At 39.8% G+C, this 504,567-nt stretch overlaps 3 protein-coding genes, 3 long non-coding RNA genes and 2 pseudogenes across 12 annotated transcripts; 5 read left to right on the top strand and 3 right to left on the bottom strand.

The window, feature by feature from the left end:
* Positions 1-80,043: 80,043 nt before the first annotated feature.
* Dmrta2 (doublesex and mab-3 related transcription factor like family A2) lies at positions 80,044-85,746 on the bottom strand. Of its 3 annotated transcripts, none has more exons than XM_006503093.4 (3): positions 85,403-85,746; positions 83,326-83,880; positions 80,044-82,130 (listed from the first exon to the last, which is right to left on the bottom strand). In XM_006503093.4, exons 2-3 carry the CDS (start codon positions 83,870-83,872, stop codon positions 81,082-81,084), a joined length of 1,596 nt encoding a protein of 531 aa, XP_006503156.1. In that variant the 5' UTR covers positions 83,873-83,880; positions 85,403-85,746; the 3' UTR covers positions 80,044-81,081. The 3 variants fall into 3 exon arrangements, with proteins under 3 accessions (XP_006503156.1, XP_006503157.1, NP_758500.2); XM_006503094.4 differs by lacking the exon at positions 85,403-85,746 and adding an exon at positions 85,132-85,209; NM_172296.2 differs by having other exon boundaries at positions 80,051-82,130; positions 85,399-85,710.
* Dmrta2os lies at positions 84,111-90,556 on the top strand. 3 transcript variants are annotated; one of them, XR_868017.3, is made up of 4 exons: positions 84,123-84,797; positions 84,949-86,393; positions 86,622-86,808; positions 86,966-90,556. It is a non-coding gene; the product is annotated as a doublesex and mab-3 related transcription factor like family A2, opposite strand (long non-coding RNA). The 3 variants fall into 3 exon arrangements; XR_868016.3 differs by having other exon boundaries at positions 84,125-84,797; positions 87,054-90,556; XR_868015.3 differs by having other exon boundaries at positions 84,111-84,797; positions 86,622-86,991.
* Positions 90,557-99,774: 9,218 nt separating this feature from the next.
* Positions 99,775-387,108, bottom strand: Faf1 (Fas-associated factor 1). The gene is made up of 19 exons (NM_007983.2): positions 386,663-387,108; positions 352,877-352,945; positions 342,933-342,979; positions 336,143-336,345; positions 327,053-327,144; positions 320,778-320,869; positions 306,050-306,155; positions 268,881-268,967; positions 233,834-233,929; positions 223,293-223,419; positions 222,363-222,426; positions 221,366-221,447; positions 201,772-201,926; positions 179,963-180,099; positions 172,745-172,833; positions 138,357-138,437; positions 137,773-137,850; positions 128,037-128,252; positions 99,775-101,936 (listed from the first exon to the last, which is right to left on the bottom strand). The coding sequence occupies exons 1-19, from the start codon at positions 386,705-386,707 to the stop codon at positions 101,853-101,855; spliced, it is 1,950 nt and encodes a 649-aa protein (NP_032009.2). The 5' UTR covers positions 386,708-387,108; the 3' UTR covers positions 99,775-101,852.
* A 9,870-nt stretch (positions 387,109-396,978) lies between these two features.
* Cdkn2c (cyclin dependent kinase inhibitor 2C) lies at positions 396,979-402,859 on the top strand. Of its 2 annotated transcripts, NM_001301368.1 has the most exons (3): positions 396,979-398,125; positions 398,578-398,717; positions 402,109-402,859. In NM_001301368.1, the coding sequence occupies exons 2-3, from the start codon at positions 398,589-398,591 to the stop codon at positions 402,484-402,486; spliced, it is 507 nt and encodes a 168-aa protein (NP_001288297.1). In that variant the 5' UTR covers positions 396,979-398,125; positions 398,578-398,588; the 3' UTR covers positions 402,487-402,859. The 2 variants fall into 2 exon arrangements, with proteins under 2 accessions (NP_001288297.1, NP_031697.1); NM_007671.3 differs by lacking the exon at positions 396,979-398,125 and having other exon boundaries at positions 398,363-398,717.
* Positions 402,860-406,146: 3,287 nt separating this feature from the next.
* 9630013D21Rik (RIKEN cDNA 9630013D21 gene) lies at positions 406,147-411,308 on the top strand. Of its 2 annotated transcripts, none has more exons than NR_166454.1 (5): positions 406,147-406,310; positions 407,140-407,334; positions 409,624-409,709; positions 410,624-410,796; positions 410,910-411,308. It is a non-coding gene; the product is annotated as an RIKEN cDNA 9630013D21 gene (long non-coding RNA). The 2 variants fall into 2 exon arrangements; NR_166455.1 differs by having other exon boundaries at positions 406,152-406,310; positions 407,158-407,334.
* Positions 411,309-413,938: 2,630 nt separating this feature from the next.
* Gm40227 lies at positions 413,939-432,856 on the top strand. Its single transcript, XR_868014.2, has 3 exons — positions 413,939-415,031; positions 427,380-427,504; positions 432,610-432,856. It is a non-coding gene; the product is annotated as a predicted gene, 40227 (long non-coding RNA).
* Gm12803 (predicted gene 12803) lies at positions 432,878-433,701 on the bottom strand (annotated as a pseudogene).
* On the top strand, positions 463,688-464,360 carry Gm19112 (predicted gene, 19112; annotated as a pseudogene).

Genomic DNA, 504,567 nt, shown 5'->3' with positions numbered 1-504,567 from the left:
CTAATGACTGCTTACTGACAAGTTCACCCAAACCTTGGGCTGTATGTCTCCTGTCTGCCCAACCTCATCACCCACCACAGGTCCTTCCAGACTCCCTTGCATCCAATCACAGACGGGAACATACCATCCCTGACCCTCCTACAGTACTACAAACTTCCCCTGAGAAGAGGCCTATGCTAGAATGTAGGCGTTCCTACAACAAGAGCAATGTCTAGTGAACCACTGGCTGCCAACATTCCCAGAGTGGTGAGTGGGTGTGTTCACCCTGGAGAGAGGCCCTGGACAAAGTACCACAATACCACTCCAGCCTCATAGGGACCTCTGTCACAGCCATCTGATCTTTGCTGAGATAATGGGCTCCCCCACTTACTGGATATTGAAAGTCTTAAGTGAGAGCATTGTCTGAACAAAAATCACAGCTTGAACTTTCAACATACCTCATCCTCTCCCTTTTCCCCTTAGCGTGACAATATGGAGAAGAGATAGCAACTCTGAGGACAAGGGGGAAGAAAAGAGAGTCATAAACAAAAGACAGAGTGTGTACCTCAGGGTAGCCATACCTTCAGCCTCCCCACAGGTTTGTGGCCAAAACCATCAGCAGGCAGGCTGTACCTCAGAATGCCCACGTACATCTTCTCCAGTTAATCTGCCTGTCTTCTCAAATGCAGTCGCTTATTCCCAAAACTCTCTCTGACCATTGTAATTATGTGATTCAACTTAATATAAATAAACCAATAAAACATGATTGTGAAAAGGGCCTATTTTGATGAAAACTAAGTTGAATGCCTTGAAAGATTCAACCAAAACAGACTGCTATTTTTTAAAAAAAATCATATGGATCATATGGACAGTGACTATAAGGGATTGGGAGAAAATCCTATAAAGCTGAAGGAATCTGCGTTCAGATTGTTTTATAAGTCCCTTTAAATACAAACTGTGCTGTAAAAACGCCGACCCAGGAAGTGGCAGGTGTTACTTATTGTATGCATTCAGAATGAGAGGAAGGCTTTGTACAATTCTGGTTAGCAGGCCTATACTTAAGAGAAGGGAAGAGTCATCTGTAGATTTTAGGGCAAGATAAAATATTTGTGATGTGCTGTTCTCTACCAGTTTCTTTTCCATTGTAGTGATAAAACACAATAACCAATAGCAACTTATGGAAGAAAGACTATTTTGTCTATGGTTCCAGAAAGATAAGAGTCTACAAAGGTGGGGAAGCATAGCAGAAACAAGGAGCAAGCAAGCAGCCAGCAGCCAGAAGCCAGCAGCCAGCAGCCAGCAGCCAGCAGCAAGCTTGATCTCAGGCAGCTGAAGACACAAATCTTCACACTGCCAGGAGGAAGCAGAGTGTATACTGGAAACGTGGAGGTTTTAAATTCTTTTTTTTTTAATTTTTTATTATTACATATTTTCCTCAATTACATGTAGAATGCTATCCCAAAGGCCCACCATACCCTTCCCCTCCCCCACTTCCCTACCCACCCATTCCCATTTTTTGGCCCTGGCGTTCCCCTGTACTGGGGCATATAAAGTTTGCAAGTCCAATGGGCCTCTCTATCCAGTGATAACCGACTAGGCCATCTTTTGATACATATGCAGCTAGAGTCAAGAGCTACGGGGTACTGGTTAGTTCATAATGTTGTTGCACCTACAGGGTTGCAGATCTCTTTAGATCCTTGGATAATTTCTCTAGTTCCTCCATTGGGGGCCCTGTGATCCATCCAATAGCTGACTGTGAGCATCCACTTGTGTGTTTCCTAGGCCGCAGCCTAGTCTCACAAGAGACAGCTATATCAGGGTCCTTTCAGCAAACGCTTACTAGTGTTTGCAATGCTGTCATCGTTTGGAGGCTAATTATGGGATGGATCCCTGGATATGGCAGTCTCTAGATGGTCCATCCTTTTGTCTCAGCTCCAAATTTTGTCTCTGTAACTCCTTCCATTGGTGATTGTTGCCAATTCTAAGAAGGGGCGAGGTGTCCACCCTTTGGTCTTCGTTATTCTTCAGTTTCATGTGTTTTGCAAATTGTATCTTATATCTCGGGTATACTAAGTTTCGGGGCTAATATCCACTATCAGTGAGTACATTTCATTTGAGTTCTTTTGTGATTGTGTTACCTCACTCAGGATGATGCCCTCCAGGTCCATCCATTTGCCTAGGAATTTCATAAATTCATTCTTTTTAATAGCTGAGTAGTATTCCATTGTGTAAATGTACCACATGTTTTGTATCCATTCCTCTGTTGAGGGGCATCTGGGTTCTTTCCAGCTTCTGGCTATTATAAATAAGGCTGCTATGAACATAGTGGAGCATGTGTCCTTCTTACCAGTTGGGACATCTTCTGGATATATGCCCAGGAGAGGTATTGCGGGATCCTCCAGTAGTACTATGTCCAATTTTCTGAGGAACCGCCAGACTGATTTCCAGAGTGGTTGTACAAGCTTGCAATCCCACCAGCAATGGAGGAGTGTTCCTCTTTCTCCACATCCTCTCCAGCATCTGCTGTCACCTGAATTTTTGATCTTAGCCATTCTGACTGGTGTGAGGTGGAATCTCAGGGTTGTTTTGACTTGAATTTCTCTGATGATTAAGGATGCTGAGCATTTTTTCAGGTGCTTCTCAGCCATTCGGTATTCCTCAGGTGAGAATTTTTTGTTAGCTCTGAGCCCCATTTTTTAATGTGACTATTTGATTTTCTGGAGTCCACCTTCTTGAGTTCTTTATATATATTGGATATTAGTCCCCTATCTGATTTAGGATAGGTAAAGATCCTTTCCCAATCTGTTGGTGGTCTTTTTGTCTTATTGACGGAGTCTTTTGCCTTACAGAGGATTTGCAGTTTCATGAGGTCCCATTTGTCAATTCTCGATCTTACAGCACAGGCCTTTGCTGGGGATTTTTTGTTTTGTTGTTGTTGTTGTTGTTGTTGTTGTTGTTGTTTTTTAGAATTAATTTTTTTAATTAGGTATTTTCCTCATTTACATTTCCAATGTTATGCAAAAAGTCCCCAATACACTCCACACACACACTCCGCTACCCACCAACTCCCACTTTTTGGCCCTGGCGTTCCCCTGTACTGGGGCATATAAAGTTTGCAAGTCCAATGGGCCTCTCTTTCCAGTGATGGCCGACTAGACCATCTTTTGATACATATGCAGCTAGAGTCAAGAGCTCTAGGGTACTGGTTAGTTCATAATGTTGTTCCACCTATAGGGTTACAGATCTCTTTAGCTCCTTGGGTACTTTCTCTAGCTCCTCCATTGGGGGCCCTGTGATCCATCCAATAGCTGACTGTGAGCATCCACTTGTGTGTTTGCTAGGCCCCGGCATTGTCTCACAAGAGACAGCTATATCTGGGTCCTTTCAGCAAAATCTTGCTAGTGTATGCAATGGTGTCAGCGTTTGGACGCTGATTATGGGATGGATCCCTGGATATGGCAGTCTTTAGATGGTCCATCCTTTCATCACAGCTCCAAACTTTATCTCTGTAACTCTTTCCATGGATGTTTTGTTCCCAATTCTAAGAAGGGGCACAGTGTCCACACTTTGGTCTTCGTTCTTCTTGAGTTTCATGCGTTTAACAAATTGTATCTTATATCTTGTGTATCCTAAGTTTTTGGGCTAATATCCACTTATCAGTGAGTACATATTGTGTGAGTTCCTTTGTGATTGTGTTACCTCACTCAGTATGATGCCCTCCAGGTCCATCCATTTGCCTAGGAATTTCATAAATTCATTCCTTTTAATAGCTAGCCATTGCTGTTCTATTCAGGAATTTTTCCCCTGTGCCCATATCTTCAAGGCTTTTCCCCACTTTCTCCTCTATAAGTTTCAGTGTCTCTGGTTTTATGTGAAGTTCCTTGACCCACTTAGATTTGACCTTAGTACAAGGAGATAGGAATGGATCAATTCGCATTCTTCTACATGTTAACAACCAGTTGTGCCAGCACCATTTGTTGAATATGCTGTATTTCTTCCACTTGATGGTTTTAGCTCCCTTGTCAAAGATCAAGTGACCATAGGTGTGTGGGTTCATTTCTGGATCTTCAATTTTACTCCATTGGTCTACTTGTCTGTCACTATACCAGTACCATGCAGTTTTTATCACAATTGCTCTGTAGTAAAGCTTTAGGTCAGGCATGGTGATTCCACCAGAGGTTCTTTTATCCTTGAGAAGAGTTTTTGCTATCCTAGGTTTTTTGTTATTCCTGATGAATTTGCAGATTGCTTTTTATAATTCGTTGAGGAATTGAGTTGGAATTTTGATGGGGATTGCATTGAATCTGTAGACTGCTTTTGGCAAGATAGCCATTTTTACAATTTTGATCCTGCCAATCCATGAGCATGGGAGATCTTTCCATCTTCTGAGATCTTCTTTAATTTCTTTCTTCAGAGACTTGAAGTTCTTATCATACAGATCTTTCACTTCCTTAGATAGAGTCACGCCAAGGTATTTTATATTATTTGTGACTATTGAGAAGGGTGTTGTTTCCCTAATTTCTTTCTCAGCCTGTTTATTCTTTGTGTAGAGAAAGGCCATTGACTTGTTTGAGTTAATTTTATATCCAGCTACTTCACCGAAGCTGTTTATCAGGTTTAGGAGTTCTCTGGTGGAATTTTTAGGGTCACTTATATATACTATCATATCATCTGAAAAGAGTGATATTTTGACTTCATCTTTTCCAATTTGTATTCCCTTGATCTCCTTTTGTTGTCGAATTGCTCTGGCTAGGACTTCAAGTACTATGTTGAAGAGGTAGGGAGAAAGCGGGCAGTCTTGTCTAGTCCCTGATTTTAGTGGGATTGCTTCCAGCTTCTCACCATTTACTTTGACGTGGGATACTGGTTTGCTGTAGATTGCTTTTATCATGTTTAGGTATGGGCCTTGAAAACCTGATCTTTCCAAGACTTTTATCATGAATGGGTGTTGGATCTTGTCAAATGCTTTCTCAGCATCTAACAAGATGATCATGTGGTTTTTGTCTTTGAGTTTGTTTATATAATGGATTACGTTGATGGATTTCCGTATATTAAACCATCCCTGCATTACTGGAATAAAACCTACTTGGTCAGGATCGATGATTGCTTTAATGTGTTCTTGGATTCGGTTAGTGAGAATTTTATTGAGTATTTTTGCATCGATATTCGTAAGGGAAATTGGTCTGAAGTTCTCTATCTTTGTTGTGTCTTTCTGTGGTTTAGGTATCAGAGTAATTGTGGCTTCATAGAATGAGTTGGGTGGAGTACCTTCTACTTCTATTTTGTGGAATAGTTTGTGAAGAACCGGAATTAGATCTTCTTTAAAGGTCTGATAGAACTCTGCACTAAACCCATCTGGTCCTGGGCTTTTCTTGGCTGGGAGACTATTAATGACTGCTTCTATTTCTTTAGGGGATATGGGACTGTTTAGATCATTAACTTGATCCTGATTTAACTTTGGTACCTGGTATCTGTCTAGAAATTTGTCCATTTCGTCCAGGTTTTCCAGTTTTGTTGAGTATAACCTTTTGTAGAAGGATCTGATGGTGTTTTGGATTTCTTCAGGATCTGTTGTTATGTCTCCCTTTTCATTTCTGATTTTGTTAATTAGGATGTTGTCCCTGTGCCCTCTAGTGAGTCTAGCTAAGGGTTTATCTATCTTGTTGATTTTCTCAAAGAACCAACTCCTCGTTTGGTTAATTCTTTGAATAGTTCTTCTTGTTTCCACTTGGTTGATTTAGCCCTTGAGTTTGATTATTTCCTGCTGTGTACTCCTCTTGGGTGAATTTTCTTCCTTTTTTTCAAGAGCATTTAGATGTGTTGTCAAGCTGCTAGTCTGTACTCTCTCTAGTTTCTTTTTGGAGGCACTCAGAGCTATGAGTTTCCCTCTTAGAAATGCATTCATTGTGTCCCATAGGTTTGGGTATGTTGTGGCTTCATTTTCATTAAACTCTAAAAAGTCTCTCCTTTTTTCTTTATTCCTTCCTTGACCAAGGTATCATTGAGAAGAGTGTTGTTCAGTTTCCACGTGAATATTGGCTTTCCCTTATTTATGTTGTTATTGAAGATCAGCCTTAGTCCATGGTGGTCTGATAGGATGCATGGGACAATTTCAATATTATTGTATCTGTTGAGGCCTGTTTTGTGACCAATTATATGGTCAATTTTGGAGAAGGTCCCGTGAGGTGCTAAGAAGAAGGTATATATATCCTTTAGTTTTAGGATAAAATGTTCTGTAGATATCTGCTAGATCCATTTGTTTCATAACTTCTGTTAGTTTCACTGTGTCTCTGTTGAGTTTCTGTTTCCACGATCTGTCCATTGATGAAAGTGGTGTGTTGAAGTCTCCCACTATTATTGTGTGAGGTGCAATGTGTGCTTTGAGCTTTAGTAAAGTGTCTTTAATGAATGTGGCTGCCCTTGCATATGGAGCATAGATATTCAGAATTGAGAGTTCCTCTTGGAGGATTTTACCTGTGATGAGTATGAAGTGTCCCTCCTTGTCTTTTTTGATAACTTTGGGTTGGAAGTTGATTTTATCCGATATTAGAATGGCTACTCCAGCTTGTTTCTTCAGACCATTTGCTTGGAAAATTGTTTTCCAACCTTTTACTCTGAGGTAGTATCTGTCTTTTTCCCTGAGATGGGTTTCCTGTAAGTAGCAGAATGTTGGGTCCTGTTTGTGTAGCCAGTCTGTTAGTCTATGTCTTTTTATTGGGGAATTGAGTCCATTGATATTAAGAGATATTAAGGAAAAGTAATTGTTGCTTCCTTTTATTTTTGTTGTTAGAGTTGGCATTCTGTTCTTGTGGCTGTCTTCTTTTTGGTTTGTTGAGGGATTACTTTCTTGCTTGTTCTAGGGCGTGATTTCTGTCCTTGTATTGGTTTTTTCTGTTATTATCCTTTGAAGGGCTGGATTTGTGGAAAGATAATGTGTGAATTTGGTTTTGTCATGGAATACTTTGGTTTCTCCATCTATGGTAATTGAGAGTTTGGCCGGGTATAGTAGTCTGGGCTGGCATTTGTGTTCTCTTAGTGTCTGTATAACATCTGTCCAGGTTCTTCTGGCTTTCATAGTCTCTGGTGAAAAGTCTGGTGTAATTCTGATAGGCCTGCCTTTATATGTTACTTGACCTTTCTCCCTTACTGCTTTTAATATTCTATCTTTATTTAGTGCATTTGTTGTTCTGATTATTATGTGTCGGGAGGAATTTCTTTTCTGGTCCAGTCTATTTGGAGTTCTGTAGGCTTCTTGTATGTTCATGGGCATCTCTTTCTTTAGGTTTGGGAAGTTTTGTTCTATAATTTTGTTGAAGATATTTGCTGGCCCTTTAAGTTGAAAATCTTCATTCTCATCAACTCCTATTATCCGTAGATTTGGTCTTCTCATTGTGTCCTGTATTTCCTGGATGTTTTGAGTTAGGATCCTTTTGCGTTTTGTATTTTCTTTGATTGTTGTGCTGATGTTCTCTATGGAATCTTCTGCACCTGAGATTCTCTCTTCTATCTCTTGTATTCTGTTGCTGATGCTCACAAATATGGTTCCAGATTTCTTTCCTAGGGTTTCTATCTCCAGCGTTGCCTCACTTTGGGTTTTCTTCATTGTGTCTACTTCCCTTTTTAGGTCTAGTATGGTTTTGTTCATTTCCATCACCTGTTTGGATGTGTTTTCTTGTTTTTCTTTAAGGACTTCTACCTGTTTAGTTGTGTTTTCCTGTTTTTGGATGTGTTTTCTTGTTTTTCTTTAAGGACTTCTACCTGTTTGGTTGTGTTTTCCTGTTTTTCTTTAAGGACTTGTAACTCTTTAGCAGTGTTCTCCTGTATTTCTTTAAGTGAGTTATTAAAGTCCTTCTTGATGTCCTCTACCATCATCATGAGATATGCTTTTAAATCCGGGTCTAGCTTATCGGTTGTGTTGGAGTGCCCAGGACTAGGTGAGGTGGGAGTGCTGCGTTCTGATGATGGTGAGTGGTCTTGATTTCTGTTAGTAGGATTCTTACATTTACCTTTAGCCATCTGGTATTCTCTGGAGCTAGTTGTTATAGTTGTCTCTGGTTAGAGCTTGTTCCTCAGGTGATTATGTTAGCCTCTATCAGCAGACCTGGGAGACTAGATCTATCCTTAGTTTCAGTGGTCTGAGTACATGCAAGCTCTCCTCTTGCAGGGAAGGTGCCCAGATATCTGGTGTTCGAACCTGCCTCCTGGCAGAAGTTGTGTTCCACTCACCAGAGGTCTTAAGATCCCGTGGAGGTTCCTGTGAGGACCTTGGGGGTGTCCAGAAACTCCGCGCACAAGGAACTTCGCTGCTGGAGTGAACCAGAAGGGACTTGTGCCCCTGATCAGGCAGGGTTATCTGCTTTCCTAGTTAATGCAGTCTCAGGTCCCTCGCGATTGGATTGGAGCAGATGCTGTGTTCCACTCACCAGAGGTCTTAGGATCCCATGGGGAATCCTGTGTGGTTCCTTGCGGGTGTCCGGAGACTCTGTGGGCAAGGCACCCCGGTGCTGGAGTGGACCCGAGGTTTTAAATTCTAAAAGCCAGCCTTCAGTAACACACTTCCACCAGCAAGGCCACACTCCCTAAGCCTCCCCCCAAAAACACCACTAACCAAGAACCAAGTGCTCAAATACACAAGTCTATGGGAGACATTTCTCACTCAAATTACAACACAATTTCATTTTTTAATAATTTTTCATTCAAAACCTTTTCTTGGATTAGCCAAAAAAAAGATGTAGATTGAATTTCTAAAATAATCTTCAAATTTTAGATTAATTTTTTATTATTTATTTTTATTAGATATTTTCTTTATTTACATTTCAAGTGTTATCCCCTTTCCTAGTTTCCCCTCCGAAAGTTCCCTATCCCCTTCCCCCTCCCCCTGTTCCCCAACCCACCCACTCCTGTTCCCAGTCCTGGCACTCCCCTATATTGAAGCATAGAGCCTTCACAGGACCTAGGGCCTCTCCTCCCATTGATGACCAACTAAGCCATCCTCTGCTACACATACAACTAGAACCACAAGTTCCACCACGTGTTTTCTTTGATTGGTGGTTTAGTTCCAAGGAGCTCTGGGGGTGCTGGTTAGTTCACATTGATGTTCCTCCTATGGGGCTTCAGACCCCTTCAACTCCTTGGTTACTTTCTCTAGCTCCTTCATTGGGGACCTTGTGCTCCGTCCAATGGATGATTGTGAGCATCCACTTCTGTATTTGCCAGGCACTGGCAGACACCCTCAGGAGACAGCTATATCAGGCTCCTGTCAGCAGGCTTTAGATTAATTTCTACCTGTAGAATAGACACCACAGAGAAGAAAGTCATCCACCTATCAGGAGCTCCTGACTCCAGATGGGGCTGAAGACCACAGGACTGGCTGAGACTGCACAGCCCCACCCCATCCTGTTTCTCCTTTGTAAAAAATGGCAGGTAACAATGTAACAGACCTACTGTTATCTGACTTGCTAGGAACTTCACACATACACAGAACCACAGTTTATACAGGTTTAAAACTTAGAATTTTTTAACACTAGGATAGTAGGAAGTGATGCATGTGTGATAATATCCACACAGTAAAGGCCTGGAGAGATGACTTCACAGTTAAAAGAATATATTGCTCTTGCAGGGGACCAGACTTTAGTTCCTGACACTTACGTTGAGCTACTCACAACTGCTTGTAACTTCAGCTCCAGGGGATCTGATGTCTTCTTCTGGCATACATGGGTACCTGCACACACATGCACTACACACACACACACACACACTTTTTAAAAATATAAAATAAAATCCAAAAATATGCTCACACCTGACATTGTGTACCATGTTTAAAAATTATGTTCTGTAACCTAGATAAATAAGCCATTTCTCTTTCAATATTTTCATTTTACGATGTGTTATTGGAATGTAACCCCAACATAGATCAAAGAGCATGTGCAGCACAAACTCAACAGCATCTGGAACAGTTTTGTTGTTGTGTTGTCATTTGGCTTTTTAATGTGGAAAGGTGTTTTGCCTACATGAATGTGTATGCACCACGTGTGTGCCTGGTGCCCACAGAGACCAAAACAGAGCATCAGATCTCCTGGAAATGTACTTACAGATGGTTGTGAACTGTCATGTAGGTCCTGGGAGTTGAGCCCAGGCCTACCGGACGATCAGCCAGTGCTCTTAACGGCAGAGTCATCTCTCCAACCCTGGGTTTTCTTTTGTTTTTAAGATCTTATTTTATTTTTATTTGTATGTATGCATGTAGGTGCACCAAATGTGTGCAGTACTCAGAGTCCAGGAGGGAGCCCCAAATCTCCTAAAGGTAAAGTTATAAGCAGCTGTGAGCAGCCCCAGGTAGGTGCTGGGAACAAAACTCTGGTCCTCGGCCAGAACTGCAGGTGAGTGATGCTAAGCCATCTCTCCAGCCCCTGCAGTGGTTTACAGAAAGGAAGCTGAAGCACAGAGAGAGGCTTGATTGTGAATTAGAGAGATAATAAGCTAGGACAGAACTGTGATTTATACCAAGGTAGATAGGTTCTAAAATCTGCTTCACAGCCACACCCATCCTCCCCCTGCTGGAGAAATGGAGCAGTCCCAAAGAGACCTTCCCTTGTTCTGGGAGGTGAGGTTGGGGGCAAATTTGAGGCCAGTCTGGGCAACAGAACAAGACTCTGTCTAGGGAGGGAGGCTAGCTCGATGAAGAGTTCTTCCTGATATTTAAGCATCCTCCTAACAAGAAGGCCAGCCCCTTCCTGGTTTAGCGAATGAGAATCGACCCTGCCTGATGTCACACACCATCCAATGCCAGTCAAGTTTTGCACCCTTGTCCTTAACTATGGACAAAAGCCAAGGACAGGGACTGGAGAGAAGGCTCAAATGGTCCAGTGGTTAAGAATGCATACTGACTGCGCTTGCTAAGGATCCAAGTCCTGTTCCAAGCACTCACACTGGGTGACTCTCAACTGCCTGTAACTCCAGCTCTTGGGAAATGCAACACCTCTGACTTCAATCATGCATGTGTATACACACACACATGTACTCACTCACTCACACACACACACACACTTAAATATAAACTTCTTTTTAAAAAAATGCCAAGAACTGCTACAGATTAGAGATGCTCCAGCATGAGAAGGGGCACAAAGCCAGGCAGAATTCCATAAACCAAACACACAACTGGGAAAGTGGAGAAGACGGAGGGAGAATCAGGAACATCTCCAGAAAGATAAAGAGGCTGTGACGGTGTTGGATGGGGTTGAGAAGAACAAAATAATCAGAGTTCTTAGAAAACTGGGATGTGATAGTCAGAAGTCACTAGGACAAAAATTCAAGGGATAAATTGGAGTAGACATTGAAAGCCAAGGTGAAGGGAAACGGAAGACAAAGGAAGCCAAGAGATCAATCCTAGAGGCCAGAGACAGACTTGGGAGCTTCAGGAAGCAAGCAGAAAGATTATGAAAGGAAAAAAAAAAAGTCTCACAGAACTGAAGGAGACGTGTGTGTATTTATATTGAAGAGGGGCCACTCAGGACCAGACACATAATGACAGAAGCCATCAAACTATATGCATTGTCCAATTCCGAACATAAATGATGTCCTCGGGTGTCAAGAGAGGTTATACACAAAAGGGAACATGACTCTGAAGGCACGCAGCCTCTCTGCCTCAGCTCTAAGTGTGCAAGAGGAGAGCCGGGCAGAGCATCCTGTCCTGCAGGGGAATGATTTCAACCATCAATCATCCAGGCAGAAGACAAATAAATCCACAGACTAGAATTCCCGGCTCCTGCCCCACTGCGGAACCAGGGGGTGGAGGCGGCAGGGAGGGGGGAAGGGGCCCAGAGAGAGAACCAAAAATCAAGGACACAAGAAAAAAGTCCGGAAGAAACCCACGGGACTGCCGGGAGGGGAACCCCTTCCTATAAAGGGGGAGACTTTGTAAACCCTGGCAGGGTTGTTGTGGAGTAATTCTGATAGAGCTTTGGGGAAGACAAAAAGCTACATTTTCTTGCTAGAAATGCTGATCATTGAGTTACCTAATAATAGTGCACCAGATACCCTGGGTAGGCTGGGCCTGCAGAGCAGCTAATTCCTTACTTACTCCAGCAGGAAGACAATAGATAATGTTTAATGTTGGTAAATTAGGAAATAGCAGTCTAAGCATGTTATTTTGAAGTATGTAGGGAAAAAAAAAAAAACAGAAAACAAGGGTGAAAAAACGGCTAAAATGGTTGCAACTGAGCGGATGGATTGGGCGAGGCAGGGATGACAATCACTCAATGAAAGCCTTCCTGCTTGGGCTTTGCATTTCCTGAAGCATTTTCACGTGCAGTATCTATCTCATAGGCACCTTCAAGAATTCCCGTCGCAGGAGAAAGAAATAAAAGGCCAGGAGGGACCATGACCTCTCAAGGTCACAGGTGAAGCCCAGACTACCAGCGCTAGCTCGGCCCCCACCCCCTCTGCGTTCCCGCACCGGTCGAAACAATTGGAGATCGGTTAAAGGCCAGCCAGGGTGTCGGACAGCGTGCCCTGTCCCTCGATTCCTCAGACCGTGTCGCCGACCTCGGCCCGCAGCGTGAGTGTGGGCGCGGCCTGAGTTCGCTGGGCCACTGCCCTGCGCCGACCGCCGCCGACCGCCGTCCGCCCTCTGTCCTTGGGAGGACACGCAGGGAAGCCTCGCGCAGTGCAGCAGCGCCCCCTGCAGGTCATCGAGCTCTGAGCTTCCAGCTGGCCCCAAACGCTCCGGGAATGGACCCTGACATGCTCCTCCCTGGCCCCTGCCTCGCACAGGGGCTGGGACCACCCCCTGGCCGCCTGTGAACCAGGGCAGACAGTGACAAAAGAGGTATCTTCCCCACAACTGCAAAATGTGTCGTTCAGCCAGACCCCTTCAGAGGACCAGTGCTGCGGCTAAAGATGGTGACAAACACCCGAAGATCTCAAAGCATGTGTAGCATGTGTAGGACACTGGCATCCACACCCTCCCAGAGCCCTGGATCTCATGATTTCTAGCGCCCTTCAAACTGCCCTCTTAAGAGTGTATGCTCCAGAAACAAGGGAAGAAAAATGAAAGGTCTTTGCCTCATAGCCCGGAACCCCCTGGATGACCTTGACCTTGGTCTAGTCTATGGGCATATCACCTCCAAGGGTCTTTGACTCCCCCAGTGTGGCCTATGTTCCTCGTGCTTATCAAATACTTCAACCGTGGCCATGACTGACCTCTACCGGCAAAATGAGTCACTACACCGGGGACCAGCCCCTAGGCCTGAGAGACCCCCTGTGGATCCAGCCCACAGGTTAGAGAGCCACGCTCTGTATTTACATGGAGAAAAATCTCCTTAGAGAGCAGCAGGACGAAAAGAAACCTAACAATCTTTTCAGCTTCGTTTTTCAAAGGAAGAGAGAGCCCTGCAGAGCTTCCTAGAAAAAGCCAGGTCTTCACGTAGGTTTTAGCAAGCTCAGCAGTGTTGAGATTAACAAGCAAGACCCCAGGAGTCCAACTATCTGGCTCTGAGTACCAACTTTGTCTCTCTTAGATTCTTTGAGTTTCATCAAATTACTAAAATTCTGTCTCAACTTTTGCTGCTATAAGTTAAGCTGATAATAGATAATTCACAGACACTTAGTGCCTGCGAATTAATTAACTACATAGCCATTCTATGAAGTAGGTAGTTACCAGGTAACAGTGAGGAACAGAAATGCCACACAAGAAGTAAGTCACACAAAGACGAAGGTACAAGCCTTCTGAATCCCTGCTTTTACTTGTCACAATAGGCTGGGATGCTACCAAGACCCCAGTTGTTAGACCCCAAGACCCCAGAGTCCTGGAGACTCTCTGGGCTGATGCGTGCAAAGTATTTAGAGTGGAGGGAGGAACGCAAGATGCTTTCGACTGTGTCTTTAATTGAGATGAGCACAAAATATCTGCTGCTATGCCCTCTGTGTGCCAGATACTGACTTGGCAACTTGGCTTCAGTAGTGAGCATCCAGGCCTACCATTGTAGGACTCAGGATTCAAGGTGCCAGGTAGTCCTGTTGGAAGGCCACCCCCTTGCAGCAAGTGCAGGCACATCACCAAGAGGGTAGGAACACCTCCACCCTGGGAGAGGAAGGCAGAACAGTTGTTTCTGGGGATGCTGGCCAGGCAGAGGTGAGATGGGATGGGGAAGGGGCCCCTAGGGCAGCCGTTCACCACACTTTGCCTTCTCACAAATTCTTTCTTTTATTATGTTTTTAATGTTATTAGAACTATGTCAGTTACACACACACACACACACACACACACACACACACACACATCTTCCTCCTTCTAGCTCATCCCAGGTACTCTCGGAATAGCAAATGGAGACCATCTTGGAAACCCACAAATGGATGCAACGCAGAGGTCAACAGATCGTGGGGATCCCAGCCCCCAACAGATGCATCTCCATCAAAGCTCGCATATCTACTGCTCAGGGAACATCTAGGAAGAGGGGGTGGAAAGATACCAGGCAGTATGCTGTGGAACAATGTCTCCTAGACATAGCTGTATAGACAGACTGGAACAGTGGCAATATCCATTAACATGGAAAGTTCTACAGGACTCCAGCCCTAGACAAAGAACTGCAGGCAACTAATGCCTGCCAGGAGACAGAGAATTGCCTCTACCCATGAATTCATTAAGTTCTGCTCTAAGGCCACATCACTTGCTATTTGGTTTGGAGTTACTAGTTCCAGAGATGGGTAGAGAACCACTCCTCAAACCCACTAAGATGCATGTGTTGTGCTTCACACCACTGTGTCCCAACCACTCAGGACATTGAGTCAAAAAGAATGCTGGTAGCTGGAAGCCTAGGCTACAGCCTGAGACCCAACACCCTTTCCTCCCAAAAAGCCAAGAAGGAATATTTATCCTTTGAAAGCCAAAGGCCCAGAATAAAGTCTCAGAAGGTCAGACCAAATGAACCACACCAGAGTCATGGATTTCAATCCACAGCAGAGGACCAGAGGTAGGCAAGCCACCGTCAGCCTCAAAGAGAGGTTCCCTGGGCAAGAGGAGCAGAGGAGCAAATGAACTCCATCATCCTTCCCCTGACAAATGAGGCTACTCTGTTGAAATTTGTGCACTGAGGCAGGAGGATCACTGTAAGTTGGAAGCCAGCCTAATCTACATAGAAACTTCTAGACCCTACTCAAAAACAAAAAACAGAAAACAAAAAACAACAACAACAACAAAAATGCCTGTTGGAGCCTGGAAGAGTGCTAACTGAATCCAAGCCACTGCCCTCGGGTTAATCACATAATTTCCTAGCAGCTCCTGACTGCAGGAGACCCCACAGAAGGGATTCCTCTGAAGAGTGACTAGAACTTTAGTGGCCCTCCCAAGAAGAATGGGAGAATAATTTATGAAGGGAAAGTGTCCTGACCAGCAGGACCCAGTTATTCGTGGGTACGAGGGGAACCACAAACCTGCAAGAGAAATGGGCAGGGGAAAGAGAGACCAAGGAGGATTCCTGTCAAGGTCTAAGTTTATTAGGCTGAAAAAGCCAGGTTATAAGCACACAGTGAGGGGGAACAGGGAGGGGCTGAGGGGGAATTAACAAAGAACAAAGAAGTAGACATCTGGGGACATGAAGGCTGAATTCTGACTGCAGGCACCCTGAATCTTATCTCAGGAATGTAGATTCCTCCTTAACAGCCCTGGGTGTCAAGCTGGGCTCAGCACATTACTCAGGTCCTTAGAAGTCTTGGGAGTCAGGAAGAGATAAGGAAGAGGGGACTATAATTCAAATTTTTGTTTTTGTTTTTGTTTTTTTATGGGAATTTCTTTCAGCTTTATTTCTTTTTTTCCATTTTTTATTAGGTATTTAGCTCATTTACATTTCCAATGCTATACCAAAAGTCCCCCATACCCACCCCCTCACTCCCCTACCCACCCACTCCCCCTTTTTGGCCCTGGCATTCCCCTGTACTGGGGCATATAAAGTTTGCAAGTCCAATGGGCCTCTCTTTGCAGTGATGGCCTACTAGGCCATCTTTTGATACATATGCAGCTAGAGACAAGAGCTCCGGGGTACTGCTTAGTTCATATTGTTGTTCCACCTATAGGGTTGCAGTTCCCTTTAGTTCCTTGGGTGCTTTCTCTAGTTCCTCCATTGGGGGCCCTGTGGTCCATTCAATAGCTGACTGTGAGCATCCACTTCTGTGTTTGCTAGGCCCTGCCATAGTCTCACAAGAGACAGCTATATCTGGGTCCTTTCAGCAAAATCTTGCTAGTGTATGCAATGGTGTCAGCGTTTGGAAGCTGATTATGGGATGGATCTCTGGATATGGCAATCACTAGATTGTCCATCCTTTCGTCACACTTCCAAATTTTGTCTCTGTAACTCCTTCCATGGGTGTTTTGTTTCCTATTCTAAAAAGGGGCAAAGTGTCCACACTTTGGTCTTCGTTCTCTTGAGTTTAATGTGTTTAGCAAATTGTATCTTATATCTTGGGTATCCTAAGTTTCTGGGCTAATATCCACTTATCAGTGAATACATATTGTGAGAGTTCCTTTGTGATTGGGTTACCTCACTCAGGATGATGCCCTCCAGGTCCATCCATTTGCCTAGGAGTTTCATAAATTCATTCTTTTTAATAGCTGAGTAGTACTCCATTGTGTAAATGTACCACATTTTCTGTATCCATTCCTCTGTTGAGGGGCATCTGGGTTCTTTCCAGCTTCTGGCTATTATAAATAAGGCTGCTATGAACAAGTGGAGCATGTGTCCTTATTACCGGTTGGGGCATCTTCTGGATATATGCCCAGAAGAGGTCTTAGGTGCCAGGAAGGGATAGGGAGGAGGAGGTGACCGGCTCCTAACACAAGGCCATTTGGCTTATTAGGGTGGGAAACTGTGAAAGGCTTACTTTCTCACAGTATGGTCTCCAACAGGAAAGAGGATGGGCCCTCTGTGTATCCCTCTTCTGTGTCAAGAGACACCTCACTTCCACGGTGGTATTATTTCAACTCTCATGGAAACAGAGTAAGATCCACAAGTCCCCATTTCTTTTATGTGTTGGTACCAATACTCCAAAGGCACAGAGGTTAGAAAAGTGGCTGCTCGTTCAGAGGAGAGATTTGAACCTACTGCGATCCTTCTGCCTGAGAAAGACCAACGGGGATAGATAGGGGCGACAGTGGACAGAGTCAAGTGAATCAATGAAAGAAGGGTTCTGCCAGTTGGGCGAGGCAGAGAAGCCCTTTTCAAACCCCAATGTCTCCCTTTCCTCCCTGGGCCACGTAGACTCATCTCGGCTCAGGCCGCCTCCCTCTACAGATTATTTTTAAAACCACCCACCGCTAAAACTCTTCTGTTCCTTGCTTTTAAGTTCCTCTGAAAAGTTGGAATAAATTTGCCTGTCTTTTCTCCCAGACAAATGCAGAGGAGGAAAACAAAAAGAACACGTATTTTATGAGCGCAAATTTGGGACAGTGACACCTCCAATCATCATTTCACGGCGTGATGATATACAGTAATTAGGTGTCGGGAGTAATCTATGGCCACAGAACAGTCATCTCTGTGGAGAAGAGAAAAAGTGCTTTCCTCCCAGAAGGAAATCTGAGGAGCAGGGGCGGGGGTGGGGGGGTGGCGGGGGAGCCGACATAAAGTCTGCAGGAGGCAGCTGCAGCCAGCATTAGGCCTATCTATCAGCATGGGTTGAAGGGGTTGGGGCGGCTGAGGCAGGTTGGGAGGAGACGTGGAGTCTGGCCTCCCGGTTCTGACACCCTTGTCCTTGTGCATGACTCCCAACAAAAACCTCTGAAAAGCAGCTATTGGACCTGCCATGGCGTGAAGCCCTTCCACATTGAAGGTCACGGTTGCAGGGCAAGAGCAAAGTACTTGGGTGGACACAGAGACGCTGGGAAGGCCTTTGGACTGAGACACCTGCCCACCTCTACTGCAATTCGCCCTGCCCCCTCCCCAGCCTCTGCCCCATATCCCACACCCGCATCCACTCTCACCATAGTCCCACATCCCAGCCCACCCCCAGCCTTTCACCCCACCCCATGCCATCAAAGCAAAGATGTGGATAGGAAATGTGCCTGAGAGCCCTTTTAGGAGGAATGCTAATGATTGAACATCTACCAGCTAATCCTTCTCATTATGAGGTGGTGTTCTGAGCTTTGACGTTCACTCTCTTGAGAGACAGTCCCTGAAAGGTGCTTCGTGTCTGATGTGGGGGTTCGTCTTCTCCCACTTCCCAGAACCCTGGTTTCCTCGTCAGCAAAAAGGACCAAAGTTTATCTGTAGCCTCAGTGAGGATTGTATGAGATAAGATACCAAGTCCTAGGTCAGGGCTGGACTGTGCTTCACCCACCACGTCACATGCTTGGCTCATCCCTTTAACCTCTCAAATTCCTGACGTCCCTTCCTCAAAGAGACCTTTCCTGACTTCCCAGCCTACAGGACTCCCTGCCCCCCCACCTCAGCCTCTCTCAAGGATGATGTCACAACCTGAACTCTCCGAGTCTGTTCATTCACTGTCTTTCCACTAGTTGAGTAAGCTCAACCAGGTGTGGTGGTATACACCTGTAATAGTGTGGAACAAAAATGGGGTCCCACATCTGCTCGGGGCTAGGGCCACTGGGTGAATGCAGGGAGTTTGACTGCACACACCCCACCGCACTGCTGGGCGGGCATTGGACTGTGAGAAGCCGTGGAATCCCACTCCAGGGTTGAGAAAGGCGCAGTCAGGGGTCCCCAAGGACCTGCCGGAGACTCTCGGGCACCACAGACACCACTGGGTACCGGTTCTGGGGTTCCTGGGCCGCTTGGAGGCCAGGGATGTCAGGTTCTCACTCTCGGACATCCCAGATGCCACTGTATGTTGCAGAAGAGCTGAGAACAGGTGGGGATCCTCGGGTGGATTCTGGCCCCAAGATGATAGGAAAAGGATAGGAGGAGAGTTCTGGCAGGTTACCATGGGGAGATAGGACAGCCAGAGCTATATATTGTGACAAAAAAGAAGGAGGAGGAGGAGGAGGAGGAGGAGGAGGAGGAGGAGGAGAAGAAGAAGGAGAAGAAGAAGAAGAAGAAGAAGAAGAAGAAGAAGAAGAAGAAGAAGAAGAAGAAGAAGAAGAAGAAGAAGAAGAAGAAGAAGAAGAAGAAGAAGAAGAAGGGGTGAAGAAGTCTTATGATCATATCAAATGGAAAAATTAACAAAATCTATTTCATGATTAAAAAGAAAGTCTCATCAAGCTAGAAGAGGCACTTCCTCATCCTGTTAAGGAATATCTACAAAAGCCAGGTGGTAGCACGTGCCTTTAATCCCAACATTCAGGAGGCAGAAGCAGGTGGATCTCTTGAGGCCAGCCTGGTCTACAGAGTGAGTTCAGGACAGCCAGGGCTACACAGAGAAACCCTGTCTCGAAAAACCAAAACAACAACAAAATCCTGTCTATAAAAACCCTGAAGCAGACATCCACCTTGACTGTGGTAAACTGGAAATCCCCTGCAAACATCAGCAAGTGGTGAGCCTCCTCCTCTCGCCGCTCCTTTCCGGCAGCACACTTGAAATCCTTATGAACAAAATAGGACAAGAAAAAGTAAACGGTATCAGGCTGAAAGAAATAAAACTCTATTTACAAACCATGTGATCTTCTTTGTCATAAACCTGAGAAAACTGACAAAACAAAGCTCACCCTCCCCAAAAATTCCTCCTGGAGCTGACAAGCAATTATAGGAAATTTTCAGGATATGTAGTTAACATGCAAAAATTAATCACTTTTCCGCATGCCAGAAATTAACAAATGAAAGAAAAAGTTACCCTTTACATTAGCACCCTAAAACTGAAATAGCTATTTATATACAAAACTAACAAAATGCATAAACGATCTATATGAGAAAAACTATAAAACTGGTGAAATCAGTCAAGGACCTAAACAGGGAACTTACCCATGTTTATATCTCATCACCTCAGCTCTTTACAGCTTATATAGATTTTACATGTGCTCCATGTGTGGCCTCATCCTCACACGGACCTTGTAAGTAGAAGAGCCATTTTACAGAACAATAGGCTGAGGCTTTGAAAACTATGGAAGACTGTGGGCAGTCTGAGCATCAGACAATAGTGGAGCAATGCTGTGAAAACTGCTCATCCGGGTAATAGTATCAGGGAGCATCATTAAGCATGCCCTGTATGCCTGTGCTCTACACACACACACACACACACACACACACACACACACACCTCAGCTTCTTTAATTTCCAAGGATTCGTCTACCCATCTCCACTTTCAATCAAGAAAACCGAGACTGGATACTTCTCTGGCGGAAACATGCCCTTTCCTGTAGAAGTCGCTCTCACTTATCTGGTGTCTCCCACGAGAGAAGTGTGCTGCCCACAGACGTATATGATAAAGCCAGGATGAGCTACTCAGTTGGAAATCATTGTTCAGCTGGGCATGGGGTGTGGGGAGAGTTGCATGAGATGACAAGATGGGAAATTAGGGTCAGAGTGAGTGTGGCGGTCAATACCCAGAGAGAAGAGAAGGAACTTCCATATGGCCTGTGCCTATGATGACGTCAAGCAAATCTCTCAATAGTCATGGAAGCCTAGGTTCCAGCAACACAGCTGGAAAACAGCAGAAGCTGGGTTCTGAACGTAGACTCCAAACCCACCCACCCACCCTACCCTGATTCTCTCTCATCCGCATCTGAGACAGGAGCGATTCCACCCTGGCTCCTTTCAACGAGCATGATGCTGGCTAGTTTACATCAACTTCACACAAGCCAGAGTCCTTGAAAAGGAGGGAGCATCAATTGAGAAAATGTCTCCCTAAGATCAGGCTATGGGCAAGCCTATATGACTTTTTCTTAATCAGTGGTTGATAGGAGAGGGCGAAGCCCATTGTGGGTGGGGCCGTCCCTGGACTGATGGTTCTGGGTTCTCTAAGAAAGCAGGCTGAGCAAGCCTTTGGAAGCAAGCCTAGTAAGCGACAGCCTCCATGACCTCTGTATCAGTTCCTGCATCCAGGTTCCTGGCCTGTTTAAGTTCTTGCCCCAACTTCCTTCCACAATGAACAATGATTTGGAAGCATATGCCAAATAAACCCTTTTCTCCCCCAAGTGGCTTTGGTCATGGTGTTTCATCACAGCAATGACCCTAACAAGGCCAAGCATGTCTACTCAGTTTCCTCCAACACTGCCAGTCACCTCTCCAGCTGTGCAGACTTGCATGGGTAAATATCCAGGGTCCAGTACCAGCCTGTAGTCAGTAGACCAGAAGGAAATCACTTTCTTTTTTTTTTAATTAGATATTTTCTTTATATACATTCAAATGCTATCCCGAAAGTTCCCTAGGCCCAACTAGGCCATCTTCTGCTACATATGCAGCTAGAGACACGAGCTCTGGGGGTACTGGTTAGTCCATATTGTTGTTCCACCTATAGGGTTGCAGACCCCTTCAGCTCCTTGGGTGCTTTCTCTAGCATCTCCACTGGGGGCCCTGTGTTCCATCTTATAGATGACTGTGAACATCCACTTCTGTACTTGCAAGGCACTGGCATAACCTCATAAAGGCAGGTAGAAGGTCGCTGTCTTAGTCAGGGTTTCTATTCCTGAACAAACATCATGACCAAGAAGCACTTGGAGTGGAAAGGGTTTATTCAGCTTACTCTTCCACATTGCTGTTCATCACCAAAGGAAGTCAGGACTGGAATTCAAGCAGGTCAGGAAGCAGGAGCTGATGCAGAGGTCATGGAGGGATGTTCTTTACTGGCTTGCTTCCACTGGCTTGCTCAGCTTGCCTTTTTATAGAACCCAAGATTACCAGCCCAGAGATGGTACCACCCACAAGGGGCCCTATAGCCTTGATCGCTAATTGAGAAAATGCCTTGCAGCTAGACCTCGTGGAGGCATTTCCCCAACTGAAGCTCCTTTCTCTGTGATAACTCCAGCTGTGTCAAGTTGACACAAAACTAGCCAGTACTAGCCAAAGGTCATTCATGTCTCTGAAGAAAGAAATTAAAGAAGATCTCAGAAGATGAAAAGATCTCCCATGCTCATGGATCGGCAGGATCAATATAGTAAAAATGGCTATCTTGCCAAAAGCAATCTACAGATTCAATGCAATCCCCATCAAAATTCCAACTCAATTCTTCAACGAATTAAAAAGGGCAATCGGCAGATTCATCTGGAATAACAAAAAACCTAGGATAGCAAAAACTCTTCTCAAGGATAAAAGAACCTCTGGTGAATCACCATGCCTGACCTAAAGCTGTACTACAGAGCAATTGTGACAAAAACTGCATGGTACTGGTATAGCGACAGACAAGTAGACCAATAGAACAGAATTGAAGACCCAGAGATGAACCCACACGCCTATGGTCACTTGATCTTTGACAAGGGAGCTAAAACCATCCAGTGGAAAAAAGACAGCATTTTCAACAAATGATGCTGGCACAACTGGCTGTTATCATGTAGAAGATTGCGAATTGATCCATTACTATCTCCTTGTACTAAGGTCAAATCTAAGTGGATTAAGGAACTCCACATATAAAACCAGAGACACTGAAACTTATAGAGAAGAAAGTGGGGAAAAGCCTCGAAGATATGGGTACAGGGGAAAAATTCCTGAATAGAACAGCAATGGCTTGTGCTGTAAGATCGAGAATCGATAAATGGGACCTCATAAAATTGCAAAGCTTCTGCAAAGCAAAAGACACCGTCAATAAGACAAAAAGACCACCAACAGATTGGGAAAGGATCTTTACCTATCCCAAATCGGACAGGGGACTAATATCCAATATATATAAAGAACTCAAGAAAGTAGACTCCATAAAATCAAATAACCCCATTAAAAAATGGGGCTCAGAACTGAACAAAGATTTCTCACCCGAGGAATACCGAATGGCAGAGAAGCACCTGAAAAAATGTTCAACATCCTTAATCATCAGGGAAATGCAAATCAAAACAACCCTGAGATTCCATCTCACACCAGTCAGAATGGCTAAGATGAAAAATTCAGGTGACAGCAGATGCTGGCGAGGATGTGGAGAAAGAGGAACGCTCCTCCATTGTTGGTGGGATTGCAAGCTTGTACAACCACTCTGGAAATCAGTCTGGCGGTTCCTCAGAAAATTGGACATAGTACTACCGGAAGATCCAGCAATACCTCTTCTGGGCATAGAAGATGCCCCAACCAGTAAGAAGGACACATGCTCCACTATGTTCATAGCAGCCTTATTTATAATAGCCAGAAGCTGGAAAGAACCCAGATGCCCCTCAACAGAGGAATGGATACAGAAAATGTGGTACATTTACACAATGGAGTACTACTCAGCTATTAAAAAGAATGAATTTATGAAATTCCTAGCCAAATGGATGGACCTGGAGGGCATCATCCTGAGTGAGGTAACACATTCACAAAGGAACTCACACAATATGTACTCACTGATAAGTGGATATTAGCCCCAAACCTAGGATTCCCAAGATATAAGATACAATTTGCTAAACACATGAAACTCAAGAAGAATGAAGACTGAAGTGTGGACACTATGCCCCTCCTTAGAATTGGGAACAAAACACCCATGGAAGGAGTTACAGAGACAAAGTTTGGAGCTGAGATGAAAGGATGGACCATGTAGAGACTGCCATATCCAGGGATCCACCCCATAATCAGCATCCAAACGCTGACACCATTGCATACACTAGCAAGATTTTATCGAAAGGACCCAGATGTAGCTGTCTCTTGTGAGACTATGCCGGGGCCTAGCAAACACAGAAGTGGATGATCACAGTCAGCTAATGGATGGATCACAGGGCTCCCAATGGAGGAGCTAGAGAAAGAACCCAAGGAGCTAAAGGGATCTGCAACCCTATAGGTGGAACAACATTATGAACTAACCAGTACCCCGGAGCTCTTGACTCTAGCTGCATATGTATCAAAAGATGGCCTAGTCGGCCATCACTGGAAAGAGAGGCCCATTGGACACGCAAACTTTATATGCCCCAGTACAGGGGAACGCCAGGGCCAAAAAGGGGGAGTGGGTGGGTAGGGGAGTGGGGGTGGGGTGGGTATGGGGGACTTTTGGTATAGCATTGGAAATGTAAATGAGCTAAATACCTAATAAAAAATGAAAAAAAAAAGAATAGGAAACAAAACACCCATGGAAGGAGTTACAGAGACAAAATTTGGAAGTGTGACGAAAGGATGGACCATCTAGTGATTGCCATATCCAGAGATCCATCCCATGATCAACTTCCAAACGCTGACACCATTGCATACACTAGCAAGATTTTGCTGAAAGGACCCAGATAGAGCTGTCTCTTATGAGACTATGCCAGGGCCTAGCAAACACAGAAGTGGATGCTCACAGTCAGCTATTGAATAGACCACAGGGCCCCCAATGGAGGAACTAGAGAAAGCACCCAAGGAACTAAAGGGAACTGCAACCCTATAGGTGGAACAACAATATGAACTAAGCAGTACCCCAGAGCTCTTGTCTCTAGCTGCATATGTATCAAAAGATGGCCTAGTAGGCCATCACTGCAAAGAGAGGCCCATTGGACTTGCAAACTTTATATGCCCCAGTACAGGGGAACGCCAGGGCCAAAAGGGGGGAGTGGGTGGGTAGGGGAGTGGGGGTTGGTGGGTATGGGGGACTTTTGGTATAGCATTGGAAATGTAAATGAGCTAAATACCTAATAAAAATGGGGAAAAAAGAGAGAGAGAACCAATGACTCATGTCTCACTTCCTCTCTCCCGTCCCCTTCCCAGTGTCCCTCCTCCATGCCCCTCCCATGCCCTATAGCACCCCGTCCTGCCCCCCCTTACCCTACTTCACCACCCAGCACTCCTATGGACAAACTGCCTCATCTCTGGTGCCTTCAACACGTGGAAGAGGGGGCCTCAGACAAAGAGTCAAGTTGCAGGGCCCCTGTACCAAGGAGCTGGCACCGCCTTCCAGCTCACAGCCATCCTGGAATCATTCTGGGAAGTAAGACTCTCTGTTTCTTCTCACCAGCCCTACTCAAGAACAGAAGGGCGAACAAAGGAAGAAAAACAGGAAGAAAAGCAGGTGTAGGAGTAGGTCTGAGATGTGTGAGTAATAGCTCTTAATTTTAGCCATCCCTAATTTCCCATCTTGTCATCTCATACAACTCCCCACCCCCACCCCATGCCCAGCTGAACAATGATTTCCAACTGAGTAGCTCATCCTGGCTTTATCATATAAGTCTGTGGGCAGCACACTTCTCTCGTGGGAGACACTAGATAAGTGAGGGCGACTTCTACAGGAAAGGGCATGTTTCCGCCAGAGAAGTATCCAGTCTCAGTTTTCTTGATTGAAAGTGGAGACGGGTAGACGAATCCTTGGAAATTAAAGAAGCTGGTGTGTGTGTGTGTGTGTGTGTGTGTAGAGCACAAGCATACAGGGCATGCTTAATGATGCCCCCTGGTGTGGTGCTATTGTGTGATGCTCAGACTGCCCCAGGGGCACTGGGCTGCCAGCTCCACATTTCTACTCTTTGCTTAGGTTTTAACTGACGTTCTGCTTCCATGGCTCTGGGTCGGAAGAGCTGTCGGTGGGAGCCACCACCTCCTCTCCCACACCCTCCTCTTTCTCCTCTTCTTTTGGAGAACTGCCTTTTTCTTAAGACCAACTGAAATATGGCCTCTGCTGTGAAGACTTCCCAGGTAGCTCCCTCCTTCCTTGGAGTACCCATGCCATACTGTGCAAAACCATTCCTTAAGAGAAGCAGAGGCCATCCCAGGGTCAGTATGTTGTTAGGGTCTGTTCAGCCACTTCCACACACAGACAGTCCATACAAGTCTCCAAAGTGAAGCCCCTAAATGGTCACAATTGTTCATTAACTACCTAGATTTCATCACAGACATGTACGGGACTAAAAACCAAAGACCCAGCCTTTTACGTTTGTGTCTGTAGTTGAAGAATTGTTTATGTCAAACATTATTCTGGAACTGGGGGTTTGGCTCAGTGACAGAGCTTACCTGGCAAACCTAAGACATGAGAACCTGAGGTTGAATCTTCAACATCCACATTAAAAACAAAAACAAAACAGACATGGCTGACCACACCTCCAACAGCAGCATTGCAGGGCAGAAACAGGTGACTCCCAGGAAATCACTGGGGTGCCAACCTAGCCAAGGACAGAGCTGCTTCCTTCCTGAGAGGCCTGGCCTGAGGTAATGAGATGGACATGATAGAGGAAGACACCTGATGCCCTACACTGGTCTCCACAAGAGAGTGAGTGCTGGTTCATACATGCAACCACATACTACACTGGGGGTTTGGCTCAGTGACAGAGCTTACCTGGCAAACCTAAGACATGAGAACCTGAGGTTCACACACACACACCACACTATATCTCACACACTACACACCACACCATACCACAATATGTATCGTTCCACACATGCGCAGCACACCATATCGCACCACACACCATTTCACTCATGCACAGCAAGCCACACCACACACACACATGCACACACACACCACCACCACCACCACCACACTACATACCAAATACTACACACTAGACCATACCACACCATACACCATTACACACACACACAGCACACCATATCAAAACACACACATCACCACCACCATCACAAACACACACCACACCTACAAAGAACAACAAAAGGACTAGAAATAAAGCAAACCAAAGACGGATTAAGGCAGCTGAGCCAAACACATCGTCACAGAGAGCAATGTCAAGACGAATGCTCATAGACCGACCAGGGGGCAGCGTTTCCGTCCCTAGAAAACGTGAGGCTGAAAAGTGGCATAAATATTTTAATCTTTTATCTCAAGCTTCTCCATTAAAGAATTACTACCTCTTTTGGCTTCTTTCCATTTTTAGAGATCATATCCAACTGAAAAACCTCTCTCTATAATATCCACACCAGCTAGAATCTCAGAGGCCTTCTTCAGTCGCCTAAAAATAACAGCCCTGAAAGTCACCTCTGCCCAGCACCTTCTGGAAAGGGTAGATGCAACCACAGAGGTGTTCTCTGTTCTGGTGCAAGGTGGGTAGAATCCATTAGTCTGTGTGTAGCTTTCTGTCTGCTCCTGGGGACAGCAGGATTATTCTGTGGACTGTGTAGCTGCACCATGCCAGTGCCTGCCTTTTATTTTGTTATTTGCATAGAGCAAAGGCACAGTGTGCATGGTTCTTGCAAACAAGCGCTAGTCTGCAGGGAGCGGGCATCGTTGTCATCTTGCTGGCTGCCCTGCCCTGCCAGCTGGAGGGAAAGGCCATCTCTGGGACAGAGAATGACAAGTCCCTGGGTCCCAGTTTCCTTCTCTCAGCCCAAGAGGAGGCTCATGACTTCTGCAAAGTGGCATTCAGAGCTTTCCAGCTGTCCATGACAACATTGCCAGTGAGGAGGCCACTTTTGGTTTTCTGCAGCTGCTGCTCCATCCATGCAGATGCTGGCCCAACAGAGAGAATGGCCAGGAATAACTGAGTGATTAAGTGACTGCACCCTCTCAGAACCTCAACATCCTTAGAGGTAGTGGCTACCAGATTACACTAGTTTTCATCAGGAGACCTTCATGAACACTTAACCCCTCTGTGTGTGCGTGTGTGCTGAATACCTGTGTGTAAAATGAGTACAGGTGCATGTGCACATCTGTATGAAGGCCAGATGTCGACCTCAGATATCTCAATTTTTTTCCTCAATTGTCATCCACCTTATTTTTTTTTTGAGATTATATTTTCCATCCCTAGGAAAGGTGACTTTTAAAAGTGGCATAAATGGGGCTGGAGAGATGACTCAGTGGTTAAGAGTGCTGATTGCTCTTCTGAAGGTCATGAGTTCAAATCCCAGCAACCACATGATGGCTCACAACCATCTGTAATGAGATCTGATGCCCTATTCTGGGGTTTCTGAAGACAGCTACAGTGTACTTACATATAATAAATAAATAAATCATTTTTTAAAGTGGCATAAATGTTTTAAACTTTTATCTCAGGCTTTTCCATTAAAGACTCCCTACCTCTTTTGTCTTCCTTCCATCTTTAGAGATCATATCCAACTGAAAACTCTCCCTATATAATATCCACACCAGTGGTCTAGGTGGTGGGTGAGCTCTGGGAATCCGGCTCTGTTTCTCCAATGCTGAGATTACAAGAGTGCGCCACCTCACCCAGTATTTTAACACTTTAGTCATTTCTGTTACGTGTATGGGTGTTTTGCCTGTGTATATGTGCACCACATGTTGCCCACAGAGGCCAGAAGTGAGTGTGAGATCCCAGAGGGCTGGAGTTACAAATGCTTGTGAGCTACTTAGTGAATACTGAGCTTCAGGCCCAAAGCTCTTAACTTCACGGAGCCATCTCTCCAGCCCCAAACCCAACGCTTTCTGAGGATGTGGAAATCAAACTCAGCTCCTTCAGCTCGCACAGTCAGCACTTTAACAACTATCTTCCTCTTTCCTTATTCCATCCTCTAAACTCTCTAGTGTTTGCTGAAAGCCCAGACTGAGATAGAGTTCAGAGTTCCCATTCAAAGGGGCTTTTCTCCTCAGAAGACAAATTACTTAACTCAGCTCTTACCTCTCCTAGGAACAGACCAGGTCCTCCTGTCCTCAATTCAAGTCTTACTGTCGTGTGCATTGGTGGGATGGTGGTAAACACAGCTGCTTTCCAAATCTTAATATTGGCATCCTGAGGCCAGGGCCAGCGCACCACCCTGCAAACCAGAACGCTGGAGACTCTCCTCATACCCACTGCCAGTGTCAAGAAGCTTCCACCCTGCTCTAGACAAGTTACACCTTACGTTGTCTCATTTAATCCCTAGTTCAACCTTCTGGAAGGCCATCAGCCTTCTACAGATGAGGTAACTGAGGCCAAGAGGAAGAACCAAACACTCTGTAGCATTCAGAAAGATATCCCAGAGGAAATAACACGAGACAGGGAAAGGTAGATCTTCCCACCAAAAGAACGGGGCTCCCAACCCTTCCCCCACCTCCAGTGCCTTTGTAGCCCCCTTCATGGCCCAAGGTTGTTTTCAAACATTCAAATACCCGTATGTTCAGAGACCAGCCAGATCCAGCAGAGGCATAAGTTATGGTTTTTCTTAGGAGAAGCAGATTATTAACAAGTACACCAGGGTCGGCAGATGTAGATGCCAGGCAAGAAGGAGAACGAGCTGGGGACTTCTCCTAGAAAGAAGAGGACGGGACTGGTGTGAGAGTCCTCAGGATGCTCAGAAGTGAGATGTGGACTCCACCCAGGTTTCCCAATTGGTAGGAGCAGGTAGGGGCCTTGGGTGTGACCTCAGCAAGCAGATTCTGTCCCCTCTTCTCTAGTCTACACCTAAGTCAGGGTGGGGTCAGCCTAGTCCTACATTTGTGGGTCTGGATGTCTAGGGAAACTGGGGAAAGGATCTGGCTCAAAGGAGGGGTAGTGAGAAAATGGTGGGAAGGAGGCTCTGTCAGGGAGGGTTCCAGTGGTCTTCCCATCCATTTTATACTACTTCCCCAAAGCAACTGAGTCTGTGAATATTTGCCAGCTGCTGAATCAGGTAAATCCTGGGGTCTCAATGATTCAACACAATGGAAGTTTATTCCCTGCTATCATTCCTGGATGGACAACCTTTCACATGCCCAGGGACCCAGGACCCTTCCACATTGTGGCTCTGCTCCCTACACCCACCTAACTGTCAGAAAAGTTGGGAAATAGTCTGTGTGTCCTTGGGATGAGGAGACAAGTTTAATGAAAAAGGAAAGTCTTTGTCACTGCAGATCACCTATTGGCACTTAGAATCATACAGAACCAAAGACTCATTGAATGTAAACAGTATGAATTCAGAGAATGTTTAAACGTGGACTCAGAAAACTCTCGTCTCATGAACCCAGAATTGTAAAACAACCCTTCCCAAGACTCTGGAGAGTGTCAGTGGAGATGTCTATCCCCTTCGTAAGGTTTTAATGTCCTTGAGGGAAAGCAGGTGTCTTCTGCACCGCATATGTCCATAGCACGCCAGTTCCTGTTCACTGTAGTGGTTCCAGAGGGGGTTAGAGAAAGGTAAATGGGGCCCACTGAGCACCAGGCACCCCTCGAAGCACCCCGAATATTTAATTCTCCTACTTTTCACAACAGCCCCCATCAAATAGGACTTTGATTATCTCTACAGTTGACAGATGGGGGCAGGAGGACTGAAGGCAAGAGACCAAGGAAGCACACCAAGGTTGAGACATTTAGAAACATCCCAGAGACATCTGCAGACAGGTAGATGTTCAAATCAGGCAAGCAACTTCCTCATTTCCCTTCACCCTCTCCTCCAGTTGCAAAAGAGAACGACAGTAGTCATCTGGGCCTGGCTTGAGGTATGAATATTCTTGCAGGTGGAGGACAACACACTTTGTCACTTGCTCCCCAAACTTCTTGTATGCTGTCCCCATCGCAGTGGGAAAACTGGCAAGGCCATGTTCATTTCCGGGGGTGGGGAGGAGATTGAAGTCAGTCTGAAGCAGGGGCTATGCAAGAGCTTATCTACCCACTCACTAAAGAGACCTCACTGGCTCCATCTAATTAACAATAAACCAGATGCCCCAACACAATCCCCTTCTACATCTGTAGCAGGCTGACAGCCTAAAAATGCCAGCCTCCTCCTTGTGTGTCAGCTAAATGTCATTGGCGACATTTGATGCAATTCAGAGATGAAAGTAAATCCAATATTATCGCTGACTAAATAACCACAGGCCTAATCAGGGGGCCCCAAGCCCCAGAGCACAATGGGGGGAGAAGGCAGCCCAGCCTACAGGAAGGTAGGAGAATAGACTGCTTCCAAAATAACCAACCACCAGCTGCCCACGGACAGCAAACCAACTTGATGCCCTACTTCTGCTGGGAAGGATTGGGAGTGACAATCCCCAAGGCCAGCTGTTGAAGGACAGAGAGTTGTCCCTTCTCTCTGGAACTCAGTTCTTCGCCTGTTACAAGAACACAGGCAAAGCAGTACCTGCAGAGAAGAACTCATGCCATCATGAAGGGCAGCAATTCAGTCACCTAGTCAGCCCTTATTTACATGAGAGACCCAGGTCTGGGTGCTGGGGTGTAGCATCTCACGCAAAGACTCTAAGCACCATGGACATAGACACCAGTTCTCCCCTGTACAAACTGTATCTCAGCCCAGCCCACTAGGAGCTCAGATATCTGTGCAGTGAATGAACACAGGAGTGAATGAAGAAGTCTACTTGCTGCCCCCCCCCCCAGGCCTAGCAGCTCCTCAGGAGGCTGTGTGGTCCTCAAGAACTGAGATCAGGTATTCCTTGTCTCCTGGTGTCCAGTGCCCAGCAGAGCAATGACAACCACGATACAAACTGTGTTAGTTCCCACCGTGTGTGATGCAGATGAGCAGGGTGGACAGGCGGCTTCCCAGTGGTTCCAAATCCTAAAAATATAAAAGAGCATGAACCCTCCATATACACTACGAGACTGAAATCAGCATCTCCGATGAGAGGCAGCTGGCCACAAGAAGTTCCAGGTGTTATCCTGAGGAAGACGCGGTGCTTACACAGGGTTCTAGACAACAACGCGAATCACGGGAAACATCAGACAGCCCAAAGTGAGCAACGAATCCTCTGAAAAGGGGCCTGGAGGAGGAAGAGGTGCAGGGAGTGGCACACTGTGTCTTCAAAAGTGTCACCGTCATAGAAGACTGAGGAGCACTGAGGGCCTGCTTCAAGCCACCAGGAGCTAAGGAAACATGACAACGAAATACAACAGGGCTCCGGGGCTTCATGAAAGCTTCAGGAGTGGTTTCTCCTGCTTTTAACCAATCATTCCAGATTGAGTGTCTTAAACAACAGAAGTGTATTTATGATAGGGACCCCTTTAGAAGGGCATCGTTCAGTCTATAACAGTCAATAATTGAGAAAACTTTTGAATCAATCTTTTAAGTGTGTTGAAGCTACTCCTAAAATACATGCCTTAAAGCATTTAGAGGCAAAGAGCTGTAACGTGTTGAATTTCCTCTCAGGCAGTTCTGGGATTATATTTGTGTGTGATATAGGAGCGGCAACAATAAGGCGGATGCAATGCTATACCATAGGTGCTTCTGTGCAAATAATTATTAATAATAATAATAAACATAAACTATTTTGAATTTTTATGTAAACTGGAATTGATTTCCGAATTGTAAGGGGCTGTTTCCACTGGAGGTTGCTCAAGAGTAGAAAAGCAGGGGCCCTGAAGTGGACATGTAAGGGTTCTTTGCAAAGTCAGTTGTGTTGGATGGTGTTTGGCTGGGGCAAACACGTGAAGGAGTGTTTTCCTGAAGTGGACACAGATGAATGGCTGAGGCAGACTTATGAAGGAACATTGTGCTGAAGCAGACACAGGAGGAAGGATGTTCTGCAAAAGCAAGCGTGTGAAAGGACATGTGATGAAGGATTCTTTGCTAACAACACAGGTGTATTGGTCTGCCATACATTGCATAGCTGAGCTCCATTTGTCAGAACTCCATAGAGAGAAACACACCAAAAGACTTCTGGTGCAGTGCTGCAGCTTCTTGCTGCTTCAGCAGACTTGGGCTGGTTGGCAGAACGATGTCAACTGAGACAGACACACTGTGCTGAGGCAAGACCTGTGGTGAAGCAAGACCCGTGGAGGACACGAGATGTTTAGACAGTGACAGAGGCAGAGCTAGGCTTGCTTATAGAGCTAGCTATGCAACGCATGTTGGTCTCTCATCTTCACTGATCTTCACTTCACTGAGAGGCACAACCAAGAATTTCTCCTGGCTTTCCTCTAGATCCCTCCTGCTGGCTTGTGCCAAGGCTGAGGCCTGGCTGTCTCTGTCTGGTAGTGTCACCCCACCCGCTGCTGATTCGTGTTTGCTATCCTGACTCTACCAAACTGGACTGCTGGTGTATCCGTGAAGTGTTTGAGAGTGGATCAAGCTGCCGCTGCTAACCTGTGAACTAAACTGCTGATTTCGAGGGAGCAAGATGGTATTTACTCCAAAGAACCTTTCTAAACAGGTCCACTTCCCCCATATCCTTTCTTTTCCACTACCTGGTGGGTGGTGGGCTAGAAGGAAGGTTAAAACGTTTAGGAACTTTCATTAAAAGTAGACTTTGAAAAAAAATTAAAGTTTCATGTCCTGTGTCTCAGTTTCATCTCCTCAGAGGGCTCCTCAGAGTCCCTCTTGCAGAGAGAGAAACCCATGTTCCAAGGATGATATCTGGCTTCTTCATTATACCCAGCCCCCTCTCTGGCAATAACATCTTTTAAAATTTTTTTCTCATTGATAGTTTTCCACATGTATGTGATGTTCTGATCTAACCTACCCCCCAGCCCCTCCCCTCCAGTTCCCCCAGTACTCTTTGCTCTCAACTTCATGAGTATGGGTGTAGGAGCACCTGCTGGAGCACCAGTGGCCTCCCAGGGGCAGCATTCCTGAAGAAAATTGACTTTCTCCCATCATGTGCCCTTCTCCCATCCCCATCAGGATTTTAGCCAGTTTGATCTTGTACACGCAGTCCCAGCTGCAGTGAATCCACAAAAGCAGCTGTCCTGCACTGCCTGGAAACAGTTTGTCTGCAGTGACCTTGACCTCTTGCAATCTTTCCATCCCATCTCCCAAGATGGTCCCTGATCCTGGGGGATGTGGGGTAAGTATGATATCTCTGTCCTATTTAAGGCTAAACAGATCACAGTCTCTTGTTCTCTGTACACTGACCAGTTGCAAGTCTTGGTATTAATCAATGTCTACTGCAGAAAGAAGTGTCTTTGGCAAACCCATCTCTATCTTCTACCTACTCCTCTGTCCAATTACTTGACACATTCCAAACTACACCAAATCCGTTGACCCTTTATCAACAATGCCTTCTGGTACCACGTATATCTCTGTGTTGTTTGTATGATCCCCACAGCATCCCTTAGAGTTGAGCTCTGCTATCTCCTAAGGAATAGTAAATTGGATGGCCAGGAACCTACATAGCTTGTTCCAGATTGCCTAACAAGATCCATGTCTAGATGGTTCTAAAGCTGGGTTCTTTTCAGCATGCTGCTCTGCCCCAACCTCCAAGTGCCAGGTACAAATACAATCAATACCCACCCCCAGGAGAAATGATCTGGTCTGGCAGAGACCCACCAGGGTGAGGCAGGTAAGGTGTCAGAAATAGTTTGGGACAGGGCCAGTCAGACACTCAGAGCTAAGCCTTAGCAAGAAGCCTGGAAATAAGTGAGCAGTGGTAACATACACCTTTAATCCCCGAACTTGGGAGGCAGAGACAGGTGGATCCCAGGTCCAAGTCCAGCTTCATTTACAGAGCAAGCTCCAGAGAAGCCAGAACTACAGAGAAACCCCCATCTTGAAAAACAGGAGAGGATGAGGATGACAAGGAGGATGAGAGGGAGGAAGAGGGAGGAGGAGGAAGGAGGAGGAAAGAGAAGAAGGAGGAGGAGGGAGAAGGAAAGAGAAGAAGGAGGAGGAGGGAGAAGGAGGAGGAAGGAGGAGGAGGAAGGAGAAAGGAGAAGGAGGAGGAAGGAGAAGGAGGAGGAGGGAGGAGGAGGAGGAAAGAGGAGGAGGAAGGAAAAGAAGGAAGAATAAAGAGGAGAAGGAGGAGGGAGGAGGAGGAGGGAGGAGAAAGAAGGAGGAGGAGGAGGAGGGAGAAGGAGGAGGAGGAGGAGGAAGGAGAAGTATTAAATGGCCTTGCAAGCCGAGGAAAGGCATCCTCCCAACACCATCCCTAAACTAGCCTGTCCCCAGTTTCAGCCCCTGCTATCAGCCAGAGAGAGAGAGAGAGAGAGAGAGAGAGAGAGAGAGAGAGAGAGGTTTTCTTAGTCGGTCTCTGCTGCCCTCTAGTGGTTGTTATAGAGATGATGGGACTAGGCCTCACCTAGAGAACACAAGATTCATTTGAGGTAGCAGAGTCAGGGGATCACAATGAAAGACACCCAGTATCTCACAGATCAAAATTTGAGCTCTAAAGTTAATTGTGGGCTTGAGATTTACAGAAACAGCCACAGCAGACATCACAGATTGACCACAAAGTCACCATTTCCAAGCCTGCTCTCTAGAGACCAATAGTACTAGGCTTCCCTGGACTTCAGGGGACAGTTGGGGCTCCTCTTGCTCTCTTCCACTGTGCCTCACCTTTCCTTCTCCAGATGCCTGGATCTCTTAGTAGACTGTGTGAATCCCAGTTACCTCTGACTCCTCAACATCTTGTACACCCCTACGCCTCGCCCCGTTCCTCCAGGGGTCTGAGCAGACTGAAGAAGGCAGCTCCAGCTGAAGGATCCTCTGCAGGACATCGCCACACTGCATCCAGTCTCTGGCTTAAGATGCCACTACTCCCTCCCTCTGTCTTTTCAAGACACCACCCTGAATATGCCCCTTCCACTTCAGTGAGCCTCGCCCCTCAACGCAAACCACTGGAGTCCTGCCTCTGTTCTCAGCACCTGCATCTCTGGGGGCTCAAATCAGTGCTTTTCTCCTGAGCACCATTACCACCTCCCCTCTCCCACTGAGCAAAGAGGGCTGGCTTCCCTGGAGCCTGATCCTGAGCTAGTGCCTGCCTGCTCTTCACAGGGGTGTCCGCCTTCACAGGCACACCTCCTCACCAGCGCTCACTCTTGCATCCAGGTGTTACCTCCGGCCAAGGTACCATTCTCCTAGGGACCCCAAACATCTCCATGTTGCCATGGAGTACTTCCATCCCTGTCTCTATCCTTGAGGGTTGTTCCTCCTCTACCTCCTTTGAAAGTCTCTTATTTCCTGCCTGTGGGGGAGGGAAATCAGAGGCTGGTGACCCTCCGCACTGGTGGCCCTCAGGTTGACCGCCTACCCTCCCTCCTCTCCTCCTGCCTCCTTTCTCCAAAGAGACTTCAGCTGTGTGTAGGTCAGCTGAGTCTCCTGCTTGTAAGGAACAGAACTACACTTGTTCCAAAAGAACGACAGACTAGAGAAAAGCACACCAAATCTCATGAGTAGCGTGTGCTCCTGAATTTAGAGGCAAAGGACACCAGCGGGGCGGGGCGGGGCGGGGCGGGGCGGGGCAGGGCTGTCCGTATTCAAGATATTCTGTGTTCAGCAACAGACGGTTTTATAGGTATTGAGCACCAACAGGCTCTCCCTTGGAAGTCCTTCCTTTGAGCTGCCTCACAGTCATCTTCTCTCCTTAGCAGCTGTGGTTTGATTGCCATCAGTTAAAAACACAGCAGAAGAGACCATGTTAGTGGTCTCAAACCAGTTGTCAAACATTATACTACTACTAAGAGTTAAATGATACCAACTTACAATTAAATAAATGAACTGTAACTCAAAGTGCCTCAGCCCATGCCTGTTTATTATTCTGTGCTCAATTTCTGTGTTCTCGGGGGACTCAGTTCTTCTGTGCCTACCTGGCCAACACACTGTCTCGCATGTGAGCTACACCATGCTCCCTGCCTTTGCCTCAGAACATGGCCTCAGTAGCTTGAGCTCAGCCTTGGGAAGAAGAATATTTAGGCCACAGATATGCTTCCAGTCCAGGCTTGAGCCTTGTTGATTGTCTGGACAAGAAATCAGCAAGTGATAAAACTGTTTTTGTATGCTGAGCTAAGGATATGTTTTCTTATTCTTTTTTTTTAAGTTGGTTATCTCATGTTTAATGACAGAAAGGTAACACAAATTGTTCCATAATGTTGCACAAAATTAGCTAATTACAAATTATTTATTCATTGGGTTATCAGTGAGAACACATTACAGTATGAGCTAACCAGTACCCCCAGAGCTCGTGTCTCTAGCTGCATGTGTAGCAGAAGATGGCCTAGTTGGCCATCATTGGGAAGAGAGGCCCCTTGGTATTGCAAACTTTATATGCCCCAGTACAGGGGAACACCAGGGCCAAGAAGTGGGAGTGGGTGGGTAGGGGAGCAGGGTGGGGGGAGGGTATAAGGGACTTTCGGGATAGCATTTGAAATTTGAAATGTATATAAAGAAAATATCTAATAAAAAAGTGCAACAACAAACAAACAAACAAACAAACAAATTTCTAGAGAAGAAGCTCCTACTGTCACCCAAATGTGTTGCTTTAGACTCACATGCAATAGTCACAGGTAGTCAAATTTAACAGATCCTTTCCCAATGTTTTCTTATTCTTTTGTCTCTCTGTGTGTGACGTGGCCATGCACGGCCCTGTACACACATGGTTTCTGTGTGCATGTGTGAGGTGGTCCTTGGACACTTTTCTATATTTCTCCCTAGCTCCTTCACTTAACACAGGGTCTCTCACAGAACCTGAAGCTTCCCAAATTTTTGTTGGCAAGGCCGGCCAGCAATAGCCAGCACTGCTCTTTTGTCTGCCCCACCGCTCTGCTCCCCCCACCCCCCAGCCCCCACCCCCAATGCTGGAGTTATCAATGCACACAACAACGTCTTGCTTTTGGTTATTGCTTCATAAGTGATGGGGAATCTAAACTCAGGACCTCAAGCTATCACAGGCATCTCTCCAGCCACGACTTTCACATCTTTTAATTCTTTAAAAATACAAAAGGTAGACTACACAGTGATGCTTTACACCGACAGTCTGCAGATCCGCCTAGAACTTAGAAAACAGAAATACTGCTGATCACAGAGTGTGGCATGTCAGGCTCTGCATGTTACATCACAGATCATTAATTCTGAAGAAAAATATATCCTTCAAGCAATTGAAAACTATTATCTCATGCAGCCAAAACCACCAGCCATATGACTGACAAACAGGTAAAATTCCAAAAGAGATACATATGGGGCTGAAAGAGCTTTAAATTTAACATGTATAATTTGAGGCCTGACAAATGGTATTTAAGACTTGGTTCCCAGACTGGCACCCATAGAAATCAGGAGTCTTTAAGAGACAGACAGAAGTAGGGAGCATTACGTGTGTAGGAACATGACCTCAAAGACTATCGTAAGGCCCCAGTTCTTCACGTTTATCATTTGTTCTCCATCCATGAGATAAGCATCCTTACAACAGTCCCAAAGTAAACAATAAACCAGTTATGAGCTGAAACCTCCAAATCTGTGAGCCAACACAAACCTTTTCTCTTTATAACTTGGATATCTCAGGTATGTTGTTATAGTAACAGGAAGCTTATATACTCCCAAATACTTAACAACCAAGAACTTTTTTTTCCACCCTCTGATTTTTTTTAATCATCTGACTCTACTGCTTCTCTTGTCTGAGAATATCAATGGTGTCTTGGGTTTCTTTGTTAAATTTTTATCTCCCTTCTTATTTTTTTCTGCCAAAACCTTTCATCTGATTGGCAAGTGAGTTGGTTGGTTGACCGGTTGCATTGACTTGCTTTATCTCTAGCTTCTGGAAGTGTTCCTTGTCTGTCTGATTGTCTCTGGATGTCTTCATGTGAAACATTCACTGCTAAAAGTGCCAAGGCTCCTTGAAGAGATGGAAAGGCCTAGAGTGGAGCAGAGACCATAGCCGATGACACAATGTTGTGACACAGACTTCTAGAGTCACACGGAGAGGACAAATAGCCAGCTCCAGGGGCTCCAAATGGACAGGTCTAGAACAAATTTAGCAAGCAAATACAAAGCACTTATAACAGACTCATTGACCGAGCTCTGGGAGTCCACAGTGATACAACTTACAAATAAGTGTATATGAGGAAGGAAAACGTTTCCTTACAGCAGAAAAACAACTAATAAAGAATTAATTAAAAATGATAACATCCTAAGACAATAGGAGTGAAAGCCACAAATGATGTTAAAACCAACAAGTGATAGATAGCTGTTAATTACCAAAGGAAAAACAGTAACATTACACGGAAGAAGCCAGGCAGTCACTTTCTTAGACTGGTAATTAAGGGTCATCTCAGCAGCATGAGGTAATCAGACACCATGTGTCCAGGAGGATGCTGAGAAAGCCTGCATCAGGCTGAAGTTCCTGTGGGTGATGTATGGCTTGAACACCATAGCCAGGCACCCTCGGAACAGCCCGAACTGAAGGACATCCTGTACAAGGCCCACTGTGCTCTTGAAAAACATTCGTTTCACAAGAACAAAGGTAGATTGAGAAACTGCAGGAGGTTAGAGATGCAGCAGTGCACTGGAGGTGGGGCGGTGCTCATTGGACCACGCATGCCTGCCGGTGTGAGAACCAGAGTCATTGTACTCCACACCCAAGCAAAAGCCATGGCTTAGGGCCTGTCTATAACACAGGCTGGTAGACCTGTGGCAGGGATCCCTGGGGGCAAGCTGATTAGCTTCCCTGGCTGCAAGTGAGCCTACCTTATAAATAAGGAAGAGAGTGATCCCAGAAGACACCATTGTTCATCTCCAGCCTGAACTCTCACTCACAAAAATGTGGACATGCATACATATCACACACACACACACACACACACACACACACACACCGTCTGGGGATTTCTGCTGTCCTCACAGACATTACTGGAACAAGTTGTAAATGTGATCTGTACATAAGAGTTCTGAATCAATGTTGATTTCAATGTTTAAAAGAACGCCACAGAAAAAGAATCCAGTCAGAGGGGTACAACCTTTAACCCCAGGGGCAGAGGATGGTGAATCTCTGTGAGTTTGAGGCCAGCCTGGTCCAGAGACACTCTGTCGCAAAAGCAAGCAATAACAACAGCAGCAGCAACAACAAAAACTCATTTCAAAAGGTATGCACTAAATAGCTGGAGAAATGGCTCTTACAAGGGGTCACAGCCACCTGCAACCACAGTTCAAGGGCATTCAACTTCCTCTTAGAGCTTCTGTGGGCACGAGGCTCATACATCATGGCTCCCGTAAATCCACGTAGGCACATACACAGGAAATAAAAATAAAGGGTTTTAAAAGAGAAGTATGAAGTAGGTTGTTTGGCATCATTATAAAACTTTTACAAGATTTTGGTAGAATCTAGAGAGTAGTTAAGTCTAGGCCCTGTGCTGGGTGTGGCACACCTACCTACCCTAACTCTATGTTCTATTTTGAGCTCCACTCCTTAGCCTACCTCCAAACATCAGGGGTGTTCATTTTGTTTTGTTTTGTTTTGTTTTGTTGTTTTAGGAAAAACTGAAAATCTGACTAGAATCTGTGCACGCGGGGGTCTCACTTACTCAGAGGGACCTCCTGAGAAGTCTGCCTGAGCTAGCTCATTGGATGCCCCCCCCCCCGCGCGCGCGCTCGCAAGCCCACTGTTACTTTCCAGACTCCCACCCGGGACTTGGTCCTAACCATCAGGTTTCTGGGAACCCGTGGGGCTGAAAGGGTGGTGAACCAAACACCCAGGAAGTGACTATTCATCCAGTCCTTTGAGGAGACAGCTCTGCCCATCAAAAGCGGCAGCTGTCAGAGAGCAGTGGAATCACATAGTATAGTATATACATCTGCAGTATCAGATGTATCCGGTGCTTAAAACGTGCCTCAAGATTCCTGACAAAAGGAGAGAAGGTAGACGGGAAGGGGGGGGGGGGCGGTTCGGCAGCGGCAGAACATGGGCATTCTAGGTAAGCGACCGATATGTTCATTAGCTTGACTACTGCAATCATTTTACAATGTATATCCTCAAAGCATTAATTTGTAAGCCTTAAATATGTACAATTTTGTCAATCATGCCTCAATAAGGCTGAAGAAAAGTTAATCCCACCGCTTCCTGTTCCCTTTGTCCTTACAGGTTTGAATACTTCAATAAGAGCTGATGCTGTTTTCATGGTCTCAGGTTTTCAGCCTCCATGGTTCACTGGAAAGGCTTCGCTCTGCTTTCTCATCTCTTCAGGGTGACAAGCGACTTTCATGCAATTAAGAACATTCATACTTAAGCGCAAGAGCTAAATACCGGGAACCCACACAACAAGGTGTATAAATAACCAGGCTTCTGGCAAGAAGATAAGCGGGCAGTGAAAAGAAGCTGGGTGACTTGGGAAATGCTCCCAGAAATGTTGTTGGTTCAAATCCCAATGCTGTCTGGCCTCGGCCTCGCAGCATCATCAGCCCTGAGCACGATAGAACGCTTCTTTAAACCTTATTTTTAAAAACTTCTTTAACCCTCGATTACAACAGCAGCCCCTTGAGAGGGAAGCCCCTTGTTGAAGGAGAAGTGCCTGTGCGATAAGACTGGAAAACTAGAGGAGCTGAGCGCCTTTTCCAGTGTTCATGCAAAAAGGCGCCAGTGTACCTAGGCAACGTCCTCTTTAGGGGCTGATGCTCAGAACAGGACCGCGGCAGCGCTCCAAAGGCGAGAATTTTAAAAATGAACACCACCTGCAAGATACAAGGCCGGTCAAAAGCCAAACCTACCCTGATGAGAGCCCACCTTTGCCTCCAGCTGCAGCCCCAGAGGCGCCAACGCGGGAGGAGCCCAAGAAGAACGGCGTTTCCAACGTGGGCCACACGGAGGCAGCAGAGGACAAGCGGAGAACGCCTGGGCGACTGGGTGGACCAAGGTAGGAGCAAAAAGAATGTAACACAAGACCAGGAATCAGAAAAGCACCTTCTTTGAGCAAAAGGCCGTGCAGAAGAAACCGTGAGGAGGGGAGAACTCTGCTAACCACAGCGACCCCCTCGTGTGTGAACAATCACAACCTGTAGGGTTATGCACACTGAGAAGGAGCTGATGTATAGAATCATTTGACTTCTCTGTGCCTGGCTGCCTCTCCTTCTCTCACAGGGTTGCTGCAAGGAAATGAGATAACTTAGCCCGTGTCCTAGAACAGGGCATGCCAACTGCCATCTTGGTGATGACGTCGCCAATGCCCTTGGTTCTGAGTGTTCACAAAAGACCCGTGGGTTCCAGGGTTTTTAAAAAATGCTATGGTGGGGACGGGGGGGGCATTTTCTCTCATATTACAGATGGAGCAACTGAGGCCCGGAATGACCTAACAATTTAGCACCCAAAGCAAGGGTTAAGAAATGCCAGGACCAGAGCTCAAGACCAGACCACTCTCTTCTTTCTTCTTCTCTGCTCTCCCGCATATCAGTGAATGGGAAGCGCCTGTTCATTCCAACATAGGATTCCCAAAATCTTCATTTCCTATCCAGTGTACCGGCACCAAGTCTGAGGCTAAGCCTACCACTCCGATGGCACCAGGAGAGGCTGCCTGTTGGTAATGGAGACTGCACTTGATCCCTAAGAGTCACTCAACTGCAGCTGGGTGATCAACCATCTCTCTTGTATGATCCTTCCTTCCTCAACAGGGTAAAACGAGCCCAGATGTGCACACAAGATATTCTAAGCAGGGACGTGTTTAATGTCTGAAAAAAAAAGACAAAGGACAAGATCACTGGGTTGTTTCTCATGATCTTGTGCTGTAACGGAGCAGATTTTCAGTCAGATCTGTTTCTTGCTTTGCTGTGTCGTGGGCCCACAGGGATACACAACACCTAGTACAGTTAAATACAGTAAAAATAGTAACTTGAGGTCAGGGCCCTTATGCCAAGCGCGCACCTCAAGAAGAATGCATGCATGCCTGAGACTCTAACTGTAGAAGGGGAGTGATCTTCAAAAGTTACTTCCAGGAGCCTTGGGGTCAGCTTTGCGAGGCTAAACAGTCTCCTCTCCTTGTGCACTTCCCTACCAGATGGCCCCAGACTTAATTAATCCACAGAGTGAACTGTGTCCTCTCAACATGGCCTCCCCTCAAGCCATCCCCTTTGTCAGTCACCATACTCCACCACTGACTGACCTTGCTCCTGTGCCCCTTGTCTATCTGAAAGGGGAAGATGTTTCCTCCTGCCCCAAACGACTCCTCACACACATGACCCCCTCTTTTATCTGCTAGGTTCCTTCCCCCTTCCTCGGCAGCACGACCTGCCTCCCAACCCTACAGATGGTGCCCCAGCCTTTACCTCCACCGCCTTCCCACAATCCTCTCCCCTGTGCCCTGACTACTAGCCCTACCCACTGCTCCGAAAAGCCCAACCAACGGAGTTCCTCAAAGAGTTCTCAAGGAGCACCGTGAATTCCTAAACACACAACGAACGAAACCTCTCTCCATGCTGAAGCTACCGCTTAGCAGCCTAAAGCACGCCGACCTTCTCTCCTTCCAAAACCTTCCAGACTCTTGATACCAGTCTCTTCTTCTCCATAGATTACTCTCCCCTGCAGATACCTCCAGAATTCTCTGTGCTGATTGTAGATACCACACACCTACTGCCTCCCCCCACACCCACCCCTCGTTTCTTCTCCCTTGTCCCACAGAAAATTCCAGCTCAAAATGTCAAACTAAGCAGGCTCACTGCTCCGGGCCTTGGACACAAAAGCCCCAACACTCAGTCAACCTAGCCTGAAAGGTCGGCATGACTCAATGCAGTTCTCATCCTGCCATGCAAAACCGTTCTCAGTCAGCAGAGGGCACTCGACACCACATTCGTGCACCTGCCTGCTCGGAAGTCATCCTGCTTGCCCCCACACATCTTGCTGCCCTGGGCTCACAACAAATCCCCGCACCCCACCCCAGCCGCCAGCACCACGGTTGTGCATCGGCCACTGAGTCCAGCATCAGCCTGCAGATGTAGTGCTTTCCCAGAGCTGTGGGGTCAGCACGCGGCTTTTTAAAACAAATCATTACCAACTGCACTAGCTCCCTAAAGCTTCACCACAAAACAGCTTTGAACAACAGAAGTATATCCTCGGGCCCTTCTGGAGGCTGGAGGTCTAAAAATCAAACCGTCCAAAGTCAAAGGCTACAGAGAAGAACCCTTCCTTGCTTCCCCTGGCTCCTTTGTTCTGTCTCTGTCCCTGATTTCTGACCACTGGTTGGAATGGCTCGCTCTATTCTCAAGGACACCGCTTATATCTCTGAAGAGACCGTTCCTAGTGAAGCTACCTGTGTGACTCCAGGTGAACACTCAGTACATTCAAAGGCAGGTTTGCTATGACCGGTTGAATTATCTCTTCTCTCTTTTAAAGCTCGGATCTACTCCACATCATCCTGCATCTCAGATTCCCACGTGGCCAAAAGCTAGGGCGCAGTTGTCACAAGGGCTCTCTGCTTAGGACAGCCCTTCCTTAAGGCCTGAAACAAATGCAAACACATCTTTCTGAAAGCTGGTAGTCACTTGCCATGAGCAGGCAGAAGAGGCAGAGTAGAGGTGTCCCTAGATCCTGTCAACCTTAATTACAGCTCTCTTAGGTTATCTGCCCAGTTCCTACAAGAATCTTCATCCGATATCTGACTACACAATAATGACACATTGGGCTCTCACTATGTGACACTGTCCACATACCATTCACACACACACACACACACACACACACACACACACACACAGTGTCTCTACCTTCACACTTTATTCCTAAGTGTGCCTGCCCACTTTTCAAATGTCATCATCCGTGATGCTCTACGGACTTCCTTTGACTACCATAGTCCATTACTGCCACCCCATGTCAGCTCTCAACACCACCAGCCTAACAAGAGCCGATTTATAAACAGCCATCAAAACACAAGCCTGCTCAAGGGTAACTGCAGTTCCCAGAGTTCTCCAACAGGGGGTGCTGCTCCGGCCACCCATGCCCCACTGGCGCTCTGTCCTTCCCTATCTGCAGGGTCCTTAATCTCAGGACAGCCTTCAGGACGAAACCAAATCTAAAGCCCAAGACCTGGTTTGTGTTCTTATCTCCCCGGGCCACAGAATATAGGAGTGATGAGCGACCCCACCGGAAAGAATGTTAATTAGTCAGTAATGTATTCAGCTGGTGGACTGGAGGTATAGCTCATTGGTAGAATGCTTACCTAGCATGTGAAAGAAAAACAAACAAACCAAAACAAAAAGCAAAATACCTCGCTACCCCAGGCCTGGGGTAAATACTGGGTTGCAACGGGGAGAAGTGTCCTGCCCCCGCCCCACCTTCTGCATCCTCTCCTCCCCCTCCCCATGCTTTCTATCGTCCTAAAGCTTCAAAGTGGGAAAAACAACCTTTATCTGCAACCCTATAGGTGGAACAACATTATGAACTAACCAGTACCCCGGAGCTTTTGACTCTAGCTGCATATGTATCAAAAGATGGCCTAGTCGGCCATCACTGGAAAGAGAGGCCCATTGGACACGCAAACTGTATATGCCCCAGTACAGGGGAACGCCAGGGCCAAAAAAAATGGGAATGGGTGGGTAGGGAAGTGGGGGGGAGGGTAAGGGGGACTTTTGGGTTAGCATTGGAAATGTAATTGAGGAAAATATGTAATAAAAAATATTTTAAAAAAAGAAAGAAAGAAAACCTAGCTTGCTGCCTCTGGAACCCTACAGCATGACCCTAAAAATTTGGGGGAATATTAAAAAGTCAGCCCAATCTAATAAAGAGAGAAAAATCACAGTGGATGAGCCCTCGCTTATTCACACAGCAAATATCCCCTGAGCACCTGCTCAAGTCTCCTGACATGGGCGCAAACGTGTGAACTGCAAACAGAACGGCACAAGAGCAGTGGTCCCACAGCAAGCATAGGGTGGGAGGCAGTGCTTAGAGGGGGCAGGGTCACTGGAGCTGCTTTCAAACTTTCAAAGCAAGGGAAGGGGCTTGCAGTCGCATAAAGGAAACTCACTCCCCCCCCCCCACCCCGGAAAGGAAACTGCAGAGGGAGGGAGGGGTGAAGTCCGGTCTACTTGGGAAGCACAGAGTAGATGGGTGTGTCTGGGCAGAGGACCCAGAAGGGACACATGCACAGGACAGGACTGAGGAGCTCCTGCGACAACTTGAGACTTGAGTCTCTTTGAAGACTCCTTTTTCTCTGCAGAATGCACATCCTGATAAAACGTGCTTGCGAGGGAGATCTCTGCAGCACTGTCGATGCTTCCTGAGGCCTGGAGGAGGGGCTGGTGTTCACCTGTGCTGAGAATCACAGGGGTTTAAGCAACATATGACTCAGTCAGTGTGGGGCTAGGATACCAGTGAGGGAGGGCTACTTAGGACCGGATGTTGGCTGCAGGGAGCCCCTTGGCCTACCCAGAGGGCCACAGCAGTCTCCCACCTTGTCCACAGCTTCTTGTGCCTGTGACAACTCTCTCTAGTATTCCTCAGCCACGTGCAGTGTAGGACAAATACAAGGAGGAGGTGATTCTGAGGGTGGCTCTGCCTGGGTTGGCAGTGGGCTGAGCCTGGGGAGGGAGGAGGGCTCACAATCATACCATGTTTTAGCTTGCTCCACTTCTCTCACTTCTCCATTTCCTCAACACGCTGCTGACAGGATGGCCTCCCAGTAAAATCCTGACCCCCAAAGTCTCAGATTCCACTGATCTGAGTAATCCTAAATTGAGCCATTAGTGCAAGAAACGAGCTAGAATGGACGTCTCGGGTGTGCATTTGAGGGTCACATTGCTTCACCAGCCAGAGGACAGAAAGGACCCTGGTTTTGGTGCTCAGTGACATTGGTTCACAGAGTCACACTAACAAGTCCCCAGCCTGTCATGAGCCAGGAAGGCACACCAGTGGAAGAGAAATTCAATGAAGGTGCCCACACATGAACGACATGATAGCATGGGTGACTATAAAAATTGCAAATAGCCTGGGAGGCCTCGGTTAGTATATTTACTGGGGACCTGGAAGGTCTCCATGGGACATTCGTCTCCTGCTTGCAGCTTAGAAGACAGACTGGGCTAAAAAGTTGGAGATCAAGATTTGGTTGGAAACATAATTAAATTACATAAAAGGCTGGATCCACAGTGCCAACAACTCAAGACTCCCCAAAGAAGTAGGACTAAGAAACAGGATTTCGGTTTGAGAACCTTACAATCCCACAATCCCCCAGGTCTATAGGTTGGTAAAGTGCTTTCCTATATTTTACCAAGAGTAGCTTTCCATTACCTGGAAGCTGTGGCCTCACCAAATAGAAATGTCTTCCCAGTGACTGTTGTCCTTCTTCATCTCTCCAGTACACACCTCCCTCTGCCTCCCATAACACGTGGTCTCATCCCACCATAGCTTGATGAAGCACTGATGCTAAAAGACTTCAGTATCAGGGCTGCAGGTGCTGACACACAGCAGGAGGAAGCAGGAGATCATGTGTGAAAGAGCATCTCTTCTAGTTTTTGTTGTTTTGAGACAAACAACAAATGCAGCCCACACTGGACTCAAACTCATAACCAGAAAGGACCTTCAGAAGCTCAAAGTCCTTCAGAAGCTCAAAGCCTCCATTTGGCTCTGTGCACTATGAACAGGATACACTCCAAGGAACTGCCCACTCTGGAAGCCACGAAGCCCGGAAACTAGGCTTCTCAGTAGCAATGAGAAGATGGGATTCTAGACTATCAGAGGCCAGAGAAGGCACTTCAGTGTCAGAGGATGTGGGCAACAAAACAAGAGTGGTAACCTGAGGCCTTGTCTCCCAGGGATCTCTGATGATGACTGGTACATCATGGTATTTCTAGAGAGGAGCCCTTGGCTAACCAGCTCAGTGTTGACATCTAAACCAAAAAATTAGCAAGAGGATGGAAAGGGAGGATCAACAACCAGCTGTCACAATGGACGATTAGAATCAGGGCAAATTCTCAGATCCAGAGCAATTGACTAAGGCTCTGAGATCCCCTTAGGAAGGGGATCTACCATGGCAGAGTCAAGTGTGTTCACTGTGTGGTATTTCCCTTCCCCAAAGCCCTACAACAAATGACCAAGCTCATTACAGACTGCAGAAGTAGAGGCTACCAAGCCTACTGTTTTTCCAGATTTGCTGAGAAAGGTGAGAAAGCACACATTTAAACATCATTGTATGATCCATGCCTCTACTACTCACTTATACATGGTTGTCAGTGTTCTTAAAACCATGTGTAAATGAGGCTGTATTTGGCTCATTCCACTACTTCACAACCACATTGGACCAAATGGCAGAATTCCTTTTATTAAAATGCTAGATAACGGACACAGTTTCTGGGACAGACCCCATTTCAGGCTCCAGACATCCGGGCACCTTCCACACCAGAGGAGAAGTGGCTGCCTGGGAGGGCTCTGACCACCAGAGCAGGTGAGAGAGCCATCTTGTGTCCCCGGTCCCTTGGAAACCAGTCTGTGCAGGTGAGTGTGCAGACTGCAGAGGCAACACATCTTCTGGGACAGGCCCTGTTTCGGGCCTTCATCTTCAACCAGGAGGCAGGTCTGAATGCCAGACCTCTGGTGCACCTTCCCTGCAAGAGGAGAGCTTGCCTGCAGAGAGTACTCTGACCACTGAGACTCAGGAGAGAGCTGGACTCCTGGGACTGCTGACAGAGGCTAACAGAATCACGGGAGGAACAGGCTTCAGCCAGACACAACTATAACAACTAACACCAGAGATTACCAGATGGCAAAAGGCAAACATAAGAATCTTACCAACAGAAACCAAGACCGCTCACCATCATCAGAACCCAGCACTCCCACCTAAGCCAGTCCTGGATACCCCAACACACCCGAAAAGCAAGATTCGGATTCAAAATCATATCTCATGATGCTGGTAGAGGACCTGAAGAAGGGCATTAATAACTCACTTAAAGAAATACAGGAGAACATTGCTAAACAGGTAGAAGTCCTTACAGAATCACGGGAAATGACTGCTAAACATGTAGAACTCCTTAAAGAGGAAACACAAAAATCCCTTAAAGAATTACAGGAAAACACAACCAAACAGGTGATGGAATTGAACAAAACCATCCAAGACCTAAAAAGGGAAGTAGAAACAATAAAGAAAACCCAAAGTGAGACAACTCTGGAGATAGAAACTCTAGGAAAGAAATCAGGAACCATAGATTCGATCAGCAACAAAATAAAGAGATGAAAGAGAGAACCTCAGGTGCAGAAGATTCCATAGAGAACATGGGCACAACAATCAAAGAAAATGCAAAATGCAAAAAGATCCTAACTCAAAATATCCAGGAAATCCAGGACACAATGAGAAGACCAAACCTAAGGATAATAGGAGTAGATGAGAATGAAGATTTTCAACTTAAAGGGCCAGCAAATATCTTCAACAAAATTATAAAAGAAAACTTCCAAGACCTAAAGAAAAAGATGCCCATGAACATACAAGAAGCCTACAGAACTCCAAATAGACTGGACCAGAAAAGAAATTCCTCCCGACACATAATAATCAGAACAACAAATGCACTAAATAAAGATAGAATATTAAAAGCAGTAAGGGAAAAAGGTCAAGTAACATATAAAGGCAGGTCTATTAGAATTACACCAGACTTCTCACCAGAGACTATGAAAGCCAGAAGATCCTGGACAGATGTTATGCAGGCTCTAAGAGAACACAAATGCCAGGCCAGGTTACTATACCCAGCAAAACTCTCAATTACCATAGATAGAGAAACCAAAGTATTCCATGATAAAACCAAATTCACACAATATCTTTCCACGAATCCAGCCCTTCAAAGGATAATAAAGGGAAAACACCAACACAAGGAAGGAAACTGCACCCTAGAAAAAGCAAGAAAGTAATCCTTCAACAAACCTAAAAGAAGACAGCCACAAGAACAGAATTCCAACTTTAACAACAAAAATAACAGGAAGCAAAAATTACTTTTTTAAATTTCTATTAGTATCAAAGGACTCAATTCCCCAATAAAAAGACATAGACTAATAGACTGGTTACACAAACAGGACCCAACATTTTGCTGCTTACAGGAAACCCACCTCAGGGAAAAAGACAGACACTACCTCAGAGTGAAAGGCTAGAAAACAATTTTCTAAGCAAATGGTCTGAAGAAACAAGCTGGAGTAGCCTATATTGAGGAAAATTGACTTCCAACCCAAAGTTATCAAAAAAGACAAGGAGGGGCACTTCATACTCATCAAAGGTAAAATCTACCAAGATGAACTCTCAATTCTGATTATCTATGCTCCAAATGCAAGGGCAGCCATATTCATTAAAGAAACTTTAGTGAAGCTCAAAGCACACATTGCACCTTACACAATAATAGTAGGAGACTTCAACACCCCACTCTCACCAATGGACAGATCCTGGAAACAGAAACTAAACAGAGACACATGGACACTAACAGAAGTTATGAAACAAATGGATTTAATAGATATCTACAGAACATTTTATCCTAAAACTAAAGGATATACCTTCTTCTCAGGACCACATGGTACCTCCTCCAAAATTGACCATATAATCGGTCACAAAACAGGCCTCAACAGATACAAAAATATTGAAATTATCCCAGGCATCCTATGAGATCACCAGGGACTAAGGCTGGTCTTCAATAACAGCATAAATAATAGAAAGCCAACATTCACGTAGAAACTGAACAACACTCTACTCAGTGATACCTTGGTCAAGGATGAAATAAAGGAAGAAATTAAAGACGTTTTAGAGTTTAATGAAAATGATCCCACAACATACCCAAACTTATGGGACACAATGAAGGCAGTCCTAAGAGGAAAACTCATAGCCCTGAGTGCCTCCTAAAAGACAATAGAGAGAGCCATACACTAGCAGCCTGACACCACACCTAGAAGCTCTAGAACTAAAAGAAGCAAATTCACCCAAGAGGAGTAGATGGCAGGAAATAATCAAACTCAGGGCTGAAATCAACCAAGTGGAAACAAGAAGAACTATTCAAAGAATCAACCAAACCAGGAGCTGGTTCTTTGAAAAAATCAACAAGATAGATAAAACCTTAGCCAGACTAACTAGAGGGCACAGGGACAGTATCCTAATTAACAAAATCAGAAATGAAAAGGGAGACATAACGAAAGAACCTGAGGAAATCCAAAACATCATCAGATCCTACTACAAAAGGCTATACTCAACAAAACTAGAAAACCTGGATGAAATGGACAACTTCCTAGACAGATACCATGTACCAAAGTTAAATCAGGATCAGAATAAAGATCTAAACAATCCCATTTCCCCTAAAGAAATCGAAGCAGTTATTAATAGTCTCCCAACCAAAAAAAGCCCAGGACCAGATGGGTTTACTGTAGCGTTCTATCAGACCTTCAAAGAAGACCTAATTCCAACTCTCCTCAAACTATTCCACAAAATAGAAACAGAAGGTATTCTACCCAATTCATTCTATGAAGCCACAATTACTCTGATACCTAAACCACACAAGGATCCACCAAGAAAGAGAACTTCAGACCAATTTCCCTTATGAATATCAACGCAAAAAATACTCAATAAAATCCTCGCAAACCGAATCCAAGAACACATCAAAACGATTATCCATCAGGACCAAGTAGGCTTCATCCCAAGGATGCAGGGATGGTTTAATATATGGAAATCCATCAACGTAATCCATTATATAAACAAACTCAAAGACAAAATCCACATGATCATCTCGTTAGATGCTGAGAAAGCATTTGACAAAATCCAACACCCATTCATAATAAAAGTCTTGGAAAGATCGGGAATTCAAGGTGCATACCTAAACATAATAAAAGCAATCTACAGCAAACCAGAGTCAACGTCAAACTAAATGGAAAGAAAATCGAAGCAATCCCACTAAAATCAGGGACTAGACAAGGCTGCCCACTTTATCCCTACCTATTCAATATAGTACTTGAAGTTCTAGCCATAGCAATTAAGACAACAAAAGGATATCAAGGGGATACAAATTGGAAAGGAAGAAGTCAAAATATCACTATTTGCAGATGATATGATAGTATATATAAGTGACCCTAAAAATTCCACCAGAGAACTCCTAAACCTGAAAAACAGCTTCAGTGCAGTAGCTAGATATAAAATTAACTCAAACAAATCAATGGCCTTTCTGTACACAAAGGATAAATAGGCTGAGAAAGAAATTAGGGAAACAACACAATAGTCACAAATAATATAAAATACCTTGGCGTGACTCTAACTAAGGAAGTGAAAGATCTGTATGATAAGAACTTCAAGTCTCTGAAGAAAGAAATTAAAGATCTCAGAAGATGAAAAGATCTCCCATGCTCATGGATGGGCAGGATCAATATAGTAAAAATGGCTATCTTGCCAAAAGCAATCTACAGATTCAATGCAATCCCCATCAAAATTCCAACTCAATTCCTCAACAAATTAGAAAGGGCAATCTGCAAATTCATCTGGAATATCAAAAAATGTAGGATAGCAAAAACTATTCTCAAGGATAAAAGAACCTCTGGTGGAATCACCATGCCTGACCTAAAGCTGTACTACACAGCAATTGTGATAAAAAACTGTATGGTACTGATACAGCGACAGACAGGTAGAACAATGGAATAGAAATGAAGACCCAGAAATGAACCCACACACCTATGGTCACTTGATCTTTGACAAGGGAGGTAAAACCATCCAGTGGAAAAAAGACAACATTTTCAACAAATGGCGCTGGCACAACTGGCGGTTATCATGTAGAAGAATACAAATTGATCCATCCCTATCTCCTTGTACTAAGGTAAAATCTAAGTGGATCAAGGAACTCCACATAAAACCAGAGACAGTGAAACTTATAGAGGAGAAAGTGGGGGAAAGCCTCGAAGATATGGGCACAGAGGAAAAATTCCTAAACAGAACAGCAATGGCTTGTGCTGTAAGATTGAGAATCGACAAATGGGACCTCATAAAATTGCAAAGCTTCTGTAAGGCAAAAGACACTGTCAATAAGACAAAAAGGCCACCAACAGATTGGGAAAGGACTTTTAACAATCCTAAATCAGATAGGGGACTAATATCCAATATATATAAAAAATTCAAGAAGATGGACTCCAGAAAATCAAATAACCCCATTAAAAAATGGGGCTCAGAGCTAAACAAAGAATTCTCAACTGAGGAATATAGAATGGCTGAGTAGCACCTGAAAAAATGTTCAACATCCTTAATCATCAGGGAAATGCAAATCAAAACAACCTTGAGATTCCACCTCACACCAGACAGAATGGCTAAGATCAAAAATTCAGGTGACAGCAGATGCTGGTGAGGATGTGGAGAAAGAGGAACACTCCTCCATTCCTGGTGGGATTGCAAGCTTGTACAACCACTCTGGAAATCAGTCTGGCGGTTCCTCAAAAAATTGGACATAGTACAACTGGAAGATTCAGCAATACCTCTCCTGGGCATATATCCAGAAGATGTTTTAACTGGTAATAAGGACACACGCTCCATTATGTTCATAGCAGCCTTATTTATAATAGTCAGAAACTGAAAAGAACCCAATGTCCCTCAACAGAAGAATGGATACAGAAAATGTGGTACATTTACACAATGGAGTACTACTCAGCTATTAAAAACAATGAATTTATGAAATTCTTGGGCAAATGGATGTATCTGGAGGGTATCATCCTGAGTGAGGTAACCCAAACGCAAAAGAAGTCACTTGATATGCACTCACTGATAAGTGGATATTAGCCCAGAAACTTAGAATACCCAAGATACAATTTGCAAAACACAAGACATTCAAGAAGAAGGAAGACCAACGGGTGGATACTTCATTCCTCCTTAGAATAGGGAACAAAATACCCATGGAAGGAGTTACAGAGACAAAGTTTGGAGCTAAGACGAAAGGATGGACTATCCAGAGACTACCCCACCCTGGGATCCATCCCATAATCAGCCACCAAACCCAGACACTATTGCATAGGCCAGCAAGATTTTGCTGAAAGGACCCCTGATATAGCTGTCTCTTGTGAGGCTAAGCCAGTGCCTGGCAAACACAGAAGTGGATGCTCACAGTCAGCTATTGGATGGAACACAGGGCCCCCAATGGAGGAGCTAGAGAAAGTACTCAAGGAGCTGAAGGGGTCTGCAACCCTATAGGTGGAACAACAATATGAACTAACCAGTACCCCCAGAGCTCGTGTCTCTAGCTGCATATGTATCAGAAGATGGCCTAGTCGGCCATCATTGGGAAGAGAGGCCCCTAGGTCTTGCAAACTTTATATGCCCCAGTATAGGGGAACGCCAGGGCCAAGAAGTGGGAATGGTTGGGTAGGGGAGCAGGGCGGGGAGAGGGTATAGGGAACTTTCAGGGTAGCATTTGAAATGTAAATAAAGAAAATATCTAACAAAAAAAAATAAAAAATAAATGCTAGATAACATTCCACTGTGTTTTCTTGGTCCATTCATGTGCCAGCTTAAGACACAGCTGTTTCTTCGCTACTGTAAATAATGAAATGAAAATGGAGATGCAGCCATCTCTCTAAGATTCTGCTTTCACACTCAGAGGTGATGTTGCTAGAGCCCTTGGCAGTAGAACTTTCTCCCGGTTTCCCATGAAGCATGTACCATTTTATATGCCTCCCCCCCCCAGCCCCACCTCCAGTTGGCAGGAAGCTCTCTCCACACCTCTTTGCCAGCCCTCACTATCCATTGTCTCTTGGAAAACAGCCATGCTAACAGGTGTGGGGCCTCTCACTGCGGTTTGATTTGCATTTTTCTTGGTGGTTAGTGACACTGAACATCTCTTCATGTACTATTTGACCATTTGTATATCTTAATTTGAGAAATGTCTGCTTGGGTCCTTGGCCCTTTTTTTTTAGGTATTTTCTTTATTTACATCTCAAATGTTATGTCCTTTCCTAGTTTCCCCTCCGAAAATCCCCTATCCCCCTCCCATATGGGGCATAGAGAACACGGGCCTCTCCTCCCATTGATGACTGACTAGGCCATCCTCTGCTACAAATATAGCTAGAGCCACAAGTTCCACCATGTGTTTTCTTTGATTGGTGACATAGTTCCAAGGAGCTCTGGGGGTATTGGTTAGTTCATATTGATGTGCCTTCTATAGAGCTTCAGTCCCCTTCAACTCCCTGGGTATTTCTCTGGCTCCTTCATTGGGGACCTTGTGCTCCATCCAATGGATGACTGTGAGCATCCACTTCTGTATTTGCCAGGCACTGGCAGAGCCTCACAGGAGACAGCTATATCAGGCCCCTGTCAGCAGGCTCTTGTTCCCATCTGCCTAGTATCTGGGTTTGGTACTGGAAGATCCAGCAATACCTCTCCTGGGCATATACTCAGAAGATGATCCAACTTGTAATAAGGACACATGCTCCACTATGTTCATAGCAGCCTTATTTATAATAGCCAGAAGCTGGAAAGAACCCAGATGTCCCTCAACAGAGGAATGGATACAGAAAATGTGGTACATTTACACAATGGAGTACTACTCAGCTGTTAAAAACAATGAATTTATGAAATTCTTAGGCAAATGGATGTATCTGGAGGATATCATCCTGAGTGAGGTAACCCAATCACAAAAGAAGTCACTTGATATGCACTCACTGATAAGTGGATATTAGCCCACCTTTAAGGGATGATTTGAGTGTGTGTTTATTTATTCTTCAGTTTGAATTTCTCAGGTATTTGGGATATTAAAACCCTAGACCAGATTTGGTTTGCAAATATATCTCCTATTTCAGTGGGTTGTCTTTTCGGTCTTTTGAGTAAACAGCTCTTTGTTGTGGATTTTTGCAGTTTGGTACAATCTTCATGTCTCTTCTGGTGTTTGTTACCTGTGCTGTGTGAAGAACACAAAAACATCATTGTGTAGACTGGCATTTGTATGGTTTCTGTTTGAATCTTTACCCTGTTTTGAGTTGATTTTTATAAGTGGTGTGAAATAGGATCTAATTTCATTTTTTTTTTCTGCTTCTAGATACTCAGTTTCTACAAACCATTTCTTGAAGAGTGTTATTTCCCAATGTGTTCTTGGCACTCTTATTGACAATCAGTTGACTATAGGTGATGAATTAATTATTTTAGCTGCCTATTTGGGTCCACTGACCTATAAAGCTATTTCTATTCCACTACTGTAGTGTTTTGATTTTTGTGGTTTTATTTTACTGTGGTTTATTACTGTGTGTGATGCCTCATCAATATTGCTTTAACGATTTGGGTATTTTGTGGCTCCATATGAATTGCAAGCTTGTGTGTATATTCCTATAAAGATTGGCATATAGGGTTTTTTTTTATTTTGTTTTTCCTAAAGATCATTTTGACCGGTGTGGAAATTTTCAACAATATTAATTATTCCAATCTATGGACACAAACTGTCTTTCCATTCATTGTAACTGGACTTTTGGCTACTTTGTGGGTTCTTCTTTCTTCCAGCATTCTCCACCCCTCCACCCCCTCCCTTTCAAATCCCTAACAGTAGGAGGGAAAGAAAAGAGGATAGAGGGGGAAGGGGGCATGTTGTAGTTGATAAGTAATCTCAAACTGGGGTTTCTGCCTCACCTTTGATCGTTTAGTTTCCAGATTAAAAAACACACAACCTTTATATTTACAATAAGCCTTAAACAGCACTAAAACTGGACAGATATATGCCTTCTAAGCGATTCTGTCTACTTTTCTGTCAAAAAATGCGATACAACTTGCCATGTTCCATATGGGCTGCTCATAACTCCAATTTGCCAGCCCTCGATGCCATGTTTTTAAGATTCTTTTCCCCTCACCACCTCTTCTCCTCTCTCTCCTCCTCATGGTCTCCTTCCAGACACCAAGCTTGGGAACCACTCTCAATTCTTCCAGCTATAGGCTGTAGGCATCTTCATTCACCAATCAGGGATAACTTGTGGGGCCGGTTACATAACATCACTTGTGTCTACGTGCAGATTCTTTTGTCCTTGGGCAAGATATCCACCAGGCCCTGGGGGCCAATATTTAGCATAACAATATGTAGCAAAAAAAAATCAACAATTCACCTTCTCTAAATGGAAAAGTTATTTCTCTCATAACAATTAACAACATACAGTAGAAGCAATTATGAAAATTATTAGGTATGAACTACAGTTTTAAAGTCCAGTTTGGGTCTGGAGAGATGGCAGTTAAGAGCACTGACTGCTCTTCCAAAGGTCAAATCCCAGCAACCACATAGTGGCTCACAACCACCCATAATGAGATCGGATGCCCTCTTTTGGAGTGTCTGAAGACAGCTACAGTGTACTTACATAAAATAAATAAATAAATAAATTTAAAGTTCAGTTTGTTTGTATTTGGCAAGTCAGGAAAAGGTATTTTATTATCTAGCTTATCTTGGTGAGTTTAGAATTCTGTATTTAAATCAATTTCTTCCCTAATTTGTATTATTAACTTGAAAATCTTTTCTTAGACTTAAAACATCTTCCTAAGTGCTAAACAACTTAAGTTTAATTGTCAGAATATAACTATCTGGTCTTCAACCCCATCAGAGACCTGAGAAGAAATAAATATTACCCGAGTACACAGGAACATAGGGACACAGCTTCCAGAAATTATGGAAACGACAGAGAGATGACCACCTGGACAGTCTCCAATATTCTCTATAATGTTGGAGCATCTATCTCCAGCCTTCTGGCCCAGAATATCTGAAAGATTTTATGTGAAGCAGGAATTATGAAGGACTTGCTTACCCTAACTTGTCAGAGCTTAGCAATTGACTTTTCTGCATCCCTGTCCTTTTTGGACAGCAGTTGGTCTGCAGATGCATTTAGGATACTTTCTTTGCCCAGTGTCTAACTTGATACAATTGAAGCAATTCCACGTGGAGGTTTCGATGCTCATCATCTTTGAAGTGGAATGGGGGTGCTGTCAGGAGCAGGCCTGTCTCATAGTCAGAAGATATTTTAATAATGAAATAATTTGAAATGCCATATTCTGTGGATCTCTGAGGTTATGAAGACTATCTATTCATAGCATATCTGAACTAGCAGATGTTGCCTGTCTCCAGTTATCTATTATCTGTACAACCCATGCTTTATAGTCTATGATAATACAGACTAGCAAAACATAACCATGTGTTTGATTATCTATTAAGTTGTATTTCTTAAAATCCTTAATAGTTCCTAACTTGTATTTTTAACTGAGTTGCATAGGCACAATGTTGAGAGCTGAAACATAATATATAGTATGTTGTAACAAAATTAATCTTAAATTTTGTATCATAATACAAAGATTTATACCAATGAAAACCTTAAACCTGTATCAATAGACAAAATTCTGTGCCAATGTAACAATATAACCTCAATTTTGCATCAAAATATAAAGATCTCAACCAATGTGAGATTATGGCTATAAAACTTTCTTTTTTTTTTTTCTTTTTGGTTTAAGAGTAAATTCAATTATCTACTCCTGTTGTGGGGAATATTAAAAAAGGAAAACCAGCACATTCCAGCACTGTGCCTCCAACTCTCTGCCCCTGTAGCCTGGTCAGCCATGCACTGGCGGCCAATGGCTGACCTGTTTTTATCTCATGGAGATTCTGACTCTGAACTCCACAATCTTTCCACCCAGCTCTCTAGGTTCCCACTGGCAGTTGCTACCATGCCAACCCCATGCTTCAAATCCCTCACAGCCTTTGTGGTACACATCCGTACCTTTCTCTCTTGAACCAGATGAGCCACCGCATGAACTAAAGGAACTAAAACCTAATCTTGTAAGCCTTATTAAAATCTGATTCCTCTGGTAGCAAATCCTTGTGGATCCACCATGATACCAGGAAACTCTGGCAGCTACATCTTACTCCTTCCTCTGCTGTCCTGTCCCCAAAGGATAGAAATTAAGTTAAGTACAAAATTTAAGCACACCAAAATAGGATAGATAATAGAATATTTTCTAAAGTTGTCCAATACTATGGACTGGACATTATAAATATATATCATATTTATAGTTTTCATAATTGTTTAATAATTGTTATATTGGTATTCAATGTGTGTGTATGTGTGTGTGTATGTGTGTGTGTTTTAAAGAGCCTTTTATTGAGACAAAAGGGAGAATTATAGAGAGAATATTTTGTGTATTGTAGGGATGCATCACATCTCAATTAAAAAATCTCTGACCTGTAGAGGTGGAACGTCTGGGAGAGAGAAAGGGTCCTGGGATAGAACCAGGCAGGAGACTGGCCAGGGAATATGTAACAAGATGGATGCATGGTACCTGAGCACAGGTAACCAGCCATATGGCAGAATGTAGGTTAAAATAAATGGGTTATCTTAAGTTATGCTTCTAATCAGAGAAGAGCCTAGCTATGTGGCCAAAGTGTTTGTAAATATATTTTGAGTCTGAGTTTATCTGAAATCATGGGGCTGGAAGCAAGAATCAGGCCTAACTTTTACAGACTACCTGCCAAACCAGAACCCAAAGCAACCAACCACCAACTGGTTAATAAGCCACCATGAGCTCCCCAACTACAGGGGTCCTAGAATTTACATACCTGCAGAAAAGTCCCCAGAATTCCAAACGTCACACACTCACAAAAACTATCTGCAGCTGGCAAAATCACACCCATACTAGAGCACGAGGCAATCATACTCAGCTTCTGTGGACAATCTGAAGCAGCCTCATATCCCACACCTGGATTAAAACCAGAACACATTCTTATGAAATTTCTGTCATTCTAAAGAAACCAAACTTCTCACTACAATTCATCTTTGTCTTCTTTCATGCATATTTTTATAATTTTCAGTGTATACATCTTTTGTAAGGGTTTTCCCTATGTATTCTTCTGTTACTACCCCCACACTGAGCTACATCAGGCCCTACGTATTTTACCATTTTTGTTGCTTTTGTGAATCAAATTGCTCACTTAATTTTCTTATCAGTCCATTCATTGAAAATAAAAATGCATCAGGGACTGGTTGGTGGTGGCACACATGTTTAGTCCCAGCACTCAGGAGGCAGGGGCAGGGAGATCTTTGAGTTCGAGGCCAGGAATTTACAGAACAAATACAGGAAAGGCATGGTTACACAGAGAAACTCCATCCAAAAAAAGGGAGGAGGTGGAGGAGGAGGAAAAAAAAAAAAAAAAGAAAGATGCATCAGGGTCTGGGAATGTAGAAAGCAGTAGACTACTTACCTAATAGCAGAAAGTCCCTGGGTCCATTCCCTATTCCACCAAGAAGAAAAGAAAGAAAGCAAGTTCTCTTTTTTCACTGAGTGTTCCGGGCCTGTACATACATGATAGTGTTACTGCTATTGTGACAATATTGATCCGGGCCTGTACATACATGATAGTGTTACTGCTATTGTGACAATATTGGTGACTCTTTAGCTCTCTACTGCCCAGTGTCTTTGGCCAGAAGGACATCCGTGCTAGCATTCAGTAGAAAGTGGTTATTGTACCAGTCCTTCCTTACTGAAAATGTTTGTTCTCCATTTGTTAAAACATATTAAACAGCCGGGCGGTGGTGGTGCATGCCTTTAATCCCGGCACTTGGGAGGCAGAGGCAGGTGGATTTCTGAGTTCGAGGCCAGCCTGGTCTACAAAATGAGTTCCAGGACAGCTAGGTCTATACAGAGAAACCCTGTCTTGAAAAAAAACATATTAAACTATGTATTAGCATTAATATAATATTTTAAATGATTTGTAATTACACCAGATGAGTTTCATGAGAGTATACAATGTTCTTCCAGTGCATCCCCAACCTCACACTGCCCTACTCCCATTTTCGTCCTCCCTATCAGTCTCCTTTACTCCCCAGCTTCAACTCTACTTCATGTCATCAGTACATATAAAGTTTTATGTATCAATGAAGTGTAAGACATACAAACTATGGTAAACATGCAGCATTTGTCATCCCAGATTGATTTAGTTCTCTGAATACAGCCATCTCCAGTTGCATCTACTTTCCCACAAATAGCATAACTTCATCCTTCTTCATGGCTAAACATAGTGGCCCATGGCCTTGCCATGCAGCTCAGGCAGGCTGGCCTCAAACTCCAATCTTCCACCATGAAGAAAAAGTCACATGAATTCTGAAACTGTGACTTCTGTTAGATTAAATCACACTGCCTCCCTCAGAATTCCACTATCTGGATCTGAATCTACTTGGGGGAAGACCAGAGATCCCAGCAGAGAGTGAGGCAGCATGGAGATTGGGAATCCCAGCAAGGTGTGAGGTAGTACATGGTGGGTGAGGGGGTGTGGGTAAAACTGTAGGCTTAGATTTTTCAAAGCCTCCTGTTGATAGGGGTCCTTAAATGCTTTAACCTCCCTTCTAGCCCACCACCCACCAGAGGTAGTGGACAAGGAAAGGTTAATAAAGCAAAGGAGGATGTGAAGCTGTTTAGAAATATTTCTTTGCAGCAAATCCAATCTACATTGTCAGGATACTGGCAGTTCAGTTCACACGAATCAGCAGCAGCAGCTCAATCCACTCGCAAACACCATTCACAAATCAGCAACAGCAGGTTGATCCAGAAGAAACTGCAAGGCTCTGCCAACTGGCCAGAATCTGCAGAACTGGCAAGAAGTTGCCAGAATACCATTAGAAGTTCTTTGGTGAATTTCTATGAAGTCACAACAAATAATGACAAACAAAGAATAGTAAGGTGTACCAATACTACCCATCATTATTATCAAAGACCAGTGTCAGGAAAGCCCTAGGATGACCAGTAAAGAAGGGCAAGGTGGAGTTACAGAGACAAAGTTTGAAGCTGAGACAGAAGGAAGGACCATCCAGAGACTGCCCCACCTGGGGATCCATCCCATAAACAACCACCAAACCCAGACACTATTTCATATGCCAGCAAGATTTTGCTGCCAGGACCCTGATATAGCTGTCTCTTGTGAAGCTATGCCTGGCAAATACAGAAGTGGATGCTCACAGTCATCTATTGGATGGAACACAGGTCCCCCAATGAAGGAGCTAGAGAAAATACCCAAGGAGCTAAAGGGGTCTGCAACCCTACAGGAAAAACAGCAATATGAACTAACCAGTACCCCCCCAGAGCTTGTGTCTCTAGTTGCATATGTAGCAGAGGATGCCTAGTCAACCATCAATGGGATAAGAGGCCCTTGGTCTTGCGAACATTATATGCCCCAGTACAGGGGAATACCAGGGCCAGGAAGCAGGAGTGGGTGGGTTGGGGAGCAGGACGGGGGAGGGGGAGAGGGTATAGGGTACTTTCAGGATAGCATTTGAAACGTAAATAAAGAAAATATCTAATAAAAAAAGAACGCCAAGGTGTACCAATACCATCAGCATCATCCACTGTCCATTGGGCTATATATTTATATTCTTTACAAACATCACCTGTTCTCTCAAGCATCCACTCTAGCAAAACATCACATGCCCTTTTTCCAGGCCACCTCCAGAAAAATACCATGTGTCTGCTCTTAAGAAAACATCCTCTCACGTTTCTGCTTCATCAAAAACATCCACTCAAAGAACAGTTTCAAAAAAAAAACAAAAACCACAAAGCAAAAAAACAAACAAACAAAAAACATTCGATACAACTGAGTCTCAAAAAAAACAAAAACAACAACAACAGAAATTTCTACTTCATTGTCCTATGGTTATATTGGTGAGAGATTGTCTTGGTTCATGATTCATGTTTGAGGGCTTAGTCCACTGTGGGTGGCACAATCCCTAAGCAGATGAGACAAGAAAGATGTATAAGAAAGGCAGCTGAGCATGAGACAGGAAAAAGCCAGTGAGCAGAATTCCTTCATGCTTTCTGCTCCAGTGCCTGTGCTGGCTCCTCTCAGTGATTGATTGTGAACCTGGAAGTCTCATTGCTTCTGGACATGGTGTTTGGCACAATAACAGAATGAAACCATAATAGCCTTCTTCACACTTTTTGTTTGTGTGTGTGTGTGTGTGTTGTTTGTTTGAAACAGGGTTTCTTTGTGTAGCTCTGACTGTCCTTGAAAATTAACTCTCTCTCTCTCCCTCTCTCCCCTCCCCCTCTCTCCCCCTCTCCCTCTCTCCCTCTCTCCCTCTCTCCCTCTCTCCCTCTCTCCCTCTCTCCCTCTCTCCCTCTCTCCTTCTCTCCCTCTCTCCCTCTCTCCCTTTCTCCCTCTCTCCCTCTCTCTCTCCTAGGCCAGGCTGGCCTCAAACTCAGAGCTCTACCTGCCTCCACTTTCTGAGTACAAGGGCACTACCTGGCTTCTTCTTCACAATTGTAATTTGCTGGAACACTTGTTTCTCTATACATTATTCAATGCTGATTTCAGCTCTTTACAAAAAGTTTTTTGTAACTTAAAATTCTAATGTCTATTTTTAATGATTTTTAAAAATGTTTTTAACCTCCCTTTTAGCCCACCACCCACCAAAGGTAGTGTAAAAGAAAGGATATGGGGAAGTGGACCTGCTTAGAAAGGTTCTTTGGGGCAACTCCCATTTGTGTTGTCTGGAAATCAGCAGTTTAGTTTACAAGTTAATAGTGGCAGCTCCATCCATTTGTAAACACTTCACAGATATAGTAGTAGTCCAGTTTAGTAGACCTGGGATAGCAAACATGAATTAGCAGCAGTGACACAACCTAGCAGAGTCAGTCAGGCTTCAGCCTCCACATAAGACAGTAGGAGGGATCAAAGCCACCAGGAACGCTAGGATCTCAGATGTGTCTCTCTCAGAGAAGCAAAGATCAGCAAAGACATGAGACTAACAAGTGTTGCATAACTAGCTCTATAAGCAAGACAAGCCCTGTTTCTCATTGTCCATGAAATCCTTTTTATACTCTCTCTAAACACTACTTGTCCCCCATGGGTCTTGTCTCATCACATGTCTTGTCTTAGCACATGAGTCTGTTTCAGCTGACATCACTTTGTCAATCAGCACAAGTCTGCAGAATTGGCAAGAAACTAAGGCACATCACCAGAAATTTTGTGTTATGTTTCTCTCTATGGAGTCCTGATGAATGGAATTTAACTATGTAATTTAAGGCAGATCAATACATGTGTGTCATATTAGCAAAGAATTCTCCATCATGTGTCCTTTCAGAACAGAACATCTTTTCTCCTATGTCTGCTTCAACAAAATGTTCCTTCATGAGTCTACCTTAGTCTTTCACCTGTGTCCACTTCAGGAAAACATTCCGTCAGGTGCTTGCCCCAACAAAACACCATCCAACACAACTGACTTTCTAAAGAACCCTTAAGTTCTCACTTCAGTTTTGTGTTTTCTTAACTCCATTTAAAAATTCAAGCCAAATGATAAAATATAATTCTGAAAACAAATCATGTTGGACAAAGAGCAAATTATGAGCAGAGTCTTGTCTATATTTAATTTTAAGGTGTGCGGTAATTTCAAAAGTTAACATTAACTTTTCAAGCTATATTCTTCCTGTACACACAGCTTCGCTCGCTGGCACAATCATCCCATGGCTATGTTTACATTCTCTAATGCTGAGTTTCCAGGCCACAGCCTCAGGCATGTTAGGCAAGTACTATGTCACAGGGCAACAGTGCCAGCCACAGCTTCAGTATTTTTGTTATTGTTTATTTATGTGTGTACCCACATGAGTTTATGTGTATCATGTGTGTGCAAGTGCCCCTGGAGGCCAGAGGATGTCAAATCCCTGGGGAACTGGAGTTAGACAGTTGAGAGCTGCCTGATGTGAACAATAGCTACAGGGTTTTTTTAAATAGGTAAAATGAAATTAAAAGAATGGATTTTGTTTGTTTGTGAGACAAGGTCTCACTATGTAACATTGGCTGGGTTCGGCCTTGCTATTGGTACCAGGTTGGACCCAAACTCACAGATATCTGCCTGTTTCAGCCTCTAGAGTGCTGGAACTAAAGTCATGTACTTCCACACCCAGCACATTTTTGGGTTTGTTTGTTGCAAATTTGGGGGGAATGACACTCATTAAAACAAATAAACAACAACAACAACAACAAAACAACCAAACAAAAAACTCCAGAGGTCTCTTTGAATCTTCATATGCCTCCATCCACCTATCTGAATTTTACTCAGAAAGTTGTAACTATTTATTTTTTCTTCCATTTTTGTCTGTCTCTCTCCAGTGGTGGTAAGAATCTAAGTGTGCTTTTTGCAGGGTTCCCCACCTTCCTTTCCCGATTGGCCTCTTAGTCCCTTATGTCTCTTGCTAGGAGTTCAGAGGACTTCTGAGGAGATGAGAGGGAAAGAATCGGGCACCATCCTGAATTAAACAAGGGTTGCAGAATGGACTCTCAAGCCCAGCAATAAACTACTCTCAACCCTTGTCCTAAATGAAAATCCCTCTCCAGAGTGGGCTCCAATACCAGGAACCCAAAACTACCACCCAGATTACTCTAGATTTTCTCACTAGGAGACCTCAGACCAGGTTTGGAGGGAAAGAAGGGAAATGCTTTGCATGTATAGGCTCAAAAGCCCTGGTCCAAAATGGAAGGGGCCAGCACGGCCTTAGACAGTTGCTGTTCTAACTGGGTAAAAATGCTACACAGGCTACGAAGGTTTTACATCACGATCTTAACAAATTGGTTCTAAAGGGGCTTGAATTCCTGACAACATAAAAGGTCACAGATCTGTTTGATCTCAGCCCATACAGCACTCGGGTGGCACCAAATGGAGCTAAGGTTGTTTTCTTCCTTCTAGTCTCTCTGTATGGTCCTGAGCAACAGCATCACCCACGGACATTCCTTCTTATCCCATAGGTTCTTTTCCCAGTGACATATTGCACCTATAGATGGCATCACTCAGAACCCCAGTCATAACTGGTAGTTAGACATATTGATTTCCCTTCCTTGAGCTAGGGCCACAGAATTTCTTCCTTATATCTTTGCTTTGCTATTTTGGGCAAACTTCAGGACATTTCCTTCTACTCTCTTCATGCTAACCTAACTTCACTGCTGTTTAAGGAAGAGGATTAACTGCTCACATTTAATCTGAGAGATATGTAGAGCTCATGGTGATTCAAACCCTGATAGAGAATGGGTCAATTTTATTATAGAACTGAGCCCACCAGCAGAAGGTAAACTTGTGGTAGTGCCACTTATTATCACTATTTGATAACAGTGCTGCCAAGATGGTGATGACTAGATGACTTGGTTGCCATCTTGGCTGGTGATATCATCAAGCAACCACACAACATACCAACATGGTGGTGCCCATAAACCTTCCAGTGTTAGGGTCTAAGAATTTGGGAAATAATCCACTATAAAGACCAAGTTTGAACTGATATATATCAGGGAGACAGTTGGTTCAGGATCCAAATCATGGGGAGGGGCAGCAAGACCTTCCAAAGCAGAAAAACACAAATTGGGTGGGGTAGGGACAAGGGTACGGGCAATCAATCCAGGTAAAAGCATGTTGGATGTCTCCAACTGTTTTTCACACACAGTATCCTAAGTGGGTTATTGTCTATCAAGTACTCCAGATGGCTTTCTTGATAGCTTGGCCTGGATTGACACCAGCCAATCAGAGTCTATATAGAGGCTGCTAGGTTTCAGGCCCAAATGGGTGCTAACCAACCAGATATAGGGTGAGGAGGTATTGTGGTCTAAGTTCATATGGGGCACTGGGGCCAGAAACCATTTCTGGGAACTCAGCTGCTTCTTAGAATTTAGCTTAGTACAAAGTGGAATGTATACAAGATGGAGTCTCTAAAGATAAGGAGGCCCCTAACACCAGTACCCCTGAGCCCCCAGGGGATTGCTGAAGTCCTAAAATTCCCTATGCCATAGGCAGTCAGTCAAGCATTCCAAATTCTCTTCCAGTCTTCCTCTTTGATTTTCACCATCCTGGATGCCTAGTGAGATTCTGGACATAGAAGACCCAGATAGACTCTGTCATCCTGTGGTAAGCTCCAACATCCAATTAAAGAGGCAATACCACCAACACACACACCCCATGGTGAACTTCTTTGGATTTTTGACACATTATTTTGCCCTATGTTTGGCTTGGGGTAGGGGTGGGGGTGATTGTAGATTTCCTAGCCATGTGCCTCCAACACTGACTAAGAGGGAGCTGATACTTCCAGATAGCTAGACCTGGAAAGCTTGTGTGAATTTGAGGTGACCCAGGGCTGAGTCTTGAGAAAGCACAGATTCCAGTCAAGACTCAAATGACATATTGCCAGTGTGCAGCTGAGACAGCCATGATCCAGTCAGCATATTTGGGCAGGAGACTGGAGATGAGGGTTCTGCTAGGTCTTAATGCCCACTCTTTTTGGGGTCAACTTCAGGCCTGTTTTTCTGCCACAGAGATAAAATGTGTTCTTTCCTCTAAACCCCAAACTCCACTCCAGAGTGTTTCTCGACTAAACCTGATCGCCTCCAATCAGGATGCTCTTGTTTGTGCTTCCTCTTTCCACTTGAAATGACTCCAGCAGGCTAAGAACTTTCTGAATCCTTTTAGGTGTTTGTGTGTCTTCTGTGTTCAGTATTCTCTACGTTGTGGGGAATATACACTGAGCTCGTACTGTGTTTGCTTGCTCTCTATATTGGGAAATGTAATATAGACGGGCAGGTTATGAATTTGAGGAAAAGTGTTCAAGGAAAACACTGTAGGTTCAACCCACAATGGGGCTGAGACCCTTTCTGATCTACTGATCTATAATAATCACTAGTTAGTTGATTTTCCTGATACATGAGGATCAATGTTTATACTTCAAGGATTCTTTTAAGTGGTGGGTCTAAGAAAATACAAAGAAAATTTATAAGATGTTAGAATAAATGCATCTAAGATTTCTACTGGCACTCTGCTAAAGATTGTCTATTTTGCATAGACGGTATACTTTAAAAAAAAAATCAACCTGACACTATCTAGACAAAGTCACTTAGGAAGAGGGAACCTCAGTAGAGAAATTACCTCCATCATACTGGGCTATGGACACATCTGTGGAGCATTTCCCTGATTAATGGCGCATGTGGGAGGGCCCAGCCCACTCAGTGCCACCCCCAGGCAGGAGGTCCTGAGCTGTATAACAAAGCAAATTGAGCAAGCCATGGGATAGCAGCCCAGCAAGCATCGTTCCTCCATGGTCTCCATTTCAGTTCTGCAACCCAGATTCCTGCCTTGCGTCCTTACTTTGGCTTCCCTTGAGCATACACTGTAACCTAGAGCCAAACAAACCATTTTTCTCCAAGTTGATTTTGGTCACGGTGTTTATCACAGCCATAGAGATCAAACTAAAGTGGAAATTAGAACCGGGAGTGGAGTGTTGTTTTGATGGATGTGACCATGTGGCTTTTATGCCTTAGAGTACATTGTGGGAAGAACACTGGGCTGAAAAGGCCATCGAGTGACCAGAGTTTACTGAGCTTTGCAGGATAGTTGGAAAATAATGCAGAAGGAAATGGAGGCTATGGAGGCTATGGAGGTTTGTGAGGTTTCAGATGGAAAGCACAGCCTCTGTCAGGACTGTTTGTGTAGCATTTTGAATTAAGAATCTATGGCTCCTAATCACCCAATGGGCAAAGTAACCCAGACTCAAAAAGGCAAACATTTCATTTTCTCTTCTATGTGGATATTGGTTTTCAAACATTAGATGTGTGTGTTTTAATCCAAATAACAACAGAAGTTAGGTAGCTATAAGGGACCAAGGTGGGGGGAGGTCTTCTAAGAAAGGGGAGATGATATATAGTACTGTGAAGAGATAAAGGAGAGACAAGGATGGTTGAAGGGGGGGGAGAACAGGATAAAGGAGGAAGTAAAGGAAGGACAGCTAATACTTAAAGCCTTTTGAGGATCCAAGTGGAAGCCCGCTACTGTGGAAGTGTCCTAAAATATATGCGTGTGTGAAAAGAATTTAAATAGAGCTACCATATAGTTGGAGGGACAACGCCCGAAGTAGACATCTCATACCACCAAGTGTCAGGAACAGTTTACTTATTGTTGTGTCATTGGCCAAAGGAGCCCCACGGACCACCCCAAGCATTGCAGGCTATTGTCAAAGGCTGTTGGTTACTCTCCATAACCTGATGGTAAAGACCTATTGCTGAAGACACAACTTACATCACCAGAAAGATCAAGCTTATGCTCAACTTGGAGCTTCTACCTATGTACTGGCCTTTGTGGTATTTGGAGGTACTCTGTACTCTGTGGAAAAAGAAAGGTAGTCACCAGCTACAGAACCTACCTACAACAGAGACCTGCCTACAATATACACATGTGCAATAGTGGAACACACAGGCATGTTTCCTACACTGTGTAAAGTTTACCCATGTGCTATTCAAATGCTGATTTCTCTGTCCTCATATCTTGTCTCAATCTGGACATGACGTTGTAATGCTTATACCAAGAATCTCCTATCTCGAGTCTGTATAAACAGTTCTTACCATTTATTCTCTGCCTTGTTAATAAATGCTGACCACCCAATGGTTGGGCAAAAGAGAAAATATGTTGGATGCTTCTGCCTGCCAGGGAGAGGAGGGAGAGAGAGAGAGAGAGAGAGAGAGAGAGAGAGAGAGAGAGAGAGAGAGAGCTTAAGATTGGCAGGAGGTGGAGGAGTCGGAACCATGGGGAAAGGGTCTGAAGAGAGAGATCATGGAAACACACCTGAAGCCCAAAAAAGCCAGACCAATAATAAGAAGCAAGCATATTGGAGTCAAGGCTGTGAGGTAGTAAGATTAGCATAGAGGGTTAATATAAATCAATATTGCCCAGCTATTGAGGTACAGCTTGAAATAAATCTTGGTTTCTCTGTGTAGTTATTGGAGACTAGCATAAGGAAATGAAGTACTGCCACCAGATTAATTCACTAGCTGAATTTATATTGAAATAATTAATTTTACAGGAACAGATGTTGTGGGAGTAGCCAAGCACTTTTTGATTGAATTGGAGGCCTGTACTATGAGATGAAACCTATGCCTGACATTGATACAGTGGCCATGAACTGAAGAATAGAGGGTCTCAGGCCCAGGGAAAAGCCTACTACTATTGTTCTGCTTGGCGACATAGTGATGGAATGATTTCTATGCAGTATGCAAAGTGCCTTCTAGGCCATGAAGGTGAGTCAGTAGTGCAGAAGCTCCCAGCTGGGCACCAGCTTGATGTTCCTGTTTGATGATGTACATGTTTTGTTTTCAGCAATAGGCCCTTTCCGTCAGGCTATGAAGAGTAGCCAATTGCCTCTGGAAATTGCTACACCCACATTGCAAAGCAACACTCAACCTTTGTCAGAGAAGCTGCTTGTTGTAGATGGGAGTTGACAAAGAGAGCCACAATTGCACAGTGTGCAGAAAATGAGAGACTTTCTAGCACTCAGCATCCTAAATGGGATGTTCTTATCAAATTCCTCCTCCTCAAGGTTCAGGGACCTATGCAGAAGGGAGGTGGGAAGAATTGAAGGGCCAGAGATGGTGAGTGATTTCAAGAAAACAGTGCCTTCCAGACACAGCAGGATCAATGCCCATATGAACTCACTGAGGCTGTGGGAGAGCACACAAGACCTGTTCAGGCCAAACAGAAAGCCCAGCACTCAGACAGGGAGTAGACACAAAGTCCTATACCTAACCAAGAAGCTATTTGCAATTGATATCTGCTGGGAAAGGGGTAAACCAGTTTTTCCAAAGGAGTGACACTGGTTCTATCAACCATACTCCAGGGCAAGCCACACACACATACAGGAATAGTTGGCCAAAACACATCACACTCCATGGGTTTTGTGTGCTTTTTGTTTTGTTTTGGTATTGTTTGTCTTTTTCATTTTCTTTTGAGATTTTCTGTTTGGATTTTTGAGGGGTTTTTTTGTTTGCTTGGTTTCCCTGACTTTTTTTTAAGAGAGAGAGAGATCACATATGAGTGCATGAAGCTAGTGAGTACAGTGATAAGGAGGGGTCTGGGCAGAGTTGGGGGGAAGAGAAAGAGTATGATCAAAATAGACTGTATGACAAAAGATAAATTTAAAAACCCGGGGGCATTTGAAAGATTTGAGAGAGGATCTCTCTATTATGCAGCTCTCAGCTCTTCCAGAACTCGCTAAGTGGACTGTGTTGGGCCTTGATAATTGTATTATTGTTATTATCTATGGTCTCTGGTCAGCTGTAGCTGAAGAATCAGCTGCGATTAACCAGAGAGTAGCATTACTGAGGTAAAAAATCTTCTGGGAAGCATTTCCTAGGGAAACATCACTAAAAGCTGCAGGGAGAAATTACTAACAATACAAAGAGGCAGAAATAGCTGAATAATATCAAATCTGTCATTAACAATCTAAAAAGCCAAGAAAGCATGGGATGAGATGTTTCAAGCAGTGAGAGAAAATAACTATCAATCAAGACTGTTATTAAACTGTTGTTAATAAGAATCTTTCAAAACAGCACAAGGTAAGATAACTCCCAACAACCAAGCCAGCACTGAAGAAAAACTGTAAAGTCATAACTGTACACAGAGGAAGAAGAAAGACAATTTCATACTCCAAAAACACAAAGAAGAATATACTTCATAAGAGGAGCTAATGACCAGAAAACAATTGGGAAGGGAATACATCATGTCCAGCACAGCAAATCAGCCAGTATGCAGCACTCCCAGGATGCAGCACTCCCGTATGAAGCACTCCCAGTACGCAGCACTTCCAGGAAATCAAGAGAAGTATGACCAGCAAACCATCTGTTCAGGAAGCAAACATCAAAAACCCAAGTGTCTTCATATGCAGCCTGCACTAACTTGCCCATTAAAAAAACCAATGACTCTTGTTTCCAAGACACATAACTAGAAGGATGGCCAAAAACCCTGAGATCTAAAGGTTGGGGAACAACCTCTGGAGCAAATGGAAGCTTCAAACAAGCTAAATACAGCAATTCTCGTCTAATAAAGTATACTCAAAGCAAAAGTAGTTAGAAGGAATACTGCAGGATATGATGATCAATATTGATTGCCAAATTGACGAACTCTAGAGTCTCTCAAGAGACAATCAGGGATTATCTTGATTAGGTTAACTGAAGTGCAAAGATCACCCCTCAACCCCCAATAGTAAGTGTCAGTATCCCCTAGGCTTGGGCCAGGATAAAAAGAAGAAAGTTAATTGAGTTCTGACTAGAATGACCAGCTATCTCAAGTTGCTACTTACACACCATGACGGACTGTACCCATGAACCACAAGTCAGAGCAAAGCCTTTCTCCTCCAAACAAGAATGTGTTATCATAGGGCTCAGTGGTTAAGAGTGCTGGCTTCTTGCTCTTCCAGAGGTCCTGAGTTCAATTCCCAGGAACCACATGGTGGCTCACAATCATCTTTAATGGGATTCGATGCCCTCTTTGGTGTGTCTGAGGACAGCTACAGTGTACTCATATACATGAAATGAAAAAAAAAAAAAAAAGAATGTGGTATCATAACAGATCAAGACAAGGGCCATTACTTACTAATCAAAGGAACAATTTATTAAGATGAATCAAACTATTGTAAATATCTATGCACCAAATCTTGGGAGTTTTCATTTTATAAAAACAACACTAAAAGATACAAATATATATATATATATGTATATATAATAAGTATAATACATTATGTTAATATAATTAATTTTAGTGCTCTACTCATATCTAAGTTAAAAAAAATCAATGTGGGGACTGGAAAGATAGCTCAGCAATTAAAAGCACTGATTACGCTTCTGGAGGACCTGGGTTGGATTCCCAGTACCCACATGGCAGCTCACTACCATCTATAACTCTAGTTCTAGGGGGATCTTCTTCTGGCCTCAGCAGGTATCAGACACAAAGTAATATACAGACACATGTGCAGATAAACACCCATTCACATAAAATAAAAACAAAAGGCAACCAAGAGCTAAATTACAATATAGCTTGACTGATTCAGAAGACACATAAACACCATTCCACCCAATAGGTAGGAAATATACATTCTTCTCGGTGGCACATGGAGCCATCTCTAAAACTTACCACATTATAGGAAAAGATGCAAGCAGTAATAAATACCCTCCCAAAAAAAGAAAGAAAGAAAGAAAGGAAGGAAGGAAGGAAGGAAGGAAGGAAGGAAGGAAGGGAAAGAAAGAAAGAAAGAAAGAAAGAAAGAAAGAAAGAAAGAAAGAAAGAAAGAAAACAATTACCTGTACAATATCAGAGTGGTGGAATACAGTTAGAGATCAGTGCCAAGACTGACCGACCTCGGGAAGTGCACAAACACTTAGAGGTTGAACAACTACGTATTTATGTGTGGTGCTGAGAATTCAATGCAGGGCTGGGCAAGCACACCCTAGGTGAGTGTTCTACCCCCAAGATACACTCCCAAGCCAATAATGCACTTTGGAATGAACAGTGAGGACATTGATGAAGTCAGAGAGAAAAGTTTTTAAAAACTGAATCAAATGAAATGAGAGCTCAACCTTCTAGAACCTTTGTGATACAACCAAGTTAGTCCTGGGGAAAGTTATAGCTATAAGTGTCCACATAAAAAAGAAACCAACAACCTAGAGTTATTGCAAATAACCCAATGATGTGCCTGAAGATTCTACAAAAGCAAAAAGCCAAACCAAACAGATGGAAGAAATAAAGATTAGGTCAGAAATTAATTAAATAGAGATGAGAAGAACAAAATATAAATGTAATCAAAGAACTGGTTCTTTGAAAATATTAACATGATTGACAAATCCCCAGCTAAAGTAACAAAAAAAAACCCCTAAATAATAAAATTAGAGATGAAAATAGAATTATAGCCGCAGAGATCATTAAAATCCAGAAGATATCAGAGAATGCTCTGAAAACTTGCATTCCAAAGGTTAGAAAATAAAGGGAACTTGATAAAATTCTAACTGTATTCAAAGCAGAAGATACAAGACGTTTGAAGAGATCCCTGACAAGCAACGGGGCAGAGGCTGTAGTTAAGTCTTCATGAAAAAGGCTTAAGAACAAATGGACTCATTGCTGAGTTCTACCCAGGCTTTAAAGAGTACCCAACACCAATGCTTCTCTAAATATCCCAGAAAATAAAAAGGCAAGGGACAGCATCAGATTCATTCTGAGATACCAGTATGACCCTGAAACGAAAACCGCATAAGGAGACAATGAGAAAACAAAATCCAGACCGATATCTCTAATGAATTATAAGCACAAAAGTTCTCAACAAAATACTTGAAAACTGAATTCAAGATTCCATCAAGAGATTATATATCATCTCCAGATTGGTTTCCTCCCAGGGATGCAAGGATGTAAGGTTTGTTCAGCACATGCAAGTCAGTATATTTAATACACCACAATAACGAGACCTAAATATAGAAATCATATAACCTTGATAGACGTAGAAAAGGCATTTGACAAAGTTCAACATGTCTGCATGATAAAAAGCCCTAAAGAAAGTGGAACTGTGTAGAACATAGTTAGGGGAACTTGGAAGGAGACAGGAGTGCTCGCTCCCTTCACTCTTACTCAATGTAGGGCTCAGAGCCTTGGCCATTGCAAAAGGAAATATTAAAAGGCTACAAATACACCAATAACAAAATTTCAAAAAAAAAGAAAGAAAGAAAAGAAAGAATATAAAAGAAAAGAAATACACATGGGGGGGGGGGTTCGAGGCATGGTTTCTCTTTGTAGCCCTGGCTGGCCTGGCTTGGCTCAACAGAACCATTACTAAGATGGCTGTACTACCAAAAGTATCCTACACATTGACTGCAATCCCCATCAAAATTCTAATAGCTCACAGAACTGTTTTTAAACTCCTTTCAATCAATAAACAAGTGGGCCGTTGTACTGAACAAACCATTTTCAAAAGAAGAAATACAAACGCGTGATAACTCTTTTTAAAGTGTTGGTCATCCTTTAACATCAGGGCAATTTAAATTAAAACTATTTTGAGGATCTGGAGAGATGGATCCGCAGTATAAAAACAGTGTTAAGCTTGTAGAAGACCAAGTATCCACCTGTCTGCTCACAACCTTTCCTAACTCCATTTCCAGGAGTTCTGGTGCCCTCTTCAGGTGTCTGCGTGCACTTGCTGCACAGATATACGTGTAGAAAGAACTCATACACATAAATAAAAACAAATATTTGAAAAAAATTTTTTTTGTTTTTTCGAGACAGGGTTTCTCTGTATAGCCCTGGCTGTCCTGGTACTCACTTTGTAGACCCATGAGGGATGCCCCAAGCCTTTAAATTCCAGCACTCAGGAGGAAGAGGCAGGTGAATCTCTGAGTTCAAGTCCAGCCTGCTCTACAGAGAGAGTTCCAGGACAGCCAGAGCTATGTAGAGAACACTGTCTCAAAAACCAAAACAATCAAACAATAAAATGTGATGTGAATCCTAGCTTCTGATGATTAATATGCATATTTATATTTATCGGGAGCAAGTGTGGGTAGAGACCAGGAAACTAGAAAAGGGTTAAAGAGATGGTGGCAAAGAGGCATTAAGAGAGGGGTTGCAGAACACATGATAGGATGACAAAAGGGGAAGCACTGGGCTGGGAGTGTCAGGTCAGAGGGGGCAGGGAGATTCAGGAAGCAGGCAGGAGGGATTTCTGATGTGTTTTTAAATTTCAAAAACTTCTCATAACAACTTCAAGTGTATGAGAAAATACGGAAAATATAATAAATTCCATCACATGACTTTATTGACCTTTGCCATATATCTTTCACCTAATTTTGAGGCATGTAAAGATAAATCACAGGCCAGGCATGGTGATGCACACATGTAATCAGAAGGGTCTTAGGAAAAGCTAGTGGATCTCACTCAATACCGTCCCTCAGAGACCACCATGGGGAGGATGTTGAGTCAAGGGGGCAGCTCAGAGCGTCTGCTTGTCCCTCAGGAGAGAGGACGGAAGGAAAGGCAAGTGACTTTATAAAAATCTTACCCTAAAATGATGAAACAAGAACTAGTTAGAACTGGATTGAGCAGGCATTCCCTGTCCTGAAGGCCCGGTTTTCCAGCAGGCTCCCCCCCCCCACCCCCCCCCCCCCCCCCCCCCCCGCCGCCGCAGAAGCCGGGATACCTGAGCTCCAGCTGCAGGGAGCACCTGGGTTGCTCTAGGACCGCCGCCCACCCCCAGCCCGTGTGCTCCCACAAAGGCACTCGGTATTCTTCCGCAGACCCTTTTTATCCTATCTTTTGGCTTGTGTGGTTTGGTTAGGCCAATTGGCATCCGGTCCCTCTGCAGAGGTGAGGCCATCGCTTAGCCTCAGCCGTGCAGTCATGAGACTGGTTCCAGGGAAGACAGGGGACAAAGTATTCACAATGTGTCCGCTCCAAGATGGTTTATTCAGATACGGGAGAGGGAAACGGAGCATCAGCCTGAGGCCACTGGCAGCCACGACAAGCCCTTCTCTCTTCATTTGGAGAGAGGCTGCCTGACACCCCGGGGTACAGCTGATCTAATGCCTGCAGAGAACCAGCTCAACAGACAGCCCGTGAACTCCTCCGCTGTTCTCAAGATGCACATTTAGTTTTACAATTTCACAAGGAAGGAGGAGAAGGAAAAAAAAAAAGGAAGAGGAGGAGTAAATCATGTCAAGTCAGTGTGACCTTGGTGACATGTCACGAGAAGATTACACAATCTTGCAGTATTTTCTGACCTGTAAATGTTAGGTTATAAAAGGCCACACGACTTTCCCCTTGCTTGCTGGAGCACCTGCCTCAGAAACACGAGTCACCATGAGAAAAGCCTGACCTCCTGAGGCCACCATGAGTGAAGGACTACACATTGCGGCCCAGACACAGTCAGCCATACCAAGGCATCAAACTTGTGACTGTTAGCGTCAACCTCAGCTCCTCCAGACCAACACAAACATCAGCCTAATGTCACCACAGGGGATGGAAATCTACAGTACATGGAGCAAAAGAAAAAAAAAGTCTAACATAAGATAATAAGGTGTTTCTTGTTTTACGTTATTAAATTTGGAAACATTTATTATCCAACAAAAGAAACAGCAGGTACAGAGCAGGACCAAGTGCACTAAACTGGGCAGCGACTGATACAGTTTTTTTAGCGGGAGGTGAAGCTTGAAGAAGTCACAGGTACAGCTACAAGACCCTGAGAAGGGCCTGCCCAAGTGAGCCAAGTGAGCAGCGAGAAGCTCGATATTACTCCGGTCATAATAAATCTACCTGAGAAACCGAGGCTTGGAGTTGAGAAAAGTCCTCAGAATGCGAGGGTGGTGGTAGAAGGACTTTCTAAGCAGAGAGGACCTGTGGGTACAAAAATGGGAGTCTGAGAAGCTTGGAGTACCTGGGGAGTACAGGCCCAGGGAGTCGGGACAAAGGGAGAGAAAAGCAGCAGAACTGAACGAGTCAGAGAGCGAATAAGGGAGTTACTCTACGCCCAAGGAGCCCTGAAATCTGAGCCTCACAGTTTAGTCCTGCCTAGGGTCCTGTCCCAGAACGACGGCTTTTATAGGGTGCAGAACGTTAAGAAAATGATTATAAGAGGCCGTTCTCTTGGGGTGAACAGAAACAGTGAGAAACTCCACCCTGACCCCAGGCCCACAGTCTCCAGCAGTGTTTCTCTAAGGAGTCTTAGCCTCTCCTTCCCCCAAGCCCCTGCTGGAGCCCAGGGCTTGATTCTTCCCACCCTCATGTCCACCTCCAGATAATCTGTAAGCCTTCTAAACTGTATGAACAACAAACATTTTCTCTCTAATCTTGCCTCCGCTTAAGGGTCTCATATCATTAAACTGCCCTTCCCCGCCCAGACACCTGAGAATCCTCCAGGACCCCCTAGCCCTCAAAGCTGGACCAGCAGAGAAATCTGCCTCTCAGCGGCCACCTTCCTACTCCCACTGAGCATTTTCTGCACTATCTCGGGTTTTCATGCCTCCACTTCAGAAAGGTTCGTCCTTTCTCCAGAGAATCTACAGACCTCACTGTACCTCCCTCTGTGCTGCCCACGGCTCCCTGCACCTCACTCTACCCACAATCCTCGGGCAGAGATCCTGACATCTGACTTCAGTGTAGTCTCTATAGCCTCTGCTCAACCCACACCAACTTTCTAACCCTGTTCCGATTCTGCCCCGTGTTGCCTGTACCCAGCTTCCTCTCTCCTTAGTAGCCTTTACAGAATCATCCTCTCCGGTGTGCTTGTGGACCTGTGGATCTGGGCAAAGACAGGACACTCAGGATTGACAAGCAGAACTCCATCCTACGGCCCAGTCCTTCTGAGGACCTTGCTTTTCTTTTTAAATGGGACAATTCCCGCACCAAAGGATAGAGAATTATAACAGTAAACACCTAGTGAGCAAGCACAAGCTAAGAGCTGTTTACACATTATTGACTCCTCCATGGTGCCCAGAGAAACAGACTATACTATTCGCACCATTTAATAGAGGTGGCAGCCAGGTTAAGCACCTGGCCTCACTTGCCTCCCTGGGGCAGCATTTCCGAGGCACAGAGCGGAATGCCTCTCCTCATAGTTTCAGTTACAACTACAGTGTCATTCCATCACCAACTGATGGTCTCAGACATACACTTGTAAAGTAGGTCCGGTAACTGGATGTAGCATACAGCTAGTGCATACTTTGTATGCGTCTTTGATAACCAGCCAGTGGTATAAGATGGCCACCAGCTCCTGACACCTTCTTACTTATCTGAAGCATGCTCAGCATAGGACCGGGCACACACTGGGCACTTGGTAGTGGTAGTGGAGGAGGAAAAAGATGACAAGTTTTACATCGCTACTCCCCCCTCCCCTGAAGGACGCTTTTTCCCACCAGCCTGAGCGAACCACAGTGGTCCCAGTTTGAGTCTTCCCAGTGTTCAAGCCAAGGCCGGTTCCAGCTGGCTTCATGAGAATTTGAGAATAAATGTGGACAACAGAAACCAGGGATTTGAGTCCAATGCTGCGTCCCCTACGCTGGCATTGGCTCCGCTGCCACCTCACCTGTCTGGCGAGGGCCTAGGGACCTCTCCCACGGTATGTCCCAGGTGCAGACCCTAGGAAAGAACGGGAGAGTGGGGGGAGCCTAGTCTCTGGCTTGGCCCTGACCACTCCTTCACCAGGGTGGGAGTGACCTTGACCAGGCTCTGAACTGGGCTCCTCCAGGCGGGTCGTGGTGTCTCTCTTCCTGTCTGCGCAGTAGGTTGTGAGTTGTGGGTCAGGGGCACGCCACCTTTGCCAGGCTCTGATTGACCGGCGCGAGTCACCAAGATGAGCGACACCAGGGAGAGGCTTCAGCAGACACTGCTCGGGGATTCCCTCTGCTCATGACCTAGCTTTACCATAGGTGCTGGGGGGCCCAGCTTAGGGCAGCAGCTATCTGGGTCTTCCAGACAAGTCACAAAGGAACACAAAACCGACGTTTCTACGGACCTTCCACCGTGTGTCTGCAAAGTCATCTGTGTGCAAGGATCTAAGAGCAAAGTAGACCCACGGGCGCCCGGCGAGGACACGAGGAGGGGAGATCCTGACACTGGTCTTCGGGGCATGTTTCCTCCTCCCGAAAACAGGGCAATAAGGCAAACTTCGCTGAGGGTGAACTAAAAACAACCATCTCGAAACTCGCGGAGCACAGATATTCTTGGGAATAAACCGGGGCTTCGCTGCTTGCATTTGACCTGAACACCTGCAAGCAATCCAGGCGCTTCAGGGGACCCAGTGTAGGTCACTCCTGAAACCAAGGGAGCTTGCGGATCTTAGTTTCTCCTTCCACACAGCCTGGTTGGAGCAGCAACCTGGGTGGGGCGGTGGGAACTGGCGGACTGAGCTAGGCCTGGAGGGCTCAGGAAAGTTGGACTGGGCGGCGGCCGGGCCCCATAAGCCCCCACCCCCGTACCTCTCTTTTCTTAACTTGCTCCGTTCATTTAACCCCTCCACCTTCATTCTTTCCCCCGACTCATCTCTTTCTTGCCCGCATCTTTCTTTTCTCGCTCTCACCCCCTCCCTCCATCTCTTCGTCACCCTCACACTTTATAACCAAACAGCCGAACCCCCTTTCCAATTAAAGTGGAATTAGGCAACTCAATCAAATTAGTTCCCTATTAAAGCCCTTCTTTATTAAACCGTTTTCTTGTCCTGCTATTAAGTTTCACCGCCTGGCGGAACTCGAGCCGGCCCCAGAAGTTTACCTTGGGATGTCTCCGGGCCCAGTCTAGGGGAGGGGGCACCCTATTTCCTGGAGTGGAGGAGTGGCCCTGCGGAGAGCGGGAGGGAGGGATTTGAGGTCGGAGATGGGGGTCGGCAGAGGGGCAGCTAATTCGCGAGAGGTGCGCAGTGGCCTGGCCCGAAGGGGCGTCCTCCCCGCCACTCTCAGTGCACTGCATCTGGTGAAGGCGGCATTCTACGACACCGAATAACTCTCAGGACGCAGGTCCTGGCAAAAGAAGTGTCGCTGGTCGTCTCCCAGCCGCCCTGCCCAGCGCCCTGGACCCCAGAAATTCTCAAGAAGCCAAGAGTGAGATGTGCGTCCAGGACCGCAGCTAGGTCATCTGCTCGGGGGAAGAGCCCGGGGCCCGGCCTGCGGTGCAGGAACCTGCGCCAGGCCAGGCGACGCTCACCACGCCCTCACGTCACCTCAACAGCAGGTTCCCAGCCGCGCCCCCCACTGCGCGGTCCCAGGCGCCACCCCGCAGCTTCCTGTCTGGGTTCCTTCAGGGTCGGGGCACAGGCGCGATCCGTGACTTCGGGCCACCGCGGCCCCAGTGGGAAATTAAAGCTTTTCCTCCCAGCCGCCCGAGGAGCGGAACGGGATTCGAGCGTTACTTTATTTAGAAAATAACATTTATTTCTAGCTCATACCTATGCAAAGGAAAGCACAAAGTGAGCAGCTGTGCGCAGCGTCGCTCGCTGGCGAGTCCGGGAGCTTCTGGCTCACTCACCCGACGCTCTATTCGTGCTTCAGCGCAGCCTGGACCGCTTTGGAGAACAGCCGCAGGCCGGGGGACCAGGGGTCGGCAGGGTACCTCCCCAGAATACAGTAGATTTCAGCTATAAAACCCGATACGTACAATGTGCGAATAGTCTAATTTTTTTCCATTTTGTCCTTTTTTTGCTTTGATTTTTGAATGTTTTCCACGTTAATACCGAGGTCACCTACAGATTACAATTAATAACTTAGAATTCCATTTTATAACATTATACACTGGCTTGTATATATATGTATAGATTATATATAGATTTATACATATATAAAAACTCACACTGCACCAAGGAAACCCATGCTTATCGGCATAAGCAACAAAGAGAGCGACAAATACCGCAACGAGGAAAGTGCACCTTAGGACGTCTCTTTTTTTTTTTTTTTTTTACAGTTGATACTGATATATATGTGTCCCAAAGACTCGAGTCAGTGCCAAGAGATGTATACATCCTAAATTTATATTTGTTAGAGCGGATTTTTTAAAAACGAAAGGGGAACGGGTATTGGAGGACACACAAGAGGCTGGTCCATCCTGCCATCCACCTGAGCGCGTGTTGAGGAGGCGAGCGGAGCAGAGGGAGCAGCAGGGGTGGGCGAGGCCGCAGTCGCCCTCGGGGTTCTTAGGGATCCCCAGCCTCTTGACAACAAGGCGGGCAGGCCCGGGGGAAGGTGACCCGAAGCGGGGCGAGCACCCAGACCACAGGGCTCCTCTGGGGACACCTGCGCGGTCAGCCGAGGTGCTCCCACCCACCCACCCAAGCAAGTCCCTAAAGCCAACTGTGAGCGGAGGGCGCAGGGCAGGGCGAGGAGGGGCCTGCAGCTGGGGGAGCAGGCTAGGTCGCTGTTTCGGGGTGGCCGGGCTGCCTGGCCCCATACCCTACTGCTTCTCAGGGGTGCCGTTGACCATGGGCCCGTACAGCCCGCCCCCGTAGCCGGGCTCCTTGTGCACCGCAGCGGCGGCAGCGGCCGAGCGGTCGCGCATGAGGTCGCTGAAGGCGTAGTCCATGGGCGGCCGAAAACCGAGTGTGGGCACCAGGCCGGCCGTGGAGTAGGGCGCCATGAAGGCCAGGCCGCGGCTGTGGGCCGCCGCCGCCGAGTAGGCCAGGCGCAGGGGGCTCAGGCCGAGCGGCGCACCCAGAGGGTAGGCGCCCGCGTCGGCGCCGAAGTGGCTGGCATTGGGCTGCAGTGGCGAGAAGGCGGAGCGGCTGCTGAGCGAGCCCAGCGCGCCGGGCGTCATGGCCCCGGCCAGCAAGGGTCTGTGGTGCGGGGGCGCGGTGGGCCCGGTCTGCAGCGGAGCGGGCAACCCGGCTCCCCCGGCGGCTGCGGCCTCCACGCGCCCGGGCCACGCGTCCTCCACCGCCGCGCTCACCGCGGCCTTCTCCAGCGGTGCGGCGGGGCCCAGGCCAGCCGCCAGGCCTCCGCGGTGGTGGTTGAGCACCTGCTCGATGGCCTGCACCACGTCGCCGCCACAGCCCTGCAGCACCAGCTCCAGGACGCCTCTCCGGTGGCCCGGGAAGACGCGCGTCAAGATGTCCAGCGGCGTCCGCTGCCGCGGCCCCGGCCCGCCGCCCAGCCCCGGAGTCGGTGCGGCCTCGGCTTCTTCTTTGTCAGCCTCCGAACCCGATTCGGAACCCAGGGGGCTGGAGGAGCCGGGGCTGTCCTCCTCGCCGCCACCGCCGGCGCCCGCGCTCCCAGGACAGCTGCCACCCGCCTCCTTGGAGGCCCGGGCCAGAGGCGACCCGGAAAAGGACTCGCCGTCTCCGTTCTCCGAGCCTGAGCCGGGCCGCACCTCCGGGGACGAGGTCCGGGGACCTGAGTCCGCGCCGTCGGGCGACAAGGGCTTCCCTGGCGGCGGCTGCGGACTGTCGGGGCGGCCGGCCTGAAGCAGCGTCTTGGGAAACAGATCAAACTTCTGCAATTTGGCCTCTGAGAGGAGGGAAAAGACGGAGATGTGAGGAGAGGTTAAGAACACTGGACCCTTTTGAATGCCAGTTTCCTCTTGTTCCTCTCCACCTCCCAACTATTCTTGACAGGGCTCTGGTTTTATTTTTACCTCTTCCCAAAGATCCTACAGCTCTCCCCCTCCTCCTAGGCTCACGCTTCTTCTGTGCCCAGACACCCCCACCCCGACCTGACACCCTGAAAACTTGATGTTCAGTAAGCTCTTCCTACACTTGTGCCCTAACACCTCCACTCCCTTCCCATCTCACCCCGCCCTAGAGAAGTGGCTTTGTCAAGATTCCAATCCGAGCAAACAGAACTTCTACCTATACCTCAGAGTATGTGGAAGACACTACTCACTCAGGTTGCCAGAGCCTTAGGCACTTCAACCTGGAGAGAGGGATCCTTAGGGGACTAGGTCCTTAGCCTCTCTACAGACAAAATAAATTACATCCTATTTCTTGACCACATTTTTCAAAACTCCTAAGAAATGTCCTTCTTCCAAAGAGTCTGAGAGCCGGGACCGTCCCATTGCCCAACTGCCTCCCTCACCTTCGAGTCAAAAAAGTAGAGTAGACAGAGCAAGGGAAAGGGACCCGAGAAAGAGCAAAAAAAGTGCCAACTATGAGAAACCCGGCGTGCCTGAGAGAGAAACGGAGCCAGAGCGAGGGGAACGCAGAGAATGTTTTGTCAGAAATGCCTTAGGAACTGGAGGAAAGGAATCTTGCTGAGAAACGAAAGAGGGCGTCTCCAGTACTTAGGGAAGTAGTGCGGATTAGAAGGATTGCCAGGGTCTTTTCAGAAGAGTTGGGAAGAAAAGAGAGTGGTGGCCTGTAAGAAGCTCAGAGCAGAACAGATGGGCGGCTTCCGGGCTGCCAGGGGAGAAGGCCCAGCTAAATGAGTTGGGCAGTAACTAAGGACCTGCCCCCTAACAAGAGTAAGGCTAAAGTGTTGCCTTGGGGCCTGGGGTGAGGGCGAGGAAGAAAGTATAAAAACTGCAGGCAGGGCAGAGAGTTTATGAGTGGGTGGAGAGCCACAGTTAAGTAGTTGGAGCATCTAGGGAAGGGAGCTGCACTTTGTCAGGGAAGGAACAAGCCACTAGGCCTCGCGCACCAGCCCTGTGTCCCCTGGGCTCCTCCTTCCAGACCCCACCCCACCCCCAGTGTGACCGTGCTCTCACCTGCGCCCCCTGCGCCCCCTGCACTCCCCGCGGGCGCTCCAGCTCCAGGACCCCCGCCGTCGGTGGCGCAAACCGAGCCAAAGACTTCGTAGGCAGGCCGCGGGGGGATGATGCCGTTGGCGGCGGCCAGCGCCAGGCCCTCGGCAGTGCCGTACAGCAATTGCAACTCGCGCGCCTCGTTCTCCTCCTGCGCCTGCTGCCTGCGCAAGGCCACCTGAGCCGCCATGACGCGCTGGCGCTCGGCGATGAGCGTACACTTGGCGCACAGGCAGTCCTTCCAGCGGCAGTAGCGCTTGTGGCCCTTGAGCGCGGACACCACTCCGTGGTTGCGGCAGCGCGCGCACTTGGGGGTCCGCGGGTACTTCTCCGCTGCCCTCAACAGCAGCGGCGGCGCCCGCAGCAAGCCTCCGGCCACGCTCACTGGTAGCGATGCTGCGGCAGCTGCCGCCGCAGCCACCGACGCCACCGATGCCACGGGTGGTCCCGTCGCTGTCGCTGCTGCTGTCGCCGCACCGGGCACGCTGGGCAGCTCCGAGCGCAGCTCCATGGCTGGACCTAGCGTGGGGAAAGTGGGGATACCTGAGTCAGGGTAATACAGTCACTAGGCTTAAGCACGGCCTGCAGAAACCCATTTTGGGAAACTTTGGTTGTACAAGTTTAACTAAACTTGTGGCTGTCAAACTGCTGGGGAAACGAACTGGAAGCTCCCTGTAAACAAGTACGCCCCCACCCCCACCACTGACCTCTTATATCTGACTACACGTGTAAGATTTCGTTTGAATCAGTAGTTCCGCCAAGGGGAAAAAAACAAGACAACGTTTGGAAGTCATTGGTGCAGTTGAATGTAAAGAGGATTTGGAAAGAAAATATTATGCCCAAAGCTTAGGTTAATTGGGGTGAGTCGAGAAAAGAGAAATATTTGCCTGAAAGGGACTCAGATTACAGAGAAAACTTGGGACCAACAAGCGGATGTCAAAGGCAAAGCAAGAAAAAAAAAAAAAAAGGAGCAAAATGATCCCGTTTGGTGGACAGGTGAAGAGGAGAGAAATGTGCAGGCGGGGTGAGGAGGTGAACAGGTTGGGCTGGGGTCTTAATTGTAGCTTTCAATGTGGAAGCAGAGGAATTCGAGCAAAAAGGAACTGAAGAATTTTTTCCTGTTAGAAGTAGGGTAAGAACTAGAAGACAAAACTTGGAGGCAAAGTTCGGCTTATGGCCCTGGGATCACAGCCAAAAGAATTCTGCAAATACTGTGGTCTGAGCCTCTAAAGGGTTAGTTCTATTCCACAGAACTGAGTGTAGGAGAGCTGAGAAGAGAGAAAAGCCATCGGAAGAAACTTTCTTTGGACTGGCCACCCTAGCTCAAAGATTAGTTGAATAACAAGAAAAACGTCCAGAAACAGCTGACAAGGCGACCCGGACTGAGGTCCACCGAGAGGGACAGCGCTGCTTAGGAAAAAAATCTCCAGCAAAAGGTAGGGCGGGGATAGGGTGAAACCTGTGGCTTGGGGGTTAGACTTTTAGTCTGGAGTAGTCAGAGGAAAGCACATCTTCAGAAAAGTTAGACTTTGCAGGAGCCAGAGTCCTTTTGCTCAATGCCTCTTACCCAACCCCCACCCCTCCCAGTTTAGGAACTGAGTCCTCAGACACGCCCTCCTCATCCTGGGACCTCTTGGGACCCCGCTTGTGCGCAGGTTCCAGAGTGTTGGTCTCAGACCAGGGTTCTGGGACTTGCACAATCCAGCAGGCCTCAAAGGAGGCCAGGAAGTCGCCTCCAAAACTGACCCTGAAGGGACCCGAGAGTCTCACCTGCGCCGCAGCCGCAGAAGGCCCAGCAGGCCCTGCTCCTGGCTTCCGCCGCGGCCTCCACTCCCCGCCACGCAGCCCGGGTCCCCGCCAGAGCCGGGAGCCGCTCCTGGGGTCCGGGTCTGGGAATCCCAGAGCACCGTGTGCTCCGAGGCCTCTTCCCCCAGACCCTCAAGCACTCAATGCCCAAGGCCCGGCAGGGCCTGGGCCTCGCCCTCGGGGGCCACCGACCCGGTCGCCTCCCCTGCTCGGCTGCCGGCCCTCCCCTACCTGCCTCGAGCTCCGGGCTCCTCCTCTGTTGGCGCAGCACGCGTCGCCCAGCTCGGCTCGCGCCTCGGCTCTCTTGGCCTCGTCCCTCTGCCCCCGGCCCCTTCTCTGACCACGTCACCCTCCTTCAGCCACCATGTCCGAACTTCCGGACCCCTCTAGGAACACAGCAGTCCAACACCCCGGAGGGGCCTCGGGGCCGGGGGCCTGGCCGAGGGCGGGCTGGTTGCAACCGGCGTCCCCTCGGTGCGCTCCGGACGCTGCGCTCGCCCCGGGCCGGGTAGTCCGGCGCTGCCAGCTCTCAATGAGCCGCTCGCCCGCTCTATTGTTGCTCCTCAGGGCTCCATTAGACAGAATTGGACAACAATGTGGCGCCTGCCATTGGCCAGGGGAGACAGTCGGCGCTCTGATTGGCCGGGCCCGCGCCCGGGGAGCCCCTCATTCTACAGTGTCCGAAAGATTCGAAACTCCGCACGCTCTGCTGAGTGCCTGCGGGATGGGAGGGGGCGCCAGGGAAGGAGTGCGCGAGGAGGAGCGTTGCAAATGTCGTGACAAGAAGTTTCCGTGCGCCCGAGAGCGTGTGAATTGCTCCTAATTACCGTGTCCGGTGCGCCTCTCCGCGTAGACGTGTGTAACCCCTCTACTCCTGGGGCTCCGGCTCCACTGAGCCACTCTCCCTTGGCCCGGGGCGCTTGGCAAGGCCTAGCTTCCCAAGTGGCCCCGGAGGCCTGGGGCGGGACAGGAGCAGGTGACAATTCAATTACCGCTGTCGAAGTGGGAGTGGAACCCGGGTGCCGGGGTGGGGGAGGGAGGGCGTTCACCGCAGACTTGCCAAGATGGTTTTTGCTGGCTTCCTTCTGACCGTGACCGTGTGCTTCCACGTCCGACGGGCTCCGAGGTAGTTGAGAGCCGGTTTGCTCCCTTCCCCCGCCCTCTATCACCTTTAATGCTTAGTTTCTTCGTTTGCAAAGTCCTGACACCGTGGGCGTCACGGAGTGGTAAGTGCGATTTGTAAGGATTTGTGTTTTCAAGCTAGGAGCCCCGGGAGGAACGTGGGTCCAAGCGCTGCAGCTTCTCCTCTCCCTGCGCCCCTGCCCTTTCCCTCGGCCCCCTGTGCCCTCCTTGCCTTTCCGAATTTCTTTGCATCTTGCTGCCCTTTTTTGTGGAATTCTTTTTGTGGCTGTTTGAAATTAACAAAGTTTACTTGTAACTTTTTTTTTTTAAAGCCAAAGTAAAAAGCCGCCTTTGCGACTCCCCAGATCCTCTGGAGGCTGGAGGAACCGGCCAGACGGTCAGACCCATCAGCCCACAAGACTTCCGCAGGGGGCGAGGGCACTGGACCTGCTTTGACTTGGCCTTCCTCGACCCGTGCTGACGTCACGGCCCGAGAACCCCCTTGGGTCTGCGGAGGAGGTAACAAGTTCGAATTTTGTATCTCTTCCTAGTTATTCCCATCTGTTACTGATGTTTAAATCCTTGGACTGTGTCACCCTCCAGCTCGGACTTTTCCTTTGCCTTTGAGGCTAACATTCTGTTACTCTCATTTTTGCTTTCTACTTTTCTCCTTCAGAGTAAAGAAAATTCGTTTAAATGAAATGCGAAACTATCTCCTTACTCCCTTTCCGATCCCTGCCGTGCGTTTTGGCATTGATTTTTAGAAACCCTTGGGCGTCGGAAGTCGGGTCTCTGCCACTGCAGACGGTCATCTGCTAGGCACCCAGAGCCTGCCTCAGGAGGACCCGCGACTGGGACTGGAAAGAAGAGGAGATCAGCAGGACCCCAAAACAGAACCATGGTCCTGCAAGGGTCAGGATGCGCTCCGCCCAAGGAGCCAACTGAGGATCCGACTGGGGGAGATAAGAAGGGGCGTTGAGCCTCAGAATCTAGCAGACAGCTTCCAGAAAGTTCGCCAGGCCTGTTTCAAAGGAGCCTGGACACGAATAATATAGAATAGTAGCCTGGTGCCCGCCACAGGGAAAGTTCTCCAGAGCCGGGAGAAAGGATTTGATAGGGAGTTAAGGGTCTCGAGATCTCCAGGGGCCAGAGGGTAGAATAACTCTGACTATGCCTGAGTGCTGGCCTGTGGGAGGGAGGGGCAGGGAGGCTTCGCGTGCTGCCAGATTCCACGCGAGGCTTCTACTCGCCTGCTTTTAGAGCTTTTGGGGGGAATATTTCAGAAAAAAAATGTGGACCCCCAAACAAAATAACCTAACCAGATCCGCTTAGTTTTCTGGGAAGGGTGGCCTAACTTTTCTCGCACCTGAGGCTTGCGCACTTAGATGTCCTGACACTTAGATGGAGACGACAACGGTTACCGGAACCCCAGCTCTTGCTTTGAGCTGGATCGAACCTGTTTTGTCTTGTCTTGTTTTGTTTCTTCCTTTCCCACAGACAGGGTTGTTTCATAGTGTAACAAGCCCTGCCTAGACTCGCTTTGTAGACCAGGCTGGACTCTGAACACACAGAGATCCGCCTGCCTCTGCCTTTCCAGTGCTGGGATTAAAGTCCTGAGCCACCATGCCGGGCTGAACTTCCTTTTCTTAAAAGGCAGGAGGTATCGCATCCTGCAAAACAGCTCAGGCCAAACCACAGGGTGTACCCCGATCCGGATGCTCTTTCCTCTAGTTGATATCTCCCCGGGTCTGAGTTTCCAAGCTCTCTTTTCCCAAGTCGCCGATGGGGGCATTCACGTGAAGAATTAAGGAAGGAATCAGGAAAAAAAAGGCTTGTTCTGGACTGAGAGAACCATGCCCTTGTCGGCTTCCCAGGCCCTTCCTGATGTTAGCTTCTGCTGATAGGAGCCCTGCCCAAAATGGAGAGGACTGGAAGTGACCCAGCTAAGCCGCTAGCCTTAGGGAGCACATATCCAACAGGAGGACAAGGAAGACCCATCATCATCACCACCACCACCACCACGCACATCCCAACAGAACTCCACCCTTAGGACCTCAGTGCAGGGTCGGACACACCTTTCATGTACACACGGGGGGGGGGGGTGCGCTCACCTCTGACGTTCTCCCACCTAAGGGACCCTTTCAAAAAGTTTAACTCCACAGTGTGCTCTCTTAAGCATGTTCGCCTGTGGACCCAGCCAAACCAGGTCGCGAGTATGCACACTCAGCACTGGGCATATCCTCAGGCAATATTATGCTAGTGCATAGCGCCCCAGACCTTCTCCGCCTGCCGGGACCCGGGCAGAAAAAGCTCAAGACCGAAGCCACTCCAAAGGAAGTGACTGACAGTGAGGACCCAGCTCACACTTTCAGAAGTGTCCTCAGCTCAGAATCATCTGCTGATGAGTCTGCCCGGTGGGTGGGGATGGGGTGTGTGCACCCAGCCAAGAAGTCCTCCACACCCTCACGCTCGATCCACGCCATCTATCACTCACGGCCACTCCACAGCAGAGGCCCAGAGGGAAGGCCCAGGTGGGGGCCCGGGATGATGCGGGGTTGGGGGCCCAAGAGTGAAGATTCTGTACTACCGACTAGGAGAAGGGCTGCGGGTATCAATGGGGGGACCTGGGAAGCATTGACTTTTGCGCTGTTTGCCCGCGGCCTCGGAGCAAGCAGACGCCATCTGTTTGCCGGCTGCGACGCGTCCCGTTTAATTACCCTCCCGGCAGCCTAATAGAGATGATATTAAACTAAATCTTTCTGACATTAAAAGTAATTATCCCCAAACCGGTGGCTCCGGGACGGAGTTGCCCCTCCCGTATAGACCCCTTTCCAAAGCTCTGGATTCCGTTGGTTTGGCTCAAACTCTACACCTGGGAAGGGGCTGGAGGAAGAAGTAGGCGCCTTGGGAGACAGTGTCTCCGAAGGCAGGCATTCCTGACAAGCGTTTTCCCACACCATAGTGGCTCCTGTTCCTGCTTGGACGCAGGCGTGGACGCCAGCACACGAGACATTTTTCTCCAGTCTTTACTGATTAAGCCCTCTAGTCGTGCGTGCCCAGCGCAAATGGTGAGAGGGCAGCCTGGTTCTGTTGAAAGAGCCCTTGGTGGAAGGCCTATGCTAGGGCCAAGAAAAGTCGACACAACTTTGGAGTTTGGAAACAAAACAAGGAACCACACTGCCCACTGTGGCTCTGGGTTTTTGCCCTGTTCTTCCTGTGAGGGCTCCAGCGTCTTGCACTTTCCCTGCAGTGATTTCTGAAGACCCATCTTCCCCCATTCGGTCCTATTATCTCACTTTTCAGGTGAGAAACCGATTCCTAGCTGGAAGGCGGTACAAATTTCAAGAACTGAGCACCATTCCCTGACCACTTCTGCAAAGCTCTGGGTTCCACTTGAGACTTTTCCCCTGCACCCTGGTGCTTCGCTTCTTTGGGGAAAGGGCACTGGGCATCTTATTCTCAAGCAGCAGGTGGAAGGGCCACCTGAGGGGAACAAGGGAAGGCACCACACTGAACAGAGAATAGCAGGGGGGACAACACCAAGCCCCAATCAGTAGCCACAGCTACTGCCCTCCTAGGACAAGCCCTGCAAGGGAGTAGGGGTTGCCCAAGGTTTCAAGACTTTCTATTTTGAAGTGTCTCCCATGTTTGCCACTCAGCTAAACCATAGGTGTGGCCTGTGTTGCTTAGCACACAGTGCTTTTAGGAAGTGCAATGGCCCATTTCAGACCTGAGAGGCCCAAAGCAGTGAGGTAACACCACGCTGATCAGCCTTTACAAAAGAAATCCAGACCCAGTGTCCAGTCGTCCCTTCACCTCAGTTCTGAGTATACTGTGGGACCTAGCGATTACTTTTAGGGTTGATTTCTTTAAATTCAGCAGTTATTCGAGGAAAACGGAGAATCTGGCCACTCTATGTGTTGAGTCTCTAGAATGTGCCCTGCTCTCAGAGGAGTAGAGAGAGATTAATTACTTGTAACATGTTCTTACAGAGTTGACTGATCAACTAGGCACATGGTCACACACCATTGACCTCAGGGCAGAGCAGTAGGTGTGAAGGGGCTTCCTGAAGGGACCCTTGATACGAGCATCAGCTCTCCCAAATGGACTCTGCCAGTGCTTGCTTGTTCTCATAAAGTAAATATCTTACAGACGTTTTAGAAAATGTTGCAGAGTATATTTTGGTGTATATCTTTGTAAACTATTTTTGTGTGCTCATTTACCAATATATGCACCATGTTTACAAATATAAGCATTTTTTTCATAATCTTTATGGATGTATCTTGTTTAGCCAGTTAGTTAAATAGTCTCCATTTTATGCTCTAATAACACTGCTATCATGAGCATCCTTTATGAATGTGACCAATTATTTCCTTAGGATAAATTACTAGAAATAAGATCGAGTGATCAGAGGCTCAAGCTCTCTCTCTCTCTCTCTCTCTCTCTCTCTCTCTCTCAGGCGCTTGATAGCTACCTGTCAAGCAGCCTCCAGGCAAGGTGCTCAACAGATGAGTCTTGGGATCTTTTTAATCTTTGTTAATTCAAGCAAGGAGTATCTCACAGGCATGGCAATTTACATTTTCTTCGTTTTTTTCTTTATTTCTTAGTCATTGTGGTCCATTTAAAAATAACCTGCATTAGTCCTTTAAGGAATTAAGGCTACCTTACTTTGGCTTAGCTCGGTAGCCATGTACACAGCCAAAGCAGCAGTACTCTCCTTTCTGCCATGTCTGCTGCATCTCTCCATTTCGGGCTACAAGCTTTCCTATTACTATCCTGGGGCTTTATACTTTTTTGAGTGTGTAGGCATGCTTGTTAAATTTCTCTTAAAAATGGTGTACATTTATAGTATCTTAAAGGTTTTCCAGTTTTAAACTTCTAAGATAATTATTACCTTATATTATTTTACCCTTAGCTCTTTTCATTATTTCTATAATTAGTTAAGTTGAAATTAGTTTTTATGGAAGGTGTAACTTTTCCCCCAAATTATTGGCCGGTTACCACAGGACTGTTTCATGATCTGCATGTGCCTCCCCCAGCCACACACATCCCGACATCTCAGATGACCTTTCTTGGCTAGGGTCAGGTACTTGTTTCCCCCATCTCCAGTGATCCAATTGTTGCACTTCTGTAATACTTGGGAGAGCGGGTCATACTACCACTTCCTGAGTCTTTGTTTTTCAAACTTCTCGTGTTTGTTTTGTTTGTTTGTTTTTTCAACATGGTAATCTAAACCAACATTTTATGAATTACAAATCTAACTAGTAAAATAAAAATTGACCCCTCCCATGATGTTTCTCTGTGTAGCCTTGGCTGTCCTGGAACTCACTCTGTAGACCAGGCTGGTCTAGAACTCAGAGATCCACCTGTCTCTATCTCCTGGAATTAAAGTGCTGGAATTAAAGGCATGCACCATCACTGCCAGGCAGAATCTGTCATTTTAAATTACTTTGAGATTGTGCATCTTTACAATAGGGGATGCTTTCACCCAGAACACAGTGACTTTATTCGTGTGTGAGTGTGTGTGTGTGTGTGTGTAATCTTTTCCCCCATACTGTCTCCTAAGCACACATCCTTGGTATTACGTAGCTTTTTTGAACAGAATCTTTTCTCCCATTTTACCTATCTGCAAAAGACATGAGCTTAGGAAAGTCAAGGTGATTGGCAGGTCATTCTGAATTTGGAGGACCTTAGATTGGTGAGTTCAGGAGTTAGCTTCCAGGATGATAGATGTTCCAAGTCCAACTTAAAGCCTTGGCTGCGATATTGAGGCAGGACAGAAAGGGGAATTTAAGGCAGCATAGGTAAAGAGAGGAGTCCCTGGACCCAGAGTCCAGTCCAAGTCTCTTACCAGCTGAGTCAAGAATTCTGGGTGTAAAGGTTGTTACATTTCACTTCTACTGACAATGCCTGGCCTTGTGGGACTTGCAAGCTATCTCCATGCTTGCCTCACAGCCATCTGAGATCCTGGGTCAGATCTGTATAGACCTTTCTTAAGAGTGCAGCAAGGAATAGCTGGTTGTGGAGAATTCACAGCAGGTAGCATCTAGGACACAGACCAAACTGAAGAAGGAGGGATGAATTTGGACAGAAGCAAAATGCGTGTAAGCCACAGGTCACCTTTCTTCTGTTTATATTCCTCCTGTATTATTAATTTTTAACTCTGACCCCCACCCTGCATTTCCTGTTGTGTAGAAGAGTGTGGCTGTTAGGACCTGGCAGCTCCTACTTTTCTGACTTCCATAGGGTCTGCCAGGCCCACCCATCTCCGATTTGGAACCCCAGGACCTGCATTAGCTGATATAGATTCCAACATGCTGCTCTTTCTCCCCCAGGTTTCCTTCCAATCCAGTTTCTGAGATGCCTCAACTGTCTCTTGTCAGTGTGGCCCATGCTGACTCTGGTGGCATGTGTGTGTGTCCCAAGTGCCTCTGTGTTATCCTATCTGAAACCACACAATCACCTGTTGTCATCTCCAGTTACTATTAGAGGAAACTAAGATGGAGCTATCAATAGGAAACAGAGAAGTGATCCGCCAGGATCACAGGGCAGGTGTGAGGATGGTTGAGAATGGTTTTTTACAACCAGAGAATGAATGGTTCTTTCCTATCAGTCCCCTGAGCTTCCTCCAGTGTTTGGACCCCCTTTGTTTGGTGGACTGATTGTGTGCTCATTGCTAGTTAAGCATCCCACACTCCCTTACATCTTCTTAGCACCATGTTCACGTGGTCAGGGTTCAGCAGGGATATGGACCAGAGTCTTGCTTGCCCTTATCACACCACCTCTGTAAAACGACGGTAAAATAACACTTCCATTAAACATTCAGTAGTACAATGTCTTAAAGCCTGTGATGGGTTGAAGGATTAAATGCCCACTCCTTCACAGGTGAATGCTTTTTAGGGTGGTGCTATTTAGGGGGAGGAAACTTGTGAGATGGAGGATAACACTGGAGTGGTCTGAGGATTTGCAGTTTAGCTTCCTATCCTGTTCTCTCTGCTTCCTGTGTATGGATGAAATGTGACCTCTGCTTTCTGGCTGCCAGGCTGCCCCACATTCCTGCTGCAATGCCTTCCCTGTCTGGATGGACTACGTCCACTCTGGAACTAAACCCCAACACAAACTCCTTCTCTACATTGCCCTTTGTTAGGATTTTATTTTATCGTATCATGTCTTATCAAGATTTCCTCTATCCTAGCAACAGAAAAGTAACTAATATGAAGTCCTTCTTAGTGACTGGCACATGGGCATTATTTACTAGGCAGGCACTATGCTACCCCTCAGAGGAAAAATAATGTTCCCTTCTCAGTATCCTGTTTATCTCCATGAGAAAGGAGACCTGGCATCTGGCTCCTGGAAACAGTAAGAACTTGGTTTTGAGTGGCTCTGATTCTGAACCCTAATCTGAAAATTCCTCACCAGAACCCAAAACCCAAATTCAGATGGATTGATGTGGCTGAATGACCTCTCAGCATACCCTGAATGCTCAAACTGTTTCTGACTCTCCCTCTTTCTCTGCCCATAAGCTTCATACATGTTCTGGAGGTTGCATTAACCAGAATACAAAACACAAAGCATCCTTCCCACACAAGCAAGGAAGGAGCCGAACAGCCAAGGTCCACTCCAAGCCCTCTGGGAAGCATACTCTTACCCCTATATGCTCTCAGGGCGTCTATTTGGGGGCTCACACCACAGACTTGACTCTTTACCAGACCCCCCCCACCATGTGTGGTAGCACTTTTATTGAAGAAAACATATTCTTCATTCTGCCTAAAACCTCATGTAACATGGAAGAAAGTCATGAAATTGAAGCACGGAGGTGACAGCTATGCAAGTCAGTTCCTTATTGACATTTGCTATGGGTAAAGGCAGGTCGTGATGGAGGCCGTAGACAAGCCAGCTCATTGCTCTGGTCCTCGGTTTCTCCATCTATAATATAAGGTTTTGAGCTAAACACCACAATGATGGAACTGGAAAGAGTGGTTTGAAGTGGAAATTTTTGGTTTCCAAATGGATGTTCAACGGAGTCTTTGGCACTCACCTCTGAAAATCAAGCAAGTTCCCGACTGCTTCTTCTGACCCCCAAAACACAAGGAAAAGTTTCAATAAGGCTTGTTGTTGCTAACGTCTCAGAAAAGCCTTATGCAAATGTTACTCGTGTGTGCTCGTGGGAGGCAGGTAACATTTGCAGGGCCTGGACACCTGTGTCCAGAAGGCAGGCTCCATCCTGATGCTGCTGACGTGTCTCCCTTGGATAATTCTGGGATCCTAGGCTGCCAAGTTCACCATGCTTCCCAATGGGACTTACCCAAAAAGCAGTTTTGACTCTAGCATTGGGTCAGGAAGACTTCAGGTTTCTATGTTTCTGGGAAGTCTCTAACTCTGAAATTGGTGGTTCAAATCACTCCTGTCTGCGCGTTTTAACCTGGGTAGAGGCTGAGAATCGAGTTTGTAAGGTTTCACTGAATGGATAAGCCAAGGATAACCTCATTTCTATAAGACATGGGACACTTAAATAGTGCCAGTATGGTGAATAATTTTGGAACAAATACTTATTGTGGAGGCAGGCCACACATAGGTCAGTGGTGTATAGCATAGAGGCTCAGAGACTCCTGTTCCACACCCCCTCCCCCAATTTTTTCAGTATATGGAACAGGTACTGTACATTACTCCTCATAGAATACTTTGCAGTTCATTTGTAACATTTACTGCCTGCCCTGTGCCAGATCCCACAGGTGCAGATCTGTTACAGTCCAGTGGAAGAGACCTCTGTGTAAACAACATAACAACATGACACCTGCTCTGCCAGGGAAACACGGGGATTAGAATAGGAGAGACCCTTGCTTTGTGCTGTGGGTTCCAGGAACTTGTTGGAGAAGCAGTGCAGTTCTGGCCTAAGCTCTGAAGACAAATGGTCTGTGTTTGATATGGCTACTTGGTTTCCTGGTTGTATGTGACCTTGAACAAATGACTTAGCCTTCTGGGCCTTAGAGCATCAGTGAAGTAAAGAACGAATGAGTTGAAACTAGTTACTCTCACAATGTCTGGCATATAATGGACAGAATTCAGGTGGGCTTTCTATTACCAAACATTCTTTATGACACTTGCACAGTAGCAGTCCTGTACTGAGCAATACAAGTCACTGACTCCACTGTCAGGGGGCTTATTCATTAAACAAAACCAGAACACTCTTATCCAGGAAGTTTGAAAGGAGTGGAGGGTGAGGAAGGAATTTCTAGCACACAGGACAGAGGGGAGTGTGTGACAGTGTTAACTACTGTTAACCTACATGTGGGTCTAAAGTTCTGTATGCTGAAGCAGCCGAGGAGGGGGCTTGCCAGTGAATAAAGGCAGAGTGAGCTCAGGGCACATGTGGGTCCCTAGAAGCCCACTCCTCTCCATGTTGTGTTTTCTGGATAGTGACTCCGCTCTCTAAGCTTTAGTTTTTATAACTGTCAGAAAGCATAGTAATAGTGCCAAGCTCATGGGTGAGTCTGAGGATGACATGGAAGGACAGTGTAGCAATCTATTGGGCTTACTTGGGGATCCAACTCCAATTCCTTTCCCTCCCCCACTTCAGTAAACAGCTGGCTTTGCTTCAGTAGCCACTGGGTATTCACCTACAATGCGCCAGACTCGGCTGGATCTGGAAATAAAGATCAAGATATACTTTCTTGGCTTTTCAAAATTACTAGATGAGTTAGTGACCATCTTTTAGTAGTTTTGATGCAGGCATCTCATGCAAATTGTCAACATATTTACAGCTACAGTGTGTTGTTTGCTGGCCATTTTGCTAGGTCTTGAGGATATGAAGTAATTCTAGTCTTTAGAGAGCTTTACAACCTGTCTGAGGCAGGAGGCTGTGATGGTTTGAATAAGGTTGGCCCAGGGAGTGGCACTATTAGGTGTGGCCTTGGAGAAGGTGTCACTGTGAGTGTGAGCTATAAGACCCTCATCCTAGCTGTTTGGAAGCTAGTCTTCTCATAGTGGCCTTCAGATGAAGATGTAGAACTCTCATCTCCTCCTGAACCATGACTGCCTGGATGATGAACTGAATTATGGTTCAGAAAGATGCAGCACTGTGAAAGGGCAGCACCAGGCTGAAGACTCACAGCACAGGCATTTGACCTGTGGTGTGAGGGGTGAGGCAATGGTCAAGGTTACATCCACCTGCCTTGATGATAATGGGCTGAACCTCTGAACCTGTAAGCCAGCCCCATTAAATATCCTTATAAGAGTTGCCTTGGGCCGGGAGTAGTGGCGCATGTCTTTAATCCCAACACTTGGGAGGCAGAGGCAGTCGGATTTCTGAGTTCGAGGCCAGCCTGGTCTACAAAGTGAGTTCCAGGACAGCCAGGGCTATACAGAGAAACCCTGTCTCGAAAAACCAAAAAAAAAAAAAAAAAAAAAAAAAAAAAAAAAAAAAGAGAGAAAAAAAAGAAGTTGCCTTGGTCGTAATGTCTGTTCACAGCAGTAAACCCTAACTAAGAGAGAGGCGATGAACTGAATTATGGTTCAGAAAGATGCAGCACTGTGAAAGGGCAGCACCAGGCTGAAGACTCACAGCACAGGCATTTGACCTGTGGTGTGAGGGGTGAGGCAGTGGTCAAGGTTACATGCAGGAGGCCAAGTCTACATGAGAAGTGAAGGATGAAGGCTGGTAGGGTCCATGAAGGCAGTCCTATGTATGGCCAAAGATGACAGAAAGCTGACATATCCAGGTAAATTGCTCACATCAGAATGTGTTGAGGGCAAGACTGGAGATGCAGGTGGGAAAGGAGGCAGGGTAGATGCAGGGCCTGAACTCCAAACCAAAAAATAAGGGTTTTATTTGGAGGGCACAGGGAAGCGTTTGAGGACAGATGCAAAGAAGATGACAAGGCGAGGCAAGCATTTGAGAACTTTCTGGTAGTGGTGAAAGGTGTAGAAAGTGGAGAAGGGTGTAGAAGAGAAGACTGGAGAATGGGAACCAATTAGCATGTTCTAATAATTATAATAGTTTTATAATCTTAATGAACAATTAAACTCTGAGGGAAAGGGTTGTGGTGAGATAAAGGATCAATGAATGGACTTGAGGGTCCCATGTGCATTAAATATCATTTAAATCCCGGCTTTTGACACATTTCCTTGTAGCAATAGAACTAAGACCATGACTTTCCTCTTTTTAGCATCCAGCCTTCGTTAGTAGAGTCTTGGTCGTGTGGCTGTGCTTCCCTTGAGGCTGCATTGCATTGTTGCAGACGTGCAGGAATTGGGGGTGCGGTGTCAAAGGGGGTCGGTGCAGAACTCTATTCTGCCCCTTAATGTGTATGGGGCTTGCGATGATTGCTTTGAAATTTCTTTGCTGTCCGAAGGAAGTAGGAAGTTGAGAACATCTATACACAGAGGGTTGTCGTGCAATGTACTGAGTACTTTCCTAGGGCTCTAAAATATGGAACCTCCTGAATTTCTTTTTATTCATTCTTCCATGTCTTTCCCCATAAACTGCCACGTCTCATGGCCACCATACACTATTATAATCCTCTGGGGGTCTGCAGGGCAGATAGCTGTTCCAACTGCTTTGCATGAATGCATTGAAATCTCCTAAAATTTTATGAACAAGTTATTGTTAACATTTCCCATTTTTATAGCTGAAGAGCTGTGACCCAGGAAGGTGAGGTAACCTCCCCAAGACATAGTGCTAGCTAGTGTATGGAGTTGCTACTTGCTCCCAGGCAATATGGCTCCAGAAGATGGGTTAAATGCATACACTATTACATGGCAGAACCAAGAACCACAACTGACAAATCGTGAAAGAGTTAAGAGGTGAAAAAGGCTAGGCTTCTTTTCATTGTAATTACAACCAGACAAACTTTAAAAATGTAATAGAAACTGGGTGTGGTGCTGCACACCTTTATCTCAGCAGAGGCAGAGGCAGTTGGATCTGTGAGTTCCTGGCCAGCCAGGGTTAAACAGTGAAACCCTGTCCCAAACAACAGACTTTTCAGTGGAGGGGAACAGTGTGAGTGGTAAGGACTCTTATTGTCTTCTAAAGCTGATTATTTGAGAAGAGCAGGAGATACTAAATACACAGGGAGGTTCAAGGCAAGAGAACTGACTGGTAACATCTAATCATCCCTGAGAGCTTCTTTTAGATACAAAATGTGGCCTGATAATAGAAAACCACACAGCTTCAACATCCCAATTAGTCTGATATTGTTTGCTTGATGCAAATGGTAGCTCTTTGATTTTGCTGGTTAACAGATCCCACAAAGAATCCAATGAATAGAGATTCTCTTTCCAGAAGAACACACACTTAACTTCTGCACACAAAAGAGGATTTTAAGAGCTATGTCTGGGGTGAATTTAGATAATCTACAGAACATTGAAAAGCAAGAGACTAGGACTTGGGTCTTGATTCTTTTACTAAGATGTTGGGGACATTAGGCAAGTCATAGCCTTTTGAGCATCTTATGTAAAACAGAACATTATCTCTGGCTTGGTCAAAGCAGTAGATTCTGGAAGGCGAAGTGAACTGAGGGTTTACTCATCTTCTGGTCATACAGAGCTGGGGCTAAAGTGCACACACATGGGAAGGCCTCTTAAGAGTTTAGGATGAGCCCATGAGAAATGAATGTGAAGGGTTACACAGAAATGCCTAGGGAAGTTGCTTCTGGACTGAATTAGGACTTTCTGTCCTATCCTTTCATGGGATCTTGAACTAGGCAGCAGAACGGAATGGAGAGAAGTCAGTCAGCAATGTTGCAAATGGAGACAAGTAAGACTCCTGCATTCATGAGGAAACATGTCAGAGCTTTACAGTCTCTGAAAACTAGCCTGCTGCCTGGCATACCCAGGTGAGCATATTTAGCTGTAATGCAACTACAGATGTAATGTTTTTAATTCCATTGGCTAAACAAAACCTTAACTCTCATGCCCTTGCATGAGAAAGACTCCACAAGAATATCCCCATCCAATGCACGCTGAGAACACTTTTGCCTCAGATGAACATGTATCTGTATGGCTCATAAAAACTCAGGGACAGATCATGGTGGCCTTCTAAAACAGAAGCCTCCCAGAACAACCCGCTAAAGGCAATGGGAAATTGGCATGGCTTCCTCAACCTTCTACACAAATTCTTCAAAGACACAAATGATAATGCAAGAACAGAGGGCAGCGACACAGAATGAGGGATGACGAGGTGTCCTGGGGGTCACTGGAAGCAGCAGGGCAGGGAGTGTGGAGCAGATAGATTGATGACCTCACTGTGTATGGAGGCTGGTGAACAGCCCAAGGGAGGCCTAAGGCTACAAAGCCTTGTATGTGACACTGCTGATTCTGTAGTGAGAGAGTCACTTCAGTTCTGTGCTGGCAGGAGATGGTAGCTCCGTCGACCACACTGCCAGGAGCAAACAGTAACAGGGCCAGAAGATAAGAATTCAGGAAGCTGAGCAGGTTAGACTGAGAATTTTTTAAGGCAGGGTTCAAAAAGGGCTTTTCAACTTCACACACATTCAAATAACATTTAATAACTGTTATGAAATTGGTTTCAGAGTAAAGGTTATATGTTGGTATACAGAAGTAAACAGGAATGGTAGGAAACCCTGTAGTGAAGCCAAATTCCACTCAGAGGGACAGGTTAGACATGAGAACTCGGAGAGCTCTCTCAAGCCTCTGCCCACACCCTGGCTGCTGTTTTTGACTGTGGTTTAAGTTCAGGACTGTGGCTTCTCACAGCAGCTATAGAACAAAGTCTGGCTGGAAAAAGAAGAGCTGGTGCCCTAGTACAGCTGCAGCTTCAGAAATGACATCTTGTGGTGCCACTCATTGGGAAGGAAGGAACAGCGCTGGAGAGGAATTGCTTAGGAGAAACTCCCCTCACAGTGAGCTCCCTTTTCAGTCAGTTGGCAGATAAAGCGCAGTGGTATTGGGAACAATCTCTTAGAGAAGTTTTCAGGGGATGTTCATGGCTGAGCATCAGAGGAAAACAGGTGAACTTTCTTGGGCAATACTTTCTGAGTAGAGGAAAAAGTGACCAGACACACCTCCAGCTTTGGGTAAGTCTTCTTAGAGCCCCAAGATGGTCCCAGGGAAACACACCTAACACACTTACAAAATAACCAGACTGGTAGGTCAGCTCTTAGGATAAAGACTGGAGATGACACAAAAACACCATAAAGAACATTTCAGGACTAAAATAGGCTGTGAAGATATAAATTATATTCTCATGAACTACCTTAAACCTTAAACCCACAGATTAACAAAATGCACTTCTACTAAATCAAACCCAAGATTACTATGTATCAATTCTGGCAACACATGTATTATAGGCTAAGCCCCCACATTTGCTCTCTTAAATATATGAAGTCTGAATTTTTAGCCAAAGAATGAGATTCCTTTTATTTGGGATATAAATTCAATATCTAATATTAAAATATTCAGAAATAAAATCATAGAGCAAGTCCCTTAATGCAGGAAAGCCCAAGGGACAGCTGATTAGATTTTGGCAACGGACAAGGTGTTTAAAACACCAGACACTGGCCAGGTATCGTGGGGCATGCCTGAAATCTTGGCACTTGGAGAGTAAAGCAGATTACTGAAGGTTTGAGGCCACACCCCTGAGCTACATAATGAGCTCTGGTCTCCAAAGCCTAAAGTGAAAACAAAAACAAACAAACAAACAAACAGACACCCCACCACATGACTAGGTCCAGATGTATAAAGCTGTTGAGGAAGAAAGGGCAGGAAAACTGTGTGTCGTGTCCACAGAGACACTAGCAGTGTGGGAGCAGGTATCTAGGAAGTTCCTAGTGCCTCAAAAAGTTGAAGAGCAGCTTGCCACAGCTGGCCTACAATGGTACCAGCATTCTCTTCGTGATCTCAACACACTGTGTACTTGAATAGTTTCCCAAGCTGCAATGAAACAAACAAACAAACAAACAAACAAACAAACCCCTCCAAGATGGAATATGCAGCGCATGACAGAAGTATATAAATACCTTGCATACATATCAAATCAGTCTACTAACAAAAATCTTACATCTTAGTAAAGGAGTCAGATGTATGATACACTCCTCTACCCTCTACCCCAAAATGTCTGATGTTCAGACCCAAAATGTCCCATTTGACTTTTTTTCACTTTGCCTTTTAAAATTAGGTGATAAACTTAAACTGCAGTTATAGAAAGGTAAAGGCAGAGGGTATGAGCCCTGGCTCAATGAGACATATCAGATACACAGCATCCTGATGTCTAGGACAGAGAGAACTGTCTTGGACAATGAGGGAAAGATGGGTAGCACAGAGGTTAAGTTCCCCTGGGGCCACTCACACACAACAGAACACTAGTCAGGCATCAGGAGAGGGCAATGGGGTTGTGGCACTCCGTCATGAGGAGCGGGGAACATATACTCATGGATGGGAAATTTTAAGTAGCTATGTTTATTACTTTTTTCCAGCAATCTTGCAAGAGGCAGAAGTGTGACATTGAACTGAGTGACACGAGCAGGTAGGTGGGTTGGTGAGGAGCCCATCTCTTGACACGTGCCGCTGGCTCGTCAGGAGTGGCTGCTTCCACCTCTCAGTCATGTTTACTCTTTTGCTTGAAGGAAAAGGGTTTCTTGAGGGAACAAGTTTACCTCCAATAATGACTTATTGGGGTCTAGCTGAGTTACCTGAAAAGAAAGAAACACACCTTCAGAAGTCTGGAACAAGCACATCGACTCCAATCTTCCACACACAGGCATGAGCACATGCAAAGTAGCCCATCTAATCCTACAGTCATCCTGGGTGCTGCTGTGGCTGCTGGCATGTTCTCGGAGGAGACCAGGGCTCTCAGAAAGGTCATTCTGCACTTCCGTCAAGTAGCGAAGTTAGTACTGACTTCAAGGCTAAGACTCAGCCACTTCCTGGAGAGGTCTTGTACTTTTGGGAATGACACAGGAGGATCCATCTGGTTAAAGTGGGTGATCACATACCTGAGACCTCTAGTTGGTTAACCTCTCTGCTTGTTGGAGCAGCAACTAAACCTTTAGAAGGACAAGAGCTAGGTCCTTCCACTAAAATTACATGCAGCAAACTACAGAATACCACAATCTCCTGATTGGGGGTATATGTAGTTTGGAAAGATGAGGCATATATATATATATATGTATATATATATATATATATATATATCTCACACACACACACACACACACACACATAAAATCAACTATTTAAGTGTAAAAGGTGGAAGAAATCTTGATACGGGCTATGTTACATGAGATCTTAATTAGATATTTGCCCTCCCTAAGCCAAGGCAGAGATGGCATGTGAAGGTTTAAACCTAAGAGAAAGAAACAAAACATTCACTAAAAGGGGTCATGAGTTCTGAAAGGCTGAAAAATACTAGGTTAGTAGAAGGGATATAGGATTTGAAAATAGGGAGACTCTGGTTTAAGTCACAGTGGTATAGGCTATCAGCTTTGTGACTTACAGGCCTGATGAAGATTAAATGAGAAAGAACGTAATTAGCACAGTGTCTAGTATGGTGTAGATCAACAGGATATGCTGGGTATGAGAGCAACTGTAAAGGGAGATGGATGTGTGGGCAACGGGCTGCTCTGGGCATGCAATGGATGGCTAGGTGCTTTCTAGCTATACCTGAAGCCACTGCTCTGCTATTTATATGAGCTTAGGGACCTTGGGTAAATAGTATGGGCAGGCAATTTGTCTGCTCAACTCAAGCCACTCATAATGAGATGACTCTGCTTTCTTTTTCCAGCTAGAGAAGGGGAGGCCCCGGGGACCAGGGCTAGGTGTCAGAGACAGACTAGTAAGCTGATATAGGGAAACACTCTCTTTAGTGTATCCAGACAGAAACTTAGTATGCCCAGGAGGGTCTTTAAGGATATATATCTACCCCTAGAATTTTTTCTGCTTATAAATTTTGCCCTACTATTTATTATCTCTTGGGTGCTGGGCAGATGGGCAGGCAAGGTGGAAGGGAGGGCCTAGCCTGCTGTCTGTCTTCCAATGCGCAGGGAGGGCGAGCTGCTGGCAAATGTTTACCTACTTCCCCAATTAACGTACAATACTGCACTGGCTTCTGTCAACAAACAGAGCTAGGCTGCCTCTGCTTCAGACTCTTTGGCATTTTCTGCCCAGCTGCTTCTGCTATTGTTCTTAATTAACATGCCAGAACTCTTTCAGCATCTTCTACTTTGTTATTTGTGGTTTGTAAATATGATGCTTATTGGGAGAAACCAGAAACTACACTAGTGGAAAAGCTGGGAGAACAGGCAGAAAGATTTGTTAGGAAGCAAAACAGGCTGGGAGGCTGGAGCATCAGACCTACGTGGCACCCTACTACAGTAGCAGACGTGCAAGGTAAGAGATTCATAAACTTTTAGTTAAAATTCTAGTTGTCACTGATAAAACAATCAAAAATTTCTTGGACATATATTACAAGCCAGGCACTTCGAATACATTTCTTAATTAGTCCATAAAACAACCACCATGCAAGTTTGCAGAGGTAAGAAATGAATTTCAGTGTAGCTGCCACTTGTTTAAGTTAGAAGGAGTCTGTTTACAGTGTCAGCCCGGTGGTAGTGGCACAGGTCTTTAATCCCAGCACACCCGAAGGTAGAGGGAGGTGGATCCTTGTGAATTCCAGGATAGCCAGGGCTACAGAAACCCATTACAAGGGGGGTGAGGGGCTGTGAGTGAGTGAGTGAGTGAGTGAGTGAGTGAGTGAGTGAGTGAGTGATGAAAGCCTAAAGTCTATCTAGGATCCGGAAGAAGGTAAACAACTAGAGTCCATTTTCCTATATGTGATCTAGGAATCATAATTTCTCCTTTGTAGGTAATGTGATAGCTACGTGAAACAATGTTAAAGAAGTCTCTGGTACAGTCCCAAACCAGTGAGAGTGGCCCCCGACCCCCATTGTTCTAGTTGTGTTTGTGTCTCGGCCACTGCTCAGTAACAGTTCTAGCCTTTCTAGTCAGTGTACTGTTTTGAAATACTCACAGCTCTGTTGGAACATACTCTTTCAGAGAGCCCATGTGAGGCCACACTCTTAAGTTTATTTTTTTTACTATCCAGTCTTATTTTTCTTTCTTTCTTTCTTTTTTTAAAAAAGATTTATTTATTTATTTATTTATTTATTTATTTATTTATTTATTTATTTATTTATTATATGTAAGTACACTGTAGCTGTCTTCAGACACTCCAGAAGAGGGCATCAGATTTTGTTATGGATGGTTGTTGGGAATTGAACTCAGGACCTTCGGAAGAGCAGTCGGCACTCTTAACCACTAAGCCATCTCACCAGCTCCCCTTTCTTTCTTTTTTAATCCATTTGTTTAGTACTATATTAACTTATTTAATCTTTTTTGTTTGTTTGTTTTTGAGACAGAGTTTCTCTGTGTAGTCCTGGCTGTCCTGGAACTCACTCTGTAGACCAGACTGGCCTTGAACTCAGAAATTCGCCTGCCTCTGCCTCCCAAGTGCTGGGATTAAAGTAGTGCGTCACCACACTCGGCAATTTACTTAATCTTTACAGTGATCTTGGGCTAAGTATTGTTATTTCCATTTGACAGGCCAGGAAATAGGCTTAGAAAGGCTGAAAATTTGTTCAAGGCCACATAGCTAGTAAGTGGAACTGCTATGTAGAGCAGACTAGCCTAGAGCTCCCAACAATCTAACTGCCTCTGCCTCCCAAGTGAGCATGCCGAGAACCGGGCTTTTAATATTGTAGTTGTCACTCCGCCTACCCTGCAGAAGAGTACCTGAACTAAGCAATGCTTTTGGGCCAGTGTTAATGAGGATACAGATAACATGATACAGAAGAATACACTGTAAAACATACAAAGTCTTTTTTTTTCTTTTTAATATCATTTGTTCTAAATGCTAATCTCATAACTAGTGTTATCCCTATTTTGCAGATGAAAACATAAGGTTAAGAGATTAAATGAAAGTAAAACAATAAATTAAATTAAAACAAAAAGAGAATAAATGAGCCCTACTGTTACTAAATTGATTTTAAAAAATGAAAAATAAAAATAGCCCTTTGGTATTCTATTGCCCATAGTGTGCCTATATTTAACAACAGTGTAATATATTGTTCTAAATAACCAGAAGAAAAATTGCTTTTTACATTTGGCTTTTAAAAATATTGTTTTTAATCAATTCTTTTGAGAACTTCATGGAATGTATTTTGACCCTAGTGATCTCTCTTTCCCTTTCCCCAAATGCCCATCCAGTGCCATGTGCATGTGCTCCCTGCTGCCCACCAGCTCGCCACGTCCAGTCTGTAGTGCTGGCTAGCCCTGTACGGAGCTGGCCCTGTATTGTGGTCCATCTATCAGGTGTCAAACTATTAAAGAAGACAGGCCTTCCCTTTCCCAGTAACAATCAAATGCCAGTGGTCAGCTCAGGGACTTTGTGTCCATCTCCCCTCCTCCACACTGGGATTTTGTTTGGCTTGATTTAGCTTAGGTCTTGTGCATGCTGTCTATGCATCTGCCCTGTTGTATACAGAAAGCACTGATGCTTTGGAGTTATCCAACATCTCTAGCTTTTATAATCTTTATCCTCCATCTTCCTCATAGATCCCGGGCCTTGAGAGGACTGTCAAAGCATCAGTGGTACTATTGCACTAGTGGGTATATAATGCCAGGCAGACTGCAGGGTTTACGGCTAGGTGAGACTAACGATGACCTTCCTCTTCCAGGAGAGCCAGCATTTAGCAGCACTATGAGAGCCACTAGGAATGAAGCTTCCAGTTGAGGACCAGCTGGGTTTCTCCATGTTCTGGGACTCAAGTATGTGATATAGAAAAAAATTTTTTTAAATCTCATTACAAAGAAATGTAACCTCAATGGGGTACTGGATATGCTAAGTATTCCATTTTGATTATTATATGATCTTGTAAATGAGGGGAAACTAGGGGAAGGCTTCTCCCCAGTAGTTAGCTATACTGTAGTTAGTCTATACTGTGAGAAGACTCTGCGTACTCCTGGCCTCATTCTAAGGGCACCTAGCATGTAAGGAGGGCTCTCCTGGTAGGGAGGAAAGTTAGGCTATGTTTCCTAATAAACAGCAGAGGACAAGGGAACTGTGTGAGGAGACTCACAGTGCAAGGAACTGGTGCTGCTGTTGCTGTATGTAGGAGAAGAGCTGAGCTGTGCTGGCCTTGAGTCTCTCAAATCTGACAAGCAGAAGACAAGTGTTTGGTAAGGCTCCAGTACAGAGAGCCAGGATGGTGAGGTAAAGATCATGGGAAGCAGAACTCAGAGAAGCAGCAGGTACGAACGTGGTTAATAGTGGTCACTGCTTTTTTTCTTCCTCCTTTTGGTATTTATCGTCTTGTCTTCAGCAACCATCACAGCAGCAAGCATCACTTACTGAGCATCTCCTGTGAGCTGGGTCCATATAGCCGGCATTCTAGATTTATATGTAGTCTCTTAACTAGTGCTCAAGGTGGTCTTGTGAAATTGGTACTGGTGCCATCTTGTAGATAAGGTCACCAAGGCTACCTTGTCCACTGTTACAGAGACTAAAGTCAAGTTTGGCAAACCACTTATGAACAGACTGACTTGGGAGGGAAGAGGGAAGTCTGTTGCATTTAGAGACATCCAAACACAGGCATATTTACAGATGATGGTAAGAACTAACATTTTCTGAACATTTATTTCAAACCAGTTAATCAATGACATACTCTGCATTTATAAAACTAAATTTATAATAGTCCTCCAATGTTGGTAGAATGATTATCCTTATTTTATGAGGAAATTAAGCTACAGAGCAGATTGTCTAAAGCATCAAAGCTATTAAGGGCAGATTGTGAATCAAGGGAATTTAGCTTTGGAATCTTCGGAGTTACTAGATTATATGGCTAGAGATATTGAGTATATAAATGGAGAAAGAAGTTGAAAGAGATGACCCAGAGTTTATTCTTAATCAAGCTTCCAGGATACAAGATTTTCACTTTAAGAATGGCAAAGGGACAAAGGTCATTAAAAAAAAAAAGTCCTGAAATGTTTATAAAATACGAATACAAAAACCCAATCTGAGTTTGTCTTTGCCATTTACCTGGGACTTTACTGAATTATTGACTCTCTAAATCAACAGAGAATGAACACTTTGGGATTCCTTGTGGGAGGAGGGGGTATTCTCAAATAAGAGGTACAGTTTGACTTTATAGTTAGAAGAAGGATGTCAACCATCCTGATATTTTCTTTACTGAACCTGGGAAACCTGAATGGGTATATTCTCTCATTCAAACAACATCTTTTAGCAAACTGACTCTGTAAAACGTTTATGTTAGCACAGATGGGACACGTTCTCTGCCAAACAGAGCTTTTCTTTGCTATATCAATTTTCTCAGCTATATCAAATTTCTTTGAAATTTTATATGCATTTCCCCCCTATGACCTCCCTAGGCTTCATTCAGCTCCTGTTCTAAAATTAATAATCTGTTGTGAAATACTAACGTGACAGTCTCATCTTGCCACACTGGAAATCTCAAAATGTTATGCTGAGGAAATGCCTTAAGTATCCAACATTCTAGGCCTTCATTTCACAGGTGGGCAACTTGAGACTCAGAAGCCAAGTGACTTAGGCCAGGTGAAATGGATGACTAAGAGCAGGCACTCTGCTATGTCAGGGCTTCTGACATCTGTATGGGAGTCCCTTTCCTTTCCTTTTTTGAGATAAGGTCTCAACCTATGTTGCTCTTTATTTGGCATTTTCTAAGTGCTACACACTATGCTAATTATCTCCATATTATCTAATTAAGTGATTGTCATAATTCTTTAAATACCCCTCTTATTCTTTTATATGGACAGGGTAAAAACTGATATTTTTATTAATGTTAAAATGCCCCCCAAAATTGGCATCTTGTCAGGGATGCCTTGGTCACCTTTCCTGGCCTTAGTGTTCCTCGTGGTGGCTTTGGTCACTACATTATTAAGTGACAATGTTAATGGGAAAGCCCAGAGGTAAGAAAGGAGATCCTAACAAGGGTAAGGTAAGAGGAGGAGAGGTTCTTCATTCTAAAAACAGGAGAAAGTCTAAGTATGCAGACTAAGCATTAAAAAAAAATAAACAAAAACCAAAAACAATCCCCCAAAATAAAACAAAAGAACAATACTAAAAGGTAGTTAGGCCTCCTCTCCCTGAGATAAGTTAATCATTTGATCTGAAGGAACAATTTCAAGTAATCAAGTGGAACTTCTGCTTTACAGAGCAGTTCATGTTTGGAGTTCACAGAAGCATAAACAATGTAGGTAAGTTCACAGATTCTGTTGTAGGTTTAGATCTTTTTTTAAGATTTATTTACTTTATATATGTGAGTACACTGTCAATGTCTTCAGACACACACTAGAAGAGGGCAATGAATCCCATTACAGATGGTTGTGAGCCACCATGTGGTTGCTGGGAATTGAACTCAGGATCTCTGGAAGAGCAGTCAGTGCTTTTAACCACTGAGCCATTTCTCCAGCTCCTAGACTTAGATTTTTTAAAACCTACTTTTGTTTTTATTTTTTCAAGACAGGGTTTCTCTGTGTAGTCCTGGCTGTCCTGGAACCTACTCTAGACCAGGCTGGCCTCGAACTCAGAAATCCGCCTGCCTCTGTCTCCCAAAGGCGTGCACCACCACCGCCTGGCTAAAGCCTACTTTTAATAAGGGTTCTCAAACACTCTGATCCCGCCCCCCTTCTATCCTACAGTCCAAAGGTAGAGGAGAAAAGATGGTAAATAGGACAAGGGGATGTGGACTTGTTTAAAAGTAGCTCCTTGGGGGCAATTTCAATCTCTGTTTATCAAGATACCAGCAATCCAGTTCAATAAGATCAGGACAACAAACCGAATTAGCAGCAGTGGCACATCTAACCAAAAAAAAAAAACAAACCCGTCAAGTCTTCTGCCACCAAATTGGCACAAGTCAGCAGCAACGACCAGGGAACTGCCGAGACGCCAAGAGAAATTCTCTGCTGTGCCTCTCTCAATAAAATGAAGATCAGCCAAGAGACCAAAGAAACGTTTCTAAGCTAGTTATGCAAGCATGCCATCACTGTCCACTGAATCCTATTTCTACTTTCTCCAAACACAGTGTCCTCCCACAGGTCTTGCCTCAGCAAAACACCACATGGGTCTATGAATCCGTATCACCTGATAGATCCAAAAGCTTCCATCTCATTCTGTGGTACAGAATAGAAAACTAGTGCAGATCATCTTTAGAGGCATGCCTAGGTTACGGATGTGATGAGTACTGATCTCTTCTGCCATTAGGGGCTGCCAGAAGCCCTGGCGTTGGACTGATTCTGAGCCAGCTCAAGGCAGTATAGTTACCTCCGTGAGTACGTAGTGGTTTGAAAGAGGTAGGGAGACAACGATCTAGGGGACAAGCCTCTCTTCAGAGGCCAATACCAGCAGACAGCCAGGTCTTCATAACAGGTCTTTAGAATATCTCTGATTAGATTGGATGCCAACACTAATTAACGATTGTGGCACTGAGAAATGGAAAAGATACCTACATACTGGTTAGGTTTAGAACTGTAAACTTAAAAGTCTTCTGAGAAATCCTAATTATTGACTGCCCCAGAATCTCACAATTAGGCACAGATTAAGAAACAAGTGAATTTTAAATTCGGGCACTACATCTTTTGCACAAGTCATAATCTCTTACAAGAGGAGACACACATTTCTCATCTGTAAAATGGTGACAGCATTGCCCAACACCCCAGAGATTTTTCAATACACCATGATCCTCTGGGCCCCTCTTCCACATTTCTATATGGAAGGGAGTTGCACAAAACCTCCCATCCTGTCAGTCTTCTATTTATAGTTCTTAAACAATTTATTAAAACAAGCCAATCCTTTTTTTTGCTCAGCCTTTCATTTCCCCAATTTGTAAATGGGTGTTGGTGTTCCTGACAAGGTTCATTGGGGCCTTTAATGGTAGGCATAGCTAGGAAGGCAGTTTGGAGATAGAACATAAATTTCTAGGTATCATAAACTTCAGAAAAATACTTTCCCCCTGGCTGCAGAGAGGTCATTTAGTGGTGTGCTCAATGTGTTTTCAGTAGCAGAGTGGCTAGGGAGAGACTGAGCATTTTGTATGCATTTTAATACCCAAGTAGGGCCATGCAAGCCAGTGTGTTCTTAGTTCTGCATACAAGCACCACTCAAGAGCTGGAGCTTTGAACAGGAGTTAAAAGAATTGAGTCCCTAACGACATACAAAAGACTTGCTGGTGTGATTTATTCTGATGTATTTACTTATCCAATTACCAAAACAGCAGGAGATCATTAAAATTTCTAGTTACCAGATGCAGCACGTTCAATATCTTAAATGTTACTAAGGCTTTCTCTGAGCTATTTTGATATTACACTTCATCTGCCCAAAAGCTTATGAAACTGGAAGGCAGGAACCATGAAGAGTGCAGAGCATTCTTTGAAGGCTGGTCCAGAAGGTCTGTAGAATACTAGACCTCCCAAATTCCTGGACTTAAAGAAAAGTACTACGATGAGAAATGAAAATGTTTGGGGAGAGACCTCAGCTAAGTCTTTCTTATCTCCGAGCTTCTATCTTGGTAAGGATGCTGACATTGTTGTCCCACTTTAGAGAACAGCTGTGAGTACCACCATAGTTTGCTTTCCCTTGAACATTGCACAAATGTCTTGTAGAGAAGACAGAGCAACTTAAGGTACCTTGTGCATTATATACTATTAATAAGGTGGCATGCAGAGTAGGTGCCAAACTAGAGAATATTATGGAGTACTAAGAAACAGAAAGCAAGCTCACACCAACATTTCAGAGTATATAGCAAAGAGATACATTAATAAATGACATGTAGACCTATACTTTTTGAAAGGGTGATAGTACCTTGGTCCTACCATTTTTTATTATTCTGACCTTCAAATAGTACTACGTCACAGTCTTATGTTCCAGCCAATTAGAGTTGTTTGCTACTGACCAAATATTCATTGGGTTTTTCTTCCTAGAATCTTGGGCTATACTGTTTCCTCTACCTAGATTATCTTTCCTGTCTAATTTCAAACATTCTAACCTATATATCCCTCAAGTTCAACTTAAAAGGCACCTACCTCCTCTACAAAACCAGGCCTGCAACAGAGCCTAAATCTCCCTTTTCTCTTTTCTGGAACAGAGCTAATCACACCAGTTTCCAGTCTCATCGATTAGGTCACAAGTTAGTGACACAGCAACCAGACATTCATTATCTACTCCATTTCTCTGCATGTGACCAAGCCACATTTGCTGAGCCAATACCTGTCTTTTACCTGTATGTTCTTCAAATGAGGTGGTGCCAAAGTCAGCTGGCAGATGCAAAGTTAGGGTTTGTTCTAGAATGTAGGCACTGGCAATACCAACATTGTTCTTTGTTCAAATAGCACTCTTACACTTTAATGAGGTGAGGAGTTCTGAAGGATGCAGCTCAGAGGATCTATTTCACAGTGAGTTATGTTATGGCTCTCAGGCCATTTTACAATTATTTATGAGTCTGTCTCCCATTAAGCTGAATTCTGAGGGCATATATGAAATCTTATTGGCTCTTTCTATTCTCAGTGTCTAATTTACTGTTAGAAACTGTATCCATTCCAGAAACGTTTGTTGAAAGACTGGCAATGGAATGACCGGGTTAAGTTTCTCCACTCTTCCCCAGGGCCTCACCAGAGAATATGACCCAGAAAATCCAAAGAAATGGAATCTGGAGGAGCTGCACTGCTGCACCTACTTCCATTCACCTCACACCCTCGGCAGGCAGAGCTGTTGGGATGCCATTGGGAGCACAGAGAGTTGACTCCAGCAGGGCCCTTTGCTCTGGATGCTCTGCTCTAACCTCAGCCCATGTCCAGACACAGGAGCTAATAAGAAGTCTGCATCAGTTACCCTTTTAAGAGGGGAGAGCTTTTCCCGTCTCTGTTTAAACTGTTGGAATTGGCTAATTAAGAGGATTTTAAAAATCTTAACACTCTAAACAGAGAAAACTGGTTCTGAATTATTAAGCAACATTTTCAATGCATTTGAATAACCTTAAATGACTTAGCTGCTACCTGATCCTAAGCTCTGGCTCAGATAAATAAATGTGAAATACTGTCAAAGCCTCAGCTTATAAGAGCCTCCAGCTACAGTAAATAGAAGCTTAACTCTCCATAAACTGCCAAGAAGGGAAATATTCTCATATAAAAGGAGAGAAGATGATCTTAAAGCTGGGAAGGCCAGGAAGCCAGTGGTTTTGTTATACTTCCCAGAAGATGGTTGCTACAGGACTAAGTATTATTAATATCTAGGTTCAAAAAATCTATTTAATTGTAGCATCATAGTATCAAAGTCTAAAGGAGATTTTAAAAGAACATTATTAAATCTATATTTCAGAGGAGGAAAATATGACCCAGAAAAGCTCATAGCTTGCTTGAGATCAGACACATGGCTGGAAGAATAAACATTTTGTCTTGAGATGCTTGCTCCCAGCTTAGTCCCCTTTCCCAAAGCACATACTCAGATGTCCTGTCAGAGATGCCAGAATCAGAGGCTGACAACTGCTGTTAAAAGACACTTGAAAGCTTTCACGAGATGGGTCACTTCAGGTATCTGAGCTCCATATACACCATGATTTTTCTCTACAGGTCTGGGATTTCTACTTTCGTGGCTATACAGCAAGGGAGGGTGGGAAAGAACTAGGAATAAAATGAGGGTGGATGTTACTATATTACAGTTCCCAACTAGAACCCTCTAGCCATGAGGGCATCATGAGCTCACAAATTTGTCCACTGATATGGAAAAGACAAAACCAAACAATAATGTAGGTGTGCAAATGTGTACAACCACTATACTTTTCCTCATTTATGAACTAAACAAGTGTTTGTTTAGTGTTTATGACCTTTTTTTTTTTTTTTTTTTTGTTTTCAAGGAAAGGGTTTCTTTGCAACACTGGCTGTCTTGGAACTCACTTTGTAGACCAGACTGGCCTCAAACTCACATAAGTCCGCCTGCTTCTGCCTCCCAAGTGCTAGCATTAAAGGCTTGCACCATCACCACCCTGTTTAGTGTATATGGCATTTAAGAAACTTGATAGACACTGGACTATAGCAGTAAACAAGGCATCTGCCTTTAAGCAACATCTAGCGCAACACTTAAAGAAGAAAAAAAGCCCACTGTAGTTCAAAGCTCATCACAGCTCACAGTGGTAACAGCTGTAATAGGAAGAAGGCCCTGAGGGAATATAAGAAAGATAAATGCTTCTCTCCTAGAGATTCACCATATTTATCTTCCTTGTTCCAGTCTAGTATCTACAGCCATTTGTTAGAATCTAATTATCCATTCTTCTTAGATATTTATATACACTAAACCAGTTACACGTTCACTATATGTCATATACCTTGCTAGGGAATAATGGCCAATTTGATATAATTCCAAGTAACTTCAACTTTGATATGTATCTTTTTCTGTTTGTTTAAAAATCCACACCTTCAGTTTGTAACTGACTGTAAGCTTGAGATAACCATTTCTGCCTTCAGTGTCTTAGTTATAAGCTTTCTCTGTGTCTTAGTCCCTTAACTAGAAGAGCCTTTTATAGATCTCCATAGTCTAAAAAGCATGCATGAAGTTCTCCTAACACAAGGCCTCAAAGAAGACATATATGAAGGTCTTCTGACCTAAGACCTCATAGAAGGCATGTATGAAGGTCTGTTCACACAAGGCCTCATAGAAAGCATGTAAAAAGGTCTGATCATACAAGGCCCCACAGAAATCATGTATGAAGATCAACTAACAGAGATATGTATAGAAGGTATGTATGAAGGTCACACAAAGCCTCACAGAAAACCAACTATAAAAGTAAAATAAACTTGGAAAGAGCAAGATGACATTCAGGCCTGAGACTCAGGCATTAAACTCAAGATGGGAAGTCCAGATGTGGGGTGAGGTGCAGGGTGTGGCCTAGGCTAGGGCTAGAGCTGCAGTGAGGCCAGAGGGTTTGGCATGTTAGGTGCATGTGCTAATGCATTCTGGAACTGTGAGTATCTGGGGAGGCTAATCTGTGCATATGCATGTAGGCCGTTGTTTGTGTTTACAGTGGTGTTATCGCACATACTCTAAGTGAGTGAAGCATGCATGTCTGCAGAGGCACTTGTAATAACTGAGCGAAAAACTAGTGATTCTTTATTTATGGCTCAAGAGTCAGACTGAATTACATGTACAACCTTCACATTTTACTTATTTCTGATAACAGCAATTCTGAATGCTACACTGCTTCACAAACACCTTACAAAATTAAGTTCTGAACCAGAGTAAACAATTTTGGAAAGGTTTAAATACATCAACATACTTACACATAATCCGTAATAGCCACTCCACTTAATGTTCAGCATAGTATGAGGAGATATGTATTTGAGAATCAAATACAGGTGTTAGTGTTGTGCAACCTAGAGAAATTTTAGCTCTCTAAGCGTCTATGTCTTTGTGTATAAAATAAAGGCACCACCTTTTAAATAACTAATATATTTGAAGTGCCTGGAGTATAGCAGGCACATAGGACATAGTCATTGGTTATCATTCTCCATTATTCCAAGTCACTGTATTTTAAACAAGTCTAAAGGGACAAAGGCAGACTTGCTCTGGCTCAGCACTCTCCTGGGCTTTCCTGAAATAGTTACTTTACCTTGTATACCTTCAAGATTCCCTTGAGGGCTCTGCAGTCTTTGGTTGGTCAGAAGCATGGATTGAGTTTTTCCCCCCACTTCACACACCACTGACTCCCTCCCTCAGGGGTTCTGTGGGTTGGAAAGATCCTTTCTCCCTGTCAGCTTCACCAAGGCAGAGCTTCTCAAGGACACCACTGACCCACAGATGATTCTCAAATACAGTTGGTGTCACAAATGAGTCAACAGACTAATTCTAACTGAAAATAGTGAAAGAATTGTTTTTGGAAGGAGAGACTGAAGAGACAGGGTATGAGCAAGCTTTGATGCTCGGGTTAACACGAAGTTATCCATTGATGGCAAGCAACAGCAGCTGAGCTGCTCTACTGAGAACTGAAACTTATGTGTAAACTGATATATCCATGTTGGATCCCATGGATGCTTTTGGTTATGCAAAGAGTTTCACCAAACTTCCTTGACTAGCAATATGGCACATGTTAACTAAAATTGTTGCTGGGGGAATTAAGCCCTATGCCATTAATGTCCGTCGGGAGAGGACTCTGCATCTGGTTTCTCTTGAACTCTGTCCCATATACCTTTTCTCTGCTAACTTTATTCTGTGCCCTTTTATGGTAACATATCATTGGAGTGAATACAATTATATGATAAGTTCTATGAAGTCTAAAAGAAATTGATCAATCAAGGGGTAACCTTGAGTACTCCTAATATATTTAAGAAAACACTTCCGCCTTAGGATTAAAAAACATATGCTTTAGGGGCTGGAATTTCAATTGTCAGTTACTATTATATATAATATAATTTATACACATGAGGAGCACTGATCTCTTCCTGGGGGACTGGGTGAATATAAGCACTGGTACGGCACTGTTAAATTACTGTTTGTCAGTAAGTTCTAATGGTAAGCACTCCTTCTAATGTTCATTTCCCTGTAAACATGCAAAGATGCTGGTGATGGGGCAATTTGGTTCCCCAGTTAGCATCTATAGAACTCTTCTTTGTTATTCTGACTGGAGGAAAAGAACTATTAGTCAAAGAGCTAGCTGAACTATCCTTGTGCCAGCACCAGGCTGGAGCATCCCTCAGACACCTTGAGAATATGTGATGATAACAGCTGATTGCTCTGGCTCCTGAAGTAATACTGTAGTCAGGATACTAGAAACAAGTTTGTACCAGCTTTTGCTAACAGAAGCATGAAAAAGATGGGGAAAGGAGGATGCTCCAAGTATAATATATGAAAACACAGTATTATGTAAAATGAGTGTGTGTGTGTGTGTGTGTGTGTGTTTGTAGCATCAGTGAACTCTAGATGACCCTGCAACAATGTCTGTTTTGGCCACAGGAGAAGCACTTATTTCCTTGGTGATCTAGCAGGATTGTTGTAACTGGAGCTAAGAGGAAAGGTTGTGATCAGTCCAACCTAAATGGCTATGATTGGCCTGAACCTCCCATACTGGACTATTCAAGCAGGTTGCCTCAGGTTCACTTAGTGAATTGTTTGCAAGATACTCTACAGTGCACACAGTGCAGCCCTTCTGGTGTTACATCACCCCAATAATAACAGGCTTCTTCGGAGTGTTTTTTTCTTGCCAACTTTGGCTGAGCTGGTAGCAAGAAGAAAGAAGCAGCAGAGACAAGAGAATAGAACAGAGTAGAGGCAACAGCAGTGGCAATGGGATGGCAGTGGCAGTGACTGCTGTTAGCAGATGGAGCTGACGATTATGGAAAGGAATGCAGCCAGCTGACTGACAACCGAAGAAGCAGAGGCTGGCCAGTTTGAGTGCAGTCAGGGTAGGAGAAGAGGATGGCAGAAGCAGAGAGATGGTCAGAAAGGATGGAGATAGTGCTAAGGGACAAAAGATCCTGGCTTTCTAGGTCTAGTTGTAGTATTGGCTTCTACCTGGAAGCTGTAACACCAGCCATAACCAAGGACTGAGGAACACCAACTTTCCAGGTCCACACAACACTTCAGGCCTAAAAGTCCTCACCTGAGACCTTTCAGGAAGCCCGTATTGCTGCGGGTAAGCAGTGTCCAGCCACAGACTAGCATTAGCTGTGCTTTCTATCTGGCTAAGGCAAAAGGATCCCCAGCCACTGGCTGGCAATACCATATAACACCTCTCAGCTTCTCCTGTCTTACTTGCAAGTGGAGCTGCTATCTGTATCTTAGGGTCTGTACAAAGATTACAGGGAAGAATTCTTTCTACAGTGTTCATAGGACTGAATGTGGTAAAGCTGTAGAGAGATCACCAAATTAACTATAAAAATGTCAAAGACAATTTTCGAATCAGTTATTACCCTTCCTGCAAAGCTCAGACCCAACTCATCTTGAAACTAAGTCCAAAATGAGACCAACTCATTCCACAGAAACCCTCTCTGGTGTTTGGTCTCATTTCCACACAATTTCAGGTGAGTGGATTCTACTGTGTGGAAATACTGAGGTGAAGAACATGCTTCCAGAAAGGAAGGTAGGACTCAACAAGCCACTGTAGTTTCATCCTTGACACACTGGCATTTAGGGATAGGTCCAATAGAGGACGTGCTAGTCCTTCTCAGGAGAGATCTAGAAACCTAAGAGACTTACAGTCCTGAGGCCTTCCCTGTGGGATGTCCTTTCCTCACATTCCCACATTTAATTCCTGAAACCACCCCAAAGGTGGAGGAGTCAGTTCAGAGAGCTCATGCGATCGACTCAGAGACCTTTGTAAGTGGTTATTTATATTACAATATCACGGTAAGTGATAGCCAAGGCTCAGAACACATTTTCTCTGTAGTAAATGGACCACAGTAATGGTTCCAACAAAAGGTCTACTATACTGTGAATGACAAAGTGTATAGTTCTTTCATATTAAGAATGAGAAATGTGCCTAAAAACTTATTTTTGAAAGGTTGTAGATAGGTAAAAAGCGGACACTTTCTGGGTATTGATCCAAGCAGCCCAGCATTATGAACTCAAACAGCATGGCTTCTGCTGTTCTGAGGGCTTCCATTACCACTTCTAATCTCATCACCACAATGTAGCTGTGAAGACAGAGAATACAATCTTCAGTTGAAAGAGGAAGTACCTAAAACACAGACTGGAGAAATGATATATTCAGTGTAACTCAACAAATAAATAGAAATGTCAGCATTAGAACAAACATTTATCTCATGCAAGATAAAGGGAGACAGGAAAAACTACAGAGTCATGTGTCCAGAAAGTCTAAGCATTGATATGTTTTCTATGTATCAATTTCTTCAATCTTCTACTGGCTGGATATATTCCCCGCACCTCTGACTAGTCTTCCTGTCTTTCTCCATGTAAATTGTCTTTCCAAGTTGCCAGTGAGTCATAAAAGCAAAGCCAGCCCCACCACATTTCATTTCTAGCTCTGCCACTTTCTGGCTATGTGATCTTTGTTACATGACTTCATTGTATAGTTTCAGCTTCCACACCTCTGAAATGGCATAATATTTATCAGGAATTAGAAATTTTTGGACAGAGCTTTGAAATCTGATTCTTTGAGTTATTTTTTTCTTAGTCATAATGTAAAAATTCAATTACATGATGCCTATAAAGTAAGTGCCTGGCATATGATGGAATCTCAATAAACGGTAGAAAGCATAGCTAGTATTTTAAGGTTATTTGGACATTATATCATTTATTGAAAGTTTTTTTTTTTACTAAACACTAATTAGATTCATATCTCAACAGTACCTCATAGTTTACACTACAATGTATTCTTTACCTTCCCTAAGCAATGCTGTGGGTCTTGGGAGGTAAGTGGAATTTAGTTCTAGTTAGTAGAGAAGGACCTTGAGACTTAGTGAGTTGGGTATATCCTATCCAGGGCTGCACAGCTCCTAGGTGATTTGATTCCTAATCCAATGTTCCTTCCTCTATACACTGCCCTCTCTCGTCTACTCCCCAGTCCTTCTAATGATAAAGTACAGGCATCCCTAATTGCGAGTTTTCAGGCTGACTCAGTATGTATGGCACTGATGTTAGGGACCAGGAAAGGGCAGGTTTTAGTAAAGGGTAAAGTTCTAGTTAGGATTAAAGCCTTAGAGGTCAATTACAGGGCATGGTAACCACAGGGAGTAAATGTACTTAGTATTTCTAAATTTCTAAAAAAAAAAAAAAAAAAAGACTTGAAAGAATTTCTCATTAAGAAAATGTAAGTACTTGAGGTGGTGAACATGTTAATTAGTTTTATTTAATTAGTTTGGTTTAACTTTTTATATCTTGCAGTTTTTAAATTCAAAGTCTTATGTATGCTAGTGATGCTCTCTAGCCCTGATCTCCAAAACTAGCTTTCTGATTTAATTTTTTGACAACATCTATAGAAACATCATCTTGAACCCATGGTAATAATTAAAATTTTAAATTATTTATTTAAAATTTAAAAATGTACTCAAATTTAATTTCATATTATTAATTTATTAAAATTATTTAAAATTTCTTTTAAAATTCTAACTTAGAAGTTACAAATAATTTAAAAATATAAACTGCCTTTACTAGAAAAAATTTTCCCTTTAATTGGAAAATACTAGATTAGAACTTCACATATAGTAAATACAGACTTTCTTATTAAGGAAATACTATAGGTTTTTTTTGTTTTGTTTTGTTTTTGCTATTAACTGTCTTTTAGTTGAACAATGCTACCAAGCCAGATATGGTCGACTTTAATCTCAGCACTCAGGAGATAGAGGCAGGTGGATCTCTGTTTGAGGTCAGCCTGATCTACACAGCAAGTACCATACCAGATAGGGCTATATGATAAGACCCTGTCTCAAAAATAAAACATATAACTTTGACTTTGAACTCACATGTCTGTAGGTGAAATAATCCACAATAATTTTTCCTTCCAACATAACATTTGAAAATAAGTAAGCTTGCACACTGTTGGTGGGAATGTAGATTAGTACATTCACTGCAGCACAATTTATAATAGCTAAAAAACCTGAAGCAGTCTATGTGTTCATCAACTGAAGATATGGCATATATTCACAGTGCAATATTATTTAGCAATAAAAAGAAATCCTGTCTTTTGTGATGATGTGGGTAGAGCTGGAGATCACTTTTTTAAAATGATGAAGCCACCAGGCACAGAAAGACAAGTACTGGAAGGTTTCATTCATCCACATGTAAAATTGGGGGAAAAAAAGGATCCATACATAAGCTGAGAGTGGAATAGTGGTTGCCAGGGAAGAATGGAGGTGAATAAACACACAAAGTTAGAGCTAGACAGAAGCAAGACGGTCTTGGAGTGCTACTGTACAGTGGATAGCTATAGAGAACCATGATGTATTATATAATTTAAGATGCTACAAGAAAGGATTTTAAAAGGTTTTGGCACAAAGAAACAATGTTTGCAGATAACCTAATTTAAACACACAATATATACAGGTATGGAAATATTCCATAATGTCAAAAAGGAGATGTCTTGAGTTCTTTCACTCAAGAAGTTGTATTTGTGTGTTTGAGCAGGTGGGTGGAGCATGTGGTGAGAAAGCCAGCAAGAAAAAAGAAATGAAGAATTTTGTATGGCTTATTGCAGAATTTTAAACCTTTTCCTGAAGGCCAGGGTACCTGGTAGTCCATGGGCAGCTGAATGATAGATAGCTATAAGTGTAGCCAAATACAAAATTGAAAAATTAAGCATTATGAGATTATTTTTTATTTTTTAAAAAATGATTTCATGCTGCTCAAAGGTGAGACATTATTATATTAATAGTGTCAACTTGCCACTACCTATAATCACCCGAAGGAGAGCCTCAATTGAGAAATTGTCTAGATCCACTGGCCTGGGGATATGTTTGTGAGGGATTGCCTTGATTATTAATTGATGTAGGAAGACCTAGCCACATAGTATCTCTATGATCTTTTAAAAATATCAGATATTAAGGTTCCAATGGCCAGGTAGTTGTGGCACATGCCTTTAATCCCAGTACTGGGGAGGCAGAGGCAGGCATATCTTTGTGAGTTCAAGGCCAGCCTAGTCTACAGAGGAAGTTCAGGAAAACCAGGACTGTTATACAGAGAAATCCTGTTTTGAAAAATCAAAAATAACAACAACCAAAACAAAAGGAAGGAAGGAGAAAGGAAAGGAAAGGAAAGGAAAGGAAAGGAAAGGAAAGGAAAGGAAAGGAAAGGAAAGGAAAGGAAAGGAAGATTCCAAGGACACATTAAGAACATTTGGATATTTTGTTTTCAAGAATTATTTTTTTTTAATTAGGTACTATTTTCTTCATTTACATTTCAAATTCTATCCCAAAAGTCCCCCATACCCTTCCCTCTATTTGGATATTTTTAACATAAGTATGTGCCATTGTGGGCATGGGACACGGGTATCACACACCTGTAATTCTAGCAGTAGGGAGGCTGAGGTGGGGATTACTGGGTGTGTGCTGTTAGTTTGGACTATATGGTGAGTTCATGGCAACTATTGTCTACACAGTGAGATCCAACACATCCCCCTTCTGAAGAATTCACTGTCTTTTAAAGCTGTAAGCCCTTCACACACATTCTACCTCCAGTCACTCATCTACTCTTACCATTGTTCTCTCAAAGACAGTAAAATGAAAGTTCAGTAGAGCTAAGTAAACTGTCCAGTGTGAGAGTGGGGTTCAGATTCAAATCTAATTGCCATCACATCTTTACCTCCATGATACTCTGTGTCCTCTCAGTAAACGCCCCTGTGCATGGCTCTGTCCCACTCACCTTTGCATGATGCCTCTCTTACTACTAAAGAACCTGGTCCTCTGTCACAGCAGTGAGTTTGTTTACAGTAATGGACAGGTCCTAGTAGGAAGCCATGTGCTACTTTTAGAAAAATGACCTAACAGGCGAATCTCTGTGAGTTCATGGCCAGCCTGGTCTACAGAGTGAGTTTCAAGTCAGCCAGGACTATACAGAGATCCTGTCTTGAAAAACAAAACCAAAAACCAAAACAAAAAAAACCAAACAACAACAACAACAACAACAACACCCAAAACAAAAACAAGCCAGGAAACCCAACAACCACAAAAAAAGAAAACTGACCTAAACAAGAAACAGGCCTTTATCCAAATGATTCCTCATAGACTGCTGTCTTTAGTGGTTTTGATTATTTAAGGAAACCGAGTCCTGAGCAGTAAAAACCAGGTTTTATTTACAAATATGTAACTTTCTGCATGTGCCTTTTGAAGTTTTCTAATTATCACATTGGTTAAATGAATATTATCTCACAATGACCTGTGATCCTATCCTAATCAAGAGGTTTAAACCTTTGAAATTTCTGACAAATGTTCCTAAATCAAAACCTAAATTAAGTCTTTCGGACCTCAGACTAATTTGGGGATATTTCAAAGAGCACTGGAATATCTCAAAGTATCTGTAGAACTAATGAGAAAACACTTTCAATTAACAATGATATTTAATCAAAGATAGTTATCTTTACATAGATTTGTTATTATTGTCTTCTAAAAGTTGAAAGAAATGCCAAGAAATGTGAAATATCACCAGTCAACATTTATTACATGCAATAGAAACAAAAATGCAGGCTTATGATAACTTTGAGATTACACCATTGGATTAGATAAGACGTTCCAGAATTGTAAAGAAGAAACTGAGGTGTATGAAAGTTCTAAAGACCAAGCAGAACAGAATAGCTATATAAAACTTAGTGAACTGATACAGAGCTAAGGGTTTTTACAGTCTTAAAAAAATCTTGAAACACTACCTTTAAAAAACATTGTTTTCTAGACTTTTGTTTTTGTGCATGTATATATGACCTTTGTGGAGAGGGGCAGAGGGCAACCTTGGTTCCTGTCCTAGTTTGATTTCCTGGTACTGTGATTAAATTCCACGACCAAAAGCAACTTGGGGAGGAAAGAATTTATTTCATCCAACTCAATCTTTAGTCCATTCAGTTCTATGTGGTTTGATTCATGGGGCCTTTTGGTAAGGTGCATAGGTTTTGGTATTATTTCCCATATAGTCACAACCGTCATCTCCCTGGCATACTGTATCCTCTCTACAGTTGTAAAGGTTTGCATGTAGCCGTCCACCGCACAGCAAATGGTCCATCTTGGAATGAGATGACAAAAATTCATTCAGAGAAATGTGTGAGTACATGTTGAGAAGAGAAATGCCAAGGACCATAACTGAGAGTAGTGCTAATGTCCTAAACCATTTGTCATACTCTTACGGAGGAGGGAGCTGAACAGAAGATGGTAACTGTTAAACAAAACTGCTAAGCCAAAGTTACTGGAGGCCACTGCTCTGGACTAAGCTCCTGTAGAGCACAACAAATGGAAGTGAAGTCACTCATGCTACACGACCCACAATCAAACTAATCTCTAAGGAGATAAAAAGATCCCCAAGCAGATGGTTTCCCTGCGTCCCAACCTAGTGAGTCAGGATAAGGGGTCTACTCTGCTTTAACCCTGACAAAAAAGTAACCCAGTTAAGTAGTTTCCTGACCCTCCCTCCTAATTATCCTGCTTCCCCATTCCCACTTTATGAAACCCACAGTTCTGTTAATGTTCAGTGGAAGCTTACTTTCTGTTTCATAGAATAGAGGCTCTGCAGATTTATGAACCACAAAAGCTACTTGCATTTATAAGAAAGTTTGTTGTAATTTTGTATTTTACAGCAAGTGAGACATAGGTCCCTAGAGCTTGTCATTCCTCAACCTCCTTTTCTAGAACCCTCTTCTAATTACTGTAAAAATAGAAAATAGCCTCTTACTTGTTGGTAGAATAGGAGCTGACAATAGAAGAAAAACAGAAGGCAGGAGAGCCAAGAGACTAGGGATAAAGCAATAAGGAAGAATAGAAAGGGGAGAAAATGGCAAATGTAAAATTGAAACTGAAAGGAGAACAGGAAGGAAGGAAAGAAAGCGAGAAAGGAAGACTGGGAAGAACCTAAGTGGGGCAGAAAGGGAAGGCTGCTTGTTACTGAGAACCTTACACCATTCAGCATGAGAAAGGAGTCTAGGAAAGACTCTCTGGGCTAGGACAGATGCAAAGGGAAACCTACTCATCTTTTAGGACTCACAGGACAATGCCCAGAAAGAGGCAAATGGGTCAGTGCAGTGTGTGCCACTCACGGTACAGCATACTGACTAACAGTACAGCATACTGACTGACTCAAGCTCTGCAAGGACATACTATTCTCTCTTCTGGTGGCTTTTACTAACAAAATGCAAACAAAACCCACTCTAAAACCATTTTGACAATCAGCTTTTCTGGGGAAGGCCTGTGCCTGCTGCTACTTTGGTTATCCCACAGTGCTCAGTTCAGTGAAGTATAATAGCCAGCAGACATTCAGCAAATAGTGGGACAGCTGGGAAATCTTAATATGATGTAATGTTTTCATTGTTGGGGGAGACAGGGGCACAGAAGAGCATTTAATAGATCCTTTGGTGAGAAACCAGCCTTTGCTTTGTAGAAAAAGGCTCAAGACACAATAAGACTCCTATAGTTAAGTCTTATATTATTTGTTATTAAAGAGGCAAGGACTTAAGATGTGCTTTTTAACAGTCTTTAGTTTGGCTGTAATTTGAGATGACTTTTACAAATTAGATCCTAATCCTTGTAGACTCAGATGGCTATTACAGAGAGCTTTGTAAAAACACTAGTCATTCGACTTGAAAGAGCATTCAGAGAGGGATGAAGTGCCATTAACTGTCAGCCCATCTACGACTCTAGAGGCCTAGAGTCCTGGACTTTCTGGGTTTAGGACTGGAATCTGGGTGGGCCTAGGGCATCTGTTGTGAATTGGAATAGTCTTTCTAGCTCACTAAGGAACAAGAGATATAGGAGAGCCTGAGGTTATCAACATTTGACAACAGTTACCAAAAGTTCACTTACGAGGCACCATGGTAAGAACTGTAGCAGAGAGGGATGTGGCTATGATTTGAACTGTCACTGTAAGTCATTATTGAACAACATGGCAAGTACTATTAAGAAAAGGATGCATAAGCTGCAATAGTAGACAGCTTGGGAGAAGAAGGGCTTCGCAGAGAGAGAGGTTGATGTTTGAGTTTGGCATTAAAACCTGACTTCAAATAGGTAAGGAGAGGGCAAATATTGAAAGGGCTGTTAAGAGAGTATATAAAGCATAGAGGCACAAGGGTGTCTGTGCTTTGGGGAAACCATAAGCAATCTCCTATCTCCTGTTGATGGAAGCCAGGTTGGAAATGTAGTAAGGGACTAGAGTGCTAAGTTTCCAACTCCTCCAAGGGGACTTGTATTGTTCTAGGATAGCAGAAACTACTTTAGAATCTTAAGCAAGAAAGGACATGGTCAGCAGGGCTTTGGAAATTGGCCACTAATTTCAGGTTGACTAAGTGTCTCTAGGTCAAATATTTTCCCTAAGAAACTGGGCCAAATTTGATAAAAATTGGTCTTGTAATAAGGAGTTGGATCTGAAACAAAATAAGGTTTAAGAGAGACACTGAGAAGAAAATCACTGAATAGCCTTTGATAATGAAAAACAACAAGTGTATATGATATAGCTAGGTTAGGAGTACATTTTTTGTTAAGACTAAGCTCCACTTCAGGCTGTTGCACATTAACATCAGCCTACAGTTTCAGTACTCAAAGCCTTGGACAGGAAGTTCAAGGCATGTAGGCAGCAGGCCAATGAATCCCCTGCTTCTTTTCAACAGTAACATTTCAGTCTTGTGGGAAGAAGTGGTTACTGCTATAGAGAAAATCTAGTTTCTTTTAAAAAAAAAACATCCTTTCAGTGGCTGGAGAGATGGTTTGGCAGTTAAGGACACTGGCTGCTCTTCCTAAGGACAAGGGTTCAATTCCCAGCATTCATTTGGTGGTTCACTGATCCAATTTCCTTTCAGGCCCCAGTGGCACTGCATGCATGTGGTGCAGACATGAGCATGCAGGTAAAACAACCATACTCATAAAAAAAAAAATTAAATCTCAAATCCTGCCAAAATTAACTTTGAAAATTAAATTCCAGCTGGGTGTAGTGACTCACACCTTTAATCCTAGCACTTGAGAGGTGGAAGCAGGTGGATCTCTGTTTGAGTTCAAGGCCAGCCTGGTAATATAGAATGAGTTTCAGGAGAGAGAGAGCTACATAGTGAGTTCAAAGCTCACTATGATCTTGAAACCTTTGACAGTAGCTTCTTCACCAACATCTGGATGTGTGGCATAACATATGCAGGCATATTTATGTCTATCATAAATGAAGGAGAAGAGCTCAAAGCAGTAGTTGGGAGCGATGAGAGAAGGGAGGACTGATGACTACCACTTAATATTCACTCTAGCTTTCTGAGCTTATTACAGGTAAGAGGCAGGCTCTTCACCTTATCCAGAGAGGATATATAGCCTGGTAGTTAGCTAAAAATACACCATTGGTTTTGATTCTATTCTGCAAAACTGACTGGTAATGTGAAGGATTTGTACAATAAGCCCTAGCTAAACTCTTGATTCTGATATGTTAAATAAAGTCACTTCAGAATAAAAAAATTAAGATTTACTATGTATCTTAGTTGATAGAAGTTGAGAACTGAACAAGTCTCATTCCACATTTGATGTAAAGCGAGGACACTGGTCAATAGAGTAGTTTTTACTCTTTCTTTTTTTTTTTGGTTGTTCAAGACAGGGTTTTCTCCATGTAGTCCTGGCTGTTCTAGAACTCACTCTACAGACCAGAGTGGCTTTAAACTTGGTGATCACCCTGTCTCTGTCTCCTTGTTGCTGGGATTAAAGGCATTTGCCACAACCACTTAGCAGGCCTTGCTATTTCTAAAGAGAGGAAAATCAATACTTCAGTCATGAGATATATTTTTCCTAGAAAATGCTTCCTTAAATGAGGCCAAATCTGCCTCCTTTAACTTCCTTTATTAAAAGGCTTTTTAACCAATTCTCTAAGAATTACACATGATATATTTTTGATTATCTTCATTCCTCCCATTCCCCTTCCTGTCTGCCACCGCCTGCCCCCTTAAAGTCACCAAGTCCAGTCTGTGCTACCCACACACTCTTGGTTGTGTGGCCCACAGACTCTGCCTTTATCAGAGCAGCTTCATTTCTGCAGGAGATGGTGAGTACAGAGACCCTCAACTGGTGAAAGTGCACTTCCTCTTTCAACTCACTGGCCTGGGTCTGTGCACCAACTATTACAAGAAAGTCAGAATCTTTGTCATGGTAAGCCTTCAGAAGCTGAAGACAGTCTCGGTGTCTCCCAAGATCTTTCCTTTTCCAGAGAACATTTCCTCAAAATACACGATCTCCAGTCTCATTAGCCCTGGACACTAGATAGGCTCTTACCATTTTAGTCTCCTGTTTGAGCATGAAGCTTAAGAATTCTCTCAGGGTTAATCTATTTTAGTGAAGGCAGAGTTGAAAAGGACCATTTAGTTAGCTGGGTTTACACCTCTAAAAATGCAGCTATCTTTTCTGTTGACAGTCATAATACATTGCTAGTATATATTTACCTTAATTCAACATAGAGGTATGAACTTCTATATATTTTCATAAAAATCCATAAAATATTACTTTGTCCATAGTTTCAGTATTTACGTTGCTAATAAATTTGGTATATAGCAAAAGTTTAAATACACAGCCTGTCAGTTTCCTCCACGGAGATGATAGGCAAGATTTCCTGTGCACAAGCACTTAATCATCAGTGGATCTATCTGTATATTTCTACTCACCCCAGAATAGTATAAAATTATTTACTATCTTGCTATAATACATGCTATGACTATAAACATTCATCCTCAAAGTTAGTAAAACTATCAGATCACAGAGAAATCTTAGCTTAACATAATGCCCTCTTAGTGGAACTATAATTGTGTTGACTCTATCCCAATAATTAAGCTGTTAAGCACAATTCTTATCATACCCTGAGGTATACAAAGATGAAAGCCTGTTAGGCTAGTTATACATCTAGAAAGTAGTGACAGAAGAAAGACCTAAGATCTAATTTTTAACATAGGTTTCTGGAAATATCTGCTGGCCTGGGAAACCCAATCTCCATAAGCCAAGGAGGGAAACCAAGAAGGACTTGTGGGAATTTTACAGTAGCCCACACCACTCAGCTTTTCATAGCTTCCTTTTTCTGGCACCCATGAGCTGAAAGCATTCTTTGAGACAGGAAGGGAACTTACATCTCTCCTAGGAAAGGTGCTCAGTAACTTGAATTCATCCCATGGAAATCCCTTGGAAGCCACGAAATCAAAGACAATCTGGAGCTTATTGCTGGCCAGGAAACGCCGTTCCAGGAACTCGCCACTGGGGGTTCGAATCCGAAGCTTGCTAACAGGCTCAGCATTTTCTTCCTTCGGCTCTGGAGGAAGGGCTTGTTCTAAGGAGAGTCTGATGGCCTAGGAAGATAAAATTGGGCATTAAAAGTAGCATAGATGGACTTACGGAGAATGGGTGGGGAAGAAAGTAGAAAAAATAAAAAATTTAAGAATAATGAAGACACACGAGTGCTTATATCTTTTAATTAAAAACATTTCAACTTAAAAAAATTATGTATTGCATTGAATCTGTAGTATCAAAATTCCAACTCAATTCTTCACTGAGTCAGAAAGGGCAATTTGCAAATTCATCTGGAATAACAAAAAACCTAGGATAGCAAAACCTCTTCTCAATGATAAAAGAATCTCTGGTGGAATCACCATGCCTGACCTAAAGCTGTACTACAGAGCAATTGTGATAAAAAATGCATGGTACTGGTATTGCGACAGACAAGTAGACCAATGGAATAGAATTGAAGACCCAGAAATGAACCCACACACTTTGGTCACTTGATCTTTGACAAGGGAGCTAAAACCATCCAGAGGAAAAAAGACAGCATTTTCAACAAATGGTGCTGACACACCTGGCGGTTATCATGTAGAAGAATTCGAATTGATCCATTCCTATCTCCTTGTACTAAGATCAAATCTAAGTGGATTAAGGAACTCCACATAAAAGCAGAGATGCTGAAACTTATAGAGGAGAAAGTAGGGAAAAGCCTCGAAGATATGGGTACAGGGGAAAAATTCCTTATTAGAACGGCAATGGCTTGTGCTGTAAGATCGAGAATTGACAAATGGGACCTCATAAAATTGCAAAGCTTCTGTAAGGCAAAAGACACCGTCAATAAGACAAAAAGGCCACCAACAGACTGGGAAAGGATTTTTAACAATCCTAAATCTGATAGGGGACTAATATTCAAAGAACTCAAGAAGATAAGACTCCAGAAAACCAAATAATCCCATTAAAAAATGGAGCACAGAGCTAAACAAAGAATTCTCAACTGAGGAATATAGAATGGCTGAGTAGCACCTGAAAAAAATGTTCAGCATCCTTAATCATCAGGGAAATGCAAATCAAAACAACCCTGAGATTCCACCTCACACCAGTCAGAATGGCTAAGTTCAAAAATTCAGGTGACAGCAGATGCTGGCGAGGATGTGGAGAAAGAGGAACACTCCTCCATTGCTGGTGGGATTGCAAGCTGGTACAACCACTCTGGAAATCAGTCTGGTGGTTCCTCAGAAAATTGGACATAGTACTACTGGAGGATCCCGCAATACCTCTCCTGGGCATATATCCAGAAGATGTCCCAACCGGTAAGAAGGACACATGCTCCACTATGTTCATAGCAGCCTTATTTATAATAGCCAGAAGCTGGAAAGAACCCAGATGCCCCTCAACAGAGGAATGGATACAGAAAATGTGGTACATTTACACAATGGAGTACTACTCAGCTATTTAAAAAAATGAATTTATGAAATTCCTAGGCAAATGGATGGACCTGGAGGGCATCATCCTGAGTGAAGTAGCCCAATCACAAAAGAACTCACATGATATGCACTCACTGATAAGTGGTTTTAGCCCAGAAACTTAGAATACCCAAGATACAACTTGCAAAAACACATGAAACTCAAGAAGGAAGAGCAAAGTGTGGACAATTTGCCCCTTCTTAGAATTGGGAACAAAACACCCATGGAAGGAGTTACAGAGACAAAGTTTGGAGCTGAGACGAAAGGATGGACCATCCAGACCCTGCCTCACCAGGGGGTCCATCCCATAATCAGCCACCAAGCGCAGACATTATTGCATACGCCAGCAAGATTTTGCTGAAGGGACCCTGATATAGCTGTCTCTTGTGAGGCTAAGCCAGTGCCTGGCAAACACAGAAGTGGATGCTCACAGTAAGCTATTGGATGGATCACAGGGCCCCCAATGGAGGAGCTAGAGAAAGTATCCAAGGAGCTGAAGGGGTCTGCAACCCTATAGGTGGAACAATGATATGAACTAACCAGTATCCCCCCAGAGCTCATGTCTCTAGCTGCATTTTTAGCAGAAGATGGCCTAGTCGGCCATCATTTGTAAGAGGGCCCCTTGGTCTTGCAAACTTTATATGCCCCAGTACAGGGGAAATACCAGGGCCAAGAAGTGGGAGTGAGTAGGTAGGGGAGCGGGGGGTGGGGGTGGGGGCAGGGTATAGGGGACTTTCGGGATAGCATTTGCTCAGGAGGCAGAGGCAGGCAGATTTCTGAGTTCGAGGCCAGCCTGGCCTATAAAGTGAGTTCCAGGACAGAGAAACCCTGTCTCGAAAAACCAAAACCAAAACCAAACAAAAAATGGAGGGGGGAAAAAAAAAGGAAGGAAGGAGGTACTGATAGAAAGTGGAAGGTTCGTAATTTCACCTCATTAAAAACAGCCATGAATTTGGAATTGCTTAAATTTTTATTGAAGTAGCATATATAAGAAAAAGCACATAAATATTATATATTTGATAAATTTTCAGAACATCAACATACCTATAAAACTTGCACCTGATCAAGTGTTCCAGATCGTGCCCTTTACCTAAGGGCTCCCTGTCTTCAAAATCCATCACTATCCTAACTTCAAAAGAGCCAGTTTTAAAAAATATTAACCTGAGCCAGTGAGATGGCTCAGTAGGTAAAGATATTTGATGACACCAAGCTTTGTGATCTGAGTTCAATCCCTGGAACCTACATTGTAGAAGAAGAATACTGACTTCTATAAGTTGTCTTCTGACTTCCAAATGTGCCGCCTAAACAAATAACTACGTTTTAAAAGTTTTTGCATCATTAGGAATATGGGTTTTCTGGTTATGACAGAGAGAAGGAAATACTGGCTATTAGGCACGGAACAGCCTTTCTAATCACTCCTGTAAGGGAAAAGGTGTTGCTTAGTGGTTGAACACTTGCCTAGCATATACAAAGACCTGAGTTTGATTCCCAAACCCACAACATCTTCCTCACAAAGTCCTTATACAAAACACAGCGGTATTTGAAAAGTACTTAGAATTGTTACCTGGTCAGCACTTAGTTGGTGGTGAGAGCCTCTTGTTGAATATAACACTGTGAACAACTGAGGTCAGTTGCTACCACTGTTCTTAGAGTATTCCCTTTCATACTTCAAGTTAGACCTGATTGCGTGTCTCCTGGTTTCCTCCTACTTTCTCTTTAATGCACCTGCCTGCTGCCTTTCCACTTTGACATTTCCCCATGCAGTAACAGATGCTACATTATTGTGTGGATGCCAGTGGTTATACCAGAGGAGAATAAACAACAGTAGCCCATTATTCTATTCAATTTGCAGACAATATCTGCTCCCCAATGTAAGCAGTCTCCATGGCTTTTCTGCAGAATGAAAGCAAACCGTGTATTCCATGCTAGTGGACCACTGGGGAAGCCAATGAAGAAATACTAGGGAAACCAAGACGAGACTATTGCAGTAGGTCTGAATAACTAAGTTTTACATGCAAAAGGAACAAAAATACAGCAGTAGTCCAGTCCAGTCTCAAATAGACTAAATGCAAAGGACTTGTGTAAGCAAACATGTTTTATAACAATGACACAAAGGACATCTAAACTCAGTCATTGTAAACAGCACTATTAAACTTCATTTGGTTTGTTCAAGTATAGTTTTTTATTTGCATTATTTTAGGTTTGTGACAAAATCTTCTGAGTCTTCGGAGTTAAAAATATCATCTTACTTAAAGCATTCCATCTAAACAATGAGAAACAGGGGCATTTTATAAAGTGAAATTAGGCACTGAAAACAGATCCTCACAGAAGGCTGTTTCTATACAATTTCATTTTTTTTTTTTTAAAGAAACAGAAAATAGGCAGGTGATGGTTATGTACACCTTTAATCCCAGCACTCGGGAGGCAGAGGCAGGCAGATCTCTCTCTGAGTTCAAGGCCAGCCTGGTCTACAGAGTGAGTTCCAGGACAGCCAGGGCTACACAGAGAAACCCTGTCTCAACAAACAAACAGAAAACAGAAAAATATATTCTTTTACCAAAAACTGACTTAATACATATGAACACACACGTATAAAAAATATATGTACATTACACTCTAGGCTTCTATCAGTAATTATGTAGCAACTAACAATTTACAATATAAAACAGTCTAAAGCTTTTATCAATTCCATGAATTCTTCCTGATTATTTTCCTGTATTAAGCACTGTTTTAGATGATAGGAAAAGAACACAGAAAAAAAAAAGCACAAAAAATTCTGCTTAAATGGATACTAATATTCTACTTGGGTTAAAAAAAGGTCATGGCAATTAAATGCATGAAGAAAATGTCTCCTCATAATTACACATAACATATGGAGAGTGGGAACGCTGGAAGAACAAAAGAGGAACAGTCTCCAACACTGTAAGCCACAGTGAGAAAAAACTAGGCCACAAAGTATTATAGGCAGGAGTCATGGTGACCAACCAGGCCCTGGGACTGGAGTGTGAAGACCAGCACAGCTGCCAATGTGACTAGAACAGAATGAGTGAGAGGGGACACAAGTTAGAGAGGAAATAAAGGGTGCATTTACAATGTATTCAGCTTGAAAAGGCCACTTAGGGTATTTTCCCTTACTTTGAAATTATGATATAATTTACTAACAATAAGCCTGTCATTCATATATATATATATATATATATATATATATATATATATATATATATATGTGTGTGTGTGTGTGTGTGTGTGTGTGTGTGTGTGTGTGTGTGTACAGGGCTTTGCACCTGTGAGGCAAACACCCTATCACCGATCTATATCCCCAATGCACAGAAATCTTAATTTTGATGAAGTCTTCTTAGAGTTTCTGTAAAGATCAAAAAAAAAAAAAGTTTATGCTTTTTGTCTGTTCAGGTATGTGCATGTGACTGCAGTTGCTCACAGAGGCCAGGAGAGGGCATCAGATCCTCTGCAAGCTGGACTTAACAGGTAGTTGAGAACTGCCTACCATGGGTCCTGGGAACTGAAATCAAGTCTTCTAGAATAGCATAATGTGCTCTTAATGACTAAGTCATCTCTCCAGCCCCATGACTTATTTTATGGATCATAACTTTAGTGTCACTACTAAGGGATCCTTGCTTAACCTTAGGTCATGAAGATTTTTCTCCTATGTTTTCCCTAGATCTTTAATGAATATATGAAGTCTTAAACTCTAATAGTATCCTCTAATCTTGTTCCTTTTTCATCATTGTTTCAACTTTTCCATTTCTAGTCTTCTTCATATACATTTTTAGGAAGTTTGTCAGTTTTGAGGTGAAATTCTACAGCAACTTAACTGAGATCAACGTAAGATGTTATTTTTTATTTTGAGGTTGAAGTTAATTTAGGAAGCATGATGAAATAATTGCAAAAAGATTCATTAAGATTATGTGGAAGGTTAAAATAAAATCATGGGCTCAAGTCAGGTGGCCTTTGGATAAGTTTGTAGTAGCAGTTAGTAGAAAAACATTTGAGTTTTGTAAATATTTTTAAAGTAGGTCAAAACACAACATAATCATTAAATAAGAATGTGAAAGAAAAAGTCATGCATGATACTAAGGTTTGCACTTATACCACTAGAAATATTTTCCATTTATAAGGCAGGGAAGGTACAGAAAGCAGGTTTGGGTGGGAAGGGTGAAATCAGTTTTAAGATTTTTAGACAGATGAAGTTTGTGATACATATTAGCGATGGAAGTGAAGATGATGGGCTAGCAATAAAAATCAAGAGAACGTGTCAAGACTTCTACTAATATAATTTCTGCTTCTTTTCTTTCTTTCTTCCCCCCTCCCCCTTATTTTATTTTATTTTTTGAGACAGGGTTTCTCTGTGTAGCCCTGGCTGTGCTGGAACTCACTATGTAGACCAGACTGGCCTCAAACTCACAGAGATCCACCTGCCTCTGCCTCCCAAGGGCTGGGATTAAAGGTGAGTGCCACCGTTACTTGACATAATTTCTGTTTTCTTGCTATCAATATCACTTAATTTTTTTTCATACTCCAGAAGGCATCAAAGATGAAAAGAAAACAATTTTGGGTAGACAGGAAAAAGCATAACTTTGAGAAAAAAAAAACTAGTAAAAGTGAGTAACTTTGTGTTAATTCTTTCCCATCAATAATTCTTTAAAATGTGGCTCTTTCAAAGCATAGCTTTAATAAGTGAACCATTCTCTAAGTATGTCCAGGTACTGTTCTTTAGTAAACTCTGTGCCTTTCTCTATGCATTCACATCTAAAGCCTTTCCCCTGGTTTTCCATCTAATGATTAATCCAATCAAAATGCCATTACGCTTCATGTAATGTTGAGTACCCAGCCACCCTGCCCTCTGTGAAGTCTTTCCTGTCTCTCACTACCTATAGAAGCCACCTCTTTTCTCCACACATTCTCAGCACTCTACTGCTTTAATGATTTTTATAATGTACATTATTATCTTTACCAGTTTATTTTATATTTGTCCATCTCTTGCACAAGGTAAAGAGCTTCTTGAGGTCTGAACTGTGTCCTACATTTAAACATAGTAAGTTACATAATAACATAAGTTATGTAAGCAACTAATTTAATGACTGACCTAAAACAAGACTGATAAACTCATGTGATGAAATATGTTTTTTTTTAAAATTTTTTCAAGACAGGATTTCTCTGTAATCCTGGCTGTCCTGGACTCACTTTGTAGACCAGGCTGGCCTTGAACTCAGAAATTCGCCTGCCTCTGCCTCCCAAGTGCTGGGATTAAAGGCGTGAGCCACCACACCCAGCTCAGTATGTTTATATATATGTTAGTAGGTATTCCATGAAAACAACAGAAAATCAAGGTAAGGGTAAAATAAAAACAAACAAAAACAACTAGTTTTTAAGGATAGGACTTACAAGAAACAATTTGGTAAGGAATGTGTGAGAAAACACTATTGCCAAAACTTTTATTTTGAGGGAAAATAACAATGGAAAGGTGCAAGAAATGACTAGCTGCAATGTCAAGCTGCACCCACTCCCTGGATTCCTATCTTTTTACGTGTTAACAGCTGGAATAAATACTCAGGGAGCATTGTTTCCGATATGAAATGCTTGGGGCCAAGGTGCCTTAGATTTCAGAGGTTTCTTGTTTGGGGATATTTACATATATGTGCAGTCTTTTATAAGCGGATATGCCTTACAAATACTTGAAAAATAAAATTTTAGCCCAGGATAAATTATGTAAATTATTTGAAGAAAGTATCAATACACATGTAGTGAATTTTTGTGTACTTAAAATTCTTTTAAAATTATTTTTATTTTATGTGCGTTATGTTTCCATTTATGTCTATGCACTACATGTGTATGTGCTCCGTGTCTACAGAAGTCAGAAGAGGTGCTGGATTCCCTAGACCCTCTGGTAGAATAAGTAGCCAGGGCTCTTAACCACTGAGTCATTTCTCCAGACTAAACTGTATACAGTCTTGACATTTGAGCAAGATGGTATGGTTAAAGATATTAAGGAAAGAGAGAAGGCACAGTGGCTCACACTTGTAATCTCAGTACTTAAAAAGGCAGAAGCAGGTTGATCTCTGAGTTCAAGACCAGCCTGGTTTATACTATCTGTTCCAGCCTATGTAATATGACTGTCTCAAAGACAAACAAATGAATAACAAAACAAGTCCAAATATGGGGTGGGGAGCACTGTGAAAGAGGACAAAAAGAGCATGAACCTCTCAAGTTTTAAAATTGTATTTCCTTAAAAAAATTTAAAACTATATTTACTTATTACATTAATTGATCAGTAATACTGTGTGTATGTGTGTGTGTGTGTATGTGTATGGCTCATGTGTGTGTGTATGGCTCATGTGTGGAGGTCAGAGGACAACTTGTGGTAGTCAGTTCTCTATTTCCAACATTTAGGGCCTAATGACCATATCCAGGTAGTCAGGCTTGGTGGCATGTATCTTTACTTGATAAGTCATCTTCGTCCTCTAAACACTATTCCTTGAAATAGCTTAAAAGAATAGTGGATAAATCTCGTGGACATAAAGTCTAGAGAATTCCTACATATATGACTACTCTAGACACATACATGGTACACGGTCTTAGACGGGAGTGGAGTGTGGAGAAGGTCTAAGCTTTATAGTCATGAAGAGCTAGGTGAGAAGCTCAGCTGTCTCTATTTCTCCACATGACCTAGTGACGTTCATTTTCCTTCCTGTGAAGACAACTCTTGAACTTGAGGCTTGTTTACTAAATAAGCACATTCAAAGCAGCCACAGAGTTAAGACAAATGCAGTTCAACGAGCTGTTTCCTGTCTAGAGAACCAGGGTTTGTATGTGTGGCAGAAACTCATTACGTGTAAGATCATGGACAACACGTCATTCAAGATCTAACTCAAATATTACTTCTTCATACGTTGTCCGACTATCAAAGCTATGAAAGATTTTTTTCTGTCTTACACCAAAACCATTTTGGTTTTATTTACACTATGCCACTTAGCACATTTTTACCTTGCTGATTTGCTCTTCTTTACAGACATGTTATATATTCTTGCCAAGATTTAATTTGTTGTTCTAGGTGTAAAACATTTTATTACTATTTGCTTCCCTCGGCATGATTGGTACGATTCTTCTTGTTATTGTAATTTTAAATGTGGGGCAGAGTAGATATGCCAAAGAAAGGAAAAAAAAAAAAAAAGAAAAAAGGATAAACACATTAAGAGTAAACAGATCACCCTCTGGCCACTAGCAATACACACACCACCACCACCACCACCACCACCACCACCACCACCACCACCACCACCACCACCACCATCACCACCAGAGAAACAGGTGAAATAAGTGAAAAACTGAAAGGATGGCATCTTTTACCAAGAATGACAACTAATCCATTTTATCAGTTAGACCTCTAGGTTTTTTATAACTTCTCAGATAGCTTCTATTTTTTATTTAGTGAACCAACTTATTGACCTCATATCTAGAAAAGCATTCTAAATGCGTATCTGAAAGAATCACCTTATTTTCCTTATTCCTACTCCCTTAAGCATGCATCTATCTCAATGTTTACTATTCTAGCACCATAATTATGTATTTTAAAGACTGTGAATCATGGCAGGGCAGATTCCATATCTGCATGACTATCTACTAAGACAGCAAGGTACATAGTGTAAAAAACACAGTGAGTATAATTTCCTCTATATTGATATAGACATAAACTCAAAAGGAAATGATCAGCTGAACAAACTAAGGGCTCAATGCAAGTAGCACTGTATTTTTGATAGGTAAAGTTTAGGGAAAAGATAGAAATACAGATTGTATATTCTCAGCGTAAGAAAATAAGAATGATGGGAAGTGCCTATTTAAGGCAACAAATAGGGGATAAAAACAAAAATAAGAGAAAACTAGGAATCTAATACTTTACCAAGTTTTTTTTTTATAAGAGTTCTACACTAGTTTTGTTTGTTTGTTTGTTTTGTTTGTTTGTTTTTTTTAATAAGATCAGGGGTAAATCTTCTGAAGATAGGTTTGGTCACTAATACCAACATGAGCCCAGGAAAAGCACAATTGTATTGTAAAAATATTAATAGCCTCACTACCGAGTACAATAGCATTCCTTTCTTAAATTATGCCCTACCTCACGTTCTTCTTCTTGTTCTTTGCGAATCTGCTCCAAACGAAACTGTTCTGCCATCTCTCTCTCATGAGCTTCTCTCTGTTGATACAATGAACAAGGAGTAAATATTCAATAAACATTTATATAAAAAATAATAAAACAAAGGAATCAAGCTCATATAGGCTTATGATAAATGTTTAATAGAGTACTGAATTCTGCTATCAGGAACTTTATTATTTTTATTGTATTATATGATTCAACTGGGTTGCTTCTACTGGGACACAGGAGGAGAAAAAAAAGAAGTTATATCTAAAGGGTTTATTCAACATAATCTACATGGGCAGTGTGGTAATAGCAATGCTTTTTTTTTTCCCCCCTGGAATAAGAATGGAAATAAAACCAACACCACAAAACACGAACTAAGCATGGTGACACTATATCCTAGCACTCTGGAGGCAGCAGTAGGAAGATTAGAAGTACATTCATTCTTGGCTATATAGCAAATTAAAGGCCAACCCAGAATAGAGACATTGGGGGGAGTGGAGGGGTGGAGACTTTCAGAAAACCAAAAACCATTTAGAATTCAGTTACTTGACCAAACCTACCTTTGCCCTGTCGGCTTCGAGGGAAAGGCGATAGGCCTCATCTTGCTCTCTCTTCACATTTTCTCTGGCTTCACGTTCATCCTTAAATAAAAGATTCAGGTAAAGTTTCATTTTTTTTTTTAAAAAGAAAAAAAGGAAAACTGTCTTTCTTTTTTAAAAAAATAAATGAATGTATTCCAATTAAATAAGGAACTTTTAAGGTATACAGAATAAACCAATAAGCAGGATGAACAACCTAGCCCTACCTTTTATAAACTGACCTTGTGACTATTTGTAAGCTTCATAACACCTCATGCTGAATGACGTGTTGTCCATGATCTTACACGTAATGAGTTTCTGCCACACATACAAACCTACTGATAACTTCTGATAGGTAGATAGATAGGTGGGTGTGTGGGTAGAAGGTTGGATGGATAGATAGATAGATGGATAGATAGATAGATAGATAGATAGATGTAGATGGATGATAGGTAGGTAGGTAGATAGATAGAAGACAGATTTTCAAATTCTTGGCTACATCTTTCTTTAATTGTTATTTTTAATTTATTTTCATCTTATTTTTTACATGCTTTAATGTATCTGTGAGGGTATAGGATCCCCTAGAACTGAAGTTACAGGCAGCTGGCAGCTGTCTTATGGGTTCTGGGAATTGAGCCTGGGTCCTTTGGAAGATCAGCCAGTGCTTTTAACTGCTAAGCCATCTGTCAGTCCTAATTGTTCTAGTTATATATATGTTTAAGTTCACAGTTACATAAATACAACCTGCTGTGTCCATTTAGTATTGCTGATTGTGTACATGATTTCAGGGCTGTCCACTTTGTACTAGATAACCACTAGAAGGCTCATTGCTGAGGAAGACTAATTCTCCCTCTCTCAGCAGACATTGGTTCTTCCTGTGAGAATTCCACTTTCCTCAATAGCATGGCTATTGGTGTTGTCATTGTTGAGGTGCTGGTTAGGCAGCCATATTGTTGGGGTGTCATGCAGGTAGCTTCCCTGTTGTTGTAAAGGGCAGAATTTCACAGCAGACTTCCTGGTCCTCTGTTCCCTTTCCACCCTATCATCCTCTATGTTCCTTGAGCTATAGGTATGGTAATTGTGTTGTCTATGTATCTGTTGTGTATAGACAACCCACTATCAGTTGTTATTTGTGTTTTTGAACAGTTATATTGTCAGGGAAATACAAGAGACTATTAAAACAATATAGATTATTGATGTTGTCATTGGCCACCTCCCAGAGATTGAATGTAAGATCCTATTGCTAAAGATACTGTATACTTCAGACAAAGGACTGTAAGAATCGAAGCTTGATCTTACCTGAAAGCCTCCTCCCTCAGGACTACTTTTTATAGAACCAGAAGTTGTCAAGGAAAGGAAGCAATCAGTAATGGTACCAGCTATGACACCTATGAACCATAACTATGACTAGCATGACCAAATATCCAAAATAGTTCAATAGTGGCACACATCCCTTGACAATAACAACTCCTCTCTAATTAAACTTAAGGCCTACTAAGCAATAGGGAAATCATGTCTGGTGCAGGAAGCTTACCCAACTTCTCTTGGCTAGTGAGTTCATTGATCTTAAAGGAAAACCATCTAAACTACTTTACTAAACCAACAGAATTCTTTATGGCATTCTAAATATTTATCCTTATACCTCAGTTCACATTAAAGAAACTTGTCTTTGCTGCAAATGAGGACCGTTAATACAGCTGTTTTCTGTTAACATCAGGAAGAGGGCAGGTTATCTACTTAGCTCACTTGATTCACTACGGAACTAGCATTTCTAGCCAGTCCAGTAACAGCTCTTCTCCCCTACAGAAATCTCTGCTCTATATTCTGTCTGTGTGGTTTCTTGCTTACCTATGTAAACAGAAATATATGGTATTTATCCTCTCATAGTTATCTTTCATTAATATAGTGTCCTTAAAGTTTGTTTATATTGTAGTATCATTTCTTTTTATAACTGAATTAATTCCATTTGTGTGTGTGTATATGTATGTATTTGTATACCACATTTGTATGTTCACCTTTCTGTTTGTGGACACGAATTTTTTCCACCTTCTGGATATTGTGAATACTACTATAATTACATTGGACATTTATGGATTTATTTAAAGATATCTACCTGACCTTTGCCCTTTTTCTTATCAAATACATGATTTGTAAATATTAATTACATTTTGTAGATCTGTCTTTTCTCCATGGCATCTTTTGGTACATGGAAGTATTCTTAATTTTTATGAGCCCTTCCTTCCTTCCTTCTTTCCTTTTTCAAATTTTTGAGACAAGGTCTCACTCTGTAACCAAGGCTGGCCTAGAGTTCACTCAACAAAGACACATTTGATGGCCACAGGAGTAGTGTCAAGAGGCACACTTCAGGTTATGAAAGTAGATTTGTAGATTAAGTTTAACCCTAACCCCTGGGATTTTTTTTTTAAAGTCTAGTAATATAGTGTAATATGTGTATATCAGGAGTGCCTCAACAGTATTACCTCTAATTCTCCAAGTCAGAGTTTGCTTTTACTAGGACAGGTGAAAAGGTTCATAGAAAATCTATAGAAAAGATAAAGACAAATAATACCCATGTACAAATAACTGTAAACACACAAGAAGACAATAATGAATTTGTGAGATTTCATTCTGAATCATATGTGTTCAAGAAGTCCTTCTTCCATGATGGTCAGGAGGGCATATAAGCATGAAAGAGATGGGAAAGCATTCAGGAGCCCTGAGTTCCCTACTAAGCTCTGCCATTAGCTTTATTAGATAGGATCCTGCACTTATCCATCGTCATTCTCCACCTCTAAAGTCGCTCTTTTGGCCACACTGGTCCTCTTATATTTATAAAGGTATATGAAAGACAGGTAGAATTGTGAGCAATAGAGCTGATGGAGCAGAACACAGCATTTAAGGAACAAGAAGAGAGTAATCTAGCCCTGAGCACTTAACAATAGATGAGTATGTTCTTTCACAAAATGTTAATGATGTCACAAGTGGATTATCGGCCTTCTTAATATCCCCAGTGCTAATGTTATGGCAAATGTAAAATTGATACTTAATGAATATTTGTGGCAAAATGAAAGGAAAACAGAAGGGCAGGCATGACAGTGACTAGTTGGTTTAGGAAATCCTCTACAACAGATGGCACATTCTGGGGTACATATCTTGTGTTTAACATCCTTTTATATTTGCAACGATCTGTTCTAGAACAGAACTATTTACTTAGAGTGATTGCTTTATGAACTGTAGCTGTGCTTTAATGGTTCCCAGCTGAGGTAGCTTGTCCCTTTGTTGAATGTACATAGTATCACAACAGGTCAGTCCTGCCCAACCAGTTGACTACATTGACCAGGAAGTCTGCTTTGTAGGTGAGCTATACCTTTTTTTCCTCTTTTCACTGCTAACAATTGGTGCTTTATCCTAAAAAAAAAAGATGATTATTTATCTATCGTACACTTAGAGCTGAGGGTGTAGCTCAGTGATATATCCTGTGTTGAGCATGTACAAAGCCCTTGGTTTAATCCCCTACATCAAAATAAATAAATGAAAATAGAAGCTAGGCCTGGTGGCACATGCCTGTAATCTTAGCACTCAAAAAGGCGCAGACAATAAAACCAGTTGCTCAAGGCCAGCCTGGGCTACATGAAGCCAGTATAAAAATAAAAAAATCAAGCATAATGGCACATGCCCTTAATACCAGTGTTTGAGATGCAGAAGCAGGCATAGCTCTGTGAGTTTGAGGCTAGCTAGTCAGGACTACATAGTGAGAACATGTCAAAGAAAGAAATAAATAAGGAAAGAAAGAGAGAGAGACACAGAGAGAGAGAGAGAGAGAGAGAGAGAGAGAGAGAGAGAGAGAGAGAGAGAGAGAGAGAAGAAGAAGAAGAAGAAGAAGAAGAAGAAGAAGAAGAAGAAGAAGAAGGAGGAGGAGGAGGAAGAGGAGGAGGAGGAGGAGGAGGAGGAGGAGGAGGAGGAGAAGGAAGGAAGGAAGGAAGGAAGGAAGGAAGGAAGGGAGAGAAAGAGAGAGAGAGAGAGAGAGAGAGAGAGAGAGAGAAAGAAAGAAAGAAAGAAAGAAAGAAAGAAAGGAAGAAAGAAAGGAAGAAAGAAGTTATCAGTAGGTTTTTATCTACAGAGGTTTTTATCTATTCTGTATTATGTTAAGGTCATTCTGCTCTAAATCTTATCACATTCAAAGCATTTTGAGCATTTGAAATGGTTTAGCTGTTGTCTGCATCCACTGGCATGAGTACAGGGTGAATCACACTGGTTATGCTTTGTTTGTTTGTTTAAAAACAATTATTTTAATGATAACTTCTTCATCTGTACTAATTATCCCCCTCCCCATGATTTATTTATTTATTTATCTATTTATTTATTTACCATTCTTCATATGTCAAGGGCAGCTGAAATTGTCTTTTACCTCATGAACTTCAGAGATTTTAAAATGACAAAAAAAAAAAAAAAAAAGAAAGAAAAAAAGAAATAGAAGTTATCCTTAATGGAAAGGGAGATGTAGAACTCCCTTTATTCAGAAAAATAAGTCGTGAGAATTTATGAATTCTATCAAAGTCAATTAATAAGTGAATTAGCAGGATTGCAGGATATAAGACATACGCAAACAATTACATTTCTATATACTAACAATAAATGATCAGAACTTGCAAGTTTAAATACATCATTTATGAAAGCATAAAATACATGAAATATTCTGAAAAAACACACAAATGATCTGTACATCAAAGGTAGTAAAATATTATTAAGAAATTAAGGATCTGTTCAAGGGCAGCCTAGTCTATAGAGAGTTCTAGAACAGTCAAGGCTATATACAAAGAAATTCTGTCTTGACTCCCCCACCCGTCATATCCCCCCAAAGGAAACTTAGGATCTAAGTAAATGGAAAGAAATAACTTTCATGTATTAGAAAAATCAGGGTTTTTATGACAATTATCTCCAAAACTAAGTGTTTTTATGATAATTCTCTTTAAAAGATCTATGGATTCAACGTAATTCCAACCAAAATATCTGAAGAAACTAGCAAGCGCATGCAGAAATGCATGGGACCTAGAACAATTGCAAAAGCTCTGAGAAAAACAGCCAAGGCTCCTTTGACTATCCACATTCGTCATGATGCTAAAGCAAATACATAGTGTCAGCATAAAGACAGAGCAAAGGAAAAGGTGGAATTCAGATATGGACCTATGTTTTATAAACAACTCCTTTTCCACACAGGCACCAAGGTAATTTGGTAGAAAAGGGTAGTGCTATAAGAATGGTGCTAGAACTTCTAGATATCCACTTAGCTCAAATTTCAATGCATAGGTCTATCTACAGGACAACTGAAATGGGTCATAGACCGAAATGTAAGCTCTGAGTCAATTCTACCAGAGGAACACAGGAAAGCACAGTGACCATGTGTTAGGAGACAATTCTAAGTCTGATTCAAAAGCATGGACACATAAAAGGAAAAAAATGCTTCAGTTGAATCTAAATAGAAAAATTAAAACTTCTTGTGGTGATTGGATAGATTTGGTCCCCAAAGATTCATTGGCTTCATGTTGGCCATAGGGACTGGCATTATTAGGAGGTGTGGCCTTACTGGAGGAGGTTTGGCCTCCTTGGAGGAAGTGTGTTACTGTGTAGGTAGACTCTGAAGTCTCCTGGTTGCCTTTGGATCAAGATGTAGAACTCTCAGCTCCTTCTCCAGCACCATTGTCTGCCTGTAAGCTGCCATGCTTCCGGCCATGATGTTTATGTACTGAACCTCTGAAACAATTAAGCCAGCGCCAACGAAACAATTGTTGTTTTTTTAAAGAGTTGCTTTGGACATGGTGTCTCTCCACAGCAATAAAAATCCTAAGATACTTCTGTTCTCTTAAAGACAAGAACAACTTACTTTATAAGAGGAAGTAAAATACAAGCCACAGACAGGGAGAAAAGTCTTTACATATCAGTTCAAATAAAGGACTTTGTATCTTAAGATATGTAGAGGACTCTCAAATAAATAAATAAATAAATATAAATAAATAAGAACCCAAATTTTAAAACGGCTAAGATTTTTAAACCTTTCACTATTAAAAGCATATGTAAAATAAATGAGTCACATGAAAAGATTCCTCATCTCATTAGTTAATAGGAAATGCAAACTAAATGGATGCTACACACCCATTTGAATGCCTAAAAGAAAAAATGCTATACTGAGCGTTAACAAGGATATGGTAGTACTGACATTTCTGCACATTGCTGGTGAGAATGCAAAATGGCTTAGCTACTTTGGAAAACATCTTGGCATTTTATGATAATGTTCATCATACATAAACCATATGACTCAGGGTTCTAGTCCAAGTACTACTCTAGACCAATGAGAGGTGCTCATACATAAACATGCACACAAACTTTTATAGAAATTTTACTTGTGATAGCTCACAAATAAAATATAACCCCCAAATTATATCATCTGGAGTTACAGAATAAAAACACAAAGCCTAAGAAAACCATAAATAAATAAAGTTGGGTGACTATAAAGGAAAGTTTCTTATATGTGAAAGTAACTATCACAAAAGACTACCAGAGCCACAGCCTTGCACAGAGTCTACTACAGCCTTACATAAATAATACTTCTGCCAGCCCGGCGAGCGGTATTTGCCTACAACCTTAGCACTTGGAAAGAAGAGACAGGACGATGGTGCATTCAATGCCATCCTGGGTTATATAGTAAATGCCTGGATCTAAAAATATAAACCAAAGTCAAACAAAAAGATTCATAAAGATAACCAAACATCTGACTGAAGACTGGCATAATCTTCGTGGTCTAATCAATCACATTGTTTCATTTTGCCTTTTGACATTAGAACTGACTCCAGGCCTTGGCCTATGTGAATGCACCCCGTTCACTGTGATGCTATTCTATTTCCACAACAAACTGTTAATCTTAGAAACCACTTCACCAAACAACATAAAAGAAATCTTAAAAAGCAAACCAGAAAAATGCAAATTATAAGCAGAAGTAGGAGCTTTTGTCTAAACATTTCTTACTTAGAACAGTTACTGAAACCTCTGTCATGATACTACATGGCAATTTCTCTTACAATTTTAGACAGTAGGCACATGAGGCCTTTAATCAATGATATTTGCATAAATTTCAAGCCAATCATGACTGAGTTCTTATGTTTTCAAACTTGCAAACTTGAAGAAGCTGTCTGAGAACTGAGTGACTCATTCTGAAAAAAGTCAATACAGAAGACCAAAGAAGACAGCATTAAAATGAAGGATAAATGAGACTGATTAGTCTCATTCCCTAAATTGAAACAAGAGAAAGAATGGAAACAAGCTTTTTCATTGATTTTACTGAGTGGAAATTATGAAGAAGACAGTTGGTAAAGGGTTATATCAAACTGCAGATGGGATGCCTTCCTACTGCCGGCTATCAGCATTCAAAGTTATATAATATCTGCTGTGTTTGTTTTTAACGACCACTGGACAAAAATTAATCTCAGGCTCATCTCAAATGTGCAAATTTTATCCTCATCACACTGCTAGTGGCTGTTGGAGGTCAAACTTGCTCTATATATTCACAGGTTGTTTTAAGATCCAAGATGCCTAACAGTGAATGAAAAATTTGAGTCTGTTAGAAGTAAGTTAGCCACAAAATATATTGTAAAATAAACTAGAATCATTTGGCTATTTAACTGTTTGTTTGTTTTTAAAGTAGTTAGGTAAAACTTTCAAATGCAAATTATTTTAAATGCCACACTCCAGATGGTGCTTGGACAATTTGTGGAAAAACTTAAGTGCCATTAAACGATATATATATATATATATGAAACATTAACCATTTTATAGAAGCTCCACTTTAATTAAAAAATATTGACATTGATAAAAATGTAACCTACACGCAAAAAAATGGAAATTGTACATGGAATGCTGTTCAGCAATGGAAATTGTAGTATATCTACGAGATATACTAATATACGAGATAATATTCAGCAATAATGAAATGATGATATATGTAACAATGCAGATGAATCTCAAAAATATTTTGGACAGTGAGAAAAGCTAGCTATGGCATGATTTAATCCTTTTTAAAACTATAAAATGCAAATAAATTTATATTGACAGAAAGAGCATCCTACTGGAGTTGGTAAAAAGACAGGCAAGAAAGTACAGAGAAGTACGAAAAGCTTTTGGGAGGGATGTACAGTTCAAAATTTTGAGGGTAGAGAACATTTTATGGATATTTGTTAGAACTTATTAAACTATAGTGTTTTTTAATGTGATGTTTCTTTGATGAGTCTCATTTGTATGTTTTTTTTTAAACATTTATACTATGAGTAGTTTCCTTGCATAGATGTCTGTGTACCATGTGAATGCATGGTTTCCACATGTGCTTAGTGACTGCAGAAGGTGTTAGATCCTCTAGAACTGGGTTATGGGTAGTTGTGAACATCCATGTTGATGCTAGGAATTGAACTCGTGTCCTTTAAAGAACAAGTGCTCTCAGTCATTGGGCCATCTCTCTAACCCCTAAACGGTATAGTTCATTTAGGTATAAATATTCCATATTAATTTCTGCAAAGCCTTAGAAAATATGTGACTGACAATACTTCAAAACATTAATAGACTACTCTGCATTTCCATACATTGAGTAAGTGTAGTCTTTCTGCATATTCATGCTAACATTTGCTGTGATTTGTCCTTTTGATCTTAGTGATTGTAATTGGCATAAAATAAAATTTCAAAGTAGTTTGTGTGTGTGTGTGTGTGTGTGTGTGTGTGTGTGTGTGTGTGTGTGTATTTTCATGGAGGTTCCTCAACAAATTAAAAATACATCTACAAATTAATACAACCATACAATTCTTGAGCATATTCCTAAAGACTTCTGTATCCTAGGACAGAAGAACCCATTCATCCATGTTCACTGCTGCTCTGTTCATAACAGCTAGGAAACATAAACAGCCTAGGTGTTCTGTTAACTGAGGAATGAGTAAGAAAAATGTAGTACATTTACACCATGGTGTATTATTCAGCTGTAAAGAATATAATTGTAAATCCAAAGGTAAATGGATAGAGCTAGAAACAATCATATTGAATGAGTTAGCCTAGACCCAAAAAGACAAATGCCACATGTTCCCTCTCATGTGAGGATAATAGTTTTTAATCTTTAGATATGGATGTTTAAGTTAGAGTAGTGTTGAAGGCTGGGAACTACTATAAGGTCATTTGCAGGGTAGTGATGGGTGAGGTGGTGGTGAATTTCAAGGGAAGGAGATAGAAAGTAGGTGATGTGAAGCGATGAGGAGAAATAATGGAACAGGAAGGCTTAAATGAAGTTTTTATCTTTAGAGTTATAGAATAGCACATCTCTCAACCCTCACAGGAGAAACTTTTTTATAATAAATGAAAATTAACATAAAGACTGCCAACTGATATACAAAAAACAAATTTAAAAATGCAGGTAGAGAGAATATGGGGAAGGATACTAAAGAGCTTTGAAAATGCCATATGGAGAACATGCCCAGGATCATAGGATCAGAGAAGGATACATCATCTGTCCCAACACCAGGAGTAACGGGGACCAGTGGCACAAGTTCCTCCCTGTCTGTCTGGGTTGGTGCCCTGGGCACTTGGGCATAAACTCTGAAGCCAGTCCCACAACACCCAGAGGAAGCTCCACTCCCAGGCACTCTAACACACCTAGAATCCCAGGATCCCAGGAGCTTGGACATACCAGGATCTCAGGATCCCAGAATCCCGAAATCACAGGATCACAGACACAGCTTGACTTTGAGGAGTTCTGACACAACCAGGATTACAGGAAGGACAGGCTCCAGTCAGATATAGCAAGGGCAGGTAGCACTAGAGATATTCAGATGGTGGGAGGACATAAGCAACAGAAACCAAGGTTACTTGGCATCATCAGAACCCAATTCTCCCATTATAGCATGTGCTGGATACAGCACCATACTGGAAAAGCAAGATTCAGATCTAAAATCACTTCCCATGATGATGATCGAGAACTTTAAGAAGGACATAGATAACTCCCTTAAAGAAATACAGGAGATTTGCCAGGCACTGGCATAGCCTCATACGAGACAGCTATAACAGGGTCCCTTCAGCAAAATCTTTCTGGCATATGCAATAGTGTCTGGGGATGGTGGCTGATTATGGGATGGATCCCCGGGTTCCATCAGGGACCCCAATGGAGAAGCTAGAGAAAGCACCCAAGGAGCTGAAGGGGTCTGCAACCCTATAGATGGAACAACAATATGAACTAACCAGTACCCCTAGAGCTCGTATTTCTAGCTGCATATGTAGCAGAAGATGGCCTAGTCGGCTATCACTGGGAAGAGAGACCCCTTGGTATTGCAAACTTTATATGCCCCAGTACATGGGAATGCCAGGGCCAAGAAGCGGGAGTGGGTGGGTAGGGGAGCAGGGCAGAGGGAGGTTATAGGGAACTTTGGGGATAGCATTTGAAATGTATATAAAGAAAATATCTAATAAAAAATTAATTATTGCAAAAAAAAGAAAGAAAAAAAGAAATACAGGAGAACACAGGTAAACAGCTAGAAGCCCTTAAAGAGGAAACACAAAAATCCCCTAAAGAATTACAGGAAAACACAATCAAACAGGTGAAGGAAACAAACACAACTATCCAGAATGTAAAAATGGAAATAGAAACAATAAAGAAATCACAAAGGGAGAGAACCCTGGAGTTAGAAAACCTAGGAATCAGGAGTCATAGATGCAAGCATCAGCAACAGAATACAAGAGATAGAAGAGAGAGCATCTCAGGTGTAGAAGATTCCATAGAAAACATTGACACCAGTCAAAGAAAATGCAAAAAGCAAAAAGCTCCGAACCCAAAACATCCAGGAAATCCAGAACACAATGAGAAGACCAAACTTAAGGATAATAGGTATAGAAGAGAGTGAAGATTCCCAACTTAAAGGGCCAGTAAATATCTTCAACAAAATTATAGAAGAAAATTTCTCTAACCTAAAGAAAGAGATGTCCATGAACATATAAGAAGTCTACAAAACTGCAAACAGACTCGACCAGAAAAGAAATTCCTCACATCACATAATAACCAAAACAAACAAACAAACAAACAAAAAACGTACTAAGCAAAAAAAGAATTTTAAAATCAGTAAGGGAAAAAGGTCAAGTAACATATAAAGGCAGGCCTAGATGATCCTGGGCAGATGTCATACAGACCCTAAGGGAACACAAATGCCAGCCCAGGCTACTAAACTCAGCAAAATTCTCAATTACCATAGATGGAGAAAACAAGATATTCCATGACAAAACCAAATTTTTTTTTTTGACTTTTTAAAGTTTTTTGAAAATATTTTTTTTTCCATTTTTTATTAGGTATTTAACTCATTTACATTTCCAATGCTATACCAAAAGTCCCCCATATCCACCCACCCCCACTCCCCTGCCCACCCACTCCCCCTTTTTGGCCCTGGTATTCCCCTGTACTGGGGCATATAAAGTTTGCAAGTCCAATGGGCCTCTCTGACAAAACCAAATTTACACAATATTTTTCTACAAGTCCAGCCCTACAAAGGATAATAGATGGAAAACACCAACACAAGAGGGAAACTACACCCTAGAAAAAGCAAGAAAGTAATCTTTCAACAAACCCATACAAACATAATTTCACCTCTAACAACAAAAATATCAGGAAGTAACAATCACTTCTCCTTAATATCTCTTAATATGAAAATTGATATTACCAACATATCCTATTCAATGGAAATTCAAAAATATGAGGAATTAGAAATTTGATGGCTGTCATCCAGTGGTCCTATCACTAATATGGTGATAGGAGAAATAGGTCCAATATTGTACAATCCATATACACTTTCTGCTTATTTGTACGTGACAGTGTCTTGCTGTATACCACATAATGGTCTTGAAATCATGCTTCTCCTATCTCAGCCCCTCTATTAGTAGGATTGTTTATTTGATGTTTTTACACTATACTATGGTTTTCAGAACAAGTTACATATTTCAAAATTATTTATACAGCCAAAAGAAACATAGACAATTAATTTGGGAGGTGGCTTGTAAGAGAACAAAGAGTGAGACTGAATCTTTTGCTTGATATTTATAATTATTGTATCAATTTTGAAGAAGCGGACCTTATAAGTTACTCTTTTTCTGAGATGAATGCTTTTCAAAACCATCACAGCCAATGAATCAGAATCTTGCCCTCACTTAACGTCTGTGCCACCCTCCAAGCAGAACCATTGTTCATTGAAACAGTTGATGAATGACTTCATGGACAGACTGTCTTAATACACACATCATTTCTTAAATGAATGTAACCTGTTCCCTGTGGGCTGAGAATGATGACAATCACTCAAGTCAAATAACTTTGACCATAGCAGGAAACATGTATCAAAATAAATGTACCTACAATTCATTCCTTGGTGCAGTAGAACTATCAACTTTATTTTTGTTTTCGAGACAGGGTTTCTCTATGTAGCCCTGGCTGTCCTGGAACTCACTCTGTAGACCAGGTTAGCCTCAAACTCATAAATCTGCCTGCCTCTGCCTCCCAAGTTCTGGGATTAAAGGCGTGCGCCACCACTGCCTGGCAGAACTGTCAACTCTTAGCTTAGCTACTATGGAGGTAAAATCCTTTGGTGATATGAGGGACATTGAAATACAGCCTTATTACAATGAACTCCAATGTCTAAAAATTGTTCTTATTTTGGGTTTGTACCACAGTAATAGCCAAGATATTAAAGCTCCACTAAAAACAAAACAATAAAACAAACAAAAAGACTTTATTTATGTTCAGTTAATAACATGCCCATCATTTTTATGATTGGCATAAAAATTGCCAATCAATTTTGTGTTGAATTGCCAAAAAATTTATATTGTGCTGAATATAATTTAAAAATTAGTTCAATTAAAAAAAAAAAAAAGCTATGTCTGCAGACTTGAGAAGTCAAATCCCAGACCATTCAAACTTCAGATAAAACATGTCTTGACAAAATCCCAGAAGGAGAAAGGATGCCACAAAGTCCTTTCTCTAACCAAGAAGCCATTTGCAGTTGTTACATGTTGAGAATGGGAAAATCAGTTTTCACTAAGGGAGTGTCAGTGGGTATATGAACCATTCTCTAGGTAGGACCTATAATCTGGAATGATGGAGGAACACAAAATGGACTTCACTGTTTTTTATTTTATGTTTGAGATTACAATGATATCATTTCCCCTTTCCTTCCTTCCTTCAAACCTTCCCACACATTCCTTCTTGCTAGCTTTCAAGTTCAGGAAACTCTATGAGTGTGTGTGTGTGTGTGTGTGTGTGTGTGTGTGTGTGTGTGTGTGTGTGTGTATGTTTGCTTTGTTTTCTGGGGATCATTTGTTGCTTTTTGAGTTTTATTCTCTTATTGATTTTTCTTTTTGCGTTTGTCTGTTTTTATTTTTGTTTTATGTTGCCTTTCCTATTTGTTTTTTATAGACAGACCATGAAATTGGATGAATAAGGAGGTGAGGGAGTCTGAGAGGAGTAGAGGAGGGGAAAGAATATGATCAAAAATATACTGTATGAAAAAATATGTTTTTAAATTGAAGATATCTTGAAAAATATAGAATATGCATATTTTGTGTGCGGAAGTGCCTTTTGCCTGTCCTTTTTGTCACTGATTTTTAACCTACATATTAATAATTAAACTGATAAAAGTATCTTTGCATCTATAAATATAGTACAGCCACAGATTCTTTGTAATTTCTGGATGAAATTATCTCTTAAAATAATATGGGAATGCTGAAAAAAAAAGGAGAAAATGTCATATGGAAACCTACTGTAGCATTTCCCTAAGATACATATCTATTCACATACAAAAGGAATTTAAGTGAAGTAACTCTAGAATGGGGTAGAATGCTATTCCCAGGCATCAATGGCTATCAAAACAAAAACAAACAAACAAAAAAACAAAGGCCAATGCTAGGGACAGGTTCCTTTTTTAAAAAAAAAAAATCTTGGGTAGTGAGATCCCATAGACAGTGAGGTCCCCTTCAAAGATTACAGGCTACTCCCAATGTCCTTGGTTGTACCCCACAACTTCATGATAAGATCTGTCACTGAAGATGACATTCTTGGGTAATAGAACAGGAATAGAAATAGAAATAGAATATTAATCAAGTGGTGCCAACCTGGAAGCTTCACCCCTATTGGCTAGCTTTCATCATGCTGGAAGGTGACATGCATGGTGGTAGGGCAGAAAATAATCAAGAGTTTTATCCAGCTGTGAACCCAGAAAGCTACAATAATGACTGTCCTGGCAAGATATATCCCCTGGTACAATTGCAGTACCAATGTTATGGGAGTAACCAACAATTTTTGATGGGATGTAAATCTATTCCTCAAGATGGAATTCACATCTGGTATTGTTAATTGGGCCAAAATAACCCCGTGAATGGGTAGGTCATAGGCCCTAGGGAAGAATCTAATAATATAAATTTGCTAAGTGGACAAAGTAATAAACTACAGTCTTATCTTTATAGCTATAGATTAGCACATTTCTCGACTCTCACAAGGGAAGCTTTGTTTTACAATAAATAACAATTAATATAAAGACCGCCAGCTGGTCAGTATGTAAAAAGTAGGAGACTGGGAAGTGCCCAGCTCTAAATAAGACAGCTATATCACACTCCCTCCACTGAAGTCTCAAGCATCATTGCATAGGAGTGGGTGGAAAGATTTTAAGATACAGAGGTAGTGGATGTCTGCAACAAGACAGTATTTGCTGGACATACCAGGTCCCTTGAACATAATTATAGCAGCTGCGACTGCTTGCATAAGACTGCTTGCTTTGCATGAGATGTAGCCAGATAAAATCCCTGTATAGATGAGGGAAGGGCTCATTAATTTTACCCTTCGCCTCTGAGCTATTTGTAACTGATGGCTGCTGTAGGAGAAGTCAGTTTTCTTCAGAAATATTGCCTCTGTGAGGCCACCCATGTTCTAGTAGACCGTCCTATACCCATGCACAGGCAGGTAGCACTGAGTTGTCTAAGTGGGTTAAAAAAAAAAGGAACACATTAAGTTAGAGGGAAAAGTGGTACAGGAAACAGGGGAGAAGCTGGGAGGATTGTGATATGATCAAAATGTACTGTATGTATGTATGTATTCCCCAACACAAACAAACAAACAAACAAACAAACAAACAAACAAGTGGTCAGGTTAAAAAGAAGCCTGAAAGAAGGAAGATTGATTAAATATAATTGATTTGAAGTTTCCTAAATTTTAATACATAGAGATTCAAGGAAAACAAGCACAATGGAGAAGTTACAGATGATCAAATCTAATGTCCAAAGAGGATTTATGAACGATGAAGCATAAAGAAAGGAGCAAATCCATGGAGATGCTTCTGACTTTTCCAGTGTATCGAGAGGAACAGTAGCTATGAATCATTTCATGTTGTAACTCTTGAAACATACAACATGGACATCAATTTGGAGTGTGCCAGCAATTGAGTCCCTCTCTAGACTGAATGAGACAGAATATATGCTGTAAAAAAAGATGTCCTGGTAAATCCCACTTCACACATCATTGTTCATGAGCAGCGATACTTAATAGTCATACAGAAATCAATATTTCTGACAAAACTTGTGCTTTCACATAGATTCCAGCAAAAGGCTTCTCAGTATCCATTAGTAAATTATACTCAGAAGGACATGTCTATTAAGGCCACACACTCTAAGAAAGAAAAGAAAGAGCAAGCTGTGGATAAACATGGATTTTCTTTCCAACATAGTTCTGTTACATAGTAAGTCTAGCAAAAGGCTCTGGGGCAAGGGCAGAAGAGGAAAGAATACCACGAAGGCTTTCGTTCTGTAAAATACTCTCATTTCCTGTCTATCTCATCAAATCTATGATTAAGTATTTGTAAAGGAAATATTACTGAATACCCTTTCTATGTTTTTATCTAGGAGTTTTAATCCTTCAAGTTTTGTATTTCAAAGTTTATAGGGCACTTTCACACATATTCTCATAACAATCGGTTTGACCAAAATGGGACCTATTTAAAGATGAAGAAATTGAGACTTACAAAGGGAAAGTAATTTTCCCAGGGTTCCACAGCTGGTAACAATGCTAATACCTAACCTAAAAGGTCTTTCTACGTTACTTCTCTTGAATTTATATCCCTCCACCCCCCGCAAAAGATGCAAACACACTCCTTACATTAGCATAAAGGAGTCATAGAATTATTTCTCTGGATGTGAAGAATCTGTCTCCATTTGCTACACGAATTAACAAGAGTACAAATATAGATTTTGTTCAATTGACTACTAATGGGACTCTCCATAGAGATAACAAAGGGATATTTACCTCCAGGTTTATAATTTCTCTCATCAATTAATATGACTTCTTTCAGACTATAAACAAACCGAAGAAACTTTGCTTTCTTTCATCTGTGTCTAAAGATGAGCAGTGATTTAGTCCTACACAAATGCTTGGTAGTGTCTAAAAATACCAATGAACAACACAAGAATATTTGGCTACACAAGTATCTATCTATCTATCTATCTATCTATCTATCTATCTATCTATCTATCTATCTATCTATCACCTGTTTGTTTATTCCTATCTATTTGTATAATGTAGACACTAGAGGCAGAGACAAGAGGATCCTAACAACTTGTTGGCCGGTCAGCCTAACCAAAAAGGTGAACTCCTGGTTTTGTCTCAAGGTATTAATACTGAGAGTGATATAGGAAGACGTTTGTTTTGCTCTGTCCTTCATATGAATATAAGTAGACACATAGCACCAGCATACTCATGTGCAAGCACTATATACACATACCATACATACCACACCCAACCCCGCACATCCCAAACACATGCACGTGTACTCATGCCCACGCACCCTCGATAGAGAAGATGTTCATACATAACTCAGGATCTTACACATTCTCAGCAATTAGTCTACAAACGAGAAATAAACCTTTTGCATCTAGATCTATATGAGCTAAACTGATTTGTCTACAAAGTCATTAATGAACACTCAAAAACAACATAGTGAAAACTATGGAAAATATAACATGGTGGGGTTTGTTTCAGGTTCCAATTACATAAATATTGAACCTAAATATTAGAAATACTGTTCACATTGAAGACTAGATATTAAAGAAACTCCAGTTAACAACAGTTTTAAATAAAGTAATTTAAAAATAGCCCACTTTAGGACCATGAAATCAGAGAAATGAAATTACACATGACAAGGAGCTGCCAAGTTTTAATCTTGAAGTCTTGCCCTGCTAGAATGTCTCTGGAATTTCCGGTAGGAGTGTTTAGAAAAGATTCTTTTTCATTTAGGTAGAGGTGGTATGTGGCAGTGAGTTGAAAAGCTGGATCTAGGAGTGGTTTGCTAATTTCTTTAGAGGCAGGATTTAAAGGGGGGAACTGCCTCAATGCCTACCTTAGAGAAAGGCAGCTAGCTTGTGAGCATTTGTGTAAAGATTTACCCAAATCAAAGACTATCTACTTACCTGCCATGTGGCCTGGGATGGGACCACACATTTCCAAGCACCTCTGTTAAACCCTGTTCTCTCTTGTTCAGATTTGACATTTCTATTTTCATGGGTTTCACAGTTTCCTGTTTCTCCCCAGAAAACTCATTCCTTCACTCAGTCGTTCACTTACACATTTATAAAGCACACCTAATTGACATTAGTCTTTTTTTTTTAGAAACTGGAGACACAACTCCTGAGACACTTCTCTTTTCTCACTAGTTCTGAGAAATAGACTACAAGCTTGGGAGAGATGGTAACATTCACAAATATGGAGTACAGTCAGTTTACAATTGTCTCTTTTCATTCCTACAATACCACAGAAAAGCGTTACTACTTCCTGACAGACACATGTGACTATGTAACTTGCCAGGGTGCGCCCTATTGAGTTGTGCTTGTTATGCCAAACATCTGCAAAAGCCACTAACCCAACAGTCTTCAAATTTTAAGATGCACAGAAATCACTCCTCATATAAGAAATCTAAAAAGAACAGAGCACTCCCTGGTTCACTAGCAGAATTTTCAACACAAAAGCCTAGAAATCTGCATTCTTTTTTTTTTTAATTTTTTATTAGGTATTTAGCTCATTTACATTTCCAATGCTATACCAAAAGTCCCCCATACCCACCCACCCCCCACTCCCCTACCCACCCACTCCCCCTTTTTGGCCCTGGCGTTCCCCTGTACTGGGGCATATAAAGTTTGCAAGTCCAATGGGCCTCTCTTTCCAGTGATGGCCGACTAGGCCATCTTTTGATACATATGCAGCTAGAGTCAAGAGCTCTGGGGTACTGGTTAGTTCATAATGTTGTTCCACCTATAGGGTTGCAGATCCCTTTAGCTCCTTGGGTACTTTCTCTAGCTCCTCCATTGGGAGCCCTGTGATCCATTCATTAGCTGACTATGAGCATCCACTTCTGTGTTTGCTAGGCCCCGGCATAGTCTCACAAGAGACAGCTACATCTGGGTCCTTTCGATAAAATCTTGCTAGTGTATGCAATGGTGTCAGCGTTTGGATGCTGATTATGGGGTGGATCCCTGGATATGGCAGTCTCTACGTGGTCCATCCTTTCATCTCAGCTCCAAACTTTGTCATCCTTAATCATCAGGGAAATGCAAATCAAAACAACCCTGAGATTCCACCTCACACCAGTCAGAATGGCTAAGATCAAAAATTCAGGTGACAGCAGATGCTGGCGTGGATGTGGAGAAAGAGGAACACTCACTCCTCCATTGTTGGTGGGATTGCAGGCTTGTACAACCACTCTGGAAATCAGTCTGGTGGTTCCTCAGAAAATTGGACATAGTACTACCGGAGGATCCAGCAATACCTCTCCTGGGCATATATCCAGAAGATGCCCCAACTGGTAAGAAGGACACATGCTCCACTATGTTCATAGCAGCCTTATTTATAATAGCCAGAAGCTGGAAAGAACCCAGATGCCCCTCAACAAACAGAGGAATGGATGCAGAAAATGTGGTACATCTACACAATGGAGTACTACTCAGCTATTAAAAAGAATGAATTTATGAAATTCCTAGCCAAATGGATGGACCTGGAGGGCATCATCCTGAGTGAGGTAACACATTCACAAAGGAACTCACACAATATGTACTCACTGCTAAGTGGATATTAGCCCCAAACCTAGGATTCCCAAGATATAAGATACAATTTGCTAAACACATGAAACTCAAGAATAATGAAGACTGAAGTGTGGACACTATGCCCCTCCTTAGAATTGGGAACAAAACACCCATGGAAGGACTTACAGAGACAAAGTTTGGAGCTGAGATGAAAGGATGGACCATGTAGAGACTGCCATATCCAGGGATCCACCCCATAATCAGCTTCCAAACGCTGACACCATTGCATACACTAGCAAGATTTTATCGAAAGGACCCAGATGTAGCTATCTCTTGTGAGACTATGCCGTGGCCTAGCAAACACAGAAGTGGATGCTCACAGTCAACACCCATGGAAGGAGTTACAGAGACAAAGTTTGAAATCTGCATTCTTAACAAAGTGCTCCATAGACTACATTTTGAAAAACAGATAATCATAACAATGTTATTGTAAACATTGAGCATGGCAAGTGTGCTTCAGACAACATAGTTCAAATGGGGTAAATTTTCTGCTTAAAAAAAAAAAAACAGCATTAACTACTCACAGTTTAAGTTCAAATTTTACCAGAATATAGATGTACACCATATTAAAAAAAATGTACCATACCACACTTTTTTTTTTCCTGCTTCCTCAGTTCTTTCTATGGACAACTGCTTCTAATACTACTAAATTATTAACACTTTTTTCCCACCTGCATCAAGCCATGTAAAGCTATAAGTTGTATCTTATTTTTCGATTTTAAAATGTCTTCCCTTTCCTAGGTCCAAACTGTTATTTCCCATTCATTCTTTCAAACTCAGTTTCAAGTAACATCACTACACAAAATATTTCCTAGATAATTAACAGATATGAGATACTAATCTAAGTACTTTACAAGTATTAACTGATAAAGCCTTCCCAAAAACTGTACAAGTAGCTACAAACTGATAGAAGAACAAGGGGCTTGAGAGATGGCTCAGTGGTTAAGGGTACTGCTACCCTTTCAGAGATTCCTGGTTTGATTCTCAAGCATCTACATTGTGGATTACCATTGTCTGTAACTCTAGTCCCTAGGGATGGGATGTCCTGTTTTGGTCTCTATGAACATGAGGCACGCATGTGGTACTTACATGTAGATCAAGCACCCATACACATAAAATGAAATTTAAAAAATGGAGGCACAGGGATAGGAGAGATGGCTTAGAAGTTAAGAGACTTTACTGTTCCTTCAGGGGTTTAGATTCAGTTCTCAGCACCCAAATGGTGGCTTACAAGCATTTGTGACTCTAGTTCCAGAAGGTCTGATGCACTCTTCTGGCCTCTGGCATGCATACACAAAGCTTCGAACAAACCATTCACACATATATTACTTTCTGTTCTTCTGGCCTATGTGCCTTCATTCCTATTACTCTCTTAACTGCTTCAGCCTCTGAAATTTCATTTTTACAGACAAATGGCAAGTTTCCTGACAGCAGAAATGCTGCTATTCTGGGTAGCTTGGCTTGGACTTATCACATAGAAGGCACTGGAAGAAATTTCCAGGACCGAAATATAGAACAAGAAAGTACATGACTGTGTAATGAGTAGTTTCTCCAAAGTGAAGCGTAAAGGAGGCCACAGGCAGACACACTTTAGATATTTCCCTTACAGATAGACATCATTTTGAAAAGCAAATGTAAAAGTGCTCTCAAGTACGTGATGGTTTGTTTTCCATGGTTGGCTGGTCTTGACTTACAAAGTGAAATTCTACAGTTCCTTCTGCTAGTAAACAGTAATAAGATACTCACAGATATACAGGCAAATTGATCATTGGATTACAACTTGTATAGAAGGCTTTACCCCTTTCCTATATAAGAGATGTTCACAAATATTTTGGGTTGGTTGTAAAGCTGAACAATTCTATTGCTTTACATGAATAGATGGGTTAAGATAACAAAATATGTTCTTTGTTTCAGATATACCTACAGTATTTGCATTGAAAAAAATTCCACAGACTGTATTCTTTGTCCTTTATGAATAAATAATTATTTAGTCTATTTTTTCCCTCAGGATAAATCCTTTATACATGCTAAAAAAGTATAAGCAAATCTAGATAAAATGTTACCAAAAAAGAAAATGATATGGGCTGGTGAAGATGTAGCTCCACAGAGAGAGTGCTGTTTCATATGCAGAAAGCCCTGGTTTGATACTGCAGCACTGTCTAAACAATGTATGGTTGTATGCATGCCTGCCTACTCATTGCTCAAGGTTATCATTGGCTACATAGCAAGTCTGAGGTCAACCTGAGACACTTGAGACCTTGTCATTAAAAAAATAAAAAATAAAAATCTTAAAATCAAAAGTATAGATTGCAAAATCATTTCAAAAGTCTTCTCTCCCAATTCCTCTTACCCATTACATATCCCATTATGAGAGAAGCATTGTAATTTAAGAGGAAGTAATACTAAAGCAACAGATAACAAGTCTGACTCTAAGTGATCTTGGGTTCATAACATAATGGCTGTTTCTTCTACTATACAAGGATGAAATAGGACTATACCAATTCCAACATTGATTTTCAGTTCACCCTAAAATAAAAATAATAGATAACATTTATGTGCTTCTAACTAAAGACCACAAGGTATATTATATGCTTTATTATCTATTATCTTAATCTTTAAGACATTCACTGAACATAAGACTATTATCTTCATTTACATAAGAGGGGATTGGAAACTAACTCAAGAGTACAATGACACAGAATTGACTTTTAAGCATTTTGTTCTGGCACTGTTAATAATAGTCACAGACCTCCACTTCTGAGACCTGCTACTCCACAGCCAGGGTCTGTAATGTAAACACTGTGCTATCCTACTGTTGTCTATAAAATTGAACATTTTCCAATTAGTCATTTTGTAAGATGGGTATAAAACACATATACAAATGACCCAGCCTTATGCTAACAATGCTAGTATTTTAATAAGTTTGTAATACAAGATAATACAATTCTGTTAAAATGGATTTTCAAGTCCATTCTATGAACTGTATATTTTCCTTCTGAAAAATTTTATTTTCAAATGAGCATACAATAAAAGAATTATATGGTATATAGTTCTGTGAATTCTGACACATGCATACAGTCATGTAACCACTACCACTATTTCTATCTCAATGTCCTACATATACCTGGCATCATGAAAATTATGTAATCTTTTTACTAGAATTATCTGTATATCATTAATATCTAACGGATTGTATCATCCTTATTGGTACCAGTGTTGAGGATATTGTGAATGCATGGAAAACTGGTCCCTGAGAAAATCATAAGTTTAGTGCTCAAAACAAATTCATCCTAGTTCTTTAGCTGTGATCTATGAACCTCCTTTTGAAACTTAAGAAATTGGTTTTTTTGGTCTCTTCTATGTCTTCTGCCTGCAGCCACTGCTCTGTTTTCATACTATACTGCAAATACCTGTGTCCTGGAAGGATAGTTAATTGGATGAAGCGACTGGAATCAAAGCAAATTTGTGAAAAAAAATTAGTAGATAAAAAAACAGAGAAAAGCCACATGCTTTTAATCCACTTCAGAGGCAGACTTAGACAGATCTCTAGGAACCAGGCTACCTAGCCTACATAGAGAATAATTCCAGGCCACCAGGTCTAGTGAGACTGTCTCAAAAAAGAGAGCAAAGTTTGTAGAAGTAAAGCTAAAAGGAAAAACTGTACAGTGAGGCTACCGAGTGTCTTGTTTGACTTGTTTACCACACATATTCTTAGGTTTTGATAAATTCACATCTTCTTTTTATTTTTTCTCATTTTCCCAAAATTCAATCTTCTCTCAGTTTACCCATGCTGTGCCTGTTCTTGAAATGAATCAAATGTGCCTCTTTAGACAATTTCCTCCTGACTACAATGATTATTTATTTATTTGCTTGTTTGGTTTTTGAAACAGGCTTGTTTGTTTTGTGGCTCAGGCTGCCTACAAGTTCAGGATTCTTCTGCCCTGCTTCCTGGGTGCTGGGATTACAGGCATTTCTGCCCCTAAATTCCTTCCTATAAACATGGTCATACAGTGCCATAAAGAATTCTTGGGGGATAGGAATATCCCCAAAATAAAATAAAATAAAGTAAAATAAAATAAAATGTTCGGGTAAGTGTACAATATTTAAGAAAAGAACAAATTTTGTAATCTTTTAATTGATATATGGATGAGAGAAAATGTTTTCATTAACATTTCCCTAAAGTGTCAATCAGGCTTGACATTGTGAAGAATGAAAGAGCTTGAATTTTAAGACAATGTTGTACAAGACTGTCCAAGTGGTTAAGAGCACACACAACCTCATGTACCTTCAACTCCAGGAGCTACAATGCCTCTCTGGCCTCAATCAGCACCTGCACTCACATGTATGCAGGCACATACATATACACACAATTAAAAATTAGAAAAATAAATCTTAAAAAACAAAAACAAGACCCAAAACACCCCCCAACCCCCCAAAAATTTAGCCGGGCAGTGGTGGCGCATGCCTTTAATCCCAGCACTTGGGAGGCAGAGGCAGGTGGATTTCTGAGTTCAAGGCCAGCCTGGTCTACAAAGTGAGCTCCAGGACAGCCAGGGCTATACAGAGAAACCCTGTCTCGAAAAACCAAAACCAAAACAAAACAAAACAAAACAAAACAAAAAACAAACAAAAAAAGGCTATACATAAAAGGAAGTAAGTAACTAGACACTGCTCCATAGCCAGTCACTATCTCATCACTAGAAAAGTGCATATACTTCATTTGGCCTTACTGTTACTAAAAGAAAAAAGTAGACAGGTTGGGCCAATGATTTAACAATGAATGCTTTTACAGTGATAGATGGTGACAGATGAAATAAAAAAAGAATGCATTACTGAGATATTATCAATTGTGTTCTGTCATTACACATAGTTCCACCCAGTCTAAACTTGTCAAAAAGTGTTACTGTAATCCATGAAGAAGACTCCACCTCAGGCAGCAGAGGGGGAATGTGGAGGACTGGCTGTGAGCAGGTGTGCTGAACTGTAATGCTAATGTTGACTCACTAATCTCTTTACATTAGTCTCATCGATGACAATTACTAACTTCTACTCTGAGGTGTCAGGAACGGATGAACTGATCCATCAGCAGCAGGCATTTTAAGAGCAACAAAAGTAAACAAAGACGGTGTACATGTAGGTTTTTTTTTTCCTTAAAAAAAAAAAAACAGTGAGTGTTAGTTATTTCATGCACAAAAGTAGACAGTGAGACAAGTTGGGTTTTTGTTTTGTTTTGTTTTTAAAGTTCCATTCAACCGGCTAAGATATTTGGGAATCTAGGAATGTCTGGTCTACACTTCAGGTCAGTCAATTCTGACTTTATTTAATCTTTGTAAGAGTACTGATTCAATTTAGTTCATGAATACAAGGGTATGTTAGTGTCACGACAGATCACAATGTATGCAAAGCAAATGTGGAATGTGGCCGTGAAGCGGCTGTAGGACTCTGACAAGTTATTTAACCTCTACGAACACATCAGATCTTCTTGAGTAAAACCATGACAGTAACTACTTATGACTATTGTGACAGTGAAGAGATGATTTATGGAAATTAAAATAATACTTAGTCAAGCAGATACTGAATGCATTCATAGCTGGGTCTGTAGGTAAACCTATGTTCCCAGCTACCTGAGAGGCTGAGCAGGAGAACTAGCCTTGGCACACAGTGATATCGCATCTCTGAAAACAAAGAAACCAAATCAAACACCAAAGGCACAGATTGTCCCTTCTTCAAGGTACTTCAGACAACGTTGCTTCAGTTGGAGGTAAAAGTTTGGACTTGAATGCCAAGTAATGCACTGCTCAGCTGCTCAGGGTTAAAAGCTCATTAAGACAAAGCTTGAATGTTTTCTGCTTTGTTGGATTACTGGAGTGTTCAGAATGTGCTGTAACAACTTCTCAAGTTCTCAGGGGCTACCTTTAATTGTCAACTTGATACAGTATAAAAATCACCTAGGAAGAGACTCAGGCACTGTCTGCATCAGATTGTCCTATGCACTTGTATGTCATTGGGGTGGGTGGGAACTAATGGAGGTGGAAAGACCCATCCACTAACCCCACTATTCCTTAGCAGGGATCCAGAACTATGTGAGACTAGAGAAAAATGAGGTTAGCATAAGCATTCATTCTTGTTATATAAGCCAGGCTGGCCTCAAATTTGTAGCAGTCCTCTTGCCTCTTTCCTGAGTTCCGGATTATAATGTGTTACTGTGCTCACCTTAACATTAGACTGTGGTAGTCCAATCTATTCTTTTGTCTTCCATATTTTTGGTACATTTCTAAGAAATACTGAAGAAACCCAAGGTTGTGCAGCTATTCCCTTATAAATTCCTCTAAGTGGCTTTTAGTTCTTAAACTTCACTCTTGATTCATTCATGTATAGTAAAAATGGTGAAAACTGGCATTCCGCTTCTTTGGTATCTGGATACCTAAGTTCCCCAGCACTAACGTTGAGTAGACTACTCCTTTCCCAGTGGATGACCTGGAATCCTTGGAGATCAACTGCCTCTCCTGAGGTTTTTGGTTTTTGGTCTCTACTTTCTTCCTTGGGTACATTTTGCAAAATGTAGTCAGTCTATCTTAAAGAGCCCCTAATTCTTAGCAGTCTAAGCACTGCTCAAAAGTTTAAGTCCAGAATTTCTTGTGAGACTCATGAAAACTATCAGCTGTAAGCTCACAGATAAAACAAAACACAAGTTATTTCCAAAATAAAATGGCTCAAAGTAAACATTCCTATTCTTCAGATAAAGAATGGTGAGAAAGGGCTGGACCAAACACACACACACACACACACACACACACACACACACACACACACACACACACAGAAAGAAAAGGAAAAAACCCAACAAAATAAAAGCCCCACAATAACAACATGCCTCTACCCCCTCACCCCCAAACCTTGTAAGGAAAACATCAAATCCTGCATCTCCATGTCTAGCCAATGGGGCACACATAAGCAGTGTGTGTGCTTCAAAGGGCTTGAGCAGCTCTGACTCTTTGGCCTGGCTAGTACAGCCCACATGGGCTCTTTCTTGAGCTGGCTCTGTTTACTTCTTCTAGTGGTCCTCCACAAATGTTCCACACTCTTGACATTTTTAACTTCCAATATATTGGAAGATTTCCAATAAATATTGTTTCCTCTCTTTAAAAATCACCCTTTCAGGAACTACTGCAGACATTCCAACTCTGTTGCACAGTGCCCTAGAACCTTTGTATTCCCCATCTCTATAAGCTCACCACCAGCAAAGAGAAACAAGATCAGCTGTCAGCTTGAACAGTAGCTGAGCCTAGGAAGCATCACTCTCTCAGTGCCTGGATGGCTGAATATTGGGAACAATCCTGAGGATGCCCAGAAACTCTGGAGCTGTCTCTCAAAGCAAAGCTTTTCAAGTAAATTTGCACCCCTACATCCTTGAGCTTGCTTTGGGTGGATCATGGCCAATGGCTGAGATGCCTTCAAGGGATCTTTGCTATTGTCTGGATGCAATATCCCTGGCATCTTCTCAGAGACACTAATCTTTTTAAGCAACCACACCTTCTTTGGCCCCAACTTCAAATATGTTACTTTTCTAGCCAAATGGCAGTCTGTCAAATCCTTCTGCTTGCTTTCCCTTATGATTTTCACTATAGATTTGTCTAAAGAAGCAAATACTACCCATGCGCATGGATGGAATGCTTAAGAGGCCTGACGTTTCCCTTCACAGATTAGGTTGGTACATTTAAACTCAACTTAACATAGTCTTAGACATGGGCAGCATGTATACAGCTCTATCACAATGTAACAGAATTGGCCTTTAGTCTAATTCCTCATTCATATTTGTAATCTAATGAGTACACCTTTGCTAAGTGAATTTCTATCAGTTTTCTAGAATTCTGGACTCATATGATAATCATCCATTAAGCTCTATCTAAAATGTTCTGGTGTTTCTCAACTGCTTCTCTCAACTTCTACAAATTCCTCCCACAACTAGTACTAAAACCACTTGAACCACAAAGCCATCCAGTCATAGGAGCAATCTCCTATCTCAGGACCACTTTCTTTTAGCCTATCATTGGTGCCAAAAATACCTGAGAAACAACACAATAACGAGAGAAATTTTTTAGGCTTTTATCTTTAATCCACAGTTACTTGGTCTTGTTGCTTTCGGGCTGGTGAAAAATAAGGCAGAACACTGTTGTGGGTGTGCATTATGGCTCTTCTCACTGCAGACAGGAAGCAAAGAAAGGCAGAGAGGAAAGAGCCAGAGACATGATACGCATATGATGACCAATTTCCTCCAACAAAGCTGGAACTCCTAAAAATCCATTCAACTACGCATTAATCAATGAATTAATCTACTGATTAAGTTACTGATGTAGGGAACTAATGTCTTTTGGGAACCAGGCCTTCAACTACATGAAACTGTTTGAAGGATACTTATTATTAAAAGCATAACAAAGTTCACTGGCAGTACCATGATTTTCATGCAACTTTATCTCAAGAATTGTTGGAGAATTATTTCTCCTTTGGTATGTGGTAATTTTCCCTGTTCTAACAGTAAATTTAAAAAAAATGTTTTTTTTCCTTGCTATAAAAATGTATTTAACAAAGAGGTAAATCACCGATTTTTCTTTAACATAAAGTCTTAATAATTTGTCCTTTAAAAAATGTTTGAACAGAAACATTACCAGTAGTGATAAATGCATTATTTCTTTTATACAATCAATTTTCATACATTCACTAGCAATACTGTTCTCATATAATGTTTATATTAGTGGTGAAGTAGTTTGGACTATAATGCAGTGGTTTGTAGTATTTATAAATACTTTTGTGCTTTAATAAGCCATAATTGGGTTACAATCAATTTTGGGTAACAAGGAATCAAACTAATTCAAACAGAAAAAAAAAATCCAAGTTTAATAATAACATGGAAGTATGAAAGCTCAGGTGTCAAAATCAACTGTTTCTATGAAATGTAAAATAAGTGTGAATAAAACTGAGTCATAGTCTGGTAGCCATGCCAGCCTGGGAATCAGGTAGGTGAACTTCACTCTCCTTCCTGCCTTCCACTGTAGCAGAGGACCTGCAATGTCCTTTCCTCCCTCTCTGACTAGATTCCTTGAGGAATCTGTAGATGCTTGGGGAAGGCTCAGCTTTCCTGTAGAGAGAATCTCTTGTGTACTGTACGTCAATAAAAAAAAGCAGATTGGCCAAAATGCTGAGGCAGGAAACAGAAAGTAGGAGTTCTGGTAGGGAGAAAGAAACTCTGGGACAGAGTCAGGTATGGGAAGAGATTCACCAGAACTCTGCGGAGACACATGAAACTGAGAAGAGGTAACCAGCCACGTGGCACTCATAGAATAAAATAATGGGTTAATTAAGTTCTGAGCTAGTTGGGGAACAAGCCCAAGCTTATGGTCTAGGCATTGATTCATATATAATCAAATCTCAGAGCTGTTACTTCGGGAGCTGGAGTACTGAAGGAAAGATGGGGTTATACTTTCCTCTTTCCTGGCAACCCTCTCACTCAGCTCCCTCCATTCTATCCCATCCCCATCCTTCCAAAGAGCCCCTACACCTACAAACATGTTCTGTCCTGTGCTTACTATGGCTAGCACCTGGCAAAGACCCCAAAGTACTCCCTACTGGGCAACCCACACCCACCACACTCTAAGATCCACAGAGGCCAACAGAAACTAAGGAATAGAGCACTCACCCTATAGAAAAAGGACCATAACAAAACCTAGAATTACAATCAGCGTAAACCTAGACGCCTTGACACCAGCATAAAACCACAATCAGTAACAGCCTAGATAATACCCCTCCATAAGAATCCAGCAACATGAGCTGGAGAGATGGCTCAGTGGTTAAAAGCACCGACTGCTCTTCCAAAGGTCCTGACTTCAAATCTCAGAAACCACGTGGTGGCTCACAACCATCAGACTCCCTCTTCTGGAGTGTCTGAAGACAGCTACAGTGTACTTACATATAATAAATAAATAAATAAATAAATAAATAAATAAATAAATCTATCAATCTATCTATCTATCTTCTATCTATCTATCTATCTTTAAAAAAAAATCCAGCAATACTACTACAGTAGGCCCTGAAAAACATAACACAGCTCAAGCATGAGACAAGAACTTTAAAATAGCTATTATGAATATGTTCAAGTACCTTAAACAATATAAATTTAGTAATGAAGTCTATGAAAACACAAACAAACTACAGAATGGGAGAGTAAGAGACCTTGAAACATGCTCAGTCCTGAGTGGGATGTATCCATCAAATTCCTTGCCTCAGGATTCAGGGACCTCTGAGGAATAAGAGATGGAAAGACTGTAAGAGCCAATGGGGATGGAAGACACCAATGAAACAAGGTTTTCTACACACATCAGGACTGAAGCACATGAACTTAGAGACTATGCTAGGCTGCAGAGGGCCTGAACAGATCTAAGACAAGTAGGTGTCTCAGTACTGAAAGGGTAAGTAGACACAAGCCTCCACCCCTAATTTAGAAACTATTTTAATTGATAACTACTGGCAAAAGGAAAATTAGTTTTCTCCAATGGGTCTCACTGGGTGTACATACCATGGGCAGGCCCCAGGCCCAGCAGTAGATGACCAACACAAAACAAACTCAGTGGTATTTCTGGCGGATTTTTGTCCCAGAATATTTTATCTGGGCATTTAAAAACAAACAAACAAATCTACCCTTATAGATCTTTTTCTTTTGTTTTGTTTTTGTTTTTTGTTTTTTGTTTTTTGAGACAGGGTTTCTCTGTGTAGCCCTGGCTGTCCTGGAACTCACTTTGTAGACCAGGCTGGCCTCGAACTCAGAAATCCACCTGCCTCTGCCTCCCAAGTGCTGGGATTAAAGGCGTGTGCCACCACTGCCTGGCCTAGATCTTTTGGTTACATATTGTACCTTTCAATTTCGGTTTTATGGGCTCTCTCTCTCTCTCTGGCTCTATCTCTCTGGCTCTCTCTCTCTCTCTCTCTCTCTCTCTCTCTCTCTCTCTCTCTCTCTCTCTCTTTCTCTCTGTCTCAGTGTCTGGATGAGTTTCTTGTGCTTTTTCTTTGGCTCTTTTTTACTCCTTCTGTTTGTTTTGGCCCATTCTAACTTAATTGTTTTTATTTGATATTATTGTTGTTGTTGTTGTTATGTGTTTGTATTCTACTGAGTGAGATAGAGAAGGAATGGGTATGGATTTGGATGGGTAGGGAAGTGAGGAAAATCTGGGAAAACCTGGGAAGTGGAAACCATAATCAGAATATATAGTATGGTAAACAAACAATAATTTTTCAAATAAACAACAATCAAACAAACCAAATTGACTCATATTGACTAGAGAGATGGTTCCGAGTTTAAGATGCTTGCTATACAAACCTGAGTCTGGGTCATCGGGACCCACAATGAATCTGGGAACTGTAAAGAGAATATCTTATGTATTGTATGGAAGCATCACCTATTAATTAAACAAAAAACCAAACCTATGGCCTATAGGAAAGTGTAAAATAGAAGGTGAAACATCTGGGAGGCAGAAAGAACTCTGGGATAGAGCCAGGTGTGGAATATTCACCCAGGAAAATGTGATGAGATTGCTGCATGGTACCTAAGCACAGGTAACTAGCCAATGACAGAATGTAGGTTAAAATATTTGGGTATTTTCCTTATCATCTGGTCAGAGAAGAGTCTAGCTTTATGGTTAAAGTATTTGTAGATATATTTTGAGTGCGAGTCTTATTTCTCATAGCATGGGGCTGGGAAGAAGAAGCAGACTAAATTCTACTCTAGCACACCCATCTTTAATTCCTGTGTTCCTACAGGAAAGTTGGAAGCAGAGACAGGGATATTCTCAGAAGTTCACAGGCATGTTAGTTAGCCTTGTATACCGAAAAGACATGAGAGACCTGTGTCAAATTAGATGGAAGGTGAGGAGGACCAATGCCCAGGTGGTTTTGACTTCCAAACAGATATCATAGCACATGTCAACCTACAGTTACACAAACACAAAACAGATAGCAAAAACTGACTTAGAGTTAATTCAAATATAAATGCTTGAGAATCTTGGTAGATAGTTATATACTCTAGGAATCTTGGCCTTAGGGATCAGAGCTAATCTGGGTAGACAATAGGTCATACTTGCTCCACTTCCCTTGGAGCTTGTACTGAGAGCTTTTCCTGTATGCCTTCATGTCAAGCTTCCTATTAGCATGTATGGTTCATCCAGTTAGATGATTCCTAGGCTTCATCTACGTAACCAATTGGAATTTATTGGCATCTCTGGGTTTTAGTCATAGTGTATTTTGTTTACATCTGTGTTCTTAGTGCCTGACTAGAGTAAAAGTGCAATACACTTCTGAAATGAATTTACACACCAAGATGGGAGAAGTTATCACCATCATTCACATATTTAATCAACTAACAAACAATTATTGAGTACTGAATTTTTCCTAGGTATAAGGAGATGAAATTATAAACATGAGTAAAAGATGACCACTATTGAAAAAGCAAACAGAAAAAAAACATAATTGGGCCCAGGCAGTGGTGAACAACTTTAATCCCAGTATTAGAGGGAGAAGCAGGCAGATCTCTGTGAGTTCTAGATCAGCTTGGTCTACACTGCGAGTTCCACAAAACCAAGCCTACAAAAGGAAACACCATTTCAAAACAAGCAAACACTCAAACAAAACAGAACCAATTACCTTTCCACCCCAAACCAAAGCAAAAAAAAAAAAAAAAAAAATCAAACAAAAACCCTTCTTAATTGAATGGAAGACACAGCTAAATAAAGCAAAACACACTAGAAGAACCTTACATTGCCTACCATTTCACATTGGCAATAATGAAAGAGTACTCTACTGAAGACACATTGGATACCCAGAAACTTTATCATTGCTTAGAATTATTTTCTCCTTTTGCTGTTTTACAGAAAATTTTAAAAATTAAAACCCAGAGACTATTGCATATGCCAGAAAGATTTTCCTGACAGGACCCTGACATAGCTCTCTCTTGTGAGTCTATGCCAATGCCTGGCAAATACAGAAGTGAATGCTCACAGTCATCTATTGGATGGATGGAACACAGGGCCCCTAATGAAAGAGCTAGAGAAAGTACCCAAGGAGCTAAAGGGGTCTGCAACCCTATAGGAGGAACAACAATATGAACTAACCAGCACCTCCAGAGCTCCTGTCTCTAGTTGTATATGTAGCAGAAGATGGCCTAGTCGGCCATCAATGGGAGGAGAGGCCTTTGTTATTGCGAAGATCATATGCCCCAGTACAGGGGAATGCCAGGGCCAGGAAGCGGGAGCGGGTTGGTTGGGGAGCAGGGCTGGGGTAGGGTATATGGGGCTTTGGGGATAGCATTTGAAATGTAAATGAAGGAAATATCTAATAAAAAAAAAGTTAAAGCATAAGTTTACCAAAATATCCAAAGGCTTAGGACTTCAAATTAACATATGCTAATATCTGCTTCACACTTTTATTCAAAAATTATTTTCATAATCCAGAAATTTCTTAATTGATCTAGTATTAATGATTAAGGTATTATTAAGAGCTAGCAGCTGGATGACCCTGGGTAAACTGACTTAACTTTGACCTTTAGTTTTCTCATTTAAACATAACCATCCGAACCTAAATTGTACTGTCTTATATTATTTGACCCTCTAAATCCATGATCTACACAGCTTTTGGTTGGATTGGAGCATCTAGAGTCAGCGTTCTCAATCTCCCTAATGCTATGACCCTTTAATACAGTTCCTCATGATGTGGTGACCCTAACCATAAAATTATTTTGTTGTTACATTATAACTGTAATCATGCTACTATTATGAATCATAATGTAAATATCTGTGTTTTCCAATGAATTTAGGTCACTACTGTGAAAGGGTTGTTTGACTCTCAAATGGATTACAACTTGTAGATTGAGAACTGCTGACCCTCTAGTACCATGAAGAGCCCATAATAATGAAGGAAAATGAAGCTATTCTTTTATGTACTCTCTATTAAATACTAAAGTTGGCAATATCTCTATCAAAATCAGTCCTCAGCTCAGTGCCTCCTACTAAGCCTGCACAAGATGGAATAAATGTTGCAGGATACTTCATCAAGCTGTGAACCCAGAGATTGTGTATTTACTGAGAAAAGAAAACATAAAACAAAACACAACTGTTTCTAGTTGTGGTGTGGCTCAGCCCTTATCAAAAACCTTTAATCCCAAAGGATAAAGATAAAGTTAGTTTGTAGAAGGACACACCCAAGTTTGAAAGTGATATCTAATTGAGTGGAAGGCAAAGTGATGAATCAGAGAAAGATTTGACAGAATATGATACGCCAACTCTCAGGAGAAGAGAAGGGAAAGGGAAGCTACATAAGAGAGCAGAGCAGAGAGAAAGAAGACAGAGAACATGCTAGACATAGGTGAAGACAGTATAAGCAAGGGAATGAGAAGGAGCCAGAAGATCTGAACAGATCTAGAGTTAGTTTGGAGCCAAGTAGAGCAAAAATTGGCTGAGAGAGAAGTCAGATTGAATCAGTCAGCTTGGATAGGAGTTTGAGCCAGAACAGCTAAGCTGAACCAGCCAGCCAGAGTTCATGAAAGAACTAGAAAGGATATGCATATTCAGCAGTAAGTCTCAGAGGCTGAAGACATTCTAGGCCTAGATAAGATCATACATTAGCTAGAAGCTTCCAGGACTAGGCCTAGGTTAAAAGACAGAGGCAGTAAGCCCCTGAAACAACAAGACAATAGGAGAATAAAAATACTTTTATAGATAAATTGTATATAGTTGCTGAGTGGTGATAATGCATGCCTTTAATCCCAGTACTTGTGGGGTAGAGGCAGGTTGATCTCCACGTATGAGGCCACATGGTCTACACAGTGAGTTCTAGGATAGCCAGGGCTATACATAGAAACCCTGTCTTAAAAACCAAAACCAGGGGCTGGTGAGATGGCTACTGAATTATTTTCCTGCAAAATGAACTATCTAGCACCCTAAATTTACTAAAATGTAAACAATCCATAAATTTAAATAAACCTTTAGAACTTAGAGTTGTGGCAAGAAAAGACCAAAAAGAAACATGACTGGCATTACAGGACCTTGACAAATCTATATACATCTTTACATCCTTACCTATCAGTCACGAAACAGTCACTCATCACCATTGGCAGATCATCTCATCAACCCCCCATGGAAATTCCACTTCACTTCTTGTCTTACCTCATCCTTAATGTCTTCCTGTTGTTGAGCTGAGAAAATCTCCATTGCAGCCATGAGTCTCATCATTAACTCATCCACTGTTGTATTACCTAGTGAGACATAAAGAGATTCCAAGCTCTATATAATTTTACATAGTTTTAAGTTATTATAATTACTAAAAATGAAAGAACATTTTTAGTATAGAATTAACAGCATTAAAAATAGACAGGAAAGCTAGTATTTAAAGTACTTTCAATGAAATGTTTCATATGCTCAATAAGTAACAATGGTAGTTGAAATTTTAGAAAAATCAGATTTGGAGAAACTTCAATTAACAATTTTTAGCACCAGAAAGAAGAATGTCCAAGTCATGAGGTTCAAAAGACCTTTCAGTTTATAAAAACAATAGTGTTAATAACACTAGCAACAGCTACCAATTGTTTGCATGTCTGTGATTATGCTAAATTACTTTATGTTTTTATCTCATCTGATCTGTACAGTTACATGAAGAAGTAATTATACTTTAGATTTTCAAGAGAAGGAAAAATATCTTTAAAGGGCTCAAGAAACCCACCCAACAAAGATCAAGTCAGTAATCACAGGGTTGGGACTTGAAACCAGGTGAGGCTAATTCAGGAGCCAGCCCTTCCTCTAATGCCTATCTCTTCTTTGTGCACCCCTGACTCTGGCACCCCAACTCCAACCAATGTGGACTTGGAGACTGACATGCTAGATAACCACTTTACCAAAAAGACACACCCTACCTCCACCAGCCATTTTCTATACTTTGAATCATTGCTGAAATTTCTCTGGTAATACAAACAGGAATTGAATGTTTGAAAAATGGCAATGTATATAAATAACATTTCCTAAATGCATATAATTTTGCTTGGGATGGGTTACAAAAAAGAAACTCACCAGGTTACATGAGGGAGCTCTCTTTCCTTTCAAATCTACAGGAAGAAAGAGAGAGATTCTCCAGGACCTATGATGTCATCATGCCACATCAATGAAATGAAATCAGGATGATAAATAGCAAGCATCCTTGATGGGCTTTTCTAGCACGGAACATGCTAATTTGAGTTTCTCTTTTGTAAGCCATCCCAAGCAAAATTATATGCATTTAGGAAATGTTATTTATATAATTGCCATTTTTTTAAATTTTGGGAATAAAATAAGGGTAAGGAAAAACCAAGCATCTTTAAACTCCTCTTCATAAAGATCATAGTCCAGACATTCATTTGAAAACTTAAAGGGAAAATATTCATTGAGGGAAATAGTTTTTTTTTTCTTCAAACATTCAATTCCTGTTTGTATTACCAGAGAAATTTCAGCAATGATTCAAAGTATAGAAAATGGCTGGTGGAGGTAGGGTGTGTCTTTTTAGGTAGCTTTGTGGTAGTCTTCAACTCCACATTGGTGGGAGTTGGGGTGCTACTCACAAGGTATTTAATCTAGTTTCTACAAATTGTCTAGCTCATAACAAGGGCTCCATAAGTATGTGTTTAATAAGAAAATGAATGAGGAGCTAGAATGACAGCTCAGTGGTTAAAAGCATGTGGTGGTTTGAATAGGTATGGCCCCCATAGAAACAGTGTTTGAATGCTTAGCCTATAGGGAATAACACTATTAGGAGGTGTGGCCTTGTTGGAGTAGGTGTGGCCTTGTTAAGGAGAAGTGTGTCAAGAAGAGTATAGACCTCCTATACTCAAGGTATACCCAATGTGGCACAGAGTCTCCTTCTTCTATCTGCAAAGTAAGATGTAGAACTCTCAGCTTCTCCAGCACTATGTATATTTGTACACTGCAATGCTTCCTGCCATGATGGCAATGGACTAAACTTCTGAGACTGTAAGCCACTCCAATTAAATGTTTTCCTTTATAAGAATTGCAGTGGTCACAATGTCTCTTCACAGTAATGAAACCCTAACTAAGACACAACGCTTGCTGATCTCCCAGATGACCTAGGTTTGCTTTTCAGAACCCACAAGGCAGCTAACAACCACCTGTAGCTATAGGTTTAGTGGACTCTGCCACCTTTTTCCAGTCTCTAAGGACACCAGGGACACAGGTGATACACAAACATATATGCAGGCAAAACACTCATACAAATGAAATAAGAGTGAATCTTTTTAAAAATGAATGAAAACAAAAATAGAGTAGGTTCTAACTAGGAATCAATTTTCTTGTTCTCAAAAGAAAGGTGACACTCCTCTATACGGTTCTTTGAAGTAGCAGGGATAATGTTATCGTGTGCCTGGTACACGGACACAATCATTGGCAGTTATTACTAACAGATATGACAGATGGCAAAAAGAAGGTTCTGAACACTTTACGGCATGTACTCGTGGTAGTTTGAATGAGAACTGTCTGCACAGGATCCTGAGTTTGAATACTTGGTCCCGCTAGTAATGATGCATAGGGTTAGGATAAGAGCCTTGAAAAAGAAAGTATGTAACTGAGGGCATGCTTTGAGAGTTTATAACCTTGCCCTACTTCCAGTTTGTTTTGTTTCATGTGTTGCAAAAATATGATTTGCTAGCTTGCTACTCTGAATGCCTACTGCCATGTCTTCCTCATCATTATGGATTTCCCCTCTGGAACTATAGGACAAAATGCTCAGATTATAAATGGGAAAACACTATAGCTATATGAATGCTAACAGGGAAGATCCAGTGCTAAGCTGAGCTTGTAGGCACTTCACACCTCCGCAATGGTCAGAGACAGAAAGAGGAACCAGCTAATGTAGTTGAGGCAAAGCTGACAAAACAGAGTGTCAGGTTCCAAACTTAGTCTCAGGGCCTCTTTGTCGTCTTAAAAACCACTAGAATTCTCAAAATAACCTCAGTTTATGTGGTTCATAGCTAGTCTGTTGCTGTAATATAATACCATGACCAAAGAAACTTGAGTTTCTCTTGGCTTATGGTTTTAGTCAGATAGAGGCCATTGTGGCAGGAAAGCACGGCATGGTGACAGGGGCAGGAAGGCACGGCACAGAGGCAGAGAAGGAAGCTGGCTGGTCACATGCAATCATACAAGAAGCAACGAGCTAATCAGAGAGAGGCTATGGGTCTTCAATGACTACCCCAGTGACGTACCTCCTCAAGCAGTATCAGCATCTGTACACCAAAGTCAAATACTTGAGCCTATAAAGGGGCTTTCTCATTCAAACCATCACAGGCACTGGCACTTACTTTATCAGAAACTCCATAATAAAAGGGCAAGCAAAAATGTCTTAGTGGGTAAAGGTGCTGGCACCAAACCTGATAACCTGGGTTTGGACCACATAATCTACCTACATAGTGAAGATGAGAATACACATGTGACAATTAAATGTAATAAACATTTTTAAAAATGAAAATATTTACAACATATGTATCAATTCATTCAAAAGTTAACACTGCCATCATAACCTAATCTACTGCTTTTTTTTTTTAGAATTAATTTTTTTTATTAGGTATTTTCCTCATTTACATTTCCAATGCTATCCCAAAAGTCCCCCATACCCACCCACCCTGCACTCCCCTACCCACCCACTCCCCCTTTTTGGCCCTGGCGTTCCCCTGTACTGGGGCATATAAAGTTTGCAAGTCCAATGGGCCTCTCTTTCCAGTGATGGCCGAATAGGCCATCTTTTGATACATATACAGCTAGAGACACAAGCTCTGGTGGGGTATTGGTTAGTTCATATTGTTGTTTCACCTATAGGATTGCAGATCCCTTTAGCTCCTTGGATACTTTCTCTAGCTCCTCCATTGGGAGCCCTGTGATCCATCCAATAGCTGACTGTGAGCATCCACTTATGTGTTTGCTAGGCCCCGGCATTGCCTCACAAGAGACAGGTCCTTTCAGCAAAATCTTGCTAGTGTATGCAATGGTGTCAGCGTTTGGACGCTGATTATGGGATGGATCCCTGGATATGGCAGTCTTTAGATGGTCCATCCTTTCTTCACAGCTCCAAACTTTATCTCTGTAACTCTTTCCATGGGTGTTTTGTTCCCAATTCTAAGAAGGGGCACAGTGTCCACACTTTGGTCTTCGTTCTTCTTGAGTTTCATGCTTTTAACAAATTGTATCTTATATCTTGGGTATCCTAAGTTTTTGGGCTAATATCCACTTATCAGTGAGTACATATTGTGTGAGTTCCTTTGTGATTGGGTTACCTCACTCAGGATGATGCCCTCCAGGTCCATCCATTTGCCTAGGAATTTCATAAATTCATTCCTTTTAATAGCTGAGTAGTACTCCATTGTGTAAATGTACCACATTTTCTGTATCCATTCCTCTGTTGAGGGGCATCTGGGTTCTTTCCAGCTTCTGGCTATTATAAATAAGGCTGCTATGAACATAGTGGAGCATGTGTCCTTCTTACCGGTTGGAACATCTTCTGGATATATGCCCAGGAGAGGTATTGCTGGATCCTCTGGTAGTATTATGTCCAATTTTCTGAGGAACTGCCAGACTGATTTCCAGAGTGGTTGTACAAGCTTGCAATCCCACCAACAATGGAGGAGTGTTCCTGTTTCTCCACATCCTTGCCAGCATCTGCTGTCACCTGAATTTTTGATCTTAGCCATTCTTAGCCATAACCTAATCTACTGCTTTATTTTTGTTAACAAAATTTACTCCATAAGAAAAAGGCGACAAGAGTGGCCCAGTTGTAACATTCTCACATATTTCTTTCTGCACTGTTTAGCGCAACAAAAAACAATTATATCTTTATATCTATTTCTATATTAAACTTGTGAAAATATGATGTGCTGGTTGAAATTTATGAAGAATATGTAGCCTTCTGCATATATGTAATCAGAAAAGAAGCATTTTACTAAGTATTTCTAGTTATATTGCTTTGATACTTTATTCAGTTTGATAAGAGGTTTCTTCAAATTAGCAGAGTGGAGAATTTAAAAATATCAAAACATATACTTTCCTACTATGTAACACTAGAATTCTTTTCCCTTTCCCCTCAAAACTCCATGCTTCTCTTTATTGTTCAGGCTGACCTTGAACTCTTGACCTTCCTGCTTCCCTCACTAGCATAACTGAGACTACAAGTGCATCCTACAGTACCCAGGTCACTATCTCTGAACTGAGCTGTTTTTCTATGCCTAACTTCATTCCATTAAGCATTGATGCCTTTAGAAAACATTACTTCACTGACTTATACATTTCTTCTGAATGTTGATGCACTGTACATGATATTAAAAAATCACATTTATTGAAAATGTAAATGAGGAAAATACCTAATAATAAAAAAAAGAATAAAAAAAATCACATTTATTAATATTGGCATTTTGTCTAGGCTTTGCCCCACAGTTACCTGGCAAAAGCCAGGTGTGCCTGACTCACTATAAAAGGGGCTGCTTGCCCCCTCCTCACTCTCTTGCCTTCTTACTCTTGTTCTCTCCTCTAGCTCTGGGTTCTTTACCCTCTTCTCACTCCCCTCTCCCATCTCTCTCCATGTGCTCATAGCTGCTCTCTATTCCCTTTTTTCCTGCTCTCTCTCTTCCTTTCTCTGTCTCTACTACCCTCTCAACTCCCCTCCCCATGCCCTGAATGAACTCATGTGGCTGGTACCTCAGGGGGAAGGGATGCCTTCCTCAGCATGAGCCCACAGAGGCACCCTCCTTCCCCCACAGGATACCAACAAACATATTCCCAGGATTAATATCACTGTTAATGTCATCAAAAATTATGTATGCTGTTAGTCTTCCACTGGAAGATATAAAATTTTATTAAAAACTCAAATGTTATCATTGTTACTTGAAAGTGACAGAATTACTTTTGTTTTGAAGAAACTGTTTCCCAAATGCCCTGTCAAAAGCGTAATTTGTCTGTCAGGCTGTAAAAATGACTTCAGGGAACGCAGGGAGAAGCAACTAGTGTAGCTCATGAAACCTCCACATGTGCTTCTCTTTGAGACAACTAGAATGTATTGGTTTGCATCACCGAACAAAAGGGCTAAAATTAAAAAAAAAAAGGCCAAAAACCTGTTTGCCTCTGTAAGCATCCTCTTAAATGGCCTTTTCCTTTTACAACTGTGAGTGAGTGGCAGTGGTGGATATTACTAATCCATTACGATTTGTGTCAAGAGGCTTGACTTCCTGCTAAGACGACAGCTGTTTTAGGAACCACTGCTTTGGGACACTCCTGCAAATGTTAAACACAGTGAAAAAGTGAAAAGGGAAAACACAACTAAACTACAAATCAGTGCAAAGTGAAATAAAACCTAAAATAATTGTGATCTTGCAGATTTCCAGAAACAGAGCCTACCCTTTGCAAGACACAAACTATCACAATGTTGCCTGTGATGAGGAAACAAGAACAAAATTGTCATCTCTTTCTCCTCACCCCTTGGGAATCTGATCCCTCAGCTGGTCTTTTAAAAGACTGCCTAGGAAACCATGCTCTGCACAGTTATAGAGAAAACAAAATACCTGAGCTTTTGTTTTGTGTAGGCTTTACAGGCACTGGAATGCACAAATCCCCTCCCCCGTTACACTTAAATGGGGCCGAATGAAGTAGCCCAGACCCAAGCTTCAGCTTGGAGCACTTGAAAACTCTTTTTCCTGGCGGCACTGGAGTGGGTGAACTATTTTTGTTTAAGCTTTCCCATGAACACTGCAATGCTGTACCCTAGCTTTTGGGTACATTAGTAAAACCAAAAAAACCACTCGTTCGTTCGTTCGTTCGTTCGTTCATTCATTCATTCATTCATTCTTCTTTTCTTTCTTTCTTTTTTTTTTTTTTAAGAAAGAATGTAAAGTATGGTTAAATTTCCAGGAAAATGTAAATTATGGCTAAATCCACAGGAATCCCACAGCTTTTTGCCTCAGGGGTGTATCTCAGGCAGAAGTCACACAAATAAGGAGGAACAACTGACACGTGAAAAATTCAATTTGCAATGTATAGTCACTGGATTTTCTAGATAATTAAAGATAAGCAATTCTTTCAACTAATCAATATTACAGCTAAAAATCAACAGAAATAAATGTCACATCTGACAAATGATTATAACATAACTGCTAGTTTTAGGGAATTAGCAATTTCTGAACATAACTTCACTGTCCTATGTCTGAAGAACTATGCAATTTTATTGGATGCTAGACTTTTAACACCATATTCATTTTTCATAGTACATATGCTTTAAAAGATGTTCTTTAGGATATTTTATATTTTAATGGAAGAAATGGTAAAGTTATCAATAACATTTTATTTCCGTTGTGAAATATACTTTACCTTGTATCACATTTAACACTTCATTAGATGATCGCTTTCCCATGATAATCAGGAAAAGTGGAAACTGATCTGTCTTTTGAGTCCGAATAGTTTGTGCAATAACGCTGCCAAAGTGTCTATTGCACATTGTCAGAAATCTAAAATAAAGCAAAATCCAAAATAAGTTTCAAACAAATTTATTAGATCTGAGATGCCATTACTAATTATGTAAAGATTAGATAGCCTAACTTACATCAGTATGGAAAATTATACTTGGTTGAGTTTTCAACTAAATCTTTAATGGTTATTGTGAAGAAAAGAAGGAAGCATAGTCTAAATGCTGTCAGGGGCTGACGACACAGGATTCTTAAGTCTCAAATATTGCAAGACGTTCTACTTTTTAAACTATGAGAAAACAAAAGAATTTCCAGGAGAGAATTCCTTAACTAGGATAAATGACAGAGTGTGGTACAAAGGAGGCTGACTAGTATCATTCTAAAATAGATTTAGCAACATTTCCCTAAGTCCTTAGAATCAAGATCTACATGGAAGCACTATGTTTCCTCTAGAAGTAGTGGTCTTCTAGTTTTGTATTTAGTATGGAATAAAAGCAATTCTAAGCTTTTGGCCAAAAAAGCTCAGAGATATTAGCATACTGAAGTCTAGCATTAGTATTCTTAACACGATCTGGAATAAATGAAAAAACTGATAAAGCTTTTCTCTTCTATTAGAGGACTGTTTGAAATTAGCATTTCTTTCAAGAGAAAAGGGTAGCTTATGATATGTTTTCAGATCTGATGGTAAAAAGTAAATGTCATAATAATAATGAATTATGAAAGACCAAATGCAAATATAGAATGCTTTAATAAGATCCAATTTAATAAAGTCTGTAAAAATAATGGACTTTTAATAACACAGGTCACAAAAGGCAAAACAGTGGAAATTCTGGAGACTAGCCACTGGTACTAGCTTATTAATTCTTAATTATGTTCATGAAAGGCAACTTAAATCGTGTGTTTTCTTATGCCTTATGATAATATTTTAGGTAACAACTCCTCTGAAATGTATGTTCTAGCTGATGAGCAAAGGCCTGTCGTCACATGCATTAGAAGGTAAATCTATTTGAAAAGACAAATGGTATTAAAATGTCATGTGCTCAGAATCACTTGATAACCAATTCAAAACAGAATCAAACCTCTTAATTTTTAAAACCAATACATTTTCTGTCAATAGAAATTCATTTCAGAAATTTAGGCTGAATCTTTTGTAAAACCTGTGCTGTGACTACAGAAGGTAGATCTTGTTAAGGGCAGCTAGACCTGTCAGCTAGAGTGTCAAGACAAGTTAGCACCACTGTAGTACGGTCATTGGGAGGCAGGTTCATATACACATTTAGTGCAGCAATAACCAGACCTCATGGCAATTTGAAATGACAAGGCCTTAAGAAATCCATTGTCGGCCATGAAATATCAGTGCCCCCATGAAAATTCAAATCTTCACATTCCACAACTATTATGGGATAAAAGGTTCTCAAGCAGACTAAGCTTCCATACCAAATTTCACACTCATAAAGCTTTAACTCATCAACAGAGATGTGTAAATCAGGAGACTAGCAAGTTAGGGTCTCAGTTTTCTTTATATGTCTTACTAAAATATTTGAAGTCAGTCTTGACCCTGAGCTGATCATTGGCAACCTCTAAAATTAAAGATGTCAAAAAACAGTTGGAATGCTATTTCCTACAAAAGGGAGAAAAATAAGTCCTTGTTGCTTTCACACCAATGGATTGAGTGGATATCACATAGTAGATGCCCATCATAGATAGCACTGGCCTCACTAGCTAAACAGGATGCCCTCTGGCCCCTCGAAAGGAAAGCAAAAGGAAAGGAACGAAAGGAGTGCACAATAGAGAGGGCAGAAAGAAGACTATAAAAGAGAGAGGGAAACATGATGGAGGGGAATGGGAGGAAAGAAGAAGGAGATAGAAAGGCAGGAAGAGAAGATCGCATTAGCCAAAATTTTAGTTCAAAACCAGAAGGACAGACACAGAAAAAAACCAACCTGTTTTAACAGAAAAAGTATGTTTCTCATATTTGTGGTATTGTTCCCGGCGTGGTGGCACAAGCCTTTAATCCCAGCACTCCAGAGGCAGAGGCAGGAGGATTTCTGAGTTCGAGGCCAGCCTGGTCTACAGAATGAGTTCCAGGTCAGCCAGGGCTATACAGAGAAACCCTGTCTTGAAAAACCAAAAAAAAAAAAAAGAAAAAGTATTCCAGAATACCTGATGGATGAGCAAAATTGTCAATCCAACTGCAACTCAACTCAATATTTTTCAGTCAGATTTCATGAAGGAATAAATAAATGGTTACTACAACAATTAGATTCCAGCAATTTCAACTTTAAAGTGGGAAATAACCATTTTACAACATTGGGGAATCTCTTATTTTCTTTTTGAACTGTAGAGGACTTAAATAAAATCAATGACCATAGACTTTATTTGAAGAAGGAAATAAAAAGTCACTAGGGGGTGGCTCCATGGGAAAGGAAGGGCACTTGCTATGAAAGTATAAGCACCTGAGAATAGAGCCCCAGCATCCATGCTAAGAAAAGAAACCAGTAGCCTCAGTACTAAGCAGGTGAAAAGCAGGATTGCTGGACTTCCAGTCTAGATCTAGATTTACTGAGAAATCCTGTCACAATTGAATGAGGCAGAGATTAGTAGAGTAGGATGCCAAGATTCTCTTGTCTTCATGGACATGGGCATATACAGCTGCACACAAATGTGGATACACACCTCCAAATTAAAGGTAAAAAGAGAAAAAAGAAAAGGCCAAATGATGAAAAAAACCTCCTCTCTTCTAATTTTTTGAGACAGGTTCTCATTCAGCTCATGCTGACCTCAAACTCCTGATCCTTCTCCTACCTTGCTAGTGCTGGAATTATAGGTATGTGGCACCACACTTGCCTCAAGAGGTTAAATTCTGTAAACCTACTGCTTACTTAATATGACAGGTACTGTTTTTGAATTTAAAACATAACAGTTGCAATACTATCACTAAATGCTTCAATCTGATTGCCATAAAGAAGACTCCAACATAAAGTGGAAAAACGTATTTTTAACACACCTACACTTAACAAGGAGGAAATGAAGTAGGAGATAGAATACATTGAAACTTGCTCTCAGTACTTGGTAGGCTCTCAAAACTAGTACTTATGTTGTTACTCTTAAATGCTTAATGATATTTAGCACTGAATAACCGTTTATATGTTGGTGTCCGCCTGACTGTGTAAGAATGTGGAGAGTTTGTGGCAGAGTATGCATGTGGAAGTGAGAGGGAGACTTGCTGCAGTCAGTTCTATTCTACCCCATGGTTCCTGAGGATGGACCTTGAGTGAGTAGGGATGGAGTCAACTGCCTTTGCCAACTGAATTATCTGCTATGTAACATTTTCATCATTAATTTTATGATTAAAATGGTATGTTCACATCAACACTAAAAATATTTTTGCACAACTAAACAGTAACTAAACAAAAGCAATTGCTGATTTTATTGTCGAAGAACAGAGCTGGGCAGATAGCTGAGTCAGTGGAGTTCTTGCCATATACGATGAGGATCTGAGTTCAATCAGTAAGTCCCATATAGCAATCCAGTACTTGAAATCCTAGTCAAAGGACGTGGAGACAGGAAGATACCCAGGGCTCTCAGGCCAGCCAGCCTAGCCACAACAACAAGCCCACATCTCTGAGAAGAACCACGCTTCATAAACTAAGGTAGCTCCTGAGGAATACCTAATATAAACCTCTGGCTTCCATGTGGAGACACATACACAAATGTAAGGATATATGCACATACAGCAGCACCAATAACCACATATTTAATAAGAGCTTACTCAGCAGATAAAATTTGTGTTCCACCTAATAGCCTGCCATAATTATTACTCAATACTTTTTGAGTCAAACCTTCAAACACCATGTTGTAACTACAGCTGCTCACCAAGTTCTTTTGATTTGGGTTTAAGAAAGTTCTTAAAAAAAAAAAACGAGCCAAGGCAGCTTTCTATCAAGAATAAGCCTCTTAGTTTACATATATGCACATGTTCAGGGTTTGGTCAGTGGTCACTGATGGAGATTGAAAGAACAGAGTGGAAGACAAGGAACACAAAGGCCACACCCAATCCCACTAACATAATGCTTTTCTTGCCTTTTCCCTCTGATAGGAAAATATAGTGAAGCTCCTTTAACTTGAAATATAATTTACCAAGCACTCCAAAAATAGGCCAGTCCTAGAGTTATCATTTTGACTCCAACTTCATTTTACAATTCCTTCCTTCCTTCCTTCCTTCCCATCATGCAGTTCTTTTCTGGAGTTCCAGCTGGAAATGTTCTTCAGCTGGGATAACCCCTTCTGCCCTTTGAGGTAGCTTTGAGTTTTGTAGTCTTAAATCTTTGATCTATACTGAGTTAGGTAAACAAGTACAGAGCAAAGCTGCAGAGGCTATATACTCAGTGATCCTCAACTTCTGGTGTCCCAGGGAGTTTCCCTGGAGATTCTGACCAGCTAGAACTGATTGAGGCACAGGAAGCAGCCCCTTTAATAGATATCTTTCCCAGGCACTGTTCACATTTGGAACACTTGTCAAGAAACCCTTTAAGTTTTAAGGCTTTTGGTTGTCTCTGAACGCAGCAGAAGGAGTTGTCCTAAAGATATTTTGGGTAATGCAGCTTCACTGAACTATACCTTGTTTCCTTAGGTAATGTGAGTTCCTCCTAGCTTCCTTAGTATGGTGAACTCAGATCTGCTGTAGCACCTAAGCACATAGCTCACAAGTCTATGAGCTACAGGCATAGGCAGAAAACAAAGCAGGGAGTGGGAGGTTATAGAACAAAATGAAATGTTTAGGGGAGACATCACTGCAATGTTGACATTTGATCAAAAGTTCAAAAGAGGTGAAAGTGAAGTCAACAGCAGGAAAAGAGAACAACAAATACAAAGACATTTAAACAGAAGATCCTCATATATTTAAGGTAACAAGAATCTAGGTTACTTCACTCAAGAAAGTTTCACTTCCATTAAGTTATCTGAAAGTTTCATGACTTCATTTTCTTAACAGCTAAATAGAATTCTTCTGTGTATGTATGAAAATGTATGACATTTTCATTATCATTCATCAGTTGAAGGACATCTAGGTTGTTTCCATTTCCCAGTATTACAAATCAAGAGCATCAATTAACAGGGCTGATCAAGTATCTATGAAGTACTATGCTGAGTCTTCTTAGTATTTGCCAAAGAATTGTAGAACTAGGTCTTACAGTAAATCCATTTTAGCATTTTGAGACCTCTCCACATTGATTTGCACAGTGGCCACACTGGTTTGCAAAGCCATCAACAGTGAATCAGGATTCCTCTTTCCTAGAATCCTCACCAGCATTTGTTGTCGGCTGTTTTCTTGATTTTTAGCCATTCTGAGGCAAAAATCAAACCTCAGAATAGTTTTAATTCTTATTTCCTAAACACAAATAGTATACATGGATTATGCTACACAGGGTAGTAGTGCTTTCCAAGAAACAGGCATGGGAAACCTCCTTTTGAGGTGTTAAGTTGGGATTCCAACAGACTCCAGACTATAGAGTCTACTGCCATTCCCTGTGGTTGCCTCCAAGAACCTGAAGTTAAGGCCTTACTCCTGAAGACACCACAGACTTCAGACAAAGTATGTGGAGTTGGAACTGATCTGGAATCTTGCTCCTTGAGGACTAATTCTCATACTATCCAAAGGTACTATGCAAGCTGGCAAGGGAGAAGAACAGTTAACAGTCCTAAAGTAGTGCATAGTTGTAAAATGACAGTTATGGCAAGATAGCCTCAATAATTGCAATAACATCACACTATAACCTCAGAGGCAACCAACAACTGGGATGTAAAGCTACACCACAGGAGGGATTTCATGCCCAACACTATAAACCTAACCAACTACCTTGTGGTTAACAGGTAACAAAGTACCTTTGAGGAGAATCCACTATTGCCATCTTCTTAAATGAATGTCATTTTTAACTATATACTAAGTACTTCTCTTTATACCACCTACACCTAAGGCTCAAGGATCATAGAGAAGAGGAGATGGAAAGAGGCAGATTCTGGCTGCTAGACAGTGTCTTTTAAACATGTCAGGTATTCTGCACTTAAGGAATCACAACAATATTGTTGATGATACAAGACCTGCATAATGACAACAATAGTTAATACAACAAAGTAGACAAGAATTTATGACAGGGCCTTACCCCAGATGAAAAGCTGCATATAATCAGTAGCTGTAGAGAGAATTTTCCAGAGACAAGCCACCTGACAGTTTACCCAGTCCCAGTACTCAGCTCCAAACATGTGTACAAAATAAAAGCAATATTAAATGGGCTAACTAGGTGAGGGTTTTTTGTTTTTTTAGTATTTGCTTGTGTGTGTGTGTGTGTGTGTGTGTGTGTGTGTAAATAAAACAAAACTAACTGCAGAAACTGAAGTCATGAACTTGAGTAGTAGAAACTGGGATAGGAAGGGCTGGAAGCAGAAAGGATGAAATTGATGTAAATATAGTACTTATGTATGAAATTCTAAAAAAAATTTTTGAAAGTTCACAAGAAGATGAGTATGGGCAGAGTAAATCAAAATATAAAAGACAAAACTGAAGCCTGTTACTATATGGTAAAAACTACTATATCAAAAGTCAAGAAAAAAATGAAAATGACCTCTGAATTTGAAACTACATTACAAGGCTTAATATACAAGTAACTTTTACACACTAATAAGTAAAAGATAAGCAGATACATACAGGACAGCCTGCAAAAGCAGGTGAGTCAAAGATATATGTAAAGATGCTCAAAATAAGTAAGAAGGTACAAAACCTATTTATCTTTAATTTTAAAAGATCCACTTATTATTTTATGGGTCTTAGTGTTATCCTGCTTGCATGTCTGTGCATCATGTGTTTACAGCAGTCAGAAGAGGATGTCAGATCTCCTGGGATTGGGGTTACAGAAGGTTGTGAGCTACCATGTGAATGTTGGGAATTGAACCTCAGCAAAAACAGTAAATGCTCTTACCACTGACCCAAAACTCAAACCCTGAGCTAAACCTTATCAGATTAAAAAAGATGAAGAAAAGTCACTTCACACATAATATAAGTGAAGCTGCTATCAAAATATCATTGGTAATTTGGTAATATATATTTAAATTATATATGGATATATACCTTCAAATTATCACTTTTATACTTGGGTGTTTAGTTAATAGATATGTTTGCATGAGAATTATCAGTGTACAAAATTAAACATTGTAGGTTGATAATTGCATAACATTCAAATTTTATCATGGTAATTTAGTGGCATTTGACATAGTTGAATAATATTCCACTGAGTAAATGTACATATTACTGAGTTTGCAACAATTCTGAGCTAGATAAGCATTTTCAGTTTTAATCACTATAAAGCATATAATAAAATGAACTACTTCAAATATTTACTCAAGAAAAGTCTGTGAAGCATACTAATTGGGCAAGAGGGCACAAATATTTAATGATTATTGATCCACATTATAGAATTGTTTACTAAAAGGTTGGTACAATGTCCTTTCAAGCATATTGTAGACATTAGACATATAGGCAGACTAAGGGCAATTTTAAGATAATAATGTAATTTGGGGAGGGCTGAATTGGAAAAGCATTTCTTATATGTTTGAAGCTTAAATTTTCTATTAAGTTGTGTCAATAAATTGCTAGTCAGAACTTAAAAACAACACACACACCCAAACACAACCTACATAATATTTAGCTATTGTTTGGTGGTACTGGGGAACAAATATAACCTTATATATGATAGCAAATCAAACTGTGTAATCTCTTATTCTCCTTCTTACATATAAATTACTCTTGGTAAATTACTCTTTGAGACCTGACAGTTTAATAATGGGGAGGGGGAGGGTAGTTAATAAATTATAATTATAATTTATAATTATTTAGAGAGGAACAATAATCTTAAGTCACTTTTTCTTACTAGTTTAGCTGGAACATACCTAATCTAAAAACCCAAAACTTGTCATGTTGGCAATTCAAAAAATTCCAGATCTTTTACATTTTGGATTCTTAGATAACACAATTGGTTGTCTATGTAAATATTCCCAGATATAAAAGTAACCTTTCTCCAGACATTTGCATTAAGTACTGCCTTTTCTAAATCAGGCATGGTGGCGTACAACTTTAATCCCAGCACTCACGAGGCAGAGGCAGATGAGGATTTCTGTGAGTTTTAGGCCAGCTGGGTCTACAAAGTGAGTTCCAGGACAACCAGGGCTGTTACACAGAGAAACCTTGCCAAGGGAGTGTGCTGGGTGGGTATTAGTACTATTTACACGTAGTAAGAGCATAAACATTAAGTCATGAAAATCCTCAATTGAAGTATAGGCTTAAGTTTTCTTTTCTTTTCTTTTCTTTTCTTTTCTTTTCTTTTCTTTCTTAAAAAGCAAACAAACAAACTAGGTATTTTCTTTATTTACATTTCAAATGTTATCCCCTTTCCTAGTTTCCTCTCTGAAAAGCCCCTATCCCCTCCTCCTTCACCCTGCTCCCCAACTCACCCACTCCTTCTTCTTGGCCCTGGCATGCCCTTATACTGGCACATAGAATCTTCACAAGACCAAGGGCTTCTCCTCCCACTGATGGCTGACTAGGCCATCCTCTGCTACATACACAGCTAGAGACATGAATCCCACCATGTGTTTTCTTTGCTTGGTGGTTTAGTCCCAGGGAGCTCTGGACTTAGTTCATATTGATGTTCCTCCTATAGGGCTGCAGACTCCTTCAGCTCCTTGGGTACATTCTCTAGATCACAGAATGTTAGCTTGAAGGACTAATAGAATAATTAATTCCAACTCTTCTAACAATGTAGAGAAGGCTTCTTTTCCAAGGGCTATAGAAGAGAGCAGTGAACATTAAATTCTATACAACATTTCCTCTTGGTTTTGCTATTTGCTAGACAATAAACAGAAGGGACTACTGGATATATGACAAGAAAATGACTTGTGTCTTGAGGACACTGAGAATATTTTGGCTTCCACTAATCAAAGTCTAGAAAAGTAGTGCAGTCTATACCTGGGACTTGGATTTAAATAATTTAGATTACATTCTGGGAAAATACAGAGAAAGAGAGATTAAAATTTACAGTGCAAGGTTATGTTTTTGGACCCTTATCAGGAAATGAATCTACTCTTACCTACCTCTAATCTTAACATGTGTTTATTATATGGGTAGGCCAACTTATACTTCAGTAACCTTTATCCACACTATGATGATGCTGGAAATACAGCCTTTTGTTTGTTTGTTTTTTATTTCTGAAATCTGTTCAATCTAAAAGTAGTAAGTTATGACAGTCTTTAGGGTTGCCAATGAGTTTCTACCTTTATTTGGACCTTCAAAATAAGTAAGTGCTGACTGACAAGTTTGATTATAAACTTTCTGATATTTTTTACACAAATTATACTTTTTGTATAATTAGATTTTTTAAAACCACCCATTGACTTATGAAACCTGCAAATCATCCAAATATTAACATAAGGCATGTAGCACAGTCTTGAGGGAAGAACAAAGACATTGAAGACAGACAAGATTCACATTGTCATTTGTTTCTTTAGACAACTGTATCTGAGTCTCTGCTTTCTCATCTACATATTGAAGATAACGACACCTAACTTCAGAATTAAATTTATTCTTTATTTCAAAGCTGGCTAGATTTTCTTGAATTCTGATATGTATTCATAATTTCATATTTAAAAAGTATCACTCTCATAGATGAGAAATGTAGGAAAGCTAAGACTCCACACACAGGAATAGATTTTAAAATATAAAAGATCAACATAGGAAAAGTATTAGCACTTCTGTCATTCATCAAAGCTTTCAATCAATAATCAACTCGTAACTCAGAGTTAGTAAGGGTTCACATCACTTGCAATAGCTGATGCTTGACAAGAGTCAACAGGATTATTGACAGTGCATGGTTTTCTTCCACAGTCTCTATCTGCCTGTCATGTGTTACAACAGCAAAAAGCAGGATTTTTGGACCATACCACCTAAACTCCCTTTAAAAAATGTATTACTGAAAAAAAGAATTAACCTAACGCCTTCTATTTTCTACATACAATTTTAAATTTTCATTTGAAAAAAAAATCTAGTCTTTTGCAAAACAATACTAGAAAATAGCTGTCTATTGCTGTAGTTAATGATTCCCAAGTGGAAAAGTCATAAAGTAAAATTCATTCTTGAAACTTAATGTCAGGAAATCTGGAGAGGCATTGTTAGGATTCCATATTGGGATAGTGACTATAATGGTAAAACGTGTAATGAATGCTTATGTATGCCTGTGAATTCTCCTTTTACCCAGTTCACTGGTATTATTGAGCATAATTTTGTATTCTAATAGAAAACTTCAATGAACCTCAGTGTTTATACATACTCATCTATTTGCCATTGTTAATTAGCTTTCAATTGATTTGATTTATTTTGTTTTACACTATATTTAAGATACATCGATGAGAGAAAATGAAGGGGAAAAAATATCTTCCCAACTTCAGTCTAGCAACTCAGCATTTAGTGAATGTTTGGTAATAGTTTTTTATCAGGGAAGGAGAGATAAACAAGTGGATAGAATAACTAGGATAGTAAAGGGAGGAATGACAAAGAAATGACTAGAATCTGAAGACAAGTATGTAAATAGCTTGATTTTAAAAAGCACATATCAACAAACTCACTCTCAGATCCCTGCAAAGTCTAGGACAGTAGCTTATAGAAATGGTTTATGAATGCAAGTAGACTACCAAGACCATGAACACTCCAAGCATGGACAATGAGGACTCCAGAAAGGCAAACAAGGATATGCTTTAAGGAAGTGTTTGCAATGAGATTAAGAAGCATAGGCTAAGATGAATATGTTCATCTGTCACTGGAAGAGAGTGGTCTCAAACAGTTAACTACTTACTTTTGTCCCCCGAACATTTTACAAATACATATACATAATTAAATGCATTAAGCACTATATGCCAGGCATTTAAAACTATTTATTTTGGAGTGTATGTGGGGTGGAGTCAGTTCTCTCTATATGAGTTTTTACATTTCACCAAGTTCTCTGTAGGTATTGTCTTATTTCCTGAGCCACTTGATTCAAAACACATGTCTGTTTTTTTGAAATGTTACACCTCTGAGTTTCATGTCTTACATTAAGGTATTTGCTACATTAGGAGTAAATTTTTGTGCAGTTTCAGGGTTAGGGATCTGTTTTATTGTCTATGTATGGATATCCAGTTTTCTCACAGCATTTGTTGAAGGGGTGATCTTTTCTCTAGTAATTTTGTCATCTTTATAAAAAATCGGGTGGCTGTGGCTGTTTGGATTAACTAAAATTATTATTAACTATCATTATTGTATTGTCAGTGTTTGTGCGGTGATAGCAGGTATATATGCTACAGACGTGTGGAAGTCAGAGGATATGTTTACAGTGTTGATTTGTTCCTCCAATTTTTACATAGATTCTGAGAACTGAACTCAAGACCCCAGGTATGCATATCAAGTGCCTTTACCAACTGTGTCATCTTATAGGCCATCCTATGTAGGTTTGTATTAGTGTATTGTATTCAGATAATTTATATGTCTGTTTCTATGCCAGTACCATGAAAATTTTGTTATTATTAAGCCAGAATTATAAATCTATCATTTCATAAATCTATCATTTCATTTAATTCAAAGAACAAATCTGAGGTATGTAGTCTAAGTTTCATTTTATAATATAAAAACTTCATAATAAAGGTTTACACAAATTGCTCAAGGTCTTTATATTTGATTCTGGCCTGGTTAAATTCAAAACTCATCCATATTCTCAATCATCCTGTACTCTTATAACATTCAACCAATAATATTGAGCCTTATAATAAGAACAAAAATGAAAACAATTAATGTAACATTAGCCCTTATGAAGCTTATATACTCCAGTGGAAGAGCTAGAGAATAAATGTTAAAATGCCTATACGTAATGGCATAAAACAGAATCATTTGTCCTTTTTGATGGCTTCTCCTTTCTTAAGTAACTGGGAGGGGGAATAGAGTGCAGTAAAACATGTTTAGTGAATTAAGTATGAATACTTATCTCACCGAGATCAAAGAAATCATGGAGTGCAGAAAGAATATTTAAGACTCCTTCAGATGAGGTGTAGTGGTGTATGCCTTACATCTCAGTATTCAGAAGGCAGAAATAGGTGGACTTATTATGAGTTCAAATTGAGACCAGCCAGCATACATAGTGAGTTCTAGGACAGCTACAACTTTATAGTGAAACCTTATCTTAAAAATAAAACCCAAAAAAAACTAGTATAGTGCTGAGAATATGCCAAGGAAAACAAAGTAATCTATTCAGGATTCTCTAAGTTGTGGCTACAGCCAATAGCAGATAAATATGATAAGACAGCTTTAAAAAGAGTAAACAATAAAAAAAAAAAACTATCACTTTTCCCCCTGGTATTCTAATGCTAACAATTTCAGAAATAAAGGCATATGCTGAGAAAAAGAAATTGAAATCTTCCATAAATGAGATGCTAAAATTATTCTAAAGCATTAGAACTTTTCCATGAGTAACGATACTATTTGTTAAATTCGGTCTTTAAACTTGTTAGTCATAGTTAATGCATATTGACAAGCAAATACTGAACAAAATGTCAGAGAAACCAGTTTCCACATATTTGTATTGATTGAACTAATATATTACTTTTATAACTCTTCTGGTTGACTTAATACCAATGATTGTGGAAGAGGAGATGAGACGTATGCTACTGATTTCAATTATATAGAACCTATGATCAGTAAAAATCCTTCAGAAATAACAATGAATAAAAATGGATTAATAATGAAGTTAGGAGTGATAATGCATTAAATCTCAGCACTTGGGAGGCAGAGGCAGGCAAATCTCTGCGAGTTCCAAGCCACCCTGGTGATCTTTATAACAAGTTCCTGTTCTATCGGAGTTAAAAGGGCTTTTAGCAAGACCTTGTCTCCAACACACACACAAACAAACAGGCTTCATGGATGTAGCCTCTCTGGCTTGTACACAGATGTTCCTCTGGCTTGTACATGGAGACCACACAATTTCTTGCTCTCTGCATTTTGCCCAGTTGTGATGATACCAGCGAACACACTAACACAGAAGAGGGAAACCTGTGAGGTCTCAACCACAGCCAAAGAATTTTCAACAACCAGGGAATGCTCAAAGAGGACAAAATGGCCTTCTCAATGAAAAGAGCCCCTTGATTGATACTGGTTACCAATATCAAAGGTCAGCCCAAGATCATATACATAGGGAACATTATACAGACTGAGCAACTTGTTTTTATGTATATAGGAATGCATGTATGTGTGTGTATGACAGTCCTTAAAGAAAATGAGGTCATGAATGAGAGACAGAACAAAGGAAAGTGTGTATGAGAGGGGTTGGGAAGAGAAAAGGGAAAGGGAAATTGATGTAAATATAATTTCAAAAATAAAACATTAAAAAATTTAACAACAAAAAAGACTAATAATGACAGAGACATTAGTGACAAAATAATCCCATACCTTTTCAACTCCAAGCTAGAAAAACAGCAAAGAACAAAGATAGGATATATCTTTGAAATATTTCATTTTAGAAATATCTTTTAGAATTTGTTACAGTTATGATTCAAGTTTTGAAATGTACACAAACACTGGGCCAAGTAACTGATGCCATATATACATCATATGTATATTTCTGACTCTGTAACTCTAAAATATAAGATAGGAGCCATTGGAGGTAAGATTTAGTCACAGATCATATAGGTGCCAAGGTGTGCTGTTATACTCAGACTTCACATATCCTGAAAAGGTGAAGATGGGTTCAATTCTGTACATCTAGAGCATTCAAAGCAAAGAGGACTTACGAGAAAGAACACACAGAACAACTTAGTAATAAGTTACACGACAAAAGCAGGGTTTGATACAAACATAAATTTACAGTGATATACCGTTGGCTGGCATTTCAATAGTATTGCTTTTGTACTGTTTTTTTCCTAGCATTCTCCTATTCTACATTCTCATATACATTGCCTACTCTCAACTATATGAGTTAAATGCATATTCCCTGAATTAACAGTAATTAGATTAATATGGAGAACAGATGAGATTTTTCGTACCATAAATATTCTTGGTATAATACAGTTCATGTACCAGTTGTAATTCCAAGACTAGGAAGGAGTGTGGGAAGTCCTGAAATTGGAACTAAGAATGGCTTATAAACTGGTAATCTTAAATCACTTCAAGGGATATTTTGAAAGATAATAAAATTTTAAGGAGTAAAGAATGTATTACAGATGGTTTAACCATCATTTGCATAGAGACTAGCTTACTCTTAATAGTAAGAGGCCATCACCTTTCACCCATTGCCCTTTTGCCTTCCTTTCAGTACTATTAGGAAACTACTCACAAGTGCACTCCTGTACAATGCTGAGCAGTAATTATGACTTGCTGACAAAGAGATATGAACAATTACGGAGCCCATTTTGAAACCCTACACTAATAAAGTCATTAGATGCTGCCCTTGCCATGATCCTTCTAAAAGCTTCTGAAGTTACAAGAACACACGGCATTGTTTGCAGGGACAATTGCTGCTGGCAGAACTGCAAACCTTGAGTTAAACCATGCTGCAAATTGATCTTGACATTCTGTTAAGACCGCCACTAAAAATCAAAAGCAGAGGAGAAAAGGAGAAAATGAGTGGGCAGGATGTAATCATGGAACAGGAGGGGTTCCTCCTCACCTTCTCTCCTCCCTCTTCACAAAACAAACCAGGGAGAAAATGACAAACTCTCCTGGTGTTTTGGAACCTTTATTTTAAAGCATTAATTAAGCCTTTGACCTGGGATGTTTAGGATGGCAATACACTTCCTTTTAAAGTACTGCAGGGAAAATGTTGCACAAAAAATATAGCTGTTTTGGGAAAATTATATGGAAGTCCAGCATGACGCCTCTCTGGAAGTCTTAGTACTCAGACCACAAAACATTCGTCTGTTTTATCAGATAACTCTGCAGAACCCTTAGTTGCTTCTAGGTTACCAGCTGGAAATTGACACTCCTCATGTCTTTGCTGCAGTCCCTGCACCTGGGATATATCTGCTGGATGAAATGAAGTACAGAGTTAGAGTAACATCATCAGTTAGGCTTCAGCCAGGCATGAACCACCAAGGAGTTTGAATTAAGGGTAAGCCTCTGTGAATATGACTAATTACTGAGATGGAAAACACAGATGAAGACAACCTACTGATGATAAGTGCTTTAAGTCAATTAACTCTTGCCAAAGATTAAGTAATGTGGAAAACTATCGCTTGAGTGTTAAGGCTAACAAGTACCTGTCATCCTAACAGCGGAAGTTTGCAGAAACTTGAAATAACAAACCCAGGAGCAGAAGTTCAAAAGCTGATATCCACAGGCAATAGAATTATGTCTATAAACACTTGGATTAACTGTGCATACAAAATTTGATGCAATGCTGTATGTGTTACATGCAATCTGTGTAACCCAGGCACTATCAGAACTTCCTAGTTGAAGCAGTTACTTTCAACTCTTTAGAAATAATGTTCAATGCCTGATTTACTCTTTTATGAAAACTATTTTTATAAGAACTTAAATATGTAATTTACTTTTAAAAATACTTAAACTCAGTGTTTGACTTCAGGTTTGTAACAACTTGGTATTGTATACCAGCATTGCCTTCCAGGTGCTCCTAATAAAAACAGATACCTATTAATCTGCACAGATTCCCGGTAAATACTGTACTTTACCTATGACACAGCTGTGATGTAATCTTCCTTAATGAAGCACCTTCAGTCAGAACGGAGGCCTTTCATGGCACTTAACAGATTTTACAGAAGCAAGAAAAACTAATACTTATTATTCTAGTGTTTTGTACTGTCTTATTTATAATTCAGATAGTGCTCAAATGATATGCACAGTAAGTATTGTAAGTACAGTAAGATATTGGCTTTTGAACTTCTGCCCTTGGGTTTGTTATGTTATTTCAACATTCTGCAAACATCTGTTGTTAGGATGAAAGGTACCTGTGGCCCTAGTAATCAACATATGGCCAGTCCAATATTCTCCTCCTATAGATGTTTACTTTTATTAATGCAACCACCACTGTAGGAGATTCGATGCACTCTCAGAATGGCCCACTTTGAATGACCAATTGCTTCTGGGATGCCAGAGATTTGGTAAAAGCTGAGGAAATAAATCCTGGAACCACTAGATGAATTCATCTAGGTTGGGAGTCAAGCCCTTTGCCAGATGGCCCAGGGCACACAAGCATAGGGCACGGTCTTCTGGGGCCAGAAGAAAACTGTTAAGTTAGGGCATTTTGTTGTTATTATTGCTCACTTTGTAAGGGGAAGCAAGGCTTTAGTTTTAATATTCCCATTAGTGCCTTCAGGGGAAGAGGATACAATTAGAAACACAACAGCAAGTCTAATTTTCTTACCATTATTCAAGGTGGAGCACTTTTACCATTATTTTTTTAAATACACGTACAGGAGATTATTTACTTATTACCAATATAGTACTTACTTCTTTAAAAAGGTACTGTGCAAAGTAATGAGATTATAGACACAACACCCCAGGGAGATGACAACCTAGCAGGGAAGCACTATACAACAGAATAAATATTCTTAATATTAGCCATCATAGGAGCATTATGGGAATATACAGAAAGTGCAGTAACCCAGAGTGAAGCATCTAGAATGAGCTGGGAGCTGCAAGACTTCTTGAGGTTGACATCTATTCTTAAATTTGAAGTAATCATTGTTCCAGAGCTAAGCATTAACTAAGAATACACTGTAATAAAAAAAAAATTTAAATTGTATTAGCTGACTTCATGATATTTTCCTGTTATTACACATCCAAAGAAAAAATTGATCTCTGATCTACTGACTAAGAATATGCCAATACTGAATTAAATCACCACTAAAAACTTCTTTGGATGTGTCTATCCCAGATGGGTGAAGTTAATTCTCAGCCCAGTTCAGACCGTACATACATTATCTGGTAGCGCCACCTCTGTCTACAATTAGCCACTGAATACACTCCAAACACTAAGTTATGATGCTTTAAATAACAGTACACTTTTCTACATCTGCAACATAATACGCAAGAAAAGCTAAATAAGCATATCTTTGAGTAGAATGAATAATATTGGCATTTTATTTTTCTATTTTTACCTCTTTCAATTTGTTCTGAGACCTTCTGAGGTACAGGAATTCACAATAAAATTTATTTATAAACACTTAGGACAAATTTTACAAATTAGTTACTTTGTCTACCTTGCTTACTGTTTTCGAGGGCTAGTATAATATGCTGTTTAACATTTTATCTTCTGCTTCTCAGCATCAATTCTGCTTCATATTAAACACTATATATATTTTCTCAAAGTATTTTTTTAGGGAATGAGACTATGGTTCAGTGGTTAAGATCAAGTGTTGCCCTTAACAAGGACCCAAGTTTGATTCCCAGCACACAAATGGTGGTTCACAACCATCATGTCTAACTCCTTTTCCAGGGGAATCCAATAATCTCTTCTGACTTCCATGACCACCAGGCACACCATTGGTACAGACATATGTAGGCAAAATGTTGAAGCACATGAAATAAATTTAGTAAAAAGAATTTTTAGATTTGTCTGGAACTGGTTTATAGAATTTCCTTGTTTAGTAACATCTGGACTTGTTTAATTCTTTCACTTATACATGTATCTTATATTTCTATCAGGAATTCTACTCAAATGGACAGGTAGGAAAGTATACCTTTTAGCACCTCTGAAGACTACCAAGGACTCTCTTTATTTCTGTAAAATAAATGGCTCTAAAAATCCAACTAGACTACAGCCAAGAAGACTACAGACCTTTCCTAAGAAAGCACATTTAAATATGAAACCTTGAAATTATAAGCAACATTTTCAGGTGGAATTAGATACATGTGTTTATTTCCTACATACAATGCTTAATAAAAACAAGCTTCTCTGGGAAATCACATTTAGTAAGGAGAAGATGCTACTCAGAAGTGCTACTAAAGTTTGGGATCTCAATTTGGATATTCCATATTAATACAGAATTCATTGCAATTTACTTTGTATTGACATAGATTGTCTACCTAGATAGCTATTTGCATCACACTAGATGTTAGAAATCCAAAAAACACAAAACAATTTATAAAATGTTTAATAGTCCATTCTTTACCAAGGCATGGTGGAACTTATAAACAAAGCACCCAAAAGGCAGAGGATAGAGCTGGCGGCCAGTCTTAGCTATATGATGAGGTTCTGTCTCAAAATAATAGTATTAAAAATTTTGTTAGACAAATTAATTTATATTAGTGTGACTCTCATTCATAGCTATAAAAACCAAAGCATCCACTTGGCTCAATATCTTTCACTCATTGTCTATATACATATAATGTTCATAGCAAATTGTGACTGGAGGACTGACATTTCTGTTTTAAATTTTTCATTGGTTATTTTATTTATTTACATTTTCAAATGTTTTCCCCCCTTCCTGGTTTCCCCTCTGCAACCCCCTATTCCATTTCCCCACCCCACCTGCTTCTATGAGGGTATTCCCCCACCCATCTACCCACTCCCAGATCACCACCCTAACATTTCCCTACACTGAGGCATCAAGCCTTCACAGGACCAAGGGCTTCCCCTGCCATAGATGCCAGATAAGGCAATCCTCTGCTACATATCCAGCTGGAGCCATTGGGTGCCTCCATGTGTACTCTTTGTTTGGTGGTTTAGTCCCTGGGAGCTCTGGGGAACCTGGCTGGTTAATATTGTTCTTCCTATGGGGTTGCAAACCCCTTGAGGTCCTTCCAGAAGACTGACATTTCTATGGGGGGCTTAATTATAATATTTCTTAAGAAAGACTAGTACTTGATCAGCATGTTCATTCTCATCTTGGACACTAATATCCAGAGGTATAACATTAGATGTAGTCACATAAAGCTATCAAGGAACCTTCTAAAATATAGTTCTAAACCTTCTAAAAAATAGTTCAGATGTAGGATTCTCTACATTTATATGACTGTTTAACTGAGACAGCCTGATATGAGACAGAAAAACTACCAAGAATTTATTTCTAAATATTCTATATCTATTATAAAGAAATAACAGTTTGAGGCTAGCCATAGTTGGTAGTATGCTTATAGTGTGTTTGAAACTCTGGGTTCAACCCCCAAAACCACGAAACTGAGCTTGAGGTCAGCTTGGGCTACCTGGGGTAGGAGGCAGGAAAGCAAGAAGATAGGAAGGCAGGAAGGAAGATACACAGGTAGGCAGGCAGATATAAATCCTAGATAGAAGGAAACATAGCATGAATCTCCTGATTTGGGGAAACCTCTATCTTTGCATATGTAAATTTCCTAGTTCAGTTCTCTAGTAATATACAACTGATGCTCTAACCCCTTTAAGGATATAGCTCACTGGTCAATAAATATTAGCACATGCAATATTTTACTGAATTGAGTATGACAATTGAAAAGTGAAAAGTGAAAATGAAAAGAATCAAATGAATGATGCAATCATTTTTCCTGATAAACACATTTGGATAAATGTGATATAAAATATCTGAGAAGGATCATGCAGCAGGAAATCAAATTTAACAATTTTCTTTAAATGAATCTATGATAGGTAATACAAAATCTGTGGCAATAAATCAACATAATTATCTTACGGTTTTATAGATCAAAGGAAATCCACTTTTGCCATTTGAAGGATATACTATTTTAATGAACTTTTATCTCGTATTTATAAAATATGCATTTTCCAATTTGCCTTAATAATAATGATGGAACTGTTCATTAAAAATAGTTACAGCATTCTATCTGCTACTTTCATATAGAGAAACAGAACACAATAATTATCTTAAATTCCACAAATAGTTCCACTCTCTTTCATTGTAATGCCCCATTTGTAGTTTCTATCACTGTTTATTAAACTGAATTTCTAGATGTTTCTATTTTTAGTCTTTAGTATCATTTCTTGATGCAAGACAAGAATGGATACCATATTTCTTAAAATGTGGATCAAAACTGCCTATCATACTTCACAGTCCTGCAATTCACTGTGAAATAGTTAAACAGAATCTTTTTTTTTTTTAAGTGTCATAAGGAGTTAATAGGACACAGCTGTACTGGCTCTTTCTAATAAGCAGCTTCTGTCGCTTTGGTCACCACAGGTGTCTCTGTAACCTGCAAACTCTTATTACTAGTGTATCAAAGTTGTGCTACTTAACAGACTTCTTTAGTAAAACATAACAAAGCAATTACATGGCTGTTGATTGCTAGCCATAAAAAAAACCCTCAAACACTGTTTTTCAAAAGAATCTACACTGCTATTTTTTGTCATTGTAAAATAAAAGGAACTAAGGAATTAAATGGAGGATAGAACAAAATGACAGCAGGTAGCCAGCTGAACTTAGCCACTACAGATGGTTCAGAAATAGTGTTTCCTTCTCCACCGAGCTGTGGATAAAAGAAAAGGAGGAGAGTTCTGACTGCCAGTGAATGGCAAAAGATTTAGCCAAGTGCTCGGTCTACATATTTGGCCTCATGAAAGGCCTTCGATGCTGCATTTTTTATCTGTTTTTGGCACTGCTTTTCATCACCTTTAACTGAGTGTGAATAATAACCTGATTTAATTTAAACAAATACAGGTGCTAAAGGGTCTTTATTTATGTATAACAGGGAACATTTCCAAGGCAGAATCGAGTCATCCTAGAAAATTTCCTAACCATTTGCTTAAAGAAATGAAGTTATTAGATGAAAAAATTGCTCCACCATTCTTTTGCCTCATGGTTAAGGGAAGAATCTTTTCAGATCCAGATTATATAAAATTAAGTCTGAATAATGATCCAAACTCCAGCCAGGCATAAGATAATAAAAAGACAAATCAAATGTTTTCTAATTGTTCTATAATTGCTTGTTAAGGAACTATGATAGGGCTGCTTTGAAGTGAATTAATTTAATCTTCCTCCCTGTTTATAAGTCTGTGATTATGACTGTTAACACACCAAAAGTAGCATGATGGGATGTTATGACCGCAGTGTAATTAAACATGATAAAAAATATTTCAGAAAAATACTCTGAGAGGCAGAGTATGAAGAATTACTTACCACAGATATTATGATCAGCAAACCAAGTTTTATGCTGACAACTAGAAAAGGCTTTTTTTTTCCTCCTATGGAGAATATGGATGCCCTGCTGGCTGTGTGCAAAAGAATGTGTGCAATAAAGCGATTAGATCAATTAGCATATGCTAGAGTAAAGCTATTACCAACTCCACCGGAGAAGTCCGGGATGCTTTGCCTTCTTCACTGATGTTATTTAAAAAAAAAAAAAACCCCAAAACTTATTACTAGAATTACTATTAGATTTGCTTTGCTTTTTAATGAACATAGTAAAAAGAGATTTTTTTAAAAAAATAATCAATAATTTACTAGAAATGTACTCTGCCTTGGTGTAGACTAAAAGACAAAAATACTTTTTTACGTGTTATTTTTCTAATTTAAGAAGGGTTTTATAAAATATATTTTCATATTTGTAATAACTGTATGTGTTAGCTATAACAGACTTTACTGAAGTATAATGGAAAAGCACTTAATGGCAAGACTGGAAAACATTCACAATGATGACAGGGAGAAGTCAAATGTAGGACTTTTTTTTTAATAGAAACCCAACTTACAACTTGCGAATAACAGTATTACCTTGCTCTGTTGGTGTCCTTTGTCAGATCCCAAGCCCAGGTTATAAAATTTTGACTCAGATAGGAAACAATGGATTCAGCACAAAGCATTTGTGAGCAGAACACGTTGGTTAGTACACTTTCATCATGGTGGAGGTAGATAGCAAGAAGTTTTCTCTGAAAAGAAAAGACCAATTAATTAAAATATTCACTAAAATATGACTTCTAGAATCCAAGAAAGGCTCAATCCCTGTCTATGAACAGCAAAGACTACTCCCTGAAAGCACACCTTATCTTAGGGTTCCCAGAGCATCTACTATCCTTAATATATTTTACCTGTTTATACTCTAAAAGAGGTTAGGATGCTCGAATGTAGTTTTAGAGGCAACAACCTTAGATTTCTATCAACATGTGCAAGCCTAATTTGAGCAGAATTGCTACAGAACTGCACTTTATTTAAATAAAATATTTTTAACATTCTTCATATTTAATGCACACTGTATTAACTTTAAACTATTCACAAAGACAGCAAAATCCCTAAAAATTCTTTTCTACTTGGAAAAAGTCTAAACAGAACTTTTTAATTCAACAGATAATTGGAAACTTCTTAACTTGTGTCTCTATTAAAGAGTGTGTAGCATTTAATTGCCACTTGAAAAAACAAGACAGAAAAACATTTAGTCCATAAGAAATGACACCTGCTCTCAAGTGTCTTCTTGACTGCCCATAGTTGGACAGTTCATAAAATAATCTAAAAAATAAAATTAAACAAGATAATTTGAAGTGTCTTAGTAATACAATGACTGCAAATAAAGGATGAAAATATTTGTTCACTCACTTCTTAGTGCTGACTCTAAGAACAGTTACAGTTATCAGAAAAACAGAAAGATAACAATTTATGGCAGGGAATATATATAGTAATGAAGACATCCATAAGGATACAAACTTCTTTGAGAAATCCTATCAAAGAAAGATTTCAAGGAAGTAGGGGGATCTATCTATACATATGAAATAAGGTTGTAATGACAGTAAATGAAAACGTGCTATGTGGGATTCTCACCAAAAGAAAGTGTCTAAACAGAAGGGTCAGGCTGGTGAAAGGCTAACAAAGTCTGGTGCTTAGAACAATACTGATTAAGAAATTAGATAAAAATAATACAAAAGTAAGCATGGAAAATTCTTTCTTCAAAGCACAATTTTTTTTATTAGATGAGAATAACTAAGATAGGAAGACTAATTTTATACAATCATCTATTATAAACCAGATACACTTAATTTTGCAATTATTATTTACATAAATCTCCAGAGTGTATCTGTAAAGTAGATATTCATACCCTCATTAGCATATGAGGAAACTCAAGCTTAGAAATGACTTATCCCATCTTCCAGTGAGTCAGTAAGATATTCAGCTAGAACTGGAACCTAGATTGTCTGAATCATGGAAATTGGACACACTCTGTAATCAAGAGCGTGTGGAGTACTTGTGTAAAACAGAGATGACAGAATTCACATGACATAGTGAGCAGGGCCTCAGAGACAGCATGTAACTGGATAAGGCTAGGATGCCTGGCTATAAATAGCTCAGCTGATCCCACCATGATTCTAGGTGTTAATTCGTTTATTCTCTCATTCAATAAGCATTTGTTGAAATTCCCATTGTGTCAGACCCAGCAGGACACATAGGCAATAAAATGATGAACAGAACAGACTAAGGAATTCTTCACCTTTGTTAAGGACTATAGAAAACAGTAACTGGTCTTCTAGGAAGTTTGTAATCAGACACATTGTTGGAAAGATACTTATCTGGCAAATTCCACTCATCCTTAAAGGCTCAAGGCAAATGCTTCTATGAACTCCCTTTAATTCCCTCAGTCAGAGTTAAGAGCTTCCTTTTCAGGTTGGCTTCTAGCTCTTCCCATTAGTACTATAATTGTTTACAAGTTTCCCCTCTAGACAAAGTCTCTCAAGGGCCAGGACTGGGTCTATCAGTCTTCTTTGGCACTTTCAACTAGCATAGGTCCTAGCCTGTTACAGGAAATAAACTCCAATATTGATCTTAACCACAGCCCTCTAAGCAAAAGAGACACCAAATGTCAGAGATAAATGCTAAATCTGTTTTTTATTAAGTGAATCAAGAATCTCTGGCTTCAGAGAAAGAAACGTGAACCTGGCTGCACTAACAAATTCAGGGCTCCTCTTTTTAGCTTTCTAGCTGAGTCGACAGAGGGATGTCAACCTCTAATTCATCTAGATCGTATCTCAGCAACTACATTTAATGAGAGTGGGAACAAGAGAGCGGTCCGCTTTTAAATCAGCAGATTTTTAATCAAACAATAGCAATAGCTAAATCGTTAAAATGCTTACTTCTCCCAAGAACAGTGCAAAGGAACATTTAGACTTTGGGAAAGAGATTAGTGATTTGCATCGCTATCTCACTGATTTAATTTAAATGCTCTCCCAAACCAAACACATATGTGCCCAAGAGGTTACTAAGACACCCAACATGCAGAGTTCCCTACAAGTGCAGCTGATAGTGTTGACTGAAACTAAACTTGGAAATCCAGGGCGCTAATGCACAATATCAAGCAATAAAAAAAGCATCTCTTTGGCAATATTTAATTTTAAAAAGAAGAAAGAGGCAGGCAGAGACCAGGCACTGTCTGTTTTGGAGGATCAGGCATTCTGCATTTCAAAGCATGGGTCCCTGCAATATCCAGGTTACTGTGCTAGAATCTCCACTATTAGATCGCGTTTTTGAGAGGGAGGGCAGAGATGTGTTTACTCAGTGATTAGGCCCTTAGAATAAGCCTCTAGCTCCTAGAGAGACAGCTCACCACTTATTCATTTGGGCCAATTCACAAAGCCTAGGAAGATTAAACATCCATGCTGAGAAGACAAGCGAATGCAGACGGTGAAAAAGAAATAAAAATTCTTTAAAAACTCTGAGATGACTTCATTATTTTTCCACAAGGAAACTTTAGGAAAGTGTTTAGTTAGAGAAAACCCACATTGACCTCTCTGTAAACCCTTAATCTTGCCTTTGTGGAGGCAATGCTTTGTGGAAAGCGGCTGGCTCGCTGCGCTCCTCTTTTCACTGGGAGCTGGGAGAAAAAAGGCTCTGGAGAAACAGTTTTCCTTCCAGGGACACAAACCCCTGACACTGTTAAACACTAGATGCCAGGAAAACACACTTAAAACTTCTCACTTTAAGTCCTAAGTGGAATGTGAGAAAGATGGTAAAAAGAGGATCTAAATAGAGTCTTCGGGCCAGGGCACTCCCAGAGCAGCATTCAGAGAAAAAGCTGAATATTCTCAGTCTTGCTTTTCTAACATGGTAAATTTCCAATACAAGTAGTTTTTTTTCCCCTCTGCTACAATGACAGTAAATAAGCAAAACATACTCTCAATTTGGGATATAAAAATCAGATTAAATTATGGGCAAAGATAAACTCTAGGCTCAGACTTTCGATTCTCCTACTGAACTCAATTAAGCATAGACCCAAACAGAAAGAACTCAGTTTAGCAAATCAACCAATTTCGGAGGGAAGAAACTGCAAAGTAATCAAGAAACTACATTCATGAAGAAAGGGCATCTGGTATACAGAAATACCCTAAGAAAAATTTTTGTTCTTCCATTACTATAACTTGTTTCTTCGTTAGTCCATTCATAATTCCATTCATTAACATTTATAGAGTGCCACGTGTTAGGCACTGAGAACATAAAATGCATATCATGAAATTCCCTTGCCTTACAGAATTGGGGAAAAAGAGGACCTATGGGTGAAATAAATGTGCAATTGTCATACCATATAACAAGTGCTATTCAGTAAGTGAAAAGACCCCCCCCCCCCCCTTTAGCTTGGTAGAGAAGAGATAAGTCTGGTAGGCCACAAAAGCAAACCACATAGACGTAGTCTCTGACAGTGGCTGTATGGGCTCAGTTTTGGTAAGAGGGTAAGGAAGTCTTCCAGACTAAAGCAACAGAACATCCTGGTCTAATCCCAGTTCTGCCACCTACCACCCGTGAGGCGAGACACACTGTGAAGGTTTTAGATAAAGTACATTAAATGTTTATTCACTGTATCTAACACCACTACTATATATAAAAGTACTGTTAAGATAAAGATTCCAGAACTATCCAGGCAACACTGGAAAGCAACTCCTAGAAAAAGGATAGCCATGAAAATAGTCCATAGTTTAAACAGCTTTCTGGAGTTTTCCTTCTGGCAACAGAGACTGGGAAGGTAATTGCACCTTCAGTATATTAAACACCAACAAATCTAGCAGCTAAGGTATTAGCCTGATGCTCAGAAATGGCACAGCAGACAGTAACCAATTTGCTTTGACTTTGGGCTACAGTGGCTACCAAATTTTAACACATAGTGTCACAGAGCTGTAGAACATTAGAATGGAAAGCTAGTAATGTGGTTCAGCTGGTAGATTGATAGCTTCCTGTGTCTGATGCCCTGAGTTCAATCCTGACCACTGCATAAACTAAGTATAGTTGTCTATAATCCAAACATTTAGGAACAGAGACAACTGGATCAGGAGTCACAAGTGGAGATGATCCTTAACCACGTATCAAGTGCAAGGCCAGCCTGTGTTGTATGAGACCCTGGAGGGAGGGAGGGAGGGAGGGGAGAGAGAGGGGAGGGGAGGAGAAGAGGTGTATTTGGAGGAGAGGGGAAGAAGGAAAGAAGGAAAGGATGGATAGACAGGGCTGAGAGGGGAAGGACTACTTGAAATGCTTGTTTTCAAGTATCATGGCATATATAATCTGTGTTATTTCAGAAATTTTAATGTTGATATGACAAATAATTTGGAGAAATATTGACTGATTTTTTTTTCCAGTATAAGAAAATTGAGTGTTAAATAATTCCCTTTATGGAATATGGTACCTGACTTTCTCCCCTTCCCACTACTGAATAACTATTATTACTCTTGTGATCTGTTTTAAGTTGATGAGGAATTTATTGACACAGACACCTGGTAGATTTAAACATCTGCTTATATCTTTATTACACCAAATAATTTAATACTGCTATAATAATAACTAAAATAGAACACATATGCAAATTTTCTCAATTGTCTCCAAAATGTTCTTCTGCAGCTGCTTTATTTTAGTCTTTTGCTTTTTAATTCCTTAATTTATCTCATTATTGTGTGTGTGTTTAGCGGGTGCGTATGTCCCACATCCTTTATGTAGAGGATAGAGGACAACTCATACAAATCAGGTTTTTCCATCCACAGTGTTGGACTCAAGGGTTCAATTCAGGCTGTGAATAAAGCTTGCATACAAGTGTTGACTGGGCCCTCTCTTCAGCACCATTTTCTAATATTCGGAGACAGTTTTATGTAGACCAGGTTGGCCTTGAACTTGCTACACAGTTGAGGATGATCTTGAAGTCCTGATTCTCCTTCCAGAGAACTTGGATTAAGAGTGTGTGCCACTATCCCAAGCCACAGTGGTATTCTTATCTGTGGATACTCAATGGCCTCATCCAGTGTCCAGTGTTAAACATATGGTAAAAGCAGAGGAAAGGCAGCAAGGAGCCAAGTTGGATTCAAAGTCCAGCTTTTCTACTCACCAGCTAAGTGGATCTTAGAAAAATTACTTTTTCTCTTTTGGGTGTCATGTATCTCTAGAAAACTGAAATTCATTACTTTTCCCAATTGGTAATGGTAAGGTTTAATTAGTGACTTATGTTGTTGCTCTGACCAAATAACTTGAGACGAAGCAGTGCAAGGGATATAGGGTTTATTTGAGCTTACAGTTCTGAAAGACACATACAACTCACCATTGTGGCAAGACACAGTAGCAAGAAACTCTCACTCACCATTTGGAAACTGCATGAATAGTCATGTTTAGCTCATTTTCTCCATTTTCTTCAGTCTAAGATCTTAGCCCATGGAATAGTGCCACCCACAGATGATGTGGGTCTTTCTCCCTTCAGTAAACTTGATCTAATCAATCCCTCAAAGTTATTCCCAGAGGCTTGTATCTTAGGTGATTCTAGACCATGCCAAGTTCACAATATTAACCATCACATGACATAAACTAGCAAAACCATGGCTATGAGTACAATTGGGGAAAAAAATCAAAGAGAGAAGTTTGGCAAATAGAAGTGCCAAATACCAGTCTGTAAGAACCCTTAGCTAAGTTGGATGTTTTTGTTAGGATATTATTGGATACTTATCATATGCTCTGTCTTGAACTGGGCACTAATGACACAAATGCAACCTGCACATGTCTCGCAAAGCCCTTCTAGAGCTTACGGTTTTAATATTATTTACATATTTTAAAATAAAATATAATTATATCACTTTCTTCCTTCTCTTTCCTTATTTGAGCCCCTCCCAAACTTCCTCCCTCTAACTCTGATCATCAGCCAGATGATGATCTATCTGATGGTGAATGGTGAAGGACAATAATCCCAACACTAGGGAGATGATAGGAGGAAGAGCAGAGTTTAGGGCCAGCTCCAACTATACATCAAGGTTAAAGTCATCCCAAGTTACATGACACCCTGTCACAAAAAGTCAAAAAACAAGGAAACATAAAATTTGAGAGCTACATGCAAGTTGGATTGTGAAAAAACATTTCCTTGTTCAATTCTCAAAGATGATTTCAGAAACCAATAGATAGGAACCAAACTGTGGAAGTTCCTAAAGGAAATAGCTACTACCTAAGAAGAAATGCCAAAATGATGCCTTTTTCTCCACAAGCCCTGAAGCAGGTGTTAAAGTAGCATTTTGAAATGATAAAAACAGATGCTTTTGAGTTTCACACAGGGGAAGCAGTCATATGAAAGACAGAAAGTGGTGGAGGGGTGAGAAGTGGGGAGAAAAAATGAAGCCAATTTTTCGTCATAAGCTGACAAATGTTTATTAGGTGTAAGTTTTCATCAGTTTCAATTGCTCACACTTAATACTCAGGCCCTGAACTACCTTGGCTTAAGGCCAACATATGACTAAAGTATTTTAAATAAGGAAATTAGAGGCTCAAATGTCTGACTCTTAACAACAAACTATAGAGATGTATGTTTCAGGGAGCAAGGGAGGTTTGAGGAAGAAGCATAGAGAAAAAGAAAGGAAATAGCCAGTTTAGTACCAGGGCCTCAAGAAAGAACCTCTTCAAAGAACTAGAGGTACAGCTCCGTGGTAGAGCATGAAAGAGGCTGTGTTTGATCTTGATACCACCCACAACTCACACTCACAAAGGTAGGCAGAATTTTTCTGATTCTGATAGTCTTTTGAGAGGGTTAACATTATCTCTAATAAATAATGGCCTGCTAAATAGGTAGACTTATATACTTCAAAAGGTAGTACCAAACATCCCCTGCCTCTGGCACAGGGGTGGGAGGCACGGTGAGGCACTTATAGTCCATAGTTCACCTATTTCATTTATTTCCACATTCAAAGGAATGGGCAAAAACATCAGAGAAGAACCAAATTAACAATTCATTTCTCATTAAAATATATTAATAATGCATTCTTGCTAAAAATCAAAGGAATTACAATGATTTGTATGCAAACATGTTCAGTAGACTAAACTACAACACATCAAGCACTGTTTGGCAGAGAGATTTCAAAGCTTAATATTGTGAATTATAAATACAAACTGAGTTTAAGTACAGTAAACTGTAATAACTTTTTTCAGTACAGAAAGTGTTAAGCCTGGGGCCCATTATATACTAAGTGCTCCATCACTGAGAGTATCCGAGGCCTCCCTCTCCTATGCCCCATTGATTTTGCTTTGTAGACCAGGGCTAAACTATGTAATTCAGGCTGCCCTTGAACTCATAAATTTCCTGTCCCTAAATATTAGGCTTATAGGTATGCACTGAAGTTCCTGGCTTACTCTTTTTAAACTCTTCATCATACACTTAATATACATGGTAGAGATTGTCTGTTAATAGGCCCTAAATGTCTCCATTTTTTTCTTAGTGAAGAATCTCTGATTTTTGTTTGTTTACATTATTTTAAGGTAGATCAATGCCTAAGAAATGAAAACTAAGTTTCCCTGTCAAGCACATGTGGCTCACTAACTTTTGGCCCATTAAGCAGATGTGTTAGCTGGAGTTCCAGCAGTCACCCTGAATGATGACATAACCTGAATCTTGGTAGTGAAAGTAAAAAAGAAAAAAAAGAAAAAAAAAAGAAACAACCAAGTTTCAGATTCTGTGATGTGCCATACCAGAACCAGACAGAAGACCTATGGACTTGAAGAAGAAAGAAAAATCTAGAGGTTACTTTGTTATCAATGTTTATCTTTCATTTACAAACAACAATTTTTACATACAAAAAAAAAAAGCTTTGGTCAATGAGGAAAATGACAAGTCAATGAAATTATCATAAAATCCATGAAATCTGAAGAAAAATTACAAATTTAGTGGCTAGGTCTTTGTCTAGCAGAAAGATTCTCAAAACATGCTAGTGTGTGGTTTACACTTAGGGGATAGGCTGGTAGATCTTTTAGGACAGCTAGTAAGTAAAAAGGAGTCTGTTCTCAAAAGGCCAGTAGGAACACAAAAGGAGGCAGCAAGGAGGGCGAGGCTTGGGGTGACTTTAGCATTTATTTTTTACACAGTAAGTTAGAAAGAATTTCTCTTAGTAGCATGTGAAGCAGCCGTTTTACACAGAAAGGGTAGCCCTATCCAATTTGGAATAATATAACAATGAAGTGTGCATCTAGAGAAATGCAACAGGTGCGGAGTCAGAAGAGGAAGGAAATTATAGGAAATGGCTTTACTGTACCATATCTCTCCTTCAACATTTCTATCTACTTACTAATTATGCACAATTGTAATTTGGTAACATAGAACAGCCACAATAAACATGTCTATTATGTACTTCGCTGTTCTATCTTGAACACCCTTCTAGGCCTTCAATATCTATGAACTACACTTATTTAGCATTTTACCATAGAAATGTAACATATTTAGTTTTTATTTCCATTTTTGATATTCAGACAATGCTGTAACAAACATTTTGTTTACATCTTTTTTATATCTACATTAAAATACTTTTGCCATTATGAGAGAATATACTAGAATGATTTTATCTATATTTCTTATATCAAATATGGAAAGTATCTTTTCATATTTTATTGGGTATTTCTGTTTCCTTTCTGTAAAATTTTTTTTATTTATATTGCTTGCCTATGCTACAGTTGTCTTTTTCCTACTTAATATTTTGATGATTTCATAAGAATATTTTAGAGAAATCAGCAACTTGTGGCTATTATAAGATATGCATATATGGAAAGAAAGAAAAAAGAGGATGTGCTCTTTAGGATCATAAAGAATGTGAACTATGCGATACTATTATTGTGTCATGGATTTAAATAATTGTTGACACAGCTACATCTATACACATGTATATAGATGTAGCTGTGTCCAATCTCTGTGTCTAATATTTTATTTGTATCCAATCTCTCTGTGTCTAATATTTTCTGTAAACTGCTACTACAGCATTCATTCCTATCTATAGTTCTGCCAATAATTCCCTCCACTTCAAAATCTAACAAAAACAAACCACTGATTAACAACAGTAATAGCAGCAAAAAAAAAAATCTTTTGTTGGTGTTCATGGATTTCTGTGACCTGTCTCCCTAAACATCTGGTTTAGCTCTACTGGTCCCTTATGTGTATATGTGTACCAATTAAACAAGCCAACAGATCATCACTAACATTCTATTCAGATAGCTTGCCCATTATTAAAGAGATGTAATCACAATACCAAGGTACGTTCATTATTATGATACTTTCAGCTACAACCTGGTGATAATAAAGGAGAGTATATACATTAGTATCAAATCCAATTCTGCCTGATATTTTTAATGTTCACCTACTGAAAGCAAACTATATCTAAAATGTTGAAATCGCAACAAATTAAGAAAACTTTAAACAACCATATCACAAATCTAATGTTTTTATTAAACAATTGCAATATGAGCACTGTGATGATTAAACTTTTAATTAGAATTGATAACCAAGTGTAAGAATTAATGACATTCTAAATGGTGATAACATAATGTTTATCATAAAACATCTAATAGTGGAACAACATATTTTGTTGGTATGGCTGTGTTTATATAAAACATGTCAACTTTTTTGTTTATTTCTTTATTCTGTTATGTTTTTTAACATTAAAGTCCCATGTATACAGTTATTTCCAAACATATATTTTACAAAAATCCTGATCTTGTAATCTTTCTTTCTCCACTTCCTATGAACTAGCATTCCACATATGTACTACAGTGCCAGGCCTTAAACATTTACCCTCTACCTGACTCAGCCACCCTAAATCATGAAGGAGTGTTAGATTTTGTCAAAGGTCTTTTCTGCATCTAATGAGATAATCATGGTTTTTATTTTGTTTATCTTTTAGTATGTATATATGACAGATTACAATTATTGATTTTTATATGCTGACCCACCTCTGCATCTCTAAGATGAAGCCTACTTGAGAATGGTAGATGATCTTTTGTGATGTGTTCATAGATTAAGTTTTACAAGTATTTTATTGAGTATTTTTCATCTACATTCATGAGGGAGATCTGTTATTGTTTCTTTGTTGGCCCTTTATGTGGTTTGGATATCAGAGAAACTGTGGCCTCATAAAAATGAATTGGGCAATGTTTGTTAAGTTTTTATTTTGTGGAATAATTTGAGGCTTATTGGCATTGACTCTTCTGTGAAAGTGTGGTAGAATTACTGCACTAAAAACTATCTGGCCCTGTACTTTTTTTAGTTGGTAGACTTTTCATTGCTACTTCCATTTCACTTGGGGGGGTACATGTCTGTTTCAATTGCTTATCTGATCTCAGTTTAACTTTGGTAATTGCAAGATTAAAATACCTGAATGACTCTCTGGATTTCCTTCCTATCTGTTGTTATGCCCCTCTTTCGTTGCTAATTATGTTACTTTGGATAAGGTCTCTCTACCTTTTAGTTAATTTGGATAAGGTTTTTGACAATTTTAGTGGTTTTCTCAAAGGAACTAACTCTGTTTCCTTTGTAATTGCAATCATTGTCAAGTGTTTTGTTTCTATTTTATTTTAGCTCTGAGTTTGATTATATCTTCCTTTCTACTCCTTTTGCAAGTGATTTCTTCTAGAAAAGAAAGCTTACTGTGGGAGTGGGAGGATAGGGAAGTGGGGAAGAGTATGGGGGACTTTTGGGATATCATTTGAAATGTAAATGAAGAAAATAACTTTAAAAAAAAAGAAAAAAAAGGAAAGCTTTTCTAAAGCGTTCAGGTGGGCTATTAATTTGCTAGTATGAGGACCCCCAACCCCAATTTTTTATGTAGCACTTAAATCTATGAACTTGCCTTTTAAAACTGCCATCCTTATGGCCTGGAATCTAATGTGTAGGCTCAGCTAGCCTTGTGCTCAGAGATCTGCCTGTCTCTGTCTTTGCCTTTGGAGTGCTGAAATTAAAGGTATGTGCTACCAGGCCTGGCATGCATCACCTTTTTGGGTGTTCTATGAGTATTTTATTTATTTATGGACACACATATGTATACAGAAGATAGAGTTGCTGTCTTCTATATTGGTAGTGTCAATATTGGTGTCTTCTTCAATCATTCTTCACTTATATTTCTAGAACAGTGGCTTTCACTTAACCTGGAGCTCACTGACTCAGCAAGGAAGGATAGCTAATGAACTCCAGGGGTGCACCTGATATCATGGCCTCCAGGCTGGGATAACAGTCTGAGTATTTGAAATGTGAATCAGATCTTCATGCTTTTCCAGAAAGAACTTTTATCAACTGAACATCTTTTTGGTCCTGATACAGGTTTATAGGTTTTTGACAATCTCTTTTGAAAAGTAATCATATTAAATATTTGTTATTTCCAGATTCACAATTACATAGTAACTTTTATTTCTTTTTTTAATTCTTTTTTAAAGCTTTTTTTTTAATTGGATATTTTCTGTATTTACATTTCAAATGTTTTGATCTTAGCCATTCTGATTGGTGTGAGGTGGACTCTCGGTGTTTTTTTTGATTGCATTTCCTTGATGACTAAGGATATTGAACATTTATTTAGGTGTTTCTTGCCCATTTGATATTCCTCAGTTGAAAATTCTTTGTATAGCTCTGTACACCATTTTTAATAGGGTTATCTGATTCTCTGGAGTCTAACTTCTTGAATTTTTTTGTAAATATTGGATATTAGCCCTCTACCAGATATAAGATTCATATAGATCTTTTCCCAATCTGTTGGTTGCTGTAGGCTTCTTGTATGTTCATGGTCATCTCTTTCTTTAGATTATGGAAGTTTTGTTCTATAATTTTGTTGAAGATATTTACTGGCCCTTTAAGTTGGGAATCGTCACTCTCTTCTATACCTATTATCCTTAGGTTTGGTCTTCTCATTGTGTCCTGGATTTCCTGGATGTTTGGGGTTAGGAGCTTTTTGCATTTTCTTTCACTGTTGTGTCAAAGTTTTCTATGGTATCTTCTGCACCTGAGATTCTCTCTTCTATTCTGTTGGTAATGATTGCATCTATGATGTCTATCCTGATCTCTTTCCTAGGTTTTCTAACTCCAGGGTTGTCATCCTTTGTGATTTCTAGTTCCATTTTTAGATTCTGGATGCATTGTTTGTTTCCTTCACCTGTTGGATTGTGTTTTCCTGTAATTCTTTAAGGGATTTTTGTGTTTCCTCTTTAAGGGCTTATCGCAGTTTACCTATGTTCTCCTGTATTTCTTTAAGGGACTTATTTTTGTCCTTAAATTCCTCTATCATCATCATCATGAGAAGTGATTTTAGCTCCAAGTCTTGCTGTTCTGGTCCAGGACTTGCTATGGTGGTAGAATTGTGTTCTGATGATGCCAAGTAACCTGGGTTTCTGTTGCTTATGTTCTTATGCTTGCCTCTTGCCATCTGGTTATCCCTAGGGCTACCTGTCCTCACTGTCTCTGAGTAAAGCTTGTCCTGCCTGTGATCCTGGCTGTGTCAGAACTCCTCAGAGTCTAGCTGTCTCTGTGATACTGTGATTCTGGGATCCTGTGATGCTGATATCCTGGGTGTGTCAGAACTCCTGGGAGTCAAGCTGCTTCTGGGATCCTGAGATCCTGCTGTGACCAAGCCACTGAGTCTTATGATCCTGGGCGGGTAAGAGAGCCTTCGAGTCTGTGCTGTGGGACTGGTTGCGGAGCTAACGCCCAAGGTCTGCTCAAGGCAGTGACTTAGACCAGAAGGAATCGTACCTTTTATTTCGAAATAAGATGCATCTATATTATTATTATTATTTTATATACCATACAGTAGTTGTATGTTGAAAAACAGTTTTCTGAAATATGTAGCCGGGTGGTGGTGGCGCACGCCTTTAATACCAGCGCTTGGGAGGCAGAGGCTGGCGGATTTCTGAGTTCCAGACCAGCCTGGTCTACAGAGTGAGTTCCAGGACAGCCAGACCTACACAGAGAAACCCTGTCTTGGAAAATAAATAAATAAATAAATAAATAAATAAATAAATAAAATATATAAACAAGGTAAGTGTGAAGAATGCTATCTTCTCTGTCACTTAAAATTATTAAGACACTGCCCAGTCTTTAAAGAATTCAATAGCAATTTTAAAAATTCAGTAGAAATAAAATCAAAATAAGCAGACTATGCATATTTTTCAAAGAAGAAAAAAGTCAGTTTCCTTGGTATTCTCAATTATAGGATATGAAAGTATCTACACTTTAGTTATACTAAAACTAACAACAGAATTGTACAGAATTAGTATTTCTTAAAAGATACTAATCAATGTAGGTAGGTAGGTTTCTTTCAGATGGGGGCAGTAGAAATGGTAGCTCCTAAAGATTACCCAATTAAAAAAATATATAATAAAAATAGGATAAAGAAACACTGTTAATGGGAAATATCAACTTGAGGTTGAGGTATGCACAAGGTTCTTGAAGTCCTGAAATTAATTTCAGGGATATCCCATAAAGTCAATGAGAAAACTGTTTTGTTATTTTACATGGTCCAGGGTACTTATGGAAATCATCCCAATTAATATCAAGTTACCATATAAAGTAAATACCACCATCATCTTCATTCTGCTGACATCCATAAAGTTTAAAGACAGGCTGTAGGCTGTTATTTGGGGCAACAGAGCTACTAAACAAAAATAGGAACCTGGGCACTGGTTTCCTTAAATAATGCATAGCATTTATAAAAAAAAAAAAGTTCTGGATGTGATGTCAAGAACTGGATGGGCGGTGGTGGCTCTCGCCTTTAATCCCGGCACCTGGGAGGCAGAGGCAGGCAGATTTCTGAGTTCGAGGACAGCCTGGTCTACAAAGTGAGTTCCAGGACAGCCAGGGCTACACAGAGAAACCCTGTCTCAAAAAAACAAAAGCAAAAACAAATTTAAGAACTGCAACAAGACTTGATATAAAGCCCAATCTCTTAGAGAGATGCCTGGAAAAGAAAAGACCCTTCACACTGAAGATAAGCTCTGCCAGGGGGATTTTCTTGCTGTTGACTTTTCAGTTAACTAAGAATCCTCATTCATTCTTCAGGGAACTTTTTGTGGTATAGTAAAAGAAAACTCATCAGAGGCAGCAGGAGTATCATCTGGGAGAATCATCTTCAAAAACACTCAACATAATTATGGAACGGTCAGTGGGAACTCTTCAGAAAACGCCATTAAGGACCAAGTCCGCTGGTTTTCCCAGCTTTATTCCTGTAATGTAAGTAACTCTAACTAGCACTTTGGGTTTTGTCCCAATAACATCAAGCTGTTTATAGTTTTCTCATATATCATACATTGGCATAACTTTAAAAATCTCCAATCCCACAAAAAAATCTGTTATTTGCCCATATATTTTTTTATCTAAGATTGTGGTCAGAGCTAGGTCTATACTTGTCTGCAGCCTCAGATGAAGTAGGATGATCCCAAGTTTGAGACCCACCTAGGTTACAACCTGAGAACCCATCTCATTAAAATTCAGATTCAAAATCTAGTAAGATTCTAAAAATCTTCTCTGGGACCTCTCTATATGTAGAAAAAGTTCCTGTTCTTATTGCTTTTAAGTCACATTATACAATAGGGATCTGTGTATAATGTGTTCTGTTACTAGCTAACCTCTGAATTTGTCAGACTAAGGAAATCTCTCAGACACTAAGTAGACATGTGATAAATATTTATAACTCTTAACTGAATGATCATACTTCATAGTTAAAAGCAAGAAAGGTTATAAAGTTGATGGAGATGTTATGAGAAGTCAGAAAAAATATAAGAGTCCATAACAAACTGGAACTGCTTCAGCCAGTACTGAAAGTTCTCAAGAAAAGACAGAAAGAACTGTGAATACTCTCACCACCAAGGGCTCTCAAATCAAATCAGTTGGAAGCAGTTTTCATTAAGATGGATTGAATGTGGCATCGTGAGAAACACTTTATCAAATGTAGTGTTTTACTTAGTGATTAACTATATACCAGTTGATGAAGCTCCCTAAATCCTTTGTAATCCTACCACTCCAATAAACATTTAATGAGTATATAAGTTCAAAAAGCCTAGTAGAGGATTTAAACCTTCAATCTTGTTTTTATTTACTCTTGGAACTCAATTTCTCAATTCAAGTGAAGAAAGCTGGTGCTTGAGGCTCATCGGTTGCCCTGGTAAAATTAATGTGCTCCTAAAGTTTAAATTAAACATGATATTTAAGAGGAAAGAAATTTAAGCAAAGTGCCACAGTAACAGTCACACTTACCTTAAAATGTCTAAACATCAGCAAATTGTTTTCTTAAAAATGACTGAAAAATTTTTAAAAAAAAGAAAAAAAGGTTTGTCCTAACTTGGAGATGTAAAATCTGAAAAAGAGAGGTGGACGTTTGTAACTGTGTCTTGCAGGGCAGTAGAGAGCAGAGATGTCTGCACGTGGTGGTACAGCACACACCCTGCTTGCCTGTGTTGGAATGCATGATCTTTTATTGGGCTTCTACTATTTACTACTGATGTATCTTTGGAAAAGTAATACTGTTTTTTTTTTCCCTGAGTTTTCTCATCTTTAAGATGAGAATAGAAATACTAAATGCCCATATGTCATTAGTGTATAACACTGCTCAGAAAGTGATCTATAAATCACATAATATCATAGAAATGTAAAGCAGTGTTACTATTCCTATGTTGTCAACAACTACATGAAAGTAAATAGGTTAGCCATAGTGGAATGTGCCTGAGTTCTTAGCACTTGGGAGGCAGAGGCAGAAAGATCCGACTTCAAAGCAAGTCTGCCACCCGGAAAAAAGGGTAAAATAAAACTTATTTGATAACGGTAAAAAGTGTATTAATTTAAAATAATTAGGAACAATTTACCCAAGTTGGAAAAGAGGAGTGAACAAAGCTTGAAAAAGAAGGGAAGGATGAAGACAACTGAGCAGGGCTGAGAGGTTAGTAAGCATTGATATAACTCTAATAAGCAAAACATTTAATTATATGTGTCAGTGAATTGCCTCTGCTAGAACACCTAGACACTAACTAATAAAAGCAAACGATCAATTGTTTCATTAGAAATATCCAGGAGTTAATAAATAAAAGCTTATATTCCTCCGGAGATTATCAGTCTGAATAAATCTACATGACAATTTAATAAAAGTTCTTTTGTGGCAATAAACTCCATATTTAAGCATCAGCATTTAAAGCCATATATGAAAGACATACACAGAAACTTTTGAAATGAAACTGAAAAAGGATCTGTGTTAACTGGGGAACTGAAATTTTGGAATTATCACATATTTTTTTTTTAAGTGACAGCCATATTGTGACTAAGTAAGATAATTTCATTGTTTTGAAAAATGTATGCATAAGATTTAAGGAGTATTAATTTGCTTTGAAATGATTTGGTCAAAGCCTAACAAATATACAAGATATCCTAAATATTTTTGTAAAGTTTAAAATTTTAAACTCCAAAAGCTTAGTTGTTATAAACATTAAAGTCTGTATGAAATTTTCACTATGTGTTGATTAACCACTCTTAGAAAAATACCCAAAAGATGACCCGCTATGCTACAAGGGCATGTGTTCCACTATGCTCATAGCAGCCTTATTTGTGATAGCCAGAAACTGGAAACAACCTAGATGTCCCATGACGAAGAATGGATATAGAAAATGTGGTTCATTTACACAATGGAATACTATTCAGCTATTAAGAACAAGGACATCTTGGATGGAACTAGAAAAATATCATCCTGAGTGAGGTAACTCAGACCCAAAAGGACACACATAGAGTTGCCCATCCCACAGTCACATCTCTGACCCATAACTGTTCCTGTCTGAAAGAATTACATGGATGGAAATGGAGAGGAGCCTTAGGAAAAGAAGGTCCAGTGACAGGCCCAAAGTGGGATCCAGCTCTAGGGGAGGTCCCAAGGCCTGACACTATTACTGAGGCTATGGAGTGCTCACAAAAAGGGGTCTATCATGACTGCCTTCCCAAAGACCCAACAAGCAGCTGAAAAGAGTCAGATGCAGATATTTGCACCCAACCAATGGACAGAACCAGATGACCACTGTTGTTGAATTAGGGAAGGCTGAAAGAAGATGAGAAGAGACGGACTTTCAATTAATCTGGATCTCCCCCCCGAAATCTCTCAAACAGTGGAACACCAAACAGACAGCATATACCAGCTGATATGAGGCCCCCAATACACATATAATAGAGGACTTCCGGGTCTGTGTTTATTCAAAGATGATGCACCTAACCCTCAAGAGACTGGAGGCCCCAGGGAGTTTTGAGGTCAGATGGGGGTGGGGGGGCATCCACATGGAGAAGGGGAGTGGTGGGGAGGAGGTGTGGGATGTGGAGTGGTTGAAGGGTGTATGGGGGGGGGGGCGTGGGGAGTGGAATATGGAGTGTAAAAAATAAATTTAAAAATAAAATAAAAAATTTTTAAAAGTACTGTTTTGTATGTATGGGTTAGGAAATAAACCAGGACCTCATATATGCGAAACACATACTATAACAGAAAGTAACATCCTAAGTTCTGAATAATGCAGTTTTAATTATTTTCTGCTTGTTAGTATTTTCCGTTTTCAATCTGAGAGTGATTAAAATAAAAATTTATCATAAAAATGTACTGATCTGAGGCCTGTAGAGATGGTTGAGCAAACATACACAAGTCTGATCTCTGCCACCCATGTGAAAGACTGGGATACTTAGGCAGCCTGTTGTCCCTGTGAGTAAGGCAGAGAAGGAAGGCAGGCTCTCTGGGTCACCTCTTAGTCCAGTATCCACGGAGCATATAGTACCAACCCATTGGAAAGTTAGCAGTTAGCCTGTTTAGAACTTAGACTGGCATTGCACTGTAGTGCTTGTCTTTAAGTAAGTCTTGTTTATTTCATGATAATCCCTAAAGAACAAGACTAGTGATGCTAGTTGTTCAAATGTGCTGTAAAATGTGTCCTTTAAGTGAAAACGTAAACACATAAACGTATTTTAAGAGAGAAAAATATGTATTTACCTAACTTTTATTGCAGAATGTTGTTGTAATTGTTTTATTTTATCATTAGCTTCATAAAAGGCATCTAATATGGGTTCTGGGAACCAAACTCTACTTCTGTATTAAGGGCAGTCAGTATACATTCTTAACTGTGGATTCATCTCTCCAATTCTTAATTACTTGTTCTTACTCTCTTAGTGTCTTTAATCAGAATTAAATGGGGGTGGGAGAAGATAGCTTAAGATCAGCTTAGGCAACAAGAGTGAGCTGAGGGCAGTTTGATAACTCAGTGCGACCCTTTCTAGAAGTTAAAAGCTAAAGGGGTTAGAGGTGTTGCTGGGCTCCAATCCAGTCAGTAGTAGAACTCTTGCCTACCTTACAGGAAGTAGGCTCAATTCAGAGAATAGCCAAAACAAACAAACAAAAACTCAAACCATCAAATCACAAAGAAAAATTCCATGATAAAACAAGTACAGCTACCCTGCACCCCCCGCCCCCAAAAAAGCAAAACAAAACAGCAACCTCTCACCTCATCCTAGAACTGTATGAATAGATAGTTATTATGTAAAGTGCTTGGGACAGAGTATGGCAGATGTTTCTTTTAGAGTTTGGAATGTTTGCATAGTCTTTATTGTTTGATTGTCCCTAATTCAAATATTGGAAATTCAAGTTTTGAGACTCATGTGGCTGAAACAATTTGTACTTTGGAGCAGGGTGGACTATGACTTTTAGGTTAGGGGTGCTGAATCTGTGTACTTGGCACTCTAAGACTTTAGACGTGCACTGAGGGCTTTAGGATATAGTTTTCACAGATACATGAGGGCTACTCAAAAGGAAAAAGCACTTTGGAAAAGGCCTAAGAACAAATCTCTATGAGGAGGTTTTCATTCATATAACTGACAATATGAACATACAGCCTGGTTCCTTGTAAGCATGTCTACAAACTCCAACAGGACTCAAGGACAAGTCTCTGCAAAAGCAAAAGACAACATTATATAATGCCCCAATCGGGATGGGCATCTTGATGAAGATTAGGTTAGTAGGAGAATGGAAACAAAATCAAGACTTCAATCTCAAAAGATTGTAAAAAATATTAAACACTGTCTCATACCAGGGGGTAAAAAATGCAGTACAATTCTAATCAGAATACAAAAAGCTGTACTCACGTCTCGGGCTTTCACATAGAAGGCCTCTTGGAAAGCAGCTTCTAATGAGCCAATAAAAAATACAGGATGGCAGTCACCATATCTATAGAAAAAATTATGCATGTTAATAAAGAAATGTTTGAAATTCATACCAAAGTCATACAAATTGAATAAATGACAGACAAGTAAATGCTGTGGCTAATATCTAGTACAGACCAAAACCCAATTAACCTGTTTTAATGTCTGAATGACATCTGTGAATTTTAAAAATTCTTCTTGGTCTATACAAATATATTAGAACACTGGAATTTTTAAAAATAAGAAAATATATATGATAAGTGCTATGAAACTGACACAGCAAGCACTTCTTGGCTAATTAATTTCACTAGATTTTGGAGTTACATTAACTTTTTCATCATTTTAATTAATTTATTTGACAATACTATCACAGAAGAAGAAAGCTAATTCTTATGTTTCCATATTATAGTATTAATACTAAAAGAGAAATATCATTTATATCAGAATAAAATTTAAACATTATCTTTAAACACTTCAGTAAACACCAAAATATGTAAAGAACTTATGAAAAGTCTTAAAAAGAAATGCTAAAAAATCCAAAAACAAAAGTTAAAAGAAAAATTCACTTACATTTACATTTTAATTATCTTTTAATCTACTATTGAGTAAATGCTTTTTGTTTGTTCTAGGATATACTAAAAATTAGTATGATATATCCTTGTACTTTGAGGAACATAAGACACTACAGGAGTGATCCATTTATTAAACTTTTATAAAGATACAGGGATAAACTGTATTTCTGCATTGCCACAAATGGTTTAGTAATTATATCATACTGAATAGTATGTCTTTCTCTACTAGTACTGTATGAATTGATATTGAAATCCTTTGAATACTCTATGGAGAAATGTTAAACAATTTCTAATTAAAATTACACCAAAAAAAAAAATCACAGTAGTATAAGAGAACATCAATTTTATAGTTAATATCCTAACCCTACCTTGAAGAAAACTCTGCTGTAAATTGTAATAAGGCATCTCCTTCATTTTCTGCGTTTTCTGGCACTAAAAAACAAACAAAAGAAAAAACAAAAACAAAAAAAACAAAACAAATAGACACAAAAAACAAACCACATAACATCTAATCCCACATATAAGAAATATATTTAATCAATAAAGAGGAAATAAAATTAAGTTTAGCTTCTGTGATATATCTGACGGGACATTTTTAACATACATTAGTAGATTTTATTAAGCAGAATAAAAAAAGAATCATTAAGAAAATTCCAATGAATAGATACAATCCTATAAGGCATCTAAATAATTTAAATGTCAGTGTCAACTAGGATTTCAATTTTCTTAGATATCTTGTGATTAAATTATGTCATATTTTTAAAGAATTCCCTAATTGGAAAATTGCCAAATTTATGTAACTATTATATCAATATCTGTCAAAAGTAGCTCCAATTTTACCAAGTGGATAGGCCACAAAAAGGATTTACGTTAGAAATCATTTTGCATATAGCATCCTTTCTTATTCTCTATCATGCATCTCATAAGTGAAAATGAGAAAGATAGCAGATATATTCTTCTTTGTTAATGGTAATGGTAATATTACTATTCATCTTCACACTGACATCTCTGACAAATGGTGAACAAGTATTACCAACAGAAAGTACGCTGTTTGCCAATCAACTTCCAAGAAACTAATTATACACTGAGATGTTTACTAAACACTTTTGTCATTTTTACAAGCATTTTGAAAAGCTGGAGGCTTAGTAAAAAAGTCAGAATTCAACAGACTCTAGTTCTAACGAAGCAAGTCTATTTCTAAACTTAAAGAAAGGGGTTTTAAAGTCCACTATTCTTCGTAAGTTTAATTCTAGAAGGGAGAATTATAATGCTTGTCCCAAAGAGCTACGAATACTCACTCATTGGAGATTTTCTCAGGGTAGATGATGCCATGCCAAATACTTCTCCGTCATCCACTCCAAATTCTGAAGCATCTTCAAAGTCATCGCCATCACTATCACTAACCATATGAACATCCGTGCTTTGCTATAAGGAAAGTCCTGATTAGATTCAGACTGATTTTTATATAATTGCAATAAAATAAAAACTTCAAGTATGAAACTATCTACTAAAGTAAAGCTTTTTTTTTTTAATTTAAAACTTTTCATTTTAAAGCTCACTAACATTTCTAAACAAAATGAAAGGCAGTTACAAGCTCAACAAAGATAGAGATTTCTGTGGTATACTAGTATATAGTACACAAATAAATGACCAATGGGTACAACTAGAAACTCAGACAAATTTAAGCTATGAGTCTCTCTCTCAAAAGGCACACACAAAAACAAGGCAGCATTCAGATTTGTCATTTCCTGACTGCAGTAATTCTCAGTAAGATGGACATTGGTATCTTATCCTTACAGTGTCTTTAGGAGATACATAAAACAGACATGTATGAAATTTCAATTGAAAGCTACTAACCATGAAAAATAATAGCATGTTTTAATTCAGTAAGGTATTATTCAGAATTTACTATGTGATTGCCACGGATAAACATACCCTACTTATTCTGTATCAACAACATGTTGAAGTTTAACATATTAAAAATATCAGCTTCAAAATAAAAACCTGTCTGCTATTGTCTAGATTAAGATACTATTCTAAAATGTTAAGATTTAAGACATTTGAACTGGGTAATGCGTACCAATAAATGTTTAGGCTGTCTAAGATGAGGATCCAAGCATAGCAATTGGCTAAATGGCAATCCTATGTTCTACAAATGGCCCACAAAAATTATTCAGGAAATAAATTTTTTACCTTCTAAAATATGGTGCTATGTACTTAAGTTATAATATACTAGAAACTATTTGACATAAGAGTTTAACTTAAAATTACAGTTAATATTGTGTGTAGAGGTAGTTGTGCGTGTGCGTGCGCATGTGTGTGTGTGTGTTACATGCGTGTGGGCTAGAGGACAACTTTAAAAGTCAGACTCCTTCCAGTATGTGGTTTTCAGGCATCAAAGTCAGGTAATCAGATGTGGCAGCAAGTGTCTTTATTCACTGAAAAATGTTGCCACCCTGCCTTTTCTTCTTTGTATCCATTTAACAGACTGAGGACACATTTAAAAGAACTGCTGAAACATTTTAAGATACTACTATTCATTATAAATGCCTTACTTTTTATATGTAAAAGTAATGATTAGGATTGTATGCATCCTAATCAGCCTTAGAATTTTGTTCTACAAAGTCAAGATTTCCCCCTGGTTTAATGTATCTCATTTTTTTTTTAAATTCAAAGCTCTTTTCAATTAAAAAAAATCATCCGCCCATCTGTCTGTCTGTCTATCTATCTGTGTATATGTACATGAATGTACCATAGTGCACGTGTGGAAGTCAGAAGGAAAGAACTTTGGAAGTTAGTTCTCTCTCTCTACCATATGGGTTCCAGGGATGGAATTCAAGTCCTCAGACATGGTTTCTATATCCTGTGATCCTCCTGTCCATTTTTAAACCAAATTGGTAGAGGTCCTCTTCTAAACAACACACTAAGATGAACATCTACTATACACTCGGTGTTTCTCAACCTGGTGGTTCAATGACCTTTTCACAAGGGTCGCCTTCTGCATATCAGATATTTACAATTTATAACAGTAGCAAACTTACAGTTATGAAGTAGCAATGAAAAAAATGTCCTGCTTAAGTAAGTGTCACCAAAACATGAGGAAACTGTATTAAAGGGTTGCAGTACTGGGAAGTATGAAAACCATTGTATAAGATGCTTTTGACTCCCCAGGTGTTTCATCCAGCCAAATAGCTGTAACATGAAGGTGCCTAAACTTTGAGGCTTAAAGAAGCACGAGCACAGAATCTGTAAGGTACACTGCATGTTCCTTTCCGGTGTCCAGTCAGATTCATAGGCAAGTAGAAAGATACCAAGGATTAAACTGAAAACCTCCTCACTACTTCCACTAGCTTGCTTAGTAGTATTTACCACTCCAAGAAGCATCTGATTACAAATGAAGGTTGAGGAACACAGAAAACTGGGAGTAAGCAATATCCCATATACATTGCTTTCTTTTCCTTTCTTTCTTTTTTATTTTTACTTCATTTCTCATATTGTCTTATATCTACTGTGTTTCTCCAAAAGGAGACTTTAATACCACTTCCTGTAACAACAGAGCCTCAATTCATAAACAATGGCTTAATTTTCTCTATGACACAGTATATAGTTTTTATACAAACCATGGAATTTCCTTTGAATCTCAGAAAATGAAATCATACAAATATAACATCTTTAAACGGAGGTATCTAAAAAGCCAATTTTATTGAAAAAAAGTATATTTCAAATATGAATTATTGAAGTATCTGCAAGAATGAGCTGCTTAATTATGTATAAGGAGCTACCAATCTCTTCACATTTTCTTATCAGCTACCTAACAGGTTAGGAAAAGCTTTTTTCTTAAAGAGAGAGAGAGAGAAAGAGAGAGAGAGAGAGAGAGAGAGAGAGAGAGAGAGAGAGAGAGAGAGAAATAATCTTTTCCCCCATTAATATTTGCTGATGATAATAGATAATCTTTTGGTATCTGTTACAGTTGCAATAAAATTCTTTGAATCTTGAGAATTTATTATGATTTTTAAAATAACTAAGAAAATTTTAGATTGTTTTGTCTGTTCTATTAACTCATTCACTTTGCAAATCTCCATTACATTCTCTACATTTATTCAAAAGAAAACAGACAGCAGTATATGATTTATGAAGGCAATTATAATGCTGAGCCATAAATGTTATGACACATATGCTTTAAGGCTAGCAAGTAGATCAGGAAAATTTTCAGGAGGAGATGATAGCCAAGTTGTTTGAAATAAAAATTTAGAACTAATACTTAACATTAAAACAAAACAAAGTGAAGCAGATGTTCTCTTTGGCAGATATGTAAGGACCACTTATTTGATTTAGACATCAAAGCACCACACAATGTGTGTATGTAATGCAGACTCAAAGACAGATTTCACTGCTGCGGAACACATTTGGAAACACTGGTACTGAGAAGAGTTGCACATTATATGGGAAAAATCTAGCAAAGAACTTGATATTTAAAACTACTGAATTAAGAAAAGCAAAATGAATGATGGGTTTGGGGTGTAGCAGAGATTGGATTTTGAGCCCTCTCTGTGAGATGGAATTCATGCCTGACACTGTTCAGATGGACAAAAACTTGAGACCAAATAAGCCCTGGGCCTAGAGGACACTACTGATCTGCTAAAGAGACATAGCAGTAAAATGACTCGTAACAACATTCTGATATACCTAAAGATCAGTGCTTCACTCACCTATCATCAGAGAAACTTCATCTTGAGTGGGAATTAAAACAGAGATGATAACTGGACAATGTGCAAAGAGTGAGAGACCCTGGAAGACTCAGTTCTGAATGGGATCTCTTCATCAAAACCTCCCCCTCAGAGCTGAGAAGTCTACTCCAAAGAGGACATGGACTGATTCTAAGAGCAAGGGGTGATAGAGGAACAGTGTCCTCCAGATACAGCAGAAATTATGCATATATAGAGAGAGACAAAAGAAGAATGCATGCACAGTGTCTGAACATGTTCAAGCCAGAGGCCCAGCACTGTGAGGGGTCACAGGCTCTCATTCAAACCAAGAAGCCATCTGTAATTGGAACCCATTTGGAAAAGAAACCCGTTTTCTCCAATAGCGCTTGAGTGGATATAACCACACTTTAGGGTAGACCTCATGGACAGACAGATAGTCAATACTACTTTATAGACCTTTCCTCCCAAGACTACTTTGCTTAGGCATCTTTGTCTTAGTGTTCTTTTTTTATATGTTGTGGCTTCCATTTTGTGGGGTGTGTTTGTGTTTCTTGTTTGTTTTTGTTGTTTTTAATTTTTAAAGAGAAAGAAACTGTGAATTTGAGTAGATAAGAAGGATCTAGGAATTGGAGGAGGTGAAGCTGATCAGAATATACTGTACACCAAAAAAAAAAAAAAACTTTTCAAAAAATTTATTTGGAATTAAAAAATAATTACATCATTTCCCCCTCCCTTTCTTTCCTCCAGCCTTTCCCATCTACCCCCTCACTGGTTTTGTATTTGCTCTCTCTCTCTCTCATATTCATGAATTTTTATTGCTACATACATAGATATGCATTCTTAAATACATGAATACAATCGATGAATCCATATGTTACTTATATGAATCTGATTTCAGAGTTGACCACTTGATATTGGATAACAATTTGGGTCCTCTTTCCTGAGAAGATGGCATTCCTTATTTGCTCAGAGTTCTTGGTCTAGGGTTGAAGCTCTATGAGATTTCCCCTTTCCCTGTTAGTATGTCAATTGGTATCTTCCTCATTCAGGTCTTGTTTAGGCAGCCATGTTCAACATTGCTGTAAGTTCTCTGATATTTCAGGGAGACAAAATTCTCACAGGAAATTCCATTCTTCTGACACTCATCTTTCAATTCTCTTCCACTATGGCCCCTGAGGTACAGGAGTCCTTGTGGAGATGGATCAGTTGGGCTGGGCTCCACAAGGTAACTTGATCTCTGTGATTCTTTGGATTTGATGTGGTTTTCTATAATGGTTTTCTCTCTATCTCTTCCAAGGAGAGTTTTTGGTGGGGCCGTGGCCTGTACTTATCTGTGTACACTGATTTTTAAAGCTTAATTTTTAAAAGTTACATTTACCTTAAAAATGTAACTATAAAAAACTGCCCACAACCAACCAAAGAAACCTTAATTTATAATCAAAAGATTTAGAGCATACCATACGATATTGCACATAAGTCTGTCTTCACTGTACAGTATACAGAACACTGTAATTGCAAAATGTGACTAATACAAACCCCTAAAGTTCTGTGAAAATTCAAGGACAGGACATAACATGCTACCTTACAAAAATTATTAATATAACCTAACTTCAAGAGATGAATTCAATTCCAGTCATATGGTAAGAAGTCAGTGGTGAATGAATTCAACAGAAGAAGGAAGTAGAGAACCTTCTAGTGTGGCTTACTGAAAAAGAAAAGATTTCATTTGTGGGGAGCTAGATTTTTAGGATTTATTGAATTTGATGTGGTGTGTCTGTGTGTCTGTGTGTGTCTGTATATACACATGCATGCCAAGCCAATGTGCCACAGTTCACACAGAGAAGTCAGAAGAAAACTTCTAGGAGCTGGTTCTCTATTTCCACTGTGTAGGTCCCAGGGATAAAACTCAAGTTGTTAGGCTTAGTAGCAAGCACTTTTACCATATGCAGGAGTTTTTTGTTGTCAGTTTTGTGTAGTTTTAAGATGAATTAAGAAAAGACTAATAGAGCTGGAAATGAGAAAAAACAAAAACAAAAACAACAAAGACCTATGCCTGATAGACCATTATTACACAGATCCAAAATAATGGATAAAATATAAACTCAGATAGTGAATAAGCCTCTCAATTAACCAATGCAGATATAAGTTTAATGCTGACATAAAAATAAATATTTTGAAAATGGTGAAAAGCGAGAGTTCGTGAAAATCCTAACCTATGAAAGAAATAAAAGTTGTCCAAATAGGAAAGAAATAAAAGGTCTGAACTTGTCAAACACATGAACGTTGAGTTCATAAAAAGCAAACCCAGTTTGAAAGTATCAGCTGGGATACTTTCAAAGAACTATTTAACCAGTGTGCAGTACAACAGGTATTGCATTAGCATTGGGCACTGATGGGAATATGTATAAGGAGAAGGGTTGTTAGACAGAGCATGGCTAACTACAAGTTTATATATAATGACTAGGATAAGCATTAAAAACAAGATAATAAGGACACAACTGACTCCATAACATGTTTACCTCTGGTGCAAAGCCATAAACATCTACCTCGTGACTCGTATGTTCTCCTTACCAAGTTTTAAAACTAGAAATACCCACTACTCTCAAGCTTTCAGTAAACTCATGAGTTCATTTTTAGGTGCTTGATTATGTCTGAGTAGCATATATGTCTGTTGTAATATCAGGAAGAGGCTATTTGATTTGAATGTGTGTGTGTGTGTGTGTGTGTGAGGGTGTTAAAAAGGGTCTAATGCAACCTAAGCTATAAATTCACTATTTAGTGGTATAGCTGGGTCTCCAGGTAGAACTATTTCCCATTTTCTAAGGAACCTCCAGACTGATTTCCAAAGTGGTTTTACCACCTTGCAGTCCCACCAGCAATGGAAGAGTGTTCATCTTTTTCCACATCCTCGCCAGCATCTGCTGTCACCTGCGTTTTTGATCTAAGCCATTCAGATTGGAATAAGGTGGAATCTCAGGGTTGTTTTGATTTGCATTTCCCTGATGACTAAGGATGTTGAACATTTCTTTAAGTGCTTCTCAGCCATTTGAGATTCCTCAGTTGAAAAGTCGTTGTATAACTCACTCTATACCCCATTTTTAATAGGATTATTTGGTTCTCTGGAGTCTAACTTCTTGAGTTCTCTGTATATTTTGGTTGGTAAAGATCTTTTCCCAATCCATGGGCTGCCGTTTTGTCCCACTGACAGTATCATTTGCCTTAGAGAAGCTTTTCAATTTTATGACATCCTGTTTGTCAATTGTTGATCTTTTCATGAGCCATTGGTGTTCTGTTTAAGAAAATTTCCCCTGTGCCAATGTGTTCAAGGTTCTTTCCCACGCTCTCTTCTATTGGAGTCAGCGTATCTGGTTTTATGTGAAGGTCCCTGATACAACTGGACTTGAGCCTTGGAAAAGGATATAAGAGTGGATGAAAAGATCTGTATGACAAGAACTTCAAGTCTCTGAAGAAAAAAAATTGAAGAAGACCTCAGAAGATAGAAAGATCTCCCATGCTATGGATTGGCAAGATCAACATAGTTAAAATGGCCGTTTTACCAAAAGCAACCTACAGACTCACTACAATCCCCCATCAAAATTCCAACTCATTTATTCACAGAGATAAAAGGGAGCAATTCTCAAATACATCTGGAATAACAAGAAAACCCAGGATAGCGAAAACCATTCTGGGGAGATCACCTTCCCTGACCTCAAGCTGTATTACAGACTAATAGTGATAAAAATCATGTAGTATTGGTACAGAGACAGGCAGGTAGATCAACGGAATAGAATTGAAGACCCAGAAATAAACCCACATACTAATGGTCACTTGATCTTTGACAAAGAAGTCAAAACCATACAGTGGAAGAAAGAGCATTTTCAACAAATAGTGCTGTTTCAACTGGTGGTAGGAATGCAGAACTTTCCTTTATTATTCAGTCTTGAGATAATCTGTATGTTTGAAATTGACCTATTTTTTGTAGTCTAAATAATCTCTCTCTCTCTCTCTCTCTCTCTCTCTCCCTGTGTGTGTGTGTGTGTGTGTGTGTGTCTGTTCAAAGGACAACAGGTCCATCCTGATCCATGAGGACATATTCCAGGATGACTAATGGATGCTTAAAATTGGTACCATACACATATATCTACAATTTTCCCCTAAATAGCTATATATAAACTTTTTGTTATTTCCAACTTAACTAAAAATTTTATCATGTATTATTTTTGCATCCATAACTTTTATGTCTAAAGGATAATGGCCAAACTGAATGAATTTCTATTATCCCTTTCATGGTTTTATGAAAAGAAGATTCATTCCCAAAGCAGATCTTAGTAACCAAAATATATAGATGTTCTTTTTTAATCTTTTTTTTCCTTACACATAAAACTTTCACTTTTTCTCCTAAAGCAGTGGCTCTCAATCTTCCTAATGATGAGACCCTTTAATGCAGTTCCTCATATTGTGGTGACCTCCAACCATAAAATTATTTTGTTGCTGTTTTTTAACTGTAATTTGCTACGGTTGTGAATCATAATACAAAGAAATGACATGCAGGATATCTGATATGCAATCCCTGTGAAAGGATCATTCAAATCTCCACCTCCACAGAGTCATGACCCACAGCTGGAAAACCACACTTCCCTAAAAGACTCACTGTAGATTTCTTTTGGTCTGTTATTTCAATTTGATTTAAATTTTTTAAAAGATTTATTTATTTATTATATGTAGGTACAATGTAGCTGTCTTCAGACACTCCAGAAGAGGGAGTCAGATCTTGTTACAGATGGTTGTGAGCCACCATGTGGTTGCTGGGATTTGAACTCCGGACCTTCGGAAGAGCAGTCGGGTGCTCTTACCCAGTGAGCCATCTCACCAGCCCCTTGATTTAAATTTTATTTCAAATTTAGTACATCCCAGAAACTGGAGAAATGGCTCACATTCTAGTTGTTCTTCCACAAGAACTTGGTTTGATTTTCAGCACTCACACAACACCTGACAACCTCCTGTAATTCCTATCTCAGTAGATCAGACTCCTTCTTCCTGCGCCCACAGGCATTACATGCACATAGAGCATACGCATGCAGACAAAACACCCATGCATTTAAAATAAAATAAAGGAAAAAAATTTAAAGCTTTCTACTTCAGTACGTCCTCAAGGATTTTATGTCTGAATAATCTGCCTATTAAGCTAGGGAAAGCATGTGAGTTTTCCTGGAGATGGCCCACCATTCTGCATGCCTATGATGGGTGAGCTCTGGAGAGGCATGGCTCTAAAGACTTCAGCCTAGGATTGGCTTCTCATGGCTGATAAGATTTCCTGCCATTATTACATAGCCTAATGATTGGGCAAATTTTCTGCAGATCAACATGAATATAAACTTCCATAAATTAATGCTGTTTAGATGAATTAATGACTTCAGAGTTCCTAATTTGATACAAATAATTTTAAGAAGAAAGTTTAAGAAAATGGTTTCAATTGTTTTGTCAGAAAGATAAAGTAGTTAGAATAAATAATAAAATGTGCCCACTCCTCATAGAATAGTAAGTAAAGGCTGCATTATAAGAAAAACAATGAACTCTCATAAATTACACTACAAAGACACATAGGCTTGGGACAAATTTATGATCAAGGAAAAACATTCATTCTAGATCAGGTACAAGGATAAAGCCATGGGTGTGCACTGTGATAAAACAAAGGCATGTTAAACTGTTGCTTTGAACTTATAATGAGCTTATAGAATGAAACAATGCTTTGAACTTACTATTGACATCCTACTGTAATTCTCCTTTTGTGTAACATTTGCAAGGGGGGGGGGGTTGTTCGAGACAGGGTTTCTCTGTGTAGCCCTGCCTGTCCTGGAACTCACTTTGTAGACCAGGCTGGCCTCGAACTCAGAAATCCACCTGCCTCTGCCTCCCAAGTGCTGGGATTAAAGGCGTAAGCCACCACACTCGGTTGTGTAACATTTTATCTAAAGGTAAATTTATAAAGAACTTTTGTTGAGAAGGAATAAGAAAGCCATAGAAAAGAAATAAAGTATGGCATTTGGGGCTCTATCCCATCCACCAAATTTATATCTGTGGCATTTTGGGCTCAGCCCTATCCATCAAGTGTGTGTGTGTGTGTATGTGTGTGTGTGTAATACACACACATACACACACACACACATATACATATATGTGTATGTATATGTATGTAGGTATATGTGTATGTATATAAGTACACATGTAAACATGTGAAAATGATGGATCACATGGTTGGGCCCAGCCAAAGTGTCTGTGTGTGCCCACACACATGTATCTGACTTTCTTTTTTCCTCTGTGAAATTGCCAAAAGTCATCAGCTTTTAGTCCCAGAACAGAACAGTGAGAGTTAAATTGCAAGAAACCAAAGCTTCTGACCTCAAGAACGGTACTAAAAAGTTATAAGAGCTCATCAGCCTTTGCCTATGTCCTATGCTATGCCCCTCCCAAGCACCTTACCTTGCCAGATATGGCCCCTGGCAGCGTTGTAATAAATCATAATACTCATGATTTCTTTCCCAGCCTCTTAAGACCAACATCAAAGTTAGGCAGGAAAATATTATCTATAATTATGGAATAGAATTAAGACAATGCCTTTTAATATCTTATGGCCCATATACACACAGACCTTCAAAGCAAATATAAAATATACCACATCTTTTCTTCTTCTTGGTATTATTCTTTAGAGTCTGTGTGTACTGCTCTCAATGAATAAGTCATCTGTCAGCTTTCACTTTGAGTACCTTGCTTTAAGTATAAAATTGTCTAATTTAAAGTTATAGAACTTTGAAGCTCAATTCCAATAAAGACACTAAATTATATAGGTTAAAAAAATCCCTTTGTTAAATCGACAATTCCATGTAGAAATCATCTTTAAAAAAACCAAACTATCTGAAGTCTGTATGTTGAAATGTGAAACTAACAGAACAAGAAACATTAGTAATACTCCTGCATGGAAAGTTTCTGCCTTCAAAATTTGACTGTGACATCATTCATGCTACATTAACATTACCAATTCATTGCTGTGGAGAAAAAAAAAGAGAACAGGAAGTGGGCAGATGAGTGGAGGATATATGCCTTCAGTTCAATGAAAAGCTGGAAAACAGACTTACCTCTTCTGATTGCTCACGGGTCTGTACAGGTGAAGTTCTTCTTCCCACAGTTAATCGATGGCAGGGATAAGAGAGGCCTGATTCAGCAAGACACATCTGCAAAAAGTAATGTGCATAATTTTATACAAAATATAACTTCCATCAAAAGAGGATTTTGGATTTTTATTGTTTTCTATAATTTTTAAGCTATGTTAGAAAGCTATTAGCCTGGGATAACATTATAAAGAAGGTTTTGACATTCTAAAACTTTTCACCAAGTAGAATATTCTGGTAACTCAGGCATGCAGGCACATGCCTTTAATCTCAGCACTTGAGAGGCAGAGGAAGGGTTATCTCTGTGAGTTCAAAATCAGCCTGAACTATGTACTGAGTTCCAAGACACCTGGAACTGCACAGATATTGAGACATAGTCTCAAAAAAACCAAAACAACAACAACAAAAAAAATTTGTAATCAAGACTAATTTTCAACAGAAAACAGATGAGAGAAAACAGAAATTATATACAAGGCCAAATTATATATACTTGCCCTCAGTGTAAGTATATTAATAGACTCATTCATAGAAGAGGATCCCTGTTCCCTAGCAAGAATATGTACCAAAGCCCATGGTGTTTTTATTTTACGACACAGTTACAATGTTATTTATACATCAGTACTAACACACAATGTTAATGATTGATTATAAAGGCTTACAAACCTAAAGTGTATGTAAAGAAATTACTTGGTTTACATTCTAAACACTATACAAAAAAGTCTGTGCTGTTCAGCAATAACAATTAAGTAACATATATTTATGTCTATTAAAGTTTATAGTACATCTGATAGTAAATAAAATTAATTTTGAGGTTTAAATTGAAATTGGACAAGCATAAAAAAAATCTGACTGGAGTTTAAGTTTCATAATTATCAATTATCTTAAGGAAGTAGTTGGATTATAAGAAAATGAAGCTAAAAAATTTTATCTGTTTCAGAATTAGTGTATCTACTCAGAAAATACAAAGTAAAAAAGTAATGTGAAAGAATTGTGTTTAACAAAACAATTTTATATGCCAACAGTTCGTGATGATTATCAGTAACATATTTTTGTATTGTAGTGCATGCTACATATCATTTATTCTGTAATGGTATTTTATTCTCATGTTATTTTGGTTAACTTCTATCTACAGATTATTTGTATTTCATATCATCTAACTATGTAGGAGAATTAGAACAGTATTAAGGTAAGCTGCAGAGATCCTCAGTAGATAAGAACACTGTTCTTCTATAGGACCTGGGTGTGTACATTCTGGCATTCATGGTAACTCTACTTCTGTAGGAGCCATTGTCCTTCTCAGGCTTCTGTGTGGTATATGCACACGATACACTGACTTGCAGGAAACACTCACACACATAAAATGAAAATATATTAATTCTTAAGAACCAAACAAAACAATGTTAAGGGTAGACGCAGAGCTTAGTGGAAGAGCACACATTCTACATACTCAACTGATTTCCAGCACTCAAGACATTAACGCACTTAGCCTTAAGAAGGTATATGTGCCTCTGGCAAATTGGAGTGTATACATGTACTCAATTTAATGATGATGTAAATCAATGTTTCTTTTATTATTGGAAATAAAGTATGGTAGCATTGACACTTAAAATTTATTCTTTGGTAACTTTGGTGAGATGTGAATTAGTGAACTTAAAGTGAAGAAATCCAAATATCTACAAATTAATACATTCATAGGTAGCAAACAATAGTCTGGAGATTATAAAACTCAAAAACCAAAATCAACTTAACTCAAAGATTCTATTGTTTCATAATTCAATTTTACATTGCTTAATAAATGCTGCTTAACCAAATGACAGAGTAATTTTCTGATTAGATATAAGATACAGACAGTGTGTGTCTTAAGGGTACATATATACCAATTGAGAAGACAGATACACAAAGTAACAAGCACAGAATCTTCTAGAGGTGAGAAAGCTGGTGGGAGTATAATTTCATGCCTATATCTTACTATTTAATCAAGCTTAAATAAATAAATAAATAAATAAACAAACAAACAAACAAATAAATACGGGAACTCTCATTCCACAGTATAACCCACAACACTAAAATTCTAAAGTCATTACTTTATATACCAGTGTTTAAGTTGGGGTAAAGCAGTTAGATAATGGGAAAACAGCCTTTTCTCTTTGCTTTTCATAGTACTGTATTTTCTATTTGTCTTTTAGTACTTCTAAAACATAAAATATGAAAAGGAATGCATCTATTTTTTGTGTGTGTCTAATTTCCTTCCTGGCTGATCTGAAGTGGGAATTTAAAAGTTCTTTGGAAAAGTCAGTTGTATTGGATGGTGTTTGGCTGGGGCAAACTCATGAAGGAGTGTTTTTCTGAAGTAGACACAGATGAATGGTTAAGGCAGACTCAAGAAGGAATGTTTTGCTGAAGCAGACACAGGAGAAAGGATGTTCTGCTAAAGCAAGCATGTGGAAGGACATGAAATGAAGGATTCTTTGTTAACAACATGCATGTATCGGAACTCCATGGAAATGCACCAAAAAATTTCTGGTGGTGTGCTGCAGTTTCTTGCTACTTTCTCACTCAGGCTGATTGGCAGAATGATGTCAGCTGAGACAGACTGACATGCTGAGGTAAGACATGTGCTGAGGCAAGACCCACGGAGGACACGTGATATTTGGAGGGATATAAATAGGACTCAATGGATAGTGACAGTGATGGAGGCTGAGCTAGGGTTGTTTATAGAGCTAGCTGTGCAATTCTTGTTGGTCTCACATCTTCGCTGATCTTCAATTAGCTGAGAGAAGCAGGGCCAAGAACTTTTCCTGGTGTCCCTCCCTGGATCCTCCAGTTGACAGGCCTGAGGCCTGGTGTTTCTGCTAGGTAATGCCACCACAGGTGATTTCTGTTTGCTAACCTAACTCTACCAAACTGGATTGCTGATGTATCTGTAAAGTGTTTGCAAGTGGATTGAGCTGCCGATGTTAACCTGTAAACTAAACTGCTAATGTCCAGACAACACAGATGGGAGTTGCTCCAAAGAACCTTTCTAAACAGGTCCACTTCTACCCACCACCACCACCCCCGCCCCGCATCCTTTCTTTTCCACTACCTCTGGTAGGTGGTGGGCTACAAGGGAGGTTAAAGCATTTAAGAACCATCATTAAAAGTAGGCTGTCTTAGTTAGGGTTTTACTTCTGTGAACAGATACCATGACCAATGCAAATCTTATAAATTTAATTTATTTAATTAGTGCTGGCATACAGGTTCAGAGATTCATTCTATTATCATCAAGACAGGTCATGGCAGCATCCAGGCAGGCACAGTACAGGCAGAGCTAAGAGTTCTATCTCTTTATCTTAAGGCTGTTAGCAGAATACTGGCTTCCACAGAGCTAGGATGAGGGTCTTAAAACCCACACCCAGAGTGACACACCTACTCCAACAAGGCCATACCTACTCCAACAGGGCCACATCTTCTAACAGTGCCACTCTCTGGGGAAAGCATATACAAACCATCACATAGATGTTTGAAAAAATTAAAGTTATGTCGATCTTTTACTCTTAAAGTGTCTTCTGATCCATTTTTGCTAAACAGATAAAACAACTGGTATTTAGAATAGTAATTCAGAGACTGTAATATACTGACCACTTGTATGAGAAATTAAGATGATTCAACTCCAAACCAAAATATTTACTCTGTGTTCCAAGTTTTACTGGACAAAAACATTACACATAAAATCATTAAAAGACTATCCCTTAGCTCTATGAGAGGTTAGTCATAAGTAGGAACTATTTATTTCTGCCTTCTATTAATATGCATGCATCAATTTATCATGGGGAAAAAAGTACCTAAGTAAAACTGAGGGTACAGCTCTAAAACCTAGGAGATAACAAAATGCTTCAAAACCAAAACTTATTACTATATTCTTACAGTAATGTTGTGGGGTTTTTTTTTTAATTTGTTTTGTTTTGTTTGTTTTTCAAGACAGGGTTTCTCTGTGTAGCCCTGGCTGTCCCAGAACTCACTCTGTAGACCAGGCTGGCCTCAAACTCAGAAATCTGCCTGCCTGTCTCCCAAGTACTGGGATTAAAGGCATGTGCCACCAATAATGCTGTTTTTAAAAGGTATTTTGGTATAGTTTCACAAAAAAAAAAATGCTGTTATTTATATTCATTAGCCCAGTTGAACTTTCATGCTTAAATACATTATTGGGGAGTAATAATTTGTAAGATGAAAATCCCTGGGAAGAAAAAGTACTCAATGTAGCCTTCATATGATAACTCCTCAATGGGTCCCATCAAATTGAACCTAAAATTATACTAAAAATGGACATAGCTTTACTAGCTTTATAACAAATGAGAAAAAGATCATATTGGTAACTCAACAACAAAGTCCATGTAAGCTTTATATTTTAAGAATTGCACAGGCAAAAGTCAGTCTGTTTAGCACTTCTCCTAATTTTATCACTAAGAAAATTGTTAGATAATGCTTAAAGTGAATAAACTATAACTAAGGCTAAAATAGTTTTTATAATATGCATACATATATATCTCATATATTAATAGTAATATATTTTCATGAATTCCAGTCTTTGTAGAATTACAAGATTGCATCAAAACTAACTAGCTAAACATAAATACAGCTTCCCATGACATCAGAGGCTAAGAAGCTGCTTATCCTAAGTATTCACAAAGACTGTCCTACTGTTTGTTCAAATATTTTACTTTGCAGTACAAAACACTGTGAAGTCCAAATTATCCTGCAGGAACCCCAGTCAATAATGTTTCAAGTGCTTGAAGAGCACATAGGAAGGCTGGATAATAAATAAAGATGTTACAGCCAAGTGTGTGCTTGTTCATAGATACCTATTCTCACAATCTCTAGAGCTGAAAACATTTTGTAAAACAAGCTTTTAAAGATACCTTTAAAATGTTTGAAAAGACAGTTATATTATAGGACTATATATTATAGGACAATTGAAAATAATAAATGGAGGAATCACAGTTGTCCTAATAATGTATAGACATAGTATTAAATAATATTTTCTCCCTAAGAGAGAAGGTTTAACTAACATGCCTAATACAAATTTCTATTACATAGTAGATAGATATTCAACAAGTAGGATATTATTTTGAAAATGAGTACTTGTGGCTTGAGATAAGATATATAATTAGAGTGTTGTGACTCATATACTGAGTATATATGGACTCAACGTGTGCTAAATCTCAACTACTGTACAAACAGGACTAGTAATAACATAACTGCTTACATATGGAAATGTATAGAAAGTTTGAGTAAAATTATCTCATGAAATCTAACAGTGGAGCATCTGTAAGCTGACATTACATATCATTTCTTCTATGAAGGACTTTTCATTTAACAGTAAGTATGCTCTGTCAACAAAATGTTTATGTATTTAAGTTGTTTCAAATACCTCTTAAAGAGAAACTAAAGGACTATCTTGCTTACACATCGTTGCAGTCTACTAACCATGACTACAACATAAAGATGGCGGCACCATCTAAAAAGTTGAGACATGAAAAGAAAATCACTAACTGAGTTTTCCCTGTCTAGTAATTCAAGGAAAACATAGGATTCAAACTCTTGGTTAATTCTCAAAAGAACAGAAGATGTCTAATAATTTGATATATAAGGTGGTGTGTTAATTTTCACACAAACACATTGTAAACTGCTCGAATCAGGAATAGACTTTTAAAGTCAGTATGTCTGAGTTCAAATTCATTTCTAGAGTTCACTACAGTTAATATTCTACCTCACAAATCCACGTTTTTGTTTTCCTTCTCTAAAACCTGACAGCACCTTACCTGTAGGCATTTGGTTAGAAAAGCTTACATGAGAAGACATTTGCAAATACTTCATTAATAAGTAAATACTCCCAAAATCTAGTTGAAGATTTTCCTTTCTCCTTACAGAAATTATTATTTAAGAACAAACTAACTATGTCAGTTATTCTTAAAGTATGATCTACAGACACAAGGCTATTGCAATCATTAAAGGAGGTTCATATGATCAAAATTATGCCCTAAAAACATAGGTGCCATATGAGTTTTGAACAGATTTTACACTGATATAACAAGTACATCTGTGGCCAGGCCTTATGGAGGTTTATAATTTGAGCTACTTCAGAGGATGAAGCAGGGAGCAGCAAGTTTACAGTCTGCCTAGGCTAAAGACTGAGTTCAACATTAGCCTGGGAACCATAGAACTCTATTTCAAAATAAAGAAGGGAAAGACAGTGGGACTATATAGCCCACACAGAGAACTTGGCTAGCATGTGTGAGATGGTTCAATTCTCAAGACAAAAGAGAAAAGGATAATGCTAGAGAAAGCTGCTAATACCATAGCACAAACCTTGGTGATCACACCAAGCTGAGTGCTTGGTAGATCTTTTTCTTCCTTCAATTCTCCCCAATACCATGCATCTTGTATTTGAAACATCCTCTTACTGTCCTGTAGGCTAAGACTGGTGACCAGAGAGGCCTGAGATCCCCATCTGCCTCTAAAAGTCTGCATAGTCTTAACAGTCCCAACACTACTCAAAAGTCCAATGGAAAGTCTCTTCTGGGACTAAAGATGAAATTTCAGCTGTAAGCTAACATAAATTCAAAGCCAAGTACATAGTTCTAATGTACAATATTACAAGTAAAAATTCTCATTCCAGTAGAAAAAAATGCAAATACAGAAATAAATGGTCAGACCAAAGCAACAGTGACACCTAGCAGGAGACACTCCAAACCCTACAGCTCCATGTCTAGTATCTGGTGCTGATGATGGAGTCATCTGTACTCCTACTCTGGCTACAGCTTTTCCTCAGAAGACAATACACAGTCCTGGCATTTCCAACATTCTGGACTCTCCAATGTAATCTAGGTTTTATTGTCACAGCTCACATCTGCCCTCATGCTCTTTCCCTGTTCTCCTGGTCTCAATCCTTGGGACCAGTGAACTCACTTGGCTGAGAAGAGCTTCCCAATAAACCTGCCTTCAATATAATCTAATCTGGCTTGAATTGGTTCATTTCACTGTGGGAGAAATAACCTGTCAATGGTAATGTCCTTTCTAGTAGCTGAATATTTCTACCAGTATGTGTAAGAAGTAAACACAGTATACGCCTTTGTAATTATGTATGAAAAATATCAAGATTACAAAATCTGATCCCCAAAAGTGATTTTGTGACTTTTCAATACTTTCAAATAAATGACTTGATTTTTAAAATGACATTTTTTCATATTGCTTAGTTCAACAACTAATTTTTGTTCTCTTTTAAAGATAATGATCAAAGACTCTCAAGACCTTTAGTTTTATCAATGGGCATTTGGCATTAAGGTTAATTTTTGGAAGCTTACTACTTAAGATTATATATAATTAGACTCTTATAAACAATGAATGTATTTTCAAAAATGTATGATGATCAACTTGCACTGATTGTCAACCTGACAACACCTGGAATCATGTAAGAGACTAATTTCTGGGTAAATATACAAAGCTGTTTCTAAATTGGTAGCTGAGGTGGAAGAGGGCCCACAGTGAATATGGGTGGCGCAATGCTATGACCTGGAGTTCCAGGCTAAATCAAGAGAAAGCACCCAGATACCCAACATGCACCTCTCTCTTCCTGACGTGCAGTCAGCTTTCTCACTTTTGTTGCAGAACTGAATCAGAATAAACTCTTCCTTAAGTTGCTTTTGTCTAATGGCAACCAGGAAAAAAATTTTAAAAAGCTATTACAGTTGCTACTATTATAAACCTATTTGGTTCTCAGCAAATATTTAGAACTTCAAGCTAGAAAGGTCCTAAAGTGCAGTAAAGCAGACCTTAATATCCCATTTTGTTAGGAATTTAGAAGTCCAAAATGCCACGAGAAATTCAGAGTGGAGCTTCACTCACAAGAACTAACAGGAACTGGAAAGGGAATGGTGGCCATTTGTCTTACATTCTGGCAAATAATCCGGCTAGGAGGATATTAAGGAATTAAAATAAGTCGTATTTCCTTTATTAAAAAGAAACTTGTTTTTGTTTGTTTGTTTGTTTGTTTGTTTGTAAGATTGAATTTCCCTACATGGTCCAGGCTGGCTCCAAAATTGAGTCTCTCCTAACTCAGCCTCTCAGTTGCTGGGATTAAAGGCTGGTGCGTGTTACTATGCCCAGCTTGACCCTAATTCTAAAGATATGACCACTAAGCCTCACAGAGGAAGAAACCTGCTCAGGACCAAACAGGAAACTGGATAGGGAGGATAAAACTAGTATTGGAGAGTTTTATTTCATCATCACTTAATAAGCATAAACTCAGACAACTATAGTGCCTCACTATCGCTTGTCTTGTGATCTAAGACAATAATAATTTTCTTTGACTTAATTAAAAGAACCACAACTAAAGACCTTCATATATCAGTGACTTTATAACAAGTGCTTTTTTATTTAACATAAACAACTGTATAAATTTACGATTGTGATTGCATAGATCACAAAGTAGATTTCAAGAGGCAGAGCAATTTATTCAAATAAATCTGGATTGGCCCCCAAAGGCTATGAAACCTTCTATAATATCCCTGCTCAAAAAAAAAGAAGCCCTGAAGATGACTGACTTATCACTGTAACACATTTCAAATGCACTGTTCAGCCAGACAAATTGTTGAAGTAGTTTAAAGGCAAACTTTGTCTTGAGGCTGAAATTTCATTTACTGCCAGAGTGTAAATCAAAAAGCTTATTTATTTTTACTCACAAACCAGGTTTTTTTTTTTTTAAAGTCACTTATGTGCTAGAAAAATCACAGAGCTTTAATTTGCAGCAGGCTGAAGCAAGCTTATTAAGCATGCTAGTTACCAAGTACACATCCACTTGTCTGGGCTAGCCCATCGCAACATTCTTGTAGCAGGGTTAAATAGCAGTTTAGTCACCTCATGAGAAAGCACACTGTTAAAAAGGAAATCACTAATAATGTTCTGGAACCAGTGGAATATTAAAAGAGATGTGCATGTCAAGATCAATTATCTACAAAACCCCTGTGAACAGAGCTTTAAAAATTATATTTTTGTCACCAGGCTTTGCTGTGTTATAGTCCTCAATTGATACATCAAGTTGGTGTGGCTTAATGAAACAACAACTGTAACAGTAACAAGTCTTGAGATTTATTTTTAACATAATTTCATACGCTGATACTAAGTGAGCAACCAGAACTGGAACAAAAATGGCTGCTAGAAGGCTTCCCTTTGGATCCATAAGTTATTAGCACTGAGAAATCCTCAGCATCCATCATGTGTTGATCAGACAGACTGAAGCCTTAGCTAACTCAGTGAAGCTACCTCACTTTTCCCTGCAAAGCATCCTTGGCACCATGACAAGCCCCCAAATGGCACGTTACAGAGACAAGCAATCAGTCACAGACTCCCAAGTAGCTACAGGAGTTCTACAAGTCACAAAAGGTTCCAAAACGAGAGGAATCTCCTCTCAAGAAAGGCTAGTTAAGCCTCTCATTTATAAAGAGAAATCCGCTATAGATGGTAATGCTCTCTGCCTAAGTCTAATCTTGGTATGAGCATGCTACCTTGGAGCTTAACCTAGACTTCTTTACTAGTTAAACATACAAATAGATATTTAAACTTTTTTTTAATGTCCTTTTTCTTTTTAAGTGGTGCTGCTTTTTTTCCACAATTGCTCAGTTTTAGGATTCTCTATACTGGTCCAACATAATTTTTAGGTTTTGATTATCAAGACAGATTGGCCAACACAAAAAGACTTTTAAATTTTGCCATTTACAATCTGTTTGATTTCAGTTCCCAAAAACAGATTATACCACATGGACATGAAAAAACAGAATTAGCAACATTTCCAAATAGATGCACTCTTATTAGTAAATACAACATTACAATATTTTTGGACTTTTGCTATCTATTGATTCAGTTGAGTTCCCACTTGCTTTACATGATAAAAACTGCAGTGTTATTAGTAGATCGCCTGACTTGCCCCAGGGGCAGTCTCTCCACATCTGCTTATAGAGAACAGTCAGTTTTACCTGTAGAAGAGAACTAGTTTCAGCAAGCATGCTAAGTTGTTTACTGAAGAACTTTAAGTCACATAAGCCACTTGAGCTAAAAGGAGGGATTCTATTTTAACTTTATCCTTTTACAGAAAGGCCAATAATGAAGTTACAAATAAAAGTGTTTGGTTTCTAAATATCTCTATTGCTTTAGTCTTTTCATTGCTTCTGAGCACCCTCTGGTGGAGGGCAGAAGAGAGAAATAACATAAATACATAATCTAAAGATCAATAAGGAAAAAAAGAGATCTGGAATGTGTACAGAGTTTTTCTTGACTCTCCATATACCTTAATCATTTAGAACTAGCTGATGAATATGTATTAACCATATGGTTACTTGCAGTCTATAATTTCATTATTCAATCAACACTCACATTCTTATTACACATCAAGCACTTAACAGGATACAGACAACCTGGCCTTGGATACTTAATGGCTTAGTGGCTTTGATACTTAATGCTATTTCCCAGGGAAGCTGTTTGATCTCATGAGATCTCAGTTTGCTCATCTGAGAAATGAGAATAATCTCTATTGACATCAATAAAAAGATAAGTGAAAAAGGCCTAGTATAGTACAATTAATTTTGTAACACACACATATTTTGTCTTTGTATGTACTCATTCAGAGATAGCAGGCTTGACTTGCAAGTTTTCATTTACAAGGTCCAACTGAGTTTTTCTTTAATAGTCTAATCCTAAGAGACAATATTAGTATCATTTAAGTGTTTTACACAAGTTTATGTAACTACACTTAACCTAACTAGTATGTGTTCTGAAATATACATAAAGCACCCAATTATACTACTTAAATTTTTTCTAAATCCAAGATATTCAAACTATGTTAACCAATTATTAGTTATTTCTAAATGAACAAAGTAACTTTAAATTATATAGTAGTTAATTTCTCTTGTATAACATTATTATAAGTGATACCCAATGGAAAGTGTGTTTGTTTAATTATATTGCAGCTCTGAATACTTCTAAGAGCCCATCTCTAATGTCATTCACTACCTGCTAATACCAACATTATAAAAGGTTTATATTACAAAGCATTATCAAAAGTTGAGCCTGGAGCTGGCAACATGGTTCTGCACGTAAAGGCACTTCAATCTCTGGGACCTACTTGGTGTAAGGAGAGAACAGACTCTTACACAGTGGTTTGCTAGCCTCGATGCATGTGTTGTGGAGAGAGGTGTGGGGGGAGACAGAGACAGACAGACAGAGACAGGCAGAGAAACAGAGACAGAATGAGAACATGATTTTACAGACAAAAGTAGACTCTGCTTGGGCTAGGAATATAACTTAGTGTAGAATCCTCATCTAGCATATGGAGGCCACAGGTTCAATTCCAAGCACCACAAAGCAGAATATGCTATAGGTATTTCATTTATTTATTATGAGATGAGCAGCAGGAACATTATGAGGTCAGGTAAGTCTACATAGAACATCCAATTGAAATACATTTAACCCACCTGTAAGGCACGCATACACACCCACACACCTGCTCTGCTGCCACAATTAAAGCTGCCTGTAATAGGATTCTATGTTTAAAGCACTGGTGGATTAGTAGATGGAAGAATACTCTGTGGTAGATAATTTTACCTGAGTTACATTCCCAAATCTATAAAAACTCTCTTCATGAGTTTTTTTCTCCTTAAAAGGAAAGTGAATGGGGAAAAGAAGAAGGAAGAAGGAAAAAGGAGGGGAGGGGAGGCGAGGGAAGGGAGGGGAGGAGAGGGGAGGGGAGGAGAGAGGAGGGGAGGGGAGGGGAGGAGGAGGGGAGGGGAGGAGGAAGATGGGGAGGAAGAGGATGGGGAGGAGGAGGAGCAGCAGCAGCAGCAGCAGGAGGAGGAAACTAAACTACACTCCATCACTTGTTTTGTGTTCAAAACAATAACCTGGATCATCTTCAGTCATTACGACCCACTACTTTTTATAATCTCTATTTGAATTTATTTACTCACTGGTCCAAAAGTGTGCCTTCAACATACTTATCTCTAGGCTTTACCCACTCTCTTATTCTTGCCTGAGTGCCCCTCACTGCTCTTATCTATTACCTAGCTTACTGATATAGGAGGGGCATTTGAAAAGATGGGAGTGAATGTACTTCAAAACTCACTCCAATACTCTTTAAACAACAGCAACTTCTCCCCGGCCCTCTATAGTACATGGTATCATTTGGAAGTTAACCACAGCTTGTGGCATTTGGACAGATCAGTCATAAATAAGCACTGTTTAGATAGGACTAGGATTATAGGTGGGAGCTGAGTCTATGGAGGCCAAGGTTTTATGTGGGTGGGCTAAGGAACAGAACAGAGCTAGCTGGGAATCAAATCTCTAGACCTTCCAAGGCAACTAGTCTTATATGACAATTCTGCTATTGAAGAAGAGGTAGTCTTAGGAGAGACAGCAGCATTGCTTTGGTGAATGCAATAGATTACAGGAGTTGTTGTCTGAAAAGAGGAAGAGAGTGTCAAACCAAATGAGGAGGAATTAAAACATAACTTCTCTATGTCTTCCAAATCATGTTTAACTGTGACAAAGAAGTCACAGGAAATATGTGTCAACGTAAGACGATTCCTTTGGTATGTAGATGTCATATCCTTCTTTGTATGAACACAAACTTCAAAGCCACAATGCCAGAATCTTGTGTCTGCTAATAATTATGTGACTCTAGACAATTCTCCCAATTTTTTATCTGTAAGTCATAAAAAAAACCCAGCTATTTAAAAATAGTCCAACCAATCTGTCAGCCAGCACATCTATATGACTTTCATCTACCTATAATAGATATTAAGCTTATTTTAAGTAGACAAGAAATATTATTATTTATCTGCTTAACTAAGTTAAGTAAGTGACCACATTCTGCTAGGAACTCAGTTAAATGATGGGAATATAGCCAAAGGTGAATAATTTCTGCTTAACAGTTTAGTAGGGTAGGGATTTTAATAAAGTGCTAGCTCTTTTTCATTTTACTACACATTACCATTCCACAGAAAAGAAAATAAGACTCACAGTCTCCTAAGATCTCAAAGCTGCTAAAAACAAGAGCAAATTCATTATATAAGTTGATTTCTAACTTTTCTTGAATGATGTCATTTTCATATGCAATGTGAACCATCCTAGCAACGTGTGGAACACTAAATTATGAAGAAAAAAAAGTTTTATCTCGAGGTCTCATTTGATTCTAAAAAATGTATTTTAAGGCATTAAAAAACATGAAAAATAAAGGGAGTAACTTCTCTTATCTAAGTACTAACTTTTCTTAATTTCTAGGATCAGAAAAGATTGGGTACATTCAGGTATGGCTGTAGACAGAAATAACATCTTTTAAAAATGTTATCTTAAAAAAAAGTTTGAAAAGAAAAATCTCATTTAACTTCTAACATACTTCTCAGAGAAAGCATTGTCATTTGAATTATTTTGGCTTTAAGTATAATAAATTATACTTTAAAATACTGCCATAAAATAAAATGATACTAAATTACAATTGACGAGTAATCTGAAAAAGATTTTTGGGTTTTTTGCTGGTTCCTAATCCACTCAAGTGTAACAGTACTTGCAATGATAACCTCAGGATATTCCGTTTATCTTATAGATTTTCATAAAGACCACTCTAACACAGAGAACATTTCTCTAACTGAAAATCAAACTTGAAAGTATGTTTCTGATTGTAAAGTATCCTTCCCCAGGAGTTTGTGTACCATAATGAATAACCCAATAAAAGTATGGAGGGAAAAAGTTCTGTCACCAAAATTTACTGCAAATAATAAAAATAAACCATTTGTTGAAGTTTAAAATGTATACATCTCTAATAGTTTATATTTTATAATGTTATTATAACTCTTAAATTATGTTCAGTGAAAATATCTCTTGAAAGGTATTCACCCATTTATGTTAAATGGGTGAAAGAGCTCTATCTGGGGCACAGTGTGTTCAGGTTATATAAAAGCAGCAGTGCTTATTTTATCTCCCCACAAAGTGTTGCTGAGATAATTACTGCTGACAGCTTTATTCAAGGTTCATTTCACTTTTTCTGCTATTTTTCTCTGGCTAGAAGTTCAACAGAACCCATGGGAAGCCACACCCCTCACACCTGTTAGGTTTCTTCATGTTACTGAGGGCCAGTATGGACATGTCACTTCAAATTAGCATTGTACCAGGGCGCTAACTGTGACAATTACTTATCACAGGTTTAATGTTAAAAAAAAAAAAAGTTTCTAATTCACCACAAAAACAGTGTCACAAAATGTAATTTAAACCTACAAAAGCAGGTTGCATAAAAACATCCAATAGAGTCACTGCATAGGTTCCCAGGGTTAGCTTTATGCAGCATTTGAATTAAGCAAGAATGATATACAACAGACAACATTTCCTTTTAAAGAAAACCAAAGCAAAAAGGTAAACAAAGGGGGCTGGCTCATTGGGTAAAATGCCTGCTGTGTAATCATGCAAACTCCCAGATCCCATGCACCCACATACACTACAGACTCCTTGGCCCACACATCTGAGTGAGGTGCTGGGAGGGAAGACAAGCAACCCAGGGGCCCACTGGTCAGTCTGGCTGAAATAGTGAACTCAAGTTTACTGAGAGACCTTGTCTCAAAACAGGCTGAAAAGGATTGAGGACAACATTCAGATGTCAACCTCTGGCTTCTACATGTGTGGATGCGTGTGGGCACACACTCAAAGCAGAGGTGGCAATTAACATTTTACTATCCATCAGTGGAAATAAACAGTTAAGTTTTTATCTCTACTTGAATATGTGATTAATTTTTGTTAATTCTTTTGTAGCAAATGACTTAAATTTCAAGCTAAAGAAAAATAGCTACATCTAAATTTATCAAGGGAAAGTTTTATACCACTAAAAAGGAAACAAGCATTCTGTCTTTAAACCACTTGCAAAATAGAAAATAATTATTGAAGAGTAGACACTAACGTACAGCACAAACTCACATACTTAAATATATTTCAGGCTAGTTATTATAAGCCTCTCTGTTTCAAATGCAAAATAATCTCGAATTATCCGACCTCCGAGAAGCCCTGGGATGTTGGAGGTGGTTAATATGGACTGCTGTGAGGCTAATTGTGGATCTTCAGTTAATTACTTTCTGCTGATGGGGGATTTAAAAAATAAATAAAATAGTCTTTTATTCCATTTTTTTCTTCAACTTGAACTCAAGAAAACACAGAACAATAAAGGCTATCTAAAGTTCACTATTTGCTGGTATTTAGATGATAAACCAAAATCTGGGACATTTGTCTAAATCATACCCAATGCTAGCATCCACTAGCAAAATCATTGCAAACAGATATGCATTTGCCACAATGTGTATAATTCTATTCAGAAATGCCCAGGGTCCATTGTCTATTACATGCTCAAAGGTAAAAGAAATTCAGTATTTATTACTCACCTACCCACCCCACACAGAAGCTGAAGGATGCCAGCCAGAGTTAAAGGAGTTTGGCATTGCAACAGATTCCAAAAGCACCAAATATGCATGAAAAGCCAAAGAGAAAATAATAACACTGAGCTAGAAATTCAGTAAAGGAAATTGTTTGCAGAAAATCATTTCTACTGCAATGAATTGCTTTATGGTAATCTTGATATGGCAAGAAAAATTTTAGCATCCTAACAGTTTGACAAATTTTTAATACCATTATATATAAAGAGGTACACCAGAAGTGTAGGATATTTTAAAAGAAAAGTTTCATTTTCTAGTATTTAGTCATTTATTAACAAAAGCTTATAAAATCGCTAGGCAGTGGTGGTGCATCCTTTAATCCCAGTACTTGGGAGGCAGAGACAGGCAGATTTCTGAGATTGAGGCCTGCATGGTCTACAGAGTGAGTTCCAGGACAGCCAGGACAATACAAAGAAACCCTGTCTTTATGGGGGTGGGGGGAGAGCTTATAAAATCAACATAGAAAATCCGAATATGAGTCAAGGATCTTAGGAAAATGAGTCCTTTACTTTATTCTGCAATCACACTATTCTCACAGGGAACTGAGCCAAGTATAGCGGTGCTTTTACTGAGGTTGGTTCTTCCTATTTTTTTGACAAAAAGTTTGTATTAATAGAAGAGCCTCATTATGTTAGAGGGCTACTGTATTAATGTGTGGTCACTTCAGCTCATCGTAAGAAAAGAGCCTTTCAAATATGCAAAGATACAACTTAAGCCTGTTTTATATGCATGAAGAGTACCAGCCAGCTATCTGGCACATGTCTAGTCAACAGTAGATGCCATTTACCCCTCAAACACTGGGAAAGTCTTTGGATAGCAAATATAGGAGCTCTCGATATTTTTTCAGCAGTATCTAATTCCTTGGCAATACCCAGGCAGTTATGCTAATAACTTTGGTCCCCACATATGGACACAGTTCTGCTAGGTCCTACGCCTGGCTTTTTCTTTTAGGAACAGAGTTTAGATTAACTACATCAAGTTAGAAACATCAACAAAAGCCAGGACTTTCTAGAAATGAGAAAACCTAATTTTACCTGGTTAACTAATCCCTCCTAGCCCATTGCAGCCAAGTAAAAGTCTTCCCCTTCTGCTTATTCCTAACCCTGATTTGTGAATCTCTAAATATCTCTTCTGATATCTAAGACATGGAAGCTAGAATATACCTCTTTGGTAAGAGGCTTGCCTAGCATCCACAATGTTCCTGGTATTGCTGTTGAATTAACTTAAAGGCTCCTAGGTTTAAACCAGGGTGTGTGTGTGTGTGTGTGCGCGGGCGCGCGTGTGTGTACACATATGTGCATTGTAGTTTAAAAGAGCCACCAAGTTGGTTGTGTTAATACTCAGATACCAGATTCCAAGGTCCTTAAAAACAAAGTACTTAGATACCAGAGGTTGAACAGGTTGCTTTGTACAGTGTCTAATTTCCTTGCCAAGGTAAAATAGAGAAGACTTGATCAGCTCTAAATCTATACACATATGAGAAACACTAAATGTACTCAGCAAGATACACACATAGCGCACGAATGTGCACACACACACACACATCTGTTTCTGATGTATTTAAGTCAATGTTACCCATTTAATTTTAAAAAAGTGTTTGCAGAGTTAATTCTTAGAACTTAGATATCACTTGTGTGCATAAATTATAAGTTCCATTTACTTAGTATTCATGTATGAAATTCTCAAAAGAAAATTTAAATTAAAAAAAGGAAAGAAAAAATTGGCTAAGGGAGGATTTCCTTCCACTCCTTTTCAGGGCTGGACTGAATAATTTTGTAACATGTACTAGCAACGGAGTAACACGTCTTCTTTCAAAAAAATGAACTGAAATTTAGAAGAAAAATAAAAGATGATGAGCATAAGTATCAGCTTTATTTCGTAAAGATAACATTGCAATTGATATTCTGCAATATTTTATTAACTGAAATCTGTTTTAATTATAACTACTCTACTTTACTTGCTAAACATTTATATATTGATACTGTAAAAACTCAGATAATTTTAGAGTTAGGAGAAATCTTGACTTGGGAAAGGGAGATAGTTGGGAATAATATGGAAGACCCCAATATCTGTTACTTTTTGCTATACACTTAAAAATCACTGTGTCTCACAGGGGCTAAGATTAAAGGTGTGCATCAACATGCCTAGCACAAGCATATTCTATAGTACAATTCATTTGTCTACTAAGGAAACCAATGCATTAGACATAGTCATGAATTATAGAGGGACTCCATAAGTCTGTGAGGTTCAATGAACCCCTTTTCTACATGCTATCATTTAAGACACTCAAACACAAAGATTACCATCATATAATCCAAAATTCTCCTAAACAGTGCCATATAAACTCTTCCTTAGCTTAAGTGACATTATCCAAATTGGACTTTTTCTAATTTCCTAACATTAAGTCATTAATTTGTTTAGGGGGCACTTAACATGCATTTCTTGGAACATCACAAAGCAATAACCATATGACTAGTCATGGGTCAAGTTAAGTAAACCATCTTATAGCTTTATGAAGTCAAGAAGCATTCATCAAAGTTAGTTCTTTGGGACTTAAGAAAGACTACATGGCATAGGAAACTGAAAGATAAAATGGCAAGGAGCTAGCCCTATTTAAATGGGGTGTCCTAAGGGGATTCTGTAAGAAGATTTGATTTCCTGGGAAAAACATTGATTGCATAACTCCTTACGAGAAATGGTTGTAGGTGCAATTGGGCACAAGGGACAAACCTGGAGTTTTTTCTTGAGTCTACTCTCACCCTACAATTTTTTTCATTATTTATTCATTTTACATCCCAATATCTGCCTCCCCTTCCTCTAAACCCTCCCTAAAGCTCTTCCCCTCATTGCACCCGCCTCATCTTCTCCAAAAAGAGGGAAACTCCCGTTATAAACACACAAATCTTGCTTGAAGGTCTAGCTGTCTCTCTCTATCATCACATACTGCCCCAGTACAGTAAAGCTACTTAATATCTTCTCTTATATTGTGCCCATATCATATTATTTTAATTCCTGATGCTGTCTTTAACAGTTCTTAACTTTACTCAGCCTTACTTTTATTGGTTTCATCTCCTCAGAGCCTCAAGCACCCAATAACGCAATATTAAGCTTCAGGCACCAATGTCAAGTAACAGCATCGTAGGACTCTGCTGGGTTATATTCTTTCATTGCAACTGCAGCACTTGAAGAATAACATTCCATTCTGTAGTTTGAGGTCTTCAGGAATTTTTGATTAGATTTAAAAATTCCTCACTAATGAAAGGACACATAGCACCAGGTTGGTATAACTGAACCAAGGGCTATGAAGTTCTTCTACAAGAGGTTTTTTGGAAATAGATTTCTAATGGAGAGACAACTTCATAACATCTAGCTACAAACCTCTGAACTTCAGAGCTCCATGAAGAGTTTAGGAGCTTATACTGTAGGCAGTAGAGAAATACTAATGGTTTGAAGCAGGTGACTAATATGATATTAATGTATTAAGCTAAAACATTTTATAACCCACAACAACTGGTAAACAGAGTGAAAGAAGCAAGGAAGGTAGACATAATTCAGGAGAAAGTGATGAATGCCGGAAGTACAGAAGAAAGAAAACTGCAAGGGAGGCAGATCAAGAGAAGGGAAGGGTCAGAACTGAAGCCAAATTATTTCCAGAATTTATTTGCATTATTCTTAGATCAAAGTAAAATTTAGAGAGGTATAATCTTCACTAGCAAGAGCCTGTTTGGAACAATGATTTTCACGGTATGTTACTTCATGAAGCATGTTTCCATCATGTTATCTTATTCGAAATGTACATTAGCTAGTTGTTTTTTAAAAAGATTTATTTATTTTATTTATATGAGTACACTGTAGCTGTCTTCAGACACACCAGAAGAGGGCATCAGATCTCATTACAGATGGTTGTGAGCCACCATGTGGTTGCTGGGATTTGAACTCAGGACCTCTGGAAGAGTAGCCAGTGCTCTTAAACACTGAGCCATCTCTCCAGCCCACATTAGCTAGTTTTAAAAAAGAGAAATTGGTGTTTGTAGAGATTTATTTATTAAGTTCCTACTATCCAACAGTGTGAGTACCACAGTGATAGCATGGTGATGACTTTAAAAACAACAACAACAAAACCAACAAACCTTTTAAAGGCTGGAGCTAGATAGTCCAGCTGTATAGGCACTTGCTTAACATGCACAAAACTCCTGGTTTTAATTATAGTACCCGTGAGAGAAGAACTCTAACAGAGGACAAAAATAGGTGACAGATTATGTCAAAATAGGAAATAATTGCATATTAAATATAAAATTATCACTGTAATTTTAAAAAATGAAGTAATAATTTTAATGAAAACGTAGCTGAGTTACAGGTTACAAAATACAAATTATACAGGAGACATGGAGGAGAATAGGCTCATGGATGATGGGACATTTAAAGAAATAGCCAAAGACTGGAGATGACAAAGAATAGGAAATAAGAGGCAACAGTACAATGAGCTGAAGTAAGAGTCGGAGTATTCAATGAAGTTAAGAAGTATGCCCACTGCTTAAGATGACTTAAGCAGGGAGATATATTGGGTAGAGTTTTATCATTTTTAAAAAACATTATTCTGATGTTGTTGAAGAATTATCTAAAAGGAAGAAAGAATCACACAAGAGCTTAGTTTGGAGACTTCTTCCAAAAAAAAAAAAGATGTCCAGATTCAGTAAGTTGGTCGTATGTATTGGGAAAAAAAGCAGTGGAAGCAGACAAACTTGAAGAATATGTAGGAGTCAGATATCATAGGAATTAAGATATGCACCAAGGATAGATTCTATTTTACAAATGGAATTAGGACAGGTGGTGGTGCCAAGTAAGAAACTAGAAAACTTCTGAAGAGGACTGGATATGGCCAAGTAGCATATGAATTCAATTTTTATTATGCTGAATTAAACCCTACTATGCTTAACTTAACATCTTTTAGCATATCTATATGGAGAAGGTAAGAAGGTTATTGTGGAACTAAAATGGGAGGATTGGGCTTGAACTGTAAATGTTTAATCATCATGTGGATGACAAACCTATAGGCATGGTAAGAATAGCAAGGGACAGCATGCTGAGTCAAATAAGCAAATGGAAATGAGTTCTAAAGGTACTCCAGTGTTTAGTGACTTGCAAATGAGAGGAAAAATGGGGGCGGGGAGAACCAAAGAAGTGGGGGAACTTACAAGGGGCTTAGGCAGGAAGATGGTGCCCTCTGAATGGAAGAAAGAGTAATTCAAGAAGGAGCTTTCAAAACAGTCAAAAGCTGCTAAAAGTATGGCAAGCATCACAAAATGGAAACTACCAGCTCTCTCGCCATCAAGAGAATAGATAAATGCTGAGCAGTATCTAAACAAACAGTATACAGTTAGACAACAAATGGCATATATTAAAATACAAATGTATTTCACAACGGCAAAGTCAAGTGAAAAGGAAGGAGTCAAGACAGCTATGGATGAGATTATGTATTATGAAATAATGTATTCTATGAGATTCCACTCACTAATGTCCCAGGCCAGGCATGAGAGTCTGTACTTCTCTCTTTTGGACAAAGCAGACATGAGTGGCGCTTCTGGGATGTAGGGCATGTTTTCTTTTTTAGCCAGAATGTTGGTTATATGGGAATACTCATGAAAGTACATCAACCTAAACAGTCATAATTTTCATTGTATTTTTCTGAAAGTATAATTTAATAAAAAGCTCTGTGGGCTCTTTATTTTGCTTTGCTTTGTCAATACTGGATAAATAAACACATGATTTCATGCATGTTAGGCAATGATACCTCCAAATTATATTCCTGACTACTAATTCCCTGGATAGACATATAGTAACTATTTTGTTTTTAATGTAGAATCTCAAAAAATTTTTTTGAGAGAGACTATTTATTTTGTGTGCCCATGTGGGGGACGGAGAATGTTGTGTGTCTTGTTCTATTGCCCTCTTACTCATTCCTTAAAGACAGGATCCTTCAATAAATCTGAAGTTTGGCAATTCAGCTAAAACAGCGGGTTAGTGTGCAACTAGAATTCACCTCTCTCTGTCCTGAATGCTAAAGTTAAAGGCACAAATATCCATTCCCCCCCCCAAAAAAAAAAAACCTGGGTGCCAGGGCTTCAGGAGCAGGTCTTGATGTTTGCACAGCAAGCACACTGAGCCACCATCTCCCCTGGCTGTATTTTGTTTGCTTTCTTTTGTTTTAGTAGCAATAAAAAAAAATTAATCTGATATCTATTAGTTCTAAAATCCTGGGAATGAGATGTTCTTAAAGACATGGTAATGGATAACAAGATTTTCAGAAATGATTAAATGGATAATCACAGCGTGAAAAATGCATGACTTAATACAATAATAAAATTCATTCTCTTTTTATTTAAAATACCAAAGCCAATAACATAAACTATCAACAAGATAATCACTGAACACTACAAGGTAACACAGTGCTAATAAAAAATGTACGGTTTTAAAATGCTATATTTTTGTCACAAGTGTGCAGATTATTTTTTTTTCATCCAAATTAAAAAATTTGAATGTTATGAAACTGACCTAAATGATACTGACAAGTTAGAAACATAACAAAATAGATCTCTAGTTTTCAACTGTACACCAATTCAAAGCTGGCTAGCTTTTGTTAGGTCAAATTGCTCTTCTGAGTCCTCAGTTTTGTCTTATCCTTATGTTCATTTAACTATCATAGTTCATCAGCAATTATTTAAGATCATTATCTTCAAGTGTTTTTGTTATTATCTATAGAGTCTCTAGTCCATTCTATTTGCTTCCTGTTTAAGTATGAATTACATTTAAATTTAAAGATAACATTTAAGACTTTTGGTTTTAAATTTCTGGTTAGATTTACACATTGAATTTGGAGTTAGCATCCCTCTTATTTCTTGCAGAGGTGGGATAACATTTCATTGTCATCAACTACATAGACATGATTTCTGGCCCTCAAAGTTTCTCCCACTATTCACTGTGACTGGGATCTTACCATAAGACAATTAGCTTTTCCAGTTCCAAATGTATAAAGGAAAACAATGGCTACACATGACCTCAATGATCTTTCCAGGTAGAACTCTATTTTCTTCAGTTACTTCTTGAATTACTCTCCTTTCTAAACCTCTGCATCTACGCAGCTATTTCTTCTAAATTTAAAGCAAATCATACAAATTACTGTTTTTAAAAGTATTCATTTTGGTTAGTTTACTATTGAAAATAGTAAGACTGCACTCCTGACTAAGAAAGTATACAAATTAATCTATCTGCCTCTAAATCAAAGCAACAGTTTTCAAATCAAAACAGTATACAAAAATGATACCTAACATCTCCATACTGAGACAAAACAGCTAGTGTGATTAGCCTTCATCGTGGCAGCTTATCTGTTATACAGGTGGCTAACTTTATCACTACTAATATCTAAATCAACTTGTTACGTATGGTTGAAGAACATGTAATGGTTCTTCAAAGTTTATTTGTAATATAAGTCCTGTATTTCTAACCTGTCATAATTAATTCAGTCCTCTTGCACTTTGAAATCTCCACAATAATAAGAACTTTATCAGGCTGGTGTTGGTATGAAGTGCCACAGCAAACTGAAATCCCACTGGGAGCAGTGCACAGACTTCTCCTCTAAGCAGCAAAAAGCTGTTATCATTTTCTGAATTACAGGAACTATAAAAGGACACTCTACTCAAGCTGCCGCTGAATGTCACCTGAAAAGCAATCACAAAAGGGCTCTGTCTTGGCTTATCTCTGAGCTCTGTCACTACGGCAACCAGCAGGGAATAAGTATCTGTGGGTCTATGAATTTCAGAATCCCATAAAAGCCAGGGCTAAAAAGGCATGTGCAGCCTCTCAGAGATTGACTGCATTAATACATTAGCAAATACTGTGAAACACTGGATAAATGTCAGCAATTATGGAAAAAGCGTCTAATAACGATATTCGTTGCCTGTCAAACCCCCATGAGGTTTGATATGTAACTGCCACTCAAAGCTGTCTGTAATTTTATCTCTTTTATACATCTGAATCCACATCATTCAAATTTGTACTTTGAAAGTAATAAACTGCAAAAGCAGTTCATTCCATGTTGATCATAACTGTCAACAAACATACAATAAAAGAACAAAAAGACTTCCATTGGCTCTGGGAAGAATCAATACCAATAATTGCTGCTGGATATTTTTTTAAACTATCTATTTTCTACATGTAAAATATTAAACAGTCATTACACAGAACAGCAATTGATTTGACTACTGATAAACTCACTCTGAGCTCAAAAGCCTCCCTGCAGGCACAGGTGTTGGGTTTAAAGTTTCTTTTAAGAATAGACCATTTCTAAGAATTTATAGCTAATTAAACAAACTATATATACACCATCTTTTCATCATATCACAAAATTCTATAAATTTTTTTTGATCCAGAACTGGTTATGATTCTGTTTGTCACTATCTTTCTCAAACACTGAAGTCCAGGCAATGGATAATACCTAAAGCCCTAGGTCTAAGAGTATCACGTAATAACCCAGGACTACCACTCCTCACATTCATATTCTCACTGCTCAAAGAAATTACTTGTTAAGAAATCTTATCACATGTGTCACACCTGTTCAAGTGCAATAGACAGCATGTTAACTTGCAAACACAAATGCCAGAGATTAAGTGCCACCCATATGTACTAGAAACAACCTTCTAGAACAGGGTCAGGAACAGCTTCCAGAGCAACTTTCTCAGTAACAGGTAAGAAATGCCGCGTTTCTAAACAGAAGTGATGGCATCTCTAAAATAATAAAATTTACATACAGAAACAGTCACCCAGCAGTTATCTATTGCTACTCACTGGCATAGTCAACAGGAATGTGAGCATTAGGCAACGTTATTTTGTGCCTCAGGCTATGCTGAACAGTTTATACTAAAAGAAAATGAATCAGAACCATTTCTTCTCCTCAAGTAATTCATAAGCTCATGAAACAAAGCTACTACAAGTACTTTTTTGCTTAGACGTTAAAAGAAAGAGTAGTCTGAAGTAACCATGGTAAGATACTGTGTACCACACTTCTATCAAATATCATTTATTCATGATCTACTGCTTGGTTTAAATGAGATCACATACATTAAATATAACTTACAAAGTAGGTATTATTGCATTAATGTCTTCATATCACTAAAGGGCAAAATGTACTATTACTATTTATTTCTAATTTCCTTTTATTTCTATTATTTCCTATTACTATTCATTCCCTATTTCCTATTTTCTTATTAATATTTCTTATTATTTTCTATTTTCATATTTTATACAACTTCTACTGAAAAACATACATACATAGAAGCATGCCATGGTGAAAATTTTAAATCCATTTATATTCAGATACAAGTGCTAACCTTAAAGCTTACAACAGATACAAGGGCTAACCTTACAGCTTACAAGGTAGAATCAAAGTGATTTTTGACTTCTCTGTTTCTTTTATTGATTAACAATTTAAATAAAACAGAAAAATCCACGCCTCTACAACTAGGAATGCAAAGAAACTATACTATTTTCAGCACATTTCCCAACTCCAGGATAATTTAGTGTTATTAGACAATTAGAGATTTTAATTTTTATACATATATATTGTTTAAATGCCAGAATTATATTAAAAATTCTCTGGAATCCTCAACACTATTTATTCAAAAGTGGGAGTGGGAATGGATGTCTATAGTGAAACAATATTCACTAGGTCTAAGAGCACAATTGCATAATGAGCTCACAAAAGGTAAACCTACATGTATAAGACCTGGACAAGGATCAAGACAGTAAAGATCCCAGGATAGATAATGGAGGTCATGAAGATCCACCCCTATCTGAGGAGCTGCTGGGAGAGGGGAAGACAGTTTTCTTTGGGAATGTTGACCCAGAAGCTATCAATGCTATAGTAGATGGCCCCACACCCATCTACATACAGGCAGCATTAGATGGACAAGATGGGTAAATAGAGGGGTGATGAGTAAAAAATAATATAAATTAGAAGGGAAATGGTGGGGAAAAATGAATTGGAGGAGAAAGAGTAGGGGGTGAGCTGGATTCAAACACATTATAGGCATGAATGAATATTAAATGAAATGCATAACTAAAACATAGAAGTATAAATTAAAGAAAGTTAAGTTATATACTTCTAAGATATAATGACAAAATAAATATGCTTATTCCAAAAGAAAGGACTGTGAAAATAAGGCAGAAAAAAAAAATCAGACCAAAGTAAACCCAGCAGGACAAACACCAACCCCTCTTGTCTATACCTTGGATTCAAGAGAAATATCCAGAGCTCCAAGTGGAGTAAGCCGTATACATACAGCTCTATTGCCTATACCACAAATGACTTTGACATTTATAATATCCACCTTTACTGCAGTGTGTTGGCTAGTTTTACATCATCTAAATATAAACTAGAGTCATTAGGGGAACCTCAGTTGAGAAAATGACCCCACCAGACTGGCCTATAGGCAAGCTTTTGGAGCACTGTCTTTATGGGTGTGGGTGGGCACAGCCCACTGTTGGTGGTGCCACCCCCAGGCTGGTGGTTTTGTGTGCTATAAGAAAGAAAACTAAGCAAGCCATGAAGATCAAGACAGTAAGAAGAGTTCCTTCATGGCCTCAGCTTTAGTTCCTGCCTCAATTTCTGGCTAACTTCTCTCAGTGACACACTGTGACCTGAGAATTATAAGCTGAAATAAAGCCTTTCCTTCCCATGTTACTTTTGGTCATGATATTTTGTCACAGGAACATGAGCCCTAAGATTTGTGATCCAAGCTTAGCTTTCATAGCTTCATGCAGTGACCAATTAGGAAAAAAGGATCCAGCTATAAGGTGCCTGGCCCTGGTGACTGTCTAGAACCTTAGAGCAAGCCTTCATGACCTTGTAACATTTGTTGTTGTTGTTGTTGTTAGTTAGTTAGTTAGTTAGTTAGGGTCCAACTATGTAGCTGTGACTGTCCTGGATCTCATTAATATAAACCAGCCTGGACTGAATTCACAGAGATCTGCCTGCCTCTGCCTGCTGAATACTGGGATTAAAGGAGGGCAGAAACATGTCCAGCTGTCCATTTGCATTTTTAATGTCTGTAAAATCAGCATTTGAAAAGTTTGACCAAATTTTGCTATCTTTGAACTATAATTTGGCTCTCATCCACAGCTTCACTATCCTCTACCTGTCTAGGTCACTAAAATTTCATTAGGTAGCCTCTCTAAAGTAGGGGACATGGCTGTGACAACCTGTCCAGAGACTCTTTAACAGGCACCTACCGGCCTTTTAACTTAAGGTTGTTGTATTGAGTTTGAACTTTTACATTCTAGAGATTTTGATGTATGAGTTCTTACCCCCAAACACCTTTTCTATTATTCTAGAATAAAGTGCTCCTTAACTGCACCAATCTCTTTAACAATCATATAAATACAAGTCTTTGTGAAATTGATATATTTCATTCCTTTAAGTAAATAGGTGTAGTTGATATTGTTTTCTAATCTCTAAGAATCTGTCACTGTTTCCCACGATGGTACCACTGTGCATTCCTATATTGCTACTCATCCTATGTGATGGCAATGTTCATTTCCAATATTATACTGTTTATCTCTAGAAGAGAGGTGTGTGTGTGTGTGTGTGTGTGTGTGTGTGTGTGTGTGTTTCGCTCATTAATTTTGTCTTTTCACTTAAATACTTGGGAAAATTCATAGTATATATAATATCTATTTAAAGCTAATTTCATATGCCTTGTGAATTACATCTTTCTTTATTGTGAGTCAGACTGCCTTTCTTATCCATATGCCCAGTATCTTTTGATTGGATATCAGACTATGTTTCGCCATTGACCTGTCTACCAACTTGCTCCTTTTGAGCTTTATTTTAAGCTTCTACAAATGAAATTCTCAAGCAGTCTTCAGTTTAGAGCCAGTTTGTTCACTCCACTAAGGTGCAAGACTTTGATGATATCTGTGGAATGCCGGGTGTCTTCTCAGAGGCATCTGGCTACGGTGGGCAAGAACTCTAAATCCTTGACAGTTCTTTAACCTGGCAGCTATTCTTTGCTTAGCCTTCTGGAACATCACTCAGTGAATGCAAATGGGTATTTGGGGAACTCTATACAAACCTTTTCAGCTACTGTTCTGACAAAATTTAGCTGTGGTGCTCAGAAGTTTCCTCCACACATAACGCAAGACTAAGAACTAATCTGTTCCTTCTTCAAAGTCTTCAATTACCTGTGGAAACTGCCTGAAGTCTCGAGTGGTGTATGGTGGCAAATGCCTATACTCTCAGTACTTGGGAAGCTGAGATTCGAGGACAGAAAAGTTTGAAACCAACCAGAGCTACATAATGCAATCCTATCTCAAATAAAACAAAACACCCTGAAACACAGTTTTTTGTATCATTCTCCTATTGGTTTATACAAAGAAGGAAATTCTCAGAGCAGCCACAACTTCATAAAAAGAAGCATTAATAAACTGAAATGAAGACTGGTAGAGTTTTATCAAAGTGCTTATAACGTTCTTTTTGGGAGCCTGTTTCTGAGTGTTCTCCCTTCTGTTTACTGAATAAATTATTTCCCTTGAGTATGTTCATCACACTCTAACTTCTTACTCTTTTCTACAGGATAAAGTCCATTTCACTACGTTTCTTGCTTTTTAAAGCCAAACTTTTTTTTTAACTGCTTTCAAATTTTTTCTTTCTTCTGTTTAGTTTTGTCTGTGTTATTTGGAAAAGACTCTGCATGTTGACAAGGGCAATGAACTCCCGAAGCTACTGAGTCTCACTACAATTCAGAAGCAACATTATCCATGACCCTGCCAAATAAAGAAAACGCCAGTGAAACTGTCCAAAGATTGCCCGAATTCAGCTGCCCTAAGACAGGTTAACAAAGTAATTTAAATAGCATAAGATGACCCTGAAGCTACTCAAAGACTGCTTCTGAATCTGAGTGTGTACGTGATAAAAAGAAGGTGTTTACTCAAGAGAAAAGGAGATAACGTTTGTTGAATGCCTACTAAATGCCAAATATTACACCAGAGGTTGAAAAACAGTAAAAGGTCTTAGTGTAGATATTTCAGGTTCTGTGGGCCTTAAAGTTTTTGTGTCAACTATGGTCATGCCAATATAATGGAAAAGTAACTATATACATTGTATAACCAAATGGTGTGGGTGTCTCCCACTAAAAGAACAGTGACAAGAGCAGACAGATGGTGAGTATGAGTTGAGCTGACAGCCCTTACTGCCAGTCTCTACATGGTATAGTGCATGTCCTTTTACATTAGGAAAATATATATAACTAATCTGTCCTATAAAAATGACAGCATTATGTTGGGCATGGTGGAACACATACACACACACACACACACACACACACATCCATCCAAGACTGAAGGCTGAAGCAGGATGGTCACAGAGCCAAAGCAAGACTGAGGGAGATCCTATTTTAAACAGAAAACAAGCAAAACTGGCACCTTCACATTTTTATGACCTAATGTGCTAAACCACTGAATCTTCACAGTACATTACTTTCCAAGATGTAAATATTGCCTTCATTTTGTAGATGACTACAGCTTTAGTTCATGACTACATTATGAAACTTATCCAAATAACAGCAATGTTGAAATTCAGTGAACTTAGACTGGTTTGCTCACTTGTGCTCTGATCCATTAACTTATATCCCTTCCCACTCTTCTCTCTCACACCAGTCAGTCTTGGCCTGTATGGAAAAACAAACCTGGATGGAAAGTTTTCAGACCAAAGAATGACGATTCTGAATGCCAGAATAAAAATCTGACATAAAGAAGAAGATATTGGATTGCTGTTGAAGTTGATAAGGTAAGCTGAAAGTCATTCCATGATATATTTCAAAATATTACCCTTACAGAAATGGATTAGAACGACTCCACAGAAGCTTATAGATCTACTCAGTTGATCATGTCAATGTGGTAAGTATTTGGTAGGTATGGGAATCTGCATTGGAACAGCAGCTTCTGTAATGTAAAGGCACCCAGCCAGAAAAAAAGGCTTGAACTTGACACTATAGTGTTTACTATAGGGCATTAGGAAGAAATCACAGAAAAAAATGGCCCCCAACAAAGGATCAAAACAGGGGCATTCCCCCCCCCATTCACAGATATTTTCTTTTAATGATTAAAAAAGTGTGCAAGGAGTGCGTGTGTGTGTAAGTAAATTTTGGGTTATTTTTATACAGATGCCATAATGTACTGGACTTGCTTGAGTGGCCTTGCAAATTGTGAGAATACTTGAAAAAATAGTTCTTGACGTCCAACACATGCCCTCTAACCTCTAATTCTAAAAGAAAAAAGGAAATAAATAAAATATTAACATCAAGCATTAAAACTACATGATTCTCCTGCTTTATAAGCATTACTTAGAATAACCATATATTCAAATTGCATTATAAAAAATGTCAGGGCTGGGGAGATGGCTCAGCGGGTAAGAACACTGACTGCTCCTTCAGACGTCCTGAGTTCAATTCCCAGCAACCACATGGTAGCTCACAACCATCAGTAATGGGATCTGATGCCCTCTTTCTGGAGTGTCTGAAGACAGCTACAGTGTACTCATATAAGTAAAATAAATAAATCGTTCTAAAAGGGGGAGGGGAGACAGTGGGGGCACACACCTTTAATCCCAGGATTCTGGAGGCAGAGACAGGTGGATTTCTGAATTCGAGGCCAGCCTGGTCTTCCTTGATGATCAAAGAAGTCAGGACTGGAACTCAAGCAGGTCAGGAAGCAGGAACTGATGCACAGGCCATGGAGGGATGTTCTTTACTGGCTTGCCCAGCCTGCTCTCTTATAGAACCAAGACTACCAGTCCAGAGATAGCACTACCCACAAGGGGACCTCCCACCTAGATCACTAATTGAGAAAATGCCTTACAGTGGGATCTCATGGAGGCATTTTCCCAACTGAAGTTCCTTTCTCAGTGATAACTCCAGCCTGTGTCAAGTTGACACAAAACTAGCCAGTACAGGGGGGCTGGAGAGATGACTGCTCTTCCAGAGGTCCTGAGTTCAATTCCCAGCTGTAATGGAAGTATGCCCTCTTCTGGTGTGAATTGAAGACAGCTACAGTGCATTCATATAAATAAATTTTTTAAAAAGGTGTGGTGGTGGGGGGGCGGCAATGGGGGCACACGCCTTTAATCCCAGGACTTTGGAGGCAGAGACAGGTGGATTTCTGAGTTTGAGGCTAGCCTGGTCTACAGAGTTTCAGGACATGCAGGACTACACAAAGAAACCCTGTCTCAAAAAAAAAAAAAAAAAGAGAGAGAGAGAAAGAAGAGAAAGAAGAGAAAGAAGAGAAAGAAAGAAAGAAAGAAAGAAAGAAAGTAAGTAAGTAAGTTAGAAAGTCAGAAAGTCTAAACATCATTGGTAGGGTTAAACTTACTTCTACTTTCTGGTAGTCAAAGGTGTCCTTGCCAATGTGTAAGATGAGATTTCACCTCCTTCCAACTCCTTGTCCTCACAACTGAACTACACAGCATGACAACATCTCCCTACTGCTGAGGCTTTGCATACCTATTTTCCTGATGAAAGAGTGCAAAGGAAGCTAAAAGAGTTGATGACAAAATACAGGATCTCTTGTCCCATTAGAATATAGCTATAAGCAGGAAAATTTTTTAAATCTGAAGAGATTGAAACAATGTTTCCATGGATGCTGACTTTAATTTGTAGCTAGATAATAGAATATTGAAGTTTATCAGATTATAAGATCCTTTAAGACAACACAAGAATCTAATTATACAAATTCCATTCCTTTGTCCTGTATCAAAGTCAAAAATTAATGACAACTATAATGAAAAAAATTTCTAGTTACTACTAAGTATTTTTTCATATAGTATAAAACATAAATGGAGCATTATAGAACAATCCTTCCTTACCTTCCTCAAAAAAAAAAAAAAAAAAAAAAAGCCACACTGATGCAAACTTCATGCCATAACATTTATTCATTTTAAATGGTCAACTTAGTTTATAAAATTTCTCATCACCCCAAATCGATTAGTTTCTTGGTCTGTGGAACTTCCATAAATATATGGAGGCCACTCTATGCATGTTCTGTGTATAGTCAAAGCCACACAAAACCTCCTGCCACTAAGCAAAAGTATAAACTTAAGTTCACTTTTAGTGACCTTTGTAGTCCATCTTCTAGCCTGGCATTGAGAGACAGGTTTTCAGGTGCTGTCACTGAATGTTAAGCTATCCTAGGTATTAAGTTATGGCATATTGTCCTGGAAAGAAATTAATTATATTTTTGTTGCTAACACATTTCAGACTGTTTACACAGCTGCCATTTCTCAGCTGTACTCAATCCATGCCCTAAGCTGTGAGGACTGTCTTGTTTTGTAGCAGACGCCTCTACTGTTTTCAGTAAGTATAAAAACAACACCACCTGCAACAATATAGATTACTCGGAAAGCACTAGCATTACATGTTTTTATGGTCCTAATGAAACAAAAGTTTCTGACATTTGTTTGGCTAGACTCTCTCGAAAGACTATAGTTATGACAGTCTTGGCCTGGACTCAAGCACGGGAGCTAGCAGATCTGCAATGGCACCAGTTAAAAGCCGCCTGGCCCTAAACATCTTTGTTGTGTCAAATCATGCAGTTCAAGGCACATCCTGCCAATGTGGCAACATTTGCTTTGGGGAAGTGTGGGCAGGCACCACTTCACAGGTCCTGGGAAAAGGTGCAAATATGAATAATGAGGCGACAGGATGAGGCGTAATGGGGACCCCGTCTCTGCTTGCTGTGACGATACAGCACCAGGTACTGTTACAGTTCTGGTTACTCTCAGCTTAACCTGTTTTCCGAGAGTAATAAAATTACATTGCAACTCTTCATTCAAAGTAAGATCTTACACAAATACTAAAGCATGGGTTTCAAAAAGGACTGCATCAAACTAATTCAATAAATTAGGACACAGACTGCATACGATACTTTAGTCCAGAGGATTAGGTCCTATTCTGCTTAACTTTCCTGTTGCTATGAGACTGTAACTGATCAGCTTATTCCCTGGTTTCTGTAAATGTGGGGTCAAAATAATTTTTGTCTAAACTCAGAGCTTGTAGATTTACTCTGAAGCCTATGCAGCCTTGCATTTCAAGACTTTCTCCATTATTTTCTGTCTTTACTGTCATTTCGACTAGATTTTACTGCAGAAGCTTTAAATACATAAACCACACACATCACTGGGCCCCAGGATTGCTCAATAGATGGATAATCTAGATAGCCTCTATCATTTCTAATTCCTCACCACACAGATACCTTTTCTTATGCTAAAAATCAGTCGATGCTTGCCTTTCATACTTGAGTTATTTTAAGTCTACTGTAAGCAACACATTAATTTTCAGAAAAATGGTGGACAGTGACTGAGACTTAAGAGAATTTTAATGATGTGCTCGGATCTTAAATTATCTACTTCTAATAATGGTATTTATGTCTTATAATGAATTTTAGACAACACTATGAACATTTCTACTTTTTGATATCTTAGAGCCTAAAAGAAAAAAATGATTAAATAAAAACCACCAAAGCAAGCTAACAAAACTTAACAAAAAAGCAACAATTACAGGCTTGTTTTTGACAGTGACCAACCAGTCAATAATTTTAGTCATATACTATACTGAAGGTACTTCTAGCAAAGAATCCTACTGTTTTCTAATTATTTTTAAATTTTTGAAACCCACAAGGCATTTTTCCAAAGGTGTGTGGTTTATACTGTAGCTAGACTCAAATGCATCTACCTCAATAAACTGTCTTAGAATTATCTTCCAAAAAAAAAAAAAAATTGTTTTAAACTGTTAGGCTGCAATGACAAAAAAAAAAAAAAAAAGTAACTGTCCAGACAGGTAAAATATTAAAAAGTGAATTCAATTCTAAGGTACAATCATGATTTAATATTATACAATGTTTACAAAGTTCTTGAATCTTTTTAGCATTGTTTATTTCAAAATTAGATTTAACTTAGAATTCCAAAAACATTCTCCTATTTGCATTTAAAAAATGTTTATGGGCTGAAGAGATAGCTTAGAGGTTAAGAGCACTTCCAGAAAATCAGAGTTCAATTCCAAGCACTCACATTGGGGAGATCACAACTATCTGTATATCTAGCTCACAGAACTTCTGTCCTTTTCTGTCATCCACCACCAACAGAAACACACACATCAAACAGAAATAAAGTGATTGATTCTAATGGCGTATTACTGTCCCCACAGGCCAGTGCATCCATCGCTCAGGGCTCATCACAGAGGCCTCTTCTTGGAGTAGATGGGAATTAGCATAGAGACCCGCAGCTGGACAACGTGCAGAGAGGGGCTTTGGAGCACTCAGCCCTAACTAAAGGAAATGTCTGTATCATACCCTACCCTCAAGGCTCAGCAATCTATGAGGGAGAGGGCATAGAAAGACTGCATGAGCCAGAAGTGGCAGACAACCTCAAGGAAACACTCATAGACACAAGAGGCCAATGTGCATATGAACTCACAGACTGTGAGTACTACTTGGTACACAAATTTAAGTCAAGCAAAATCCCAGTACAAATAAGGAAAAGTGGGCACAAACTCCCACACCTAGCTAAAAAGTTATCCGCAATCAACAGCTGCTAAGAGGGTGAAAAAACAATTTTTGTCAATTGAGTTATAATGGGTCTATCAACCATACTCCAGTGCAAGCTTCAGAGTCAGGAATAGTTAGCCAACACAAATCAGACTCCAGTATACAGTATAAAATTCTCAAAAAAATAAAACTGAAAACATTTCAAACAAATATACAACAACCACAAAATGTTATATGTTTAGCAAGTAAGTAACAGGTTACAGGTAAGTAAGTAAATATGGGGAGAGAGGGCCAAAACTTCATGTCAGTGGGCTTAAAATGATAAAATCTATTCTTTGGAAAAGAGTTAATTGCTGATAAAATGGCAGAGATAGAGAAGGGTTTCCAAATTTACAATAAAAAGTATTTATAAATCGCTAATATTGAAAGATGACAAGCTTATATTTGCTTGATTTTTAGGATAGTGAACCGTACAAATTATTTAAAGATATTTATATCAACTACAAAATGTAATAATTTTCAAAGTACCTGACCACTGATCACACACACACACACACACACACGCATGCACACACAGAGAAACACATGTAAATCAAAATATGTTGATTTTTGAAATATCTATGATTTATAATTTTTTGTAAACATCAAATTAATAACCTAACATATTCTCATAAGGGAAAAGATTAAGTCAAATCAAGCAATATCAAGTTCCTAACACTGATGTACATCATTACCAACATAATGTTAATATGCTTGGCTTACGGGCATTTGTTCTATAAATGTGTTCAAATTATTACAATTTTTAAAAAAAAAATTCTGACATGGTTTTATGCAAATAAAAAGTTTTTTCAATGGAAAACTCAAAGCATTTAATTCTGCTTGTAGAACCCAATTATACTGTGAAAACAGGCTGTAACTAGACTGTAACTTACTGAGTCATCGGTGGCAGAAGCTGGCCAGCCCTCCCATAACTGATGTCGAACAGGTATGCTTGTAAGGTCATACACATTTCTCTTTACCTATAAAAAGAAAGCAACAGAATTAAAATAAGATTTTTGACCTTATTCTATTATAGTAACTTTATTTAAGATAAAACATTAATTCATATTTTCTTTTAGTTTCAATAGAATAATTCAGAACTAATACAAGTCATAACAATTTTACAAAAGTTAAAAAATACCATAAATTCAAAAGCAGAATTTCAATGAAAGCTATGAAAAGTAATATTTCAAAAAATAACTTCCTGTTATGACTAATGTTTTTAGTGTACGCGTGTTCATACTGGTAGATATATGCATTTGAGTATGGGTACACTCAGAAGCTAGAGGCAAGTCCTTGGGCCTGGAGTTGTCAGCCACCCCACACGGGTGCTAGGAACTGAACTCAGGTTCTCTGTGAGAACAGTACCTCCTTAAGCACTGAGCATCATCACTCCAGACTCTGATGACTGTTTGTGATCTTTGCTGACTTGTCAGTTAAGAAACTTCAGGTAATGGTTCACTGAGAGCTGACTATATTTACAAACATTGATAAATAATTTAATTTTAAAACTTTCAAACAAAAGTATATTTCAAGTTTCTATTCTGAAGAAGAAATGAATTTGGTTGAAGTAGAGTGAGGAATTGAAGTTACTTTATGTTCTAGTTTAAAAGGCATTAAACAAAATAAAGCAAGTTGTATGATTTCTTTTAATTATCCTAAACTTAAAACTGAGCTGAAGTTTCCATTAATGTAATATTTTAGCCTCTCCTAAAGTCAAAGTTCCTTAGTGAGTTCCAGGACAGACAGCCAGAGCTGCTTAGTAAGGGCCTGTCTCAAACAACCTTGTACCTTTAACTTTAACTTAGTAAGGGCCTGTCTCAAACAACCTTGTACCTTTAACTTTAACTTAGTAAGGGCCTGACTCAAACAACCGTTTACCTTTAACTTTACAGGGAGAAGATTCAAGTGAAAAAAAACAAGGTGTGGAGAGTTCAAACATTTGCTATCCAGTGACTTAAAAAGGAGTCTATCTTGCTGGGTGGAGGCGGGGATGGCCTACTCCTGCAATCCTGGTTCTCCTCTATAAGGCAGAGGACCGTGAGTAAAGGGCCAGCTCAGACAATTTACAAGAACTCTACAAAGCCAGAACCCCACAAGATCACGCCCCTAATTTCTTAAACAGCATACAGAAATTCTATTTTATTCTTCATTTGCAATTAAACACTATTAGTTTCTTATAATAAAAAAAGAGGCAGTCCACCTTAACAATTTCTTCATTCAGTGTACTCTACAATCCAGGCTAATCTTGAGATGTTACACATATGTTCTATGGTTAGTATTTTAATATGGCTGCTCAACAAGAAGCACAAACTCATACTTCTAAGATGTAGAACTTTAAAGTGCCATGCTATTCAGCAGCAGCATTTTGTTATCGTATTACTCTTTATTATACACAAACATATCTAAGTTACCCTTCCAGCGAAACAGAGATATGCACACATTAAGGAAAAAAAACAAAACTAAACATGAAACTCAATCTATTTTTATCTCTAATGTACACCTGGGGGTGGGGGTGGGGAAACATGGGAATTAGTAAATGAGATCCTAGGAGCTTGGGACAGTGCTTGATCCCACACTCAATTTAAACAAGCAGCTTTTCTCCAAATTGGCTTAGCAGTGCTCAGGCTACCTGCAATATTTTGCTTACAGTTGTCACATCAACTTTGGAAATTTTGATGAGTCCTTACCAATTCAACAACTTAGCAAAAGGCAACTGGACCAGCTTTTAAGCACTTTCACTAGCTGAGTCTATTTCAGCACACTAAAATATTAGTGCTCTCAGGGGCAAAAGTACTTTGATAATCCAGAGAAAAGACAGGAACAAATGCATGAGGAATTTTTAGACTTCAAGAAAAAAAATCTTTCTTTAAACTTACACTTTGAGTAGCTAGCTACATCAGAACTCATCAGCTATTTTTGAACAAAAGCAGGAAAAGTGTGTGTGTGTGTGTGTGTGTGTGTGTGTGTGTGTGTGTGTGTGTTGGTTGGTTACTCCAGCATTGGAATCTTGCACAAACAAACATGATGGGTGCACAGAAAAGTAGCTTTGAAATAAAATTCTTTAAATTCTACCTTAATTCCAAAATATACTGATTCATTATCTTGAAATAAACAGTATTTTCTTATTTCATTATCTCATATATAACTGCACTGAATTGAATGACATTCCTCTGCTAGTCTAAGCCTGAAAAGCATGTGCTGGCTATAGTGCTATGTTGGTATAAAGCACAATGCCAGACTGATGTGCTGAACAAAAGTGATCAAAGTTAGAGTAATGTTAGCCACTGCACAAGTATTTGCCTTCATTGTCCTCCCCAGAATGACATCTGTTAAAGCAACTTGTCATAGAGCAAACTAGTTAATGCAGAGAGAACTTAGCCGTGCGAGTACTATGTAAAGCATATTAAGCTAATGTTTGATTGATTGTCCCAACGCAAAGGCTAAATTTATGAAGTACTCTGAGAGTATGACAAAATAAATCTTTTAGGCTAAACTACAGCCACTAAACAGCAATTTAAGTGAAAACAAATTAGCTTTTCAAAATTAAGTCCTTGGTATAACCATAGGCAGACTTTTACCATTATAAAGCAAAACAGTAGCAGAAACAACAAATGGTGAATTTAATAAAAGAGACAAAAATTCATTGCCTTTACTGATGGGTGTATCCAATTGAAAGTTTAAATCACCAATGCAGTAAAGGAAAAAAGGTACACAAAAAAGTGTAAAAGTAATTGTATTGTTAAAAGTAGTCTTTGAGCTATGTATAAAACGATGCAGATGGATTTGAAGTTCCTATGAAACAGATCAAAGATGCAATTCTCCTAGAGAGGGAGGAAAACTAAAATGAAAAGAAGTAAAGAGAGCAGGGATGCTGGAGAGAACAGAAAAAGCCATGAGGAAAAGCATAAAGGGGATGGATACTGTGAGAAAGAAACAGGAAGAGAGGGGAAAGTGTGCTGTTGGTATGAATTGTGAGGATCTGAGAAAGATAGAATGAATGCAGGTAGGTCTGCTGTGCTGACTCCCAGCTGACACCACTGTCCCATTTCTGATGCAGTTCAATCTTTAAAGACTGTTAAATTCCAGTTAAGTAGGAACAAGTGACACTTCACTGGATAACATTTCCTAAGGGATTTTTTTTTCTTTTGGTCTTACACATTTTCTTTGATCAGCACTGGCTCAAAATCATGCTGAACATTGAAAACCTTTTCAATTCTTGTTTTGTGTTAAGCTCTAAATCTATGAGATTTTAAGCTACTAACCCATGCAAATGTTTCGTTTAGTTATGAAGGACTATAATAAATACTGTGGTTGTCAGCTAAACATTAAAACAAACTATACTGTATTTGAATTGCAAGTTATAAACTCACCATAGATTTTTTTTTTATCACATTTGCTCTCTAGACTTTTTTAGAGAATTTTTCTCACTGCTTCAGATACATACACACATACACGCACACACACACACACACACATACATACATACATATGTACATATACACATACACACACATATATAAACACATATACAATCCAGAATAATTTGAAAAAGTACAGAATATGTTTCTGATTTATTATCATAGCTGATGTATATCTACATACTTAAATATAGCACTCGAGGAAGGATCATCTTATCACAGCATGCTCAGTGTATTTTCCAAGAACTCATCTTCCTCCAACTTTTATTTTAAATTCACTTAAAATTTCAAACAGATTTTCTTTGAGTAAAAGTTCATTAGAATTTCTGACAGAATAATTCTTACGTAAGATACCCTACTGAATGCTAAATTGAGTTTTAGACCTAAGATTAGACTCAAATGAGTTGTTCTGAGTTATTCCAACTGAAAACTAAAAGGCCTATGAAGCTTAGCAGAAAACACTATCAGTTATAATGTAATTGCTTGTAAACTGAATACTGATAAAAGTATCAAAACTTTTCTCAGGAAATTGTAAATGCCATCAAAGTATGTGTTTTGGCATAAGAAAATCAGACCTGGAGTTCTGATTCTAATACCAGAACTATTACTGTGCACAAACTAGCTGAGCCTTTCCGAGATTTAGTTCACTCAACCTTAGAAGAGAATAAAGATCACTTCTGATTTTCAATGCTATAACATCCTATGGTTTCATAAAGATATTGTAGTTAATCCTGGATGCAGAAAAAGAGCTAAATATATGCAAAACAAAGCCATAATGAGGAAGTTTACAAACACTAAGACTCTTGCCTTAATTTTCTTAAATGGAAGAACAGCAGTAGAGTCAATAAATATAACAGATATCAAAGAGAAAAATAAAAATTATTTCAGGTGAGATATAAAGATATAGAAGCATTTTAAATACATTTTTTCTTCTTGAACAAATAAAATTGAGTCTTTACTTTGTTTATACCTTAACAAAAACCTAATTGATGTTTTAAATCTCATAGGATCTAATTTTAAATAAAGCCTGTCATACTGGTTTCTGAAGTAACTAGACCTTCAACTGATGACAATCCGTTATCCCAGTCTAGCTAGACCACTGTTTAACAGTTACAACATTTTTTAATTCACTTCATTAAAAATCTTTGAAATTGGGCCCATAAGTTGTTATTAAACATTTTAATTTAGGAAAATATATTTAAATGATATGGGTTCCAAACAGCTTTTAATTGGTTCTGGATTCTCTGAATTAAAACACTAACACACAGTATTGTCTTTCCAAGCAGTATCATGAAAGGACAGGCACCCATGTGATTTTCCTGCCACTGTTACTAGAACAAAAGGCCTCTAGAGACAGTAGAACCTAAGCTTATCCAAATTTAAAATATATCAAACTATGAGCTGCAACTACATGGAACAAGTAAGTGTTTGCAGTGGTCTGTTTTAAATGAAAACAAGGCACACAGACCAGGCTGAGTTCCAGTCTCCTGCATCCATGGTGCCCTGAAAGGCTTGTGGAGCTAAGAAACCAGTCACTTCTGATTCAGAACGGGCTCTGAGCACACACTACATATCTAATGCCTTTCCTTTTGCTCCTTTGTAACATACTGTACATGCACTGCAGTTGCACATGGATTTGTTTTACTAAGATGCAAGTTAAACCCAGCTAAAAATCCTTCCTGAACAACAACAACAACAACAAAAAAAAAAAAACGTTTGAAAGCGGATGGTGCAAGGGGAATGAGAAGGTGGCATCAGTAATCAAATGTTAATTAGCAAGCTTCTCCCCCTTCCCCCAGGGCTGGCCTGTGTTAGAGAATTCAAATCAGAAATCAATGCTCCAAGTGTTTAACTATTACTTCTTCTCATTAACCATTAAAAGACCAAGCAATTTTCTCCTCATAAAAACAGTAACTCAAGAATTTCTTTTTCTCAAATACCGTCTTTCTAGAAAACAATGAAGAGGCCTGTAAAATTCAAGTGCTTTTCAACCAGGCTTTGAACCAACTGTATTCTGCACTTTAACATCGTTTGGTTCTAAATGAATTCTTAAGTCTCACAACTGCACCTTCCTTCTGCCATACTTAGAAAACGAATTTTGCTTCTTTCCTTATAAAACGACAGGGCAGCTGATATTTTATGAGATCAGAATTGGGATGGTAATAATAAGGTGAATCAAGTACAGAATCTAGTTTAAACACACAGAATTATAAATGGATTTGATTTTGGCCATCATGAACAACTACCAGAAATAAGATTAAGAATTTCTACTAGTAACATGGAAATTATACTTAAACTCTGATGAGAATAAAAATACTGTAAAACTGCAAAAGCTATATCATACTTACACCAAACTAACCTAAGTACTGGATTCAAACAAAAATAAATTTATATCTTTACTTAAAAGTTATGTCTATATTAAAAGATAAAACACTTTTTTTCTTGATTCTTGGTTTCCTAAACTGGCCTTGAACTCACTGTGTAGAAGAGGATAACTTCAAACATTCTGATCCTTCTGGCTCTGTTACCAGATAGACGCCAGACTTAGGTGGTGCTATGGAAGTAATCCATGGCTTCATACACACCATGCAATCACTTTACTGACTGAGTCACATCCCCAGCTCTCAAATCATAATTCTGAAAGAGCTATGAAAATCCATAATAGAGAAGAAATTAGGCTAAATGTCACAAATGTTTAAAAAAACTAAATAATAGGACCTTGGATTTCTAAAAAGGTTCTAGAAAGATTGTGAAGTTGCAAATAATGATATTATAAATAGAAGTAGTCAATGATTTTCCTACAATAGTCCTTCTCAAAGCAGCAGTGGTATCAGCAGGAAGAAATTAGAAATGCTTATTACAGAGCCCTGTGATTCCAGTGTGCTGAACATTCTGGGGCATTGCATGATGAGTGCTATGCAGCCTTCAAAGTGATTCTTACCAGTCTAAAGTATAAGATGCAGAACTTTATATATAAGCTTCTCCAGGCAGCCATGCCTCTTTAGCTAACTCATTTCTTAATCCTTCAAAGTCTTAAGTGACCCCGTCCCTTTTATGAATGAGTAAATTTCTAGAAATCCCAAAATTTTGTTTCAGTTAAGAATGTAGGTGGGATTAGATGGCAAACTGCTGTCACTGAAAAATCCTTATACCTTATAAATTTACACTCTTTCAATAAAGTCTGAAGTTATGGAAAGTCACAAATATTTTAATCTATATTTTTGTCATAGGGAGCTCATGATAGACTATAAATATCATGAAAGAAAATAGTTGGTTTACTGCCTGTAGTAAAAATAAAACAGCGGGGCCTTTAATAAGTGCTCTTAAAAGTCCCTCCCCATACAAAATTAAGTAAATTAATGAGTTTGTGGCATTGGGAAATAAAATAAGTAATAAATAAAAACCCAGAAATAACTGCCACGAACATTTTTAAGAGTCTCATGTTAGACAGCATTCACCCTGTAAAGCCCAGTTTATATTTTATTCCCATTGGTTCAGTTTATCTATTAGTCCACTAGTGATAGAGCATGTGTCCAGCACAGTCAACGCTCAGGATCAGATCCCCAGGAGAACAGAGGACAATAAAAAAGAACACAAGACAAAAGATTCTTCATGAACCAGAAAGCAAAGTACTTCTAAGTCAGAAATGTTCCAAGTTTGAACTTCTGAAGGTAAAAGAAAATGTATCAGAAGCAATGCACTAGTTAATCTCAAGGATACCATTCATACTACCAGATATTTAGCTACAAACAAATCCACTATAGCCCTGTCCATAAAACATTAAAATAGTACAATCTCATATCCAGCAGTATGTTAGCTAAATAAATGAAGTATGGAACAATAAAAGTGGCCATTCTGAAAGAGGAGATAAGGATGACAGAAATGTCCTTGGTCCCTGCCAGAGGTCTGGAGTGTCAGAAGAGAGTTCTGCTTCTGTGCTATCTCTTTCCTGAAATGAGCATCCTTTCCTGGAAACTACATGAAGACTTGACCTAAACTAAGAGTTCCTGGACACCTTGAGGATGAGCCAGCAGGCCTGTCTACCTTCTTGTGCTTGACTAATCAGCCAATAGCCCTAACAAAGTCATACAGCAGCTTAATGGTCTTGCTTCTGCTACATCAGAGAAACTGAGCTTTCTATAATGAAATTTCTAATACTTGGCTTTCTAGGGTCTAGAAGTTTCATTCTTTGAATTCAAAAGACTAGAACCCAGTGACTGAACTAGAACTCAGTTGGTGAACATTTTGTGTGGCTGTGAGATTCCAGCACTTTTACACACACACACACACACACACACACACACACACACACACACACACACACACACACACACACCTGACACTGAAGAAAGAGAGCAAGCCTGCATCAAATTCAACGACCAAGTTTTAGTACATTCAAGCAGGGCCTGCAAAGCATATCCCAAAGGCTATTAAAACTGTTATCTTTTTCTACCAGGAAGTTACATTAAAACCTCACCAGGTCTATTTGTTTTCCTGTGCTCTCTGGTGCTTCTGTACTGCCAGGTGCACTCAGCAGACTGCATCTTGATTTTTTTTTTTAATGTTTATTATTATTTGCCCTTTTACTACATCCTAATAATAGCAGATAATATTACTAACTTATAAAATGTTGAAAATTAGAGACTATAACCATAAATAGGGCATCTACATCATCTCCTTCAAAAGCTCAGAAAACATTATGGAAGTAAGGGTAGAAAAATATAAGAGCCACAAAATTAGGCATGGAAGGCTGCCTTGTGAGCATGGCAGAGCTGCAGCACTTGCACTCAGAGCAGTTGATTGCCTACTTAAGATCTCAGGATTGGGACTGACAACACACACTATCATGGAGGGGAGAGATCAAAGCCCCTAAGCCCTCCCTCAGACATCTTCTAGGGTGTAGCCACTGTTATAAAACACTTGGTCCTGCAAACAATTCTAATAAAACTTATTTAGTTAAAAAAATGAAATAAAAAACAAGACAGGAAAATAGAGGGAGGACTAGCTGAAAAGAAGAACAAGTTTAATGGGAAAAGCATATGCATATATATATATATATACACACACACACACATACATACACATATATATACACATACACACACATATATACATATACATACATATATATATATGTGAATGAATGAAAATGTCAGGATAAAATTCATTATGCATAATTAATAGATGTTAGGGCTAAGGATACAGCTCAGTTGTATAGTGCTTGGCTATTATGCACAATGTTCCGGATTTAATTCCTAATGCCACAAAAAAGGGGGTATAAAATATGTTCACTTTTGCTTAGATACATGCATATGTACATACTTATCCATACTATCTTATTGGTAGAAAAAGAGAAAGGTGTACAACAAATATAGAATTCTATCCTCTCTCTATGATGGAATTATGACTCATTTTATATATCTGCATGTTTTGTTCTCCATTTTTAATGAGGAATTTTTTAAAATGTTTCTATTAAAAGAAACTTGCACCAGAATATCCTAGGTTTTTATTTCAGTTGTTTTATTAATTGTCTGGTTGCTGCTTAGTACAGAAGAGGGGAAAGAAACTCAACTACTACTCAAAGTCTTCAGTAAAGTGGTTCCTAGTTTATATTAAATCACCATCCCATAATAACCTTTTCATGCACTATTATCTCTATTTTAGAAAAGTTAAGACTGAAGCTCATATAGAGTGATTGGTTCAGGTTTCTTCCTCTTAGTAAATGGTGAGTACAGACTCTAGCTTAGTTCTAGGAAACTCTAAGGTCTAGACTCTTCCATAATTTCAACAGACTTCTTAATCTGAATTTTGTCTATAAATTAAAAACTTGTGGTAAATTATGTTTAAAAGTCTATTTACCTGATATTTTATAATTGTAAATAAAGAATTTCTTTCTTAGCTTCTTCTTAAAGACAGGATCTCGCTACCTAATTTAGTGTAGCGAGACTCCCTTGCCTCAGCTACTTGAGTGCTGGAATTATGGTCCTATGCATCACACAACTATAAGCCACAATTATGAGTTTTCTGAGATCATTCCCACTTATTCTGAGCAGCAGTCAGCAAGTAGTAACAAGTGAGAGTGGCCAACTACAGGTAGTTCTATCACAAGAGCAAGAAAAACTTTCTACAGCTGTTATACTGAAGAAGCAATCAAGTATAGCTGCTGGATGTCAACTTTTGAACTTTTAAGTACTGCTTAGCAAGAACAACTGACAGAGCAAAGAGCAACAGGTTATTGTTATGTAACTGGATATTGCTTCCACAGTTACAGGGTAGTTCCTGGGAGCACAAGTAAATGAAAAAAAAACAGCAAGACACAGACACAACCACAGAGGAAATAAACCAAGGCAAAAGAATATTAACATGATAAGTAAGCTTTATCATATGATGTTATATGATATCATCACTGATCAATGCCTGAGTTTCCCTCAAGTGTAGTAAAAGAATATAAGATATCCACAAGGACGGGACTGGAGAGATGGCTCAGTGGTTAGGAGCAGGACTGCTTTTCCAAAGGTCTTGAGTTCAATTCCCAGCAACCACACGGTGGCTCACAACCATCTGTTATGGGATCTGATGCCCTCTTCTGGTGTGTCTGAAGACAGCTACACTGTACTCATATAAATAAAATAAATAAATCTTTAAAAAAAAAATTCACCCAAGGGCACTACAACGTTACTTGGTCAATGTGCAGTAGACCAGGTCTTTCCTACCTTGTTTGTTATTCCAGTCTTGCTCCCCCTCCCCCTTTCCCTCTCATTCCCCCTCCCTCCACCCTTATTTCTCTCCCTCCCTCCCTCCCCCTCGCCCTCCCCCCTCCTCAATCAATGGGCACTGTTACCAACTTCTATTTTATGCTTTTCCTTTGGATAAGTAAAATTCTTATTAGAAACACCTATGTTGTATTGTATCTTCTCTGAGTTCTAAAATGAAACTGTATCTGTAAGAAAAGGGATATGGGCAATGCTTTTAAACTATTGTGCAAATCATTTTTTTGTTTGTTCTGTTTCCCCTACTGAATTTGTCTTATTTCAGGTGAGCCTAAGCATAAACATAGACACACAAACAAATTAAGCTACTTGCTTAAATATCCTTCATTTGGTTAAGGCTTAAGTCACAATGATAAGGCAGATTTCAAACACTTTAATAAAGGAGACAGTTGAATAAACATTTTAAAAATTTAAATGTTGTTGATGTTTTTGGCACAGAAAAGTTTTTATAATGTGGGAAAAAAAAACAAAACACGCAAACAAAAACCTATAAATCCTGTCTTACTCTGGCTGTATCCACTGAAGCTCAGACATGATGTTTATGTTTGCTTTGCTGCGTTCTGCTGCCCATCCGAGCCTTTGCTTTCTCTGAGTTGTGAAAAAAGTGGTGGGAACCATCAGCACTACAACTTCAGTCTATAATCAGCTCTCTAATAATTTTATCTTTTCTTGTTAACAAAAAAATGCAAATAACAAAGACAACAAAAGGACTTAGTGTTGGGGTCTGCCATGAATACTAACGTGGCCTGGGGGTGTGGTTCATCAAGTGAAAATAAACCATTCAAGTCGCCCACATCAAGAAGAAAGTTTGGGAACAACTAGGCCAGTGTTTGCATTTGGTGCTCTGGAGTCAGGAGAGTTGCATTTCCCTTGACTCTGCTTAACTTAGGCACCAGAGCAACCTACTTAATCTCTCTCTTAGGAAATGTAAACTTAGTTTCTGCAAGGAACAGCTCCCATGATATTTAATAGTACATTTGATCAGACTTTAAAATTCTAACTTGACAATTTTCACAATCAGATTTTACCAGTATTCTCAGGGAGATGTAGGTGAAAGAGTAAAGAGACCATCTTCAGAAAAGGAGCTGTGTTGGCCAAGAGCAAAGTTACAAAAGGATAAGCACAAAATTACACACCTAGTTAAGTTTGATTGAATGAAACAGAGTTGGAAACTGGCTCCAAATGCCAACTGAATGGACACCTTAAACGAAAAGCCTAATGCACATCAAACTCCAAGGAGTGAGGCTGCCAATGTTCAGAAGCTCCATTTAACTGGCTTTTAATTAAGGCAGTTAAAATCCTAACCCAAGGGTTTCACTGTTAAGGCTGGCTCTAAGATGTAGATACAGCTTATTTAGGAAGAAAATACGTACTAGGAATACCTTAACATTACCACTTGATGTATTTAGATGGAAAAAAATTAACGACATGATTCATTAAATAAGTATACATTCTAAATAAACTGTCTGAAGTCGCCTGCTTAAAAAATTACTCCTATTTATTCATTAACAAAGCTATCCCTTAGTTCATCCCTGCCATAACCTGCTCTATTCAAAAACCATATGGGAAAGGACATAAAAACCGCCACAAACCATGGACTTCTGGTATTAGTGCTACACACAGCATACCCTATTCATTATTCTACCTCCCTTGTTTAATCTATCATTAAGATTCAGTGACCCTACACTAAATTTAAAGCAGATCCTTCCTTCCTCCCATGCCTAAATTCACATACTTTTCTAGTTGGGGATGCCCTCAAGTATTAACAACTCTACGGGGTTTCTCTAATCTCAGCTCTGAACTATGTCATGCTATAGAACCAAGAAATCGCTGTTTTACATCTCTAACTATGGAAGCTCCATACAAAATGACCATATAATTTACTTAATAAGATAAAGAAAAAAATCACAACTTATTTTTTCAGTGTATATGACAGAAGAGGCACATGGAGACATTGCCATGTTGTCTTTTTAAGACACAGAAGTATTACTTCAACTAGATGTATAACTTTAAATAACAGTAAAATTAAGGGTTGGCCATTTTAATAAATACTAAAGCAAAGAAAAGAAAAATGTTGATCTAAATATATATATATATATATATATATATATATATATATATATATATATATAAAAGGAAAATGAGGTTTTAAACAATTAATTCCATTTTTAAAGTATAAAAAAAATCCTCTAATGACAATGAGATAGCATAGAGGGTAGAGTTACATACGATAGCCTACTAAAAGTATAAACCATATAGCTAAATTATTATTTCATAGGGACACTTTTATTGGTTTAAAGTGTTAACCAAAGTGTCTAAGAATTATCAATGGGGTGTAGTTAGAACTCCAAAATTGAAGAAAAATTTAAAATGCAAATAACTTTGAAAACAATTATTAAGCTCGCCACAGAGCTACATTATAATCATTAAATAGACAAGATGGCAAAAATTGCATTTAAGTAATTTAGAGAACTGCCACATTAGTTAAACTTGAGCCTAATTATTGATCAATTCCTTCATTCTAAATATTGTTATCTGAGAATGATTATAGAGTAGTTTACAAGATACTACAATAAAATGTGTGTTCATGTCAGTTTTTTATTTTACAGAGTTATAATTCAAAATATTATTGGGGGACTGAAGCGGGCAGACTCCTTCAGGTATGCATGAGCTAGGCTTAGAAGACATGGGAGGTATAGGGATAGTGTCACACCCACCAGACACAAAACCCCGCCCGGTTCAGTACTTACTGAATGACTCTTCCCCAAGGGCCTCCAGAAGAGCAAAGGAAATGCTAGGATGTTTGGGGAGCAATTCTTTTATATTCTATTATTATATTCTTAATGTAGTTAGAATAGAAATATGTATTAGTTGCTTACACAGAACACAGGGTTTTCAAAATAAATATGTACATTAAAAAGAACAGATGAGACTACAAGAGACACTTAAGAATTAATACCCAAACTTCTGCCTCCAGAGAGCTAGAGCGAGCTTAATGGTTAAAAGCATGAACTGCTCTTGCAGTATTCATATCAACTCACAACTACCTATAACTGCAGCTTCAAAGGGTAACACACCTCTGTTCTCTAGGAGCGCCTGGACTCATGTGCACATTCCCATACACATACACATAAAAAAAATCTAAATGAGGGCTGGAGAGATGGCTCAGCAGTTATTGAACAGGTAGGTCCTGAGTTCAAGTCCCAGCAACACGTGGTGACTCACAACCATATGTAATGGGATTGGATGCCCTATTCTAGTGTGTCAGAAAACAGACTCGTATACATAAAATAAATCTTTAAAAAATTAAATGAACAGCTCTGGAAAAAAATCTGCCTTCTTAAAAAAAAGTAGATACTCACTTTATTAATCATAAAAACTAAAACCAACATAGAGTAATCACTGCGTAATAGTAATTGTGCGTGTGTGTGTGTATGTGTGTGTGTGTTTGTGTGTGTGTGTGTGTGCACTTAGGGATAAAACATACTGATACTACTAACAAGTGCAAAAAAGAATTTCCCCTTGACTTATAAACTGAAAGCCCAGTTCCAGCTTTATCAAGCATGTTCACCTGAGTGTTAATAATTCACAAACACTCATTCAGTTGTCCAGCCAAACAACAAAATGTATTGACTATCTAATGTAATGAAGGGACTGAGGTACAATAGTGATAACCTAGAACAGTGCTATGACAGAGTTTCTGCCGACATGGAGCTTATACACCTTTTGTAAGTGTATGGTAGTAAGGAAGAAGAGACAGGAGTGGGTGGAGTCAAGTAACAAGATAAGTTCTATAAATGTTGACGTTAATTTCTTCCAGTTATTTTCTATGTAAGATGGGTTGAAATCTTGAAAATAAATGTACAAATGTAGGCAGAGAAACTATGAAATGCCACCGTTGTACCAGATGCTTGACATATACATGTCATCTGATAATAGGCTCAATGCAGCATTTACTCTTTCTTTACAAAAGCAACAGGATAAAAATGTCTAGCAAGTAGCAGAGGCAGGATCCAAAAGGAGGACCCTATAGGACACTGAGGCATTTTCTACTTTACTGTATCATCACACTTCCCTGAAAAGTAAAATCAGAAAATCTGATTTTTCTGTAGCCATCTTCTCACTCCCCATCCCCAACCTAACCACACCCCTACCAAAGAAATGCTATTCATACTGTTCACTTGCTTGGCAAAATCTTTCTTCATAGATTTGGGACATGCTTTAGTTCAATGAGACTAAATAATCATAAATTCCAAATTACTGTCATGTATAAATTAATAAAGTTTACTATACTGATAGCTAACTCAAAGGAATATTTCAGAGATTCTGATCAAAGATATCTTGTCTTCAAACACAGTTGGGTGTTGTTTGTATGTTTTTCCTCAAGTGAATAGATATTGTCATGCATTCCAAAATAAATGGAAAGTCCATTTGATCATATTTTATTTTTGTCATGCTTCAATGCATTATGCCAGTACTAAATAAATTCAAATATGTCCATGCTTGAATATTATGGCAGCCTGGCAATCACATTTAATAGAAATCATGCTATTCTGAGCACTAGTCTCTGATACCTCAACATTACAGCTCATTCTTTTTTGTTTGTTTGTTTGTTTGTTTGTTTGTTTGTTTGTTTGAGACAGGGTTTCTCTGTATAGCCCTGGCTATCCTGGAACTCACTCTCTAGACCAGGCTGGCCTCGAACTCAGAAATCCACCTGCCTCTGCCTCTGCCTCTGCCTCTCTGCCTCTGCCTCTCTGCCTCTGCGCCTCTGCTTCCCAAGTGCTGGGATTAAAGGTGTGTGCCACCACCGCCAGGCTACATCTCATTCTTTATGCTATACATAGTAAAAGATAAGATGGAAAAGGACCTTAGTAATTCCAAGCTACATGAAGCCTGACCTGTAATCCTGTACATTTCAGGGTGATACCCTTGTGTATCTTCTATAGTTCTGTATGTATATTGCTATTTCCTTTATCTATCCAACATTCATAAAGCATTTCCTAAGTTCTATGCTCTTTAACAGTTACCATGCAGCAGTCTCCAATGGGAATGTCTAGAACTACCAGACAAGTAACAGATGAGTGAAATGTGACAGGAAAATACTCAGTATTAATTTTAAGAAAATGTACTGATTTGTTAATTATCAATTAATGAACTTGTCCTATCTTGGACCACTCTTAGACCAGCCAACTGTATAAAAACTGTGGGGTTCAGCACCACCAGAAGTTTTTGGTTCTTTAAAATAAGTCAAGGGGCTGGAGAGATGGTTCAGCGGTTAAGAACACTGACTGCTCTTCTGAAGGTCCTGAGTTCAAATCCCAGCAACCACATGGTGACTCACAAACACTAGTAATAAGATCTGATATTCTTTTCAGAGAAAAAAAAAGTGAAGTATTCTAGCTTTTAAATACTAGCAACAGTTTGAAATTATATCCAAGTGGTGGAAAACAACAATTCTGAATAGACAGTCTGCAAAAGCCCTGTAGGAGAGACACAAAAACAGAAAAAGATGTGATTATCTTTTCCTGACAGGAACTCAGCCCTCTAAAAACTATATTCAGAAACAAATATGTATGATACAGTATGACAGAATGATAAAGACATCAATAAAAGATCAAGTGGTGAAAAGAAGAGCAACTATCCCACAGATGCCATTTATTGAGTACCAGGGAATTGATTCAGGTACTTTGCACATTTCATGCTTACATCAATCTGGGGGGAAAAAAACTGAAATAAAATCCTGCTTTATTGAATGTAAGCCTGACTTAACTTTACTCTTTCCAACTAGAAAAATACCATCCCATCACTCCAAGCGGGTATTAGTTTTCTGAATCATAGACACATTTGAAAACAAATTGTTTTAAATTAATTCAAAACTAATTTCTTTTTCATTCAACCCATTTTGGGGAAAAAAAAGTCTGTATATTTTTAAGGTAATACTCAATATGTATCTTTGGACATTGCTGTTGTATTATAGCTGAATCCTAAAAGGTTAAATTGTTGCATATATTCAATATGTACTAAAACGTATTAACTAGTTCATTTAGCAGACATTTAAATAACACCTACTATGTCTAAGGACTGTTCTAAGCACTTTACAGATTAAACAACTATTTCCATCCCACTTATAGATGAGGCATCTAAATATAGAAAGAATATAAAATTTATCCAAAGTTGAAATTGTAAATATTAAGATAAGCCTCCCCATTTCACTTGTAATTAAGAAAATTAAAGTATACCACTTTCTCCTTACAATTAGAAAAAAACAATGACCTTATTTTTGTTTATATTAACTTTAGAACAGTGTACGTTATAAATCAAGTCCAGCCAAATACGTTAACTAAAAGAGAAAACATCAATTTACATTTTTATAGTTTAAGGCTATCTAATAAGGCTGCTGTGCATTAAAAACTAACATTTGACTTCAAGCCCTTCACTGCTCCAGTCAGTTTTGATCATACAGCCTCTTTCTATTTACCCCTTCCTCTTAACATCCAAACTAATCCACAAAACAAAACCTAGAAACTACCTCAGGAATTTCATTAGTCATCCCTAAGTCCAAACAGTACCAGCCTCATAGACAAGTGCTCTCTGACTGTGTCAAGCACACTGTGAGGGGCCAGTTCATCAGCGTTAATGGTAAGCATGTATCAAAGATACACCCACTGACGGCCACTGGAGAGAATCCCCTTTCTCTATAGCCAACAGTTCACAAAACTCCCAATTTTTATAAGCAAAGCACATGGAAGAGGGTGAGAACTGGACAATTTATAAAGCAAAATTAGTTGATATTTATAAAAAAATTATCAGCCGGCCGTGGTGGCACACGCCTTTAATCCCAGCACTTGGAAGGCAGAGGCAGGCGGATTTCTGAGTTCGAGGCCAGCCTGGTCTACAGAGTGAGTTCCAGGACAGCCAGGGCTATACAGAGAAACCCTGTCTCCAAAAACCAAAAAAAAAAAAAAAAAAAAAAAAAAAAATCTATGCCTGATCCCTTATATAACAATATAATAAGTAATACAAAGTATACAGTATTTAGTCACAACTGCATGTGGCAGCACAATCACTGATGAAGGAAGTTCTTAATATTTAAGAGATGTAGATATTAGATTCAAATTGTCAACCTCATTTATCGTTCTAGTGATTCAACTAACCATCCAATCTCACATGTTTTCTATACCAACACATACCCAACCACCCTATTAAATATGGCAATCTTCTCCACTTTTACAGTGGATAAAAGAGTACCTACAGATTTGTCCAACTGCTGTTCCTACTTTTCCAGTCAGGTATTTAATAGACAATGTAAAGATAATATAACCAAATGAAACTATCTCCATAAATAGCCTTTTTTCATTTCAGAAATAGAATACTACCAATCAATCAAAACTCTATGAATGAATCATCATGCCCCTACCCCCCACCGACCTTTCCATCCACTTATTCTCCTCCATACCAAGGCCACTATCATCTCTCAGCTGGAATAGAACACTGTCTCAGTGATCCCTGTCACTCATTTCTGCTTCCTGCAATCCATTCTATATACAACAGCATTTTAAAAAGCACATCAGCATAGTGTGACTTCCCAAACTAAAACCTCTAAAGGCAGCCTACTACACTTAGAATGATCTCACTCACCCCATCTTTCAAAATTAATAACATCATTATCCTCCTTAGCCACCGGTTATTTGTTTAAAGATAAATTCATGACCAAAGCTGATTCAGTTAACTCAGCTTCAATATTTTTCCTGTAATAGAAAATGCAAATTTTAAATGGCACAACTGACATTACAAACCGGCTGCTCCTGCATCTCAATGCAGATACACTGACAAAACCAAAAAGAAACGAAAAAAAAAACCACGCAAACAAAAAAAAAAAAAAAAAAAAAACCTAGCTCAAAATAAGATGAAAACAGCTTACACTGCTTACTGCTAGACTTTTATTGCACTAGGTTATTATTCAAACATTTTAAAACTTAAAGCAAACAAACAAGCAAACTAGCTAGGCAATGGAGGTATAGCCTTTAGTCCCAGCACTTGTGAGGCAGAGACAGGTGGACCTCTCTGAGTTCAAGGCCAGTCAGGTCTACAGAGTGAGTTCCAGGACAGCCAGGGTTATACAGTCAAAAGCTGCCTTGATAAAAACAAACAAACAAACAAAAAACCATAATAACAACAATAAAACCTATCCTGTGCCAGCCACCCTATAACCATCTATAACAGACAGGTCTTGATGTGACTTAAACGAAGAAAATTTTTTCCTACAGCTTCATTCTTTCCCTTCTTTCTACTAATATTTTTAGAAACCCAGAAAAAAATACTGCTTCCTGAAAAAAACACTTCTCTCAGCCATATAGGTAAAACTGTCCTGTCTACTTTACCTACCACTAGTTTTTGTTACAGCTTAGTTTATATATAAAGTGCCCCTCTAAAGACTCGTGCATTGAAGGCTTGATCTCAAATGGAAACAGTACTCAAAGGTAGAGTCCAGAAGAAATGAATCATGAGACTTTTGCCTTCACCAGTGGATTAATCCAGTGATAAAACCAAATTTTAAATAAACTTCTGGGAGATACTGGTACTGTGAAAGGTGAGGTCTGTTTGGCACAAAGTCATCAATAGGGGTTTCTTTGAAGGTTATCTTGCCTGGCCCTATTCAGACTCTCTTCTCCCCAGGCACCATGAGGCAAGCAGGTTTGATCTGCAATGTACTCGCCATCATGATGTTATTTCCCATAATCATACAAACAAGGGGGCCAAGTAACAACAGACTGAAACTTCTGAAACTTTAAACCAACATAAATTATTCCTTCTTTTACGTTATTTTTTAATACCTTTGTCATGATGAAAAGTCTAATAGAAGTACTTATTAATTCATCGTTAATGTTTATCTCCTCCAATAAAAATTCCACATGCAAATCATCAACTTGGTGTAAACTGCTGAGCTGGTGCTTAGCATACAGCAGAAAGATCATGAATGCTGCATTTTTCCTGTATAAAGCCAGGCTCTTATAGTAAAAGTCAAGGGGAAAAAAAGAAAGTCACAGAACAGCTTTAAAAACTTCTAGATATAGACATGGAGGATAGGAACAGTTGAAAAGGAAGAGGCTAATATAAGACTCAGATGAAATGAGAACAATTATCAGTTTTGTAGATGGAGAAAGCCAGAACCAATAACCTTGTGGTGAGGAAGAGCCTCTCTTGAGGAATGCACATTAACTGTCCTTTCTGAACCTACCCATCCCATTCTCTGTCCTCCCTTCTTCCCTCTGTTCTTCACTTTCCTTTCTCTGTTAAATCTGCATTAGACACTCCTCCATTTAGTAATAAGCAAATTCGGAATTGTTTAGTTTGTTCAAGGTCGCACTCTTTCCCAATGTAGGAGGGATATGGATTCTAAAGTCAAGACTGTCTGAACATGAGGATGAATGGGCAGGTCTTTTTCCAAACTGTACAAACAATTCCTTTGTGGTGAGGCACAGAGATTAAATGTTTGCTTCCAAATAGAGCAAAACTTAAGTTTCTAAATTTAAATTGGAGCTTTTAAGTACTAGGTCACAATTAGTTCTTTAAAGTAGCAAGCTTTTGAGACTATTAGTATTTATACACATGGAACTAATTATGTTTTTGAATAAGGCAACTTACAATAAAAAAATAACCTTTTCTGATTTGAGACTAAAATCTGAGCTCTGATAGCCTAATAGACTGGTAACAGGAGTGTCTAATGTTTTGTAAAACTAATATAAAGGTGCCATTGATAGCTTCATCACAAAATTCTCTTTAACTTTGTTTTCTATCATGGATTGCTTTTTTTTTAAATTTTTTTTAATTACGTATTTTCCTCAATTACATTTCCAATGCTATCCCAAAAGTCCCCCACATCCTCCCCCTCCACTCCCCTACCCACCCACTCCCCCTTTTTGGCCCTGGCGTTCCCCTGTACTGGGGCATATAAAGTTTGCCTGACCAATGGGCCTCTCTTTCCAGTGATGGCCGACTAGGCCATCTTTTGATACATATGCAGCTAGAGACAAGAGCTCTGGGGGTACTGGTTAGTTCATAATGTTGTTCCACCTATAGGGTTGAAGATCTCTTTAGCTCCTTGGATACTTTCTCTAGTTCCTCCATTGGGGGGCCCTGTGATCCATCCAATAGCTGACTGTGAGCATCCACTTCTGTGTTTGCTAGGCCCCGGCCTAGTCTCACAAGGGACAGCTATATCACGGTCCTTGCAAAGGCTTGCTAGTGTATGCAATGGTGTCATCGTTTGGAGGCTAATTATGGGATGGATCCCTGGATATGGCAGTCTCTAGATGGTCCAATGGATTGCTTTTTTAAAAAATATTTTTATTTTATGTGCATTGGTGATTTGACTACATGTATGTCTGTAAGAGAGGGTCAGGTTCTCTGAAACTGGAGTTACAGACAGCTGCAAGTTGCCATGTGGGTGGTGGGAATCCAACCTGCAGCCTCTGGTAAAGCAGCCAGGGCTCTTAACCACTGAGCAATGGCCCCTCAGCCATCACCAGGCCATATATATGCATTATTTAGAGAAAGTATAAGATGCTTTTATACAGAACTCATATTGTTCTATCTATCACTTTACTTAAAAAAGTTAGACTCTCTCACATTCATCTATAAGATGGAACAGTGGGTCCCCAATGGAGAAGCTAGAGAAAGCACCCAAGGAGCTAAAGGGGTCTGCAACCCTATAGGTGGAACAACAATATGAACTAACCAGTACCCCCAGAGCTCGTGTCTCTAGCTGCATATGTAGCAGAGGATGGCCTAGTCGGCCATCACTGGGAAGAGAGGCCCCTTGGTATTGCAAACTTTATATGTCCCAGTACAGGGGGATGCCAGGGCCAAGAAGCAGGAGTAGGTGGGTAGGGGAGCAGGGCAGAGGGAGGGTATAGGGAACTTTCAGGATAGCATTTGAAATGTACATAAAGAAAATATCTAATTTAAAAAATATGAAATTGGGGGGAAAAAAAGTTAGACTCTAAGAACTTCGATACCAAAAGTAAGATCATCTTGTCCAAACAGGTTCTCAATGCAGTAGATCAGAATCCTGAAGATTTTAACTCCTTTCCAAGGAATAAAAAGTATCTCTGATGGTCTTTTTGACTTAGTTAGGACATCTAAAAACAGCATTTAGGTGACATCCACTGATAGATGGTCAATAGAAAGCAATTATTATGGAAACAGGAAGCTGCTTCTTCAGGTGCAAGCTGACCATGCACTGTATAGAACAAAGCTTAGAATAAAATTTACTTTTAATCAAATGCCTGAGAAGGAAATTTCATCCTTAGTTTCAAGTGCTTTCCTCCCCTTCTCTGTTTTTGAGGAAAGATCTCAAGTAGCTCAGGCTGTCCTAAAACATGCCTTGTAAACAGGGATGCCCTTAACTCTTGATCCCAAATTCTGAGACTATAGCCATGTAGCATCATGCCCGGCTGCATGCTTTCTATGCCAAATTTTTACAATGATTGGTAAAAAGCAAAAAGATAATTAACTGTCATAATACAAATTTTGAATGTTTGTTATTGTGATGGTTTGTATATTCTTGGACCAGTGAGTGGCACCATTTGGAGGTGTGGCCTTGTTGGAATAGGTGTGACCTGGTTGGAATAGGTGTGTCACTGTGGGTGTGGGCTTAATACTCTCACCCCAGTTGCCTGGAAGTCAGTCTTCCACTAGCAGCCTTTGGATGAAGATGTAGAACTCTCAGCTCTGCCTGCACCATGCCTGAATAGATACTGCCATGCTCCCACCTTGATGATAAGGGACTTAACCTCTGAACCTGTAAGCCAGCCTTGGTCATGGTGTCTGTTCACAGCAATAAAACCCTAACTAAGACAGTTATTCTCTGCATATGATTCAATAATAGCCTCATATACGCATCCTAAAACAAATTAATATTTTAGTACATTTAAATTTTTAACCCAATTAGGAATCTTCTGTTTTATCTGATGAGTTTCAATTGCTTGACTTTTCCATCAAACAGTCAAGTATTTATCAAATGAAGTTACTTGTTCACAATTTTTGAATTAAATAGCTTTAGCAACTGTATTAGATCAAATTCCCTGAAGCCTATTTCAGAGTAAAATCCAGTAGCTGATTACCAAAGATACACCTCAAGAAAAAGAGTACACTTGTCCTTAATTAGAACTGTGTGGATGTTTTTGTTCTTTCAATAAAACTAAGGAAAAGGCATGCCCAATATTTTCTGTCTTAATCTTTCCAAGAAAGTATTCAATCTAATGACTGAAATAAGAAGACAATAAACTTAAAAATTATGTTGCTCATTGATGTGTATTTAACTCTGCTTATGATAGTAGATTGTAGATTAATTACATATTTAATACATATTAGATATTTGGTTTTTGGACAGGGATTTCCAATAGTCTGGTCAACTGTAAATATTGTATATAAAACACAAAACACAATTTCAAAGTAGCTTGCTATCTGTAGTACTTAACACTTCGGTGTTAAGATTTAAACATGTTTATCTTTTCAAAATTTTTTTAAATTATAAATTATTTTAAATTTAGATGACAATAGATATCACACAGAATTGTCAGAAAACAGTTTACTAAAACACACACAATTATAGATATAGAGGATGTCTTAGAAAAAAAATTAAAATTGCAATGACTTAAAGGTAGAATTAAAATGTATTTTAGGAGCTGGGAAGATGGCTCAGCAGGTAAAGTGATGTTCTGTAGGTGTGTGGACTTGAGTTTGGATTCCCAGAGCCTACTGAAGATCATGACTATAATCTCATAGATGCCATGGCAAGATAAGAGAAAAATAAGATAAAAGAATTCTCAGAAGCTTGGCAAATGCAAGTAGTGAAAAAAACAGGAATCTGACTCAAACTGGGTAGAAGGAAAGGAACAAGAATTTACTTTGTTCTCTTACCTCCATACATTCACTTTGTCATTTGTATGTCCCAGCGTGTGAATATATGCACATATAGATATCACATACACAAATTAATTTTAAAAATAGTAAATATTTTACATAAATGATATTGTTGATATGATAGGACTCTTGCTAAAACAGCAATACAAGTTGTCTTAATTCAAAAATTTAAATATATTTCAAATATCCAAGACATTATACTTGATATATTTGTACTTATACTATTTTTGACTAGGAAGAATTAATCTGTTACCTCTTTTAATGTAAAAGGAAATCTTTCCACTACTATGAGGATGTTCACACTAAACCCCAATGTGAACACTAAAGGGTGGGTTACTCAATTAAGCAATAGATACCAAAGCTTAGTGTCAGCAAAACAAGAGAAACAGCTTTAACAAGGCAAAAATGGACAAAATGCCATCTTTACCGTGTGCTTTAGCTAGGGACACCATGACCAAGGCAGCTCTTGTAAGAACAATATTTAATTGGGGCTGGCTTACAGGTTCAGAGGTTCTGTCCATTATCATCAAGATGGGAGCATGAGAGTATCCAGGCAGGCATGCTGCAGGAAGAACTATATCTTCTATATCTTCATCTGAAGGCTGCTCATGGAAGACTGACATTCAGGCAGCTAGGACTAGGGTGTTAAAACCCACTCCAGTTCTCTTGTTTCTCTCTTGCCCTCTTGGGCTCTTCCTTTCCCCCTTGCCCATCCCTTTCCCCCTCTCTCCATGTGTTTATGACTAGCCTCTTCTCTTCTCCTCCTCTCCTCTCCTCTCCTCCCCTCCCCTCCCCTCCCCCTCCCCTCTCCTCTCTTCTCTTCTCTCTCATCTCTCCCTCTCTTTCTTCCCCCTCCCCCTTCCACTCTCTCTCCTCTCCTTCACTCCCCTCCTCTCCCCTTCCCTCTCTCTACATTTCTCTGCCTCTACTATCCTCTTAATCCCCCCTCCCCATGCCCTAAATAAAAACTAAAAATTCTATACTTAAAAAAAAAAAAAAAAAACCCACTCCACAGTGACAAACCTATTCCAACATGGCCACATCTCCAAATAATGCTTGGCTTCCTGAGTCAAGCATATACAAACCATCACACTGTGCTATGGAAACACATGCTAAGTGACCTTGATTTCCAAACAGACTTTTAAAAAGTTATAAACTAGGTTTGGATGTTCAGTCACTGCAGCAAGATTCAGTCAGTAAAGGGATAAAGTAGCTTTGTTTGTTTATTTTTTAAGAAGGACCTTTGTGTACTGACCATGAATGTGTGGGCTCAAATGGTGTTCCTGCCACACTTGCCACCCGAGTACTAGGACTACAGATATGAAACACTGTGGCCATAAAAATGTTGTTTCCCTGTTTTAAAACAGACTAATCAATATCTTTATTCTTCATACAAAGTGTTCATTCTATCATTAAATACACATTTACTACAATATGACAAAATATTAATGGAAGCACAATACAAAACTAAGTCACAGAAACTGTTGATATAACCTCTTATGATGTCTATTACACACAAGAACTGGCACCGATCCTCTTGAAATGCTACCTTCTAGTTCAACAAATGGCATAAAATAAATATCAAATGAAAACGTAATCTCTTTCATATATTTAGCCAAAATGCTTGTGGAATTTGGTCCCTTAAAACTTTCCAGTGCTTAATAAATTTCACATTTACTTTTTACTTTTAAGTGTATAATTCCGCTATTTTCAGAGTTCTGAAAATACAAACATCACTGACTCAAGATCATTTCATCCCTCTAAAAAACTCCCTCCCCTTAAAAGGCAAAGAACTTGAATGAATGCCCCTCCAAGTAAATAAAACAAATGTCCAACAAACAAATCAAACAATATATTTCCAATCATAAGCCACTAGAGAAATGCAAACCACTTTATGTCCAGTTGGATCGTTAATTATAAAGAAATTTTATGTATATAAGTGTTTGCCTTCATGTATGTATGCATATCACATGTGTGCCTGGTGCCTGAGGAGGCCAAAAATGAACAGCAGATCCCTTTTCTGGAACTGGAGTGGTAGCTGTAAGCTTCCATATAAGTGTTAAAAATCAAACCTGAATCCTCTGCAAGAGCATCTAGTGCTTCTACCATTAAATCACCTCTCCACAAATGCAATTATTTGTTAAAAAAAAAAACAAAACAAAACAGAAAACAAGTATTGGTGAACTATGGAAATGCTGAGACAACTGTACACTAAGTTCAACAAAGCAGAAAAGCTAGACACATGTTAAGGTTTAAAAAATCTATTTTTAGAAGCAAAAGTTGCTACCATTTTACATAAGAAAACTCTAAAATTGAAAACTGAAGTCAGGTCACTCAAGGATAGGTAAACATTACATAACTCGTTAGTGGTGAGAGGACAGTAGTTCAGGTTCACAGATCATAATGCTTACAGAAATACAAACTCATGCAGTCACCACCTAAGTCAGTATGGAGGCTCCTTAAAGAAGCAAAACAAGAATATCCATATTGATCCAGGCACATTCATTGCTAATCATAGAAATGAAGTATTCTAACTCAGCACACCACTGAGCTCTCGTGCATCCATATTTACTGCTGTACTATTGATAAGCTATGGTAACAGCCTAGGTGTCCATCAGCATATGGACAATACTTCATTCAGCTTTAAAGAAGAATGAAATAATGACAGCTGAAAAAAAAAAATAGAAGGAACTGGGGAGTATTATGTTAATCAATAAAAGCCAGACTCAGAAAGACAAATATTGCATACGAAAAATCCAGATTTAAATAAACATATATATGTATCTACTTAAGAGACAGCGGAGGATATGAAAATACAAAGGAAACTAGGAAAGGTTAGAAAGGAAGAGGTCTATAGGGAGGGAGGAGAAACAGGACAGGTTAATAGAACACAAATGCCATGAAAACAGAAGGGTAACTATTTGAGATGAGAAGAGACTAGTGGAAGGGTAAAAAATAGTCCCAAAGAAATAGCCTATGACCACAAAGTATAATAGTATGTAGATATGAAAACATCACAATGAAACAAATACTTATCAAATATACATTTTAAATGTTTTGAAAGCATGCTTATTTGAAATTAATATCTAAAAAATATTTGCAAAATTACTTTTGCAAATGCCTCGGGTACATATAATCTCATTGCTTAACAGATTTTTCTTTTCTAATTTAGCTATTCGTAAAGATTAGACATAGACCTATTCTATGACCATTTTATCAGGAGGCCCTGACATTAAGAAATAAACATTTTACACTTTTCCTATTTTAAGATGCATATAGTCTAACAAGAGAAGTAAATATGAAGTAATCACAAATGAATGAGGTATACCTAATATATATACACAAAGAGAACACTCAGAAAAGAGACATCTAACCTGAATAACACAAAATTAACTACCCAGATTGAATAACTACCCGGCTCACAATAATGGATTCAAATTACTTTTGGGAGTTTCAACAAATCAATTTGTCCCCTTAGAGAACAAAGCCATAAGTGACGTCACTAAAAAAAAAAAAGTAAAATCAAGGATCATAACTCCAAAACCAGTTCCTAGAAATCCAAAATACATTTGGGCAATAAAGGATGTGTATCATCAAAGACAATTAAAAAGAAACCAACATTTACTTTGAGTTATGATATGTATGCATGTTAATATGTAAACCACATTCATTTTGCAAATATACTTTACACTTTGTTCCATTTCAATTTCATCATGGAAATACAAGCATGTAACTTTGAAGTACTTTTGATAGTAATATGAAAATGACTATTGTCAATACCAATAACAGTTTGAATTTAGTATAGACTATAACGCAACAACTTGCTTTGGAAACGAAAGCAAAAAAGTTTTCATAAAAATTCAGAAGCCTTACTACTGCATAATTATATTAATTTAAGTGTGATTTTCATGTTACTTTTCCTCCATGGTGATTATGAAACTTTTCTATAATATGAGAAAGAAAATGAGTTAGGATCCCAATTCCAAATTTGTATTAACATGTACTATAGTAACTATATGGTACTAACATGCCTACTAGAATTATTACATTAAATTGATAAAGATTTAACTGTCAAAAAAATGCGTGTCAAACAGGTTTCTGTTCATCTAAAATATAAACTGGGGTTATAAGTATATATGTCTCTAACCTTTCTAAATATTTCAAGATTGTCTAATGGTACCGCCATGAACTTACTAAACTATAAAACTAAAAGTAGGAAGATAATTATATAAATAAATACAAATTAATGCTGTGAATGTATGATAATTGCATATTCAAGAGGTCTAGCAGCTATATAAAACTTAACATGGTACTTGCTTTTTACATTTATGAAAATAAAAGACCACCTCACTCTCTTTAAAGATAGATACTTTCACTCTAATGGACAAAATATTCTACTTATTTCCTCATTTACAATATTTTCAAAACTAGCTACTATAGCACGGATGTTTTGAAAAATAAACAAATAGCTGACAAGGAAAACTTTATTATTATTATTATTATTATTATTATTATTATTATTATTAAATTTTTCCTCATAGTAAAGACAGTTTAAAAACACTTTAGACTGTATCGGTCAAATAGAAGTCATGACTCTATTGGCTGCTAACAATGAAGGGAAATTTTATGCATATAAGAAACTTATTTTCAGGAACTTTTTACTTTCTTGCCTCTTAAGGCAATCCTGGACTTCAGTAGTGCATTTTATGCTTAACTACCAAACTGCGTAAGTATGACCTGCATTTTCACAAGCATGTCACATTATCCTCCCAGAAAGCTAGGTCCTTGGCATGGTGTTTGTTCTAGAGAGAGGAATATTCCCTGCATGCCTGTAGCCATTTCAGAAACTTCTGGAGTTGGTCATACAACTTCTTTTTTAATTTTACCCTTAAAATTCCTTTGTTTTAGGTGTTATGCCAGCAATAACTCAAGATTTATGGAGATTTGACAAACTTTCTATGAAATTACTCATAATCAATGCAAGGAATAACTATAGTTGAAACACAGTGAGTACATACTTGTTTTAAACTACACTGGATACAACATTTTAGGACACTGCAGGCTGAAAGTGTGCTAGCATATTTAGAAATTCCATTTTGTATTGTTGGTCCAAATATAATTTGCTATCCTCTGTCATCCATAGCACTTTCAGCATTATTCTTTTCCAGGTACCTCTTTTCTTGTTTCCTTCATCCCTTCCCATCAATGTCCAATGTTCAATATTATTTCTCCAATTGCCCTCCCTCTACCCCCATGCATTAGCTGTAAAATAGATGTAAAGCTTGGTGTATGTCCAAAAATCTTATGATCAAAATACATACTTAGCAAATTGTTTGGCTAAATCTTTCATGTATGATGAAAGATTATTACCACAATTCATTAGCAAATTATAGACTTTGAAATGTAGGCAGACAAATATTTGGCCCTGTATCAATCAATCTGGACCAGCTGGGTAGAAATTCACACAATCCCAGGAAACTTGGGAAGTGGAGTGCTCTTTCATTTTTCATTCACTTGAAACATTAAAGAAAAATTATCATTCTATAAAAATGTCCTCTTTTCAAAAATTTAGCTGAGTGATTTTAGAATGAGTTTTATTTTCAGTCAATTACTATTTTAGAGTCCAATAGACTGAACCCTTTCTCCTGCAAATTATTGTGGGGAAATAACAGCTAATATATACTTAACCATTATAATCTACTTTTAAAGGTTAAATATTTAATAAAGGTTGTATTGCCCACATATAGTCAGGACACTTGTATATTCACTAATTGAGCATGGAAAGTGGTTTTACAATTATTCACAATAAATAATATCATTCCCATTCATTCTCTGAGGTTCTCTAGCCTGGTCAAGTGACCTTGTACAAAGATTCTGATTGATCCTGCATCTGCCTATTTTGGTTAAGCTACAAGGCCACATACAGGGACAGCTGCACTTTAGGAGCAACTTAAAACAAATTTTATCCTGGTGGCATCTAATCCAGCGCTTGGTACAAGATGCATGGAGAAGTCAGTGTCAGAATTAAACAATGACGGCTTTGCAATGAACAGATGCTTTTGCCTTGCAGCTGTAAAACCTCAGAAAAATCCAGTGCTCTACTGTCTGGTCACGCAATGACCACAAAGCAAGGAATACATTTGTCATTTATACACTGTTTGCTGTGAGCTTTTAAAGTCCTTTATTTTTTTTCTTTAAAAAAAAAAGAAGAAGAAGAAGAGATCGGTTATATTGAAGGTAATAAAACTACAAACTAAGTAACAGAATTTTCGTCAAAGTACATTCACCAAAAGGATAATGTTTCAAAAAGATAATTCTTTGACTACACAGTGCTATGCCATATTAGATGAAAGAAAAATACCATAGCTTGATATTTTAGGAGGTTGGGTCCAAATAATTTTTGGCTTAGAATGATAAATATGAAAATTATTTTCTATAATTAGAATTACCTTAATATACATTGACTTAATCCACTGTGTTTATGAACATTTTATATTCATTTACCAATCCTTTAATCCTTGCTTGTTGTTTATTTGGTTCTTTGTTTTTGCAAAAGGAAGACCAATGAATGGGATATTACTTACTAGATGGCTGGAGAATACTTAAATGTTAAAAGATAATATGGTGCTACAGAGGGCCATGATGAAATTTGCAGCCATACCCAACCTTAGTACTCGTGTATGTGACATTTGGGGACCTAGGGATAATAGTTTAATACTGAAATAAATTATTCGTTTATTTATTTATTCAAGCACTGACTCTGTTAAGTCAGAGAAGAGGCTCCAGCTAAGCAAATGACTATACAGTCATGATCAAACAACTTCTACTAACTGAGGTTCTGGTTCTAACACCAGTTCTTCACTCTCTACAATTAAAAAAAAAATGCAGTTACATTTCATTTATTTTAATTTTGTTCCCTTTTTTCCTAATCTATTTTTTCTTGAAATATTTTCTCCCCAAGGATACCAATTCATTAACACCTTATTGTTTACAAATTTCACTGGATATTTGTTGGTGGAATGTTTGAAGGAATTCCCTTTTATCTTGCTCCATCCTCCAAATATAATTTCAATATAAAATCCCAAAGAAATGAACACAGTAATAGTTTATTTCAAGTTCCAAAGTACTCTTCAGATAAAAGTCTGAAAATAACAATTTTTGTGGTTCTGAAAAATAAAAATTTCTGTAGTTAGTTTTACATTTTTATAACTTATTTTCTCAGCATATATTTCTAAGCAAACATAAAAGGCATACTTACCAGTATATTATGTCTACTCAAATATAAATGCCATGTATATGAAAGCATTACAAACTTTACTATGAAACATTTATAATTATACTCCTAATACGATTTTGTTATCTTAATTATTAATTAATTATTAGCTATTATTGGAAAGAATTCAAATAAGAATATTGGTAACATGGGGTTAACAAAGATAATCTGTGCCATTAAAATACACTATGAAAAAAAAAATGAGTGACTTGCTTAAGTTTAGAGTTGTTTATGACGTTATCTCATCAAAAGAAAAACAAAGGGCACATATTTTTTTAAATGTGATCATTTATATATTAGCTACGTACATTGTCATAAGAAAACATTTACACTGATAGCATTTAAAATTACAGTATTGTAGATGAACAGCTTTAAATTTAAGGAATAACTATAAATATAAAAGAAAGCTACATTAGTTAGTATTACATGACTACTTAGTAAACCAGAATTATATTAACAAAACTGTGAATATATTTTGTTTGAAAATACAGTTCAGCTTAAGGTGCGTAATTGTGATATTGATTCATATTCGATATTCCCTTATTTAATTATATATTTTATGCAACTCTAGAAATTTATAAAAATAATTAAGTAAATAGTTCCTTTGAAAGCGTATTTTATCATTTTAATTCACTATAATGGCAATGTATTTTAAAAGTATGTGTTTTACTCACAAATACGTAAATAAATCACAAACCAAAAGCTAACAGATGTGTGACTTCTAATTAGTTATAATAATCTCTGCTTCAATGCCATTAGAATGAGCCTCTCTTTTCTTTTGAAAACTAAAAAAGCTTTCCTTTGAATTTTAAACTGTCAGGGTGCTTCAAAGTCAATGTACAAAATCTGCTTTGATTAAAATTTTAGACATCTACAGTGATAACTTTATGAAAGGAAAATATTAAATTATAATTATCCTAAACAGACACAGTCTTGTGAAACTAACCCTACATTCATGTTAAACCACAAAGAGTTGAATATAATGAATTTGATTCATCCTCGGACACAAAGCTTCACCACAGTAAACTCAGTCAACTGTTGCTCTTGCGCTTATATTCATGGTGCTTAAATAGCGCACTTTAAAACAAAAAAAACTCCAATTGGCTTTTCATACATCCACCCTCCCCAAAAATAACGCACTTGAAAAACTCAAATGATATGAAAGGCTTCAAGGCCTCTTTTCTCCCTTTCATACCCTTTTTTTTATTTCTGTTTGCAGTAATCTGCCTTTCTCTTTCTCTTTCTCATTGCTACAGAGCAGGCGAGGAGGCTCAGAGCTTTGAAAAGGGGGCTCTGTGTGTAATGGGTCCACTAGAATTAATTTACTTGCACTAAATCCATTGAGCACAGAGGTCCCCCCCTTCTCAAATCATTTGGAGTCGAACGCAGCCCCCAGCCTTTGTAATTCTAGTAAAGCACTTAAAGTGCACAGTAGGTGTTCATGAGGACCATCTGGTCAAAAGCAAAACAAGCTGCTGATTTTGCCTTTGAATAGAATGAAGCAAGTGTGAATTAGTCTCTTCAATTAGCACTATTACAACCTGTCAAGTGCATATTGTAAAACAGGATTATTACAGTATTGGTCACCAGTGCAATTATTTACTCTCTGCCTTTTCTTGCATATAAAAAATGTCTTATGTTTATTGGTTTCTGATAACTGAATGTAATTTCTCTCAACTCAGGCATTTTAAAACTATCAACACACAAACCACAGGTTATAAATATGATAGGTTAAGATGTTAGGACACAAGTATCTTAAGTAACAAAGAACTAAAGCATTGCCCTTAACTTTTAAGAAAATTTCATCTTTATTTGTAATACAGATGAAAAATACTTATGTTTTTGAATAATGTCCAAATTATTCTAAAATATTTCTAGATGCAGAAAAATATTATCATTTCAAAATAGTTATATCATAAATATCAATTAAATTTATTTCCTAAGGGATACAACAAAAACACAGAAGATCTCAATAAGATAATCACTATTTGTTCATTTGAAGCAGTATCATTCAACAAACCTTTTTTAAAATGCAACCTGAGACCAGTAATATATGTACCTCATATTCTCCATATTTGGAAAGGTGAAAAAATGGCTTGAATTCATGCCTGGTTGTTAAAATCATCTTACATTCTTACTAAGATGTCATTTTTTTATTTTAAGTTTTAAAAAAATGATATATGCTAATTAAAACTGCTCATTCTAATTGAGTTAATATATGCCATTTATCTTGCAGCAAGAACAAACCACTTAAACTTTTAATTAAGTAAGCACACAACTTAATTTACCCTCTTGCATATGAACATTCTCAGCTACCTCACTCTTTCTTCAATTCTTTGCCAGTAGCTCCCCACCCCATAGTGGAAAACAAACAACCCCCTCACCCATCCCCCCCCCCAGAAAAGGCACCTAATACTTCAAAACATTTAAAGAAAGGACACAACAGTTAAGTTATAATCTATTTGCTAATAGAAAGTGCTCGCTAATATAACTTGTGAAGAACTACAAATTTCAAAACAGTTACTGGCCACAAGCCTTAGCTTACAGTCCAAAGCACACATTAGTTAAGATGAGAAAGCACCAAGAACAGACCAAACACACACAAAAATAGCACAAGGTTTAAATTTCAGAATCAAAATTAACATCCTAATTTTGCAATTATTTTTAAGAATTGGTATGATTTCCTTAGACACCAATTCTAGCACAATTGGTCTCCCACTTAATCATCAGTTTGTCTATATAACATGGCACTAGTAGTGAAATGTGCTACTTGCTCCCTGTACGATATGGCTTCATGGGCTGTCAATTTTCCCCATTCATTCCCATTAAGAACTAAATCAACATTAATAAGAATAGTGAGAATTCTAGGGTAAAGTGAAACTTAGAAGAGGATTTAAATAATTCCAATAGCTATTCATTGCACTTCTCACTGTAATAGATAAGTAATACTCCATGATTCTGCACTAAAAATACTTAAGATTTCTTATCTTTGTTTTTCAGATCAGGTGTATGCTTCTTAAGTTTATATGACATCTACAAAAACGTAGAAATTTGCCTAACAGAAGCTTTTGCAATAATAAGGCAGACAACAAAGAATCAGTTTCCAAGAAAAGTTGGCTTGATTTCAGGGACTTTATATCCTTTTCCACACCTGGGCTAAGGATTTGCAGAGGCAAATCAGCCTTTCTTCCCTTGTGTTAGCCCACCCCAAGTGCATTTGAAACCACAGATTTTTAAATTATTAGAATCTTTACAATTAATTGTTTAAAACCTGTGAACTCTCAAGAGTAGAAAACTGATTAAAATAAGATAGGCTTGTTTAAATTTTGAAGGAATTTGAGTATTTTAAAGTGTGATTAATACTAATTTAGAGTGCAAATTGGTAGAAAGTTGGGGTTGTCATAATGTTATTACAATATTACTCGATAATTTTCTGATGTATAGTGTTATCGTGAAAGAATAAGGATTTTACTTCTTATAACTACTTGCAACTATCTCCATTTTAACCATCTCTAGAGGTTACTGACTCTCCTCACATAGAATATGTAAGTTGAAAAATCTGTAGCGAGCTTAAAACAAGAATGAAATCAAAACCAAAACCTAGTACCCAAAGGGAAACAGTCCCTTGTTGTAAAGCAGCAGGCTCAGAGCCGGATGAGCCAACACTTGCAGGAACACCAGCCTCACCACTAATTTCCTGACCACATGCTACTGAAAATATATTTGAAATTCTAACTATATCTTAGCAGTAGTCTAGAAATCAGTACTTTCAAAGGTTTATTTTGTTCAATTAATAGTTACAAGCGGTGCTAATTTCAGTCTTACTCACTTCATAGTTATCTGAGTAAAAAATACTGTAAAAGCTTTTAAAAATTCAAGACTTTCAAAGCATTAAGAATGTTTTACCTAGAAAATGAAAATAATTTATGCATTATTTATTGATGAGATGTTTTTAATCTACTCCTTTAAGCTGTGTGTGTGTGTGTGTGTGTGTGTGTGTGTGTGTGTGTGTGTCTGTGTGTCTGTGTGTTAGTGACTACAATTTATTTTGGGGCTTACTACTGAAAGAAGATTGCTAAAACTGATGATGGATAAATTTACAATTTAGAATCTAGAACATCAATAAGCTTCCACATTAAAAACAAAAATACTAGTATTAACACAGAACTACAAATTGTTTCAAAATTGTACACTTCTCTTAGTGCAATTAAACTGACTTACAGTAGCTTAGCAAGAAAAAGGCACTGAGTTGCCAGGCTGTCCACAGGAGCACCTTTCCTTCCTGAAACCACCCTCTGCACTGGATCCCACTGGGCCAAGGAAAAGCCAGGGAACTATGCTCAGCCAGTCGCTCCACAGCCGTCATCAAAGTTACACAAGATAAATAAAGCAGTCCATGTGGAACTGTCTACTCACAGTACAACAATTTTCACTAGACACAATATTTTTTTCTTAATAACAAGAATTTAGAAACATTTTAAATTAATTTTTAAAATTAAACAGGAAAGAAAAGCTATTACCAAGAAATACACAGGAATATGTCATTTAAAAGACGCTCCTCAAGCACTTTCCACAAGATATTTAGAAATGATAAGGAACAGATTTCAATGTTTTGAAGTCCTTGACACTTAAAATATATTTGATAATCTAAATAATATACCAGAGAACAGTTTCTGCCAACTGTGGCACGCAATGGCACATTTACAGAATTTTAAATATTTCTTTTAATAATTGATGTAGTCATTTTGAATCATTCTGCATAGGATATCAGGTGTGAGCAGATTGCATTAACATTGCTTAAACATTTCAACTTGTCAGTATGGCCAACTCGATTTCGGAAATATTTGCAGTATTTTCCCATCGAAACAGTAATAAAGGCAAAATAAATATATGCCACTACTTTATAATCACCGAACATTAATGAATATTTTATGTCTTTTTAAATCTCCCTGTTTAATTTAAAAGGGTGAAATTAAGTCTCCTCGCTGCAATATGCCAATTATCTGTAAATCAAACAATAACTTGGCCATTATGCTCCTTTTTGTTAATATAAGAGAAGCTAATTTGAAAACACTGAGTGGCATTTTTAGGCTATCAGCTTAATAGTCCTTTCTGCCCTCTTGTGGGAGAAAGTCGAAACACACTCAAGTCAGTTAAACTAGCAATGCAAAAGAGAGGGTTTGAGAATGAGAGAAACAGCACACAAAGTTTAGCTATAAAAATTTCACCTAGAAGACAGAGTTTCCTATATTTATCCATCATGCATTTTGTTCCTCTTCAAATAAAAAAAAAATCAATCAACAGAATGAAATTTACCTTGTCTTGCTTTATTGCTTAACTGGAGTTATTATGAAGCTAAATTTCCTTATTTAATTAAATGTTCATATATGCAATTTAGATTTTATTTTCAAAGATTCCTATGATAAATCTGACAGAATCATATTTAAATTTTAGATAAAAATGCCTTCCAAGAAATTAAAATTTTAAATTTAGAAGATAGAATGCCATAAAGGTTAAAAATGAATAGGCAAACAAAAAAATTCCAGAAAATTCAAATAAATAAAATAAATTGATAAAGGTAGAAGACAGAGAAAAGGCTGACTGTCACTGCTTAGTTATCTATCAGCTATTCAAGTTATCAATGGAGAGAAGAAAAGTAGAAAAAAGTTCTTATGACAAACTCAAAGGATAGAAATCATTAATCAAACATGTTAAAAAATAAATAAACAAACAAACAAACAAACGGTAGTCTATCCATTACCAAAACATTTTATATAATCCTAAAATCTTACTTATTCTTTCAAGATGTTATGAATTATTTTAAACAATATGGTCTTATATTTTTACATAGCAATTCAAGATTTAGCATGATCTAGTCTCTTAAAATTCAGTAGTTTTTAAAAAAGGAAGTTAGTTTCATAAATTACAAAAGTTAATATGAAAACTATTTCACTATTTTAATGTTTCTAAGCATGGAAGTCCTGTCAAAGCCTCTAATATTCCTCATCCCCTAAGGAGAGAATTACTGGCCTTTAGATGGGTGGGGCCAAAAGCATTCTCAGACAGCACCTTTTCTCTCATAGGAGAAGTACTGCTTTAGAAACAGTGGCCCTCTTTGGTCGCACTGAAGAAAATACAGACAGTATTAACAAACTCTTTCCAGAAAGTCTGGGCTAAGTGACATTCTCAAAAATCGTATGAATACCGCCCAAAGCTAGGATTGATCTGCTTAAGAAAAGTCTCTTGAAATTCCTGTTTAAAACAGAAGCATACATGTATAATAAAATACATGACACACTTGAAAGTAACCTTTCAAATAAAACAGAAACACACTCCACAATGAATGTTGTCAATAATTTCCGAATTAATATTTTGAATAATACTATAAAGTCATGAACTATTTTGTATAATAATAAATTCTTTATAAGTAGGGTCTTAAGCAGAATGTTTTAAGAATTATCAAGAGCTCCCACTTACAACATTTGTATTTCTAGGTCAAGTCATTTAGTGTATCTACTGTAATCATTGATTCTCCAGTTAATTAAAATTAAAAACCTAATAATGAAACATAAAGAGAGTTTCTACCAGAACAGATAAGCCCTCTTTAACAGGGTCAACATTAGCTATAATGAGCTACCTTTATTCCTTAGCTGTGAGACATAACTCACCTCTTGAACGGTACTGCTTCCTGAGAAGTTCAGGTTGTACTCCCGCTGGACCTCTCGGTGGGTGATGATCAGCATGAAGTTTTGATTTAATGATTCCTGCAGGGCACTGAAGGGGTTGAAAGAAAAACAAGGAACTCAGAGATGAACAAGTTCTAGCTTGCTTCACAGCTAGCTGCAAAAACCCCAGGAGTACCCTAACCTCCACACAGGCATGTCCGGGCCCAATGTTATCATCTTTTCAGCTCCTAAAGGCAAGAGAGCATGCTGAGAACAACCAAGGGGAGCTAACCTGTTAACTCCTTCTCTACCAAGGTGTTTTAAAACTTCTATTGTAAATTCTTCAAATGCATATACATTTTCTCCAAACACTATTGTCTATTTACTTACTTCTCCAAGAAAATCAATTGTCTTCATTGTCAAATGGTATTAAAGATCTATGAAAATATTTATTCAAATGTACTACTGAAAGACTAATACAATTCTAATAAAACAGCTGTCTAGAAAAAATATTAAACTATCGTTTATACTTATAAATGCTGTATAAAAATAGAAATGTTTTCAGTAGAAATTCAGATGATTCTGAAATTTACAGAATTGAAACTGTTACATCAAAATCTTTCAATAGATTCTTTCACTTCAAATTCAGCAATATATAGATTTCAGAAACTGGGGAATTCAGAGCAACACTTTGAGGATCCTGTAGTAGAGTTCCCAAATGTTACAAACATGTAGCACACACACAAAAATATGTAATCAGCCATATAAGTTAAGAAATATAAGTCATGATTCTTTTATGTCAATATTTAGAAGTATGATCTTCATCAAAAATTTAATAAAAACCTATTACTATTATGTTAAAATTATCTCCATTGCCTGTCTTAAGTATAATTTTGTCACTGCTTTAGCCTAGAAAATATGAGTGTGCTACATAGCTCTGACCTACTTGGTTCTTCTTTTGCCAATCTGGAACACACACAAAATAAAGATTAGAATTAGGCATTTAATCTGTCTAGTCTATTGTCTCACAAAGAGTTTAAAGGTTAGTAATAGCTGAAAAATACAAAAAAAAAGCACTAATATATATCATAAAGTATAACTGATGAATTTTTAAAATATCCAACTAATATACAAGTTTCTTATGGGAAGGACATTTGTTGTTTTATCTTTAGCACCTAAGCAAAATACCTGGAGCCCGCAGATACTCGCTTAGTAATAAAACGTGAATTACCTCTGTCTTTCACACAACAGGTTACCTTCTAGAAAATTATCATTCTGGTTCAAATATGTATTCGTGTATGTATGTATGAACGAATGAATGAATGAATGATTACTTAACTATTTACTTTCTTATTTATTTTTAAGGCAACATTAGGACAATGCCTTTCTAAAAAAGATTCAATCTAAATAAAAATACACAGTTCTCAGGAAAAAAAAAAAAACCATAGTCTAATTCGGAAACAAATAAGTCACTACCAATAGAACTGAAATAAAAACTCAAGGAAAACTGAGAGAAAGGTATTTAACTCTGTCCTAGGTCACGGAATTAAAAAAACTCCATGAAGGAAAAAGGTAATCTATAACTAGTGAAGACACACAAGTTGAAATTCAAAGGATAAACAGGATCTTAGAATTGAACACTCAGAAGATATACTTGGGGTACGGGGGTCAGGGGACAAAACTTTGACAGTATGTTGTATACCAATCTACAGTCAAAACATTATTCTAGCTGCTAGAGAAAAAAAAGAGGAATAAGAAAAACATACATGGTCCTTGTTTTCATGAAACTTGCATTTCTAGCCAATGGGAAAGATCAAGTAAATAAGTAATTTTGGAGAGTGCAATGTATTATGAAGCAAGTAAAATAGATTATAAAATAAAAGCTAACAGAGAATCTGGAAATCTAGCAAAAAGAACAGTTGAGAAAGGCATCTCCAAGAAAAGAAGACCTATAACAGCATGTACTAAAGGGTTCAACAAAGGTCTAATCATACATGGTCTGGTTGTAACGGCAAGAAAGCTGCTGGGAAGTTTAAAGAGGGAATGCTAAGAATTAACTTGCATTTCCATTTATGTAAGATTTCTCTTTGTGCTCTGGTTCTGAGAAAAGACTGGAGATGGGGGAGATAGGAGAATAGATTAATTCACAAAAGAAGTAAGGAAAAGGAGAAATACATGGTAAAAATATTTAATATAGAACACAAGTTAAAGGCAAAGATGGACAATTAACTGATAGAGGGCAAGGAAAAAAAACACAACCCCAAGATTCCCAGTCTGAGCAAACAAAAAGATAGAATCTTACTTAATGTAGATAACTGGGTAGGAAAACTGAAAGTGAGGTTTTAGATATTTTAAGTTTGATTTCATATTAGAAACACACACACAAAACAATCCAATATTACTGAATATAAGCATCAAAGGCCAAGTAAACAGTGAACTCAGGAATTAAAAGGAAGATTAGGAACTGAGAGTCATCCTCAGCTGCTAGGCATGTTTGAAGCTAACCTGGACTTTCTCTCCTTAAAAAACAAAACAAAAAACATACAAACAAACAAAGGCTAAAAGACAACAATAAAACAAAACAGCCAACTAAAAGATATAAGAGCATTAGAGTTAACAGCATGCAGGCCTATGGGAGGACAAAAACAGAAAGAACAAGCTGTAACCCTAGAACATTCCGACCACCTGAAACAAAGCAAAGGAGTCAGTTTGAACATTAAGGTGAAGTGGAAAATCAATAAAGTCCAGCTGAAACAACAAACTAGGGGGTTCTGGGAAGGAGAGAGGAGAGAGGTCACCATGAGGGAGTCTCCAGAAGGCAACTGATGGATCACAAGCAGCTAGGATGAGACTAAGATGGCAGGCTATTCATGGTGTCCCTAGCAGTCCAATATTCTGGCAACAGAAGGAGGTACCAGGGACTGACACTCACGTTTGGAACATATGCTCTAGAGCCTGAGTGCTGTGGATGCCCATTACCAGGTGTGTTCCATCCTCTGGTTTTCCCACTATAAGGAGCTTATCTCAGGTCATGTCTTTGCCCAGAACCAGCTGGTTATTTGAAGTATACGATCACTGCCAAGGTGGCTGGACTAAAAGGTCACATAGCCTGGGTTATGAGTCTTACCATGAGTTCAGATGGAGCCACAGTAGCAGCAGCAGCAGCCGATGACACTCTGGCTGTGGCACTGCTTTGAGCTGGACTCTACCCTACAGCAGGAAGGAGCTAGGGATGGGTAGTAAAAAGTAGCCTTATCCAAGGCAAGAGGAGTTGAAAACAAACCCATTTCCCTTCTTGGTTTTTCTTGTTTGTTTCTTTGTGTGTGTGTTTGTTTGTTTGTTTGTTTGTTTTTTCTAATAGTGTTATTTCTTCCAAAAAAGAAAGAGGGGAGGGGAGGGGAGGGGAAGGGAAACTAAAATAACTGTTTCAACTGGAAGACTGGGTTCAGTCATGCCAAAGCTGAGAGTATACAAAGGCCATAAAAAGGGCCATGTGCTGGCAACATCAAAGGGCTAAGGATGAATATAATAAAGGAAAGAAATGTGTTAAATGCACAAGACTTCTCCCATGAGTCCAGGGCCAGAAGCAATGGAGAGAGACATTTCAATTCCTGAAGCCCTTACACTGAGAACAGGCACAGCCTCCCAAGAATGTTGCAGCCTGGGACAAATGCCCAGTGAACCCCTGAAGTGTGACCCTTCCAAGCAAGTCACTCTCCATACACACAGCAGGCTCCAGGAAATGCATCTCTCAAATCTGGGATTTCCCTTAATATAATCCTGAGACATGGTGCTAAAGCTTGGATCTTAGATGAAAACACAAAAAGAACTGTATTAAAGGCTTGTTGTCCAGAAAGTGGCATTTTGGGTTAGTGGAAACTTTTGGGGGGGTGGTGTCTATTTTCAGAAAGCAAGATATGGTCATATAGGAGGTCTGCCTTTGAAGGGGACATTGGGATCCTGGCTTCCCTTTCTCTCTCTCTCTCCCTCTCTTTCCATCCCTACCCACCTCCATACTACCTTGCCACAGGCCCAAAAGTCAAACTTAGAACTATGAATAAAACAAAACTGTCTTCCTCATTTAAAAAAAAAAAAAAAAAAAAAAAAAAAAAAGGCCTAAAATGGAAGACTACAAAAGCTAGGCTAAAAAATCTCGGAATTTCAAAATTTTTACATTTTAGATTTAGAAATAAATCCATTTTTTATGGTTGCCTTTTTGGAAATTCTTAGATTTGTTTCTTAATAGTAGGCTAGTCTCACAGAACCAGCACCAGGTATCATACCATTTAGAAGAAAACTATTTCAGTCAGTTCTGTAGTATCTGGATAGCAGCAGAGATGAAGCATATATGCACAGAGAGAGACATAGGCCTTAAACTGCTAGGGAATTAGGGAGCCAGCTCTGAACTTTTGCTCTACCAAGGTCAGCTGTTTGACTATAGCAAGTCAATCATTCTTTCAGAAGTATATGATGAGTGCCTAAAATATATGAAGCCCCATCTTTAGACATGAGTACTCTGTAAATACTGTTTCCTCTTCTGGGGGGAAAAAAAAGATATTCTTCCTTTATAGGACTACAATATTAAACTTTAAAGAGCCCAAGAGTGAATTATTATGGCATAAGTTATAAGGTAGCATATTCTAACACCTAAGAGATGCTCAGACTTTAAAATGTCACAGTGACAGTGCAACACAAACAAGAAGATCTGCAGTGCTTCTGTAGAAATTATTCTTCATGATTTATGAGTTGCATAGGAGAAAAACTTTTTGATGGGGTTGGGAAGACAGCCCAGTAAGTAAAGTCCTTTTCTAAGGATTAAGACCTAAGTTTATACCCTAAGAATCCAGGTAAATGGTAGACTGCACTAAAAATTCAGCACTGGAGGTGGAAAAGGGATACAGACAGATACCTGAGCAGCCAACATATACCAAATAGCAAGCTCCAGTTTCATGGTGAGAGACTACCTAGATAGATAGATAGATAGATAGATAGATAGATAGATAGATAGATAGATAGATAGACAGACAGACAGACAGATAGATAGATAGATAGAAAGGTGTTCATGCACAAGTGAAAATGCCTACAAAGTGCATGCACGTGCACAAGCATGCGTGTACACACACACACCCCTTTCTGATAAGGGAACATACTTGTATATTAAACCATATTGTATATTCACAGTTTTAGTTTTAGTTTTGTTGTTTGTGGGAGAGGGCATTTCATAAATGTTCTTATTTCAGGTTGATATTCATGATCCAAGGGAAAATGATTTGTCTACTGATGGCAACATCCTCCATCTCAGACTCTAGTCTGGCTCATTGCCTCATCATCAGCAATTAATATTAAAATGTATAAAGTATTAAGAACTTCATGTCAACTACATGAAATTATAATCACAATAATTTCACAAAGGAAATTGACACACTACTTTTCTTGTTCAATGTCACATGAACAAAACTGAGGAATTTGTTTAGGACTAACTACAGAGATTATAGTCATGATTTGCCTTTTGGCATGAAAGAAATGAGATCATATCTCTGCCTTTACTAAGTTTACTAAGAAACAGGCAGACAAACATATTTTTATATGTGATATTATGTGCTACAATTTTTAACACTGATTTTCCTATAGCATTAGCTACAAAACACTTTTAAAATACATAATTTTACTAAAAATACTTTCCACAGAAACTTAGATGAACAAAATGTCTTGTTTTGTGAGGTTTTTAGTTGGTAAACACAGGGTCAATGTTGCAAAGAATACATTGCATAGTTTTATTAATCTGAGAGGGTTACCTGAACAAAATGCTACTACTGATAAATCTAACAAAATAAGTTGGAGCCTCAGTCACTGCATCTAGGAGCAATTTTCTCCCTAATAGTGTCTTGTAACAGACAGGTGAGTCTGCCATGTTAGGTACACCCACACTCTAGCAGTCTCTCTTCTAAGGCAAAGTGCTCCATTCTATTTCAACTATGGACCTTTAAACTCTAAGGAAGATTGTCAAACAAAATGAACTTTTGACTATGAGTCAGGTCTGCTCCTGACAGCACCCCCATTGCACTTTCAGAAAGGTGATGAGCATCGGTACCTCCATGTGGAGTTGCTTCAAGTGTGGCAAGCTAACCACTCCAATACCCTAATTTTATAGGCAGACAGAATGCTGTCCAGAAAGAACAAATGGATGCAAGATAAGTGATTGCTAAGATTGGACAACACAGAGTAAGCTAGTCCTTCATAATTCTTGCTTCACTTAAGTCTGTCAAATGTTCTGAGACAGAAAGCTAAAGATAGATGCTCCAACGTTATAAGGAATTTTGGATACTGTTTAGGCTGTCAGATATATGACATTTTTATAGTTTTGGAAGCTGTGTCTTTGTGTTTCCTGCATGCTCAAGTAATATTTAATCCCTTCTCAAATCTCTGACAGGGTTGAAGACTAATAGTCACAGTCTCATAATTAAACTTAAGTTGTTTAGCAATGAAGATGTTCTAGATTTAAAACGATGGTTTTCAGGTGGTAATACAAGTTAAAATCAAACATGACTGAAGCACAAAATTGTTAACTCTTTAAGTTAGGATAGATGATAAAATCTACATTACCAAATATAATTGGATGTTATAAGAGTATATCATACCTTATGATTTGCATAATTGTTATAACTGTATTCAATTTATATCTGAGAGAAGAGTCCTTTAATGGACTAAAGGGGAGAACTGTTGAGGTTTTATCTTTTACTGTTTATTGTAATATTAAATATGGGCCCCCCAAGTCTGCATGTAGCCTCGGTGACCCTGCCCAAGTTATTTCTGATTGGTGAATAAAGATGCCAACAACCAATACCAGGGCAGAAGACACACAGGTGGGGTTTAGGGTTCCCAGGCTTGGATTGGAGGATATGCAAGAGGGAGGAGAACCCACCATGGGTTAGCTGAGCCATAAAAACCTGGCCCTGTCGGCTAGGCAAACTGAGTTTTAAGCAGCCCAGATGAAACACAGTAAGTAGTAAGTAATAATTCAGACTTGTCAATAGGAAAGTAGATTCTGAGAGTATGGAGGCAGGTATCTGCCCAGCTCATGTATATAAAAGCTATGTGTGTCCTTCATCTGATAATTCAATGATCTAAGGCAGGGTAGAAACCTCAGGCTAACTGGGATTTAAATAATTTCTACAACATTGAAAAATAATACAATGCTCTTAAGTATCGAGTTTTCTCTTCAATTTAAAAGAAAAAGGCAAAAGAGCAAAAAAGCAAATAAGTAACCTTTATGTTTATTTTAAAAATATTTTATGTATGGTACTAAAAGTAACCATGCAAGAAAGCCCAAGAAGCATCAACCCTACACAAAGAACTACAGGCAACTAAGGAATGCTGAGAACAGAAGAGAGAACACTAACTGCATATCTAATACCAAATGGTCAGCCCTGAAAACATACATAAATACAAACAACATTATACAGACTAAGCAGGTTCTATTTAGTAATATTTATGTATACACACATATGGGGAAGAAAGAGTGACTGAGCAGGGTTTTTTTAGGAGTATTTACACCTATATATATGTAACAATAATAAAAAGGAGGCCGTGAATTTAAAAGAGTGCAAAGAGGAGTATATGAGCATCTGGAGGGAGTTATGGTAAAGGGAAAATAATGGAATTTATATCATAATTAAAAAGAGAAATCGTTTTAAAATAGAATTAATTTACAGAGGGAATATGTGTACCACACATACATATGGAGATCACAGGACAATCTTAAGAAGTTCATTCTTTCCTTCCACTACGTGGGCCCAGGGAGTCACTTAGGTCCGCAGACTTGGTATTAAGTGCTTGCTTACTAAGCCATCTTACCAGCCTTCAACTACGCAAACTTCAAAAGGTGTACAAATGTGAGCTCAATGAAAGAAATAGTTTTACTTGAATTTAACATATGTACTCTCTTTATGGTGTTTTTCCATTGTGATTTTTCTTTTGATCAGGATACTTATACTTACAACAAAGACATGTTTTGGTTTCTACAAACAGAAAAGGGTAACTCAACTAATAGTGTTTGTTTTAGCTGATAGACTAAAATTCACATTTAAAATATAATCAAAATAATCAATATTTGTTTGAGGAAGTGATTGTTTACAACAAATTAAAAGAAAGTAAAATTAAATGAGAGCTAACCACATTAAATGCCTAAGAGGCAAAGTAATAAACATTTTACATATATTCTATCATAATCATTTTAATGCATTCACTAACTTTTTTTTAAGAGCCAGCATCACTACAGTCTGGGTTTGGCTCCGAACTCCTAGGCTCAAATGACCCCTCTGTCTTAGCTTATCTAATAGTTGAGGTAAAAGGAACAAGTCACTGTACCCAACCACTTCTTTCTCTTAAAACTGTATGAAGAGAGTAATATTGTCTTCAATCAATAGTAACCGTAATCGAAAGATCCTCTCAGCAATTCCTTAATTCCAGAATCCCCTCTGAAAGTCTTCCATATGCAAAAGACTCAGTTATTCTAAATCATAGCCTGCCTGCCATTCAGTATGAAAAGATCTAGAGAAAACACTCATTGTTTTAAGTTATAAATCCACCAAAATCAAAGAAAGTAGAAAAGAAAAATTTACTCTTAAACTTCAGGGCTAAATGTTCATGTCTTTCCCAAAATTCAGGTTGAAATTTTAACTCCTAGTATGATATACAGTATTTGAAGGTGGGTGCTTTGTGAAGTGATTATACTTAATATGAAGCTATGAGAGTCCCATTATCGAATTAGTATTCTCACAAGATAACTAAGGAAGTAGAGACCTTTTCTATCCTAACATATGAAGATTTAGCAAGAAACTTGTCAAGGCAGGATAAAGGCCCTTACTAGGAAGTGAATCTGTTGCTTGGTACCTTGATCTTGAACTTCTTCCAACCTCTATAAGTATGAAAAATAAATACTTGTTGTTAAAGTTACCAACCTACCATATTTTGCTACAACAACCCAACTGACTATGTAAAGTCTTTTACAGTTTCTGCATCAAGAAAAAGCCTGTCGTTAGTTTAATTTAAGCTTTTGAACCTGCTATTATTAGACTTTTAAGAATTGGGAAATTAGGGTATATAAATTAAATTTCCTTAATAAGGTTTAACCACATTATCAGTGCTTAAGTAATTTGGTAACCATCATTGTTCCAACTAAATGTGCACAGAAAAACTACAATATACTTTCAATCAGTCTACACAGAAATAGGAGTTTGTTGTCATTGCTACTTATATCTAATGAAATCTATACATTGTCAGTAGTAAAACTATACTTCTTACATTACTCATGTATGTAATAAGGACGAGTATTGACACCAGCACAGACACCTGAAGTGTCATTTCATTGCTTTTCTGTACACAGGTTACATTTCTTTCCTGAGCTGTATAGATAGATTTATAGATCCATTTTTAGATCCATTTATACCAGATTTTGCTGTTTATTTAGTCTAATAACTGAAGCCAGTATAGTAACTTATTTAAAATGCCAAAATTTTTATAATAAAATGTTCGTCATTTTAGAAAAATGTAATTTGTATCTTTCTAAACATTAAGATTTTCCTTTTGTCTTTTTTAATAGTTTGTGAACTATAATTATCTTTTTATCCTTTGAGATATATCAGATTTTGAATTAAAAAGCAAAACACATGTAATTTAAATTTCCATTCTAAACTTAAGAGTCACATGAGCTCTTGTCAACAAAAGACCAAATTTACTATAATTATGGATTATTTACACTAAAACAAAATAAGAAATCAATATGTAAATGTAATGTTTGTTGTAGCTAATGCAGCCAGCAATGACAGATTAGGTTCAAATAGCAATCAGTTTGAAAATCTGGCACATATGTAAATGAGCTAAGGCCTTGATGTTTACATATGATTGTATTTCATTGAGGATTTTAAAATTGTCTTGGGAACAGCATAAAAATAAAATGTTAATCTTTCCACTATAAATATGACTTGAGCTATTATCATAACCAAAACTAGGTTTTGCTTCTGTCCAGCTAAACTAACACGATACTAATAATTCTGAGCCGAAGATTACATCATTCTTAATTAACACTCCGCTACAGTTGTTAACATCCTCCAAGACACCATGTTATCATCACCACAAGTTCTGTAACAATCTTAAAGCCATGTTTAACAAAGGTTGGCCTCTGAGTCTGCAGCTACTTTTAATTGCTTTCTTTGCTGACAATTAAATAGGTCTAGATAAACAAACATTTCATTTTACGTAATTCCTAATAACATTTTTCAAGATAATTTCAAATTCCAGGTGGCCTTATGCCTATAATTACAGTTATCAATACAGTGATATATTGTATTCAACAAAATGACTTAACCAAAGTATGCAAGATTAATCAAAACATGATAATTAGTGGTGATACTGATATATTGTGATCTACACAAGTGGGAAATAGTAAAAGTATATAAATGTAATTCCATTTGTTGAGGGAAAATATAAAGAAATAACCATATTTGCAATGTATTAAACTTCTTGCTTCACGAATTAGTGAGCAACTTTCTGACTGTCCATTAAATAAGTTCCCATCATAGAGAATACCTGCAGCTCTTTTCCGAAGTGTGATGCTAACAAGCAAATCTCAGTAGTCACCAACCTATCAATAGGCAGTAAACTGTATAAATGGATTTGATGAATCACTCCAATTAGATGTGCTGTGACTGCCATTGATGTTTTAATTGGGGACAGGTTTCTTTTTTATCCAGAATATCATCTTCTTTAAAATGAGCCACTTTTAAAGAACTCCTTATTAAAAACATTTACTAACTTAATATTTTAAAATCCCAATTTTAAAAGTCTAATAATAATGTTAATTAGAATTAAACTTATGAGAGCAAACATATAGGAATGTGGTCAAATATTGACCTTGATTCTTTTAAACTGGCATTTTGGGTTGTTTTCTTAGGTATTTCATGTGTGTTTGAATGAGTTACTCAAATCTGCTACAGCTTACATAATCAGTAAATAAATTTGATATAATTATTACTTATCTATTTTTCTTGCTAATTTTGCTGATTTGAACACACAAGTCCACAATTGTTTTGTACATATTACTGACAAATTGTTCCTTGATGCTATTTGCCTTAAAATGAAGCTAAAGTATTATTAACATTATTATACTACATTCTTTTCAGTAACATTATCCTAGAGTACTTAGGCCTTACTTCTTCCCCCTTTGTTTTCCTTTTTGTTCTGCTAATACCTTAAAGGAATTTTTGAAGATCAAAATTTAAAATTTCTGTCTTAGCCCTAACTGACCTCAAATGAACTACATTGCTTCAAACTCTGCTTCTAAATCTGGGACAAAGGAGACTATGGGCATACTCTACTAGACAAGGCTGAGGGCAGCTGCTTTTAATAAAATAGTTTCTTACCATCATATTCATAGATATTGTTAAGGTACTTGAGTTGTTTCTCCACTGAATGTTGTTTGTTCCACTGCTGTTTTCCTATACTCCTTTTTAAACTCCTACCTACTGATATATCAACTAAGTCTTTTTCTAGATGAACTCAGGTTAGTGTCTATCAATGTTAGTTGTGATATGGATACCTAGGCTTATGATTTTCAGTATGGACTAAAAGTAACCAGAATGTTTACAACCTTCCAAACATGTCATCTCTCTGTCCTCACCTCACTTTTCACTAAACTTCATCAGTGCAAAATGTGGGTAAAAATACCTACTTATGACTTACTGTAAGGACTTAAGGAAAATACTATGTGCAAAGGGCTTGGCAGAAATGATAATTTCATGTCACCATTCCTTATTAAATACTTTACATTATCTTGAAATCCCTTTTGTCCTTTGAGTAATATATATTTTCTATTTTAGCATTTTCCATAAGTTGGACTTTGTCATTGCTACTATAATTATTAAAATCCAGAAATCAGAGGTATTCTCAAATTTGGCACCAATTGTCTATCTAACTTACCTCTAAATTGTTAGCTAACTTGATTTCAATACTTAAACCTGGACTCCAATCCTGTCTCCCTACTCAGAACTGACCCTTGGAATTACCCCTAGAATTCATACGTTGAAGCCTTGAACTCCAATTTCATGGTATCTGAAATATGGTCTTAAGGAGCTAATTCAGGTCATAGGGTTGAAGCCTTAATTCAATGGGATTGGTGTTCTTATAAGAAGAAAGAAAAAACAGTTCACTCACTTTTCTTTCCCTGCCAAGCAAGGATATTGTGAGAAATTGGCAATCTACAAGTCAGAAAAATGCCTTCATCACAAACTGACTGACCTAGCCTGCATTTCTGTCTTGAGTGTAAATCTAAAGAACTAAAATTGTGTTGCTAAACCACCCACTTTACACTATTCTGTTCCAGATGCTCCCACAAACTAACATCTCTATCCCCCTTCCAGACACCAGGCTGTTTGCTTTACTTTTTCACAATTGCTGTCTTGTTCACCTCCTATTCCAAGCAATTCTTCTCTCTTAAACCTACTTCCATTTATGATCAAGTTCTCTGTGGATATAACGTGTTTTCATTTCTCACTTTAAAATGCACTAAAATCCAATTCTCACTCCTACTATTCTATCAAAATTTACCTTAATAAAAACAATCAAATTCCCAACTAAATGACTTTTCTAACAATCACCAAGTCAGTTCCTACCGCAGCACTGCATACAGTCTTTACTTGAGACTATGCCTATGTGGGCACTTACACAGGTTTTCCAGAAAGACGATGAGTCAGATCTAAACATCTAACTCTGAATTACATGTGAGACATAAAGGAAAACTTCTGAGAAAACTGGGACATGAGAGTTTGTAAATACAAACTTCTCAGTTATTTAAATATCTTTTAAAAATTGAAAGGTTGAAAACAGATTCTAAGAGGTACAATAAGAGAGACTGTTAAGAAAAGAACTCTCAAGGATATCAACAATTAGAGCAAATGAATGAAAAGAAACACTACAAAAGAGACTGGAAGAAATAGTCTGAGTTTGAGGATTAGGATAAGCAATGGGGGATAATTAATAAAATTATCTGGAATGGAAAGAAAAATTTTAAAGGCCTACTACCTTTAGTGAATAGGCTATAAGCTCATTGAGAACAGAGCTTGTCTTTTATAGTTTAATTAATAAAAAAAAACATACTGATGAACTAAATCATTCTATAATAATATGAACCATGTGTAAGTAGCACTTCCCCCTTTTATAATGAATTATAATTTCATCTGCAGTTGTACCACTGAGATATACAGCACTCTTTCAATCATCACTGAGCTCTGTTCTTACAGGATTTAAAATGCTTTCACCTGTCACAAAAATTATGACTAAAGACTTCACTCTTAAATTCTCAGCTTGAAATTTTGTTTTTTTTTTTTAAAAAAAAGATTTACATTAAAATAATTCTGAAGTCAATTACAAATGTTCATATTATAGTTTATGTTGTTATAATTTTTGGTACCCGAAGGAAATTGTCAATATAAAGACTCAATTACCAGGCACCCCCTAGTGGCAATAAAATCAAGACAGGAAGGTAAGAAAAGGAGATAGACTCTTTATAGTTCTGAAGAAAATCAGCTGTCAGTACAATTTAAAAGCATGGTAATTTATATCTGTTTTAGTAAATAATTTACAATATACTGTGACTGAGAAAAAAATTCAAAGTTTTTATAAAAATGAATAAACATCTATAAAACGAGCTCTGACTTTTTAAGAGGTCTCAATTAAATGTGTATTAATACAACTTTTTCAAAGCCATAAGTCTCTACATATAAACTTCAAAATACTACATCATTTGTTTTTCTTTGAACTTTTCTCATTGTTCCTACCCATGCAACAACATCATTGAAATTTCGTGAAAAATCAACAAGCCAACTAAAAACCACTTTTTATTCTCCTATAAGTACTACATTTAAGCAGTACTGTAGGCACTTCAGGCCTAGGGAATGAATAATTATTAATCAGAGGTCAGGTACACAGCAGTGAAGATGACCGTCTCTATGACCACAGCATGACATTCTGGTAACAACAAAATCAGCAGTTGAACATAAATACTACAAAATTCAAAGTTAGCTAAAAACAAGTTTTGAGATAATAAGGACTCAGGAAAAAAATTGTTTTATCACTAGTACATTGAGTATATGTAGGCCATTTGCTTACTCAATACTAATAAATTAACATGCAACGAGATATGGGATCACTGTACACATGCATTGAGTTCCATGAGAACTAAAAGTAACAAGTCATTCTAACCTAAGAAAATTCTGAGAGCCTAGGTGGGTGTTTTTCTACCTTTGCCCTATATAACTCACTGTCTTTTCTTCAGAGTTGTATCTTACTTGGCAATAAGAGACTAAAGTTGCATTTATTCTTACTCCTCCCTATAGCCCTTCAATCAAGGAAGGGTTATTTGGCCCCTACCCTCACCCCCTAACATGCTAGCAAGGAACTCGGAACCCTGAATACAGGATGTAGTACTGAGCAATAGCTCTAGTCTGTTTTGATTATTTTTAATATACAGGCATTTCCAACAGATTTTCTTTGAAAAGAGGCATCTACCATAAATCAAATGAATAATCTCATCCAAATAGTATAAAAATTGATACTCTTTAACAGTTGCTAGTAAATTAAAGCTTACATAAAAATTTTATTGGTTATAATACAAAACTTAAAGAAATTACCCATCCATTTTTTCCTTTCATAGTTCCAGGAAAAGTAAATACCTTACCCAGCATGGCTGGATGATGAAGGCGGTGGCAAGTCTGGTGTAAGGACATAAAGACTGTTGTTTTTTGGCAAGTGTAGTGATTTTAAGACCGTCTGAAATAGAAAAGAAGAAGAGAAAACAAAAATAAACGTTGTGTACATTAGTAACTTTTACAATTCTTGAATGTTTTGCAACTTTTAGGTTGGTCTTTCATCTTTTAGTAATCTTCTAAATATAACAAAAGAGCAGCTAAATCCAAACCATCTTGTTTCTGCTATTTTTACTGCAAATTAATACAAATCTGAGCATTACAGCGTGATGAAAACTTTTAGCTCATAAGAGATGCATACAGATAAGAACGCAACTAAAAGTCATCCATGACACCACTGAAGTATACTCAAAGAAAAACATTAGTAGTGAAGGCTTTAGACCTAAGGGGAAAAAAATCATAGAAAGCACCTCAAAGCAAGGATTCTTAATGATGAGGAGCTGTAGCCTAAGAGGTTATGTGACTTTGATGTGGACTCTAGGACACTTTATTCTGACTCTAGAGATGTTTTTGTTAAATCTCACTGTTGAGTCACACCCATATGCACTGATTTATTCACTGTCACAAAACTTCTACATTTTAGACTCCCAATCTTATGGTAAGCTCGTGCTAGCATGCTTCCTGACAGCTGTACACATAAGGAAATTCACTTCCACAGCATGCACTCAGGGCATGCATTTCATTTACCAAATTTTATTGCACTACCGTCTGTACCAAGAACCACCCTAATCACAAGAGTAGCCAGGATAACCTAGGAGTACTTATTTGGGGAAGAAGGGTACAGGGAGAGGCACTTATGTTTTAGTAAGATTAAAGTAATCTACTCAGTTGAAAATTAGAAGGAGGTAGTTTTGTTTTGTTTTTTTATTTTGTTTTAAACTAAAGATAAGGCAGGGAAAGGGTTTGAAGACTATGAGTTAGGGGAGCTTCGTAACTTTAAATTGGATAATCAGAGACTGTGCTCATTGAGCGGAGGTTTGAAGGTAGCAAGGCAACAAACAAAATTACACAGAGAAAGAGCACTTCAGACAAAAACAGCCAGTACAAATGTTTAAACAAATAAATAAACGTAACTTTTCAAGTTAAAAAAAAATGGCAGAAATAATGGATTAAAGGCATGAGTTGGAGAACTGTTGGAGCTAGAATATTAAAAGAAATTAATTAAAAGGTAAAAACTATCCAGAAAAAAAAGGAACTTGAAATTAAGATGAAAGCTTCTGCCATTGTTAATAGAATATTAAAAGCATGCAGAGATGAATGAAGCAAAGCATAGTGAAAGATTTTTGTCCAGAGAAGGTCCAGTCCAAGGAACTAAGTGGCCAGTATAAAATAATTTACAAGATACTGACATTAGTAAGAGGGATTGGAGACTGCTTGTCAGTTAAGTTGCTTGCTGCTCTTGCAAAGAACCAGAGTTTGGTTCCCAGTACCTTGGCCAAGCAGCTTCTAACCATCTGTAACTCCATTTCCTGGGATCCAACACCCTCTTTTGGCCTCTGGAGGCAGCTATACCCACACAAGTGCATAAACATAAGTAAAAAAATAAAATAAAATTTAAATTGTCTAAGTCTTGCTAGAATTTAGAATTAAATTAATAAGAATCAAGTCAAAGAGTAATTATGAGCCAGAAGTTAACAATCATAAAGAAACGGGACGATAACTTCATTAAGTTATCAAAAAGAAATAACATTCAAAGCTGAAGAAATTCTGATTGAAAAGACAGATAATGATCTAGAACTAAAAATGAAGACACATATTTATTCCAATTGTATGAGGACTGCCAAAATAAAACTAACACTAAGAAGACTACAAAGGAACCAACTTCCTGAGGAAGATGGCTTTCACTCAGAAGAAGACAGAAAGGAAATGTACATGGACAAGTTTAATAAAAGTAATGGTGCTAATGATGGATTAGTTCGATGGAACATAGCAAAAAGGCTTATAGCACTGTAGGGGAAGGAAAGATAAGATAGGTATAGAATGTAAAGTCTATGAAGATTCAGGAGAGGAGTGATTTGGAAATCTCAAACTCCTTCCAATGATTGGCTTAAACAGGTAAAGGGTAGCAAAGTCAATCCTGGCAGGAGTCAAAACAAATAATAATGGCAAGGCTGTAAGTGTTAAAAAAGCAAGGAGTGCTTAAGGAATCCTTAACTAAGGATTCCTTAATTCTGCAGATGGAGAAAAAGACACCTGGAGAAAGATGATCTTACCCAAGCAGGCCACAGGAAGAACTTTTAACTGCTCCATGAGAGGGCCCATCTTACTAAGTGCAGTCTTAAATAAAAATAAATACCCTAATTATTTACATTAGAATGACATTTTGTTGTATTCCACTTCTTTTTCTTCTCCTTTTTCTTTGTGTTGTCTATTACCCATTCAGTTAACTTCACAACCTATTAACGGTTTATGGTGCATGGTTTGAAAACAAACACAATACACAATTGCAAATTGATTACAACCTACCAGGACACATGAAAATCTGAAATTTTATATTAAATGTGGAACACCTTTGTGAAATTGATGTGTTCTCTCAACAACATGAGCATGCAAACAAAGTGCATACACATATACACAGGAAATTTATATTTACCTTTTATCTTTTATTACTTTGTGGGCTAGAAAAATATTCTTAGCACTCGATCAAATCATTGTTCTACTTTTGTCAATCTACTACCCAATGATTCTCCATCAAATCTTCCCTATCAAAACTTATATGGTATGATTAAATAAAATGGACCCTTCCTTTAGGCCATTTATTCATGCATTCATCCATTAACCTTATTTGATACCAATATAACAAGAATTCTATATACACTGGTGATAGAAACAGGTATGACCCCTCTTCTTATAATACTGATATGGTGGGAAATCATGGAATGAGAGCCAAATGAGAAATGTCGGTTGCACAGGTAGCATAAAGCTAAACTCAAAAGACAGACAGAGCCATTTATGTAAAGATTTGGGGGTAATAATGGTTCCAAAGAATTGAACAGTATCTGTCAGGGACTGTGTAACAATTTCAATCCTAGTAAAAAGACTTTTAAGCCATGGCATGGAAGCTGAGGGTAGAAAATCTCAATGGGCATTTGTAAAGTTGAGAAAGATTTAAAAGCTGTATTTCAACAAAAGAGCAATGTTCTTCGATTCATATTTTTAAAAAGATCATTCTGGCTGCTAAGCAGAGAGTGAACTAGAAGTTGCCATAAAAAGAAGCTAAGAAAACAATAGTGATATTAGTCTGGGTAGAGATACTAACAGTCTTGATTAGGCGGTTACAATAAAAATACTGAAAAGTATCCTTGGTTAAGAAATATTTTTAAAATATAATCAGTAGGACTTACCAAAGTATACTTTGTGATATTTTGTGAGGTATTGTGAGATAAAGGAAAAGATTCACAGGCACTATCTTTTGTTTTACCAGTGCTACACAAGGCTGACTTTATTGAAGAAAACTGGCAAAACAAACAGAAACAAAAACAACATAGGAGAGAATCAAGAGGTCTCTTTAAAGTAGGTCTGTCTACGATGCAATTAAGATACATGAGCATGGAGTTGGTTTCGGTGACTGCACATCTATAAACCCAGCACCTGGGAAGGGGAAACGGACATCCTGTGGTAAACTGCCTCATGTTGTTTGAGCTCATCAAACTGCCTTATGTTTGGCTGGCTTAGAAAGCAGAGCTGTCCCCCACCATTTCAAATTAAGCAGAAATGTCTCAAAAATCTCTTGCGAGATCTGGGAATAGGCTGTACCCCCATTCCCAAACACTGTGTTAGGTAGAGAAGATAATAGCAAAACAGACTAAAAGGTAAAAACATTTGTCCTTGAAAAAAGCTAGAAGGCAAAACATGTCCAGCAGTTGTTACTATTTCATTCATGGCATACAAGTAGCTACAGTGAAAAAGAAAAGCAGGAAGTCCCACTATGAGAAGCTCAGACATACTGAAAAGTTCACCTGTGAGCTCCAGATACCTGCCCTAAACCTTCTGCTCAATTTTTGCTGGATGTTGCAAGCACAGAATTTGATGATGTATCTCTGATGGTTGCTATTTGTCCTCTTCAAAGTCTCACCTGAGGGGATACTCTGGATGGAAAACTCCAGCTGGCTGCCTTAAAGAGGATTCCCCAAGTTGATTTCCACTGGATGTTCTGAGTACCCAATCTGATGAAACCCTGTGGTCTATGTATCTGTCATTTGTTATTTATTCTTTTACTTTGGCTTGCTACAAATTCTAATACTCATGGAAAACTGAAAATATAGATACTGCAGAACATTCTCTAGACTATACAGAACAGAAGTGAAGACAGAAAGATATGGAAATCAAAGATATATTTAGCTATTCACTGAGTTCAAGGCCAGCCTGGGGTACATAAAATCTTGTCTCAAATAACCAAAAAGCTGAAAAGAAAAAAGGGAAAGAAGAGAAGGGGAAAAGAAAAGAAGATATGCAAATAGAAGAGTTATTGTCAACTTAGACATGTAAATTCACTGAGATATGGAATGAAAATATAAATTTGGAAGCAATTAAAAATTTGATGGCATGAGAATCAGAGGAATCCTACATAAAAAAAATGTAAGTAACTGGAAGTATTGTAACTAAAAGACTGCCCAATTAAAAAAATAATACCATGCGAACATTTCAAAATGACCACCTTTTTATTAGCAATCTACTGAAAATGGATGTAATATTATTAGATCACCACAGGTCTCTCAATTTAAAAAAACTGTAAATGGTTTCATTTTTGCTGTTTATTTCTATCAAGGTTGTTGAATTACTCCTTCGTACCTTTTAAAGCCCTGTTTATCAGAACAGACAAACGTTCCGAGTGAAGACGAGTTAATAAGCAGCTTCCTAAGCTGCTCTTGATATGTCCATATCCCTTGATTTCAACCTGAGGACTACATAGCACCAAGAAGCAGCAGGCTAAGGACATAGGCCAAACCAAGCTGGTTTTGTATGGTGTGCAAGTTAAAATAGCTTTTACATTTTTTAATGATTGGGGAGGAAACCAAAAGAATATTTCAGGACATAAAATTTTATAACATTAAAATCCTGTGTTCATAAGTAAAGTTAGACTGAAAAAGAGCTGTTTCCTTTTCACAAATTGTCAGGAGTGTTCTCGCTCTTCAGAAATAGAGCAGAATAGTTTATCAGAGGTTGGATAAGCTTAAATATTTACTCCCTGATTATACAGAAGAGGCTTGCTGATTCCTGCTATAACACATCAGTAACTGTATCAAAACCAACTAAGTGCATATATATGTATGTATGTGTTTGTGTGTGTATATATGTGTGTGTGTGTGTATGCACAACTTACCACAAAATTTACAAAATAACAAACCAAAAGATTTTATTTATGCTTGGCATAGAATATACTCAGTAATTGTATAAGAAGATTCATAATTATTTCTACCCTAAACATAACAAAACCTTACCACTCACTTCTTTCTTTCCATTCCTGCTCTCTCTTAAAAAAAAAAAAAAGTAAAATATTTTATACATGAGGCTGAGTTTAAGGTGTCCATAGCAATAGCCACTATTACTTTGAGAACTATGGTACCTTCTATAAATTCTCAAGATATAATTCATTCCATGCACCTGCCACTAACCAAGGAAATGAAGAAATATTCTTACCATTTAAATTTTCCAAGTTTTAAAAGTTTCCTATTATCTTTGTTCCATATGCAATACTTGGCATAAATGTACACAGTGTATGTGACTTCTTTCAGGCCAGTAAGTAATTGGTCAGTAAATTATTATTCCAGGGCACTCACTGATACCCTAAGAGGTTTGAGAAAAAGGTAAATGCTCTCAAAAAGGTACCAACCTCCTAAAAAAAGAGAGAATACTTAAAAATAGGAAAAACATGCCACATAGTGTTTGTATTTGCATACCTAAACTCATTTAAAACCATTATTGGCTGATATAACATTATTTAACTTGAAAAATATTATTTGGGAATTAAGCTAAATTATTATTACCAAATTTACTTCTGACATAATTTTTCAGAATAAACATAGTGGCACTTGCCAAATCCCAGCATTTGGGGCAGAGGGAATAAAAGCAAGAGGATCAGGAGTTCAAAGCCATCCTGAGCTACAAAAACGGTCAAGTCAGCCTGTGCAACATGAAACCCTGTCTCATAAAATAAGCAAGCACACCAAGCTAAAAAACAACACTTAGGCATCAGTTAATCATATAACTTAATTTTCTTTTGTTTCTAGTCAATTAAGAAACTCACACTGTCTTCCACGTCTCCAGTCTTCCAGCCTTTTAACAGCATTTTAGGCACAGGTATCTGAAGCTCATTTTCTAGAATCTGTTTGATCTCTCCTGTACAAAAAGAAGAGAACAAATGTAACTAATAAGGCAACAACAATTGACTATATCAGGATATTAATATCTGGTATACAATATAGACTCAATGACATTTGACTGATACATAACTGCTTAAAAATTAAATACTCCAAATTTAAATTTTTTCTTATCAAATAAAATGTTGTTTCATTGAAAAACTTGAGCTACAAAATGACAAAAAAATATTTCACAATTTATTAAATAGCTAATTATAAACTTCATTTTCATAAAAGCATGGCTTTCTAAAAGAAATAGATTTCAGTGGTTAAAAATGGAACAGAAAATAAACAAACAATTTTGTTAGGAACCTAAGTGAAGCTATACTGTATGACTTAGAATAATGTAGTACTTGCAAGATACAAACCAACCACAAAACAGCTCTGATATAAGCCAAGGCGGATTCTGATATGTTAATGAACCAGCCCTAAGCTGTAAACCCTGCTGCCTGAATAATACAAAAGATAGCACTGCCTTGCTCCCAACACAGCATCTCAAGCCTCTGTGCTGATTCTCATCAGCAAGAGGATTTTGAGTTGGCCACTATGTGGCCCTGGCACAGCTTCCTACATTCCTGTCTGTCAGCACTAGCTATTGGCCAAGGCTTTCAAGGACCTTCTGGACTACCAACGGAGTCATCTTCTGGGCCTACCACAGCTGAAGTAATTCATAGCAGACACTGATCTTAAGCTCTCAAACCCCCTCCTTTAGCTCCCTTACCCAGAGAGGATTCCCCAGTGGAAGGCTGCAGCATTTCCTGTCCATCCCATTTCCCTCAGTGAGATGTCTGTTACATGATACTACCTTAATCTTTATAGTATCAAGACACTGTAAGGAATGTTTCAGTAAATAGAGTATATATTCAAATGGCAAATCTCATGTGGACATCCTACTAGCTGAATACCTACCATGTGCTAGGCACATGACAGGAGCGGTACATATATTACAAAACATAAGGTACCTCAGTATAAGGGAAACACATTTTGCAATGAAAATTAAGATTAGCAGTTTGCTTGGAAGAAATAACAGTCATTTGCTTGTTGTTACTTCAGCATCTATAAAAGAGAGGATAGTTCTGCCTAACTCATGTACTCATGGGGTATGAGGACGAAACATACTTTAAACTAACTGAAAAAAACTAAAGACAATATAGGATCTAGAAGACAAATTAAACTGTGCTGAAACATTGCAGAGTTCCAGAAGAGGGATAAGGGGAAACTAGTGAAATGGGCAGACACAACTTAAAGGCAGCAAGAAGTGGCCCTGAAACCAGTCCAAAGCACAGCTGCGCTGCACAGGACATTCAAATCGAAAACGGTCAAGAACATCATTTAATGAAGACAAAAAAAAAAAAAAAAAAAAAACCCTGAAAGGCTAAAATAAAATTAAAGGACAAAAGACTAAGGAGACACACCAAGGAAGTACAATTTTCTCATTGGTTCACAAATGTTTTTGTAGAAATCAAGTCTATCTACAAACGTATGGGTAGGTTTCAGGTACTCCATTGCTTAAGCTTATGGTTCAGTTCAGAATGTACAAATCTGTCTTATATCTATCCATCTGCCTATGATAACTTGCTGTTAAACTTTAAAATGACACATAATCCCATTGTTTTTATTTTTAATAAATACAAAAGATTAAATGTAAAAATCTTGTTTTTATTTTTAATAAATACAAAAGATTAAATGTAAAAATCAGGAAAACAAACCCATGAGGAGAAACTGATATAAGAGAAAGAATTTTATATTACACACAGCTGCTTAAATCAGCAACAACACAACAGGATCCTTCATGACCATGAGGACTTCTTTTACTTCTTTTTACTTTCTTTGAGAAAAGACTGGGCCAATAAAATGGCTCTATTAGTAATGGTATGTGCTGTCAAGATTGAAGACCTGAATTTGATACCTGCTATCAATATGGTTAAAGGAGAGACATGTTTCTCTGAAGTTGTCATCTGACCATTACACACATGCCATGGCATGTTCATGCCACACACACACACATACACACACACACACACACACACACACACTCACACATGATAAAATGCAATTTTAAATTTTTAAGTCATGTTGAACATTCTAGGTAGAGACTAGCCATCAGGAGATGGGGGGAGGAAAATTCTGGTTCAAAATTGCAAATTGTAGAAGCACAAATCAATTTAACTTCCAATATTGTGACTACTGACAAATATTCTGTTTGTGGAAACAGTAGAGAACTGAGTCATATTTGTTTCCCAACCACATATAAACATGGTCTTTATTGTCTGGGCATATACATCTACAAGGCTACCCAGTGCTTTCTGTTTTAAAGTTATCTCCCCAGACACTTCTTTTTTACACTCTTAAAAACACACAGGCTTCCTGACTTAAATGAGAGAGGGCTGGGAGGGAGGTCTTAAAGTTCCCATTATTCTTTGTAAAAAGCCTGGATAAAACCAAAAATAAAACTAAACACTTTTGTTCCACATGCAGAGTGGAACAGAAATAAAAGCCAGTACACCATCTTTTCTCCTCTCACAATCTGTCAAGTCCTCACTATTCTCCCTTTGCCTAGGAGATCAGCTTTGTTGGTGTCTATGTAGGAGAACATGTTATTTGTATCTTTCTGCATTTTACTTACTATAATGCCCTGTATTTGCATCCAGATGACAGGATTTCATTCCTTTTTACTGAACATTTTCCCTGTTTATATAACAATAACATATGTTCTTTTCCTGACATTTTTAAAACCTAAAATGAAATAATTTAAATCATAACTTAAAAAAAAATTTAGTCTGTATATGGTGAGGGCAAACATGCCAAAGCATACATGTCAAATCAGTTTTCTCCTTTCACCCTGTTTTAAGAAATGTTTTCTTCTGGGCTGTGTTGTTGCACACCTTGAATCACTTAGAGGCAGAGACAAGTGGATTTCTAAGTTTGAGGCCAACCTGGTCTACAGAGTGAGTTCCAGGAGAGCCAAGGCTACACAGAGAAACTATGTTTCAAAAAAAAGGACAAACATGCACGTTTGTGTGTGTGTGTGTGTGTGTGTGTGTGTGTGTGTGTGTGTGTGTAAAGAAAGGAAGAAAGAAAGGAAGAAAAGAAAAGAAAAGAAAAGAAAAGAAAAGAAAAGAAGGAAAGAAAGAAAGAAAGAAAGAAAAAGGGAAAGAGGGAAAGAGAAAGAGAAATAATGCAAGTATTTCCTTTTCTTATAATATCTCTCTGGTCTAACTATCAAGACAATATTTGTCTCATGAAATAATTATAAAAATGTTTCCTCTTTCCCTTGAAAGATCCTGACAGAATGTAAAAGGTCACAGAAGCCCTGAAATTGGCAAAATAGATTTCATTGTTAGTAGAACTAGCTTCACTGATTTAGAAAAATAGAAGTGCACAATGCTCTGGCCACTCCTCGAACCTGTGTGTCTGCCAATGTTCTGACCAGATGTGTGCCCATTGCTGCACCTCACTGCCAGGTGTTTGTGATATTGGTTTCTGGGAAAGAGTCAGAAAATCTCCCCAGCAACCATATTCGGGGCCAATCCGGAGTGCTGCACCTTCATTAGACTCTTTCCTTGTTTCCTTCCCATACCCATTTCTTGAGGAATCAATCATTTTAGAATAGATATTGTTTAGATCTGGAAATCCCCTACTCCCCCCTTCTCCTTTCCCCCCTGAGGGCCTATAAAAACTGGGACCTCTTTCCCCTCGAGGTCGACTCCTCTACCCCTGCGTGGGATATGAGTCGTCCCCAGAGCTCTGGCTTTCCCCAAATAAAGCCTCATGTGGTTTGCATCAAGCTCGGTCTATCGTGAGTTCTTGGATGTCCGCTATTGTCCTGAGGCCTGAGCAAGGGGCTCCTTTTCGGAGTCTTTCACCCTATTTGAGGACTGAGAGTATTCTTAAATGTTAGACAGATTCATTCATGAAGTCATGAGGTTTTCTTGCCAAGTGGGGTGGCGCACGCCTTTAATCCCAGCACTCGGGAGGCAGAGGCAGGCGAATTTCTGAGTTCGAGGCCAGCCTGGTCTAAAGAGTGAGTTCTAGGACAACCAGAGCTGTAGAAAACCCTGTCTAAAAATGGAAGAAAAGAAAGAAAAAGAAAAAGAAAAAGAAAAAAAAGAAAAAGAAGAAAAAAAGAAAAAAAAGAAAAAGAAAAAAAGAAAAAAAAGAAAAAGAAAAAAAGAAAAAGAAAAAAAGAAAAAAAAAAGAAAACCCTGTCTAGAAAAAAAAATTACACATATGAATAGAGCGTATACACACTTATATACAAATCTTAGTCAATGTTATATCTTCAGGTATCTCTTTCCTTTCCAATATGGATAATCTATGTTTTCACTATTCTTCTTGTTAATTATAGTGTAGTGGCTATTCCTGGTTGTCAACTTGACTATATTTGGAATGAACTACAATCCAGAATTGGAAAGCTCACCAGTGACCCTTATCTGGAGGCTTGGAGATCCTTATCTGGATCTTGGTATGGAGATCTTGAGGCATTGTGGCTATGGATTAGATTAGATCTCCGAGTTCAAGGTCATCCGGGATTAAAGGTGTGGTGGAACACACCTTTAATCTGGGCTACACCTTCTGCTGGAGACAATATAAGGACATTGGAAGAAGGGAGTCTTGCTCTTGCTCCTTTGCCTGCTTGCTGTGTGAGACTGAGTAACCGCTAGATCCTTGGACTTCCATTCACAGATACTACTGAACCATTGTTGGGAATTAACTGCAGACTGTAAGTCATCAATAAATTCCTTTACTATATAGAGACTGTCCATAAGTTCTGTGACTCTAGAGAACTCTGACTAATACACATAGCAAGAAGATTACTGATTTTTATTAACCTCAAAATAAACCCTTTACATTTCATTCCTTCCCCCTATGACTTATAAATTTTCTAGTTTATTAACTTCAGCTCTGATACACAGTGTTTTCTTCCTGTGCATCATATGTCTTAACAGTCTTGTGACATATAAAATGCATGAACACACTACTGTGTGCATTTCCTCCTTTAATAGAAAAAAATAATTGTTGTGGGGAAAAAAAACATATAAAAATTAACAAAAGAAAAGGCCTGAGGCCCAGCATTCCAAGGCAGAGGGAGGCAGCCTGGTCTACATAACAAGCTCCCAGACAGACAAGGCAACAAGGCTACACAAGAAATGCTGCCTCAAAAAAAAAAAAAAAAAAAAAAAAAAAAAAAAAACACATTGAATAAAAGGAAGGAAGGGAGGGAGGGAGGAAGAGAGGGAGGGAGGGAGGAGCATGCTTGAAAAAATTTGAAGAAAATGAAAATATTAGGAAAAATGTCTATTTTAATTCTTGTCTTGCTTGAAAGACAATAAATGCTGACATGATGGATAAAGCTGAAAGAACAATATTAAAAGTATAATGAAAAGGTTTTTAACAAAACAACAATCAAACTGAGCACAGTGGGAAGCCAGAATGAAGAAAGAGGAGGACACTTATTTCTTCATATATTTCCCTATTTAAAATAAACACAGTATTTTAAAATGTAAATCTAGAGAGAGAAATAGCTCATTTGAGAAAATACCCAAAGAAGTTGCGATCAGTCTACTGATAGATATCTATATATCCAAGCTCACTGTAGTAAAGAAATGAAAATAACCTAAATGCCAATCAACATATGAATGAGTATTGTTTAATATGGTATGTGTATGTATGCAATGGAACAGTATTCATCCTTAAACAAGAACAAAATTCTGTATTTGCAATAAGAATAAATATGGGAGATATTATGCTAAATGAAATAAGTCAAACACAAACTAACAATTATGCATAACCAAGCTATATGTGAAATCTAAGAAAGAAACCATACAGAAATACAGTAGAAGGTGATTACTACAGTCTAGGAGAAAATTAAGGTTGAGGAAAAAGCTGGCAAGAAAAGGGGAAGTTTCAGACAAAGGAACAAAGGGGTGGGAAGAATAATTCCAAATAATCTACTGAACACTATAGTGATTATTGTTAATAATATATTTCACATTACAAAATAGCTTTTTAAAGTGAATTTTAAATTTTCTTAACACAAATCAATGATAAGTACATGAGATCAATGTTAACTAACCTGAGTTGTTCATTCTACAATGTATATATGAACAGCAGCATCACATTATACTCCATGCATAGATATATGTGTGTGTGTGTATGTATGTATTTAAAAAAGTTAGTCAAGATGACAAAACTAAAGATATATTTCAATTATGTTTTAAATAAAAAACTAATATTAAGATCACAGTTCAATTTATATTCAATGTGCTGCTAACTCAAGATTAAAAATTACACTTTGTTGGGATACAATATCTGACAAAAAGTTAACAAGTTCTGTACAGATAAACCAATAGTAACAAACGTTCACTGTCTATACTCCTCAATAGTAAAGTCTATGATGATCTACCGTACACACTTGCCCATCATTTTACCCTCACAGCATCTCTGCAAGGCACGGAAGACGATCATGCTCCCTGTTTTTGCAATCACTGTAACAACAACAACCTCCTCCCAAAAAGATTCACTTGGTGATTATTAATTATTCTTAAGATATGTCTGAGGCTCTGGAGTGCTTCAGTCACACTGCTAATCTGATTCACAGGGTTAAGATCAAAAAAGTAGTTCAGAGATTCTGGGCAAAACTAGTTTTAAAACACGTAAACTTCAGAGTGAAATTGCATGTGGTAAATGCTTTAAATGTTTATATTTTCAAGCTCATTTTTTTAAAGTACAATGATACTCAAGATAATAAACATAGCTTTTTAAAAGTAGATTAAAAGCATGTGGGCGGGAGAAACAAATGACTCAACATGCTAAATGGAGCTAGAAAACTCAGGTTTGTTCATAGCACTGATAGAAAAAACTTCATTAAACAAATAACTGGCACAAAATCCATTGGTAGATCCTGGACACACAGTAATACATAAAAATCTCTGCCCTCAGAATATCACATTATTTTATTCAGGAAGTACTTTATAAAAGGGCAAGTCCTTTAAAATGTCTTTAAATTATTCAAAATTAGAAAACAAAACTCAGAAGGTTTTAGGTATAAAACCGAAATAAACCAGTAACCAGCGCAGCTACCACTAGGTGTCACTCTAGTATAACTTTTTTGACTGAATTTAGCCTTCCTTTTTTTCATCTTGTTCCATCTACCAGGTAATAAAAAACAAAACAACAACAAAAGCATTATCTTAATGAGCATCATTTTTCTACAAAGAAATTAACATTTGTTCAATTCCTGAAAACAGTAAGACAGTTTACTGCAAGTCAGAAAATTTGGTATGTCTATTTTAAAATGTTCTATTATGGGTAGTTAATCTATATAAACCCTACTTTCTCTTCTTGAAGCCACTCACTCATCCCCTCAATAGATATGACTGTGTCAAATACTATGACTGGAGAAAGAATTTTAAAATAAGACCTGGTCTTCTAAGATTGAAAAGTAAACATTCATAAGGAAAACCTTAAACACAAAGAAAGAACTGATATTTAAGATTCATTTTTAAAGTATTCAAATTACCACATCCATGGAAGTTAACTGTGTCACAGGAGAAAATTATATATGAGATCTTGAAGCTTAAGGAGGAGGTTTGCACAAAAGTAAAGCTAACACAATGTGAGAAACAGGGAGTAACTTAAATACACACTAGGGATTGTGTGTTGGAAAAAGTGCACCAGTCTCACAGAAAATATAAATGAATACATGTAAATTACATAAAGAAATCAATTTGCTTACACATCAAAGAAACCTTTTCCTGAACTGAAAAGGAGTTGAAAACAGAAGAGATTCAAACAATAAGTGACACAACTCTTAGAATTTAGGAAATCAATCGCAGCAAAAGAACAACATTCTATCAAGTCCCAAATATTATCCACTAGCATGCCTTCCATATTTATACCAAATGTAAGTAAGGAGAAGGCTCACAAGTCCTAATTGGCATCCATTTCATTGTGAGAGAATAACTGCAATCCAGAACAAATAGAACCAGACTGTGAAGAAATGCATGAGTAACACCTATCATGCAATATTTGCCCTATATAGATCACTTTGGATGAATTATAGTAGGTGACTGTAACAATAATAATTAAAGAAATAGAGGTCATGAGCTAAAGAGAGCAGAGAACATGGGAAAAGTTAAAGAGGGTAAAAGGGACATAAACACTTTCATGTATGAAAGTCTCACAAAAATTAAAATCTTAATTTAAAACACAGTATCTAGAAGCAGAGCTTTTAAGGGGTAAATTAGGCAAAGAGATTATTATTAAAATGCTTAACAAAGCAAGTCCATCCCTTTTGCCCTTCCTGCCTTCTGTCATGTAAGGTCATGATACTTTACTCCCTTCAGGGAATAAAGCACAATTCTATCCTAGAAGCAGACAGAAGGTAACACCAAACTGTGATTATGTGCCTTAGTCTTAAGACTTCCCTGCAGAAATATAAGAAAATTAATTTTAATGTTTAATAAAATTACTTATGCTTATGTAGTCTTTTGTGGCAGCACAAAACAGACACAGCAGTATGAAACAATAGGAACAGTACGAGTATGCTTTAGTGGCAGAGATGGTATACAGTGAACTCAAATTAAATTCCAGTATTTTTTTTGAAGCTGCTAGACGTTTAGTTTACAGCAATCCAAAACAGTACAAACCAGAGCTGTGAATATGGCTCAGTGGTCAAGTGTTTGTCAAGTATGTGCAGTGCCTTTGAGAAAATACTTTGTAATGGCAAAAGCACTCAAAAATAACAGCAACAATTTAAGAAGTTAAAATAGTACACCAAAAATGATTCTTGAACTTACCTTAATATCACAATGTATATTCAAATTAAGAGCACAATACCTATTTGAGAAAGTACCCAGTTCAATGTGTTTCTTTCCCTTCTTGTTGATAGTCAACTCAAAGGAAAAGAATTATGTAAACTTGGAACTTGCCTAAAGAATTATTCATTTATGAAGGCTTATGAGGGTAATTCTTACCAACAGTACAGCTGTCTTCAAGTACCACATCAACATTTCTGTCTCTGTATTCAACTCTGAAGTCTAGCATTCGAGGCTGCCTTTCTACAATCTGCCTGGATGGCATTACAGGTCGAAACGCTGAAGAAGAGGGAGTTGAAGCTGGAGCAGGGTGACTTGCTGGATCAAATGTGGGTCCTGGCATGGTCTCACCTCCAAAGTCACTAAAATGTTGACAGAAAGAAGAAATGATCTCTGCTTCATTACACAGACTCATCAAGGACCATCTCCATTGGCCCTTGCATATTATTCCTATCAATTTGATACACTTGTGGTAAAGCCAAGTTCTCTTTCTTTTAACAAATCTTTAACAATGGCTAATGGCCACGTTATTTTCCCTGTCATTCTCGCTTTTCTATTCTAACTAATACTATTATATCATTTACAATTAGATTTTTGCCTTATGGTACCACGTTAGTCAAGTGTCAAATGACAATTAAAAAGTATCTTAGGCTGGTAAGATGCCTCAGTGGGTAAGGGCTCTTGCTGAGAGGCCTGATGACCTCAGTCCCATCCCAGGAACATATATAATAGAGAAGAGAACTAACTCCTCTAAGCTTCCCTCTGGATACCGACACACACACTTACTTTTGAAAACAGGTACTTTCCAGTCACTCTCAATGACTCAGTATTTGATATTTGACTTGCTATTTCTATCACAAACACTGTTTTGAAACTTTTTTAAATTTTCTCTTTTATCTCATTCCTGGTTTTAAAAGTTTTCTTAAGAAAAAACAAGCTATCAAAGAAGATTTTACTTACTCCTAAATCTACAATCTAACCCACATATGTGCTCTCTCTCTCTCTCTCTCATAACATAGAGGGGATATCTTCTCCCTATGTGTACAAAATCTACTCAGTTTAATCTAGAGATCAGCCCCATACACACTCCTTTATAGTATCTTTGGCACTTTGGTATACAATTTCACTATGTTCAATCTTTGCTTCCTAACAAAAACTAAGCGACTAAAATGATGAAGTGGATGAGTAACTCTTGTAAAGAGAATGACAACGACTGTTATGTATAAGATCTCCTTCTGACTAATGCAGTTACAGAAGAAAGGGCAAGCCCAGTTCATAGTATTCAACTGAGGTCATGAAAGTACAAAGTTCTGAGTATGGCCTTTCAAAAGTTTATTTTTTCTAACAGGTGTGACCTTGCTGAGAATGGGTTCAATTGATCTGGGATTACAGTGGAAATTGAACATACACTTTCTAAGTCTCTTGTGAAAATTATGGTACGATTTTAGAAGGAATGAGATCCCAAAAAAGTAGAATAAAAGATACCAGGGTAGACTCATATGAAAGAATCTTTTTTTTTTTTTTTTAAAGATTTATTTATTTATTATATGTAAGTACACTGTAGCTGTCTTCAGACATACCAGAAGAGGGAGTCAGATCTTGTTAGGGATGGTTGTGAGCCACCATGTGGTTGCTGGGATTTGAACTCAGGACCTTTGGAAGAGCAGTCGGGTGCTCTTACCTGCTGAGCCATCTCACCAGCCCGAAAGAATCTTTTTTGTTGTTTTGTTTTGTTTGTTTGTTTGTTTGTTTTTCGAGACAGGGTTTCTCTGTGTAGCCCTGGCTGTCCTGGAACTCACTTTGTAGACCAGGCTGGCCTTGAACTCAGAAACCCACCTGCCTCTGCCTCCCCAGTGCTGGGATTAAAGGCGTGTGTCACGAGACCCGGCTGAAAGAATCTTAAACTCTGAAACCTCTGAGCCTTTTATGTTCATACTCCCACAACTAAGAAGACCAAGTAACTTCTGACTGCTTAGAAACTCTTACGTTTCTTCCTTGGGGTAGTTATCTTGAAAAGGAAGTCCTATTTCCATCACATACCCTTAACAGTCCCCATTGCCTCAGATTTACACATACTAAACAAAGAGTTTTAACTGAGAGGTTCTTTATATCCAAAGCAAATGTAACTTTGAAAATTATGAGTAAAATCATAGAGATGGAAATACTAACAACAATGTTTAACTCAAAACTATTTTCATAAGGAAAAATACAATTTGAGCAATTGTGAGTACTTCTAAGAGTCTGTTCACATACCAAAAAAAAAAAAAAAAACCCAACAACAACTGTTCTCATGAGGGGCAGAGGAAGGAAGGAACCTGGGTAGAAGAGGGGACAGGGAGGGGAAAAGAGGAACATGATCAGGTGGGGAGGGGGAATCAGGAGTGAAGTCCTGAGTGCCAGCAGAATGAATAGAAACAGGCAACCTGGGGTGGGGGCGTTCTAGAATGTCCTGGGAAGTAAGACCTGGGAGGTGAGAAACTCTCAGGACTCAAAGGGAGGGACTTTGGCTGAAGTACTGTACAGTGGGGAGAGGGAACTTATAGAGTCCACCTACAGTAAAGGGACAGGACATCAAGTAGAAGGATGGGGTTTACATGCCTCAGCCAAAAGTTCTGACCCAGAATTGTCCTTCAGGAACTACAGGGACAAAAAATGGAAAAGAACCTGAGAGAAAGGAAGTCCAGTGATAGGCCCAAATTGGGATCCAGCTCAAGGGGAGGTACAGGGCCTGACACTACTACTGATTGTAAAGTGTGCTTGCAGACTGGAGCCTAGCATGGCTGCCCTCAGAGAGGCCCAACAAGCAGCTAAAAGAGTCAGATGCAGATACCCAACCAATGGAAAGAAGCCAGGGACCCTTATGGTTGAATTAGGGAAAGGCTGGAAGAAGTTATGAAGGAGGGTGACTCCATAGGAAGACCAGCAGTCTCAACTGACCTGGACTCTGGAGATCTCTCAGATACTGAGCCACCAACCCAGCAGCATACACTAGCTGGTCTGAGGCCCCCAACACAAATACAGCAGAGAACTGCCTGATCTGGCCTCAGTGAGAGAAGATGCACCTAAACACTGAGAGAGCCTTGAGACCACAGGTGCAGTGAAGCCTGGCAGGGAGGAGGGGGCATTCTCTTGGAGAAGGGGGAGGAGGAATGGGATGGGGACTGTCAGAGGGCTGAGCGGGAGGGGAATAGAGACTGGACTGTAAAACAAACAAACTAACAAACAAAAGCTTAAAAATAATTAAAAGCAAAAAAACAAGCTAAAAACAAATAAAACCTCTTCTAAAAAATATGCATAGAGGGTGATGTTCAAATCTGCCAAGAATATTAGAAGAGGCTCAGATAATTAAACAGATAAGCATGCTACAGTTTATGTATGTATATATGTATGTATGTGTAGAGATAGCTCTGAGCTTTCTTTTTTTTAGCTCTGACATCCTCCTCCTGCTTCCACCAAGTGAAAACGGTAGGCAACTATTTGACAACCTCCTTTACAAAAGGTGTACCTTTCTCTCTTCCTCTTTCCATCACCAGCCTCTGGTCAGCTTGCTTACCTACCCTGCTGTTTTTCAATTAAAAGCCCCCAAGATTAAAATGGTCCTCAAGAGTTTAAAAAAAAAAAAGGTGAGTGTATATTGTTAACTTACAGACACCCTACATCTATTAACAAATAATTGTCACATACTTCTATTCTCTATGATTGATTTGAAAAGCACCATGGCAAATATAGAATACATAGCACCTGTACTTTGATTTCTTAAAGTTTACATCAATTATCCCATTCATAATTGGACAGAGACACGCTGAACCAGAAAACTCTCCCTACACCAACATCATGCTGAACCATCGACATCAAGTCACTTCATGCCTTATTATCCTTAACTATAAACAAGGATAACAGTGTCTGTCTTTATTAATACCTACCAAAATAACTACTGTACTATTTCAACTTTCTTACCCAAAGGAAAGTATCTCAAAGCACAAGGCCATACTTTCTGATCTTCCCAAAAAAAAAAAAAGGAACAATAAAGAAATGTTAATTTCCCTTTGTAATTTTTAAAACCATATTTACTTGTTTGTATATTTGTTTGTCTGTGGGAGAAGGGTGCACATGTGGCACACACACCAAAGTAGATCCAGCAATGATCATATAGAGGTCAGTGGACAAACTATGGGAGCTGGTCCTTTCTTTGCACTATGAGGATTCCAAGAATAAACTCCAAAGAGTTTTATAACTTCAAGATAACTACATATCAACACATCTAACATTGCTCAGCAACTATTTACTATTAAAACTTCTATAACTCATGATAGTATTTTATAACATACAATTTTCAAGATATATAAATAGGATAGATAATGTGATGGTTATTTTTAATTATTAACTTGACACAATCTAGAATTCCCTGAGAAAAGATGCTCAATACAAGACTACCTAGATCAGATTGGCCTCTAGGCACCCCTGTAAGGGACTGTCTTGATTATATTAGCTGATATGAGAAGATCCAGCCTAAAAGTGGACAGCACCCTTTTGTGGGTTTGGGTCCTAGACTGTAAGTCAGAGTGGATTAAAGCAAGGTGACCAGCAAGCATGCACACACTTATCCCTCCCTGCTTTTGATAGTGGATGTAATGTGATTGGCTGTTTTAAGCTCCTGCTGCCTTCACCTCCCTGTTATGATAAGACTATAACCTGGAATTGTAGCCTAAAATAAGCCCTTTCTCCTGTAAGTTACTTTCATTGGGATATTTTATCTCAACAAGAAAAATGAAGCTGAGATACATAGAAATACATATTTCTAAAGTATTTGGTTCTGTTCTTCTATTAAAGTATAAGCCAAGAATTGAGTCTATATAAGCTACATTTATTTAATTTAAATCACTTACAAAGCAATTACCTTTAAATGACCACATACACATCTAGCACTGTGTCATCTAAACTATGGAAAAGGACAAGAAGCCTTTTTATTTTCCTTTGTCAGCACACACAGAGCCATTTTCAGTTAGGAAAATCCACAATGATTTTAAAACTAAAAAACATAGGAAGAAAATAGGTACAGCTTACTAGAGACGACTTTTTTCTTATACAAGCATTTTCATTCCTCATTAAAAACAAAGATAGCTAATAAAACACCCACTCTTATCGAATTGAGACCCTAAACACTATAGTATTTACTACAGGATAGTAAATTTCTCATCATTTAAAAAAAAATAAGCAAAACCATCATTTGTAAAAAGAGAGATAGAACATTTCCATGGGAAAAGAAATTTCTACGATAGCAAAGGCTATGAAATGTAAGATAAGTCCAATGTGTCTTCAGAAGCCACTGGCTAAAACCTCCAAAGGAAACAATAGCACAAAATGCGGTAACAGCATTTATTCAAGATGAAATTGGAGTGCTATTTAGTAGTCTAAAACTTCCTAAATCAAGCTTATAAAGTTGAGCATGAAGGAAGTTCCTATAATTATCTGGCTTGTTTTTCTGGACAAGAGTTTTAATACAGCTAACTGAATGTTCGCTTCCAACCAAAAACAACAAAAAGCTGCTACTACAGACTTTGGCTATCAGCCATATTTACTCTGGATCAAACATGAGACAAATTTTTAAGGGGGAGTTGGAAAATAGCTTTCCATTAATCATTAAGAGTGGCATGGGCATCAAACAGACTTTTTCTTCCATCCTAAATATAGTTTCCTACCAAGTATAACACAATTTTACATTCAGGTTGAATTTTTTTATGCTATTAAACAGCACTTTTCTTTCTCTCCACAACTATTCCTAGTCCCCTATTCCTGTTTTCCTCATCTGCACTTAGCAAGTCATATTTCTATGACTTAGAAGTCCCAGTCACAAAAAACTCAAACCAAGAGTCTGAACTGAGAATTAAACTATGCTTGGAAAAAAAAACTGTTTCTATCTCCTATGACTTTATACTAAGTCATTTTAATCCAGAATTTTAATCCCACTTTAAGAAGAAAAAAAAATCACCCACTTCTTTTTAAATATATTTTAAAACATTATAATTCTTTTTCAAAAATCATCTTTCAATTTTACCTTTGTGTCTTTGGACACAAAGCCAATAACACCAATCCATAGGTTATCACTGGATATTTCATGTACAGTAATATTTCGGAGCTCTGGAATGTGTCATTAGTAAAGAGTTACTGAAATTGTTACAGGCTGTCCAGAGTTAGAAGCCAACTAGGGAAGGGGAACGACCTGTAGTAAGCTTGAAGGTAAAGCCTGACCTGTCAGGGGAAATCTGCAGCTATGGAGTCCTGTCTTCTTTTCAGTTCCTTCCAGTTTGACTAAAAGGATGATTTGGAAAAATTCACTTGAAAAGTTGTTATTATCTAACTAGCAAAAAATATAGATATTTTTTATAGTTAAAATAAGAACCCCCATGCCTATCACACCAGCACTTAGGAGATGAAATAGGAGAAAGAATAATTGAAGGCCAGACGTAGCTACCTAAGCAGATGAGTATATATGAGACTTTGCTCCAAAAAAGCAAGGGAGTGGGTATTGCAAACTTTAGAGAATTACCTACATTAGAGAACTAGCTAGCAAATGATACAAAAGAATAATGCCTGTATTATTGACCAAAGGTCTAAACCTCCAATCAGGGTGATTCCAGGAGCTAGCGATAATAGATGGCTTGGCCACTGAAGCGGCTGCACTGCAGAAGACTTGGATTTGGTGCCCAGCAGTCACATGAGAGCTTACAAGCATCTTCAGTTCCGGTTCCAGGGTATCAATGCTGACTTCAGGCCTGACTCTGCTGGCACTGCATGCAAATGCTACACTTACAAATATGCAAGCAAACACTCATACACATAAAATAAAAATAAAACTTCCTTTTAAAAGATAAACCAAAAAATTGGTAACTTTTTCTTCTCCATCTGATAAACTGTCATCAAATTATTAAATGTTTTATTTATAACATACCTTTGTAGAATGCCATTTTCCTGTGGTATTACACCATTAATAGCTGCCTGCAATGAAAAAAACAAAAGAGAATTTAACAAAATAGGTAACTTAACCAGTGGACTGAATAATACCATAAGAGGAAATAAATATACCTTGAAATATTTATTTAAACAAAATACTGAATTGTTCCCTTAGTGATAAGCATCTTCTGTTAAGTGCTTCTACTTTACCATAATAAAATACAGTATTGGGGGGACAGGACTATGTCAAATAACAACGGCCCCACATGGACCAATCAGTATGAACTCTCCAAGTTGGACCTTGAGTAAACTCAACTTGAAATGACTGAAACTATGTTCTTCTAACAAAACTACTCAAAAGGTCATTTTCTTTTTTAAGTCAACTGTTGGACCAATTGTTCACTGACTTCCCTAATAGCCTGATTCTTCAAGTGTTCTTTTAAATCTGTGAGCCTTTCTTCATACTGATAATTTCTGCTTCCTACCTCCCCATTCCCACACATCTACTTTATATTCAAATGATTCAAGTATAATCTGAGATTTTAAAAGGTGAGTTGTGGGCTGGAGAGATAGCTCAGAGCACTGGTTAAAAGCAGTGACTGCTCTTCCAAAGGTCATGAGTTCAAATCCCAGCAACCACATGGTGGCTCACAACCATCTCTTATGGGATCTGATGCCTGTCTGAAGACAGCTACAGTGTACTTATATATAATAAATAAGTAAATCTTTAAAAAAAAAAAAGAGTTACCAGACTTATTATATATAAATGCAACTAAATACTAAAACTAATACATTTCAAGTACACAATTTGTACACAAATAAAAAAGGATTTCAAACACCATTTGAAAACCAAAATGATAAATGCATTTCTATGAGGCAATATATATTATAAGCAGATCAATTTAATAGTATAACTCTTGCAAGTTCCATGTTTGGAAAACTTATAAAAGAGAGGAATAATTACTGCAATATTAGCATTGTTTCATCAGCTATCCACTTTTTTCCACCTGTGGAAAATACTGGGAGTACAGAAATCATTAGATTTTTGTTCAAGTTGTTTCTAAACAGTATGTCAAACTAGTTTCAAACTACCTAGGTAACAGATACTTAATCCATGGGTCACTAGTATTTTAGCATCACTGAGCCCTTCACCCACTCCAGCAGATCATCGATGGAGTCTATGTTGGGGTGAGCCAACTCCTGGCCCCCAATCTAGGCCTGGATGGAAACTAAACTGGCCAGCCCAGCAGCTCTCCAGCTCCACAAACCAGAGCCAGCTCTACTGTGCTGCCCAGGTGAGGGACAGAGCCAGCTCTCCTGCATCAACGCCACCAAAGCCAGATCGCCAATGCTTCCCAAGAGAAGGAACGGGGCCAGCTCTCCTGATCGTGGTGGTCATGTTGCCAGTTTTTTAAAATGTGGAGAGATTTTTACCATTACTTTTTTTTTCTTTTTAAGAAATAGAGCAAGTAGATATTTAAGAGAAGCTGAGTTACTAAAAACAATGAAATATAAAAATAAACATATCTGAAATACAAAAACTGCTAAAACATCAAATTTAAAATAAGTCAAATAAAACTTCAAAAATATTTTCATTAAAAAGATAAAAACAGCCGGGCGTGGTGGCACACGCCTTTAATCCCAACACTTGGGAGGCAGAGGCAGGTGAATTTCTGAGTTCCAGAGTGAGTTCCAGGACAGCTAAGGCTACAAAGAGAAACCCTGTCTCAAAAAACAAAACAAAATAAAAAAGAAGGAGGAGGAGGAGGAGGAGAAGCAGAAGAAGATGATGATGATGATATATCAATATGGGCTGGAGAAGTGGCTCAGCAGTTAAGAGCACTCACTATTCTTCCAGAGGTCCTGAGTTTAATTCCGAGCAACCATATGGTGGCTCACAACCATCTAAAATGGGATCTAAGCCGGGAGTGGTGGCGCACGCCTTTAATCCCAGCACTTGGGGGGCAGAGGCAGGTGGATTTCTGAGATCGAGGCCAGCCTGGTCTACAAAGTGAGTTCCAGGACAGCCAGGGCTATACAGAGAAACCCTGTCTCAAGCAAATAAATAAATAAATAAATAAATAAATAAATAAATAAATAAATAAATAAATAAAATGGGATCTATTCCTCAGTTTTGGTGTGTTTAAAGACAGGACACTCGTATACATAAAATAAATAAATAAGCTTAAAAAATAAATATCAACACATATGAATTTATATATTAACATCTTTCTTTAAAACATAAAACTATAAGCTAAAACTTTATTTATTTGAAGATTTATTTCTACTGAATAGCACTGTGCTTTTCAAAATTGGTGGCAATAAGTAAATTTTAAAAATTATGTAGGAATTTTAACTACTACATACTATTTTCTTTTCCAAGTACACACTGATGTATGTCAATCAATCTTTGGAAACAGCAGAAAGATCTATGAAGTCATCACATTTACAGGTGTTGCTGAAAGACTGGCTTTCCTGCAGTGGTATTTTGTTTAAACCACTTTCAGCAATAGAAATAAAATAAATATCATAGGACAGTCTGAAAAAATATGTAAAACTTTTGAAAAAGCTTTAAAAAATATCACACATGGTTCCCTGAGCTCCATCATCTAGCCCGCAGCACTGCTGGCCAACACAAGCAGGTCTACCTAGCCCCAGAAACATACAGGTTAGACCCCTCCTCTCCAATCCCAAGCCTACAAGGTCCCTCTGGGACAGAATCAACAGCAGTGAGCTGAGCTATGTCCCCTGAGTTCCAAACTATAAGGTCCACAGGTCTGCCTGCCTTGACGGAGGAGGTCTGAGGGGCCCAAGATTCACCTAGGGCATACACAGCAGAGGTGAGCAGCAGGCTGTTCCCTAAATCCACTATCAGGCCCATGACTCTGCCTGCTCTCCAAGGAGTCGGGCCAGCATCAGGTACATCCAGTCAACACCAGGGACAAGCAGATGGCTAATGGCCTGCGCAAAAACACAATCAACAAGAACAAGGGCAATATGGCACCACCAGAGCCTAGCTTTCCTACTACAGCAAGCCCTAGATATCCTAACACAGCTGAAGCACAAGACCTTAAATATGATTAATAAACATGACAGAGGCATTTAAGGAGGAAATGAATAAATCCCTTAAAGAAATACAATATAATTGTGAAGAAAATGAATAAAACTATTCAAGACCTGAAAATGGAAATCGAAGCAATACAGAAAACACAAACTAGGGGCTCGAGGGATGGCTCAGTGGTTAAGAGCAATGACTGCTCTTCCAAAGGTCCTGAGTTCAAATCCCAGAAACCACATGATGGCTCACAACCATCAGTAATGAGATCTGATGCCCTATTCTGGTACATCTGTACTTAGATATAATAAATAAATCTTGAGAGAGAGAGAGAGAGAGAGAGAGAGAACACAAACAGAGGCAATCCTGGAGATGGAAAACAATAGGAACTACAGATACAAGCATCACCAATAGAATGGCAGAGATATAAAAGAGACTCAGCCTGGCGGTGGTGGCGTACGCCTTTAATCCCAGCGTTTGGGAGGCAGAGGCAGGTGGATATCTGAGTTCGAGGCCAGCCCATGAAGCAAGCTGTATATTAGCCATTCTAATATCTAACTAAATAAATGTCCCACCAAAATTAATCAAAAGAAATGGAGAAAGACATTTCATACTCATCAGAGAAAAAAATCCACCAAAATAACATTGCAATTCTGAATATCTATGCCCCAAATGCAAGGGCACCCACAATCATAAAAGAAACATTACTAAAGCTTAAATCACAAATCAAACATGACACATTAATAGTGGAAGATTTTAACACTCCACTATCGCTGATGGTCAGGTCATCAAAACAGAGAAATAATGAAACTAATAGCACTTATTAGTCAAATGGACCTGACAGATATCTACAGAACATTTTAGCCAAACATCCTGAACCTCACAAAACTTTCTCCAAAACTGACCACATAGTCAGTCAGTCACAAAGTAAGCCTCCACATACACAAGAAATTGAAAACAACAGACACTGAGCAAATTCAAAGAATCTTCAAAAGCCTGTACTCCACAAAATTGGAAAATCTGAATGAAACGGATGATTTTCTTGATAGATCCACTTACCAATGTTAAATCATGATCAGGTAAACCATTTTAATAGTCCTATAACACTTAAGGAAATAGAAGCAGTCAATAAAAACTGTCCCAACCAAAAAAAAGCCCAGGGCCATATGGTTTTAGTGCAGAACTCTACCAGACTTTCAAAGAGCTAATGCCAATACGCAACTATTCTACAAAATAGAAAACAAGAAACATTGCTGTCTTAGGATTTCTATTCCTGTACAAACATCATGATCAAGAAGCAATTTGGGGAGGAAAGGGCTTATTCTGTTTACACTTCCACATCATCACCAAAGGAAGTCAGAACTGGAACTCAAGCCGGTCAGGAAGCAGGAGCTGATGCAGGGGCCATAGAGGGACCTTACTTTCTGGTTTGCTTCTCCTGGCTTGCTCTGCTTGCTCTCTTATAAAACCCAAGACTACCAGTCCAGGGATGGTACCACCCACAATGGACCCTTTGATCCATTAGATCACTAATTGAGAAAATGCCTTACAGTTGGATCTCATGGAGGCATTTCCTCAACTGAAGCTCCTTTCTCTGTGATAACTCCAGCTTGTGTAAAGTTGACACACAAAACCAACCAGTACAACTGCCAAACTCATTCTATGAAGCCACAGACACCCTGATACCTAAACCACACAAAGACTCAACAAAGAAAGAGAATTTCAGTGGGGAATAGCCTTGAATTGATTGACACAGGAAACAACCTCCTGAGCAGCACACCAATAGCTCAGGCTCTAAGATCAACAACTAATAAAGTGGACTTCATGAAACTAAAAGGTTTCTTTAAGGCAAAGGACACCATCATTAGAACAAAACAGGAACAACAATATGAGCTAACCAGTATATCCCAGAACTTGTGTCTGTAGTTGCATATGTAGCAGAGGATGGCCTAGTTGGCCATCGATGAGAAGAAAGGCCCTTTAGTCTTGTGAAGATTATATGATATGCCCCAGTACAGGGGAATGCCAGGGCTAGGAAGTGGGTGGGTTGGGGAGCAGGGCAGGGCGGAGGGTATAGGGGACTTTTGGGATAGCATTGAAATGTAAATGAAGAAAATATCATTTTGAAAAAGAGAAAAAGAACAAAACAACAGCTTACAGAATGGGGAAAAGATCTTCATTCTACAATGCAGACAAAAAAAGGAGCTAAGTAATAAGGAAGGCCCAAGGGAGGGAGCAATCAAAAGCTGCTGTTAAGGTGATTCAAGGGAGTGAGGGACCACCCCAAGCTGGCAGATGAACTGGCAGTGTCATCCACATGGCAAAGATACATAAGCAAATGAGTAGTGACATCTTCCACCAGTTTCAAAGAGCCACAAGGCTAATAAGCAATGCCTGACAGAGAAGTCCCAGCCTAGAAGCCATGAGATGCCACTCCATGAAGCTGTGGAAGTGAAGCCTGAGTTGCAATGGAGACTCCCAAGATGTTACATAGCCAGAGACATGAGACACTATTAAGGAGAGCTGCACACAGGGAGTGAATTCAAGCCTGGTAGCCACGAAAGGCAGAGCTGCCTACACCTTTTGGAACCAGACATGGAACAGGATTTGGAAGTCTGTCCCCCTCATCCAAGATCTCAGGGGGATGCATATCATGAAACCTATACAAAACGGAGCATAACAGAAGGAAGTTACATGGTTGAAAATGTGCCTTTGAAGAAGAGACTGGGAACCAACCCCGTTTTGTTCCTTGGATGGTAGGTACTAGATAGCTACTTCTTTTGCAATGTGCTCCTACCATGGTGTACTGCCTTATCACATGCCTAAAATTAACAGGGTGAACCAATAATGAGCGAAAACCAGAGATCACTGTGTTACATTTTCTTTTCCTTTTTCCTTTTCCTTGTTTGGTGGAGACAGGGCCTCACTGTGTTGTCCTGGCTGGCCCTGAACTCACTACATAGAGCAAGTTGCCCTGAAACTTAAAAAAAAAAAAAAAATCAACCTGCCTCTCTCTGTCTCCTGAGGGATGTGATTAGGGGTATATGCCACCGCATCCATCTTGTGACATGTTTTTTTATTCATCATACCTATCTAGTAAAAAACTAGATTTATGACATTCATGAACAGACAATGAATAAGTTTTTCATTATAATAGTTTCTCATAATAGCTCACCACATTCCTGATTACAGTGCCAAACACATATTTCTTTATAGTTCTCTAATAATTATGCATAAAATAAAGGTGTAAGTGATAAAAATGTGAAAATTTAAAAACACCCTAAGTTAAAATCTTAAATTACAAAAATGGTCTATAAAATTTGTGAAATGTAGACCAATGACAGTCCTAATTCAGACACAAAATAAACACAGAAAATGGAGTACAGCATATTAAAATTTCCATGACAGTTTGAACTAGTAATGTGCTACGCCACACACACACTAAGTGAATAATGTATAAAAAGAGGAGAAATGGTAAAATGCACCAAGTGGGGGAAAAAAGTACCGTAACTTGCAATGAAAATAAAAGTGGAAGATATATTGCTAGCTAAAAGATGATTTCAAATGAAAAAGTTAAAGTTGCAAAAACACTATATATAAAGAGGTGTAACTTGATGATAGAAAACTTTCCTCCTATGCATAAGACCCAGCTTCAATACCCCAGAAACCTGAGAGAAAATAAAGAATCAAGACCAGAAAAGGTAGGACAAAGGTAAAGAAGGGAGAAGGAAAGAACGAAGAAGGGAGGGAGGGAGGGAGGGAGGGAGGGAGGGAGGGAGGGAGGGAAAAAGGGAGAGGGGGATGGAGGGAGGGAGACAGGAGGAGGAAATGAGGGTACTTGACAATATTTTCCAGAATCAAGCTAGTCAGAAATACATGAAAAGCACCTTATCACTCATGTACCAACATCATCTGGAAAAATTCTTGTGCTACGCTCTTGAAAGGCTATGTTAAGACAACATTCATAGCCAATAAACATCTTAAACTTTAAAATTAATGAATGCAAGCCAGTAGAAAAGGAGATGAAGGCGAACAAAGAACTTAGATCCCTACCCGCTCCTAAACTGTAAATCCCCACATCAATGCACAGCCCGTTATTCTCGGTCTTCCTTTTCTTTCTCCTTTATTCTTTCTGGCTTTGCCAGTCAAGAGTGGCTTGGTGGGCTTTAAACCTCCCCAATGATTCTTATCAGCTTGACCAGAAGAATACATCAAATATACATAGGCTAAATAAAACAATATATTTACTATTGCAAAGAGGTTTCAGAATAAGTACCCAGAAGCATCAGCACAAATAATGTTGCGCCCGTGATCTCACCACACTACTCATCATGAACCTGTCATCTACAACAATGAATCTTAGGATATAAAATGATCAGCGTAAAACATGAATTCATGTCAGACAGCAAAAATATTTTTCAATTTTCCTGTACCAAAATACACAACAGACAGACAAACAGACAAAAAAATAAAGACAGAGAAACAGAATCAGAAGGGAGAGGACAGTAGCAACATTGATTTAAGTAAAAAGAGCCATCTCCAAATAGTTAGCAGAATGTAAATAATAAAATCTGGAAGTTCATTAGGCTTTAAGTATCCATACCCCTAAAATAGTCATGTAGTCTGACACAGAAATTCAGTTATAAATTGAGTATGTTTGGTTTCTTCTAGAAAGAAATAGGTTGAATATACAATACACATATGTAAGAATGTTTTATACAGTAATGGTTACAATATTGCAAAGTACTGCAACAACCTTAAATGCCCACCAGAACAAGAATGGTAAAACTGTTATACTACAACAACATGAAAAACTATGCAAACCTTTACAAAATGAGCAGCCATACTTAGATAGAAAAATGTTAATGTAATAGTAAGTAAATATGGGTTATAAAAATATTAATATAAAAGAATCCTCTCAAAGTTTACTGACATAATTTTTAAAACAACTGTAATATACATACAAATTTGAAATGAATATTTTGAACTGTGAGTTTTATTAAAAGAGATTTCAGGTAGAATATTATATATGAAATATTTAGACCCAAAATTTTTTCAGATAACTTTTTTCAGTTTTTACAAGTATTTATCGTTTGAACATTCCTATTCAAAAAATATGAACTTCCACCTGATCCAACATCTTTAACTTTCAATGTGGCATGTGATCAATACAATGTTTCAACTTTTTAACATTTGGGTTTGGGATTTATGGACTAGGAATGCTCAACCAATAACTATCAGGTTGCAAATTTTTCATCTTCTCACTTTTACAGTCCGGTTTTACATTGCATGAAGACACTAGTAATACAAAAGAATGTCTATATAATGCACTGACAGAACTATGTAAGTCCATATAACACATAAAAGCGAGCATATAATCTCACTTTAAGCATACATTTTTTTTTTTGTGCGTATGCAGTTTTGCTAACATAATAAGCCCTTTTATTTATCAATGAGATTGTATTTCAATGACATTAGAAGGATAATCTCAATTGTTTGTTTCCCAGTGCGGAGTGGTAAACCCTGGACTGTATACACACAAACAACAAAATGGACTATTTATATTTTTGTATAAGCACATACTATATTCATACATATGTGTATATATAATATGTTTATACATTATATGCATGCAACAATACAAATCAAAGAAAAATAAGCAATCAACTTGATAGTGTTTATAAGGGTCATGAAAGAGGTTGGAGCAATATTACCTTGAAGGCTTAAGCATACATCTTAAATTCTGACTTTTAAATATTATCACTTCTAGGCAGGTACAATGGAACACACCTGGAATCTAGTGGCACTCGGGAATTTGAGGCCAATCTGAACTGATAAGTTTCAGGACAGGCTGAACTACATAAGGACACTTTGTTTCAAAAGAAGAGTAAACTAAATAAAGAAAAAACACCATTTCAAAATTGTGATTTCTCCCGGTGGTGGTGGCACATGCCTTTAATCCCAGCACTTGGGAGGCAGAGGCAGGCAGATTTCTGAGTTCAAGGCCAGCCTGGTCTACAAAGTGAGTTCCAGGACAGCCAGCAGGGTTATACAAAGAAACCCTGTCTTGAAAAACCGAAAAACAAAAACAAAAACAAAATATTGTTATTTCAATTACTTTAGTATTTCCAAGATACTGAGGGATATGGATACCACCTTAATGGAAGTGTAGTTCCAATACAATCTGTTCCAATACAAATCTATTCTAATACAAATTTCTGATTTGCCTTGCAAGGTATGAAGATGTAGTGTTATGTTAGACTTTCCCTTCTGTTACCACCAAAAAGTTTTTAAAAACTAAACCATCTTTATGATAAAATAACAATTCAAAAAGAAAACACAGTAAATTACTAATTCTTAACTGTTTAAAATAAGGTGTGCATCAGCAATGCCTCAGGAAGCAAGAAGAGAGCACAGACTAGTAGTGCTCATCAGTCAGGACACTGAGTCCTCATCTAGAGAGACACAGAGGGAAGAAAAAGGAAAACTTTTTAAATCATTTCAATTATCCAAATATTCAAAATTACCCAATATTTTAATATTGAGCTAAATTACAATTTCAAACTAAAAATGAATATGGGCTATATCTATTCACCTAAGTTTTACATTGGTTACGGTATGCTGAGCCAACCTACAATAAATGTTAAGGCCATTCAAGAATTCATATCGTTGGGGGCCGAGCGTGTGGCACACTCCTTTAATCCCAGCACTCGGGAGGCAGAGGCAGGCGGATTTCTGAGTTCGAGGCCAGCCTGGTCTACAAAGTGAGTTCCAGGACAGCCAGGGTTACACAGAGAAATCCTGTCAAAAAAAAAACAAAAAACAAAAAACAAAAAACAAAACAACAAGATTTCATATAGTTGGAACATAGGTCAAAGAATACTTACCACCAAGTCCCAGTTATTTTGCTCAAGCAGTGTAATAGCTTCATCGATGTTTTCAATACCAGTACATGCCTAAAACCAAGCAGACACATATGTTAATATTTTAGAAATAGGATCAGACTTAAAACATAAGGGGTATAAGACATAATTTAAGTTGTAACATATATAAATGAAGTCATGATATTCAGTGGCTCATACTTCTGAGTAGTTTATACATGAGTCAGGCAGGGACAGAGTAAAAAAGGCACCAACCCTAGCGACTGAGCTCAATTCCTGGGACCCACATTATGATAGAAGAGAAACAAGTCTTGGGTTGGTTTTTTATTTTTTTTTGTTTTTGTTTTTTTGTTTTGTTTTGTTTTTTGGTTTGTTTGTTTTGCTTAGAAACATTTATTTTGTGCTTAGAATGTTTTTCTAAGCCACCACAAACTACATATCCAACCTCAGACAGAAAATTTAATACTATAAAGGAGAGGCTGAAAGGAAGCTGTTGCACATTATAGTACTGCAAGTCTAAGGAAGTCACAGAGACCATAAGGAGAGGGAGTGTCACAGACAACATCTATTCCACAAAGGCTGGATGACTCATCAAGAATTCAGTCTGCTTTCCCCCTTCCAGACATCAAGACAGCCCCCCCCCCCAGACCCCACTATACCCTTCCCACTCTGTAAGGTAAAATCGATGTAGTCCATCTTGCTGATCTTGGAGAAACAAGTCTTGTAAGTTGTCCTCTGACTTTACATGCACGCCAAAGCATTGGAGCACACACACACAATCACAAATGAATGAATGAATGAATGAATGAATGAATGAATGAATGAATGAATATAGTTTCTGACCAGGAATGGTGGTGTGTGTCTTTAATCCCAGAATTTGGGAGGCAGAGGCAAGCATATCTTTGTTGAGTTCCAGGCCATCATGGACTGAATAGTGAGTTCCAAGTCAAAAACAAACAAAGAAGCAGAAAGTCAAGAAATAGAACTCTGAGACAGACACAGAAACACCTGCTGGAGGCAATGCCTTTGCATTTTTCCCTAATACTCGGAAACAAGGAAACAAAATTTAACTATCCAAACACAATATACAACATTCAAGTAACACAATTCTTAAATTATGAATATGAAGCCATAAAGAACATTCAAAACCAATCTGTTACCATAAGCATAAAACTCTTAAACATTCAGAACTAACTAGCACATCATTTATTATGAGCCAAGCCTTTATTATGATCAAGTCTTTGATCCTCTCAATAATCACAAGTGTTAAACATATGCCTCATAAAATTCTTACACATTAAAAAGTTAACAAATTAATATGAACCAAGTAACCCACACTTCAGTCCTATTACAAATCTTATGAAGTAGCTACTATGCCCATTTAGCCCTGGCTGTCCTGGAACTCACTCTGTAGATCAGGCTGGCCTCGAACTCAGAAATCCTCCTGCCTCTGCCTCCCAAGTGCTGAGATTAAACGTGTGCGCCACCACTGTCCGGCTACTATGCCCATTTCAATAAAGAGAAATCAATGTTTCAAAGATACTGTCCTGGTGTCACTTTTGTTGGTGTGATAAAGTACTCTGACAGAAGCAACTTAGTGGGGAAAAGTTTACTTTAAATCACAATTCTAAGTCACAGTCTATCACTTCAGGAAAGTCACAGAAGATGCTTAAGGCACGTCACACTGTGCTTCCTACTGCTGAGTTAAAGACAGCATAGCCAAAAGCAGCTTAGAAGAGGAGATGGGTTGTCTTACAGCTTACAATCCACCATGAAGAGGTGAGAAACTCAAGCAGGGAAGGAACCTGAAGGCAGGAACTAAAGCAGGGGCCATTTAGGAATGCTGCTTACGAGTTTACTCCCTGAAGTTTGCTCAGCCTTTCTTATAAAAACCAGGACTGTCCAACAGAGAAGTATCATTCAATAACCATTTCCACTAAGTCTATCATTTATAAATCTATTTATAGTTATATATACATTGAATAATGATTGAATTTCCTTGTGATTATGTGTCAATACCTGATTTTTTATGCTTGATAACCTACGATTGTGTCCAAATATTATGACTTTTTCATATTTGGGTGCTAGATATCTCTAAATATTCTTGAGCCTTGTTCTCTGATGTACCTGGAAATAACTGATTACTACTAGAGCTTCCTTTAAAGTTGTGTTCAGCAATATCCTTCAGTCTCCTTCTGAGTACTCTAGGATGCCTCGCCTTATATATTTAAGATGTTCCACTTATTTTAAAAGACCTATGCAGCTGATAGGAACGAGTACTATCCCATACTTTGTATGTTTCACAGAGATGTTCTACTTCATTAACACTTTCCATTTGTCTTCCAAATTTCATTCTTTCTTATGAAATAGTTCTAGCGCTTGTCAAAGAATTTTAACTATCTGAGAAATGTATGGAAAAACAACTTTCCTGTCAAACAATCCCATTTCTGGGAAAATCATAATGCATTTCATCATACTAAGCCTCTAAAGGAATATTTTAACCCAAAAGGCTCTAAGTAGCTAATAAATGAAAACTAAAGGTTGTTTTTGCATGTAAAAAGAAATTGCATCTCATAATCTTGAGACACACCAGTTTCTTTTTCATTTATTGACAGGTAGTGCTTCCACACACTACACAAGCAATTATCCCTATAGTAACGTCTAATGTATTGTTCTCAAGGTGCTAAAACGTTGCAGCTTGGCACCAAGCCTGATAGCCTGATCCCTGGACCCACCTGGGGAAAAAAAGAACCCATTCCTGTAAGATTGTCTGACCTTCACACATGCAATGGGGCATGCATACACACACACACACACACACACACACACACACACACACACACAAAGTGGGGGCAGGGGAGAAGGGGAAGGAAGGAAGAGGGAGAATAAATAAATTTTTAAATTAAAAAAATCCAATGAAATTTAGTGTTCTTGGGAAAAGTTGTCAGTTAACAGCTACACAGTTTTAAGATCTTTTAAAACATGTCTCTAAGTATCCTTACAAATTGCAAACCGTAACATTTCTAGATAGTTTTTATTAGTGAAATTCCAAAGTACTTCATTTTCATTCTTTTCATGAACAGGGTTAACAACAACAGTAATTACATTTGACTAATAACATATAAAGAAAATACAGGACTTCACTAATTACATACTCATTATATAACTTTATAACAAAAAGAAAAAAAAAGAGTTCTGGAGAGATGTCTCAATGGTTAAAAACACTTACTGGCCTTCCAGAGGACCCAACTTCAGTTCCAATACCCACATCAGGTAGTTCACAAACCACCTGTAACTCCTACTCCAGGAAATCAATGTCCCTTGCCTCTGAAGGCACCTGCACTCACTTGCATACCCCCATACACAAACACACATAAGCTCATAATTAGAAAATAATAAAATTGGGACTGGAAAAACTGCTCATTGGTTACAAGCACTTGCTGATCTTCATAGAGAGAAACATACCAAAAATCTCCAAGAGGTTCCACAGCTACTTGCTACTTCTGAAGACTCTAATTAGCCAAGTGATGTCTGCTGATACAGACTCACATGGAGAGTTGCTAAAACAGACTCACATGCTGAGGTAAGACACTGTGGTGAGGTAAGACTGGTAGAGGACAAGTGATGTTTGGAGAAAGTATAAATAGGACCCAACGGACAGTGACAGGGGTTTGGTCTGCTGGTACAACCAGCTCTGCAGTACCTCTCGGTCTCAAATCTTCACTGATCTTCACCACTTTGTTGAGAAAGGCACAGCAGAGAACTTCTCCTGGTGTCTCCTGGTCTAAATCCCTCCTGCTGATTCATGCCCCTGCTAGGTCCTGCCACCACTACTGCTATGCCAACTACTGAACTGAACTGCTGGTATATATGTGAAGTGTTTGTGAGTGGATCAAACTGCCCCTGCTGACCTTTGAACTGAACTGCTGATTTCCCAAAACGCAGGGCTGGAGAGATAACCGGGTAATTAAGAGTATCTCACTTCTAAGGACCCACATGGTGGCTGACAATAATCTGCAATTCGAGTTCCAAAAGATCTGATGATATGTTATTCTGGCCACCATGGATACCAGATACACATGTGCTACAGATAATGCAGGCAGGCAAAACAGACATATACATAAAATAAAAATAAATCATTTTTGAAAACATCAGTCTCCAATCAAGCTGCTATTCTGAGCCACTTCCCCAGAACATTACCACTGAACAATAATAAATATAAAGTATAATGCTTAAGTCTACAGAGCAAAGGATCAGACCATGAATTTCTGATAAGAAAACCAACCTTTCTCATTACTTGAGGATGTTTCATAGAAATATCAAAAACAAATATTAACTATGATTAAATCCTAGAAGTATCTTAAAATTAGAACTTTCTATTCATTTTCAAATGTATCAAAGAGGGACTTTTGCTCATGATACCATAGGCATATAAGTACACAAAATTATACAGACCACAAGTGCATTTTCTCAAGTAAGCAACCTTCTCCTCTAAACAAAACTATTTGACCAAAATTAATGTTACCCTCCAAATGTCCACCATAAGTCTTAATGTCTTCATGCCAACCTACTATTAAACTTTTCTCCAAAATTACTGGACTTTTTGCATCAAAACAAAATAATCTGAAAGGTTTACTTTACATTTAACATTTCATTTGACAAATGCCAATAAAAGGAGAAAGAGAAGGAGGAGGAGGAAGAAGAGAAGGAAAAGAAAAAGGACTCAGACTTTAAGACTGAAAGTCCTTCATCCATTGAATACCCCTATTCTGAGAATCCAGTAAGTTCCAATGCTAAAATCTGTTCAGCATCAGATACTCAAAATGTTTTACAATTTGGAACATGAGATTGTAGACTTTTGGATTGGAGACAGTCAATGAGGAAAATCTATTCAAAATCTGTAAAACTATTAACACATTAACTAGTTGTTTCCGGTATTTCAGGTGAATGGCACAAAACACATGCATGAGGAGCATGACAACAGGTCCTTCTCTTTTTCTCCCAAGTGGTTGTCTGTAGTGACTTCTTTCCACTTAACTATATCTTACCTTATTAATTGCTTCATAAAGTTACCTAGCTTTCTCTCTGTCCATTCCTGATCCCTCCTAAATGAGTTAAAAGAGAGAGATGGATATTATACTTAGTATATTTCTCCTGATGCACAATCTTTCTCCTAGTTGCTCATGAGCAAACATATTCATGCCAATGGGCACCAACAATACCCACCCAAGTCTCAGTTGATGAACCAATGGATTTACTGGAGCTACTTACAACAGCACGGGTAACTCTCAGGCAGCTGCATCTCAAATGACTCACAAAAGCTACATCACTGGATGACTGCAGTGGAAAGTTACATCATCTGTGTAACTTGTAGGCAGCTCTACTAAAGAGTCGCTCATGCTCCTTTAAGTAACCCCAATAAACTACCTGGTCCACAAAGCTAGACTTAAAACAGAATTGTGTCCTTGGTCTATTATTAGTTCCTTATCTATACTGAATTTGTTCACAGCTCCTCAAGATAAGTCATGAAACACAACTATCCCCAAATAAGGACAGATTAGAACCAAAGATGAATCTAGCATATCGCCTTCTATGTGTTCTAAGACATAGGGCATCTGAGAGTGGAGCAGTAAGGACAACCCAAATAAAGCCATTCTTCCCTAGGTTACATTTGTGTGTGCCATCTTGCTATGGCAGCAGCTGAACTGGCCTTTCGATGGATAAGAAAACATTCAGATAAGGCTGAGACATATGGAGGTAACATCTCAGGGTTGTCATCTTCTATGTGGTATTGAGTACAACACTTCCTTGACTAATAGAGTCCACAGTGTGGCAGAAGTACTAGCAGATACGTTGTAGTTCCTGAGAGTAGCACTTACAAAACTCAGCTATAAGCAAGTTACAATAGCAGTTTCATGGCCTCTAAAATAAGCAAATGAGGTATGGCTTAACCAATAATGAGGGTGTATAAGGAAAATGAGATCTTATACTATACTAACTTAGCTGAGAATATATTTCTTTTTTATAATTTTTATTAGACTTATTTATTATTTTATATCTGAGTGTTTTGCCTGCATATATGTATGTGTACCATTTATTTGCATGCCTGGTGCCCACAATGGTCAGAAGAGGTTATTGACTGCTCTAGATCTGGAGTTACTTAGGGTATGAACCACCATGTGAGTGCTAGGAATCAAAACCCAATCCTCTGGTAGAGCAACAAGTGCTCTTAACAGCTGAGCCATCTTTCCAGCCCTGAGAGGACATATTTTAAAATTCCTTTACTGAGCATTTTCAAATTAGGAAAGGCTGCTAGAAATTTTTGTAGGCAGTGCTCTCCAAAGTGTCCTCAGGGGCTGAGATGTAACTCAACTGGAAGAGTGCATGATTAGCGTATGTAAGGAAGGCCCTGGGACCAACCCTAGCTATACGAATGTGTAATCCTAGCACTTAGGAGATAGAAGCAAGGTGACAAGGTTGAAGCCAGCCAATACTGCAGAGGAAGACCAGCCTGAGCTATTAGCAGGAGCATGTCTCCAAAAGGAAAGAATAAGCCTATGTATGTCACCAAGTCCTACTGCATGCAGCTCACATACACACTGCTCTAGTCTCATCTAATTGACATGCAGCACCAGATAGGTCTAGAACTGTTCCAGATCCATAGCAATCATCCCCATCAACAAAGATGTAAAATTCCTCATGAACACATCAGTAACTTAAGAATATTTAAAACAATAACAAATCATGATTGATGGGTTTATGCCAACAGGACAAACCTGGCTCCACATTTTTTCAGCTCTATTATAATCTTATGACACCATCATTGTATATGCAGCTCTTGACCAAAACACCATTATGTGGTTTATGACTGTACTATTATACAAATTTTATTCTGGAGAGTTATAAATTCTTTCCTTTATTTGAAAGAAAAAAACACTAGAGCAATAACAAGTTTATGTAAACTAAAAAATTAGGTTGGTAAAATTGAAATAATAAGCTTCAAAACAGTAATGTTTTGGTAAATTTCACAAAACTGCTGATAGTACATCTTTTAGTAACAAATTGAAGAATGGATTCTAGTAAGGGGTTACATTCTCATTTCTAGCCACAAGAGGGAGCAAGTACTTAACAGATTTTGCAAATTTCATTATACACTGCTTTCACACAAGACTTTCAAAACCTAGTAACAATAAAACTAAGAATGTCTACCATTGATAGGGTCTAAAACTACAGTGGGTAGAATAAAAGCTACTTTCCTCAGGCTTCATAGTACTTTTAAATTGCTGATTCCTTAAATGAATACCAACACACTTTCTCATAAGAGCACTATAGGTTATAATTTGTTAAGTATTCAGTCTAAACAGAAACTAAAAACATGATGTAAAGACTAAATAAATTATCATAATCTAATTCATAAACTAAAACTCTACAGGTGTGTGTGGTGGCATACATACTAGCACTTGGGAGGCTGAAACAAGAGGATATGGAGTTCAAAGCCAGCAGTGGTAACAACAAGTTCAAAGTCATCCTAAACTAACAGTGAGACCCTGTATTCAAAAAATGTGCCCCCAAAACTGTGCTAATGTGCCAAGCAATCTATCATATAGAGAACCACAACAGGATGTAGATACCAGAATATTTTTAATTCAAAGTTAACTCTAACGACCTAAGCCACTTGCCTCTTTTTCGAGACAGGGTTTCTCTGTATAGCCCTGGCTGTCCTGGAACTCACTCTGTAGACCAGGCTGGCCTCAAACTCAGAAATCCGCCTGCCACTGCCTCCCAAGTGCTGGGATTAAAGGCGTGCCCCACCATGCCCAGCCTCTTTTTTTTTTTAATTGTTATTTAGCTTAAACATGTTAATAACTTAACATTTGCCTATAGGAACCTACAACTACAGTTATTAACAGCACTTGCTACATTTTTGAAAGGAGGCATCTTTAAAATGTACTAGCAAGTAGTTAAATCATAAATGCTAATACTGAAAATTCTCAGTCCACTAATGATATATAAATATAGCTCTTTGGTTTTTCAGGGAGAGTGGATTCCATCCATTGTGATGTATGCCTATAATCCCAGAACTCAAAAGACAGAAGCAGGAGGACCCAAGAATCCAAAACCAACCTATATCACAGAACAAGACATTACCAGAGTGAGGGAAGGAAGGGAGAGAAAGACAAGAAGAAAATGAGGGTGGCCTCCAAAAGGGAATAAGGAACTACGTAGGTGACTTCAGATGGGACCCTCAAATTGGGTATGTTTATATAGAAGCAATACATGGAATTCAAGGTATATCCTCAGAAAAACAAGGTATAATTTTGGGGGTTTGTTTTGTTCAAACAGTTTCTTTAGCTAGCCCTGACTGTCCTGGAATGTAGACCAGGCTGGCCTTAAACTCAGGACCACCTGCTCTGTCTCCCAAGTGCTGGGATTAAAGGCGTGCGCCACCACCGCCACCACTACCACCCAGCTACAGTATAGCTTGGCTAAGATATAGTTTGCTGCTGTTGATGATCATGATGGTTTTTTTAAACTGTGTAGTACTCTGCATGGACAGGCAGAGTACCTAATATGAGGCCAGCTGTAGCATAACAATATCCTCTAGTTTGCTTGTCAGGACTTAGAAAGCAAAAGAAATTTTAAGAGGCTCGCAAATAAAATAACTCAAGTCTCAGGAAGGCCTTGAAATATACAAGATTCACAAGGCTCTTCCTTAAGACTATATAAGCAATAGAAACTGCAAGAGAGTATAGACTCAGGTCAAGCTTCCTGTAAGTCATGCAAGGAGCTCCAGGGATACCAACTTCATGGGCTCCATGCAGCTTCCATGAGTGCCAATAAATATGACCTTTGTTCTATATGGTAATTGAATACTAGATTAAAAGATGAGGCAGGAGATGGATGAGCTACTGTACATCTAGATCTAGAGAAATAGAATGAGTTTGAGGACGGACTAGGTATATAGAATTCCAGACCAACCCAGGTCTTCACCTAGGTTTGGATACCATCTCAAAAATCAAAAATTAAGGGAGTAGCCGGGCGTGGTGGCACACGCCTTTAATTCCAGCACTTAGGAGGCAGAGGCAGGCGGATTTCTGAGTTTGAGGCCAGCCTGGTCTACAAAGTGAGTTCCAGGACACCCAGGGCTATACAGAGAAACTCTGTCTCGGAAAAAAAAGAAAAAAATTAATAGAGTAAGAAAACTTAGGCTCTCCTCCTTTGGAAACCAGAAACTTACATAAACTGGATAATTAAAACCAAAGAAAGCAAGCCACAGTGCATGCCTTTAATCCCAGCACTTGGGAAGCAGAAGCAGGCAGATCTCTGAATTCAAGACCAGCCTGCCTGGTCTACAGAGTGAGTTCCAGGACAGCCAAGGCTACAGAAAGAAGCCTTGTCTCAAAAAACTAACTAAATAAAAATAAACAAAGAGGATTACCTAAAAGAAATATGAAATGGATAGGGTGAAAAGAAAATGGACAAGAGAGATCCTTAAAGTACACTAGAACTTTCATGAGAAAAAAAAGAAATATAGACTCATGAAGAACAGAACATAGTAGATACTATGTTAAACTGGAAACGACTACAGTTGATGTTGGGGAAGGTGCTCAGAAAAAGGAGTAAGTGGAAAGAAACATGCAGAAATCCAAGGAAATATGGAGGGGAAAAAAAACAGCACATTTTAGAGAGATGGCTTAAGTAGAAGGAAGGAAATTAACAAAATTAAGTTCTTCACTGAATTAGAACAGTTCAGATGATTACATTTCAGATGAGCAAAGTATGCTGTAGCTGTATGAATATGGTTTGTTTCCTCCAAAATTCACAGTGGAGTTTAATCTCCACTGTGAGGGATACAGAGGGCAGAAAGTTATTCAAGGCACAGTGTTTAGATGACACAAAGCCTTCAGATTAAATACTCATGGCTTTGTAAGAGAAAGATAAGAACACACCTAAAGCAAAACTGTGGGAAGCCACATGTGCCGTTGCAGAGTGGCGCTGACTACTGCTGGCCACCAGGCATAAGTTTGGACAAACAACCAATGTGTACATATGCAGTAAAGTTTTTTGCAAAGACACTGCCTGGCCCGGGCATGATAATGAGGCTTTGAGAGTATAACCAATCAGATGTGAGACATGCAAATGAGGTATGATAATGAGGCAAATTTGGCCAAGATATAGTTTGCTGTACAAAGAGGACTCCCCCTACTTTCAGCTCTACCTAAGGATTGGAGAATTATAGTAGTAGATATTAAGGATTGTTTCTTTTCAATTCCATTAAATAAGAAAGATAAGCCTAGATTTGCATTTACCTTGCCTTCTATTAATCATATGGAGCCTGATAAAAGGTACCAATGGCGGGTATTACCCCAAGGAATGGCAAATAGCCCTACCATATGTCAGTTATATGTAGGAAAAGCTTTGCAACCGGTTAGGGATGGTTTCCCCTCCTTAAAAATTTGTCATTATATGGACGATATAGTGATTTGTGGACCTGAAGAAGAAAGTATACAGCAAGCTTATGGCTTGCTTAATGAAACTTTAAAAAATAATGGCTTGATTATTGCACCAAAAAAGGTACAGCAGTCTAATGTTAGTCATTTTCTAGGAGCCACTATTACTTTACGATGTGTCACCCCACAAAAGATTAGTATAAGAAAAGATCATCTAAAGACATTAAATGATTTTCAAAAATTATTAGGAGATATAAATTGGATTAGACCTTATTTAAGGATCCCTACTTCGGAATTAAAACCTTTATTTCAAATTTTAGAAGGAGAATCACATATTACCTCATTGAGACAATTAACACCTGAGACTTCTGATGTTCTTAGGAAAGTAGAAAAAGTGATCCAAACAGCACAGTTACATCGTATAAATGAGCAAGAACCTTTGTGCCTATGCATATTACGCACCATCAATTTGTCAACTGCTGTGTTATGGCAAGATGGTCCTTTAGTATGGATACATCTACATATATCCCCTAATAAGACTATAGAGCATTATCCCACCATGGTAGCAAACATGGCCCACAAAGGGATAAAAACTTCAATTACTCACTTTGGAAAAATGCCTGATAGCATAATTGTCCCTTATACTGTCGCACAAATGCAAATATTGGGTGCTACTATAGATGAATGGGCCATTCTTAGATGCAGTTATTCTGGTTTAATTGATAATCATCCGTTATTACATTTTATGTTATTACATCCAGTAATATTTCCAAAGGTAACGGCTAATACCCCTATAAAGGGAGCCATTGATATTTATACAGATGGGTCCAAAACAGGAATTGGAAGTTATGTAATCAATGAAAAGGCTGTAAGGTTGCAATTTACACCAAGAGCCCTTCAATTGGTAGAATGTTTGGTGGTTTTAGAAGTTTTTAAAAGATTTCCTATGCCCATAAATATTATCTCTGATTCTGTTTATGTAGTTAATGCGGTTCTAGCATTAGAGACTGCGGGAAATTTTAAGCAGTCTAGTCCAGTATCTGAAATTTTGATGAAAATACAAAATTGTATTTTGATGCGTGAGCATCCCTTTTATATTCAACATATTAGAGCACATACATCATTGCCTAGACCTATTGTTAAGGGAAATGCAATTGCTGATTCAGCCACCAAAGACATAGTTTTCCTATCACAAAGCTCTATAGACAGTGCTAAGAATTTTCATCAGCTTTATCATGTCCCTGCTTCTACATAACGACAAAAGTTTAAACTCACATGAACTGAAGCCCGAAATATTGTCCTACACTGTGGTAAATGTGTAGAATTTATTAATGCACCTTCCATGGGTGTTAATCCTCGTGGATTGCGACCCCTCGATGTTTGGCAAATGGATGTCACGCATATCCCATCTTTTGGGAAATTACAATATGTACATGTATCCATCAATACCAGTTCTGGTGTCCTACATGCCTCTCCCTTGACAGGGGAAAAAGCAGTTCATGTCATATCTCACTGCTTAGAGGCTTGGGCTGCATGGGGCAAGCCCCTAGTGTTAAAGACAGATAATGGTCCTGCATATACTTCTTCTAAATTTAGCCAATTGTGCAAACAAATGCAAGTAAAACATATTACTGGATTGCCCTATAATCCACAGGGCCAAGGCATCATTGAGAAAGCCCATCGCACTCTGAAACATATTTGCAAAAACAGAAAGGGGGAATAGAGGCTATGACGCCAAAGATGGCTCTATCCCTTACAATATTTACTCTTTAATTTTTTAAAATTAGATGATGCTGGAAGATCACCAGCCTAAAGGCACGGACAATGGCCTCAATTGCCCAATAAAATGGTCAAATGGAAAAATGTCCTTGATAATAAATGGTATGGCCCAGATCCTATCTTAATCAGATCCCGGGGAGCTATTTGTGTTTTTCCGCAGGGTGAAGAAAATCCACTTTGGGTCCCGATGCGACTGACAAGGACCGTGAAAGAGCAAGATGAACCCCAAGATGATCCTCCTGCTCCCAATGATTGAGACCGGGATAAGTATACCTCTGTGGGCCATAGTAAGATCATGGCCAGTACCTTTACCGGTACATTCCAATTCTTCTACCTTGCCTCTATTTTTTGCAACGGAATGTTATTTGGATGCGCCTTGTGCACGACAAACTCCTCAAGAGCCACGAGTGTATAATAGTACTAGTTTTCATTTGAATTATACACTATGCTTTGTGCATAATGTGGATAAACCTTTTACACCCTGTATATTTTTAAAGAAAAAGATTATCTCTAATTGGGCAGATCCCCTTAGCCAAAATAAGGTGAGCTCTGGAGTGTTGTTTAATGCTTTAACACAAGTTGCTCAAGGAGCGCAATCAGGCTCAGGTAATGTTGAAAATAATATAACTTCACCTATAAACATCACCACTATTATGATAAAGGGAAAGGTGACCATTCCCAAAAGATCACGATGGCCTGTTGGCAATGGTACTGCTATACGCAGCATACCTTGGTGTCATCCGGACCTCGCATTTTCCTATAGTTTTTTCACCTTGTCAATCAAAAAATTTTTCCTCGGAAAGAAATAGCAAAGGGTTTTGTTTTGTCACCTCCACTAGATTTTGCTGTAATGAACGATAAAGGAGATGCTACAGGGAAAGAAAATATTGGGTCATATTACCAATGGATTTTAAGTAATGAGGCAGGTGCTAGTACCAGTTTGTCAGCCTTTGCATTGCTGACTGGAACCTTTCATGAGATAATGAATGTTTCTGCCACACTTTCCAATACCTCTGCTCATTTAGATAATGTGACAACTAATAGAATTTCCAGAAATATGACTACTTCTCCAGTAGAAGTTTGTGTCAATCCTCCATTTTTCTTTATATTGGCTGAATTTCAAAATAATACAGAATGGTTAGATTGTACAAATGTCACTTGTTTTTTGACGCAATGCTGGAATGGAACCAAATTCTTAGTCTTAGTGGTACATCTACCAACCTTTGTCCCTGTGCCTGTTGAGGCAGATCCAGAGAACTTCCCGATAATGAGTCTTGTTCACCAAAAGAGAGGTTTTGGAATCACAGCTGCCATTGTCACAGCCATTGTGGTTACCGCAGGAACTGCTATGGCCCATCAAATTAATACTGCTGACACCATAAGTCAGATAGCAGAAAAATCGTCTGAAGCATTGCTTACCCTGCAAAGGGTGGATTCTCATATCGCCTCAGGGTTAATGTTAGTGAATCAGAGAGTGGATATTTTACAACATAATATGGAACAGATGATGGATGTCATACAAATGAGTTGTGTGGCATCCACATCGCATGTGTGCATTACTCCCAATAGGTATATTAATAATTCTTTTATTAAAAGTACAGACCTATCGAATTACCTAAAGGGGAACTGGTCGCAGGAGCTGGAAAGGTTGCAGACGAGGCTGCAGATACAGATCCTGAACCTTAATGGGACCAGAGTGGAACCAGTGACCCATGGAGACTTTACCTCTTGGCTTACCTCTGCTTTTTCTTACTTTAAGGAATGGGTGGGAGTGATTTTGTTTGGTGCTGCCATATGCTGTGGACTGGTGTTCATGCTCTGGTTGGTATGCAAATTCAGAACCCAACAAAAACGTGACAAGGTGATTATAACTCAGGCACTTTTAGCTATTGAAAACAGCTCCTTCCCTGAAATTTGGTTATCTATGCTCAAGAATTAGTCAGCATCTGAGTTCTCTGCTCTTGCACTCCACGGCACTGAGATGAGAGAGACTCAATGATCATTGATCAGCCCTTGCACATTACTGAGGTTTCCTCATTGCAAGCGATAGGGTGATCATGATTTCCCCACTAACTCATTTTTTGGCTGGCCTCTTTTGCAGAGTTCGCCCTAGGTCATTTAGCAGTTACTGTCACACAGCACTGCGGTATCCAGAGACGGGCAACTTTCCTCGTGCGCAGTGCAACCTAAGACACGGGGCCCAGTGGCGATAGGGTTACCCTATGACAGGTAAGGCTGTGACATTAGAGGAACGACCTAAAACAGGAGCCACGGCGGATGGACATAATTGCACAGGCCTAGTCCAGCCTCATTTTATTAAAACAAAAAGGGGGAGATGTGGGAAGCCACATGTGCCGTTGCAGAGTGGCGCTGACTACTGCTGGCCACCACGCATAAGTTTGGACAAACAACCAATGTGTACATATGCAGTAAAGTTTTTTGCAAAGACACTGCCTGGCCCAGGCATGATAATGAGGCTTTGAGAGTATAACCAATCAGATGTGAGACATGCAAATGAAGTATGATAATGAGGCTCTGTGAGGTACAGAGAGAGTAGCCAATCAGATGAGGAACATGCAAATGAGGCTTAGTGCATAACCAATCCGGGTGTGAGACACGCCTCTCCTAGGCCTATATAAGCAGCACCAGTTCTGGGCTCGGGGTCTCTTCGCCACTGCAATCAAGCTCTCCCAATAAACGTGTACAGAAGGATCCTGTTGCAGCGTCGTTCTTGCTGGTCGAGTCAGGCACGCGCAAGACAAAACAAGTATTGTCTGGGGATACTCTCAATCATCCTAGGACTCTGTGTAGCTACAAGTCATCATCAATCAGATACACTGTGGGTAAGCTGAGGCAGGACCCTGAATAGGAGGCTAGCCTGAGCAAAATTGTAAGACTCCATCTCAGGAAAAAGAAGCAGAAAGATGAACTGGAAATTTCTGGGTTTTTAGGAGACTTGGTTGTGTCATGTGATTCTTCTGGAAACTTATGAAAGGTGAACCAATACCATACATATTTTGCTGAAGCAGACACATGGGAAGGTGTTTTGCTGAGAACAGAAAATGGTGTTTTCCTGAAGGCACGCAAAGGGCATGTGATATGTTACTAGAGCAGATTCCAGAGAGAACATGTGATATTTGGAAGGGTATATAAATATAACCCAACAGGTAGTAGACAACGCTGTATGGTATTGGTTCACCTTGCCACTCTTTGCCTGTCATCATTTGTTATGACTTCATAGAGAGAAATGCACCAGAGAACTTCTGGTGGTGTTCTGCCGGCTGCTTCTGAGGACTCAGGCCAATTGGCAGAACCTCGTGGTATTTTTATGGACCAAATTGCTATTGCTGATTCATGAATGGTATTTGTGAATGGACTGATGTACCATGGCTGATTCGCTGCTGATTTGTATAAACTGCTGATATCCTGACATCGCAGATTAGATTTGCTCCAAAGAACTATTTCTAAACAGGTTCACATCCTCCTCTGCTCTATTAACCTTTCATTTCTACTACCTCTGGTGGGTAGTGGGCCAGAAGGGAGGTTAAAGCATTTAAGTGCCCTTAATAAAAGGAAGTTTTGAAAACTCAAGACCGACAGAAAGAAGGGGGAATGAAAGGCAGGTGTGGTGGCATACACCTATAACCCTAACACTGCTTTAAACATGGTTTGTTTTATTTAGCTTTGGTTCACTTTGTTTTGTACAGTCTCTTTGGACTTAACAAGATGGCTTCTAAGTCACTGTAATTTAGCTAGCCTTGAACTTCTGATCTTCCTCCTTCACCTCCAAATTCTGGGATTAGAGACCTGCATCCACTACCACTACATCTGTAACGAAGAACCCAACTTCTTAAACTAGGGGTCATAACCCCTTAAAGAATCATGAACACTGCCTAAAATGTTCTGGTTCAGATTGAAGACTATAGTATATAAGAAATTTGTGGGGTTTTTACACACAGTTTTCTGCTCTTATAGAAATATAATAGATTAATTGTGGAAACACAGTACTTCCACACCATCATTCCTCAGCACTTAAGTATCAAATTATGTTGGTAGATTTGATTTTCTTATTGCTATTTGAGTTGCTGATTTGACATTCATATTTTAAAAAAATAATTAAATGAATTTTGATGTCATTAGAACAGAATTACCAAGTTTCTTAAATGGCCCTAAACATACCTTTGCCATTCTGTACTATGCATTTCTACAAAGCAACTATCTCAGCACTGATGATTATAAAATTAAAATCAACTCTGGAAACTGTTGAAGGTGCTCTACATGCCATAGTGTCAAACATTCCAACAAGATTTAATGCTTTATATAAAAATAAATAAGTATGGGGCTGCAGAGATGACTCAACAGTTGAACAGACCCAAGTTTAAATCCCAACATCCATATTATGGTTCATAACCTTTTGTAACTCCAGTCTTAGGGGATCTGATGCCCTCTTCTGGCTTCTATGGGCATCAGGCGTTCACACAATGCGGTCATACATAAAACAACCATATACATGAAATGCTTTTTTTTTTTTTTTTTTTGGGTTTTGGTTTTTGGGGACAGGGTTTCTCTGTAGAGCCCTGGCTGTCCTGGAACTCACTTTGTAGACCAGGCTGGCCTCAAACTCAGAAATCCGTCTGCCTCTGCCCCTCTGCCCCTCTGCCCCTCTGCCCCTCTGCCCCTCTGCCTCCCGAGCACTGGGACTAAAGATGTGAGCCACCACGCCTAGCTTATGAAATGCTTTTTAAAATACATTTAAAAAAATAAACAAGTGTACACCTGTCTCATTGGTATACAAGTTTGCTATTGTCTTTTATAGTGAAATTTTATGTATACAAAAAATTGTTTTAAGATAAATTTATGTTTTATGATCAGTAAATATTTACTTTTATGCCAATTTTATATACCCCTACACAGAGTTGTATAAAAATATCTCAGGTTAGCAGGACATGGTGGCACATGCTTTTAATCCTAGAACTTGGGAGGCAGAGGCAAGTGGATCTCTGAGTTTGAAACCAACCTGATACAGAGTGAGTTCCAAGACAGCAAGGGCTACACAGGAAAACCCTTTCTCTAAAAATCAAAATATATTGTAGGTGAAAAGGAGTTGTAAGCAGGAAAAGTTTAAGAAGCCCTACTCTAAAGGGTGTGATATCTACTTATGTTTTCTTAAACATTCAAAGGTACAAAAGTACATGTATACGGGGCTGGTTTACATAAAAGTATATATAGCACCAAAGGACACAGACAGTACACTTGGAAACAAGGAGTTCTTTTTAATTGTCTTTCCAAGTAGGACATATATCAGTCTAAGAAGAACTTTCAACCTGTGTCCCCCAATTCAACCCAGAACCCTCAGTTCAGTTCAAGAAACTCAACCTAATCCTTGCATTTAAAGAACTGAATAAAGACAACCTGTTCAACCCATATAATTTGTCCAGATTAAAAGTTAAGTAGGCAATAATATTCCTGAGCTGGGTCTGGGACTCTAAAAACAAGAAAAAGCTAGCCAAGCACCAGTATCCACTGCTCTCTTCCTCCTGACTATGAAAATGTGAGCAACTGTTTACATTTCCTACAACCCTGACTTTCCTGTCCTGATAAACTGGAGCCAAAATGAACCCTCCTCCTTAAATTGCTTCTGTCAAGGTATTTTATCACAGCAATAGAAGAAGTAAAGTAGCTAAGACACCAACATTATGACTTCCACTAGCCCAGTATGTCATCATAGGAAGAAATGACAGTGTACTCAAAAAAAAAAAAAATTGTTCCTTATTTTGGTGATCTAGAACCCTACTGTGGTTGGGGGTTTTGGTTTGGTTTGGTTTTTGGTTTGGCTTGTGGGAGGCTGTTTGTTTTTTCAGTCTGAAGGGTTGCAGTGTTTGGGAACATTTGGGACTTGGGGAGTTGTCTGTTAGGTTGTTTGATTTACTTTCTTGGAGTGCAGTCTACAATGTATCTATCTCTGCTAATATTGAACTAAGGGATGTGCCTACCTCTGCCTCCCAAGTGCTGAGAGTAAAGACAGGTGCTACCACTCCTGGCTTTGTGGTAGTTTGAATGAGCAATGTTCCCTAATGGTTCAGGCCTTTGGATCCTTGAGCCCCAGAAGTTTGGTAGTACAGCTTTGCTGAGGGAAGCATGTCACTCCAGTGGGCTTAAGAGTTTAAGGCCTGGTCCCATTTCTTTCCAGTCTGTTCTCTCTGCTGGGTTTACAGTTGTAGATGTGATCTCGCAGCTTCCTGCACCTGCTGCAATGCCTGTCATTTGCTGCCAAGTTCTGCACCATAATGGACTCTTATCCCTCTAGAACCATACCCAAAATTAACTCCATAAGTTGCTTTTAATCATGGTGTTTTATCACAGCAACAGAAAACTAACTTCCACCATAATCAATGCAAGAAAGAATCCAGGTAACTGAGCTCCATGAGGACTTTCTGGTATAGCCAGAACTGTACATAGCCAAGAAGGTCTTTGGTCCCTACTATGAAAAAACAAACGCGGCCCAAAATATCAGAGTGGAATCCCAATTTTTCAAATATAATATTAACCTATCTTTCTGTCTTGAGTATTACCTAGTAAGTGACAGAAAGGAAATGAACCCTTTCTGGGGACAGGTGCATTCAAAACCAATATCAGGTGTATGAACCAGGAAAAGTCAATGAAAGGTGTAAAATCTCAGATCTGAGTCAGTTTTTTAAAAGGTTGTCTCAACATCCAGTGTTCATCCACAAACCAGATGCTGGAGATTAGGAAATATGGATGGTCCCTCTGGATCTTGACTACTGGCTCACTAGTCAGTAACTTTTGTGATAAAGGAGAAATCACTACCAGACTGAAAGTGATCCAAAAAATCAAAAGTATAACAAAGTCTAGAAGAGCCACAATGGTTAGACCAGAATCAGTTAACTACATAAGAGCAGAATATTACAACTAGAAAAAGTGTCAACAGCAATGAGGTGTCACTGAGAGCTCTGAAAATCAAATCTTTGTATCCAATTTATGATGGCTGTTTTCTTATTTTTTTTCAATGACAAATATAATCAACCAGTGGAGGCTACGGTGCAATCAGAAGCTTGATTCTAGTGGGCTTCACTAGAAAAATGAGCCTTTACTATGGGTATGTATATATATATATATATATATATATGAATAATAGAGATGGCTTAGTCAAAACCTATAATTTGTTTCCATTGTTCCCAGGTTTTCAGAAAACTATCTTTAACAATCTATAGCTTTTCAGGTAGCCAACAGGTAGTTAGACCATTACCAATAGGTAAGGGTCAGTAGAAATATAACAAGTTTTGTCAAAGAAAATATAGCCAGAGCTACAAACACAGCCTTGAGTTCTGCCAAATCAAATAGCACTCACATCTATTATCAGTTTACATACCTGATGCAAAGCTCAACAGATCCAGTAGCTAAGCATGCACTGTCAATTTCCAGCCCTCCTGAGCCATCAGTGAACCAGGCCCAGATTTAAGGTAAGACTTTTGTGAACTAAAGACCCCACTGAACTAGAATAATGTTTTCTGCTATTCAAATGCTGATTTCTCTGCACTCGCTTGTAACCTGTTTCAATTTGGACATGACATTTTAATGCTTATATCAAGAATCTCCTGTTTCAAGTTTGTATAAACAATTCTTACCACTATTCTCTGCCTTGTCAATAAATGCTGATCACCCAATGGCTGAGCAGAAGACAGAATAGGATAGGATATCCACCAGCCAGGTGAGCAGAGAGAAAGGAAAGGGGTGGGGGGTGGGGAGAATAGGGAGGGAGATTCAGATCGCCCAGAGAAAAAGATCTAAGAAGACACCATGTGATAGAGATGAAGGTAGATCAGCTGTTGAGAAATAGCTTGAAACAGATCTTGTTTCTTTATGTGGTTACTAGGGACTAGCAAAGGTAAAGAAATACAGCTGCCGAATTAATTCACTGGTTACGTTTATATTAAAAATAAGTCATTTTACACCAGGGGCTTTGCTTTAAAACAGGCAAGTCCAACCTGTAGCCCACAGAACACGTGTCCCAAAATAGCTATTAATATGGCCCAGCACATTTGAAGATCACAATGTCATATGTCAAAGATTTCCTCCAAAGGAGGGACTGAAACATAACATTTTATATATACCCCATCTCTTGGGCAAACCAAAGTTCTACCGAATTTGTTTTCTTCCCACAAAAGTTTTAAATTTGCTCCCTTCCACACTCAAGTGCAGGCACACATCTATTACTGGTACATTTATCTTACTAGTATACATTTGCTTTTTTCTTTAATAATGAAATTATATGTATATTTCCAAGGAAATAGGCTCAAAAGCCCAGCAACACACACACAAAATTATATAATACTATATCAAGAGCAACTGACATAGCAACTTAGTAGTTCAAGTTTTACAAAATTATTAGACTCAAACCTTGATATTTTACCATAGTCTCACTGAGCCCCTCTATAAAAGCTAAGCCAGAGACAAAAAGATGGCTCAAGGAGTAAATAGCTCTGGCAACACTCCTAACAACTGAATCAAATCGCCAGGACCTACATGGTGGAAGGAGTGAACAGACTCCTTGGGTTCTCCTCTGACTTCCATGTGCATGGTTGTTGTGTGTGTAGGCTCATACACATTCACACATAAATAATAAATAAATGAGTGAGTGAGTAAGTGAATAAAATGAAAAAAAGCTAAGCCAAAGTTGAGTTATTTTAGTTTTTTTAAGGGCCATTATGAAGTTATAACCTTCAATTTAATATTTAATTATGGTCAATTTTTACCTTTCAAAATTCTATTATTTAAAATATTTCAATGAATAGTTGATCCTTTAAAAGTATACCAAAAAATAGAGCTTGGACTGGGGCAGAAAATCAAAGAATGAAAACCATGGATGGAATTTCAAAAGTCATCCTTGATCAAGTGATTCTAAAGTTCTAGGAATCTGATACAAAAGAAAATGTGTAGATCTAATCCAATTCACTAAATAACCCTCAACCTATAATTTAGGAAACCCCCTAAGTTACTCTGGTATACACTAAAGTTTGAGATTTATTGATTTTGATCAGGTTTTAGCACTATCAACTTTTAAGACCTGATAATTCATTGTGGGGTAAGGTGCTATCCCATGCTTTACAGATATTTATCAGTATCTTTGGCCTCTATACCCTAAGTGCCAGCAATACATCTTCAAATACTGCTTAATGTCTCTATCACAGAGAAAGGAGCTTCAGGTGAGGAAGTACCTGCATGAGATTCAGCTGTGGGGCATTTTCTTAGTTGGTGATCAAGGGGAGAGGGTCCCTGTGTGGTGACTTCCATTGGGCCTTTCCAACCATAAAAGCCCTCATTCCATGAGTCAGGGAACCAATATGTGAATTCTGCCAATGTCTAAGTATATCTACTCCAATTATACATTCTGGAACTGGGGAAATAAACATAGGATGATTTGGGGACACACTGGATCTTCTGTAAGTCCAACTAAAAACAAACCACTAATTCCCCCTGACATCCCAAAGCCCCTACTTTAACTGGAGGACTACAAATACTTTTTGGAGTCTCCAGGAACCCATATCAATTCAAAACCAGTACAACAGACCCCAGAAAGTCTCAGTATTTTCTCTTTCCCAGTATACAGATGCCCTTGTAAAAAGCTGTAGGTACCTCTTAGGTCAAGACAGAAGTGCTAATGAAACCCTTTTAGCAAGGTACATTCTTAGGGTGATCTTGCCTTATTTCATTCAAGGGATGCTGGATCTACTGGCTAAAGTCTGGAAAATGGTTCACAAACCAAAGTTCTCAATCACCACAATCCAATGTAACCTTTCATGTGTACCAGAAATTTTCTTCCCATACAATTCAAACATAAGCATAGGTTTCTTATCTATCTCATTCCTAGAAACACCATGACTGACTAGCCAGTACCAAAGATCCATACAAAGCATGCCACCCCAAAAATCACTTTGCCTGGACTGCCCATTACAAGCCAGACCTGAAGTGGGAACTTAAGGGTTCTTTGGAAAGTCAGTTGTGTTCCATTGTGTTTTGCTAAGGCAAACATATGAAGGAGCATTTCCTGAAGCAGACATAAAGTGAAAGCATGTTCTGCTAAGGCAAACATGTGAAGGATTCTTTGCTAAGGACACGCATGTATTGGCTCACCTTACACCATATAATTGAGCTGCGTTTATCTGGACTCCATATAGAGAAACTCACCAAAACACTTCTGGTTTTTGCAGTTTCTTTTTGCTTCTGCAGACACAGGCTGACTGGCAAAGTGATGTCAGGTAAGACAGACACACTGTGCTGAGTCAAGACACTTGCTGAGGCAAGGCCCATGGAGGACACATGATGTTTAGAGAGAGTATAAAAGGACTCGAAACACAGTGATGGAGGCTGAGCAAGGCTTGCTTCTAGAGCTGACTGTGCAAAGCTTGTTTGTCTCAAGTCTTCACTGATCTGAGCTTCGCTGAAAGGCACAGACAAGAACTTTTCCTGGCATTCCTTCCTGGTCCCTCCTGCTGACTCATGCCAAGGCTAAGGCCTGGCTGTCTCTGCTAGGTAGTACCACTGCTCCTGAATTATGTTTGCTATCCTAACTCTACCAAACCAAACTGCTGGTACATACGTGAAGTGTTTTCTAGTAGGTTGAGCTGCCACTGCTAACCTATAAACTGAACTACTGATTTCCAGACAACACAGACCAAAGACCCTTTCTAACAGGTCCAATTCCCCTGTATCCTTTCTTTTCCACTACCTCTGGTGGGTGAAGGGCTATACAGGAGGTTAAAGCATTTAAGAACCATCATTAAAAAGGTTTTGAAAATATTAAAGTTACACAGACCATTATAGACATGGCTTTGCCTGTGCTGCCTATTAACACAACTACACTCATCTTTGACTAGTCAGTGTTGGCCCTGGCCCCTAACACTGTATATCCCAACTAAACCCATCACATTTAATTCATGCAACTGAGCAGCATCATCTCCAAACCTAAAACCTGGAACAAGAAGAAGAGTGACTACAAAGCTCTTCAGATGTGCTGGTGTCCCTTTTACCATTTTGTATCTCATAGTATCACTGATTGGCGCGGCTTCTGTGCCTTCCATGTGGGGAGATTAAGTATTATACAATATAGCTTAGCTACTCTAGCATTGCAATTTCCGTGAACCTTAAAATCCAGTCATCAACACTAAGCCATGGGATACTAGACATCTCCAGCTTCTTCTCAGTAGACCATTGTATGGCAAATGCTTCAGCCAACCAATCAAACTTTTAACACTTCTTTTTTGACTGTGCCAAGTTCCATATTAAACCTCGAATATCCACACAGTGAGCCCATATAATGAACTCAGCCTGATCCAATTTTATGTTCCTTCCACCATTATCCCAGACTCTTAAAATCCATTTCCACACACACTCCCCAGGCTTCTGCTTGAATCAATTAGCAAAGTCATTAAACAGTATTTTGACTACATTCTGTTGTATACTACAACCTCCTCCTGAACTGCACTACACTTTCTATCTCCCCTCTAGGAGCCTGCTTAGACTTAAATATGGTTATAGGTCTAACCACTAGAGCTAACTACTGATGGATGCAGAGGGACATCAGTATTATCTAGTCTGGAATCTCCTTCAGGGAAAGTCAGTGAGGGTTCCACAGACAAGAAAGAATTTTCTCAGGAATAAATTTCTTAGGGTTTCTATTGCAATTATATACCATAATCAAGAACTCATTAAAAAAAAAGGAGGAGGAAGAGGAAGAAGAGGAGGAAGAGGAAGATGAGGAGGAGGAAGAAGAGCCACAGCAGCAGCAGCAGCCAGGGCCCAGTCACAATCAAATCAAAGCAAAACCAAACTTCAAGCATGTAAAAAGGTCAGTGCTTGACATCTAGGATTCACTTTAGTGATCCCTGACTCCTGTTAATCCATCCAATCTGATTGTCCAGAAACCTTATGGGACCCTCGTTTTACTATATAGAATTATTGAAATAGTAATGCGTCAGGGGATACTAGGTAAGATCTTGAAGATGCAGATCAACATTTCTAGCTATGGAACTAAAGAACTCCTAAGGAGTTCTTTCTCAAAGTGAGACACCTATTAGATCACAGGAATCCTGACTTACACTACAGAAAAAAATTTCAGAGGCCAGTGGGATAGCTTAGCGGATAAAGACACTTACCACCAAGCTTGACAACCTAAGTTAGATCTCGGGGACCCACATGGTAGAAGGGGAGAACCATCTCCTGCAAGTTATCCTCTGGCCTCTGTGGCATGCATATAACAACATATATAGTGTGTCGATGAGTGAGTGTGTGTTGTGTGTGGGAGAGAGCGGGGGAGAAAGAGAGAGGGAGAGAGAAGGAGACAGAGACAGACAGACAGAGGAAAAGAGAAAATACGGGGGGGGGGGGGACTTATTAAATAAAGAGGGGATTTATTAGGTAAAATATTACACAAGGGTTAGTGCAGGCACAAGGACAGTCTCTAGTAAGAATAAGTTACATCTTGAAGTCATCCACAGTAAATTCTTTAGGTCTACATGCCATAACCAGTCTCAAAAATTCTCCTGTTACTGCATCAAGAAACCAAACTCAGTCAAAAGATAAACAATGTTCTAATACACTTTTATTTACAAAATATAGTTTGATATCCTCTAGTTCAAACAATAAGCATCAACCTTGCCATGCAAGTAACTAGAGACTATGTTCATTCCATGGTTTTGAACCACTTGTGGTTGCAAGGCTAGAAATTTAGAGAAAAGTATCCATTTCCCCACCCCCTCTCTCCTTCCCTCTCTCCCTTCCTCCCTTCCTGTGCTTGCTCTGAGATGGAATCTTACTGTGTGGCCTGGCAGGTCTGTCCGTGCTCAAGTGTTCAAGTAACTGGTTCTATATCAGCTACATGAGGAGCTGGGACAACAGGCATGTGCCACCAAACCCAATTAGTCCAATTATCTAGAAATTTTTTCTCATTTGAAGAAATTTCTGAATGGCAAGTCTGCTTTCCTCAAAAACTAACAAGTCTCTGACAAACTGAGTAGAAACAAGTTATTTTACATGTATGTGGCTGGACAGATTTTTGTCTAAACCAACTCACAACACTTGGACAAGTCAACTCTTTTTCATGGAGTCTCAATTTCCACAAAAGTTAAGGTTATAGGCTTTAAATAGATGGATGGGCTCTGAGGTGATTTTGCAGTCTTTGAAGTCAATTTTTTAACAAGTATGTACTTTTAAAAATGCCAAAACTGGGGGCCTGTAAGATTGCTCACCAGGTAAAGGTGCTTGCTAGCAAGCTTGTGGACCCGAGTTCAATCCCTGGGACCTACATGGTGGAAGCAGGTACGTGACTCCTACAAATGTGTCTTCTGACCTCCACACGTTTACTACTATGACAGTGTGTGCACATGCAGACACACTCAAGACACACATACAAATGTAAAAGTGGTCAAAATAAAAATAACAGATGTTGAACGCTTTCTATTTCAAACACCAATTCTAATAGCTTTACATGTGTTAATTCATTTTTCATATTGGAAAACTGGGGTAGATATAAAAATAACTGGTCAAAAACCACAAGATGAATGAATGGCAGCAGTGATTTAAATTCAAGTAGTTTGAACCTCAAAGTCATAACTACCTAGGCTAACTACAAACTATTAAATTTTATTCTCTGTGGAAAAAATTTCTTTTCTCAACAATCTACAATCTGAATACTAAAACAGTATGATCAGATCTATCCCTCGAGTAAGGATAGAGAGAAACAGATGACAAAGGTTAATAGACTACCTCCATACAGTGTTCAATCTTGTACTCAAGGTAACCCCTGAGCCCTGAAATGTGTTCCCTGTATACTTAGCTTCATCCCTAGTCTACACCATCACAAAGAGTAACATCCTTTTCTGCAGAAGCTATCTGTGTCAAACTGAAAAAAAAAGGACCAAAATACCAGTTAGAAAGGCCAAGTGTTATAAAGGAATGGCAACAATATACGTGTGACTAACCAGAGACTGGGCTTGAAATATGCAAGCAAAATGCATTTAAATGTATGAGTCCCAAATGAGAAAAGTTACAAAGCCAAAGAGTTGTTCTGTAAGAAATATAGCATCAGAATAAATGCAAATTTGACAGAAAGAAAATAATCTAAATCTATAACCAAAGCAACTAAGTTCAGAAACTATTTCTTAGGCGGAGACTTGGCCCCTGGGAGTGTCTGGAACAACTATCACTACTATTGTTTTTCTACTTGAGTAATGATTATTATCTCTCTCACTAACAGAAAAAAATGTAAACAGAAAACCAACTTTTAAGACTATTTTTTTGTTCCCAAATATATAAAAACTAACTTACTATTTTTTTTCCAAAAGAAAAGTTGTAAATTTTTTCTTAATGTAAAAACAAACTCTATCATGACATTAATCAAAAAGCTAAAAGACCTGGAAGCCTCAAATACTAGTGCACACATTTAATGTCTACAGACAGAGGCAGGAAGATCTCTGTAAGCTTAAGGCCAACCTGATCAACAAAGCAAGTTCCAGGGATCCACATGGAAAAACCCAGTGAAAGACATGGAGGTTGGTTGCTTCAACTTAATAAGATGCAACTAATATTAGAATTGACAATGGCTGTAATTGTTAACTATTTTCCCATCTGTAAGCACACCAAACAGGGCAAAGTTTGTTTGATAAAATGATTAATAAAATGACATAATAGTAAGAAGAAAGTAATGAAGAATTTTAAAATTGCTACAAATGTTATGGATGGGTCTGGTGCTATTTGTATGTTGATGATAATTCCACTCTCCCAGGAGGGGCAGCAGACTAGGAGTGAGTCATACTCAGGTGACTTCTTGTGAACCAATCCCCTAATGAATAAAGGAGCCAATCACTGGATAAGTGGGTGGGACTTCCAGGTTGGAGGAGGAAGAATAAGCAGGAGAGCTTTAGGTCGTTTTGGATGGGGATAGCATGAAGACAAGATGTAATTACTAGTGTCTCCCAGTCTCAATGGCCGATCTGCCACTGGAGGATTTAGATTTAATAAGGCTTACAAGATTAGGATTTTAGTTGCTACACCCAGTGATCAAGTTACCAGGGATTCGGAACTATGTTTGTGTGGCGTTTTCCTTCATACTACAGTTTGACTAGGTTCAAGATAGAAAGGTAACAGCGAAGATGTGTCCTACAAAGGCTGTAGGAGATTTGAAGCACAGGGTTGACGTGGTATCGACCTACCAGTGGGAACCTTGCAAGCTGTGTGGAAAGACTGTGGAGTTCTGAGTCAAAGTCTCCACAAGATAGAACCGGGTCAGCCACTGGCCGCCCGTGCATGGCCCAGCAGGCCGCAGGAGCAGCAGAGAGTTAGTGCGGGAATGTGCTGGTTCGAGTTTAGTATTTCCTGCAACATAGAAGAGCATGGTGGGTCATCCTTGTCATCTTAGCACTTGAAAGACTACAGTTGGAGAACTTACATGAATTTAAGATCAGTATGAGCTACAGAGTTCCAAACCATCCTGGACTAGGTGTGAATTGCCTTTTTTGTTGTTGAAAAAAAAAAAAAACAGCACTTGGGAGGTAGAGGTGAGCAGATCTTCGTGAGTTCCAAGATAGCCAGAGCTATAGAGTGAGACCCTGCCAAGGGGAGTGTGGAGGAGACCTAAAAGAGTAAGATTTAACATTTCATCTGATTGCACCTCTTTGTTATTAAAAACACTGGGGGAAATGTATTTGGTTATTTTTTTTTAAACTCAGGGTATTTCTGCACACACTCTTTTGGCTCTAGGCAGCCAGAATGGCATAAATACTACTCTACTGCTACATTAACTGTAACATATGATGCAAACAGGGTAATTTTTTTCCTTTTCAAGACAGAGTTCTTCTATGTAGCCCTAGCTATCCTAGAACTTACTCTGTAGCCCAAGCTGGTGTCAAACTCATCCACCTGCCTCTACCTCCCACATGCAGGGACTAATGTCATGCATCACCACTGCCTGGCTCAGGTTGAACATTTTTTAATAAAATATTCCAAATTCTACATTCACTAAACAGAACTAAACTTAAAAGTAACTAATTGAACTAGGTATGGTGACCCACATTTACAAACCCAGCACTATGGAGACTGAGACACAATGACCTTGAGTTTGACGCTAGCTACAGCTACACAGGGAGACCAGCCCTGCAAGATGCTAGTATTCCTCCATTCAAATCATTTTGGTGGTACACTTGCTAAGGAAAACAAGATGGTAGGTCCTCAAAAAGACTAAAACTTTATTTTCAATTTGAGATTATCATGATGATCCAGCAATTCTACCCTTAGGTATAAACCCAAATACACTGAAGAAGTAAAGGTCTCTAGCAGTATTTTAAACTAATGTTCATAGCAGCATTATTCATGATAGCCACAAGATAAGAGCATCCTAAAGTATCACAGATGAATGAGTAAGCAAAATACGGCACTTCCAAATATGGAAGAACACTATTTAGATATTAAAAGGAATAAAATTCTGACACATGCCTCATCTCAGGATGAACCCTGAGTTCATATACATTAAGTGAAACAAACCAATCACAAAGAACAAATAGGTAAGATTCCTGTAAAATAAAGTACCTAGAAGAGTCAAATTCATATAAACAAAACAGAAGGTTACTTGTCAGGAGAAAGAAAGAGGGAGAAATGAGGACATATTCTTTAATGCACCCAGAATTACAGTTTTACAGGATGAACAGAGCAATGGAGATGAATGACGGTGCTGATATTTGCACAGAGCAATGAATACTTAGTATCATTGAAGTACACACTTGAAAAGTGGCTAATAGGGGAAATTCTGTATGAAACTTTTTAGTTGAAAGGACTGGGAGTTCTGTTCTGCTTGTTTCACTGCTGGGGATCAAACCAGGTCCCTCACCCATGCTAACCAAGCACTCTGGAGGGGGTGGGAATCTGAAGTCAATTTGTTTTGTAGTAAGTTCACCCCTCCACATGCCCCATCCTCTCCCATTAAGTATGACCTATAATCTTCCCACTACTTAGCACCATGTCACTGACGTCAACAGAAGGATTCTCTCTTGAAGTGAAATGATCGAGGATCCCTTCCCAAAAGCTTTTCATATTTAGACGTTATACTTATTATAACCTGGCTATCTAGCCAAAGATCAAACTCTAATTTTTTTTCCTAAACGCAAATGGAGGAGTTTCAGAAAGGCTTTTTCACTGACCTTGTTAGAAATAATTGCTTTCTTATGTTATATAATCGGATAAATAAATGCAAATACTAGAAAATAAAATATTCAAATGCATGTAAAGGTTTTAACTGAGTTGGGTTTTTTTTTTTTTGTCCTTCCTTCCTTTCTTCTTTCTGTCTTCCTTTCTTTCTTTCTTTGCTCTTTTGTTTTTCTGGTCTTTGGTTTTTTTGTTTCTTGTTTTTCAAGGATTTCTCCCTGGCTGTCCTAGAACCTGCTCTGCCTCGAACTCATAGAGATCAACCTACAGAGACCTTCCAGAACTGGAATTAAAGCTGTGCTCCCACCGCCTGGCTTACTGAGGGTTTTTTTTTCCCCCAAATCTTCAATAAGTATTACATATCTTAATGACTTCATAATATCCTACCAGAACCTTTAAAATTTTTCAGTTAGCACACAAAACACAATGGGTTTCGTTTTAACAATTTCACAAATAGTCAATGTTGTACTTTTGCCCATATTGTCTCCTCAAAAACCATTTGTCCCTCCTTCCCTCCTCTCACTAGTGGTCCCTTTCCACCACACAAATAATCCTCCTTTCTTGTCATAATATGTGTGTGTATATAAACAAATATATCTGCCCATAGATTCTGTATATTAGACAATATTTGTGTTTCTGAGTCTGTCTTATTTTGCCCAACATAAATATCCGCAAATGAGTTAACCTCAATTTTTTTTTTTTTTTTTGAGACAGGGTTTCTCTATATAGACCAAGCTGCTCTTGAACTCAAGAGATCCCCCTGCTGCTGGCTCCCTCCCAAGTGCTGGGATTAAAAGTATATATCACAGCCGGGCATGGTGGTACATGCCTTTAATCCCAGCACTCGGGAGGCAGAAGCAGGCAGATTTCTGAGTTTCAGGCCAGCCTGGTCTACAGAGTGAGTTCCAGGACAGCCAGGACTACACAGAGAAACCCTGTCTGGAAAAAAAAAAAAAAAAAAAAAAGAAGTGTATATCACCACATTCAGTCTCATTCTGTTTTAATTCATTCTTTTTAAAGGAAAATAGAGCTCCATTATCTGCACCACATTGTCCTTACTAGTGAGGAAGGTGTAGCCTGGCTCCATAGTTTGGCTATTGTAAACACTAAAACTAAACAAGCACGTATAAGAATTCTTAAAATTTAATTCAAAATTGTGCACTTTTGCAAGGTGATGGTGGTGCACACCTTTAGTCCCAGCACTCAGAAGGCAGAGGCAGGCCATCTCTGTGAGTTCAGAGACAGCATAGTCTACAGATTAAATTCCAGAACAACCAGGGGTACACAGAGAAACCCTGTCTTGTAGGAGACTGGTCTGGTTCTGCTTGTATTCAAATGCTAAATTCTGTGCCCCAAGATCTGGTTGTTCCAAGACGAGCAGACCCCTTGTCCTCCAAGTTATCCATGGTTAGTAAAGATGCCTACAGGCTAGGCTGGGCAGAAGAGAAGGGGTGGAGCAAAGGTTTCTAGGTGTAGGAGGGTCTCAGACAGGGACCATGAGGAGAGAGGAGGAAGGAGGAAGAGGGTGTGGTAGGTGAGCACATGATCCTAAGGCTGGCCTGCTGGAGTAGGAGCAGCCCAGGCTGAATATGGCAAGTGGTATCTCGGGGTTATAGATAGCAAAGTAGGCAAAATAGCATAGAGGGTTGATATCTGTCCAATGCTGGTGCTTTTATTATAAAGTTTATTATAAATATAGAGGTTTATTATAATACTTATTATAAAAATTTTGTGTCTTTTATTTGGGAGCTAAATGATCTAAGGGGTTGCAGAAACCCCCTTATAATATTTACAACACTGTCTCAAAAACAAATTGTGTCCTTTCTAAGAGCATGCTAAGCTCTCATATCATTACTAATTCTCAAAAGCACATAAAATAAACATAATTTTACTACATTCATTTTTGGGAAGGTACTCAGCTAAACAAGTAATAACTAAGAATCTACATGTCATGTCTTATGTTTGTGTGTATGTATATATGGGCATACATGCATTTTTGTGTGTATGAATGTAATACTACATATCAAACCCAGGGCCTTACATATGCTAAACTAGACAGTGCTTTACCACTGAGCTACATTTCCCACAGCTGCATGCCAGGACTTGTGGTATAATCTTTACAATAAGTTTCTTGATTTTCTTATAATAGTTGCTTATTTTTAAATTAATACCAAAAAAAAAACCTACAATAAAGATTACAATGATCAATTTTTTTTTTTGTTTTTTTGTTTTTTTGTTTTTGAGGCAGGGTTTCTCTGTGTAGCCCTGGCTGTCCTGGAACTCACATTGTAGACCAGGCTGGCCTCGAACTCAGAAATCTGCCTGCCTCTGCCTCCCAAGTGCTGGGATTAAAGGCGTGTGCCACCACGCCAGGCACAATGATCAATTTTTAAAGAAAGACACAAACAAAATGATGCAGTGTTTTAATTGGTGAGAGGATCACAGGTTCCTAAACACAAAAAAGATTAATGTGTTTAAAGTACAGAGACACAGTCTTCTAAATATCTTTTTTAGTATATGAAGGCTGTTCACACCAAATGCGATTAGAAAATTTTTTCCAGTTATAAACAGTGTGCACAATATGGCCTATAAGACCATTCCAATACTATTCTAATAGGAGAAATCTTTGGCTGGAAATGTAGACCAGTGGTAGAGCTTTTGCCTAACATGCACAAAGCTCTGGGTTCAATCTCCAGCTACTGCAAAAGGAAGACATTTTCAACGGGGAAAGAAAGACTGGGAAAAAAATGTTATTGGAATTTAATAATGTGATTAAAAATAGTCATTTTGATTTCCAAACCAAAGTCTTGATGTACCTCAAAAATATTACTCTGCCTCTGGGCACAAGTCCTTTAGCTAATATTAATAGTGACCCAGGTATTGTGGCATACACTCCTATAATCCCAACACTGAAGAAACAATTAAGACTGGCCTGAGCTATATATATATATTGAAACTATGCCTCAAAAAAAAAATAATAATAACAAGCATAGTGACTGACAGAAAGACAGAAATCAACTACAGTTGTTAGAGGTTTTAAAAATTTACAAAATTAAAACAAAGTTATAATCACATTAGGACTAGGATAAATTACACCATTTGTTGCTGTCCTCATCAAAACACAAACTGGGTAAAAACTACATCTAAGAAATGGACATGGTGAATCACACCTGTAATCCCAGTACTGTGAGAAGCTGGGGTAGGAAGACTATATTAAATTAGATGCCACCCTGGGATGCACATAGGGAGACACTAAGATAAAGAACTCAGGCTATTCTAAAGCCTACAAAATGCCATGGCCAACTCTTCTTTTTAAAAGCATCCTTTTTTAGTTTATATGTTGCAGTATAATCAAAAAGTATATATAAGCATATTCCTAGTGTGCCAGATAACTACTAGAAAAAAAAACAGAGCAAAATCTTGGAAAATGGTCACCAAAACACTAAGTAAAAATGTAGTACTACCTACAGAGACTGTGAAGTAAAGTCAGTGTGGGAGAAAATCTGCCTTTATTTGAAAAATATAATTCCAAACAATATGTGTATGGCACTAAAATGTGTTTTTTCAGTAAATATCAAGGGGCAAAGAAAATATTCACAGTGTAGTGTTAATAACTGCAAGTCTTTCCAGATGCACACAGCTCTCCTTTCAAAGGGCCTCCCTAGGATACTTACATGCCAGGATTACTACAGGAGGGTTTGGTAAGGGAACAATCTTTACTTTGAATTAATTAATTAAAGGACACCAAACAATTGAAGTCTGTAAGGGAAAGGAATCTGCAAATGTGGACGGGTTATTAAGTTTGTGAATTCACTGCAGAGATACATCCTGCCTCTCTGCCTCCTTATTTTCTACCCTCCAGATTGCAATAAGGCCTCCAGCGTCTCAACTGCCTACCCCTCTTTGAAAAGGACCACAAAGCCCGACTAGTCTCATCACCTCCTCATCACTCTACCTTTTCACTCTCCACTTCATACAATACACCACACCCATAGCAACACACTCTCCACACCACACATCACTGTCCCCTCATGGAATAACCCAAACACCCCACAATTAACCCACATTCTACACATGCCTCATAAGACTGAGAAAGAGCCCACATACATAGTAACCCCCAAATCACTATATCCCCAAACGTAAAAATATCATTCAACACAGAGAGAGAGAGAACATATGAAATACATGTTCCCCAAGGTTCACAATATACACACATCCTGAGCCACGTAGGGTAGAAAAGCCCACACTACAACCACTGCGGTGCTCAAACAAACGCTGGGAAGAGGCCACCGCGCTACCACCCCGAGGCGCCAAGTTGGAGGTGGGAAGCGAGCAGAGCCAGACACTTCACCTGAAAATCCGCAAGGATCATCTCCCGGTCCATGTTGGACGCCATGGCGGCCGCCGAGCTCCGCGGCTCCGGGAACGAAGCGCGCACCTGGGAGCGAGACGGCGCCTCCTGCGGCCGAAGCTGCGGCCGCCGCCGGGTGGCGAAGGGCTGGCGGGCGAGCCGGCGGGAGGGCCGGCGGACCGGCGGGCGGGGCAGCGCGGGAGACTAGGTGCTCATGCACTCGGTAACCTTCAGCCGCCCTGAGCCCGCCTGCGCCCCGCGGAGCCCTCGCCGCAGCTGCCGGGACGGGGAGGCTGGTCTCGATGCCGGGCCGGTCCTTCCGTCGCCGCCTGGGAGGAGGACAGGTTGCGACAGCGCGCGCCCGGCTCCCTCCAGCCACGGCAAACCCGACGGGGGCGGGGAAAGCGAGAGAAGGAGCAGGCGGGCCAACGCCACAGCCGCCTCCGCCTCCTCCGCTTCCTCCCCGGCCGCCGCCTCCGCCCCTGGTTGGCCGGCGCCTGGGCTGTCGCACATTTTGCCTGTCATCGAGGTCGCAAAGCGGCGCTTTGCGGCTGTCACGTGACTGCCCTCCTGTCAAGCGCTTTGGCGCTCGGCTTGCGGGCGGGGTCGCCGGCCTGTGTGGCAAGGACGCCGTTGTGCGTCTCCCCCACCCCCCGGAGCCTGAGGACCCGCAACAGGTTATTCCGGTTTGGGTTGAAGCCTAGGCCTGGAGGTGCGGCCTCCCCCTGGCCGAGGCCGGACTGTGATTCGGCGCCTCACGTGCTTAGTCATACGCAAAGCACCGCCAGCCTCAGCCCAGCTCAGCACACTCCATAAACCGCCTGGCCAGCAGCATTCCTAACATTGTAGGTTTTCCTCTCACCAAAATACCTCCTCGTGGACGGTCTCTCACTCTCAGCCTTATGGTAAAAAGCCGCTTACATACTGTCACTCCCTACCTGGAACCTCCTATTTCTGAGTCTGCAATCTCAGGCACAAACACTGAGGTATCCAGCAGACAATAATATGTCTGGAACATAGAAACTCAGAGGGTGAGGATTCAGACCTCAAAAGGATGCTGAACATTTTTAAGTTGATATTTACGGGAAAATATTTCTACTGCAATATCTACATTTTTAGAGCATTACATGTAGAAAACTTGAGTACACTTTCACATATTTTATTTAAAATATTTTCATAAGTAACGGTATGGTACACTTACTCATAATTTCTGAAGATTTCAACTAATGGTCAGAAATTAGCAACCTTTGTACCTAAAACATCCAAAACCTATATGACAATTTGTAATTGCCATCTAGGCCAAGGAAGGGTGACAATATATTCAATCTTGACACACACACAAACACACACACACAAAGTAGGAACTTACAGACTTTTAAAGGACACATCCATGCCCTGGAAAGTATGTTAAACTCTGGAAATGTTAAACAAAAATAAGAACTGATGAAATCACCATAAAGAATTCATGCCTAAGCTTTTTAAGCTAGGAGTGTATCCATTAAAAAAAAAAAAATAGAAAGACTGAATCAAATATTCAATCCCTTGAATGCAAAGAAGTGTGCTATTTATGTTAAGATCTTGATTTGCTGGAGATGAAACTCAATAGTAGATAGAGCACTTGCCAGGCATACACAGGCTCTTGGTTAGATCCCTAAAACCACCAGGTGGAAAAATGGATTCCATGGTTCTCTTACTAAAAGCAATCTGGCATACAATTCTGTGATAACTTGTATGTTTTTTTTATTTATTTGTTGTATTTTATGAGTGTTTTGCCTTTGTGTGCATATATATGTACCATATGGTGCCTGGTGCCCATGGAGGCCAGCAAGGGATGTGTGAATCCCTGGAACTGGAGTTATGTATGGTTATAAGCCACCATGTGGGTGCTGGAAATAGAACCCTGGTCCTCTTCAATAGCAAGTACTCTAAATCACTGAACCTCCCCAGACCTATAAAGTGAACTTGTTTTAATGTGCAGAATCAGCTAAGTAAGAAATAGAAACCCCTGAGTCTGATGTGCTGATCCATGCCTTTAATTCTAGCACTAGGGGTGCAGAGGCAGGCAGGGCATAGAGAGTTCCAGGCCAGACTGGGCTACATGGTGATACTGGTTTTTGTTTTGTTTTGTTTTGTTTTGTTTTGTTTTAAAAGGCAACAACAACAACAAAACTTTGTAGTCTTTTTCCTTGCTGTACCTAAAAGGAGAGATTCTGAAATTGTCATAAATAGGAATCATGAGGTGAAACCCAATGTCAACAATATAAGTGAGGCAATCCAATAACCCAGTTAGCATGGGCCCTCAGAACAAAGCAGGTATTCAGTGTTATATATGGCCAGGCTAATGAAACCCTGCAAAACTGACAAGTGACTACCTCAGAACTCATTCAAACACTACGCACATTCCTCTTTCCCTTCTCTCCATCTGAAAATTGAAATAATACAATACATGCAGGGAGATGGGAGTAACGACCCCGATATTCAAACATATGAGGTTTCAGAATGATTTCCCCAAAAAATTAGCTGTCGAAACATGGATGAGTCATTCAACTATTACTAATTTCAACTCCTGACAAGATCGTTTCAGGAGATAAATGAGAAACTTCAAATCTTTGTGTAAAATTAGCATACATTTCATAGCATTTCTGTGTTTGAGACCTAACTTTGCCCCTTTCCAACCTCTCTATGAATCTTTAATCTCTCACTCAAAACTAAGAAAACTTAGCAGTTTCAAACAGTGAGTGACATACTGCATAGGAAAACTGCCCATAGCCTTAAAGCCTCCTAATGTGCTAGCTGTTACTCAGTATGCTCCTCCTCCATGTTCTTCCAAGGCCTCCCCTTTCATTACGCTTAAGCTAACAAGAATGCCTGCCTTTTTCCCCCAACCATGGCCTTTAGTACTTTAACAAAACACAGTTCTGGCAAATTCTATGAATTTTTTCCTGTAATTGTTTAATCAACAAATGGTTTATCTCCTTCTACAGGTTGAAAGTTTCTTGATGGTTATAAACCATTTCATCCAGTATTTCTTTTATATTCATCAGGGTACATCCATAACAAAAATCTTGGGTTCATACTAATAATTTGAATTTTTATTGTTATCTCTAGCCAGGCATGGTGGTACACACATTTAATCCTAGCATATGAGAAGCAGAGACATATGGGTCTCTGTGAGTTCAAGGCCTGCCTGGTCTACAAAATGAGTTCTAGGACAACCAGTTCTGTTACATAGAGAAACCCTGTCTTGAAAAACTGAAGGAAAAAGAAAAGAAAAGAAAGAAAAAAATGTACAGAATGAAGGGCAACGTTGTTTTGTTTTGTTTTTTAAGATTTTTGTCTAGGGTCATGAAATAAAGTGAAAGGACTAGGACGCAAGTCGAGGTCAAAACTAGTGCTCTTCCCACTTTCCCTGGTAACTCCTTATAGTATCACCCTCCTTGCAGCCAAGTTTATAAAGTAAATGAAAAGTTGTTTCTTACATATGGTCTAAGTATTATGGTTGAATAACCAGCATCCAGAATAAATATCTACTACAAAAAAATTGAAGGGAAAACAATATGTTTTTCATTTTTCTAAAATTCAATTCTGAGAAAATTTCACTGCAGTGACACAAATCAAGAGAACAGAAATTCTTTTTCCATAAGTACACGAAATAATTTTAATCTCATTTTATATTCCACTAAAATAGACTGTGCCCTAATTTAAATATAATCTTTTAAATCTTCATGTAATTTCCTCTTTCTAAAACTGTTTTTTAAATGTCTGTATTTCATTTTTCAAGTATCAATAACTTATTTGTGCTGGTATTGGTATTTTTTTAACTGTGTGGACGTCAGTGTAGGTACACAGAGAGGCCAGAGACACCAGATTCCCATGGAGCTGGGGTTAAAGGTGGTTGTGAGCAACCTTACACAGATCCTGAGAATCAAACTCAAGTCCTCTGCAAGAGAATTTGGGTTCTTAACCACTAAGCCATCTCTCCAGTCCCTATTTAACTAAATTTTCATTTGAAATTATTTTGGATTTATAAACTCCAATGACACGCATAGATCCTGATAATTTTGAAGAATCAAGAACTTTATAAACTATGCCTCACCTCGGTCTTGCCTAATGTTCCTCACATTTACACCCAGTTTGCACTAGGCATGGCAGCATATACCATTAATCCCAGAACTTAGGAAGAGAGAGTTTTCAAGGAGAGACCTTACTTCAGGGCGCGGGGGGGGGGGGGGAAGGACTACACTGGGTTTGTGGATCTTGAGTAAAAATATTTAAAGGTCTTTCTCATTATGTGATATTGGGGTCTTCATGTTATCAAATTACTTACTTTGGTATTAATTTTGATCCTGTGATTGAAAAAAACAAAGTTGTTTGGTGTTTTTTTTTTTTTTTTTAAGTTTGTGTTGTTGTTTGTGGTTATTGGGTTGGGTTGGGGTTTGTTGTTGCAGTTGTTGTTTCCAGGCAGGGTGTGGTAGCTATTCTTGGTTGCTAAATTGACTCTATCTGGAATGAACTACGATCCAGAAATGGGTGGCATACCTGTGATCCAGATCTTTTTTTTTTTTTTTTTAGATTTATTTATTTATTACATGTAAGTACACCGTAGCTGTCTTCAGATACTCCAGAAGAGGGAGTCAGATCTGGTTGTGAGCCACCATGTGGTTGCTGGGATTTGAACTTCGGACCTTTAGAAGAGCAGTCGGGTGCTCTTACCCACTGAGCCATCTCACCAGCCCCTGTGATCCAGATCTTGAAGCTAGAAGATACAAGCTTTTGATCCAGATCTTGAGGCTCAAGACACAGGACTTTAATCTAGATCTTGAGGCACACTTTTAATCTAGGCCATACATTCTGCTTGAGGCCTACATAAGGACTGGTGTGACTGAATATGCTTGGCCCAGGGAGTGGCACCAGTAAGAGGTGTGGCCTTGTTGGAGTAGGTGTAGCCTTGTTAATGGAAGCGTATTACTGTGGGGGTGGCCTTTGAGAAACCCTCCTCCTAGCTGTGTGAACCCAGTCTTGTCCTAGCACCCTTCAGATCAAGTTGTAACTTCTCAGCTCCTCTTCTGCCTTGGTGATAATGGACTAAGCCTCTGAACCTGTAAGTCAGCCCCAATTAAATGTCCTTTTATAAGAGTTGCCTTGAGCCAGGCATGGTGGCACATACCTTTAATCCCAGCACTTGGGAGGCAGAGGCAGGCAGATTTCTGAGTTCGAGGCCAGCCTGGTCTACAAAGTGAGTTCCAGGACAGCCAGGGCCATACAGAGAAACCCTGTCTCGAAAAAAACCAAAAAAAAAAAAAAAAAAAAAAAAAAGAGTTGCCTTGGTCATAGTGTCCTTCACAGAAATGGAACACCTAAGACAAGGATGATGAAAAACGGAAGGTTTTCTTCTTCACCTGCTTATACTTACTCGCCAACCTTATTGGAGCCCACTTCCTCAGGATTCCAGCTTATGCAGAAGTCCAACACTAGATTCTTCAGCTTCTTATTCACAGCTGGCCATTGTTGAGTTAGTTGTATTGCAGCCTGTAAGTCATTCCAATAAGTTATCTTTAGAGGGGGGAGGGGAGGGAGGGAGGAGAAAGGAAGGGAGTTCTGTAAGTTCTGTGACTCTAGAGAATCCAACTAATAAACAGGGTTTCTCTGTATAGCCCTGGCTGTCCTGGAACTCACTCTGTAGACCAGGCTGGCCTCAAACTGTCTACTTCTACCTCTTGAGTACTAGGATTAAAGGCTTGCACCACCACTGTCCAGCTGATAACCAAAGGTGTTTTTGTTGTTGTTGTTGTTGTTTGTTTTTAGTTTTTGGCTTTGGTTTTTCTTTTTTGTTTTTGTTTTTTTGTTTTTTGTTTTTTCCAGACAGGGTTTCCCTGTGTAGCCCTGGCTGTCCTGGAACTCACTCTGTAGACCAGGCTGGCCTTGAACTCAGAAATCTGCCTGCCTCTGCCTCCTGAGTGCTGGAGTTAAAGGCATGCACCACCAACACCCGGCGGTTTTGGTTTTTCGAGACAGGGTTTCTCTGTATAGCCCTGGCTGTCCTGGAACTCACTTTGTAGACCAGACTGGCCTAGAACTCAGAAATCTGCCTGTCTCTGCCTCCTGATTGCTGGGATTAAAGGTGTGGGCCCGCCCAATAACCAAAGTTTTTAAATAATGTTTCTTTCTTAGTAGATAACTCACGAGACTAATATTACTACCAAGTTAAATTTCTGTTTTAGTAATCAAACAAGTAGTTCATCCAATGACTTAAAGAGTCTGGTGGGTGATCCTAGACTCCAAGCTCACGTTGTGAATTCAAGCTCTATACTTGTTGACTTTAGATTATAATTTCAAATTTCCTTCATAAAAAATGAGACTAATTATACTTACTTCATAAAATTTAAATAATATGTGTATTATATTTAATAGCTGCAAAGCACTGTAAGCATCGCTAATTAATATCATAATTTAAGCTTTCAAGATGTTTACTAGCATTTTATTTTCTTACTTTTCAAAACAGGATTTTTCTGAGGAGTTCTACAAGTAACCTTTGTAAAAGCCTGTTGGGTCTCATAAATAAAATACCAAAGCCACAAGTATAAGTAATTTTAAAAAGGTCCCCTAGGGGGCCACCTCTGTTATCTATAAATTCAATAAAGAGGAAGATTTTAAAACCAAGTTAAGAATGTATAGTTACCTCATCCACATTCCTCAAAGCTAATCATGTAGGAACTCTTCGTTGACTGGAGTCAACATGGGGAAAACATAAAATAATTTGACTAAACCATACGCTTGCTGTAAGTCCTTTAAAATGATTATGAACTACTAAAGGTCCCTATGACTCTTGGTACTCAGTATCCAACTATGCAAGATGCCCTTTAAGCATCTGAGGGACATATCATAACTATGTTAAAAAAAACCTGTTACTTTCACTATAATACAAGTATAACATGTTATAAAATATAAGCTTATCAGCAGGGTAGTAGTGGTGCATGTCTTTAGTCCCAGCACTAGGGAGGCTGAGGCAGATGCATCTCTTGTGAGTTCAAGTCCAGCCTGGTCTACAGAGTGAGTTCCAGGACAATAAATGCTTATCGAGGACAGATACTCTTAAACCTACCTCAGTAAACTAGCTCTCACAAAATAAGAGATTTTTACATACCTAAAACTCCAGAACTATCACAAAAAAAAAAAAAAAAAAAAAAAAAAAAAAAAAGTCCCGCCGGGCATGGTGGCACACGCCTTTAATCCCAGCACTTGGGAGGCAGAGGCAGGTGGATTTTTGAGTTCGAGGCCAGCCTGGTCTACAGAGTGAGTTCCAGGACAGCCAGGGCTATACAGAGAAACCCTGTCTCGAAAAACAAACAAACAAACAAACAAACAAGTCCCTAAGAAACAGTTTTTGGGGGCTGTAGAGATGGCTTTCCAGTTAAAAGCACTTGCTGCTTTTGCAATGGACCAGAGTTTAGTTCCCAGCACCACCCACATAATACAGTTGACAATGTATCCGGGGATCCAATGCCTTCTTCTGGCCTTTTGGAGTGTACACACACACATTTTTAAATTTATTTTTTACTTTATTATTATTATTAGTAGTAGTAGTATCATTTTTTCAAGACAGGGCTTTTTGGTATAGCCATGGCTGTCCTGGAACTAGCTCTGTAGACCTCAGTAGGCCTCGAATTCACAGAAGTCCACCTGTCTCTGCCTCCCAAGTGCTGGGATTAAAGGTGAGTACCACTACCACCTGGCCAAATACATTTTTATTTATTTGTTTATTTATTATATAAGTACACTGTAGTTGTCTTTAGGCACACTAGAAGAGGGCATCTGATCCCATTACAGATAGTTGTGAGCCACCATGTGGTTGTTGGGATTTGAACTCAGGACCTTCGGAAGAGCAGTCAGTGTTCTTAACCACTGAACCATCTCTCCAGTCCCACCAAATACTTTTTTTTAAATGAATTTTAAAAGTTAGTGTTTGAACAAAAGCAACTGAAGTTATAAGAATAGAATTTTATTGAACAGCTTTTAGTCCTCTTTTAGTGTGTGTGTGTGTGTGTGTGTGTGTGTGTGTGTGTGTGTATTTTGAGACAGGCCTTCTCTCCGTAGCTCTGGCTGTCCTGGAGCTATCTGCAGACCAGGCTGGCTTTGAACTCACAAATATTCATCTTCCCTGACCTCCCAGGTGCTAAAATGAAAGGCATGCACCACCATACCCAGCTGCTTTTACTCTTTTTTAAAGATTTATTTATTTATTATTAGCTGTCTTCAGACACTCCAGAAGAGGGCATCAGAGTTTGTTACGGATGGTTGTGAGCCACTGTGTGGTTGCTGGGATTTGAACTCAGAACCTTCAGAAGAGCAGTCGGTATTCTTAACCACTGAGCCATCTTACCAGCTGCTGCTTTTACTCTTATTTGCAGGTTCTATATTTTTAAGTTTTATTTGTGGGTGATGGGACATTAAAATCTTCAATGCTTAGGGTTCCCCCAAACCCTTTTTAAAAATATTTGTGTATATGAGTACACTATTGCTCTCTTCAGACATACCAGAAGGGGGCATCGGATCCCATTGCAGATGGTTGTGAGCCACCATGAGGTTGCTGAGAATTGAACTCAGGACCTCTGGAAGAGCAGTCAGCACTCTTAACTGAGCCATCTCTCCAGCCTCTCCCCAAAGGTCTTAATACAACACGGTAGAGTGGGGAATACTTGTAATCCAGCCATACCAGGGTGACACAAGGTTACAAATACTAAGCCAGTCTGGGGTACATAAGGAGCAGTAGGCTAGCCTGGGCAACAGCACCCTAAACATTGCATTTTCTTTACTCAGTAATTCAGCAAAGATATTTTATTTGATGAAAGTCATAACACATGTACATCCATTTTTATACAGAATGCCCACAATTTTATTCTTCCTCGTTACCATATTTTCTCCAAGCAAGACACCATTAATTTCCAGAAAGCAGTGTTTGTAAATTTGTATTAGTGCTAGTTATCACTTTAACAGTGCCAATCTCCTATCATAGCTTCCAGATAACTAAAAACTCAGAGTTCCCAGAATGTATACATGGAATACAGTATACATGGAATCCTAAATATTCTGTTAAAATGATTTTTAAAGAAGTTCATCCCCTTTGTTGTTACCTGATTCACAATATTCAGCTTTCGATACCTCAAAAATTAGCTCTAATCTTTTTCTTAACAACTTAAAGAAACACTGCCAAATTCTTGTAGTTCCAATTTTCCCTAACAGCCAACCTGTTGCTAAATGACTATCCAGATGTCTCTGGCTTGTTTGAATACTTTCACTTTACTCCAAGGAACTGGGTTACAGATGTTACTTGAGGATATATGTGCAGTGGCTGGTTCTAATTAGACCAATATTTGGGGGGGAGGGGAGGCGGAGGGGGGGTTTGGTTTCATTTTGACCACTGAATGCAACCATGCTGGTGTTTTTTTAAAAGCATAAAAGTATAGAAGGCAATAATCTCATATGCCTACAAGAAGACGTGAAAAGTACAGAAAATTGATGAATATGAAATATATGGATGCACTGGTCCTTTTACACTTAGACCACCATCCTCACCTCCACCTAAAAACAACCAATCCTCGGTGTAGTGAGTGAAAGAAATCCCCCAATAAAGACATAGCCTTTTTAGAAAACCTTTCTAACTCACTGTAAGCTTTGTTTAAAGTTAATTGCATTTCTCCTTTTCCCTCAAGACTAGAAGTTCACATTTTCTAGACCCTGAAGTTCGTCGGGATTTCTTGTAATATGCTTTCAGTTCTCATAAAACTCGGTCTACAAGACTTCTCTGCCCTGTGGTGCTGTCAGTTGTGTCGCCTCTGCAGCCCTGGCAATGACCTGACAGGTGCCAAGGCCTGTGGCAGAGCAAAGGAGTCCAGCAGCCCCGGGCCAGGCCACTCGAACTCGGCGAGCCTGGTCGGGGAGCGCCGAGGAGGGTGGAGCTGCCCGGCTCCAGCAGAGGAGATCCTACCCGTCAGCTGCAGGGCCGCCGAGCCTCTAAGGGCCTCCGCCCGCACCCGCGGCCTTAGTTACCACCACCGGGGTCCCGCACGGTAGAGGCTCCCACTCCAGCCAGCCCCAGAACAGCAGGCCAGGCCGGGCCGAACCCACCCCGCTTCGGCAGGGGAGACTAGCGAAGCGAGAGGGCAGGCGGGAGCGCCAGCGAACCCAGGCCCAGCGCGGGCAGAGAAGGGCGCAGGGCCGCGAGGGCGGAGCGAGCGGGCTGCCGGCCACTGCGCCGCCAGGGCGTTGGGCGGGGCGTGGGCGGGGCCCGGCCTTCCCGCTCCCGCGGCGCCCTAACTCGGCGGAGCCTCCTTAAAACTCTGCCGTTAAAATGGGGGCGGGTTTTTCAACTCAAAAAGCGCTCAATTTTTTTCTTTTCAAAAAAAGCTGATGAGGTCGGAAAAAAGGGATAAGAAACCGGCACAGTACCTTCAGAGGCAACCGTAGCAGCAGTTGCTTCAGCGGAAAAAGAAGCAAAGGAGGGAGGGAAGGGAAAGATCCTAAAGGAAAGACGCGCAAGTGTCTGTAGCGGAGAAGGGAGCGGCGATCAGAGATTTGGGGGAGTCGGACTACAAAAGAAACTGTCAGCTGCGGCTCGCGACCGGCCGGCGCAGCCTGCCTCGGCTCCGGAACCCAACTGGCTGGCAGCCGCTGTCCTGTCCGCGGCACTGATAGGGGCACAGGCCGGAGGACCGCCAAGAACTAACTGGCCAAGTGGCACCGAGCGCCCGAGCTGCTGGGCGGCCGCCAAGAAGTTGGCGGGACTGGCTGCGCCCGGGATCTGTGGCGACCGCTCCTACTTCCAAAGACCCTTCCCATCATCGGACGCCCCGGGAAAATCTGAAAGGGAGGGAACGACAGCGGCAGAGGCGACGGCCGCCCCTCAGCGAGCGCTTGCAGTGAAGAGCCTGAGCTAGCTCGGTCGTAGGCGGGAAGTTACTGGTGAGCTGGCCGGGTGCAAGAGCGATGCTGCCGCGAGCTACCCCAGCGGCTGGAGCCCCATAGACGCTTCCCCCTTCGCCGTGCACCGTCTTCAGGCTGCCGGGAGTCCCGGGACCCGGCGGGGCCGGCATGACGGGCTTGGCGGGGGTCTGCCGCACACCCACCAGCCTCCGGAGACCCGCGCCCTGCCCGGCTCCCACGGCCTCTGAGGCTCGGCGGGGCTGCGGCAGCTCGGCGGGCGGGCTCCGGAGGCTCTTCTGAAGACGCCGAGCCCGCTAGGGAGTCGTTGAGACCTGAGAGTTGAGGGCTTCAGAGCTGCTGCTCTGGTCTGCCCTCAGCGATCGTCTTTAACCCTCCCGAGCACGTCAGCATCCAGCCAGCGCGGCGCTCTGCTAGCGAGCGAGCAGCACTCTGGACTACCCCCTTCGGCTAGACGGATGGAAAGTGAGCTCTGCGAAGGACCTGACTCTGAAATTCTGCCTCAAATCACCACTGTGAACAAGGGTGGGTTAATACCTTTTCTACTCTCTAATACTTTTTCTTTCGCGGTGTTGTCTGAGCTGACCTAGTCCTTTAAGTCTCCGCAACATCTTCCTCACAGAGCTGTAAAGCTTAGGTACGTGACAGCTCTGCCTACATCTCACGTCCATAGTAATTAATCAAGAACTGCTTCTGTGTATGTATCTCTGTTGAATCGCCAGAATCCTTCTTAGGGGTTAAGCTAAAAAGCTAGAGAAGGAGCCCCTCTCCAATGGGCTCACTTTTGCTGAATAATCACGTGTGAATCGAGGGGCGGGCTTTTGGCAGGCCGACCTTACTAGTATTTACTACCAAGCTCTACTCCAGATTAACCATCCCAGTCCTTCTGTCAGCCTCCGATGCCATCATGCAGCCTGATTAGGAGCAAAGGAAAGGGGAAAAAGAGAAGCAACTAATCGTCTTTTCCCGATCGTCAGGACCCTAAAGAATGGCCGAGCCTTGGGGGAACGAGTTGGCGTCCGCAGCTGCCAGGGGGGACCTAGAGCAACTTACTAGTTTGTTGCAAAATAATGTAAACGTCAACGCTCAAAATGGATTTGGGAGAACTGCGCTGCAGGTTGGTATCCACAGAGGTGGGGAAAACAAGTTAATAAGGTTGCCTGGGTTTCTAAAATGACAGCTTTTAAGTTTGGAGGGGTACAGATCTTCACTGTTTTAAAACCTTCATGGTTGCCATATTTTATATCTTTAAGTGGATCCAACTCCCCAAAATGACGTACTTTGGAGAAACTGGTCAACTCCAATAACATCCTCGATATCAAGAGAATCTTAGGTTTGGTCATAATTTTTGGAATGCTTTTGTGACAATGGAGGTTTTAAAGTATTCTTATCGTCGAAATCTGTTTGTTTTGTGCAGTGTTGTTTTAGATAGCTCTTTAAGCACATTATTATGATTATTATTTCAAGTAAATACACAGCTAATGGTGGTATTCACCTATTTTGATCCTAATAATTGACTTTAAAGTTAATTCTCTTGACGTCTAGGCAGGGTGTTTTACCTTCAGCTGTTTCATGTCTTAACAAACGACCTTTCCTCGCTTGGTATGGGATAGCCTGGGCACCCGGACAGGGTGTACATTTTCACAGTTAATATAATACCTAATCCACCCATTCAGGAGTGAGGAGAAATTAAAAAGTTGAATTTCTAATCAGAGCCGAGTCGTAGTGGTTTTCTTATCCCTGTGGTCATGTAGTGGCATGCTCTAATTCTCAGTAATTAGATTTACAGGCAACGACTGACACATGTCCAGCTGCCAATTATGTACCTGATAATATTTTCCCCTCCAAATGGTATCATGTAACTTTTCTGAAAGCCTTAGAAGCAAAACATGGGGAAAGTGGTCTCCACTGGTTGCTGTTATTGGTGTTCTGATGGTATTCCTGGGAGCTTTCCCGGCCAGAAGCAGCTTTTGAAAAACCACCGGGGCAAGGGCATAAGAGATTTTTGTTTCTGTTTTAAAAAATAGAAATTTAAGTGGCAGGAGATGCCCTGGTGAAGGAAGCTCATTTGGTTTGTATATTTTAAATCAGAATACAGCTGGCCTTACAAAACCCTTCTCTGTTGAGGAAGCTTATGCAGAAATACTAAAATATTTATCTTGATTCAGGTAGATTAAATAAGGAAAAGGTTTTGTTTTTGTTTTTCCACCTAACACTTGTGGACTGGCTTGGTGAAGGCAGCAAGTCCAGATGCTGAAAGGTTTTCTACTGAGAAGTCAAGAGATGAGGGCCGCCTCACAAAGCAGGAGCCACTTCTGAGTTCAGAAAAAGATAGCACAGAGTGTTTGACAAATAGGGTGAGTGGGTAATTAATATAATTAAACTTTGACAAATATTTTAAAAATAACCACCCAATTTTGTTTCTATTAACAAACTTAGGTAATACCCACTTATTAGAGCTTAATATCAATACATATAATGAAACAGGTACACACAGTCTTTTTCAGTATACATAATCCTGACTCTGAAATTGTGTCATCAGAAAGAACTTTCTTCAAAATCATTTATACTATCACTTTCTGCCAAAGATGGCAAATTTTACTTTATGATTATGCTTTTTACTCAACTGCAGAAATCTTTTCTCCTTTGCTGTTGTTTTTCAATCAGAATAATTAAAGGACTCCATCATACATTTGCTGTTAGAAGACCTAAGGGGTCTGTTTCTTGTTTTGCTCACTTTAAGTCTTTAAATGTGACTAAGGTTTTAGGGAGAAGTGTCAAATGTTAAAATTAGACTGTATTAATTTCTAATAACCAGAAAATATATTTCATGGAGTTTCTGGAAAAAATAACTTGTGAGATTTTTTTCTACTGCCTTAAATGAAGGGCTGAAAGGGTTTATTAAAGGGAAACTTAATATCTTGACAATGTATGTAGCTTATACTTAGAAACTATTATTCACTCTAAATATATTTTATTAATTTGTAATCTCTTTTAAAACATTTTAAAAAGATTGAATCAACTTTGTTCATATTTTCAAGTGGATTAGTATTTGATTCTAATAAATACTGAGTATTTAGTAAGTAGCCCACTTATTATATTATTATATAACTTAGAGTCTTATGAATGTACCCTAATACAAATGAAACCAGTTTAAATGCTGGGATTTTCTGGCATGTTAATAAAAATATTTCACAAGTAAATTAATTTTTTTACTCTCAAGTGCTGTTATACAAGATATTTTTACTTATGAGAGATTTTTTACTTAAAGATACCTTTTAAAGTATATATTTAAACAACAGTAAATAATCTTTGTGATATAAAATATTTTGAGCCTTGATAAGTATTGATACTCTATTCTGACTTTCAAAACAGTGGTAGTTTATGAATAGCTATTCTTATGTGTAATGAGTGCAAGAGGAAATTAGACAGGATCACCAGTTGATTATTAAATGACTCAAACCCCCAGACACGGCTGTCTGTTCCAACACACACGTCTAATGTCTTGCTTTTCCTTTTTGCTCACTTGAGTATCAGAAAGCTAGTTGGAACTTTGAGAAATGCCAACTACTGTAGTAGGATGGCTGTTTGATTCCTTTCAGGAACGGCAGCCATGCAATCACCTCTTTTCTGATCCGAGGCATATCATCAACGTAGTTCAAAGTAAATTGATATAATAAGTAATGTAGAACACAGTGCCTTAATTTAATACCTCAATAACCCAGTAATAGTCTGTAATTTGAAATGAAGTCTAGGCATGGAATACTCCCAGTAGCCAATATTTTAGCCTATAAAGAAAACTACAAATGCTTGGAAATTTCAAGCATGTGTGTGGAGAGGCTTTGTTAAGAATCACCTAAGAAAATGCCAACTCTGGGACTTTAAAGGGTCTGTCCCACAGGAAGTGACACTTATGTAGGAGGCTTAAAGAATCTCATCATTGATTTTCAGTAGCTATTAGAAAATAAATTCTATCCTCATCCAATCTTCCAGGATTAATACCCCAGGTATATTTTATAAGCATGAGTAAACAAACAGGAGTCTCTTTACTTAAATACCAAGTTACATTTCTTTCTTTCTTCCTTTCTTCCTTCCTTTCTTTCTTTCTTTCTTTCTTTCTTTCTTTCTTTCTTTCTTTCTTTCTTCCCTTCTTTCTTTTTTTAAAGAAATTTATGAAAAAAAACTACACAGGTCTTTGTGAAAGATAAAAAAACCAAATTAGCCATCAAATTTATTCATGTTGCAGGAATTCTGGTCTATTGATCGATTTATTCTACCACATCTGGGTTCATTTAGTATAGTTCCTCAATAAGCTCAATTTTTGTAAGTTTCCTTCTGTGTTTACTGACTGGTGATTTCCTGCTACCAAGCCCTCCAAACTGTATTCTTTGTGTCTTCTTCAAGAACTGAATAAAAAATAATGACCTGAATAGGACAGATAAATGTCTTTAAATATTGTTGTGGCTCAAGAGCTGGAGGGATTCTCCCATCTTTAACTTCTTTTCTAGGTTATGAAACTTGGAAATCCGGAGATTGCCAGGAGGCTTCTCCTCAGAGGTGCTAATCCCAATTTGAAAGATGGAACTGGTTTTGCTGTCATTCATGATGCTGCCAGAGCAGGTTTCCTGGACACTGTACAGGCTTTGCTGGAGTTCCAGGCTGATGTTAACATTGAAGATAATGAAGGGAACCTGCCCTTGCACTTGGCTGCCAAAGAAGGCCACCTCCCTGTGGTGGAGTTCCTTATGAAGCACACAGCCTGCAATGTGGGGCATCGGAACCATAAGGGGGACACCGCCTTCGACTTGGCCAGGTTCTATGGAAGAAATGAGGTCATTAGCCTGATGGAGGCAAATGGGGTTGGGGGAGCCACAAGCCTGCAGTGAATGTGTAGAGGTCTCTCTCACTGACCTCACACTGTCCGTTAGTTGGTTGGCTGTCCGTTTCACTATCACTTATTAAAATATAGGGTTTCCTTTCGCTTTGTTTTCATATTTTAAGCAGCCAAATCCTTCAAAACTGCCTAAGTGGAAATCTTACTACAAGTTTATGAAATATTTAAACTTCTTTTTCACTGTCAAAATTCTGATTTCTAACATGTAATAGCTATTCCTTTTTTTCTGGATATTTTATCTTTGATTTTTTTTTTCTTTGCTTACCCTTTTTCATTCTCAGTGTCTGACTTGGAGACTTTGTTTTAAAAATTATTTGTCCTGATGCATCTTTTGCCTAATTAAAACACATTTTTCCAGAAGAGGACCACATTTTCCTGTGATTTTTTTTTTCACTTCTCTGTAACTTACATCTCGTCAGTTTGTAAGAAATGTGTTAAAGTTCATGATAGCATAAGTCTTAACATTAAAGAAGCGCATTGGAAGCCTGGTGTAGTGTGGGTACAGTGGAGCTGTTCCTTTATCTCCTTCCCCTTCCCCCTCCCAAAGATTTCATTGGCTAACACCGCTCTTATTAGTATTTTGGCTTCAAAAAAGAATATGAACAGCAATTTTTAAATAATTTTTAATTAGGTATTTTCTTCATTTACATTTCAAATGCTATCCCCAAAGTCCCCCAGACCCTCTCCCCCCACACACACACACTCCCCTACCCACCCACTCCCACTTCTTGGCTCTGGCGACGAAGAGCAATTTTGAAGATCAGACTTGAAGTTAATTCAGTATGAATTCCTTGTAAGGTCCAACCACCCCTTTTCCTCAAATTTGAGTCAAACAGCTGAAAGGTAGGTTTTGGAAGTAGCAATCTAAAAACAGATACCAGCTCTATAAAGTCAGTGCTAAAGAGAACTCTGCTGAGAAGGTGCTTCCCTCAGGTCAGGTGGCCTTAAAATCATAAAAGGAAACAATTGCTTAATGGATTACTCAGGCTTGAACTGCACTGGCTTCCTCATAAATGCCCAAAATGCAAAACTACAAAATGTTTTAAGTGTTAAAATATAGATATTGGTATTTGTGGTGGGAGACTAAAAAAATCTCAGCCAGGAAAAAAAAATGTATAAATGATATATAAAGACCATAACTACTTAGGGTCTACAGAGTAAGAAATATAGAAACTTTCACGATACATAATAAGCAAGTCCTCTATATGGAATTTGACTCATTTCCACATATTTTTTAAAACTAATTGAGCGTAAGGTCTTTGGGGGAACATGTTTAGCTTAATAAATTGTTGAAGGAACTAGACATATCTCAGATTTCCAAAAGGATTCTCCCACATCTGGTACTCTTACTGTCATGTTAAAGATAGTCACCAAAGGATTTCAGTGCAGTTACCATTTATAAATTTATAAATGCTGCATTCATCATTTGCCACACAAACAAAGATGTTTTATGTGCAAGTTCCCTCCCCTGCTTCTTAAGCTCTCTGCCTTCAATTCAAAAAGAACAAACTACTTGAAGGTTTATTGGAGGGCATGGCTCTGATGTCGGCCTTTGCAAAGACTGTAGGGCCAAAGGCAAGCAGTTCTTACTGGCTTATCTTCTAGTGTAATATTAAAGAACCTGGGATCAAAAAGCAGAAATAATTTCACTGTGGGTTAAAAATTCGCATTCCCCCAAACTGAATGTAATAAGTTTTTTTTACAATTGTACATGAATTAACTTTCAATGGCCGCATGACATTAAACTTAGGAAAAATTTGAAGGTACAATTGAGATACTCCAAAAGGAAAATGTTTCAATTTAAAAATAGACTCAATATATAAAATAAGCATAGTACTATTACTGAAAGCAATTTCTTAAAACCCCTCCTTACACATTGCAACGATCAAGTTGGGCAATTTTAAATTTGCAGTTTAGTTGACTCGCAGTACCACAGTCTCAGCATTTACTTTATCCCATGATGTGAAAGTCACCTTTAGAGATTTCAAATACAAAAGCACGAGATGTCCATAAAGCAAAAGAGAAGTGCTGTAATTGCTTTGTTCTCGGGTGGTCTGAGCACAACAGAGGGAGAGGACGCCCTATCTCTTCATCAGCCTAAGATTTGCTAGGCATTAAAACATCTTCACATTACCCTGACTCCTCGCAGGAAGTAGCTTTGCTAATCTGAGTATTTTAGAAATGAGTTATGTGGTCCCCTCTAGGAAATAAAAGCTATCCAATTTCTCAAAAACCTCGACAGTGCTCAGCAGAACTCTTGAATAAGCAGAGAAGAGAGTGTGCTGCCCAGCTTACCGGTGAGCGCAGGTCGGAAGGAAAATGAATATATTCAGGTGAAGAGTAAGGATGAAAAAGCTAATTGAATAGAGTGCCCGGATCCCCAGGGGACCCTGCTATATTAAAGATAGAGGTTATAAAGTAGAGATTCGAGCTGAGTTTTCTTTACTGTGCCCTAATCCCACCAGGACACTCAAGTCCAGCCTTTGGACAGTAAACTAAATCCAAACTTACACCTGCAAAGGGTGGTGTGTGTGTGTGTGTGTGTGTGTGTGTGTGTGTGTGTGTGTGTGTGTGTGTGTGTTAACAGGGTCGCAGCCCACTCTGGCACTCTGGTACCAGAATTACTAACCAAGGTGCCTTTCTTTTAATTTCTCTAGAGTCAGTAGGTTTTTTTTATGAATATCATTCATCAAGCAGTGCTGTGATGAGCTCTTGCACACACACACACACACACACACACACACACACACACACACACCACTTTGAGTAAATGACAAATACATAAAATATCGTTTCCTGAGAAAGCAATCTACTTGGCAATGCTATTTACTTTATCTTGATCATATTAAATATCAGAATTTGAGGCCGGGACCTTCAAGTTTTCTGTTGCTCGGAAGTTGTTGTAAGCTTTCACCGGGGTCCAAAAAACAGTGAAAACGCTCACAGTGCTGGAGCAAGAAGGGGTCATACTTGAAAACCTTCCGGACTTTTCTAAGCTACCTCTGCCAAAAGACTACAGAGGAGAAAGTCCCACGTTAGTGCAAACCCTTTTACCCGGCAGTTTCATGCAAACCGACCCGCAGTAGGCACTTAGTGAGAGGCAGAAAAACAAAAATCCCCTCCTGAGATGGGGTAAAGTTCTGTCCACCAGAGCCAACCCCAGAGTCTTTGGAGAGGATGCGAACACATCTTTTGTGTCCCAGACTTGGACTAAGTCTGGGTGCAGCAGGGAAGAAGCTGGAGCCGGGCGCTCCTTCTGTGCGCGCAGAAAAGCCCGGGGGTGGGGGTGGAGGAGCTGCAAAACCGTTAGCTCACTTTTTTTTCCTTCCTCGCAAAGGTCTCTTTTCTCTTCTCTTCCTGTCCAAATATTTCAAATTTCCGCGCCTTAAATAACAGCCTCCTTTTATTTAGCTAGTTTCCTCGGCAGGTTTGGCCGCTGGCTGGTCTCTGCCCCTCTATGGACCCGGGATGCCTCTCGCACCTCGGTGCCTCCTGCAGCCCCCACATCACCCCATGCCCTGCGCGCTGCACAGAGCGTGCCCGCACGAGCCACAGCCTCTGCCCTTCGTGGCCTCGCTTGACCTGGCTGTCCCGGGCACCCGGAGCCACCAAGGCTGCCCCCAGCCCAGTCCGGAGCTGGCCTGTCTCCCAGCCCAGTTTCCTTCCCTGAGCTTTAGGACGGGTCCCGCCCGGGGCTTGGAAGCCCACAACCCTGCGGCAGCAAAAGGCAAAGGGCGGGAGGAGAGCTACAAAGGAGGCCGGTGGCCGCAGCCAGAGTCAGCCCCCAGCCGTGGGTAACCTTGGAGGCGCCCTCGAGTGAGTGTGAGCGCGGAGATCGTGGCTAGCCGGCGCACCCGGAGGGGCGGGAGGAGGGAGCTGGGAGTTGGGAAAGGGGAACCGCTCCCCAAGAACCCCAGGAGTTGTGGGCGACCACAGCAGCCAGCTCCAGGTGCTGGCCCCGGGGCAGCCCTCCCGCTGGGTAAAGTTGGCCCCGGGGCTGCGGCTGGAGGGCAGTGCGCGAGCTGAGGAGAGCAGGCCGGTGAGTTCCTGGCTGGCCGCGGAGGTGAGCTGGCGGCCGGAGCCGCGGGCGCGCTGCACCACTCGGTGCCCTACTCAGAGTAGCTCTCCCTTCCTCCCCTGGCGATGACAGCTGAGGACAGCCGGGCTTCCCAGCCAGGCGTCCAACTGCTAAGAAGACAAATTCTTCTCTGGCTTTTTACCGTCTTGGACTGTTCACAAAACTGCCCCAAGGTTTTGCTTTTCCTCCGTAGTATACTAGACATCCGGAACCGAAAATACACCTTCTTCATTCAAAAAGACCCCAGCCTGAGCGGTGACCTTCAGGGCTGGGGTGTGCAGAACACCTAGGATTATGGGGGTTTTTTGTTTGTTTGTTTGGTTGGTTGGTTTTTTTGTTTTGTTTTTTGTGGGTTTTCTCTTTTTTCTTTCTTCTTTCTTTTTCTTTTTTTCAATCTTCAGCGGTGCCTCAAAAGAACCCCCCTTTTCTCCCAACCCCCAGATCTGTATATAGACCTGGTAAATTAAGATTCCAGGGAAATATTTTGCCATCTGTGCAGAGACACTGTGTGGACTTTAGGTGTTAGGATGTGGTTTTGGAATTTTCTGTGCTGTCTTTAACTCTCAGTAGACATTAAAATAACAGCTTGGTCTCGGCCAGCAAGTGAGCAAAGGTTATCCCAGCTACCACAGCACCTGCAGAAGCACAAGTGGAACTCACACATTTTGCTTCCCGTGTTCTAAAATGGATTCTGAGCCATCCAGAGAAATCCGCACAGAGGGGAACCTGAGAACAGAGGTGTACATATTAAAAATTACACAGGTACTGTACTAAAACTGTCTCACCTAATCTCTGTGTGTTTCTGTCTCGCTGATCAAAGCAGAATTTCAACTTAGGCCTGCTCAATAATTTTATATACAGCCTTTTTCCTCTTCCCTCACACTCCATTCCAAAATAAAACAACCAGCCAAAACTAGCAGCTCTTTGGGGGAGGAAGTAAGAAACCACCAATTTCTATCCAACTATACTTAATGTCTTCTGAGTACTAAGAAGAAATCCTAATTTCAACCGGTTCTAGGGAAGAAATAATTTACCAGAAGCACAACATTTAATTGGTATAATTATGATGATATTGTCTTTTTTACATACAAATAATAGAGTTTCTGTAGTTGTTAAGTAAAAACCCAGATTTCTTCCTGAGAATATTTGGACATGGAGGCTTCTGCTCGTAATATTTCATCAGTACAGCAAGTCTCTTAGAAAAATCTGGAACGTTATCTTAACCATGTAGAGAACAGTATCATGTTGGCAGATTTTGTTTCTGTTTTTCAAATTAGTTACATAAATAGTGAAAGTTCCATATAAAGACAAAATTCCCCAACATGCTTTGATGTTGGATTTTAACTTAGAAATGCAACTAAATAATCAACCATATTAAAATACTGTCCACTTCCCTGATCCTGCTCAGTGTAGTGTGTACACTTGCTGGAAAAGAGGTCTGTTATGAGTTTTAAATGTGTGCTTTGGAAACACAACTTCCTAAAATTAAAAAAGAAAAAAGAAGCTTTCTGGGCTCCAGGAACAGTTCTCCCAATTGGCATCATGATCAGTGGTATCAGTACCTTCTCTCACCAGACTGCATAATCGGTCTCCTGTTCGAGCCCAGATAATTCCTATCACATAGCTATCTTCTGAGATGGTTTCATTTAGAAAAATTGATGCCCTCACTGATGTGCATACAGTTAGACACCTTGGACCAATCTGTGGGCCACTTAAAAATGACATGCATTTCTTCCTTTGTCGAGGTATGGAACGTGTCTGAATAAATATAATCATCTTAAAGAGCTAGAACAATTAATTTGCAGATCAATAGTAATCTTACAGTGTGGTGATGATTCACAGTAAAATAAAAACATTCATGTATTAGGACAAGTGGACAAATTATTAAATTGAGCAACATCTAATGATGGTCAACCTCATACTTTCCTCTGCCTCAGTGTTGAAATGAGCTGTAGTAGGTGTTGTGATGCACTTTTTCTTTACTTTTGATGTTGTATTCCTCAGGAGAGAAGAGTTGATCATCTCAGTGTCTCTTCTTCAATGTTAAGTAAAACATAATTGGGAAAAGTATTTTTTTTAAATCATTTTACTCTACTAGCACCATAATTTTGCTTGTCTGAGCTTTAAAACTCCCTCCCTTCTCTCTTTCATTTTTTTTTCTTCACATTTTGGGTAATGAACAATAACAACAAAAAGATAGCATGTAGGTAGAGAGGCCCATGTTTTAAAAAATTCCTCCTTCCTCAGCTGTCTCTTTCCCCATTCCTAAAAATTACTTGAACTTTAAAAATTATACTCAGTGATGCTAAATAGTAGTTGTTAGTCCCACAACTACAAATTTACCCTGGGCCTATGAGTAAAAGCCTTGGTCTGCATTTTTTCAGAAGTGAAGGTAAAAGTCAAGAAGTCTGGACACGAAGTCGCAGCAATAGTGCATTTATGTCTTGAATATAACTTGGAATGCAAAAAGTACTTAATATTTTACATATGCTACTAATTTTTTAAGTGTAAAATCAAGATCTAGGAACATCTTGGAAGTAATTTGTGGTTTTTCAAAACAATTTAATACATCTTAATTTGGCATATTAAGAAAATACTGATTATCTTAATAGATAAAAATTTAAGGTGAGGCAAGTGGGATCTCTGTCAATTCAAGATCACCCCAGCCTATATAATGAGACCCTGTCTCAAAAGAGTTAAGTTGTTAATAATTATGAGGAAATATGCAAATAGGACCCCAGTATCAAGGCCCATTTGCTTTTAAAAAGAAATTATTCCTGCAGGTAAGTTATGTATTTTAACTGTATGATTAATGCTTTATAGCTACATGTTCTACCTCCAAGTATTCTCTATAAGCACACAGTACTGAGCAGACAATTAAAATAATGCTTTTAAGCTGTGTCCTACATGGATGTTTTAATGTGTATTGATATTGAGATATTTCTTACCAAAATTTTATATTGAGCAGATGGACATTTTGAACAAAAATACCAATTCACTTCAGATTACTATTTAAAGATGTCACATAAGCTATGATTTTTTTCATTGTAGGTGAGCTCCTTTTCACTGATGATCCAGAGAGGATGTGAGTTAAAATCTTAGAACCGAAAGCACCGAACAGCTCCTACTTCTGCCTGGTATTACTTAAAATTCTTGTCATAGGGCATGTATATAACAAGCCATTAACATTTACGGTTAAGAAATTTCAAATGCAAAGCCAGAATCTTGATAATGACAAGAGGACAAATGGATATTTTAAATAGACATGGCCAGAGATTAAATATTAATTACACAAAAGGAAAAGTTTGATAAGGAATCTAAAAGCAACGACTAAGGATGAACAGTAAAACACATTTGTCCAAGAATAAAAACACAAGGCAAAAAATACCAGTGTTTTTATTAATATAAGCAAAGTTAATTTTCTTATATGGACAGTTTTCCAGTTTCCTATGAAATTTCTACTCTTTGCATTTGAATAATGTTTCAAAGAAACACTGTTATTCCAGCCATATCTATAAATTACATATATTTTTTTCTTACATATAAAAAGCATATATTCTGTCCCAAGCCTGCAAGATCAGCACCAATCTGAAAGGCTTCATGGATGCAGTTGGCCATCTGGTGTAGACTTAGGGCCTGTTCTGTGTGAGGCCAGCATAAGGCCACATGGGAGAGATCACTGAACTGGCTAAAGGCTTTCTAATTTGTTTAAAAGTAATCAAAATGGCTCTGAGCTAGTACAGAGTGTCCAGAGTTGTTGAAATATACCATGTATCTACCAGAAAGGCAAAGAGCTCAATACAAAGATCATCAAAAGGCAAAAAGTATTTTAGTTCAAGTAAGACATAACTAATGCCACAGGGAAAATATTAAGATGAAAATATAATAGAGAAGTGTAAGTAGCACTATGATTGAAATTCTGTTTAAAGGGCTTATTATTTTAACCCGTTTTAAAGATTGAAAATGTATGCTTCTTCAAACATGTGGCTATTATCTGTAAAAATATTAACTCATTAATACTCTGATTTTCTTTTTTTTTCTTGTTTATCAGATTCTCTTGAAAGACCTTGTAGCATAATCTAAGGTCAGCAAATGAAGTTTCTGGCTACCAACATAAAAGAACTTTAAGAATCAGTTCCCTGTAGGGAAAAATAACATCTCAAAATAAAAGGATGGAAATAGCACACATTTTTTTAAGCAGAAAATATTATACAGAGGATCAAGGTAATTTTTAAAAATCATTTCTATCCCAAAGTATATTTTTACCATTATTTTGAAATTAAATATATATAATTTAAACAAGAGATATCTGTTTATAATGAGGATTTTCTACTTAGCAACAGAATATACTGAAGAAAAATAAGATCAAAGCATTGGACATAAAAAACAACCTCCAGAATGACAATGATATTAAATCAGCTAACAGAAATGTCACCTCTCACAAATTCACAAAATTCATTTACTGATTTGAAGAAAAGGATTTCCAAGAAAAACTATTTAAATCTCCTTCCTTTAGATCAAAAGATTACTGGAAAGCAACATGAATATCCGGAAAAAAAAAAATCCAGTGGTCTCTGTGTGGGTCTCTGACAGCAATTTTTTAAAGATTTCTGAGATTGTTTCAATGTAATTGTGCATATATTAGCATTTTGAAAAGGTTCTCCATAAAACCTTGGATTATACAGAATTGTGTCATCATTTGCAGACTAATAAATTATGTACACATAAGAGACATATATGGTGTAGGATAAATATCTTTTCTTTATTAATCTTAACGTATTCACGTATTCATTTGGTTTACATTTTAATGAGACAAAAGAAACACATAAGTAAGTTATGAATATTTATTTTGCATCTGCATTTCCTTATTTAATATTCATAACTCCTTCAAGGCAAGGGTTGGTTTGGGCCTTCCTTTTTAAAAAAAATCCCATTCTACCAATCAGGAAACTCAGAATTGATAGAAAGTGTGCACTTGTCTGTAGACACAAGCTGGTAACTTAAAAATAACACAAGGATTCAAACTTGTGTCTTTTTTTTCCCTGCCAGATGGAAATATTTTCATCAAATTGGCACAAATCAGTCAGGTGGCTAATATCATGTATCATGAATCCATCAACATGGTCACCTAATAGGCTTATGCTGCAGGGACTCTAGGCTTTCTGCATTTGAAAACTGGGAGAAACAACCCCTCATTTTTTAAGTTCTTGTAAAGAGCAGCAACATGTGTGCAAAGACCCTGCCCCTCAGGAGCCTTTAATAAACCACAGCTATTACTAATAAACCACAAGCAACACAAACACACACATTTTTTTTGTTTGTTTGTATGCTTTTGTTTTGAGAATTACTTTGTAGGTCAGGTTGGCCTGAACTCATGACAATCCTCTTGCCTCAGTTCCCAAGGTTACAGGGTTATAGGTATGAGCCAGCATTGCCAACTAGGAAATCCATTCTTGACCTCAAGGGACTTAAAAGCTATTTGGTTAAATAAAGTTTCTATATGGTATGCAAACTGTAGCTGAAAACTAAGTGAGACACAAGTAAGTGCCTGGTGATGTGTACTCTAGATTGTACTGACAAAGGGGCCTTACTAGGGGAAATATTGGAAACCCTGTTTTAAAAAAGAAAGGGGGGAAAGAGAGAGAGAGAGAGAGAGAGAGAGAGAGAGAGAGAGAGAGAGAGAGAGAGGAAGAAGAAGAAGAAGAAGAAGGAGAAGGAGAAGGAGAAGGAGAAGGAGAAGGAGAAGGAGAAGGAGAAGGAGAAGGAGAAGGAGGGAGAGAGAGGGAGAGAGAGGGAGAGAGAGGGAGAGAGAGGGAGAGAGAGGGGGAGAGAGGGGGAGAGAGGGGGAGAGAGGGGGAGAGAGGGGGAGAGAGGGGGAGAGAGGGGGAGAGAGGGGGAGAGAGGGGGAGAGAGGGGGAGAGAGGGGGAGAGAGGGGAGAGAGGGGAGAGAGGGGAGAGAGGGGAGAGAGGGGAGATAGAGAGGGAGGGAGGGAGGGAGGGAGGGAGAGAGGGAGAGAGGGAGAGAGGGAGAGAGGGAGAGAGGGAGAGAGGGAGAGGGGGAGAGGGGGAGAGGGGGAGAGGGGGAGAGGGAGGGGGAGAGGGAGAGGGAGAGGGAGAGGGAGAGGGAGAGGGAGAGGGAGGGAGGGAGAAAGGAAGGAAGGAAGGAAGTGCTGGAGAGATGGCTCAGCAGTTAAGAGCACTGGCTGCCCTTTCCTGTGGTCCTGAGTTCAATTCCCAGCAACCACATGATGGCTCACAACCATCTCATAATGAAATCTAATGCCCCCTTCTGGTATGCAGGTGTACATGAAGATATAAATTAAATAAATAAAACTTTAAAAAAAGAAAGGAAGGAAGGAAAAAGGAAGGGAAAGGAAAAGAAAATATAAGACTTTTATGGAGATCAAACATTGGTGAAGAGAACCCCAATGCCAGCTGCTCCCAAAGAAGCTTGGCTGACAAAGCCTTGACATAGTTCTTAAAGTTAGGAAAAGCAATAGAAAATGATACCAAGAGTGAAGAATGGATGTATACACTCCATAAAATTGAATATCTTTAGCACAAAAGGGAATGAAGAGCAAATAGAAGTTACCTAATGAATGAGCAGTCAAACATGCTAAGTGAAAAAAGCCAGCACAAGAGCTTACATATTGTGTGACTTCATCAGGTTAAATGTTCTTAAGCTGCGATATAAGTAGACAAGTGGTTAACAGGCACTGTGGAGGGGGTGCTATGAGGAATAACTATGAATGGATACGAGTTCCATTTAGAGGTGATTGAAATGTACTAGACAGTAATGGTTGCTGCCCAGCTTTACGAATGTGCTAAGACCACTGTATTTTACAAGTCATTAAAAGTTTTTTTTTTCACTTTCTCCCCCTCCAGCCCTCCTTCAATCCTTCCATGTCCCCACTCTCAAGCTGATAGCCTCTTTTTCTTTGATTATTGGTGTTACCACATATATGTGTGCATGTATGTATGTATGTATATATGTGCACAAGCACATACTCACAGTTCTTTTTGGTTGGTGGTATGTATATAATTTCAGACTGACCATTCTTCATTGGATAACCAGTAAGGGCTTTATCCCCGAGAGAGGCTTATTCTCCTTACCCTAGCAGTCATTACTTGCCTATAGTTTTTTTTGGGGGGGGGTTCGTTTTTCGAGACAGGGCTTCTCTGTATAGCCCTGGCTGTCCTGGAACTCACTTTGTAGACCAGGCTGGCCTCGAACTCAGAAATCCACCTGCCTCTGCCTCCCAAGTGCTGGGATTAAAGGTGTGCGCCACCATCGCCCGGCTATAGTTTTTTTTTTTTTTTTTTTTTTTTTTTTTTGGTCTAGTGGTAAGACCCCTCAAAATTTTTCCCCATTCCACATTAACTTATCCATTGATATTGCCGTTGTTCTGGTGTCTTTTGTGCAGCCATTTCCAGGAAAGGCTGTTTCACAGAAGACTTCCTGGTATTCTGGCTCCTACAATCTTCGAATTCACTCTTTTGTGAAGTTCCCTGAGCAATAGGTGCATGAGCTGTGTAGTGGTTTCAATATGCTTGGCTTAGTGGCTTCAATATGCTTGGCTTAGTGGCTTCAATATGCTTGACTTATGGTAAGTGGCACCGTTAGGAGCTGTGGCCGTGTTGGAGTGGGTGTGGCTTTGTTGGAGGAAGTGAGTCACTGTGGGGGTAGGCTTTGAGGTCCTATGCTCAAGTTCCATCCAGGGTGGAAGAGAGGCTCCTCCTGGCTGCCTTTGGATCGAGATGTAGAACGTCCAGCTATCTTTAGCATCATGCCTGCATGTGTGCCACCATGTTTCCCACAATGATGATAATGGACTGAACCTCTGAAACAATAAGCCAGCACCAGTTAAATGTTTGTACTTATACGAGTTGCCTTGGTCATGACATCTCTTTCATAGCAATAAACCCCAACTAAGACAAGGGTGATATAGATATACCCATGGGATTGGGCTCCCCATGACCTGTTGATCTCTGAATTATGCCCAGTTGCGGTTTTCCATGATGGTCTCTACTTGCCATTAAGAAAGGCTTCTTTGATGAGAGGTAGTATCTACACTTCTCTGTGAGGGAAAGGAAAAGATTTTGAATGTTGAAATTAATTATGCAGGTTTAGCAAAGTGGAGGCAGCAGATTCTTTTTTAAGGCCTGTGCTTTCACAAACTGGCTAGGATGGCCAGTACCAGGCATGGTTTCCCTCTTTTTAGTAGGCCTCTAATACAATTAGGCAGCTGGTGGTTCATGCTGGTGATTGATTCAAAGGTGTTGCAGCTAAGTAGGAGTGTTTAATCGATTCCCTCCCTTCACAGCTCACAGAGTATCTTCTGAGATCGAGATAGATTTCAGAAAAGAGGCTTTCAGGTCAGATCCAACTAGAATCACCGAGTCCTGTGTCCTAAGTGTGCTGTGTCTTCAACAATTGGGTCCTACCTTTAACCCAAGAGGTAACCATGAACTACATCCATATCTATATGGTTTGGGAAGTCCTGGGTTCAAATCCAGCAATGCCTTTATACAACCTAACAAGATAAGTTTTAAGATGGTCGTATTTCCAGCCATTTCTTTTTTTTTTTTTTTTTTTTTTTTTTGGTTTTTTGAAACAGGGTTTCTCTGTATAGCCCTGGCTGTCCTGGAAATCACTTTGTAGACCAGGCTGGCCTCGAACTTAGAAATCTGCCTGCCTCTGCCTCTCGAGTGCTGGGATTAAAGGCATGCGCCACCATGCCCAGCTCATTTCTTTTCTTTTTAACATTTATTTATTTATTTATTTATTTTATTTATGTGAGTAAATTGTCACTGTTTCAGACACACCAGAAGAGGGCATCAGATCCCATTACAGATGGTTGTGAGCCACCATGTGGTTGCTGGGAATTGAACTCAGGACCTCTGGAAGAGCAGTCAGTGCTCTTAACCACTGAGCCATCTTTCCAGCCCTAGTGCCATTTCTTTAGAAGGAGGAAGAAATTAGCAAAAGCAAAGTCCAGACAGGATATTTGTTCACACACCCTCAGGTTAGTGTGTCAGAGAGATTCTTACACACCTCTGTGGCACCACTATCACCACAGCTGAGTTACAGAACTACCCTAGCTGTGCGACAGCCGAGGAATGGATAAGGACAATGGAGTATATAATACACAACGGGGTTCCTTTTGACCATAAGGAAGGATGAAGTTATGTCATTTGTAGTTAATCATATCGAGTGAAGTAAACCAGTCTCAGAAGAGAAGACGTAGGTCTTCTCTGTTCTACAGTTCATAGGTTTCATGTAGATTTTATTAGATTGTGGGCATAACTATGACCCAACAGTAGAAGCAAGTCTATCGTGGGGTGCAAAGAGGACTAACAGGATCATGAGGGGTGGACAGAGAAGGTAGGGGACAATGTGAGGGGGGCTCACTCAGTGTATAACACAGACTTCAGCAAACATGTCCTTTTGTAACACACTACCACATACCATGAATATACACAATAGAAAGATAAAATGTCTTAAGCCACATTTATGTCTACTGCTCTTAATATGACCTTCTTGGAGTGTCAAGAAGAAGCTCTCTCCTTGTTGATGTCCCTCCAGGCAGGAAGGATTATGTTCCTTCTCACCATCCTTCCATTTCTGTCATAATTCTTACCACATGTTAGCTATCTAGTAATATATCCTGAATGCCTGAAGGCATAGTGAATCATAAAATAAACAAATCTTCACGGAAGGTTCTCAGGGGTACAGTGAATACTGTGTGTGCATAAGGCCCCGAGTTCACTCCCCAGCACCATGAAAACTGACCTGTTCCTCATTAACATAGAGTGATTACATGAAATGTTTTATTGTGACGTGCACTTAACATACTTTGACTGAACCTCGTTACCCTCACTTACCCCTCCCCCCCCCCCTTCTGCTGGTTCTCCCTTCCTCTTTCCAAATAGTCCCTGCCATAGTTAGCATCAGTTGTCACCTTGACGTACCTAAGAAGAGGAAACTCAACTGAGGGATTGCCTCCATCAGACTGGCTGTGGACATGTCTGAGGGAACTGCTAGTTGGTGTGAGAAGACCCTACCCATGCCCACAGTCCATGGTCACATTGACTCTGAGACAGGTAACTGAGCAAGCCAGAGGAAGCAAGACAATGAACTGTATATCGCTACAGTCTTGGCTTCAGTACCTACCTCAGCTTCCCTCAGTGATGGGCTCTAATCTGTAAACCAAATAACTCTTTTCTTTTCCAAGTTTGTTTCAATCAGTGTTTTGACACAGCAGCTAAAAGCAATCTTGAGCGTCTCCTTTCTACTTTTGTGTTTGGTTTTACGTAGACATTAGGTCTGGGTCTTCCTTCAATGCTCCCAGAAATTAGACTCAGAGTCAAGATATATTTACAAATACCTTGGCCATAGAGTTAGGCTCATCTCTGACTTGAATCATGACTTAAGATAACCCATTTATTTTAATCTACATTCTGCCACATGGCTGATTACCTGTTCCCAGGTACCATTCGTTTGTCTCCTCACAACTTCACGGGAAATCTCCCATCTGGGCCTATCCCAAAATTCCTTCTGCCTCCTGGATGTCCCACCTTCTATTCTACCCTTTCCTATAGGCCATAGGTTTTCTAATTGACAGATGATGCATCCATACAATACACAAGATATTCTCTCTACAGTATTATGCATGAGAGACAAGGAGGTATGGTGTTTATTTTTCTGAGTCTGGCTTATTTCATCTAACAGGATGATCTCCAGCTCTGGTTCTACTCATTTTCCTGCACATGATATGATTTTTGCCTTTTATGGATGAATAGTAATCCATTGAGTATATGTACCATATATTTTATGCATCTGCTCATTCATTGATGGCTGCCTAAACAGTTTCCATAACTTGGCTAATGTCAATACTGCCCTGATAAACATAGGTGTGCAAGTACCATTATTGAATGCTAATTTTAATCACCTTAGGCATGTAGCTAGATCATATAGTAGCTTAATTACATTTGTTTTTTTTTGTTTGTTTGTTTGTTTGTTTTTTGGTTTTTGGTTTTTTTTTTTTTTTGAGGAAAGGTTCTGTATTAGTTAGGGTTTTACTGCTGTGAACAGACACCATGACCAAGGCAAGTCTTATAAAAGACAACATTTAATTGGGGCTGGCTTACAGGTTCAGAGGTTCAGTCCATTATCATCATGGTCAGTAACCAGGCAGGCATGGCACAGGCAGAGATGAGAGTTCTATGTCTTCATCCAAAGGCTGCTAGTAGAAGACTGACTTCCAGACAACTAGGGTGAGGGTCTTAAGCCCACACCCACAGTGACACACCTACTCCAACCAGGTCACACCTATTCCAAGAAGGTCATACCTACGAATGGTGCCACTCCCTGGTCCAAAAATATACAAACCATGACATTCCACTCCCTGACCCCCATAGACTTGTTCGAACATATGAGTCTATGGGGGGCATACTTAAATATAGCATAATGCAAAATGCATTTAGTCCAACTTTCAAAGTCCTCATAGTCTATAGCAGTCTCAACAATGTTAGAAGTCGAAAATTCAAGGTCTCTTCTGAGCTTCATCCAATCACTTAACTGTAATCCTCAAAGAAAGACAGGAAACCAGGTGGGCAAATTCCAAACTCTGCATCTCCCTGGCTGATGTTAAAGTCGTCTTCAGATCTCTGCTCCTTTCTCATCTTTGTTGACTGCAACAAACTGCTTTCTCCTGGGCTGGTTCCACTTGCTGTTAGCAGCTTTCCTCACCATGTATCCCATGGCTCTGGCATCTTTAACATCTTTGAGTCTCCAAGGCAATTTCAATGTTACAGCTTCTTGTTTCAGTATCTGGGATTCCACTTGATCTTTTGGGCTCCTCCTAAGGGCCGGCATCACTTCTCCAGCTCTGCCCTCTGTAGCACTTTAAGCTTAGGTTCATCCACTCCACTACGGCTGCTGTTCTTGGTGGTCACTCCATGGTACTGACATCTCCAATACACTGGGGTGTTCCACTCCAACTAGACTTCACCAATAGCCTTTCATAGGTTCTCTTCATGGTGCCAAGCCTCAGATCCTTTGCATGACCCCTTCAGTCCTGGGCCATCAACTACAGCTGAGGCTTCACCTTCTCCAATGGCCTTCTATGACCTCTCACAGTGCCAAGCCTCTGCTGTTCTTCATGACCCCTTCATGCCTTCAAAACCAGTACCACCTGGGTGACTCTTACACATTACCAAGTCCAGCTGCAGCATGAGGTACAACCTTGGCTATCTCTGGAACACAGCTTCTTTGTGCTCCCAGAAAACAATTCCCAGAAAATTTCACCTCAGTGATGCTAGTCTCTTCTTAATCATTGCTAATTTCTTAGCTCCAGCTGACCAGCATCAATTGTACCAGTAGTTCCTTTCATTCTTAACTCTAGAGCCAGAGCCACATGGCTGAAGCTGTCGAGTTCTGCTCCTTGCAGGAACTAGAATATGACCCCCTTGTACTATCACATTATCACTGACTTTCTGTTTTCCAAATCCTTCACTGCCTAAGCTTGGCTGTCCTGGATCTTGCTCTGTAGATTGACCTTGAACACAGAGATCAGCATGCCTGTCTCCTGGGATTAAAGGTGTGTACCATCATGCCTGGATCTAAATTTAGCTGGATAGGATCTTGCCCCAAGGTCCCACTCCCTTAATCTGCTATCTCCTAGAACACAGGATTTTGCTCCATTTCACTTCCTGGTACCCCTTTAATACTCAAACCATATATTTTATATTTTCCTTTCTAAGCTTGCTATACTTGTTCAAACTTCTCTTCATAAGACTTAACCAGAGAACAAAGATTCTGCTGGGCTTTTTTTGAAACTTCCTTTGTCAATGCAATTAATCTGAGTTTCTTCACCTTACCCTCAGGCAGACTTTTCAGACAAGGGCAAAAAGTAGCCACATTCTTTACCAAAATACCACAAAAACAGTCTTTATGCCACATTCTGAAATTCTTCTCCTTTGAAATCTCTTGGGCCAGGTCAACACAGTTCAAATTACTCCCATCAACAAAGTCTTCCATATTCTTACTAGGATGACCCATTAAGCCCCATTTAAAGCATTCCACTGCTTTCCAAACCCAAAGTCCCAAAATCCACATTCTTTCAAATAAAAGCATGGTCAGGCCTATCACAATAATACCCCTCTCCTGGTACCAACTTCTGTATTAGTTAGGGTTTTACTGCTGTGAACAGACACCATGACCAAGGCAAGTCTTATAAAAAAACAACATTTAATTGGGGCTGGCTTACAGGTTCAGTCCATTATCATCAAGGTGGGAGCATGGCAGTAACCAGGCAGGCATGGTGCAGGCAGAGATGAGCTGAGAGTTCTATGTCTTCATCCAAAGGCTGCTAGTGGAAGACTGACTTCCAGGCAACTAGGGTGAAGGTCTTAAGCCCATACCCACAGTGACACACCTACTCCAACCAGGTCACACCTTTTCCAAGAAGGTCACACCTACGAATGGTGCCACTCACTGGTCCAAGAATAAACAAACCATGACAGGTTCCAATTTCTTTACTGACTGTGCTTGTCAGCATTCTTACTAGTAGCATATAAATATTCTTTCTAATTTTCTTTCTTTCATTTTTTAGCTGATCACAGTGGTGCACACATTTATTCCCAGCACTCAGGAGGTAGAGGCAGGCAGATCTCTGTGAATTCAAGGCCAGCCTGGTCTACATACCAAGTTCAAAGTCAGCCAGAGCTACATTGTGTGACCATGTGTTAAAAAAAAGTTTTTACTTTGTGTGTGTGTTTCCTCTCTATCCTTACAGACATTTGTTGAGTTTTGTTTTATTGATGACAGCTATTCTGACTGGAGTAGGACAGAATTCCATTGTATTTAGATTTGTATTTCTCTGATGGCTAAAAACGAACATTTTCTTCCTGTCTTTGTTGGTAATTTGTACTTCTCTTGAGAACTACGTGTTTGGCTAATTTATCAACTGGACTCTCCATTTTTCTGTGTTTAGCTATTTGAGTTTTTAACAATACATTCTGGATACTAATCTGTCAATACGGCTGGCAATAATTTTTCTCCCCATACTATAGAACATCTTATTGTTCCGATTATTTCCTTTATTGCTCAGAAGCTTTTAATGTTATTATTTTGTTGCTAGTTTTCTAAGGCAGGGTTTGTCTATATAGCCCAGACTGACCTTAAGCTTGCAAGACTTGTATTTTAGCCTCAGAGAATACTGGGATTGCAGATGTGTTGCCACAGCTGGCTCTTAGAACTTTTTTCATACAATCACAGTTGTCTCCTCCTAGCTCCCCCCTCCTTCTTCCTCTCTCTCTCTCTCTCTCTCTCTCTCTCTCTCTCTCTCTCTCTCTCTCTCTGAGCTAGGATTCAAACCCAAGGTTTGTGTATGCTAGCAGGTGCTCTGCCATTAAGCCATAATGACCTCAGCCCCCATTTGTTAGGTTCCTGATCCTGTTTCACTGTCTATTGAGAGTCTAAACACAGAGCCACTGCCTGTGTCTTGAAGTATTCCCCTATGTTTTCCTGTGTCTGAGATTAGAGTCTTACATTACAGTTGTTGATCCATTTCAAATTGATTTTTATACAAACAGAGATATGGATCTAATTTCAGGGTTCTGCATGTCAATATCCAGTTTTCTCTGTATCATGTATAAAGTAGTCTCCCCCTCCTCAGCTTTATTTTGTAACCAACAATGTAATGCTTCATTAGAAATTATTGTGTGAAAGTTTGATGGGAAGCAGAGATTTAGTAATCTCAAAATATCATTCCTAAAGTTACTTATTAATTGGGAAGAGAAAATAAATATATCACTAAAATGGAACAATCTCAGCTAGACATGACAGAGCATGCTAGTAATGCCAGCACTCGGAAGGCTGCTGCAGGAGGATTACAAGTTTGAGATCATTCTGTATAGCAAATATAAGGCTTTTATTGGCTACATAAAACTTTGTCTCAAAAAAAAAAAAAAACCAACAAAAACCACCAAATCTGCATGCCTTTAAAGTTAGCATTTGGGAGGCAATCAAATCTCTGACCTCCAGGCCAGCCTGGTCTACAAAGCAAGTTCCAGAACAACCAGGGCCACCCAGACAAATCCTGTCTCAAAAAACCAAACCAAACCAAATCAAACCATAGAGATAGACAGGCATGGTGGTGCACACCTTTAATACCAGCTTTTAGGAGGCAGAGTCTGGTAGATCTCTGTGAGTCCAAGGCCACCCTAGTCTGTTAGAGTCTCAGACCAGCCTACATAATGGGACCAGCAAACAAGCAAACCAACCAACAATGGTGAGATCTTTTCAAACAAAGGTGAGATCTTTTCACCCGACTACAAAGCACCATGGTGGAGCTGCTTTGTGAGTGGACAGTTGCTTTATTTTCATCTCTTAGGCAGAGTCTCACTATGTCACCCAGGCTGACCTGCAACTTTTGGGCTCACGCCATCTTCCTGCTTTAGTTCCTGAACTGCTGGGACTACTGGCATGTGCTTCTTGATGTGATACAGTGGGAAGTACACAATATCACTTGTGAAATATTCTTACCAAGAATGTATAATGTCATCTTGAGAAGGCCATCAAATAAACACAGATGGTGAGACATTCTATGAAGCGATTAGCCAAATTCTTTTTTTTTTTTTTAAATCAGTGTTGTCAAAGAAAAAGCCCAGAACTGTTATAGATTAAAAGAGAATCTGGAGGAGCAGAGGAGGATATAGCTCCTGCCAAGCACGAACAAGGTCCCTAGTTTCATCCCCAGCTATGGGGGTGGGGGGAGAGGGTTGGAGATAAAGATTTAATCACTACAGATAGTTAAAGGAAAATATAGACTAGGGCAGCAAATTCTGTCTAATGAAAAGGGCAAGTTTCTTTTTGAAAGAAACAAATTATCAAAGCTGAATCAAGAGGAAGGAGAGAGAGAGAGAGAGAGAGAGAGAGAGAGAGAGAGAGAGAGAGAGAGAGAGAGAGAGAAATTGAATTATTAGTTTAAAATGCTCCAGTAAAGAAAACTTTTGCTACACATGACTTCATTAACGGATTAACGGGGTACGGTGTCATAGTAGGCTTTAGTCATCAACTTGACACTGCCAAGAGAAAAACCACAGTTGAAGAATTGGCCGCATCTCATTGGGCTCTGGGCATGGCTGTTCATGGGGTTCTCAATCGGGAATTGACATAGGAGTGGCTAGCCCACCGTGGACAGTGTCGTGCCTGGTGGTCAGGTGGGTCTGGGCTATAGAGGAAAGGTAGATGAGTAAGCCAGGAAGCAGTTTTCTTCTGTGGTGTGGTGCCCATTTTAAGCTCCTGCCATGGCTTCCCGAGATGACGGCCTATAATCTGTAAAATGAAATAAACTCTCTCCTCCCAAAGTTGCTTTGGGTCTTGGTGTTTATCGCAGCTAACAGAAAGCGCACTAGGACACACGGTTTGAATGTGAAGTGTCCAGCACAATCTTTAACTTGGTCCCAGGGAGTGGTACTGTTTTGTGGAAGCTGTGGACCCTTCAGGAGGTGGAGCTGGGCTGAAGGAAGTAGGTCACTCGAGGCAGGCCTTGGGTGTTACAGCCTGGCCCATTTCCTGGCCCGATCTCTGCTTCATAGTCTTTGAGTTGTAGGTACAGTGTTCCAGTTGCACACTTGCCCTGCCGGGAAGCCACCTACCCGCCACCTTGTCTTCTCTGCTTCTCTGTGGTGGGCTGTATCCCCCTAAATGGTGACCAAAGGAACAATACTTCCGCCTTTAATTTTCCACTGCCGCTTCCCCTCAAGAGGGCTGCACGCTCACCATTTCTGTTCAATTTGTTGCAACCTCCACCCTAGCCAGCTGGCTCCAGGACAACACTGTAAACATGCACCTAACCTTTGACCCAGCAACTCTTCTACTAGAAATCTACCCCCAAGGAATTCTAGGTTCTTCTGAAACTCATTTGTACAGCTCATTATTTGACGACTCTTCTTGTGCATCTAATAGGCATCTAGAATTGATGTCCCAACCCGAACTCTCAATTTTTATTCCATAAAAGCTGTCTCATCTGCTGCATTTCTTGTCTTAGTTAATAGCCTGCCATCACCCACATTGTTTAGGACTGTCAACCTTCTTACTAGGTGTGTGTGTGTGTTATACCATATAATAGTTAGCAAATACTGCTGATTGAGTCATCACAACAGATTGTATTTTATGAATACATTTATAACATGTATACAAACTATGAATCAGATGACTTCTTACCTCCATTCTTTTTTTTTTTTGTTTGTTTTGTTTTGGTTTTTTTTGTTTTGTTTTTCGAGACAGGGTTTCTCTCTATAGCCCTGGCTGTCCTGGAACTCACTTTGTAGACCAGGCTGGCCTCGAACTCAGAAATCTGCCTGCCTCTGCCTCCTGAGTGCTGGGATTAAAGGCATGCGCCACCATGTCCGGCCTTACCTCCATTCTTGACCCTCACTAGTTCTAATTAAGGGTGGCTGAGGGGAGTCAGGCTCTACTTCAGTACTGTGTAGATTCAACCCAAAGCGCCTGTATCGATACATGCCAGATGGAACCAGCAGACGTGGTCCATGGTGTGGCACCGTTGTCATTTGATTACTTAGATTCTCTTACAAATACAAATACTTCTCTCTATATGTAGAAACGGGCAGAAAAGAGGAAGTAGGCTCAGTGAGCAGGGCGCCCTAAAACATACTCATGTCAGGCATATTTCCCAAATTTAACACCTATGCCATCTATAAAAATATTTTCTCATAGACGTTTTTAGTTATTAGAGCTAGTTTATTTAATTTATGCTTTGCAATTTCTCCAAAAATGTATCTTTACCACTTTTTTATACCAATGCCAGTTTTCTTTATTCTTTTTAAATTGGATATTTTATTTGTTTACATTTCAAATGTTATCCCTTTTCCCAGTTCCCCCTCTGCAAACCCCCTATGCCATCCCCCCCTTACCCTGCGTCTATGAGAGTGCTCCCCACCCACCTCACCGCCCTAGCATTTCTCTACACTGGGGCATCAAGCCTTCACAGCACCAGTGGCCTTCTCTCCTATTGATGCTAGATAAGGCCCCTTCAACTCCTTCAGTCCTTCCCCTAACTCCTCCACTGGGGTCCTGTGTTCAGGGTTGGCTGCGAGCATCTGCCTCTGTATTTGTCAGGCACTGGCAGAGCCTCTCAGGAGACAGCTGTATCAGGCTCCTGTCAGCAAGCACTTCTTGCAATGCCAGTTTTCATAGTCCATTGACTAAACTGCCAGCCTTGCTGAATATATAGTGTAATAACTTCTCCAGGCATTCTCTAAAGATAGTTTTTATACAAAGTTAGATTCTGATGTATTTTCACATGGAATAGAACAATGAAATGGTATGTGCAAATTTACAAAATGTTCTTCTAAATAATTAATTTTTCTAAGATGTTTTAAGATCCACTATTAATATATTTAAAACACAGAAGACCTGCTTTACACCTTTGTTCAAATATAGCTTTACATTTCTGTTTAACTTGTTGCTGATTTCTCTGGTTTCATCATTAGACCCCCCAAGAGAATAGTTTTCTTCATCTGAAGTGCATAAATATAGGGCAGGGTTCAATAGTAGGACACAGTTCTATGCAGCCCTCATAGTCTAGTAAAATTACCCCAACTTAATGTAGATGCAACTGGAGATCATTATGTTAATTGAAATAACCTGACACATAAGACAAGCGTTACATGATCTCTCTAGCCTCTGGGATCTGGAAATTGATCTGAGAGACAACTAGAACGGTGGTCTCCTGAGGTGAGGGAGAGGAGGGAAGAGAGCGAGTGGGGAGCAACTGATCAATGAGTTCTACATTTGTCTTAGCAAGGAGCAAGAGCATCTGTGTACAGTGTAGCAGGGTGGCTGCAGCTAACACTAATGAGCTATTTTAGAAAGGCAGAAGAAAAGATGTTTTCACCATAAGGCAATGTTTGAGGAGACAGAAATCTATATATTTAAATAAACACCACACAATATCCCACTAACATGTATAATTTTGTGCTTTTAGATAGCAGTTAAAAACAAATGTAATCTTAAAATTAACCCGACTACTTAACTATAACAACTACTTTGTATGCAAAATTTCAGAAGATATACCTCTTTAAAACAGAAAGGGTCTTTATACTTAAACATGAATTAGTACTGATGTTCAAGAAGGTATGTCTGTCGAATGCCATTATACCTACAGTACATATGTATGTCTGCTTCCAACTCTATTGGATGTCAACATACGTGATAAGGCTGATGCTGCAGTCTAGTGGGGTGACATGTTTTGTTGTTGTTGTTTTTTGTTTTTGCTTACATAGAATGACATAAACCACATCTGTGGTTTATGCTGTCTTCTCACAGCCTAATTACTTAAATGTAATTAATTTTAGCCCATCCTAGATGTCAGGACTATAGGATGTTAATGGCTTCTGGCTGTGTTCTTTATTTTTTGGTGGCGGATACTAAACCCAAGGTCTCACTCATGCTAAGCACATTCTACTACTCGGTTTCAGACCCATTTGGATCTTAAAATCTTTATCTTCTGGTTTCTCCCACATCTCTGTGGCAATCCCTCTTGGTTAAATCCTTCTGATTGCATCAACAGCTTTGTGCAAGTGCTTTAGTTAATTTAAACTACTTCGATGTGTGGTCTCAATGAAGGTGATGCCCGAGCCATTCAAGCTTACTCCACTATCGATCGACAGTGTAAGAGCTCCAGAGTGCCTGCTGCCTATCTTTGAGAGCAGTATTCTTTCTCCCTTTACTCTCTATCTGACCACTTTTTTTGATTAAAAAAAAACAAAAAAGTTATCTCCTCCCCTAGCACAATGTAAGCTATAAGAAGGCAGTGGTTAAGTTTACTTTTTCGATGTTATAGTCCAGTGTCTGACAAACACGAATAAATAAACATCTACTTACTCAACAAGAGTTAACTTGTTGCCTGCCACATTGTAGACTCTGATTCAGCTTCTGAAAACAGAAAGAATGAACCTAGTCTCCTCTTACCAGGTAAGTAAAAGCTATGCATTTCAAACATAGACACATATCACACTAGTAGCTTTTTCAAGGATAGGAATGAACATGCCAAAAAGGAATCCCAAAAGTTGAACTGAGTTTTGTTGAGGCTTTCTCAATCACCTTAGTAAGCAAGCACAAACTTAAAAGGGGAGTTTGATATATATTCAGTGTTTCCTAAGTTTTTTTCTTTTCTTTCTTTTTCTTCTTTCTTTTATTTATTTTTTTATTTTGAGACAGGGTTTCTTTTTATAGCCCTGGCTGTCCTGGAACTCACTCTGTAGACCAGGCTGGCCTCCAACTCACAGAGATCCAGCTGCCCCTGCCTCCTAAGTGCTGGGATTAAAGGTGTGCACCACCACCACCTGGCCTTTCTTAATTTTTTTAAGTGCCGGCTCCCCAGTCCCTCCCTTTCCAAGAAGAAAGAGGCCGTAGCATTTTATGACGCTAGCATGGCTGATGATTCAGGTTTTCAAATGTTTAAGAAAAGTGTTTATTAGAGGCACAGCTTACCTTCTAAGCATTTCCATTTATGAATAAATTAAAAAATACACAACAATGGAATAGGAAGATAGCTCTGTGGTTAAAGTGATTGCCAGATGTGATGATTTGAATGGAAGACGTGCCCCATGGGTTCCTGCATTTGAGCACTTGGTCCCCAGCTGGTGGCATTCTTTGGAGATGTTATGGAACTTTTTGGAGTGAACCTTTGCCGGAGCAAGTAGTCACTGGAGGCATGCTTTGAGGATTTATGGAGTGACCTGACTTCTGCTCTCTCTGCTTCCTTCCTATGTAGGGATGCAAAGGTCGCCAGCCAGCTTCCGGCTCCTGCCAGCTTCCGGCTCTTGCTAGCATGCCATGTCTTCCGTGTTAGTGTGGATGCTCCAGCAGGAACTATAAACCAAAATAACTTTTCCTTTGGTAAGCTGTTCTGATCATGGTATTTTATCACAGTAACAGAAAAGTAACTAACATACCAAAAAAGTGCGAAGACCAGAGTTCGGATCCCCAGCATCCCCAGGAATGCTGGGCAGGTTTATACAGCCTGTAATTCCAGCAGGAGGAAGGTGGAGACAGGGAATTCCCAGAGCAAGAGGGCTATATGGGCTAGCTCTAGGTTCAATTGAGAGATCCTGTTTCAGTGAATAAGGCAGGGAGCAACTGAGGAGTTGTGCACATAAAACACACACACTCACAATATATATTACACCTCCCCTACACACACACACACACACACACACACACACACACACACGAGAAAAAAATATACAAACATTTGAATGGGCGTGCTGATGTACAGCTATAATCCTTGTACTTGGGAAGTGAAGAAAAGATAATTATGAGTTTAGGGCCAGCCTGGTCTACAGAGTGAGTTCCAGGACAGTCAGGGCTACACAGAGAAACCCTGTCTCGAAAAACAAAAACAAAAACAAACAAACAAAAACATGAGACTCCATCGTCTTTCTATAAGAAAGTATAGAACTTTTAGCAAAAATGCAAGAGAAATTTAAATAGCTTTTTAGTAGACCAGTGATATATATAAATAATGATAGACCTTCAGAAAATAATTTGCTCCTTAACAGGGTATGCATGACATCAAAACACTGTAATCTCAAACTCCCCCCAACTTTAGATCAGGGCCATTTCAAGAAGATGATTTATTGTGAAGAGGTACCTTTCAGTCTTGTGCCTTGGATGCTCATTGTTTCCCCAAAGTAAAACTATTTCCATCCCCTCTTTTTCCCCATTTGTCACTTTTATTCAGCAGGTGTTTTTTAAAAATTTTTTTTTCATTGAAAAGAAAATGGTTCAGGTGTGGGAAATACCTTTAATCTCAGCACTTGGGAAGCAGAGGCAGGCAGATCTCTGTAAGTTTGAGGCCAGCGTAGTCTACATATCAAGTAGGGAGACTCTGTCTCAAAAAAAAAAAAAAAAAAAAGTGGATATGGATGTTTTGCCTGGATATGTGTCTGTGCCCCATGTGCATGCAGTGCTTGTGGAGGCCAGAAGAGGGCATCACATCCTCTGGAACAGATCAAGCTAGTTGGAAAGCAGAGTTGGTACAAGAAGTCTTGAAGTCTTTTTCTAGCTCCTCCATTGGGGGCCCTGTGTTCCATCCTATAGATGACTGTGAGCATCCACTTCTGTATTTCCCAGGCACTGGCATTGCCTCACACGAGACCGCTATATCAGAGTCCTTTCAGCAAAATCTTGCTGGCATATGCAATAGTGTCTGGGTTTGGTGGCTGATTATGGGATGGATCCCTGGGTGGGGTAGTCCCTGGATGGTCCATCTTTTCGTCTTAGCTCCAAACTTTGTCTCTGTAACTCCTTCCATGGGTATTTTGTTCCCTATTTTAAGGAGGAATGAAGTATCCACACTTTGATCTTCCTTCTTCTTGATTTTCTTGTGTTTTGCAAATTGTATCTTGGGTATTCTAAGTTTCTGGGCTAATATCCACTTATCAGTGAGTGCAAATCTAATGACTTTTTTTTGTGATTGGGTTACCTCACTAAGGATGATATCCTCCAGATACATCCATTTGCCCAAGAATTTCATAAATTCATTGTTTTTAATAGCTGAGTAGTACTCCATTGTGTAAATGTACCACATTTTCTGTATCAATTCCTCTGTTGAGGGACATCTGGGTTCTTTTGTTTGTTTGTTTGTTTGTTTTTGTTGTTGTTTGTTTGTTTTTCGAGACAGGGTTTCTCTGTATAGCCCTGGCTATCCTGGAACTCACTTTGTAGACCAGGCTGGCCTCAAACTCAGAAATCTGCCTGCCTCTGCCTCCCGAGTGCTGGGATTAAAGGTGTGCGCCACCTCACCTGGCTACATCTGGGTTCTTTCCAGCTTCTGGCTATTATAAATAAGGCTGCTATGAACATAGTGGAACATGTGTTCTTATTACCAGTTGGAACATCTTCTGGGTATATGCCCAGGAGAGGTATTGCTGGATCTTCGGGTAGTACTATGTCCAATTTTCTGAGGAATCACCAGACTGATTTCCAGAGTGGTTGTACCAGCTTGCAATCCCACCAGCAATGGAGGAGTGTTCCTCTTTCTCCACATCCTCGCCAGCATCTGCTGTCACCTGAATTTTTGATCTTAGCCATTCTGGCTGGAGTGAGGTGGAATCTCAAGGTTGTTTTGATTTGCATTTCCCTGATAATTAAGGATGTTGAACATTTTTTCAGGTGCTTCTCAGCCCATCGGTATTCCTCACTTGAGAATTCTTTGTTTAGCTCTGTACCCCATTTTTATTGGGGTTACTTGAATTTCTGGAGTCCAGCTTCTTGAGCTCTTTGTATATATTGGATATTAGTCCCCTATTAGATCTATGGTTTAAGCCCGAAGAACTGATCGACTACAAGTCTTGTGCCCATGCCTGGGTGTACGAGTAGACGTGGAGAAACCAGAGTCCTTTTCAGCACTACTGATGGGTTTCTGAACAGAGTTCTTCATCCCATTGACAGAATGGATCATTTTTTCTAAAACAATAAAGACTTTGGAACTGGGGGGGGGGGGGAGTCTTTCTAATTAAAAGCGCTGTCCCTTACCTAAATGGCTGGTAGATGTGGAGAAATCATGATGAATTTACACAGCTTTTTTTTCCCCACTTTTTATTAGGTATTTAGCTCATTTACATTTCCAATGCTATGCCAAAAGTCCCCCATACCCACCCACCCCCACGCCCCTACCCACCCACTCCCCCTTTTTGGCCCTGGCGTTCCCCTGTACTGGGGCATATAAAGTTTGCGTGTCCAATGGGCCTCTCTTTCCAGTGATGGCCGACTAGGCCATCTTTTGATACATATGCAGCTAGAGTCAAGAGCTCCGGGGTACTGGTTAGTTCATAATGTTGTTCCACCTATAGGGTTGCAGATCCCTTTAGCTCCTTGGGTACTTTCTCTAGCTCCTCCATTGGGAGCCCTGTGATCCATCCATTAGCTGACTGTGAGCATCCACTTCTGTGTTTGCTAGGCCCCGGCATAGTCTCACAAGAGACAGCTACATCTGGGTCCTTTCGATAAAATCTTGCTAGTGTATGCAATGGTGTCAGCGTTTGGATGCTGATTATGGGGTGGATCCCTGGATATGGCAGTCTCTACATGGTCCATCCTTTCATCTCAGCTCCAAACTTTGTCTCTGTAACTCCTTCCATGGGTGTTTTGTTCCCACTTCTAAGGAGGGGCATAGTGTCCACACTTCAGTCTTCATTTTTCTTGAGTTTCATGTGTTTAGGAAATTGTATCTTATATCTTGGGTATCCTAGGTTTTGGGCTAATATCCACTTATCAGTGGCTTTTTTTTTTAATGTGACAATGACAATATTTCGATGGATTGGAGATAAGGCTCAGTGGTTAAGAGTATATATGAGCAATTCTGGGATAAAATTTTGGAGATGGGTGGGTGGCTTCATCCCTCATCCAGGGGGGCATGTCTAACCTCGAGATAAAGGTTCTCCCTCCCCTTTGTGGGGTATTTCAGCCAATATCATCCCTGTGAGATCCTGGGAGGCTCTTGCTTTTCTGGCATCTGGGATTTCCTGACATTTCTGGTTGCTACCCCCAGTTTCCCATTCCCCATTGCTACATACCACTGTTCAATTTCTTGACCCTCTGTATATCTCTTCCCATATCTGATTCTTCCCATCTCCCACCCCCCCCCCCACACACACACTTCTCTTCCTCCCAAGTTCCTCCTACCCTCTACTTCCCTTGATTATTTTGTTCCCCCTTCTAAGCAGGACTGAGGCATCCACCCTTTGGTCTTCCTTTCTCTTGAGCTTCATGTAGACAGTGAGTTGTATCATAGACATTCCACATTCTTTGCCTAATATTCACTTATCAGTGAGTACATACCATATGTGGTTTTTTGTGCTTGAGTTAACTCACACAGGATATTTCCTAGTTCCATCTATTTGCCTGAGAATTTCATGAAGCCATTGTTTTTAATAGCTGAGTAGTACTCCATTATGTAAATGTGCCACATTTTCTGTATCCATTCCTCTGTTGAGGGACATCTGGGTTGTTTCCAGATTCTGGCTATTATAAATAAAGCTGCTATGGAGCATGTGTCCTTAAAGGAAATACAGGGACAAAGAGTGGAGCAGAGACTGAAGGAAAGGCCATCCAGAGACTGCCCACCTGGGGATCCATCCCACATGCACAAACCAAACCCAGACACTATTGTTGATGCCAAGAAGTACTTGCTGACAGAAGCCTGATATATCATTTTCCTGAGAGGCTCTGCCAGATCCTGATCAATACAGATGTGGATGCTCACAGCCAATCATTGGACTGAGCACAGGGACCCCAATAGAGGAGTTAGGGGAAGGACTGAAGGAGCTGAAGGGGCCTTATCTGGCATCAATGGGAGAGAAGGCCCTTGGTCCTGTGAAGGCTTGATGCCCCAGTGTAGAGAAATACTAGGGTGGTGAGGTGGGAGTGGGTGGGTGGGTGGGGGAGTACACTCATAGAAGTAGGGTAAGGGGGGATGGGACGGGGGCTTGCAGAGGGGAAACCGGGAAAAGGGATAACATTTAAAATGTAAACAAATAAAATATCCAATTTAAAAAAAAGATTGTATATGAGTTCAGTTCCTAGAACCCACACTAGGTGCCTCACCACAACCTGCAGCTCCAGCTCTAGGGAGATCTGCTGCTTCTGGCCTCCGTGGGCACCTGCAGTCACATGCATATACAGATAGACTCACACTTGTAGACTAATTTAAAATAGTAAGCCTTACCAAAAAATTAAAATTAAAATATATGTGAAATGGCACACCCTCAAACACTACCTCAATAGGCTTGTCTTTCGTAGGTATGACTGTGAGATTCAGTTTTCTCAGCTAAGTAGGAAGTGTGCTCTTTTGCTGGAAATGCCAATAGCAGCTTTTCTTGAAATATATACAAAGTGTAACACCTACAAAAATAATCTCCTTGGAGTGCCAGCTATATGAGGATTTTTCTCACGGAAGACTAGCCTACCAGTGTGTTTGTCTTTCTTTGGCTTGCTGTTAGCGTGGGTTTGGTGTGTCTCCTGAACTGCGTGAAGGGCTGGTGAGATGGCCCAGCAGGTGAAGGCATGTACTTCCAAGTCTGACAAGCAGAGTTCAATTCCTGGGACCCACAAGATAGAAGGTAAGAACCAATTCTCACAAGTCGCTCTTCTCCACGTGTGAACCATGGTGTCCATGTGCACACTCTGTGTGTATACAAGTATGTGCATGTGTACATAGATGTATAAAAGTAAATAAATGTAATTAAAACTTTTAAACTATGTGAATCTTACTGTTTTTGTTTGTTTGTTTGTTTGTTTAGTTTTAGGTGATGCTTCTGGGTTATAGCTCACTTACTTGTTCTGTAAGAATTTCTGAAGAAATTATTATAAGATTTAGTCATGAACCCCCCTATAAAGTCTATTCCAAGACCATTTAAATTTGCCAAATATGCAGTCATTTTCATACAGAGAGCAAAATTTACTTCAGAGATGTTCACATACTTGGTATGTTTCCAAATACTTGCCTGCTTTCCATATTTAAATTTTGACTGACAAATAACCCTCTGGTCATCATACAGTGACCACTATGACAGAATTTTACACCAGAAATAGAGGAGATGATGTGAGGGGAGAAAATGACCTGTTACCAGGATCTTCCTTCTCTCCCAACAGCTTAGAATGCCTATCACGAGAGCAGATGCCCTCATGTCACAAAGCAGATGCTGTGTACAGATGTGTTACAGCTGTTTGGGTTGGAATTTGGCTGCTGTAATGACAGACTCAAACTCCACAGTATCAAAATCCCTATCTGTAACTTCCAGATGTCAAAAGTTAATCTGAGAATCATCTGCATATAAACAAGTTTCATAATCACTATTAATAGAACTTGGTGGGTGTGGTATGCATTCGCCATGGGAAGTGGTCTTCATGGGCTGGTTTCATCTGGCAGATCCATGGCCTAAAGCTGCACACTTGTAACGTAGTAGGACCTCTCTAACTGTCATCTTTCTCTCTCAGGTTTTATCTTCTGGTCTTTTGTCTCTTTCACAGATTTTCCACAATTGTATTGCATTGTCAGTGGTAGCAGTTAAAAACTGAGCAATGTTTTTCTTTCTTTCTAAAAAAATGTAGTCTTTTTATTGATGTATGAAATTTGAAAATTTCATAAGATGCATTTGACCACACTCACTCCCTATGTGACCCCTCCCCTAACTCTTTTCAGAGCCACCCCTTCCTCTCTACTCCCTGTCTTTTCTCTTTTTCTTTAATTACCACTGTTACATGTATATATACATTTATATGTATAACTACAACCCACTGTACTCATTTAATGTTGCTCATATTTATATTTTTAGAGCTGCCCACTTGGTATTGGGTAACCCACTGGGGGCTGTGTGGCATTTTTATATGCTGACTAGGTAGTTTTATTGATCTCTTCTATTTCTAAATTTCTCAGTAGTTGGATTCTGGTTTGTGGCTTTGTTCGGGTCTATATGCATATTCTCCTCAGCTATGAGACTGTGTTTTCCCCTGCTGTTATTGAAAGGTGACAACTCTGCCACCCTCTGTTGTAGTTTTCCAAAATAATTAAATTCTGTATAGAAATTCTACCCATTTCAGCCACATCAGCATCTACTGCTCCTTTCATCCAGGAGAAGAATCACTGTGTAAGCAGCTTCCGGCTCCCGCAGCGTGGCAGTGGTGCGGGTCTGGCACTGGTGGAAATACATGTATGCTTCCATTGCATTTTAATTTGTAAATACTCTCCCTTCTCAGTGCAAAATGTATTTCTGTGCACAGCCAAAAATATCACTTATGGCACCCCAAAAAGATAGAAATAAAATGAAGGAAGACCTGCAAAAAAAGCCAGCGGACCCTAGTCTTGCCTCTTACTGATAGTGTAACTTTGAAACAAATCTCCAACTCTAAGTTTTTTTCATCTATAAAATGAGAAAATCGATATATCCCATAGAATGAAATAAAGTATATGAAGTTCCTTTCGTTAGCCAGGGGTCCAGGCTAGCCTGGGTTAATTAGGGATATTAGAAACACATGTTTAATTTAAAGTTGGTACAAATGGTTGTGTTTAGAAACACAGATATGGCCAGGCAGTGGTGGCGCACACCTTTAATCCCAGGACTTGGGAGGCAGAGGCAGGTGAATATCTGAGTTCGAGGCCAGCCTGGTCTACAAAGTGAGTTCCAGGACAGTCAAGGCTACACAGAGAAACCCTGTCTTGAAAAACCAAAAAAAAAAAAAAAAAAAAAAAAAGAAAGAAAGAACCACAGATATGTGTGTGTGCTTGGGTTAGTGTGTTCATGTGCCTCTGTTTCCTAGCAGAATGACATCCCAGCAGCAATGAGCACTTGAGTGAGCAGGTCTCAGCTCTAGGGATTCTTGGACAAGTGGCTCATTCCAGGACTAGGACAGGAAATGTATCAGATGAGTCTGAATTGTATCACAGAATTAAAAAGTAAGAAATTATTGAACGTATGCACACAGAGTCACTGGTGGATATGGCAAAGGGACACAGACCAAAAGAATCTATAACGACCAACAGTGGAGCAGGCTGAGCAGTAAGATGAATGCATAGATCTGGGTCCTTGTTGCTATCAATAGTTGAACACACGGATACCTGAGAACAGATCTCTCACTCAGAGATCCAAGCGTGTGATGCAGAGTATACCTCACGGGAAGGAGAGCTTGCTCCCGCACTCCTTACACACAGTGACTTTGGTCCACAGTGACTCTACAGAGCTCTGAAAGAGCAAAGAAGATATTTATGGAAGGAAAGGCCTACAAACGCGGTGGACGTTCGCAATCAACACCAAGAGTTATTTGGTGACAGGATGAGAATGGCACTTCATGGTTATGACCTTCCTCGAACAACCTTTGAACTGTTGAACCTGTTTAACCCTAACAAAATAATTAAGCAAGTTTCCATAGAACTTCTATAATAGACCTGACTGGCAGACTTCAAAATGACGTGGTAATAAAAAACAAAACAAAAATTTGAAAACATGTTCACATCAAAGAGGCCCAGAGAGTCAATATAATTAAGATGTTGGAGGAGTTTATGGGACAGAAAAGGACATTAGGGAAAAAAATACTAGGAAACACAAGCATACTACAAACTTATCAGTAATAAATCTGCTGGTTCACTAAGTGTAATGACATACCACAGGAGTGTCTGACTTAATAACAGCGGAGCTCTGTTTCTACATGAGAACTCTGTGTTACTCTATGCTCAGTTTCTTATAAATCTAAAACTGTTCTAATTTAATATTCAATTTTCCATAATATTTTTATGAATTATTTGAGATTTTATACAATGCCCCCAACCATACTTGATTCCCATTCCTCCCACCTTTGTGTCCTCCCCACTCCAAAAAAAACTCACCAAGTCCAAATTGTGTTGCTCATATACTAACTGGAACACTGTCACACTTCCCGTGGCTATCCCCTTAAAAAAAACTGAGTCCTTGCCCACCCTCCCTCCAGAAGCCATCAACTGTGAAGAGCTACACTTCAGTTAAAATCCAATTTTAAAAATGTTTGTGCTGCCTAGTATGTGAAGATGTTCAAGTGATCTGTGTAACTATCATTATCACTAATAATGAAGTGACATATTTTCAGTTGGTACCAGTTCATAGTCAAAGCATAATCCTATTTAATTCCCCTGCTTTAAGTGGAAGCCATTATATCTTAGAAAGAAATACTTAATATTTAGAAAGGGGCTGGAGAAATAGCCCAACAGGTGATCAGTGCATGTCGCTCTTGTAGAAGACACAGGTTCTGTTCCCAGCAGCCACGTGGCAGCTTACAACCATCTGTAGGTCTGGTTCCAGGGGACCCAGTACCGTCTTCTGGCCTTTGGGGGTAGGAACATTAGGCACACATACAATCCACATACATACATACATACATACATACATGCATACATACATACATGCATGCAAATGTGTGGTTCTGAGGCTTTACTAACTTTGTGATTACCTCTCTGTTAAAGCATATATACGAAGCGTTCCCTCAAAGGCTTAGGTACTGATGACTTGACGCATAGCTTGTGGTACTTTTGAGAGGTGTTTGGATCATGATTAGGGCTATGCTGATTAGTTGTTTTGGTTTTTTTGTTTTTGATTTTGGGGAAAGGGAGCATAATTGAGAAAATGCCTCTATCAGATTGGCTCAGTGGCAAGTCTGTGGGGTTATTTTCTTGATTAATAATTGATGTGGGAGGGTCCTACTATGGGTTGTGGCACTTCTGGGCAGGTAGTCATGGGTTGTATACAAAAATAAGCTGAGCAAGGTAGGGAGAGCAAACCAGCAAGTAACATTCCTTCATGGCTTCTGCCATGGCTTCCCTCAATGATAGACTAATCCACTATCATAAGCCAAATAAATCCCTTTGTCACCCAGTTGCTTTTGCAGTCTATCATTGCAGCAATGGAAAGCAAAGACAATGACGACAATGACACTTCACTGACTTATCCATGGATGAGTTCTTACTGGGCGAACTGTCCAGAGATGGGACCTTATTAGAGGAAGTAGGTCTCTAGGGATGTGTCCTTGAAGAATATATCGTTTCCTGACCTTCCCCCACTTTCTATCAGCTTTCTGGCTGTGATGAAGTGAATGGCTTTGTTCCACCAAATCCCTGCCATGATGTTCTGTTTCAACACTAACTCATATCAAAGGGGCCAATTGACAATGGACTAGCCGCCGAAACTGAGTCAAAATAAGTCCTTCCTCCCTTACATCATTCCTCTTGCTATTTTGCTGCAGTGACAAATTGCTTCCTAATACTGAAAACTGGTACTAAAAAAAGGGGTCATTGTTGTGACCTTTCCTCACCATGTGGTTCAAATGCTTTTGGACATATTTGTGGGAGAAATTTGGAACCATTTAGAGATGTTTACAATCTTGCAAGTGAAGCTTAATGAGTGATTCTGGTGTGAGCTCAGAAGACCAAAATGCTGATGTAGGCCATGAGGTATTGAGTGGAAATGAGGACTCAAATCATGTTACATTCTGGTCAAGAAAGTCTCCATGATTTATTCACACTGAGAATTTGTGAGACAGTAAGCTTAAAGGTGATGAAATACTTAACTGGTAAGGAAAATGTCAAGGCAGCATAGCGGTCAGGATTTGGCATGGTTATTACTTATTTCGTTTAGCCAGACTTACAGTGAGAGTCAGGAATAAAGGGCAGAGAAGATGGATTTGAAAATTTACAATTTAGCTGAAAAGTTAGGCTAGGGAAGGTAGAATTTATAGAGATCAGCACCACTAAAACAAGTCACATACTTTGTACAACAACAACAATAATAATAATAATAAGAAGAAGAAGAAGAAGAAGAAGAAGAAATAAACCTTGAAGCCATCTTAGGAATTGCTTGGGCCTCATTAATCACAGGCTTGAGAGTATAAATGTGTAGACTCACTTGAAAGACATTGTTGGGCTGGTGAGATGACTCAGTAGTTAAGAGCAGTGACCGCTCTTCTAAAGGTCCTCAGTTCAATTCCCAGTACCACATGGTGGCTCACAACCATCTGTAATGGGATCCGACCCCCTCTTCTGGTGTGTCTGAAGACAGTGACATAGACTCCTAGAAGCAAAGTAAATAAATAAATAAATAAATAAGACATTGTTTTGAGAAGAAAGCTCCAGAGGAACTCTCCTCACATGGTGATACCTAGCAACATGATTCTCCACATTCAGCTGTGTAGGTACTCAGAGCCTACAGCAACTGTGGTGCATTGATTCTATCTACTGTTTGATTTAGCAGCAGACCTTGGTGTCACCCACATTATGTAGATTGTGCAGGTGTTCGGAACATGAGTTGTGGGTTTCAGGGGCTTCTATCAAGAGTCCAGAGCCAGGCCTTGGATGCCAGGAGATGTGTGGCATGGTTGGAATACCTGTGGGCAGCACTTGAAGTGGGGAATCTATGAAAGTAAAAGTGAAGCTGAATAGAGACCCCCCAAGAAATCTGAGATGCCAAGATTAGGGAACGTTCACAGGCAACAAGGAAACTGAGCCCAAGAGAAAGGAGAGGCCATGTGGAAGATACCCTTAGTGGTGGGCCTGCCCAAACCCTTGGGGAATTACATCACACTACCATGTGGCTTGTGTGAGATGGAGCTGCAGGATTTAATGTTTACCCTGCTTGCTTTCAATCTTACCCTATTTGATTATTGCTTGGTAGTCTCCTATGTATTGCTTTTGAAATGGTAATGTTTACCCCAGCTCTGTCCCATTGTTGTATAAGCATGTAACTTTTTTTTTCCCCCAGAGGATCACATCTAAAAATTTGCCTGGGGTCTCAGAGGAGACTTTGACTTTGGAACTTGAGAGATACTGGAACTGGAAACTCTAGGAGATGAACTAAGTATAGTTTGAATTACAGAAGAGGAAGATGGCAAGACCTGGAGTCCAGGAATAGAATGTCACTGTTTAGTTATGAAGTTTCTCTTATACCCAGCCCTGGCACCCTGTACCCAGACTTCTATATTTAAGGCTTGGTCTCCACCTGGTAGTGATATTGGGAAGTGATTGAATGGATTCTTATTAGAGGGGAGGACCTAGTTTGGGGAAGAAGGTCTCTAGGCATGTGCATTTGAAGAATATATCATGTCCACGACTGCCTCTTTTTCTTCTCTGCTTTTTGGTTCAATAAGGTGAATAGCTTTGTTCCGTCACATGCTCCCTGTAATGGTTTTGTCTGCTGTGAATGAAGGCAGTAGTGGAATAAACTATCATAAGTTTATAAATATAGGAAATACAAATACAGGAATAAAACTGACTAAGGGTAGATCTGGACCTTTAAAGAAGATTTGTCTTTATTATATATAAATGACTGTTTTGTCTGCATGCATGTATGTAAGTATGTATGTACATATTCATGTAGACCACATGCATGAAGACCCACAAAAGCCAGAAGAAGACATCGGGTACCCTGGATCTGGAGTTACAGACAGTTGTAAGCTGCTGTGTGGGTGCTAAGAACTGAATCCAGGTCCTCTGCAGAAAGAGCCAGAGTTCTTGACTGCTGAATCCTCTTTTATCAACACCATCTACCAGTAATTTAAAAATATACTGGTGACAAAATATGCTTCTCCTCAGATATTTCGTTGGTCTAATCTTTAGGCAATTGTGTAGTTGCACTATGAGCTGTAACAGTATATACATAAACTTCCAATTAGCCCCTTTTACTATTTAAATAATATATTCTTCATAGAAATAATTGAGTCAGGCTCCAGTACAATCATACCAAGCTGCACATTTGTTTTGAGTAAGTTCATAATAGTTTAGAATTGTCTGCATTCATTATGGACACTCTAATCCTCTGTCTCTAATGATTATGGGACTATATATTTTTACATTTGAATAGTAAACTTGATACAAATAATAACAATAGACATAATGAAGAAGAAATAGAACTCCAGTTACTTTAATTCTATCATTTCTTTGAATATATAAATGTATTTATGTTTATAAGTTGAAATTCAAGACAGGGCAGGGGTGTAGCTCAGTGGTAGCATACTTGTTTAGTAGACAAGATGCCTCGGGTTGATCTGCAGAACTGCAAATGAGTAAGGAAATAAAAGCAAACAAAGGATGTTCGTAAGCTGCTAAAATGAATACTAAAGAAACAAAGACCCTGTCATCCCAGCACCCAGAAGGCCAAGGGAGAAAAATTAAAATTTGAGGAGCCTGAGCAATTTAGCACATCTCTGTTTCCAAAAGAGACAAACAGAGGTTGGAGAAATAGGTCAATGGGTCAAAGCACTGCCTGCCCCTTCAGTTTGGTCCCCAGCATCCAACTCAGGTAGCTCACAGCTGCCTCTAAGTCCAGCTCCAGGGAGCTAGCACCCTTTTCCTACTTCCATGGGCAAAGTCCACGTGCATGCATACATATACCCAGACACATATATACACATAGATAGAGAATAAAAAGATCTAAAATAAAGGGGGAAAGTGTGCAATTTCTTTTTTGCTTTAAAAGGTTTGAGTATGATTGACAGAATGAGTTGTACATATTGGAATGATACAATTTGATAAATTTTAACACGTGAATAAACATGACAACTCCAACTGAGATAATATGCCTCATCTTTAAAATCTTCTTTGTAACCTTTTTACTAGCCTGATGTCTTCCTCCATTATTAGGTAACCATCAATCTATTTCATAAAAGTAAAGATTACTGATGGCTTTATCTTCTACAATTTTATATTATTAGTAATAAAACATATACTCTTTCCTGACTTCATTTACTTAGAAAAATAATTCTGGGTATCTAAGGCCATGAATATTCATGAGCAATTTGTTGTGTTGACAGACACTTCCATTCTCTTGAGCAAAAACCCGATATGCATCAGCGCGGTGATATAGACCTCTAGTCCCAACACGGAGGCTGAGGCAGAAGTATTCCAAGAGTTCAAGACCAGTCTGATAAACATAACACAGCCCTGTTCGAAACAAAAAACAACCAACCAACTTACCAATAAACCAAAAAACACCACTAGTAAACAACTGTTTACCTTTTATAGAAATGTTTTCTTATTTGCAAGGTATGAAATCTCCACTTCCTCCACGTTCCTGTCACACTTCATCTATCCAGTTCTTGATTATGCAGTGTTGATAGGTGTGAAAACATGCAATTCTTAGACTTTAGAAATTAGATAATACTCACCCCAAGTTCATCCCTTGAAAGACTTCTATTTGTAGTTATGATGCTCCACTTGAAGGAAACTTTACAAGCTTAAAATTAATATGAGTTCTGCAGTTAATGGTAAAGATAGGTTGATAAACCTTGCTGTGCTCTCGATTAAATATGAGATGTGAAGATCAATTTTTGTGAATTCATTAAAAAATACCTAGACATTTGGGACTGGAGAGATGGTGCAGTGGTTAAGAACACTGGGATGCTCTTCCGGAGGACCCAGGTTAGATTGCCTATACCCACATGGTGGCTCAGAACTGCCTCTAACGTTAGTTCCAGGGTATCCAATGCTCTTTTCTGGCTCCATGGGCACTGTTTCCATGTGGTATATAGACATATATGCTGGTAAAATATCCATACATATTAAACAAGCAAACAAACTCTAGAAGTTAAGGCTCAAAATCCAAAGTTATTACCACAAACCAGTGTGTGAATTTTCGTATCTTTTTAAAAAGTTTTATGTGTATGGATGTTTTGTTTGCATGTGTGACCATGTAGCACTTGTATGCCTGGTGCCTCTGGAGGCTAGAAGAGGGTGACAGGTCCCTTTAAACTGGAGTTACAAACAATTGTGAGCCACCATAGGATACTGGAAACCAAACCTAGGTCTTCTGAAAGAGCAGCTCTTTACCACTGAGCCCTGACTCCAGCCTCCAAGTTCCTTTCTTATTTAATTATTCTAATTAATTAATAAAAATGAATCAATTTTTGTTTTTAAAATTAGAAATTATATTTATAGTAAATATTCTTCATAATAGACAATATGATCAATTGATAATTATGACTATGCATTTCCTTTCTGATTTTAAGAGAAGTGCATTCATAAAATGACTCAACCTTGGTGTCACATCTACTACATACAACACTACCTGTAACAACAACAACTTACTTGTGTATATACTGTGTGGATGTGTGTGAGTGAGGGCATGTGCTTACCATACACACATGTGGAGCTCAGAGGACAGCCTTGGCTGTCAGTCCTTGCTTTCCAGCTTATTTTAATACAGGACTGCTTTGCTGCTTGTCACTAAGTACATCAAGTTCGCTGCCTGGGGGTCTTCTGTTCTCTTCTTTTCTGCACTGAGATTGATGATGCATGCTGTCACACCCAGATCTGTGTAGGTTCTGGGGATTTGAGCTCAGGCCTCATGCACTTTACACACTGAGCCATCTTCCCAACACAATTTAATGTTTGTAAAAGAATGATTAATATTCACCTCTGGGGCTAGGGGTATAGTTCAGTGATAGAGCACTTGTTTGACATGTATAAGCCCTTGGTTTGATCCCAAGCAACACACACACACACACACACACACACACACACACACACACACACACACTGAGGAATTACAGAGGGATAGACAGTACATTAAAAAATAAAAGATTTGGGGCCAGTGGGATGGCACAGTGGGTAATGGGTGCTTGCGTTCAAGCCTGATGACCTGAGTTCGATCCTGAGGATCTACATGGTGGAAAGAGAAAATCAATTTCCACAGGTTGTCCTCTGACCGCCACACATGCACCATGATGCTATTCACACACAGATGTACATGTGCACACACATGAATACACAAAATAAATAAAAATGAAAAATAAAAACCAAGGTCTTATATGCTGCTTATAAGAATCTAATTTCACCAGCAGGTACACAAATAAACTAAAAGTGAAGGATGGAAAAAAAAAAGGTATTTCACTACAAATGGAAACTGAAGGGATCAGAATTATTACAATTACATCATATCAAATAGATGAAGTGGAAAACTATAAAAAAATAGACAAAGGAGATCACTATACGATGACAAAAGAATCCATTTAGCATTGAATATACAATATAAACCAATACCAGAACAAATATATAAAGCAAATATCACATCAAAAAATTAGAAATAGATAGATACACACGTGATAACTGGGACTTTAAAGTTCTACACGGAACAATGAAGCTCATCTAGATAGAGTTAACAGGGAACCCTTGGAGCTAAATGACCCTGCACACTAAATGGCTCCAATAAACTTTTATAGAACATTCTCTTATCCAACAACTGCAGAAAACACAATCTTGTTGACTTGTCAAATCTCCACAATAGACTGTATGTTAGGCAATAAAACAAGTTTCAGTAAATGGTAAATATTTGATACAAGTGTTGTAACATTTATTGTTCCATTGAAGTTGATAGTTTGCTGCAATAATGAGTAGCGTGGGAAGGTGCCCAGGAGAGCAATAGTGGCATGAATGTTATGGAGGTAACCACCTGCTTTCTGATCAGTTCTAAAGCCTGCTCCACAGAGGAAACACATGCCTAGTACTGCATATCTGGACAAGAAACCATGATTGGGGAACTCACTAGCCTTAGGAATGACACTACTATTCTGCCAAATAGACATAGTATCAAACTACCCTCTAAATTCTCCTCTCTCTATCCATGGGTTAATTCAGCTCTCAATCCTCACAAGATATGTTCCTTTTTATAGTGAAAAGTGGTTAAGACAGAAACTCACAACTGCTCAAAGTGTAGAGAATAGTGTCTCTGAAGTGCACAGCCTCAAATGGGACATCTATATCACATCCTTTCCTAAGACTCAGAGACCACCATGAAAGAGGCAGAGGCTGGAGAGGACCAGAAGAAAATCATGATATGGTTGCTGTACTCATGAACTCAGAGCAGCTGTGGGTGCCTACACAGGTCAAGCCACACAACATTCTAGCATCATAAGCTCCCATTAACTAAGGGCAGTTGATAGTTTTTGAGGGAGGGAGACTCAATTTTCATGAGGGTGTGAACTCCTAGTAGGTCAACCATACTCCAGTAGATGGCCCTTCAGGCAGAAGTATATGGGCAACACAAATTGCAATTAATAGGTGTTTAAAAAATAAGACATAAAATTTGAGGTGGGTAGGGAGATGAGATGAATCTGGAAGGAGTTAGAGGGGAAAAGTGGAGGCAAATATGACCAAAATACATTATATGAAATCTCAAAGAATTAATGAATTAATAGTTTGATTTTTCCAGAAAAATATCATTTTAATTATACTTTTATTTTTTTGTCAGCGAGGAAATGGATTTCATTGTGACTTTTTTTTTTTTTGAGACAGTGTTTCTCTGTGTAACAGCTCTGGCTGTCCTGGACTCACTTTGTAGACCAGGTTGGCCTTGAACTCACTAAGATCTGCCTGCCTCTGCCTCCCAAGTGCTGGGATTAAAGGCCACCACCTTTTCCTCTTAGTTGCTTCACCACTACCCTCTCCATACCCCTTCTCTCCCTCTTATTGGTCCCCTTCTTCCTCCTCCCCCCTCTCCCATTTTGCTATTATTACAGATATATCCCATTTTCTTCTATTGTTCCTCTTCCTTTGATTTTCCCCTTCCCTTCTCTCCACCATCCTTGGAGGGAGACAGAGCCACCAGAGATGTACTGAGCCTGGGGTAGCAGGGGAAGAGTTAGGTATGACTAGTCATTGCTAGCCAAGGCATTTTGAAAATAACTGGCATGCATGTGTGTGTGTGTGTACATGTGTATGCATGAGTGTTTCTTTAACCCATGGATCCGAGATAACTCTTGGGCAGGTGCGAGCATGCGACCCACCAGAACACAATGCAGGGTATCAAAAACTACGCCCAACAGAGTCTCTTTTCTATTTTGGGTCTTATATGCATGTACATAATTGAGGTTCCACATATAAGAGAAAACACGTGATCTTTGTCTCTCTGAATCTGGCTTATTTCATTTAACATACGGATCTGTTTAACTGTATGGAACTATCCCACACTGTTCCATACATTTTTCTACAAGTGTCACATTCTCATTTTTCTTTAGTATCTGAATAAATTCTATTGTACATATATTCTACATTTCCTTCAAACATCCATCTCTTGATGGCCAACTCTATCTTTTGGCTAGAGCAAACAGTATGGTAGTGAACACAGAAACACAGGTATTTCTGTAGTATTCTGACTTAGAGTTCTTCATGTATATGCCCATGACTGTTGCTGAATCATATTTATGGACATCTTATTTTTAGATTTTTGAGGAACCTCCATACTGATTTCCACAGTGGCTTCTCTGGAGCATATGAGGGTTTCTCTTTCCTCAAACCCTGGCAAGTATTAATGTCTTTAACATTCTTGATAATAGCCATGCTAACTGAGGTGAAATGAAATTTTAAGGCAGTTTTAATTTGTATTTCCCTCGATGGCTAAGTAGGTTGAACATCTTTGCAAATATTTATTGTCTATTTGAATTTCTTCCTCTGAGGGCTGTCTATTCAATTTAATTAGTCTATTCACTGATTGGATGACTTGCCTTATAAGTATTTAATTTTTTTGGAGTTCTTTGCAGATAGTAATCCCATCACATATATGCTTGGTAAACGTTGTCTCCCACTCTATAGGCTGTCTCTTCAGTCTACTGAGTCATGTGTTTGCTGTGCAGACACCTTTTAATTTCACTCAGCTTCACTTGCCAATTCTTGGGATTATTTCCTGTTAATGGAGACCTTTTCTATAAGTCCTCACGTGTGTCTATGTTATGAAGTGCTTTGCCCATCTTTTCCTCTAGCAGTTTAAGGCCTAAATTGAGGTCTTTGACATATGTTGAATTAAAATATGTGGGGGGGGGGTGAGTCACGCACCTGTCAAAGTGTGGGTGGGGAGATCAGTTCTTACTGAGGCAGAGTCTCTCTTCTTATTTCTGATGCTGTGTTATATGTTCCAGAGTAGCTGGTCCCTGAGCTTCCCGGTGATTATCTTGTCTCTGCTTTCCATCTTGCCTCAGAAGTGCAGGGATTGCAGATGCATGCCATGGCATCCGGCTTTTTGTTGATGTTGTCTGTCTGTCTGGTTGGTTGGTTGTTTTTTTGAGACAGGGTTTCTCTGTGTAACCCTGGCTGTCCTGGAACTCGCTCTGTAGATCAGGCTGGCCTTGAACTCAGAGATCCACCTGTGTCTGCCTCCCCATGCTGGGATTAAAGGCAGGCACCACCATCATTTTGCTTGGCATCCTGCATTTTAAGTGCATTCTAGGTATTATATTGAACTCAGTTAATCAGGCTTATGTTATAAATGATTTTACTCACTGAGACATCTCCCTAAATCTTGAAATGTGTGAGTGTGTGTGTGTGTGTGTGTGTGTGTGAGTGAGTGTGTGTGTGTGTGTGTGTGTGTGTGTGTGTGTGTGCCAGATAAAAGAAGTGCATCTGGCTGGTGAGATGGCTCAGCGGATAAGAGCACCGACTGCTCCTCCAAAGCTCCTGAGTTCAATTCCCAGCAACCACATGGTAGATCACAACCACCCGTAATGAGATCTGATGCCTTCTTCTGGTGTGTCTGAAGACAGCTACAGTGTACTTATGTAAAATAATAAATAAATCTTTGGGCTGGAGCAAGCAGGGACTGAACTAGCGGGGCTGACTGGGGTGAACAGAGGTCCTAAATTCAATTCCCAACAACCAGATGAAGGCTCACAACTACCTGTCCAGCTATAATGTGTACTCATATACATAAAATAAATTAAAAAATCTTTACAAAAGAGTGCATCAAGTTTCATTCTTGCACATGTGGGTATATACTTTTCTAGCATTGTTGTTGAAGAGATTGGCTTCTTTCCCATGTGGTTGGAGTTGTATGGGCTTATTTCTGGGACCTCTATTCTGTTCTATTTTATTCTATTCTATTCCATTGGTCCTCATGTCTGTTTTGTGTGATGACCGTGCTGTATGTTCTATTGTGCTGTGTAGTGCAGTTTCAGAGAGATATTGTGTTGTTCCAGCCATGTTCTTTTGTTTGTGATTGCTTGGACTCTTTGTGTCTGTCTATACATTTTAGGGTTTTTTTTCTGATTGTGTGAAATTTGACAGTGTGTGCAGTATGTGCAGTAGTTACTGTATGTAGTGTATGCAGTGTGTGTAGTGTGTACAGTGTGTCAGTATGTTCAGTGTGTCAATGTGTGTGGTACGTCAATAGAATTTTCACAAGGGTTGTGTTAAGTCTGTATATTACTTCCAATGTTATAGCTATTCCCACACAATTAACCCTGTGAATCCATGAGCACACGAGGCCTTTGCATATTCTAACATCTGCCTCAATTTTTCTCTTTGCACCTTAGAGGCTTTCTTTCTACCTTCTTGTTTGACTTCCTTCCTTCCTTCCTTCCTTCCTTCCTTCCTTCCTTCCTTCCTTCCTTTCTTTCTTTCTTTCTTTTTTTTTTTTTTTTTTTTTTTTTTTTGGTTTTTCGAGACAGGGTTTCTCTGTGTAGCCCTAGCTGTCCTGGAACTCACTTTGTAGACCAGGCTGGCCTCGAACTCAGAAATCTGCCTGCCTATGCCTCCCCAGTGCTGGGATTAAAGGTGTGCGCTACCACACCCGGCTCTTTCTTCCTTCCTTCCTTCCTTCCTTCCTTCCTTCCTTCCTTTCTTTCTTTCTTTCTTTCTTTCTTTCTTTCTTTCTTTCTCCTAAAAAGCTATTGTGCATGCGATTTTTTTTCCTGATTAAGTTCTTGGCAAGTTTGTTGTTGGCATAATACAGAAAAGCTACTAATTTTAATATGTTGATTTTTGTACTCTACTTTGATGAAAGTGTTAATAAGATTTTGATTTTTTTCTAGTGGAGTCATTAGGGAGCTCTAAATATCAGATCATGGTCATGACACCAGCAGATAGGAGACATTTGACCTCTTCTCCTACTTTATTCCTTTCTCTAGTCTTACTGCTAAGGTTTCAATCACTAGACTGAGTAAGAGCAACAGGGTGGAGCACCCTTCTCTTGTACCTGGCTTTAGAGAAGAGTCTTAGACTGTCTCCCATTTGGAATAATGTTGGCAACAGGCTTGATGTGCATTATCCTTTATTATATTGAAAAGTCTTCCTTATATTCTTACTTTCTTTAGGGCTTTTATCAGGAACACTGAACTTTTCAAAGGCCTTTTCTCCATCTATGAGATGATCACATGACTTCTGTCATTATTTACATGCCATATTGAATTTCTTGATCTGCATATGATAAACTATCTTTGCATCCCTGAAATGAGTTCAACTACATCATAGTATGATTTTCTTTCTTTTTTTTATCATGTCTTTTTTTATTATTAGGTATTTTCCTCATTTACATTTCCAATGCTATCCCAAAAGTCCCCCATACCCTCCCCCCAGTCCCCTACCCACCCACTCCCACTTTTTGGCCCTGGCATTCCCCTGTACTGCGGCATATAAAGTTTGTAAGTCCAATGGGCCTCTCTTTTCAGTGATGGCCGACTAGGCCATCTTTTGATACATATGCAGCTAGAGTCAAGAGCTCCAGGGTACTGGTTAGTTTATAATGTTCCACCTATAGGGTTGCAGATCCCTTTAGCTTCTTGGGCATTTTCTCTAGCTCCTCCATTGGGGGCCCTGTGATCCATCCAATAGCTGATTGTGAGCATCCATTTATGTGTTTGCTAGGCCCCAGCATAGTATGATTTTCTTAGTGTGTTCCTGAATTTGCAAGTATTTCATTAAAAATTTGTGAGCAGGGGTATGGTGGCACACACCTTTAATCCCAGCACTCTGGGAGGCAGAGGCAGGCGGATCTCTGTAGAGGTCAGCTAGGTCTACAAGGTGAGTTCCAGGGCAGCAAGAGCTACACAGAGAAACCCTGTATCAAAAAACCAAAATGATGATGACGATGATGATGACAACGATGGCAGTGGTGGTGGTGGTGATGGTGATGGTGATGATGGTGGTGATGTTGACGACAGGAACATGTGACAGCAGCATTGTTCACTCCATGACTGGTGTAGGAAAGAGGGGGAAGAGGGGCCAAGGCCCCACCTACAAGGGCACTCTCACTAACCAGGAGAACATCTGCTAGGGCTCCATATTTTAAAGTTTGTGTCACTTTCCAAAAGCACCAAGCCAGAAACTAAATTTAACACTTGGACCTCTGGAGACATTTAGGATACAAACTGTAGTGTTTCTCCCTGTCTCTCCTGTAAGCTTGTGTCTCTCTGCTAAAGCAAAACTTAGCTCAGTTCTGAGTGCCTACATTATCCTAGAGTGGTTAAACAAACAAATACAAAAAAGGAGTTACCACCCCTTCATTCTTCTCCAAGACTCACATTAACTTAGCTGTTTTTGTGAAAACAAGAAGAACGTTATGTGCTTTTAATACACATGGTAATAGCACAGACTACATATTCCTATTTAAAAAGGAAGAACCAAATGGCGAGGCATAGGACCAGAGCAAGGCTGCAGCTCAACAGGGCACGATGGACTAAACCTCCATGCCCTGGGGTGTGATGGACCCACTCCCAAGGGCTTGGACAGGACAGGCCTTGCTGTTTGCAGAACACATGGTGTCTCTCAGGTTATGGCCTGCCACTTTAGTTTCCATGTATTCAAGAATAGCTAGAAAAAAAATGTACAAAGGAAAAATGGATTTATAATCTGGCCAAGCTGGAGAGAAAAAGAATCTAAATTCTCTCCACCATACCTGAAGCAGTCTCACTGTTTAGAGAAAACCACCAGGCAAAATCAAAAGATACTCAGGTTAAGAGTGAGACATTTGCCCTCCTTTTCTGGGGAACGCAGGTCTGGCCCCAGCTTTTCTCCTGTTTCCTCCCTCCTCAGCATGGGGCCTCCATTATATAGCTACAAATTATGACACCGAGATATTTTTTGCTTAAGTCTAGGCCCGAGGAAAAAAGATTTTCTATCTCAAATATTCCCCATTTTTCAAAGCAAAAACAACCTCCAGCTGGAAGGGGGGCTGGGAGTGATGTAATCATAGTGTAACCCCCAGATTTAAGTGCAACATGATGAAAAAAGTAAAACTTAAGTACTTTGTTTGCATTGTAAAAATGTAACTGAATAAAAGATATTTTTTCCTGTACAGATAATTTACCAGTTCAGTCATGCCATGTAGATGTTTTCTGCTCTGGCTTTTTTTTTTTTCACTGCAAGATGTTCATTTATTAATTTAATAAATAAATGTTAATTATGAATGGTAAAAAAGAAAAGAAAGAACGATATATATTTGTTTGTTTGTTTGTTTGTTTGTTTTTTTAATGGGACGGTGGGTGGAAGAGCCCCACATCTCACCTCCCTTTCTAGGCCTGTTCTTTGGCCCAGGGCCATTCATCCTTTAATAGATGTAGATGAAAGTCCTTTGTATCTTTGTTTTTTTTTCCTTTTAGAGGTCAGATTCCAGCTCATATTACTGCAGGCTGATTAAACACATTAATTTTCCAGATGGAAACTAAAAAGAGACCCTCATAGTTACAGAGGGCACAGGTATCTCTCTTGGAATTTAGAATAGCTCTTTGGAGATCCTAGATGTTCTTTCCCAGTACCAGTACAACCCAGTTCTGCCTACCTAAAGTGCCATGCCAGAGCCTAACCATTTACCATGAAGGTCTTGGGAAGGAATTTAAAATCCAAAACTATGGCACAGTCGTATTTCCTAATAATCACAAGATATCAAGGAAAAAGAAGTCTCTAGAGCACTGTTCAACTCATTAGCCACGTGCTGTATCATGGTTTCCGGATGAAGTGTCCCCTACAGGCTCCTCATGTTTTTAAACACATGCTCTCCAGCTGGCATGAATATTTTGAGAGGTTTTGGACTGGAGCCACTCTGAAGGAAGTGGTCACTGTGGAGTGGCCACTGATTACAGCCTTGCCCTGATTCTTCCCCAAGCTTTCCACTTTGACCTCTGACATGATGTAACCAGCTTTGCTTCTGTGGTCAAGCCTTTTTCACCATTGTGGGCTGTATCCTCTAAACCGTGGTCTAAAATCAGTTCTTCCCCAGCAAGTTGTTTCTGATAGAACTTACACAAGAGATTAGAACAAAGATGATGTCTTGCCCTCAAGGCACCAGCCTATCATCTCATACAACATTCACCCCTTTATTTAGCACTAATATCTTCAACAATTACAACCACTTCCTCCCCACCCACCCAGTCTGAAACACCAAGGGCTCACCTCTTTCCAAGGGCACCGAATTGTGCCTTTCCCCTACTCTTCTGCTCTTGTTCTGCTGTCTCTCCCTGTAAACCAAGCTGACCTCAGCAAGTGGTGACAGTACTTCAGCCTGAACACCATGATATCTGAAAATTTCTTCTGGGGTGGGGGGGGGGAGCTTATTACTGAAGTGAAAACTTAAGGGTTCTTTGGAAAGTCAGTTTTATTACATGGTGTTTTGCTGGGGCAGACACATGGAGGAGTGTTTTCCTGAAGCAGACACAAGTGAAAGGCTAAGTCAGACTTGTGAAGGAACGTTTAGATGAAGCAGACACAGGAGAAAGGATGTTCTGCTAAAGCAAGCACGTGAAAGGACACAAGATGAAGGATTCTTTGCTAACCACACACATGTATTTGTCCTCCTTATATTCTGTTGTTGAGCTCCATTTGTCAGGACTCCACAGAAAGAAGCACACCAAAAGATTTCTGGTGGTGTGCAGCAGCTTCTTGCGGCTTTCATGAACTCAGGGTGATTGGCAGAGTGATGTCAGCTGAGACAGACAAAGCCTGTGGATGACTTGTGATGTTTGGAGGGAGTATAAATCAGACTCAGCGGACTCTGAGAAGGGCTTGGCTTGGCTTACTTACATAGCTAAATGCTTCTTGGCCTCACATCTTCACTGATCTTCAATTCTTAAGGAAAGACACATCCAAGAACTGCTCCTGGCATTCCTGGTTGTCTTGGTCCCTCCAGCTGACTCATGCCGGTTCAGCTGAGGCCTGGTTGTTCCTGCTAGGTTATGCCACCACTGCTGCTATCCCAACACTACTAAACTAGATGGCTGGCATATCCATAAAGTGTTTAGGAGTGGATCAGGTTGCTACTGATGACCTGTCAACTGAACTGCTGATTTCTAGACAACACAGATAGTATTTGCTCCAAAGAATAAACAGGTCCATTTTCCCCATATCCTCTCTTTTCCACTACCTCTGGTGGGTGGTGGGCAAGAAGGGAGGTTAAGTGTATAAGAACCATCATTAAAACTGGGGATTTGAAAAAATTTAAAGCTATATACTCCTTGAAAATTCAATGTAGCTCACATTGTTAGTACATGGGGTATAACACAGCAAGATACTTTACTGGAAATAATACAAATGTCCTCTAATCCAATTCTAAATAAAAGTCTCCATTTGCCACCCCTCACCCCACTGACCCAAACCCAACCAAACAAAAAATCAATCTTATGAGCACAGCCCTTCCTGAGTTTCTGTTAGCATTCTGTTCTGCCTTCTGCTAGAGTGGCCATCAACCCTGTCTATATACTATAGGGATCTCTTAGCCCATAGGGTCTCAAAGCCCACCCCAACAGTGACATACTTCCTTCAACAAGGCCCCACCTACTCCACTAAGACCACTCCTCCTAATTACACCACCCCTGGGCCAAGCATATTTAAACCACCACAGGAGGAAAGTCCAGTTTCACTGACAGGCAGACTGAGAAAACCCTCCTGAGGCTTTAATCAGAGCCCTCAGATTTCTTCTGTAGTGGACCAGTCTTGCCTGGCTTTAACCCTCTCAGGTCTTTTAAAATGGTTTCTCAAATTACACTTGAGAGAGAGAGAGAGAGAGAGAGAGAGAGAGAGAGAGAGAGAGAGAGAATGCCATGACATGCATGTGGAGGACATAGGACAGCTTGTGGAAATTAGGTTCTGTCTCTCCAGTTTGGGAGTCCCAGGGATTGAACTCAGATCCTTGGACTTGGCAGCAGGTGGCTTTAGCTGCTGAACCATTTCACAGGCCCCAGTCCTCTCACTTCTTTGGTGATGCTGTCAATGCTGAGTTTGCCTGTCCACAGTAGATACTCCTCCAGTCGCACCTTTACAGGCTGCTTCCTAAGACTCAGGCCAGTGCACGGAAATGACAGTGGAGGTAGCTGTGGGCAGCAGATCACTCCTGGTGTGTGCTGTGGCCATGTCAGGGGAAGGTCATATCAGACCTCAGGAGACAGATAGTTTGGCCTGGAAGGAGGCCTAGGCTGTAGCCCTCAATGCTTCCTTCCAGCAAGCTACTTCTGCCCATTAGCCAACATCTCCCAAAGGTTTCAAAACCTCCAAAAGCAGCACTACCAGCTAAGGACAATCTGTTCAAAGGTACAAGCTTATGGCTATTTCCCTGGTCAACTGAAAGTGAGATATAATAAGAACAAAACACTCACAAAATTTCCAAGTCATATAACGAGAAAAGAATATAAAATATAATAAGTTTGCATTTACTACACACAGAAGTGATAAACACTTTGCTAGACCTGGTCAAAAAGAAGCATCATTTTAATTGGTTTTACTTTTGTGCTTTTACCTTTTAATGTGAGCACTGTAAAAATGTAACATTGCATACAGAATTTGCCTCCTAGAGCTGTCAGACAATGTTCTGGAGCAAGTCAAACATGGTTGACTTGGCGAGTTCTGACACTCTGTAGCAATATCTGGAGGTAGTTTGCACAACAGGAGGAAGGAAGACACTGTGGCTGGGCAGAGGCCAAGGGTACTACTTAAGACTATGCAATGCAAAGGACATCTTGTCACACAAGGAATCACTGTCCCAGAGTGTCCAAGTGCAGGGGCTGAGAAGTTTGGCTGTAAAGTGATCTCTATGAGAACAATACCAAAAAGATGTGAAACTAAAACTACTCAGCTTGTCAAGGAGAAGAAGAGGAGAATTACACAAAGATTAGAAGACACAAATAAAAAAATCAGCTAGGTAGTACATTAGCTCCAAGCATATTAGTACTTATATTATAAACATTGTCCAAATGACTACAAAATAAGAAGAAATTGAATGCTGTTTTTAAGATGCGTGAGTGGATGAGTTAAGAGAAAGTTGAAAATAGAGCCCAACCAAAAGAAAACTATCAGGGCCGTGTTACTATGAGAAAAACAAAGCTTTGGAGCAAACAGTATTATCAACAAATACATGTGCACATTTTATGATCAATAAAGTGTCAATGCAGAAGAAACACACAAGAACCCTATTTGGTATGCATTCAATCACATAGTTCTAAAAATACAATAGGAAAAGAGCTGCTTTCATTTGGGAGAAAGAAATTATATTACCAATTAAAGCCCTTAGACAAGTCTCCAGGCCTGCAATGATTTTCTGGAAAACAATTCCAAACGTTGAAGGGAAGAAATGACACCAAGGCAACAGCGTCTTTCAGACTATAGTGAAATAATGAGCAGGTCCCACTCAGGTTTGGTAGACAGTAGACAGTATAACTGTAATCACAACAGTTGCAAACGGCAATACAAAAAGCAGGGTTACTGGCCATTTTCTCCCATGTACCTTGAAGTTGAAATTCTTGACATCTAAAGCTTATAATACATAATGGTTCACTTATATTAATTCCAGGAAGTAAAGTGGATTCCATGTTTGAAAAATCAATTGATTAACCATATTGATTGAGTAAGAGGAAAACCAATATAATTATCAAGAACTACAGCACAAACATTATGATAAAGTTAAACACTCACCTAAGCCAAAAGCTCACAAGTAAGAGAGAGAGGGAGAGAGAGAGGGAGAGAGAGAGAGAGAGAGAGAGAGAGAGAGAGAGAGAGAGAGGGAGAGGGAGAGAGGGAGAGAGAGAGAGAGAGGGAGAGAGAGAGGGAGAGAGAGAGGCAGAGAGAGAGGGAGAGAGAGAGAGGGAGAGAGAGGGAGAGAGAGAGGGAGAGAGAGAGGGAGAGAGAGAGACGAGAGAGTGGAGAGGAGAGAGATAAAGAGAGAGAAAGGGATGAAGAGAAAGAGAATCTGAAATGAGCCAGCTGTGACAGCACACACTTGCAATCCCAGTACTCCAGCAGCTGAGGAACGGGACTATCATGAGTTCAAGGCTTGGGCTCTAGAGTGAATCCAAGGCCACCCTGAGCCACACCATGAAACTATGTCTTTTTTTTTTCCATTTTTTATTAGGTATTTAGCTCATTTACATTTCCAATGCTATCCCAAAAGTCCCCCATACCCACCCACCCCCACTTCCCTACCCACCCACTCCCCCTTTTTGGCCCTGGATTTCCCCTGTACTGGGGCATACAAAGTTTACGTGTCCAATGGGGCCTCTCTTTCCAGTGATGGCCGATTAGGCCATCTTTTGATACATATGCAGCTAGAGTCAAGAGTTCCGGGGTACTGGTTAGTTCATAATGTTGTTCCACCTATAGGGTTGCAGATCCCTTTAGCTCCTTGGGTTCTTTCTCTAGCTCCTCCATTGGGAGCCCTGTGATCCATCCATTAGCTGACTGTGAGCATCCACTTCTGTGTTTGCTAGGCCCCGGCATAGTCTCAGAAGAGATAGCTACATCTGGGTCCTTTCAATAAAATCTTGCTAGGGTATGCAATGGTGTCAGCGTTTGGATGCTGATTATGGGGTGGATCCCTGGATATGGCAGTCTCTAGATGGTCCATCCTTTCATCTCAGCTCCAAACTTTGTCTCTGTAACTCCTTCCATGGGTGTTTTGTTCCCAATTCTAAGGAGGGGCATAGTGTCCACACTTCAGTCTTCATTCTTCTTGAGTTTCATGTGTTTAGCAAATTGTACCTTATATCTTGGGAATCCTAGGTTTGGGGCTAATATCCACTTATCAGTGAGTACATATTGTGTGAGTTCCTTTGTGAATGTGTTACCTCACTCAGGATGATGCCCTCCAGGTCCATCCATTTGCCTAGGAATTTCATAAATTCATTGTTTTTAATAGCTGAGTAGTACTCCATTGTGTAAATGTACCACATTTTCTGTATCCATTCCTCTGTTGAGGGGCATCTGGGTTCTTTCCAGCTTCTGGCTATTATAAATAAGGCTGCTATGAACATAGTGGAGCATGTGTCCTTCTTACCAGTTGGGGCATCTTCTGGATAAATGCCCAGGAGAGGTATTGCTGGATCCTCCGGTAGTACTATGTCCAATTTTCTGAGGAACCGCCAGACTGATTTCCAGAGTGGTTGTACAAGCCTGCAATCCCACCAACAATGGAGGAGTGTTCCTCTTTCTCCACATCCACGCCAGCATCTGCTGTCACCTGAATTTTTGATCTTAGCCATTCTGACTGGTGTGAGGTGGAATCTCAGGGTTGTTTTGATTTGCATTTCCCTGATGATTAAGGATGTTGAACATTTTTTCAGGTGCTTCTCTGCCATTCGGTATTCCTCAGGTGAGAATTCTTTGTTCAGTTCTGAGCCCCATTTTTTAATGAGGTTGTTCGATTTTCTGAAGTCCACCTTCTTGAGTTCTTTATATATGTTGGATATTAGCCCCCTATCTGATTTAGGATAGGTAAAGATCCTTTCCCAATCTGTTGGTGGTCTTTTTGTCTTATTGACGGTGTCTTTTGCCTTGCAGAAACTTTGGAGTTTCATTAGGTCCCATTTGTCAATTCTCGATCTTACAGCACATGCCATTGCTGTTCTGTTCAGGAATTTTTCCCCTGTGCCCATATCTTCAAGGCTTTTCCCCACTTTCTCCTCTATAAGTTTCAGTGTCTCTAGTTTTATGTGAAGTTCTTTGATCCACTTAGATTTGACCTTAGTACAAGGAGATAAGTATGGATCGATTCGCATTCTTCTACATGATAACAACCAGTTGTGCCAGCACCAATTGTTGAAAATGCTGTCTTTCTTCCACTGGATGGTTTTAGCTCCCTTGTCGAAGATCAAGTGACCATAGGTGTGTGGGTTCATTTCTGGGTCTTCAATTCTATTCCATTGGTCTACTTGTCTGTTTCTATACCAGTACCATGCAGTTTTTATCACAATTGCTCTGTAGTAAAGCTTTAGGTCAGGCATGGTGATTCCACCAGAGGTTCTTTTATCCTTGAGAAGACTTTTTGCTATCCTAGGTTTTTTGTTATTACAGATGAATTTGCAAATTGCTCCTTCTAATTCGTTGAAGAATTGAGTTGGAATTTTGATGGGGATTGCATTGAATCTATAGATTGCTTTTGGCAAGATAGCCATTTTTACAATGTTGATCCTGCCAATCCATGAGCATGGGAGATCTTTCCATCTTCTGAGATCTTCTTTAATTTCTTTCTTCAGAGATTTGAAGTTTTTATCATACAGATCTTTCACCTCCTTAGTTAGCGTTACGCCAAGATATTTTATACTATTTGTGACTATTGAGAAGGGTGTTGTTTCCCTAATTTCTTTCTCAGCCTGTTTATTCTTTGTATAGAGAAAGGCCATTGACTTGTTGGAGTTTATTTTATATCCAGCTACTTCACCGAAGCTGCTTATCAGGTTTAGGAGTTCTCTGGTAGAATTTTTAGGGTCACTTATATATACTATCATATCATCTGCAAAAAGTGATATTTTGACTTCCTCTTTTCCAATTTGTATCCCCTTGATCTCCTTTTGTTGTCGAATTGCTCTGGCTAATACTTCAAGTACTATGTTGAAAAGGTAGGGAGAAAGTGGGCAGCCTTGTCTAGTCCCTGATTTTAGTGGGATTGCTTCCAGCTTCTCTCCATTTACTTTGATGTTGGCTACTGGTTTGCTGTAGATTGCTTTTATCATGTTTAGGTATGGGCCTTGAATTCCTGATCTTTCCAAAACTTTTATCATGAATGGGTGTTGAATCTTGTCAAATGCTTTTTCTGCATCTAACGAGATGATCATGTGGTTTTTGTCTTTGAGTTTGTTTATATAATGGATTACATTGATGGATTTTCGTATATTAAACCATCCCTGCATTCCTGGAATAAAACCTACTTGGTCAGGATGGATGATTGCTTTAATATGTTCTTGGATTCGGTTAGCGAGAATTTTATTGAGGATTTTTGCATCGATATTCATAAGAGAAATTGGTCTGAAGTTCTCTATCTTTGTTGAATCTTTCTGTGGTTTAGGTATCAGAGTAATAGTGGCTTCATAAAATGAGTTGGGTAGAGTACCTTCTACTTCTATTTTGTGAAATAGTTTGTGCAGAACTGGAATTAGATCTTCTTTGAAGGTCTGATAGAACTCTGCACTAAACCCGTCTGGTCCTGGGCTTTTTTTGGCTGGGAGACTATTAATAACTGCTTCTATTTCTTTAGGTGATATGGGACTGTTTAGATGGTCAACTTCATCCTGACTCAACTTTGGTACCTGGTATCTGTCCAGAAATTTGTCCATTTCATCCAGGTTTTCCAGTTTTGTTGAGTATAACCTTTTGTAGAAGGATCTGATGGTGTTTTGGATTTCTTCAGGATCTGTAGTTATGTCTCCCTTTTCATTTCTGATTTTGTTAATTAGGATGCTGTCCCTGTGCCCTTAGTAAATCTAGCTAAGGGTTTATCTATCTTGTTGATTTTCTCAAAGAACCAACTCCTCGTTTGGTTAATTCTTTGAATAGTTCTTCTTGTTTCCACTTGGTTGATTTCACCCCTGAGTTTGATTATTTCCTGCCGTCTACTCCTCTTGGGTGAATTTGCTTCCTTTTTTTCTAGAGCTTTTAGATGTGTTGTCAAGCTGCTAGTATGTGCTCTCTCCCGTTTCTTCTTGGAGGCACTCAGAGCTATGAGTTTCCCTCTTAGAAATGCTTTCATTGTGTCCCAAAGGTTTGGGTACGTTGTGGCTTCATTTTCATTAAACTCTAAAAAGTCTTTAATTTCTTTCTTTATTCCTTCCTTGACCAAGGTATCATTGAGAAGAGTGTTGTTCAGTTTCCACGTGAATGTTGGCTTTCCATTATTTATGTTGTTATTGAAGATCAGTCTTAGGCCATGGTGGTCTGATAGGATACATGGGACAATTTCAATATTTTTGTATCTGTTGAGGCCTGTTTTGTGACCAATTATATGGTCAATTTTGGAGAAGGTCCCGTGAGGTGCTGAGAAGAAGGTATATCCTTTTGTTTTAGGATAAAATGTTCTGTAGATATCTGTTAGGTCCATTTGTTTCATAACTTCTGTTAGTTTCACTGTGTCCCTGTTTAGTTTCTGTTTCCACGATCTGTCCCTTGATGAAAGTGGTGTGTTGAAGTCTCCCACTATTATTGTGTGAGGTGCAATGTGTGCTTTGAGCTTTACTAAAATGTCTTTAATGAATGTGGCTGCCCTTGCATTTGGAGCGTAGATATTCAGAATTGAGAGTTCCTCTTGGAAGATTTTACCTTTGATGAGTATGAAGTGTCCCTCCTTGTCCTTTTTGATAACTTTGGGTTGGAAGTCGATTTTATCCGATATTAGAATGGCTACTCCAGCTTGTTTCTTCAGACCATTTGCTTGGAAAATTGTTTTCCAGCCTTTCACTCTGAGGTAGTGTCTCTTTTTCCCTGAGATGGGTTTCCTGTAAGCAGCAGAATGTTGGGTCCTGTTTGTGTAGCCAGTCTGTTAGTCTATGTCTTTTTATTGGGGAATTGAGTCCATTAATATTAAGAGATATTAAGGAAAAGTAATTGTTGCTTCCTTTTATTTTTGTTGTTAGAGTTGGCATTCTGTTCTTGTGGCTGTCTTCTTTTTGGTTTGTTGAGGGATTACTTTCTTGTTTGTTCTAGGGCGTGATTTCCGTCCTTGTATTGCTTCTTTTCTGTTATTATCCTTTGAAGGGCTGGATTCGTGGAAAGATATTGTGTGAATTTGGTTTTGTCGTGGAATACTTTGGTTTCTCCATCTATGGTAATTGAGAGTTTGGCCGGGTATAGTAGCCTGGGCTGGCATTTGTGTTCTCTTAGTGTCTGTATAACATCTGTCCAGGCTCTTCTGGCTTTCATAGTCTCTGGTGAAAAGTCTGGTGTAATTCTGATAGGCCTTCCTTTATATGTTACTTGACCTTTCTCCCTTACTGCTTTTAATATTCTATCTTTATTTAGTGCATTTGTTGTTCTGATTATTATGTGTCGGGAGGAATTTCTTTTCTGGTCCAGTCTATTTGGAGTTCTGTAGGCTTCTTGTATGATCATGGGCATCTCTTTCTTTATGTTTGGGAAGTTTTCTTCAATTATTTTGTTGAAGATATTAGCTGGCCCTTTAAGTTGAAAATCTTCATTCTCATCAATTCCTATTATCCGTAGGTTTGTTCTTCTCATTGTGTCCTGGATTTCCTGGATGTTTTGAGTTAGGATCCTTTTGCATTTTGTATTTTCTTTGACTGTTGTGTCGATGTTCTCTATGGAATCTTCTGCACCTGAGATTCTCTCTTCCATTTCTTGTATTCTGTTGCTGATGCTCGCATCTATGGTTCCAGATCTCTTTCCTAGGGTTTCTATCTCCAGCGTTGCCTCGCTTTGGGTTTTCTTTACTGTGTCTACATCCCTTTTTAGTTCTAGTATGGTTTTGTTCATTTCCATTACCTGTTTGGATGTGTTTTCCTGTTTTTCTTTAAGGACTTCTACCTGTTTGGCTGTGTTTTCCTGCTTTTCTTTAAGGGCCTGTAACTCTTTAGCAGTGCTCTCCTGTAATTCTTTAAGTGACTTATGAAAGTCCTTCTTGATGTCCTCTATCATCATCATGAAAAATGTTTTTAAATCTGGGTCTAGATTTTCGGTTGTGTTGGGGTGCCCAGGACTAGGTGGGGTGGGAGTGCTGCGTTCTGATGATGGTGAGTGGTCTTGATTTCTGTTAGTAGGATTCTTACGTTTGTCTTTCGCCATCTGGTAATCTCTGAAGCTAGCTGTTATAGTTGTCTCTGTTAAGAGTTTGTACTTCAGGTGACTCTGTTAGCCTCTATAAGCAGACCTGGGAGGGTAGCACTCTCCTTGGTTTCAGTGGGTAGAGTATTCTCTGCAGGAAAGCTCTCTTCTTGCAGGGAAGGTACCCAGATATCTGGTGTTCGAACCGGACTCCTGGCAGAAGTTGTGTTCCACTCACTAGAGGTCTTAGGATCCCGTGGGGAATCCTGTGTGGGCCCTTGCGGGTGTCAGGCGACTCTGCTGGCAAGGAAGCCCGGGGCTCGAGTGGAGCGGAAGGGGCTTTTGCCCCGGGTCAGGCCCCGGGTAGTCTGCTTCCCTATGTACCGCAGTCTCAGGTTCCGCGTGATTGGATTGGGGCCGGCGCTGTGTTCCACTCACCAGAGGTCTTAGGATCCCGTGGGGAATCCTGTGTGGGCCCTTGCGGGTGTCAGGCGACTCTGCTGGCAAGGAAGCCCGGGGCTCGAGTGGAGCGGAAGGGGCTTTTGCCCCGGGTCAGGCCCAGGTAGTCTGCTTCCCTATGTACCGCAGTCTCAGGTTCCGCGCGATTGCGAAACTATGTCTTTAAAAAAAAAAAACTAAAACGAGTGAGATGGCCCAGCAGGAAAGGCAGCTGCCGGCAAGCCTGGCAACCTGAGTGTAATCTTGTGGGCTCAGGCCTGTAGCTAAGTTACAGGGTAGCACTTTCCTCCTGAACTTACAGCCATTACAGAACTTCTACTTAATATTATCGTAAAATAAAGTGTTTAAAGTATGAAAATAGAAAAAGAAAGCCAGGCGTGGTGGCACATGCCTTTAATCCCAGCACTTGGGAGGCAGAGGCAGGTGGATTTCTGAGTTCGAGGCCAGCCTGGTCTACAAAGTGAGTTCCAGGACAGCCAGGGCTATACAGAGAAACCCTGTCTGGAAAAACCAAAAAAAAAAAAAAAAGTAAAGTGTTATCACAGATAATGATGCATTCACTGAAAACCTAAAGAATGAATTTAATGAGGCAGATATGTGTACAGATAACACACAAACATTAATTGTATTTCTGTAACTCATGGAAAAGTGAAATTTATAAAAACAGCACCCCAATAAAGGAGCTAGAGAAAGTACCCAAGGAGCAGAAGGGGTTTGCAGCCCCATAGGAGGAACAACAATATGAACTAACTAGTGACCCCAGAGCTCCCTGGGACTAAACCACCAATCAAAGAAAACACACAAAAGGACCCGTAGCTCTAGCTGCATATGTAGCAGAGGATGGCCTAGTCGGTCATCAATGGGAGGAGAGGCCATTGGTCCTGTGAAGGTTCTATGCCCCAGTATAGGGGAATGCCAGGGCCAGGAAGCAGGAGTGGGTGGGTTGGGGAACAGGGGGAGGGGGAAGAGGATAGGGGATTTTCAGAGGGAAAACTAGGAAAGGGGATAACATTTGAAATGTAAATAAAGAAAATATCTAATAAAGAAATAAAATGTAAAAAAAGAGAAATATTCACACATACACACACACACACACACACCAGTAACATTTAAATTTAAAAAGCCATTGTCTAGGAACAAATCAAATAAAAGGCACAACAGATCTCAACATGGAAAACTACAAACTATCACTGGAAGAAATTAAAGACCTTAATCAAACTATTTCTATTAGGACATGTGGCTTTGTTAGAGGAAGTGTGTCATAAGGGATGGGCTTTGAGGTTTCAAGTGTTCAAGCCAGGCCCAGTGTCTCCCTTCCTGCTGCCTGCTGATCCAGATATAGAACCCTTAGCTACTTCTCTGGCACTATGTCTGTCTGCGTGCCACTGTGTTTCCTATCATAATGATAATGGACTAAACTTCTGAACTATAAGCCAGCCCCAATTAAGTATTGCCCGTTATAAGAGTTGCTGTGGTCATGGTATCTCTTCACAGCAATGGAAATACTTGCAATTTTAAAACACTTGTGATTCCAGTAGGGAAATGAGGAGGTAGTGGACAATGGCAGCTGGAACAAGTGCACACCAGAAGTGATCTGCTGCCCACAGCTACTTCCACTGTCATTTCCGTGCACTGGTCTGAGTTTTGGGAAGCAGCCTGGAGGAGCATCTACTGTGGACAGGCAAACTCAGCATTGACAGCATCACCAAAGAAGTGAGAGGACTGGGGCCTGTGAAATGGTTCAGCAGCTAAAGCCACCTGCTGCCAAGTCCAAGGATCTGAGTTCAATCCCTGGGACTCCCAAACTGGAGAGACAGAACCTAATTTCCACAAGCTGTCCTATGTCCTCCACATGCATGTCATGGCATTCTCTCTCTCTCTCTCTCTCTCTCTCTCTCTCTCTCAAGTGTAATTTGAGAAACCATTTTAAAAGACCTGAGAGAGTTAAAGCCAGGCAAGACTGGTCCACTACAGAAGAAATCTGAGGGCTCTGATTAAAGCCTCAGGAGGGTTTTCTCAGTCTGCCTGTCAGTGAAACTGGACTTTCCTCCTGTGGTGGTTTAAATATGCTTGGCCCAGGGGTGGTGTAATTAGGAGGAGTGGTCTTAGTGGAGTAGGTGGGGCCTTGTTGGAGGAAGTATGTCACTGTTGGGGTGGGCTTTGAGACCCTTTTCCTAGAAGCCAGTCTTCCCCTGTTTGCCTTTAGAACAAGATATAGAACTTTCATCTCCTCCAGCACTATGCCTGCCTGGATGCTGCCGTGCTTTCTGCCATAATGATAATGGACTGAACCTCAGAACCAATAATCAGCCCCAACTGAATGTTGTCCTTTGTAAGAGTTGCCTTGGTCATGGTTTCCCCTCACATCAATGGAAATCCTAACTAAGACACCTCCAGAAAGCACTGTGTGTCCCTTGGAGACTATGGGGACAGAAGACGAGTAACTGGAGACTACCTCTTACTAGTGGAAACATCAAAAAACCAGAGAGTCTGTTCTTTCCAAAGCCATGGCTGTACTAAAAAGAACTTATGGATTCTACAATTAATGTAAAAGTTGATAGAGCATTTCACTGTGGCAAAAGCTTACAGCAGCCACCATGGATGAGAAAACAGTCTGTTATAGTTGTCTATCACCAGATTGAAAATGTGTGGAGCTGTCTAGGTTAACAATGCTGCCGACTGATGAACCAAATCAAGGTTTTGGCTGTGATATCTTCTGGTCTGATCCCTATGTAAAAGTCTTAGGCTAGGTTGAAAATGACAGGAAGTGTCTTTCCCATTTGGTACTCAAGTGTCCAGGCAGTTTCTCTATGGGCATGATCTGCATGCTGTAAGTAGAGCCCATCAGGCGGCTGAAGATGAAGATGAAAATTTTACAAGGAGTAAGTCAATCACTCTATTTCTTCAATCAATTATGGTGGAGAATTTGCCAATGCAGTTATGTGGTGTGTGGGATGAGCCACTGGTATGTTCCTTTCAGACTTTAAAGACTGTAGGGGAAAAGCATCCAACATCTTAAGACCTGTAACACATCCCAGGGGCACGATGACCCAGGAAACAGAGAAATGGGTTCTGTTTGACACCGCCTACTTGGGACTCATAGGGTAGAGCACTCAATCTACACTTTAAAAAAATTCTACTGTGTACTGGCCAGTTTGCTCAGGTAGCTCTGTGTTTGGGGCTACATATTCCATTTTCTATTTACTGAATGGTCAATTGTTGGTTGTAACAGGAAATAAAAGCTACTCCACTCTCAAGAAAGAGCATATCTGTTATCTAATTTGCAAATCACTTTAAAGATGGAAGTGTTCACTCTAGAACAATTTATCTCGTCTGAGGAGTAAGAGTACTGTAGATCAGGATTTTTAAAAATAAGTGGAAATCATATAATTGCTTCTTTTCTCATAAAGAGAGCTCTAGGATGTTCTAAATATGTGCATGTTATTGCCATGAGATACATATAGTTAATACAAATTATTGAATACATTTTTTATTTAAAATTTCTGCTTCAAAGGGATTGCTTTTTCTTCTCATATTATATATAAACTAGTTTTTATAATTCTCAACAGGAAGGGCTGGAGAGATGGTTTAGTGGTTAAAAGCACTTACTGCTCTTGCAGAGGACACAGGTTTGATTCCTGTGGTGGTTCACAACTACCTGTAATTCCAGTTCCAGAGGATCTGAGATCCTCTTCTGGCCTCCTCAGGTACCAAGCAAACAGCATGCCAAATACTTATGCATATAAAAGATAAATAAATCCTTTAAACACATATATGTGTATATATTGTTTTCAAAAAGAATGACTTTTGCCCTGCCGGTATCAGTACTACAATGTAAAACATATCATATTCTTTAAAAATTTTTATTAAAGTATATTTGTTGAACAAAATTGGTACATTTTTAGAATTATGACATACAGTGTAAAGAGCAAGTTTCACTGTATTTTCAAATTCTTGGCATGTTATTCTTTAACAATAAATCAGTGTTTCCAGGAACTCTCAGAAATTCCAAAGTTGTGCTGATTTTAAACACACTTCTAATAATCTTCACACTTTGTTATTCTTAACATGACAACTAAAGGCATCTTTAAAATTTTTGTGATTCTTTTATAAGGCAAAAGTTTCCATGGACATATACAATGTTACCCAATCCAAATACAGGATGTAAGGTGAGGTACACATCCCATTTCCATGTGGATTAGAAACATGATTTTAATTTTGAGTAGCCATGTGTCTGCTCAAGCTATTGATGATTAAAATTAATAATATATTGTATAATTTCCACAAAACATATTCATTATATAATAATTTTTAACAGTTGAACCAGGCTCAAACACATCTATTCTGAGTCTATTCTGAAAGCTTCAAGTCAGAGAACTAATACAGTCCTAGATGAGTGACCAACTATGCCTTCCTTGGCCTATGTTCTTTATTTTGTGGTGAGGTTGAGGCCCATCAGGTAAGATAATAGAACTAATGCTAATTTGCTCAAAACTCACAGTATTTATCGTGTTTAAAAACTAAGATCTATACAAAGAAATCTATTTCAACACTTGACCATGTATGATAGTCTATGGGGAAAAAATTCAGGTGTTAGGTGATGAGCTATTGGTCTATTTGTTTTCACAGTTTGGTCTTTTGCTATGTATCATAATGCTAAATACTGGCCCCCAAGGCCTTGCTGCCCACAAGGACAAGAGAATCTGCATGTACGATATGACCTTGATCCATAATTTGAAACTATTGGTTAAATAAAGATGCTGACAGCCTATAGATGGGCAAGAGATAGGGAGGGTTTGGGTTCCTGGGCTTGAGGTCTGAGGAGACCACAAAGAGGAGGAGGGGTGAGAGGAAGAGGAAAAGATGCTATGTGTTATGTAAGTCATGAACACCTCCCTGACTTCATGAGGATGTATCCCCCCACCCCCAGCCCCACCAAACCTCCCCACTCCCTGGGGCCTCCAGCCTCTTGAGGGCTAGGTGCATCTTCTCTGACTGAACCCAGACCTAGCAGTCCTCTGCTGTATATGAGTTGGGGGCCTCATATCAGCTGGTGTATGCTACCTGTTTGGTGGTCCAATGTTTAAGAGATCTTGGGGCAGAGGGGTCCAGGTTAACTGAGACTGCTGGTCCTCCTGCAGGGTTGCCCTCCCCCTCAGCTTCTTCCAGTTTTCCCCTAATTCAACCACAGGAGTCAGCAGCTTCTGTCCATTGGTTGGGTGCAAATATATGCATGATTAAGGCTTTTTATAAATATAAAAACTGTGTGTCTTTTATCTGGGAACTGAATGATCAAAGGCAGAGTAGAAACGCCAGATTTGAGATTAGTTTTGGCAACAAATTTGCACCCAATATGGGGTGCCATTTTGTAGAAGTTAAGCCATGGTTCTTCCTCCCAGCCTCACGCTCCCAGAACTAAGACTAAGACTCAAAACATATTTACAAGTACTTTGGTCATATAGCCAGGTTCTCCTCTGACTAAATCTACTAAATATATCCCATTTATTCCAGCCTACATTCTGCCACGTGGCTGGTTACCTGTACTCTGGTACCATGCATCTGTCTCATCATATCTTCCAGGTGAATATTATACATCTGGCTCCATCCCAGAATCCTTTCTCTCTCCTTGATGTCTCACCTTCATTTCCTGCCTAAGCCATAGGACACAGATGTTTTCATTGACAGGTGATGCATCCTACAATATATGAGATAGTCTCTCTATAATTTGTCAGCATAGTTCACACAGAAATACTGTTGATAGCTGAGTGAATAAATTTGAATGAACAAATGTCTACGGAAAACAAAAAAAATCACAGAGAAAAAAAAATCAAAATTGTAAAAATGTCAAATGCCTACTCTACTATAATATTAATCAAAATCCTAGAAGATTTGAGATTTATGGAGATTGACAAGCTGATTATAAAATTTACATGCAAATGCAGAAAACCCAAGGCAGCTAAGAAAATAAGGCTTCAAAAGATTTTTCCATGAAGTCTTGATATATTGCATGTCAATATATCAATATTAATCATATATCTTTCAATGACATTTGATTTTATACCATAAATTCATAAAGCAATTGATATTTTTGGTTCAGATATAATATAATATAATATAATATAATATAATATAATATAATATAATATAATGATACAAAACAGAGTAAAACAGGTCCCTCATCTAAAGTCATCAAATTTACAACATAGTTTTGTTTTGTTTTTTTTTTTTCCGAGACAGGGTTTCTCTGTATAACCCCAGCTGTCCTGGAACTCACTTTGTAGACCAGGCTGGCCTCGAACTCAGAAATCTGCCTACCTCTGCCTCCCAAGTGCTGGGATTAAAGGCATGTGCCACCACGCCCAGCTACAACGTAGTTTATAGCTGTGATTGAGTAGGGTAGTTCGTTTGTTTGTTTATTTGCTTTAAATGCTAGACTAATTGAATCTCTGTAAGGGAGAAGATGAAACTTAATCCCAAACTCATATATTCATAATAGCTGAGATAAAAAGAATAGAGGTATAAAAGAAGAGGAGTTTTAATCTAGCAGCATGGCTGCCCTGCCAAGAGATTACTCCCAAAGACTTTATAGTTGATCCAGCTAGAATGTAGACATACAATGGATTACAGTATGATCTGGCTGGAATACAGACATGCCCTTAGTATACACCTTTAATCCCTAATAATGAAGGTAAGGTTAGCTTGTTGAAGGAAGTAGCCATGGTTGAAAAGGGAGGTCTAATTGAGGGGCAGACAAAGTGACAAATCAGAGAAAGATTTGACAGAATAAGTCAGAGATAGGATATGCCCAACTCACATGAAAACAGCACAGGAAAGAGAGGCTACTTAAGAAAAGTGAGAGAGAAAAAAGAGTGTGGTGTGTGCCTATGGCAGTTTTTCTGGGACAGTTTTACAGAGACTGGTTGTAGAGAGCACAAGATAGATACTTGAAGACAGAACAAGTCACAGAACATATTGCCAGAGTTAGCATGAGACAAGGAGAACAATTCAGTCAGAGGTGAGAGAGGCCAGATTGAGTCAGTCAGCTCAGAAGATTAGATTGTACAGAGGCTAGAAGCTCCCAGGCCTAGGCCTAGAGATAGTTAGAACAAAGGAAGAAATGTTCTGGACTCAGCCCAAGCTGATGTGTGTGTGTGTGTGTGTGTGTGTGTGTGTGTATACAACAGAGTTTTATTCAGCTATAAAGAATAATGAAATTATGTTATTTGCAAGAAAGTAGACCTAGAGATTATCATAGTAAGCAAAATGAGCCAGACTCAAATCCCATGAATGAAAGACAACAAGCAACATTTGTCTTCCTGAGTAGGTGCCAGAAGAAGATTCGCTCGAGCTGAAGTTATAGGAAGCTGTGAACAGCCTGTCATGGGTCCTAGAAGAGCTGTAAAAGCAGCAAGCACTCTCAACTCCTGAACCATCTCTCTAGCCCTGAGAAAGGCATCTTAAAATTTTAATACAGATGACAGAATTGAATAGATCATCCTACAACAAGATATCGAAATTGATACTAATTGTCAACATTATCATCAGGGAAATAATTTACAACTATCAAGAGACAACAATTCATGTCTACTAGAATAGTTACTGTGATTCCCGGTTTTAATTGTCAACTAGACTTGGTCTAGGACCACCCAGTAAGGGGTCTCAGTGGAGGGTCATTTATACGAGGTTGGTCTGTAAGGAATTATCTTGATTACAATAATTGATATGGAAGACTTGCACACTGTGAGTGGCACCCTTGTGGGATCCTGGGTTGTGTAACAATGGAGAATGCTATCCGAGCACTAGGAGAGAAGCATGCACTTATTTCTCTATGCTCTTGGCTATGGCTGTAATGGGAAGAGCCGCTTCAGTTCAGGCTGCCTTGACTTCCCTGAGAGCTAAGTGAAGAAATGCTTTGTCCCTGATGTTGCTTTTGTCAGGGTATTTTATCACAGTAACAGGAAATGAAGCTAGGAGAACTACTGATGGGAGAGCACTAAGAATCCCAGGCTGTAGGTGGACAAAGAAATGATAGTAAACTCACAAGGAAGCTACTCATCACCAAGGAGCAAATACCAGTAGCACACTGCATTGCTACGGCTGGATCTCATGAACGTTATGCTCAACTAAGAAGCAAACATTTCACTCACTTATGTGTGTGTGTTTGTGCATGTGTACGTGCACAGGCGCGCCGTGGTCGATGTGAAGAGGTCAGAGGATAACTTGTAATAGTTGGTTCTTTTATCACGTAGATCCAAGGGCTCAAACTCAGAGCCTCAGGCTTGGTAGCAAGCACCTTACTTGCTGAGTCACCTCCCAAGCCTAAGAACTTTCTTTCCTAAGTCCAAAAGAAAAGAATATATAGCTAGGCAAAACCAACCCATGGTAATCTAAAGTTAGAACAGTGGTTGTCAGGGTGAGGGTGGTTATAGATAAGAAATGGGCAGGAAGGAGTAGAGAAAGAATTCAGCAGTTAAGAGCATGCACTGCTGTTCCAGAGGACCTGGGTTCCATTCCCAGAACTCATATTAAGTAGTTTTCAACCACCTGTGACCACAATTCCAGGGGACCTGATGCCCTCTTCCTGCCTCTATGGGCACTTGTATACATATGATACCCATATAGCTACACAGGCATAGGCATACACATAAAATAAATAAGTAAATCTTGAGAGAAAGAGAGGGAGGGGAGAGAGAGAGAGAGAGAAGGAGAGAGGGGAGGGGAGGGGAGGGGAGGGGAGGGGAGGGGAGGGGAGAGGAGGGGAGAGGAGAGGAGAGGGCTGGAGAGATGGCTCCATGGTTAAGAGCACTGACTGCTCTTTCGAAGGTCCTGAGTTCAAATCCCAGCAACCACATAGTGTCTCACAACCACCCATAATGAGATCTGATGCCCTCTTCTGGTGTTTCTGAAGACAGCTACAGTGTACTTACATATAATAATAAATAAATATTTGGGTCAGAGTGAGCTGGGCTGCAGTCCTAAGTTCAATTTTCAGCAACCACATGATGGTTCACAACCATCTGCACAGCTACAGTGTACTCATATACATGAAATAAATAAATAAATCTTTTAAAAAAAGGAAAGGAAAGGAAAGAAAGCAGCATGAGAGAATCCTGGCTGCTAAAATTATTCTGTGTCTAAACCCAGTAGCTGCCGTATTTTTGTGCTTCAGTTCATGGAGGTGGGAAGTTCCTGCATTTCCCTCTATTTTTCTCAGTAAAAAGTGGGGATGTGACTACCACTAACAGCTGGAAAATGGCTCACATTCAGAATTACATGAAATTATTGCATTCCATTAAAGACACTTTTTGACCATACTCTGTTGTTTCAGAAACCTTTGTTCTAGCAGGCTTCTTTGTGCTTGCGTCACCAAAACCCTTGATGTTCTCTACAGTGCACTGCACACGCCTACATCTTTGTTTTTTTGCAAATGCCATTTTTGCATTTTTACTTTTTAAAAATCCTCTTCACTTTTATCATCCTCTTACCTTACCCCACATTTTCCTTAGAATTTTCTACAGAATTTTACATCTTAATTCAAGCATCACTGCATCTAGAAAGCGATCCCGGGACATCTCAGACACAGTTAAGTACCTCTCTGTGTTCTCTTAGAAACTTTTCTGTCATCTTCACACTATAACGTTTTGTATTTCTGTGGCTGATGTTGTATGGTTTTTTTATATGTGAATGTATGTGTGTGTGTGTATATGGGTACATAAGTGTTTGAGGGCTCGTGGAGCCAGAGGTTGACACTGGGTATCTGTCCTAGTTTGTTCTCTGTTGTTGTGACAAAACACCATGACTAAAAGAAAGTTCGGAGAAGAAAGGGTTAATTTCAGCTTCGAGGTTACAGTCCCTCACTGAAGAGAGCCATGCAGGAACTCAGGGCAGGAACCTGGAGGTAAGAACTGAAGCAGAGACCTTGAGAAAGCATGTAACAGCTTGCTTCCTATGGCTTGCTCAGCCTCCTTTTTATATAACTCAGGACCACCTGCCCAAAGCAAACATGTCCCTCCCACATCGATCAGACTCTCCTACAGGCCAGTCTGATTGAAGCAATTCTTCAACTGAGGTCTAAAGTTGAAGGGAAGGCTTCCCTCTTCCCAAATGACTCTAGCTTTTGTCAAGTGGTCAGAAACTAACCAGCACAGCACCTTTCTCAATGGTTGTCTACTTTGCTAAGACAGGTGCTCTCACTGAGCCTGCAGCTTGGAGGTTGAGCTGTTGTAGCCAGCCAGCTGGCTCCTGAGGAACCAGTGTCTCTGCCTTCTAGGCACCAGGCCTGCGTTATAATAGGGATTCTGAGCTCTGAACTCCAATCCTTACACTGAACAGCGCTGAATCTCAACAGTCACTCAAACGGGTTTTTGTCATCAATTCTCTGTAAGTTATAAACTTGTTGAAAATAGTTATTTTGTTTTCTTAAGTATTATTAATGCATAGCATAGAGTCTCATATAAAGTAGACACAAAATTCATTTTTCTAAGGGACTTAGTAAGATCATTTAGAGAGAGTCCTAGTAGGCCTTTGTGTGTGTGTGTGTGTGTGTGTGTGTGTGTGTTTCGCAGGCTTAAAAGACACAACTTCAAAGCTCCTGCTTTGAATATGGAAAAAGATGGGGTTTCATTTACTTTGTCAGTTATAGGAATATATTCAAATATAGAGAATTGTTCTTAGTCCCAGATACTGTGTTAGTAGCCAGCTGATGTTAACAGTGAGTAGACAATTCTGTGTAAGACAGGCCCAGCAAGCAACCGACCTAAACTGTCCCGAAATGCAGCTATGAGAGCAATAAAATGTACCAGCATTTCAAGCGAGCCAAGATTGCTTATTTGGACAGCCAGTAGGAACACATGGCATTGAAATTAAAAAATATAGAAAAGTCTGCCTGTGTGCATGCTTAAAGGTCACTTATCACAGTTAAAACTTTGAAAATGACCATTTTCATCTAACCATTATCAAACATTTCCCCAAAACAACGCAATCGGATTTATGAGATTAATTACTATTTGCTTAAACGACGGATGCTTGATTGATGGTCTATGCAGGTATACTGAATCTCCGCTTACTTCTGTTACTGTAATGCAACATATGTTTGCTGCTTTAAATCAAGAGATGCTTTCAGGATCATTCCAAAGCTGTGTGAAACTGTACGCGCTTGGTTTTTGCATTCATTTTTAAAGTAGACTTTAAACCAGCAAAGGAAGAATGGACAATGTTTTAAGACATGATTATCACAGTATGCGTTTCACCTCTTTCTTCTAAAAGTGAGAATCTAGGTCTGTAAATTGCCTGCCAGTTGGTTCCTTAGAAATCAAATCACATCTTAAAATTTACTGAAGAAGCTGGGCGTGGTGGTGCACGCCTTTAATCCCAGCACAGAGAAACCCTGTCTCGAAAAACCAAAAAAAAAAAAAAAAAAAAAAACCAACTTACTGAAGAGGCTGAAGAGATGGCTCAGTGGTTAGGAGCACTGGCTGTTCTTGCACAGGACCTGAATTTGGTTTCCAGCATCCACATGGTGGCTCATAACCACCTGTAAATCCAGTTCCAGGGGATCTGACCCCCTCTTCTTCTTCTTTCTTGTTTCTTGTTTGTTTGTTTGTTTGTTTTCGAGACAGGGTTTCTCTGTGTAGCCCTGGCTGTCCTGGAACTCACTTTGTAGACCAGGCTGGCCTTGAACTCAGAAATCCGCCTGCCTCTGCCTCCTGAGTGCTGGGACTAAAGGTGTGCGCCACCACTGCCCTTCTGACCCCCTCTTCTGATCTTCAAGGGCATCAAACATGCATGTAGTACATATATATATATATATATATATATATATATATATATGCAAAAAAATAAATAATTCTTTAAATAAAAGTTTAAAACTTACTGCTTATTCTGATGTAATTTACATTTGAGTTCACCTCATTTATTTATTGCTTTCAGTTTTACTGGCAATCTAATATACTTTTTTTTTTTTTAAATACCAGATGATTTCTAGAATATGTAATCAAGTCTGGTACAGTTTAGTCTAAGTAGCATATGATGTTTTTAATAGAAGGAACTCATTTTGTTGAAATTTAAAATATTCACCTACTTTTATTAGGATTTAAGTAATAAATTTGTTCTTGTGTATATAAAACCAAATTTGGAAGAAAATGAACTGCAGTAAACTTTTAACAGAAATGCAATTTGAGAATTTAGAAATTCATCATGTAAATGACAGAAGAAATAAGCGTTCCTCCTAAGAAGCCACCTGTAACACATTAAGTATAAATCATGGTTTCTCAAGTGTCGTTTGGGGACTTTTATGTTGCAATTCCAGATGCACGAGTTGGTTAAGCAAGGGCATTGCTGCATCAGGGAGAGCAAAAGGAAAGTGACGAAAGATGAGCCTTAAAATAGCGGAGAAATACTTTGGAATTTAAACTCGAGTCAGAGTGAATGTGGAGGGCAATAGCTCAATACAGAGTAACTAAAATTTTGATGTGTCAGCATGTTCACAGCCCTGATCATCAATTCACTGATATTAGTATTCACTTTTAAACTGTGGCAAAAGTTATTTTAAATATAAAAAAATAAAAAAACCGTATTTTTAACATCCACCTATATTTTACAACATATAGAATCTAGTCCTCAAAAGTCCCTTAAAATGTTTAAAGTCTTTACTACTTATTTCTTTAAACATGTTTATTTCATGTGTATGTATGTTTTGCCTGCCTATCTGTCTGTGCATTACCTGTGTGCCTGGTAACTGAAGTTATAGTCAGTTGCGAGCTACCATGTGGGTGGTACTGGGAATCAAACCCCAGTTCTCTGAAAGGGCAGCCAGTGTTCTTAACTGCTGAGCCATCTTCTCAACTAACATTCTCATTATTTTATAGTTGCTTATACAGTGCTTATAATATGCTAACCACTGCTCTAAGAACTTTATAAATATTAGGTCATCAAATTCTTTTAATAATCTCATAGGTAAGCACCATTATCCCCTTAGACAAATGAGGAAACACATTCTTGGCTAAATCAAGTCTCCACATGGAACTTAGTAGTAAGTATGCCAAGGTCACAGAGCCATTAAGTGATAGAGCTGGGCCTGAACCCGACTGCTCCAAGGACTGTGACCTTGCTCACTCTGCTCCTTTCCAGAGTCCTATATTAAGACTTCAGGGGCTGGAGAGATGGTTCAATGGTTAAGAGCACATACTGTTCTTCCAGAGGTCCTGAGTTCAATTCCCAGTAACTGCATGGTGGCTCACAACAATCTGAAATGAGATCTGATGCCCTCTTCTGGTGTGTCTGAAGACAGCTACAGTGTACTCATTTATACATAAAATAAATAAATCTTAAAAAAAAAAAAGACTTTAGATAGTTCTCTGTCACCAGAATTCATTTGAAACATTTTAATTGAGGGCTCAGATGAGTGGGTACACTCTACAGCAGTTCTCTATAAACACTTGAATTCTTAAGGATGATCATAAACCAAAGCTCATGTGGGCTCAACACTCCCAGTGGCAGGGAAATGCATATGAATTTCATTTCAGAAATTATTTTTTTCTGAAAGTTGTTCCTTCAAGCTTTTAAACTATTTCTATCCTATCTTACATCATCACACAAAATTATCTTTACTTTTCTCTCACTCGGCTGCCCTTCAGACATGAAGAAGCCTTTATGGTCTAATTGCAGTACCTCCTCACTCCAAGCCAGCGTTCTATTTCTTCCCATTTTTTCATGGACATGAAGAAATGTTCTTAATTTTCAGCCTTTTCTTTTCTTGTCATGCTCCATTCTGTCCTCTCTCAAAGCATATCAATCCCAATGGATTTCCTCATCAAGGGATATTTTTTAAATCTTTTTCTTTAATTGATGCTATCATACTTACATATGATGTGTTTTGATCCAATTCACCTGTAGTTACCTCCCCTCTAATTCTCCAAGTCCCCACTTTTCCATCCCAGTTTCATGTGCTCTCTCTTTTTTAAACCCACCAGATCCACTTAGTGTGATCTCTATGTTTATGGTTATAGGACCACTTACTGGTGAAATGAGAATTTTCACCACAACAAACTATATCATACTTTTACTGCTAAATACTTTAAATGTGGATGAACACTGACTCTTTTGGATAAAAAAAAACTTTGCAGATTCATATCAAATTTATTATAAAATGAAGTTTGTAATATTTTTCTATATCAGATACCATAGCCAATAACTGTGATTACTGGTGGAATTGTTTTTTAGACATAAATTCAAACTTATTTAACCTTATGAAATTGCATTGTTGCAGGATATTTGTTCACACTGTGAACCGGGAGACTGTTATTTACTTGACAAATCTATTTCTAGTTGTGGTGTGGCTCAGCCTTGTCACACACCTTTAATCCCTCTGGCTGGAATACAGATATGCCCTCAGTATACACCTTTAATCCCAAAGAGGGAAGGCAAAGTTAGTTTGTAGAAGAAAGCAGAACCCATGTTTGAAACTAATGTTTAATTGAGTGACAGACAAAGTAACGAATCAGAGAAAGATTTGACAGAATCAGATATGCCCAACTCTCACAATAAGAGAGAGAAAAGAGAAGCTACTTAAGGGCAGTGCAGAGGAGAGGAGGCAATTTTACTGGGACGGTTGTGTATAGATAGGTGAGAGAGAGAGAGGGAGAGAGAGAGAGAGAGAGAGAGAGAGAGAGAGAGAGAGAGAGAGAGAGAGAGAGAGAGAGAACACAGGTGAAGACAGAATGAGTCAGAGAATGAAAATTGCCAGATTAGTATGAGGCCAAGAAGAGCAATTCAGGTAAACCCAAGAAAAACTAGATTGAATAGGTCAGGTTGGAGAGAAGTTTGAGCCAGAACAGCTGAATTAAATTAGCCAACCAGACCTCAGAGCAAGAAAGGGTAAGCTTTTTCAACAGTAGGTCTCAGAGACTGAATACATTGTAAGCCTAGATTAGATTGTACAGAGACTAGAAGCATCCAGAACTAGACCTAGGTTAGCAGACTCAGGCAGTAAACCCCCAAGATGATAATTTCATCAGGAGAATAAAAGTTACTATTAAATTGCATCTTATTAAAAATCAGCTCACCATCACTCCAGTTTGTTGGCTTTTAAATGTTTGATTTTTCTTATTGAGCAAATTAACTTTTTTTTTCTAGTTTTGCTCAGTATAATTGATTTGGACACTCAGTGTTTATCTAAAATAGTCATTTAAATACCTAACATTAAAAAAAAAAAACCAGAGCTTTACCCCTAGCTTTTAAATTTTTATTTAAGTACACTTTTTAAAATAGTTTTCTAAGAACCCTAACTAGATAAAGGTTTGGAGTGACTTCTTATTCATCACAGGCTACGTGCAAATGTGACAAATATTGAAAGAACAAACTCTGAGACCTGAGAATAAGTCTAAGTTGGTAAAGATACTAAAATGCAAACAAGAATCTAGAAAGCTTATTGTAGGCATAATTTTTTTGTGATCTACTTTTAATAATGGTTCAACCTCTCCCCCTAGCCCACCACCCAGCAGAGGTAGTGGAAGAGAAAAGTTATTAGGATATGGGGGAGAGGACCTGTTTAGCAATAGTCCTTTTGGGGTGAGCTTAATCTTCTTTCTCAGTAGTTCACTCCTGTAGCAAACACCAAATACAACTCAGCAGCTGCAGACCAGTTCTCTAGGCAGGCAGACACCAGGCACGAACCAGCAGCTGTAGTTCAATCTTGAAAAAAAAAACAGCCTGAGGAAAGGCCAAGGAAGCAATAGGCTGCTGCAGGAACCTTGAGCAGTTCTTTGGAGAGTTTCTCTCCATGGCTGCTTTATCACAAGTTGAGCTCAGCAATGCTATGTATGGTGGACCAACACATTCGTGTAGTTAGCAAAGAATAGTGAGGAGGAACAAACCAAACCAATGCTCAGTGCTCATTCCCCACTGTTGGTGGGGTCATATTTATATTCCTTCATCACAAGTCCTTTCACGTGTTTCTTTTTTGTTTTTTGTTTTTTCAGATTTATTTATTATATATACACCATTCTGCCTGTATGTGTGTCTCTGCAAGCTAGAAGAGGTTACCAGATCTCATTACAGATGGTTTTGAGCCACTATGTAGGTGCTGGAAATTGAACTCGGGACCTCTGGAAGAACAACAAGTGCTCTTAACTTCTGAGCCATCTCTCCAGTCCCCTCACATGTTTCATATATCAAAACATCCTTTCACCTGTGTCTGCTTCAGAAAAACATTCTTTCATGTGCCTGCTTTAGCAAGGCATCCTTTCACCTGTGTGTCTCAGCAAAACATCATTTGACATAATTAACTTTCCAAAGAAACTAGAAGTTTCCACTTCAGCTTATAGTGACAAAAAATACTGGATGCATGGGGAGAGAAGAGCTCTGAGTCAAGGTTAGAGACAATGGAACAGACAACCAAGCCAGTTCTCTTGAAGACTGAGATACTTATTGTTGGGCCTCCAAGGTAAACAGTTCACATGAAGACTGAAACACATATTTCAGGGCATAAAGGGAATCCAGACATCAGCAAAGCATTAAAATCACTTGAAAACAAAAATGTACTTTTTGAGGCAGGTCTAGGAAGTCATTTGGCATCCTATTATCATTTGGATCTGCAATGTCCCCTCTTGGCTCATGTTTGAAAACATGGTACCCAGTTGATGGTACCAGGTTTGTGTTATTATAGGAGCATTGCTGATGGAGGTAGGTCTTTGGGAGTGAGGCTGGCTCTACTTCAGTTCTTTTCTCTTATTTCTAAAACTGATCAGCTGCTGACAGATGCCAGCCTCCGTGATGGACTGTGTATCAGGGAACTTTTTGCCAAAATAAATCCTTCATCGTTAAAGTTGTTTATTTCAGGCACTTTGTCACAACAAGGGAAATAGCCAAATCTCCAAAGCAATGGATATGAAGAGCATCTGAACAGGTGAGCTCTGGGTTTGATTGAGAGACCTTGTCTCAAAAAATAAGATGGAAAACCGGGCATGGTGGCACACTCCTTTAATCCCAGCATTCGGGAGGCAGAGGCAAGCAGATTTCTGAGTTTGAGGCCAGCCTGGTCTACAAAGTGAGTCCAGGACAGCCAGGGCTATAAAGAGAAACCCTGTCTCGAAAAAACAAACAAACAAAACAAAACAAACAAACAAACAAAGAAAAGATAAGATGGAAAGTAATGGAGGACAATTCTTAGTATCAACCTTGGGCCTCTACACACATGTGCACACATACACCCACACACACATATGAAAACATGGAAAAAAGCATGCATAACACATATACACATACACACACACAAAAGAAAAATTAAGTAAGCTGTAAAAGTCTCACATGTCAAGTCCACTTGAGAAAATACATGTAAAAACTTCTAAATATTCACTAATCAAACCCAATGATATACTTTTGAGACTGCAACTAAACAGTAATATAAGGAAACTCGCATGGAAATTGTTCACATTAGTGGATTATGATACATTATTTAGATTGATGTTCTCACACTGTGTATTTGGAAAGGTTGGGGAATTTTAAAACTATTTGTCTGTCTGTGTTGCTTGCACTATTAAGGATCAAATCCAGGGCTTCATGTATTTCAGGCAAATACTCTACTGCTGAAATTTCCCTTGACCCCTCTGTGATCCTTTAAAGCACAGATTTGTGGTGACCGAGCACTCTCTGCAGTGTATCACTTCAGATTTAGACTGGTCATCATTCCAAGATACTGGAATATGCCATTCCAGGAGTTTTCTAAGTGCCATGTGCCCTGTATTAAATCTTTCATGTTTAACATGCTCACCAGGGAAGCACATCTATGCCTCACTCAGAGAAGCTCAATCAGGGATGCTTCCATCTGCAACAGATGGGAAGAAATACAGAGGCCCAGAGCTAGACTGTATGCAGAGAATGAGAGACCGTGGAATACAGCCCTGAAGAGGATTTGTCCATCCAATCCTTCCCACCAGGGCTCAGGGACTCTATGAAGAGGAGGCAGAAAGGTATAAAGGCCAGAGGGGAAGGAGGGCACCAAGAAAACAAGACCTTCTACACCAACAGTCTGGATACACATATGAACTCACAGAGACTGAGGCAGCATGCACAGGGTCTGCATGGGTCTGTACCAGGTCCTTTGCATACAGATTATGTTTAGTTTTTATGGAATTACCAAACGCATGAACGAGTCTCTGTTTCTTGTGCTTTCTCTTGGTCTCTTTTCCTTCTGTTTGTTTGTCTGTTTTGTTTAATTCTGATATGTTCATTTTGTTTTATCTTATATGGCATTTTATTTTATTATTATTCCCTAGAAGGCTGTTTGTTTTCTAATGAGAGACAGAAATGGAGTGGATCCATGTGGAAGGAGAGGTGGGGAACAACTGGGAGGAGGAGAAGAAGGAGAAACCATAATTAAGATGTGTTATGTGAGAAACACATCTATTTTCAATAAAAGGAAAAATACTACCAAAACAAACAAACAAACAAAAATCTCTAATGTTTAAAATATTGAGTGTCATTTGGTGTTATGGATGAACCTGACCGATGGGGTCTTCAGTATTAGATGATGCTGTAAGAAAAACACTCAAATCTGGAGTGTTTTCTTAGTAGTCTGGCAATATGTGGAAAAATAAAACTCCATGAGAGAAAGCTGATTGCCATCACATGTGGAAAAATGCCTCAGAAAACTGTTGCCTCTAAAATCTTGGAAGTAAATTTATGTGCAGCTAGAATGTGGAGATGAACATGAAGGGGTTAAACATGCCAGCATGTAATGTCTATTGGCAGTTGCTTGGTGTTTGTAGCAAGACGCTGAAAGAAAGCAATGAGTGCCGGCAAGAATTGGCCAACTGTCAAGCAAAGATGAAAGACAATTCCACTCTGTTAAAGAAGAGCCTCTGGCTTTAGACCACAATCTAAGCTCATGCAGAGGAGGTTAGAAACAAATTGAAACGTTGTGTGTTCCTGCAAGCAAGACAGTTAACTCTGCAATCTTTTCTCTTACTTTCCTCAGCAAGATTTCTTTGCCAGAAAAAAAAAATGGTAGCTAATCCAAAGATTAGTTAGGGTTGATGCCTTCCATCCAAGTCACTTATTAACTCTGATGGACTCTGGGCTGGGGCTATGGCTCAGTGGTAGTGTGCTTGCTTAGCATGTGCAAAGCCTTGAGTCTGAGCCCAGCACTGGAAAAACAAAAACAAAAACTAAACTAAAACACTTGCCATTCAGCAAGGAAGAGATGCATCTTACACACAAAATATACAAGGCACTCATTGAAAAGCAGCTTTGGGTGTGCCTGTCTTTTTAAAGAGGACATAAAACCTGGAGAGTTGATTCAGTACTCAGGAGCATGGCCTGCTCTTCAAGAGACCCTGAGATCAACTTCCAGTACCCGTGCCAGCGTCTCACAATCACCAGCTTCAGAGGGATCCCTGGTCTTCACAGGTATCTGCATCACATGTGTGTGTGTGTGTGCGCGCGCACACACACACACACACACACACAAACTTTAAAAAAATAAAAAATAAGTCTTGAAAAGAAGCATAGGTGGCATTCCTGCCCAGCGCCAGGTTGGGACCTAACTGAGTAGTGAGGGAAAGAAGAAATGGCAGACAGCTGGGGCCAAGAGGATTGGGTTCTCTGATGGAGAAAGCACAGCATGTGTATTACATAAAGTCCAACAGAAAGGCTGGGTTGTTGCTTACTGAGGAGGTGGAGTTACCACGTACACATAGAGAAGGAGGCGGGATTACTACATACAGATAAACAAGGGGGCGGGCTTATGAGACACAGCTGATCAAAGAGGCAGGTTTAGCTCATCTCTGGAGGAACAGTCTCTACAGGGTCACAGTCTTTAGACTGTGAATTTCCAAGGGAGGAGGCTATGGTGGACATTTTCTTCACACTGTCAACATCTGCCCATAGACCAAGAAAGGTTTTGCCATCCCTCTGAGCCTCACCCTGCAGGAAAATCTGTAATTTTCCCATGTGCCTTACATGGCCTTGCTCATGCCAAAGGTATACATTCACTCAGGGTTTCCCTCACTCAAGGCTTCTTCCACGCCGAGAGAGAGAGAGAGAGAGAGAGAGAGAGAGAGAGAGAGAGAGAGAGAGAGAGAGATTTAATTTATTTAATTAGGGTTATTTATAGGCACATGGATACCAATGGCCATGCCACTGAAGAAAATGTCTCTTTCCCCATCACTTACTAACTGTCAACAGCTCATCTGGAAGGTGTCAGAACCCATGAATCCTTCTTCCTTCTATGACAGAATGCTGTTGGGCTGAGCTTGTGACAATTTTGTGCAAATAATCATATTTGCTATATGTTCAAGAGCTGCTAATGTCATGCCTGGAAGTCAGTGGTAATGGTTGTAGAACCTCTAATAGGGTTGAGTGAATTGGAGGTGAGCCCAGAGGAGATTGTAGAAGTTGCTCTCTCCTCCCTGTTCCCAGGAATGATTTCTTCTTGCACAACTCAATTTTGTAGAAAGAGCCTAATGGGAAATAAATAAATCCTTTTCTAGGGATTCCCAAAGACCTAATCACCTTCCACTAGGTTCCACCTCTTAAGGGTTCTATCATTCCTCAACAGTGCCACACCAGGAAACAAACTTTCAGCACAAGAGTCTTCTGGGAACAAACACATACCATATCCAAACCATAGAAAGCACCATAAAACGTTCCTGAGACAGCAGTTAATAATTGACAATACAAACACATCAGTACTGACCATTCTAAGCTTGGTAATTGTGAATATATTAGGAGGGTGTTCTCTTATTTTTATGGAATACACACAAAACTACGTAAGGATATTCTCTCTGCAAGTCTCATTCTTCAAATGACTCAGAACATCTTATGCACATGGGTTCAAATATATGTATATATTCTTAAGCCTCCCCTACTAAGCACACACCACTAAGAGAGTGGGATAGGGAGAAGGAGAGGGAGAACGAGAGGGAGGGAGGAAGGGAGAGAGGGAGAGAGGGAGGGAGGGAGAAAGAGAGAGAAAGAGAGTGCACGAGCACATAGGGAAATGAAACAGGAAAGATAATTTAAAAATAGGAAGACATTTACATTTAGTGAATCTGAGTAAAGGGTGTGTAAGACTGTACCATTCTTTTAAATTTCAGAATTATTTCAGATTTTAAAGTTTAACATTATCAAATTCTCTGTGTTTTCAAGTTATATCTGCATTAAGTAAACAAATGGTTTGATAATAATTAGAGATAGCTCTTGAAAGATAGAAAAAATAAAGAAACAGCAATTAAAGGGGTTTAAAGTTCAGGCTACTTCTAAAAGGAACCAAGATTTCTGAAAAGTTGTGTTATCAATATAACTAATGACTGCCCCAACTTGAGCCCCATCCTATGAGAGAGAGCACTCCCAACAGTATTAATGATACTCTGTAATGCTTGCAGAAAGGAACCTAGCATAACTGTTTCCTGAGAGGCTTCACCCAACAGTTGATGGAAACATATACAGACACCCACAGCCAAACATCAAGTGGAGTTCAGGGGGTCTTATAGAAGAGTGAAGGATAAAACTGAGTAAGCTAGAGAGGTCAAGGACCAGTTAAAAGACCTACAGAGTCAACTAACCTGAGCCCATGGGGGCTTACAGAGACTGAACCACTAACCAAAGAACATGCAGAGGCTGGACCTAGGCTTCTTACACATTTTTAGCTGATGTGCAGCTTGGTCTTCTTGTAAGTCCTCTAAGAATTTGAGTGGAGTCTGTCTCTGACTCTGTTGCCTGCCATTGGTCCCCTTTCCCTAACTGAACTGCCTAGTTGGACCTCAGAGGGAGAGAATGTCCTTAGTCATTCTGGGACTACATGTCCCAGGGTAGATGATACCCAAGTAGGGCTTAGTACCTTCTCTGAGGAGAAGAGAGGGAGTAATAGGGGGTGAGAATTGTAAGGGTGGGACTGGGAGGAGAGGAGGGGAGGGGGGCTGCGATTGGTGTGTAAAGAAAATAAATAAATTTATGGGAAAAAGAAATTATGAAAAGTGATTCTTAAGCAATTGATTATTTTGCAAACAGGCTACTAGATTTGAGAACACAGTTAGATTTTTTTCCTAGTAACTCAAGAGTGAGGTAAAAACACTGGATGTGATGGTATATTCCTTTAATCCTAGCACTGAAGGAAGAAGGAAGTAGTTCTCTATGAGTTCAAGGGCAGCCTGGTCTACAAAGGGAGGACAGCCAAGAATACATAGTGAGAACCTGTCTTACATACACATACACACACACACACACACACATACACACACACACACATGCATACAGAGAGAGAGAGAGAGAGAGAGAGAGAGAGAGAGAGAGAGAGAGAAGAAGAAGAAGGAGGAGGAGGAGGAGGAAGAGGAGGAGGGAGGGGGAGAGACTCGGACAGAAAATATGATAGCTATTTCACATCAGCTGGAGAGATGGCTTAGCAGTTAAGAATATGTATTACTCTTTCATAGGACTGGAGTTCAATTCCCAGCACCCATGTTGAATATATAGCTCACAATTGCTTATAACTCCAGCTCTAGATCTGATGTCCTCTTTTGGACTCTGCATGCATCCACACTCACAGGTGCCCATACACAGACACACATGCATGCACATAATCAAGAATAAAAATACTCTCAAAAAGTCTATTGTACACAAGGATCTGCAAAAATCCTATGATGGATGTGTCATATGAGTGAAAACTGAGGAATCAAAGAATGTTTTCAGATTTTAAGGAGAACTAAGAATAACCACACTCCGATGGGAATATTCAGGGACTATGGTTCAGTGATAACTTTCACTTTTCTTTTTTTTTTTTAACCCCTCACTTTTTGGTTTTTCAAGGCAGGGTTTCTCTGTGTATCCTCAACTGTCCTGGAGCTTGCTCTGTAGACCAGGCTGGCCTCAAATTCAGAGATCCACCTACCTCTGCCTCCGGAGTGCTGGGACTAAAAGCATGTGCCCCTATGCCCACCTGATAATTTTCTAGAACAATGACTTTTAAGTGTCTGTATGAGATTTGGAGACATTTCTACATTTCTTCATTGTCAGAGTGTAAGCTTCCTCCCCTCCAAATTTTCCCTCAAGTAAATGCTCTTAAAATGATTATATCAGGAGCTGAAGAGATGGATCTCTTAAGAGCCCTGATTGCTCTTGCAGAGGACCCAGGTTCGTTCCCATCACCCATATAGCGGCTAATAACCTTTTGTAACTCCAATTCCAGGAGGCCTGATACTCTCTCCTGGCCTCTGTGGGCACTGAATATACCTGGTACAGACATACATGCAGGCATAACTTTCACACACATAAACTAAATCTAATAAATAATTGTTGTGTCCGGCCAGCAGATCACAGCCTGGGTTCTAGCCTGGAAAGGCATTTTGGAAACCTGGAAGAGAAGAGGACCTAGGCGGCGAGAGAAAGAAATGTAGCTAAGACAGGCATTCTGATCAAAGCTCAATTTTACTATTCCGACACTCAGTTATGAAGGAAGGGGAAGGGGGCCCAATTCCCGCCAAATAATCTCGGGGTCCAGTAGCAAAGCGGCAGGTTCCAGCAGTGGGCATGGCAAAACGATTGAGCGGAAAGCTCCACCCCTGAGCAAACAGGTTTCAGGCTGGGGGAGGGGAGACTACAAATAATTACTTTAGTTGCTTCAACTAACATCACCATCCTTACAACAGCCATGTTGACCAACATTAGCAACAGTCTCAGTGTGACTAATAATTACATATAATTAGTTATATAATAACAAGTTAAACACTATTAACTATAAAAATTTTTGTCTCTTCTATAATACTGGTTGTGCTGGTTAGTGTTTTTCAATTTGACATGAACCGAGGTCACCAAGGAAGAAGAAACCTCAGCTGAAGAATTACCTCCATGAGACTGGCCTATGGGGCATTCTCTTGACTAATGATTAATGTGGAAAGGCCTAGCCCACTGTGGGTGATGCCGTCCCTGGGCAGGTGATCCCGGGCTATATAAGATAGCAAACTGAAGGGCTGAAGAGGTGTCTCAGAGTTTAAGAGCACTTAGTGCTCTTGCAGAGGACCCAAGTTTGATTCCTAGCACCCTAATGGTGGCTTACAACTGACCACCATAACTCCAGTTCCAAAGGATCCAACACCCTCTTCTGACCTCTGCAGGAATAAGACATGCATGTGACACATATAATTACATGCAGGCAAAACACTCACACATATAAAATTAAATCTTAAAAATATTTTAAAGAAAAAGAAAGCTGAGGAAGTCAATAAGCACCTTCTCCCTATGGTCCCTGCCATTGCCTCTGCTTTTTCCTGCCTTGATTTCCCTCAATGACAGACTGTGGCCCAGACATGTAAGTCAAAGAAACCCTTTCCTTTCCTTTCCTCCCCAGGTTGCTTCAAGTCAGTGCTTTATCACATCAGTAGAAAACAAACTGTTAAACAGGTATTCTAAAAATTGCTTTCTGAAATTTTAGTATTTTTCTTTGCTAAAATAGTTTTGTGAGTGAGATATGTAGCTCAGTGGTAAAATTATTTTGTAGAATTCATGAGCCTTTGGGTTTCTCGAACATATAGAAAAAGGAAGATAAGAGGAGGAAAAATAGGAGGAGGAAGAGGAAGAAGACAAGGAGGAAGAAGAGGAGGAAAAGAGAGAAGAGGTGTGTTCAGATTTCTATTAAAAATATCATAGACTATGTGATCAAAAAAGCAGATATATGTTTTTTCATAGTTACACCCATAAGACCAGGGTACCCGCATAGTCAGGCATACAGATGGCTCTCTTCTGGCTATGTCCTCACCTGGTAGAGATAGAAAGAGAGTTAAGATCTTTTTTATGTCTCCTTATAAATGCAGCAAGCCAAAGACAAGAGTCTCACTCTTAAGATCTCACCTAACTTAGTCACCTCTCTAAAAACTCACTCTACAGCTCTTCATACAGAAACTTAGAGCTTCTACTATGAATTTGGAGGACCTCAATTCTATTCACAGCAAAGGCCTTGCCCGTATTAAGATTTAACTTATACTAGTTAGAGGAATCCAGTTGGATAGTATGTTTAATCTTGACATAAAAGTTAAGCAAGAGATCATTAAAAATATATCCATCAATTTGTAAAGTAGAAAAGGTCTAATTTCTGTCTCTATAGCAATTTGAATCATTACTTAATAGGCCCAATGAGGAAATTTGTTTACAAAAAACAAAAACCACGGATGTGAAACGCAGTCATCTGGAAATGGCATTCACTAATGGGTAGTGATACAGTTGAGTCGGGAAAGTATGACGGCATCTTCCATGTAATGATGTGTCCGTGTTCCCCCTTGTAGTTCTCAAATCCCTATGCTAACATGTTAACCATGGCACCATCTTGTGGCTGTTTCATCAAATAGCTGGGATACACAAACATCTGTAGGGAGACACTATAAATGAAAGTTATTTGTTTTAAAAAGTAAAGCCATAAAATGACATGTAATTTAACATAATGTTTGCAGGTAATTTCCCTTATTCTCATTCAAAGAGCTTCAACTTGAAAAGTAAGCTAATCAACTAGCTTTAGCATGGGCACATTTCTTTCTTATTTTCTGTATTAATTGTTTATATACAATCTCAGATTGGTCCATTGGTGATGAAAACACCAAATGGATATTATAATCTGAAGCATTTTAGTGTGTAGAGTGGACATGTGTTTACACATAAATGTGTGTGTGTCTGTGTGTATATGTTTGTGTGTGTCTATGTGTGTATATGTGTATGTGTGTGTGTGTGTGTGTGTGTGTGTGTGTGTGTGTGTGTGCATTCGCTCAGTTGTTGCTTTCATATGCTTTAACCTTAGGCTCTGTTAAGCAAAGGGAATTGATACATGGTAAAAAAAAATTAAGAGATTAAAAAAAAACCCTTTGAGAAATCGTCTTTAAAAACCTTTAATCATTCACTGGCTATCTGGCTATGAACATAATCTTGGTCAATGTTATGTTATTATAATGAAATATCTGAGGTTGGGTAACACTCAGAAAGATTTATCCAGTTCAAATATTCAATTCTGTGACTTCTCATGGTGGTCTTGCTAAGCAGATCCCCCGGGGGCATTGTCACCGAACTAAGATTTTATATAACTGTAACCTTTGTTCTTGAATTTTCCCTAAAATGTTTTGAAAGATTTTTTTAAACTAAATTTGAATAATAGAAATATTTTATTGTCTATGACATTTTTAAAAATGTCTTGAAACTCTTTTTTTTCCTCTCTCTCTCTTCAAAAGTCTTCAAGTGCCAGGTATGGTGGTGCACATCTTTGATCCCAGCACTCAGGAGGCAGAGGCATGTGGATCTCTGTGAGTTCATGGCCAGCCTGGTCTATTGAATAAGTTCCAGGACAGCCAGGGATACAAAGAGAAACCTTGTCTCAAAAACAGAACAAAACAAAACAAAACAACAACAACAACAACAACAAAAGTCTTCAAGCAGCAGATTGTTCACAGGAAGAATATAGAAATATTTCAAATACATTAAAAAACAGTCTTCCTAAGAGCTGGAGAGACGGCTTAGCAGTTAAGAGCACTGCCTACTCTTCCAAAGGACCGGGGTTTGATCTCAGCATTCATATGGCAGCTCACAACGGTCTATAACTCCAGTTCCAGGGCAGCCAAGGAACACATATACATGCGGGTAAAGGACACACGCAAATAAGCCTTTCTAAAGTGAGAAAAATAGTAGACCATACTGAGGTGAGACGTGTCTCCCAAACAAGCAAAGGAAAAAGTTGGCCATGCTACCAGGGTAGTGAAGATTGATGGAAAGATGTCCATTCCCTTACAGTGCTGGTGTGAGCACATAAGATACACTCCTACAATAGCAGCTTGGTAAAACCTATCAAAATTACAAATGCACATACTATTATGTGTTATTTCATGTTAACAAAATTCCCACCTATACATGCAATTTACATTTTTTTTTTTTTTTAGAAATGACATGTAAAAGATTATTCAGAGTTTGTAGTGGCAAAATTTGGAGATGACTTGATCTCCATTAACTGGGAACTGTTAAGTTATCACCATTGAAATAACAGAATACAGTGGTCATATGATGAAATCACTAACACTGGCTGTGTAGAAAGGGAACTGAAATAGAAGGCAGACTCGCTGTTCACACATCTGAATCTGTTGAAAAATGAACCATCTCAATTAATAGCCATTTATATAAATAAAAAGTTCTCCCACCGCTTCCTGGGCCACTACATCTCCCACTCTGGTTTCTCAAAGGTTGAAGACCCGAGTTGGGTTGTCTAAGGTCACCGTGCACCCTGAAAATCCAATCGTGTGCTTTGGACGATCTCTGCAGAAGGTTCAGCCTGGTCCCTGGTTTCCCTCTGACCCAACTCTTTTTTAACACTGCTTCTCCAAGCCCTGGGTGTTCCAGGATACTGGGTCAGGGGTTAGTTTTGAAAATGTTGACTCAAGTCTAGGGCAGGCCCCCAGCAAAGCAGTCACTTGCGTGTGGTCACAGGATTTGTATAGCCCCAGACTGCCGCTTTCCTCTCAGCCTGTGGTCCTTTTCTCTGCACCCCGCCCCCGCCCGAATACCTTCTTTTGGGGGCCAAAAAATGTATACACTATATAAAAACACAGTAATGGATAAAGACCCTGAGGATTCCATGACTTCGCCACTTCTCTTATTACCCCAGCCAGATCTCCGCTTCGACCCCTGACCTATTTATTTAACTGGCTCTTTGGCATCCCCACTCAGATGCTTAATGTTTCAAAATCTATGTGTTAAAAAATTGGCCTCCAATTCAGCTTCAAACCAACTCCTCCAGGCAACTCCAGTTATTCGGATCTGGAGTTGCCCTCTCCTGGCTCCTTTAAAACAGCAACAATCGAATTCTCTTCCCTCACCCCCAGCTGAGAACCCAGGAGTTCCGTGGTCCCTGAGGCCAGTGCCTCGGCAATTGAAGTAGTCCCACAGCGGCTGTCCTCCATGGGTGGCAGCCAGACAACCAACAGCTGCTTTTTCCACAAGGCTGGTGCCTCCGCAGTTCCAACCTGGTGCCAAAAGGCCGAGTGAGCGGTTCCTGGAGAGCTGCTGGTGCTAGTCTTTCATGATGAGAGTTTGGAAAAGCTGGTTCTGGCATCAGGGAAGGCAACTGCAGCAGCAGGACAAGAGAGGAGACCAAGGAGCAAAGGCGCCGTGCCTTTTTATCCTTGGCGCTACTGGAAGATGCTGCCTAGGGTGGGTCTTTACACATCCATCAAGGAGATCAACACATTTCCTCAAGTGAGGCTCCCAGCTTAGGCAATTATAACTTCTGGCAAATTGGCATTAAAATCAACTGTACTAAAAACTGGCTCCCAAAAGTTGTTCTCTGACCTCTGAGTGGGCACATTAATGGTAAAATGCTTATTGTTTATTTTTAAATATATAATTTACTTTTACTTTATGTTCATTGGTGTTTTGCCTGCCTGTGTGTCTGTGTCAGAAGCCCTGGAACTGGAGTTGCAGATAGTTGTGAGTCCCCACATGGATGCTGGGAAATGAGCCCCTCCTCTGGAATAGCAACCAGAGGCTCATCACATCTGGGTGTGCTGGTAACTAGTGCTGCTGAAGCGTTATAATTCATTGGGATCTCCATGATGACATTATAATTTGTTTTTATTAGGGGTATCAGATTCCCTGGAACTGGAGTTACAAAAGGCTCTCATTTGGGTCCTCTGGAAGAGCAGCCGGTACTTCCAACTGTAACTTTAATTTTCCCAAAACCTATTTTTAATGATGGTTCTTAAACGCTTTAACCTCCGTTGAGGCTCACCTCCCACCAGAGGTAGTGGGAAAGAAAGGATACAGGGGAAGTGGATCTGTTTAGAAAGGTTCTTTGGAACAACTTCCTCCGACTGTGTTGTCTGGAAATCCACAGTTTAGTTCACAAGTTAGCAGCAGCAGCAGCTTTATCCACTCAAACATGTCACAGATGCACCAGCAGTCCAGTTTGGTTCAGTAGAGTTGGGAGAACAAACACAAATCAGCAGCAGTGGCACTACCTAGCAGAGACAGCCAGGCCTCAGCCTCAGCACAAGTCAGCAGGATGGACCAGGAGGAATGCCAGGAGAAGTCCTCAGTTGTGCCTCAGCAAAGATCAGCGGATAAGCAAAACCAACAGGCGTTGCACAGCTAGCTCTGTAAGCAAGCCTAGCTCTGCCTCCATCACTGTCCACTGAGTCCTTTTTATACTCTCACCAAACATCATGTGTCCTCCGAGTCTCGCCTCAGCATGTGCGTCTGTCTCAGCTGACATCACTCTGCCCACCAGCCTGAGTCTAAGAAAGTGGCAAGAAACTGCAGCCCACCACCAGAAGTGTTTTGGTTTGTTTCTCTCTATGGAGTCCCAACAAATGCAGCTCAACTACACAAGGTAAGGCAGACCAATACATGAGTGTCATTAGAAAAGAATCCTTCATCACGTGTCCTTTCAGGCACTTGCTTTAGCAGGACATCCTCTCTCCTGTGTCTGCTTCAGCAAAATATTACTTCACGAGTTTGCCTTAGCCTTTCACCTGTGTCCAATTTCAGCTAAATGTTCCTTCACATGTTTACCCCAGCAAAACATCATCCAAACTCACTTTCCAAAGAACCCTTCAGTTTCCACTTCACCTACTTCAGTGGTTACTGAGTCATCTGTCCAGCCTGGCAGTCTAATCTTAATATTACTTTTTTACTTGCTGAAATGCTTCAGTAAAGTGACCTTTCTCTTCATCTACTATTTGGTCATCCAATGGTTCAGTGTGTACAGGAATTACACTATAAATTCTTGGTCTTCCAAAGCAATGCAAACATCTCCTATTACCAAAAAAATAAGCAATGTTTTATCATTGCCAATTCATGGATTTTGATAGTGTGAGATTTTTGTGGTTATATACCTCACTGAAGCTTAGTTTATCAGGTCTGAGAAACTGAGATCCGTGTTACATTTTATTCAAGTCTATGTCCCTTTAACTCTAGAACACATTGCTAGCTTCCTTGCTAAATAGACTAGCAGGATGGTCCAAAAGCCCTGGTTTTTTTTGGAAGCAAATGTTAGTTCAAGACACAGTAAAGGAAAAAGGCCAAGTAACATATAAAGGCAGACCTATCAGAATTACACCGAATTTCTCAACAGAAAAGCCTGAAGATTCTGAACAAATGTTATGCAGACCCTAAGAGACCACAGATGTCAGCCCAGACTACTATATCCAACAAAACTCTCAATCACCATAGATGGAGAAACCAAGATATTCTGTGACAAAACCAAATTTAAACAATATCTTTCTACTAATCCAGCCCTACAGAGGATACTAGAAGGAAAACTCCTATACAAGGAGGGTAACTACACCCAAGAAAATACAAGAAACTAATCACCTCACAACAGACCCAAAAGAAGACAACCATACACACACAATACCACCTCCAATAACAAAAATAACAGGAAGGAACAATCTTTGGTCTTTAATATCTCTCAACATCAATGAACTCAATTCCTCAATAAAAAGACACAGGCTATCAGACTGTTGTCTCCTGTACAAACAGGATCCACCATTCCGCTGCGTGCAAGACACACCTCAGCAACAAAGACAGACACTACCTCAGAGCATCAGTCTGAAGGTTCTTCAAAAAAAATTGGAAATAGTTCTACCTGAAGTCCAGATATACCACTCCTAGGCATATGCCCAGAAGATGCTCCACCACATCACAAGTTCACATGCTCCTTTACATTGATAGTAGACTTATTTTTAATACCCAGAAGCTGGAAACAACCCAGATGTCCCCCAACCAAAGAATGAATACAGAAAATGTGGTTCATTTACACAATGGAATACTATTCAGCTATTAAAAATGAGGACATCTAGCCGGGTGGTGGTGGCGCACACCTTTAATCCCAATACTTGGGAGGCAGAGGCAGGCGGATTTCTGAGTTCGAGGCCAGCCTGGTCTACAAAGTGAGTTCCGGGACAGCCAGGACTATACAGAGAAACCCTGTCTCGAAAAACCAAACCAAACCAAACCAAACCAAACAAAACAAAACAAAACAAAACAAAAATGAGGACATCATGAATTTTGCAGGCAAATGGATGGGGCTAGAAAATATCATCCTCAGTGAGGTAACCCAGACCCAAAAGAATGTACATGGTATGTACTTACTGATAAGTGGATATTAGCCCAAAAGTACAGGATAGCTATGATATAGCCTACAGGCCCTAAGAAGTTAAATAAGAAGGAAGGCCCAAGTGAGGATGTTCAATCCCACTCAGAAGGGGAAACAAAGTAATCATGGGAGGCAGAGGGAGGGAGGGACCTGGGTGTGAGAGGGGAGGGAAGGGGGAAAGGAGGAATAGGATCAGGTATAGGGAGAGGCAGGAGAGAAGCCCAGGGGGCCAGGAGAATGTATGGGAACAGGCAGCTGTGGGGGTGGGGGAACTAGGGAGAAACCTCTAGAAAGTCCCAGAGACCTGGGATGTGAGAGGCTCCCATGACTCAATGCGGGTGACCTTGGCCAAAATGCCCAACAGTGGAGAGATGGAACCTGAAGAGACCACCTCCAGTAGTTAGACAGGGCTCCCAGTGGAGGGATGGGGACACCGACCCACCTTCAAAAGTTTTGACTCAGAATTGTTCCTGTCTAAAAGAAATGCAGGGACAAAAAAAAAAAAAGGGAGCAGAAACTGAAGGAAAGGCCAACCAGCAACCAGCCCAACTTGGGATCCATCCCATGAGTGAGCACCAAACCATGACACTATTACTGATGCTATGCTGTGCTTGCAGACAGGAGCCTAGCATGGCTGTCCTCTGGGAGGCTCTACCAGCAGCTGACTGAGACAAATGCAGATGCACTTAGGTGGTCATTGTATTGAGGTTGTGGACCAACATGGAAGAGTTAAAGGAAGGACTGAAGGAGCTGAAGGGGATTGCAACCCCATAGGAAGAACAACAGTGTCCACTAATCTGGACCCCTCAGAACTCCCAGAAACTAAGCCAAAACCCAAAAAAGACCACAGTTTGAGTATTTTGCCGTGACACTAATATGCTTATGCTTTTTTGGAGGGCAGACCTAAGACACAAACATATACGTGTGGTACCTCAAAAATCCATACTAGTACCCCGAGTTCAAATTGAGTACCACATACATTGAGGTTTGATGTTGTTAAGATCACTGGAAATTGGCAATACATACTTAAGCCAGTCCACCAAACCCTGTAGCTTAGCAACATATAGAGCTGACAGAAAGCTGCACTTCATGCCACTGCCCAATAAGTGAGGACAGCAGATCTCCAATCACCAGCCCAGAAAAGATCAAAATAGAGGTTTTGATTAACGTAGTTCCGAGGCATTATAGTAAAAGAAAAGAAAATTATTAAACCAAACCATTCTAAGTCCGGGTTCATTTTTCTGGGCCTTTATAAGGCCCCTCTGTCTTCCGTATTGTTTCTCTAGCTCCTTCCTTTCCTATTGAGAATCCTGATTCCTAAAATACAGCAGATGTTACCAATAGTAACAGGAAACTTTAATGTACATTGTCAGTCACTGATAAATCATATTTTTAAAATGTAATAATATCAAATATTTATATATGGGTTGACTAAATTAGCAAGGTTGACTTCATAGGTGTACTTAAAGCATTGCGTCTTGAACTGAAATTTTGATTTTATTAGTCAGCGTCTCAATAGGAAACAGATGGTACATTTGAAAGACGGTAAGTCAGCGGGCCTTATTATGAAGGAATACTTATAAGCTGCAAGAGCAAGGAAACCACAGGAGATGGCTCTGGGATTGATTGCAAGCAAAGCTGTCATCATCCTGCGCCCAAAGACACAACTGGAGGAGAGGAGTAACTTGAAAAGACAGAAATAGATGAAGTCAGTGATACTGGGAGGAACAATGATCCTTTGAGGAAGAGAAGTAGCTAGGCAACAAGACAGAGGGAATCCATGACAATTCTTAGCGTGAACCCAGTCTCCCTCCAGGATCCTCCTAACGGTATCTATGCGTCTTCCCATCCTGTTTTTCAACATCCCGAAAACAGTAGCTAAAGCGACCCCTATAATGATGCATGGCAATCGGGTCATTCATCCCCCTCGATATCCTTCAACGATTCCCACTTCACTCACAGGAAAAGTCTGCAGGAGAAGGTGCAGGCATGACCTGGCAGCCGGCGGCTCGGCATGCTGTGCTTTTAAATAAGAAGCACGGCAAACCACGCCACAGAAGTCAGAACACTGAACTGTGAAGTAGCATGCGTAGCTGGTAGCTGGCCTGCAGACTCTGCACTCTCTATGTCTCCTTTACTATGCTTCTTCTGAATAGACTCCCTGGTGGTATGAATGCTCGCTAGCCAATCACACAATCCCAGACGCTAGGCTTCCACTATAGAACTGCTTGCTCATGTGCAATAAAGCAGATGCTGTTCTATGAAACTGTCCCTAGAATAGTTTATGTCTGCGCCCTTTACTGACCAACTGGCCTTGCGCTCTTGCCTGGGAATGCCACAGTAATGACAGCAAAAGTCAAAGCCCTCTTTTTTTAATTAGATATTTTCTTTATTTACATTTCAAATGTTATTCCTTTCCTAGTTTCCCCTCCAAACCCCTCTATACCTCTCACCCCCACCCCTGCTCACCAACCCACCCACTCCTGCTTTCTGGCCCGGGCATTCCCCTATACTGGGGCATAGAACCTTCACAGGACCAAGGGCCTCTCCTCCCATAAATGACCAACTTAGGCCATCCTCTGCTACATATACAGCTAGAACCACGAGCCCCACCATGTGTTTTCTTTGGTTGGTGGTTTAGTCCCAGGGAGCTCTGAGGGTCCTGGTTAGTTCATATTGTTGTTCCTCCTATGAGGCTGCAAACCCTTTCTGCTCCTTGGGTACTTTCTCTAGCTCCTTCACTGGACTCTGTGCTCCGTAAGATATACAAGGTTCATCAAGACTGGAACACTCTCAGTATCATTCTAACATACCTTACAGCAGCATACCTTACAGGTTGTTATTTATCTTGCTACTTCCATTTCTATTGAGAAAAAAACAAGGCTTCATAATGGGAACTTTTGTTCACAAAAGTAAGGAATTAACTTTTTTTTTTTTGGTGGACTAATGAATGAAAGGATATGATTTAAGATGTAATGAAGTTAATGTCTCTTCCATATTCATTCAGAATGTTCGTGTATTTTCATCAGTCTGTATGTTTTTTCTAACAGCAAGGCTATTGATGCCAGCATAATCTTGGTAATTATAATTTAAAACTCAACTCTGTTCTACTACATAGTATCTAGGGCTAAGTAGACTTAGGGGCAAAGGTCAAAAATAAAGAAAAGGGGCATGGGCCTAGACCCACAGAATCAGACCTAAATTTGTACCCAGATATTCCATTAAGAATGTTACTTAACCACCATGTGTTTCCATTATCGGAAAGGCTGTTTAAACAGTGGAGAGGACGCACTGGCTGAGGATGCCAACCTAGTTATGACTCTGCAAGCTATTCCTGCGCAGGCTCAGTCTCCTCGCCTATAAAGGAGAATATCCCCCTCTATGGGATTCCTGTAAAATGTGCAGTAAATCACCTAAAACAGAATTAATCAGAGAGTGTCCTAATACAAGGCAGTCATGTAGTTTCTGTCTAAGATAACACTGATCACTGCTAAGGCAGCTACTTGAGTAGCTTTTTCCCATGACCACGGCCCTCTGTGTTTCCAAAGTGCTGATAACCCACATCACTAGACAACAGAACCAGAAGCCTATTCCTATTAGCAGGATTTCACCCCTAGCCGCACATTCCTGAGGAAATGGAAGGCAATGGTGTGCACTGCCAGCGCCCAGCATTCCTCCTGCAGCCACTTTCTGCTTCCCATTACAGGTGGAATCTCATTTTGGTGAGCTGCTCTTTAAACATCTGTTTCTACATACTGGGTTGTTTTTTTCCCCCTTAGCAGTGGGGCCACAGGAACTGTGCTTTGTCGACTTGACTAAAACAAAATCTTAAAAATGAAAATTCTCTCTTTACAAATGCCATAGAAATGAGGTGCCCCCCACCCCAATTTAGAACAACTAGCTTTTGTAAGTGCTATACCTTGGCTGAGGCTACCGCCAAGAAAATAAGCCAAGGGTTGAGTTGGTAGGTGGATGACAAAGTAAATTGGACAGCGATAGAAAAATAAAAGATAAAAAAATGTAAAAGTCTCTCAACTCAGGTCTATTAGAAAGTCCAAAGCTGGAGCCAGAATTCCACGAGAAAACACAGCCATTTCCTGAGGGCCTAATTCACACTCTGCCTTCTCTGAGCCTTCCAACACCCTCTAAACATACAGCGCACAACTCTACTTCACGCGTGTGCTCGTCCTGAACCTGGGCAGAAGCATGGAGCAGTATCCATCCTGTACTTTAAAAGACAATTGTCACCTTATCCTGTTCTGTCCCTGACTCAAGACTGAGGTCAGACATTACAGCAAAAAAAATTATCCAGTTTTTCTGCCCAGTACCCAGCCTAACACCTAAGACAGGATTAATGTTTAATAAATGTTCATGATGTGTGTGGGGGGGGGGGGAGAAAGAGAGAGAGAGAGAGAGAGAGAGAGAGAGAGCACCAATGTACTCAGATTGAGTATTTTACCTAATTTGAGAGTTCCTTGAGGGCAAAAACCATCATTTAACTTCTCAAGATTTGGTACATGGATGCTCATTCTTACATATTAGTTGAAAATAAAGTTACAGAAATTAATGTCATAGTTGATAAGACCCAAAGCCAACTGTTTAACCTTTCATTTCCCCCATATTTTGATGCACACACAAACCAATTTTATGCTTCCAAATTAAAGCTAAAATAGACTGAGTGTGACTAAAATATGCCTTGCGCTCGGGGATCCGGCCTAGGGCCCAGAGCGCAAGGCCATTAATTACCTAGGAGGGACACGGGAAGTTCCCCAGGCCAGGAACTTGGAAAGACTGGACAATCCACTGGGTCTGATGAACTGCCAAGGAAGGTCATTGTCTTAGAGTTTCTATTGCTGCCATAAAAACACCATGATCAAAAAGCAAGTTACAGATAAAAGGATTTATTTGGCTTACACTTCCATATCGCTGTTCATTATTAATGGAAGTCAGGACAGGAACTCAAACAGGGCAGGAACCTGGAGGCAGGAGCTGATGTAGAGGCCATGGAGGGGTGCTGCTTTCTGGCTTGCTCAGCCTGCTTTCTTTCTTTCTTTCTTTCTTTCTTTCTTTCTTTCTTTCTTTCTTTCTTTCTTCTTTCTTTCTTTTTTTAAAATTTAATTTAATTTTATTAGATATTTTCTTTATTTATATTTCAAATGCTATCCTGAAAGTTCCCTATACCCTCCTCCCACCCTGCTCCCCTACCCACCCACTCCCACTTCTTGGCCCTGGCATTCCCCTGTACTGGGGCATATAAAGTCTGCAAGACCTAGAGGCCTCTCTTCCCAATGATGGCTGACTAGGCCATCTTCTGCCACATATGCAGCTAGAGACACGAGCTCTGGGGGTACTTGTTAGTTCATATTGTTGTTCCCCCTATAGGGTTGCAGACCTCTTCAGCTCCTTGGGTACTTTCTCTAGCTCCTCCATTGGGGGCCCTGTGTTCCATCCTATAGATGACTGTGAGCATCCACTTCTGTATTTGCCATGGCAAAGCCTCACAGGAGACAGCTATATCAGGGTCCCTTCAGCAAAATCTTGCTGGCATATGCAATAGTGACTGTGTTTGGTGACTGATTATGGGATGGACCCCCAGGTGGAGCAGTCTCTGGATGGTCCATTCTTTCATCTTAGCTCCAAATTTTGTCTCTGCAACTCCTTCCATGGATATTTTATTCCATATTCTAGGGAGGAATGAAGTATCCATGCGTTGGTCTTTCTTCTTGATTTTTCTTGTGTTTTGCAAATTGTATCTTGGGTATTCTAAGTTTCTAGGCTAATATCCACTTATCAGCGAGTGCCTATCAAGTGAGTTCTTTTGTGATTGGGTTACCTCACTCAGGATGATATCCTCCAGATACATCCATTTGCCCAAGAATTTCATAAATTCATTGTTTTTAATAGCTGAGTAGTACTCCATTGTGTAAATGTGCCACATTTTCTGTATCCATTCCTCTGTTGAGGGACATCTGGGTTCTTTCCAGCTTCTGGCTATTATAAATAGGGATGCTATGAACATAGTGGAGCATGTGTCCTTATTACCAGTTGGAACATCTTCTGGGTATATGTGCAGGAGAGGTATTGCTGGATCTAGTGGTAATACTATGTCCAGTTTTCCGAGGAACCGCCAGACTGATTTCCAGAGTGTACCAGCTCTGCTTTCTTATAGAAGCCTGGACCACCAATCCAGGGATGGCACTACCACAGTGGGCTAGGCCCTCACCCATTGACCACTAATTGAGAAAATGCCTAACAACTAGATTTCATAGAGGCACTTCCTCAAAGAAGGCTCCTTCCTCTGATGATTAGCCTGTGTCATGTTGATACACAAAACCAGCCAGTACAGTCATCTATACTGATCCTGAGCCCAGACAGCGAACTGTAAAAATTAACTAAGAGAAGGAGTTTGAGTCTCATCCTGTCTACATCAGCCAAGTGACAAGGGTCAACCATTCCCCAGAAACAAGAGTTTCTGATCTGAGCCCCATGTCCCGGCTTGCGAGGGCTGCCTTTAGCCTCTTGCTAGCTGTGCCATTTCCTCCTGGAACCCATCTTCCCCATTTGAGCCGGCTTCTGGTTCGAGGCGAGAAATCTGGGTGCTTTTCAGCCAGTCTTCAAGGTGCTGCCAAGTCACCAAAGTGCTCAACTCTAAGGCCCTTTTGATTGTGTTGGTCACCTTCCCAACACCCTTGCTCTGTCCTAGCCTGGCCCCCTCTCTCCATTTCTGCCACCCTAGCAAGCTTCAATCTCTGGGGTTTAAAAGTCTCTGTGTTCCCCTTTCTCTGATGGAGACTGGTCATTGCTTGGACTCTCCTTTGACAGGTCGAAGGTAACCACAAGGCACCCTTTGACACTCTGGCTTTCTCTTCTTCCTTTCTGTGGAGTCCACTGGTTGGGGCAGGAGGGTTTAAGGTTAGTGATTGCCTCTCACTTGAAGTTCCTGGAAGAATGAATAAATGCCTCTTTCTCTCTCTCTCCCTCTCTCTCTTGAAGTTCCTGGAAGAATGAATAAATGCCTCTCTCTCTTTCTCTCTGTCTCTGTCTCTGTCTCTCTCTCTCTCTCTCTCTCTCTCTCTTGCTCTCACTCTCTCACTCTCCTCTCACATCTCTCCTCTCTCTTCTCCTTCCTTTGTGTGTGTGGATATCGAAGCATGTGTGTGGCAGGCTGAAGTTGACATTGGGTTTCTTGACATTGGGTTTCTTCTTCAGTTGCGCCGCACTATATTTATTGATGCAAGATCTTTTCCTGAACCCAAAGCTTGCCAATTCTGGCTAATCTGGTTAGCTGGTATGGTGGTTTGAATTGGTATGGCCCCCGTAGGCTCATGTGTTTGAATGTGCTTGGCCCATAGGGAGTGGCACTATTAGGAGGTGTGGCCTTGTTGCAGTAGGCGTGGTCTTGTTGGAGGAAGTGTGTCACTGTGGTGGTGAGCTTTGGGATCTCCTATGCTCAAGCTATACCCAGTGTGGCACATAGTCTTGTTCTGCTACCTGCTGATCAAGATGTAGAACTCTCAGCTCCTTCTCCAGCACCATGTCTGCCTGCATGTCATCATGTTTCCCACTATGGCAATAATGGACTAAACCTCTGAAACTGTGAGCCAGCCCCCAATTAAACATTTTTCTTTATAAGAGTTCCAAGGTCATGATGTCTCTTCACAGCAATAAAAACCCTAGCTAAAACAGCTGGCTTGCCCCAGGGATCCTCTGCTTCTGACTGCTGAGTGCGGGAACTACAAGTGGCCTGGCTTTTTATGTAAGTTCTGGGGATCTGAACTCCAATCCTCCAACTTGTTCAGCCAGCACCTTAACCACTGAGCAATAAACCTATACCTTTGTGGAAAATTTTTATGTGTTTCCAATAGACCATAGAGAGACATTATTTTTTTAAAAAAATCTATGAAGTACTCTGACAAACCGGAGATGCAAAAACTGGAAAGAAATCTCCCATTTGGAACATTTACAATTGAGGCCAGGTATAAGCAAAATATCAAACACCTAAAAGCCAAGGTTGTTACTTTTCTCACTGAGGTGACAGAATAACAGACAGAAGCTACTTAAAGCAACTGAAGTTTGTTTTGGATCCCAGTGCCACAGGATATATATAGTCCATCATGGTGAGGTGGGCAGAGTATTGAGAGCTACAGCAATGGGTGCACAGGGTGGCAGCTCTCACACCTTAGCAGACAAAGAAGCAAAGTGCTGGAGCTGGAACCAGAAGCAGGTGGGACTTCCAAGGAGCTCATTTCTGCCAGGCCACAGGCCCAAAAGTGTCTGCGACCTTCTGAAAACAGCAACACCAGATAAGGAGGAAATATCATCCACATGAGATTGGGGGTGAGGTACATTCAAACTGTACCCAACATATTTTGATACTGTGATAGAGGTAGCCCAAGGTTTGGCAGATGCAAATAGAAGGTGAAAGCTAATAGTGGCCATGAGAGTCAGAGAACACTTCCAGAGGAAGTGGTACCTAAGCTAACATGATAAAGGAGGATTAGATTGAAAGAAGAGCCGACTGTTAACAGTGGAGAATGAAGTGTGTGCGCCTGTGTGCATGTGTGTACAATTTGGGGAGAGAGAAGTTTTTACTCTCAATTTCGTGTTATATAAATGTTTTAAGAGGGGGAAATAAAAAAAAAAGGAAAGAAAGAATAAAGAAAAAGAAAAGAAAACTGTAATCATTCGTGCTACTTAAGAAAAAAACAAGTTACCTGGGCCCATGGGGGCTCACAGAGACTGACCCACCAACCAAAGAGCATCCAGGGGCTGGATCTAGGACCCGTACACATTTGTAGCAGATGTGTAGCTTGGTCTTCATGTGGGTCCGTCCCCTAACAACTGGAGTGGAGGCTGTCTCTGACTCTGTTGCCTGCCATTGGATCCTCTTCCCATAAGCAGACTACCTAGTTGGACCTCAGAGGGAGAGAAAGTACTTAATCCTGCTGGGACAGAGATTTCCCAGGGTGGAGCAGTACCCAAGGGAGTTTCCCCTTCTTTGAGGAGAAGGGAAGGGGTAATTAAGGCTGGGACTGAAAGGAGATGAGGGACAGGGGATCAGGATGTAAAGTGAATAAACAAATATTATTTTTAAAAAACTAAAGCATTTAAGTTATTTTACTTAAGTCTAACGCATGCCAGTGTGCAGGGTATACGCTTTGAACACTGTTGCTTCATTTAACTCTAAGAATCACTATGTGTATGTGTATATGTATATGTATATGTATATGTATATGTATATGTATATGTATATGTATATGTATATGTATATGTATATGTATATGTATATATGATGTATATGGCATCAAGAGAGGCTAAAGCATCTTGTTTAGTTCTCAAATTTAATAAGTGCTCAGTCTAATTTGAAGGGCAAAGATTTTGTTTTCAGATCCTATGACTGATGTACTTTTTGGGTTTATTGAACCCTGAGGAAGGGCTATTATGTTTGTGGACTGTAAGATTTTATACTGACAGGGGTCGGGGAGTGGATAGATCCGGAGTTGAAGCCTGAGAGTAACACCAAATTAAGGGGTAAAGAAGAAGGTCAAGACTTTGAAAATATCAAAGAAAAAGTATAGTTAGATTTAAGCAGTAAAACTTGAAGTAAGAATCAGAATAAAGCATATTTTAGGCAAAGAGCAGAGGAAAGAAGTTAAATTTTCAGCAATCTCAGTTTGCTGTGAGGTGCTGTGAGGCTAAAGAGAAGCACCTAAGGTGGTTTCCGAACGCCAGGCTCCATGCTGAGCGCCTCCTGCACAAAGTCCCACTGACCCTCACACTCCTTTTTTTTTAATTAATTTTTTAATTTATTAGGTATTTTCTTCATTTACATTTCCAATGCTACCCCAAAAGTCCCCTAAACCCTCCCCCCACTCCCCTACCGCCCCCCACTCCTCTTCTTGGCCCTGGCGTTCCCCTGTACTGAGGCATATAAAGTTTGCAAGACCAATGGGCCTCTCTTTCCACTGATGGCAGACTAGGTCATCTTCTGATACATAACGCAGCTAGAGTCAAGAGCTCCGAGGGGTCCTGGTTAGTTCATATTGTTGTTCTACCTATAGGGTTGCAGACCCCTTTAGCTCCTTGGGTAATTTCCCTAGCTCCTCCATTGGGATCTCCACTGTGATCCATCCAATAGCTGACTGTGAGCATCCACTTCTGTGTTTGCTAGGCCCCGGCATAGCCTCACAAGAGACAGCTATATCTGGGTCCTTTCAGCAAAATCTTGCTAGTGTATGCAATGGTGTCAGTGTTTGGAGGCAGATTATGGAATGGGTCCCCGGGTATGGCAGTCTCTAGATGGTCCATCCTTTCATCTCAGCTCCAAACTTTGTCTCTGTAACTCCTTCCATGAGTGTTTTGTTCCTAATTCTAAGAAGGGGCAAAGTGTCAACACTTTGGCCTTTGTTCTTCTTGAATTTTATGTGTTTTGCAAATTGTATCTTGTATCTTGGGTATTCTAAGTTTCTGGGCTAATATCCACTTATCAGTGAGTACATATCATGTGAGTTCTTTTGTGATTGGGTTACCTCACTCAGAATGATGCCCTCCAGGTCCATCGATTTGCCTAGGAATTTCATAAATTCATTGTTTTTAATAGCTGAGTAGTACTCCATTGTGTAAATGTACCACATTTTCTGTATCCATTCGTCTGTTGAGGGACATCTGGTTTCTTTCCAGCTTCTGGCTATTACAAATAAGACTGCTATGAACATAGTGGAGCATGTGTCCTTATTACCAGTTGGAACATCTTCTGGATATATGCCCAGGAGAGGTATTACGGGATCCTCCGGTAGTACTATGTCCAATTTTCTGAGGAACCACCAGACTGATTTCCAGAGTGGTTGTACAAGCTTGCAATCCCACCAGCAATGGAGGAGTGTTCCTCTTTCTCCACATCCTCCCCAGCATCTGCTGTCACCTGAATTTTTGATCTTAGCCATTTTGACTGGTGTGAGGTGGAATCTCAGGGTTGTTTTGATTTGCATTTCCCTGATGATTAAGGATGCTGAATATTATTTTAGGTGCTTCTCAGCCATTCGGTATTCCTCAGGTGAGAATTCTTTGTTGAGCCCCATTTTTTAATGGGGTTATTTGATTTTCTGGAGTCCACCTTCTTAAGTTCTTTATATATATTGGATTTTAGTCCCCTATCTGATTTAAGATAGGTAAAGATCCTTTCCCAATCTATTGGTGGCCTTTTTGTCCTATTGATGGTGTCTTTTGCCTTACAAAAGCTTTGCAATTTTATGAGGTCCTATTTGTCGATTCTCGATCTTACAGCACAAGCCATTGTTGTTCTGTTCAGGAATTTTCCCCCTATGCCCATATCTTCGAGGCTTTTCCTCACTTTCTCCTCTATAAGTTTCACTGTTTCTGGTTTTATGTGGAGTTCCTTGATCCACTTAGATTTGACCTTAGTACAAGGAGATAGGAATGGATCAATTCTCATTCTTCTAAATGATAATCACCAATTGTAACAGCACCATTTGTTGAAAATGCTGTCTTTTTTCCACTGGATGGTTTTAGCTCCCTTGTCAAAGATCAAGTGACCATAGTTGTGTGGGTTCATTTCTGGGTCTTCAATTCTATTCCATTGGTCTACTTGTCTGTCACTATACCAGTACCATGCAGTTTTTATCACAATTGCTCTGTAGTACAGCTTTAGGTCCGGCATGGTGATTCCACCACAGGTTCTTTTATCATTGAGAAGAGTTTTTGCTATCCTAGGTTTTCTGTTATTCCAGATGAATTTGCAAATTGCCCTTTCTAATTCATTGAAGAATTGAGTTGGAATTTTGATGGGGATTGCATTGAATCTGTAGATTGCTTTTGGAAAGATAGCCATTTTTACAATGTTGATCCTGCCAATGCATGAGCATGGGAGATCTTTCCATCTTCTGAGATCTTCTTTAATTTCTTTCTTTAGAGACTTGAAGTTCTTATCATACAGATCTTTCACTTCCTTCGTTAGAGTCACGCCAAGGTATTTTATATTATTTGTGACTATTATGAAGGGTGTTGTTTCTCTAATTTCTTTCTCAGCCTGTTTATTCTTTGTATAGAGAAAGGCCATTGACTTGTTTGAGTTTATTTTATATCCAGCTACTTCACCGAAGCTGTTTATCAGGTTTAGGAGTTCTCTGATGGACT

The sequence above is a fragment of the Mus musculus genome, chromosome 4 (genome assembly GCF_000001635.26).
Source record: "Mus musculus strain C57BL/6J chromosome 4, GRCm38.p6 C57BL/6J".
Taxonomy (NCBI): domain Eukaryota; kingdom Metazoa; phylum Chordata; class Mammalia; order Rodentia; family Muridae; genus Mus; species Mus musculus.
Note: the sequence above shows the minus strand (reverse complement) of the source record. Positions and strands in the feature narration are given on the sequence as shown.

Coding starts and splice junctions, on each gene's coding strand:
- Dmrta2 (XM_006503093.4), bottom strand. CDS start 83,872: ATGGAGCTGCGCTCGGAGCTGCCCAGCGTGCCCGGTGCGGCGACAGCA. Junction 82,131..83,325: donor AGGGGGCGCAGGGGGCGCAG/GTGAGAGCACGG, acceptor CCCTCCTCTCAG/AGGCCAAATTGCAGAAGTTT.
- Faf1 (NM_007983.2), bottom strand. CDS start 386,707: ATGGCGTCCAACATGGACCGGGAGATGATCCTTGCGGATTTTCAG. Junction 352,946..386,662: donor TGATCCTTGCGGATTTTCAG/GTGAAGTGTCTG, acceptor GCTTGGTTTTAG/GCATGTACTGGTATTGAAAA. Junction 336,346..342,932: donor GAAAATGGCATTCTACAAAG/GTATGTTATAAA, acceptor TCAACATTTTAG/TGACTTTGGAGGTGAGACCA.
- Cdkn2c (NM_001301368.1), top strand. CDS start 398,589: ATGGCCGAGCCTTGGGGGAACGAGTTGGCGTCCGCAGCTGCCAGGGGG. Junction 398,718..402,108: donor TTGGGAGAACTGCGCTGCAG/GTTGGTATCCAC, acceptor CTTCTTTTCTAG/GTTATGAAACTTGGAAATCC.